The 576716-nt window shown below is 41.0% G+C and overlaps 5 protein-coding genes, 2 long non-coding RNA genes, 1 other non-coding gene and 8 pseudogenes across 54 annotated transcripts, besides 30 other annotated features; 9 read left to right on the forward strand and 7 right to left on the reverse strand.

Moving 5' to 3' along the window:
• Positions 25150-25199: an enhancer, noted in NCBI's record as "active region_6639". NCBI's record gives its function as "activates an Ori minimal core promoter by ATAC-STARR-seq in GM12878 lymphoblastoid cells {active_cell/tissue: GM12878}" and the evidence as "EXISTENCE:reporter gene assay evidence [ECO:0000049][PMID:35858748]".
• Positions 29361-29570: an enhancer, noted in NCBI's record as "active region_6640". NCBI's record gives its function as "activates an Ori minimal core promoter by ATAC-STARR-seq in GM12878 lymphoblastoid cells {active_cell/tissue: GM12878}" and the evidence as "EXISTENCE:reporter gene assay evidence [ECO:0000049][PMID:35858748]".
• Positions 48048-48507: a silencer, noted in NCBI's record as "silent region_4647". NCBI's record gives its function as "represses an Ori minimal core promoter by ATAC-STARR-seq in GM12878 lymphoblastoid cells {active_cell/tissue: GM12878}" and the evidence as "EXISTENCE:reporter gene assay evidence [ECO:0000049][PMID:35858748]".
• On the forward strand, positions 48191-109193 carry RAP1B (RAP1B, member of RAS oncogene family). Of its 6 annotated transcripts, none has more exons than NM_015646.6 (8): positions 48191-48344; positions 85991-86073; positions 87692-87760; positions 89287-89343; positions 91404-91544; positions 93598-93741; positions 94393-94509; positions 96572-109193. In NM_015646.6, the coding sequence occupies exons 2-7, from the start codon at positions 86017-86019 to the stop codon at positions 94477-94479; spliced, it is 555 nt and encodes a 184-aa protein (NP_056461.1). In that variant the 5' UTR covers positions 48191-48344; positions 85991-86016; the 3' UTR covers positions 94480-94509; positions 96572-109193. The 6 variants fall into 6 exon arrangements, with proteins under 6 accessions (NP_056461.1, NP_001010942.1, NP_001238851.1 ...); NM_001010942.3 differs by having other exon boundaries at positions 48191-48335; NM_001251922.2 differs by lacking the exon at positions 91404-91544 and having other exon boundaries at positions 48191-48335.
• Positions 52979-53750: an enhancer, noted in NCBI's record as "H3K4me1 hESC enhancer chr12:69009467-69010238 (GRCh37/hg19 assembly coordinates)". NCBI's record gives its function as "activates a minimal SCP1, AML or CMV promoter by ChIP-STARR-seq in primed H9 embryonic stem cells {active_cell/tissue: H9 hESC(primed)}" and the evidence as "EXISTENCE:reporter gene assay evidence [ECO:0000049][PMID:30033119]".
• RPL10P12 (ribosomal protein L10 pseudogene 12) lies at positions 64102-64479 on the reverse strand (annotated as a pseudogene).
• SNORA70G (small nucleolar RNA, H/ACA box 70G) lies at positions 64526-64667 on the reverse strand. Its single transcript, NR_033335.1, has one exon. It is a non-coding gene; the product is annotated as a small nucleolar RNA, H/ACA box 70G (small nucleolar RNA).
• Positions 73744-73863: an enhancer, noted in NCBI's record as "active region_6641". NCBI's record gives its function as "activates an Ori minimal core promoter by ATAC-STARR-seq in GM12878 lymphoblastoid cells {active_cell/tissue: GM12878}" and the evidence as "EXISTENCE:reporter gene assay evidence [ECO:0000049][PMID:35858748]".
• Positions 78448-78577: an enhancer, noted in NCBI's record as "active region_6642". NCBI's record gives its function as "activates an Ori minimal core promoter by ATAC-STARR-seq in GM12878 lymphoblastoid cells {active_cell/tissue: GM12878}" and the evidence as "EXISTENCE:reporter gene assay evidence [ECO:0000049][PMID:35858748]".
• On the reverse strand, positions 79737-80330 carry ATP5PDP4 (ATP synthase peripheral stalk subunit d pseudogene 4; annotated as a pseudogene).
• Positions 84907-85107: a silencer, noted in NCBI's record as "peak1779 fragment used in MPRA reporter construct". NCBI's record gives its function as "represses an SCP1 promoter by STARR-seq MPRAs in K562 erythroleukemia cells {active_cell/tissue: K562}" and the evidence as "EXISTENCE:reporter gene assay evidence [ECO:0000049][PMID:32103011]".
• A 2469-nt stretch (positions 109194-111662) lies between the features above and the next one.
• On the reverse strand, positions 111663-124151 carry LOC100507250 (uncharacterized). Its single transcript, NR_038930.1, has 3 exons — positions 124029-124151; positions 123155-123309; positions 111663-113113 (listed from the first exon to the last, which is right to left on the reverse strand). It is a non-coding gene; the product is annotated as an uncharacterized LOC100507250 (long non-coding RNA).
• Positions 117712-117825: a silencer, noted in NCBI's record as "fragment chr12:69074200-69074313 (GRCh37/hg19 assembly coordinates)". NCBI's record gives its function as "represses an EF-1alpha promoter that drives an FKBP-Casp9 reporter gene in an ReSE screen in phorbol 12-myristate 13-acetate-treated (for megakaryocytic differentiation) K562 erythroleukemia cells {active_cell/tissue: K562(+PMA)}" and the evidence as "EXISTENCE:reporter gene assay evidence [ECO:0000049][PMID:32094911]".
• On the forward strand, positions 123072-123600 carry RPL7P42 (ribosomal protein L7 pseudogene 42; annotated as a pseudogene).
• Positions 124270-183101, forward strand: NUP107 (nucleoporin 107). 4 transcript variants are annotated; one of them, NM_001330192.2, is made up of 28 exons: positions 124270-124365; positions 126254-126345; positions 126825-126911; positions 127895-128038; positions 129260-129404; positions 134111-134214; positions 138018-138145; positions 140028-140076; positions 146530-146601; positions 147297-147385; positions 151022-151100; positions 152919-153032; positions 156633-156723; positions 156870-156946; positions 158410-158469; positions 159133-159278; positions 159396-159444; positions 163019-163088; positions 163791-163909; positions 164643-164681; positions 168402-168552; positions 168899-169011; positions 169929-170031; positions 170744-170904; positions 172000-172125; positions 172523-172636; positions 179105-179272; positions 179647-183101. In NM_001330192.2, the coding sequence occupies exons 3-28, from the start codon at positions 126840-126842 to the stop codon at positions 179752-179754; spliced, it is 2691 nt and encodes an 896-aa protein (NP_001317121.1). In that variant the 5' UTR covers positions 124270-124365; positions 126254-126345; positions 126825-126839; the 3' UTR covers positions 179755-183101. The 4 variants fall into 4 exon arrangements, with proteins under 4 accessions (NP_001317121.1, NP_065134.1, XP_005269094.1 ...); NM_020401.4 differs by having other exon boundaries at positions 127923-128038; XM_005269037.5 differs by lacking the exon at positions 158410-158469 and having other exon boundaries at positions 127923-128038.
• KRT8P39 (keratin 8 pseudogene 39) lies at positions 142848-144557 on the forward strand (annotated as a pseudogene).
• Positions 183141-183831: an enhancer, noted in NCBI's record as "H3K27ac hESC enhancer chr12:69139629-69140319 (GRCh37/hg19 assembly coordinates)". NCBI's record gives its function as "activates a minimal SCP1, AML or CMV promoter by ChIP-STARR-seq in primed H9 embryonic stem cells {active_cell/tissue: H9 hESC(primed)}" and the evidence as "EXISTENCE:reporter gene assay evidence [ECO:0000049][PMID:30033119]".
• Positions 183468-218760, forward strand: SLC35E3 (solute carrier family 35 member E3). 5 transcript variants are annotated; one of them, NR_149143.3, is made up of 5 exons: positions 183468-184071; positions 185368-185537; positions 189324-189482; positions 196449-196531; positions 201996-218760. NR_149143.3 is itself a non-coding variant. In NM_018656.5 (5 exons), the coding sequence occupies exons 1-5, from the start codon at positions 183670-183672 to the stop codon at positions 202180-202182; spliced, it is 942 nt and encodes a 313-aa protein (NP_061126.2). In that variant the 5' UTR covers positions 183468-183669; the 3' UTR covers positions 202183-218760. The 5 variants fall into 5 exon arrangements, 3 of the variants coding, with proteins under 3 accessions (NP_061126.2, NP_001341927.1, NP_001341926.1); NR_149144.3 differs by having other exon boundaries at positions 185371-185537; NM_018656.5 differs by lacking the exon at positions 185368-185537 and adding an exon at positions 185222-185332.
• Positions 183681-183780: an enhancer, noted in NCBI's record as "active region_6643". NCBI's record gives its function as "activates an Ori minimal core promoter by ATAC-STARR-seq in GM12878 lymphoblastoid cells {active_cell/tissue: GM12878}" and the evidence as "EXISTENCE:reporter gene assay evidence [ECO:0000049][PMID:35858748]".
• Positions 183831-183940: an enhancer, noted in NCBI's record as "active region_6644". NCBI's record gives its function as "activates an Ori minimal core promoter by ATAC-STARR-seq in GM12878 lymphoblastoid cells {active_cell/tissue: GM12878}" and the evidence as "EXISTENCE:reporter gene assay evidence [ECO:0000049][PMID:35858748]".
• Positions 184301-184490: an enhancer, noted in NCBI's record as "active region_6645". NCBI's record gives its function as "activates an Ori minimal core promoter by ATAC-STARR-seq in GM12878 lymphoblastoid cells {active_cell/tissue: GM12878}" and the evidence as "EXISTENCE:reporter gene assay evidence [ECO:0000049][PMID:35858748]".
• On the forward strand, positions 214230-215051 carry LOC100422438 (MAPK activated protein kinase 2 pseudogene; annotated as a pseudogene).
• Positions 224537-225091: an enhancer, noted in NCBI's record as "H3K27ac hESC enhancer chr12:69181025-69181579 (GRCh37/hg19 assembly coordinates)". NCBI's record gives its function as "activates a minimal SCP1, AML or CMV promoter by ChIP-STARR-seq in primed H9 embryonic stem cells {active_cell/tissue: H9 hESC(primed)}" and the evidence as "EXISTENCE:reporter gene assay evidence [ECO:0000049][PMID:30033119]".
• Positions 225092-225645: an enhancer, noted in NCBI's record as "H3K27ac hESC enhancer chr12:69181580-69182133 (GRCh37/hg19 assembly coordinates)". NCBI's record gives its function as "activates a minimal SCP1, AML or CMV promoter by ChIP-STARR-seq in primed H9 embryonic stem cells {active_cell/tissue: H9 hESC(primed)}" and the evidence as "EXISTENCE:reporter gene assay evidence [ECO:0000049][PMID:30033119]".
• Positions 241729-242786, reverse strand: SZRD1P1 (SZRD1 pseudogene 1; annotated as a pseudogene). Its single transcript, NR_073494.1, has one exon. The product of NR_073494.1 is annotated as an SZRD1 pseudogene 1 (transcript).
• Positions 245167-245556: a silencer, noted in NCBI's record as "silent region_4648". NCBI's record gives its function as "represses an Ori minimal core promoter by ATAC-STARR-seq in GM12878 lymphoblastoid cells {active_cell/tissue: GM12878}" and the evidence as "EXISTENCE:reporter gene assay evidence [ECO:0000049][PMID:35858748]".
• On the forward strand, positions 245464-287978 carry MDM2 (MDM2 proto-oncogene). 7 transcript variants are annotated; one of them, NM_002392.6, is made up of 11 exons: positions 245469-245783; positions 246500-246584; positions 250846-250920; positions 254104-254237; positions 257617-257666; positions 261655-261722; positions 261847-261943; positions 266063-266223; positions 273121-273276; positions 273964-274041; positions 276566-282836. In NM_002392.6, the coding sequence occupies exons 1-11, from the start codon at positions 245770-245772 to the stop codon at positions 277139-277141; spliced, it is 1494 nt and encodes a 497-aa protein (NP_002383.2). In that variant the 5' UTR covers positions 245469-245769; the 3' UTR covers positions 277142-282836. The 7 variants fall into 7 exon arrangements, with proteins under 7 accessions (NP_001138811.1, NP_002383.2, NP_001354919.1 ...); NM_001367990.1 differs by lacking the exon at positions 245469-245783 and adding an exon at positions 246309-246378 and having other exon boundaries at positions 276566-282722; NM_001145337.3 differs by lacking the exon at positions 245469-245783 and adding an exon at positions 246316-246378 and having other exon boundaries at positions 273121-273135; positions 276566-287978.
• Positions 245758-246957: an enhancer, noted in NCBI's record as "CDK7 strongly-dependent group 2 enhancer chr12:69202246-69203445 (GRCh37/hg19 assembly coordinates)". NCBI's record gives its function as "activates an origin of replication core promoter dependent on BRD2, BRD4, P300/CBP, MED14 and CDK7 cofactors, with strong dependence on CDK7, by STARR-seq in HCT116 cells {active_cell/tissue: HCT116}" and the evidence as "EXISTENCE:reporter gene assay evidence [ECO:0000049][PMID:35650434]".
• Positions 246057-246446: an enhancer, noted in NCBI's record as "active region_6646". NCBI's record gives its function as "activates an Ori minimal core promoter by ATAC-STARR-seq in GM12878 lymphoblastoid cells {active_cell/tissue: GM12878}" and the evidence as "EXISTENCE:reporter gene assay evidence [ECO:0000049][PMID:35858748]".
• Positions 267452-267631: an enhancer, noted in NCBI's record as "active region_6647". NCBI's record gives its function as "activates an Ori minimal core promoter by ATAC-STARR-seq in GM12878 lymphoblastoid cells {active_cell/tissue: GM12878}" and the evidence as "EXISTENCE:reporter gene assay evidence [ECO:0000049][PMID:35858748]".
• Positions 268535-269208: an enhancer, noted in NCBI's record as "H3K4me1 hESC enhancer chr12:69225023-69225696 (GRCh37/hg19 assembly coordinates)". NCBI's record gives its function as "activates a minimal SCP1, AML or CMV promoter by ChIP-STARR-seq in naive H9 embryonic stem cells {active_cell/tissue: H9 hESC(naive)}" and the evidence as "EXISTENCE:reporter gene assay evidence [ECO:0000049][PMID:30033119]".
• Positions 268627-268868: a silencer, noted in NCBI's record as "fragment chr12:69225115-69225356 (GRCh37/hg19 assembly coordinates)". NCBI's record gives its function as "represses an EF-1alpha promoter that drives an FKBP-Casp9 reporter gene in an ReSE screen in phorbol 12-myristate 13-acetate-treated (for megakaryocytic differentiation) K562 erythroleukemia cells {active_cell/tissue: K562(+PMA)}" and the evidence as "EXISTENCE:reporter gene assay evidence [ECO:0000049][PMID:32094911]".
• CPM (carboxypeptidase M) lies at positions 279489-400761 on the reverse strand. 28 transcript variants are annotated; one of them, XR_001748580.3, is made up of 10 exons: positions 370462-370523; positions 369970-370132; positions 323084-323181; positions 309076-309248; positions 307507-307691; positions 306617-306787; positions 304188-304340; positions 296215-296363; positions 293273-293971; positions 279489-279621 (listed from the first exon to the last, which is right to left on the reverse strand). XR_001748580.3 is itself a non-coding variant. In NM_001413388.1 (10 exons), the coding sequence occupies exons 3-10, from the start codon at positions 370127-370129 to the stop codon at positions 293729-293731; spliced, it is 1332 nt and encodes a 443-aa protein (NP_001400317.1). In that variant the 5' UTR covers positions 370130-370132; positions 373135-373263; positions 400461-400761; the 3' UTR covers positions 288467-293728. The 28 variants fall into 28 exon arrangements, 21 of the variants coding, with proteins under 21 accessions (NP_001400317.1, NP_001865.1, NP_001400326.1 ...); NR_182142.1 differs by having other exon boundaries at positions 370452-370491; XR_001748577.3 differs by having other exon boundaries at positions 370434-370463.
• Positions 349213-349272, forward strand: RNU7-4P (RNA, U7 small nuclear 4 pseudogene; annotated as a pseudogene).
• Positions 370343-370702: a silencer, noted in NCBI's record as "silent region_4649". NCBI's record gives its function as "represses an Ori minimal core promoter by ATAC-STARR-seq in GM12878 lymphoblastoid cells {active_cell/tissue: GM12878}" and the evidence as "EXISTENCE:reporter gene assay evidence [ECO:0000049][PMID:35858748]".
• Positions 370733-370842: a silencer, noted in NCBI's record as "silent region_4650". NCBI's record gives its function as "represses an Ori minimal core promoter by ATAC-STARR-seq in GM12878 lymphoblastoid cells {active_cell/tissue: GM12878}" and the evidence as "EXISTENCE:reporter gene assay evidence [ECO:0000049][PMID:35858748]".
• Positions 393808-394976, reverse strand: PRELID2P1 (PRELI domain containing 2 pseudogene 1; annotated as a pseudogene).
• Positions 444735-445428: an enhancer, noted in NCBI's record as "OCT4-NANOG hESC enhancer chr12:69401223-69401916 (GRCh37/hg19 assembly coordinates)". NCBI's record gives its function as "activates a minimal SCP1, AML or CMV promoter by ChIP-STARR-seq in naive H9 embryonic stem cells {active_cell/tissue: H9 hESC(naive)}" and the evidence as "EXISTENCE:reporter gene assay evidence [ECO:0000049][PMID:30033119]".
• On the forward strand, positions 444951-462623 carry TODL (transcript overexpressed in dedifferentiated liposarcoma). Its single transcript, XR_001749099.2, has 3 exons — positions 444951-445028; positions 452731-452927; positions 462152-462623. It is a non-coding gene; the product is annotated as a transcript overexpressed in dedifferentiated liposarcoma (long non-coding RNA).
• Positions 461450-462649: an enhancer, noted in NCBI's record as "CDK7 strongly-dependent group 2 enhancer chr12:69417938-69419137 (GRCh37/hg19 assembly coordinates)". NCBI's record gives its function as "activates an origin of replication core promoter dependent on BRD2, BRD4, P300/CBP, MED14 and CDK7 cofactors, with strong dependence on CDK7, by STARR-seq in HCT116 cells {active_cell/tissue: HCT116}" and the evidence as "EXISTENCE:reporter gene assay evidence [ECO:0000049][PMID:35650434]".
• Positions 463791-464020: a silencer, noted in NCBI's record as "fragment chr12:69420279-69420508 (GRCh37/hg19 assembly coordinates)". NCBI's record gives its function as "represses an EF-1alpha promoter that drives an FKBP-Casp9 reporter gene in an ReSE screen in K562 erythroleukemia cells {active_cell/tissue: K562}" and the evidence as "EXISTENCE:reporter gene assay evidence [ECO:0000049][PMID:32094911]".
• Positions 479893-480394: an enhancer, noted in NCBI's record as "H3K4me1 hESC enhancer chr12:69436381-69436882 (GRCh37/hg19 assembly coordinates)". NCBI's record gives its function as "activates a minimal SCP1, AML or CMV promoter by ChIP-STARR-seq in primed H9 embryonic stem cells {active_cell/tissue: H9 hESC(primed)}" and the evidence as "EXISTENCE:reporter gene assay evidence [ECO:0000049][PMID:30033119]".
• Positions 480395-480894: an enhancer, noted in NCBI's record as "H3K4me1 hESC enhancer chr12:69436883-69437382 (GRCh37/hg19 assembly coordinates)". NCBI's record gives its function as "activates a minimal SCP1, AML or CMV promoter by ChIP-STARR-seq in primed H9 embryonic stem cells {active_cell/tissue: H9 hESC(primed)}" and the evidence as "EXISTENCE:reporter gene assay evidence [ECO:0000049][PMID:30033119]".
• Positions 490863-491460: an enhancer, noted in NCBI's record as "H3K27ac hESC enhancer chr12:69447351-69447948 (GRCh37/hg19 assembly coordinates)". NCBI's record gives its function as "activates a minimal SCP1, AML or CMV promoter by ChIP-STARR-seq in primed H9 embryonic stem cells {active_cell/tissue: H9 hESC(primed)}" and the evidence as "EXISTENCE:reporter gene assay evidence [ECO:0000049][PMID:30033119]".
• Positions 505155-506354: an enhancer, noted in NCBI's record as "P300/CBP strongly-dependent group 1 enhancer chr12:69461643-69462842 (GRCh37/hg19 assembly coordinates)". NCBI's record gives its function as "activates an origin of replication core promoter dependent on BRD2, BRD4, P300/CBP, MED14 and CDK7 cofactors, with strong dependence on P300/CBP, by STARR-seq in HCT116 cells {active_cell/tissue: HCT116}" and the evidence as "EXISTENCE:reporter gene assay evidence [ECO:0000049][PMID:35650434]".
• Positions 552925-553713: an enhancer, noted in NCBI's record as "OCT4-NANOG-H3K27ac-H3K4me1 hESC enhancer chr12:69509413-69510201 (GRCh37/hg19 assembly coordinates)". NCBI's record gives its function as "activates a minimal SCP1, AML or CMV promoter by ChIP-STARR-seq in naive and primed H9 embryonic stem cells {active_cell/tissue: H9 hESC(naive and primed)}" and the evidence as "EXISTENCE:reporter gene assay evidence [ECO:0000049][PMID:30033119]".

The raw sequence follows: 576716 nt of genomic DNA on the forward strand, positions 1-576716 counted from the left end.
CAGAGCCAAGCCACTGGCATTCTTAACTAAAGATGAACTCAATCCTTTCTGTTTAATTTGCTTTTATTTTAATAAAGTATTAAATTGTTCAATTCATAAGCCTATTACTGTGTGCCAGCCACATATTTCCAGAAAAAAAGGGAGGGGGGAATTGGTTCCAACAAAACTGTCATTGGTGTTGCTTATTCATTTTGTTTTTATTGACAAGGTCATGCATTTATACATTTTTCATCTGCATACCATTGCAATACACAGCCAGGGCTGAAAATAGTACCTAAACTCTTGACCACAATGATAGCTTTAATAGCATGTAATTCATATAATCCCTCAAAGTTGCCTAGGTAATCTAACTTTAGTTAATAAGAGGTATCTGTGTAAAAACACCAAGGAGAAAATATGCTTTATTTTCGTCAGTATAAATATACACACTGATATTCATCATCATATCTTAGAAATAATAAAGTATTGTAAAACACTTTTCAATAGTTTTTACTAACAACCTCCATACTATACCCATGATTGAAAATATCTACAACCAAAAGAGAAATTGAGGGACAAAATTAATTAATTTACATAAAACCACCAAGAAAGTTAAAAGTATGCAGTCTGTAATCTAGATCAATTTAAGTTCAACATTAAAGCTTCTGCATAAAAATTCCTTTGTAGTAAGATGACCTTTAATTTTCAGAGGCTTTGTAGCTATTCTTGTAATCATTCAAGGTCAAATGGAAAAAGATAAAGTGAAACAAAGCTTGCCCATCTTTGCAATAAGGTGACAAATTCTCTTTCAATCTTTTCCCTACCTCAATGCATTGAAACCAAGTGTTTGTTTGTTTGTTTGTTTGTTTGTTTTGAGACAGAGTCTCGCTCTGTCGCCCATGCTGGAGTGCAGTGGTGCTAACTCAGCTCACTGCAACCTCCGCCTCCCAGGTTCAAGTGATTCTCCTACCTCAGCCTCCCGAGTAGCTGGGATTACAGGCATGCACCACCATGCCCAGCTAATTTTTGTATTTTTAATAGAGAAGGGGGTTTCACCATGTTGGACAGGCTGGTCTCAAACTCCTGACCTCAAGTGATCCGCCCGCCTCGGCCTCCCAAAGTGCTAGGATTACAGGCGTGAATCATGGCGCTCAGCCTGAAACCAAGTTTTTTTCAACCTAGTTCTATGTAACTATAGCCACTCTTATTTGCCTACAATTAGATTTATTGCAGCTTCAAATAATTTATTTTAGCATTTGAACCCAAAGCAACATCCATTTTATAACAGGTGAAGTTACTTAGTGGTAAAATCTGAGGGACATTAGAATAACTTCCCTTTTATAATCTGAGGGACATTAGAATAACTTCCCTTTGTCACTGATATACTGAAATTCATATGTTAGTGTCCCCAGGCTCATATCCTTACCCACCCCTGCCCACAGAACCTGCTCTAGGTCAGCTGTGGCATCTCACCAGATCTATAGGGCTAACATATACTAAGTTATCAAAGCGTGGTTCCCAGGCAAAGAGCACCAGTGTTACCTGGAAACTTGTTAGAAATGCAAATTTTGGGCCCTTCTCAGGAAGAATTTTCTTTTTATGTCTTTCTTTCTTTCTTTCTCTTTCTTTCTTTTTTCTTTCTTTCTTTTCTTTCTTTCTTTCTCTCTTTCTCTCTTTTTCCTCTTTCTTTCTTTCTTTCTTTCTGTTTCAATTTCTCTGGCCTAATTGTTGGGTGAGACTCTCCTTGAATCTTACTTCACTCTTCTAAAAAACACAATTATTTCTAGGGAAAAATCATTTAAGTTCTCACATTTTTCCTTTGTATTTATTTACAAAGCCTCTCAGGTATCAAGAAAGAGTTACTTTTTATTTTTCTCTTTTTTTTTTTTTTTAGCCTCTGATCTTATTAAAAGGGAAGAAATATCTAAATAGTATTACAACAAATTACATAAATGTTAGCTTCAGCAAAGTAATGTTTTTAACTGTTCCCATCACCATCACCACCATCACTGAAAGCTGGTGAGAAAATCTACTGAAAGGGGTGAGATTTCAGTAGATCTCACACACACACTACAATATTACATCTGACCCCTTTCAGTAGGTTTTCTCACAACACAATGTAATATGCACACAATACAATGTAATATTCAAAAGATAATTGCAGGATTTATCCTAAAATATTAATTCATGGTGATATAATTCAGTAATAAAAATGCACATTTCAAGTCACAGAATGCATCCTATCACTGAAACTCTATGTATGACCGTATTTGGGGATGGCACATGTAAATCCAAATTTTACATCATTTGCAAATATAGCTACTCCTACCTACGATAAGACCTTATTCCCTTATTCACTAGCAAATATATATAGATATAGATATAGATATAAGATGTACTTTCTTTTAGAACAAGGAAGAAAAAGATAGATTTAGATACTGATTTCTCCTTTGATCATTCAAACCTCAGAAAAGGGATCTTGAGTCTGAATTTCTTTGAAAGCATCATCTCATCAGAAAGAATTTATTAAGTATGCAGTTATTTCTCCCATTCTGTCCAATCGAACAATTTAAGCCCTGAAAACAAAGGAAGAAGCCTTTCCCATGCCAGCCATATCAATGGCAGAGCATAAAAACACATTCATGTTATTCATTCATCTAATGTTACAATAGTAGCAACACAAAGATTTAATTTAATAACCTAACGGATCATCTTTCTTAAGTTATTAAAATACCATATAAGGATGGTTTAAACTGTCTATGAGGCAATTTTCTAAGAGGAAAAAGTTTGGCAGGCTTTTATGGCTCCAGATGATTTCTCATTCTAGCTCTAATGTCAGAGTTAACCTATCACCATATTTCTTTATCTGTTTACAAAATCTGTGGTTCATTTTTCCTCAATGTTTCAACTTTGCTAGAAATGCTGGGCAACAGGAAAGAATGAGGTCATGACTCACCAGCTTATTAGGTGACTCTTTGCAGTGACTATAAATGCTACCATCAGTCTCATTTTTATGGTGCTGATAAAGGAGGATAACCTGCATAAGGGAGTTAGTTAAATGACCCAAAATGTCATTGCTCAACACTGGAGATGCATTGATTTGTAGTCCTATAATTGAAAAACAGGATATGAAGTCTTTAGGGGCTGGCTGGTCAGCTGGTCAACCAAAGAGTATATCATTATAACAGCAGAAGGAAATGTCATACAGCTTTTCTCTAAGTGCATCATAGAATTTATTTTGCAAATGCTTTTCTTTTTCTTTTTTACTGGTTCATTTGCAGCTTTTATTTGCTTTTGCTTCTAGCTCAAACATGTTTTATGATGGTTCTTTCTGAAAATTATCTGTACTCCCTTCCAAAGAACAGTTTCTCTGCTTAGCAATATGAACAAACATTGTGAACACTTTGAAAAGCAACACAGTTAATGAGTTTACTGTTAATAGCACGATGAAATGCAAGAAGACTCTAGTTCTATGTATTTTCTTCTTGTGACATCATTTGACATCCTATGATCATACTGTTTCAAATAGTTATATAAAGCACAAAATGTAAAGAAAATACAGAAATTGGGATGTATAAGTATAGAAAACGAAATGTTTTGGAGAATCGAAATCTATCTTATTTTATCTTATTTTTTATTTTTATTTATTTATTTATTTTTGAGACAGAGTCTCATTCTGTCACCCAGGCTGGAGTGCAGTGGTGTGATCTCGGCTCACTGCAAGCTCCGTCTCCCGGGTTCACAGCATTCTCCTGCCTCAGCCTCCCTAGTAGCTGGGACTACAGGCACCCGCCACCACGCCCAGCTAATTTTGTTGTATTTTTAGTAGAGACGGGGTTTCACCATGTTAGCCAGGATGGTCTCAATCTCCTGACCTCATGATCCGCCAAAAGTGGATTTGGCCTCCCAAAGTGCCGGGATTACAGGCATGAGCTACCGCACCCAGCCAATCTATCTTTAGGGATTTAGGGAAATAAAAACATTGGTAAAATTACAAAAATGATGTCGAATCATGATTTAAGAGAGGTACTGGTCAGTGAAGCATTCTTCTGCATTTAATGATCATACCAACTACAAATATACCATGGGAAACATTTGATAGAATGAAGGTTCATTAGATTCTCTAATAAGAGGAGTAAAAGAATGTATATATAACTGCATTCAGACCTAAAAAGAAATAAACACATATTATTACATAGAAAATCACAGGATGAAAGGGTAAATTTGATTATCCTTGAAAATGAGAGACACCTTGATTTTTTTTTTTTTTTTTTTTGAGACAGAGTCTCACTCTGTCACCCATGCTGGAGTGTAGTGGCGCCATCTCAGCTCACTGCAGCCTCTATCTCCCAGATTCAAGTGATTCTTCTGTCTCAGCCTTCCTAGTAGCCGGGCATGTGTCACGACGCTCAGCTAATTTTTGTACTTTTAGTGGAAATGGGGTTTCACCATGGTGGCCAGGCTGGTCATGAACTCCTGACCTCAAGTGATCCACCCGCCTCGGCCTCCCAAAGTGCCGGGATTACAGGCATGAGCCACTGTGCCCAGCCTGAAATCTTGATTTTTAAAAGCCTAGGCGGGGCACGGTGGCTCACGTCTGTAATCTTAGCACTTTGGGAGGCCGAGGCGGGTGGATCACCTGAGGTCAAGAGTTTGAGACCAGCCTGGCCAACATGGTGAAACCCCGTCTCTACTAAAAATACAAAAATTAGCCAGGCATGGTGGCACGCTCCTGTAATCCCTGCTACTCAGGAGGCTGAGGCAGGAGAATTGCTTGAACCTGGGGGGCGGAGGTTGCAGTGAGCCGAGATTGTGCCATTTCACCCCTGCCTGGGCGAAAGAGTGAAACTCCGTCCCCCTAAAACAAAACAAAACAAAACAAAAAAACAACTAACTTTGAGTAAGATAGTGTATTAAACTAAAGAAAGGTGGGGGCAAAACATATTTTAGTCATCTTGTGACCACAAGTACAAAGAAAGGTAGGACCAACCTGAGCAACATTAAAAAAACAAAACAAAAAAAAAAAAAAAACAAGGAAAGGATTATGATAAGAAGCCTTCTGAAATATCAAAAGATTTTCACAGTCAACAAAACCTGGGCCCTCCCTGTGATAACTCAGAAACACTGTTTGTCGAAACCAAATTATCCTGTGCTTCACGTGAGAGGCCTTTAATTTCTTTTTTTTTCTTTTTTCTTTTTTCTTTTTTTTTTGAGACAGTCTCGCTCTGTTGCCCAGGCTGGAGTGCAGTGGTGCAATCTCGGCCCACTGCAAGCTCTGCCTCCCAGGTTCATGCAATTCTCCTGCCTCAGCCTCCCGAGTAGCTGGGACTACAGGCGCCCACCACCACGCCTGGGTAATTTTTTTGTATTTTTTTAGTAGAGATGGGGTTTCACCGTGTCAGCCAGGATGGTCTCGATCTCCTGACCTCGTGATCTGCCCGCCTTGGCCTCCCAAAGTGCTGGGATTACACGCGTGAGCCACCACACCCAGCCGAGAGGCCTTTAATTTCAAGTAGAAGTGTGCAATGGATAAATCTAACTTGCTAAAGTAAATTCTAACAATTGAGCTGTGAAATACTGAAGCCTCTTCACATTCAAGAAATGATTTCCGCATTTCTTTCTTTTTCTTTCTTTTTTCTTTTTCTTTTTTTTTTTTTTTTTTTTTTTTGAGACGGAGTCTCGCTCTGTCGCCCGGGCTGGAGTGCAGAGGCGCGATCTCGGCTCACTGCAACCTCCGTCTCCCGGGTTCACGCCATTCTTCTGCCTCATCCTCCCGAGTAGCTGGGACTACAGGCGCCTGCCACCACACCCGGCTAATTTTTTCTATTCTTAGTAGAGACGGGATTTCACCGTGTTAGCCAGGATGGTCTGGATCTCCTGACCTCGTGATCCACCTGCCTCGGCCTCCCGAAGTGCTGGGATTACAGGCGTGAGCCACCGCGCCCCGCCTATTTCTGCATTTCTAAGAATTCACAGGATAAAACATACGATTGTGAGATTCCTCTAATGATACTCTTTCAGAACACACACTCACTTTATAACTCATGACTCTCCAAGAAGCTTTCCCAAATGTGACTCCCACAATCTCAATCAATTCCTCATGGAATTCTTGATTCTGCCTCTTCACAGCTACATTCAGCCATAATTGGGAAAAATCTCATGAAAATAATTCTACAGCCTTGTTCTTGACAATCATGAGTGCCTTGATCTTCAGGACAGTGCTATCTAAAAGCCTTTCCAGATATGCAAGGGGTAGGGACCATCCTCCTCACCCTTCTAGATTACCGCCCCACTTCCCACCTACCTGGGATTTAGTTTACTGGCAAGATTCACCCCGCCCAAGGCCTACCCTACCCAACCTACTTCAAGCCACTAGAAACTACAGTACAGGAGTACTTTGGCCCAACTCCATAAAAAGGGAAACACCTGTGCAAAAATAAACATGGTGATTTTCTTACTGACCACATCCCAACTCAAGAGCACTTTAATATCCATTTCATAATGCTGTTTCCACAAAGGAGGCAGGTATGTAATACCAACTGAAACCCAATCAAATCCAGAAAAAGACCATGAAGTTGTATTGCAACTAATCTTTACATTCACATGTAACAGATTTAATGTTGTTGGGTTTGCTTGTTTGTTTTTGAGACAGTCATGCTCTACTACTCAGGCTAGGGTGCTGTGGCTTCATCATAGCTCACTACAACCTTAAACTCCTAGGTTCAAGGGATCCTCCCACCTCAGCCTCCCAGGTGGCTAAAACTACAGATATGTGCCACTGTGCCGAGCTATCTTTTCTATTTTTTGTAGAGATAGGGTCTCTATGCTGCCAAGTCTCAAACTCCTGGGCTCATGCAAGCCTCCCAAAGTGCCAGAATTACAGGCATGAACCACAGTGCCCAACCCTAACATTGTTATTTTTTAACAAATAGTTTTCTATTTCTCAGTTTTCATTTTGAGAATGATAAACATTGATATATATAATCTATATAAACACAAGCTCTTTGGGGCCTGAATTATTTTTAAGAGTTTAAACAATCCTGAGACCAAAAAGTTTGAGAACCATTTTCCTAGGGAAAAACAAAACAGATTTCAGAAAGAGGGATCTGCTCACTACCCCCAATGCCCTCCAGTCTTGCTTTCTCTGCTCCCTTCTACGTAAGCCCCACCCAAGCAGTCTTTAGAAATGTCAGTCTAGGCCAGGCCTGGTAGCTCATGCCTATAATCTCAGCACTTTGAAAGGCCGAAGCAGGCGGATCACCTGAGGTCAGAAGTTTGAGACCAGCCTGGCCAACATGGCGAAATCCCATCTCTACTAAAAAAACAAAAATTAGCCAGACGTGGTGGTGGGCACCTGTAATCCCAGGTATTCAGGAGGCTGAGGCAGGAGAACCACTTGAACCTGGGAGGCGGAGGTTGCAGTGAATGGATACTGCGCCACTGCACTCTAGCCTGAGCCACAGATCGAGATTCTGTCTCAAAAAAACAAACAAAAAAAAAGGCCAGGAGTGGTGGCTTACGCCTGTAATCCCAGCACTTTGGGAGGCTGAGGCGGGCGGATCACCTGGGGTCGGGAGTTCCAGACCAGCCTGATCACCATGGAGAAATCCCATCTCTACTAAAAAAACAAAATTAGCTGGGCATGTTGGCTCATGCCTGTAACAGCTACTCGGCAGGCTGAGGCAGGAGAATCGCTTGAATCCGGGAGGCACAGGTTGCAGTGAGCCGAGATCGCACCATTGCACTTTAGCCTGGGCAACAAGATCGAAATCCCGTCTCAAAAAAAAAAAAAAAAAAAAAAAAAAAAAAGGCCGGGCGCGGTGGCTCACGCCTGTAATCCCAGCACTTTGGGAGGCTGAGGCAGGCGGATCACGAGGTCAGGAGATCGAGACCATCCTGGCTAACATGGCGAAACCCCGTCTCTACTAAAAATACAAAAAATTAGCCGGGCTTGGTGGCAGGCGCCTATAGTCCCAGCTACTCGGGAGGCTGAGGCTAGAGAATGGCGTGAACCTGGGAGGCGGAGCTTGCAGTGAGCCGAGATCGTGCCACTGCACTCTAGCCTGGGCGACAGAGCGAGACTCCGTCTCAAAAAAAAAAGAAATGTCATTCTAATTCTTCCAGCCATTGACCATCTTCGTCTAGTTTCCCAATACACATCAATCAGTGAGAAGTCATGGTTCTGTAGCCACAGGAAGTTCCGCATTATCAGGTTGGAAGTCTGCCCTTCTCAAGAAAGTGATCTGACTTGTAACAACAAAACCATCTTCTCACACTAATCAATACATTTTATTTTCCACAATTTTTAAAAAAATAATTAAGAACCATGGTTATTTTTCTATGACTCTAACCCATTCTTATTTTTGAATGCCTTATGTTTTGTTAGCTAAGCTGCTCAAGTAGAAGGATGAATATTGAGAACTCTCCTAGTCAACAAAACTTCAGATCACCTCTATGCACATGTTGAACTTTAATTATTGTGGTTTTGTCATGGTGTATAAATACATTAAATTGAGTTATTCTAGTCCTGATCAATGGAAGCAAACAGAAATTTTTTTATATGAGCAAATAATATTCTTAATGAAACATCCACACGCCTAACTTGGCATGCTAGTGCAAACGTATTAACTTAATAGCATGCTGCAGATATGTGTACATGCATGTGTTCTATATTTCCTGACTCTTCAGTCAATCCACAGTTAAGTTAAATGAATTCCCTCTGCCTTGATTATATTATGCCACGTTGAAATAATTTCATTTCTAAGACATGTTGGCAGTATTTGGGGGCCTCAAATAGCACATTCTATTTCATAGGTACAATTAACATTCACTCTGGCAGATATTACGAATTGGCACATACAATATGCATGTCAACATGCTTCTAGCAGAGGTTTCAAAGATGAAAGCTATATTTTTTACCCTCCCTTGAAGCTAGGGTTCTGGGTTGATGGAGGTTTTATCAATCAAATGCAATCATGTGGGACGGGGTTTGGAATGGATTTAAGTGGGGTAAGAAAGAGCAAGAGGCACCATTTTGCTGGTGTGGATCAGGCTGGTTCTGTTTGAGACTGCAGCACTGTGAACTCTGGAGTCAAGACCCTGAGCAAGACTCCTGATTTAACAGACGGCTTCTTGATCATGGCAGGAGCCACAGCACAATTCTGTGGGGGCTTTGAGAGTTATCTATGGAAGCTCAGCCTAGGGGCTCTTTCTTCTGCTCCCTGTCCCCAGTGATTCTGCAAGCCGTATTAAATCTTGCAAGGCATCCCTTTCTGCTTCTGCTAGCTAGAGTTGATGCTGTCCTCTCAGTGATAACCAAGATTCCCATGAAAACATTAGCCATCAGACAGAATTTAAAATTTCTTTCTTTACCCATATCACAGTTACAGTACATGTAGCTGGCGTCATTTAATGATCTGGTGACACAACAGTTTAATCTCCATCTAAATTTAGAAAATACATTATCAGAGGTTGCTAAGTTAATATAGAGATGGGGATTGCTTCTCGGCTTGGGGTTTTATGAGTAACTAGTTTACTGAGAGATCAACTGAAAAGACCCTTCTCTGATCACAGCTCCCATGTACCTGAAGAAACAAAATACCTTGCATTTATGCAATGCTTTTATACTTTTAAAAGTGCTTTCATATGCATTGCTTCAATTATAGTTCACAACAATGGAAAAGCTGAAAGGAAAAGAATTATCACATCCACATTAAAAATGAAAGAACTAAACTTCAAAGAAGCTAAATAGTTTGCTCAAAGTGTGGTAGATAAAAGGTAGAGGTGGGACTAGGACGTAAGGCAACTGTCTGCTAGTCCAGTGCTATTTTTTGAGTACTTCTGTGAAGCATGTGTATGCTTAATTAAACTTTCCCTGTATATACTGTCACAGGGGCCATAACTTGCTGCCCAATAACCACTTCCTTTTCTTCTTTAGAAATAGAACCCCAGTTTTTTGTTTTTTCAGAGGCAACAGTTTACACATAATTATTTGATTACATTCCCATTCTCCCTTAAACTAGGTAGCACCTTGTGACTAAGTTCTGCTCAAGGAAATACAAGCAGAAGTATCAAATGGGACCTACTAAGAAGGCTGCTAAAAAGAGGCCAACTCAGCTGCAAAAAGAATGCTTTTATCCTTCTGGGGTTTCTCCTTCCTGCTGCTTGGAATGCAGATGTGATGGCAAGAGCTCAATCAGCCATACTGACTCATGAGGCAACTTAAAGACAAATGTCACCAGTTAAGGATGGATAGCAGAAAGAAGGAAACTGGGTCGGTGACTTTACAGAGATATCATAATACTCTTGGACGTCTTACATCAGGCTTTTTATTTTTGCATAAGAGAAAATAAATATACATCTTGTTAAGCTACTGTGATTTAGAGTTTCCAATTACATGCAGCAGATCTTAATCCTAACTGATACACATAATTTTCCTAAATTATTTCTATTTTAAGGTTATGCATTTTAAAATAAATGCTTTCACCAATGAGTAATCAGAGAATGCAGTGATTAGCTCAAGATAATAGCAGTCCCAAGACACAGTCAACCTCTGGATATACTATTAGATCCACATTAAATTTTGAAGAGTAGAAGCTAGATTCTTCTGTATACATATTTCAGAATAAAGACTAAAGTTGTGTCAGTGTTTTACATATTAAATATTACTAAGTATCCCCCTAAAACTGAGTACAGAGTGAGCAACATAGTAATGAGCAACATAGTAACCTTGTGCAGAAATCATATGAGTAGTTACGTGGCATGGTCCATGGAAACACTCCAGTCTACCTGGGCTCATGCCTGATATACTATGGATAGAAGCACCATTGGCCATTGGCCCCTGGGACCTGCTCACACTTCTGGCTATGGGTTGGCTAGTTTTCTTTACATTCCAAGATTTCTGATTCAGGAATCTGTTTTCAATTTCTCTAAAAATTCCCCATAAACATTAAGCTCTGTTAGATTGAGGAATAGTCATCCTTGCTGAAAGCTGGAAGGGCAGATGAGGCTCTCTCTTTCTTTCATAGGATTCCCTGGATCAGAGTTTGACTTGGAGACTGCATTTGACCAGAGTTCCCTTGCTCCACACACCTTTATGCCAACTTTTTAGGGGTTCTTTTTTTTTGGAGACAGAGTCTCACTCTGTTGCCCAGGCTGAAGTGCAGTGGCATGAACTCAGCTTACTGCAACCTCCACCTCCCCGGTTCAAGCAATTCTCCTGCCTCAGCCTCCCGAGTAGCTGGGATTACAGGCACATGCCGCCACACCTGGCTAAATTTTTGTATTTTAGTAGAGACGGGGTTTCACTGTGTTGCCCAGGCTGGTCTTGAACTCCTGAGCTCAGGCAATACACCCGCCTCAGCCTCCCAAAGTGCTAGGATTACAGGCGTGAGCCACCACACCTGGCCTCTTTAGGGGTTCTTAACCTATTTTGTTCCATGTACCGCTTTGGCTGTCTGGTGGACCCCTTTCTGAAAATGTTTTTAAATCTATAAGACAGAAGATAGCAAACCGATTATATTGAAATACAGTTATCAAAATATTTGAATTTAATTTTGTTAATATGTCTCTTTATTAAGATACCACATTTCAAGATGTCACAGTACATCTAATAATTACCACAATCTTAGAGAGGAGGATAAATAATATTTTGAGATATCAGTAACCACTCTAATGTAAAAGGAAAATACATGTGATTTCTATTAGAGACTGAATCACAGCTAAAGTTAATTCTGTCGTGGTTTGTGTCCTACATTCACAATGGAAAAAAATACTAAATTTCAGATAGAGATTATGAAAATAAATATGAGATTTTTTTTCCATCAGATTCATGGGCCCCTCAAGTCCAAGCACAGATGCGTTGGGAATCTATGGATCCCAGGTTAGAACACTGCTTTAAATCATGAAAGAGTCTGCATGACTCCTGCATTCCATCAGAGACCATGTAAGAGTTCTGGTTTGCGGTATAGTTAGATACTGGCAAGATGGGTCCTCAATTTTAGCACCTTTCACAGTTCAGGAACCTGGTGAAAGCTATAATATATAGATAACTGATTCTAGTCATTGTCATCCAGAAAGGCCTGTGTTGTAAAATGTTAACTCCACTGCAAATGACAAAGGACGTTAGACTGCAGTTACTGGTCAATGCATGGATTAAAGGAAAAATGAACTATCAGTGGGCCCCTTGAGCATCTTCTTTGTAAAGAACTGAGACCCAGGAAAATAGCTATGCATTTACTGTGTACATAGTATGTTTTGGCCAATCTGCAGATAAAAGACATCAGTCTCGAAGGCCTTATTTGGGACATCCCTCTCAACGATAAAATCAAATATGAAACTAAGAAAAATAATAAAAATCAAATTCCTTTGAAAGTTCTCTATAAACATTAAGCTCAAAGCTCTCCCCAAAATCCAATTTAGCAAAAGACATTTCTACAATAAAGTGGTGCTTGACAAGAACAATTTAAGGAAATAGTTCTGGTGTCTTTATTTACTATTAAAGAGACATACACAAATAAAATATGATGAAGTACTTATCACAAATAATACGTTTTGAATTATTTTCAAAGCCACAGGAGATTTTAAAAGACAACCTCAGAGTTATTCATGACAATGGACTATAACCCAGTCCTGGAGTCATTTCTGAAGCTTAACTTCAAATCAGTTTAGTGAAATTAAGAAAAATCAAAAGAAAGTCTTTCTGAATTCAAAAGATACTTATAAGTGAAGCAAAATTTGAGGGTAAAATTATCTTTTTACAAAAAGACACATTCCATTGAGACAGTTTATTATCATAAATTTTATTAGCAAATGCAGATACTGTATGACAGTTTATAAATGCATCTTGGCAATTTGTTTTTTTTTTTTTTTTTTTGAGATGGAGTCTCTGTTGCCCAGGCTGGAGTGCAATGGCGCAATCTCAGCTCACTGCAACCTCTGCTTTCCAGGTTTAAGTGATTCTCCTGTTTCAGCCTCCGAAGCAGCTAAGATTACAGGTGGCCGCCACCACATCCAGCTAATTTTTGTATTTTTAGTAGAAATGGGGTTTCAGCATGTTTACCAGGCTGGTCTTGAACTCCTGGCCTCAAGTGATCCACCCACCTTGGCCTCCCAAAGTGCTGGGATTACAGGTGTGAGCCACTGCTCCCAGCCAATTTTTTTTTTTTTTTAAGAGACAGGATCTTGCTCTGTCACCCAGGCTGGAGTGCAGTGGCACAGTCATAGTTCACTGTAAACTTGAACTCCTGGGCTCAAGCTATTCTCCTACCTCAGCCTCCCGAGAAGCTAGGAGTACAGGTGTGCACCATCACACCCAGCTAATTTTTTACTTTTAATAGAGATGGGTCTGGCTATGTTGCCCAGCTGGTCTCAAACTCCTGGGCTCAAGAGACCCTCCTGTCTCAGCCTCCCAAAGTGCTGGGATTACAGGCATGAGCCACTATGCCCGGCTGAAATTTTGAACACACAAATACACCACATAATACCAGATTTAGAGTCAGAGAAACCTATTTTAAATCTTTGCTCTGCCACATGTTTAACTGTGTGAGCATGGGCAAGTTACTTAGCCACTCTGATCTTCAATTTCCTCATCCATGGGAATAACAATTATACCTGTCTCTTATGGTTGTACTGAGAATTAAGTAAATAACTGTAAAGCACCTAGAACACTTATTGATATACATTAAGCACTTTATAATTTATCATCAAATGATTCTTGTGAGAATTAAATGTAATGTTACCTATAAAGTTCTTGGCATACTGTCTGGCATATACTTAATACTCAATAAATGGTAATTAGTATCAGAAACAGTAGAAGTATTAGTATTAGCATTTAATGATATTAGAATTTATGTTGGTATTAGCATTAATATAGTACTGCTGCACTTTGGGAGGCCAAGTGAGGAGGACTGCTTGAGTCCAGGAGCTTGAGACTAACCTGGACAACATAGCAAGACCTCATCTCTACAGAAAAATAAAACAATTAACTGAGTGTGATGGTGCATGCCTATAGTCCTAGCTATTAGGAAGGCTGAGGCAGGAGGATCACTTGAGCCCAGGAGTTCAAGGCTGCAGTGAGCTATGATTACGCCACTGCACTCTGCCTGGGAGACAGAGTGAGATCCCATCTCCAACAAAAAAGAATACACACACACACACACACACACACACACACACACACACACACAGTATTGCTGTAAGTATTGGCATTGGTATTGGTTTAGATATCAATAATGGCATTAGTATAGTATGATGTTATCATGAAATGCATGCCAAAATACGGAGTTCCTCCTCAAGATGCTGTTGCTCTGAGGAACTCCTTTCCTGCCATGTCTTAAAGAAGGTGAGGGCTGAGACCCACCCTTTCTCTGGGTATATGACGATCTTAGAAATGGACCCCAAACCAACAATTCCATGGCTATGTACAGTCATGCATGTGGGAAGAATATCTTTGAGCCAAGAACCTTTCCCTCAATCACATCTTTGATCTGGTCTCCCTGCGAGTGTAGAAAAAGGGAGTTCTCACCCTCTCCTGTTGGCAGCAAAAGAAGGAGGAATTGGAAAACTGGGATACTCTCTAAAGACCACAGAGGGTATTATGCAGCCAAGTGTCCCCACTTGGCTGGGGTAGGGGATGCTGCATGATGACCCAGGTGTTCTTTGAGGACTTCGGTATCAATGCAATGACCACAAAGTATTGGGAATAAGAACACAATGATAATCAACAGGGTGACTATAGTTAACATTAATCAATTGTACATTTCAGCTAGCTAGAAGAGAATAATTAGAATGTTCCTAGCATAAAGAAAAGAGATATATTTAAGGTGATGGATATCCCAATTACCCTGATATGATTATAGGAATGTATCAAATTATCACGTGTATCCCGAAAATATGTGCATCTAATATGTATCAATTAAAAATTCTCTAATCTTTATAAAAAGAATATAATGATCATGTCAAATACGCGAAAAGCAAAGTTATTCTATCAACATGTTCGGGGAGTTACCTCTGGCATTGACTGTTAAGGATTGGATTCTGGTAGTTTACATTTCCAGATCCAAGCAAGAAGTTGATGGAGAAAGAGGAGAATACCGGCTGATTCCTCCATTAGTAGGGGAGGAGGTGAGTGTTAATAACCCCTTGTCCCTCCTCCCTCCAAAACCACTTCTCAGGCCACCTGTGGTGGCTCACATCTGTAATCCCAGTGCTTTGGGTGGCCAAAGCATGAGAGGATCCCTTGAGGCCAGGAATTGGAAGCTGCAGTGAGCAATGATCACACTACTGCACTCTAGCCTGGGCACCAAAGTGGGACCCTGTCTCTAAGTAAACGAATGAGTGCTTTTCTTAAGTGTCTGCTTTTCAGTTAACAGTGTCTGTCTCTAAAAAAAAAAAATAATAACAACAAAAAATAGCAAAACCACTTCTAAGCCCTTTATCTTTTGCCAGAAAAACACAGCTACCTAGGCCCCCTGGGTAACAGATGCCAGAGCCTTTGAAGAGGCCCTCAGAGTAGTTTCCTGCTCTTCTTAATTTTATTTTTCCTTTTCTTGGTTTGGTTGCACAAAATAATTACAATGACACTTGTTAATATGAACTACTTATCATTTATGCCTTGTTATCATGCAGTACAATAATAATTACAGCTATCATTAAATGTATGTCTAACTTTATTATGTGTTATTTGATTAGAACTCTAAATTCTGTTCACTGACATTCATATTTCATAATTTATTGCTCAAGTGGCATGATCGTTCACTCATAACTTTTTTAAAATTAAGAGAAGCATTAATTAAGAGGCCAGGTTCTAGTCCCAACCTGATTATAATTAGCTGTGTGATTTGGGGCAATTCACTTAGTCTTTTTGAGTCTCAGTTTCTTCAGATATAAGATGAAGTGATTGAGTTAGAAGGCCATGCATCTCTAAAATTCCACAGTGTTATAATTACACTATTATTGAGCATTCTTTAACGTTATTAAGGCCCATTTTAACCTTATACAACTTCAAAAAAACTACTATAAAAGCTGATTATGCTTTGTTCACTCAGCACCATATCCGTCCTAAGCATCATTCCCGGCATTTCAAAAACAGTCCCATTTACTCTTCTTAACAAACCTATGAAGTAGATACAATTGTCCATAAGAAAACTGTGGCTTAGAGCTCCCTAACTCAGCGATGCTGGAATCCAGATAGCTGCACTCTACTCGATTCCAAAGTCTGTGTACTTCAAACTACGTTGCGATGCCCCTAAAGCAATTCTGAATGACGTAATTGAGTTAAGAGTGATGTCAACCTGCCCCACATTTGAAATACACCTTACGGTGTGTGTGTATTTTTCATCCTCCCTCCCCTCCTTCTGTTTCTCCTGCTTCTCTTCCTTCTTCTTTAGCTAAATTTCCTTACAATTTGATTTTTAATTATCTGCTTCTTTCTCATAAAATAAAAATTTAGAGTGGCTACAAATATTTCTGTTACTAGAATTAATTGGTTGTTGGAATACCCAATAAATTCAAATTTTTTGATTTGTCCTGTATGTTAAAATATCCTATAATGACTTATAATCTGTATGCAGACAGAGAACTCAGTATAGTGTGGTACATGGGCTTAAGAGCTAGACAAATGGTGCATCTCTGTGGTCCCAGCTACCTGGGAGGCTGAGGCAGGAGGATTGCTTGAGCTCAGGAGTTGGAGACAGCTTGAGCAACGCAGTAAAATCCTATCTCTAAAAACGAAAAACAAAAAAGAAAAAGAAAGTTCAAATACTAGGGCTTTTCTGCTGGTGAAGAGCTCTGTGGCTTGGCGGTTAGTTACTGAACTTTTCTGGTTAAATTTACTCAGCAGGTAAATAGATGCAATAGTGCCTTCCTTAAAGAGAAAAATAATAAGTCCTGAAGGTAAGCAACGATATCAACAACAGGGGCCGGGTGTGGTGGCTCATGCCTATAATCCCAGCACTTTGGGAGGCCAAGGTAGGCGGATCATTTGAGGTCAGGAGTTTGAGATCAGTCTGGCCAACGTGGTGAAACTCTGTCTCTATTAAAAATACAAAAATTAGCTGGGTGTGGTGGTACAAGCCTGTAGTCCCAGCTACTAGGGAGGCTGAGGTGGGAGGATTGCTTGAACCTGGGAGACGGAGGTTGCAGTGAGCCGAGATTTCGCCACGGCACTCCAGCCTGGGCAGCAGAGTGAGACTCTGTCTCAAAAAAAAAAAAGATATCTACAACAATCAGAGCTGACATTTATTCATTAAGAACCAGGCAGTGTAGGCCGGACGTGGTGGCTCACGCCTGTAATCCCAGCACTTTGGGAGGCTGAGGCAGGCGGATCACCTGAGGTCAGGAGTTCGAGACCAGCCTGACCAACATGGAGAAACCCCATCTCTACTAAAAATACAAAATTAGCCGGGTGTGGTGGCGCATGCCTGTAATCCCAGCTACTCGGGAGGCTGAGGCAGGAGAATCACTTGAACCCAGGAGGCAGAGGTTGCGGTGAGCCAAGATAGTGCAATTGCACTCCAGCCGGGGCAACAAGAGCGAAACTCGGCCAGGCGCGTTGGCTCACGCCTGTAATCCCAGCACTTTGGGAGGCCGAGGCGGGTGGATCACAAGGTCAGGAGATCGAGACTATCCTGGCTAACACGGTGAAACCCCGTCTCTACTAAAAGTACAAAAAAAAAATTAGCCGGGCGCAATGGCAGGCACCTGTAGTCCCAGCTACTCAGGAGGCTGAGGCAGAATGGCATGAACCCGGGAGGCAGAGCTTGCAGTGAGCCGAGATATCTCACCACTGCACTCCAGCCTGGGTGACAGAGCGAGACTCTGTCTCAAAAAAAAAAAAAAGAGCAAAACTCTGTCTCAAAAAACAACAACAAAAAAAGAAATCAGGTAGTGTGCCAAATATTTTATTGTATTATCTAATAAATCCTCACAACTACATATAAACTGAGTCTTAGTTTATATAAGCTGAGTCATATATTCTACATATAAACTGAGTTATTGGTCCCATTTTTTACAAACAGATGACAAAACTAAGACACAGCATAATTAAGTCACTTGCCCAGGTCATGCGGGTAGAGAGTGGCAGGGCCCAGATTTCCACCTAGGCAGTCTATCTTCAGGACCTAAACTCAAAGAATGGCATCTGACACAGAAGCAAACTTCAATAAAAATTTATTTCCTTCACTTTTATAAATGTTTTAAGAGATTTGCAATAAGAAACTGGTTAACACATTGTTTACTGAGGTGAACTTGATTTCCAACCTTAAAAGTTATATACATTTTGTAGGGAATATTGTATCCGAATGTTAGAAAGTATAGAATGACCCACTTCAAGTAAAAAAGCTTTAAATAAGGTCTGTTTTAAATAGCATGCCCTAGAGTATTCACCACAAAATTGCCAACAATTTATCAAGTGGGCTATGAGTGTGTGTGTGAGTGTGTGTGTATATGAGAGAGACAGACAGAGAGAGCATCTCACCCACTGATTTGTTCTTCTGACATTTGGTAAATAAACTCTTGCTGTTGCCTTTGTCTTTTATACCAAATAATTAAATAATTTAGTTTGAAATGAATTCTTGAGCTTGAAAGCCATCAGGGTTAGTCACATTTTTAGGGGAAAATATTTAGGCATCTGAGACCCTTATTAGATTTCTAATTTTTTTCTTTTTATTGAGACAGAGTCTCGCTCTGTTACCCAGGCTGGAGTGCGGTGCTCGATCTCAGCTCACTGCAGACTCCACCTCCCACATTCAAGTGATTCTCCTGCCTCAGCCTCCCAAGTAGCTGGTATTACAGACATGTGCCACCACACTTGGCTAATTTTTTGTATTTTTAGTGGAGACAGGGTTCGCCATGTGGGCCAAGCGGGTCTCAAACCCCTGACCTCAAGTGATCCACCCAGCTTGGCCTCCCAAAGTGCTGGGATTACAGGCGTGAGCCATCGCATCCGTCCAAGATTTCTAATTTTTTTGTTACTTGATTTATGTCAAGTGATATTAATCCCACAAAGGGGGAAAAAAAGAAAGATAGGAAAGGGAAGGGAGGAAAAGGAAAGGAAGTGAGGAGGGAGAGAGAGGGTAGAGAGGTAGAGAAGAGAAGGACTTGAAAAGGAGAGGAAGAAGGAAAAAAGCTTCAAGCTAAGGCAAAAGGATCTAGCCATATATATCCAAGACAATAAGGAGAATATCTGTCTTAGAGATGTCTATTAAATACTTTAAAGATAAAAAGAAATGAAACACCTTACTGAGACAAGAACACAGTGTTCATCTATTTATTATATATATTAAAATTCATGTCAATATTCTGTAGCTCTGAGGATGAAAGAACAAACCAATCTATTCCTGCAAATGAGAAGGGAAAGTAAGTTGTCTTATGGAAATAAAACGCATTGCTTCAGTAGGAATTGGGGAGGAAGTCTGCAGGCTTGTGGATGCGGAACACTGGACAAGCAATGTTATTAATATGTGATGGCGCAAGTAGTAGGGCAAAGGGTGCTCCTTCTAGTCAGAAATCACTGGTTCTCGGCTTTGGCTCAGCCCTGCTATTTAAGTTTCTATGTGCTTCAGGAAAAATTATTCTTTTAATTCAATATAAATGATGATACAACCACAATTAGGCTACATTGTGCATTTAAGATTCTTAATTAGGCCAGTCACAGTGGCTCAGGCCTGTAATCCCAGCACTTTAGGAGGCCTAGGTAGGAGGATCCCTTGAGCCCAGGAGTTTGTGACCAGCCTGGGCAACATAGGAAGACCTCTATCTCTACAAAAAAAAAAAAAAATCAAAAATTAGCTGGTCAAGTTTGTTCAAGTGTTGTATCAAAAAAATAAAATAAAATTTAAAAAAATGTTTTAATTAAAAGATTAGCTGGATGTACACACCTATACTCTTAGCTGATAGCACAAGCCTATAGTCTCAGCTTCTCAGGAGGCTGAGGTGGGAAGATTGCTTGAGCCTGGGAGGTTGAGACTGCCGTGAGCCATGATCACACCACTGCACTCCAGCCCAAGTGACAGAGCAGGACCTGTCTCAAAAATAAAATAATTAATTTAGGAAAACAATGCAAATAAAATATCAGCCACATAATTTCTTTCCATTTCTATTTGACTTTGTCATCAGTATATCCAAGACGAATTGAGGCTAAACATATATATTTCAAGTATGGTAATTTGCTCTATGTTTGAGGCAAATAAGAAAAGATGCAGGCCAGGCACGATGGCTCATGCCTATAATCCCAGCACTTTGGGAGGCTGAGGCAGGCAGATCACTTGAGGTCAGGAGTTTGAGACCAGCCTAGACAACATGGCAAAATCCCATCTGTACTAAAAATACAAAAGTTAGCTGGGTGTGGTGGCACACACCTGTAGTCCCAGCTACTTGGGAGGATAAGGTGGGTGAATCATTTGAACCCGGGAGGCAGAGGTTGCAGTGAGCCGAGACCACACCACTGCACTCCAGCCTGGGTGACGGAGACTCATCTCAAACAAAAAAAACACAAATAATAATTTTTTAAAAAGAAGAGATGTAGATAGTGAATTCCTTGCTAATTGGTCCTTTCTCTTGGAGTTATTCCTCATGTTCTAGAGAAAAAGTATGTATAAAATTGTGGAAATATGGAAGTTCATCAGACTGGAGAGTGTATTAGTAGAGAACAAAATAAAAATTCTCAAAAATTACACAGGATACATTCTCAATTTCATCTTCTTGACTAAAGTTAGATACTAAAAAATTAAAATGCTAATTACAGTGGGATTCAACAGCAGGGAGGAGGAGAAAGTAACCAAAACTGATCACAATTTTATTTTCATTTAAATCACTTTGTTAATTGGGTTAGACTCCTACTGCTAAAAGGGGGAGGACTACAGAAGATTAGTTTATTTTTAGCTTGTTGCTATAAAACTCTTCTGTGCTTCTTTCAGCTCAGAGTCAAAAGAAGAGTAAATGTTTTCGAAAGTAACAGAACGTTAAGGTTGCACATTGGCATCTTTGTTCTAATGAACAGAGTGTGATTTGAAGATGGCAAACTTGGGTTTTGTACCATAACTAGCTCCAAAGCTTCTGGCTTATATAGGAGCAAGTTTTGCCTTTCCCATTGGTAATGTGTTGTGGTTGAGCTGTTAACAATACTAAAGCATATACTACATCCTTATATATATCAATTTCAAACTATTTACCTGCTCACTGTGTTTTTTTCTTCCATAAATAATGCACAAGAGAGTAAAGTATATGGAAGCCTTTTATTTTTCCATTAACATAAACAAAAAGGTGGGTGAGGTGGGTGACCCACCTACCTCAGCCTCCCAAAGTGCTGAGATTACAGACGTGAGCCACCACGCCCAGCCCTTTTGTGTTGTTCTTATTGTTCTCCTTGTCTCTATTCTGTGTGATAAGGTCCTCCAAGGTGCTGTCTATCCTTATTCCATCCTTGATTACTCCCCAGGACCAACCTTCAATGTCTTCCGCACAGTATACATTCAATAAATTTTGCTGTCATTTTTCTTTTTTTAAAAAAAAAAAGGAATTACACTACCTTACAGATAAGGAAATAGAAAAATAGCAAGACTTGTCCAAGGTCACACAGGTAGTAAAGGAGAAAGTGGCAATTTGCAATGCTGTATTATGGTCTTTGTCATTTCATTAAATGGGCCAATAAAATTATCCCCACCATTAAGTGACTTTATCAGATAACCTTAAGTGGAAGTTCCTAGATTTGGCTGGCTACACATGTGACCTCAGGCCATTCATTGTAAAGCCACAAATCTCATAGTCTCCGAGGTCACTAAGAGCTTTATTTCCTTGCCAGGAGCGGTGGCTCACACCTGTAATCCCAGCACTTTGGGAGGCCGAGGCGGGGGGATCACGAGGTCAGGAGATCGCGACCATCCTGGCTAACACGGTGAAACCCCGTCTCTACTAAAAAAAAAAAAAAAAAAAAAAATACAAAAAATACAAAAAATTAGCCAGGCTCCGTGCGGGCGCCTGTAGTCCCACCTACTCGGGAGGCTGAGGCAGGAGAATGGCGTGAACCCGGGAGGCGGAGCTTGCAGTGAGCCAAGATCGCTCCACTGCACTCCAGCCTGGGCAAAAGAGCGAGCCTCCGTCTCAAAAAAAAAAAAAAAGAAAGAAAAGAAAAGCTTTTTTTCCGTTTTCACTAGAAATGATCAGCACAGGGATTTACTATTTACTCAGATTTGCTTCGAGCATGATGTCAGTTGTCACAAGGTGGATGGGGCTGGGCTGCTCTAACCAGTATTTGGTGGAAGACTTCCAAAAAGTCCAGGTAATGCAGGAACTGGCAGGTGAGTCACTGTTAGTAGCCCGCACTAGGAAAGAGACCAAGCTGGAGTAACATGATCCCAGGGAATTGCAAAACAAGCCAAATTTGGCTTTTTCTCTCATCTACTCTTCTCTGTGCTGCCTCCCTGGTCCTGCTCCTCAAACTGCAGACCTGGTCATTACCATTCTTAGCTTCCTCATGCTCAAACTCTCTCTCCTGATTCTTCAGGCCCAGATATTAAGCTGATATTAAAAATTAAAACAAAAAAGGTCTTATTCTTGGCAAGTCAATTTCTTCTTTGCTAGGTAACATACATTCATTTCACTTTATTTATTTATTCATTTGAGACAGGGTCTTTCTTTGCCACCCAGGCTGGAGTGCAGTGGCACAATCACAGCTCACTGCAGCCTCAACCTCTTGGGCTCAAGTGATCCTATGGCCTCAGCCTTCCAACTGGCTGGGACTACAAGGACACATCAACATGCCTGGCTAAATTTTTATTTTTTGTAGAAATGGGTTCTCTCTCTTGCCCAGGCTGGTTTTGAACTCCCAGGCTCTAGCAATCCTCCCACCTTAGCCTCCCTAAGTGCTGGGATTACAGCCTCACTTCCCTATAGGCTTTAGAGCTAATGCCCCTGTTTTAATTCCCTAATCCAAAAATACCAAATACAGTTCATCTCCTGTTAATTCCAACCGATTGGTAGTGGGCCCTAGAATGGTGAGCTGATAAGGATTCTGAGGCCATGCATGGGCTCAGTGGTAAAGATTGCTGGGGCCAGGAGCCGTGGCCCATGCCTGTAATCCCAGCACTTTGGGTGGCTGAGGCGGCTGGATCACCTGACGTCAGGAGTTCCAGACCAGCCTGGCCAACATGGTGAAATCCCATCCTTACTAAAAATACAAAAATTAGCTGGCATGGTGGCAGGTGCCTGTAATCCCAGCTACTTGGGAGGCTGAGGCAGGAGAATTGCTTAAACCTGGGAGGCGGAGGTTGCAGTGAGCAGAGGTCACGCCACTGTACTCCAGCATGGATGACAAGAGCGAAACTCTGTCTCAAAAGAAAAAAAAAAGAGTGCTGGAATGGATGAGTGGTGGTCCTCTGGGCATAGACATGTCTGCTATACATTTGTCATTTCTGACCTCATAGGAAGTGCTTGCAATGGTAGGAATCTCCCAGACAGGCAGAAGAAAAGGATCTACCATAGCAGTCCCCTATGACCGATGCAGTAAAGGAAGTCAGACTATGTGGCATTCTGCAAATTGTGTAATTTAAGAAGCTTTAAACTCTACCATGTGCAGAGATAGTTAAGGCCAAAAACGCTATACAGCGTATACAATGTTCTTATGAGGGTTTTTCATTGTTGCTGTTTTTTGAGATGGAGTCTTTTGCTCTTATTGCCCAGGCTAGAGTGCAATGGTGAGGTCTTGGCTCACTGCAACCTCTGCCTCCCGGGTTCAAACGATTCTCCTGCCTCAGCCTCCTGAGTAGCTGGGATTACAGGCATGCACCACCACGCCAAGCTAATTTTTTTTTATTTTCAGTAGAGATGGGGTTGCATCATGTTGGTCAGGCTGGTCTCGAACTCCTGACCTCAGGTGATCCACCCACCTCGGCCTCCCAAAGTGCTGGGATTACAGGAGTGAGCCACCATGCCTGGCCGAGGTTTCAACTCACTTATATTACCTAAAAAGTACTGTTCTATTTTTATATTATTTCATTGTTTTGTTCAAAAGTAAAGGTTGGAGCTATATCTTTTGTTCCTAGTTATAAATTGGCTAATTACTTACTGTCTTCTTTTCTCTGTAGAGTCCCAACTAGACACATTATTTTAAATTTCCCTTTCTAAAAACAATGTTATCTAATGTCATCACCTAGCTACTACATACCACCAAGCTGAAAATACCAGAAGAATTGAAAAGCAGCTGGGTGCAGTGGCTCATGCCTGTAATCCCAGCACTTTGGGAGGCGGAGGCGGGTGGATCACAAGGTCAGGAGATTGAGACCATCCTGGCTAACACGGTGAAACCCCGTCTCTACTAAAAAATACAAAAAATTAGCTGGGCGTGGTGGGGGGCGCCTGTAGTCCCAGCTACTCGGGAGGATGAGGCAGGAGAATGGCGTGAACCAGAAGGCGGAGCTTGCAGTGAGCCGAGATCACACCACTGCACTCCAGCCTGGGAAACAGTGAGACTCCGTCTCAAAAAAAAAAAAAAAAAAAAAAAAAAAAAACAAACAAACAAAAAAAAAACCACAAAGAATTGAAAAGCAATCTTGATTTACCATGTAGTTACAGAAATATTAAATATTTGAGAAACAAATGACATCATTTCTTGAGAAAATTAGGGTATAAAAAAGTGCTCTATTTTACAGAACTGATGTGTTTCCAAGCAAGACCAGGAGCTACATTTTCATAAAAAGACATAAAATTTGCATTTGTTTTCTATTTAGTTTGCAGTGGTGCTGGAGAGACCACTGAAAATGGCAGAACAGCTACTATTGCCAATGTTCTTGTGGCCACTGCTGAGAATTTTGTCCTTGTCGTTAAAGAGGAAGCTGCTTCCAAGACTGTTCTCTAGAGCTTGACTAAGTAACCACTGTCAGTGTATTAAAACCACATTACCAGCACAGGGGAGCTCCCTGCCTCCACTGTCAGAGCTACCACAGTCACCATGTGCTATAGTTTGGATCTGTGTCCCTGCCCACATTTCATGTCAAATTTTAATCCCCAGTGTTGGAGATGGAGCCTGGTGGGAGGTGATTGGATCACTGAGATGGTCCTTCTTGAATGGTTAGCACCATCCCTTTGGTGCTGTTCTCATGATAGAGTTCTCGTGAGATCTGGCTGTTTAAAAGTGTGTGGCACCTCCCCTCTCTCGCTCTTGGTCCTGCACCTGCCATGTAAGATGCCTGCTCCCACTTTGCCCTCTGGCACCATGATTGTAAGTTTCTTGAGGCCTCCCCAGAAGGAGATGCTTCATTGCTTCCTGTATAGCCTGTGGGACCATGAGCCAATTAAACCTCTTTTCATTACAAATTAACCAGTCTCAGGTATTTCTTTTTTTTTTCTTTTTTTTTTTTTTTTTTGAGACGGAGTCTCACTCTTGTCCCCCAGGCTGGAATGCAGTGGCGCAATCTCAGCTCACTGCAACCTACCCCTCCCAGGTTCAAGTGATTCTCCTGCCTCAGTCTCCCAAGTAGCTAGGATTACAGGTGCCTGCCACCACACCCAGCTAATTTTTGTATTTTTAGTAGAGATGGGGTTTTACCATGTTGGCCAGGCTAGTCTTGAAGTCCTGACCTCAGGTGATCCACCCACCTTGGCCTCCCAAAGTGCTGGGATTACAGGCGTGAGCCACCACACCCGGCTTTTTTTTTTTTTCTTTTTTTTTTAGGCATAGTTTCACTCTTGTCATCCAGGCTGGAGTGCAATGGTGTGATCATGGCTCACTCCAACATCTGCCTCCCAGGTTCAAGTGATTCTCCTACCTCAACCTCCCAAGTAGCTAGGATTACAGGCATGCACCATCATGCCCAGCTAATTTTTGTATTTTTAGTAGAGACGGGGTTTTGCCATGTTGGCCAGGCTGGTCTTGAACTCTTGACCTCAGGTGATCCACCCACCTTAGCCTCTCAAAGTGCTGGGATTACAGGCATGAGCCACTGTGCCCAGCTCAAGTATTTTTTTTTTAAAGCCTCACTTTGTTACCAGGCTGGAGTGCAGTGGTGCCATCTCAACTCACTGGAGCCTCCACCTCCCGGGTTCAAGTGATTCTCCTGCCTCAGCCTCCCAGGTAGTTAGGACTACAGGTGCATGCCACCATGTCCAGCTAATTTTTGTATTTTTAGTAAAGATGGGGTTTCACCATGTTGACCAGGATGGTCTCGATCTCTTGACCTCATGATCCACCCGCCTCAGCCTCCCAAAGTGCTGGGATTACAGGCGTGAGCCACCATGCCTGGCCCAGCTCAAGGATTTCCTTATAGCAATGTGAGAATGGACTAATACAGAAAAGTGGTACTGAGGAGTAGGGCATTGCTATAAAGATAACTAAAAATGTGGAAATGGCTTTGGGACTGGGTAATGGGAAGAGGTTGGAAGAGTGTGGAGGGCTCAGAAGAAGACAGGGAGGTGAGGGAAAGTTTGGAACTTACTAGAGACTTGTTGAATGATTGTGACCAAAATGCTGATGGTGATATGAACAGAGATGGCCAAGCTGATGAGTTCATGAGTTCTCAGATGGAGATGAGGAACTTATTGGGAACTGGGGCAAAGGTCACTTTTGTTACACCGTGGCAAAGAGCTTGGTTGGATTGTGCCCCCGTCTAGGGATCTGTGGAACATTGAACTTGAGAGTGATGACTTAGAGTATCAGACAGAAGAAATTCCTAAGAAGCAAAGTGTTCAAGATATGGCCTGGCTGCTTCTAACAACCTATGCTCATGTGCATAAGCAAAGAAATGACATAAACTCAAAGTTACATTTCAAAGCAAGGCAGAGCATAAAAGTTTGAAAAATTTGCCTCTGAGCCATGTGGTAGAAAAGAAAAGCCCATTTTCAGGGGAAGAATTCAAGCCAGCTGCAGAAATTTACATAAGTAAAAAGAAGCCAAGGCCGGGCACAGTGACTCACACCTGTAATCCCAGCACTTTGGGAGGCTGAGGTGGGCAGATCACATGGTCAGGAGTTTGAGACCGGTCTGGCCAGCATGGTGAAACCCCGTCTCTACTAAAAATACAAAAAATTAGCTGGGTGTGGTGGCACATGCCTGTAGTCCCAAGCTACTTAGGAGGCTGAGGCAAGAGAATTGCTTGAACCTGGGAGACGGAGGTTGCAGTGAGCTGGGATTGTGCCACTGCACTCCAGCCTGGGTAACAGAGCGAGAGAGACCTTCACTGTAGCCCCTCCCATCACAGTCCCAGAGGCCTAGGAAGGAAGAATGGTTTCCATGGGCCAGGTCCAGTGCCCTGCTGCCCTGAGCAGCCTCACAGCCTCGGGACACTGCTTCCTGCATCCTGGCTGCTCCGGCTCCCACAGTGGCTAACAGGGAACCAGGTTAAGCTCACACTGCTGCTTCAGAGGGTGCAAGCCGTAAGTCTTGGTGGATTCCACATGGTGTTAAGCCTGCAGGTATACAGAATGCAAGAGTTGAGGCTTGGGAGCCTCTGCCTAGATTCCAGAGGATGTATGGAAAAGCCTGCATGTCCAGGCAGAAGCTTGCTGCAGGGGTGGACCCCTCATAGAGAACCTCTGCTAGGGAAGTGTGGAGGGAAAATGTGGTGTTGGACCTCACACACAGAGTTCCCATTGGGGCACTGCCTCACGGAGCTGTGAGAAGTGGACTGCCATCCTCCAGACCACAGAATGGTGGATCCACCAGCAGCTTGCACTGTGCACCTGGAAAAACAAGGCACCCAATGCCAACTCGTGAGTGCAGCCATGGGGGCTGAACTTTCTATTTTAAGTAGAGACGGGTCTTCACCATGTTGGCCAGGCTGGTCTCGAAGTCCTGACCTTGGGTGATCCACCCACCTCGGCCTCTCAAAGTACTGGCATCACAGGCATGAGCCACTGGCTCAGGTATTACTTTATAAAAACGTGAAAATGGACTAATATAGAAAAGTGGTACTGAGGAGTAGGGCACAAAGCCTTGGGCATAGCTGTCAAGGCTTTAGCAGCCCACCCCTTGTACCACTGTGCTCTTCATGTGAGACATGGAGTCAAAAGAGATTATTTTGGAGCTTTAAGATTTAATGACTGCCCTGTTGCGTTTTGGGCTTGCCTGGTGCCTGTAGCCCCTTTCTTTTGACTGATTTATCCCTTTTGGAATGGGAGTATTTACCCAATACCTATATCTGCATTGTATCTTGAAGGTAACTAACTTGTTTTTTATTTTACAGTTTCATAGGCAGAAGGGACTTGCCTTGTCTCAGATGAAACTTTGGACTTTTGAGTTAATGCTGAAATGAGTTAAAATTAGGGGACTGTTGGGAAGGCATGATTATATTTTGCAATATGAGAAGGACATGAGATTTGGGAATGGCCAGGGGTGGAATGATATGGTTTGACTCTGCATCCATATCCACAGGCAAGTCTCATGTCAAATTGTAATCCCCAGTGTTGGAGGTGGAGCCTGGTGGGAGGTGGCTGGACCATGGAGATGGTCCTTCCTGAATGGTTTAGCACCATACTTTTGGTGCTGTTCTCATGATAGAGTTCTCATGAGATCTGGCTGTTTACAAGTTTGGGGCACCTCCTCTCTTTCTCTCTCTCTCTCTCTTGTTGCTGCTCTTATCATGTAAGATGCCTGCTCCCACTTTGCCTTCTGCCATGATTGTAAGTTTCTTGAGGCTTCCCCAGAAGCAGATGCTGCCATGCTTCCTGTACAGCCTGTGGAACCATGAGCCAATTAAACCTCTTTTCTTTATGGATTCCCCAGTCTCAGGTATTTCCTTTATAGCAATGTGAGAGCAAACTAATCACCATGTCACCTGAGATGTCACCCGTATAGCCACTAGAGGAGCCAAGGCCAGCACAAGAAAACTTGGAAAGTAGAAAAATGTGTCTTCACTACTGACCTGTATTATCTAAAAAAAAGACTAATTTCTGTGAGAGTGGAAACCATGTCATTCTTACTCACTGTTGCATCCTTAATTTGGATATGTATAGTATATGCAAGAATGCAAGAGTTGGGATTACAATTTGACATGAGATTTGGTCATGTATGTGTATTGCACGAATGCAAGAGTTGAGGCTTCGAAGTCTCATAGTACATAGCAGGTACTCAAGAAACCATTGTTGAATGTGTAGATGATAGATGCATAGCTGGATAGCTAGATACGTAAACAAATGGATGTTGTTCCCTCCACGTGCCTTATGTTAACATGTTGGCGTAAAACAAACAACAAACCTCCAGATGGCTGCATTCAAGGGGAACATCTGATAGTTTGACACAGGAAGTAACTATCAAGTGAATGAAATTTTTTTTTTTAGTAACAGGAGAAGCCTTTTTGATGTGGCGCTCAACCTGAAAGTTGTTTTCTTCCTGTCAGGGTTAGGGTAGTATGGCACTTTGAAGACAGAGAAAATAAATTCCTGGGTATTAGCTGGCAGCTCTAGAAATCAGCACTGGTGAATTTTCCTTGGAGAATGGTTTCTCACATTTCAGTAAAATTTGGATCTGCCCAGTATCAAATAGAAAGGGAATAGCTAGACCTATACAAACACAGTTCATAAAGAATCTCAACCTAAAGTCTCAGGGTAGAGATGAGGGGTTGAACCACAGGGTTCAGCCCCCGCAGCTGCTCTCATAGGTTGGCACTGGGTGCCTGTGGCTTTTCCAGATGCATTTTTTTTAAATATCAGTAAACACTGGAACCTAAAGTCTCATTATGAAATCACGTTAGACTCCATTGTCTATACATGATTTAGCAACCCTGATAAAGTTAGTACTCTAGGATGGATAAGTGAGATGGGAGATGGGGTGGAACTGGGTATAAAACATTTTGAAGCAAAAACAAAGTTTCAGCAAATAGTGTTGAACTAAAAGAGTTCTTTCATAAGTGTTTTTAGCTATAGTTTTTACTGGTATGTCAGACTGAAATATAGGACAGAAGCAGCTTTCTTGAGGTATAATTTACATACCATAAAATTCACCTGTTAAGTGTACACCTCAGTGATTTTAGTAAGTTTATGCAGTTGTGCAACCACCACTACAATCCAATTTTCAAACATTTCTATTACCCCCAAAATTTCTCTTGCACACATTTGCAGTCAATTCCCAGTCTCATCCTAAGCCCCAGGGAATTACTATTCTGCTTTTTGTCTCTGTGGATTTAAATTTTCTAGAAATTTCACATAAATAGAATCATGCAAGATATAGTCTTTTGTGTCTGTCTCCTTTTGTTTCTCATACTGTTTTTGAAGTTCACCTGTGTGAACAAACTACTGATGTGTGTGTATATATACATATGTATATAGATGTGTGTGTATATATATAGATGTGTGTATATACATATATATATAGATGTGTGTATATACATATATAAACAGCTTTTTTTTTGTTGTTGTTGTTTTTAAGACGGAGTTTTCTCTTGTTGCCCAGGCTGGAGTGCAATGGCACGATCTTGGCTCAATGCAACCTCTGCCTCCTGGGTTCAAGCAATTCTCCTGCCTCAGCCTCCCAAATAGCTGGGATTACAGATGCCTGCCACCTTGCCTGGCTAATTTTTGTATTTTTAGTAGAGACAGGATTTCACCATGTTGGCCAGGCTGGTCTCGAACTCCTGACCTCAGGTGATCAGCCCGCCTCGGCCTCTCAAAGTGCTGGGATTACAGCCATGAGCCACCGTGCCCGGCCTTTTAGCTATTTTAAATAATGCTTTTATAAACATTTTTATACAAGTCTTAGCATGAGTATATATACATTTCTTTATTTTCTCAGGTAGACCTGTAGGAAATAAATTGCTGGGTCACATGCTAAATTTATGTTTAACTTTTTAAGATATTGCCAAAGTGGCTGCACCTTTTCACATTCTTGTGGTAATGTGCATTCCAGTTCCTCCATACACATGCATTCCAGTTTCTCCACATCTCCTATATTGCTATAGTCAGTCGAACAGTGGTATTTCATTATGACTTTTAATTTGCATTTCCCAAACCAAAGATGTTGAGGATCTTTTCATATGTTCATTAGCCATTCATATAGCTTTTTTGTGTGAAATATCTGTCAAATCTTCTGCCCTTTTGTTAATAGGGTAATTTGTCTTCTTATTAGTTATAAGTGGTATTTTTTACTCTTGATACAAGTGTTTCATCAGATATATGATTTGCAAATATCTTCTTTTAGTCTGTAGCTTGTTTTGTTTTTTGTTATTGTTGTTCGTTTTTTGTTTGTTTTGTTTTTTTAAGACAGAATCTTGCTCTGTCCCCCAGGCTGGAGTGCAGTGGCTCAATCTCGGCTCACTGCAACCTCTTCCTCCCAGCTTCAAGCAATTCTTGTGTCTCAGCCTCCTAGGTAGTTAGGATTACCACCACACCTGGGTAATTTTTTGTATTTTTGGTAGAGACAAGGTTTCGCCATGTTGGTCAAGCTGGTCTCGAATTCCTGGCCTTGAGTGACCCATCCACCTCAGCCTTCCAAAGTGCTGGGATTACAGGTGTGAGCCACCATGCCTGGCCATCTTTTCCTTCTGTTGTTGAGATGGAGTCTCACTCTGGTGCCTAGGCTGGAGTGCAATGACGCTATCTCAGCTCACTGCAACCTCTGCCTCCCGGGTTCAAGTGATTCTCCTGCCCCAGCCTCCCGAGTGGCTGGTATCACAGGTCCACACCACCACATCCAGCTAATTTTTGTATTTTTTTTTTTTAAATAGAGATAGGGTTTCACCACAAGTGATCTGCCTGCTTCAGCCTCCCAAAGTGCTGGGATTACAGGCATGAACCACAGCCCCTGGCCTTGTTTTTTTATTCTCTTAATTGTACCTTTTGAAGAGCAAAGGTTTTTAATTTTGATGAATTCACATTTATCAGCTTTTCTTTTATAAATTTTGCTTTTGGTGTTGTAACCCTTTTTGTTCTTGTTCTTTTTCTTTTTTTGCTTTATGTTTTTTCTTAATAGTTTTATATCCTCATTTTTTTATTTCTTGCATCTATATTTATGCCTAAGTTAAACTAAATCCACATTTCAAAACAAAATGTTTATCTGATTGTTCCCCTCTTTCATAAAATTACTTGTAAAAAGAGCCTCACTGGGTATTTTTTAAGTGAGGTGGACCCATTTAATGGTTTCAGTAAATATTATGTTGCCCCATAGGCCAAGATAATAATAGCTATTTATCAAGGGCATACTGTTTTTCAGGCACTGTTTTAAACTCTTTGCTGGTATTAATTCATTTCGTTCTTTTTTTTTTTTTTTTTTTTTTTTTTGAGATGGCGTCAGGCTCTGTTGTCCAGGCTGGAGTGCAGTGGTGCGATCTCAGCTCACTGCAACCTCCGCCTCCTAAGTTCAAGTGATTTCCTGCCTCAACTTCCCGAGTAGCTGGGATTACAGGTGCATGCCACCATGCCCAGCTAATTTTTGTATTTTTAGTAGAGACAGGGTTTCACCATGCTGGCCAGGCTGGTCTCAAACTCCTACTTCGTGATCCAACCACCTCCGCCTCCCAAAGTACTAGGATTACAGGCATGGGCCACTGCACCCGGCATAATTCATTTAGTTCTAATGCTCTCAGGTAGTAGGTACTATTATTATCACTACTCTAGAGGTATGCAAACAGATACACAAAATACTTCAGTAGATTGCCCAGGAATTAGCAGAGCTGGTATTTGAACTCAGGCAATCTAGCTCTAAAGTATGCATACTCTTAACCACTATGCTAGACTATGCCAAAGCAATTTCCCCTACAAAATAACTCCCCAGAGAAGATCTGTTTCTGTGAAGGTATGTGGCGGGTGTCCCGTAGTGTCACCCCAGCCCCTCTTCTCCGAAACTGCCTAGTTTGCCCACAAGGAAGGTTCCTGTTTCTTTTGTGTGAACTTCCCATGGGACCTAACCCTGCCCCTCCCCAAAACACAGCCATTGCTGAGTAAGCCAAGAGTGAACAATAATCTAAGCTGAACATATCATATTCTCATTCTTACTTGAGGTTTGAGAAACACTGGGATTGGAAATCAAGTCGGATCATTGGATGGTCATAGGCTGGGGCCTCCATCAACTGCCACTGCAGTCCCAGGACTTTCCTTAGTTCCATCCTTCCTGAGGCCTGGCCATTCAATAATTCCATCATTTCCTGAGATACCGCTGCATTTTTCTAATACATTCCCATTCTGTTTAAGGTAGGTCAGGTTGGTTGCTGCTTGCAACCAACCAACGGTCACTACTATAAGCAGCCATAGTTGAGGCTTATTCTCTATCATTTCAGGGTCCACAATCTGCCCCGTCACTGCTCAGGTTTCAGGACCTCCGGCCAGACCTGCTGACCTCTCTGAGCCCTAGGGCACTGAGCACTAGTGACACTCACTTGTCAAGTGTGTCTTGCCTGGGATAGTCTATCTAGGCCTTTCAGGAGACAACTGGTTTAACTGACAAACTAAACTGCTAATGAGAGAACTAGAAGAAACTCTCAGTCTCTCCTTCTTACTCTCAGGTAACATATGTATACTGTAACAGAGGATTTCTGAAGACAGTGGCACTTTTGTTTTGTAAACCAAGAATGGCTTTAATAGTGGTGATTTCGGGTCAAATAAGAGAGAAGAAATATCTCTGGGCAATAGAGGTCTCATTATGCCCCTTATGATTTATTTTCTCTAGGCAGCAGCTTCTTTCCCTTAGCAGAGCGCAGGCTAGAGAAGAAAGAGCCACCACTACATTCCATCAGAGACAGCAGTAGTTCCAAAGTGATTTCAGAACGTGCAGCAGCTCCAAAAGTGAAGCTAGCTCCTGTGATAGTAACAAGTGGCTTGTTTGAGAGAAGGAGCATGGGCTTTGAAGCCAAATCAACCTATATTCAAAATAGCTTTGAGAGAAGGAGCATGAGCTTTGAAGCCAAATCGACCTATATTCAAAATTCTGGCTCTCTGCACACACAGGCAAGTTCTGAGCCTCTTTCTTTGCCTTTAAAATAGTGTTGATAATAATGGCAACCTTGAAGGGTTGGAGGTTTCATTTGTAAAAAGCTTGACACACTGCCTCCCTTATATTATTTGAGTTTCCCCTTTTCAAAAGGCAGCAGCTCCATAGTTCTCTCTGTTGTTTCTCAAACACACAACAAAATTACTCACAAAAGGATCATACTTCTGAGTGTAAAATTGAGATACTTCATGATTATTGTTCTGTAATTACACAAGACATCAGATACTCAGTACCTGCTTTCCAGAAAGTATGATCTAGGCTACAGGAAATTTCCCTGTAGTTGTAACTATTGGATTACACAGCAAATACTACCCAACAATTGAAAAATTATCTAAAGTTTCAGAATATTTAAAAAATCACTGTTATTTTCCTTGCAATTTATTTTCCAATGGTTGAGAGAAAGCAGCTGAAAATTTTCTTTCCCAAATATAAAAGAATACTTTTATAATTATTCTAATACCTTTGTTCTTTCCATCAAACCTCACAAACACATCAGAACTTCATACTATTCATCAGTGTCTCTGGATGAGCTACCTTTGGCAGATACTAAAATCACCGCCAGGAACCATGGAATTAAGAAATCTAAGTATGGACTGAATTCCTAAAAATCCATGGGAAAATCTATCAATATAACCTTTAAAAGTGAGTCTAGATATTAATAAATGATAATAAAATCAAAGTAACTAACATTCATCGAATGCTGACTAGGGACAAGGCAGTGTGCAAAGGATTTTAAATGGATTCTTTCATTTAATCCTCACAAGCCTATAAAGCCCATACTAGTTTTAGACTCATTTTTTTCTGTGAAGAAACTCAAACTTAAGATATGGAAATAGTGTGAGTTCTCACAGCTAATAATTTATGAAGTCAGAATTTGAACCCAGGCTTTCTGACTAAAAGCCCAAGCTCTTTCTTAATCAAGACATTCCTTAAAAATTGCAGCAAAATATACATAAAATGTACCAATGGAATCATTTTTAAATGTACAGTTCTCAGTTGGGCACAGTGGCTCATGCCTGTAATCCCAGAACTTTGGGAGGTTGAGGAGGGCCGATGGTGCACACCTGTAATCCCAGCTACTCAGGAGGCTGAGGCATGAGAATCACTTGAACCCAGGAGGTAGAGGTTGCAGTGAGCTGAGATTGTGCCACTGCACTCCAGCCTGGGTAACAAAGCAAGACTCAGTCTCAAAAAAATAAAATAAATGTACAGTTCTGCAGCATTAAATACATTCATGTTGTTCTTCAACCATCACCACTATTCATCTCCAGAAATTTTTAATCTTCCCAAACTTACTCTGCACTCATTAAACACAAACTCCCCTCACCCCAGCCCCTGACCACCATTCTACTTTCTGTCTATATGAATTTTACTACTCTAGGTACCTCATATGAGTGGAATCGTACAATATTTGTCTGTTTGTGGCTGGCTTATTTCACTTAGCATAATGTCCTCAAGGTTCATCCATGTTGTAGCATGTGTCAGAATGTCCTTCCTTTTTAAGGCTAATTACTACAGCCGGCCCTCCACATCCACCAGTTCCACATCCTTAGATTCAACTAACCTCAGATTAAAAGTGTTTTTTTTGAAATTAAAAAAAAATTTTAAAACAATACAGTATAACAACTATTTGCATAGCATTCACATGGTATTATTAGATGAGATGATTTAAGAATACAAGAGGATGTGCATAGGTTATATGCAAATACTATGCCATTTTATATAAGGGACTTGAGCATCCATGGATTTTGGCATCTGCAGTGTTCCATTATATACATACCACATTTTGTTTATCCATTCATTTCTTTATCAGCACTTGGGTTGTTTCCATCTTTTGACTATAGTGAATAGTACTGCTATAAGCATGGGAGGGCAAATATCTGTTGCAGTTGGATTCAGTTGTTTTGGGTATATACCCACTAACTAAGATATTTTAGGCCAGACATGGTGGCTGATGCCTGTAATCCCAGCACTTTGGGAGGCCGAGGCAGGTGGATCACCTGAGGTCAGGAGTTCGAGACCAGCCTGGCCAGCATGGTGAAACCTGTCTCTACTAAAAATATAAAAAAATTCGCCGGGCATGGTGGTAGGTGCCTGTAATCCCAGATACTCTGGAGGCTGAGGCAGGACAACTGCTTGAACCCAGGAGAGGGAGGTTGCAGTGAGCCGACATGGTGCCACTGCACTCCAGCCTGGGCAATGGAGTGAGACTCTGTCTCAAAAAAAAAAAAAAAAAACTAAGGTATTTTAAATACCTTGCTTCTCTTTGCTATTGGCCAATTATTCTTTGCCTTTTGTTTTTTGTGGACATCTCCATTTATGAAGCATTTATAAATGTGTGAACATCTAGGGAGATTCTCATGTGTCATCTTAGGCCAGTATCATGAATAACAGTCGGAAGAGGCTGGGGTGGTTCACAGCTTGGGCAAATGTAGGTACATGAGGCAGACTGGTGAACCAGATAGAATTTTCAGACCAAATATATTTTAAACATAATTTTCCTCCCTTGGCTAACGAGTTTTTGACATGCTTTTTCAAGCATTAAGGACATGACAACCTCTGAAGAATTTAGATAAGAGACAGAAGGGGAAAGGGATCCTAGAGAAAAAAAGTTGTGGTTCTGAGTTCTACTATGAAGCAGGAAGGAAATGTGCAAACACATCAGTGATGTTAAAGTCAATCTTAAAAAAGGCAAAAGAATGTAATTTTTTTTTTTTAAGACAGAATCGTGCTCTGTTGCCCAGGCTGGAGTCCAGAGGCATAATCATGGCTCACTGCAGCCTTGACCTCCCTGTCTCAGGCCTCAGGCAATCCTTCCATGTCAGTCTCCCAGGTAACTGGGACTATAGGTGTGTGCCACTGCACCCTGCTAGTTTTTTTTTTTTTTTTTTTTTTTTTTTTTGAGATGCAGTTTTGCTCTTGTTGCCCAGGCTGGAGTGCAGTGGCACAATCTTGGCTCACCACAATCTCCGCCTCCCGGGTTCAAGCGATTCTCCTGCCTCAGCCTCCCGAGTAGCTGGGATTATAGGCGCGCGACACCGTGCCCAGCTAATTTTTGTATTTTTAGTAGAGACAGGGTTTCTCCATGTTGGTCAGGCTGGTCTTGAACTCTCGACCTCAGTTGATCCGCCCGCCTCGGCCTCCCAAAGTGCTGGGATTACAGGTGTGAGCCACCGTGCCCGGCCTAATTTTTTTTATTTAATTTTTTATAGAAAGTGGGACTTACTATGTTACCATTCAAACTCCTGGGCTTGAGCGATACTCCCACCTCATCCTCCCAAATTGTCGTGCCCAGCCAGGATGTAATTTTAAAAAGAAAAAAGAAATGGACAGAATCAGCTAGCACAGGGCACTGAAAAATACATGCCCTTAGAATGCTGCTCTGCCACTATTAAACTTTGTTATACTTTTATCAGAACCCCACTGAGTAATTGTTTTCTCAAATATATTCACCTTCAGACAAAATAGTCTGCCCACAACACACACCCGGGTATGACTCTTTTTTCTTCTTTTTGATTTGGTAAAGCATCTACCAGAACTATCCTTTGGTAGCTTTCTCCCTATTTAAACCATCCTTCATTACCCCATTATATTCTTCATTACACTGCTGTAGTCAGCACTGTAACCAGATGGAAAGGAATGACCATGAGATCCCTAGAAATGGGGACCTGGGCTTCTGCCTCAGGCTGACATTGCAGCCCCATATTTCTAAATTAGCCTCCAGCAACCTGTTTTCTAATCTGAAAATGGGAATAAAAATACCCAACTCAAAGGATTTTTGAAAGGATCAAATGAGATGAGTTCCTACTATGTAGCAGTTGCTTAATTATTAACTGCACTTCTTGTCTGGATTTTCAATCCACTTTCCATGTTTTCTTCACATAATAAAAATATGTGTGTATAGAAGAGGGTCCTTACTTTCTCAGCCTTGTATTTATATTATAGATAAAGATGTGTAATGTAAAAGCCATAGCATTTTTGCTACGGAGTACTTATGAAGGTATTGACCTGAAGTGATGTCATTTATACAAAAGCTGAAAAATAAGGAAAGACACATCACACACACAAAAAAAATACAAATGGCCATTCACTCAACAAAAGGAGGAGAGACTGTTAGAGACTAAAAGAGATTTAAGGGCTGAGCTCAGTGGCTCACACCTGTAATCCCAGAACTTTGGGAGGTTGAGGCAGGAGAATTGCTTAAGGCTAGGAGTTTGAGGCTGCGGTGAGCTGTGACTGTCCACTGCCCTCCAGCCTTGGGCTACAGAGCAAGACCTCGACTCTAAAAAAATAAAATAAAATAAATAAGAGATATTTAAGAGACACAACAATTAAATGTAATGTTTGGATTTGTTTGGACTATGAATTAAACAAACAAGCAGTAAAAAGTTATCTTTGGTACAATCAGGAAATTTTAAATATGACCTGGATATTAGATTGTGTTAAGGAATCATTTTTATGTATGTATGTATGTATTTATTTATTTATTTTTATTTATTTATTTTTTTTGAGATAGAGTCTCGCACTGTCGCCCAGGCTGGAGTGCAGTGACACAATCTCTGCTCACTGCAAGCTCCGCCTCCCGGGTTCACGCCATTCTCCTGCCTCAGCCTCCCAAGTAGCCGGGACTACGGGCACCCGCCACCATGCCCTGCTGATTTTTTGTATTTTTAGTAGAGATGGGGTTTCACCATGTTAGCCAGGATGGTCTCGATCTCCTGACCGAGTGATCCACCCGCCTTGGCCTCCCAAATAAGGAATCATTTTTAATTTTGTTACATGTGACAATGGCATCGTGGTTATATTTTTTAAATGTTCTATCTGTGGGGAATGCATACTGAATTATTTATAAGTAAAACAAAATGATGTCTTGGATTTTCTTTAAACTACTCCAACCAGAAAAATAGAGAGGATGGATGAAACAAGATTAGCAAACTGAGGTTAAATGTTGAAATGGAATGATGAGGACATGGTGATTCATTAAACTCTTCTATTTATTTATGTTCAAAATTTGCCATAAGAAAAAGTTTTTGTTTTTTTTTTTTAATTAACACTGCTATTTAGAGACTAGTTGAGAGGAAGGACAAAGTGAAAGCACATAAATAAACCAGCCAGACAATAAAAATAAAGAAAAGTAGTTAGATTTGACTGACTGACTCTGGAGTCAGTCAGAATCAATAGGATTTGCTGAAGAATTTGCTACGTGGAATAAGGTAGAGGGAAGTGGCAGATTTCTGTTTCAGGGAGCTGGTGCCATTTATTGATAGGAGGATTCCTGGAGGAAGAGCAGTCTTGAAGGAGGTCATCAAGGAAAGCTTTCCAGGAGGCAACTGGCTCTATGCATCTGGAGCTCAGCAGAGAAGTCTGAACTGCAGATAGGGATCTATGAGTTATTGGCTATTAGACAGCATGTAAAAACATGGGCAAGACTATAAAATTGCCCAGCAGAAATATATAAGGAAAAACTCCAGGATCAAATTCTGAGGGACTGCAACCCTTAAAGGACAGGAAGAGGAAGGGACAGGCCAAAGAGAAATTGAGAAGGAGCAGTCAGAGAAAGGAGGAAACCATGAGAATGTGGTGCTGTAAAAACTAAGGGAACAAAAAAACTTTTCTTTTTTAAGATGGAATTTCACTATTGTCACCCAAGCTGGAGTGCAGTGGCACAATCTCAGCTCACTGTAACCTCTGCCTCCTGGGTTCAAGCAATTCTCCTGCCTCAGCCTCCCAAGTAGCTGGGATTACAGGTGCCCGCCACCATACCTGACTATTTTTTTGTATTTTTAGTAGAGTTGGGGTTTCACCTTGTTGGCCAGGCTGGTCTCAAACTCCTGACCTCAGGTGATCTGCCTGGCTTGGCCTCCCAAAGTGCTGGGATTACTTGGCCTAAAATAGACTTTTTTTGAGCTTCCCTAATAATCAAATAGCATGTTAACGTACTCATGGTATAAACTTTATAGCATTGTTTCCATTGCAGAAATATCTTCAAATTGCAAACTACTGACAAACACAACCAATTTTTGAGAACTGTCATAAGCAAAGCAATGTGAAAGTTTAATAAACATTTGTTGAATTCTTACTATGTTTGCACAAAGCATTATTGTGCCAGAGGAAGTAGCAGAAAGCAACATATATTGATAATCCGTTAGATGATGATAGCCAGTAGTTAATAGAGTGCTTACTCTGTGGTAAGCACTATTCTATTTGTACTGTGAACTCATTTAATTCTCACAATAACCCATGACATAGGTTATATTATTGTACTCATTTTACAAATGAGAAAACTGAAGTACCCGAAGTAAATTCCTCAGGATGAGTAGAGCCTGTATTTCGACATGTGGAGTATGGCATCAGAGCTGGTCCGCTTAACCACTACTCTATATTACTTCCATTTTGACATGTGACCTATTTTAAATCCTTTTAAAAGGCCTAAATTATAAACATTGTTATGAGCATTTTAAAGACTAATAAAAAGGCCAGGCATAGTGGCTCACGCCTCGAATCCCAACATATTGGGAGGCCAAGGCAGGAGGATCACTGAAGCCCAGGAGTTTGAAACCAGGCTGGGCAGTATAGAGAGACCCCTGTCTCCACAAAAAAAATTTAAACATTTAGTGGGGCACAGTAGTGCCTGCCTGTAGTCCAGCTACTCAGGAGGCTAAAGTGGGAGGATTTCTTGAGCCGAGGAGTTTGAGGCTGCAGTTAGCTGTGATCATGCCACTGCACTCCTGGCCGACAGAGCAACACCCTGTCTTGAAATTTAAAAAAGAATAAAGATTAATAAAGAGAAACTTTCAAAGGCTAAATAACTGCCAGAGGTAAATCCACTATGATTAATTTGGAGACTCTAACCAAGATTAGAAAGACCTCCCCCTACATTTGATTCTAATCTGTAATGCCTGGCAGTATAGTAGGTACAAAGAAGTTTAAGATACAGTTTCGGTTTTTGAGGATCTCAGAATGGAAAGAAGACAAAAGCAACTTAAGTAAGGCAATGTATGATAAGTACCAAATGGAGTGGTACAAACAACAATTATTTGGAAAATTCAGAGAAGGAAGGGACCACTGGGTCTTGAAGAATGACTAAGATTTAGATAAATACAAAATAGAAGAAATTTTCTCATCTTTATAATGGGTCTTTAAAACCTACCTCTTGGAATTTGATAACTATTACTGAGATACGTGACTCATACACAGGACTTGGCCATAACTGGAACCAGAAGCTAAATACTATCCTAATAATAAAGTCCCAAGAAATGCTTGACTCGCGCATATTGGGCATATTAGCTGTTTGATTTGGGGACAGCCCAGATTCTGAAAGTATATGTGGTTTTTGAAGATTTTCTTAATTTAAAATTTCTTTTGAAAATTTCATAATAGGGTATATTTTATGAAGTTGGTTTTTCCAATAGTTTTGTGCTTTTAACACTCATTTACATGATGGCTCTGGTAATGCCATTTTCATTTTTACGGTTTTTCTCAGCTAAGACTTGAGATGGGGAAATTTTAAGTATAATCTGTTCCTTACATCACAGACCTTAGCAATGACAAAATTAGAGGGCTGTTAGATTTATTTAATGTGGTGTAGGCAGGTTTGGTGGTCAAGCCCACAACTGCTGAAACTGAGTATAGACAGAATTTGAAATATATCTTGAGACAAATAAGCAGTTATTACAGTTATTACACAGAATAGAAACATGCCAAGCTGCTTCATTTTTCTTATATATAAGTGCATGGTTTCCCCAAAACAGAAATCTTAGAGGAACACAAACTACCCTAGGAGAGTATGAGTTCTGAGTGTTTTCTCATAATAGCAATGGTCTAATATGCTCTTACCTGGTCTCCTGTGTGATTAAGTGGTAGAATTTATAAAATAACTGCATTGAGTTTGGAATGCAGTCTTTGACCAAGAAAATAGAAGGAAACTACTGAAGATGTAATTTTTTTCTTTTTCTTGCTTTCTTTTTTTTTAAAGCAGCTGTCTACAAACTAATAACTAGAGATGTAAGCCATGTATTTTTTCTCTTTTGCATCTAATAAGCAGTCTTCTTATTCTTTACAACTTCCCAACCCAGTCACACAGGGTGTTGCAAAGGTACAGAACTGTATTTATATACCATACACTATATATACATACATAGATTTATATAATACATGCATACACACACACACACATCAGAGGGAAAAGCCAGTAAGGAAGTGAAAGGATCAAATTCAATATTGTTAATTTGTGAATGAAATAATATACTAATGTTTAATGTTAAGGAACATTAATGTTACTGATAACCATGATAAACTGGAAGTTAAATGTTTACATTGATAATCATTAACTGTCAATTAGGAAAATTATAAATCTGGGTCTTTTAAAAATCCAATTTTGGATTTGCAATAAGACCGCTACTCATATGGACTTTTTAAAGTGAAACCAATGAAGCATAGATGTTATTCCTTTAAAGTAAAACTTTTGGCCAGGCACGGTGGCTCATGCCTGTAATCCCAACAGTTTGGGAGGCTGGAGGCTGAGGTGGGCGGATCACCTGAGGTCAGGAGTTTGAGACCAGCCTGGCCAATATGGTGAAACCCTGTCTCTACCAAAAATACAAAAATTAGCCAGGCGTAGTGGCGCACGCTTGTAATCCCAGCTACTTGGGAGGCTGAGGCAGGAGAATCACTTAAACCCGGGGAGGCGGAGGTTGCAGTGAACCAAGATTGTGCCACTGCACTCCAGCCTGGGAAAGAGTGAAACTCTGTCTCAAAAAAAAAAAAAAGTAAAACTTTTAAGGAAGTAAATAATATGAAAAATTAGAAATACTGTTATCAGGTTAAATAGTTAAGGACACTATTAATTCACTTTCTTTAAAAGGGGAAAAACTTGCTTTGAGCTGCTTCTTGTTCCAGAGACTGAGACATTGCTATTTTCTACACACTATTTTACAACAGTTCTGTAAGGCAGATATTATCATCCCATGTTATAGATGAGGAAACTGAGATTCAACATGATAATGGGATTTTTCCAAGACCACTAGGCTAATAAGTATAATAAGAGCTGGACTCTGATTCTCACCCCCTCTGCCATTTCACACTACCTTAGGAAAAGAAAACTCAGCAAATATATCTTAAATGCCTATTATGTGGAAAGCACCAAACTGTGTTTCTTATAAAGATAAGAAATATGATCAGCACAGTGGCTCACACCTGTAATCCCAGCATTTTGGGCATCTAAGGTGGGAGGATCACTTGAACCCAGGAGTTTAAGAGCAGCCTAAGCAATATGGTGAGACCCCTGTCTCTACAAAAAATAGAAACATTAGCCGAGTGTGGTGGCACTTGCCTGTAGTCCCAGCTACTTGGGAGGCTGAGGCAGAAGACTGATTGAGCCTGGGAGTTGGAGGCTGCAGTGAGCCATGATCACGCCACTGCACTCCAGCCTGGGCAACAGTGAGACTCTGTCTCAAAAAAAGAGGAAAGGAGAGGAAAGGAGAGGAGAGGAGAGGGGAGACGGCGGCGGGGGGGGGGGGGAGGGCAGGGGAGGGGAAGGGAGGAGAGGAGAGGAGGGAAATCCTGATCTTGTAGGAAATATACATACACACATACACATTCTGATCTGGATTTTATCTTCTAGTATAGGCAGGACCAGTTACATAATTTATGGGACCCAGTACAAAATGGAAATTCAAGCTTCTTATTTAAAAAATTATTTAAAACATCAAGATGGCCAGGCGCGGTGGCTCACTCCTGTACTCCCAGCACTTTGGGAGGCTGAGGCGGGCGGATCACTTGAGGCCAGGAGTTCGAGACCAGACTGGCCAACATGGTAAAACCCTGTCTCTACTAAAAATACAAAACATTAGCCAGGCATGGTGGTGGGCGCCTGTAATCCCAGCTACTAGGGAGGCTGAGGCAGGAGAATCGCTTGAACCCGGGAGGCAGAGGTTGCAGTGAGCCGAGATCGCACCTCTGCACTCCAGCCTGGGCAACAGAGCAAGACTCCGTCTCAAAAACAAACAAAAAATCAAGATAGTGACATTAGAGCATTAAACCAATCATGGAACCCTTCTAAGTACAGGGCTCTGTACAACTGCATGCATGAGTCATATGCCTGTGAAGCTGGCCCTGAGTACAGGGCTCAGCAAACTATGGCCTACTGGCCAAATCCAGGCCGCCCCTGTTTTTGTGCACCTATAAGCTAAGAACAATTTTGACATTTCTTTTCTTTTCTTTTTGAGACAGGGTCTTGCTCTGTCACCAGAGCTGGAGTGTAGTGGCATGATCATAGCTCACTGTAACTTCAAACTCGACTTGGGCTTAAGCCATCCTCCCACCTCAGCCTCCCAAGTAGCTGGGACAACAGGCATGTGCCACCACACCTGGCTAATTTTAAATTATTTTTGTAGAAACAAGGTCTTACTTGTTACTATGTTGCCCAGGCTGGTCTCCAGCTCTTGAGGTTCAAGTGATCCTCCCACCTCAGCCTCCCAAAGCGCTGGGATTACAGGCGTGAGCCACCACACTTAGCCGATTTTCACATTTTTAAATGGCTAAAAGAAAAAAAAAAAAAAAGAACATTTCGTGACACGTTAAAATTACTTGAAATTCAAATTTTAGTGTCCATAAATAAAGTTTTATTAGAATACAGTCAGGTCTATTCTTTATGTATTATCTATGGCTGCTTTTGTCCCACAACTGTAGAGTTGAGTGGTTGCAACAGAGACCATCTGTCTGGCCCACAAAGTCTAAAATATTTACTCTCTGGCCCTTGACAGAAAAAGTTTGCAAATCCCTATTCACAGGAAGGTCAAACACAAGTGACAAAGAAAAGCAGCAATAAAATGTTTCAGGGATTCTAAAGAGAAGAGAATACATAAGGTTAGAAGTATCAGAAAAGAAGCTCTTTTTTTTTTTTTTTTTTTTTGAGACGGAGTCTCACTCTGTAGCCCAGGCTGGGGTGCAGTGGTGCGATCTCTGCTCACTGTAACCTCCGCCTCCCGGGTCCCAGTTCAAGCAGTTCTTCTCCCTCAACCTCCCGAGTAGCTGGGATTACAGGCATGTGCCACCATGCCCAGCTAATTTTTGTATTTTTAGTAGAGATGGGGTTTCACCATGTTGGCCAGCCTGGTCTTGAACTCCTGGCCTCAAGTGATCCGCCCGCCTCTGCCTTCCAAAGTGCTGGGATTATAGGCTACCGCGCCTGGCCAAGAAGCTCATTCTTAAGAGAAAGTAGATAAACCTTGAATAATGGGCAAGGTATTTGCAGAATGAGATGGAATGGGAAGGGGCATTCCAGGCAGAGGAAATCATTCACCTATGCACAACAGAGAGATGGGGAAGCAAATTATGTGGGCCAGATGAAAAGTCCACTGTCCATTCTGACTATAAATCAGTTTTGAGTGAAAGGAAAAAGTGAGACACAGGATTTTAATTTTATTTTGGTAGAGTGGGGAGTAATTGAAGGCTCTTTGAGGAAGGGAGTGACTTGCTTGGTATGCTTTAAGATAATCATCTGGCAACAATGTATAGAATGGATCACAGCAGGAACAGACTGGAGGCCACCAGGCTGCAAAGGTCCAGGGGATGAGTTCTGCCAAACTAAATTTGGCAACTAAAAACTAAGTATGGTCTTAGTTGAAATGGAAAAGAGGAAACACAATGAAAGACCTTGTCGAATTACTATCTAATAGATATGCCAATTGATGGATTATTCAAGAAGAGCAGAGAGCTAAGTATCAGGCTTGAAGATTGGGTAATTTAAAAGATGGTGATACAATTCACAAAGGAAGAGGAAAAGAAACTGGTTTGGTTACAAAGACGATGAGTTCAGTTTGCACACATGACCAGTGCAAATTGCCAGTGGAATATCCTGGAGAAGAAGTCAAGGAAATAAATAGGAAAGAGGCTCAAACTGAAAAGTGAGTTCAGTGTTAAGAGATGCAGATTATGGTATTCTCTGCATAGTGATAACAGTTTAATACAAATAACAATGATTTCCAGTCTAATAAGAGAAACTGTGTTTTTAATTAAATAGATTATTTTACACGTTCTCTCAAACTCTAAAAATTCTAGCTTCAATTTTCTAAAACCAATTTCTTTCTGGAAAAAAAAAATCAATTGCCCAAAGGACAAAGAGTTTTTCTAAAAAAAGAAAGAAAGAAAAAGCACAGTGTTCCCAGGTAACACTTCTGTGAGCTCAAAGTTTCAGACTTTCAGTTATCAAATTTTTATGCAATAACTGAAAAGTTAGTAAAGTCAAATTTATTTGTAATTCACTCATTCATTGAGAAGTTACAGTAATTCCAACGGACTGCTCTGAAATTTGCCTTTGAAACTTTTATTTAAAAAGGTTTTCTAAAGAATGGATGTTAAGTGTTCTCATAAAAAAATGCTAACTCAAGGCCAGGCGCGGTGGCTCACGCATGTAATCCCAGCACTTCGGGAGGCCCAGGCGGGCGGATCACCTGAGGTCGGGAGTTCCAGACCAGCCTGACCAACATGGAGAAACCCCGTCTCTACTAAAAATACAAAATTAGCCGGGCGTGGTGGCGCATGCCTGTAATCCCAGCTAGTCGGGAGGCTGAGGCAGGAGAATCGCTTGAACCCGAGGGTGGGAGGTGGGGGCGGAGGTTGCAGTGAGCCGAGATCACGCCATTGCCTTCCAGCCTGGGCAACAAGAGCGAAACTCTGTCTCAAAAAAGAAAAAAAAAATGCTAACTCAGCCGGCGCGGTGAGTCACGCCTGTAATCCCAGCACTTTGGGGGGCCCAGGCGAGCGCATCACCTGAGGTCAGGAATTCGAGACCAGCCTGGCCAACATGGCGAAATCCCCTTTCTACTAAAAATTAGCTGGGCGTGGTGGCACGCGCCCGTCATCCCAGCTACTCGGGAGGCTGAGACAGGAGAATCTCTTGAACCTGAGAAGCAGAAATTCCAGTGAGCCGAGATCATGCCACTGCACTCTAGCCTGGGTGACAGAGCAAGACTCTCAAAAAAAAAGGTAACTCTGTGAGGTAATGTAACAATGTATACATTACTTCAAACGATCATGTTGTATACACAATAAATGCAGACAATAAACAATTTTTAAAAAGATATTTTTCTAAGGAAATAGAAATTATCGAAATAGGTAATCTACTCAATTAACCTAAATTGTAAAACATTATAAAACACAGAGAACTGTTATAATTCATTCTCATCTATTCATTTAACTTAGGTTAGCTTAGTTTTCAATCACTACATATTCTTAAACGGAGTGAAATTAGTCACATTCCATTTATCTTCCAAATTTATCAACGTTTATTAAGATTTATTTCAAGAATAATTTGTACAGGGCCTAATTAAATTATGAACCAAGAAAGTTAGTCTTAAATGACCCCTCAATCCCTTTTCCCTGCACTTTGCTCTCTTAATCTCCTCGCCCATCAAAACTGCTTCAAGAAAAAGTTCTGATAAATTTCTTGTACTAAGGGTAAGTAAGAATGGTAAATTCCCGTGTTAAGTTCCCGCCCTTTTTGGAACGAGGCATTTTGGAACAGAAAGTGTTTTCTGGTGCCCTGAAGTCACACGATAAACCTACTTGCCTATGGGTAATCCTGTGAAGTGAATAAAGCGTCCAGGACATGCATTTAAATACGCAATTTATTTTAGTTATATAAATGGCGTTGGTTTAGGTGCAGGGTACAAACTTATTTAGAAATCATCGATTTGTTAACTGCGTTTGGCATGGGAATTTGGAAAGAGTTCGCCCGGGTTAAGACACCAATGGATAAAACACTTGTCAATCCAGGAGAAAAGGCATCTCAAGAATGGAAAGACTTGCTGGCCCAGGCTCCCTCGGGGAGCTCTAGGTGTAGAAAATGCGCGCTCTCCGTTACTTCTCGGTTACTTTGCCCAGCACAAAGGACGACGCGAATACCAACAGACTGGACGAGTCGGTGACTACAGTTTGCATTAAGAGGCGGCGCCTTTTGGGTTTCGGAGGGTTCCACTGGAACCCACGAGGGTCAGGAACACCGACGCGCGGATTCCGCCCACCAGACAGCCTGGGGAAGCGAGCCTGAAGGCGCGGCGCAGCTAGAGAGAAGAACCTCGGCAGACATGCCGCCCAGAGGCAGCTAAGGGGCCCGTGGGCAGGGCCTGCGCTCCGGCTGCGATGCAGGCCGGCTAGAGGCCGGCGCCGAGGACCCGGCGCGCGGCGGCCCCGCCCCCTCGGCTCCCCTCGCCCCGCCCCCTAGGCCCGCCCCTTCCCGGGCCGCGCACCCGCGCGCCCCGCCCGCGGGCGGAAGCTGGAGCGAGGCTGAACGCCTGACGTCAAGGCGACATCGCCAAACCTCGCCCAGATTCAGGCGTGTAAACCAGCCGGAGCGGCGCGGCAGCGGCAGGACCGCCGTGGCGCCTAGAGTAGCGACCCGGGGGGAGCGCGGGGCGACGCTGGCTGCAGGGACCCGGTGACAGCGTGAGAGGTTCGCAGAGTGAGTGCGTGGCCGCTGAGGGAAGCCGCGGCGGCGGCCGCGCGGGGCCGGGCGCCGGCTGAGGGGAGCGGGTGGGGTGCGGCGAGGCGCGGGCCGGGCGCGGCGGTCAGGGGCCCCGGCGGCGGCAGCCCCTCGGCGCGCGGCAGGTGGCGCGAGGGCCAGGCGCCGGGCCCGCGAGCGCGCTGCCTTGCGGGCCGGCGAGGAGGAGCAGCCGCCGCCGCCGCGGGAGAACAGCGCGCTTTGCGGAAGGGGTCAAATGTCTGAAATATGGCGGAGGAAGTGAGAGCCCGAGGACCCCCCCACCCGCCCGCTCTCTTCAGCCCGCGTCCGCCGCAGCTTCTCCCGCCGCCCTCCTTTCCCCGCCGGCTCCCCCGAAGACTCGCTCCCCGCCCCGAGCCCCCTCGCTTGTCGCCTGGGTTCCCTCCGTGGTATGGGTGGAAGTTAGAACGGAAACCAGAAAGTTGTCCTTTGCGAAGACCTAGCTTCTCCCAGCCCCGAGCTAGGGCGAGGAGCCTTCGGGGGAAACCACTCCCAGGCGCCCCGCGGGCTTGAGCCTGACAGCGAAAAAGTTTGCCTGAAACGGGGCTTGCTTGCTCCATTTGTTGCGGGAAGTGGCAGGAGGAAGGCAGCGGAGAGAGCCCCACTTAGTCTGGCAGCAGCCACCGTGTAGAGAAAAACTGTTAAAGGGGCCTTTCCCTTCGTCAGCAAGAGGAAATCTCTTTCTCTTAGAGGGAGAGAAAATCCAGGAAGTTTGTCCTCTTCTCTTTTTCGCCATCTCGAGGTGTCTAATCCTAAAACTATCAGCGCCATGAATTTTATTTAAAACTACGCCCAGTGAACCGGGCTCTCCGGATTTTTCTTCTGAAAAACACTGATGTCTTTTGGAGAAAAGATCATTTTTGCAAGTTAAAGCAGATGGTTTCCTTCCCCTTCGCTTTCCCCCCTCTCCCACTCTCTTTAATAGTTTAGAAAAACATTTTGGCCCTGTAACTTCTGATTGGTATGAATAGAAGCAGTTCTGTGTTGCAGTAAGGGGAAATCACATTTTTACGGGGTAGAAAGTTGACACTAAATGAAGATTGTGATTTTAGTATTTTAAAATTAATTCCGTCTAATTGGATTTTGGTTTTGCAGGCAGCATCTCATATATGTCGAGTACTTAACAATTTAAAGCTCTGACTTGTAAATTTATTTTTCAGCTCTCTTTTTTCGTAATTAGAATACTGTTTGGACTTGCTCAACAAGACCTTATCTTAACAAAAAGTAACTTATAGAAAAGGGAGACATTCATTTAACTTCAAGCCCATATTATTCTTAAAAGCTGACTCTTGAAATAGTATTTATTGAGTCATAGTGGAGTCATGGGACTTTTTAAGGGCCGGAAGGGACTATTTAGATCATCCAGTCCCACCCTGTCATTTTATGGAGGAGGAAACTGAGGCCTAGATAAGATAACCAGTTAGTGGGTCCACTGACCTTTAGGACAGTAGTCTATCCGTAAGAGACAACATGGAGAAAGAAATACAACGTTTTTATAGTGAATTATCATCTTACAAAGAATATTCTTCCCATATCGCACTTTTAAAAAGTGGGTACCTTAGTCAAATAGGAGAAAAAACCACTTGAGTAGTTTCATCCTCAGGTTTTAGGTGAGGAAACTGATACTCAGATTAAATAACTTTAAGCACACAGAGCCTGAATGATAGTCTTATTTGAGCTCATCTGTGCTTTTAATGTGTACTACGTTAGGTGTTTTCACTTGCATTTCCTTTAGTCTTATTTGAGCTCATCTGTGCTTTTAATGTGTACTACGTTAGGTGTTTTCACTTGCATTTCCTTGTTTGACGTTGACAATAAATCGTGAAGCTGCCTTATCTAAGGAAGTCCTAAAGTAAATCATTGGAACACATGTAGCCAGTTTGTTGTTTTTAATATGCCAGGTATCAAAATATAACTGAAGAACCAATGCTAAACTGACTTAATTTTAAAATGTTGTATGGGGCATGAAAATGATTGCTCTGGCTGGGCGTGGTGGTTTACGCCTGTAATCCCAGCACTTTGGGAGGCCGAGCCGAGGAAGGCGGATCATTTGAGGTGAAGAGTTCGAGAACAGCCTGGGCAACATGGTGAAACCCCGTCTTTACTAAAAATACAAAACATAGCCGGGTGTAGTGGCACGCGCCTGCAATCCCAGCTATTCGGGAGGCTGAGGCACGAGAATATGAACCTGGGAGGTTCACATTGAATGAACCAGCTTGAACCTGGGAGGCGGAGGGTGCAGTGAGCCGAGACTGCACTACTGTACTGCAGCCTGGGTGACAGAGCTAGACCTGTCTTAAAAAAAAAAAAAAAAAAAGGAGATAAGAAAATGATTGCTCTGCTCTCTTTTACATTCTCCCCTCACCCACGACCGCGTGAAAGTCATCTCTCTTACCTTCTATGACACGCATTACTTCCTGCCTCCTGTTACCATTTTATATTATTTATTCCATTGAATTGTGAACTCCAACCACAAGATATATATTGTTTTGTATGCCTTAACGCACTGGCATGGTGCCTTGCAATAGACATTCAACACCAGTTAAATGTAAGTACCATGAGGGTAGGGACTTAATCCATTTCATTCTTCACAGTAATCTTCCTAGCGCGTTGCCTGGGCACAGTGTAGCGCGTTGCCTGGGCACAGTGTAATGGTTAGCGTTTGAATTTAGGGATTAATGGTAATGAACATTCAAAGAGAGGATATTTGAAGAGAACAGTGTAATCCTTTAAAAAGAAACATTTACATATTGGCTTTGGAATCCCTTTTACTTGACAAATTAATTTTCGTTTTATCCTCAATCCTTTTCAGAATTCCAATATTTTCTCTTAGCTGTATAAAGGTAAAGTGACCCCCTCCCATAATAAAGAGCTACCATGTAAGGAGGGTATAGCAAAGAATTAATTATTAAAATAACTAGATCCATTTTTGTAAGGATCCTTTCAATTGTATCTTCCTATCTAATTCAAGATTGGTGGAAGGTCTATGCAAAGATTGATAACATGGTAACTGATTAGACATGTTATTTTAAATGCAGTCCAAGATTTGGATGAAAAGCTCACGTTCAGGTTTTTTTTGCCTTTTGTTGTAGGTACTCGATAAATATTTATTGAGGTAGTGAAACTAATCTGAAATTGGATCTGATACAGAGAATTTGACCGATTTTACAAGGTGTCCATTTACTTTTTCCCCATAAGTATTGTTTAAATAGGCTGTTTTATTATCGACTATCACACAGATCTTACTGATTTGCCTCATTTCCTTAAAGATGTAAAATAACTGTGTTTCTCTGTATGTTTGTGTTGCTAAAGAGGAGGTTGGGTATTGATCTGCAGTTTCTAGATTTGACTGGCACTAGGAGTAATTTAGCATTTATGAATTAGCTATTTACTGCTGTTTTATAGCAGTGATGTCACGTGTTCACTCTATAGAAAAGTTAGGTAAAGATTGGTCTGTCTTAAACTTTCTGAGACATAGGTTGTGACTAAAAATATGCCCTGGGTTTTCTTCCCCCTCCTGTCATTATTGAGGACTCCATGGTCTAAGAGATTAGGCTGAAGTTTTTGTTAGCCTTTTCAAATTGAATTGAATTTTAGAACAAGTTAAGACATTTTGGCTGATGCAGTGATTCATTGTAACATTGGACAAAATTTTTAGTTCAGCCATCTGTAAACAGGAGTACTGTACCATGGCTCTGGAAGCTAGTGTTTTTCTGTGTTCATAGATTATTTTGCAATGGTATTGAAAGGTACTAATTGCCATTTGAGGTCTTAAGTTCTTTGTAAATCTCATAAGCACAGTGGAAGCAGTAGCTACAAAGAATAGATGAATTTATCCATTTGCAGTAAAAACTGATTTGTATGTAATCTGTTGTACTTTGAACCCAGTTGAGCACTGGATTCTAAAACAAGTCTCTTTGGTCGTGGAGAGTTTCTATTTTAAACAAGAAAAGTTATCAGGAACTTTTGTGCTGCCTTAAAAACATCACTTTTTAAAATTCACCAGCAACAAAAAATAGTATCACTTACATTCCGTATTTCATAACATTGGACTATTTATTCCTAATGTTGGTCAAATCAAGGGTACAGTAGCAACTGATTATTTAAGCAGTAATTTAGAAAGATTTTTTTTCCTTTGAATCAGTAGAGGGTCAAAATTTTTAAAACTTTCCAAAGAACCTTAAAACAGGAAAAAATGAAAATGTGGGGGAAATGTACCAGTTTTTTTTAATTTAAATTCCCTAAAATAAAAATATTTACAACATGAGTTACAGAATTTCCATCTGATTTTTATTGTACAGGAGGAGTATATTCTGTGATATCAGTATACAATTCAAAATACAAAAAATTACCTGGGCGTAGTGGGAGGTGCCTGTAATCCGAGCTGCTTGGGAGACTGAGGCAGGAGAATCGCTTGAACCTGGGAGGCGGAGGTTGCAGTGAGCCAAGATCGCTCCACTGCACTCCAACCTGGGCGACAGAGTGAGACTGTCAAAAAAAAAAAAATTACTTAGATTGTGTATGAGGTGCCTGCATACTAGAAATGTTCTTTTGAGTTACAAATCTGTCTCTCTGACCATAGAGAGTAATTATTTAATCTTGTGAGTTTGAGTTTTATATCAAACCATTTCCTAAAGCTTACTTGTAATTACTTTTACTTTATGTTTTTGTAGTTATACATGTGTATATATATACACATACATACACACACACATATACATATATCAGTGAGACCTTTTAAATTTTAGCTGAATTCTGGTTTCATAACTTGTGATTTTTTTTCCGGTACTGGGGGATTGAATGTTTTTAACTGTTGTGCAGATAGACTGAATAAAGGAAGTGAGCATCCATTAAAAACTCTAGTAAATAATTTGGATTTTTTTTTTTTTTGAGATGGAGTCCCACTCTGTCGCCCAGGCTGGAGTGCAGTGGCACGGTCTCCGCTCACTGCAAGCTCCGCCTCCAGGGTTCACGCCATTCACCTGCCTCAGCCTCCCGAGTAGCTGAGACTACAGGCGCCCGCCACCACACCTGGCTAATTTTTTGTGTTTTAGTAGAGACGGGGTTTCACTGTGTTAGCCAGGATGGTCTGGATCTCCTGACCTCGAGATCCACCTGCCTCGGCCTCCCAAAGTGCTGGGATTACAGGCGTGAGCCACTGTGCCCGGCCTTTGTTTTTTTGTTGTTGTTGTTTTGTTTTTTGTTTTTTTTGAGACAGAGTCTCGCTCTGTCAGTCAGGCTGGAGTGCAGTGGCACGATCTCAGTTCACCACAGCCTCCGCCTCCAGGGGTCAAGCAGTCCTCCAGTCTAAGCCTCCCGAGTAGCTGGGAATACTGTGCCTGGCTAATTTTTTTTTTTTTTTTTTTTTTTTTTGAGACGGAGTCTCTCTCTGTCCCCCAGGCTGGAGTGCAGTGGTGCAATCTCAGCTCACTGCAACCTCCGCCTCCAGGTTCAAGCAGATCTCCTGCCTTAGCTAGTACTACAGGCGCACACCACCGCACCCAGCTAAGTTTTGTATTTTTAGTAGAGAGGGGATTTCACCATATTGGTCAGGCTGGTCTCGAATTCCTGACCTCAGGTGATCCACCTGGCTTGGCCTCCCAAAGTGCTGGGATTACAGGCATGAGCCACCGCGCCCGGCCAGGTTTTGTATTTTTTGTAGAGACGTTTCGCCATGTTGCCCAAGCTCACCTCAAACTCGTGGGCTCAAGGGATCTGCCCATCTTGGCCTCCCAAGTGCTGGGATTATAGGCATGAGCCACTGTGCCTGGCCCAGCATTTCACTAAGTAACTTTATTTTAAAAATATACAGTGAACTGATTGCCGAAGTGGTGGATTGCCTCTACCTGTTTCCTTTTTCTTTGCCTTGTAGGAAGGGAAAAAGATGAAAGGAAACATGTTTTGTCTATTTAGTAGCAATTTTTGGTGAAAGCTTCTGGAAAGGAAATGGAAAATGCTGGGTAAAATGAAATTATAATTATCTGTGTATTCTAAAATTTATCCTCACATTAGAATATATTTTTCAAAGTTACTTTATACTAAATTCAGGGACTTTCTAAGTTCTCAGTTAATAGAACTGAAAGGGTATCAATAAAATAAGGACTATATATATAATCTATTTTTACTTAGTTTTTATGCGCCAAAAGGTATGTATGTTGCATCCAGCTGTTTGTTACCTTGTGTTTTAAAGTTGCAGTTAGAATGTGGAATCCTATTACTACATTGTGCCAACATATTTGTGGCTGATGCTTCTAAGTTATCCACAAGCTTCTCAATACAATAGCAAAATGCAGGAATTCCTCTGGAATCTTGAATTGAGGGATAGGATGAGATATATAACATATGTTATCTGTTGTTTTCTCCTACTGCTCTTGAAATTAACAAACTTGAGATAGTGTACTGATTTGTATTTATAAGATTGGCTGAGTTCAAATATGTCTTTTTGACGTTCTTACCAATGTTTAAAATATAGAAAAGTATAAAGAAGAAAATGAGTATCATCCGTAATGCCATCACTACAATGACTTTTTTAAAGCAAAATGTGTACTTTCCTTCTGAAGCTTTCCAACCTCCTTGCCTCCTCAGTGAGAATGATGACATACTGTTGTTAGAGTTGTTGAGGATCAAATGCAGTATTACTCATGAATGTTTCATAAACCATAAAATAATACAGTAATGTACTATTTTTTTTTTTGACAGCCTCACTCTGTCACCCAGGCTGGAGTGCAGTGGCACAAACTTGGCTCACTGCAGCTTCAACCTCCCAGATTCAAGCCATTCTCCAGCCTCAGCTCCCCAAGTAGCTGGGCCTACAGGCGCATGCCACCATGCCCAGCTAATTTTTGTATTTTTTGTAGAGACGGGGTCTCACCATGTTGCCCATGCTGGTCTGAACTCCTGAGCTCAAGTAATCTGCCCGCCTCCACCTCCCAAACTGCTAGGATTACAGGCATGAGCCACCATACCCAGCTGTATTAGTTCTTGTTCTATAAAGCTTTTTTTTTTTTTTTTTTTTTTTTTGAGGTGGAGTCTGTCGCCCAGGCTAGAATGCAGTGGCACAATCTTCGCTCAGTGCAACCTCTGCTCCCAGGTTCAAGCAATTCACCTGCCTCAGCCTCTCGAGTAGCTGGGATTACAGGCATGCGCCACCACGCCTGGCTAATTTTTTTTGTATTTTTCTTAGAGACGGGGCTTCACCATATTGGCCAGGCTGGTCTCGAACTCCTCACCTTGTGATCTGCCCGCCTCGGCCTCCCAAAGTGCTGGGATTGCAGGCGTGAGCCACCTTGCCTGGCCCTATAAAGCTTTTATTCTCCTATGGCATTGCTTAAGAATCCCATTAAAGTATGAATAAGGACTAATAAATAATTGTGAGTTTTGATTAGTGTAACAAATGAATTACCTAGATCAGTATTTTCAAGGTATGGTCCAAGGAATCCTGGAGGTCCCCTAGACATTTTTGGCGAGTCTACAAGTGCAAAACTATTTTTATAATACTGAGACATTCTTTGCCGTTTTCTTTGTAGTGACATTTGTACCTGTAGTATAAAAACAGTGGTGGATAAAACTTCTGGCGCTTTAGAATAAACCAGGTTAGAGTACTTCACTGTCCTAGTAATCATTGTATTATTCACTGCCATGCACTCAGATTTTTTTTTAAGTTTCACCTAAATGCTCTTGATGAAGAAGTAAAAAAATTTTAAACTAAATCTCTACCTTTGTACACATCTTTAATATACTGTAACAAAATGGGAAGTATGCTTAAAACACTGGCGAGGCCATGGACAGCAAGCCTCCCAGCACTTTGGGAGGCTAAGTCCAGCTTGGGCAATGTAGTGAGAGCCTGTCTCTCCTATTAAAAAAAAAAAAGTTAGTGTGGTCATGCACATCTACAGCTACTCTGGAGGCTGAGGTGGAAGGATCTCTTGAGCCCAGGAGTTGGAGGCTGCAGTTAGCTGTGATCGTGCCACTGCGCTTCAACCTGGGTGACAGAGCAAGACCCTGTCTCGAAAAACAAAACAAAAACACTTGGCAGCATACTGAAATATAATGGTTGTTTCTAGGGAAAGTATTTGTGTGATTGAGTCACACGCTGAATCAATCTTCATATAATGCCATTTTTGCTTAAAAGAATGCCAGACTTGGGCATTAGGCTGACATTTTCTTGAAAACAGTGAGGCTTTGCTTTAGGGAAAATAGTGGTAGTATTTATGGTCGATGATAAAGTTCCTAGATTTTAAGCAAAAATTTTAGAAAGCTTGTATCAGCTGCTGTAAGTATATAATGAAATCTGTCATTATTTGATTATCTGCATAACTGAGTCAGTATTTCCAAATGATCAATGCATAGTATTATAAAAATCATACATGGGTAAGAAATCTTTACAAAGTGTCAGCTAGACCAATGGATTTTAATGTTATAGAGAACATAAAAGTTTATCAATAAGGTATCCTGTTCCATATTGCAACCAATTGCTGAGCTTTGGTGTAGTGTCAAAGACCAGTATCCAGATTTATCTGAAAATGCTATTAAAATATTCCCAACTGTCTAATGTATTTTGTATTACTTATTTTTCCATGCTTTGCTCTCAGTGTTTAATGTCTTCTTTGATTTATTTTGTTTATATTTTTGTTGGAAACAGGAATGGGAGCCATAGATAAATGTGAAGCAATGTTTTCATGTGCTTTATCTTAAAATCTCCTATTAATATATAATCAGTTTAACTTCTTTGTAGTCTTCTCTGTGCATTCCATTCAACTTTTGGTCTTGGTAATGGATTAGATAATAGTTATTTTTAAGCCTATTTTTGGTTTTAATATTTGTTTTGTATACCTGACTGCTCATCTATAGACAGAATTCCCTTGTGTCCAAAGTCTAACATAATCCTTAAGTAGATTTTTAGTAGTTGACTTTCTCAGTTTTAAAATATTTGATAACTTTTCCATAGTAAAGCTGTAAGTTTCAAGTTTAGTAATGTCTTTTTGACCTGAGAATTTGGTGTGTTGTCTTACCTTAAGTAGACACTTTTCAAAAACACACCTGTAGAATGATCCTTTTTTTACCTTTCAGGAGAATGCTGTTTCTTGGTGGTGGTGGTTTTTTTATTTTTTTATTTTTTTTTATTTTTATTTTTATTTTTTTTAAGACTGAGTCTCTCTATTGTCACCCAGGATGGACTGTGGAATGCAATGGTGCAATCTCAGCTCATTGTAACCTCCTCCTCCCAGGTTCAAGCGATTCTCTTGCCTCAGCCTCCCAAGTAGCTGGGATTGCAGGCACCACCACCATGCCTGGCTAATTTTTGTAGTTTTAGTAGAGACAGGGTTTCACCATATTGGCCAGGCTGGTCCCGAACTCCTGACCTCAGGTGATCCGCCCACCTCGGCCTCCCAAAGTGCTGGGTAGAGCCACTCTGTGGCCTTCTTTTTTATGTTAATTTAAAAACATTTGTAGCAATCCTTGTTAAACTGTTTTTATAAACTCATGGGATAAGTCCAAATTTTATTTTCCTTTTCTTTTTTTTTTTTTTGAGACAAGGTCTCACTGTCATCTAGGCTTGAGTGCAGTGTCACAACCACGACTCACTGAAGTCTCGACCTCCCGGGCTCAGTTGATGCATCTCAGCGTCCCAAGTAGCTGGGACTACAGGCGCATGCCACCACACCCAACTAACTTTTGTAGAGACAGGGTTTTGCCATGTTGCCCAGGCTGGTGTCAAACTCCTTGGCCTAATCGGTTCTTCCACCTCAGTCCTCCAAAGTGCTGGGATTACAGGAGTGAGCCACCGCACCGGTCTGGTTCCACATTTTAAAGGATTTTTAGACTGTGTTTGGATCGAGTAATCAGTTTCAGATTAGGAGAGTGTTAAGAAAGATAGTTAAGTTACAGTTTGTATTGTGCACAGTTTCTTGGAAATTTAGTGCCAGTTATTTCCCTAGAGAGATTAAAATGGAGAGAAAAGATAATTCAGTCTGAACACCAGTGTTGCAAAGAACAAAGTTGACACCAGAGGAAGAAAAAGGTTTAGGGAAGGAATACATGTGAAAATGCTAACTTCAGGGTAGCTTCAGGGATTAAGCATTATAGAACTCCTGCCTGCATGTGCTAATCCCATAGAGAGCAAGGGAATTTAACAGGAAGCTTTAGTGCTCCCTATATTAAATAATTAACTGGTCTGCTGTTCTAGCAATTCTGAATTAGGGAACATACTGAGATCGTATTTTATGTCCAGGACATCCAAATTAGTCACAAGGTTGTCACTGACTATTATTTATAGAGTTTTAGTTGCTAGTTGAAAATATTGCATTAAATCCTTCTATTTTAGCTTGTTTATACTTGTGTTTTTTTCTTCCAGGAGCTCTCAACTTAATCATCCTTCAGCAAAAAAGAATTAAGACTAGGTTTGCAAGCTTTTAAGGACAGAAAAAGCATTTATAACATTTCTCTGTTTAGATGAAAGTGATGATGGTTAATGATGGTGATAATAGGCAATGAAGAGGTGAAAGGGCAGGAAGTAGAGCAGAAAAGAGAGTGAGGATGGTGATTAAGAGGTTCTTGTTAAGTGCAGGACTACTGTTAAAAGCAATTCACTTCACAGTTCTGGTCAACAGGAATGATAAACTCAACATTGAAAAACACTTGTGATGCTTTAGTGGTTGATACATCTTACCCATCAGAAGGTCCTATGTAGAGGATAAACTGGCATTATATTTGAGTTAGAGATTATAGTCTTAAAATTTCATCACTAAGCAGTTTGACTGGAGAGCCTTTGACTAGTTCTGCTTCCCAGCAGTCCCTTGTGTACTTTTCTCTGGACCTTCAGGTACTCAAATTAGACCTTTATTTCATTGTCCTCATATGTTTTTTTAGCTCATTCCATTGGGTGTGAAATCAAATCTGAGAACTCAGGTATTTGTTTTAAGTAGTTAGACCTTTTATTGTACTCTGTTGTCTTAAAAAGCATGGTTTAGTGGTGGTAACATTGACCTAGGTGACAGGCTTCAGTTTAGTTTCTGGCACTGGTCATGAAACTTTGAACAAGTTAACTCCTCTCTTAGGACCTTATCTTTATGTAGAGAAAGTTGGACTAAATGGCTGTTAAGGTCTTTTCGGGCTTTCAAATGCTGTGTTTCTGTAATACCACCCTTGTTTAAGCCACAGTCATCTCTTGTCTGGACTCACAGGAGCTTCCTAACTTGTTTTCATTTTTGTCCTTCCCCACATTATTTTCTACCCAGAATACAAAGTGACCTTTTTAAAAATGTAAATCAGATCATGTAATACCCTCCGGTCCCAATTTACCCTTAAGAACCAGTTCCTTATCAAGGCCTAGAAGGTACTGCATAATCCAGTTCTTGCTTACTTCACAACTTTATCCCCATTACTCACTAAGCTCTAGCCAGCTGTACTTCTTTCTGTGACAATCTTTTGCCAGCCCTCTGCAATTCTGCCTCAGTCTCAACAGTGGATCTCAGTTCAGATGTCACATTTACAGAGTTTTTTCCTGATCACCTTATATAAAGGAGCATTCCTCTTCATTACCTCTGTAGTTCTTAATCATAATCAATAATTATATTTATCCATTTGTTTGCCTCTCATCCCCTCTAAACTGTTTCAGGACAGGAAGATCATGTTACTTTTCCACCACTATCTCAAATGGTTAGCCCAATAACTGCCTAGTGCTCAAGAGAATTATTTTAGTTAGAAAAATACATAAAGTATGTAACGGTTTGTCCATATCAATTCCCATAATAAGCTACTCCTTAAACTGGTTTTTTTCTTCACTCTTTTGGTAGTGGCCTGGTCTCATAATCTTGCCCAGGCTAGTCTGGAACTACTGGGCTCAAGGATCTTCCTGCCTCAGACTCCCAAAGTGCTGGGATTTACAGGCGTGAGCCACCACACCCAGCCTTAAACTAATTTTTAAAGTTTTATATCTATGTCCAACTATAATTCCTCATTTTTTATTTAGGTCATCTGTCTCTTGAGGACTATTTGATCTGATTGCATGTTATTGAAAGCTAATTGTTCTTAGTTACTATATGTTAGGATTAAATTGAGTAATTTTGCACAAAAGGTTTTTAGCAAAGACATGAAAAGTTAACCAGTATAAAACTGTTAGCAGTTCAGAATATCCAAATGAGTGATATAAATGAGTGCTTATTAGAGTCAAAGGAAGAAGTGAAACCCTTAGGATCTAGTAGTTAGAAAAGACAGTAAAAATAAGGTAGAATCTGCATATTAAAGGAGTTTTAGATTAACAGTGAATTACAGTGAGCAGTACTACAGAACTACAGAAATTGAAGTAAATTCAAGAGTGTTTTGCCCTGGTAGATGTTTGTAAAATTGATTATAGGGCCATAATCCCTTATCTATATATAACCTTTGGTGCCAGGTATTTTTGGATTTCAGAATTTTGAGGAAAGATTTGTTTTAGATTTTGGTAAGAGTAATCAAACACAATATTAATGTGGAACATGGATAGTCACATTAAGTGAGAGAAATAAAAGATAAAAATAGTCTCCCATCAGTGCTCAGGTGAAGTTTTGCCATTATATATTAGGATTAAGCTTTGCCACCAACATAGTTATAGAACTTTGAGTTTTCAGAGATTTTAGGATTTCAGAATTTCTATAAGAAGTCGGTTTCAGGCTGGGTGTAGTGGCTCACGCCTGTAATCCCAGCACTTTGGAAGGCCAAGGTGGGTGGATCACGAGGTCAGGAGATCGAGACCATCCTGGCTAACACGGTGAAACCCATCTCTACTAAAAATACAAAAACTTAGCCGGGCATGGTGGCGCACGCCAGTAGTCCCAGCTACTCAGGAGGCTGAGGCGGGAGAATCGCTTGAACCCAGGAGGCGGAGGTTGCAGTGAGCCGAGATTGCGCCATGGCATTCCAGCCTGGGCGACAGAGTGAGACTCTATCTCAGGGAAAAAAAAAAAAAAAGAGAGAGAGAAGAAATTGGTTTCAAATGAGTTAAAAAGGCTTTATTCATTACTGTTTGGAGAAGATACCAGGGTCTGAAAATGTTACTTTGAAGCAATTAGCTTTAGAAACCCTCTTTGCCAAGGAATTGTTTGACCCTGACTCAGGATGGAATGCAGTGCTGAGGGTGATGAGTCTTTAGGGTATGGGAGAATCACCTCATTCTATAATTGCAGAGTCCAGTTAAATTTGGAAATAGTTAAGATTGGTGCCTAACAAACACTAACATTTTTTTAAATGTTTAAATATTGAGAGCTCATAACTACAGTTTCATCTTGGTGATTTTTTTAGTCTTATAAGGTATTAGGCAGTTTGTTTCCTAATAATGTTTTTAAGAATTATTTGATACATTTAATTGTAAGAATACAATAGATTAGAATAGGAATATTATAAATAGGACTAATGTAATCCTCATTTAAAAATCCTCAGACCAGACACGGTGGCTCACGTCTGTAATCCCAGCACTTTGGGAGGCCAAGGCAGGCAGAGCACTTTGGGAGGCCAGGGCGGGCGGATCACTTGAGGCCAGAAGTTCGAGACCAGTCTGGCCAACATGGTGAAACCCCATCTTTACTAAAAATATGAAAATTAGCCAGGCATGGTGGTGTGTTCCTGTAGTCCCAGCTACTCGGGAGGCTGAGCAGGAGAATCGCTGGAACCTGGCAGGCAGAACTTGCAGTGAGCTGAGATCGTGCCACTGCACTCCAGCCTAGGCGACAGAGTGAGACTCCGTCTCAAACAACAACAACAACAAAAGCTCCTCGATGGAACCATTTGATAGTGACAAGGATTGAAGTAAGTATCTGAAGAGGCTACTTAGAAACTCAGAATTGGTTACAGGAAGTGACTGCCCACTTTCCATGTGTTCTTCAGATGCTCTGGTTATTCTAACAGCCTAGTTAACCACCCAGACTTTGGTTCTCATTGCCTTTATCCATTTGTTTGGTGTATATACTAATGTTCAACGATGCACACATAATGCATGTGATGTTTTTTGGATACCGTCTTATCACTTGTAGAATTGCCATGATAGGCATTTTTTGGAGCTACTTTAAGTACTTGCTGGCCTAGTAATTATGCAAGTAAGTAATTAAGTGTTTATTCATATGTGAAAGCCCAATGTAAGCATTATTTATGTCTTTCAGTGAAGTGTGGTGTGCCTTTCATTTTTCTGAGTGGTCTTTATTTTATGGAATATTAAATGGATCTTTGAATAAACTCAAGAGGGTAGATTATAAAAGGAAGAACTGTTAAATTAGTCAAAAACAACTTTATAACACAATTAGCTGCATAAGCCAGTGCGTGCGTAAGCAGGTAGTATAAATGCTTAGGTTGAGATACTAAAATTATTATTAGAGAAAATTACAGGAAGTACCTATGCTCCCACTATGTTTTGTTACTTGGTTAATTTTTCTCCTCTGAACTTCTGGCAGGTTTACTGGGGAATTTTCCATTAGGAATATTCTGGTCCTTAAGTTTCATTTTGAATGTATAATATAATCATGCAGATTACGAACCCACAATCTAAAATCAAGGCATTCTTTTTTAAAGTTTCAGATGAGGCTGGGTGTGGGGCTCATGCCTGTAATCCCAACACTTTGGGAGGCCGAGGCGGGTGGATCATGAGGTCGAGAGATCGATACCATCCTGGCCAGCATGGTGAAACCTCCCCGTCTCTACTAAAAATACAAAAATTAGCCGAGCGTGGTGGCGCGCACCTGTAGTCCTAGCTACTCGGGAGGCTGAGGCAAGAGAATTGCTTGAATCCAGGAGGCAGATGTTGCAGTGAGCCAAGATCGTGCCGCTGCACTCCAGTCTGGCGATAGAGCGAGACTCTGTCTCAAAAAAAAAAAAAAAGTTTCAGGTGTATTCAGGAGTGGTCATATTAAGCTTGTCACCTGATCCTGGTTATGAGGTTAACAGCAAAATGAAATAAAATATTTTTCTGAGCCATTTGTTTCTCCTCTCATGGAAGACACTAATTCTGTTTATTTCTATATTCGGCCTTGTGTTGAAACAGACTGTAAAATCATGTTTTAAAAAAGCTTCACCCATCCTTGTGGAGGGTGGTGGTTTGCAAAAGCACCACCCCACTTAAGCATTTATATTGAGAAGATATTTATGGCATTCTTCCATTCATGAAAATGGGTATGCTTTGTTCTGGAGTTCTTACCTTGATTTATCTACTAACACTAAAGTTCCTCACTTCCAATTTCTTATACCTCTAACCCAACAGCTTATAAACTGCATGTAGTATAGTATTTGCTTGAAATATGTGAAAGTAGTTATTTTCCCTAACTAATAGGGATATTTCTGTGGTGGTTGTAGTTACTTTGCAACCTGTTCAGCAAATATTATAGGGCGTTTTTGATGGTATCTTTAAATTTTGGACATAGAGAACCATCTTGGATAACCTCTTTCCCCCCAGTCTCAGTCATCCCTTTGGAGGTAGTGTCTCATTTTTAATCTGTGACTTGTGGAAGTTAAGGCATTTGAGTAGCTTATTTAAAGTATTAATAATCTGATTTCTGGAGATCTGAGGAATAGCAGACACCCTTTTCTGTATTAAATTGGGGAAATTTATTTTATAGGCAAAAAGATGAATAAAATGGTCCTAGTAGACAGCCCCTAATATTTCTGGTCTCGGGTAAAGGTCTTAAGGAAGAGGGAAGGTAGTATCAGAATTTTCCAGGGTGTTTTTTTTTTGTTGTTTGTTTGTTTGTTTGTTTTGGGTGGACAGGAAGTAGAATTTATTGGTGAGTATTAAGAGGGGGCAGCACAGTGGAAGCCCTCATGAGTGCAGGGCCCGCCACTTGTCCACAGGGCCACGATTGGAAATGTACTTGACCCGACAGCCATCTGGGATGAGCCGCTTCTCAGTCACCATGTCTTCAAACTCATTGGCATTGAACTTGGTGAAGCCCCACTTCTTTGAGATGTGGATCTTCTGGCGGCCAGAAAACTTGAACTTGGCCCTGCGCAGGGCCTCAATCACATGCTCCTTGTTCTGCAGCTTGGTGTGAATGGAGATGATAACTTGGCCAGTGTGAACCCTGGCCACAGTGCCCTGGGGCTTCCCAAAGGCACCTCGCATGCCTGTTTGGAACCTACACTGGGGTAGTGCAAGGTCAGAAACATGAACATCCATCTGAAAGGACTGTCTCCAGGGTCCCTTAGAGCAACCCATACAATACAACACACAGGCTGCATACACTACCAAGGAAGCTGCTGTTTGCAGCCATTGCACACTGGGCCCCCCCATGAGGAAAGGAACTCAGTTGGCTTAATAGGCTGCAGCAGGGTGTTTTTTAAAACACACAAATATACCCAATCCCTACTAGAATGAGAGATTTTACTAATAATAGTGTTAGGAGTATAAATGGTTTGGTAGCCAACCACTACTTTAAAATTGATTAGGTCTCCCGGGCTTCTGGGCCTTCACATTTAAATTTGACCTGACCTTGAAACTTCACCTCTCGTTATTCCCAGCGTGACTTTTGTTTTACCCACTTTTCGAAATACCCCATGTGTAGCTCCTTACTTCACGTCATGCTGGAATGTGACCCATACCAGCCAAACTACATCTAACAGAAACATAATACCTAACTAAAAGCGTCTTTTATCATATAGATAGATGTACAGGGTATGTTAATTTATCTTTAGAGAGACTCCCCAGTATACTGAAAAAACAGACCTAAGTTTTGGTAGATAGCCTTGCTTTATAGAAAATGAAAATGGGCCAGACAGTGGTGACTCATTCCTGAAATCCCAACACTTTGGGAGGCCAAGGCAGGAGGATCACTTTTGAGGCCAGGAGTTTGAGACCAGCCTGGGCAACATAGCAAGACCCTGTATCTGCAAAAAATTTAAAAAAAAAAATTTAATCAGGCATGCAGCACACGCCTATAGTCCAGTTACTCAGGATGTTGAGGTGGGTAGATCGCTTGAGCCCAGGAGTTGAGGCTGTAGTGAGCTATGATTGCACCTCTGCACTCTAGCCTGGGTAACAGAATGAGACCCTGTCTCTTAAAAAGAAGGAAATGAAGATGCCAGATACTAGCTTTTCCAGCCTCCCTTGCAGCTAGGGCACAAGTACTTGACCTAGGCCCCACAAAATTACATGTACTTTAACTTGAGATGGAAGAGATGATAAATTTCTGATAGATTTCTCTTCTCCTCTTGGTTGATGTACACCACAAATCAGTTTTCTGCTGCAGAAACAACTGATACAAACTGAAGCATCTACTGTTAGTGATGTGACAGCAGTTTCCTCACCTGGCCAGTTTTGTAATACGGTTTCGGGTGTTTGTGGCTATGTTAGCTTCCAACTTCATTCTCTAGTTTTCCACAGTAATTTTGTAAGTTGCTTGGTATTTTTTAATGACTTATTTTTATATGTAAATGTGATTTGTATAACTTCCAACAGGAAACCTTGTCCAATGCGTGATTTTAGAAAATTTAGCAAAAACTTTTCAAAGGGATATTTATGTGAAGAAAATGAGTGGTATCCTTGTGAGAGAAAAGTACAAGAATGAGACTGGGGCAAACTGCTTTTCCAGAAATAAAGAGGCCCTGATGGTGTCACTTTTGGTAGATCCAAGCTTTTCATGAATATTGAAGCTCTGGATGCCTTGTTCAGTAGTTTCATAAGCAAAAATCCAAAAGTGTAGAAAGAGTTTTAATTGAAATTAAATAAAATCAAAATTTTAGTTTTACAGTTACACTAACCACATTTTAAGTCCTTGATAGTCATCTGTGGCTAGTGGCTACTATACTGGACAGTCCAGATAGAACACTATCATTACAGGAAGCTCTATTGGACAGCACTAGTCTGGATTCTAATCCTAAATCTACAGTCTTGTGGTTCTGCAACCTCAGGTAAGTAATCTGAATCACAAATCCTTTATCTCTTTTTATTTATTTATTTATCTTCTATCTGTCTGTCTGTCTGTCTCTGTCTATTTTGAGACAAGTCTCACTCTGTTGCCCAGGCTGGAGTGCAGTGGTGCAGTCACAACTCACCTCAGCCTCCTGAGTAGCTAGGGCCACAGGCATGCACCACCATGCCCAGGTAATTTTTTGTAGAGACAAGGTTTCACAATGTTTCCCAGTCTGGTATCGAACTCCTGAGCTCAAGCCATCTACCTACCCCAGCCTCTCAAAGTGCTAGGATTACAGGCGTGAGCCCTTGTGCCCAGCCAAATCCTTTATCTAAAGACAGTACCTTATTTTCATTGTTGCTCTGAAGATTGAAATTTAATATATGGAAGGACATGGTAAGAGCTTTAAAAGCACCATACAGACATGTCAGTGTTCAGATTAGAAATATATTTATTGGTTAACAAAGGATTTTTCTAAAATAATCTGAAGAGAAACTTCAGAACCTCAGTGGCATGAATACTTTGATGTTAGACCGTGTGTATTTTAACCACTTGAAGAATCTAAATGCACAAAATTAACAGATTAGATTTTCATTTTAAATGTGAAATATATTTTACCCAAGCTGTCCTTTTCAATTTTATCTATAAATCTTAAAGTTTTTATATGTACTGGGGGCTTACCTTCTTGCTGTAGGTTCCCTTTATATATACTGTTTTATCATCCTCATGAATGATCTTAAACAACTCAATCTGTTAACTAAGTGAATAATGTACCTGTCACATAGAGGTATTGAATGAATGTTATAAATATGATAGCTATCTATGCCAGAAATCGTTGGTTTTGGTAGACAGACTTCAGCATTCAGCACGATCATTCTCAGTAATTCTTTATAGGTGTTTTGATTTGTTTTGAGGGGGTTGTTTGGCATATATTTTGCAACTAATTAATTCATTTTTGTAAAACCATCAGACAACAGTGCTAGATGTTTAAAATATTCTACAGCAGAAATTTTCAAATGTTTTTGGAATCATTAATACAACCCTGTCTCTCCTTCACTTAAACCACAGTAGCCATTGGTAATTGAGAACTAGATTCTTTCCCTTTGAGTCCTAGTTGATCTCAAAAATCATTCTCAACACTGCACTTAGCTACAGGTAGCTGTTAATATTTTGAGTTGATGACTAAGCTGAAACCCATTTGCCACCTGTGAGTTAATGGGCAAGGTCTATCCTTGTCTCTTCCAGGCTCTAGCCTATAGTGCAAGTGTTGGCAAACTTTTTCTGTAAAGGACCTGATAACTATTTTAAGCCTTGTTAACCATACAGTCTCTTATCACAACCATTCACCTCTGCTATTGTAGCCTGAAGCCAGCTGTGGACAAGACACAACAAATGAACTATGTTCCATTAAAACTTTATGAGTGTGACTGTGTTCCAACAAAATTTTATTTACCAAAAAAAACAAAAACAAAAAAACAGGGAGCAAATGGGATTTGGCCTGGGAGTTCTAGTTGGCCAACCTCCCCTCTAGGGCAAGAAACTGGTTTTGATTCATTCAACAAATAATTAGGTGTCTTCCATATTCCAGGCACTGTGTTAAGTTTTGATTATATAGCAATAATCATTACACGTAGGCCCCAGGTCATGAGGTATTTAACCCTTAACTGAGTATGGTTTTGGGGCTTTTTGCTTTTTTGGTTTTGGGGTCTTTTTTGTTTTTGTTTTTTTGTTTTTTTCAAGGCAGGTTCTCACTCTGTCACCCAGGCTAGAGTGAAGTGGCGCTGTCACAGCTCACTGCAACCTCAACCTCCCCAGGCTCAGGTGATCCTTTCACCTCCCATCCTCCCGGGTAGGTGGAACTACAGGCGCAGGCCACCACGCCTGGCTAATTTTGTGTATTTTTTTGTAGGGGTGGGGTTTCGCCTTGTTGCCCAAGGATTACAGGTGTCAACCACCGCATCCAGCCTGAATTTGTTTTTTTTTTCATGTACTTTGGCAGATTCGAAGTACTTTTTTGAGGGAAAAATGGAGTCTGCCCCATACATCTGCTTTATTTGTTAATACATGTGAGGTTGTAGGCAAATACCCTAAGTGCTATGTTCTGTGATAGTGGTATAACTAAATGTAACTTCAATGTGCCTTAGATATTAGATGCCATGGTATCAAAATTAATATCCTGTTATAAAAAATAGGGAAGCAAAAATGTTTGCATATGATACCTACCCTGGCTGCACATAGCAGATACTTAATATCCATATAATATTGAATAAAGCTGAAATTACCAGTTTCTTAACTATCCTTATGTCACTTTCTTGCAGTTTCTTCCATTTGGTATGCTATTTCTGACCTCATTTTTTGTTTTTCGCCAAAAAATTACCACATATTACTCATATTTTAATGAAATGCTTACCATGCCTAGATGTATTGTTCAGCCTTCTACTGTTAGAACTTCTTTCGTTAATTTAAAAGTATCTTTAGTTTTCTCAGTATTCATGTTTATCTTCAAAATGTCTATTGTTGTTGCTTATTAAATGAGTCAGAGCTCTTCACTGATACTCAGAGATCTCCTTAATCTTAACTGAAGATTACTGCTATTTTTATTTTCCTATTCCTTTGTGCCCTGTGAGCCAGTCAGACTGCTTTTTCCGCTATAGTCTAATTAATGTTCCCATGTTATGCTGCCTTTTGTGCCTTTGCTCTCACTTTTCTTATCCCTGGTATGTTCTTTCCTGTTGAAATATTGTAACTTTTTTTTTTGCCACCCTCTTCATAAATCTGATCTCTCCTTCTGAACTCCCATAGTATTTTGTACATCTCATGATATTTTTCATATTTTTATGTCTCCATCTTTTCCTACAAAATTGTAAGCTTTTTGAGAGCAGGTATGTTTTGTCCATCTTTCAGAATATGAAATAAGAAGCAAATTCCTGTCAGAACATATTCCACCTAAAATGGCCAACCATTCTTGTTTTCCCAGGATGGAGAGTTTCCTCAGACATGAGACTTTCCGTGCTTAAACCTGGACCGTTGGTCACTCTGATTCCACTTCATGATGTAGCCATCTTTTTTGCATATCAGTGCTTTACTGCAGGTTTTTTTTTTCTTTTTCTTTTTAAAGAATAAACACATAAAATGAACATGAAGGAAACAGTTTTTTGGGTTTTGGATTTGTTTTTTTTTTTTTTTTGTTTGTTTTTTTTTTCCAGACTGTTTGGCTGTCACCCAGGCTGGAATGCAGCCACGGTCTCAGCTCACTGCAACCTCCGCCTCCCAGGTTCAATTCTTGGGCCTCAGTCTCCTGAGTAGCTGGGACTACAGGTGTGTGTGAACATACCCGGCTAACTTTTGTATTTTTATTAGAGACAGGGTTTTGCCATGTTGGCCAGGCTGGTCTCAAACTCCTGGCCTCAAGTGATCCTCCTGCCTCAGCCTCCCAATGTGTTAGGATTACAGGCATGAGCCACTATGCCCAGCCAAACAAAAATTTTTTTTAATTAACAAAGCAAAATTACTTGTGCCTTTTAAGCAAATGTTTGGAAGATTATACTCATATGTAGAAATGTAAAGATCAGATTCAGATGATAAAAAAGGCCAAAATGTGGGAAAATTTTGACTAAAGTTGAAAAAGAATGATGTCCTTTTCACAAGCAGAGGGACTCTTCAGTAGGTTTGGTTTATGGTTAGTAGACACAGTTTTTTTTTAGAGTAGACCCTGTAAAAGAATGTGGAGTAAATGGTGGCAGTGGTTTGACCACAACAGTGGTGTCTATTGCTAGAGAAATTAAAAATAAGATATAAGATACTTAACTCTCCTTTTTACAAAAGGCTTCAGATAAAGAGGAAATGGGAGCAAATCCAGAGATTATAGGCACTGTATGGGCTAATGATTTTTTTAGAGATGATGCCTCACTATGTTGTCTAGGCTGGTCTGGAACTCCTGGCCCCAAGCAGTCCTCCCACTCAAGCAAGACTGAAGTAACTGGGACTATAGATGTGAGCTATCATGCCCAGTTGGCAGGCGATTTTTATATGTTATGGTTTATTGTACAATACAAGCTATTCACTGCGTGTTTTATTGTGAGAAGCTCACTAAGTTAGAAAGGTTTTCAGTTTTGTGCAGTATTTTTTTCTGTTCCTATTTCTATTTCTCATAAGCTGGGAAAAACATCATCAGAGTTCATTGGGTGACATCTTACATCTAAAACCTTAAAACTAAGTTGAGATTTATTATCACAAAATAAATTCCCCCATACCTCCACTGAACCCCCCACCACCCATGACTTGATGACTTCAATCATACTCATCCCGTTCCCCAGAGCGCCCTCACTTTCCAAGTGAACTCCCCTATTCCCTAATGATTTATATATCCACTGGTCTGGTTTAAGTATCCACTTAGGAAGCCTTGCCTGGTAGTTCTTTATAGATAGACAATTGTTCTCTTCTCTGCATCCACAGCAAGCACTTTATTCTGTAGACCCTGCTTCATTGTGAGCTAACACAGCGCAAACACTGTGAACATTTTAATTTATAAAACAGAGTGTCTTCTGGGCTTTAATATGTAGTTGTCACATTTGCTTTTCCTCAGATTTCTGGGCCACATAACCTCTGTCACAGTTAAAACTAATATCTCGGCTGGGTGCGGTGGCTCAAGCCTGTAATCCCAGCACTTTGGGAGGCCGAGGCAGGCGGCTCTTGAGGTCAAGAGTTTGAGACCAGCCTGGCCAATGTGGTGAAACCCCGTCTCTACTAAAAAATACAAAAATTAGCCAGGCATGGTGGCGTGTGCTCGTAGTCCCAGCTACTCAGGAGGTTGAGGCAGGAGAATCACTTGAACTTGGGAGGTGGAGGTTGCAGTGAGCTGAGATCGTGCCACTGCACTCCAGCCTGGGCAATACAGTAAGACTCTGTCTCAAAAAAACAAAAAAACTTAACATCTCTAATCTGGTCATTGAAATTGAGGTGTAAAGCAAATTAATGTTTTCTCGTTGCCTCTTGTATCCTCCTCTTCCCGTGTAAGAAATAATAAGGCCCAGTATAAGGTAGTGGAGTAGAGAGAATGGAATTGATTCCAGAAATACCAAGGTAGAATGAATCAGACTTGATAATGGAGTGAAGAGAGAAGAATCCATGACAACTCCCAGGTATACAGCTACCTATTAAAATAATATGCTATTGAAGTCCTTTAGGTGTCTTAAGCACTATAAACACCTAGATAGATATAATTTTAAAAAATAGCAAATTAACATTTACTGGCTACTTCCTATGTGTTACTCATTGTGCTACACATTTTGCATAGGGTAAGTTATTTCATTTGAATCTTTAAGAACTGTAAGAAGTAGATACTTTTATTTCCATTTTCAAATGAGGAAATGAGACACAGTTTAAAATAACGAGACCAAAGCCACTCAAGTAGAACTGATTCCAACCCAGACAATGGGATCTAAAGCCTATACTGAGTCAGTATGCATCCCTGTAGATTTTACTGCTAGTTCAGATGACAGGGAAAAAAGGACATTTTTTTAAGTCACATCTAGAGAATTGGGAGCAGGGAGGAGTTCTACACAAATACAGCCTATTTGGAAAGATCTGATAGAAACTAATAAGGTGATCTTGAGCCTATATTATTATTTTTTTTTTTACCTGTTTTTGAATTGTTGGTCTCTCCTTTTTTAAAAAATCACTTAACTATTTTGCTTATCTCTTGACTCGGCTGAGAAATCTATTAAACTGGTTCTTCTGCATTTGTCAGATTGTTGATAAATTGTTACCCTCTATTCTGTATTCTACCATACATGATCAAATACTGAACTGAAAAGGTAACTATAGAAATAAAGCTGGAAAAGCTAACCTTACGTTGCATGTCAAATTATATGTTGTTGAATATTTCAGGGAGAAAGTTGGTGTGATTAATTGAAAAAACTTGATTTACTAGCAGTATTAATCCATGAAAAGGGCAAGGGAATTTTTTTCTTTCTTGAGGTATTATAAATATGATCAGAATAGAGAAAATGCTATACACAGTTTGATAATCTACAAATTTTGCACTTTCTAGATTTAGAAATCTTGTTCACAGGAGATCTTTCTTGGCAGAATGAGTAAGATTGGAAACATTTTCCATGTGTCCTCATTATGAGAGAGGCAGACAACTCAAAGTAAATATGATAAGCAGTCTTCATTTTAGCAGCTTTCTATTTATTTTATAGTTCCTTGTTAGAAGTTTTATTTTTAAAAGAGGGTAGGAGAGGCAGTGTTTGGGCCCCTTATTTTTTCCTTCAAAAAGAATTTTTAAAGTCTGTCATTGTGTTAAACAGATTCATAACAGGTCCTTCTGACAGTTGAATTAGTTGATTTTATTTGGGAATGAGAAAAGGACACAGTTACCCTCTTTAGCTGTTAAAGTATTACTTTTGGAGTTGGAGATGGAAAGGAGAAATCAAGTATCTTCTCTTCCAGAAAGTGCAGTGGGAGAAGTAATGTTACCTGACTTCAGGAACCAGTATTTAAGGCCTCTTTTTTTGAGACAGAGTCACTCTGTCACCCAGGCTGGAGTGCAGTGGTGCGATCTCGGCTCACTGCAACCTCCGCCTCCTGGGTACAAGCAATTCTCCTGCCTTAGCCTCCCTAATAGCTGGGATTACAGGCGCCCGCCACCTCACCCAGCCAATTTTTGTATTTTGGTAGAGACGGGGTTTCACCATATTGGCCAGGCTGGTCTCGAACTCCTGACCTCAAGCAATCCACCCGCCTCGGCCTCCCAAAGTGCTGGGATTACAGGCATGAGCCAGCGTGCCTGGCCTACTTAGGCCTGTTTTTATAATTTAGGGTCACAGAATTTCAAACTGGGGTTAGGGGGTGAGTGTAGTAGTTAAACAACTTGAGATTGGAGAACTGCTTTTGCAAAATTTCCATTTTGGTTATACCCATGAAATTTTTTTTTTGTTACGAAGTCTTGCTCTGTAGCCCAGGCTTGAGTGCAGTGGCAAAATCTCTACTTACTGCAAATTCCGCCTCCTGGATTCAAGCGATTCTCCTGCCTCAGCTTCCTGAGTATCTGGGACTACAAGCGCCCGCCACCACATTCGAGTATTTTTTTTTTTTGTATTTTTAGTAGAGATGGGGCTTCACCATATTGGCCAGGCTGGTCGCAAACTCCTGACCTCAAGTGATCTGCCCGCCTTGGCCTCCCAAAGTCCTGGTATTACAGGCATGAGCCATGACAGTCAGCTATTTTTTTTGGCATATTTTAAGGGACAGAAATTATGCTTTTTAAATGTTGCTTATTGCTTTTCAAGGATTTGATTCTTATAAGCTACTTCTTCATTTATTAATGAGATTTAAGAAAGAAATCAGGTTACAAAGTTATGAGCAATTGTCTCTGGAACCCAGAAGTTGGTTTTAACACTAGAGTTTCTGCTGCAGGGCATTTTTACTGGACTGTGATTCCTAGAAGGCAAGTATAAGCACTGTTTTTTTGTTGTTTGTTTGTTTTAGAAACAAGTTCTTGCGTCACCCATGATAGAGTGCAGTAATGCAGTCATAGCTCACTGTAACCTCCAATTCGTGGGCTTAAGTGATCCTCCTACCTCATTCTTTTGAGCAGCTGGGACTCTAGGCATGTACCACCACACCCAGCTACTTTATAAATTTTTTGTAGAAGTGTGGTTTTGCTGTGTTGTCCAGAATAGTCTTGAGCAGTCTTCCCACCTCAGCCTCCCAAAATGCTGGGATTGTACAGGTAGGTGTGAGCCACCATGCCTATCCCTGCTGTTTTTTTTTGAGACGGAGTCTCTGTTCAAGCAATTCTCCTGCCTCAGCCTCCGGAGTAGCTGGGATTACAGGTGTGCACCATCATGCCCAGCTAATTTTTGTATTTTTAGTAGCGATGGGGTTTCACCATGTTGGCCAGGCTCATCTCGAACTCCTGACCTCAGGTGATCCACCCACCTCAGCCTCCCAATGTGCTGAGATTCCAGGCATGAGCCACCACACCCGGCCTGTCCCTACTTTTTTTAATGCCAAGATTTGTGTATTTCATCTTCAGTTGGGATTCATGGCATCTGTCAATAATTGATGTGAACTTAAATGGCAATTTACCTATAAAAAGATAACTTACTACTCTTCTTTTAAAAGTCTATATACTTCTGTCATTTGCTGGAAATGAATTATTAGTCTTTATTCAGCAAACATTTATAGACCAAATAGTGGGTACCAAAATAAGTACTACCCTGCAGCTGCTTGATGATGGTAATAACTAACATGTAAATCTTTAATAAACAGTGTACATTCTTAATCTGTCCATCAACTCGGTACAGTCAGTATTGTTGTCCGTATTTCACAGATTAAGACACCAGCCTAGAGGCCGAGTGCAGTGGCTCACGCCTGTAATCCCAGCACTTTGGGAGGCCCAGGCGGGTGGATCACCTTAGGTCAGGAGTTTAGGATAAGCCTGGCCATCATGGTGAAACCCCACCTCTACTAAAAATATAAAATTAGCCAGGTGTGGTGGCACGCACCTGTAATCCCAGCTGCTCGGGAGGCTGAGAGAGGAGAATCAGTTGAACCAGGGAGGCTGAGGTTGCAGTGAGCTGAGATCACACACCACTGCACTCCAGCCTGGGTGACAAGAGTAAAACTCCATCTCAAAAAAAAAAAAAAAAAAAAAAAAAAAAACAAGATGCCAGCCTAGAAATAAATGACCACCCCCCTGGTAAATTACGTAGCTAGTTTTGGTCTCCTTATTTCCAGATTTCATGTTTTATCACCCTGAGCTCCAAAGATGATACAGTATTTACTTTTAAGTGTATAAGGAAAAACTGAGTTTGGGCCTCAAACCAGCCCCAGGATTTCTTTATTTACCAATTATGAACTAGCCTCACTCAGTTCAGGAAGTCTCTTAAAATGTCAGTTATTTGGTTTCATCTTCTTAAAATGTAGAATTGCTTTATGTTATTTAAATATGGGTCCTTTTTTTTAATGAGTTAATTTGTTTGCTTTTCAAGATAATTTTGGATTCAAAGTTTTTAAGGTAACCTGGGATGCAAATTTTGCTAACTGGATTAATACAAATTTAAGTTTTTAAAATTCCATTGTTCAACTGTGTTTTATCCTGGATAGGATTAAAGCAGTCTTTAAAGGTAATCTGTTGTTGGCTTTAATGTTTTATAGTACAGTCTGGTGACACTTGGCTCACTAGTCCACATTTTTTGTATATTTGGTATATAGATTTTTTCCTTGGTAGTCACTTGTTTTTAACTTCTTTTTATATTTTACTTCCCAGTCTTAATCTCTGTAACCAATTTGTATAATCCCTTATACAGTTAGTCTCTTTATTTGTGGTATTATTTGAAGAGAAGTGTGTTTCCTGAGAGAGGATGTCATGTCCGTGCCCTAATTTTTAGTTACATGGCTTTTATTTGCATAAATAGCATGCGAGAAGGTAAAGGAAAATGTGGTTGCATCTTGTCCTGGTTGAGTGCCCACTAGTCTTAATGGATTTTCCCAGTTGTGCATACTTTAGGAGTAAGGATGTTGTCTTACGTTTATTTTCACTCCTTTTTAAAATGTGTATTGTTTTTGAAAGATAATGACTCCAAAATATCTATAATATCAAACAACCATTATGAAGTTAGAGAAATAATATTTAGATTATATTAAATTTTATTACCAGTGCAATTTATTTTTTTATAGTAATTAAGGAATCTAACTTTTTTTTGTTTTTTGAGACAGAGTCTCACTCTGTATGCCTAAGCTGGAGTGCAGTGGCGCAATCTTGGCTCACTGCAGCCTCGGCCTTCCAGGTTCAAATGATTCTCCTGCCTCAGCCTCCTGAGCACCTGGGATTACAGGCATGCACCACCAAACCCGACTGATTTTTGTATTTTTTAGTATAGACGGGGTTTCACCATGTTGGCCAGCTAGTGTCGAATTCCTCACTTCAAGTGATCTGCCTGCCTCGGCCCCGCAAAGTGCTGGGATTACAGACATGAGTCACCACGCCCAACCTAAGATGCTTTTAAAATTCCATTTATGTTTAATTCTTCAAAGTCTGGTACATGTAACATTATTATAACAAAACATTTTATAATTGAAAGGGACTTTAGGGATCTAGTCGAGAAGTCAAAAACTGCTGGACCAGGGTTCAGAGCTCTTATCTCTCAAATTGATTTTGTTGGTTTATACAATATTCATAATTTTTAGAATTCAAATGACTTTACCCGTAAAGCATTCACTCCCTACTTGACCACAGTCTATGTTATTACCTAATAAGACCTTAACTGCTTCAAGCGTTTACATGGTTACCTGGCTGATGTAAGTCATCTGAGTGTTCAGTATTTCCCCTTTCCCTCATTCCATCTTTTTGTAGACAAGGAATCTGGAAACCAAGAATTAAGTGATTTATCTCAAAATATACGACTTTTTAAATAGAGCTTCTTAAATTCAAAGTTAATGTTACTTTCTACAGCTTGTTGTCTCCTTAGAAAATAGTACAAGGTAATACGTAATCAAGTCCTAAAGTATTTGGTATAACTTGTCATGAAGGAGAATGATCACTGTGGGCTGAGTTAGTGCAAGAATGCTTCAGAGACATTTCCTTGACACTAACCTCCTAAGAACTGCATCTTGAGATATGCTGCCCTGATCTGTGTTGTTTTTGCTACACAGCTGAGGAAAAGAGGTACATATCCTCCTCTAAAGAGCTGGCACAGGAACTCACCAAAGGGCATTTTGTACATATTGAAAAACAGCACCTCATAAGACCAACTACATTTAGACTTCTCCAGAAATCCCATTTATGCCCCTTTTTGCAGAGGAAGGGGCTGGATTGACTCCCAAATCCAAATTTAACTTCAGCCACAAACTAATTAGCATGTCACCCCACCAAAGATTTTTTTTTTTTTTTGGGAGACTGAGTCCTGCTCTGTGCTAGGCTGGAGTGCAGTGGCACAATCTCAGCTCACTGTAGCCTCTGCCTCCTGGGTTCAAGCGATTCTCCTGCCTCAGCCTCCTGAGTAGCTGGGATTACAGGCATGCACCACCACAACCGGCTAATTTTTGTATTTTTAGTAGAGATGGGGTTTCACCATGTTGGTCAGGATGGTCTCCATCTCCTGACCTCGTGATCCACCCACCTCAGCCTCCCAGAGTGCTGGGATTACAGGCATGAGCCACCATGCCCGGCCCAAAGATGATTTTTTAAATGCTCAACAGGACAAAGCCTAATGGTAGTCTTTTGTTAAAAACAAAATTTAATATCAATCCATTGACAGGACTCTTTGTGTACTGAGCTATATAGTAATTTCACCTTAATAGAAGTTCTTCATAACCACCCCATATAAAACCATCCATTCTTATCTCTTTTTTTTTTCTCCATACTGCTTATCACAGCTGACACTTTATACTGACTTTGTTTCCCCCTCTATACCCTTTACTCCAGATTATAAATTCTGAGGACAGGGTCTTTCTTTCACTGCTTTATATTCCCACTGCCTAGAATAGTGCCTAACATATATTAGGTACTCATTATATATTTATTGATGTCAAATATTGATTGCTGTATTATAGTAGTGTTAATGGAAGGTGTCATTTCTTAGATTTTCTTTTCTGACCAGCACAGTTCTTGGGTTGATGGAGTATGTCCTCAATAAATCTCAGCATCAAATAAACAAGAATTTTCTTTTTAATACATAAATTTGTCATTTTGTTACGCTTTTTAGTTTCCTCAGTGATTTTTTAGAATAATTCTTGTTCATAATTTGGATCAGTAATATCTACAGTTGAATCTTAGGAAGAATGTTATAGGCAATCCAGAATGTTGGATAATTAAATCAGTTATTTGCATTTTGATGTGTAATATAGTGAACACATTTAGACAAAAAAAAAGCTACCCCATAAGACCAGTTTTTATTTTCTTTGATTCATGTCTTCAGGATTTTCTGTTAACTCAGAATTATTATAGCATTCATTATTGTTTTGTGAAAATACTAGTTAATAATCTCCGGTTAATGAAATAATTATCTTAGATAAATTTACTGAACTTAATGTAGAATATGTTTTTTGTTTCGTTTTGTTTTTGAGACAGGGTCTCACTTGTCACCCAGGCTGGAGTGCAGTGGCACAAACATGGGTCACTGCAGCCTCGACTCCTGGGCTCGAGTGATGCTCCCACCTCAGCCTCTCAAGTAGCTGGGACTACAGGTGTGTGCCACTACACTTGGCTAATTTTCATATTTTTTGTAGAGACGGGGTTTCACCATGTTGCCCGGGCTGGTCTTGAACTCCTCCTGAGTTAAAGCAGTCTGCTTGTCTCTGTCTGCCAGAGTGCTGGCATTATAGGCATGAGCCACCACCCCCTTCTTCCACTTTCATTTCAAACAGTTATGAAGCAGCCACTGAAACCGGACTCTCGACAATGCCAAAGGAGGTTTTGTTTTCTTGTCTTTCCATGTCTTTGCTGTGGTTTGCTCTGAAACTAGAATTAAACAGCTTTTTAAATTGATAAAAAAGAACCAATGCAAATAAAACTACGGTCTGTAGAGTAAATGGAAAAAGTTGTAGAAGTAATAATAAACTACTTTTAAACAAATGAGTAAGGTAGTAGATATTTTGCAAGAAGTAAATAGCCAAGTGTAAAAGCTGTCAGTTACTTTCATCAATCAGGTTAGTTGCAGTCACGCAAATTTTAGGTGATTATATAAGGAACTCAAATTAGGAATCTTTAAATGTAAATGACCTAATACTAAAAACTACCCAAAAAATATATTCAAAGATAAATAGAAGAAATACTTATGCATTTGAAAAAATCGATGCATTCCACAGTTCCTCTGAATCAAAGGTAAAAAAAAAAAACAGTGTAGAAAATACTTTGAACAGTAGTGGAATTTTTAGTATTTTGATAGCTTTCTTTAGAAATTTAATTGATTTTCTTCATCTGTAATCTTAGATTGTGTTGGAGAGGCAGTGTGAATCATGCATAAAGTTTATAATTGTGTATGTGCCTACATGATGTAGAAATTGCACCTTTTGGCTGATGAAGTATCGTATAGTTGCACTGTTGATAACATTAAGTTCATTTCGCATATATGCTACAGTCTTTTCTGTTTAACGCGTTGAGTAAAATGAAGATCCAGGAGTCCCTCATTAGTTGGTATAATTGGTTAATTCATAGACTAAAGATGAATACAAATGTACTACATTTGCAGATTAACTCATACATAGGCATATTATTGTTAACTAGCAATTCTTAACTGTACAGATAGTTTCAAACTGCATCCAGTTTTTACAAATAAATGCTCTTGTTTATAAGGAATACCATAAAGAGAGCACATGTAAATGAAGAAAATCTTGTCACTTATACTGGAAATTCAAGCGAGAATGATATTAAAAAAAAAGTTGTTAAAGGCAACACAAGAAGTTAAATGAAACTGAGTTAGCAATGAGAGATATTGGCTAATTTACTGTGCCTAAAATTATGGTGCTATTGGTCTACTGTATAATTATTATTTTTAATGTCCAGAATGTGTAATACAAGGGCCAGAACTTCCTCCTGGACTCAATTTTATAAATTCTCGATTAGTTGGTGAGGCCAATAAGGATACTTTTTCTCGTCTAATTTGGTTTCTGGGAAAGCTTCGTTCAAGTCCTCAGTGGTCATCTGATCAAATGGAATTAAGTTCTTCATCTTCTCCATCTGTTTCTCATATTCTACAATCCTGGCCTTTGAGAGAGACACCCACTCAGCACAAGATTTCACATCTTTTTCTTCGGCATCCACCTGCGCAGTATATTTATCCTCTGGCACGGGAACCTTCAGGGCATTAAACTTCTTAAAGTCATCCACCAAACCGGCCTTGGCCACGTTGGCCTTGTAGTAAGCCCAGTCGATAACCGGTGGATTCTCAGGTAAAGCAGCCAACCTGGAGGTGAGGGTCTCATTCCAGGATTTCAGGAAACTAGCAATGGCCTTTTGGTTCTGGGGTATGATCTCTGCAAAAGCTACTCAGTCAGTGGTTTTTAGAGCAAGTTTTCGCCCAGCCATGTTGGGATTCTTCACCGACCCTGGCTGCCCACGGTCCACTGCAGCCGCCTTTAACTTCTTGAAGGTTGTTCATCTTAAAATTTCTTTCAGAGTTTTTCTGTTGATTATAGTTTTTGTTTTTCTTCCAAAATCTCTTCACTTTAAATGGTAGTACATGGCAGTAATACCTTCTAATAGTCAGAACTCTTAATAATTTATAATATCAGGTATTCTAGTATTACTTCCTATCCTCTTTTTGACTTAATCCTTATTTTCTACTGATGTACAAGTAGTTAAAAATGAGCAAGCTTCTCAGAATGTAATCATTTACTTGTGGCACACCAGTTAAAGTACTAACTTAAGTCCTTTGCTACCATATTTATCTTTTCATTCTAGATAAATTTTTTGCTTGCTAATTGTAAATATTGCATTGATATAAGATAGGTATTTAAAATGTCAGTATTTACATTGAGTATTTCTTTTTCTATAAAGCACTTAAAATATATTTAATGTTGTAATTTTCAGTAGTTAAGCATCTCTTAGTCCTTTTTGAGAAGTGTTTTCTGAGAAGTAATTAAGACTTAAAGAATAGAATTAAACTTTAATTGATTCTTTTATGCTTACCTGTTTGTTTCTTTAAAAAGGTACCCTCACCATTAGTTTATTAATCCAGTACTTTTCCAACATCAATATTTTATAGTTACTCTATGAGTTGAGTGGCTAAACTTGGTATTTTTGAGTTTTCTAAAGTCTACTTCTTAAAAATGCCAGTAATTATCAGCATTCTTATAATAATATTGGGGTAGTTATAGAACAACTTCACAATTCCTCTGTTAACTTCAGTTTTTGTTTCATTTGTTTTATAATTTTTTCTATTTATTAACAATAGAACTGTCAGGAAAAAAAATAAGCAAAAGGAAAAGAAAATTCCCTATCCCCCCACCTTGTCATGTATTTTTTTTCTTTTTTTTATTCCAGGGAATTGAAATTCATTTTCTATTATAATCTCAAGATTTTTTCCGTACTCTTGAGGTAATGTAATAATGAGATTCCTCCTAGGCTGTCAAAATTACAGTCTGCATAACTTGAGGTACAATAGATTTCATTAAGACTTCTGTGATTAATATTAGCGGTCAGAGACAATGCCAATATTACAGGATTTTTGTTTAGTAATGTGTTTTTTAAATACTTAAAAGAGGGCTATTTCCCAGTCATTATCTCTGAACATTTTTAAATGATTCAAAATACTGATGTATGCACAGGTTTTTGCTTTTTTATATTGACATGGAGGGTTCTTACATGTTTTTGAGCTAGTAGATTAAAGAGTGGAACAGTGGGCCGGGCACGGTGGCTCACGCCTGTAATCCCAGCACTTTGGGAGGCCAAGGCGGGCGGATCAGGAGATTGAGACCAATCTGGCTAACGCGGTGAAACCCCGTCTCTACTAAAAAAATACAAAAAATTAGCTGGGCGTGATGGTGGGCACCTGTAGTCCCAGCTACTCAGGAGGCTGAGGCAGGAGAATGGCATGAACCTGGGAGGCGGAGGTTGCAGTGAGTCGAGATGGCGCCACTGCACTCCAGCCTGGGTGACAGAGCAAGACTCCATCTCAAAAAAAAAAGTCGAGCAGTGATTCTCAACTGAAGGAATAGCAGTCCTCTTTAGTGTACTGAGTGGCAGCTCAAACCATTGTTACTCTTATTTTAAAAGTTACTTTTTTTTTTTTTTTTTTTTGAGATGGAGTCTTGCTGTGTCGCCCAGGCTGGAGTGCAGTGGTGCGATCTGGGCTCACTGCAACCTCCACCTCCTGGGTTCAAGCAGTTCTCCTGCCTCAGCCTTCCGAGTAAGTAGGATTACAGGCATGTGCCACCACACCCGGCTAATTTTGTATTTTTAGTAGAGGCTTTGCCATGTTGGCCAGGCTGGTCTTGAACTTCTGACCAGCCTGGTCCAGCTGGTCCAGTGATCCAACCGCCTCGGCCTCCCAAAGTGCTGGGATTACAGGCGTGAGCCACCACGCCTGGCCTGAAATTTATCTTTTGTTGACGAGTATGTGCAAGGTGTTGTGTCAGTGACTCTGAAGAATTACTACATTTCTTTCCTTATTCTTTCTTTAATTTATTGATCACATATTTCAGGCACAGTTTCAGGTTCTGGGAATATGGCAGTGAGTAAAACAAAAAAAATCCCTATCCTCATGGAGTTTACATTCTTTGTAATCCATCTCACAACCTTATCATGTAGCTGTTACTATCTTAATTTTACCTGGAAGGAAAGTGAGGCTCTGAAAGGTTTCGTGACTTGCCCAAGATTATAGAAAACCACAATTTGAAACTTAGGTACCATTAGCCACTATGCTGTGCTGTCAAAATTGTCCCCCCATGGGGTTCTGTGAAAGAGAACAATTAGTCTCAATGTCTCAAATAGTAGTTGTCACAAATGTCTTTGAAAATCTGATGTAACTATTCCCATTTTTAATTGTGCATGAAATTTTAGGGAATTGACATATTTCAAAGTGCTCATTCTTAACCTGAGCTAAGGACTTCAGGAAAAGAACACTTGAACAGAAAGGTTATGCCTAAAGATCACAAATACGCTATACAAATAACAGGTGCTACAGCTCTTTCCCAGTCCCTACCAGCACCACAAGCCAATTATGTTGCTTATTGAACAGAGTTGTCTTTTCTGCAAAACTAGATGCAACCACACCATCCTAAAAACAGGATAATGGCTGTTGCCAGTCAGTCAGAGTTGGCATTCGCAATAAAAATCTGTTTTTCAGTCTTTTCAAGGCTGGTGTAGTAGAAAGCACAGATTTGAAAAATACTGATTCAAATCTTGACTATTGTACTGTTGGGTTTTTTTTGTTTTGTTTTGCTGTTTAAGGTAACAGAAATACCCTGATAATATCCCCAAACTGGAAATCAGCTGGTGTGAATGGGTAAAGAAAATATCATGTATTCATGTGGTATATTTTAATCAACAGTAATAAATAAAAGGAGCAAGTTACTGATAGATACAATAATATGGATGAACCTGACTCATTCTAGCAACAAATAATAATGCTCATTCATGGATAAATGAAGCAGCTGGGAAAAAGAGTCCCAGTCACCTCACTAAGAAGTGTAGCTCCCACAGCCAACTCAGCCACCTTTGTGAAATAAGAAAGGCATACGTCTCTTAGAAAAATCACCTCTGATAAATGTATAGTTTTTATATTCAGTATTTTAAAATTGTAGTTTTTATGTTGTTTCGGTCAGTTGTGTTATGTTTGGAGGTTTTAGTGAATATATAGTTATGCAGCCATCACTACAACCAGTTTTTGGTGTGTTTTTTTTTTTGAGATGGAGTGTTGCAGTCTCACCGGGGCTGGAGTGCAGTGGCACGATCTCAGCTTACTGCAACCTCCACTTCTCGGGTTCACTCGATTCTCCTGCCTTAGCCTCCCGAGTAGCTGGGATTACATGTGCCCACCACCATGCCCAGCTAATTTTTGTACTTTTAGTAGAAACGGGGTTTCACCATATTGGCCAGGCTGAACTCCTGACCTTGTGATCCGCCTGCCTCAGCCTCCCAAAGTGCTAGGATTACAGGTGTGGGCCACTGCGCCCGGCCCACTACAACTAGTTTTTAGAACACTTCCATCACCCCCAAAAGGTTTCCTGTGACTATATGTAGTCAGTCCCACTCTCACTCCCAGTGGAGGAAGGGTGGAGAATTGGATGCTCATATTTCCTTTGGAGCAGCAATAATGAACAGATTTGGGGTTATTGTACTTCCATTTGTTAGTGAACATGCAACATCAGTTCCTCCTGTGGCTCTGTTTGTACAAGTAGCCTCATCTGTGGGCTTGCATTTCTTCGAAAACAAAGACCTTTTTATTTAGTTTTTTCTAGTTTGTTTGTAAGACTCTGAAAATCTCAACCATTGTAGATTTTTTCGGATTACCAATTTTCCATTTTAGGTTTCCTATTTCAGACCTGAACCCATATACAAAAAGAAAGGCCATCTCTTTACTTTAACTGTTGGGTCTTTGCCAGAATACTTTTGAAAATTTCCTTAAATCAATTTTTATTTTGTATCCTATTGAATCTTTTTGAGACAGAATCTCACTGTGTTGCCCAGGCTGGACTCCAGTGGTGTGATCTCAGCTCACTGCAACCTCCACCTCCCAGGTTCAAGCGATTCTCATGCCTCGGCTTTGCGAGTAGCTGTGATTACAGGCGTGTACCACCACACCCAGCTAATTTTTGTCTTTTTTTGTAGAAACAGGGTTTTGAAGCCGGGTGTGGTGGCTCACGCCTGTAATCCCAGCACTTTGGGAGGCCGAGGCAGGTGGATCATGAGGTCAAGAGATCGAGACCATCCTGGCCAACATGGTGAAGCCCTGTCCCTGCCCCCCACTCCACTCCCCGCCCCCCCCCCCCCCCCCAAAAAAGGGTTTTGCCATGTTGGCCAGGCTGGTCTTGAGCTCCTGATTTCAAGTGATCCACCCACCTCAGCCTCCCAAAGTGCTGGGATTACAGACATGAGCCACCACATCTGGCCGAGTTCTTGATTACCTAAGCTATCCTGGTCAGATACACTGCTCTTTTTTTCCCTTTTTTTTTTTTTTAATTTCCCCAACCTTGCTAGACTGCTGGTCTTACAGGATTTTGGGGAATTAGGAAGTTCCATGGTTGGCAAACTTTCAAAGACAGGAGCAGGTTAATGTTAGCTATAGAAGCACTGTCACTCAAGTGAAGACAGTTGTTGATTGGTTGGCTTTGGGATGTGTCTGTTTAACAGGCCATTTTTGATTGCCTGAGTTTCAGAAGTAAGGAACCCTCATTAGTTGGTTAGTTTGTAGAAGCATATCCTCTGAGGCAAATTGTTATTAGTTGATTAAAATCATTTAAATCAGTTATAGTAGCTTTGTTAACCATGACCCAAAAAACTGTCATTTCTTGATCAGAAGTTTTAAAATCTGTTCTGGTTGCTACCTTTGTACCACTTTACTGACTCTTTAGTTTTTTTCTAGGAATGTAGGAGCCTTTTATTCTCATGTAATGCCCCCACCCTGGAATCCTTGAAGACCTTCTGTCTATTGTTCATATACTGAAATTTTATAATGATAAGCCTTGGTATGGATTGTTTCTTTCTGGATATATTTTGTTTTTATTTCTACTATTTCATCATACTAAACATTCTAAGTAGACGTTTTCAGTCTGGGAACTCATATTCTTCAGTTCTGCCTCTGATTCAAGACCATTTTCAGGTTGTCTGTACGTTCCCCACTTTAGGAATAAATATTTGGTCTTCTGCTTCCTCTACCAACATATTATATTTACCATTTATGTATGCCAGGGCTTGGCCAGATACGTAAATATTTAGGCTCTGTTGTAACTACTTTGCTGTTACAGCACAGAAGAAACCACAGACAATACACAAATGAGTGGATATGGCTGTGTTTGAGTAAAACTTGATGTAACAAAACAGGTGATAGGTTGGATTTCTTTTCAGACCTGTGCTCTATCCTGGATCGGGCTCAAAGTCATGTCTGTAATTCTGTAGTTTTCTTCTACCTCTGAGCATCTTTTAATAAGTCTGCTTATAGGGTGCTCCATACTAGGGTTGTATAGTAATCATTTTAAATAAATCTATTTTCCTGAATGTTTTATTTCTGTGAAAAGCACAGGAATACACAACTTTACTTAGAATTCTTTTTTTTTTTTTCCTTTAATAAGGTACTAGGTTTTGACAAGCTTGCATCATGCGTGAGTATAAGCTAGTCGTTCTTGGCTCAGGAGGCGTTGGAAAGTCTGCTTTGGTAAGTCATTCTTACTTTACCTAAGCCTTTCACTCCAAGACGTTCTTTTTCTGTTGAGTTTTAGGTTTTGATGATTTGTCTTTGTTAAGATAAAATTCCTTAATGACTTTAGAAGCAATATAATATTTTTCTTGTAATTTTATTCAACTTTTAATTATATCTGGGTGGATCATATTCTCTCTGGAACATTGACTCCAGAATGACACGAGTTATGCTGGAATACAATTTGAGCTAAGCACAGAGATTGAGAGCGTACAAATACATGTCTTTTTGCATTCGCATTTCAGAGCCAGATAGGAATAAATTTTGGTCTTTTTATTTATTTATTTTTTTGAAACAGGGTCTCACTCTGTTGCCCAGGCTAGGGCTCAAGTGATCTCAGCCTCCTGAATGCTTGGGACTACAGGCACGTGCCACCATGCCAGGCTAATTTTTAAAATTTTTTGTAGAGATGGCGTCTTGCTATATTGCTTAGGCTGGTCTTAAACTCCTGGCCTCAAGTAATCCACCTTTGCCTCCCAAAGTGCTGGAATTACAGGCATAAATCACCATGCCTGGCTTGCTCTTTCTTCTTATGAATAGTCTTACCCTGTACATTTTATGTTAGAAAATATCAAAGCTTATAAAAAGTCTTCAAATATTACCTTTGACTGTCCAGCTTTACATTTTTTAACGGCACGTTTTCTGCATCAAGGAATGGTATAGCAAGAATGAAGACATAACTGGGTAATGAGGGTTGGGAAAGAGGAAAAACGTAGGGAAAATAATTTGATGAATAGTTCAGAGCTTAGCAAAGCCTCACAAGCAAATAGATTGACCTTCTGTCTCACTCATAAGATAAACCATCTTGGCCACTTAGAAAGGCCACCTAGCTGAGAAGTGTCATGCTTGGAACAAACTGAGAAGTACATACAATGTGAAATGAACTGCTTTTTCATTTGTATCCAAAGTGATGGGGAGGTCAGTTGATCCTGCATGTATGTGTGTATACATAACAATTAGTCAATTTCTAATTTAAAAATCAAATTTAAGCTCTTAAGACTGAAACAATGCCGGCACAGTGGCTCACGCCTGTAATCCCAGCACTTTGGGAGGCTGAGGTGGGCGGATCACCTGAGGTCAGGAGTTCGAGAGCAGCCTGGCCAATATAGTGAAACCCCGTCTCTACTAAAAATATAAAAATTAGCCAGGTGTGGTGGTGCATGCCTGTAATCCCAGCTACTCGGGAGGCTGATGTGGGAGAATGGCCTGAACCCGGGAGGCAGAGGTTGCAGTGAGCCAAAATTGCGTCACTGCACTTCAGCCTGGGAGACAGAGCAAGACTCTGTCTCAAAGAAAAAAAACAAAGGACTGAAACCAGAGACATTTAAAATTTTTTAATATATGATCTCTAAATTTAGAATTACCCAATAAGGAGCATAGTGATTATTTATTTAAAAATAAACAGCTTCCTGAGGTAATTTTCTTACCAAATGTACACATTCGAATGTAGTATTGGCTGTGGTTTTTTTTTTCATTGATGGTGTAACTCCCTGTGTGAACTCAGTTTACAATTACATTAAAGATTGAATGTACTCTTTTCTTTAGAAGTATAATGGTTTCTTAATTTTTTTTTCAGACTGTACAATTTGTTCAAGGAATTTTTGTAGAAAAATACGATCCTACGATAGAAGATTCTTATAGAAAGGTATATATTACTTTGGAAGGCCTTTTGCTTTTGATTTTAATATAAATACTTATTTTAGCTTTATAATTATTGAATGTTTTATACAAAGGATGGAGGCAGAGTTAATTTATAAAATTAGTGGGAAAAGTTTACACTTTCTGGCATTGCATAGTTACCAGTTTAAGAGGATCATAAACACCCATACTCTCACATATTCACAGAATTTTTTGTAATTTGACACATAAACTTTAAAGCAGACCATCCATTTCAAGTAGTAGCCCCATGTTACTTTCAGTCCCCTACCTAGCAAGACTGATTACTCTCAAGCTCCCTTCTTTTTAACCTAGAAATAGGTGGACACAGGTCTTCCTAAGCTTTCTACTTACTAACCTCTTGAGAAAGTGCCACCACTCACAATACTGGTTGAATATCCCTTATCTGAAATAACTGGGACCAGAAGTATTTCAGATTTCAGATTATTTTCTGATTTTAGAATATTTGTATATACATAATGAAATAGAATGGGACCCACATCTAAACAATTCATGGTTTCATATACACCTCATACACATAATCTTACATAATATTTTTAATATTCTTATGCATGATACAAAGTTTTGGCTGCATTTTGACTGTGACTGGTCACATGAGCTCATGTGTGGAATTTTCCACTTGTAGCGTGATGTTCCACACATGGCTCAAAAACTTTTGGATTTGGAACATTGCAAGTTTTGGATTTTTAGATTAGGGATGCTCAGCCTATAGAAAGGTGAATTCCTGTGTCCACTAACAGCATGTGACAATAAAACAATGTGTAGACATTTTTAACTTAGTAGGGAAAGAGGTATTTCCCAACCTCTATGAAGCAGCCAACCTGGCCCCGCTGTTGCACAAATACTGTGTTTCCATTCCTCCCTCCATGTGCATAGTCTACCAAAAAAAAAACTGGAAACTTTTGCACCCCAGCTGTGAGACAGTATTACTCTTTTCTTTCTACATCTAATTCTAAATACCTATTTTTCCCTAGGAAATATTAGATGGAAAGGGGTAACAGGGATATATGTGTAATTTATTTAATAGCTGTGCCACTGCTTCCTTAATTCCAGAAATCTTGTTCCAGTATGGTGAGGGCATATAGTTACCTAGAGAAATGAGGTATATCTAAAGTATCATGGGAGAATTTAGACAGAATTACTTATGATACTGTTGGAACTGTTGCTGGTTTTGTTTGTTTATTTGAGCTATTTCGAAACTATTTTTTTCTCTAGAATTAAGTGCTGAGAATCCATATTGAGACTGGTTCGTGTAGGTTTCCCTGTGTTGACTTGAGAACACATGGCTTTTGAACTTGATTACAATTTGGGGGTCTTTGAATCTTGATTACTTAGCTATTTTTCCTCCTGCTTTGTTGAAGTATTGCTGGATATTAGTTTGTAAAGTTGTTAAAATCTGTGTGTCTTATTTTTGATACATTAGCTTTTTTGTGTATATTAAGGTAGTTTTATGTACATTGAAAAAATGAACATGTATTTTAATTTTTCTACCAGCAAGTTGAAGTAGATGCACAACAGTGTATGCTTGAAATCTTGGATACTGCAGGAACGGTAGGTAAAACTAAATACCAAAGTATATACACCGTTTGTACAGTATTGACTTCATAAATGCTAGTACTCTATAGACAAATATTAGTTAAGCTTATTTAAAAGTACTGCTTGCAGCCGGTTGTAGTGGCTCACACCTCTATTCCCAGCACTTCGGGAGGTCAAGGTTGCTGGATCACTTGAGGTCAGGAGTTCGAGACCAGCCTGGCCAACATAGTGAAACCCCATCTCTACTAAAAATACAAAAATTAGCCAGGTGTGGTGGTGGGAGCCTGTAATCCCAGCTACTCAGGAGGCTGAGGCAGGAGAATCTCTTGAACCCAGGAGGCAGAGGTTGCAGTGAGCCAAGACTGTGGAGATTGTGCCACTGCATTCCAGCCTGGGTGACAGAGCGAGACTCTGTGTCAAAAAAAAACATAAGACTACTAGTTGCTAAACTTTAAATCTTTTTGTTGTTGTTCCGTTGAATCCTTAATTTTATATTGGCCGGGCGCAGTGGCTCACGCCTGTAATCCCAGCACTTTGGGAGGCCAAGGTGGGTGGATCACTTAAGGTGAGGAGTTCAAGGCCAGCCTGGGCAACACAGTGAAACCCCGTATCTACTAAAAATATAAAAAAAATTAGCCGGGCGTGGTGTTACACACCTGTAATCCCAGTTACTTGGGAGGCTGAGGCAGGAGAATAGCTTGAACCCGGGAGGCGGAGGAAGTATATTGCACTTTTTGTAATTGCAGTGGGTCAGTTATTGAAAAGTTTAGAAAATGTGTTAGAAGAAAAATTTTCAGTCTCACTAGTACTTTTAAAACAATATATTACCATATTTCAAATAATACAGGCATACATTCATTCATCAGCAGCTGTGTGAAATATTTTGATTGAGCTGGGTATGATGGCTCATGCCTTGTAATCCCAGCACTTTGGGAGGTCAAAGGGGGGTGGATCACCTGAGGTCAGGAGTTCAAGACCAGCCTGGCTAACATGGTGAAACCCGTCTCTATTAAAATACAAAAATTAGCCAGGTGCAGTGGCAGGCACCTGTAGTCCCAGCTACTCGGGAGGCTGAGGCAGGAGAATCGCTTGAACCCTGGAGGTAGAGGTTGCAGTGAGCTGATAACACACCACTGCACTCCAGCTTGGGTGACAGAGTGAGACTCCATTTCAAAAGAAAAAGAAATATTTTGATTGGTATCTGTTCTCCTTCAACGTATTTATAGACAAACTAAATTTGTAGGTATGTGAAGATGAAGGGAAGATTTGTTCTCGGTGTATGGTATTCATTCAGCTAATGTTTGAATACCTGATACATGTCAGGCACTGTGTTGTTACCTTCAAATGCTCACAGTCTAGCAAAGAAAAAGTAGTGTGGGAAAATGGGATGGTCTAGATCATGCTGATGGAGCCCTACAGAACTACAGCATTTGAGTCATAGCTAATAGATTAACTTGGCAGATACAGTTGGGGTGCTTTATACATGATGATGTATTTTAAAAGCTGCCTTTAGTAACTTTTGGGGACAGGATATTTCTGTTCCACTTGAGTATATTTTTTGTATATAAATCGACTTTGGTGTATTGTTTTTAAATAGGAAACCTATTTCCAGCTGGGCGTGGTAGTTCACGCCTGTAATCCCAGCACTTTGGGAGGCCGAGACGGGCAGATCACAAGGTCAGGAGATGGAGATCATCCTGGCTAACATGGTGAAAGCCCGTCTCTACCGAAATACAAGAAAAAAATTAGCCGGGCATGGTGGTGTGCGCCTGTTGTCCCAGCTACTCGGGAGGCTGAGGCAGGGGAATCACTTGAGCCCGGGAGGCAGAGGTTGCAGTGAGCCGAGGTCGCGCCACTGCACTCCAGCGTGGTGACAGAGCAAGACTCCGTCTCAAAAAAAAAAAGAAACTAAAATGCCAATTTTTTCAAATAGTATCTTGTCATAGATTATAATTTTAACAAAGTTACATAATACTACAGTATTCTTCATTGAGCTATAATTATAGACTGTGAAAATTGTAAAAATAACTGTCAAAACATTATTGTTTTTTAACGTTCCTTTCTTTCTATTGTAGGAGCAATTTACAGCAATGAGGGATTTATACATGAAAAATGGACAAGGATTTGCATTAGTTTATTCCATCACAGCACAGTCCACATTTAACGATTTACAAGACCTGAGAGAACAGATTCTTCGAGTTAAAGACACTGATGATGTAAGCTGACTTCCAAATAAATATATTTTATTTCAAAACCCTGATTATAATTGTTTAAGTCTAAATTTAAATTCATTTTAAAGCTTGTGTATTTTGGTTGGGGGGGGGGTGTTGGTTTTTTTAAACTTTTTCCTTGAAAGGCAAAAATACCCATACATGTTTTCAAATATATATCATGTGGAAAGTGAGAAATTTCCTCCTTTGCCATTATCCTGTGAAAATTAAATGTTACACCCTTCCTTTTTTTTTTTTCCTTTGAGATGGAGTCTTGCACTGTTGCCCAGGCTGAAGTGCTGTGGTGCGATAGCTGTACCTCCCGGGTTCACGCCATTCTCCTGCCTCAGCCTCCCGGGTAGCTGGGACTACAGGCGCCTGCCACCATGCCCAGCTAGTTTTTTGTATTTTTAGTAGAGACAGGGTTTCACCATGTTAGCCAGGATGGTCTCGATCTCCTGACCTTGTGATCCGCCTGCCTCAGCCTCCCAAAGTGCTGGGATTTTAAAGGCAAGAAATACATTAGATTCTAACATTATTAATTTAGGTGCCCCTTCAGAGTCTACCATAATGGAGTTTAATTCCTCATCACACTAAATATAGCAGTGGTTCTCAAAATTGATTTTGCATCAGAATCACCTGTAGGACCAGTTAAAACAGATTGCTGGGCTGAGATCTCAGAGCTTCTGATTCAGTAGGTCAGCAGTAGGACCCAGGAATTTGCATTTCTAACAAGTTTCGAAGTGGTGTTGGTTTTGCTGATCTGCATACTGTAAGAACCAGGCTGGGCATGGTGGCTCACACCTCTAATCCCAGCACTTTGGGAGGCCAAGGCGGGTAGATCCCCTGAGCTCAGGAGTTCAAGACCTCCCTGGGCAACATAGCAAAACCCTGCCTTTACCAGAAATTTAAAAAAAAAAAAATTAGCCAGCATGGTGGCGCGTGCCTGTGGTCTCAGCTATTTGGGAGGCTGAGGTGGGAGGATCACTTAAGCCTGGGAGGTGGAGGTTGGCAGTGAGCTGAGATCACATCACTGCACTCCATCTAGGGTGACATAGTGAGACCCTGTCTCAAAATAAATACATAAATAAGACTCATTGTACTGCAGTTTAATTTTAGCAAATATTGTGAGAGCTGGGAGACACCCATGGTAAATGCTTTTATTTTCTGGACTTCTGAAACAAGGGAATTTGGGGGGACCCTACATAATTACAGCAACCTCAGGGAACATTTTTTAATTTGTAAATCCATTTAATAAGTGGCTTGATTTTTAGTAAATTTTGATTGGCTTTTTTTTTTTTTTTTTTGAGACGGAGTCTCACCCTGTCGCCCAGGCTGGAGTGCAATGGCACGATCTCAGCTCACTGCAACCTCTGCCTCCCAAGTTCAAGCAATTCTCCTGTGTCAGCCTCCCAAGTAGCTGGAATTACAGGCGTGTGTCACCATACCCAGCTAATTTTTGTGTTTTTAGTAGAAACAGGGTTTCGCCATGTTGGCCAGGCTGGTCTCCAACTCCTGACCTCAGGTGATCCACCCGCCTCGGCCTCCCAAAGTGCTGGGATTACAGGCGTGAGCCACTGTGCCTGGCCTTGATTGACTTTTTTAATACAAGACTATGAGAAACTAAAAATTCTATTTTGGGAGCCTTCCGTCCATTATGATAAAATTTTAAGGTTTTTTCCCCCCATCTCTCATAACAGGATCATAGCTTGTTTTCTCAAAAGTTTATGTAAAAGTGTCTTATTTATGTCTACATTGACTAGGTTGTGTTCATTTTACTTAACATATGAGAGTTTTCTTTCTCTCTTTTCTTCCCTTTGGAGTTATCGTTTGCATCTCCATGAAAAGAGAAGGCAGTGGAGATAATTGACATCAAAGTTAATACTTATGTTTATGTTACAGATTAAATTGTTAAGGCTGTAAATTTTATTATACATTATTTAATATTTTTTGTGGCATATGAAAAGTAATTCTTAGATTTGACTCTTAGAATTCTTTTGATTTGAATTCATATAGCATATTTACTTATTTATTTTTACTCTCACAAATGTATTTTTAGGTTCCAATGATTCTTGTTGGTAATAAGTGTGACTTGGAAGATGAAAGAGTTGTAGGGAAGGAACAAGGTCAAAATCTAGCAAGACAATGGAACAACTGTGCATTCTTAGAATCTTCTGCAAAATCAAAAATAAATGTTAATGAGGTATGGTCAAATATACTTAAAATGGGTCTTCATTTGAAGTACAACATTGAAGATGAATGGAAAATGTCTTAACCCCAAGTTAATATGTACTCAGGGTAATATGTTGATGTTACAGGCAAAAAAAAAAAACCCTCATGTTAAATGTATCTATGTAGTAAATAAACAATACTATTTCAGTCTCTATTAAATACTTGTACATTGATATTTACCATGAAAAAGGAAGACTGGACAGAAAATACATGGATAGGGAAGACAGATTAAGACTTCAGGTATATGAAGGATGTTATATGAAAAATAGAGTAAAATTCCGAAAAGTATGCATGGTTCTTGAAAGGCTCCAAGTCATGTTGTAGAGCAAAAACTTACAGTTTTTAAAAGGATTTTTTCTTTGTGTGATGGTAAATGTTCTAATTGAACTAAGTTAAGATCTCTGCAGCTCCTTCAACTAAGTATTTTAAGGAGCACAATATTAACACTCCCCAAAAATTTGAGCTTGGCAGTTATAACACCTGATTTTATTCTCATTCCTTAGCTGAACAATTCTGGGCATTAATTTATATCCATGGAAATTTCTGTTTTTTCAATTTACTTTTTTCATTGGGGGGGATAGGTGTTCCTCCTGTAAATTAAAACAAATTATTGTATTTGCAGATCTTTTATGACCTAGTGCGGCAAATTAACAGAAAAACTCCAGTGCCTGGGAAGGCTCGCAAAAAGTCATCATGTCAGCTGCTTTAATATACTAAATGCATTGTAGCTCTGAGCCAGGTATGTTCACTTATCTTTCCTCTAACTTTTAATCACTCAACCTTATTAAGGGCACTCTGTCATGAAAGCAAGTATAGACTTCTTTTTGTTGGTTCTGAAAAATAAATGGTTTATTTTTATAAGATATCCATGAGTTAGTATGCTATCTTATTAATTATTTACTTATCATCATGAGTAAAGTATTTCACATAAGTATTCTTTTTTTGAGATGGAGTTTCACTCTGTCACCCAGGCTGGAGTGCAGTGGCGCAATATCAGCTCCCTGCAACCTCCGCCTCCCAGGTTCAAGCAATGCTTCTGCCTCAGCCTCCCGAGTAGCTGGGATTACAGGCACGTGCCACCACGCCCGGCTAGTTTTTTTGTATTTTTAGTAGAGATGGTGTTTCACCATTGTTGGCCAGGATGGTCTCAATCTCTTGACCTCGTGATCTGCCCACCTCGGCCTCCCAAAGTGCTGAGATTACAGGCGTGAGCCACCACTCCCAGCCAACCCCGTCCCTAATTTAAAACACACACACACACACACACACACACACACACACACACACACACACACGTGCGCGCGTGCGCGTGAGCCACCGCTCCCAGCCAACCGTCCCTAATTTAAAACACACACACACACACACACCCCTGACATGTTCATCATGTGCCAGTCACACACACACACACACCCCTGACATGTTCATCATGTGCCACTTTTTTTTTTTTCCTTCAACTTTTAAGTTCCAGGATACATGTGCAGGATGTGCAGGTTTGTTACATAGGTAAAGGTGTACCATGGGGTTTGCTGCACAGATCTTGCATCGGTACCTGGCACATAGTTAACACTCAACTATTAGCTGCTGCTGTTTGCCAATGATAATGGTTTCCTCTTCAGCTGTCATTAAACTGTTTATTGTTAAACTGTTAATTTATTCTTAAGAACCTTTGACATTCCTGACTCTTATTTCTTCCTATGTTAATTGACTCAGTGCTGCCATAGCACTTTGATTCTGCATCTTTTCAGAGTTTTTATTCCTGCCTTCCATCTAGGGCTTTCTGTTTAGTGGTATATCCTCTCATTCTAATATCCTATAATTCCTGACCACATGCCCATTCTTAGCAGCACACATGTGCTTGAGCTCACACACTTCCATCTGTCCTTTTTAATTTGCAACAGTCTGCCAGGATTTAGAAAACTTGATTGCAAACCTCATTCAGACTCAGAATGAGGACCTAAAGTTCTAGGCATTTGTGAAAATTATTTCAACAGCCACATATGTATTAACAACTCTTCTGGAGCTTGTAACAAGTCTGATCACCAGAAAAATATAATAGGGAACATTTTTTTAGCCGAGGCATGTATGCAGAAAACTATTCAAAGTACATATTTAACAATTCTAAGTTTACTTTTTAAAATCTTTAATTACATGTGATTTTAGTGTAATACCACCTTTTTCTGACATCAGTCTTAATAGAATGTTTAAATATGGAATTAGAAATTATATAACGTGATTGTAAATCTGTAAAACACCATCATGAAATAAATTCTATTTGTCTGCTCTGAACGAGCTTTTTAGCCACTTTCATTGAAAGAGTGAGGAAGAACTTGATTATCTGATACTAGAAACCTTGGTTAGATGTGCATTCTATACTTATGATCTAATTCTAGGAGTACATTACGATTGTGTAAACACAGGATCACCCAGTTTGTTAATATTGCTATCTGACTTTTCAATCCTAATTCTAATAAGGTTGACTTGACTAACAATTTTAATGTGATTTTTTTCCTTTTTAATCCTTGGAAGGTAATGCACAAAAATTTGCACAAAGGTACTTTCCCTTTCTGTTCCTAAGATTTTCATTTAACTGACTTTCAAGAGGGCAGCAGAATAGACTTCATCTTTTTGGAATGAAAAGGTCTGCCGTGAATTGTGGTATGTTGCCACTAATGTAATGCCTAGAACAAGAGCCTAGATTATATTCATTTCTAACACTTTTAAGACTGTTTTCTTAACTGTTTGCTTTTGGGTCTTTACTTTTTCTAGCCCATGTTTTTAATTAATTTTTTTCCTTTTGACAGGTCTGAAGAACTGTTGCCCAATTCAACAGTGCCAGCATTCCAACTTTGTTAAACCTACCAACATCTTAAATGGACTTTCCTGTGGTGGTACCCTTTAAGAGGCGGATGAAAGCTACTATATCAGTTTGCACATTCTAATCACTTTCCAGTATCACAAGAGAGATTTTTACTTATATAATAGTCCTAGAGTTTGCAGCTGGTAAAACCAGAGGCTACATCCAGTATTACTGCTAAGAGACATTCTTCATCCACCAATGTTGTACATGTATGAAAATGGTGTACTGTATACTTTAACATGCCCCATACTTTGTATTGGAGAGTACAATAATGTAAATCCTAAAAGCACCACTATTTTAGCATAATAAAAGAAAGTCCAAAGAGCTCCTATATAGACTACTCCAGATAACTTCGCTTCTTTGATACTTGTAGCTTATTGTAATTTTTTTTAAGAAATTCAAGGTCATTATTATTGTACAAAATAAGCGCTTTGATTAACACAGCTATATAGTTTTTTTAATTTTTAAAAAACCTGTGGAGACGGTGATCTTGTCTTTAAAACATGATAGTCCTTTCAGTATAATGTCTTAGATTAAAGACGTTGCCTTTAATATCTGTTGGGAAGGAAATGTCCAGACTTTTCAAATCTCTTATTATATGTTTCCTTTTTTTGTTTACATAGGGAACAATGTTTATAGTCGTGTGTACAGTGGGGGTCTACAACAAGAAGTGTATATTTTCAAACAATTTTTTAATGATTTAACAATTTTTGTAAATCATTTTCAGGCTTCTGCAGCTGTAGATTCTCACTGTGAATCCCTTGCTTGCTCATGCATAAGTGTATTTGCAATACCAAATATACAGGTTTAGTATTTTTGCCTGTTAGTGATTGTTTCACATGTGTAACGTTTTGGTTGAGATGTTAAATGGTGGACGAGTACTGTGGATGTGAATGTGGGAAGTAATTTTAATCATATGTAATTGGTCACAAGGCCTAATTTGCAGTAACTATTGCTGTTTTATTTAACAATGCCTTGTTGCTTTGTATGCATTAATGTTTGGATGTAAAGATTGTGTGTCTATCCAACAGGGAGCCACAGTATTTAAATTGACCAACCTAATGTTACAACTACTTTGAGGTGGCCAAATGTAAACTAAAAGCCTTAATTAAAGTGGTGCAATTTTGTATAACTTAGCATCAGTAGTTCAATAAATTTGGATTGCCATGCAAGGGCTTGCATTATAATTACTTGCCACTTGAATGTGTTTTGTGTAATGTTTTAACAGTGCTAGTAAATAAATACGGGTTTACCCTGGTTTTAATTGTAATAGGTGCATTTTACACAGCATGGTTTCATAATTTAACATCTGGGCAAGCCAGACTCATTAATTACAGGAATAAGGAAGTAGCGAGTTTTCTGGTATTGTTTGAATATCCACATAACCACCTTTTGAACTTTTCCTTGAGAAATAATTTTGTAAATCAAGCAGTATTACTTACGAATAAATGCCTTTGGGTAATGTTCAGTAGCTATTTGATGAGGTAGGTAAAAGAGGAACGATTTAACATACTTTCATGGATGTTACACTATGGATTTTTTAAAATACAGGATTGAAGTTAGAATATTGTGGTTATAAAAATCTTTGAGTGATGTGGATTAAGCACTTAGAGAATCGATATTTTTCTTAAATATGCTATAATTGAATTCTGTAAGAACTGAATTCTTATAGAATTATTTTAAAACTTTTTAAAAATTGTAAAGCTCTTAAAAAACTTTTTGAAAGTATTTGCCAGCTACTGGAGCAATTAATCAGTGATAATATCTAATAGAGGGGTATCTGCTAATCCCCTAAATACACGCTGTTTGAATGATACATTTTTAAAGGCTTTCATGTTAAGAAAAAGTCTGATTCTTTACAAAAGGGACTTGTTTTGGCAGAACTGGTTTTATTTATAATCATTTGGGAAAAAAATTAAGCCCAAAAAACTGGGACTGTGAAACACTAAAATTACTTCAATTTACTATGTCCTGTTACATCCATTGATACCGCCATTATTCAATAATTACTTTTAATAAATGTTTGCTGCCTACCAGCTATGTACCAGGCCCAGTTCTAGGCTCAAACAGCTAAATATTCATTCATTGGACAAATTAAGTACTTAAGTATAAAAATTGTTCTAGGCCTAAGGATGTAGCAGCAACCAAGATCAACTATAAAATGCTGCCCTCCTAGAATTTATATTCTATTGAAGAGTTTCTCAGCCTCAGCACTATTGATGTTTTATGTTTGATAATGTATTCTGGCGACTCTCCTGTGCATTATAGGAATTTTAATATCTGCCCACTAGATGCCAGTCACACCACCCCAGCCCCCAAGTTGTGGCAACCAAAAATGTTTCCAGACATTGCCAGATGTTCCCCAGTTGGATTGTTGGGGGACAAGGGAGGTGAACTTGGAGGGCAAAATCACCCTGGTGAAGAACTACTGCTCTGGTGGGAAACAACACATTAGTTACAGATGAGTGTTAGGGTTACAAGATGGATGGTTTACTATATAGTGAATAAGAATATAAAGTTTGGAGCCAGACTTCCTGGGTTTTTAATCCCAGCTCTTCCAGTTCCTACTATATGCCTTTGGTTGGGTGCCTTGGTTTCCTCATCTGTAAAATGAGAATGATAATACCTACTTCATAGGAGAGTGAAATGAATGCCAGTGCTATCCTCTAGGTCTATATATATATATATATATATATATTATATATAGTACATATATAGAGAGAGTATATATATATATGTAGTACAGTGGAGGTCTATATAATACTATATATATAATTTATTTTTTTCAATGCTGATAGGAATAAGGCTGTGGTTTGGCAAAAAGCACCATTTTCTCCTATACAAAATAGTAACTGCAGTTTGGGAGCACAACTCATGTAGATTGACTTTTCTGGTGCTTAATGGGAAAATACTAAAATAATTGAGTCAGAAAAGGCATGAATTCCTTTTCACGTCCCCAAGGATACTTGAAGAAACTTGAGTTTTAGGAGAAAATCAGAGTGGTCTTTCACTTACATTTTTCTAAAAAGTGTAAAAACCCTGTATTGACTTTCTTGTTGATTCAGTTGTTTCTTAAACGTAAATAGCTCATCTTTACCATATGTGGGCATTACAAATAGAAATTTTTAAAATTCCATTTATAAAATGAAGTTTTGCCGTTTTTTTTTTTAAATCATTCCGTCTTTAGTTGTGGGACAGCAAACTTAGAATCGAAACTCATCACTACAACTTTTCTTTGAGTTAAACTCTTATCTGTGTTTTCATTGAATTTAATCTCCATCTATTCTATCTCTTCTTAAATCTTGGAAATGTAAAAGGGAGTTATAGTGTTTTACAATTAATACTCTTACTATTACCTTAGAAGCCTTAAAAGTGCTTGCAGGCTTGTCTCATAATCTGTCAGTGAGCCTTAACATTGTGATTTGTAAGACTAAAATTTTTTTTTCAAACAAAACAAATCTGACAGCCTGGGCAACATAGACCCCATCTCTACAAAAAAAAATTTTTTTTTAATTAGCTGGGCATGGTGGTGCACGTCTGTACCTGTAGTCCCAGCTATTCAGAAGGATTGCTTGATCCCAGGAGATCAAGGATACAGTGAACTGTGTTCGCGCCACTGCACCCCCACGATGGCAATAGAGTGAGACCCTGTCTTAGAAAAAAAAGATAAATAAGTCTGTTCTATTTGTTACAGTGCATCAACACATTTGAATTTTCTTTTTTTTTCTTTTTCTTTTTTTTTTTTGAGACTGAGTTTCGCTCTTGTTGCCCAGGCTGGCGTACAGTGGTGCGATCTTGGCTCACCCCAACCTCTGCCTCCCAGGTTCAAGCAATTCTTCTGCCTCAGCCTCCTGAATAGCTGGGATTACAAGCATGCACCACCACGCCTGGCTAATTTTGTATTTTTTGGTAGAGATGAGGTTTCTCCATGTTGGTTAGGCTGGTTTCGAACTCCCGACCCAGGTGATCCGCCTGCGTCAGCCTCCCAAAGTGCTGGGATTACAGGTGTGAGCCACCGCACCCAGCCTAATCAATACATTTGATATTTCAAGAATACATGAGAGAAGAGAGGTAGATTGAGAACAGAACTAAACTTTATATATGTTTCCTTAACTATTGGGAGGAAAATGGATGAGTCTGTGTTGGGATACCTGTTGAAACAAGACTACTAAACAGATTAATCAACTAATTCCATAGGCTTGACATTAGTTTATCTTTGAAAAGTAAAAGTAAAGTGCTTATTGCTAAATAGGTCTGTATTCTAAATGCTGCCATTTTTTAAAAAAAGTATTCCATGTTACACACATTTTAAACTTGCTTCTTAAAACATCCCTGTTGGTGGCCTGTAGGTTACTGACCTTAGGAATTACAGGCTTTATCCAAAATTAGGCATATCTACCTGATTTTTGTATCTGAGAATCAATAAATGCATTCAGTATTCTCTACCGTGTTTCAGGCGCTGTTTACAATATCGGAGGTACAGCAGGGATTTTCTGCCCACGTGGGGAAAACACACAGCAAATGAACAAAGCTCTATTGGTAACAGTCTGTTAAACTTTCTAAGAGCTTTCCAACTTTCTAAGAGAAAATTGTAATGATTTTAGAAAAGTGAGCTGTCATTTTTCATATATATAAATTTTTTTATTCATAGGTAATCTAATTTTTCTCATTTCTCCAAAAGGGTACGAAGACAGTTTTTACTATGTTGTTTTACTATGAACCTAGTTTAACCTGACTTTCCTTACAGACCCACATAAATGAGACAATCCAAATTTAGTATTTGGGTCAAAATGCAGGGTTTTTTCCTGAAAACAAAACAGCACACACATATATTACAGGATTTTTATGTAATAATATATTCACTTCAGTCAGGTTTCAGTTTTTAAATAGGCAGAGATCAAAAGCCTCTAATGTTTTTGTCATCCGCCATTATTACCCATTCAAATTTCTATTTATGTCTGGTAGTTATGTCCCCTGTGAGCACTAATTTCAGAACAGGAAATTCTATTAACTGTCAAACTCTTTAATGTGCAGTGCAGTAGGTTTGGAGCAGAGGGGAGTAGGAAGGAGTAAATGATATAATCCAGTCTGGCCTGGCATGGTGGCTCACACTTGTAATCCCAATGCTTTGGGAGGCCGAGATGGGTGGATCACTGGAAGCCAGGAGTTTGAGACAAGCCTGGCCAACATGGTGAAACCCCGTCTCTACTAAAAATAACAAAAATTAGACGGGCACGGTGGTGTGTGCCTGTAATCCCAGCTACTCAGGAGGCTGAGGCAGGAGAATCACTTGAACCTGGGAGGCCGAGGTTGCAGTGAGCTGAGATCACACCACTGCACTTCAGCATGGGCAACAGAGTGAGACTGCAAAAAAAAGAAAAAGAAAAAAAAATCCAGTCTCTGCTGGCAAGGTGTTTAACAAGTCAATGATGGGAAAGACCAGTCAAATAAACTATCAGATCTAATAACTTTTCTAACCATAGGTGATTCTTCTTCCATTATCCATACTAAAGCAAGTGACTCATAATAAAAATTGTTATTTTGTAAAATATATGGACTGTTTGCTTTATATTCCCAACTATTACATCTGGTTGACTATTAACAGGTCAATGTCAGATTTCCTGAGCAAATCAACCAATAATGAAAAACTATGTGGCTGGCAGAAAAAAATAAGTGCGTGTGGTGGTGCTTGCCTGTAATCCCAGCTGCTTGGGAGGCTGAGGTAGGAGGAACTCTTGAGCTCCGGTGGTTTGAGGCCAGCATGGATAACATAGGGAGACCCTGTCACTTGACAAAAGTATCTTTCCCTACTGGAAATGGAATAGAATCGGATGGGTATGGTACAGCAGGTAGTTATGGGGAGACCTCTACTGTTCTAAATGAGACTAATAGTAAATGTTACATAACTAAAGCAACAGATTTGCCAGCTGTGTGAAAGATAACCCAGAGAGGGGTAATGGTAGAGCCAGAATTAACACAGCCAGCTTGTCAGCTACCTTTGAACATGTATTTTCTGTGCAGTCAGATTTGAAGGGTTGGACCTTGGAGTTACTGACATTGGAGGCAACTGAAACCATGAGTGTGAATGAAATTATTTTCGTAAGAATTACTTGGGGTTAAAAATAGTAATAAAAAGGAAAGCCTGGCCTAAACAGTCTTGGGATGGGGAGAAGGGTTGGAGTACAAAGGATTGCTATTACAAAGACATGGGCAGAGAACAAGGCAAATAGCTGAGCAGCAATTGAGAATACAGCATCTTTTATGGCAAAGAGCAAAATACTATTGTTCCTCTTCTAGTATGCTATAGACCAGCAGTAATTTTGTGCTCTAAAATGCTTATTTTTATCTCTCTGTATATACTTGGTGGTGAATTTGCTACAAATGTAAGGAGATGATGGGATAGTTTTTGGAAATACCATCCTCTAATTAGTACCAGGTCTATGTATATCTGCAGCAACTATAAAGTCTGTTTCAGAGTCAGTATTGGCAAACTTATATTTAAATTCAGCTGTAACAAGACATCTTTTTTTTTTTTTTTGAGAGAGTCTGGCTCTGTCACCCAGGCTGGTGTGCAGTGGCGCGATCTCGGCTCACTGCAACCTCCGCCTCCCAGGTTCAAGCAGTTCTCTGCCTCAGCCTCCCGAGCAGCTGGGATTACAGGCATCTGCCACCAAGCCCTGCTAATTTTTCTATTTTTAGTAGAGACGGGGTTTCGCCATCTTGGCCAGGCTGGTCTTGAACTCCTGACCTCGTGATCCATCTGCTTCAGCCTCCCAAAGTGCTGGGATTACTGGCATGAGCCACTGCGCCCGGCAAGTTGTCTTTCAAATATATGCCTTTGCAGTATTTCTCTACTTCCCCAGTAATGTAAACTTTATTTTCTCTCAATTTTCGTAAGTGGTATTTTGGTGCTTTACCCAAAATATTAGGGAGAAAATTCTTCTTTTTAATTGGATTCTCGTATGTTGATCTATTTCTATTGTTTTCTAAAAAAAAGTTAGTGTCCTAGTTTAAAAGTATATATTAGTTTCCTAGGGCTGCTGTAACAAATTATCACAAATTTGGTGGCTTAAAGCAACAGAAATGTACTCTTTCACAGTTCTGAAGGTCGAAGTCCAAAATCAAAGTGTTAGGATGTACTCCTAGAGGCTCTCGGAGAGAACCTGTTCCCATGGCATTATGCCACATCACATGTGCCTCTATCTTTGTATCTCCTCCTCTCTATAATCTTTCTTTTAAAAGGACAATTGTTTTGACATTTAGGGCTTACCCACATACTTCAGGATAATCTCATCTCAAAATGCTTAATCACATCTGCAAAGACACTTTTTTCAAATAAAGTTAACAGACAGAAGTTTGGGGGTTGGGATGTGGACATGCCTTTGGGAGCCATTAACAACCTACCAAAACATTTTAACAATTTTTCAGTACCAAAGACTAGTATGGGTCTGCTCCAAGATAACTCAAAACATTCTGAACTGAATCAGCAGACCCTCAGGTCTCCCTAGAGAGATCCTGAGCACCTAGGAAAGCCCCAGAATTAAGCTACTCTACAAGGATTCTGAGGGAAGTCTGGGATTAGGTGAGACTTTAATGAGTCCATCAGAGGTTTAGTATGGACTAGTTCTACAGTTCCAGAAGCAACATACTGGGTATGGAATATTGTTAACCATTGTCATCCCACAGAATTACCTTCTACTTGTGTCAGTATATATCCTGCCTACCCTACATATTTTATATTTATCAATGATGACAGAAACTTCCCCCCTTTTACTTAGATCTAATAGTAATATAACAAACTTTTCTTTTTCATTTTCAGACATATCCAGAGGGTTTTCTCTTCATCTCACGCATCCCACCTTTAATCAGACATATGTGATTCATATGAGAGAAAATTAGTGTTTCTGAGACCAAATGGTGGTGTTTATAAGATTTTGCTTCTGCACTGAATTCAATGTTTTATTTACTGCTTGGTTATTTTGTTTTTGTTTTTTAAGAAATGGGAGGAGTGTAATATCTAGAGGTACATGAAAAAAAGAAATGGAAGGAATGGACAGGCCCAGAATTAAATGATAAAAACTCATCTGGTTGGAATGAAGTACACTGAACATTTGAGGAAGTTAGAGATTAATTCAACCCAGTGGGTTTTGGGGTTTTTATATGTGTTAGTACATTCAGCGTTAGGGTTGGGTTTCTTGTCTCTGTAATCACTTCTCAAAAATGAATTTGGGCTTCTCCAGATAGCCTTTTTATCCATTTATTATTTCAAGTAATGGTATAAGGAAATTGTAACCATTTGTGTGCTTTACATGTTTAAGATACAAACTTACAGTTCCCAGAAGTCAATTCAGTCATTCTCTATAAGAGCTGTTGTGGAAAAAGTTCTCACTTCACTTACTCATTCCTTTGCATTTTCCAACTTTAGTAAAGCATGACTTCATGCCTTGGATCATACAGGATTTCAACGGGAGATTTATAAGTCTATTTTGTTAGAATAAAAAGCAATAATACTTCCTGAAATACATCTTGGGCTCTTTGCAGAAGCTGAACTATCTGGTAATTACTATTTAGCAAACAGCTAACAGCTAGCTCTTAATTTTTCAGAAATAAGAGGACATCATTGGCCACTATCATACCACTAATTTTATTCCACCAATGCTTTCACAGAGGATGTCACCAAAGAAAGAAGTGGCATCCACTACCCCTCCCCCATCCTTCCACTCTGAACCAGTACAGGATATTCTCATGGTCAGGGCATTCTCTCCTTGGCAGGATGTAGTTAATGACATATGCAGAATTAATGACTTGGTTGCCCTAGGCCCCCCGTCAAGGCTTTTGTTCAAGGGAGAGTAAAGAGGATAGGTCTCAGTATGTCATCCAAACAGGATGGATACAGAATGCCAACCAGGTTAGCCCTGGCAAGTTAAGACATTTTACAGTGCCACTACCTACCTCCATACTGTATCAGAGGAGCCAGTTGCACAGTGTTGATCTCCCTAAGACTATTATAATAAGGAAGGGGTTTTTTTCTTAGCCCAGTTACTACTAAAACTCACTCAGAGGAGCAAGTGAAATTTGTCACAATTGGCTCGACTGCTTTATCTCACTTTGAAAAAGAAAAGTTACAAATTCTAGTAAGCAAAAGATTTTTTGTGACCAGGTCTCCCTGACCTGCACAAAATAAACTCTTCATGAGTTAAACCAAAACAGATTTAATGTCTAAACTTAAATCTAGTTTGACATTAACTTCTTTTCCAAAGAGAAATAACGTTAACAATCTGAAATCATCCCTGCACAGACTTTCTTGGCTCTTCTTTTCTGCCGTCCTATGAATCACAAATAGAAGTTTAAGAAAGCTGTCAGGTAGGCGCCTCAAATTCATTTAAAATGAGGAATGATGAAAGAATAAGAAAAACCAGCAAATGATAGCTTACTTATTCAGTTATTTGGCTTGATACTGCTTGAAAGTGACATTTCTAGATTAAAGATCTGATAAGCTCTGATAGTTGGGAAATAATACTAGTTATTTCTTGGACACCCTAAGATGTGCCACCATTGCTCTAAGCACTTTACATGTGTTGTTCAACCCTCAGCAATGCTATGAAATAGGGGCTGAGTCTCCTAATAGAGCTAATGAATGCATTATATCAAAAGAATGAAATGTTAAATATAGACACTGGAAAATAAAATTACTTTTGCTTGTATTATAAGTGAATACCTTGAAAGCTCAAAAAAATCTATTAGAAGTATTCAGGAACTTGGCTGGATATAAGATAAGCATGCCAAAAATCAATAGCTTTTCTTTATATTTATAAAAAATACCTACAAGTTGATATAGTAAACACGACAGATAAAAACTAAATGCCTTAAGGTATAAGGCTAAGAAAGAACTATTATAAACTCTTATTGAAGGACATAAATCAAGATCTGAACAAATACACTGGGAAGATAATATCATAAAAATATCAATTCCCCCAAATTAGCATGTTAATGTATAATGATTACAATTTAAATTTCAACTGGCTGAGGCTTTGTTTTTGTTTTTGATTTTTTAATAGACTGGATGTTGGTCTTGAACTCCTGGGCTCAAGCAAGTGTCACACCTTGGCCTCCCAAAGTGGATTATAGGCATGAGCCACCGTGCCAGACTTGGGTGAGGTTTTGAAATTGAAATTAAGCAAAATGGGCCGGGCACGGTGGCTCACACCTGTAATCCCAGCACTTTCGGAGGCCGAGGGGGGCGGATCACGAGGTCAGGAGATGGAGACCATCCTGGCTAACATGGTGAAACCCCGTCTCTACTAAAAATACAAAAATTAGCCAGGCATGGTGGCAGGTGCCTGTAATCCCAGCTACTCTGGAGGCTGAGGCAGGAGAATCGCTTGAACCCAGGAGGCAGAGGGTGCAGTAGCTGAGATTGTACCACTGCACTCCAGCCTGGGTGACAGAGCAAATCTCTATCTCAAGAAAAAGAAAAAAGAAAAGAAATTAAGCAAAATGATCTTAAAGTTCAAGTGAAAGAGTAGAGTAGAACTGAGTCCAGAACTAGATTCCAGTATATGACGTTTATACGTGACAAAAATATATTTCTTTTTCTTTCTTTTTTTTTTTTTTTTTTTTGAGACAGTTTCCCTCTTGTTGCCCAGACTGGAGTATAATGGCACGATCTTGGTTCACCACAACCTCCGCCTCCCAGGTTCAAGTGATTCTCCTGCCTCAGCCTCCCGAGTAGCTGGGATTACAGGCATGTGCCACCACGCCTGGGCTAATTTTGTATTTTAGTAGAGATGGGGTTTCTCCATGTTGGTCAGGCTAGTTGCGAACTCCCAACCTCAGGTCATCTGCCCGCCTCAGCCTCCCAAAGTACTGGGATTACAGGTGTGAGCCACTGTGCCCGGCCGACAAAAATATATTTCAATAGAAAATAGTATCAGTAAAATGCTAGCACAACTAACTATCTGTCTAAAGACAATAAAAGTTCAACCCCTATATCATGCAAAAAGCACTTTCCAGATATATTAAAATGTTTTCAAGCTATAAAGTAAAACAGTAGAAGTCTTAGAAGAAAATCTAAGAGACTAGAAATCTAGAGATAGGGTAGACCTTCTTAGCTAATTTTTAAAAATGAAGCTATATTTAAGATATATATTTCAAGTAAATAATAAGTGTGTGTGTGTGTACACACAGATGCTTCTCAGCTTACAATGGGGTTATGTCCCAATAAGCCCATCAGAAGTCAAAAATGTAAGTCGAAAATGCATTTAATACCCTGATAAATCCATCACAAAGCTGAAAAATTATAAGTAAAACTGTAAGTCACAGACTGTATATATAAATTTAAAATTTGGCAAAATATATTGCAAAGTCAAATTTGGGAAAGTATAGCACAGATAAAAGATTAAACTATTCACGGCCAGGCACGGTGGATCATGCCTGTAATCCCAACACTTTGGGAGGCCGAGGCGGGTGGATCACCTGAGGTCAGGAGTTTGAGACTAGCCTGGCCAACGTGGAGAAACCCCATCTCTACTAAAAATACAAAATTAGCTGGGTGTGGTGGTGCATGCCTGTAATCCTAGCTACTCAGGAGGCTGAGGCAGGAGAATTGCTTGAACCTAGGAGGCGAAAGTTGCAGTGAGCCAAGATGGTGCCATTGCACTCCAGCCTGGGCAACAAGAGTGATACTCCGTTTAAAAAAAAAAAAAAAAAAAAAGGTAAACTATTCAAAAGATAAATGGTTGAAAGATATATAACTAGGCAGTTTAGATAAGAACAAATCCAAATGGCCCATCAACATAAAAAGATGCTCTAACTGTAGCCAGAGAAATACGAATCAAAGTACCAACGAGCCCAACACATGGACGAAAACTTCAGAGAACACTACAGTCCCAGAAGAGAGGTAAAGGGCAAGAAATGAATCATTTATTGCTGATGGAAATGTGCATTGTAGAGCTGATATCTGTTCAAATTAAATATGCATATTTGACCTCAATTCTACTACTGATATCTACACCAAGGAAATGAAAGGAAATGCACAAGATTATTTATTGCCACACTCTAGAAGGAAAAACAGAGTGCATGCCCATCAATAGAATAGTTGAATAAATTATGATTCATGCATAATATAGAACATTATGCATTCATTTAAAAATGAGTTTGATGTTTAAAGGTTGACTTAGAAGGATTCCCGTGCAAAGTGAACAAAACAGAATACCGAGAAGGATGTATGTGAGGGATGCATGTGGGCACCTGGGAAAGGAGATGAAGAAAGCAACTGAAGGATATTTACCAAGTTGTTAATATGCATTACCTGACATGGTGATATAGGAGTAGGGGTGAGGAAGTGAAGGATCTGAGTAGGTGGAAAAAGAAAAGCAAAAGTACAACAGCGGGAGAAAAAACAGGATGACTCGTCTAGAAGAGACATTGTCAGTAACAAGTAAATAACATTTTCTGGAATATAAAAAAAAAAGCTATATGAATGTCATCATTATATGTAAAATATGAATGTAAAATACATGGGAGGATAATATGCATTAATAAAAATTATGGTGCTGGCAACAGTATCATGGATGACTGTATTATTATTTCCTTTTCCTTAACATTGTTATGCTATCTTTGAGTAAAATTAATTTTAGAAATTTAAAAATAATTGTCATTATACTTAAACCTTATATTTAAACAAGAAAATAATTCAAAAAACCAAAGCAGTTTAACTTTCTTTCATTACCTGAAATTCAGCCTTTTTACACAGCTAGAGAACTTCAGTTGATCTTGTGAAGGACAAAGAAGCAGAAAGACTTCTCTAGGATGTTGGGTTTCCTAAAAGTTAAACTCAATCATTTAAAGTTGCAAATAGGTAGGCAGGATGGATTCTGAAGCACAGATTTCCCAAATGCCCTTTTTGCAGCAGATTCAGCTTCTAAACAAGTTTCAAGGGCAATGTTCATGATAGACGCAACTTTTTCTTAACATTATATTGCATTGTCAATATGTATTCCATCATTTTATGCTTTTCAATGCACTTCCATTTATAAAAGCCGCATAGTTTGCTCTTATATGCCAATATGTTTGTAGCTCAAAATATACTTGAAATATTTTAAGTCCGTTTGTGCTCTTGATTTATGAACTAAATATACTACATTTTCCATTGTTAAAATAACACCTTGGCTAGGTGTGGTGGCTCATGCCTATAATCCCAGTGCTTTGGGAGGCTGAGGCAAGAGGATCACTTGAGCCCAGGAGTTCAAGACCAGCCTGGGCAACATAGGGAGACTCTAGCTCTACAAAAAATTTAAAAATTAGCTGGATGCGGGGGCACATGCCTGTGGTTCCAGCCACCCAGGAGGCTGAGCCCAGGAGATCAAAGCTGCAGTGAGCCATGATCACGCCACTGTACTCCAGCCTGGGCAATAGAGCAAGACTCTGTCTCAAAAAAAAAATTAAAGACACCTTGAATATTCTGTTGTTTTTAAAGAGCAGATTCATAGGATCATAGATGCATGACGCATCTTCTTAAAGATACATTATCATAGATCCTCTAATTAGAAGATATTCACTTATAGACAAAGATATATATATATATATATATATATATATATATATAATTTTTCTTTTTTTTTGAGATAGAGTCTCGCTCTGTCACCCAGGCTGGAGTGCAATGGCGCCATCTCAGCTCACTGCAACCTCCGCCTCCCAGGTTCAAGCGATTCTCCTACCTCAGCCTCCTGAGGAGCTGGGATTACAGGCACGTGCCACCATGCCGGCTAATTTTATATTTTTAGTAGAGACGGGAATTTACCATGTTGGCCAGGCTGGTCTCGAACTGCTGACCTCATGATCCGCCACCTTAGTCTCCCAAAATGCTGGGATTACAGGCGTGAGCACTGCGCTCAACCTATATATATATATTTGAGATGGAGTTTCGCTCTCGTTTCCCAGGCTGGAGTGCAATGGTGCAATCTTGGCTCACTGCAACCTCCATCTCCCGGGTTCAAGTGATTTTCCTGCGTCAGACTCCCAAGTAGCTGGGATTACAGGCACACACCGCCATGCCTGGCTAATTTTTGTATTTTTTAGTAGACACGGGGTTTCACCATGATGGCCAGGTTTGTTTCGAACTTCTGACCTCAGGAGATCCACCCGCCTCAGCCTCCCAAAGTGCTGGTATTACAGGCATGAGCCACCACACCCAACCATATATATATCTTTAAAATGATTTATTTAGTTTGGCTTCCTCTTAAAAAACACCAGATTTTTGTTTGTGTATAAGTAGCAGTGATATTGCAAAGGAGTTAAATATCAGCAATGCGAAGCAAAACAGTGCTTTGAATGTATTTTAGGAGGAAACTGCAAAATATATATGTTTGGTTCAGATAGACCAGGTAGCATAAAAGATAGAAGAAACTGTTAAATTTCAAAAAGTTCATGAGTCAGGGGAGGAAAAAAATATTTGAGCCTGGAATGTGTAAGTTGTGTATGCCCTCAAAAACTCAGGTGTGCTATTTGAACTTCATGTATAGGAGAAAAGCTAATGGAAGGATTCAATAAGACAGATACGATTCTAGGAAAGGATGTGGTTGTGGTGATTATAGCAGGAAGCCATTGATTAAGTACATTATGTCTTTTCAGATATGGTTTTTTTTGGGGTGGCGAAGTGTCTGCTTTGAAGAAAAATGCATTACTTTAAGGTCAAACGGGGTCAGAGTTTAAATGTGGAGCCTGGTTGGTACTTGTTAAATTGCGTGTCTTCCCAGTTAAGCAGTGTGATGTAGTGGGTAGGATCATTGTCAGTTAACTTTTGGTGAGTTATTTCACCTCTTTACACTGCAGTTTTCTCTTCTGTAAAATTGAGAGAATAAGAATATTATCCTGAAAAATTTGCCCTGGGAACTAAATAATATTTATATAGCAGTTGAGATGTCATGCAGAACAAAAAGACTCCTTGAATTGAATTCTGGGTCCCCTACTTACTCTATGGAACCTTAGACAAATTATCTCTCTATGCCTTTGTAATTTTATGACAGAAATAATAGTACCTACCTCATAGATTTATTGTGAGGATTAAATTAGTTAACATACATAAATTGCTTAGGACAGGATTGGCATAGTTGGCATATAATAACAACTCAATAAACATTGGTTAATATTATAATGCACAACATATAATAAATATTCAATAAGTGTTTGCTATTTTATTCAACTCCAAGAAGGCAGGGACCATATCTATTTTATTCACATTCACCTGTTGACACTTGGTAAGTGCTCAATAAATTTTTCTTGAATGAGAAGGTCATTTTCAATCAATACACTTGCATACAATTTCTCAAAAATGACTCTAACAAGATTAATTTTAAAAATTCATCAGATTATTTTTTCATTTTCATTACATTCACATATAGATATTTCACAGTACTCTCTACCACTTCAAATGATGTCTCTATCATCATAATCTTGTGGTGTTTAGAAACAGGAAGAATCCTTGAACAATTTATTTTTTATAGCTTCTTTTCTTAATTCTTTCAAACTGTGTTCAATTTGAAGAGGAAAATAGAATGGTGAAGTATAAAACTTTCTAATTTCAAATTACTTATATTACTGAATTGTGATTTAAATGCTGACATCTGGGAGATTTTTAACATAAAATCATAAATACATTACTGCTTCTTAGAATTCTAATGCTAAGAGTTAGTTTTCATTGTGGCTTATGCTTCCAATGTCTTAAGCATAGAGTAGCTAGTGAGATTTTTGAGGTAGTGGTGAATTTGCTGACAAAAAGTTTGCCAGACAAATAAATCAATTGCAATGACTCTTCTTCACAGACATTTCAAGCCTCATCAGTAATGGAAATGATCTTGGGGCAACTGAAAAACTAAAATCATTATCCTCTGTTGATATAGGACATTATTCAGCTAAACCACAAAACTATTATTGCAACTTATGCATTTTGCTTTCCTGTTTTCACGTACTTCTCTGCTTGGCATAGAAATCCTGTAAATCCAACACACATCCACGTTTCTGTAAAGTGATTTATTAGGGCCCTTGGGAGAGCACTGTTTTGCTGTTTTCTCTAACTAGAACAATTTATACTCTATTTATATTTTATTATGCAAAGAATGTAGCTGGCATGAACCTTAACCCAAAAATCTGAGCAGACAAGAAAAGTCACATTAAAATTTTTCTCTTTTGTAGTTGTAGTTCTGACTGAGCCCTCATTCTGCCTGATTTGATGGGTTGAGGGCAGGAAATTCAACCTCACACATCATAGGGGCTGTCTCCTCTTCTCTAGGGTTTGCACAAACATTGGGGGGAAGGAGGCGTGGCTTCCGTGCTGCTAAGACACAGGAAAAGGCTTTTAGCTTTCAGTAGATTCTATCTACCTAATGCAGGTCATTGTCCAGGCCTCAGTGTTTGTCTGAAGATGGAAGGCATGTGCTATTCACATCCTGAATTAAGTAGAAGAGGGTGGGAGTGAGGCGGGGTGGGCCTGAAAATACAGAGAAAGCAAACAGACATCATTATCTGAATAAATAACTTTTTGAAAACAATGTAACAAATAATTAAAAATTTGAACGGATAATCAGTTACCATATATATATATATTATATATATTTATATATATATATAAAATTTTTAAAGCAAATACATTTATTTAAGAATAAAACATTGGCGCTGGGTGCGGTGGCTCATGCTTGTAATCCCAGCACTTTGGGAGGCCGAGGCGGGTGGATTACCTGAAGTCAGGAGTTCAAGACCAACCTGGCCAACATGGCGAAACCCCATCTCTACTAAAAAAAAAAAAAAAAAAAAAACTAGCCGGGTGTGGTGGCGCATGCCTGTAATCCCAGGTACTTAGGAGGCTGAGGCAGGAGAATTGCTTCAACCTGAGAGACAGAGGTTGCAGTGAGCCGAGATCGCGCCACTGCACTCCAGCCTGAGCAACAAGAGCAAAACTCCGTCTCAAAAAAAAAAAAAAAAAGAAAGAATAAAACATTGGGCGGGGCACGGTGACTCATTCATGCCTGTAATCCCAGCACTTTGGGAGGCTAAGGCAGGCAGCTTGCTTGAGCTCAGGAATTTGAGACGAGCTCAGGATTTCGAGACCAGCCTGGGCAACAAAGTGAAACCCAGTGTCTACAAAAAAATACAAAAATTAGCTGGGCATAGTGGTGTGCACCTGTAGTCCCAGCTACTTGGGAGGTTGAGGTGGGAGGATCGTTTGAGCCCAGGAGGAGTCGAGGCTACAGTGAGCCATGTTTGCGACACTGCACTCCAGCCTGAGTGACACAGTGAGATCCTGAGGAAGGGGAGGGGAGGGGAGGGCAGGGGAGGGGAAAGGAGAGAAGGGGAGAAGGAAAGAGGGAAGGAAGGAGGGAAGGAAGGAAGGAAGGAAGGTTGGAAGGGAAAGACAGGAAGGAAGGAAGGAAGCAAGGAAAAAGAAAAGAAAAGAGCATTGTTCAGGCACAAGGCCCTCAAGTTTGGTTTGTTTTTTTTAAAAAAAGAATAAAACATTGAAGAAAGAAAAAAGAAAAGAAAAGAAGGCAAAAGAAAGAAACCCAGCCAGGCATGGTGGCTTATGCCTATAATCCCAGCACTTTGGGAGGTCGAGGTGGGAGGATCACCTGTGGTCAGGAGTTCAAGACCAGCCTGACCAACATGGAGAAACCCCGTCTCTACTAAAAATACAAAATCAGCCAGGCATGGTGGCGCATGCCTGTAATCCCAGCTACTTGGGAGACTGTGGTAGGATAATCGCTTGAACCTGGGAGGCGGAGGTTGCAGTGAGCTGAGATTGCACCATTGCACTCCAGCCTGGGCAACAAGAGCAAATTCCATCTCAGAAAAAGAACAGGGGAGGGGGAGGGGAGGGGAGGGGATTGTTCAGGCACAAGACCTTCAAGTTTGTTTTTTTTTAAAAGATAAAACATTGCCCTGCACAACAATGTGAATGTATTTAATGTCAATGAACTACAAACTTAAAAGATGGTTAAAATGGTAAATTTTATGTACACATTACCACAATTTTTTTAAAGTAAATTAAAAGAGCTGGTCAACATCCAGGGAGGAAAAAAAAAGACTAAAACATTGCCGACCATGCGCTAATATCAATTTGCAAAATGTAAGTTTTACTAGTAATAGATTTTAAGTAAGAATATATATATATATATATAGAGAGAGAGAGAGTTTGTTTGTTTTGTTTTTGTTTGTTTTTGAGACAGGGTCTCGCTCTGTCGCCGAGGCTGGAGTGCAGTGGCGCGATCTCGGTTCACTGCAACCTCCGCCTCCAAGGTTCAAGCGATTCTCCTGCCTCAGTCTCCTGAGTAGCTGGGATTATAGGCATGCACCACCACACCCGCCTAATTTTTTATATTTTCAGTAGAGATAGGGATTCACCATGATGGCCAGGCTGGTCTCAAACTTCTGAGCTCAAGTGATCTTCCCACCTCGGCCTCCCAAAGTGCTGGGATTACAGGTGTGAGCCACTAGGCCCAGCCAATTCTATTACTTTAGATAAAAAGAATATTACTAAGTTATAATAGCATGTTTGCAATGTTTTGAGCTCAAAGAGGAAAATTCCCCAAATATTAAAATGAAAAAAATCACACCATCTTATATCTGAACAAGCTGTTAATAGTCTAAATACTTAATTTTGTTTTATATAAGCTTCTGTGTATCCTACAACTGTATTCAAGATTTTCCACTATCTTTTGAACATGGCAAAAGTATTTAAGCACCTGCTATAACTTAAATCACTAGACACACATCTGACTCACTGGAATTCTTAATGAACTTATTAAAATATTTATTTGAATTTCAATTGGATCTTGCTATGAAAATATATTGCTTTAAATAAAGCAAGGCATAGTGGGCCGGGTGCAGGGGCTCACTCCTGCAATCCCAGCACTTTGGGAGGCCGAGGCAGGAGGATCACTTGAGCCAGGAGACCAGCCAGCCTTGGCAACATAGTGAGACTCTGTCTACACACACACACACACACACACACAAAGGCTTTTGGTTTTTTGTTTTTTTTAATTAGCCAGGCATTGTGGTGTACACCTGTAGTCCTAGCTATTTGGGGGACTGAAGTGGGAGGATCACTTGAGCCCAGGAGGTCAATGCTGCAGTGAGTCATGATTGTGCCACTACACTCCAGCATGGACAACAAAACGAGACCCTTTCTCAAAAAACAAAACAAAACAAGGCATAGCCAAAGTCTCACCTAAGATGAGCACTATGAACTTTGGTATAATTTTTGTTCAGTATTGTTTTATACATTTTACATTGTTTCTGAGCATACTGATATATATAATATGGCAGTCTGCTTCCCTCATTTAAAGTAAAACATAAACATTTCCAAGTTATTACAAATGCTCTCTAAACTCCCTTTTAATGACTGCATAGCAGTCTATGACATGGTCTTGCTTTATTCCTCTTCTGCTTCTACTTAGTAGGAGCAGAGAAAATATGCCAAATGACTGTAGAATGTTTGGGGAGCTGTAGTTGAATATAGCTGGAATACAGAATTTGAGGCAGAGATAATAACAGGTAAATCACGTCCTGAAGGCTGAGTGTAGTAGTTTAAAGTTAAAATTGAGACTGGGAAGAAACTGAAAGGTGACAGTCAGATTTGCATATTTAGAAGATCATCCTCTTAGCAGTATAAAGAATGGAATTCGGTTGGAGGACCTACCTTAGAACAGTGAAGAGATGATGAGTTGGGACTGGAAATGAAGAAGGTAGCAATGGAAATGGGAAGACATATTTGAGATTTGGTGACAAAGTAGATGCAGGGGATGAGAGAAGAATAATTCAATTGACAAACAGAGAGATACAGCACCAAACAAAGATAAATATCTCTGCCCTCGTGGAACTTTAGTCCTACTGAGATTAAATTCCAGATTTTTGGCTAACTGGATATGGCCACTTGCCAAGACTAAAAAAAAAAAATATACAAGGAGAAGCAGGGTTGTTGTTGTATTGTTGTTTTGGTGAGGAGTGAGGGAGGGGCAGGTCTATTGAGTTCATGTTTAGAGTTAGAACATGTTAAGTTTCAGGTACCTTATATCTTCAAAGTGAATGTGTCTAGTAAGCCACCAGACGCATGAGTCTGGAATATAAAATTGAGATATGGGCTAGAATATAGATTGGAAATCTATTAGGAAACTGTCAGTAGTTTGAAGCCTGAAAATAATGCAGAACTGAGGAAGACAGGGCTTGGGTCTGAACTCTGGAAAAGATTAATTGATGTTTAAGGTAAAGGCAGATTTATAGAGCTCATAGAGAAGACTAGCCAAGAGAAGGCGGAGTGGACTAGGAGAAGCCCACTAACAAAATCATGACACCAAATGGCATGGGGGTACTAAGGAAGAGAGTGGTGAATGGTGTCAAATATTCTGGAGATGTTGAGAAATGAAAAATAAACTTTTCCTGGCAGAGATCATTGGTCACCTTAGTTAGTTTTCATTTACCAGTGAAGGTTGAAGTCAGACAGCATTAGGTCACCTTGTAAATGTAAATGGAGACAAAAAGGAAATATGACTCTTTCAAATTCTTTTGGTAAATTATGAATGATGTAGACAAATAATTTTGAAATGAAAAGATGTTCATGTTAAGTGAATAAGCAGATTGTAGAACAGTTTTACAATATAATTCCATTTGTTACAGTTTTCTGTTGCTACATAAAAAGCTACCACAAAATGTAGTGGCATAAATCAATATATTATTCACTCTCTTTGTTCTGTGGGTTAACTGGACTTAGCTGGGTAATTCTTGATGAGGGTATTTCGTGGAATTGTAGTCAGCTATAGTTAATGGAATCATAGGATTCTTTAATTTTTTCCTTTTGTTTATGTCTATTATCTTTTTGTAAGAGATACTTATACTGGATTTATAGTAAGAAAACCACTACTGGCTATTTACAATTTAGCAAAACAGATGTTTGGTTGAGAAGGGAATGAGAGAAAAAACAGCAGCTAGAAAGGGGCATCAGGTGAAAGGATGCTTTCTTTTGGAGGGGGTCTGGGGAAAGGACAGTTCAGCAGATTTTGAAACTGAGACAAAGAGACCTCATATACCATCCAATGTGATTAAGAAATACTTAGTAACATCTATGTAGTATTCCTGCACTCTGCTTTCCCCTCAATGTATTTTAAAGTGTTTATTGGCTGGGCGCAGTGGCTCACGCCTGTAATCCCAGCACTTTGGGAGGCCAAGGCAGACAGGTGGATCGCTTGAGCTCAGGAGTTCAAGACCTGCCTGGGTGACATGGCAAAACCCTAACTTAAAAACAAACAAACAAAAAAATTAGCCAGGCATGGTAGTGCACACCTGTAGTCCCAGCTACTTCAGGGGGCTGAAGCAAGAGGATCGCTTGAGCTGCAGTGAGCCATGTTCACACCACTGCACTTCAGCCTCGGTGACAAAGCAAGACCTTGTCTCAAAAAAAAAAAAAAGTTATAATGAGGAAACAATCAGAAATCCAAATGACTAAAAGAAAAAAAAAGTCTGGGGTACTATTCTAAGTTAAAGTAGAATAAAAAGACATGACAAATGCATAATCCAATATTCGATCCTATACTGGAGAGGGGCAGTTATAAAGGACATTATTGGGACAATGGGGGAAATTTGCATACATTAGTTGTGGCATTCTGTCACTATTAATTGTTCTGAGTGTTTGATTTGCTGTGACTAGGTAGGAGAATGTCTTGTCCTTGTTTTAGGAGTGTCAAATAAAAAAAGCTTCAACAAATCAAATTTTAAAGATTTAATTGGCTTTTACTAGAGATTCATGAATCAAGCAGCATCCCATCTACAAAATAGACAGAGCTGAGCAGAGGAGGTGTGCTTTATAGACATAAAAGAGCTGAAGAGGCAGGGCATGGTGGCTCATGCCTGTAATCCCAGCACTTCGGGAGGCCAAGCTGGGCGGATCATGAGGTCAGGAGTTTGAGACCAGCCTGGCCAACATGGTGAAACCCTGTCTCTGCTAAAAATAAAAAATTAGCTGAGTGTGGTGGCATGTGCCTGTAGCCCAGCTACTCGGGAGGCTGAGGCAGGGGAATCGCTTGAACCCAGGAGGCAGAGGTTGCAGTGAGCCAAGATCGCACCACTGTACTCCAGCCTGGGTGATAGAGCGAGACTGTCTCAAAAAAAAGAAAAGAAATGGGCTGAAGAAAGCTGAAATAAGGAAGAAAAAACAGGTTGATCATTTCAAAGCTACTTTCACACATGAGGTCAAAACAGACCTTAGTGGCTCAGGTAGACTGAGCCTCTTCTGATTAGTTGCCGTGAATCTCCTGTTTTTTGGAAAACTGGCCCATTCTTATGTGTGTGTGTGTGTGTGTGTGTGTGTGTGTGTTTCTTTTTCTTTTCTTTTTTTTTTTTTTTGAGACGGAGTCTTGCCCTGTCGACCAGGCTGGAGTGCAATGGTGCAATCTCAGCCTACTGCAACCTCCGCCTCCCAGGTTCAAGCAATTCTCCTGCCTCAGCCTCCCAAGTAGCTGGAATTACAGGTGCATGCCACCACGCACGGCTAATTTTTTGTATCTTTAGTAGAGATGCGGTTTCACCATGTTGGCCAGGCTGGTCTCGAACTCCTGACTTCATGATTTGCCTGCCTCGGCCTCCCAAAGTGCTGGGATTACAGGTGTGAGCCACCGCGCCCGACCTCTGACGGTGTCTTAACTGTGTTGCCCAGGCTGGATGGGCTCAAGCAATCCTCCTATCTCAACCTTCAGAGTAGCTGAGACTACAGACACTGTTTTAAAGTACAGTTTGATTACATGGATTTGGCATGAGCTCAGTCCAAAGCAATGCTCCCCACATCAATTTTATTTAACAGAAGATACATGCTGAAAAATTTAGGGGTGAAGTATCATAACTACAGCTAACTTTCACATGGTTCAGCCAAAACCAAAAAACAAAAAGACAGCAATTGTGGTGAAATATTGTATGTTGAGGTCTACTGTACTATTTTTTTTTTTTTTTTAGACCAAGTCTCGCTCTGTTGCCCAGGCTGGAGTGCAGTGGCGTGATCTTGGCTCACTGCAACCTCTGCCTCCCAGGTTCAAGTGATTTTCCTGCTTCAGCCTCCCAAGTAGCTGGGATTACAGGCACTCACCACCATGCCTGGCTAACTTTCTTTTGTATTTTTAGTAGAGGCGGGGTTTCACCATGTTGGCCAGGCTGGTCTCAAACTCCTGACCTCAGGTGATCCGCCCACCTTGGCCTTCCAAACTGCTGGGATTACAGGTGTGAGCCACTGCAGCCGGCCTTACTGTACTATTCTTATATAAGCTTTTCTGTAGGTTTGAAAATTTTCAAAATAAAAAGTAGGGAGGGGGTGAGCAAGGTGGCTTATCATCCTAGGACTTTGGGAGGTCGAAGCAGGAGGATCACTTGAGCCCAGAAGTCCCAGATGAGCCTGAACAACATAGTGAGACTCCATTTCTACAAAAACATAAATTAAAAAAATTAGCAATTAGCTAGGTGTGGTAGTGCGAGTCTGTAGTCCCAGGTACTCAGGAAGCTGAGGTGGGAAGATTGCTTGAGCCCAGAAGACTGAGGCTATAGTGACCCAAGATTGCGCCACTGAACTCCAGCCTGAGTGATCCAAAGAGCCTGTTTCTTTTTTCTTTTCCCTTTTTTTTTTTTGAGACGGAGTGTTGCTCTCTCGCCCAGGCTGGAGTGCAATGGTGCAGTCTCGGCTCACTGCAACCTCCGCCTCCTGGGTTCAAGTGATTCTCTTGCCTCAGCCTCCAGAGTAACTGGGATTACAGGGGTCCATCACCATGCCTGGCTAATGTTTATATTTTTAGTAGAGATGGGGTTTCACCATGTTGGCCAGGATGATCTCGAACTGCTGACCTCGTGAGTCGCCCACCTCGGCCTCCCAAAGTGCTGGGATTACAGGCGTGAGCCACTGCACCTGGCCCAAAGAGCCTGTTTCCAAAAAAAAAAAAAAAAAAAAACTTGGGGTGGGGTGGTGGGGGTACAAATAATGATATTTGATGCCTCAGCTGTTGGGGATAAGGGAGGTGAAGGATGCTCTGGAGCAAACAGTTGGAGTTTGAGTGTCTTTGGGAAAGACGCTTCCTGGCCTTCAGCTCCTGAGGAGCTGTGCTATCCCAGACCTTTTCTCCAGTTTCTTAACAATTCCAAGATCTCCTGATGTGCTTCCAGTAAATTCCCTTTTGTTTAAGTTAACCATAGTCAATTTCTGTCATTGCAACCAAGAATACTAAACATAAAGCTACCATGTATACAATATACACCACATAAGAAATTTATTCCACATCCTTTTAAGGTAATGAAATGAATATGTTTTGAAATTTTGGCAGGGTTGCTATGGTGTTCATGCCTACTAATTAAATGTGTCAAAAGTGAAACCCAGTGCACTTTCCAAAAAGTTTTCCATCTTTGCATATGAACTGAACACAGGGCTAATTTTTTTGCCCCAAACACAGGGCTAATTTTTATTGTGTGCTTCATGGTCAATCACCTCAAGTACACTTCAAGTATACTACACGAATAAAACTCATTGGAATTCAACTGCTGAGGGACACAGAGCAAGAACATGAACCACAGATCATACTTTGAATAAACTTGCCCCAGCTCTGATTAGGACTACATTTCACTTTCCATAAGAAAAAGTGAACTTGTATACAGGAAAATTAGGAGGTGGGAGAATGAGACCATGCCAGGGCATTATTCTTCAGAAAGGTTATTAAAGGAGAAAAGTAACATTTCAATGACCTGCTATGTACAGTGTATACAGTTGATGTCTCTGTTTTTTTTGTTTGTCTGTTTTGTTTTTTTGAGACAAAGTCTCACTTTTTCATCCAGGCTGGAGTGCAGTGGCATGATCATAGCTCATTGCAGCCTCGGCCTGCCAGGATCAAGTGATCCTCCTGCCTCAGCCTCCCAAGTAGCTGGGACCACAGGCACGTGTCACCACACGTGGCTAATTTTTAAAACTTATGTTAGAGACAGGGACTCCCTATGACATCTTGTTTAATCCTCACAACACCCCCTGACAAAGGTATTGTTTTCTCCACTCTACAGATGAGGAATCTGCAGGTGCAGGGGGGTTGAACCTAGATGGAGCCCAAAGCAATGTTTTTATCAAAATGCCATGTTGTCTGAGAGGGGATAATAAGGTATGAAGAGGCCTTCCGGGGAACTATGCTTCCCAGAATTACAGCAGAACATAAATGCCTAAGGCAAAACTTCCACTGATTTCCTCTTTCCCAGCTGAAACCATGGAGGGTATTGAAGACAAGAAAAAGAAGATTCCTGCTGTGCCAGAAACCCTTTAAAAATGTGAGGGAAGGCTGGGCACTGTGGTTCATGCCTGTAATCCCAGCACTTTGGGAGGCCGAGGCGGGTGGATCATGAGGTCAGGAGTTCGAGACCAGCCTGGCCAGCATGGTGAAACCCCGCCTCTACTAAAAATACAAAAATTAGCTGGGCATGGTGGTGCACGCCTGTAATCCCAGCTACTTGGGAGGCTGATGTACAAGAATCGCTTGAACCGGGGAGGCAGAGGTTTCAGTGAGCCAAGATTGCATCACTGCACTCCAGCCTGGGCAAAAGGGCAAGACTCTGTCTCAAAAAATAAAAATAAAACACATGAAGGAATTTCACAGAGCTAAAGGTCAAGTGCCTGAGAAAGAAGTTTGCCCATAAAATGCTTTGAAAAGAAAGGAGAAGGCCAGGCGCAGTGGCTCACGCCTGTAATCCCAGCACTTTGGGAGGCTGAGGCAGGTGAATCACCTGAGGTCAGGAGTTCAAGACCAGCCTGGACAACATGGTGAAACCCCATCTCTACCAAAAACGCAAAAATTAGCCGGGTGTGGTGGCAGACACCTGTAATCCCAGCTACTCAGGAGGCTGAGGCAGGAGAATCGCTTGAACCCAGGAGGCAGAGGTTGCAGTGAGCCGAGATGGCACCACTGCACTCCAGCCTGGGCAATGGAATGAGACTCCATCTCGAAAAAAAAGAAAAAGAAAAGCAAGGAGAAAGCTACATCTATGAAAAAGCTAGGCACTGTCAGATGTGGTGGCTAACCCCTGTAATCCCAGCACTTTGGGAGACCCAGGTAAGAGGATGGCTTGAGCCCAAGAGTTTGAGACCAGCCTGGGCAACAACATAAGACCCCATTTCTCCAAAATATTTTTAAAAAACGGGGGAGGAGAGGAGGTCAGGCATGGTGGTGCGTGCCTGTGGTCCCAGCAACCTCAGGTACTAGGGAGGCTGAGGTAGGAGGATTGCTGGAGCCCAGGAGGTCAAGGCTGCAGTGAGCCGTGACTGTGCCACTGCACGTAAGCCGGGACAATAGGACAAGATCCTGTCTCAAAAAAAAAAAAAACAAAGAAAGAAGGAAGGAAGGAAACATAATTTAAAAAATCAAGTCCAAAAAAAAGCAAGCAAGAAGTAAAAAAAAAAAGCTCAGCACTGTCACAAGAAATATATGGCAAGAAAAGCTGGCAATTTCTATATACCTGTGAAACCCAAATTGTCACTTGCCTTAAGGATCAAATGTATCAATGGTGTGAGCCCAAAACTCTGTTGCAACTTCTTCACTTTCCCCAGATCTTCAATGGCAGCTTTGTTAAACTCAACAAGGCTTCAGTTAACACGCTGAGGATTGTGGAACCATATATCACATGGAGTACCTGAACCTGAAATCAGTAAATGAACTGATCTACAAATTGGTTATGGCAAAATCAATAAACAAATTACCTTAACAGATAACGCTTTGATTGCTAGATTTCCTGATAAATATGGCATCATCTGACTGGAGAATCTGATTCATGAGATCTATGCTGTTGAAAAACTCAAGTTCCTGTGATCCTTCAAATTATCTTCTCCACGAGGGAGAATGAAGGACTACCTATTTTGTATTAATAAAAGGTATAAATGCCAGCAACAGAAAAGACTATATCAACAGGCTTATTAAACGGATAAACTGAAGCATCTAACATTATTTTTGTAATCTGGTCAGTTAATAGCCAGTCACTACTTTCAAACTGGAAAAAACAAAAACCAAAACAAAAATGTGACTGACTCCTTCAAGACCAAAATACACCACTTTTTGCCTAGACGGCACTTTGAAATAGAGGGCAATACCATCATATTTCACGCTTGCCTTTCTACTTTTTAATACAGGTGAACTTTTTCTCCTTAATAGGAAAGAACACCAAGTAAAGAACAAATAGCAGTTATGGAAAATAGTTGCAAAAACTGCAGGGGGCTACAGAACAAAGGACTGAGTGTAGGCAGAGAGATAGAGATCCCCGAGGTGTGGGGCAGAGCCCACGCATCTGAATTCCAAGAACAGGCGCTTTCTGACAGAGAATACCAGGAAATGACTTCACATTTTTCCAGACTATCAACATACTTCATTCTTCCCAGTAGGAGAACCCAGGGCCTGTTCCACGCCCACAGACTTTGGTCAGGCAAAGCGGCCGCAGGGCGTCTGGGCTAAACGCAACCAGGAACACATTGGCAAACTTTTGCGCCTGCGCCCACCGGGCGTGCACCTGTAGGCTGAAGTCGCGCATGCGCTAGATGGGAACGTTGTTTCTTCTCCCCTACCCCTTTTCTGTGGGTCTGTTTTAGGGACAGACTGCTTCCGGGTCGAAGGGCTTGCTTCCGGAGAGCGGGAAGGCTAAAACGCGGTAGCTAAACTGCAGCCAACTTTGGTTGTGTGTGGAAAAGGCTTTAGCCATGGACAGGTCAGTACTGATGGTGGCAGCTGAGCCCGAAGTCTTGCCCGTCTCGCCTGTTGGCGAAACGAAATAGGTGAAACTAGACTCCCAGAAGAAGCCAAGGAGGTCCCGGGTGCTTCCCCTAAGGCTCCTTCCCCATGCCGGGAAATTTGGCCACAAATGGGGAAAAAGCCGCTTGGCGTGCGTCGGGGTGGGGTACAGATCATAATAGTCCCTTACTTTCCCACTACGTTCTGCGATCTATTCGGCGCTTTGGGGCAGCAACACTGTTCGCTCCTGGGGTGGGCGGGGTAGGTAGCGCGGCGTTCGAAATGCTAAGTGACCAGCCTGAGATCACAAAGCCAGTCAGTGAAGATACTGGGATCTCAGCCCAGACTTTCTGATTACAAGTGCCAGCATCAGATTCTGAGTTCCCTCTATGATCTGGGTACTGTGCTAGCCGCCTACAACAAAGATCAGTTATTCAAGATCCTTCCCCTCGGGGAATTAGTTGTGTAATGGAGACAACCAAGCAGTGTAAAGTGGTAAGTGTTTGGGGGCGATTAAGTCTCCTTGTCACTGTAACTATCAGGAAGACCCCTCAAAGAAGGTAACTTTCTAGCTGGTCTTTGAATAATAAGAGTACATTATTCGTACTCCAAACATTGAGTACCTACTATGTGACTGCCATTGTTCTAAAGGCGTTGAATATATATTATTAGCTTATTTAATCTTCAGAACAAGAAAAATCCTATGAGATGGGTACTGTTATCCTTTTTTCATATATAACACTGAGACTAAAAGAGGTTAAGGAACTTGCTGAAAGTTCGGAAGCTAATAAATACAAGAACCAAATTGCCAACCTGCATCTGTGTGTCTCCAGCCTACCTGAGGCTCTTTGAGGAGTAAGTAGTTGTTGACCAGGTGCTCAAGGGGGCAAATGTAGGTCTTTGTAAAAGAAGCATATTCAGAGGTGCTAGGATATGAAAAAAAAGTACGTGTAGCTCAGTGGTCACATGCAGTATACGTTTAAAGTGATGTTTGTGGCTGAATAGAAGACTGAACCCCTAAACTGGGGTCACATTGTAAATATCATTTTAGGAAATTTTTACTTCTATAGACCAGAGAGCTATCTGAAGGTTTTTTTTTTTGTTTTTAATTTTAATTGTTAAACGTTTAAAATTGTTTCTATGTGGTTGTTTCCCATACTTTCCTGCTGAAGGAATATCTGAAGGTTTTAAGTGGAGGAAAAGCATATTAGATTCTTGTCTTAAACACAGGCCTTTTAGTCCGCACAATTTAGTTTCTAGACCTTTGAGTGAAACTGACAGGGAGTGTTGTGATGGGACAGGAGACCTCCTGGGTTGAAATAACTTGAAGGGTCATTTTGCTCCAATTTACCACAATTCTTTTACTTACCCTTCTATCTCACAAGCTCTGTTTGTTGTTGTTGTTGCAAGCTCTGTTTGTTGTTGTTGTTGTTTGTTTGTTTTTTAATAGTACCCATGGTTTAAAGCATTTTGGAGACTGCAGAAAATCTTTTAAGAGAGAATTCCTGCAGTTAGGTAACTCCTCAATCCAACAAGGGAAATAAGATTCACTTTCATGAAGCAATTATCTAAAACAGTGTTATAATATAGATTCCAAGTGTTGAAATAATTCCTTAGGAGAAAATAACATAGTGAGTACTAGAAAGTCAGAGAAGTCTTTGTGCAGGTAAGATTTGAGTAAGGCTTTGAAGAATAAGCAGGATTTGGAGCCAGGAGTGCGTTCTCAACAAAAGATCTAAGACTTGGCTACTAGAATGACTATACCTTAACTTACTCAGGGTCCTTTACTCCAACTGTGATGATAAAATTCTTTATAAATGCTATATTCTCGTTTCACTTATATAAGCTTGATTATACTACTTTAGGAGTGGCTTTGGAGAGATATCATCCCCTGTAATCCGGGAGGCAGAGGTGACACGGACTGCACGGAAACAGAGTGCTCAGAAAAGAGTTTTACGTATCCTTTGCGATTTAAGCATCATTATAAAAATTGTAACATGTTTGGAATCAGTGTTGTAGAATTTTCTTTTTATAAGAGTATTAAATGGTAGCTATAATAAAATCCTGTAGAAACTTTTTTTCACTCCACAGAGCTGTCATTTGGTAAATATAATGCAAAAATTTAATGAGATCGTATTTCCCTAAAAATAAAGATATTTCTTACTGCTGACAGCTTCTGCTGAGATTAGATTTCTTTTTATTATTTGAAAACTGACTAAAAACATTTAGTTCAGTGTGTAGTTATCTAAGACTGACATCTGATCATTTAAATGGCAGAAGCAATGAATTATTTACCCTTTGCATTGAAAAATGGTAGCCCTAAAATACTTGTTCTTGAAAAATGTATTCACATAATTTGTATAGTAAAAAGATGGTTAATTCTCATTTTAGTGATCTCTTTTCTACATGGAAAACTTTTCTTAACTCGTTGTACAGTTCAGGCATCTCAAGATGAAAATTTTGGTAATACTACACCAAGAAACCAGGTTATCCCTCGAACTCCTAGCTCATTTCGACAGCCTTGTAAGATTTTTTGCTTTTAAAGCATTTAATAATAACGGTAATTATAATAGCAACTAACATTTATTGTAACATAATTAGTATAGTATTTGGTTACGATATCAATAAGCACTAATAATAATGATTGCAGTTATTATTCGTTTGAACTCTTGCCATGTACAAGGTACTGTACTTTCCATAAACACACGGTAACTATGACATGGGTATTGTTGGCCCTGTTTTACCAAAACTGAAAGTGAGACTTAGAGAAGTTAACTAATATATACAATAAGTATGTAAATAGGCTGGATGCAGTGGCCCATGCCTATAATCTCAACACTTTGGGAGGCCAAGGTGGGTGGATCACTTAAGGCCAGGAGTTCAAGACTAGCTTGGCCAACATGGCAAAACCCTATCTCTACTAAAAATACAAAAATTAGCTGGCGTGGTGGCACATGCCTGTAATCCCAGCTACTCCGGAGGGTGAGGCAGGAGAATTGCTTGAACCCGGAAGGCAGAGGTTGCAGTGAGCTGAGATTGTGCCACTGTACTCCAGCTGGGGCGACAGAGCAAAAAAAAAAAAAATCCCAGTTCCATTATTTACATACTCTTTTTTTGTTCTGAGACAGAAAAAAAAGAGTATGTAAATAATGGAACTGGGATTCAAACAATGATCTGTTTACTCCAAAGTTTATGCCCACTACACTGCACTGCCTCAGTATGCCTTATAAAATTAAAATATGAAGAATCCGTTGACTGATTAGTGTCTTTAACTGCTCAGTTATTCTATAATGAAAGCATCTGTAATTGCAGTAAAATGTTTCCTGTTAGGCTCAGTAGTACCTACAGCTCAAATTTAGAAAAATAAGTTAAATCCTTGTATCATGGAAATGTTAACATTTAAAGTATTTATTTGGTTAGAGTCTAAATAATGGAAAACTGAAAAATTTATTCTTCATTGTTTGTTTGCTTACTTTGTTTTGATAATGAATGCTCACGCACTTTAGGTTCTTTCTACCAACCTTTTGTTTATAGTTACCCCAACAAGCCGAAGCTTACTAAGGCAGCCAGATATTTCCTGCATTCTTGGAACAGGAGGGAAGTCGCCCCGACTTACGCAGTCTTCAGGGTTCTTTGGAAATCTCTCCATGGTATGTAGAAAAATAGGGCTAAGAACTCCTTTTGGGTCGAGTGTGGTGGCTCACATCTGTAATCTCAGCACTCCCTGAACTCCTGACCTCAAGTGATTCTCCCGCCTTGGCCTCCCAGAAGTCAGGAGTTTGAGACTAGCCTGCTTAGCATGATAAAACCCTGTCTCTACTAACAATAAAAAAATTAGCTGGGAGTGGTGGCTTATGCCTGTAATCCTAGCTGCTCGGGAGGCTGAGGTGTGAGAATTGCTTGAACCCAGGAGGCAGAGGTTGCAGTGACCTGTGATTGCAAAAGAAAAAAAAAAGAGAAAAAAGAACTTCTCCCTTTTTATAAAAATATGATATTTGATGTAAAAGTCTTTTAACAAATATTGAGTCAGAATCATCATAACAGTAACTTTAGGTTATATGGATTGAAATAATTAGACAGTAAAAAAACTGAAAACCTTATGCATCTGATATCACAGATGGAAACTGTGACACCAGCAACCTTTAGATGAAAATAAGATGTTTTAATCTGTCAGTTTGCTGACCAGAAGAAGTACATGCTGTGGTTGGTTGCTGATGGCTATAAAATCTGATCCCTGTTTTGAAGCATACAAGAGTAGGAATCAGAGGTTAACAGATGAAGAATATCTTAAGGAAGAGATAAAATGTATTAAAGGGGATAAAAGAGAAAATTGGAAAAAGTAGGTGAGATACTCTTTAGGAATCACTATGGAACAGTATTAAAAATAGCAAAAGAAATGTTATGTAAGCTGTGATGCAGAATGACTTCACCTAAGTATTAAAAATACACTATAGTAGCCGGGCATGGTGGCTCACATCTGTAATCCCAGCATTTTGGGAGGCTGAGGCAGGTGGATCACATGAGGCCAGGAATTTGAGACCAGCCTGGCCAACATGGTGAAACCCCATACCTACCAAAAATACAAAAATTAGCCAGGCGTGGTGGCACGTGCCTGTAGTCCCAGCTACTTGGGAGGCTGAAGTGGGAAGATGGCTTGAGCCTGAGAGGCAAAGGTTGCGTTGAGCCATGATCGTGCCACTGAACTCCAGCCTGGGCAACAGATCCAGACCTTATCTCAAGAAGGGAAAAAAAAAAAAAAAGACGCATACATACATATAATTTTTAGAAACCTTATTTGTTTTTAAAGTATCCACTCAGTGACAATAACTCCATCACTTTTCTGTATTTTTACTTTTTTGTTTTTTTTTAAGGTTACTAATCTGGATGACAGTAACTGGGCAGCTGCATTTTCATCACAGCGTTCCGGGCTGTTCACAAACACAGAGCCCCACAGTATAACAGAAGATGTAACTATCAGTGCTGTTATGTTACGTGAGGATGATCCTGGAGAAGCTGGTAAAATGGCATTGAGCTTTGTGACAAGTAGCTTTTCACTTTAGCAAGATGAAGGAAACCATTTCTTCCTGTTTCTGAACGTCATTATGTTTTTCTTTTCTTTCTTTCTGTCTTTTTTTCTTGAGAGAGTAGCTTAAACAACAGATTTTTGTGTGTGTGTTTTTTGAGACAAGAGTCTCACTCTGTTGCCGGGCGCGGTGGCTCATGCCTATAATCCTAGCACTTTGAGAGGCCGAGGCGGGCAGATCACGAGGTCAGGAGTTCAAGACCAGCCTGGCCAACATGGTGAAACCTCGTCTCTACTAAAAATACAAAAATTAGTTGGGTATGGTGGTGCACACCTGTAATCCCAGCTACTTGAGAGGCTGAGGCAGGAGAATCGCTTGAACCCGGGAGGCAGAGTTTGCAGTGAGCTGAGATCGCACCATTGCACTCCAGCCTGGGCTACAGAGCAAGACTCCGTCTAAAAAAAAAAAACAAAAAAAAAAACAGTCACTCTGTCACCCAGGCTAAATGCAGAAATGCAGTGGCACAATCATGGCTCACTGCAGCCTTAACCTCCCAGGCTTAAGCAATTCTGCAGCCTCAGCCTCCTGAATAGTTGGGACTGCAGGCATGTACCACCATGCCTAGCTAATTTTTTTTTTTTTTTTTTGAGATGGAGTCTCGCTCTGTCACCCAGACTGGAGTGGAGTGATGGGATCTTGGTTCACTGCAACCTCCGCCTCCCAGGTTTAAATGATTCTCCTGCCTCAGTCTCCAGAGTAGCTGGGATTATAGGCGTCTGCTACCACACCCGGCTAATTTTTGTATTTTTAGTAGAAACGGGGTTTTGCCATGTTGGCCAGGCTTGTCTCAAACTCCTGACCATGGGTGATCCACCCGCCTTGGCCTCCCAAAGTGCTGGGATTACAGGTGTGAGCCACTGCGCCTGGCCGCCAGCTAATTTTTTATTTATTTATTTATTTATTTATTTTTTTTTTTAGACGGAGTCTCACTCTGTTGCCCAGACTGGAGTGCAGTGGTGCAATCTCGGCTCACTGCAACCTCTACCTGCTGTATTCAAGTGATTCTCCTGCCTCAGTCTCCTGAGTAGCTGAGATTACAGGTGCCCACCACCACGCCTGGCTAATTTTTGTATTTTTAGTAGAGAGAGGTTTCACCATTTTGGCCAGGCTGATCTCGAACTCCTGACCTCAAGTGATCCGTCCTCCTCAGCCTCCCAAAGTCCTGAGATTACAGGCGTAAGCCACTGTGCCCAGCCTAATTTTTTATTTCTTTATAGAGACAGGGTCTACAAAGACCAGCCCAGGCTGGTCTCAAACTCCTGGACACAAGTGATCCTACCGCCTCAGCCTCTCAAAGTGCTGGGATTATAGGCAACAACATAAATTTATTTTCTCACAATTCTGGAGCCTAGATGTCTGAGTTAAAGGTCTTGGCAGGGTTGGTTTTCTCTGAAGCCTCTTCTCTTGGCTTACAGATGGCTGTCTTCCTCCTGTGTCTTCATCTGGTCTTCTGTCTATAATATATTTTTCCTTAAGCTAATTAGTTGTGGTTATGGCAATGGTATTTGATACAGTATCACTAGAAGGTTGAGAACCTCACCTTGGTTCTCAGTCTGAGCAGCATCTTGCCATTTTATCTTTTAATGTAAATAGCAGCCTGTTACGTTATTAGACAAGTCTCATATTGTAATTTTTTTCTTATTTGTGCTGTTGAAAGAGCATCTCTTTCTTTAGGTTTAGTTCTTAATCTAACATTGTTGATGTGTTTTGTTTTCTCCTGGACCGTAATGCTGTTATTTTTTTTCAGATAGTGTTATGACCACTGTACAAGCATTAACTCATGTAATCCTTATGGTGGTCCATTAAATAGTTACAATAATTATTCCCATTTTAGAGAAAAGGAAACTACTGCTCAAAGTGGTTAAGTAACTTACCTCAAACCACCTGGCTAGGAAGTAGTGGTACCAGGATTTGAAACTAAGCAGTTTAGCTCCAGAGCCCTGCTCTTAACACTTTGGTAACTACTACTTTCTTGTAGTATCTGTCAAAAACAGGTACTCGTATTAAGTGACTCAAAATACTTTCTACTTAGGCCAAGTGCCTGTATTTTCCCAGAGTGGAACATGCCATTTAGTATGTATTATAACTTTCTCCACTACTTTGTAATGGTGTGCTTAAAATATAATTCAGATATTTTTAAATCTGGCTCAATTTCTTAAGTAATTGTTTATAAAATAACTAGTATATCTTTGAGATCTTAAAAGACCTTTAGGTATCAAAAGAAAAAATAGATAAATTGGGCTACATCAAAATTTTAAACTTTTGTGCACGAAAGAATACAATCAGCAAAGTGAAAAGGCAACCCACAGAATGAGAGAAAATATTTGCAAATCATATATCTGCTTAGGGGTTAATATCCAAAATGTATAAAAACTGCTACAACTCAACAACAAAAAAACAACCCAATTTAAAAATGAGCAAAGAAATAGAATAGACAGAGGCTGGACGCAGTGGCTGATGCCTGTAATCCCAGCAATTTGGGAGGCTGACGCGGGTGGATCACCTGAGGTTGGGAGTTCGAGACCAGCCTGACCAATGTGGAGAAACCCTCTCCCTACTAAAAATACAAAATTAGCTGGGCATGGTGGCGAATGCCTGTAATCGCAGCTACTCGGGAGACTGAGGCAGGAGACTCGCTTGAGCCCGGGAGGCAGAGGTTGCGGTGAGCTGAGATCATGCCATTGCACCTCCATCCTGGGCAACAAGAGCGAAACTTCATCTCAAAAAAGAAAGAGAGAAAGAAAGAAATAGAATAGACACTGTTCTAAAGAAGATTCACAAATGACCAGTAAGCACATGAAAATATACTCAAATGTCACTAATCATTAGGAAAATCCAAATCAGAACTACAGTGAGTTACAAGATACTGCCTTACACCCGTTAGTGTGGCTACTGAAAAACAAACAAACCAACAACAAGAACAAAAACCCAGAAAATAACAAGTATTGACAACAATGTGGAGAAATTCAAATCCTTGTGCACTATTGGTTGGAATGTAAAATAGTACAGCTGCTATGGAAAACAGTATGGCAGTTCCTCAAAAAATTAAAAATAGAATTACCATATGATCCAGCAAACCTGCCTCTGGGTATATATCCAAAAGATTGGAAAGCAGAGTCTCAAAGAAATATTTGTACATGCATGTTCATAGCATGATTCATAGTAGCCAAAAGGTAGAAGCAAGCCAAGTACCTGTTGATAGATGAATGGGGGAAACAAAATGTGATCTATACATACAGTGGAATATTATTCAGCCAAATATGAAGGACATTCTGACACATGCTACAACATGGATGAACCTTGAGAACATTATGCTAAGTGAAATAAACCAGTCACAAAAGGGCAATACTCTATGGTTCCACTTACATGAGATATTTAGAATAGTCAACACATGTAGGGACAGAAAGTAGATGGATAGTTGTCAGGGGCTGGGGTAAGTGGAGAGTGGGGAGTTAATGTTTATTAAGTACAGAGTTTCAGTATTACAAGATGAAATAGTTCTGTGGATACATAGTGGTGATGGTAGCACAACAATGTGAATGTACTTACTGACACTGAACTATACACTTAAAAATGATTAAGCCAGGGATAGTGGCTCATGCCTTTAATCCTACCACTTTGGGATGCTGAGACAGGAGTTAGCAAGACCCTGTCTCTACAGACTAATAAAAAATTAGCTGGGCATGGTGGCTGGTATATACCTATAGTCCCAGCTACTGGGGAGGCTGAGGTGGGAGGATCACTTGAACCTAGGAGTTTGAGGCTATAGTGAGCCATGATTGCACCACTGTACTCCAGCCTAGGTGACAGAGCAAGATCCCCCTCTCTTAAAAAAAAAAAAAAGAAAAATGATTAAGATAAATTTTATATTATGTGTATCTTGCCAATTAAAAAAAATTTTGAGGCTGGGTGCGGTGGCTCACGCTTATAATCCCAACACTTTGGGAGGCCAAGGTGGGCGGATCATGAGGTCAGGAAATCAAGACCATCCTGGCTAACACAGTGAAACCTCGTCTCTACTAAAAATACAACAAGTTGGCTGGGCATGGTGGCACGCACCTGTAGTCCCAGCTACTTGAGAGGCTGAGGCAGGAGCACCGCTTGAACCTGGGAGGTGGAGGTTGCAGTGAGCTGAGATTGCGCCACTGCACTCCAGCCTGGGTGACAGAGTGAGACTCTGTCTCAATTTTTTTTTTTTTAATATAGCAGTGAATTTATAAAAGACTTGTAGCCATTTAAATTTTCAAACAGGCTGGGTGCGGTGGCTCACGCCTGTAATGCCAGCACTTTGGGAGGCTGAGGCGAGCAGATCACCTGAGGTCAGGAGTTTGAGACCAGCCTGGCCAATATGGTGAAACCCCATCTCTACTAAAAATACAAAAATTAGCTGGGCATGGTGGTACATGCCTGTAATCCCAGCTAGTTGGGAGGGTGAGGCAGGAGGATCACTTGAACCTGGGAGGTGGAGGTTGCAGTGAGCTGAGACCGTGCCATTGCACTCCACCCTGGACAACAAGAGTGAAACTCCATCTCAAAAAATAAATAAACAAATAAATACATTTTCAAACAAACGGAATTACCTAGAAGTACGTCACTTAACTTTTCTTTATTCCTTTTTTTTTTTTTGATGTGTTCTAGCATCCATGAGTATGTTTTCTGATTTCCTGCAGTCTTTTCTGAAGCACTCTTCGAGTACAGTTTTTGATCTTGTGGAAGAGTATGAAAACATCTGTGGTAGTCAGGTAAGCTAATTTCACTCCGTCGTTAGTCAAACTTCAGTATTTTTAGTTTTCATAAACAGCATTAACCTAATTTTCATAGTGTTTAAGGGAGGTGTCTTAGGGGAACAGTGGCAGGAGTGGAGGGAAAGTCAACTAGAGCATCCCTGCGTCTTACATATTGAGGGCCCATACAAGATTTCTTTGGGAGAAAAAAGGATTCTGCTGCTTTAAAAAAGGAAAATCCAGCCAGATGCAATGGCTCACACCTGTAATCCCAATGCTTTGGGAGGCCAAAGCAGAAGGATCACTTAAACCCAGCAGTTCAAGACCAGCCTGGGCAACATGGGAAGGCCTTGTCTCTACAAGAAATACATTTGCCAAGCATGGTGCTATGTACCTGTGATTCTAGCTCCTTGGGAGGCTCAGGTGGGAGGATTGCATGAGCCGCAGAGTTTGAGGCTACAGTGAGCCATGGTCACACCACTGCACTCCAGCCAGGGTGACAGAGTAGACCCTGTCTGAAGGAAAATCTAAAATATACGAGGAATATTTAGAACTCAACAATAAGAAATGAGGGTGGGGGGAGGGAGAGCATCAGGAAGAATGGCTAATGTATGCTGGGTTTAATACCTAGTTGATGGATTGACAGATACAGCAAACCACCATGGCACACCTTTACCTGTGTAACAAACCTGCACATCCTGCACATTTATCCTGGAACTTAAACAAAATAAAACTCAACAATAAGAAAATGAACAATCTAGTTAAAAAATGAACAAAAGATGGGAACAGGCACCTCACCAAAGAAGATATACAGATGGCAAATAAGCATATAAAAAATGCTTTGGCCAGACGTGGTGACTCATGCCTGTAATCCTAGCACTTTGGGAGGCCGAGGTGGGTGGATCACTGCAGGTCAGGAGTTCGAGACCAGCCTGGCCAACATTGTGAAACCCTGTCTCTACTAAAATACAAAATTAGCCAGGTGTGGTGGTGGGCACCTGTAATCCCAGCTACTTAGGAGCCTGAGGCAGGAGAATCGCTTGAACCTGGGAGGCGGAAGTTGCAGTGAACCAAGATTGAGCCACTGCACTCCAGCCCGGGCGATAGAGTGAGACTCCATCTCAAAAAAAAAAAAAAGAAAGAAAAGATGTTTCACATTGTATGTCATTAGAGAATTGCAAATTAAAATAATGAGATACTACAACATACCTATTAGAATGATGAAGATCCAGGCCAGTGCTGTGGCTCCTGCCAGTAATCCCAACACTTTGGGAGGCTGAGGCAGGAGGATCACTTGAGGCCAGGAGTTCAAGACCAGCCTGGGCAGCATAGCAAAACCCCATCTCTGCAAAAACAAACAAAAAAAGAAATAGAATGATGAAGATCCAAAAGACACCACCAAATGCTGGAGAGGATGTGGAGCAACAGGAACTATCATTCATTGCTGGTGGAAATGCAAACAACTATAGCTACTTTGGAAGACAGTCTGCAGTTTCATACAAAACTAAACATACTATTGTCATATGATCCAGCAAACTCATTCCTTGATATTTACCCAGGTGAGTTGAAAACTGTATACACAAAAACCTACACAGACGTTTATTACAGTTTTATTCGTAACAACTTGAAAGCAACCAAGATATCCTTCAGTGGGCGAATGAATAAACTGGTACATCTGAGCAGTGAAACATTATTCAATGCTGAAAAGAAACTGGCTATCAAGCCATGAAAAAACATGGAGGAACCTTAAATGCATATTGCTAAGTGAAAGAAGCCAATTTGAAAAGGCTACATATTATATGATTACAACTATATGACATTCTGGAAAAGGCAAAACTTGGAAACAGTGACAAGATCATCAGTTGCCAGGAGTTAGTTGCGAGGGAGCAATGAATAGGTAGAACACAGGATTTTTAAGGCAGTGAAACCACTCTTTATGCTATAATGGGGGACACATGTCAGTATACATTTATCATAATTCATGGAATGTACACCACCAAGAATGAATCCTAATGTAAACTATGGACTTTGGGGGATAATGATGTGTCAATATAAGTTCCTCAGTTGTAACAGATATACCATTCTAGTGTTAGATATTGATGGTGAGGGAGGCTGGGATTGTGTGGGGGAAGAGATATTTGGGTACTCTGCTTTCTGCCCCATTTTGCTGGGAATTTAAAGCTAGGCCAGGCACAGTGGCTCATACCTGTAATCTCAGCACTTTGGGAGGCCAAGACAGGTAGATTACCTTAGGTCAGGAGTTCAACACCAGCCTGGCCAATATGGTGAAACCTCATCTGTACTAAAAATGCAAAAAAATTAGTGGAGTGTGGTGGTGGGCACCTGTAATCCCAGCTACTCGGGAGGCTGAGGTGGGAGAATCGCTTGAACCCGGGAGGCAGAGGTTGCAGCGAGCTGAGATTCTGCCACTGCACTCCATCCTAGGCAACAGAGTGAGACTCCTCCGTCTCAAAATAAAATAAAATAAAACTACACTAAAGAAGTCTATTTTTAGAAAGAGGAAAAGACTTCAAGAAAATACTGCATTCAGTAATAATTGAAATAATAGTAATAGACAACTTTTTATCATTTAATGTTTCAATAATTGACCTCTGAATTGTTCTATTATAAATGCAGTAGCTTCATTAAATAACACTTAGTGAATCACTGGAGTCAGGATTCCAGCTGAGAATGTAATGAATGAAGTACAGATAACACTTTTATGAAGTACTAGTCTTAAGACAGTAGTAACATTACTTTGTGAATACTTATTAAGGGGTGGGAAAACCCATTGTGGTGTTCTGAATGAGAGCAGTCTTCTTCCTTAATTCATCTTGACAAGATAATGAGGTACTGTTAGTAACCTTTGAGAAAGATTTTCTTTACCCTGGGTCGTTAAACCTCCTGATAAACAATTGTGTGTATGTTTCTAGGGGGACCATTCATGCCTTTTATTAGATTTTTACATGTGCCTCAGTCCTGAAAAGGTGTTTTTGTTTTTGTTTTTGTTTTTTTCTCCCCAGAGTCTCACTCTGTCGCCCCAGCTGGAGTACAGTGGCAGGATCCCTGCTCACTGCAACCTCTGCCTCCTGGGTTCAAGTGATTCTCCTGCCTTAGCCTCCTGAGTAGCTGGGATTATAGGCACACACCACCATGCCTGGCTAATTTTTTATATTTTTAGTAGAGATGGGGTTTCACCATGTTGGCCAGGCTGGTCTCAAACTCCTGACCTCAAGCAATCCACCTGTCTCGGCCTCCCAAAGTGCTGGGATTACAAGCGTGAGTCACCACGCCCAGCCTCTGAAAAGGTTTAAGACCACTATTTTGGAATGAGGAAGGACTTTGGTGATGTTTTGTTTAGAAATGATAATGTTTTTGGTGCCAATCTTAGGAAAATATCTTTCTTGATTAGTTACCTGATATAAATTTTCAAACACAATTTTAAGATAACTTTTTAAATTTTAATTGCTAAAATGTTGGCTTATGTTATGATTTTTCCAGGTATAGGTTTGATTTAACTTATCCTCTGGGTAGATATACAGGGAGAAAAAAATATATCCATCACTGCCACTGTTGGATCTGAAATCAAGAGTATGTTAGACTTATATATATACTCAGATAAACACACCTTGTTCCAAATTAGATCCATTTCTAGTGGGAACATTACATTACATTTAATTTAAAAAGACAAAATAGAGAAGGCAATTTTATAATATATACTTATTAAATACAATTATTTTAGCACTCTATTCAAATACAAACTTATCAGTGACTCAAAATTGTAGAAAATTAACCTCTTTACATCTGTGTTTTTTATTCAGGTGAATATACTGAGTAAAATAGTGAGTCGAGCAACACCTGGACTTCAAAAATTTTCAAAAACAGCCAGTATGCTCTGGCTTCTTCAACAGGAGATGGTCACATGGAGGCTGCTGGCTTCTTTGTATAGGTAATGGCGTCTAGAATTCATAAGTGAAATAAACATAAGGTAATAAACCAACAGGCAAATTAATTTAAAAGTTAGGGTAGGTCGTGCTTGGAAATAGGTTTTGCTATTTTTGATGCTTATCATTTCGAATACCTTAGTTGTCAAGAGTGAGTCAAGAGGGAAGAGGAAGATATCAGATCATAAGGCTGGTAGTTACCAAAATTGGATGTGTGTAAAGACTTAAGGAAAGTACTAAAAATAGTGCAATACTTAGGCTAAATTAAGAAAAGAGCTGAAAGTTAGACTTCATGTAATATGGAAGTTTGAAAGAAGTTAACCAAATTTTCCAGAAGGCGAAGATTATACCATGTACATATCCTTGAATCTAGGAATTTTATGCCTAGAAATTTAACCTAAGAAAATAATGAGAAATATATACAACCACATATGAATAAAACTTTTAAATCTCAAAAAATTAAAAACTACTACTAAGGAATTGGCTAAATGAATTACAGCAGCTCTGTTAGAACCAGAATAACTTGCAGCCATTTTAAATTAGCACTTGTGGGCTGGGCACAGTGGCTCATGCCTGTAATCCCAGTACTTTGGGAGGCCAAGGTGGGTGGATCACTTGAGGTCAGGAGTTCAAAACCAGCCTGGCCAACACAGTAGAACGCTGTCTCTACTAAAAATACAAAAATTAGCCAGGCGTGGTGGTGGGCACCTATAATCCCAGCTACTTGGGAGGCTGAGGCAGGAGAATCGCTTGAACCTCGGAGGCAGAGGTTGCGAGCCGAGATTGTGCTACTGCACTCCAGCCTGGGTGACAGAGTGAGACTCCATCTCAAAAAAAAAATAATAATTTAAATAAATAAATAAATAACCATTTGTGTATATTCATTGACATGGAAAGATATTCATGACATATTGTTATATGAAAACTGGATTTCATATTAATATATAAATGATGTCCCCTCTGCCATTTGTTTTGTTTTTGAAAAAGAGTCTCACTCTGTTGCTCAGGTTGAGTGCAGTGGCACAACCTTGGCTCGCTGCAACCTCCGCCTCTGAGGTTCAAGGGATTCTCCTGCCTCAGCCTCCTGAGTAGCTGGTATTACAGATGCTGGCCACCATGCCTAGCTAATTTTTGTATTTTTATTTTATTTTTATTTTTGAGATGGAATCTCGCTCTGTTGCCCAGGCTGGAATGCAGTGGTGTGATCTCGGCTCACTGCAACCTCCGCCTCCCAGGTTTAAGCGATTCTCCTGTCTCAGCCTCCCGAGTAGCTGGGATTAGAGGCGCATGCCAACACGCTTGGCTAATTTTTATATTTTTAGTAGAGACAGGGTTTTGCCATGTTGGCCATGCTGGTCTCAAACTCCTGACCTCAAGTGATCCACCCACCTCGGCCTCCCAAAGTGCTAGGATTATAGGCGAGAGCCACCGTACCTGGCCTAATTTTTATATTTTTAGTAGAGACAGGGTTTCACTATGTTGGCCAGGCTGGTCTCGAACACCCGACCTCAGGTGATCCACCCACCTCAGCCTCCCAAAATGCTGAGATTACAAGCGTGACCCACCGTGCCCTGCCTAACTTTTTTTATTTTTAGTAGAGACGGGGTTTCACTCTGTTGTTCGCCAGGCTGGTCTTAAACTCCTGACCTCAAGTGATCTGCCTGTCTCAGCCTCCCAAAGTGCTGGGATTACAGGTATGAGCCAGTGTGCCCGGCCTGTTGTCCCATTTTTGTTTACAAAAATACAGATATACATATTTGAAAAAATAAATAATAAAAAATTTTTAAAAAGAAGTTAGCCAAATTTTCCTTCTCTCAGATGCTCAGTGGCAAGTTCATTATATTCGTGTGAAATAAGGCTTTTTTATTTTGTCTTATTTTTCCCCAGAGACAGAATACAGTCTGCATTAGAAGAGGAAAGTGTATTCGCAGTTACTGTAAGTTTTATATTAATTTTTTCTTTTATAAATACATACAAATTAAAATGTTACTAATAGGATTTTTTTTTTTTTTGAGTTGGAGTTTCGCTCTTGTTGCCCAGGCTGGAGGGCAATGGCGTGATCTCGGCTCACTGCAACCTCTGCCTCCCGGGTTCAAGTGATTCTCCTACCTCAGCTTCCTGAGTAGCTGGGATTACAGGCGTGCCCCACCACGCCCAGCTAATTTTTTGTATTTTTAATAGCAAACGGGGTTTCATCATGTTGGCCAAGCTGGTCTCGAACTTCTGACCTCAGGTGATCCACCCACCTTGGCCGCCCAAAGTGGTGGGATTACAGGCATGAGCCACTGCGCCCAGCCAGGATTTTATTTTCAGCCTTCCATCTTGAGTTTCTTCATTTTAAAAATTTTACAAGTAAATAAAAAGTTCAGTCTCATAAAATAATCAAATATTGATTTATATTAGAGAGTTAGAGGTAAAAGTCCCTTTTTATCCCACTGACTATTTAGTGTAACAGTTTTGGTATGTATCCTACCAGACATTTTTCTATGCATCTTTATAGATACATACATATATATAAACATACACTCACATACTTGTATACACACACACATTTGTTTTTTAACATATAATATGATTTCATTTATACATTATACTGAGAGTTTGTTTGTTTTTTTTTTTTGAAATGAAGTTTCACTCTGTCACCCAGGTTGGAGTGCAGTGGCACGATCATGGCTCACTGCAACCTCCGCCTCCTGGGTTCAAGTGATACTTCTGCCTCAGCCTCCCGAGTAGCTGGGACTACAGGCTTGTGCCACCACGCCTGGCTAATTTTTGTGTTTTTAGTAAAGATAGGGTTTCACTGTATTGACCAGGCTGGTCTCGATCTCCTGACCTTGTGATCCGCCCACCTCAGCCTCCCACAGTGCTGGGATTACAGGTGTGAGCCACTGTGCCCGGCTTATACTGAGAGTTTTAAAATTATTATTTCTTAGATTTTTTAAAATTTATGTAGGTTTTTACCATATTTTTTCATAGTATGTCAGAGTATAAATGTACTGTAATTTTTTGAGACATTCAGCCGGACATATTTAGGTTGTTACTGGTATTTTTGCTGTAGCCATTAATAATGCAGTAAATAGTTTGGTGTAGAGGCACATGCCTGTGGTCCCAGCAACTTGTCAGGCTAAGGCCAGAGGATCACTTGAGCCCAGGAGTTCAAGGCTACGGTGAGCTACAACCATACTACTGCACTCTAGCCTGGGCAACAGAGTGAGATCCCGTTTCTAAAAAATAAAAAAAAAGTGCAGTGAATGTTTTTCTTCATACATATATATGTGTGTGAGAGAAATTCTGGACAAGTAAACACCATTCTTTTGCCCTTAGGATTCAATGCTGTCTTCTACAGCCTCCAGGCCTGGGATCCTGAAAGGACCTTGGGTGGTAAAACTGGCCTTGGCTGGATTGAGGGTTTGGGGAAGAAACATGCAAATAGCCTCAGATGTTTTTTAAATGCAGCAAGTAACATTTCTGGATGAGACTTATTTCCAAAATAAACCAGCTATATCTGTTTTGAAAAAATATGTACACATATATGCCTGTTAAATCATCAAGATCAGATGCCTTTTTGGGGTTTAACTTCTTTATATTTTCTGTTTTTAAAAGTAATTCTTTTTTTTTTTTAAGAGATAGGGTCTTGCTCTATTGCCCAGGCTGGAGTGCAGTGGCGTGATCTCAGCTCACTCCAACCTCCACCTCCCGGGTTCAAGCGATTCTCATGCCTCAGCCTCCCTAGTAGCTGGGATTACAGGCATGCACCACCACACCCGGCTAATTTTTGTACTTTTAGTAGAGACAGGGTTTTAACCATGTTGTCCAGGCTGGTCTTGAACTCCTAGCTTCAAGTGATCCACCTGTTTTGGCCTCCCAAAGTGCTGAGATTACAGACGTGAGCCACCGTGCCTCGCCCAAAAGTAATTCATATTTGAAGCAAGTATATATAGTTAAAAAAGGAGATAATGTATATTTATAATAAATATTTTATGTATATCTGTTAGACTGCTTTTTTTTTTCTTTTGTTTCTTTTTCTTTTTTGGGGGGTGGCCAGCACGGCGGGGACATGGTCTCACTTTGTCTCACAGGCCAGAGTGCAGTGGCATGATCATAGTTCACTGCAGCCTCGAACTCTTGGGCTCAAGTGAGCCTCCTGCCTCAGCCTCCCAAGTAGCGAGGACTACAGGTGTGTACCACCATGCCTGGCTAATTTCTTTTTTATATTTTATAGAGATGGGGTGTCTTACTATGTTGCCCAGGCTGGTCTCAAACTCCAAGGCTACTTTTTCACTTAAAATATTTTTTAATATCTTTCCAATCTTTTAATTTGTTTATCCCACAAATACTTCATTCCAAATGCACATGTAGGAAGACTGTCATATTTGGCTATTTATTGAGCTCACTTACTAGTTTTAATAGGTTTCCTCTGGTTTTCCAGGCAATTCTGTTATCTACAAGTAGTGATGACTTTGACTGTTTTTCCATACTTTTTGCTAACTTAATTCTTTTCCTGGTTTTATTATGTTAGTTAGACTTTTCAAAGTAAAGTTGAATAATAATGAACTCTTACTCCTCATCTTCTGGATTTTAAAGGGAGTATCTCACTTTACAGTTAAGTATAGTCAGCCGAAATTCCTTATATGTGGGTTCCACATCCATGAATTTAACCAACTGCAGATCAAAAGTATTCTTTAAAAAAAAAAAAAAAAAAAAGAATCACCAAGAAGCAGCTTCTCTGTTCCTTCTCGAATCTCCGCCTAGCTCAGCCTGCCTGCCTTCACTCCTGCCTCCACCATGTCCATCAGAGTGACCCAGAAGTCCTTCAAGGTGTCCAACTCTGGCCCAAGGGCCTTCAGTAGCCATTCCTACATGTGTGGGCCCAGTGCCTGCATCAGCTCCTCGAGCTTCTCCCGAATGGGCAGCAGCAGTTTCCGGGGTAGCCTGGGTGGAGACTTTGGCAGGGCCAGTGGTAGGGGAGGCATCACCCCAGTCACGGTCAACCAGAGCCTGCTGAGCCCCCTTAACCTGGAGGTGGACCCCAACATCCAAGCTGTGTGCACCCAGGTGAAGGAGCAGATCAAGACCCTCAACAACAAGTTTGCCTCCTTCATTGACAAGGTACAGTTCCTGCAGCAGCAGAACAAGATGCTGGAGACCAAGTGGAGGCCCCTGCAGCGGCAGAAGACGGCTCAGAGCAACATGGACAACATGTTCGAGAGCTACATCAACAAACTTCTGCTGGCAGCTGTACACTCTGGGCCAAGAGAAGCTGAAGCTGGAGGTGGAACTTGATAACATGCAGGGGCTGGTGGAGGACTTCAAGAACAAGTACGAGGATGATATCAAAAAGCATACAGAGATGGAGAATGAATTTGTCCTCATCAAGAAGGATATGGATGAAGCTTACAAGAACAAGGTAGAGCTGGAGTCTCACCTGGAAGGGCTTACTGAAGAGATCAGCTTCCTCAGGCAACTGTATGAAGAGGAGATCCGGGAGCTGCAGTCCCAGATCTCGGACACATCTGTGGTGCTGTCCATTGACAACAGTCGCTCCCTGGACATGAACAGCATCATCGCTGAGGTCAAGGCACCGTACGAGGAGATCGCCAACCACAACCAGGCTGAGGCTGAGAGCATGAGATCAAATATGAGGAGCTGCAGACGCTGGCTTGGAAGCATGGGATGACCCGTGGTGCACAAAGACTGAGATCTCCAAGATGAACAGGAACATCAGTCGGCTCCAGGATGAGATTGAGGGCCTCAAAGGCCAGAGGGCTTCCCTGGAGGCCGCCATCGCAGATGCTGAGCAGCATGGGGAGCTGGCAGTTAAGGATGCCAACACCAAGCTGTCCAAGCTGGAGGTGGGCGGGCCAAGCAGGACATGGCACGGCAGCTGCGGGAGTACCAGGAGCTGATGAACTTCAAGCTGGCCTTGGACATCAAGATCACCACTTAAAGGAAGCTGCTGGAGGATGAGGAGAGCCAGCTGGAGTCTGGGATGCAGAACATGAGTATCCATACGAAGACCACCAGCGGCTATTCAGGTGGTCTGAGCTCGGCCTATGGGGGCCTCATAAGCCCTGGCCTCAGCTACAGCCTGGACTCCAGCTTTGGCTCTGGTGCGGGCTCCAGTTCCTTCAGCTGCACCAGCTCCACCAGGGCTGTGATTGTGAAGATCGAGACCCACGATGGAAAGCTAGTGTCTGAGTCGTCTGATGTACTGACCAAGTGAACAGCCGTGACAGCCCCTTCTAGCCTACCCCTTCTGCGGCTGCCCCAGAGAGGCTGCTGTCCAGAGGAGCACAGGGAACAGGAGACCCACCTGAGGCTCAGCCCTAGCCCTCTGCCCACCCGTGGGGGGAGTTTACTGCCTGGGGTACCCCCCTTGCCCATGCCTACAGCTACAAAACAATGCAATTTTTTTTTCCAAAATAAAACCTCAGCTAGCTCTGCCAACTGTCAAAAAAGAAAAAAAAAATGGTCCAGGTGTGGAGGCTCATGCCGGTAATCCCAACACTTTGGGAGGTCAAGGTGGAAGGCTCAGTTTAGCCCAGAGTTCAAGAGCAGCCTGGGCAAGATAGCAAGACCCAGTCTCTGCAAAAAGTGACAAACTTAGCCGGGCATGGTGGTGCATGCCTAGTCCCATCTACATGTGAGGCTGAGATGGGAGGATCGCTTGTGCCCAGGAGGTCAAGAATGTAGTGAGCTGTAATTGTGCTACTGCACTCCAGCCTGGGTGACAGAGCGAGACCCTGTCTCAAATAAAAGATCATTGGGTTTGTACTGAATATGTGCACATGTTTTTAATCTTTATTCCCTAAGTGATATAATATAACAACTATTTACATATGTAGCATTTACATTATATTAGATATTATACATAATCTAGAGATGATTTTGTTGTTGTTGTTGTTCATTATTTTTTTATCACAGCCAGGTCCAATAGAGATGATTTAAAATATACTACAGCATTTTGGCTGGATGAGGTGGCTCATGCCTGCGATCCCAGCACTTTGGGAGGCCGAGGCAGGTAGACTGCTTGAGGCCAGGAATTTGAAATCAGCCTGGCCAACATGGTGAAACCCGTCTCTACTAAAAATACAAAAATTACCCAGGTGTGGTGGCAGGCACCTCCCTTCTTCTTGGGAGGCTGAGGCATGAGAATCACTTGAGCCCAGGAGGCAGAGGTTGCAATGAGCTGAGATCAGGCCCACTGCACTCCAGCCTGGATGACAGAGTAAGACTCTGTCTCAAAAAATAAATAAATAATTAAATAAAATATACTACAACATTTTATATAAGGGCCTTGAACATCCACAGATTTTGGTATCCACGAGGGGTCCTGGAGCCAATCCCCCATGGATACCAAGGGACGACTATATGTTTGCTAGAGGTTTCAGTTAGTCTAACTTATGAGGATATATATATTTTTTACATCAAAATGGCAAGGTAAAATTTATGAAGATATTTTTATGAAATATTCTGGTACCTGTCAAGAAGTCCATGTAGCTTTTCTCCTTTAACCCATGGATAAAATGGATTAATTAATTAATTTGACCCATTCTTGAACTGGTCACAATATATTATCCTTTTAATATACTGCTTAGTATTACTTGCTAATATTTGTATTAAATTGTCTTTTAAAGTCAGTTGTAAGAGCCTTGGATTGCTCTTAGCTTTTATTACTTATCAACTTCTATATAGACTATAAAGGATTTTAACGTTTTTAAATGTTTAGTTTCTAACATGTAACAGGGCTGTATTCAGCCCTGTATTACAGTTTTTTTTTTTTTATTTTGGGATGGAGTCTCACTCTGTCACCCAGGCTGGAGTGCAGTGGCGTGATCTCAGCTCACTGCAACCTCTGCCTCGTGGGTTCAAGTGATTCTCGTGCCTTAGCCTCCGAGTAGCTGGGATTACAGGCTTGCGTCACCACGCCCAGCTAATTTTTGTATTTTTAGTAGAGATGTGGATTCACCATTTTGGCCAGACTGGTCTCGAACTCCTGACCTCAAGTGATCTGCCTGCCTCGGCCTCCCAAAGTGCTGGGATTACAGGTGTGAGCCACCATGCCTGGCCTATTAAAGTTTTTTGTTTGTTTTATTTTGTGTTTATTTTTCCCCAAAACACCATCTCTGGGAAAATGGAATTTTAAATTTCAAGTGTAAAGAATCAATATACCAGGTAAGAGCAGCTACAATTGATGTAGCAGTTTGGAATTTACACAATAGATACCTTTCAATGATGAATATACAGATTTACTATGTGGTAAAATGTTTATGTATAGATGATTAACTGTACTTGTTTCATACTGGCTTTTTATCTTTCTATTAAAATAATATTTCTTAACAGCATCTTCTTTTCATTCTGTTTATCCTTTTAATATTTTTCATAATAGGCTGTTAATGCCAGTGAAAAAACAGTTGTGGAAGCGTTATTTCAGAGGGATTCACTTGTTCGACAAAGTCAGGTATGACTAGAATTTAAAATTTTTTTTTATGAAACATGGAGAAAAGGTTAATGACATGCAAAGTACTGAAGTGTTTTTTAACTTAAAACTGTTTTCTGAATTTTTTTTCTACTTGATCTTTTTATTTGCAATTAAAAGGAATTAGAAACCTTATTCTTTGATTTTTAAGTAATAGCCCTAGTATTTTCAGGAATAGCCTGTTAAAAACGATTATTCCTATAGAAAATTTTATTCTTTTGCCATAATATTTATTTATCTTAAAGTAAAAATAGTGTTTGGAAAAATTGTTACTTGATATTTTTAAAATCAGAAACTTCACGCCTGTAATCCCAGCACTTTGGGAGGCCAGGGCAGGCAGATCTCGAGGTCAGGAGATCGAGACCATCTGGCTAACAGTGAAACCCCGTCTCTACTAAAAATAAAAAAAAAATTAGCTGGGTGTGGTGGTGGGCGCCTGTAGTCCCAGCTACTTGGGAGGCTGAGGCAGGAGAATGACGTGAACCCAGGAGGCAGAGCTTGCAGTGAGCCGAGATTATGCCACTGCACTCCAGCCTGCACGACAGAGTGAGACTCTTTCTCAAAAAAAAAAATAAAAAATCTGAAACTGTTTGAATTAAGGGTAGTAGTACCACTACAAATAAAACACAAATAGATTTGGTAGTTAACACTAATTTATTTTTTTCTTTCTTTCTTAGCTGGTGGTAGATTGGTTAGAGAGTATTGCCAAAGATGAAATTGGAGAATTTTCTGATAATATTGAGTTTTATGCAAAATCAGTATATTGGTAAGTTACCAAACTTTAATTCTTAAGGTCACTCAATGTTGATATTGTTCATTCATCTTTCAATAAGTATTATTCAGTTTTTACTTTGTTCACACTACTTTGTTCACACTACTTTGTTTGGTGTGTGAGCAAAACAAATAAAGGCTTTGCCTTTATGGAATTTATAATTGTTTAAGAGAGTTAGATAGCTGATTTGCAAATATACAGTTGGCCCTCTGAGTTTGTGGGTTTCGCATCCATGGATTGAACAAACTGCAGATCAGAAATAATTGGAATAAAACAAGCCGGGTGTGATGGCTCACGCCTGTAATCCCAGCACTTTGGGAGGCCAAGGTGGGGGATCACGAGGTCAGGAGTTCCAGACCAGCCTGACCAACATGGTAAAACCCTGTCTCTGCTAAAAATACAAAAATTAGCCGGGTTTGGTGACGCACACCTGTAATCCCAGCTACTTGGGAGGCTGAGGCAGGAGAATCGCTGAAATCCAGGAGGTGGAGGTTGCAGTGAGCCGAGTTCATGCCATTGCACTCCAGCCTGGGCGACAGAGCAGGCCGTCTTAAAAAAAAAAAAAAAAAACAGAAAAGAAATAATTGGAATAAAACAATAAAAATAACAAGATAAAAAAAGTAATACAAATTTAAAAATATAGTATAATAGTTATTTGCATAACATTTACGTTGTATTAGGTATTCTAAGTAATCGAGATGATATAAAGTATATGGGAGAACATGTGTAGGTTATATACAAATAATACAATATTTTATGTAAAGGATCTGAGCACCCTTGGATTTTGGTATCCAAGTAGGGTCCCCTATGGATACCAAGAGACAAATGTATATTCTGTTGGGTATTCCGAGCTTTGGGGAAAAAAATGAATTAGAGGCTCGGCGCTGTGGTTCACACCTGTAATCCCAGCACTTTGGGAGGCTGAGGCGGGTGGATCACGAAGTCAGGAGATCAAGACCATCCTGGCTAATGCGGTAAAACCCATCTCTACTAAAAATACAAAAAATTAGCCAGGCGTGGTGGCGGGCGGATCACGAAGTCAGGAGATCAAGACCATCCTGGCTAATGCGGTGAAACCCATCTCTACTAAAAATACAAAAAATTAGCCAGGCGTGGTGGCGGGCGCCTGTAGTCCCAGCTACTTGGGAGGCTGAGGCAGGAGAATCGCTTGAACCCAGGAGGCAGAGGTTGCAGTGAGCCGAGATTGCGCCACTGCACTCCAGCCTGGGTGACAGAGTGAGACCCTGTCTCAAAAAATAAATAAATAAATAAAATAAAAGTAACTCAGAAGGGAGATTGTTTTTAAAGTAGGAGATCCTGAATTCTGTATTTAAATACTGATATGACAGGAGCTTGAACCTGGGAGGCAGAGCTTGCAGTGAGCCAAGATCGCTCCACTGCACTCCAGCCTGGGTGACAGAGCGAGACTCCACCTCAAAAAAAAAAAAAAGGATTAGAATTAATGGATAGATACGACAGGGAGTCCTACTTTAAATTGAAGAGAAGGCTTTTCTAAGGTAGTAAGAGACTTTTATGAAATAAAGGCAGCCAGCCATGCAAAAATCTGGGGGATAACTATTCTGAGCAGGAAAACAAACTGGAATGACCCAGAGAACGTAAAGTGTTTGCACAAAGAAGCCAGTGGGAACACAGCAAGGAAAAGAATGGTAGAAAACAAGACTGGAGGAAGCCAGATATAGGGCTTTTACAGGCAGACAAATGTAACTATTCTGGACTTTATTCTAAATGTGATGGGAAACCTTGAGAATAGAAGAATGACATGGTCCAATTTATGTTTTCAAACAATCACCTGCCTGCTTTTTTCTTAATAAGATTATTGATCATATCAGAAGATGATCTTCTGATTGTCAAGAAGACACTTCTGTCCTGTTTTCAGCTACTTGTGTGGGTTTGTTTTGTTTTGTCTTGCTTTTGCTTACACTCTTCAGTACTTCTAAATTATTATAGGCCCTTGAAGCCAGAAACCTCCCCTAAGTTAAAGGGACAGTTTATTTTAAGTCTTGCAAAAGATTTTTAAAAGGTCAGATTGTGGCTGGGCATGGTTTAAGACTTGCAAAAGATTTTTAAAAGGTCAGATTGCGGGCAGGTACAGTGGCTCACACCTGTAATCCTAGCACTTTGGGAGGCCAAGGCAGGTGGATCACCTGAGATCAGGAGTTCAAGAGCAGTCTGGCCAACATGGTAAAACCGCATCTCTACTAAAAATACAAAAATTAGCCAGTCGTGGTGGCGGGCACCAGTGAGCCAAGATCACGCCATTGCACTCCAGCCTGGGTAAAAAGAGCAAAACTCCATCTCAAAAAAAAAAAAAAAAAAAAAAAAAGTCAGATTGCCAGATTGCCTTTGAATTCAGTAATATGTGTACAAAGTCTGTAAGTCAATTATATATTTTCTCTGCTTAGCTAGGAAATTACTGCTACTAAGCATTTGTTAAAAATTAAATCTTAAGTGGATGTGATTTTTTTTCTGAAAGGAAGTTTTCATTTTCAGAAAATAAGTTTTTTTTTTTGTTTTTTGTTTTTTGTTTTTTTTTTTTAGTTAAAATGCCCTGTTGGGTTTTTACAATTTTTAATGAGTTAATCTCCTTTTTTTTGCTGATCAGCGGAACAGAACAGAGAACCCCACAATAGATTCACACTGATATGGTCATTTGGTTTTCAACAAGGACATCAAAGCAATCCAGCAGGGAATGGAATGCCTTTTTTACAAACTGCAGAAAAATGATATCTATGAGAAAGAAGATTAACCTTGATGGCTCCCTCACTCCATACCCAACAATTAATTCAAGATGTGTCATAGTCCTAAATGTAGAAGCTAAAAACCATAAAGCTTTTAAAGAAAAGCATAGGAAGATATCCTAGTAACTTGAGAATAGATAGATGTATCTTAGCTCATAGAAAGCAATAATCAGGCAAAAAAATTGGTTTGACTTTATCAAAATTAAAAATGTATCATTAAAAAAACACCATTGGCCAGACATGGTGGCTCACACCTGTAATCCTAGCACTTTGGGAGGCTGAGGCAGAAGGATTACTTGAGGCCGGGAGTTCAAGACCAGCCAGGGGAACACAGTGAGACCCCCATCTCTACAAAAATATTAAAATGTTAGCAGGGCATGGTGGCGCGTGTCTGTAGTCCCAGCTACTCAGGAGACTGAAATGGGAGGATCACTTGAGTCCGGGAGGTCGAGGCTGCAGTGAGTCATGATTGTGCCACTGCACTTTAGCCTCGGCAACAGAGCGAGACCCTGTCTCCAAAAAAAAAAAAAAAAAACCCACCATTAAGAAAATAAATGGGAGCAAGCCACAGACTGGGATGTGTAGTTCATAAAGAACTATAACTCAATAGTAGAAAGATAATCCTAGTAAAAAGGGCAAAAATTTGAACTGATACATCACGAAACCAGATAGATGAATGGCCAATAAGGACATGAAAAAGCCCTCAACACCATTAGTCATCTGAGCTAAAATGTACTTCTGTATTAAGGATTTTTGCATGTTTTTACTGGGATTGTAGTCTGTCTTTCTTCCTTTGACTTGATTTGATTTTTTAAAAATAGACCTATTAAAATTACCTCTTAAAAAATTTGGTACTTATTATTTCTTTCAGGGAAAATACTCTGCATACCTTAAAACAACGGCAGCTGACTTCTTACGTTGGAAGTGTTCGTCCGCTTGTCACTGAATTGGTAAATGTTCTTTGAAATGAAAGTTGCCTTCAAAGTTAACTGATTTTTTTTTTCAGGCTGAGAATTTTTTCTCGTGGATCTTTGTTTTGCTCTTCTAAAGGTTTGCACACACTAACATTTTACTCTAAAACAACTAAGTTGCATTGGAATCTGATGGAATATATTGAAACATATCCGTGACCTTTGAATTGTAAGTAATAAGTTGTGGAAAGTATACTTAACTTGACAGCATTAAAAACAAATTAATTTTGGTCTTATCTTAAGATTTGACTGCCTATATAAGGTAGTGACTGACCTATGAAAGCTCTTTTATGTTGAAAGCAAGTGAAAAAAAACTAAAGCCTTATTGGTTTGAGGTTAGAACGGTTATTTGAAAAGTGGATTTGAAAAGAACTGAAGCTGAATTATTCTAAAAACAAAGGAATGAAGCTTTATGACAGGGCACGTGAAATGTTTATAGTGAAAAGAGAGAAATAAGTAACAATTGAAAAAAACTTCTAGAATTCCATTTAGTAACAAAGAGGTTTTTGATGAAAATTGTTTGGGAAAAAGAAAAAGAAAATTGTTTGGAAACTACTCTTAACAGCTTAAAATTGATTATAGCTAAATTACATTGTAGCAGGCAACAGCTGAAAATCGTTTAATCTTACCAGCTGGAAAGTGGTGATTTCCTTTTGCCAGAAAGAGACCATGTTCCAAAATTGAATTATGTGTTTGCAAAATATTTATGAAAGTAGTGAATTGATCTATTATGTATTCCATTTTCTGAATTGATATTCATATTACCATACACTAAGTAACATGTGGAGTAAGAATTACTTCCTTTCTTGAGTCACATTAAAATTGTTTTCCATTGGAAATCCATCATGTAGATCATGTGTGCTGTTTGCTGCTAAAGTGAGAACAATATATTATCCTAAATGCTTAGAAGCACATGGAAAAAAGGTAGGTAGAAATAACTGTTTTGGGAGATTTGTACTTATTTATTAGAAATCTGTTTAAATTTTTTTATTAGGCATTGGTGTTTTTTATGTGGCATTAATCCCAAAATAGGTCTTAATAGGCCCTCTTCCCATATGTTCTCAAAAAGTACCAGGTAAGCACTTTGTAGTCACAGAACAGAAGGTTTTTGCTTTGTGTTCTTCTTCCATCTAGGTCTAATTCTATTTAAACTTGACCATGTAGCTGCTGTGATAGAGTGAAACTCAAGTCATCTTCTAGTGTTACCTGGGCTGGGATAGGCTAGTAGTATTTCTGCCTTGCCTGACTGAGGCATGCCCTTTGTGGGCCAACTGAGTATGTTTTAAGTAGGGAAGCAGATGACTATGTGGCTATTTGGAACACTTGTAATCTTGTGAGAGCTTCATTCCCTTTGTTACTTAATTAAATTGAAACAATTTATTTCAGCCAGGCGCAGTGGTTCACGCCTGTAATCCCAGCACTTTGGGTGGCCGAGGTGGGTGGATCATGAGGTCAGGAGTTCGAGACCAATCTGGTCAACGTGGTGAAACCCCGTCTCTACTAAAAATACAAAAATTAGCTGGGCGTGGTGGCGTGCACCTATAATCCCAGCTGCTCGGGAGGCCGAGGCAGGAGAATTGCTTGAACAGAGGAGATGGAGGTTGTGGTGTGCTGAGATCGCGCCACTGCACTCCAGCCTGGGCGACAGAACAAGACTCCGTCTCGGAAAAGAAAAAAGAAAAAATGAATTTATTTGTGTATAAACTCAGGATAGGTTTATCATCTCTTGATGATGTGTAAAATGTATGTAAGTACAAAGGATTTATGGTTGATGATGACTTTTTTTTCTTCTTACAGGACCCTGATGCTCCCATAAGACAGAAAATGCCCCTTGATGATCTGGATAGAGAAGATGAAGTTAGATTACTCAAATATCTCTTTACTCTAATCCGTGCTGGAATGACAGAAGAGGTCAGTCATGTATACCCTTCTTGTCTAATTTCAAAAAGTCATAGACTCTTTGAGTTGGAAGAGATTTTTGTGGCTGCCTAGTAAGCCTTCTTAATGTAGTAATTCCATTCATGGTATTTCTAGATCTAACTTCCTGTTCGAACATTTCCGGTGATAAGGCACATGTAACTTGAGAAAACAATGTAATCTAGTTTGTACAACTCTAATTAATAGAAAATTATTTATAACAAGTCATACTTTTCTTCCCCATATTGCACTGCATACTCTAGGTATATCCCCATTATTTATTTTTTTGTTCCGTTTGAGATTTTTGTTTTTGTTTTTGTTTTTTTTTTGAGACAGTGTCTTGCCATGTTGCCCAGCGTAATCTCAAACTTCTGGCCTTAAGTGATCCTCCCGCCTTGGCCTTAAAAAGTGCTGGGATTACAGGCATGAGACACTGCACCTGGCCCAATCTCCATTCATTTTTTTTTCCTTTTTCTTTCTTTCTTTCTTTCTTTCTTTCTTTTTTTTTTTGAGATGGGATCTCACTGTCGCCTAGACTGGAATGCAGTGATATAATCATGGCCCACTGCAGTCCTTACCTCCCGGGCTCAAGCCCTGCCTCAGCCTCCTGAGTAACTGGGACTACAGGTACACGCCACTATGCCCAACTAACATTTTTATTTTTTGTACAGACGGAGTCTTACTATGTTGTCCAGGCTGATCGTGAACACCTGGGCTCAAGTGATCTTCCTGCATTGGCCTCCCAAAGTGCTGGGATTGCAGGCATGAGCCACTGCACCTGACCCAATCTTCATTATTTCTAATTCTGATTTTTCAGAGTTTAGAATAAACCTAACCCTAATTCTAGGTGATACTATTTAGGCACTTGAAGGCTACAATGGCCCTCAAACTTCTTCCTTTTAACCTTACCTTTTAAAAATGTGGGTGATAGTTAATATCTTATATGTAGAATGATAAGTATCTAATTGGACAGTTTACCAGATGCCTCTTTAGGTGAGATAGTGTGATGTGTAGGAGTTTGGCTTCAGTATTATGTTGTACTTGGTTTACAGTACTTTTTGCAATGGTCTTTAGACAGATTCTATGTCAGTTCAAAGTGTTGTTTGTTTTCTTCTGTGCTATCAACCATAAGCATATATTAATTTCTTATGTAATTTCTTTTTTTTTTTGAGATGGAGTCTCGCTCTGTCACCCAGGCTGGAGTGCAGTGGCGCGATCTCGGCTCACTGCAACCTCCGCCTCCCAGGTTCAAGCAATTCTCCTGCCTCAGCCTCCCAAGTAGCTTGGAATACAGGCACACGCCTCCACGCCTGGCTAATTTTTTGCATTTTAGTAAAGACGTGGTTTCACCGTGTTGCCCAGGCTGGTCTCAAACTCCTGAGCTCAGGCAGTCCGCCTACCTCAGCCTCCCAAAGTGCTAGGATTACAGGCGTGAGCCACCACACCCGGCCATGGGATTTATTTTAAAAAACAAAAATACAATCATATTATTGAAGGCTCAAAAAATAGAAATTCTCAAGGTCTCACTAGCTTTATAAAACCACAGATAGTGAGTGTTTTGTATTTACTTATAGCCCTTTTTCTTTGGTCTTCCTTTTTAAGGTAGTTGCAGTCATACTATACATTCAAGTTTTTTCCCTCTTTTTTAATAGCAATTTGAGATAAAATTTACATACCATGTAATTCACCCATTTCAAGTGACACCATTCAATGGTTTTGGTATATTACATTATTGATTTTGTGAATCGTATAATATATATTATTATATTATATAACAAAATGTGCCATTTTAATCATTTAAGTGTGCACTTCATGGCATTCATTACATTAACAGTATTGGGAAACCATCACCACTGTCTGTTTCTAAAACTTTTTCATCAACCCAAATACAAACTGTAACCATTATATGCAGTAACGCCTCATTCTCTTCTTCCCTCAGCCCCTGTAACCTCTAATCTACTTACTGTCTCTATGATGTATAGGTAGAATCATACAATGTGCTTTTGTGACTATCTTATTTCACTTAGCATAATGTTTTCAACATTCTATATTGAGTTTTTATCCTGCCTTTTTAAGATACCATATCAAAATAGTTTTCCATGTTAATTCTTACATAGCTCTCATAGATTTTAAAGGCTATAAGTTCAGAATGATGTTAGGGGTATGATATTCTTTAACTAGTTGTATCAATCAGGCTTTCTGGGTTCAAGTGATAGAAACCCAACCTAAGTTACTTTATGCTTACAAGAGGAGAATTGATTGGCTCATGGAAGTGGGAAGTATAGAAGGTATATCTGGCTTTCAGCAGGATCCAGGAACTCCAAAGATATCACTAGGATACTGTCTGTGTCCAAGACCCATAGCTCAACCCTCCTCTCTGTGCCTTCATTCCCAGAAAGCTACTCCCCATGTTGTATCAGAGATGGATACAAGAAGCTCCAAGCTTACATGGAGCTAGCAATCTCAGTAAAAGGAGTATATTTTCTTTCCCAGTATCTCCACCAAGAGTCCTGGTGGTGAATCTTGTTAGCTCACATCCCTAACCTTAGATTTCTGGAATCGGATCAGGCCTATCCAAAACACAGGAGCCAAGAATGGGGAAAAGGTGATTCCCTAAAGGGATGATGGAACAAAAACATGTATTTACCTTACTGGTATATAAACACATTGACTTACTGACTTATTGGTCAAGTTGAACATGCAGTATCATCAGTGGAGTAAATGAGCAGTAACAACCTTGTCATTAGAGACTGTTTTTTTAATAGTTTTTCATAAATCAGAGGTCATCAACCTCTTTAACCCCATTTGTTTCTAGCAGAATTAAATGCCAGTGGGTGCCGTGGGAACGTATTGTTAAGCCTAAAGTCAAACAGAAAAGGGATTTTTTAGAAATAAAAACAGGGCCAGGTATGGTGGCTCATACCTGTAATCCCAACACGTTGGGAGGCTGAGGTAGGGGGGATCCCTTCAGTCCAGAAGTTCGAGACCAGCCTGGGCAATATAATGAGACTCTGTCTCTACAAAAAAATTTAAAAAAGAAAGAAAAATAAAGGCAGAGGCCACAGAAAGGCATGCATATGTTTTAAAAATAGAATGCCATTATGTATGTATGTATGTATGTATGTATGTATGTATGTATGTATGTATTTATTTAGTTTTTGAGACAGGGTCTCACTCTGTCATCCAGGCTGGAGTGCAGTGGCGCAATTTCGGCTCACTGCAACCTCTGCCTCCTGGGTTCAAGCGATGCACCTGCCTCAGCCTCCCGAGTAGCTGGGATTACAGGTGCCTGCCACTGCGCCTGGCTAGTTTTCCTGTTTTTAGTAGAGATGGGGTTTCACCATGTTGGCCAGGCTGATCTGGAACTCCTGACCTCAGGTGATGCACTTGCCTTGGCCTCCCAAAGTGTTGGGATTACAGGCGTGAGCCACCACGCCCAGCCAGAATTCCATTATTAACTGTCTACATCCATCCCTTGTAATGGGATGGATGGAACATTTGTTCCATAAGTTATCTAAGCTTGTCATATATTGGTTATACTTTACTATAAAGCACCCTGGTTATTGGACTGACTGCTCTTTCTTGTTTTCTAAGGCACAACGACTCTGTAAACGCTGTGGTCAAGCATGGAGAGCTGCAACACTTGAAGGCTGGAAACTGTACCATGACCCTAATGTTAATGGAGGTATTTTAGTAGATTTTATTCTGACAGTTGAGGACAAAGGCATTTCGCTCTAAATGCCAATCTTTGTGAACTATAGCTTCTCTTTTTAGAAAGAATTGTAATAAGGTCTTATTTTAAACCAGAAATTTTCTTTTGCTATTTTATAGGAACAGAATTAGAACCTGTTGAAGGGAATCCATATAGACGCATTTGGAAAATAAGTTGCTGGAGAATGGCAGAAGATGTAAGATAAATAAAATATTCAGTGATACTGTTTTTAACTCCAATTAATTGAAAGCCTATTCAGGGGCTGTGAAACATTGAAAGTAGTGTAAAACTGGTTTTCAGAGAATTTCCAATTAAATTGAGGAATAGGCTTAACTACTTATCAGAATTATTAAAACACTGTGTACTAAGAATTAAACACTGATATAAGGCAGAAAAGTAAAGGAGGTACCAAATGAATTTAGAGAAAAAGTACTGGGCTAAAGCTTAAAGCTGGCTTCCCTGAGGAAAGAATTGAATTGAACTTTTAAAACTTAGTAGGATTTGCGTTGTTGAGAATGAAAAACAAGAGGAAGGAATTCCAGGTAGGATACATAGATTGGGAAACTCAAAGTAAGGTGGGTCTACCAGGTTGGAGTAGAATGCTTATAAAGGAAATAAAGTCAGTTCTGTTGTAACACGACATAGGTATTCAAAGTCATCACAATGTACAACATTGTGCAAAAACCCCACAGGACTTATAGGGAAATGGAGTTAAGAGAAAAATACTCAAAAACTTCATTAGTGATACATAAAATGATAAAAAGTTAATAAAAATGGTAGCACAGTTTTACATCTGTCAAACAGTTCAAAAAATACATAAATACTACAATAAATATGGCACTTTACCTTGAAAAAGGCCTAAAGTTTGCTTGTGGAATTGGATGTCAGGGTGGTAGAAGCTTTAGGGCACATGGCAGAAGTGTTTTTAAGAAGATCAGCATGGCAGTAGAAAAAATATACTTAAAATTAGATGGATAAAAGCCTGAAAAAGTAATTAGGAGCCTGTCAGAATTATTTGGACACTAAGTCATAAGGGTCTTTCCTAGGATAGTATTGATGATAATGGAAAGGAAGGAAGAGACACTGGTCAGGACCGGTGATTAGAAACAGAAGGCAGAGGTGGACTCAGTTATGCAGTAAGAGTCTCTGAAGTCTCTTGTTTGGATGATAAGAAAACTGGAAATACCATTAATAGAATCCCAAAAGTAAAATGGGGAATTAGTTAGTTCTATGTAGGAATTAAATGCAAACTAATGCATGCCTTGTTTTGATGTTGTACATAGGTCAGTATCAGAGAGTATCAGGTCAGTATCAGAATGTCAGGTATTGAGAAACATTCTAGGAGTAAATAACTATATAGATTGTATCTGGAATAAAATTTGATTTTAAATATTCAAAGCATCCACTAGAGTTGGATCTGCTTTCACCTGATATTTGGCATTTAAATGTTTTACTTTTTCCTCTAGATTTCAGCATTTATTATTTCATCACACTGAAGTTCTTCCTTGTTATTACCCCACTAGATCTTTCACTAAAGTTTAAAAACTATCAAGTGAATAGGTTCAGTCTAGAAGAGTTTGCAAGACTCCACATTATGAGGAAAATTGACATACTAAGAAAAACAATATTTCAAATTTGTTTATATTCATTGTGTTTTAGGAGCTTTTTAATAGATACGAGAGAGCAATTTATGCAGCTTTAAGTGGGAATCTTAAGCAGGTATGCAATCTGTTTTAATGTTTAAATTTTTTCTGTGGAGTAAAATTAAATAAAATATTCTAACAATTGTATATAACAAATATAAACTTAAGTTTGTATACTTAAGTATATACATACTTAAGTGTAGCAATGATAGAGATAATCATGAATCAGATAGTGACTTGTTCTGCTTAATTTGATGTATCCCATAACATGCATGGTATTTTAATGAATGAAATCAGATTTCAGTTTTTAACTAAGAATTGTAAATTTAACTCCAACACACATTTATTGATGACTTAAAATACTCATAGCTGTATGCAGAAATGTACCGGAAAGACACAGTGAGTCCTTGGGTTGTCTTACATACGCATGTTTTCTCACAACCCACTACTCCCTACATATTATAGCTATCTTTAGGGATACTATACTAATCAGTTGAAATGTCATATCAGCCTGGAAAACTGATGTTGTTGTTAACAGTATGAAAAAATCTGAACAGTTCAAACATCTTAGAAGATGTAGTTGGCGGAGGAAAGGTTATTTGGCATAATTTTTTTAAAATCTGCCGTGTTTTATATCATTATAAAGTGATTTTATAGTCTGTATCATTGGATGTAATTGCTTTTCCTTTCTTTTCTGTTGAATATGTCTATATGTTTCTGTTTTGTAATGGGGAAAAAGCTGCTTCCTGTCTGTGACACCTGGGAAGACACAGTTTGGGCCTACTTCCGGGTGATGGTGGACAGTCTGGTAGAACAGGAGATCCAGACATCAGTAGCAACTCTGGATGAAACTGAAGAACTCCCTAGAGAATATCTGGGAGCAAAGTGAGTTTGTTGGATTGTTTTGAGTCATGGTGATTTGTAGCATGCTCTTTGATGTTTCGTTTTACACCCCTTTTTCATATTATTAACATTATTCTTTTCCCGTTGTTTCTTTTGAAGCTGGACGTTAGAAAAGGTTTTTGAGGAACTTCAAGCTACTGACAAAAAGGTAAATGTTAATAGGAATATGTTAGGTATCTGGAATAGGAAACAGTGTTATTCTATTGTGCACTGTAGCTGAAAGGAAAAAGGTGGAACTTTCTCCCTTTTTCTCACCTATTAAAATAAGAATCATTCTTTGAAACGAAGAAACTTAATTACATAAATGATACATCATTTTTAGTTTTTTGTTTCGGATTAATTTCATCTAAGTATATGCACGTAAGCTATATTTATTCCTTTTTTAAAATTTAAAACACATTATGGAAAATTATTAAGACTTTATTTTCCTAGATCTTAAAATCTAATATTTTCTAAAAATTATATTCTTTTAAAAATGCTTAAACAACTGTAGTAATATTGTATGTACTTGTAACAATAAAATAATTTTAGAATGTATAAATAAAACCTTTATAGTAATTTCTACCCCTTTATGGTTATTCCCCTGAGATGATAAAACATACTGATATGTATCCTTCTATATTTCTCTCCATGATCTTACGAATATGTGTAAATAATGTAGATACTCCAATTTAGAATTTTGATTTTTGTGTTTTTCACATTTTACTACATATATTACTCTACAGCTTGATTTTTTTCATTTAATGATAATCTCCAAGTTAGTTTATTCATTTTCACTTAACCTTATTCTTTTTAATAAATACATAGTGTTCTTTAGAATAATGTATGATTTATTTTAATCATTCCCCTTTGGGTAGTATTTAGGTTATTTCTAGTGCTGTAATGAAGTTACATGTGTGTGTACTTAACTACTAGTCCTTCTGTTTCTTTGGGATAAGTTTCCTGAAAGCAGGGTTACCAGGTTAAGGAGTATAAATAAGTATATGCTTTATACATTGTATATACATACATACAGTGTTTCTGAATGAATTCTCTGAAGACATCAGGTTGTATACCTTAAAAATATATACAATAAAAATAAATAAAAAGGCCAGGTATGGTGGCTCACATCTGTAATCCCAGCACTTGGGAGGCCAAGATGGGAGGATCACTTGAGGCCAGGAGTTTAGACCAGCCTGGGCAGCATAGCAAAACTTCGTCTCTAAAAAAAAAAATTAGCTGGGTATGGTGGTGTACCCACTTGTAGTCCCAGCTCCTCCAGAGGCTGAAGTGGGAGGATCGTGGCTTCAGTGAGCTGTGATTGTACTACTGCACTGGAGCCCAGGAGGTCGTGGCTTCAGTGAGCTGTCATTGCACTACTGCACCCCAGCCTGGGCAACAGAGCAAGGCCCTGTCTCAAAGAAAAAAGAAAAATTAAATAGGTAGGTAGGTAGGTAAAGAAACATTTTGAAATGGATGCTGCATGCCTGTAATCCCAGCTACTTGGGAGGCTGAGGCAGGAGAATCACTTGAACCCAGGAGGTAGAGGTTGCAGTGAGCCAAGATCGCAACGTTGCACTCTAGCCTGAGCAACAAGAGCGAAACTCTGTCTCAAAAAAAAAGAAAAAATTGAAATGGAAAAATAATTTATTACCTGGTTGTGGCAGTTAATTCATACTTCCACAAGTAATTTATTGAATTATACATTCTCACCAGCCTCAAATGTCACACTTTTTATGTTTTGCCAATCCATCAGAGTAGGTGGGAAATAGGAACTTGCTGTTCTACTCACATTTTCTTGTCTATTCATAAGGCTGAGCATGTTTCCTTATGTTTATTGACCATTTGTGAATTTTTTGTTCATATCTTTTAGCTATTTTTCTGTGGTGTTTTATATTTTTCTTATTATTATATAGGAGCACTTGATATAGTAAGGAAATTAATGCTTTTTCTGTCAAGAGTTTATTACCAGTCTATTATTTTGGATATTCTAGCTAATGAAATAAAACAAGAAAATTAAGGAACAGATATAAATACTAGAAAGGGAAGAACATTTATATATGATAAAAATATTAGTCTAGAAACTTAAAGCTCAGTAAGTTACTAGAATTAATAAGAGAATTTGTTAAAGTAGCCAGATACAAGACAACGTTTTTTTTTTAAAAGTCAAGTCTTTCTGTGCTTGTTATAACTATTTAGAAAAGGATTTAGTACCCCCTCCCCAAAAGTTCCATTTAAACGAGTGACCAAAACTAAAGAGATCTAGGAATAAAAAATTAATCCAGGGTTTCAAGCCCTTCATTTAAAAAACTATAGAATCTTACTGAAGGACATAAAATAAGACATAAATAAATAGATATATCATGTTCCTCGATGAGGGCATTTAATATAAATGTCACTCATTCCAAAATTAGCATAAAAACCTAATGCTTTGGGGTATTACTTCTGGACAGAAAATTTTGTCAAGTAGAAGAATAATTGAGAATGGCAAGAGCATTTTGAAAAAGAACAATCTGGGTTTGGTGGCTCACACCTCTAGTCCCAGCAGTTTTGGAGGCTGAAGCAGGAGGATCACTTGAGCTCAGGAGTTTGAGACCGGCATGGACAACATGGCAAAACCCCATCTCTACAAAAAAAATTTTAAAAATTAGCCGGGTGTGGTGGCATGCTCCTGTAGTCCCAGCTTCTCAGGAGGCTGAGGTGGGAGGATCACCTGAGCCCAGGGAGGTGGAGGCTGCAGTGAGCCGTGATTGTACCACTGCACTCCAGCCTGGGCAACAGAGTGAGACTCTGTCTCAAAAACAAACAAACAAACAAAAAAAACCACACTGAAAGCAAAAAAAGTAGTTAGAGGGTACTTGCCTTACTCAATAATAACACTTAATATGAAGATACAACAAAACAGTATAGAACTGACATGAAAATAAATAGATGAGTGGAACACAAAGTCCAAACTAGATCCAAGTATATATGAGAACTTAACAGATGTCAGAGGTGACATTTCATTTCAGAGGGAAAGGGATGGTTTATTTAAATAAATGGCGCTGGCATAATTGGCTTTCCATCCAGAAGAAAACAAAGCTAGATCCTACTTCATGCCATGTAACTAAAATAAATTCCATATAGAGCAAAGGTTTGAATGTAAAAATTAATAAATGCTGAAAGAAAATTTAGACAGCCAACTAAATAAAAATTAAAATACGTTTGACAACAAAAAATGAACTATATTCTTCAAAAAATCAAGCTGCAAATAAGTTAGAAAAGGTTTTCTCTACTCTGTACCTGATCACTATTTTTTTTTTTCACCCTTGGTGCCATGTACAGAAGAGAATACTCAAAGAATGCTTTCATGTACTGCTGCTCATGTTGAAAGAAATCTTAATAGTTTATTTTGCTTAGGTCACATGAGTTCTTCCTTTCTCGTCCACCATGTGTAGTGCCAAGGTAAATAGGAATAAAATATAAGAATAAAAGTTTAATACCATTGAGAGATTAAATTGTTATAACATAGGTCTCTACTTTCAAAGATGCTTTTCAGTTCTGGATTTGTAAGCTGTGAGTATATTCCAAAGGCAGTATCCTTTCCATGTTTTATTTTGTTTTGATCTTTCTAAGGCCCTTCATTTCCAGCTTTTTCTTTCTATATGTTCCTTCAAAAGTTTAACATTTTTAGTTTAACAGTGAATATATACTACAGAATGACTGCTAGAAGATTTATGGAAAATTAAAAACTTTTTTTTCAGAGAGTTCTGGAAGAGAATCAAGAACATTATCATATAGTTCAAAAGTTTCTTATCCTGGGAGACATTGATGGTAAGATATGGTTTTATTTTACTTTGTGTTTTTTGTGTGTGTTTTTTTTTTTTTTTTTGAGACAAAGTCTCACCCTGTTGCCCAGACTGGAGTGCAGTGGCTCAGTCTCAGCTCACTGCAACCTCTGTCTCCTGGGTTCACAAGATCCTTCAGTCTCAGCCTCCTGAGTAGCTGGGATTACAGGTGTGCACCACTACGCCTGGCTAATTTTTGTATTTTTAGTAGAGACGGGGTTTCGCTGTTGGCCAGGCTGGTCTCCAACTCCTGACGTCAGGTGATCTTCCCTCCCTGGCCTCCCAAAGTGCTATATGTTATAGACATGGGATTGCAGGCATGAGCGACTGCACCCAGCCAGTTTTATTTTACTCTTTATGAGTTCTTCATTGTCTTATAGTGATTTTTTAAAGTTATCCAAACAATGCATGTGACTTACCATATCTTTTAATCTTGATAAATATTAACCTATTTGAATGCAACTATTTACTTTATGTCAGAGGTGACCTTTCATTTGGTTTTTATAAAATAAAGTTCGGATTGAACCCAAACTCTGTTTCAAAGAGGGTGTAGAGTTATATCATGGCTATTAATTATGAGACAGTGACTTGAAAGCACTATAGGAGTGAAATAAATGTTCTTGGTAATGTTTATTTTTTTCTTTTGATTTTATTCCTATTGTTGAATCTTCACTTTGATGGCTTGTAGGTTTGATGGATGAGTTTAGCAAATGGCTTTCCAAAAGCAGAAACAATCTACCTGGACACCTGCTTCGCTTTATGACTCACCTTATTTTGTTTTTCCGTACTCTGGGACTACAGACCAAGGTATATAAAAATGAACGATTTCTTCTTCTCTGTAATGTTGATGCTATATACCTATTGTCAAGAAAACACTACTTTTTTTATTATTGTTTTCTAGAAATGGTGATAAGGAATCAAAAGTCTTCCATATAGTCTTGTATAGTCACTCAATGATAACTCACTGAGAGTGGCCCTTTAGGGTTCTAGTCTGTGGCCACAGAATGCTGTTGGTTAACTGGTTTTTAATAAATTCATAACTTTATCCTTGTCTGTACCCAGCTTTAAATCAACCAGCTAAGCTAACTAAACAAAGTGAGTGCTATGTGAGATTTTAAAACTTTGTTGGTTGTTGTTTTGTTGCTTTTTTTCTAAAAAAGAAGATAACATTTTGGTCAGAGTGCATGTAGAAAGTGAATGATACAGTAGTTGAAAGCTTGGGCTTTGGAGTAGGAGTCCTGAGTATATACCCTTATTCAGCAGCTTCTATCTGTGTAACTCTGGGTAAATAAAACTTCCCTTGGTCCTAATTTCATCCTCTGTAAAATGTGAACAATAATAGTAACTACCCAAAAAGAGTTATGGTAAGGTTAAATCAGGCAGTAGATGAACTTTGGTAAGCACTTAGCTTGGTGTATAGTTACTGCTCAGTGGTAAACATTACAATTATTAAATTATTTAATAATGGAATTTGTATCAAAAATTTTGTTACTTTCATATAAGCAGTGTATTTATAATTATGTCTTTTTTTCCTATGAAGGAGGAAGTTTCTATTGAAGTTTTAAAGACATACATACAGGTAAACTTTGAGAACCTACAACCTGATTGTTTTTTACTATTTTAATGAAAACAAAACTCAGAATGATGCTATTTTAATTCTCAGTGGTAAGAAAGCATCAGAATCCATAAGAGATCTTTTAATTATCAGCACAGTTGACCTTTGAATAATGCAGGGATTAGGAAAACAACCCCCACCGCCCCGCACAATCAAAAATTCACTATAACTTTTGACTCCCCAAAAACCTAACTACTGATACCCTACTGCTGACCAGAAATCATACCAATAACATAAACACACAATTAACACATTTTGTATATTACATGTATCATATGCAGTCATCCCTCAGTATACTTGGGGGATTGGCTCCAGGACCCCCACATATAACAAAATCTGTGTATACTCATGTCCCACAGTTGGCCCTGCAGAACCTGCATATACGAAAAATTGGCCTTCCATATTTGCAGATTTCACATCCAGATAACACTGTATTTTCTAAGTTGAGTTGAAAAAAATTTATGCAGAAGTGGACCTGCACAGTTCAATCCCGTGTTGTTCAAAGCTCAACTGTACTGTATTCTTATGATAATGTAAGTTAGAGAAAAGAAAACATTACTAAGAAAATCATAAGGGGCTCGGCGAGGTGGCTCATACCGGTAATCCCAACACTTTGGGAGGCAGAGGCGAGAGGACTGCTTGAGTCCAGACGTTTGAGATCAGCCTGGGCAACATAGGGAGACCCTTCTCTCTACTACAAAAAATTTTTTTAAATTAGCAGGGCACAGTGGTTCATATCTGTAAACCCAGCTACTCGGGAGGCTGAGGCAGGAAGATCGAGTGAGCCCAGGAGTTGGAGGTTGCAGTGAGCTGTGATCTCGCCACTGCCCTCCAGCTGGGTGACAGAGTGAGACCATCTCAAAAAAAAAAAAAAAAAACAATCAGGCCAGACGTGGTGGCTTGCGCCTGTAATCCCAGCACTTTGGGAAACAGAGGTGGGTGGATCGCTTGAGCCCAGGAGTTCAAGACTAGCCTGGGAAACAGCGAAAACCTGTCTTTTTTTTTTTTTTTTTTTTGAGACGGAGTCTTGCGCTGTCACCCGGGCTGGAGTGCAGTGGCACCATCTCGGCTTACTGCAGCCTCCGCCTCCCAGGTTCAAGCGGTTCTCCTGCCTCAGCCTCCCGAGTAGCTGGGATTAAAGGTGCTGGCTAATTGTCTGTATTTTTAGTAGAGATGGGGTTTTGCTATGTTGGCCAGGCTGATCTTTAACGCCTGACCTCATGATCCACCCCCCTCAGTCTCCCAAAGAGCTGGGATTACAGGCGTGAACCACGACACCCGGCCTGGACCTGTCTTTTTTTTTTTTTTTAAGTTTAAAAATTAATAAATAACTTTTAAAAGTTAAAAAAAGAATAAATAATAAAAATCATAAGGAAGAGAAACTACGTTTATAGTACTATACTGTACCTGTTAATACTGTAAGTTTATGTTGTCTGTTTACAAGATGAATTGTCTATTTGAAATGGACAACCACAGTTACAGACCTCAATCTACAGTATATCAAGCAATTCACCTTTTTCTTGTAATCTCATGACTTTTCTCTGCTTCTTGGGAGAACTTCCAGTATCACTACTGGCACTTTGTATGGCTCCTGTGGTGTTATTAAGGGTTTATAGTATTGCACTAAAAAAAACAAGACCTGGGAAAGCTTACTTTTTATTGCAGTATGCAACTGAAGAGACCAACAGCTCTTCAGAGATGATTAGCATCACACGGCATTTTAAATGGATACTCACAGCACTTGAGCTCACCCCAGTAGTGGCAGGAAGTGGCTCTAAAGTTATTACAGTAGTATAGTATCTACTACAGTTAGTTGTATGCAGTTATGATTTAATACTGCATCTGTATGCTTGTTTACATTTCTCTAGACCACAATGTATGGTCTGTAAATGTGTGTACGTTTTGATAAATTTTAACTTTTTATAATAGATTCATATATATTTTATAGTAGTAAGTGATAAAATAGACCAGAATCTACATATAATGGATTTATGACATACCTTTTTTTTTATTTTTTATTTTTTTTTTTGAGATGGAGTCTCACTTTGATGCCCGGGCTGGAGTGTAGTGGCATGATCTTGGCTCACTGCCACTGCAGCCTCTGCCTCACCGGGGTCAAGCGATTCTCTGGCCTCAGCCTCCCAAGTAGCTGGTATTACAGGTGTGCACCACCACGCCTGGCTAATTTTGTATTTTTAGTAGAGACGGGGTTTCACCACGTTGGCCAGGCTGGTCTCAAATTCCTGACCTCAGGTGATCCAGCAGCCTCGGCCTTCCAAAGTGCTAGGATTACAGGTGTGAGCCACTGGCCTACCTAGCTTTTTCTTAATTTACTCAGTATTTCTAGGCTATTAATTTGTTTGTGAGTCTTTTTTTTTTTTTTGAGACGGAGTCTCACTCTCTCGCCCAGGCTGGAGTGCAATGGCGCAATCTCAGCTCACTGTACTGTACCCTCTGCCTCTTGGGTTCAAGCATGAATATTTTTCAAATTGTCACAAATCTCCAAAAAATGTTCTAATATATATATATTTAAATTAATGTATTTATTTATTTAGAGATAGGATGTTGTTCTGTCACTCAGGCTAGAGTTCACTGGCTAGATCATAGCCCATTGTAACCTCAGACTCCTGGGCTCAAACAGTCTTCTCCCCTCAACCTCCCAAGTAGCTGGTACTATAGACACGTGCCACCATGGCCAGCAAACTTATTTTTTATTTTTTTGTAGAGACTGGGTCTCACTATGTTGGCCAGGCTAATCTCAAACTCCTGCCCTCAGGGGTGATACTACCTTTTTTTTTTTTTTTTTTTTTGAGAGAGTCTCACTGTCACCCAGGCCGGAATGTGGAGTGTGGTGGAATGATCTCAGCTCACTGCAACCCACCTCCCAAGTTCAAGTGATTCTCCTGCCTCAGCCTCCCAAGTAGCTGAGATTACAGGCATGCGCCACCACGCCTGGCTAATTTTTGTATTTTTAGTAGAGACAGGGTTTTGTCTTGTTGGCCAGGCTGGTCTTGAACTCCTGGCCTTAGGTGATCCGCCTGCCTCAGCCTCCCAGAGTGCTGGGATTATAGGCAAGAGCTACCAGGCCTGGTCTCAAGTGATACTTCTGCCTCAGCCTCCCAAAGTACTGGAATTACAGGCGCAAGCCACCATACCCAGCCAATTTTCCAATATATTTATCGAAAAAAATCCACGGTTCAAACCTGTGCAGTTTAAGAGCCAACTGTACTCACTTTTTGGAATTTAAAATTATTCTGGGCTGGACACAGGGGCCCATGCCTGTAATCCCAGCACTTTAGGAGGCCAAGGTGGGCAGATCACTTGAGCCCAGGAGTTTGAGACCAGCCTGGGCAGCATAGTGAAAAGCCATCTCTACTAAAAAAAAATACAAAAAATTAGCAGGGCATAGTGGCATGTGCCTGTAGTCCCACCTACCCGGGAGGTTGAGGTGGGAGGATCACCTGAGCCCAGGAGACAGGTTGCAGTGAGCCATGATCATGCCACTGTACCCTAACCTGGGTGACAGAGTGAGACCCTGTCTCAAACAAATAAATATAAAATAAAATTATTCTGTTTAGCAACACAAATCCACATCTGTATGAACCTCTCCTGAATACATTTGAAATTTTGAAGTATACTTTTAATTTTATTATTGACATACTTTGATCTTTTTCTATTTTTTAGCTTTTAATAAGAGAGAAACATACAAATCTTATAGCATTTTATACCTGTCATTTGCCTCAAGACCTAGCTGTTGCCCAGTATGCATTATTTTTGGAAAGTGTTACAGAATTTGAACAGCGCCACCATTGCCTGGAGTTGGCTAAAGAAGCAGGTAAAAATGGTTGAAAACTTTGTCTTTTGGCCTTTCTAGGCAAATGTTCATTTTGGCTGTAGTAACATTTGTCCTTATAGTTTTAAATCTTATTTCTGTTGAGGGGAAAAGAGGAATAAAATTTTCAGGGAATTTCTGTTTTAGGACTAAAGTTACTTATGCTGTAACTCATATGTAAAATATCTTTTAATTCTGGCATTTTCTTTTATATAAATATCTTTCATATTTTACATATTTTATTTTTAAGGAATTACTGTTCCAAATTTACTGAATCATTATGACTATTTAGAGAATATTAGTATCAATGATTAATCTTTGTTTTTTGTCGCTTCAAAAAATTATTTAGATTTGGATGTTGCAACAATAACAAAAACTGTAGTTGAGAATATTCGAAAGAAAGATAATGGTGAATTTAGTCATCATGACCTGGCCCCAGCCCTAGATACTGGCACTACTGAGGTAATTTGGGATGGGGGGGCAGAGGTTTCTATAACTTCTAATAATCTTTTATGTTATTCCTTGGTGAACTTCTCCCTTCGTAAAAGAAGTTCTATTAGGTTTTCTTTTTTAAGAATGTGTCTTTGTCAGCCCAGACCTTTTAAATTTAAAGTCTTATGTAAAGGATTACTTATAGTAGTATGTTAAAGGAGCTTCTTTAATAGAAAAAAATCTCAGCTTTGGCTTGTTGCTCATCAGGTTATTTTAAATACTTGATTAATCACTAACTTATGTAGCTTGCTTACTCATATTTTCAGAAAGGAATAGAAAGTTATATCTAAGAAAACTATTTTAGAGTAACATTTAAAGGAATCACGTGGTTAAGTTGGTAAGGCATACAATATATAATTCCAGATTAATATTTTCTATAATTTATTTTTATTTTTATTTTCTTGAGACAACAAGGTCTAGCTCTGTTACCAAGGCTGGAGTGCAGTGGCGCTATCTCTGCTTACTGCAACCTTCGCCTTCTAGGCTCAAGCCACCCTCCCTCAGTCTCCCGAGTAGCTGGGATTACAGGCATGTGCCACCATGCCTGGCTAATTTTTTGTATTCTTTGTAGAGAAGGGGTTTTGCCATGTTGTCCAGGCTGGTCTCGAACTCATGAGCTCAAGAGATCCGCTCGCCTGGGCTTCCCAAAGTGCTGGGATTACGGGTGTGAGCCAGCATGCCCAGCAGTATTTTCTATAATTTAATAGAGAGCTGTTAAATATGAAAATACACTAAGGAAAGTTAGATGCTTTCATAATTTTGTATAACTTGAGAGAAAATGATGTTTACTGGAAGTACAGGTGTAAGTTAATTCTACTAATTTGTAGAATATCTTTAAAAAAAAAACTCTGATATTCCTTTTTCTTTTTTTCCCCTTTAATAAATAGGAGGATCGTTTAAAAATTGATGTAATTGACTGGTTGGTATTTGACCCAGCGCAGAGGGCAGAAGCACTGAAACAAGGCAATGCAATTATGAGAAAATTCTTGGGTATAGTATATTTTTATGCAGCTTCAAACTCCTGGGCTCCATTCTTCTTCCTACCTCAGCCTCCCAAGTAGCTGGGACTACAGGCACCCACCACCACACCCACCTAATTTTTAAAAAATTTTTTCTAGAGATGGGGTCTCACTATGTTGCCTAGGCGGGTCTCGAACTCCTGGCCTGAAGCAATCCTCCCACCTCAGCCTCCTGAAGTGCTGGGATTATAGGCGTGAACCACCACACCCAGATTTTTTATTCTTTTTTAAAACGTTTTTGTTCAAATTCGTGTATTTTTGAATTTGGGGTGGGGGGTTGCTTTTTGTTTTTGATCCTTCCATAGGGAGGAGAAAACCAGCCACTCTTTATCTATCAAACCTGGTATTATGAAACAAAATATATTTTAATGGTGAATTTTCATTGTCCTAATCAATTTTGCAAATAATCTCAAGGCTATCCGACTTTGAAAAATGAATTGCTTTAAGACATAAAAGTATGTAAAAGTAACTGCATTTGATGTATCCTTTTGTGATAGTATCACATTGAGATACGAAAAAGCCAGTCTATCAGGTAGAAAGATCACCAAGACCTTTAACAGAGTGCCTTGGGCCCTGAAATAGTTACAGGTCACTGTAAAATTGGTAAACCAGTGATTTGACTCCTTTAGAAACCATTACAGAGAAGTCCGTAGGCATTCAAAATTGTGTATCTTTTTTCACAGCATCAAAAAAGCACGAAGCTGCAAAAGAAGTATTTGTGAAAATTCCTCAGGATTCTATAGCAGAAATCTATAATCAGTGCGAGGAACAAGGAATGGAAAGTCCACTTCCTGCTGAAGATGATAATGCTATCCGAGAACATTTGTGCATCAGAGCTTATTTGGTGAGACTGTAAAGAAAGCCACAGATGTGCCTACTTCATGATGATTTTTCGGATTCACTCTCAGAGTTTGAACTTTTTTCTAGAAGTAGTGTTGGTTCATCTTACCTCTCTTGTGACTATAGTGCTGACTCATCCACAAGGGGACTGACTTCATGACCTTATCTTCATTAGCATGATTCTCTAATCAATGCTAACCAACCAAGATCATCTCACATGGTAGATAGTGTCTATGATGTCTGGAAGTTATGTTTTCTTAAGATTTTGTGATGCATGTCTCAGCTTTAAATTTCTGCTTTTTTCAATAACTGAGAAAAAGCAAGATGCTCTAGGTTTGTTATGACTAAAATAGCAGCATACTCATTCAAAATTCATTCAAGGCTAGATGCGGTGACTCACGCCTATAATCCCAACACTTCGGGATGCCAAGGCAGAAGCATTGCTTGAGCCTGGGAGTTCAAGACTGGCCTGAGCAACACAGTGAGACCCCTGCATCTCTACAAAAAAATAAAACAAAATTAGCCAGGCATGGTAGCATGTACTTGTAGTCCCAGCTTCTTCAGAGGCTGAGGTGGGAGGATCGCATGAGCCCAGGGAGTTGAGGCTGCAGTGAGCAGAGATCATGCCTTGTCTTTATTAGATCATGTACTCCAGTCTGGGTGACAGAGCAAGGTCCTGTCTCAAAAACAAAAAAAAAATTTTATTCAATAAATAATTATGTAATTACAGTGGGTTAGGTAGTAGGGCCAAATCTGTGGATAGCACCCTATCCTTGCCCTCTAAAAACTAATAGGCTAGTTAAGAAGACAAGTACACATGCATATGTTACAGAGCGATGAATGTCAAGATACATATACGATCAGGGTGCTCAGATTGGAGAATATGCCAGAAAACACAATATATATACCTTGTTTGTCACTTGACAAAACATTTATTCATGATATGAATTTTTGGAGGGAAAAAAATATATATTGAACAGTTTTATTTCTTGATGCTGCAAAATTATTTCTAAGAATCAAATGTTAAAAATGTTGGTGAAACGATAAAAGTGAAAACTTTTGTTATTTTATATTTTGGTTTTTTTATTTCACATTTTAGGAAGCCCATGAAACCTTTAATGAGTGGTTTAAGCATATGAATTCAGTTCCACAAAAACCTGCTTTGATACCTCAACCAACTTTTACTGAGAAAGTGGCTCATGAACACAAAGAAAAGAAATATGAAGTAAGTTAAATATGGATCTAGGATGTGCCTACTGCATCTTATAAATGTGTGTTGTATATTTAAAGAGATCGTTTCTTCAGCAACTATCTTTCGATCATAACAGGTAATCTCCCTGTTAATGTCCTGCTTTGGAAGATGCAATCTGTTTAGTTACTTTTCTGTAGGTAATTAACCAAACATGAAAAATGCCTTCAGGTGACATGAGCGTTCATTTACAAAGTTAACATTTTAGCGTTTTACTTAACTGCAGTCTGTTGATACTTATTTTTGTACTTGGCAGACTGAAACATCAACTCTTTAGAATGATGTTCTATATGTATGTTCCTGTCTGTATTTTCCAAATACATTATTTATTGGGTTTTATCCATTATATGTCTGCCTTGTGTTTGTTTTGCAGATGGATTTTGGTATTTGGAAAGGGCATTTGGATGCCCTAACTGCTGATGTGAAGGAGAAAATGTATAACGTCTTGTTGTTTGTTGATGGAGGGTGGATGGTGGATGTTAGAGAGGTAAGCTGTGTGCATTGTTTATAGCCAAAAACCAAAACACTCACCATGTTCTTTTTTAAAAATATTCTGTCTCTAAATGGGAGCATCTACAGATTTTACATAATTGTAGATATAGCTAAATCCCATGTTTTAAGCTAAACTGAAAATACTACCTAGGGAATGGGAATATTTGATTCTTGGATAAACTATTAGTTCACATTTACTATGTTCACAGAGGATACAAAAATCTAATTTTTAAAAAATTCTGGACCTAAAAATTTAATTATACATGTATGTCACTCCATTTACAGATATAAAGATAACTCGAGTAGTATCAGTAAGGCATAGCTAAGGTAGGGGCTCTCACCTCTGGGCTGTCCATTTTAATGACCTGGCAGACTTTTTAAAAACACTACAGGGTTCCACTCCCAGAGATTATGGTGTAATTGGTCTGAGGTAGGGCTGGGGTTTATTTTTGTTTTTTTAATCACTTGCAGTGCTTTAATATAATATATAGCCTGTGTTGAGAACCAGCTACAGAAGTATCAAGTGCCATAAGAAAGGCACAGGTTAAGTATTTTCTGAGTCCAGGAAAAGAAAAGATTGTTTTCACCTGAAAGGGAACTGGAACGTATGCTTGAAATGTATAGCATTTGACTGAATCTTGAACATACTGGTAGAATTTGGATGAGCTGAGATGGGAGAAAGGAAGGATACTGAGATAATAGTCATATAAGGGAAAGACATTGCAGCCTGACCCTGGTGCATGACAGAAACAGTGAGTAGCTTAGTTTATCCTCTGTAGACCTGAGGAGCTGTCTGAGAGCTGGAAATACTGGCTTCTTGGATATTTGATGTGTTATTTTGAACAAAGAAAACAGTAAGTGTTCTTGGTATCTTTCCTTTTGCCATTCTTCATACCCTCATCTATTTAGTACTTTTTCTTTAATTTTAGCTATTGCATTTTTTTTTTAGCCTGTCTTCTCTGACCAGAAGGAGGAAAAAGAATACAGGCAGGACAGCGAACTAAATTTGAGCCCCTATTTGCCACTATTACTGATGGAGTAATTATCTTAAATGTCTCCACTTTATTTTTTCTTTTTTTGTTTTAGAGACAAGGTCTTGCTCTATCACCCAGGCTGGAGGACAGTGGCTTCATCATAGCTCACTGCAGCCTCAAACTTCTGGGCTCAAGCAGTCCTTCTGCCTCAGCCTCCCCAGTAGCTAGGACAACAAGCACACACCACCATGCCTGGCTTTTTTGTTTGTTTGTTTTTGACACAGGATCTTGCTGTGTTGCCCAAGCTGGTCTTGAACTTCTAGCCTCAAGCTGTCCTCCCACCTTGGCCTCCTGAAGTGCTGCGATTACAGGCATGAGTCAATGTGTCGCCACCTTTTTTTTTTTTTTTTTTTTTTGAGAAAGAGTTTTGCTCTTGTCGCCCAGGCTGGAGTGCAATGGCACAATCTTGGCTCGCCTCCCAGATCCTCTTGCCTCAGCCTCCCAAGTAGCTGGGATTACAGGCATCCACCACCACACCCAGCTAATTTTTGTATTTTTAGTAGAGATGGGATCTCACCATGTTGGCCAGGCTGGTCTCGAACTCCTGACCTCAGGTGACCCACCTGCCTTGGCCTCCCAAAGTGCCTGAGATTACAGGCGTGAGCCACTGCGCCCAGCCAAGTCTCCACTTTTTATCCTAACGTTCGTAATAGAACTCCTTTGACTCGTTTTAAACCTTCCACAGGTTCCTCTGGCAAAACCTTTCTCATCTGATTCATGCTGATTCTCTTGAAGATAAAATTTTAATGTTGTAAAATGCTAATTAAGTGTCACTTAAATTTTGAAAAGACTTCAATGCTTTATTTATACATACATCTTTGCTATTCTAATTATTAATTAAGTAGATTAGGTAGTGAAAGCCACAAAATAGTCTTGGGATCTCATAAAATTAGAGTTGAGGCCAAGCGTGGTGGCTCACGCCTGTACTCCTAGCACTTTGAGAGGCTGAGGTGGGTGGATCACCTGAGGTCAGGAGCTTGAGACCAGCCTGGACAACATGGGGAAACCCCGTTTCTACTAAAAATACAAAAAAATTAGCCTGGTGTGGTGGTGCATGCCTGTAGTCCCAGCTACTAGTGAGGCAGGAGAATGGCCTGAACCCAGGAGGCAGAGGTTGCAGTGAGCCGAGATCGTGCCACTGCACTTCAGCCTAGGTGACAGAGTGAGACCCTGTCTCAAAAAAAAAAAAAAAAAAAAAATGGAGTTGAGATGGAAGGCAATGAATGATACACCATTTTGTTTCATCAGGGATTTTAAAATCAATATTCAGTCTCAATTATTTCTTTAAAACTTCAGTCTCAATTATTTCTTTAAAACTAATCCAGAAAAGAGATTTCTTGAACAGTTAAATGATTAATAACATTTTAATCACCTTTGTTGAGCCTAATACTCTTACATAGTCAATGACGTAGGGCATTGTTCAAGGCCCCTGCTAACACGTGTCACTTGTATGTGAATTAGAAAATTGTAATTCTATCTGGGAACGGTGGCTCATCCCTATAATCCCAGCACTTTTGGGAGGCCGAGGAGGGCAGATCACGTGAGGCCAGGAATTCGAGACCAGCCTGGCCAATATGGTGAAACTCCGTCTCTACTAAAAATACAAAAAATTGGCCGGGCACGGTGGCTCACGCCTGAATCCCAGCACTTTGGGAGGCCAAGGCTGGTGGATCAGAAGATCAGGAGATCAAGATCATCCTGGCCAATATGGTGAAACCCTGTCTCTACTAAAAATACAGAAAACTAGCCAGGCATGGTGGCACGTGCCTGTAGTCCCAGCTACTTGGGAGGCTGAGGCAGAAGAATCACTTGAACCTGGGAGGCGGAGGTTGCAGTGAGCCGAGATTGCGCCACTGCACTCCAGCCTGGCAACAGAGCGAGACTCTGTCTCAAAAATAAAAATAAAAATACAAAAAATTAGCCGGGTGTGGTGGCTCGCGCCTGTAATCCCAGCTACTAGGGAGGTGGAGGCAGGAGAATCGATTGAACCCAGGGAGGCGGAGGTTTCAGTGAGCCAAGATTGCGCCACTGCACTCCAGCCTGGGCAACAAAGGGAGACTCCGTCTCAAAAAAAAAAAAAAAAAATTGGAATTCCCTTCCCTTACATAGATAGGTTCCATGGCAAGTGCACACAATATGTAAGACAGAACACAGGCTAGATTTCAGCCCCACTTACTTGCTTGGCCAGCCACCCTTGTACAAGGCACGGCTGTACACAATAGCCCTAGCATTATGTGCTGTTTTCGTATAGCTACCCCTCAAGTTTTTAAATAACTGGAATAGTCCCCTTAGTGTTGGGGCTGGTGGCACAGAGGAATGGCAGAGAGAATGGAGCAGGCAGGTCATCTTTACCTACCTTTCACTACCTCTACCTCTAGCACATTCTAGTCCAAGCCTCTACTGTCTTCCGTGGCTTCTCACTGTTCTTTATACAATCGTTCCTTATACAGATGGACTAGTGACCCTTTCAGAATAAAATACATGCGACTGTCTTACCCAGAACTTTCTGATGCCTTCTTATTGCACTTGGAATAAAATCTTTCTTTTCTTGATGTACAAGAGTATACATACTTTTGTTTTGTTCTTTTTTTTTTAAACTAACCCCCTAATCTTGTGTCCTACTGCTCTCCCATCACTATATCCTGGCATTCTGGGCCTCTTCATTGGTTCCCCTCTGCCTAGAATGCTCCTTCGCCAAGATAGGTGCATGGATGACTTTGTACTTCTTTCAGCAGCTGCTCAAATGTCATCTCTTTCAAGAACCTCTCCCCAACCCAACCACCCTATTTAAAATAGCATGTATGCATGTGTATACACACACACACACCTGTCCCTTTTAATCTCCATATCCTACATTAGTTTTCTTCATAGCACTTAGCACAATCTGATATAAAACATATTAATTTATTTGCTTTTTGTATGTCTACCCTCATTAGAATATAACCTTCATGAAGGGAGTAACCTTGTTTTCTTTATTTCTTTGACTCTGGCACTTAAAATAATGCTGAGCACATGGGAGGCTTTCAGTGGTACTTAGTAAATGAATGATACTGCATTACTGAGGTGAATGTACTGTCTTCAGATTAGGAATAGCTGTAATATCAGTTCCAATCAACTCTTGCTATCAACACATATTAGGTAATGAGTTTTTCTCACATGTAAGGCACTACATGGGGGGGCGCGGTGGCTCACGCCTGTAATCCCAGCACTTTGGGAGGCTGAGGTGGGCAGATCACGAGGTCAGGAGATCGAGACCATCCTGGCTAACACAGTAAAACCCCATCTCTACTAAAAATACAAAAAATTAGCCGGGTGTGGTGGCGGGCACCTGTAGTCCCAGCTACTCGGGAGGCTGAGGCAGGAGAATCGCGTGAACCCGGCAGGCGGAGCTTGCAGTGAGCTGAGATCGCGCCACTGCACTCCAGCCTGGGCGACAGAGCGAGACTCCGTCTCAAAAAAAAAAAAAAAAGTGGAAATATCCCTAGTGGAAATAATCCGTCTGTTTTACATATTTACCGGCTATTTCAAAGCTTTTGTTCATTCAGATGAGAAAAATGTCTTCAGTTGTAGCAGAGCTGTTTATTTGCTTTTCCTTGTAGCAATTTGCTGGGTCTGTCAGCCATTACCCTGGATAGTTGCTGGCAGCCCGCCCGCTAGTATCGGAATTCATTATAATTAGCAGAAGAGATTGTCTGCAGCACACTCTGATATTATGGCAGCAAAAGGATTTAGTAAAAGCAAGTCTGGGTCCATCCTGTGAGATAAGAAAGTAACCTGCTGCTTTTCGGGCAACAAGGAGTCAGAAGCCAGGGGCACCCGGCCTCTTTAACATAGACAGAAAGACTACATTGGAGCACAAATGGAAAGGTCCAGAAAGAAGCAGTTCTCTTATTCTTACTGGGTTCTAGGTTGGGATCACTAATATGAATTACAAGTAAAACCTTGAAGCATTTTAAATCCACCTCTGAAGGTAGCAAGTATCTATTTGAGAAAAGAAATAAAGGTGCTTCCCTTGTAAAGAAGCACTTTAATATTTGCTTTTATGTATTTATGCTTCAAACAAGACCAAAATATTGATAGTAATTTTTCCTATGTTTGGAAACCTGACCTAGATTAGCCCAAATTAGTACAATTACTCCTTGGTATAATTACCAGATTATACTTTGTTGTTGATTAACCCCTCCACTTACATGTCCATTTGAAAAATGTTTTAGCAATTTAATATAGCCTCTCACATGAAGATACTTTTAGGTATTCCATTAGGCTTTTCAAAGGAGCAGTTATTATTTTAGCTTGTCCTGTTTTTTTTTTCTACACTATTAGTGCTATTGATTTCCTTCCTATTTTTAAGATTATTTCAGAAATTGTAGTGTGTAATTTCTGTAATCCCAGCACTTTGGGAGGCTGAGGCAGGAGGATCACTTGAGCCCAAGAGTTCGATACTAGCTTGGGCAACATAGGGAGACCTCATCTCTACAAATAATAAAATTATTTTTTTTTTTAAATAGAAAAATTAGCCGGGCATGGTGGCACATGCCTGTGGTTCTTAGCTACTTGGGAGGCTGAGGTAGGAGGATTGCTTGAGCCCGGAGATCAAGGCTTCAGAGAGCCATGATTGTACCACTGCATTCCAGACTGGGCGACAGAGTGAGATGCTGTCTCAGAAAAGAAGAAAAAGGTTAAAAAAGAAAAGAAAAAAAAAAGAAATTATGTGGTTGGTTACTTTCTAATTATTTTAATTTTCAAATTTTTTGTAAGTAAATGTAGTGGGCATAAGAGGTTTACTCTTTTTTCTGTACTTTTACTGTTCACATCGATTTTAAGAAAGATCCATGTATGTATAAAGGAATGCCAATTGTTTTTTCTGCTTGTTTTCCTTATATATCTGTTCTGACTCATTAATTGTATTATTCAAATCTATAGGTTCTGTTTTTCTGTTTTTAAAAATTATATAAAGAAATTATAAATTCCATTTTCCATGTGTATAAGCAAAGTAGTCTGCAATGAAGTTGACCCTCCCTGTGTGCCCCTCCCCACATCGTCTTTTTCCCAGCAACAGTCATTGCTGTCAGTCTGTTGTGTCCTCTCAGGCCTCCTTAGAGCTATCTTTATTTATATGTATAAACATCCAAAGGAGTGGTGATTGTTTTCTGTTCTGATTTTTGCTCTAATGATATTCAGTTTCCAACTCATTCTTTTTATGCATGTTTTTATTCAGGACATAGTAAGTTTATTAGAAATACAAATGCAGAAGCATTTTATTTTCACTGTCATACCTCTCTGTAGTCTACGTTGTTCATCTTCATACTTTTTTGCTGTTAAATCTTGTCTACCAATTACATTCTGGGTTTGATTCAGTACCTGGCTTTTCTTTTTGTAAGGATCTTTAGCTTAAATTGTTAAAATGATTTATTGATGTCTGTTTGTAGGATGCCAAAGAAGACCATGAAAGAACACATCAAATGGTCTTACTGAGAAAGCTTTGTCTGCCAATGTTGTGTTTTCTGCTTCATACGATATTGCACAGTACTGGTCAGTATCAGGAATGCCTACAGTTAGCAGATATGGTATCCTCTGAGCGCCACAAACTGTACCTGGTAAGTTCTAGAGCCTTGTAGTTTTAAATTTTAATGATTTGATATGCTCTGTAGTAATATTAATTTTGTGAAGATGTGTTTACATTTGTAATTGCTCTTGGATTTTCTTAAAGTAATAGTCCAGTTTTAATGTTTTAATGTTTGTACTTTTTTCCCAAAATGTGTGTATATTTGTAAGCAGTTAGAAATATATAGACTGACTCTGAGAATTCACCTTGAAATTCCTGAACCACTCTAATTTACTAGGCTCTGGCTACATAAATCTTAAAGAGGCATTTCTTCTTATATGAAGCTAATCAGATCGATTAGGTAACTAAGTTCATACTTGTCTACTTGTCTTTGTTCTCATTCTTATTTCTCTTTTTAAAAATCAGGTATTTTCTAAGGAAGAGCTAAGGAAGTTGCTGCAGAAGCTCAGAGAGTCCTCTCTAATGCTCCTAGACCAGGGACTTGACCCATTAGGGTATGAAATTCAGTTATAGTTTAATCTTTGTAATCTCACTAATTTTCATGATAAATGAAGTTTTTAATAAAATATACTTGTTATTAGTAATTTTTTCTTTTGCATTACCATGTAAAATTTAGACATTTGAATTTTGTACTTTTCAGAATATTATCGTGACACTTTCAACATGTAGGGATATCAGCGTTTCTCTGTGTGCTTGTTAATAAAACTATATAAAAATTAAAATTTTCTGTTTTTACAAATTCCAGGGTTGTCTCTTTTTCATGTAATAAGAAAATTAAATTTTCTGTTCTAGTTTTTTCTGTAATCATAAGCATTCTGATATTTTAAAATCATAAAGATGATGGAAAGTAGATTTATTTTTAAGCCAGGTACGTAATTTTTTATTTATCATAAAATTTAGTATTTTTGAATATTAAAATTAAGAAGATGACTATAACAAGAATTTTTCTAACATAACATGCTATTATTATTTTAGTTATTTTGAAGACATTTCTAGTTTAACTTTCATTTAGCAAACTTCCTATCAAAATAAGAGCATATAAAGACTTAGCGTAGTACCTGGCACACAGTAAGCACTGAATATATTGGAGATTACAGATCCCGCTCTTCTAATAGGGGAAATACCATAAGTACATTTAAAAGGTGTCATTTAAAAATACAAGTAGTGGCTGGGTGCAGTGGCTCACGTCTGTAACCCCAGCACTTCGGGAGGCCGAGGCAGGTGGATCACCTGTCGTCAGGAGTTTGAGACCAGCCTGGCCAACATGGTGAAACCCTGTCTCTACTAAAAAAATACAAAAATTAGCCGGGCATGGTGGCAGGTGCCTGTAATCCCAGCTACTCAGGGGAGGCTGAGGCATGAGAATCTCTTGAACCTGGAAGGCAGAGGTTGCAGTGAGCCGAGATCACGCCACTGCACTCCAGCCTTGGGGACAGAGCGAGACACTGTCTCCAAAAAAAGAAAGAATTACAAGTAGTCTGAGCAGGAAGAACCTCTCTCCAGCTGAAAAGACTCTCAGGAAGTAGTATTGGTTTGGGGTTTGAGTAATGCACTGAATTTGCAAAGGCAAAGAGTGACACAAGAAGGATGAGGCTCTATAGATTAAGAAATCAGTATGAGCAAGAAATGATAAATGCTGGGCATTATTATGAACCAACAAATACACCAAATAGGCTAGAGTGTAGGGCTTATAAACAGGAGACAACTAAAAGAATGTGATTCTAATAGAAAACAGTAATTCCCCAAACTTGCTAATCATCTAAGGAATTTCTTGAATATGTATTTATAGATGCCACCCCTAGAGACAGCTGGCTTGGGAAGCCTGAGATGGGATCATAGAATTTGATCAGTTCTATATTATGTGCTTTTTTTGTTTTATTTCTCTAAAGAATTCATCTTGTCTTCCTGTTTTCTTTATTCTTACTAATATGCAAATGATTTTTACAGCTCATGCAGTCCTGTAATCATGATTATTGCTATGCTACTTTGCAAAAAATAAAAACAAAAAATTCATACCAAAACAAATACAGACTAGATTTGGGGTGGGGAGGGGAAATAAGTGAGTCTTAAAAGTAGTTTTGTTACTTGCAACAAACTGTATATATAGAAACTTTGTACAACCCAGGGTGACTATTTCCAAAGACTGTTACCTATTTGTTGAACAACAGTGGGAAAACTACTTAGCCTAAATGAGGAGGAGGAATATTGTATGCTTCCATCGTAACCGTATGTGGGTAAATGGACAAGGTCTGTCATCTATTTAGGAACTTGTTTTGCATGTCCCCCACTCTGTATTTGTCTTTTGTTGTGCCTTGTTTTTTGAATGTCCTTTAAAAAACACAGCACAGAAACCCACTAAGGTTGTGGAATTACAAAATTCCTTCAACCTTAGACTCTTAATTAGGATGCCCTCAAATGGACTTGTTTTTAATTTTTATTTATTTATTTATTTTTGAGACATGGTCTTGCTCTGTCTCCCAGGCCGGAGTGCAGTGGCATGATATCTCACTGCAAACCTCCGCCTCCTGGGTTCAAGCGATTCTCCTGCCTCAGCCTCCCTAGTAGCTGGGATTACAGGCGCCTGCCACCACGCCTGGCTAATTTTTGTATTTTTAGTAGAGACGGGGTTTTGCCATGTTGGCCAGGCTGGTCTCAAACTCTTGACCTCAAGTGATCCACTCGCCTCGATCTCTCAAAGTGCTGGGATTACAGGCATAAGCCACTGCACCCAGCCAATTGGACTCCTTTGAGTCCTTAGGGAGTCAATGTGTGTGTTGCTGCTTATTTAAATACAGTTCAGTTGGAGCCCCAAGAGTGCCAATGTGCTCCTCACAATTCCCAAATGCCTCTCTTCCTGAACACCAGAAGTGGTGGGCACCTGAGTGGGAAATTTCAGGCAACTTAATTTAGTTCCTCAGTGCCTACTCTTGAAGAACTGGGTTTTCATTCTAGAGAGGAAACTCAGGGAAGGGCGTGTTGCCTATCACAGGTTCGCATACTAAGTTTTAAAAACTTTTCTTGGTGTGACTTATGCCAAGGAATTATGAAGACTTTTTCCTTGAGCATTGCATGAAGGCTACAAAGTTGGAACAGGCATGTCCTGGGTGTGAAAGTTTTAATTTCCCTACCTCATTTATTTATTTAATTTAGAGATGGGGGTCTCACTATGTTGCCCATCCCGGCTTCCAACTCCTGGGCTCAAGCAATCCTCCCACGTCAGTCTCTCAAATAGCTGGGACTACAGGCCCACGCCACCATGCCCTACTTCCTCATTTATTTTAAATTTTTTGTACCACAGTCTCTCTTTTTAATTTTATGACTGCTGAATTAATCCTAGACTCTGTCTTAAAACTAAGAATTGATGTATTGGCAGGAACAGCTGGACATTCAAGATGTTTTTGTGATTCCTTTTTTAAAAATCTCCTTTTGTACCTGTAATATCTACAATATATAATCTTTCTTTATCGACTTAAGGAGGAAGGAGAAAGGAAGAACCTGACTTCTGTGTGAAGGACCTTACTGTCGATCAAGACTGTTACTCAAAGTTCTATCTCTTAGTCATTGCACCTGACCTGATCCAAAACATATATATATATTTGTATGCACCCCTAGAGACAGCTGTATATATATACGGTTTTGCCAGGTTGTACGTTTTTTTCTCGAGTTGTAAGTGAACACAGTAGCACTCGTTTACATTGTCAAGGGGACATCTTTAGAGAACACATTTTCTCACTGTTGAGCTAATAATGCTTTGTGAATGTATGATCTAAGGAGAAACCCTTGTAGTTATACCCGATGATGCTGTCTGTTGGAAAGTAAATTTTGAATGTCTTTTTCCAAAAATAAAAAATAAAAACATGCTTTCAATAAGTTCTTTCCCCCCTCTGGCGAGGGCTACTAAATTTGCTCAGCATTTAATACGTAAAATTGGCTAACAGTGTCTGCACAGCCAGAGAGAAGTTGTCTAGCAAATCGGGTCAATGACACACAGGAAACAAACATCAAGAAAGGGGTCCTAGATTGGTCCAGTCAGGTAGGCGTTAGGTGACCAAGGGGGTCGGGGACCCAGAGGATAGGACCCAAAGACGCAAGCGTCGCGCGCCCAAGGCTCAGCGCGCCTGCGCAGGGTAGCGGCCGTTCAGCCAGCGGCTCGGGGGCGGAAGCACTGGAGCCCCGAGTCACGTGGCTGCGGGCGGAGATGAGCGGGGCGTGGGACGTGCTGCGGCGTCCTAGCTGGCTTACAGGGCGGCGGCGGGGTGTGTGTCCTCTGTTAAGAGTGCTACTCGCCCGGGGTTGATCTGTGCATGCCACTCCTGGGTCAGACGGTGAGGTCGGCGTCTGCGAGGACGCGGCGGTGGAGTAGAAGGGCAGCCGGAGACAGGCCCGGCGCCCCTTCCGAGGCTAGACGGCCCCAGCTTCGCGGGGATCATGGCATTGCTGGTGGACCGAGTGCGGGGCCACTGGCGAATCGCCGCCGGGCTCCTGTTCAACCTGCTGGTGTCCATCTGCATTGTGTTCCTCAACAAATGGATTTATGTGTACCACGGCTTCCCCAACATGAGCCTGACCCTGGTGCACTTCGTGGTCACCTGGCTGGGCTTGTATATCTGCCAGAAGCTGGACATCTTTGCCCCCAAAAGTCTGCCGCCCTCCAGGCTCCTCCTCCTGGCCCTCAGCTTCTGTGGCTTTGTGGTCTTCACTAACCTTTCTCTGCAGAACAACACCATAGGCACCTATCAGCTGGCCAAGGCCATGACCACGCCGGTGATCATAGCCATCCAGACCTTCTGCTACCAGAAAACCTTCTCCACCAGAATCCAGCTCACGCTGGTGAGTAGCTTCAGCTTCCCAAGGCGCCGCTCTCCCGACCCACCTCCTGCACTGGCCCCGGGAAATTCGAACGCACACTGGTCTTTCCCTTCATCTTGAAATCCACAAATGAGTCATCTGTGGGCATGTGAACTTTTAGGCTTATTTTAGGGAGGGGGAAAAGGCCATCTTGTCAGCCCAGAAGAGTGGGCATGTGTGAATTTTAGTAGCTGCCATTTGATGGAAATCGTTAAATGCTGTGATCGATAAGAAAAAAAGCTGTATTGGGTGGTACAGTCCAGTGTTATCAGAATATCTGCAAAAGCTCAAACAAAAACAGCCTTTCTCCCCCAGGGGAATCAAATCGTGTATGATAAAACGTGAAAAGATGTAGCATAAAGTAGGTCTCAAAACGTCTGCAGCACCATACTTTAGAGCTGTCTGCATCTTTAAATAAAAGGAGGTGGACTCAATTTTAGCACTTAGTAACTTATTTAAGGTCTTTTTCTTTTTTTTTTTTTTCTTTTTGAGACGGAATTTCACTCTTGTTGCCCAGGCTGGAGTGCAATGGCACGATCTCGGCTCACCGCAACCTCCGCCTCCCGGGTTTAAGCGATTCTCCTGCCTCAGCCTCCCGAGTAGCTGGGATTACAGGCATGCGCCACCACGCCCGGCTAATTTTGTATTTTTAGTAAAGACGGGGTTTCTCCATGTTAATCAGGCTGGTCTCGAACTCTGACCTCAGGTGATCTGCCCGCCTTGGCCTCCGAAAGCGCTGGGGTTACAGTGGTGAGCCACCGTGCCTGGCCTTATATTTAAGGTCTTTATGCTTTTATTGTTTTATATTTATGCTTATGCTGTTTAGACACTAGTTTGGGGATCCATTTACTCACCTTTGTATTCATGTGGTATTTTCTTGCAAAGTGCAATATATTTACCACAAATTTAGAATGGAATTAAATGTGAATATCAATATAGATTTGTCATATTTCACGTTTAGGAAATAGGATTAACAACTAGTTTTCCCAAGTCAAAACAGAAAACATTTATACAGGTTCATTGTTTCCCAGTTATGTGTTTATCATTAGCCTTGTAAGACATTGTGAAAGGAATACTAAATTTTTGTCTCTTGAATTTAATCTGAACAACATTTACCTCTTTTTCGTTACAGATTCCTATAACTTTAGGTGTAATCCTAAATTCTTATTACGATGTGAAGTTTAATTTCCTTGGAATGGTGTTTGCTGCTCTTGGTGTTTTAGTTACATCCCTTTATCAAGTGGTTGGTAATTTTTTTTTCTTTATGTGCCTTTTTAGCAGATTTCATAAATTTTGAAGCTGTATTCCAAGGTTTAGAAAATACAGTATAGAGACAATAGACTGTTGGGAAGAAAGCATAATTGCATAAGTTGTCTGACTCAAGGTGAAGAGAAGAAAGGAGACAGAGAAACTTGGGTGTGTGATGCTCACCAAATACCTACCTGTTTGTAAGTGTATAATATCCATGCTTAACAGTCTCAGCTTGGGGTGAAGTTATTTTCTGGGAAATCTTTACAAAATACCTAGTAAGACTTTTTACTTCCTAAGTTTGTTATGTTTTCTGTTTACTCTTTACTTTTAACATTGTTGTGAAGGAGTGAGTATACTTCCAGAAATCTGAACAGTAATGAAAAATTTCAGATTTTTAGATGTTTTTGCCTCAAAAATTATACTGCTGTTACAACTTGTTTATTGGCTTTTAATAATGTGTCTAATATAGATTATTACAATATTATACTCTATATTAATAAATATAGAGTAATTTATATTAATGAATATTTTTCCATTTGTGCAAGCGCAGTGCCTTGCCTATAGCAGATATTCATTAAAAATATGTTCATGGATTCACTTACTTCATTACCATAAAATCCTAACAAGTATGGTTTTTGATTCTTATTTAGTGGAGAAAAAATAACTTGCTGTAGGGGACAGTGAAACGGTATTCTCTCTATACTGAAAACCTTGGTCTGGAAATTCTGGGTGTGCCTGCATGGGGAATCAAAGCCAAAATGTGTAACCAATTTTATTTTTTTCACAAACATCCACTGGTTATTAAACTAAGGCATTCTTGTTTGAAATTTTAGGAGTTCAGTAATAGAGCCCTGGCATCTTAAACATTCTAGTAGTGATCATGTCAGAGACAGTATTTGAAAATATTCTGCAGTGAAATACATTTTCTAGTGGCAGAGAAGCAGTTTAAATAAAAGAAGAGGCTAGTGAACATTCCTATTCATCTTTCTTGTTAAATGCACTTGTTTTTGCCTAGTATAGGCAATTTATTAAACAGAGCAAGTAATTGTACTCCTTATACGTAATAGATTCAGAGTACTCACCATCTCTGTCACTATGACCATTTTTGTTCACACAAGTCTCAAAATTGCTATAGATTAGAATCAAAGGATTCTATATCCCTAAGGTAGATATTTGACATGAGATTGACCAAGGAATGATTGTAGATTAATGGACAGTTTCTTATCAGTAAGTGGTAAAGGTACCATTACAAAATAGGTATATTCCCAAAACATTCCTCTTAAAGAAAGTTGTATCTGCCCACAGTATCTTGGGATAATTTCTATGTTGTTTCTCTTATACTGCTGGAGACATTAAAAGGAGTTAAAAGACAAGTGACCAGCTATTAGCTTGAGTTGTAGAAAGATGGTTGACTCATTCATTCGTTCAGCAGACATCTTTTCTGCATTATGTTCACCCTTGAGGATACAAAGATGAAAAGCAGCTACAGTCCAGCAGTGTAGAAACACAAAGAGACAGCTGGTCACAGTAGCATATGTACCCCAAGGTAGGAGGAAAATTCTGAGGAACACCAAGGAGGAAGTGGCAGCTCTTAAAGAGGGGCGGTGAGGTAAGACTTTACGGAAAAGTTAACAATTTAAATTGAAGGGCACACAGAAATGAGCTCAGCAGGGAAGGACAGCTGGTCTTTTCCTTGCAGTGTGTGTGAAAGTCTGGAGCATTTTTGGAGAACTTGATTTGTTTGGTGAGGCTAGGCAGTAGGTGCATTGTGAGAAGACAAGGCTGAGGAGTGGGTGATACCAGATGTCAGGGTCGTGAAGCCATGCTAAGGAAGTATATCTTTATTGAGCACGCACCAGGAGAGGAGTTCAGACAGGGACTGACTTGATCATTCCCCTGTCTTTAGAAAAGTAACTGATGGCAATGAAGGGTGGGTAAGAGGGAAGGAAGGGTAAAAGGCAGAGCAGTCAGGAACCTACCTGTACTTCACAGGACAGGCAGGAAGGGCCTGGGCTAGGGCGGTGGGAATGGACAGGGAAAGGTTAAAAGGCACTCCAGGGGCGTTTTGGGGAACATAGGAGAACCTGACTGAATGTGAGAGAGAGGAAAGTAAGGCTCTGATCCCTGAGGGAGATTATATCATCAATTATTGGAAACACACAAGAGGAGCCCATTTGTAGAAAAAAGGCACCAGTTGATTTTAAACAAGTTCCTGCAGATTATATAAGTAGAGATGGCCAGGAGACTGGCCAATATAAGGTTAAGGATGCTCAAGCGATGAGGGAAGAGCAGTAGATCTCAGCAAATAGTAAAAGACATCAGTCAGGGCGATGAAAGAGGAAGGCAGGCATCTGCCTTAAAAACTGTTAAGTGCAGGAGGCAGTGAGGGAGGAGTACAAACCAGAGGGTAGTTCTTCCAAGCAAAACTTGCAGGTTCTGCAAAGAGGGCTCGCAGGAAGGGCCACAGGGAGTCTGGACATGTCCATGGAGATCATAGTGCCCTTAGGAGAGCATTAGAGGGGTGGTGGCAGGAGCCAGGCTGTGCTGCATTGAGGGACAGTGGAGGCCTGAGAGCCCCTGCTGTTCCAGGCAGTCCTGTGGCGAAGACACGCGGCTGCCTGAAGAGGCTGCAAAAGGAAAGGCAGGTGAGCACACACCCTCTGTATCCGTTTTTGCTTGCTGCTGTGCCCCAAGGAGCAGGCAGCAGAAGAATCAGTTCTTTGTCCTTCATATTCACAGAGGACTCTTAGTTAAAGCTGGCAGGAGTATGGTTCAAATTCCCTGCTCTTCTATTTTTGTCTTGATGGATTTCTATAGACTTAGAGTTTATGTAACAAGATACCCAGACCTACAGGAACAAGAAGTATGTAGAAGTCATTCAAAAGCCTAGCTGTTCTTGCCAGATCTGATCCAAACAGTCCTGTTAAATCTTCTTCAAAGCCTTTTTTTCAGTTATATTTGTGAAGTATTTTGTGGACGAATGGGATTTGAGGTCTTGAGATGTTGTTTCTACTGAATGGTATGGTATTTTAGGGTTAGTGATTATCCAGTGTATCTAGGTGTATTGGTGGGGGATGAGGAATAGTATCCACAGAAAAGTCATCCAGAGAGAGGAAAATCTCTTCTACCATTGATTGGGTTTTCCAAAGCAACTGACGAGACCACATACCTTTTCAAGCCACACACATTGGCAACCATCTCTAACCTGCCCCCATGCCCCATTGTCATCGTGTCCCCCCAACCTCTGTCTTTGTTTTTTTTTTTTTTTAGACAGAGTCTCACTCTATCACTGAGGCTGGAGTGCAGTGGCGCGATCTCAGCTCACTGCAACCTCCGCCTCCTTGGTTCAAGCGATTCTCCTGCTCAGCGTCCCGAGTAGCTGGGACCACAGGCGCCCGCCACCACGCCCAGCTAATTGTATTTTTAGTAGAGATAGGGTTTCACCATGTTGGCCAGGCTGGTCTCGGACTCCTGACCTCAGGTTATCTGCCTGCCTTGGCCTCCCAAAGTACTGGGATTACAGGTGTCAGCCACTGCTCCTGGCCCCGGTCTTCCATTTTTTAAATTTTGCCATTTTTAGAAAGAAATGAAGTCCAACACTGCATCTGTATTCCTAATCACCTGAATTTCTATTTCTCCCTTATTTTCCCAAGATCTTTTATCCTTGTAGGCCCTTATATGCATTTATTTTTCCCTATTTACTAGGATCAGGTAGAAGGAAATAGAGGACTTTTCTCCTCCTTCTAAGAATTGAGAAGAAGCTAGATTATCAGAAATTAAATTTATAGAGCTATTTTCATCCATGGTGCTTAAAGGGCATTCATATAGCTTACTGGTCTTTGAAATCTTGTAGAATAATTAGACATTTTATCTTCCCCTAGTCTATACCCCACATTCCCATCTTTGTGACTCTAGTTGTCGCATCTTTGATTATGTGATACTATTTCTTTTGTGCCAGACATGTTTTATCTCCTAATTTTCAGTGGGTAGGAGCCAAACAGCATGAATTACAAGTGAACTCAATGCAGCTGCTGTACTACCAGGCTCCGATGTCATCTGCCATGTTGCTGGTTGCTGTGCCCTTCTTTGAGCCAGTGTTTGGAGAAGGAGGAATATTTGGTCCCTGGTCAGTTTCTGCTTTGGTAAGTTCTAATTGTTTTGATATCTAAGAAACAGTATAATAATAACTCCTCCATTATTAATGTAATTTTTAGTTTTCAGAGCACTATGTCCGATCCATTCTCACATTTATCGTCATAATCACCATAAAAGGAGGTAAGGTAAGGATTCTTTTTCAGATGAAGAAATTGAGGTACACAAAGGTGAAGGGACTTGCCTAGAGTGAGGCAGCTACTCAGTGGCAAAAGCAGAACTACAATTAATGTCTTCCGATGCCTGGTTACTGTTCTGACCATGTCAAGCTAGAGCCCACAAATAATTTGGACATTTAGATTAAGTTAAATTTTTTTACAATGAAAACATAGCTTTATAATCACTATTTCGATTTTGAACATACGTAAAAATATAAAGAAAGTGAAGGGGCCAGGCACAGTGGCTCACTCCTGTAATCCCAGCACTTTGGGAGGATGAGCTGGGCAGATCGTTTGAGCCCAGGAGTTTTAGACCAGCCTGGGCAACATAGGAAGACCTCATCTCTACAAAAAATTAAGAAATGGGCAGGGTGTGGTGGCTCATGCCTGTAATCCTGGGAATTTGGGAGGCTGAGGCGGGTGGATCACTTGTCAGGAGTTCAAGACCAGCCTGGCCAACATGGCGAAACCCATTCTCTACTAAAAATACAAAAAAATTAGCTGAGGCTGGGTGCGGTGGCTCATGCCTGTAATCCCAGCACTTTGGGAGACCAAGGCAGGCAAATCACCTGAGGTCAGGAGTTCAAGACCAGCCTGGCCAACATGGCAAAACCCCGTCTCTACTAAAAATACAAAAATAAGCCAGGCGTGGTGGCACACACCTATAATCCCAGCTACTCAAGGAGGCTGAGGCACAAAAATCACTTGAACCCGTGAGGTGGAGGTGCAGTGAGCTGGGATCACACCTGTCTCAAAAAAAAAAAAAAAAAGAATTAGCTAAGTGTGATGGCATGCTTCCTGTAATCCCAGCTACTCAGGAAGCTGAGGCATGAGATTTGCTTGAACCTGGGAGGTGGAGGTTGCAATGAGCCAAGATTGTGCCACTGCACTCCAGCCTGGGCCACAGAGCAAGACTCTGTCTCAGAAAAAAAATAAATAAATAAAAAAGCCAGGCATGGTGGCACATGCCTGCAGTCCCAGCTACTTGGGAGGCTGGGGTGGGAGGATCACTTGAGCCCAGGAGGTCGAGGCTGCAGTGAGCCAAGATAGCACCACTGCATTTCAGCCTGGGCAACAGAGTGAGACCCTGTCTCAAAAAAAAAAACCAAACCAAAACAACAACAACAAAAGAAAGTGAAGGGCCTCTGGAACCCTATCACACTAAGGTAATTACCTTTACCATTTTGGTGAGGATCATTTCATGGATCTCTTTTGTATAAACACATAGGTACACATGCATGTGTGTATAATTTTAGATATGGAATGATATCATAGATGCTGTTTTTATTGCAGATTCCTTTTCCCCAGCCTTCCTAGCCACACACTCTTCCACATTCCATTACCCCCTAATCTTCCACATTCCATTACCCCCTAATCCGTGCCCCTTGAAGTCATGTTAACTTTCTAAGTGCTTGTTCTTCCATATTTTTCTCCATGCCGTATATATCCATACACACACACACACACACACACACACCCCAATTAAACATCTATTTCTTTTCTTTTTTTTGAGATGGAGTCTCACTCTGTCGCCCAGGCTGGAGTGCAGTGGTGCAATTCTTGGCTCACTGCAAACTCCGCCTCCCGGGTTCAAGCGGTTCTCCTGCCTCAGACCCTAGCTGGGACTATAGGCGCACACCACCACGCCCAGCTAATTTTTGTATTTTCAGTAGAGATGGGGTTTCACCATCTTGGCCAGGATGGTCTCAATCTCTTGACCTCGTGACCCACCCGCCTCGGCCTCCCAAAGTGCTGGGATTACAGTCATGAGCCACCGTGTCCGGCCACATCTGTTTCTTTGACAAAAGTGGAATCCTATTACATATGCTTTTCTGTATCTTGCTTTTCTGACTTAATAATATCTCCTAAAAATCTCTCCAAAGCATTCTTTCCAGGGTCTATTTTGTTGTTGTTGTTGTTTTTGTTTTGTTTTGTTTTGTTTTGAGTCAGAGTCTCACTCTGTCACCCAGGCTATAGTGCAGTGGCGTGATCTCTGTTCACTGCAACCTCCACCTCCTGGGTTCAAGTGATTCTTGTGCCTCAGCCTCCCGAGTAGCTGGAATTAGAGGTGTGCGCCACCATGCCTGGCTAATTTTTTTGTATTTTTGATAGAGACAGGGTTTCACCATGTTGGCCAGGCTGGTCTTGACCTCCTGACCTCAAGTGATCCACCCACCTCGGCCTCCCAAAGTGCTGGGATTACAGGCGTGAGCCGCCGCGCCCAGCCGGTGTCTGTGTAATAGCCCCTCTGCATATTCACTTTTTTCCCAGTTCTTTACCACTATGAACAATATTGTGATAAACATCCTTGTACATCATGTGTTCTCATGTACTGATAACTTTTTTCCTATGGAAATGAGTCCCAGGAGTGGAATTGGCAAATCAAGGGCATATGTATTTTGGGGACTTTTATTTTTTAGAGACAGTGTCTGGCTATGTTGCCCAGGCTGGCCTCAAGCTCCTGAGCTCAAGTGATCCCCCCAACCTCAGCCTCCCAAGCAGCTAGGACTAATGCGTTGGGGACATTTTAAGTTAGAATGTATAATCCTCCTATGTCTTAGTCAGTTCAGGCTGCTATAACAAAACTACAATGGACTGGGTGGCTTAAACAACAAATACTCATTTCTCACAGTTCTGAAGTCTGGAAGTCTGAGAACAGGCTGCCAGTATGGTTGGGTTCTTGGTGAAGGCTCTTTTCCTGCTTTATAGATGGCAGTCTTCTTGCCATATCCTCATCTGACAACAAGGAAGAGGAGAAGCAAGCTCTCTTGTATCTCTTCTTATCATAGGGACTAATCCCATTCATGAAGGCTCTGCCCTTATGCCATAGTCACCTCCCAAAGGCCCCACCTCCCAATACCATCACCTTGCGGGTGAGGATTTCAACATAGGAATTTTGGGGGGACACAAACATTCAGTCCATAATACCTTACTTATCAGGAATTCCTGCTTCCCACAAGAGTTCCCACAACTCTTGGAACACAGTCAGTGGGAATATCTTTTTTGTTGGTCGCATCAATTTATCAAGCACCTATATAGCCCTTAGTCTGTTCCCAGCACTATTCAAAGCACTATGTAAATATTAACTTATTTAATCTTCATAACTTTATTAGGTTGATGCTATACTAATACTATTTGTATTAGTCCATTTTATGATGTTATAAAAGCATACCTGAGACTAATTTATAAAGAAAAGAGGTTTATTTTGGCTTATGGTTCTGCAGACAGTACAAGAAGCATTAGTGCTGGCATCTACTTCTAGTGAGGGCCTCAGGAAGCTTACAGTCATGGTGGAAGGTGAAGGGGGAGCAGGCATGTCACATGGCGAGAGAGGGAGCAAGAGAGAGAGGGGAGGAAATGCCAGTCTCTTTTAAACAGCTAGCTCTCATGAGAACTAATAGAGCAAGAACTCACTCATTACCCTGGGGAGGGCACCAAGCCATTCATGAGGGATCCAGCCCCATAACCCAAACACCTTCTACTAGGCCTCACTTCCAACATTGGTGATCAAATTTCAACATGAGATTTGGAGGGAACAAACATCCAAACTATATTACCATTGTTATTATTTTTACTGATGAGGAAACCGAGAGATAAAGAGTTAGTAACTGGCTCGCAATCCCACAGCTAATAAGCAGAAACACAATTTGGATACATGCCTTCTGGGTCCAAAGTCTGTGTTCTCCAGTGCTCCGCTCTGCTTCCCCTAAGTAGACCAGTAGTTATTTCAAATTTATATATTTTACCATATACACTTTTTTTCTAAAGTAGAGGTCATTGGACCATCTATCAGATAATATTTCCACTTTGCAAAAGTCCTAGCCATCCTGGTTATCTGGTTTCAAACCATTGCAGCCTAGAGACCTTATACTACAAGGAGAGAGGATTTTTTTCGTAGCCTTCTAACAGGTTTTAAAATGAGGACAGCAGCAGAAAAGCCATTAAAAAAAAAAAAAAAAAAAGGCAAAGAAACCAAGACCACAGCAGGCTGAGGCCATTTAGTGTGAAGGAAAGTCATCTTCATTCCTTAATGTCCCTAGGAGGCATCCTTGACTCAAAGTAGAGGATTGTGTCAACTCAACTTTTTTTTTTTTTTTCCATATGAAGCCAGCATTACCCTAATACCAAAACCAGGAAAGGACACAACCAAAAAAGAAAACTAAAGACCAATATCCTTGATGAACATAGATGCTAAAATCCCTAACAAAATACTAGCTAACTGAATCTAATGACGTATCAAAAAGATAATCCACCATGATCAAGTGGGTTTCATACCAGGGATGTGGGGATGGTTTAACATACAAAAGTCAATAAATGTGATACACTATGTAAACAGAATTAAAAACAAAAATCACATGATCGGCCAGGCGCAGTGGCTCACCCCTGTAATCCCAGCAATTTGGGAGGTCAGGGCGGGCGGATCACGAAGTCAGGAGATTGAGACTAGCCGAGACCATCCTGGCTAACACGGTGAAACCCCGTCTCTACTAAAAATACAAAAACAAAATTAGCTGGGCGTGGTGGCTGGTGCCTGTAGTCTCAGCTACTTGGGACGCTGAGGCGGGAGAATGGCGTGAACCCGCGAGGCGGAGCTTGCAGTGAGCCGAGATCGTGCCACTGCACTCCAGCCTGGGCGACAGAGTGAGACTCCAAATAAATAAATAAATAAATAATGGCATGATCATCTCAATAGATGCAGAAAGAGCATTTGACAAAATTCAGCATCGCTTTATGATTAAAACCCTTGGCAAAATCGGCATACAAAGGACATACCTTAATTTAATAAAAGCCGTCTATGACAGACCCTCAGCCAACATAATACTGAATGGGGAAAAGTTGAAAGCATTCCCTCTGAGAACTGGAACAAGACAAGGATGCCCACTCTTACCACTCCTCTTCAACGTGGAACTAGCTTCTTTATATTCTTCAAAGTCCGTAACAAAGACCCTAACAAAGTAGAGTAATTGTGTTTTTAATGATGTGCCAAGTATCAAGTTTAAGTTTTCTTTGGAACTTAAACTTCTTAATAGTTTATATCATGAATATCATTTTATCTAAATTCAGAAACAAAATGATTCTATAACTTTTTGGATAAAATTATGGGATAGATTTGAACAGAACTTTGTATGTGTATATAGTGGTCCAACCCATTTGTCCCCCTGTGCCCAGCCAAGTTATCTATAAAAAGGAATAATATTTTTACAACTACTTTGTGGATGTATGTGAAAATTAAATAAGTGAATACATGTAAAACAGAACAATTATTGGTGCATAATAAGTGTTATGTAAGTGTAAGCAGTGATCATCATGATTTTTATTATGTCCTCAAGTAGTTTCTAAGCTCTTTGAGGGCAGGAACTTTGTACATACTGCGTTCCTCAGAAGGCCTGGCCTAACTTTGTAGATATCCAATGAATGCTTATTGAGTTAAATAAGAATAAAAATGAGGCCAGGTGCAGTGGCTCAGGCCTGTAATCCCAGCACTTTGGGAGGCCAAGGGGTGCAGATCACCTGAGGTCAGGAGTTCGAGACCAGCCTGGCCAACATGGTGAAACCCCATCTCTACCAAAAAATTCAAAAAAAATTAGGTGGGTGTGGTGGCATGGGCCTGTAATCCCAGCTACTGGGGAGGCTGAGGCAGAAGAATCACTTGAACCTGGGAGGCAGAAGTTGCAGTGAGTCAAGATTGCACCACTGCACTCTAGACTAGGCGACAGAATGAGACTCCATCTCAAAAAAAAAAAAAGAATAAAAATGAGCAATTTAATAGAAAAAGATCTCGGCCGGGTGCAGTGGCTCACGCCTGTAATCCCAGCACTTTGGGAGGCCGAGGTGGGTGGATCATGAGGTCAGGAGTTCAAGACCAGCCTGGCCAAGATGGTGAAACCCATCTCTACTAAAAATACAAAAAATTAGCCGGGCGCAGTGGCAGGCGCCTGTAGTCCCAGCTACTCAGGAGAATGAGGAAGGAGAATCATTTGAATCTGGAGGGTGGAGGTTGCAGTGAGCCCAGATCGTGCCACTGCACTCCAGCCTGGGTGACAGAGTGAAACTCCGTCTCAAAAAAAAAAGAAAAAGATCTCGAAGGAGGTATGCCGAGATGTTAATGTGTGGGTGGTTGGGATTATAAGAATTCCTTATATTCTTTTTGCTTTTCTTTATTGTCTGATGTACAATAATAATAATGCATATGTATACTTTTTCTTTAGATTAATAAGAAAAATGAACCTGGAAATTCACAATCACAGAAAGGATGTTATTGCAGTATTTTTCGTTGATTCTTGTGGAAAAAATTACGTTTTTTCTAAACACGGTTCATTCTGCTTTTTTACTTGCAATTCTTACTGTCTCCCAACCCCAAATTCTCTTTCTTTTTTTTTTTTTTTTTTTTTTTTTTTTTTGAGATGGAGTCTTACTCTGTCGCCCAGGCTGGAGTGCAGTGGCGTGATCTCGGCTCACTGCAAGCTCCACCTTCCAGGTTCATGCCATTCTCCTGCCTCAGCCTCCCAAGTAGCTGGGACTACAGGCGCCCGCCACTGCGCCCAGCAAATTTTTTATATTTTTAGTAGAGATGGGGTTTCACCATGGTCTCGATCTCCTGACCTCGTGATCCGCCCGCCTTGGCCTCCCAAAGTGCTGGGATTACAGGCGTGAGCCACCGCGCCCGGCCCTCTCTTTCTAATCTTATTTATTAATGGTTGATATTTGAATTTTTTAAAATGCCGAATGAAATGTATCTTTGCTTGATGATTATGATTGCAGTGCTTTGCATTAATGGTTCTTTTGGTTTATTTGTAGCTTATGGTGCTGCTATCTGGAGTAATAGCTTTCATGGTGAACTTATCAATTTATTGGATCATTGGGAACACTTCACCTGTCACGTATCCTTTTCATATAACTTAGAAATGCATCGTCTTTTATATTTTCCAAAACTTTTACATTCATTACCTTATTTGAATCTCACACTAACTATTGCATGGCCTAAATTGAGTAGAGAGAGTTATTTTTAGCCTTTTACTGTATCTTTACCCACTAAAGGATTTTAAAGAAATATGAACTGAAGGGGCAAGTGTGGTGGCTCACACCTGTAATCCCAACACTTCAGGAGGCCGAGGCGGGTGAATCGCTTAAGGCCAGGAGTTCAAGACCAGCCTGGATAACATGGTGAAACCCCGTCTCTACAAAAAATATATAAATTAGCTGGGTAAGGTGGTGCACGCCTGTAATCCCAGCTACTCAGGAGGCTGAGGCACAAGAATTGCTTGAACTGGGGAGTCGGAGGTTACAGTGAGCTGAGATTGTGCCACTGTACTCCAGCCTGGGCAACAGAGCAAGACTCTGTCTTAAAAAAAAAAAAAAAGAAATATGAACTGAGGAAGTGGGTTAGCTTTTTGTGTCATGAATGTTTCTGAATTTTCTTATGTAATAGGTGACCTTTTCCCTTACAAAAATTAACTCAGAGTACCATTTCTTACAGACAGTGAGATTAAATATTTTTTGAATGAATAGTGAGGTGGAGGTTTGGATTTTCAAACAATTTTCAGGTATTTCTAGTAACAAAGTAGAGGAATGGTTAACAAATAACAAAAGATAATTTCAGGCCACTGGCATCTGGCTATGGAGTATGTGTTTGTACTTATTTGGATATGGGTGTGCCTGTTTTTCTCAATATTATTTCAAGTCAAGAAATGAAGTCATTGGCCGGGTGCCATGGCTCACGCCTGTAATTCCAACACTGTGGGAGGCCGAGGCAGGAGGATCGCTTGAGCCCAAGAGTTCGAGACCAGCCTGGGCAACATAGGGAGAACCTATCTCTACCAAAAAAAGAAAAAATAGAAATGAAGTTATATGTTAAAGGTCAAATTCAACTGTCCATTTGTACCATTCTGCTTGTCATCCTGTTTCTCTTCACATTTCACTCTGCCCCCACCCTTAGGCAAATGCAACAAATGAATTTCCCCAGGAAGTAAACAAGTAGGATATTTGCCAACTATCAATAAAAAACAACAACGATAAGTTTTTTAGAAAACCAATACTTAACAAATATTTATTTTGTGTCAGACACTGTTAGAAACATTTTGTATGTATTAGTCCATTTAATTCTCACAGCAGCTCTGTGAGGTAAAGTCTGTCATTTTTGTTTATAGAAAAAATAGAGGCACAGAGAGGTTAACCAACTCACTTAAGGCACACAGCTGACAAATGGGATGTCCAGATTTGAACCCATGCAGTCTAGTCCCCAAATTTGTACATCATACTACCCAATCAAGGCATCCAAATATGTGCTCTGATTTAAAACATTAATTTATTCAATAAGTATTTATTGAATACCCACTAAACCAGTCATTGATATAAAAATATTTATATACTGAACATCTACTGTGTGCCAGGCACAGGGGATACAGTAATGAACCACATAGACAAAAGTCTTTGCTCTCACAGGCTTGAATTCTGGTGAGGAAGACTAGAAATAGAAAACAATTAAATATTTATATACAGTGTTGGATAGTGTTAACTGCCAAGGAGTAAAAATAAAGCGGGGAAGAGAATGTGAAATGTCATAGACAGCATTGAAGTTCTAGGCAGGGCTAGTCAGGAAGGCATCAGTGGGAAGACGACATTTGAGTAAAGACCTGAAGGAAATGCAGTTGCTCCATGCAGATCAGGAGGAAAGAACATTCCAGGCAGAGGCAACAGCAGGTGCGAGGCCGTAAAAAAACCAAGGAAGCCTGTGTGGTTAGAGCAGGTTGAGCAAAGGAGGGAATGTGGTAGGCTGAGAAGTAACACAGAACTGAATTGAGTAGGGCGTTTATGTAAGGACTATTAAACTGAGTAAGATGGGAAGCCATTAGCATTTTGAGCAGAGAAGTAACATGATTTTACATACATTCTAATAGAAGCACTCAGTGGGCCGGGCACAATGGCACACCTGTCATTCCAACACTTTGGAAGGCCAAGACAGGAGGATCCCTTGAGCCCAGGAGTTCGAGACCAGTCTGGGCAACATAGTAAGACCCTGTCTCTACAAAAAGTTTTTTAAAATAAAATAAATCATAGAATCACTCAGGACTCCTGTGTTGAGAATAGACTTAAGAAGGATTTCTCAACCTCTGGGCTGTTGACTTTTTGGGCTAGACGGTTCTTAGTGCAGGCCTGTTTAGTACACTGTAGGATGTTTTCAGCAGGCCTGGGCTCTACCACCAGATGCCAGTAGCATACATACCCTTTGCCCAGTTGTGACAACCAAAAATGCCTCCAAAGATTGCCCACAAAGCAGAATCACCCATGGTTGAGAACTACTGGACTGAAAGAGGCACAGGAAACTCAGGAGACTGCTACGATATTCTAATTTAGAAGTAATAGTGGCTACCAGTATGATAGCAGTGGATATAGTAAGAAGTGATTGGATTCTGGAAATATTTCTAAGAAGAGCCAACAGGTTTTGCTGCCGAGTTGGATGTGGAGAAAGAGAAAACAAGGCTGATTTACATGGTTTTTGACCTGAGCACCTGGTAGAATGGAGTTGCCATCAACTAAGATAGGATACCCAGAAGGAGGTTTGGGGCTGGGGAGGAAGATAAGGTGCTCAGTTCGGGGAGTATTTTGTTGTTGTTGTTTTTGAGACAGGGTCTTGCTCTGTCACCCAGGCTGGAGTGAAGTGGCGCGATCATGGTTCACTGCAACCTCAAACTGTTGGGCTCAAGCATTCTTCCCACCTCAGCCTTCCAAAGTGCTGGGATTACAGGTGTGAGCCACCGTGCCCAGCCAGGTGCTCAGTTTTGGATAAACAAGTCAGGGTTCAAAGGTGACGTCTCAGCAGGAGGCATCACAGGGAGTGAGCAGTATGAAGCTGTGGTTTAAAGTGATGAGACTAGTTGAGATTACCAAGCAGACAAGTAGAAGAAAATAAGTCCAAAGACTGAGTGTTGGGTTTGAGTCCAGTATTTGGAATTCAGAGAGATGAGAAACTAGGTGGAGGATGAGAAGGAGCAGTCAGAGGTGGAAGGAAGGAGGAGACTGGCACAGAACCAGAGGAAGGAGGAGGAGGCGGGGTCGGTGTCTGTGTCAGATGCCGCTGGCAGGCCAAGTTCAAGGAGACTGGTCACCATTGAGGGACTGAGTGAGGTGGAGGGCACTGGGTTTGACCAGAACATTCTGCCTGGAGTAAAGTGGGTTGGGGTTGGGGTGACAGCCTGCCTGGAGTAAAGTGCAGAACTGGAAATACCACATGTAGACTGCTCTTTTGTTGTTGCTTTTACAAAAGGATTCATAAATAGTTTCTTTAAATTTGACTTCCTTCTCGTATAAATATACTTAAAAGAGAAGCTGAGGAGTAAAGAAATTTAAAGTGTTAGAGCCAGTGCACATGAAGATAGCTCATAATTGAAAATAAAACATTATGACTATTGCCAACAACCTTGGGAAGATCCTCTGTGTCTCAGGAAGTCACCTTCATGGGATCAAGCCACCATATGCCCCTGGTGACGCAGCCTGTGCTCTCCTGAGGCACTGCTGCTGCCCAGCGGGAACCTCCAGGCTGCTTAGGTGGGCTTGGAGGTCAGACAGGTCCAGGTGTGAACACTGAGCTCTGCCACTCTCTGTGGGCCTGACTAGTGTGGGAACTCTCAGGGTCTCACTCTGATCACTTATGAAATGTATGAAGTGGAGGAAGTACGATCTATGATGTTGGGTGGTTGTATTTGAGAGAATGTGTCAAGCACCAAGCAGGTGTTTATGATACATAAGTACTGCTGTTGGTAATGTTATTATAGCTAGCACATATGGTGCTTACTATATGCTAGAAGCTTTGTGTATATTAACTTATTTAATCCTTACAATAACCGTGGGAGGTAAACCCCTTTTATATAGTGAGGAAACTAATGCACAGAGTGGTGGCTGTTTCTAGTGTTGTAGTTAGGAAAAGCACATAGGCAAACATCATACATCTGAAGAACAAGAGAGTACTCATTTATATAGAAAAAATAGTTATATTTAAATATAAGTAATTGTGTGTGTGTGTGTGTGTCTGTGTCTGTGTCTGTGTCTGTGTGATGGAGTTTCGCTCTTGTTGCCCAGGCTGGAGTGCAATGGTGTGATCTCGGCTCACTGCAACCTCCGCCTCCCAGGTTCAAGCGATTCTCCTGCCTCAGCCTCCCGAGTAGCCGGTATTACAGGCATGCACCACCACGCCCGGCTAATTTTGTACTATTAGTAGAGACAGGGTTTCTCCATGTTGGTCAAGCAGGTCTCGAACTCCTGACCTCAGGTGATCCACGCCCCTTGGCCTCCCAAAGTGCTGGGATTAGGATTAGAGGCGTGAGCCACCGTGCCTGGCCACAAGTAATTTTTAAATGGTGTGTGTGTGTATTTAGTTTGCTTTTTAAATGAACAATGATTTGGAAAAATCTTAATCCAGTGGCATGTTACTGGCAGTATTTTGGATTAGAACGTGGGCTTTCAAGTTAAATAGACCCATTCATGTTTGGACTCCACCTCTGCTACTTAATAGCTCTGTAATCTGGGGCATGTTACTTAAAATCTCTGAGCCTCTACAACCGTAAATAGGAAGAGTGAGCCTGCAGTGAAGGTAAACGTGATGCCTAACTTCGACGATTTCATGTAAATCGCCCAGCATGATGTTTGGTGTATAGTTGGTGCTCAGTATTACTCCCTCTCCCCCTCCCTCTTTTCCCTCCTTAACTCAAGTTAGCTCTTTGGTACCTTACATATCTCACTTCATTTCCCAAGGAAACACCACTGTAAAACATAATTATAAATTGCTGTACAAAATACCTTCCCTGGACCTTGTTTGAAGGTCTTTCCTTTTATATTGTATCCCTTTTCTTTTTTGGAGGTCAGTAGGAATGGTTGAGGCAGTCTTGTGTCTCTGATGAATCAATCGCTAAAACCTACCTGAAGAAACTAAGAAGTTCCCATTATTCTCTTTTTTTAGACAGTCTTGTTCTGTCGCCTGGACTAGAGTGCAGTTGTGCATTCTTGGCTCACTGCAACCTCCACCTCCTGGGTTTAAGTGATTCTCATGCCTCAGGCTCCCAAGTAGCTGGGATTGAAGGCATGTGCCACCACGCCCAGCTAATTTTTGTATTTTTTGTAGAGACAAGGTTTCACCATGATGGCCAGGCTGGTCTCAAATTCCCAGCCTCAAGTGATCCACCACCTCAGCTTCCCAAAGTGCTGGGATTACAGGCATGATCCACCACGCCTGGTCCCATTGTTCTTTACATCTGATGGGCTGCTTTTGGGTTGTTTTATGCAGTGCGAGTGTGTGTGTAAATATTAACATCTATCTTGTTATTCCTTTTTATCCTTATCCAAAAACCTCAGCTATAACATGTTCGGACACTTCAAGTTCTGCATTACTTTATTCGGAGGATATGTTTTATTTAAGGATCCACTGTCCATTAATCAGGCCCTTGGCATTTTATGTACATTATTTGGCATTCTCGCCTATACCCACTTTAAGCTCAGTGAACAGGAAGGAAGTAGGAGTAAACTGGCACAACGTCCTTAATTGGGTTTTTGTGGAGAAAAGAATGTTGTCCCAAGAAGATAAAAAATATTGTTAAGTGTGCAAGTTATTAAAAAAAAAAAATTGGGCCAGGCACGGTGGCTCACGCCTGTAATCCCAGCACTTTGGGAGGCCAAGGCCAGCGGATCACTTGAGGTCAGGAGTTCGAGACCAGCCTGACCAACATGGAGAAACCCTGTCTCAACTAATAATACAAAATTAGCCAGGCGTGGTGGCGCATGCCTGTAATCCCAGCTACTCGGGAGGCTGAGGCAGGAGAATCACTTGAACCCGGGAGGCGGCGGTTGCAGTGAGCCGAGATCGTACCATTGCACTCCAGCCTGGGCAACAAGAGCGAAACTCCATTTCAAAAAAAAAAAATTGGTGACAGACTCAATGATGGAATGATTTGTCGGAATTAACACAAAGCAGATTTTATTCATATAATGACTTTTTTTTAAGAGTCTCTTTTTTAAAAAAACTTAATTCTCTAAAACCGAAATGGTTCATGCTTCTTTTTAAAAATGATTGTATAAAATGTATGGAATGGTTAGCCTGGTGTGGTGGTGCACACCTGTAATCCCAGCTACTTGGGAGACTGAGACATGAGAATCGCTTGAGCCTGGGAGGCGGAGGTTGCAATGAGCCAAGATCGTACCACTGCACTCCAGCCTGGGCGACAGAGCAAGACACTGTCTCTCTCTCTCTCTCCATATATATATGTGTGTGTGTGTATATATATATATATGTGTGTGTGTGTGTGTGTATACATATATACACATATATACACACACACATACATATACATGTGTATATATATACCATCCCATATATATGTGGGATATATATATATATATATATGGATATGGTTATATATATGGGATGGTTTGGTTGGTCCCAGCAAAGTATATGAAAATTAAAGTTCTGTGATAATGACAAAGGAATTGCTGTTACTGTACTGCAAATATGCTGTGGGTTCTCGGTGTTCAAACTCTTCTAAGGAAGGACACACAGTAGCTCTCTGCTTGCTGATAGATGGTTTCCCAGTGTGAGATTTGTTATTTTGATCAGAGTATTCAAATCAGAATTTAAATCTAGTGTTTCTATTTTAGTTTAGCTTCCTGATTTATATAAATGAAATCTCATTTATAAAGTATAATAAAGATGACTGTAAGACAAAATCCAATTCTAAAAGTATGATTTTTTTCTAGTAGAAAATTGATGTAAGAAATCATACATTATTCATACATTTATAGGTCATCTCTTTGAGTTTTCAGTGAACTATAGAAACTATATGGAGTTAAAAAACAAAACGGCAGCCAATCTCAGTGGCTCACACCTGTAATCCCAGCACTTTGGAAGGTTGAGGCAGGCAGATCACCTGAGGTTGGGAGTTCAAGACCAGTCTGACCAACATGGAGGAATCCCGTCTCTACTAAAAATACAAAATTAGCCAGGCATGGTGGCACATGCCTGTAATCCCAGCTGCTCGGGAGGCTGAGGCAGGAGAATCGCTTGAACCCAGGAGGCAGAGGTTGTGGTGAGCCGAGATCATGCCATTGCTCTCCAGCCTGGGCAACAAGAGTGAAACTCCATCTCAAAAAAAAAAAAAAAAAATAGCCCTATGTTTAAATGGCTCAAAGAAAAGACTATAAATGGAATTGAACATGTTTGTTAGCTGTTTGAGCATTTTATATTGGTAAATTTTTTATTTTCTTATTTTTTGTCTTACAGTCGACCAGGCTGGAATGCAGTGGCACAATCATGGCTCACTGCAGCCTCAGCCTCCTGGGCTCAAGCAATCCTCCTGCCTCAACCTCCCCAGTAGCTGGGACTACAGGTGCACACCAACATACCTGGCTGATTTTTATATTTTTTGTAGAGACAGAGTTTTGCCATGTTGCTCAGGCTGATCTCAAACTCTTGAGCTCAAGCCATCTGTCTGCCTCAGCCTCTCGAAGTGCTGGGATTACAGGCCTGAGCCACCACACCTGGCCAGTAATTTCTTAATCCTACCTCCCTGCTTCTATTGCCTAGCCCGTACATTTGAGGCTTCCATGGAGCTTTCTGTGGTACTGAAACACTTGGAGTGAACTGCAAACTTGGAGTGAACTACATCCAACCTTTCTAAGGTGGCTGGGGAAAATTCTTGTACAGCAAGTTGGGACAAAATAGCCATATAGAAACAGCCATATAAGATCCCAATATAGAAAAATTGGGATATTAGAGGAAATACATGATTTCCATTTATGGAGTGCTACATGTTTGCAAAATGTATTTCTGCTTTTCATCTTCTTGACATCTGAATATTAAAAGCAGTTGTTGATAATTTCATATAATAAATTGAGACATATCATTACTCTTGTAATAATTCATTTTCTAAATGTTATTTATCAACTTTCATGGAGAAAACAACTCTTAGGAGAACAAAGACCAGCCCGGGCAACATGGCAAAACCCTGTCTGCAAAAAATACAAAAATTAGCCGGGCCTAGTGGCACGTGCCTGTAGCTCCATCTACTCAGGAGGCTGAGGTGGGAGGATTGCTTGAGCCCAGAAGATGCAGGTTGCAGTGAGCCGAGATCATGCCACTGCACTTCAGCCTGGGCGACAGACTGGACTCTGTCTCGGGAAAAAAAAAAAAAAAAAAAGGGAAGAGCGACAAAATATACCTTTTGATAAGACAGTAAATTTTATGTTTTGTGTTTTTTAACACAATAAAAATATATATACACACATATAATATACCTTTGGGGTTTTTAGGATTTTTTTTTCCTGGACTCTGAAATGAGAAGCCTCGCTGAAAATCTGTTTTGGAGAATTCCAGTTTGTCAGTCAGTCTCTTGTGTAATTAGTACGTGTGGCTTCCTTCTTTGTTTTAAATATTCTTTGGTTCTTCTCATTTTACAAAGATATATATTTTTTGTGCTAAGGACAGAGCAATTAGTTTTTACCAGATAAGCCTCGGGTATTATGTTTGTCTAAGAAACATTCTCTGTGTATGTTTAAATTGTAATTATTTCCCAAAAGCTGAGGAAAATGTTTCAGCACAGTGAGGATTTGACGTCTGCACTGAGAACAGCTGAGTTTATTTGTGCCATTTAGAAATTCGTAACTGTAGGCTGGGCGCAGTGGCTTACGCCTATAATCCCAGCACTTTGAGAGGCCAAGGCGGGTGGATCACCTGAGGTCAGGAGTTTGAGACCAGCCTGGCCAACATGGCGAAACACTGTCTCTACTAAAAATACAAAAATTAGCTGGGCATGGTGGCGGGCGCCTGTAATTCCAGCTACTCGGGAGGCTGAGACAGGAGAATCACTTGAACCAGGGAGTCGGAGGTTGCAGTGAGCCGAGACTGCGCCATTGCACACCAGCCTGGGTGACGAGAGTGAAACTCTGTCTCAAAAAAAGAAAAAAAAAAAGAAATTTTTAACCGTAAATAGAACTTGGGGAGGGTGTTATATAATATATGTGTCAGTAGGAAGGCAGTAAGAAGATTGGAGTAAGACAGGATGGGGTTACATGTATATAAATGAATAAAATAAGTACTGCTAAAACTTGAGTCTGATAAACTTTTTTGCCCCGAAGATAATCATCCCACTGAAAAGAAAACTCTGGGGAAAATATGCCAGATACTAGGACCAAGCACGGAGACAAACCAGATACAGTGCTTTCAAAGAAAACATGCTTGCTGTCCTTTGTTACCAGTGTAATTGTAATTATTGTTTATTCTGTGTTAAGTGACTGAATTTCAATTTTTACCTTTTAAAAATAAAGAGAACCTCTTTTTACTTCTGTATTGCATATGAGAGCTGATGGAAGAAGGATGGCATCTGTGTAACATATGCATGGTAACGCTGACGTGTTCAGCTGTTCATATTTGGCCTGTCCAAATAAGCAGAAATGAATGAAACAAAATTCCATCTCCTTTTAGAAATAACATAAAGGAGAAATCTATCTCTGTGAAATGAAGTAAGCATTCTTCTGTTTCACTTTTTAAAATACTTTTAAAATCTTGCTGTTTTCAACCTATTAATGACTTTTTGAAATTGTATTTCAAAGCAGAAACATTAGGTTGGGTATGGTGGCTCACGCCTGTAATCCCAGCACTTTGGGAAGCTGAGGTGGGCAGATCACCTGAGGTCAGGAGTTCAAGACCAGCCTGGCCAATATGGTGAAACCTTGTCTCTACTAAAAATACAAAAATTAGCCAGGTGTGGTGTTGCATGCCTGTAGTCCCAGCTACTTGGGAGGCTGAGGCAGGAGAATGGCTTGAACCCGGGAGGCGGAGGTTGCAGTGAGCCGAGATCACGCCACTGCACTCCAGCCTGGGCAACAGAGCAAGACTCCATCTCAATAATAATAATAATAATAACAAAGCAGCAACATTAATCAAGCACTCTGTATTCACTCCGTCAGTAAATACTGTCGGGTGAATGACTGCAGAATGGCCAAAGGTGAGAGTTTGATTAAAAGAAAGGAGACCTTGGCCGGGCACGGTGGCTCACGCCTGTAATCCCAACACTTTGGGAGGCTGAGGTGGGTGGATCACCTGAGGTCAGGAGTTCGAGACCAGCCTGGCCAACATGGTGAAACCCCATCTCTACTAAAAATACAAAAAAATTAGCTGGGCGTGGTGGTGGATGCCTGTAATCCCAGCTACTTGGGAGGCTGAGGCTGGAGAATCCCTTGAACTTGGGAGGCGGAGGTTTCAGTGAGCCAAGATCATGCCATTGCACTGCAGCCTGGGCAACAAGAGCAAAACTGTCTCAAATAAATAAATAATAAAAGAAAGGAGACCGGATTTATTAGATGTGGTCCGTTTTGTCTTTCTGTTCCCAAACTTAAACTGGATTATACCTGCTAATATCAGGAATATAATGATAATTGCATTCATTCAACAAAAATTTATTGAGCATATACTGTGTGCCAGGTACTGTCCTAGGCATTATGGATATAAAACAGTTTTTATGTAGAGACAGTCCTATATTTCCTGTGATCTTAAGGAACATTTGTCTAGTATTAGAGATAGGACTAATTAAACAAAAACAAGACAAGAATAATTAAACAGCAAACTCAATGAATGCTAAAGGGAACATCGTTCTGTGAGCACATAACAAAAGAATCTGGCCCAGGCTTGGCACTTGTGGAGGGAGTCCATGAGGAAAGTTTGAGCTGCAGTCATAGATACATAGAAGTTAGCTAGCTAGGCAGAGGGAGGGTATTGCATTCTGGAAAGAGGGAATAGCACATACAAATGCCTAGTGGTTGGAGGAATTGTGATGCTTTTAAAGAACTGTAAAAAGGATGGAGTCTGGAGACTAAATTTGGGAGTGGGGAGACATGGTGTGTCCTGCACCTGGAAATGTAGATAGACCTCAGGCCATACAATACCTGGAGGCTATGGTAAGCATCTTTAGTAAGAGCAAGGGGGAGTGTTGTGAGCACTGTCACAGTAAATTTCTTTTTTTGAAATTAGTGGAGGAGAACCAGAGAGATGCCAGGAGACCAGTTAGTTGGGAGATGACTGTAGTTAGAGATGGTGGTAGCTTCAAAGGTAGTGGAATGAGATAAGTGGAAATAATTGAGTAGCTGGAGTCAACTGGACTGGAGATGGATTGGAAATGGAGGGCATGAGAAGGGGTGAAGTTAAGGATCACACTTCAGCTGGGCACAGTGGCTCATGCCTGTAATCCCAGCACTTTGGGAGGCTGAGGTGGGTGGATTGCTTGAGTCCAGGAGTTCGAGACCAGCCTGGGCAAACATGATGAAACCCCATCTCTACAAAGAATACAAAATTAGCTGGGCATGGTGGTGTGGGCCTGTGGTCCCAGCTACTCAGGAGGCTGAGGCGGGAGGATCTCCTGAGCCCAGGAGTTTGAGGCTTCAGTGCGCCATGATCACGCCACTGCACTCTAGCCTGGGTGACAGAGTGAGTCCCTGTCTCAACAACAACAAAAAATCACACATGTCTGATTTGCGCAGCTTGATAGAGAATGGTGCCATTCTCTGAACTAGGAAACACAAGAAGAGGACTGAGGAGAGGGATGAGGCAGAGGAATATTATGGGCCTTCTTGATACTGAGATATCCAATTAAAGATGTTGGCCAGGCATGGTGGCTCAGGCTTGTAATCCCAGCACTTTGGGAAGCTGAGGCAGTCAGATCACTTCAGATCAGGAGTTTGAGACCAGCCTGACCAACATGGTGAAACCCCGTCTCTACTAAAAGTACAAAAATTAGCTGTGTGCGGTGGTGCATGCCTATAATCCCAGCTACTTAGGAGGCTGAGGCAGGAGAATCGCTTGAATCTGGGAGGCAGAAGCTGCAGTGATCTGAGATTGCACCACTGCACTCCAGCCTGGGTGACAGAGAGAGACTCTATCTCAGAAAAAAAAAAAAAAGATGTTAATCAAATAATTAGTTTATAGAGGCCCAGAACTCAGGAAAATGTTTAGTTGAGGTGGAGATAAAACAGGAGTTTCTGGGGTATGCCTGATAAGGAGGAAAACAGACCAAGATGAGCTTGCTGAAGAAGATAGCATAAAGCAAGAACAGACTATAACTGAAGTTGAGGAACTCTGGTATACAATGATAGAACATAATGCTGCAAAAGAAACAGAGAAGGAACAAAGAGGTGGGAGGAAAATGGGCCGGGCACTGTGGCTTATGCCTGTAATCCCAACATTTTTGAGAGGCCAAGCTGGGTGGATCTCTTGAGCTCAGGAGTTCAAGACCAGCCTGGGCATCATGGCAAAACCCTGTCTCTACAAAAAATACAATAATTAATAGTTTCGAAAGAAAGAAACCTGCCAAGCAAAAGTCCGGTCTCAGCCCGGGAGCTAGTAGCATGCAGTGGAACAGGTCTCACCTGGACGGCAGCACTGGGACTTCCAGTCCAGACTCTGCCATTCACTGGTATAGCCTTTGGCAAAGCCTTTGGGCAGCTTGCTCAAATCTTACTTCTCAGTTTCTTCACCTATAAAATGAGGGCTTTGATCCAAATAATTTCCAGGGGACTGTCCAGCTCCAAAATCCCCTGATTCTGCTTTTTCAGATTAAAATTATAATTTCTCATTTGCTTATAATAAAAGTAGATTGAATAAATTAATCAGAAGGGTTTGGTTTGTTTGACCTTTTTTTTAATTTTAATTTTTATTTTTTATTTTTTGAGACAGAGTTTCCTCTGTCTCCCAGGCTTGGTTGTTGTGGCTCAATCTCAGTTCACTGCAACCTCCGCCTCCCGGGTTCAAGCGATTCTCCCGCCTCTGCCTCCCGAGTAGCTGAGATTACAGGCACCCACCATCATGCCCAGCTAATTTTTTGTATTTTTGTAGAGACAGGGTATCACCATGTTGGCCAGGCTGGTCTTGAACTCCTGACCTCAGGTACTCCGCCCACCTCAGCCTCCCAAAGTGCTGGGATTACAGGTGTGAGCCACCACGCCTGGCCTGTTTGACCTTTATAAGATCAATTTTTTTGTTCACAAGCATTTCTTTACTCATAGATACCATTTTTATAACTTATATGAGACGCATTTAATGTAATCATATTACTTTCTTATATTAGAAGATAGGATTTCTTCTGATGTATCGAAGTTACTTTATACTTCATATGAAGTCATTAGGAGGTGAATTATTGCCAATTCAATGAATTATTTATGAGTATTAGGGGAATGTTTTTGTTATGCTGCTTTTAATTTGGAAAGCAGCATATCACTCAAACTATAGTAATTCACATTTTTCCATTTAACTAAAAATGTCTCGTAACTACTATGCCACAAGAACAAGCATGGATACTTATTTAACCAGCCAAGACTATGCATTTCTAAATATTTATTTTTTTCGGTTATCCGTAGACTTTTCCTTTTGAAATCCAACGATCTGTATCAACCACGTCTTCATTTTCCTTTTCCTGTTTGTCTTACTCTCCCCCCAAAAAGAGTCAGTTTCCTGTTTTCTCAATTTCTCAGTTTAAAATTAGAGCCCTATGGCAGGTGCCATGTACAGCTGCAAAGGTGGCAAGAAGCCCTGAGAAAGCTCAAGAAGCAGGTCAAGGGGGTGGGTAAGGAAGATGGGACGTTCAAGCAGAAACAAAAAGAGGAGCTAAAAGTGAAAGCCACCCCGCCACCAGCCCTCACCAGTCACAGGTGGAATTAAAGAAATCTGGCAAAAAATAAATTTTGTTATCCGTGCTTGGGGCGGTGACCCTTGACCCCATTCCTATTTAAACATCTGGATTCTCTGCCATAACATCTTTTGCCACCTATAGCTACAATAAAGTGTCGTCTTGGAGTCTGTTGTACATTTAAGAATAAACTTTTGTAAGGAAGTAAAAAAGAGTCTACAGTTCAGTGCAGGATAGGGATGGGTGGGCCTTAATTCAGGAGGTGGGAGGCTCAAAATCAATTACTCTGTTGAGGAGATGGAATCTCCTGGAATCTCAAAAAGGATTTCCTTTAGGAATCATCAGACTCATCCGACTCGTCAAGTCTTTCTCTGCTTGGAGTTTTGTTTTGTTTTTATTTTGTTTTGTTTTGGAGATAGGTTCTCCCTCTGTCACCCAGGCTGGAGTGCAGTGGTGCAATCACAGCTCACTGCAGCCTCGAATTCCTAGGCTCAAGTGATCCTCCCACCTCAGCCTCCTGAGTAGCTGGGACTACAGGTGTGCACCAACAGGCCCAGATAATTTTATTTTTTGTAGAGACGGGGTCTTGCTATGTTGCCAGGCTGGTCTCCAACTCCTGGCCTCAAGTGATCCTCTTGCTCTGCCTCCCGAAGTGCTAAAATTACAGCTGTGAAACACCGCGCCTGGAGTTTAAAAGCAAGATTAACCTTTTTGGACTGGAGTTCTTAGAGAATTATGGTGTGACTCATTGACCATATTTGTTAGGATCAGCATTTTTATATGATTTAACACAAAATGTTACAGAAAAAAGTGCAAAAATGTTGTAAGGCACAGTTGGTTTCCTAAGCAAATGCCCATTCCTATTCTTTGTTCATCTCCACTCTAGAGGCTAGAAATACTAAATTCTCTTTTTACCTCGTTGCCTTGTAGAGGGATGATCATATGACATTTCACCAATGGCACATAATTCAAAGTCTGCTGAGGATTTCTAGGGTATCCTGATTAAAAGGGACAGATGTGGCTGGTAGTGTCTATTACCACCTCCTTCCTGCCTTAAATGTAGCTGCGGATGTCTAGAATTGTGCTAATCAGCTTATGACTATAAAAGAGAGGTGAAGAGAGCCAGATCTGAAAGTGGTGAGCCGACCAGGCACAGTGGCACACCTGTAACCCCAGCACTTTGGGAGGCCGAGGGAGGAGGATCATTTGAGCCCAGGAGTTTGAGACCAGCCTGGGCAACATTGCAAAACCTGTTCTCTGTGAATAACTTAAAAATTAGTCAGGTGGCCAGGCGTAGTGGTTCACACCTGCAATCTCAGCACTTTGGAAGGCTGAGGTGGGTGGATCACCTGAGGTCAGGAGTTCGAGACCAGCCTGACCAACATGGAGAAACCCTGTCTCTACTAAAAATACAAAATTAGCTGGGCGTAGTGGCTTATGCCTGTAACCCCAGCTACTCGGCAGGCTGAGACAGGAGAATCGCTTGAACCAGGGAGGCAGAGGTTGCAGTGAGCTGAGACCACGCCATTGCACTCCAGCCTGGGCAACAAGAGTGAAACTCCATCTCAAAAAAAAAAAAATTAGGTATATTGGTGTGCACCTGTGGTCTCAGCTACTCAGGAAGCTGAAGCAGGAGGATTGCCTGATCCTGGGAGGTTGAGGCTGCAGTGAGCCATGATCATGCCACTGCACTATATGCTGGGCAACAGAGGGAGACCCTGTCTCAAAAACAAACAAAACAAACAAAAATAAGCAAAAAAAAAAAAGTGTTGAGCAGCTAAAACAATGCCGTTAGATGCCCTATCTCTTAAAAAAAAAAAAAAAAAGATAAAATAAAAGAAATTGGGTCTTGTGGCCAGGTGCGGTGGCTCACGCATAATCCCAACACTTTGGGAGGCTGAGGTGGGTGGATCACTTGAGCCCAGTAGTTTGAGACCAGCCTGGCCAACACGTCTTCTTGTTCTAGATGAAAAGTAAACCCCTATTTGGCTTACTCACTTAAAAAAATAATAATAATTAGAGACAGGGTGTTGCTATGTTGCCCTGGCTGGTCTCACTCCTGGGTTCAAGTGATCCTCCTGCCTCAGCCTCCCAAAGTGCTGATATTACAGGCGTGAGCAACCATGCCAGCCTGGCTTAGCCACTTTTAATTATTACTCGTAGCTGCAAGAATGCCAATGAGCATTTGGGGTAAAAAGGGGCAAGAATGGAGGACCTGCTCTGTCTGTCGGACTTTGGAACTCAGGAAGCAACAACTAAGCGTACTCGTTGTCTTAGTCCATTTTGTGTTGCATAGAACAGAATACCTGAAACTGGGTCATTTATAAAGAAAAGGAATTTATTTCTTACAATAGTGGAGACTGAGAAGTCCAAGGTACAGGGTCCACATCTGGTGAGAGACTTCTTGTTCCTGGGAACTCTCTGCAGAGACCCAAGGTGGCAGAGGGCCTCACGTGGTGAGGGACTTGAGCATGGTAGCTCAGGTCTCTCTTCCTCTTCTTATAAAGGCACCAGTCTCACTGGGCAGAGCCTTCATGACCCAGTCACCTTTTAAAGGCGCCATCTCTCAATATTGCCACATTGGGGATGTTTCCAGATGAGTTTTGGAGGAGACAAATATTCAAACTACAGCACTGGTTAAAAATAAAAATAGGGCCTGGCGTGGTGGCTCACGCCTGTCATCCCAGCAGTTTGGGAGGCTGAGGCAGATGGATCACCTGAGGTCAGGAGTTCGAGACCAGCCTGGCCAACATGGTGAAACCCCGTCTCTACTAAAAATATAAAAATTAGCCAGGCATGCTGGCGTGTGCCTGTAATCCCAGCTGCTCAGGAGGCTGAGGCAGGAGAATGGCTTGAACCCGAGAGGCAGAGGTTGCAGTAAGCTGGAATCACACTATTACACTCCAGCCTGGGTGACAAGAGCGAAACTCTGTCTCAAAAAAAAAAAAAAAAAAAAAAAAAAAAAAAGGCCAGACTTGGTAGCTAACACCTGTAATCCCAGCACTTTGGGAGGCCAAGGCAGGAGGATCACTTGAGGTCAGGAGTTGGAGACCAGCCTGGCCAACATGGTGAAACCCCGTTTCTACCAAAAATACAAAAATTAGCCGGGCATGGTGACGTGTGCCTGGCAGAGGTTTCAGTGAGCCGAGATCATGCCATTACACTCCAGCCTGGGTGACAAGAGCAAAACTCTGTCTCACAAAAAAAAAAAAAAGGCCAGGCATGATGACTCACGCCTGTAATCCCAGCGATTTGGGAGGCCGAGGCAGGTGGATCACTTGAGGTCAGGAGTTGGAGACCAGCCTGGCCAACATGGTGAAACCCAATCTCTACTAAAAATACAAAAATTAGCTGGACGTGGTGGCAGGCGCCTGTAATCCCAGCTACTCACTCAGGAGGCTGAGGCAGGAAACTCACATGAACCCTGGAGACGTAGGTTGCAGTGAGCTGAGATCACATCACTGCACTCCAGCCTGGGAGACAGAGTGAGACTCCGTCTCAAAAAAAAAAAAAGAAAAGAAAAATTAGTCAGCTGTGATGGTGTGCACCTGTAGTCCCAGCTACTCTGAAAGCTAAGGCACGAGAATCGCTTGAACCTGGGAGGCGGAGGTTGCAGTGAGCTGAGATCATGCCACTGCACTCCAGCCTGGATGACAGAATGAAACTGTGTCTCAAAAAGAAAAAAAAAAACAAAAACTAGTAGCTAGCCCCACCCCCGCCATTTTTCCAGACTCCAGAGAGTGGGGTGTGTGGAAGACAGGGACTGGTCTGGTGGCATGTAGATTCATAAATGGCGTCCAAACCTGGAGCTGTTGCTGGCTTGGAATGAATGAACCAGTTCCAGCCAGGAACAGACTTTCCCACCAAGTGGGAGGTGGTCTACCTGCCCTTCACCATCATCTTTGTGCTCTCTGACACTGGTCATCCTCAGTTACCCAATATACCCCTCGCCCCAGCCCCATCCCTAGTCACCCCTCATTCCTAGTAGTACCCCCAGTTCTGCTTCAATTTGATTCAGCAGATCAAGAAAGCACTATCACCAATGGTCGCAAGGTCATGCTTAAGTCTTGGAACTGGCCATCAGTGTGAAAGTTCAACAGGTATTCAGTAAGCAGATCTAGGAAAAACTCACTCTAATAACGTTCCAGGAATTTCCTAAGACCATAGTGGGAGACAGCTGCATCAGAGGCCTCCCAGTGCCATAGGACCATGGACATTGGTGAGCAACTGTGTGCTGGGAGGAAATGGCTGCTTATTGGCATGGAGTTATTGAATGCAGAACTTTTCAGCCAAGCACAGTGCTATTCTTCTGAAATCATAACATCATGAGGACATCCACTGCTTGTACTCAAATAGCATTCCTCACAGGAATGTCACACCTGTGACTCTCTCATACCTCCAAAATCTCACTGCTGTTCTGAAACGCAAGAGATTTTGCCAAGGAAATGCTGACATTCCTTCTGTCCACTCCTCTCCCCACACTGCACTGTGTGGCCCCAGAGAGGAAAGACAAGGGCTGTTACCATGGAGTTCTTGAATTTCATTATTTATCTCCCAACACAACTTTGGCCTCACCCTCTTCCCCAGCGTGAAGACGCACAACCCAAGTGGGACAGTCTGAATTTCCCCACCCTCAGGTGTCAGAGAATCAGAGGAAGTCATGCTGCTTATCTAGAATCTGCTAGAAATGGAGTTCACCCAAAGAATGACCATCACAGAATTTATGAACTACTCCTAGATCATGCAATTAATAAGTCCTCTAGCCCAGTACCACTCAAGGTAGGGTCTGGGCCCCAGTACCAGTCCATAAACAGTTTGCTGCCGGCTGGGTGTGGTGGCTCATGCCTATAATCCCAGCACTTTGGGAGGCCAAGGTGGGCGGATCACTTGAGATCAGGAGTTTAAGACCAGCCTGGCCAACATGGTGAATCCCCGTCTCTATAAAAAGTACAAAAATTAGCCAGGTATGGTGGTATGTGCCTGTGATCCCAGCTACTCGGGAGGCTGAGGTGGGAGGATCACCCAAGCCCAGGGAGGTCGAGGCTGCAATGAGCCACCGTGATGGTGAACTGCACTCCAGCTTGAGTGACAGAGTGAGATCCTGTCTCAAAAAAAAGGGCGGGGTGCGGGGATTTTGGGTAGTAATATCAATAGCAGACAAAATAGAATTTGAGGCAAAAAGTGTTAATAGGATCAAGATTTTTTTTTTTAAAGAACAATCCACCACAAACATAGCAATCATGAACAACCCAGAAAACAGCATGAAAATTAAAAGGAAAATTGAGATTTTAAATACTTCTAATAGAGGTGATAGAGCAGGCAGCAGGGAAGTTAGTAACCTTGTCTAATAGGTTATCTGTACTCAACAAGCCTAGAACACACACTCCTTTCAAGTACCTGAGGAATGTTTATAACAGTAAAGATGAACAGAGATCATATTATAAATAGTTGGAAGATTTATTTTTTATTTTGTTTTTTAGAAACAGGGTCTTGCCGGCCAGGCGTGGTGACTCATGCCTGTAATCTCAGCACTTTGCAAGGCCGAAGCGGGTGGATCACCTGAGGTCAGGAGTTTGAGACCAGCCTAGCCAACATGGCGAAACCTCGTCTCTACTAAAAATACAAAAATTAGCTGGGCGTAGTAGTGGGTGCCTATAATCCCAGCTACTTGGGAGGCTGAGGCAGGAGAATTGCTTGAACCGGGAGGGTAGAGGTTGCAGTGAACCATGGTCGCACCACTTCACTCCAGCCTGGACAAAAGAGCAAAACTCCATCTCCAAAAAAAAAAAAGAAAAGAAACTGAGTCTTATGGCTGGATGCAGTGGCTCACGCCTGTAATCCCAGCACTTTGGGAGGCCAAGGTAGGTGAATCACTTGAGCCCAGGAGTTTGAGACCAACCTGGCCAACATGGCGAAACTCCATCTCTACTAAAAATACAAAAGTTAGTTGGGCGTGGTGGTGTGCCCCTGTAATCCCAGCTACTCAGGAGGCTGAGGCAGGAGAATTGCTTGAACCCAGGAGGTGGAGGTTGCAATGAGCCACTGCACTCCAGACTGCATTCCAGCCTGGGCGACAGAACAAGACTCTGTCTCAAAAACAAAAACAAAAACAAAAAACTAGGTCTTTCTCTGTGGCCGACGCTGGAGTGCAGTGCCTTTTTGCAGGCACAATCATAGTGCACTGCAGCCCTGAACTCCTTGGCTCAAGTAATCCTCCTGCCTCAGCCTCCTGAGTAACTGGGACTATAGGTATGCCCTACCATGTGTGGCTATATTTGGTAGGTTTTAAATGAAAAGATTTTTGTTTTCTGTACATTTATTTAAATTTAAAAAGTATTTAAGCCATCTTTAAGAAACTTAATGTTGAGAATGTTCTAGAATAGTGAGTCATTAGATTTCAAAATATTGGTATTGAACCAGATGGTCTTGTGGCTTCAAAGAAGTCTCTGAAGTCACTCCAGGTGATATTAAAAGTACAGTGCTAGGACTGTCTGACCCAAAATATGTGGCTGGAACCAGAAAGGATATAAGCATGGTTTGAGAAGGAAAAAAAGCTTAACAAGGGGGAATTGAGGAAGCCATTTGCAAAACTTCACAGGAAAGTTAAATGAATGAATGAATAAAATGTGATTAATAAATATGGGGGCCAGGTACAGTGGCCTGCATCTGTAATCCCAGTGTTTTGGGAGGCCAAGGCAGGAGGTGCACTTGAGGCCAGGAGTTCAAGACCTGAGCAACACAGCAAGACCCCCGTCTCTATAAAAAATTTTATAAAATTAGCCGGGCATGGTGGTAGACACCTGTAGTCCCAGCTACTTGGGAAGATGAGGCAGAGGATTGCCTGAGCCCAGGAGTTTGAGGTTATAGTGAGCCATGACTGTGCCACTGCACTCCAGCCTGGGCAACAAAGTGAGACCCTGACTCTAAAAGTAAAATTAAATTAAATTAAAAATAAGTGGATAAATATGGGTTATGCTGTGAAGCATAGAGGGAGGGATGAAGAGGGACATTTTAAGCCACTTCTCTGGCCCCAGTTTCTAACATTATTTCTAAAATGCAGGATATCTGGTTATCCCAAACCAGTTATATTTTTATTTAAATTTGCTCAAAATTTTTATTTTTAAATCTTAACAATTTCTAAAATCACACTTTTTAATTTATTTTGTATTTTTTTGAGACAGGGTCTTACTTTGTCACCCAGGCTGGAGTGCAGGGGCACAAACATGGCTCACTGCAGCCTCGACCTCCCAGCCTCAAGTGATACTCCCGCCTCAGCCTCCCAAGTAGCTGGGACTACAGGCATGCACCACCACACCTGGCTAATTTTTTTATATTTTGTTTGTAGAGATGGGGTTTCACCATGTTGCCCTGTCTAGTCTTGAAACCTTGAGCTCAAGAGATCTGCCCACCTTGGCCTCTCAAAGTGCTGGGATTACAGGCGTGAGCCGTCCTGCCTGGCCTAGTCACACTTTTTTTTTTTTTTTTTTTTTTGGAGACAGAGTTTCACTCTTGTTGCCCAGGCTGGAGTGCAATGGCATGATCTGGACTCACCGCAACCTCCGCCTCCTGGGTTCAAGCGATTCTCCTGCCTCAGCCACCCAAGTAGCTGGGATTATAGGCATGCACCACTATGCCCGGCTAATTTTGTATTTTTAGTAGAGACAGGGCTTCTCCATGATGGTCAGGCTGGTCTCGAACTCCTGACCTCAGGTGATCTGCCCGCCTCGGCCTCCCAGTGTTGGGATTATAGGCATGAGCCACCGCGCCCAGCTAGTCACGCTTTTTAGTCAAGATTTTTAAAAATGTCTGCATGCTTTTCTGAGAGCCTTACCTCTCTTGTGATTTGAAGCATTTTCTCCACCAGGCCTAAGGCTGAAGGAATGTAGTTTGCTGCCCTTCAGTCTATGACAAGGAGGTCTGTTTCCTCCAACGCCTGCCTTTTAGACAGAGTGTTGATTCACAGGGAACAGAGGCAGACCTGGGGCTGACACTGAATGAATGCTACTCACAGCAGTAAGGGGAAAAGTGGGAAAGTCTTGTTTATGCTGTGGCTGATGTGGATGTCTTTGGGGAAGAAAAATTCAGGATGAGTTTATTGAGAGCATTATTTTTGAAAGTATAAGATTTGTGATTGTAATATAAACTTAAATCACTTTGGGAATGAATTTAAAAAATCTATGTGACACAAATTAATCATCATTCTCATTGTAAATTTGGCAAAGTATTTGTAATTAGGAATATCTGTCATACTGGCACTGGGCAAATTATTCTGAATGTTCCCATGCTGAAGATTCTCTCAAAAAGGGAAAAAACAAGATCCTTTGTTTGTATAAGTACAATCAGTTTGCTGAATAAAACCTTTATAGCTACAATTATAACAGGATTGTTTCTACATTTTAGCTTGGAGATCCCATGACTACTCTGTTTTGCTAATAATAAACCAATACAGTGCTACAGAGATGTTTCTTTCATTAATGTGTTGCCTTCCCTTGCCTTGCCTTGCCTTGCCCTGCCTTGCCCTGCCTTGCCCTGCCTTGCCCTGTCTTGCCTTGCCTTGCCTTGCTTTCTTTTTTTGAGACAGGGTCTCACTCCATTGCCCAAAATGGGATGCAGTGGCATGATCTCGGTTCACTGCAATCTCTACCTCCCAGGCTCAAGTGATCCTGCCACCTCAACCTTCCAAGTAGCTGGGACCACAGGCATGCGCCACCATGCCAGGTTAATTTTTTGTATTTTTTTTTGGTAGAGATGGGGTTTCTCCATGTTGCCTAGGCTCATCTTGAACTCCTGAGCTCAGGCGATCTGCCTGCCTCGGCCTCCCAAAGTGCTGGGATTATAGGAGTGAATCACCGTACCCGGCCTCATTACTATGTTTTCTAAAGTTGTTTCATTCCTACCTTTCTCCTCGAAGCCCCTCAGCTTCAAATATTCAACAAACCATGATTCTGACCTCTATGCTTTCTTTATTCTCTTCGTAGCTCTGTGAGAGCAAAAAACTTACCTGTCCCCAGTGGGTAAAACAGTGTTGCACACAGTTTAGACATTGTCTTTATCATCTCTAAGCTGATAATTCTCATATCCAAGTCTTTAGTTCTATGCTCTTGTCCATAGTTTACTGTTGTTCTTTCAAGAAAAAATGGTGTCCCATGAAAAAAGCAGTGTACTGCAGCACAGAATTCAATCTCTAGGAAGGTTATTCTTGAGATAACCAATGTATATACTTTGGTGTGCAGAAGTGCTTATATGTGCTTTCCATTGTATCATACAGAGTACTAAAAAGATGTGCACTCAAGGATCAAGACTAAATAAAATTAATAACTGTGACTGCTTCTTCAAGGACGTTCTTCAGTGAATTTTAAGAAAAACTGGCTTTTTAAACTGTTGAGTACATAGTGATGAACAATGACTGCTAATACAGCTGGTGCCATGGCTTTGATTCATGCCAAGGTAACAACAGTTTTACCTACCATTGCTTTTGTGCCATCATGCAAAGGTCCAAAAAGTGCAAAAAGCAAGTAAAATCTTAGTATTATTATGAGAGCTCTGACCTCATGAGACCTTTTTGGGGGTCCATGAACTACACTTTGGGAACGGCTGCCCTAAGCTTTTAGGATGTCATGGTAAACAAGATCACAAGGTCCCTGTCCTCATAGAGCTTAAGAAGACAAACATTTAACAAGTAGAGAAGTGACTAAGATGACTTCAGAGTATGATCAGGTCCCTGAAGAGAATAAACAAAGGGAATGTGATGGATAAACTAGGGGTTGGGGGGCTGGGGGGTGCGGCTTTTGAAAAACTTCCCTAAGGAAGTGACATCTGAGCCCAAAGCTCAAGGATGAAAAACTAGGTCTGCCATGCACAAAACTGGGAAGAAGTTTCTGGAAAGATGACATAGCAAGGAAAGAAGTCTGAGGCAGGAATGATCTTGGCATTTGGGAGACAAGAATGAGAGCAGTAAGGCTAGATAACAGCAGTATTTTTATGGCCCTTAAAACGCCTTCAAGGCTGGGGGCCGTGGCTCACGCCTGTAATCCCAGCACTTTGGGAGGCTGAGGCGGTTGGATCACCTGAGGTCAGGAGTTCGAGACCAGCCTGGCCAACGTGGTGAAACTCCATCTCTACTAAAAATACAAAATTAGCTGGGCATGGTGGTGCATGCCTGTAAGGCTGAGGCAGAGGAGTTGCTTGAACCTGGGAGGCGGAGGTTGCAGAGAGCTGAGATCGCGCCACTGCACTCCAGCCTGGGCGACAGAGCGAGACTCCGTTTCAGAAAAACAAACAAACAAAAAGAAGAAAAAAAACTGCCTTCAGTGAGGATTCCATGTTATTATCATTAAAAATGATAATAACATGTTTAATCCTTGTAACAACCCATTTTACAGATGCAGAAACTGGTGTCAGAGCTAGAATACCAATGCAGTGCAGCCACAGAACCCACACTCATAATCTTTAAAGCCTCTTTTAGAGAAAATCACTCCATGGATTAAAACTGCCTTGTTAATGCATATAAAAGTGTGTGTATGTGTGTGTGTGTGTGTGATCTTATTTATCCCTCTTTGCCTTAGGTCTGGGGAACTGGAAGCTATCAAAGCCATTCTGACACCTCGTTGGAATCTATCACTTGAGGGAGGAACAGTAGCCATAAGCTCAGTGAAAAGGAGTTTGTGAATAATTCCCCTGAAAAGTTTCTCTCTCAATTTGAGCAGTCATAGATGCATTGCTTCTTTTTGAACCTGTGTCTTATTCTAATTGAGTTATAAAGAAACAACAATGAACTGTGGAACTGAACAGTCCACTCTGTGACAAGTTCCTCTGTACAGGTTGGTCATTGTGTGACTTTTCTAACTTCCATTATGGTCCAAAAAGGGGGTTACAAGGGTATGATGGCTGTTGTCAGATCTACACAGACAGGCCAGAGGCATGTAATTCCCTCTCTAGGAACAAACATCAGTCACCCTCAGGGGTAAGGGAACCCAGCTGTCAGCTTTGGTAGGAAAACGCAACCTTCTCCAGAACAAGGAAAATAAGACCACCCACCACGTCACATTCTTGAGGTGTTTGTGCTGATCCTTCTCTTTAATCTTAACATTGTGGAATCTCCACGGCTTTGCTTCCTCTCAGCCCGCTCTCACCCACTCCACCCATTCCAATACACAGGCACTGGGTGAAGGACGGAACTTAGCTCAAAAGGTCTCTATCGCTTGAGGTCGGGCTTGCTCCTTCGTGGTAGGCATTCCATCATCTGGATTGCAACAGAACTGCAAACCACATTGCTTTCTAAGAGACTAAACCCAAGAGACTAACCCCAGTCCAGGGCGTAGCCACCTGCCTCTCAGCCCTAATTACAGACTGTACCTTCTGCTCATGAAGGAGCCCTGCTCTAACTTCTGGGAATTATATGGTTGCATTAAGGTATGGACACATTCCTTTTCTCTCTCGACACCAAAAAGGATACTATATCTGCTTGATCAATAGTCTACCTCTGACTTTAAAGTACTTACTAGAGTATAAGTTCCACAAGGGCAGGATCTTGTCTGTTTCTGTTTACCTTCGTATCCCCAGTACTGGCACAATGCCTGGTTCTTAGTATGTGTTCAATAATTATCTGTTGAATAAATGATTAAGTGAGTGATTTAACTGGACACGAAAACAGGCATATCAGCTGGGTGCAGTGGCTCACACCTGTAATCCCAGCACTTTGGGAAGCTAAAATGGGAAGGTCACCTGAGCCCAAAAGTTCAAGACCAGCCTGGGCAACATGGCAAAATCCTGTCTCTACAAAAAATACAAAAATCAACCAGGCATGGTGGCATGCACTTGTGGTCCCAGCTACTCAGGAGGTTGAGGTGGGAGGATCACCTGAGCCTGGGGAGGTCAAGGATGCAGTGAGCCATGATTGTGCCACTGCACTCCAGCCTGGCTGACAGAGTAAGAACCCATCTCAAATAAAATAAAATGGGTATATCAGTATAGTGAAAAAATTAATCATCCATTTGGTCTTTTATTCACTATTCCACAGATTTTATTGAGCACTGATTATGTCAGGCACTCTTTTCTTTTTTTTAGATAGAGTCTCGCTCTGTTGCTCAGGCTGGAGTGCAGTGGTGTGATCTCAACTCACTGCTACCTCTGCCTCCTGGGTTCAAGTGATTCTCCTGTCTCAGCCTCCCAAGTAGCTGGGATTACAGGTACCTACAACCATGCCCAGCTAATTTTTGTATTTTTAATAGAGATGGGGTTTCACCACGTTGGCCAGGCTGGTCTCAAACTCCTGACCTCAGAAGATCTGCCCGCCTTAGCCTCCCAAAGTGCTGGGATTACAGGCATGAGCCACTGCACCCGGCTGCCAGGCACTCTGAAATGCTAGGAATACAAAATTATTAGGCAAAGCAATCTAACCAAGGGGACTTTCCCAACTAATTAGACTCAAAGAAATAGTCTTTTATTCAGTCAGGAGCATGAGTCCTGCACACAGCACCCCGTATTATACTCTGAAAATTAGGAAGAAGTGGAAGATAGTGCCTTTCACCACAGAGCTTTCAATTTAGAGGCCAAAGAGCATGGCCAAATATTAAAAAGTTATGCAAGGACACAGATATGAACAAGGAAATATTAACGTACCACCAGCTGTACCAAAATGCTGCAGTTCTCTGAGTAATCAAGTGATCATTACTCATGGTATCTCAGTCAGATTTCAGACTAGCAAGATCAACCTTGCTAGTCTCTCTTTTAGGAACTCAGTTCTTTTCCTTCTAATGCCTCATCCCAGTTTGCAATTATATATTTATTTGCTTCTTGTATTTCTCCTTTACTATACTGCAAGCTCAAAAAAGGCACAGGTTATATATGTTTTAATCAGGCTATATTTTAAATGCCTTGCACTGTGCCAGTAAATATTCGTTAAATATATGAATTGCTGGGTATGATGGTGTGAGCCTGTGGTGCCAGCTACTTGAAAGGCTGAGGTGGGAGGATCGCTTCAGCCCAGGAGTTCAAGGTTGTAGTGCACTACAGTCATGCCTCGAATAGACTTTGCACTCCAACCTAGCCAACATAGCGAGACCCTATCTCTAAAAGTAAATGAATTAATTAATGAATTAAGGGTCACAGCCAAATTCATGCTTAAAATATTTTGATACTTGGCCAAGAGGATAGTGGCAGTAAATCAATAAACTGGTTGATGGTGAACTTCTTTTTTGTTGTTGTTGCGGGGTTTTTTTGTTTTTTATTTTTTGAGACAGGGTCTCTGACCCCCAGGTTGGACTACAGTGGCACAATCACAGCTCATTGCAGTCTCAAGCCACCTTCCTGGGCTCCGGCAATCCTCCTGCCTCAGCCTCCCAAAGCACTGGGATTACAAGCATGAGCCATCCCACCTAGCAATGATGTGTGTACTTGTGACATGATGCATAGGATTTACCTTTCCACACTCAGCTAAATAACTGTTTCAATTTTGCTAGGAAAGTTCTGGTCTAGTTTGGTCTGGACTCTAGTTTACTTTTCTTTCTTTTTAACCTTACTTACTTTTTATTTTATTTTTATGTGTTTATTTTTTGAGACATAGTCTCGCTCTGTCACGCAGGCTGGAGTGCAGTGGCACGATCTCGGCTCACTGCAACCTCCACCTCCCAGGTTCAAGCGATTCTCCTGCCTCAGCCTCCCGAGTAGCTGGGACTACAGGCGTCTGCCACCACGCCCGGCTAATTTTTGTATTTTTAGTAGAGACGGAGGTTTCACCATATTGGCCAGGCTGGTCTCGAACTCCTGACCTCGTGATCTGCCCACCTTGGGCTCCCAAAGTGCTGGGATTACAGGCTTGAGCCACCGCGCCTGGCCTAACCTTACTTACTTTTTAACTGTGGCAAAGACTCTAGTCTTCTTTTAAGAGTAACTACAATTTACTTTTTAAAATTATTAAATAATTTTCTATCATACTTTTATGTGCTGTGTTTTATGGATTATGTGTTTTATGTGCTGAATTTATGTTTTTAAATCACTTTTTAAGTTATCTGCATCACTTTTAAGCAAGGTGGTGAGAGATAAAAACCATGTCGCTTTACTTTTAAAGTGAATGACCGCCTCTAAGCTTGAAAACATCACAGTTAGACTGTGTCATTTTCTGGTCTTTAGGTGGAGCCACTGCTATTGCAGGTTTCCTAAACCTAAACCTATTTATAGAGAAATTCCTCTTCAGTCATTTTATAACCAAAGCCTCTTGTAAGTATTTAACATTACATTTTAGCTCAGTGAATTTCACTATATAGGAAAGATCCTGAGAGAACTAACAATATAAAATATGTAGCCAATTCATACATATTTTAACATTCAGAAATACTACTTATTAGAATTTGAATTTATTTCTCAGACTTTTCTGAGAGGTTAGAAGGGCCCTGTTGTGTTTAACCCAAAGACCAGTTCAAAAACTAGGGAAGGAGCTGTTTAAGAGGAAGGAATGACTAACGTCTGAAGGTCAGAGGACTAAAATCCTGGTGATTGAACAAGTTGCAACACATGGGTTTTCCCTCTAAAAAAACAAAACAAGCCGGGCAAAAAAAAAAAAAAGAAAAAAACAAACAAAAAACATTCTGTGCTGGCCCCAGTAATTACTTGTACCCTTGCTCTTTCATTTCCTCTTCTAATGATAAAGGAAGCTGCAGTTGCTCAACTTGTGAACTGAAAACATGGGACAGCAATGACACAGGAAAATGGGCAAGTCCAGGCAAAAGCCCGTGCGGTGGCCAGAGTCCGGGCCTGCCTGCTTTCCCATCATTTTCCTTTCCCATGTTTGTTCTTTTCTTCTTTTCGCCTTGATTTCTTATCGTGTTCCTTTTTTTTTTTTTTTTTGAGATGGAGTTTCGCTCTGTCACCCAGACTGTAATTCAGTGGCACGATCTTGGCTCACTGTAAACTCCTCCTCCTGGGTTCAAGCAATTCTTCTGCCCCAGCCTCCCAAGTAGCTGGGATTACAGGCGGGTGTCACCATGCCTGGCTAATTTTTGTATTTTTAGTAGGCACGGGGTTTCACCATGTTGGCCAGGCTGGTCTCGAATTCCTGACCTCAAGTGATCCACCTGCCTCAGCTTCCCAAAGTGCTTGGATTACAGGTGTGAGCCATCACAACCGGCCTGTTACATTTTTTTAAAAAATATTTTCCACCACCCCTTTTTCCTTGTATCACACCTCTCCTTTAAGCCCACAAGTTAAAGCATTGATGAACACTTCTACTTCAACTTGGGAATATTAATACAAAAAAAAGACCCAGCACTCACTGAAGTACAACACAAAGCAAATCCCTTTTACTACAAATTCCTTTTTCTACAGCTCTTTCCAATGGATTTAAATTGTTCTTAAATGAAATTTTTAAACATATAAAATTGGGAAACATTTTAATTTTCATAGAGACCTATAAATCCATGTTTTCCCAAATTTAGTCCTGTCGAGGGTATGGGAAAACAAGTACCATCTTACATTCATCATGAGACCATAAATTGCATAGCCACAAAAATGCTCATGCCCTGTAACCCAGAAAATCCACTTTCAGGAGTTTATCCTAAGAAAGTAAAGATGTGCAAAAAGATTTTCTTTGTAGATGGGGTCTCACTGTCACCATGGCTGGAGTGCAGTGGCAAGATCATAACTCATTGCAGCCTCAAACTTCCATGGTCAAGCCATCTTCCTACCTCAGCCTCCTGAGTAGCTGAGACTACAGGCTTATGACACCGAGTGTGCCTAAGTTTTTTATTTTTTTTTTAATTTTTTTGTAAAGACAAGGTCTCTCTTTGTTGCCCAGGCTAGTCTTGAGCTCTTGGCCTCAAGTGATTCTCTGGCCTCAGCCACCTGAAGTACTGGGATTACAGGTGTAAGCCACCACGTCCAGCCCTGCATAAAGATTTTTGTGCAGAGAAGTTTATCACAGCATTATTATTATTATCATTTTTAGAGACAGGGTCTTGCTCTGTTGCCCAGGCTGGAGTGCAGTGGTGCGAGTATAGCTCACTGCAACCTCCAACTCCTGGGCTAAAGCAATCCTCTTGCCTCAGTCTCCTAAGTTGGTGTGCACCATCAGGCTGAGAAACATTATTGATAATAGCAAAAAAAATAGGAAAGCAACTAAATGTCCAACAGTTCTTGGTCCACCCGTCCATGTGACTCACCAGTCTTCTGGAAAGGCCTGGGATTTTTAACCTTATGCTTGCCACCTAAACCTCTGCTGGATGAGTGAGGCCCTAGAGATCAATAGACCTCTCTAGTTAATGATTACTAGTCTTCTCCCATTTCTAAGTACACACAGCTTGGTTTCCCCACCTTTATCAACATGCTGCTTAGAACATCTAACTATTTTCAATTGCAACTCCTTCCACCTTCCACTGTAAGAACTATAGTTTTTGGGCTGGGCGCGGTGGCTAACGCCTGTAATCCCAGCACTCTGGGAGGCTGAAGCGGGTGGATCACCTGAAGTCAAGAGTTTGAGACCAGCCTGATCAATATGGTGCAACCCCGTCTCTACTAAAAATACAAAAAAAACCAAATTAGTCAGGTGCGGTGGCATGTGCCTGGGTGACTGTCTCAAAAAAAAAAAAAAAAACAAGAACTATAGTTCTTGTTTTGTTTTGTTTTTTGAAACAAGGTCTTGCTCTGTCACCGAGGCTGGAGTGCAGTGGCACCATCACGGCTCACTGCAACCTCGAACTCCCTGGCTCAAGTGATCCTCCTACTTCAGCCTCCTGAGTAGCTGGGACAGTTTCTTTTAAAAATTATGATTATTGGCTGGGTGCGGTGGCTCACACCTATAATCCTAGCACTTTGGGAGGCCGACGCAAGTGGATCATGAGGTCAGGAGATCGAGACCATCCTGGCTAACACAGTGAAAACCTGTCTCTACTAAAAATACAAAAAATTAGCCGGGCATGGTGGTGGGCACCTGTGGCCCCAGCTACTCGGGAGGCTGAGGCAGGAGAATGGCGGGAACCCGGGAGGTGGAGCTTGCAGTCAGCCAAGATTGCACCACTGCACTCCAGCCTGGGTGACAGAGCAATACTCTGTCTCAAAAAAATAATAATTAAAAAAATTTAAAAATTATGATTATCGTATTCCCCAGGGCAGAGCATCCAAGTTAATAGGCACTTAGCAAGTTTTTATTGAATGAGTGAATAAATGAATGAGATGTTTACAATCTGCCTTGAATATAATTAGCTCTACTTCAAATTGTCGGCCTATAATCCCTCAGCAGAAACAAATCATTTACATAGTAATCCCATGGGGAAGAAAATGACTGTGATTCATAACATTTAAAATTTTAAACAAAACAACAGCAATGATGTGGTCATCTATTCATTCAACAAATGTACTAAGTACCTTCTATGGACCAGATGCGAAAGCCCTGGAGATGGAATCATAGAATTAGAAATTAAGAAAACTGTATGGATTATGCCTATAATCCCAGCACTTTGGGAGCCCGAGGCGGGCGGATCACCTGAGGTCGGGAGTTTGAGACCAGCCTGACCAAAGTGGAAAAACCCCATCTCTACTAAAAATACAAAACTAGCCAGGGGGGAGGGGGGTGGCGCGGTGGTGCATGACTATAATCCTAGCTACTCAGGAGGCTGAGGCACAAGAATTGCTTGAACCCAGGAGGCAGAGGTTGCAGTGAGCCGAGATCACGCCATTGCACTCCAGCCTGGGCAACAAGAGCAAAACTCTGTCTCAAAAAGAAAAAAAGAAAAAAAAAACTGTATGGATTAAGATGTTTAAACAATTAAAGAGGCCAGGCATGCATGCCTGTAATCTCAGCACTTTACGGGGCTGAGACAGGACTGCTTGAGCCCAAAAGTTTGAGACCAGGCTGGGCAACACAGGGAGATCCTGTCTCTACCAAAAATTTAAATATTAGCCAGGTGTGGTGGCGCTTACCTACAGTCCTAGCTACTTGGGAGACTGATGAAGGAGGACTGCTTGAGCCGAGCCCAGTAGGTTGAGGCTGCAGTGAGCTGTGATCGTGTCACTTCACTCCAGCCTGGGCAACACAGCAAGACTCTATCTCAAAAAATTTTCTTAAAAAGGCTGGATGCAGTGGCTCACATCTGTAATCCCAGCATTTTGGGAAGCCAAGGTGGGCGGATCACCTGAGGAGTTCAAGACCACCCTGGCCAACATGGTGAAATCCACTAAAAACACAAAAATTAGCCAGGTGTGGTGGTAGGTGCCTGTAATACCAGCTACTAGGGAGGCTGAGGCAGGAGACTCACTTGAACCCAGCGGGTGGAGGTTGCAGTGAAACGAGATTGCGCCACTGCACTCCCGCCTGGGTGACAGACCGAGACGCCGTCTTAATAATAATAATAATAATGTTAAAAAAATTAAAGAGACTGATTTATACACTGGAATATCAGTTCCTTAATTTGGAAGGTGGATCTACCTAAACAATGCATTTCCCCTCCATGAGCATCTCCTTTGCATCAAGGTACCTGTGAAATTAGATAGGTTAGCAGGAAGTTTATTTATTTATTTATTTTTGTTTTTTTTTTGAGACAGAGTTTCACTCTTGTTGCCCAGGCTGGAGTGCAATGGTGCGATCTCGGCTCACTACAACCTCCATCTTCCAGTTTCAAGCGATTCTCCTGACTCAGCCTCCCAAGTAGCTGAGATTACAGGCACCCACGTAGCTGGGATTACAGGCACCTGCCACCACGCCCAGCTAATTTTTGTATTTTTAGTAGAGATGGGGTTTCACCATGTTGGCCAGGCTGGTCTCAAACTCCTGACCTCGTGATCTGCCCACCTCAGCCTCCCAAAGTGCTGGGATTACAGGCGTGAGCCACTGCGCCCGGCCTGGTTAGCAGGAAGTTTTTAAGGACCATATAATCAGAGGTAAGGGAGTAGACTAATTTAGGAAGCTATTTCTTTCCAGCTATGGAAAGGCCTAGAAATTTTTATGTATTTTTCCAGTGAATTGATTATTCCTATGCTAGACAATCATGATCAAATTCTTACTATTTAATTGCCCTACTCCCTGTTTTTTTGAGACAGGATCTGGCTCTCTCACCCAGGCTGGAATACAGTGGTGAGGTCATAGCTCATTGCAGCCTCGGCCTCCCAGGCTCAAGTGATCCTCCCATCTCAGCCTCCTGAGTAGCTGGGACCACACACATGCACCACCATGCCTGGCTAATTTTTTTATTTTTGTAGGGATGGCATCTCCCTATGTTGCCCAGGCTGATCTTGAACTCCTGGGCTCCAGCAATCCTTCCACCTCAGCCTACCAAAGTGCTGGGATGACAGGTGCAAGCCACTGCACCTGGCCTAATTCTCATTTTTATATATTAATACTTCCTGTATATAAATGTGCTATGGAGTGGGCTGCAGTGGCTCCTGCCTGGCCTCAGTTACTTGGGAGGTTGAGGTGGGAGGATCGCTTGAGCCCAGGAGTTTAAGACCTGCCTGGGCAACATAGTGAGACCCCATCTCTACATCCAAATAAAATAAAATAAAATAAAAAGGTAAAAAAAAAAGAGAGAGAGAGAGCACGATAATTTTTGTACCAGGAATGAAAAGGGAGCCCAAAAATCTAAGCAGTGAGCAGGTGCTGAAACCAACGTACTCACAGAGCAAGCCAAACAGGATTAGACTTTATTACTGGGGACTGGGCTTGAACCTCCGGGCTGCAGCATCAGAGGCTAACAGAATGGAGAGTAAAAAGGTGGGCAAAAGACTTGGGGCTGGAAAGCAGCAGATGGGAGCAGAATTGACAGAACAGCACATGGCCAGGATATCCCTCCCCGCTAAAATACTAGGATACTGACTTAGAAAAGCAGAGGGTCAGGGAAATCTAAAAAAAAAAGACTGACATTTCTATTTAAGAGACATTGCCTAAATTGCTGATTAAATAAACAGATCCAACCAGATCTAAATAATATTGGACATTTAATTAGTTTTCCTATTACACTGCAGGTACAGCCTCAGGAATACTTATAGGCAAAATTAAAGTGCTACTTTTCTATCTGCCTCTCTGAGTTGGAGTGAGTTAAATGTGTAACCCCCACATTGTATATAATAATCTCTTACAATCTTGTTCATAGTGCCACCTATGGTCACGACCAATTAGAGCTGGTAAGGCAGCTGTACTGTTTGCTTCAGCCAATGAGGGTAAATGTACTATGTTGCTAAAACTCTCAGCCCATGAGTACTCTCCTGAGCTATCCTCAGCCAGGCATGCACTGCAAGATGGGTCATTTGTGCTTCTTTGGCTTAACTTTCTGCCATTGACTTTGGGTTCTAGGGAACAGATTGACCCCAAACATCTGACATAACCTACGTAAGTGACAGTGTTGGCTTAGAATAAAGAAACAAAGACTATCATGGCATTTTTTTAATAAAGCAAGTGTTACAGTGACCTGTTTTGGGGACTGCCAGAGATTAGGTGGCAGTTGCCTTCTAGATCTAGCCACAGGAGAAAAAATTAAAGAGCCATATGACTGTGAGGCAGATCCTCATCAGGGAGGAGGCGCAGTGTCTTTTTAACCACTTTGAAGACCAACAGCCAAGACATCTTGAGCTAGTTGTGGTGGACAGAGAGTTCCAAACACCTCAGCCACCAGGAAAAGGGAGTGGCCAGGAAGAGGCTGCAGGCTCAAGGGCTGGGATTCTCCCACCCACCTAAGGAACCTACTGAGCATCGAACCACTCCAACTTGCCTTGGGAGGAGGACTTGAATGCTACCAAAGACTGCTCGACAGGCCTGCAAGGCAGGACTACTTTTGTGAGAATTTGAAGACCATGCCGACCTGTCATTTAAAGCACCCATCTCTGCCTGAGCTGTCAGATTTGCCAAGTTCTGGGTTGTCTCATAATTATTTACTCAGTACAAAATAATACCAGCCATGATCCTCAGTGGTAAGTAGCAGAAATCAACTGTATTTGTTTGCTAAGGCTGTGCTAATAAAGTGCTGTAAACCATGTGGCTCAGAACAACAGAGTTTATTATTTCCAGTTCTGGAGGCCAGGTCTGAAATTAAAATGTCGGCAGAGCCATGGTTGATCTGAAGCCTCTAGGGATGGATCTATTTCAGGTCGCTCTCCTAGCTTTTGGTATTTCCTTGGATTTGTGCAACATAACTCCAATCCCCACATACTGTTCTCCCACTGTGTGTGTCTCTGGATCCAAATTTCCCCCTTTTATATGGACAGCAGTCACACTGGATTAGGGGCCCACCCTGCTCCAGTATGACTTCATCTTAATTGCATCTGTAACAACCTAAATATGGTCACATTCTGAGATAGAGGGGTTAGGACTTCAACATAAGAATTTTGGGGTTCATGGTTCAACCCATAACACCGACCTTGTATGCTTTAGGGAGAAAATGTAGTTAAATGATATTGGCTTAAAGAACCATTGGAAAGGCTGAAGTAGCAGCTTGGAAAATGAGCAGGTACAGGGGAGGCTGGGTGCAGCTGTTTCCTCAAATCATGCCCCAAAGCAGCCCAGTGAGGACATCCTGACCTCTGCAGGACCCTGGGCACCACAGCTTGGACTATTCCAGTATCTCTGACCTGCTATGCTGCTACTCCCAACTACCTTCGGGCACCCCACCCAGGAATGGAGCTACTAGATTTTGGCTTTTATACCACTTGTTCCCAATTTTAAGTCTAGGTAACAGCCTCTGTCCTAACCGCAAGGGAGGATAGGAAAGTAAGTACAGTCATGTGTCACTTAAAACAGGAATATGTTCTGAGAAATGTGTGCTTAGGTGATTTCATTGTTGTGTGAACATGACAGAGGTGTACTTACACAAACTGAGATGGTAGAGCCTACACATTTGGAACATGTGGTGTAGCCTATTGTTCTAGGCTACTATCTGTACAGCATGTTACTGTACTGAATACTGTAGGCAACTGTAACACAACCGTAAGTATCTGTGTGTCTAAACATATCTAAACATAGAAAAGGTACAGCAAAAATGCAGTATAAGAGATAAAAATGGCACACCTATATAATGCACTTACCATGAATGGAGCCTGCAGACTGGAAATTGCTCTCGGTGAGTCAGTGAGTGAGTGGTGAATCAATATGAAGGCCTAGGACATGACTGTACACTACTGTAGACTTTAGAAACACTGTACACTTAGGCTACACTAAATTTATTTAAAACATTTTTCTTTCTTCAATGATAAATTAGCCTTAGCTTACTGTAACTTTTTTTTTTTTTTTTTGAGACAGGGTCTGGCTCTGTTGCCCAGGCTGGATGGAGTGCAGTGGCACTATCTTGGCTCACTGCAAACCTCTGCCTCCTGGGCTCAAGCCAACCTCTCACCTCGGCCTCCTGAGTAGCTGGGATTACAGGCACACGCCACCACACCCAGCTAATTTTTGTATTTTTTGTAGAGATGGGGTTTTGCCATATTGCCTAGGCTGGTCTTGATCTCCTAAACTCAAGCAATCTGCCTGCCTCCGCCTCCCAAAGTGCTAGGAATACAGGCATTAGCCACCATGCCCGGCCAACTTTTTTACTTTATAAGCTTTAAAAATTTTTTTAAAACTTTTTGTAATAACACTTAGCTTAAAACATGAACACACTGTACAGCTGTACAAAAATATTTTCTTCCTTTATATCCTTATTCTATAAGCTTTTTCTATTTATTTATTTATTTTTAAGGCAGAGTCTTGCTCTATCGCCCAGGGTGGAGTGTATTGGCGTGATCTCCGTTCACTGCAACCTCCGCCTCCCGGGTTCAAGCAATTCTCCTGCCTCAGCCTCCCAAGTAGCTGGGATTACAGGTGTGTGCCACTACGCCCAGCTAATTTTTTTTAGTAGAGACGGGGTTTCGCCATGTTGGCCAGGCTGGTCTCGAACTCCTGACCTCAGGTGATTCACCCACCTTGGACTCCCAACGTGCTTGGATTACAGGCGTGAGCCACCGCACCTGGCCTATTTTTTTTTCTTTTTAAACATTTTTGTTAAAAACTAAAACACAAATGCGCACCTAGGCCTATACAAGGTCAGGATCACCAGTATCACTGTCTTCCATCTCCACATCTGGTCCCACTGGTACGTCCTCATGGGCAATTCCACTCACGGAGTTGCCATCTCCTATTGATATCAAGGCCTTCTTCTGGAATACCTTCTTTTTTTTTTTTTAAATAAGTAGAAAGAGTACACTCTAAAACAACAACAAATAGTATAGTAAATACATAAGCTGGTAACAGTGGCTTATGATCATTATCAAGTATGTGTACTGCACATAATTGTATTTTTTTTTAGGTGGAGTCTCGCTCTGTCGCCCAGGCTGGAGTGCAGTGGCACGATTTCAGCTCACTGCAAGCTCCGCCTCCTGGGTTTACGCTATTCTCCTGCCTCAGCCTCCCAAGTAGCTGGGACTACAGGTGCCCGCCACCACGCCCAGCTAATTTTTTGTATTTTTAGTAAAGATGGGGTTTCACTGTGTTAGCCAGGATGGTCTTGATCTCCTGACCATCGTGATCCGCCCGCCTCGGTCTCCCAAAGTGCTGGGATTACAGGCGTAAGCCACCGCGCCCGGCTGTATGTGCTATTTTTTTATACAGCTGGCAGCACAATAGTTTTGTTTACAGCAGCATCACCACAAATGTATGAGTAATGCCTTTCGTTACAGTATCAAGACAGCTACAATGGCAACAGGTGATAGGAATTTTCAGCTCCATTATAATCTTACCGGACCGCTGTCGTATGTGTGGTCTACATTGACTGAACCGTTGTTATGTGGTGCGTGACTGTATTTGGGCCATAAATATCTCTTCATATTGCTGGGAATAGGCCTCCATTAGGACTATGATCACCCACTCACTCTAGCTTATTAGAACACATCCCTATTATTATTATTATTTTGAGACAAAGTCTCACTCTGTCACCCAGGCTGGAATTCAGTGGTGTGATTTCGGCTCACTGCCACCTCTGCCTCCTGGGTTCAAGCAATTCTCGTGCCTCAGTCACCCGAGTAGCTGGGATTACAGGCATAAGCCACCATGCCTGGCTGACATCCCTAATATTAAATAACACATAATAAGATTGAAAAGGACAACATAATTACAGACATAGTAGAGACATACATCAAAAGATCATATCTAAAAAATAGAAAGTTGTGATAAATAATTTTCTAGAAAAATATAAACAAAATTGACTTCAGGAGAAATAAATCTAAATAATAATAATAATTATTATTATAGTTATTATTGTTATTATTTTGAGACAGTCTCACTCTGTTGCCCAAGGTGGAGTGCAGTGGCACAATCTCTACTTACTGCAACCTCCACCTCCTGGGTTCAAGTGATTCTCATGCTTGTAATCTTGAGTAGCTGGGATTACGGGCGCCCGCCACCACACCTGGCTAATTTTTGTATTTTTAGTAGAGATGGGGTTTCACCATGTTGGCCAGGCTGATCTTAAACTCCTGACCTCAGGTGATCTGCCCGCCTTGGCCTCCCAAAGTGCTGGGATTACAGGTGTGAGGCACTGCGCCTGGCCCAGCAGCTAATTTTTTTAAAAAACTGTTCATAGAGACAGGGTTTCACCATGTTGGCCAGGCTGGTCTCAAACTCCTGACCTCAAGTGATCCGCTTGCCTCGGCCTCCCAAAGTGCTGGGATTACAGGCGTGAACCATCGTGCCCGGCCCTAAACAATAATTATTTAAAAAATTAAAAATGGTAGTCAAAAATCTCTAATACCAAGACATCTTCAAGCCTAGTTTCATCAAACCTGCAATGAACAGATAATTCTAGTTTTATACAAACTGTTTTGGAGAATAGAAAAAGCTACTCAACTCATTTTATAACACCATTAAAACCTTGATCTCAAAACTGGACAAGAGTATATAAGGAAAGAACAATATACACCAATCTCTAAAACCCACACAAAAAAGCCCTAATTTAAAAAGATCAATATAAAGGGTTCCTTATTGGAGTTTTACTGCAACCAGATGTGTTTTGGTGACTGTACCATGTAATACCCTTTTTCTTTGGGAAGCAGCCTCCCTCAATGACATCTAATCCGAATCCATAATCTTTCAGTTCTTTTAGTTAGTTAGTCAGTTTGTTTGTTTTTTTGAGATGGAGTTTCGCTCTTTCGCCCAGGCTGGAGTGCAGTGGCACGATCTTGGCTCACTGCAACCTCCGCCTCCCGGGTTCATGCAATTCTCCTGCCTCAGCCTCCCGAGTAGCTGGGATTACAGGCACCTGCCACCACGCCTGGCTAATTTTTGTATTTCTAGTAGAAACGGGGTTTCACCATGTTGGCCAGGCTGGTCTCGAACTCCTGACCTCAGATGATCCGCCCGCCTCGGCCTCTCAAAGTGCTGGGATTACTGGCGTGAGCCACCGCACTTGGCAGTTCTTTTTTTTCTTTTTTCTTTGAGATGGAGTCTCGCTGTGTCGCCGAGGCTGGAGTGCAGTGGCGCGATCTGGGCTCACTGCAAGCTCCGCCTCCTGGGTTCATGCCATTCTCCTGCCTCAGCCTCCAGAGTAGCTGGGACTACAGGCGCCCACTACCACACCTGGCTAATTTTTTTGTATTTTTTTAGTAGAGACGGAGTTTCACCATGTTAGCCAGGATGGTCTCGATCTCCTGACCTCGTGATCCACCCGCCTCAGCCTCCCAAAGTGCTGGGATGACAGGTATGAGCCACCACGCCCGGCCAGTTCTTTTAGTTTTTAAAGCAGTCTCATTTCAGTTATTAATATTGACTTCTTCATTTTGAAACTTCAAATAATATTTGATTCAAAGCTTTCCTCCTCTTACCAGAGCAGGCTGGACCTGTGGCCCTGGTGACCTGGAATTGGAAATGGGGGTGTGGGATGTAGGGCATAGGTCTTCTTGTCACATCCCATTCTGTCTTCCCAATTATTACTTGTGGTACTCAGAATTCCAAGAATGACTCCCAGTGACCTTGCCTATGGATGATCCCCTCCCCTTTAAGCGTGGGAGGAACCTGTGAATATGAGGAGATATTACTCCCATCATTCTGTTACATTACATGGCAAAAGGGAGATGATCTGGGTTGGCCTCATCAAATCACATGAGCCTTTGAAGTCAGAGTTTTTTTCTGGCTGATAGCAGGAGAGTAAGTCAGGTTCAAAGCACAAGGGTGATTCAACACCCTGTTGCTGGCTTGAAGATGGAGGGGAGTGTGTAGCAAGGAATGCAGGAAGCCTTCAGGAGCTGAGAGTGGTCCTCACTGCTAGCAAGAAAAAGGGGACTACCGTCCTACAACCACAAGGAACTGAATTTGGCTGACAATTTGAATAAGCTAGAAAGCAGGTTCTTCCCTAGATCCTTAAGAGCCCAAGCTGGCCCACACCTTGATTTAGGCTTTATGACACCTGGAGCAGAGGAACCAGGTGAGCCTACCTGGATTTCTGATATATGGACTGTGAGCTAATAATTTGTGTTGCTTTAAGCTACTACATTTATGGTAATTTGTTACACAGCCATAGAAAACCACACATGACTCCTGCCATCCCGATACCAGTTGGGGTGGCAAGGAGGAAGGAGAGGAAAATTACATTTCTTTACATAATTGCCCTTCAAAATTAGTTGCCCTTTTATTAGCAGGACATAACTGTGGTTCATTGTATGAACAACCTCAACTAGATCATGGGAAACATTTCTGTCCCTTTCTGTTGGTTGTCCCAGTTTCTCTGATTATTACCAATTGACCACCAGTTCTCTTCATCTGGCAGGTGTCCAAATGATATTTCTCCAGAAAGACTCGTGGCATGGTCCTGGTAGGAAGTTGAGCAGGGGTATATGAATGAAGCTCAACTTCTTTCTCCCTAGTCCAGCACATTCTACCAATAGATATTCTATGTCTTTTGCTTCCAGGGTTCTATTACCCAGGTAGTGGCCATTTTAGGAGTTACCAGCAGAACTGCTTATACTCCTTCCATCTTCTCCAGGAACCACTTAATCTGGGGGAAACTCCAGCAACCTTTCCACCCCAAAGAGTGGGGATGCTGTTCAACTTCACTACCTTTCTTCTGCCAGCTGAATGGCTCTGTAACTTTCAGACTAGATACGATCACAGATCTCAGATTTAGGTCAGCTGGGAGATTATAAACTCTTCGTTCCACGAAAAGATGACCTCTATTATTCCTGGTCCTTCCTTAAAACTCTTAAACGTGGCCGGGTGCAGTGGCGCACGCCTATAATCCCAGCACTTTGGGAGGCTGAGGCGGGTGGATCACCTGAGGTCAGGAGTTCACGACCAGCCTGACTAACATGATGAAACATGTCTCTACTAAATACAAAAAATTAGCTGGGTGTGGTGGCACATGCCTGTAATCTGAGCTACTTCGGAGGCTGAGACAGGAGAATCACTTGTATCTGGGAGGCGGAGGTTGCACTGAGCCGAGATCAAGCCATTGCACTCCAGCCTGGGCAATAAGAGCAAAACTCCGTCTCAAAAAGAAAAAAAAAACTCTCAATGGTAAAAGTTATCAAACCAGTTCAGCCTGTATTGCCCTTGTGGGAACCAGAGTCTCAGGCCAAGAATTGGGCCTTATTTGAACTTAGCTTTAGAGAATTGAGCGTTCTTAACAGGGCAATATTCCTACTAAAATCTCTGAAATATTTGTTATCTTCTAAGAGCAGGAACTCAATTATGCTCCCATATCATTGTGTAATATTTTTCCTCTTAAAAATTCAGTTCATAAATGTCCAAAAAAAGAGATCTATTGTAACTAAGTAGAATTTTATCTGAGTAAAACAAGGAAGGTCAATATTGGAAATCTATCAATATAATCTCACCACATAGACAGATTAAAGGAGAAAAGCCACAGGGTCATTTCTAGGTGCATAAAAAAGCAGTGTATAAAACTGAACACTGATTCATACTTTTTTATAAGCTCAAAAAACCAGGAATAGAAGGAAACTTTTATGTAATAAAGAGCATCTACCTAAAATTTACAGCAAACATCACATTTTAAAAGCATTTTTACTAATGTCATGAATAAGATGAGGATGCCCACTATCATTGCTACTATTCCATTCCAATGGTTGTAAGAAAATGAAAAAGAGGTTTAAGGAAGAGACAAGTTAGTGATTTTTGCATATGATATTATTAACATAGAAAATCCAAGAGCATCTACTGAAAAACTAATAGTACTGTATAACAAAACAAAATACAGCCTGTAATCCCAGCACTTTGGGAGGCCAAGGTGGGTGGATCACGAGGTCAGGAGTTCGAGACCAGCCTGGCCAAGATGGCGAAACCCCATCTCTAGTAAAAATATAAAAATTAGCCAGGTGTGGTGGCACGCACCTGTAGTGCCAGATACTCAGGAGGCTAAGGCAGAAGAATCCTTTGAACCAGGGAGGCAGACACTGCAGTGAGCCGAGATTGTGCCACTGCACTCCCGTCTGGGTGACAGAGTGAGACTCCGTCTCAAAAAAAACCCAAAAAACAAAAAACAAAAACAGAAAGAACAAAAAAGCAGTATTGCTGGCTGGCTATAAGATCAAAACACAAAAATGAGTAATTGTTTCATATGTTAGCAATAACCAAATAGAAAATAAAATGTTACGGCTGGGCATGGTGGCTCACGCCTGTAATCCCAGCACTTTGGGAGGCCGAGGTGGGCGGATCACGAGGTCAGAAGATCGAGACCATCCTGGCTAACACGGTGAAACCTTGTCTCTACTAAAAATACAAAAAAAAAATAGCCGGGCGTGGTGGCAGGCGCCTGTAGTCCCAGCTACTCCGGAGGCTGAGGCAGGAGAATGGCATGAACCCGGGAGGCGGAGCTTACAGTGAGCCAAGATCGCACCACTGCACTCCAGCCTGGGTGACAGAGCGAAACTCCATCTCAAAAAAAAAGAAAAGAAAATTTTAAAAGGTGTAATTTAAAAACAGCAATAAAACTTATAAAGCACTTCAGAAAAAAGCCAGCCAAACATACAACAGCTTTAAGGAGGAAACAATAAAGCATTATTAAAGGATGTTAAGAGAGACCTAAAAATGGAGTGATATATCATGTTCTTATCTGGGAAGAATTCATACTGAAAATAAGTCAAATTAGTCTAACAATCCAATGCAATGAAAAGCAAAATCCCAAGAGGATTCTTTTTGTGAATTAGACAAACTGGTTCTAAAAGTTAACATCCAGGAAGAGCCAAAACAATACTGAAAAAGATAAAGAGAGCTTTTCCTGTTACATATTGAAACTTACTCTAAGGTTTACTATTCTGTTGCCCAGCAAGTCCTCTTATAGGTATGCAGCCTACTGTCCGTGTTGTTTATGGATTCATAAATTTACAGTGAATGTATAAAACACAGACTTAGTGGACAGGCATCAAATTGATCATTATCAAGAGAAGGGAGGGGAATGGGATAAAGAATAACAGTGAAATTTTAATTTTTTAAGCAATGTTTCATTAAAAAAATTTATTTAGGCCAGGCTCAGTGGCTCACACCTGTAATCCTAGCATTTTGGGAGGCCAAGGCAGGTGGATTGCTTGAGGTCGGGAGTTTGAGACCAGCCTGGCCAACATGGTAAAACCCCATCTCTACTAAAAATACTAAAGATTAGCCAGGCATAGTGGTACAATCTTGGCTCACTGCACTCAGTGTGGGCGACAGAGCAAGACTCTGTTTCAAAAATAAATAAATAAATAATAAAAAAAATATGTTTGATGCAGGAATGACAAATGTGAATTCTGGGTAGTGGTTTCTTTTTTTCTTTTTTTGTTCTTCAGAGCAGAAGAACTTGAGGCGGTGGTTTCTTTTGTTGAATATTAATTGTTCTGTGAATGTTTCTGTATGTTTCAGTCAAACAAAAAGTTGATTAATTTTCAAAGTAAAAACAAAAAGTCTTTGTATTCACTACTTGCTGGGATTTTGCTTTTTATTTTTTACTTTATTTATTTATTTATTTTTTGAGATGGAGTCTCACTCTCACTCTGTCTCCCAGGCTGGAGCGCAGTGGCATGATCTCTGCCTCCCAGGTTTAAGCAATTCTCCTGCCTCAGCCTCTGGAGTAGCTGGGATTACAGGCGTGCACCACCATACCCGGCTAATTTTTTGTATTTTTAGTAGAGACAGGGTTTCACCATGCTGGCCAGGCTGGTCTCGAACTCCTGGCCTCAGGTGATCCACTCGCCTCACCCTGCCAAAGTGGTGGGATTACAGGCATGAGCCACCATGCCCGGCCTATTTTTTACTTTTTTATTTTCCAGGACAGAGTCTTGCTCTGCCGCCCAGGCTCGAGTGCAGTGGCGCGATCTCGGCTCACTGCAACATCTGCCTCCCAGGTTCAAGAGATTCTGCTGCCTCAGCCTCCCGAGCAGCTGAGATTACAGGCTTGCACCACCATGCCCGCCTAATTTTTGTATTTTTAGCAGGGACGGGGTTTTACATGCTGGTCTCAAACTCCTGACCTTCAGTGATCTGCCTGTCTTGGCCTCCCAAAGTACTGGGATTACAGGCGTGAGCCACTGCGTCCGGCCCGGATTTTGCCTTTTAAATAACACTATTCAGTTCCAGATGTTTGGAAAGACATAAGGAATTTGAACTACTTCTGTAATTTTAGATGGTCTCATAAATATTGTGAAACTCAGCATTCTAAACACGGTTTCTGAGCTAAATCTTGTTTAGTTTTCACCATGCTTTAAAGATTAGTTGTGGCCAGGCACAGTGGCTCACGCCTGTAATCCCAGCATTTTGGGAGGGTGAGACGGGTGGATCACCTGAGGCCAGGAGTTCGAGACCAGCCTGGCCAACATAGTGAAATCCCGTCTCTACTAAAAATACAAAAATTAGCCGGGTATGGTGGCACAAGCTTGTAATCCCAGCTACTCGGGAGGCTGAGGCAGGAGAATCACTTGAACCCAGGAGGTGGAGGCTGCAATGAGCTGAGATCGTGCCACTGCACTCCAACCTGGGTGACAGAGTGAGACTCCGTCTCAAAAAAAAAAAAAAAAGAAAGACAAAAGATTAGTTATGACTAATAAATACAAGTACGAAGTGGCCCTTGGGTCAAGATAAGTCTGTTGTAGACTTTTTTTTTTCCCCTTGAGACATGGTCTCACTCTGTCACATAGGCTGGAGTGCAGTGGCAGGATCACACCACAACCTATCCGGGCTCAAGCCATCCTCCCAGCTCTGGCTCCCAAGTAGCTAGGACTATAGGTGAGTGCCACCACGCCTGGCTAATTTTTTTTTGCAATTTATAGAGACAGGGTTTCGCCATGTTGCTCAGGCTGGTCTCAAACTCTTGGCCTCAATAGATCCTCCAGCCTTGGCCTCCCACAGTGCTGGGATTACAGGTGTGAGCCTTGTTTGCAGAGTTTAGGTCCCAGAGAATATAAAGACACTCAAAGTATCTCAACCTCTTGGAACACCTCTTGGGCATCAAGAACAACGCTACTAGAAATAAGCAGTTTGCCTCTAGAGAAACTTCAAGTAAGCACAACAAAGGGCAAAGTGACACAAGATAACTGTGGAATGCAAGCAAACAGCAGCAGCTGGTCTGTATTTTTTTAAATGGCAAAGTCACAAACAACAGCAACTGCTTTTAGAGTGAGCAGGTAGTTTGCTTTCTTTTTTTTCAAATGGAACTCACTTTTTAAGTGATGACATGCACTTGGGGGTGGGTAGGTGTGAGTTCATTTGTGTTTTGAAATCCCAAATTAATGAGCATGATAAACCGCTATTGCTGGCCCTGTCTGACTCTCTACTCTGAGTAATTGGTGGGTTCCCCCCAACCTTCTCCTAACCCTCACCCTTTTTCCCTTTCCATTGACTTGGGACAGTCCTTGTCAAAGTGCCAATCACAGTGGGAAGGAGGAGAAGGGGGGAGGTCACAGTGCATGGGATTCAAGGTCACAGTGGGCGGAGCAACGGGGATCACCAGGCAAGTAAGTCAAGTTCCCGCTGCTCAAGTCCAGCTGTCTGCCACGGTAGTGCAACCCTTGGCGGACGACCCAGGACGCGTTGACGCGGCAGTCGCGCCATCTCTTCTTGCCTGCATTTATCTGCGCTGTTTGAAGCCGTGTGACCCATCAGGACCCAGAGGCTGTCTGATCACATTATTGGGCTGTCTGCTGTCTTCGGGTTAGGAGATCCTGGTTGGCCTGAAGGGAAGAAGATCAGAGGAAGACCTATCGAGGATGGGTTTCTCCTGCTTCTCCTCGGGTTGGCGCTGCCCAGGATCCGCTTCCTGGCCTCGGTGTACTCGGCTTCCCACTGTGCCAGGGACTTGACTGGAAGGGCGGGCCTGCTAGCGGACTTGGGGCTGCTGACCACACCGTTGCTGGTGGGCCTCTTGAGGATGCGGACCTGTGGAGGGGGTCCCGGGGGAAAATTATCATCCTGAATCACAATGGGCACTTTGGGAGATTTGAATTTCCTGCTTTCTGTGTGATCTTCAGTTTTTTTTCCAGACGTCTATTTCCCCGCTGTCTGCCGTCTCCTCCCAGCTCTCAGCAACCTCCTCATATTCCATCTTACTCGCCACTTTCCAGATCGCTTGCTTTCTTATTTCCACATTTTCTCTGACTTTTGCAGTATTCAATATTATTACCTGATTCTGATTTTTCAGACATCACTATATGGTCCTTGGCTTTTTGGTCGTTCCTCTCATTCCTTTGCTGTTTCAAGCTCTGTTCCCAGCCTAAGCTTTTTACCACCGAATTCTGTTCTGTGACCCATAACTTAAAACTAACCCAACTTTTCATTCCCTCCAGACTTTTTTTGGTAAGCAGTATCATCATGCTTTAGGTGGACACTGAGTCATACTGCTGTGGTAGTGCTGGTACACGTAGTTTTGAATACCAGGTTCTTGAGTGAATCCTTTTTACTTCTCTCTCTCTCCCCCACCCCCGCTTCTCCCTTCTGCCTTCATTTCTGACCCTTCTTTTCTGGTTCCATTAGAAAAGGACTAATCTTATCAGTTCTGCCTTTTTTTTTCTGCTCTAATAATTTTGTCAAGATAATTTTTTCAAAGCACAAGGCCAATGAGAAGGGGGAAAGTCGGTCCAGAAGGCAGCCGGCCCGACTATTCTGAGTTTGAATCTACTCTTGGTGGTCCTGTTAAAATACAGTTTGAAGCAAATCACTTGTTTTTATGCTTCTAATGTCTACTCTGTCGAAAGCCCAAATTTCCTTGCTTGGCATTTAAGGAGACTCCAAGTTCTTAAAACTTCTTCTTGACTTTCATGCAAGTCAAACGGATTTATTTATTGTATCTCAAACAGTCCTCTTATATTTTCCTTTCTGTATTTTTTGATAATTTTCTTGTGCCTGGAATATTCTCTGCTTTTATTTAAGTCTCACCATCTTTCAAGACACAAAATATGTGTGATCTCTGAGGCCTTTGTGAACTGCCTCCAGCATTTACTAAGCAATTAATTCTGTCTCTGAACTTTTATAGCACAAACCCATTCGTTCACTTGATATTTAACAAATATCAACCTCTATCACTTATCTCTTTTTTTTTTTTTTTCTTCTGAGATGGAGTCTTGCTCTGTCACCCAGGCTGGACTGCAGTGGCGCGATCTCCGCTCACTGCAACCTCTGCCTCCCGAGATCAAGCGATTCTTCTGCCTCAGCCTCCCAAGTGGCTAGGATTACAGGCGCCCGCCACGGGGCCCGGCTAATTTTTGTATTTTTAGTAGAGACAAGGTTTCACCATCTTGGCCAGGCTGGTCTCGAACTCCTAACCTCGTGATCCACCCACCTCAGCCTCCCAAAGTGCTGGGATTACAAGCGTGAGCCACCGTGCGCAGCCTATCACTTATCTTTTCATGCTTACATTTTCTCACTGCTTGAGATTTTCTTTCATCCAGGGTCAAGCACTGAGTCTATTAGAAACCCCACTGTATATGATCTGATGAAGATGAGATTATCTTTTTAAAAGCCACATATTAAATCTCTTAAGTTAATAATATTGGCAATCAACTTAAATCAACTGAGTGACCACTATGTTTAAGGAAGTTTCCTTTCTGGTAGGCTGGGAAGCGGGAGAAGGGAAGGATATAACTTTATAAAAAAAAAAAAGCTGCAGAAGGGAAGGATATAACTTTATAAAAAAAGGTCCTTGTTCACAAGGAGCTAATCACTTACTGGCCAGAGAAGAAACGTGTTCCTTCTTTGCAATGGCTGTGTTTTTGGGTTTAGCTAACTCAATTCTTTATGTCCTCAATTTATGAGACCGCATCAAAAACGTTTTTGCCACATCTCTGTGGGAAAGTAGGTGAGTCAGAATGAGTGCATAATATATAAGTATATATTTTAATGATAATGAATGTGTAGATTAACAAACCCAAACTTTGTTTTTGTTTTTTTGAGAGTCTTGCCCTGTCGCCCAGGCTGGAGTGCAATGGCATGATCTTGGCTCACTGCAGCCTCTGCCTCCCGGGTTCACAGGATTGTCCTGCCTCAGCCTCCGGAGTAGAGTAGCTGGGATTACAGGTGACCGCCACCACGCCCGACTAATTTTTGTAGTTTTTAGTAGAGACGGCGTTTCCCATGTTGGCCAGGTTGGTCTTGAACTCCTGACCTCAAGTGATCCACCCGCCTCGGCCTACCCAAAGTGATGGGATTACAAGCGTGAGCCACCGCGCCCAGCCAAACCCAAACATTCTAAAAGCGCAGAGTAACCGCTCCCCTCCCCGCCAACGGTAACCAGCATCTTCGTTCTCCAACCAGAACAGCTGTATGCACCGGTGTATAAGCCTGCCTTAAGTGCTATTTTTAATCTTTTTTAAAAACAGGCCTTAAAATAACTCATTTGGGTACAACTCCAGCGGCTGGTGGAGTGGGCTTAATATATTAAACAGCTGTTAATTTTGGTTTCTTTTTGGTAACAGCGACACGGAGATCCGCATTTGTCGCAGTTTCCACCGCGGGCGGGAAGTGTAAACACAAGAAATACAAACATAGCGCAACGGCTAAAGGAGTGTCACAGCGCCAAACCTTGCTGGCTCCGCGCCAGGCCGAGCCCCACCCTCTCAGCTCGCGGCCAACACCCCCACCCCGCCTCACAGCCCGCCGCGCCCGCGGGGCGACACCCCCCACTCCATCATCCCGGAGGTGGTGCGGCCGAGCCCCGGACCCAATTGGCGGAAGCGGGGCCGGTTGTGTGCGCGCGCACAAATGCCCGGATGCGCCGCGACGACCCGCGCGCTCCCCTCGGGCGGTAGGGGGCGCGCACCGAGGCACCGCGGCGAGCTTGGCTGCTTCTGGGGCCTGTGTGGCCCTGTGTGTCGGAAAGATGGAGCAAGAAGCCGAGCCCGAGGGGCGGCCGCGACCCCTCTGACCGAGATCCTGCTGCTTTCGCAGCCAGGAGCACCGTCCCTCCCCGGATTAGTGCGTACGAGCGCCCAGTGCCCTGGCCCGGAGAGTGGAATGATCCCCGAGGCCCAGGGCGTCGTGCTTCCGCGCGCCCCGTGAAGGAAACTGGGGAGTCTTGAGGGACCCCCGACTCCAAGCGCGAAAACCCCGGATGGTGAGGAGCAGGTACTGGCCCGGCAGCGAGCGGTCACTTTTGGGTCTGGGCTCTGACGGTGTCCCCTCTATCGCTGGTTCCCAGCCTCTGCCCGTTCGCAGCCTTTGTGCGGTTCGTGGCTGGGGGCTCGGGGCGCGGGGCGCGGGGCATGGGGCACGTGGCTTTGCGGAGGTTTTGTTGGACTGGGGCTAGGCAGTCGCCGCCAGGGAGGAGGGCGGGATTTCGGACGGCTCTCGCGGCGGTGGGGGTGGGGGTGGTTCGGAGGTCTCCGCGGGAGTTCAGGGTAAAGGTCACGGGGGCCGGGGGCTGCGGGGCCGCTTCGGCGCGGGAGGTCCGGATGATCGCAGGTGCCTGTCGGGTCACTAGTGTGAACGCTGCGCGTAGTCTGGGCGGGATTGGGCCGGTTCAGTGGGCAGGTTGACTCAGCTTTTCCTCTTGAGCTGGTCAAGTTCAGACACGTTCCGAAACTGCAGTAAAAGGAGTTAAGTCCTGACTTGTCTCCAGCTGGGGCTATTTAAACCATGCATTTTCCCAGCTGTGTTCAGTGGCGATTGGAGGGTAGACCTGTGGGCACGGACGCACGCCACTTTTTCTCTGCTGATCCAGGTAAGCACCGACTTGCTTGTAGCTTTAGTTTTAACTGTTGTTTATGTTCTTTATATATGATGTATTTTCCACAGATGTTTCATGATTTCCAGTTTTCATCGTGTCTTTTTTTTCCTTGTAGGCAAATGTGCAATACCAACATGTCTGTACCTACTGATGGTGCTGTAACCACCTCACAGATTCCAGCTTCGGAACAAGAGACCCTGGTTAGTATTTTTGTCTCGTGTAACTTTTAAGAATAATTTATTTTATGAAGTGATAAACTAAATTTCGTATACCTCAATTGTAGCATGGCTCTGTAAATAAAATTGTATGTGCATAGCTTAAAGTGTGCTACCTCTGGCGTAACTGCGTGGAGTTAAAAACTGTTAAGAACTGGTCAGTATTTTTTTAGCCATTTGCCACATTTGCTTTAAAAATTAGTTCCATTACATTGTTAAGCGTGGTTGAAGTTACGTTTGTTACGTGACTGATTTTTTTTTCCTTTTTGACCTCCCAGTATTTAATTTTTAAAAATGGTTTCTAAAAGTCAAAAAAGTTATTCGTGCTTGTTTTAAAGATTTTTGTCATTAGAGAAATTTTAAAGTAAAACCTGAAAATTCCAGGCTTTTTGCTCCATGTTTCCTTTTAGATTTTTTGTGTGCGTACCCACATATATTTACATTTGAATTTAAATCTATGTTATTGTCCTGTTTGTTGTACTAACAAGATGAAACTGTAGTTGTTCTGTGACTTGCATCCTTGTCAATAAATAAAGTCTACAGAATTCTTTTTAATGGCTGCATAGTATTCCACAGCATGAGTATACCATTTTAAAAATTATTTATGCCTTTACTGATAGGTTTTTAAAAATTGCCTCCTGTTTTTGAGTATTACAGATAGTGCCGCTTTGTACATGCATCCCGTGTGACTATTTCTGTAAGAAAGATTTTATAGAATTATAGGCTGGCCTCGGTGGCTCACCCCTGTAATCCCATCACTTTGGGAGGCCAAGGCGGACCGATCACCTGAGATGAGGAGTTCAAGACTAGCCTGGCCAACATGGTGAAAACCTGTCTCTACTAAAAATACAAAAATTAGTCGGGCATGGTGGCGCGCGCCTATAATCCCCTGCTGAGGAGGCTGGGGCAGGAGAATCGCTTGAACCCAGGAGGCAGAGGTTGCGGTGAGCCAAGATTGCGCCATTTCACTCCAGCCTGGGCGATAAGAGCGAAACTCCGTCTAAAAAAAAAAAAAAGAAAAGAAAAAGATTTTAGAGAATTAGAACTCCTGAGTTCTCAATTTTACTATTTGATTGCTACTGGTAACTTGCTCACCAAAAGGCTCTAACAGTTTCACTCCTGCCAATACTGAATATCACCAATCTTTAATTATTATTATTATTATTTTTTTTGAGGCGGAGTCTTGCTCTGTCTCCCAGGCTGGAGTGCAGTGGCACAATCTCGGCTCACTGCAATCTCCGTTCCCCGGGTTCACGCCATTCCCCTGCCTCAGCCTCCCGAGTAGCTGGGACTACAGGCGCCCACCACCACGCCCGGCTAATTTTTTGTATTTTTAGTAGAGACGGGGTTTCACCATGTTAGCCAGGATGATCTTGATCCCCTGACCTGGTGATCCGCCCGCCTCGGCCTCCCAAAGTGCTGGGATTACAGGCGTGAGTCACTGCGCCTGGCCTCTTTTATTATTATTACTATTTTTTTGATAAAAGGTACTGTACCATTGTTTAAATTCATTTTTCTCTAGTTTCTTGGTGAGGCTGGGCACCTTTCCTTTTTGTTTTTGTTTTTGTTTTTTTTGAGACAGAGTTTCACTCCTGTTGCCCAGGCTGGAGTGCAATGGCGAGATCTTGTCTCATTGCAACCTCTGCCTCACGGGTTCAAGCGATTCTCTTGCCTCAGCCTCTGGAGTAGCTGGGATTACAGGCATGCGCCACCACGCTCAGCTAATTTTGTATTTTTAGTAGAGATGGGGTTTTTCCATGTTGGTCAGGCTGGTCTTGAACTCCCAACTTCAGGTGATCTGCCTGCCTCGGCCTCCCAAAGTGCTGGGATTACAGGCGTGAATCACTGCACCAGGCCTCCATTTTGTTAAGTCATTTATTTCTTCTGGGACTTGCCTAGTCTTATCTGTCCATTTTCCTTTTAGTTTTTTAAAATTTTTCTTAGTAATTGGAGTAGCTCTATGTGTTTCAAGTATATTTAACTTTTGTTGTTTACTAATGTAGCATTTAATTTTATGTTGTCTTTTCCCCATTGAGAACAATTCTGTGAAGTAAAATTTGTTGGCTTTTGAATTTCATATCATGCTTTGGAAGAACTCTCCTGTCCCAAGATCTTGCAAATATATTCCTATATTTTCTTCTAGATTTAAATTTTTTAAATATTTAGATCTTCACCTGTAATTTACCTTCTTGTTCTTCAATGTAAGATTACAAATGCTATTATCTTTTATAGCTGTTTTCTCATTAATACATGTCTTTTAAGTCACTAATATACTGATGGCTTTCCATTACAGATTTTTTTTTTTTTTTTTTTTTGAGACTGAGTCTTGGTCTGTTGCCCAGGCTGGAGTGCAGTGGCATGATCTCGGCTCACTGCAACCTCTGCTTCCTGGGTTCAAGCAATTCTGCCGCAGCCTCCCGAGTAGCTGGGATTACAGGCACCCACCTCCACACCCGGATAATTTTTGTACTTTTAGTAGAGATAGGGTTTCACCATGTTGTCCAGGCTGGTCTTGAACTTCTGACCTCCTGATCTGCCTGTCTTGGCCTCCCAAAGTGCTGGGATTAAAGGCATGAGCCACTGCGCCTGGCCCACACCTGGGTAATTTTTGTATATTTAATAGAGACGGAGTTTCACTGTGTTGGCCAGGCTGGTCTCACACTCCTGACCTCAGGTGATCTGCCTGCCTCGGCCTCCCAAAGTGCTGGGATTACAGACCTGAGCCACTGCACCTGGCTTCCATTACAGATTTTTACTTTGAATTATTTTATCTAATTTGAAGCTAATATAGCATATAATAAAAATTCAGGAGAAAAAAGGTTATTTTTAAATCTTTTTTGAGAGAGTCCATTCTTTAGCCTGAAAGTAAAGTGCATATGTAAGCACAGTTAAAAAAAAAAAAAGTGATCAGAAAAATTAATAATTCAATTCTATATGTATTTTAAATTTTTCAATTGTTAAATAATATTTGTTTTATTGATTAGCTGGAAATAGGCAATTTTTAAAAATCTGTTTTTAAGGCATCCCCAATGGGGGTGCTGTCAGATTTTAAAGTTAGACAGAGGACCGGGGCATATTAAAGAGAGGTGCAGAGGTACCAGTTTGTGTGGTAGTGGCAAGCTGTAAAGATACTTGAGTTTTGCAGATTTTGATAAACCAAAAGGAAGGGAGAAAGTGCATAGTATATTACATTCCCCTCCCCCATGACAATTATTTTTCTCAAGACCATTTGTAAAACCTCTAGATAAGGGGCAGGCAAATGTTAGCCTGTCAGCCAACTTTGGCCTGTTACCTGTTTTTGTTTTAGTTTTTAAATTTTTTTTGTAGAGGTGGAGTCTCTCAGTGTGGCCCAGGCTGGTCTTGAACACCTAGCCTCAAGCAAACCTCTAGCACTGTCTCCCAAAGTGCTGGGGTTATAGGCAAGAGCCACCTCTCCCAGCCAGCTGCCTTTCTTTCTGTAAGGAAAATTTTACTGGAATGCAACCATGCCCGTTGGTTTACATAGTAGCCATGCTTTTTACTTGGATAGAACCATTTGTATGAAAAGCTTAAAATACTTACAGTCTGGCTCTTTACAGAAAAAAATTGACCCCTAATCTAGTTGGCAGGCTCCTTGCATACAGGTCATATGTCTTATTTGTAATTTCTTTTGCAGTACCTACCACTGTCCAGTGCATAGTAGAAGCTCAATAAATGTTTGTCAAGTAGATATTTGAAATGTAGACTAACTAAGAGGCAGCATGATATAGTAGGAAGAAAATGCTGAGTTGTAGTTGAGGGACCTGGGTTGTTATCTCTGATCTGTTCTTAATTACCCTTGTCAGCTTGGGTTAGTTAGTTAGGTTCTCTAGCCTTCAGGAACCTAATCTTTAGAAAGAGAAGATTGATAACAGGACCCACTCTAAAGATTTATTCATTTCTCTTTGATTCTCTAAGTTAGCTTGCAATAAGCTCGTTGGATCAGTACGGTAAGCTCATTGGATCTCAGTAATTTATGGTTGTTTGTAAGGCAGTAAGCAGGTAATATAAATAGCTGAAGGAAAAAGTAATCTTTGCTCTTTTGGATTGGATACTGTCTGTGATCACAACTGATACTTGATGATTCCATGATACTTGCATAATGATTAGATCCTCCCCAGCATTTTTTCCAAATCCCCTTTATTGAACTTGATGGATATGTTTGCTGCAGGGCCTATAGTTCTGGGATAATTTTGGAAGTATAATAGCAGTTCTTTTCTCTTTATAGGTTAGACCAAAGCCATTGCTTTTGAAGTTATTAAAGTCTGTTGGTGCACAAAAAGACACTTATACTATGAAAGAGGTAAGCTGAATCAAGAGATAAGTAGTATCTCACTAGTTACATGTAGCCATACTTAAAGTTTTCAAGACCATGTGGAGAAATTGGCCATATAGAAGGATTTTTCATTAAGCAGCAACATTTAATTTTGTGGTCGTTTGGACTATATTTTAAAGCTGAAAATTCTAATTATACTCGAGTTTCATTTCTCAGCTAGGAACTCAGATAAATGGAAGCCCCGTAAGGGTGCTTGACCATTTTATGCTGTCAACCCTTTGGTAGACTCCTTCCCAGAATCATGTTTTTAAATGTATGAAATAAAATGTATAGAATTACAAAGGAAACATACTAAAATACGGTTACCAAAATAGTAAACTAGTTTGTGATATGTGTGCTTTTGTTATTAACATAATAAATACTAAGATTTAGAAGAAGATATAATAAATATAATGTTTTTTTGTTTTTTGAGACGAAGTCTCGCTCTGTCACCCAAGCTGGAGTGCAGTGGCACGATCTCAGCTCACTGCAACCTCCGCCTCCTAGATTCAAGCCCTTCTTCTGCCTTACCCTTCCAAGTAGCTGGGATTATAGGCACCTGCCACCACGCCTGGCTAATTTTTTGTCTTTTTAGTAGAGATGGGGTTTCTCCATGTTGGCCAGGCTGGTCTTGAACTCCTAGTCTCAGGTGATCCACTTGCCTTGGCCTCCCAAAATGCTGGGATTATAGGCATGAGCCACCATGCCTGGCCAATAAATATTATCTTGATATAGTGAGGAATATAAGTCATATTTTGAAATGTTTGCCATAAGTACAGTATGATAGGAAAACACCTCTGATTTTTGTTGGTGATGAAATCACAGGTATTAATACTGTTGTGATTTGTTGCCTACATTTATAATCGAAGGAAAAGCTAAATTCTAGTTAGAAGTTTGTGAAAATAAGAATAGAATTTTTTTTTTCCCATCCAAATTAATGGACCCCCTGAATTCTATCCAAGGACTTCTTGGGCATCCCTGGATCCCAGGTTAAGAACTTCTGCACTAGAGATACATGAGTACAGTATACTGATCTTTCTGGGATAGAGGTGAGCTGATTCATGACCATATATTCTATCTAATGGTTCCAGCATTTTAATGCATTCCCCACCTTTAAATTTGTGCACAGAAGCATGATTTTCAGTGACAGATTGAGCAACCTTAGGCAGAATTTCAGTGTGATTGAAATATGCCTGTTCTCTGTCTCTCCCACTTAGTTTATGGGACTCAGATTACTTAAAACATTTAAGTTTCTTTCTTACAACGGTATAGTGGGGCAGGAAGAGCTTCCATTTTTCTTTTTCCTCTCCAGCTATACTTTTAGAAACTTCCTTAAAGGATGTTTGGTAGAATAAATCTAAGTTCTCTTCCTTTTTCCTTTCCCACTGCTGGACAGCAATCTGTCCAATCCACAGTCACATAAGAATATTCCTTTAAGGCCGATGCCTGCTTAGCCAGTTAAATCCAAAGACAGTGTTTGTAGGAAAGGGCCAGGTTAAATGGTATTTTTAAGGCTAATTTGGGATTGACCTTATTATCATTGGATAATCAGTTAAGGAAACAAAAAAGTATGGATTTAGCAGTAGATAGAAATGAGAAAATTGGCCAAGGCCATCATAAAGACTTAGAATGCTTATGCTAAACTATGTAACAGTAGTGTATGTATTGTCTGATATAGTTCTCAGTTATAGGATCTTTGTTCTGGGGCACACAGGAAGGTAGTGAAAGCTAGTATGGGTAGTAAAAAGAGCGTTGGATTAAGAGTCAGAAGAGCTGGGGCCAGTTTCTTCTTCTTTTTTTTTTTTTTTTTTTTTTTTATGTGACAGTTTCTCACTCTCTTGCCCAGGCTGGAGTGCAGTGGCATGATCACTGCTCGCTGCAGCCTGGACCTCGTGGGCTCAGGTGATCCTCCCACCTCAGTGTCTGCAGTAGCTAGGACTACAGGCTTGTACCACTATGCCTGGCTAATTTTTGTATTTTTTTGTAGAGATGGAGTTTCACTATGTTGCCCAGGCTGGTCTGGAACTCCTGGGCTCAAGGGATCTGCTTACCTCGGCCTCCTAAAGTGCTAGATTTACAGGTGTGAGCCACTGTGCCCAACGCAATTTCTTCATTTCTAATACAGTGATAATAATCTTATGAAATATCAGAATGAGATAATACTTATAAAAGTACATTGTAAACTGTAAAATGCCATATGTATTTAGGTAGTTGTTAATAGGTTTATATCTGGATATCTTAAAAATGTATTGCCAACTTCTTGTCTTAATGCAGCACAGGGAATATAATTTAACTTTTATTAATGGTTCAAAGTCATTATTTTGATTATTTATCATAATATGGAGTAAATTGATACCTTAGAGGGTTTATTTCATTCTCAGAATTCTCTCAAACTGTTTTGTAGCTGTCATTGATTGATTGTTTTTCTGTCTTCCTCCTCTGGTGACCTCAGAGGCTATTGAGGTTTATAGTATTTATGACTATTTACTAAGTGGCTCCAGACCACTGCCATATTTTAGTTGATTTTTGTTTCTGCAACTTTTTTGGCTATCAGTTTTTTATTTTGCTGCCTTTTCCCTTCCTAATATGTTAGTATCTAAGTATCTGGGCAGAGTTAAAGTCTACAAGGAAAAAAACCTCACATTTTAAGGTTTGCTTAAGTAAATAGAGAAGCAGTTATTTCTGCTTCTGTCAAATTAAATGGAAAAGGCTTAAAAGTAGCTTTTTTTTTTTTTTTTTTTTTTTTTTTTGAGATGAAGTCTCACTCTGTTGCTTAAGCCGGAGTGCAGTGGCGCAATCTCGGCTCACTGCAGCCTCCACCTCCTGGGTTCAAGCAATTCTCCTGCCTCAGCCTCCCTAATAGCTGGGATTACAGGTGTCTGCCACCATGCCTGGCTAACTTTTGTATTTTTAGTAGAGATGGGACCAGGATGGTCTTTATCTCCTGACCTCGTGATCCATCCGCTTCGGCCTCCCGAAGTACTGGGATTACAGGTGTGAGCCACTGCGCCCAGCCAAAAGTAGCTTCTAAGTACAAAATGGTTGTTCTACATAGTTGTGGATATGGTTCCTGGTTGTTTACCCCTATTCAGATAAATAGGATATTATTAAATGTATTTACAACTAACATTTAGTTTTCTTTAATGCTCAGAAATCATATTTGTATTTCAGGTTCTTTTTTATCTTGGCCAGTATATTATGACTAAACGATTATATGATGAGAAGCAACAACATATTGTATATTGTTCAAATGATCTTCTAGGAGATTTGTTTGGCGTGCCAAGCTTCTCTGTGAAAGAGCACAGGTAATTCTTCAGTTTAGTCCATTGTAAAAAGCCATCTGGGCTAACATTTCAGTTCACCTCTACCCTCATTCACTTTTGTCAGAGAAAAACTGTTGAAACATATTAAAGACATGCTGAAACTTAATTTTTTAGCTCTGCGGCATATTATTTGAGAACCTGAGCTCTGGCATCTTATAAACCAGTGTTTGAAACCTAGCCCAATCATTTACTAGTTTTGTGACTAGATAAATTAACCTTTTTAAACCTGCTTCCCCATTTATAAAATAGGGATAATTAAATACTTCATGTGGAGGTTAAAGCTCTTGAAGAGAGACGTTGTATAAAAAAGCATAGTTTTGGGCACATACAAAGCATTCAAGTATTAGCTGTAGCTATTATAACTTTTTATTCCAGAAACAGTATACCACCACGTGGTAAAGGCTTACATTTGAGCCTTAGTTATTTTGGAGATCATTTTCATTGTCACCTATCATTATGGCACTTAACCAGCAGAATTTAACCCAGGTAATATTTCTAGAAATAGGCCTGGTGCGGTGGCTCACACCTGTAATCCCAGCACTTTGAGAGGCCAAGGCGGGTGGATCACCTGAGGTTGGGAGTTGGAGACCAGCCTGACCAACATGGAGAAACCCTGTCTCTACTAAAAATACAAAATTAGCTGGGTGTGGTGGTGCATGCCTGTAATTCCAGCTACTCGGGAGGCTGAGGCAGTAGAATCACTTGAACCAGGCAGGTGGAGGTTGTGGTTGAGGTGAGCCGAGATTGCGCCACTGCACTCCAGCCTGGGCAACGAGCAAAACTGCATCTGAAAAAAAAATTTTTTTAATATATATTTTTCTAAAATTATTCTTTTTTTTGTTTGTTTGTTTTGAGAGGGAGTCTTGCTCTATGGCCCAGGCTGGAGTGCAGTGGCATGATCTTGGCTCACTGCAACCTCCGTCTCCTGGGTTCAAGTGATTCTCCTGCCTCGGCTTCCCGAGTAGCTGGGATTACAGGTGCCTGCTGCCATGCCTAATTTTTGTATTTTTAGTAGAGACAGGGTTTCACGATGTTGACCAGGCTGGTCTTGAGCTCCTAACCTTCGGTAATCCACCTGCCATGGCCTCCCAAAGTGCTGGGATTACAGATGTGAGCAACCACACCCGGCCTACATTTGGAATTCTTTGTCACATTTGGTTTAGCACAGGCAATCCGTGTTGAGCCTTAGCATTCATTACATTAATAAATGGAATGAATACGTTCACCTGAGACAATTAACTAGCTTCTGCTAGTATTTAATGCTCAATAGTATAGCTGAAAAGATGATAATTAAATGGGATTTTATTTTATTAAAAAACATAACTTCCTCAGCTGAGCAAGGGATTTTATAACTTTAAAACAACCTTATTATTGTAAACATAGTATATATTATTATTGAACATTAGGAGATGACAGAAAACTAAGAAAAGTAAAGGAAAAAAAAGGACTGTAGTTTGTTAACAAAAGGTATTTTTACCAGTCATTTGTGTATTATGTGCAACTGTGTGTTTTAACCTAGTTATGAATATAGTACTATATTTAAATTTCATCTAGCTTCTTAATTTGTATTATAATTTGTATATTATATATTATAATATACATATAATATAATTATATATATTACAAATATATGTATAATTATTATTTTTTATTGATGAGTCACTTCTGTTTAATATCCATATATGTTGTCATTTTATACGTGGCCTTGGTATATATGGTTTAATTTTATAAATTTTAAAAATAACTATATTGGTATATTGGTGATTTCTTTACCTATTGAATATTGAATCTTCTATTTTTTTTCTTTTTTTTTTGAGATGAAGTCTTGCTCTGTTGCCCAGGCTGCAACCTCTGCCTCCTGGGTTCAAGCGATTCTCTTGCCTCAGCCTCCTGAGTAGCTGGGATTACAGGTGCACACTACTATGAGCAGCTAATTTTTTGTATTTTTAGTAGAGATGGGGTTTTGCCATGTTGGCCAGGCTGGTCTCGAACTCCTGACTTCAAGTGATCTGCCTGTCTTGGCCTCCCAAAGTGCTGGGATTACAGACGTGAGCCACTGTGCCTGGTCTGAATATTGAATCTTCGGATAATGTTTGGAAGTATGATTTCCTTGGACTTGAATTCTAAATGTTGAGAGATAAGAAATAGGAGAAATTACTGACTTGAAAAGGATATGAATTAAAAATATTGTGGGTTTAGGTTGCTGTATCCTTATTCCCAAGGATGAAAAAAGATAGTTGGGATTCATATTTCCTCTTAATATTGAGTGAGAAACAATATTTTGTGACAAACACTCTCTTAAATCCTTAGTTTAAAAACAAAAGGAAAAATCCATTGTGACATCAACGAATACTGGGGTAAATGAATTATCCTCCTGTTAGGATATAAACTTCATGAGGGCATATACATTTCTGTTTCATTCTTTGTTTTCCCCCGTGTCTGGTACATAGTACCAGTGACTGGTACGTGGTAGGTTTTCAGTCTGTATTTATTGAATGAATGAGTACTGCTTTATCTGTTAATAAGTTTCTTTTTTTTCTTCCCTGAGTCGGAGTTTTGCTCTTGTTGCCCAGGCTGGAGTGCAATGGCGTGATCTTGGCTCACCGCAACCTCTGCCTCCCGGGTTTAAGTGATTATCCCGCCTCAGTCTCCTGAGTAGCTGGGATTACAGGCATGCGCCACCATGCCCAGCTAATTTTATATTTTTAGTAGAGATGGGGTTTCTCCATGTTGGTCAGGCTGGTCTTGAGCTCCAGGCCTCGGGTGATCTGCCGGACTCGGCCTTCCGAAGTGCTGGGATTACAGGTGTCTGTGAGCCACTGCGCCCGGCCTCTGTTAATACGTTTTAAGATCAAGAAAGGAAGTTGAAGCTTGATGAAAGTCAAGATTATAATCAAATTCCTATTTAATGGATTTTGCGTAACTCAATAGTTTTTTTGGCAGTTTGTATTTAATGGATTTTGCATAACTCAATGCTTTTTTTTGGCAGTTTGCTACTAAGCACAGAGCTAAAAACATTCCTGTTTGAAAATAAGTATGTTCAACCTCTTCCTGCTTGCATACTCATTTTTTGGGGGTCTTCTGGTAAAGTCCAAACAAAGCACATTTCAGGAATTGGTAGTGTGAAATCTTTCAGCTAGAGAGACTTTAGTAATTATTAAAAGTAGCTGTACATAATCATTGTGCTACTAATTATTGTGCTTTTAAGTGCCTACAAGCTTGCCAATGATAAATTTGGTTTTGAATGTGTGCAGTAGTTCATACTAAGTATGTATGTAGAAGTCTGGTTAGATCCAGCTTAATACAAATTTTTATTCTAAAATGTACATCTCTTGTTATTTTTTTTTTTTCTGTCTACAAGGAAAATATATACCATGATCTACAGGAACTTGGTAGTAGTCAATCAGCAGGGTAAGTTAATTTTGAGCATCATGGATAAATACCATAAAAACGTTTTAAAGACATTTTTGTTTATGTGCATATGTTTTATAATTGTGATTCTCTTTAAAAGTTGCTTTAATTAAATATTGTAATAAAAGTATGATAAATTTATTAGAAGTACATATGAACTAAAACCACATACTGAGGTTCTAATGTAAAGTTAAATATCCTGTTAGATCAATTTAGACTTGGGATATCAGAGTTAGGATTTATTTTGAAAGGTCTGTAATTTCAAAAGCTCCTGTTTAGGAGTGATCTACCTTGAAAATGTATTGAAAGGCTTTGGGAAATAATATTGTTACCTAGGTAGGACCATGTGTAAGGATGAAGGATGAGTCTTTTTCTTTGGTTATAGACAAAATTTTGTTTACCAATTTGTGGAAGTGGAATTTTATGTTCCTACTTCCGTTTCTTAACTGGTTATTTTTGGGTCACATCTCTCTTTAATAAGCTGATAAAAGCATTGGGTTCTTGTTCCAGAAAGATGCACATGTATATATACATGGGTAAGTCAATAAGTGTTTTACAACCTACTTTCCATGAGAAAAGCCCTGATTTATGTGCTTGCTGACTTCCATAGTATAATACTCTCATTTGAAGGCTAAAAACATGGAGTTGGGAAGAGATGTACACAGTTTGCTTTTTTTTTTTTTTTTTTTTTGAGAAGGAATCTTGCTCTGTCACTCAGGCTGGAGTGTAGTGGCATGATTTCGACTCACTGCAACCTCCGCCTCCCAGGTTCAAGCAATTCTTCTGCCTCAGCCTCCCGAGTAGATGGGACTACAGGCGTATGCCACCACGCCCGGCTAATTTTTGTATTTTTAGTAGAGAGGGGGTTTCAGCATGTTGGCCAGGCTGGTCTCGAACTCCTGACCTTGTGATCTGCCTGCCTCGGCCTTCCAAAGTCCTGGGATTACAGGTATGAGCCACTGCACCCGGTCTCACAGTTTGCTTTTGAGTGCTGCTTAGAGCTGTCTCTAATACACTACACTGCTCCTAAAGCCCATCCTCGAACTACAGTTAAGAAATGCTCTTAGGCCAGGTGTGATGGCTCATGCCTATAATTCCAGCACTTTAGGAGGCTAAGGCAGGAGGATCACTTGAGCCGAGGAGTTCAAGACCAGCCTGGGCAGCATGGCAAAATCCTAACTCTGCAAAAACTACAAAAATCAGCTTGGTATAGTGGTGCATGCCTGTAGTCCTAGCTACTCAGGAGGCTGAGGCAGGAGGATTTTTTGAGGCTGGGAGGTCAGGACTGTAGTGAACTGTGATCATGCCATCCAGTCCAGGTGACAGAGCAAGACCTCATCTCTTAAAAAAGACAAAAACAAAACAAAACAAAAAAACACCTCTCAGGAGCTTGTTTAGTTCCTAGAATGAATTGACCACTCCCTTGTACTTCCTCTATTCCATATTCAGATTTTATTGTAAAATTGCTTTGTTTTACTTGTGGGTTTTTTTGTTTGTTTTTGAGATGGGCTCTCACTCTGTCACCCTGCTTGAAGTGCAGTGGTAATCTTGGCTCACTGCATCCTCCACCTCCAGGGCTCAAATGATCCTCCCCCTCAGCCTCCCAAGTTGCTGGGACTACAGATGTGCTCCACCACGCCTGGCTAATTTTTCTGTATGTTTGGTAGAGACGGTGTTGCTATGTTGCCCAGGCTAGTCTTGACCTGAGCTCAAGAGATATTCTCACCTCGGCCTCCCAAAGTTTAGGGGTTACAGGCATGAGCCACTGCGTCTGGCTGTTGCACTTGTTTATATTTTTGTTACCTGTGTCCTATTCAGGTTTGCATTGTGCATCACACACTATAGTGTTTTATTAATATGGTATTTAATAAATGTGTTGAATTGAATACTTATTCTTCCAAAGTTAGGATTTAAAGCCCAGAAAAGTATCTCCATTTTATCCCAAAATAAAAGTAGTTATTAGGCTGATGATTTGGCATTTTATTGTTTTAAAGCTCTTTTTTTTTTTGAGCTTTAGATTGTATCCTTTTTATTTCCTTTTTTTTTAATTATTATACTTTAAGTTTTAGGGTACATGTGTACAATGTGCAGGTTGGTTACATATGTATACCTGTTGTTTTAAAGCTCTTTAAGAAATTGTGTGATAGCTAAATATACAATTGTAGTATTTGTAGTAGTAGTTTGAGTTTTCTGAAGTATGTAACCCTGATGTATTCATTCCTTCATTTGTTTAAATAAACTTTGGCACATTACTAGAAAAATTGTATTATTGAGATGGAAACTTACAAATTACTTATTTGCAGTCTGAGTTTGGTTTAGATATCAGTAGAATTAACTTCAGAACTCCTATTCCATGTTCTCAACTTTGTCACTTTTTTTTTTTTGAGATGGAGTCTCACTCTGTCACCCAGGCTGGAGTGCAGTGGTGCGATCTCGGATCACTGCAACCTCTGCTTCCCGGGTTTAAGTGATTCTCCTTCCTCAGCCTCCCGAGTAGGTGGGATTACAGGTGCCTGCCACCACGTCCGGTTAATTTTTGTATTTTTAGTAGAGAAAGGGTTTCACCATGTTGACCAGGCTGGTCTCAAACTCCTGACCTCAGGTGATCCTCCCACCTTGGCCTCCCAAAGTGCTGGGATTACAAGTGTGAGCCACTGCACCCACCCAGCCTAGGGCTTCCTTTTTATTACATCTTTTTTGTAGCATCTGTTTATACTAATCCAAAATTCCTGGACAATATAACCTATTATGTACAACTTAAGAAAATTAGTGTAATGCCTTACCCATAGTATAAAGAGAAAATTAATCTATGATAATGCATAATTTCAAAATGTTAATGTCCAGGCATGAGTTCACTGTTAAGATGAAAATGTTTCCAAGGGGGGTAGTAAAGGGTATTTGATGATAATTGTCTGTATATCCCAACTCTGAAACTTTGACTTTTGAGCTCAAAGTCTGTATATCCAACTACAAATGAAACCTATGTGCCTGAATAACTCAGTTTGTTATCTTCCCATCCAATCTGTTTATCTTTCTAAAGTTTCTCTTTTAGTGAATGGTACCACTCATTTATTCACCCAAGTTGGAATCTTGGAATCATCTTAACTCCTTTCTTCCTTGCCTTCTATATCAAATACCAGGTCTTGTTGGTTTTTACCTATTTAATTTCTCTGGAATTTGTTTTCCATGCCTTAGTTTAGGCTTTAATAGTTTTTAGTTTGTATTATTGCAATTGTCTAATACTGGTTTTCCTGCCTCTGCCCTCTTTTTCTTATGTTTTGCTAGAGTGATTTGTCACTCTTCTGCTTAAAATTACCATTTAGGGGTTCATTATTGCTCTCTGGATGTAATATTTTCTGTGAGCTAGAAATCAGTTTCATTTCTTGGACAAAAATCCTTTTTAATGGTGAGTGGCTGCAACATCGCATTAAGGAAGATTCTGAAGTATCTGCGGGGAAGAATGCAGTGATAAGGGAATGACAGCATGAGTCCTGCTTTGGCTAGACCACAGGATCCTTTACAGTCTGAACCTGCCTACATTCCAGTAATAATGAACTGCTTGTGGTGTCCTGCAACAGGAACTGTTGTTAGTTTGCTTTTGGATACTTTTTCACATGGCGTTTTCTTGGTCTGGAATGGCCTTTCCTAGCCCTATTTTCATATTGTCCTACAAAATATTTCCTGATTCTTTGTTTCTCAGACACTCCCTGTCCCTACCAAAATAATGACTCTCCTGTCTCTCTGCTAATTTATCTAACAGTCTTTTAATGTCTTGATTATACTTTACTCTTCTACATTAAAGTTGAATTATTTTATTTACATCTGCAACATTTAGTATGAGGATGCCACCTGGAAAATACATGTTTAATGTTTATTGAAAGGTTAAATTGCATAAGGGTTTGTGTTAGACTGATAGCATATCTACTGAGTAGCGCCCCGCCGCCCCCCGCCCACCACCAAGTTTCTGATCCTTTTTCTTTTCTCTCAGAATCATCGGACTCAGGTACATCTGTGAGTGAGAACAGGTGTCACCTTGAAGGTGGGAGTGATCAAAAGGTAATCTAAGTAAATTTCTCATTCTAATGTAATATTATTTGCAAATTGGAAAGGTTATTTACAACAAGTTAGCTTACTGGTTATGTTAAGTTTGTTGTATTTTATTTTTTTCCTAAATGCTTAGGACCTTGTACAAGAGCTTCAGGAAGAGAAACCTTCATCTTCACATTTGGTTTCTAGACCATCTACCTCATCTAGAAGGAGAGCAATTAGTGAGACAGGTATATATGAATATTTATTTGACGCATTCACACAGCTTTTTGATATTCTTTCTCTAATGAAATTAGTGCTTTTAGACTTAATTAAATTGTTCCCTTTTTTTGGTTGAGATGAATTAACCTCTGAGTTTTTTTCATTCGTGATTTTATTTGATTTACAAATTGCTTATTTAGCAATATTTTTCTGGCTGACTACAGCAGGCACAGTTTACTGTGCCCCACTGGAGTTTATAGTTAGCCAACTCTCTGTTAAGATAGTAGGAGGTGGCTGGGGTGTGGTGGCTCACGCCTGGCTCACGCCTGTAATCCCGGCACTTTGGGAGGCCGAGGCTGGCGGATCACGAGGTCAGGAGTTCGAGACCAGCCTGACCAACGTGGTGAAACCCCATCTCTACTAAAAAAAATACAAAAAGTAGCTGGGCCTGGTGGCGCACACTTGTAATCCAGCTACTCAGGAGGTTGAGGAAGGAGAATCACTTCAACCCGGGAGGTAGAAGTTACAGTGAGCCGAAATTGCGCCACTGCACTCCAGCCTGGGTAACCGTGTGAGACTTCGTCTAAAAAGAAAGATAATAGGAGACAGGCATATAAACTCTATTTTCACCATTATTCTTAGTCACCTTAACAGTTAAATTTTTAAATTGTTATTTTTAATAAATGGTAGTACATACCTATGAGTTTTAAAACAGAAAGTAAATAGCATTTTAGAAATGAAGAGATAAGGGCCGGGCGCAGTGGCTCACGCCTGTAATCCCAGCACTTTGGGAGGCCGAGGCGGGTGGATCATGAGGTCAGGAGATCGAGACCATCCTGTCTAACATGGTGAAACCCCATCTCTACTAAAAATACAAAAAATTAGCTGGATGTGGTGGCGGGTGCCTGTAGTCCCAGCTACTCGGGAGGCTGAGGCAGGAGAATGGCATGAACTGGGGAGGCAGAGCTTACAGTGAGCCGAGATCACGCCACTGCACTCCGCCTGGGCGACACAGTGAGACTGTCTAAAAAAAAGAGAGAGAGAGAAAATAGTTGACAGAGAGAAAATAGTTGAGAACAGTTAGTAGACGTAGTAGACGAGAAGGCTGTTGCCTGAGGAAGTCGCAGTAACTAAGACCGTATGATTCAGATGAAAGAGAATGTCAGATCAGTGAAACAGAATAAATGAACCCAGACCAGAATCTCGTACATGCGGGCAGAAGACAGGAAGGGCAGAGGTGTCTAGGGCAGAGGTGGAACTAGAACAAATGGTAGTTACTTGGGGAAAAGGTGAAGTTAGATCTGTACCTTATGCCAAAATGAATTTCAAATGAGTTTAAAAGTTAAATGAAAAATAGAATACAACATATTTGAAAGATAGTCACTTTAAATTTGACTGTTAATATCTGTATTACATAAAAAGTCTTCCCAAATCAATAAGGAAAACATTAAAACTTCAAATAGCAAAAAGGGCAGACAGTTCACAAAAATTTCTCACAGTAAATACGAATGACTAATAAATATGGGGAGAGGGTGAATTTTGGTGATTTTTAGCTTTACAGATAGTAAAAAATGCCAAAAGGGTGTCCTTTTGATCTATCAAATTAGTAAAAATAAAATTTTTACTCATCCTTACTCATCAGTGCTAATAACTTGTGTATTAGCACTGATAAACTGTTGGTCTGTAAATTGGTAAAAGTGGGTAAAAATTGATTAAATTTTTCGGATTATAAAAAAGCTTAGATGGCCTGGTGCGGTGGCTCACACCTGTAATCCCAGCACTTTGGAAGGCCGAAGCGGGTGGATCTCTTGAGGTTAAGAGTTCGAGACCAACCTGGCCAACATGGTGAAACCCCATCTCTATTAAAAATACAAAAATTAGCCAGGTGTGGTGGCAGGCGCCTGTAATCCCAGCTACTTGGGAGGCTGAGGCAGGAGAATCGCTTGAACCTGGGATGTGGAGGTTGCAGTGAACCAAGGTCGCACCACTGCACTCCAGCCTGGGGTACAGAGTGAGACTCCCTCTTAAAAAAAAAAAAAAAAGAAAAGAAAAAAAAGTCTTAGAGTTCTTAACATTATCCTAGTAACTCCATTTCTAGTAATCTATCCTAAGGATGTAATAAAAAATTCAAAGATTTATATGTAGAGATACTAATTACAGCATTATTTATAATTGCAGCCCGGCCAAGATCACCTTTTTAAAAATAGGGAACACAAACATGATTAAGAACTCACGTGCAGAACTTGTGATCTCGATAAAACGTAAAAATCCCGGCCAGGTCCAGTGGCTCACGCCTGTAATCCCAGCACCTTGGGAGGCCGAGGAGGGAGGATCACGAGGTCAGGAGATTGAGACCATCCTGGCTAACACGGTGAAACCCCGTCTCTACTAAAAATACAAAAAAAATTAGCCGGGCACAGTGGTGGGCACCTGTAGTCCCAGCTATTCAGGAGGCTGAGGCAGGAGAATTGCTTGAACCCAGGAGGTGGAGGTTGCAGTGTGCCGAGATTGTGCCATTATACTCCAGCCTGGGGGACAAGAGTGAGACTTTGTCTCAAGAAAATGATAAAAAAAGTCCTTTCAGAAATCTGTGATACTATCTCATTTTAATTTTTGTCATTCTCATGGGTGAAAAATGATATCATTTCACTTTGCATTTCTTTGATCCCTAGGAGGTAAGAGTTTTTTTTTCTATTACTCAAGTACATGACTCAAGATTTTTCATATGTTTATTAGTCATTTGTATTTCTTCTGTGACTTGCTTTTTCCTGTTTCCTTAAAAGAAAATACAGTCTATCTTGATTTGGTAGGACTTTGTATAATATGTATACTATGGGTAATTTTTACTATATATGTTGCAGATATTATCTTCGAATTTGACCTTTGCCTTTTAACTTTTGTTTGGTATTTTATTTTGTCATGTAAACCTTGACATGGTCTAATCTTGATAGTCTTTTTATTGAGGACTTTGCAGTATTATGAAATACTTCTCCACCCCAGCATTATAAGAATATTTTGTTATAGGTACTTGAATGGTTTTGTTCTTTATATTTAGATCTTTAATCCACCTGGAATTCATTTTTATGTCTAGTATAAGGTAGTATTCTCATTTATGTCTAACGGATTTGTCTAACATTCTGACCCATTCAGAGATAATTTATTATTTAAAATGAAATGGAAACTTTTTACTGGTTTTGATTTCTGTTTAAAATATAGGGTACTGAAGAGCCGGGCTTAGTGGCTTAGGCCTGTAATCCCAGCACTTTGGGAGGCTGAGGCAGGAGGATCACTTAAGGCCAGGAGTTTGAGACCAGTGTGGCCAACATGGTGAAACCCTGTCTCTACCAAAAATACAAAAATTATCCAGGCATGGTGGTGTGCACCTTTAATCCCAGCTACTTGGAAGCTGAAGTCACAAGAATCACTTGAACCTGGGAGGCAGAGGTTGCAATGAGCTGAGAATGTACCACTGCACTCCAGCCTGGGTGGTCGAGTGTGACTCTGTCTCAAAAGAAAAAGTGTAGGGTACTGAAGAAATTGAAACATTAAGAATACCATATGAGTAAATTAAACACTTTGGCTCTTTTCGGAAAAAAACAGATGAGCTCTTATATTTTAAAGTTTGGTTTTGACAGAAAAAAATTCCTAGATTTTTTGGTTAATAAAAACTTTATTAGATAGATTAAATTGTGATGTATGGAGATAAAGTTCTGAAAGAAGAATAGAAAGCTTTTTAAAAATAGTATTCTCAGCCTAGGCAACATGGTGAAACCCTGTCTATGCAAAAAATACAAAATGGTGCATTCCTATGGTACCGTTCCTATGGTACCAGCTACTCGGGAGGCTGAGGTTGAGGTGGGAGGATCACTTGAGCCCATGAGGCAGAGGTTGCAGTGAGCCGAGATTGTGCCTCTGTACTCCAGCCTGGGTGACAGAGCAAGACCCTTTCTCAGACAATAAATAAATAAACAAATAAATAAATACACACAGATAGTGTTCTGCTGTAACAGTTGGACAGATTCAATAAAACAGTGTTAACTTTTGAACTAATTTTATTGAAACTAAGTTTCTGTACAAATAGGTACTCAAAACAGCTCAATTTTCTAAATCACAGTACAGCAATTTATTTTTTTTCCTTACATATCCAGAAGAAAATTCAGATGAATTATCTGGTGAACGACAAAGAAAACGCCACAAATCTGATAGTATTTCCCTTTCCTTTGATGAAAGCCTGGCTCTGTGTGTAATAAGGGAGATATGTTGTGAAAGAAGCAGTAGCAGTGAATCTACAGGGACGCCATCGAATCCGGTAATGTTCTCATTTTAAGTAAGGCAAGACTCTTACTGTTCAAAGTCTAGTCCTGGCAGTCCTAATAAGGATACGGATAGAATGTACATGTGTCTTACGAGATTGATAGAAAACACAGTGCTAAATTTTACTTTAAAATAAAACTACTATATTGATCTCCACCTTCAACCCAAGGTATTGTGAGAAATGTGGAAAATAGTGGAGTAACACCGGTATTGGTAAAATTAGTAGTAGTATTAGTAATTATCAATGTCACTGTATGTATTAGAGAATATTTGTGGACCACTGCACCAATAGTACAGTCAAATAAATTGGAGTATAGAGTTGTTTGAGAATTTGAGAGTTACACTTTTTAAAAAAGGAACAAAACCAAAAATTTGGTTCAGTTAAATATTTTAGCATTTTAAGGCAAATTTGACTATTTAGAGTAAAAATATATTTTATTACAGCCATCAGCAAAAAAGTCAGCATAGTCTGAACTTAACATTTGCCAAATAGGTCTAGACATCAGGTAAGTTCTATTTACTTATGCTGTAAAATACAGGTTTATACTGGGCTGGGTGCGGTGGCTCATGCCTGTAATCAGTACTTTCGGAGGCTGAGGCGGGTGGATCACCTGAGGTCAGGAGTTCAAGACCAGCATGGCCAACAAGATGAAACCATGTCTTTACTGAAAATACAAAAATTAGCCAGGCGTGGTGGCGCATGCTTGCAGTCCCAGCTACTTGGGGGCCTGAGGCAGGAGAATCGCTCGAACCCAGGAGTTGGAGGTTGCAGTGAGCTGAGATTGTGCCACTGCACTCTAGCCTGGGTGACAGAGCGAGACTCCATCTCAAAAAAAAAAAAAAAAAATGCAGGTTTATTATTGCATGGATGACGGGAGAGTATCAGTACTTTCTCATTACTAATACAGACTTCCAAAATATTAGTGAGCAGCATTTCTTAAGAGATGTCACTGAAAGAAGTTTGGTAAAAAATTTTTTTGTTAACAAGAATGCTTGACAAATGGAATATTTTGTTTTGTATGTCTTTAATCAAGCTTGTCCAACCCATGGCCTGTGGGCCATATGCCAGGATGGCTTTGAATGTGGCCCAACACAAATTCATAAACTTTCTTAAAATATTATGATTTTTTTTTTTACAATTTTTTTTCTGCTCATCAGCTATTGTTAGTGTATTTTATGTGTGGCCCAAGACAATTCTTCCAATGTCGCCCACGGAAACCAAAGGATTGGATACATTTTTTGGTAATATGGCAGTGTCTCATGGCCATTATTCTGGGTATTAGTAATCATTGTATAGTACTCTAGAAGATGTAGGAAGTGGAACCAATTGTGATAGTAATCCTAGTCTTTTACCTATTCTTGTTACTTCCTGTATTATCTTTTTTTCTCTTCCAAAGCAGTGATTGTATGAACGCATACCTGCCCTCTAGAGTTACTGTACCTAACGGAGCTGTTACTTATGTAGACCGCTAGATGGCATGATGAGCTCCTGCTCAGTCTGAGAGCAGGTTCTTCATTTGTAGATATTTAAGTTTATACCAAATTCCATACAGTTGAGATGGCACTGCAGATACAGTGGTAGTCAAGGTAGATATGGTTCTTGCCTTCATTGGGAGATAGATCATTAATGACAAAAATGAAAACATTTAATAAATCCAGTGGAAAAAATAGGCTCTTGAGCGGAAATATATGTGATAAAATTGAATCCAATTAAAACTTGATGAGTATCCAACCTACAAGTTTGGTTAAAAAGAGAATTATTATACCCTATTTATTTATTTATTGAGATTGAGTCTCTCTGTCTCCCAGGCTGGAGTGCAGTGGTGCAATCTTGGCTCACTGCAACCTCCACCTCCCCGGTTCAGGCGATTCTCATGTCTCAGCCTCCTGAGTAGCTGGGATTACAGGCTCCCATCACCACACCTGGCTAATTTTTGTATTTTTAGTAGAGATGGGGTTTCACTATGTTGGCCAGGCTGGTCTTGAGCTCCTGACCTCAAGTGATCTGCCTGCCTTGGCCTCCCAAAGTGTTGGGATTACAGATGTGAGCCACCTGCCCGGACCCCTATTTAATGTATAGTTTTTGTTAAAGTTATATCAGAATTCTAGCTGAATGATATTTAGAGTCCTTGTTCCTGCTTTGTACCTGGGACACTGCCTTGTTACTGATATGGCTTTGAGGAGTAGAGGAACACCAGGTTTTTTGTTTTGAGTTGAATTAGATAAAACGACACGGACACACGTGGAGTGGTTTTAAGGAGCAGAGCGTTTAATAGGCAAGAAGGGAGAAGGCAGAAGGAAGAAGCTCCCCCTTACACAGACAGAGGGAGGGGGGCTCTAAAGCTGAAAGAGGAGACCTTACATTCTGACAATACTAGCCAGTTTTATGTGACGGCTGGAGGGGGTGGTGTCTTATTTGCATAGGGCTCAGAGGATTGGTTTGACCAGGCATGTCATTTAGCCCTCAAGAAAACTGGCCCTCCCACCCCAGTCCTTTAATACACAAATGCAGGATGCCATGACATTTTACACACGGGGTTATGTGGGGGCGGCCATGCTGTTAGGTACCTGATGGAGCAAGGGCAAGAGGACAACGGTGGGAATCGCCATGTTGGGTGGACCCTCTTGCATTTGCATCTTAAAGGTTGCCAGCCTTTAAGAGCCAGGGCTTTTATGCTAGACAAGAAATTTTTCTGGAGCTACGAAAAACCTTCCAAGGACCACTTTTCCTCTCCATTTGCCTAAAATAATTTCTTAATAACTCGTGTGGAGTAGAGGGGTATTTCTTTTTTTCTTTTTGTTAGTCCTGTCCTGCATTCTCTTAAAAAATCCTATCTATAAAAAATCTCAGCCGGGCGTGGTGGCTCATGCCTGTAATCCCAGCACTTTGGAAGGCCCAGGCGGGCGGATCACCTGAGGTCAGGAGTTCAGGACCAGCCTCGCCAACATGTTGTGAAAACCCATCTCTACTAAAAATACCAAAAATTAGCTGGGCATAGTGGCGGGCACCTGTAATCTAGCTACTCAGGAGGCTGAGACAGGAGAATCGCTTGAACCCGGGAGGCGGAGGTTGCAGTGAGCTGAGATCACGCCATTGCACTGCAGCCTGGGCAACGAGAACGAAATTCCATCTCAAACAACAACAACAAAATCTCGTTTTTCAGGTTAAGTCCCTAGTTGTGAAAGCTTTTGGTAGGGCCAGTTTTTTTTTCTTCTTCGTTTTAATTTCCCTCATTTGAGAATGTTGTAGTCATCATTGGGTGTCATCATTCACCAGTTTGTGAAGGGAGTTAAAGGAAAGTGCATTCCTCTCCCATCTTTTCTTTCTTTGGGGTTTAATAAATTGTGGGAAACTAAGACTGTGTTCTAGACTGTACACCATGCAGTTTATATTATGATCTTCTGTCATCTTTGCAGCCTCAGATTCCATTTTTAGCTAAGACTGGGGTTTTAAATAACTTGTTTAAGGTTCCTACAACTAATTGTCACAATTGGAATTCAAACAATTCTAGGTATTTTTGACTACAAAGATCTAAGATCTTTGCAGAGCAAGCCTATCTGATGCTTAAAAAAATATATATTTTTTAAATTTTTGAGACAGTCTCTCACTCCGTTGCCCAGGCGGGAGTGCAGCGCATGATCATGGCTTACTGCAACCTCAACCTCCTGGGTTCAAGCAATCCTTCCTCCTCAGCCTTGAGAGTTAGCTGGGACTACAGGTGTGCACCACCACACCTGGCTAATTTTTTTTACTTTTTTTTTTTCAGAGATGAGATCTTGGCCTGTTGCCCAGGCTGGTCTCAAACCGCTGGGCTTATGTGATTCTCCTGCTTTGGCTCCCAGAGTATTGGGATTACAGGCATGAGCCACCACCTCCAGCCTGATGCTTTTTAAATATATAGTATTTAGGTCTGGTGCAGTGGCTCATGCTTGTAATCCCAGCACTTTGGGAGGCTGAGGCGGGCGGATCACAAGGTCAGGAGATCGAGACCATCCTGGCTAACACGGCGAAACCCCGTCTCTACTAAAAATACAAAAAATTAGCCGGGCGTGGTGGCGGGCACCTATAGTCCCAGCCACTGGGGAGGCTGAGGCAGGAGAATGGCGTGAACCCAGGAGGTGGAGCTTGCAGTGAGCCGAGATGGTGCCACTGCACTCCAGCCTGGGTGACAGAGCGAGACTCTGTCTCCAAAAAAAAAAAAAAAAAAAAAAAATATATATATATATATATTTATATTTAAATAATGTATAAATATATAATATATAATTATAAATCTATTATATATTAATGTATATTATATATTACATTGTTATATATATTTATATAATTATATATTTATATAAATATAAATATATATATTTATATAAATATAAAAATATAATTATATAAATATAAAAATATATATTTATGTAAATATAAATGGGCAGGCACCTGTATATATTATATATATTACTATTTATATAAATATAAATATATATTTTAAATATTTATTTTATATATTTTAAAAATATATATAGAGAGAGATAATTTAATAGTTTCTGGGGCATTCTTTTGCGAACATTAGCCAAAACTTTAAAAACCACTCCCAATATTGCATTTTTTCATGGTATTTTTTATAGTATTTTTATAGTATCCTAGGACAGGAGTTGGCAAACTTTCTGTAAAGAGCCACATAGTTAATTATTTGGGCTCTGCCGGGCCATGGTTTCTGTCACAGCTACTCAGCCCCGCTCTTGTAATGCAGGAGCAACTGTAGACAACAAGTCAACAAATAGGCATGGCTGTGTTCAATAAAACTTTATTTATAAAAGTCGATGGGTGATGGGCCACAGTTTGCAGACCCCTACCGTAGAGTATGTTTTCTGAGATTTAATGTTTCTTGTGATTTACCCCCTTATTCTAAAATTAGTGCACTAAAGACTTTAGTTAGTTGAAGTATTTGGTTTGTTGGGTTACTTTGTTAGTGTTAATTGTATCCTAACTTGACTTGTGATTCTAATCTGATTGGTAGTAGAGCCCTTGTTAGGAATTTGAGCTGCAACTTGATGAATGTTGCTTTTACTCTCCTTCCTAACATTACTCTAAAAAAGTCTTTTGATGTCAGAGGCTGTAAAATAATATACTTTGTTTCTGTTTTTAAAACTGATACAGATATGGAAATCATTTAATCTAAGCTCCTTTTCTAGATGAAGTAGCTACAGCCTTTAGAAGTTAAATGATATGGGCTGGGCGAGGTGGCTCACAGGTGTAATCCCAGCATTTTGGGAGGCCGAGGTGGCGGATCACTAGAGGTCAGGATTTCGAGACCAGCCCAGCCAACATGACGAAACCCCGTCTCCACTAAAAACATAAAAATTAGCCGGGTGTGGTAGTGGACACCTGTAATCTCAGCTACTTGGGAGGCTGAGGCAGGAGAATAGCTTGAACCCCGGAGGCGGAGGTTGCAGTGAGCTGAGATCATGCCACTGCATTTCATCTTGGGTGACAGAGCAAGACTCTTGTCTCAAAAAAAAAAAGGGCCGGGCATGGTGGCTCACACCTGTAATCCTAACACTTTGGGAGGCCAAGGCGGTTGAATTGCTTGAGGTCAGGAGTTCAAGACCAGCCTGGCCAACATGGTGAAGCCCTGCCTCTACTAAAAATACAAAAATTAGCCAGGCATGGTGGCATGCGCCTGTAGTCCCAGCTACTTGGGAGGCTGAGGCAGGAGAATTGCTTGAACTTGGGAGGTGTAGGTTGCAGTGAGCTGAGATCAGGCCACTGCACTCCAGCCTGGGTGATGGAGCAAGATTCCATCTCAAAATAAATAAAATAAGTTAAATGATGTTGTTTAAGGTTAAATTAGCTACTTAGTGGCAAGTGTAGAATAAGCCATATCCCGACTTCTAGACTTTTTCCAATTGTAGCCTTCTGCTTATATATGCTCCTACCCTTAGCCACTGACAGCAAATATTATTGCCCTGAAGGTCTTACTAGGTTCTTATACAATTTATTGAAGTCCTGAAACGAAGAATCAGATGAGCAGCTACAGAATTTTTTTTAATTGTCTAAAGGCTCTTTAAAAGAAAATCTCAAAGTTTATTAAAAAACATAAGTATCTATGACTCGAGACATTTTTCTAAGAAAAAAAACCCATAAGTATTACAAGTGTTGTGTCTTGTTACGTGTATTCTACCAATTTGGACATAGAAAGATGAGTGACAGGTTTTAGCTCAAAGTATATATAATTCAGATGAGAAACATGCCTGCAAAATTATGTTTTGCATAATTTATGTGTGAGACTATATAATTCATTATTATACAAGTAGTAAGGATAATTAAAGGTGGAAGAGCCTTTTCAGTTATGGTATTGACAAAGGCTTAGTCAAAGAAGGATGAATAGGATTTTGAAACTGAAATTATTCTAGTTAGAGGGGGAAAGTGTGGAAGTTGAAATGCCAAGATTAGTTGAGGAAGCAATCTAGATCTGGCGGGATTATCCATATTTAGTAAGGGAGGAGGGGTGTCTAGTTGAAGACAGACGAAGATGTTAATACAGTCACACTGTAGGTACTTTCGATGCCAAGAGGCTTTGGTGTTTTTCCTTTATGCAGTGGGGTTTTGAACAGGGAAAATAATGTAGTAATAACCTTGAAACCTTAATCTAGTTTCAGTATGCAGGATGGATCTGAGGAGGAAATGTGCGTGGCAACCGGCTCCGGGATGGCTGGCTGGGGGGCCTAGTCTTCTGCCCGCCGATCTCCCTCGGGAAGTCCCGGATCAGAGCAGCAGGCCCATCCCCCAACTGTTACACCCTGCTGGCAGCAGCAGAGGCACAGGGATGAGTTAGGAAACAGATACAGAGGTCAAGAGGTGATGTTTATTAAGTTATATATTTTTTTCTTGTTTTAGGATCTTGATGCTGGTGTAAGTGAACATTCAGGTGATTGGTTGGATCAGGATTCAGTTTCAGATCAGTTTAGTGTAGAATTTGAAGTTGAATCTCTCGACTCAGAAGATTATAGCCTTAGTGAAGAAGGACAAGAACTCTCAGATGAAGATGATGAGGTAGTATTTTTTTTCCCCTCTAATTATATTGGAAAATTATTAAATATTTTCTATGTTCATTGACTTTGAGATTGAAATAATATTATTCAGATTTCACTTGAAATCTTTACCTCTTGATTTGTTTAAACTAACACATTGGTTTGTGGACTTGAGGATTTCATAGTTCTTTATCATCTGATTTATATTATTATATTACTACTAATTGCCAAGAAGTCAATAGACCTCAATGAACATGCTTATTATAATGGTCTGTTCACTTTTAAAAACATATAATTCAACTACTGTTTTAATATTAACTTACTTTCTATAAAAGTAAAACATGCATACAGTTAAAGTCAAGTAGTACCCTTAGAGATCTGTTTCCCAGAAGTGACTGCCTTTAACATTTCTAGCTATTTCCCTATTATTTAATATCTCCATATTAGTTATTTATGAAGTAAAACCACCTAGCTGAATGTTTTGTTTTATTCATCCTAAACATCCTTTGTATTGACTTTTACCATTGTGGGTAAGGATTTCTCTCTCCTCCATTTTTTCCCCCTTTACACTCACTTACTCTATTTGATATTGTCTAAGGCTTTCTCATATATTGTAGTACATGATATTTGTTTAGGACTTATTACTAGGAAGCCTTCTGATTGAAGGAAATAGGGCGATGAATTGATGCTAATGAATGTGTTTTATTAGGTATATCAAGTTACTGTGTATCAGGCAGGGGAGAGTGATACAGATTCATTTGAAGAAGATCCTGAAATTTCCTTAGCTGTAAGTATACATCTACTTTTTTAAGAAATAAAAATTTCATTAAGGTCAAGATTAGGAGACTATATCTAGCTTCTTTCTGAAATGAACTGATTTTTATAAAGTTAAAATGTTTTTGTAAAGTCTGAATAATTTAAAGCATTTTTCTTTTATTTGTTGTGATGAGACCTGTAGCTATAATTTTTATTTTTAGGTGCTGGAATTTGAACTTTTTTTTTTTTTTTTTTAAACAGGGTCTTACCCTTCTCCCAAGCTGGAGTGCAGTGGTGCAATCTCAGTGCACTGCAGCCTCCACCTCCCAGGTTCAAGTGATTCTCGTGCCTCAGTCTCCTGAGTAGCTGGAATTACAGGCATGCACCACTATACCCCACTAATTTTTTTATTTTTAGTAGAGATGGGGTTTCACCATGTTGGCCAGGCTGGTCATGAACTCCTGACCTCAAGTGATCTGCCCACCTTGGTCTCTCAAAGTGCTGGGATTACAAGCATGAGTCACTGCCCAGCTGAATTTGTACATTTTGATGTTATTTTGGAAAATTTCAGTGTATCTCCAGTATACTCATCACCCAGCTTTAACTATTACCAACATTTTGCCAACCTTGTCAAACGTAAACTTTTTTTTTTTTCAATTGAGATAGGGTCCTGCCCTGTCTTCCAGGCTGGAGTGCAGTGATGTGATCATGGCTCACTGCAGCCCCCACCTCCCAGGCTCAAGTGATCCTCCCACCTCAGCCTCCTGAGTAGCTGGAATAACAGGTGCATGCCATCACACCCCAGCTAATTTTTGTATTTTTTGTAGAAATGTCACCATGTTGCCCAGGATGGTCTTGAACTCCTGGGCTCAAGTGATCCACCTGCCTCAGTCTCCCAAAGTGCAAGGATTACAGGTGTGAGCCATCACACCCAGCCAAATGTAAACATTTTTATTACTGATTTGTATTATAGAATGTGGTAGGATTTGCCATTAAAGAAATTAACACTTAAATGTTTACATCTCATGCATACTTCACTGAGTTCCTGAGGTATTATAGGTTTTTTTAAAACTATTGTGCTTTAGTTTTTGTTCTTAATATTGCCTTTATTATATTTGAATAGGAAATAAATTCCATTTTTTCTGAGTTATAGACAGTTACTAATTATTCAAGTGCAAAAAAGGATGAAAATTCAAGAGTTTCCAAAATTTTTACTGTATTAGAAAATAAATAACTAATTGAATCATTTGATGTCAAGTTGAGTAAAATATTTTAGATACTTTTAATTTTTTAAATCTATTTTAAGACTCAAATTATTTTAGATATTCATCTTGGAATTTATTGGACTTTTTGATGCACTTTTACTCCCATATTGCAAGACCTTTTTCTTTGGTTTTATGAGCTGTGAAAAACCCCCTTCTATAACTTGAAAAAAGAAGAATGAATAGTCTATCTTTATTGCTCCTGTCTTAACATCATTTGTGAGGCAATCTCAAAATGGTTACGGAAATACCTCTTACTTAAGAGTTTTCACTTGTTAAATGTCCTCAGGCAAGAACCATGCTTCAGCTAAGGCAAGAAGATAGGTTATGTAAAAAGGCTGGGGATGTGGGAGAGTTTGTTATCCAAATTGCATGGTGGAAAGGTTTGTGGGATAAAACGTTGGGAAAAGGAAGAAGCATTGAGCAGTTACAAAGATGAGAACACAGGAAAGGATAGACAGGTAAAGGAAAGGATATTACGGTTAGTGACCAAGGATGATAGGTTTTAGCAGCAATACTTGCTGTGAAAAATGTTTTAGCATTTCTCTTGTGGATGGAGTTAGGGAATACTCAGTTAAGCCATGGTTTTAGAGTACTTCTAAGGTAGTTCTAGTCACTGGTGGATTAGGAAGTCTTTCTCGAGGAGGCAGGTTTCATCTAGATTGATGGGATGGACTCTTGGAATAGCGCCTAGGGTTGAGCCTTTAAGGGAGTGGATATAGGCTGCATGACAGAGTAAAAGATCCCATAGACTTGCTTCAACTAAAGGAAGCAACTGCATTTGTATCCTGAAACAGATAACTTTATAGGTACATGATTAATATCACATCACAGTTAATATATTTTTAGTTTAGAATTTTTCAGGATGGTAAGGGTGAAAAAAATGGGTGTACTTACTCTACTTTAGGAGAGACTGTTACATATTGACCTTTAAAAATCTGTTTTGTGTATAATTGAGACATATAACGTGATGTTTTGACACACATGTAAATAGTGAAATGATCACTACAGTCAAGCAAATTAATGTAATCCATTATCTTGAATAGTTAACCTTTCTTGTGTGTATGGTTAAAATACCTAAAATCTATTCTTTTAGTAAATTTCCAGTATACCAATATATAACTAACTATAGTCCTCATGCTGTTTACAGTGACTATTTTATATAAAACATGAAACACTGAATATTGAGCCCTATGATATACTTTACCTTAGACATAGCAAAGTTGCTAGCATTCCTGTGACTGAGCAGTTAAAGGGTTACAGAAACTGACTGTGTGTCTTATTTCATTGAAGGACTATTGGAAATGCACTTCATGCAATGAAATGAATCCCCCCCTTCCATCACATTGCAACAGATGTTGGGCCCTTCGTGAGAATTGGCTTCCTGAAGATAAAGGGAAAGATAAAGGGGAAATCTCTGAGAAAGCCAAACTGGAAAACTCAACACAAGCTGAAGAGGGCTTTGATGTTCCTGATTGTAAAAAAACTATAGTGAATGATTCCAGAGAGTCATGTGTTGAGGAAAATGATGATAAAATTACACAAGCTTCACAATCACAAGAAAGTGAAGACTATTCTCAGCCATCAACTTCTAGTAGCATTATTTATAGCAGCCAAGAAGATGTGAAAGAGTTTGAAAGGGAAGAAACCCAAGACAAAGAAGAGAGTGTGGAATCTAGTTTGCCCCTTAATGCCATTGAACCTTGTGTGATTTGTCAAGGTCGACCTAAAAATGGTTGCATTGTCCATGGCAAAACAGGACATCTTATGGCCTGCTTTACATGTGCAAAGAAGCTAAAGAAAAGGAATAAGCCCTGCCCAGTATGTAGACAACCAATTCAAATGATTGTGCTAACTTATTTCCCCTAGTTGACCTGTCTATAAGAGAATTATATATTTCTAACTATATAACCCTAGGAATTTAGACAACCTGAAATTTATTCACATATATCAAAGTGAGAAAATGCCTCAATTCACATAGATTTCTTCTCTTTAGTATAATTGACCTACTTTGGTAGTGGAATAGTGAATACTTACTATAATTTGACTTGAATATGTAGCTCATCCTTTACACCAACTCCTAATTTTAAATAATTTCTACTCTGTCTTAAATGAGAAGTACTTGGTTTTTTTTTTTCTTAAATATGTATATGACATTTAAATGTAACTTATTATTTTTTTTGAGACCGAGTCTTGCTCTGTTACCCAGGCTGGAGTGCAGTGGCGTGATCTTGGCTCACTGCAAGCTCTGCCTCCCGGGTTCGCACCATTCTCCTGCCTCAGCCTCCCAATTAGCTTGGCCTACAGTCATCTGCCACCACACCTGGCTAATTTTTTGTACTTTTAGTAGAGACAGGGTTTCACCGTGTTAGCCAGGATGGTCTCGATCTCCTGACCTCGTGATCCGCCCACCTCGGCCTCCCAAAGTGCTGGGATTACAGGCATGAGCCACCGCGTCCGGCCTAAATGTCACTTAGTACCTTTGATATAAAGAGAAAATGTGTGAAAGATTTAGTTTTTTGTTTTTTTGTTTGTTTGTTTGTTTGTTTGTTTTGAGATGAGTCTCTCTGTCGCCCAGGCTGGAGTGCAGTGTCATGATCTAGCAGTCTCCGCTTCCCGGGTTCAAGCCATTCTCCTGGCTCAGCCTCTGGAGCAGCTGGGATTACAGGCATGCACCACCATGCCCAGCTAATTTTTGTATTTTTAGTAGAGATAGGGTTTCACCATGTTGGCCAGGCTGGTCACGAACTCCTGACCTCAAGTGAGGTCACCCGCCTCGGCCTCCCGAAGTGCTGGGATTGCAGATGTGAGCCACCATGTCCAGCCAAGAATTAGTATTTAAATTTTAGATACTCTTTTTTTTTTTTTTTTTTTTTTTTTTTGAGACAGAGTCTTGCTCCATCACCCATGCTAGAGTGCAGTGGAGTGATCTCGGCTCACTGCAACTTCCGCCTTCTGGGTTCAAGCTATTCTCCTGCCTCAGCCTTCCAAGTAACTGGGATTACAGGCATGTACCACCATACCAGCTGATTTTTTTGTATTTTTAGTAAAGACAGGGTTTCACCATGTTAGCCAGGCTGATCTTGAACTCCTAAACTCAAGTGATCTACTCACCTCAGCCTCCCAAAATGCTGGGATTACAGATGTGAGGCACCTGGCCTCAGATTTTTGATACTCTTAAACCTTCTGATCCTTAGTTTCTCTCTCCAAAATACTCTTTCTAGGTTAAAAAAAAAAAGGCTCTTATATTTGGTGCTATGTAAATGAAAATGTTTTTTAGGTTTTCTTGATTTAACAATAGAGACAGGGTCTCCCTGTGTTGCCCAGGCTGGTCTCGAACTCCTGGGCTCAAGAGATCCTCCTGTCTTGGCCTCGCAAAGTGCTAAGTAGGATTACAGGCGTTAGCCACCACACCCGGCTGTAAAAATGTACTTATTCTCCAGCCTCTTTTGTATAAACCATAGTAAGGGATGGGAGTAATGATGTTATCTGTGAAAATAGCCACCATTTACCCGTAAGACAAAACTTGTTAAAGCCTCCTGAGTCTAACCTAGATTACATCAGGCCCTTTTTCACACACAAAAAAATCCTTTATGGGATTTAATGGAATCTGTTGTTTCCCCCTAAGTTGAAAAACAACTCTAAGACACTTTAAAGTACCTTCTTGGCCTGGGTTACATGGTTCCCAGCCTAGGTTTCAGACTTTTGCTTAAGGCCAGTTTTAGAAACCCGTGAATTCAGAAAAGTTAATTCAGAAATTTGATAAACAGAATTGTTATTTAAAAACTAACTGGAAAGATTGTTAAGTTCTTTCTGAATTATTCAGAAATTATGCATCATTTTCCTTCAAGAATGACAGGGTCAGCATGTGGAATTCCAAGATACCTCTTGACTTCCTCTCAAGCTCCGTGTTTGGTCAGTGGAGGCCCATCCGAGCTCAGCACTGAGAAGTGTTAGTTTCTTTGGGACCCATCTACCCTGACCACATCATGATGTTCATCTGCAGCTGTTGCAAGGTGTTCAGATTGTATAAACATAAATGTCACAAAAACTTTAAAAGAAGTGCAATTCTCAAAAGGTTAGGTGGACTAAAGCATTCTGTAAAGCAACTGCTAATAATGAGCTTACAGTGGATTTGAATTTGAAAAATATAGTAACAAGCCTGTCAAATATCTGCAAGAACTATGGAATAAAACTACTGATGCAGTGAAGACAGTTGAAAAGATCAAACAAATGCCAAGCTATATTTATAATGAACAAATTCAAGAAAAAGGACTACGGAAAGTTCAGGACATCAAAGAAGTCAGGCAAAACTCATCTTGACCCCTGTTGCAGGCAAAGGAACGCAGCTGGAAGAAAAGATGATATAACAGTTAACAGGATGCAGACATGGCAGAGGTTTCCTAAAAATCTCATTATCTATAACCATTTCTATATTTACATTTGAAAATCTCCTTTGGAGACTTAGAACCTCTAAATTATTGACTTATTTTTTATATAAGGTCACTCCGATGAAAGGTGATTACAAAATCATCTACATTGCTGTCTACAAAACAGATAATATGGATGTTTGATCGCATCTCATTGTTAACTCTTTACTGATATGTTTGTAAATACAGAAGTGAAATGTGGACATAAAATAGTTACGCTATTTGGTTAATGGTACTAGACAACATGTAATTAATGACATTCAAAAATTTATGGCTAGTGATATATATAAAGTAAAATTTTCTTTGCAGTAAAATATGCCCTTTATTATAGAAGGGAGGATATAAGGAACCAACAGTTTGTATGAAAATAGCTCAAATAATATCTTTTATTTTGATTTTAATATTTCTTATTTTGGTTTATTAGTGTCTTAGAACAAAATGGCCTTATATAATGAAGCCTAGTTATGCTGGACTGTTTTGATCTCTTTTAATTGTTCTGACAGATAGTTGGGGATGAGAGCCGAATAAGGTTTGCCTGAAATAACTGACACTATATAATTTCTGCTTTGGCAAATACTAAGTTCTAACTTGTCATTCCTGGTAGAACAAGCTTTATTTTTCGAGCCTAGCAATGATCTAGAAGCAGATGTTATCTCAGTGCCTTTTGCAATTTGTTGTGTGGGTTTTTTTTTTTTTAAAGCCACACAATAATTTTGGAAAACAATGTATGGGTAGAACATGTGTCTGTTAATTGCACACAAAACCACTTTTAATGGGTACAGAGTTAAATTTGAAGGAATAAGTTCTAGCTGAAGTATTATGAACTCCAAATAATGCTTTGAGGACCTCCAAAGGTAAAAGTACTAATCCCTTTGGCCATTTATTGAGAGAGAGAGAGAGAGAGAGTAGGGTGACTATAGTTAATGTATTGAATGTTCTTGCTACAAATAAATGATATTTGAGCTGATGGGTGTGCTAATTACACTGATTTGATCAATACCCATTGTATGTGAAACAGTACATACACCATATTTACAATTATGTATTTAACATTTAAAATTTCTAATATAAGTATCTCTCAAACTGTGGATTAACTTCTTGATTTATATTTAAATATGAATCTTAAGCAAAACAGTGAAAATAACCATCTTGATTTAGTGTTTTTCTCCCATATGTGAATTGTATATACTTAGGTGAAGACAATAAAATCAACTGAACTGTAAGCTTAGAATAGGACTGAGGTAATTCTGCACAGCAACTTTACTAATGGTACATTGTTGCTTCAAAACTCTCTCTCTCTCTCTCTGTCTGTCTCAATAAATGGCCAAAGGGATTAGTAGTTTACCTGTGGAGGTCCTCCAAGCATTATTTGGAGTTGATAATACTTCAGCTACAACCAAGCAGAATCTCTTTTTTTTGGAGGTCCTCGAAGCATTATTTGGAGTTGATAATACTTCAGCTTCAATTTGGAGTTGATAATATTTCAGCTAGAACCTAGTAGAATCTGTTTTTTTCCTTTGGAGGTCCTCAAAGCATTATTGGAGTTCATAATACTGAAGCTAGAACCAAGCAGAATCTGTTTTTTTCTGAGGAGTATCGGTAGCATAAATGTGATTATAAACATAGTACACTTGATATATGGAGGCAGTGACAGCTATTTTTACAAAATTTAAATCTGCAAATGGATTCAACATGTTTATGGGTTATTAAAATTGTCTGATTTCTTAGGTTCTTTATAGTACACGTGTTGAAAATAAATGATTAAGAATTGTTTCAAGAATGCAATTATTTGATCTTAAATTTTTATGAGTTGTTAAAATAGAAATTATTTGAATATCATATATTTGGGTAACAAAAGGCACAAGTCTGAATGTGTTTCTTTTTCTGGAATGGCCATGCCTGCCCACTTTAGAAATACAAATATCACTGGGCAGCTTGAAGCAGTTGGGAGCCTCCAATGAGAGCAACTTGAGAGAATGATGTTGCAAGTTAGTAGGAGTAAGAAATGCTGTGTTCTCCCTGTCTTCTCTTAGGTCACATGGCAGCCTGGCCTAAGTGATCGTGAATGGTCTATAAGGGAGGTAGCTGGGACAGGGAGGGGAGTTTGGGCTAGCCACCGTACCACTTGTCAGCGTGAAAAGTAAGATTGTAATTGCCTGTTTAGTTTTCTGCCTCATCTTTGAAAGTTCCACCAAGCTGGGAACCTCTTGATTGTGAGGCACAAATGTAAGTACATCAGAAAAAAACAAAAAAACTGGCTTTAAAGCAGGAGCTTGTGGGCCCCTAAGCCAGACGGGGACTAGCTTTTGGCATTATATAATTAAGATTTTTTAAATCCTTAATAAGGGTTTTATTTTATTTTTATTTATTTTTTGAGACGGAGTCTTGCTCTGTGGCTCAGGCTGGAGTACAGTGGTGCAATCTTGGCTCACTGCAACCTCTGCCTCCTGGCTGTGTTCAAGTGGTTCTGCTTCAGCCTCCCAAGTAGCTGGGGTTAGAGCACCCTGTCACCACGCCCCGCTAATTTTTGTATTTCTAGCAGAGATGAAGTTTCACTATGTTGGCCAGGCTGGGCTCAAACTCCTGACCTCAAGTGATCTGCCCGCCTTGGCCCCCCAAAGTGCTGTGATTACAGGCGTGAGCCGCCACGCCCAGCCTAATAAGGGTTTTAAAGATAATTAGTGTGTAGGTCTGTAGGCTTATGATGGTAACCACAAGTTGTTAATGGCATTGTGAAAAGTTTTTAGTTGCGCTTTATGGGTGGATGCTGAATTACATTTTGATTTGATACTTATAAAAAGAAAAAGTATTTCTTCAGCTTAAAAAATTGTTTAAAAGTTTGTGATCATATTGTCTACCATGTAGCCAGCTTTCAATTATATGTAAGAGGGACTTTTTGACATTTACAAATAATACTTTGAGGTAGATATCTGAAAGCACCAGCACTTGGAAGGTGTTCAGAAGTAACAAATTATAAAATGAGCTAACAAACGAAAGGCAAAATAAAACCGTAAAGCAAGCAGATGGGAGGCGTGTTCAGTAACTTATTCATAATGCATCTGAAATGATTGCTGTACTCAAATATTTAACGTTAGAGTAATAGTATTTTGAATGAAAACCATAGTTGATTGTCTTTAGAGAGAGGAGTGGTACTGAAACATACTTGAATTCGTATTGCTTTCCTTTAAAGCTCTCCTTTAAAGACTTTAAAAAAAATTCGATAGGCATTTTCATGTTTCAGTCCTACAATCCCACATCTCTGCTGCCTTCAGAATGCTACAACTTAGATGTCCAGCCAACAGCTTAAAGCCAATTTATAAAAATAGCATCTTTCCTAATTCCAAAATTTCACCTTTTGTTTGTTTTGTTTTGAGATGCGGTCTTGCTCTGTCGCCCAGGCTGGAATGCAGTGCTGCAAACATGACTCACTACAGCCTCAACCTCCTGGGCTCAAGCAATCCTCCCACCTCAGCCTCCCAAGTAGCTGGGGACCACAGGTGCAAGCCACCAGGTCCAGCTAACCTTCCCCCCACCTCCCCCGACCCCGCTGCCACCCGCCCTGAGACAGAGTCTTGCTCTTTCACCCAGACTGGAGTGCAGTGGTGCAATCTCGGCTCATTGCAACCTCCACCTCCCAGGTTCAAGCAATTCTGCCTCAGCCTCCTGAGTAGCTGGAATTATAGGTGCTCGCCAACCACACCTGGCTAATTTTTTTTGTATTTTTAGTAGAGATGGGGTTTCAGCATGTTGTCCAGGCTGGTCTCGAACTCCTGACCTCATGATCCGCCCACCTCGGCCTCCCAAAGTACTGGGATTACAGGCGTGAGCCACCGTGCCCGGCCTAATTTTTGTATTTTTTGTAGAGACAGTTTCACCATGTTGCCCAGGCTGGTCTCAAACTCCTGGGGTCAAGTGATCTGCCCGTCTTGGCTTCCCAAAGTGCTGAGATTACAGGTGTAAGCCACCACGCCAAGCCCAAAATTTCACCTTTTAAATTTATTCCATTTATTTTGTAGGTGAATTTCATTTATTTCTCAGGGTTAAATTTTAGCGCTTTTGCCTGTGTCTATTTTTGGTTCACACCTCCCCAGCCCACTGTCCTGTATTAAGTAGGCCTTCCTTCAAGATCACAGTAATATCTCCCTAAATGGATTTCACTACGTTTGGTCCTATTTTTGGTTCAGTTATAGTTTACAGATACCATCATGTTGCTTCCCTGATTTAAATATTGGGGGAAAAACTTGCTTTTTGGATTTTATCTCTGATGTTCTACTGGATTATTTTAGACTTTTAGAACACTATGAAATGGGTGCTTGCTTTTCACTTTTCAAACCTTTTTTGCTTAAACAAAGTTCATAAGCTTATTGTAGTGGGAAGTTCAAAGTCACAGATCTGGTACTTACTCGCCTAGTGACCTTAGAGACAATAAATCTATAGAGCCTAGTATGGGGTCTGGCAGGTAGTAAGCACTTTTAATGAATGGAAGTTTAATATTCTGTTTGCATCCACTCGACCATAATCACCCCAAATCCAGCTTAGGTAGCCTTGAATTAACCCCTACTCCACCTTGAAGTTTTTTATTTGTTTTTTGCTGAGACAGGGTCTCATTCTGTCACCCAGGCTGGAGTATAGTGGCGCAAACATGACTCACTGCAGCCTCCTGAGTAGCTGGGAACACAGGCCTGTTGCCACCATGCCTGGCTAATATATATATTATATATAATATACATATATTACATATATATATATAATACATATGTGTTTATGTATGTATGTGTGTGTACATTATATATATATATATACTTTTTTTAGAGGCAGAGTCCTGCTATGTTGCCCAGGCTGGCCTTGAACTCCTGGGCTCAAGCAATCCTCGTGTCTTGACCTTGACCTCTCAAAATGCTGGGATTACAGGTGCGAGCCACTGCATCTGGTGAATTAAGCCTTTTTTATACACTCAACTCTGAGGTATTCTGTTCATACCAATATGTTCCTTTGTATCTTCTTGCCATAGCAGGTTGTAACATCCTTTTGTATCTCCTTTCTTTTTTTTTTTTTTTTTTTGAGACGGAGTCCCGCTGTTTAGCCCAGGCCGGATTGCAGTGGCGCAATCTCGGCTCACTGCAAGCTCCGCCTCCCAGGTTCACGCCATTCTCCTGCCTCAGCCTCCCGAGTAGCTGGGACTACAGGCGCCCGCCACCGCGCCTGGCTAATTTTTTGTATTTTTAGTAGAGACGGGGTTTCACCGTGTTAGCCAAGATGGTCTCGATCTCCTGACCTTGTGATCCGCCCGCCTCGGCCTCCCAAAGTGCTGGGATTACAGGCGTGAGCCACCGCGCCCAGCCGTATCTCCTTTCAAATGTCAAATAAATACATTGTGTATACAGTAGTAAAGGATGTTGATTGGCATTGAAAGCAACTATCAAGTTCTTGTTGATTTAGAAGACAAAAAGACAATTTTAAAATAACATCCTGGGCCAGGCTCTGTGACTCACGCCTGTAATCTCAACACTTTGGGAGGCCAAGGAAGGAGGATCACTTGAGGCCAGGAGTTTGAGATCAGCCTGGGCAACATAATGACACCCTGTATCCAAAAAATTGTGGTGGCATGCATGGGAGACTGAGGTGGGAGGATCACTTGAGCCCAGGAGTCCAATGTTACAATGAGCTATGATTGCGCCACTACACTCTGCTTAGGAGACAGATGGAGACTTGTCTCTTAAAAAAATAAAAAATAACAGTATGTTCATTAAACATTAATCTCACTGATTGTGATTTTTTGTTTGTTTTTTTGAGATGGCGTCTTGCTCTGTTGCCCAGGGTGGAGTGCAATGGCGTGATCTTGGCTCACTGCAGCCTCCACCTCCTGGGTTCAAGTGATTCTCCTGCTTTAGCCTCCCAAGTAGCTGTGTTATTTCAGCTAATTTTTTCATTTTTAGTGGAGATGGGGTTTTGCCATGTTGGCCAGGCTGGTCTCGAATTCCTGACCTCATGTGGTCCACCTGCCTCGGCCTCCCAAAGTGCTGGGATTACAGGCATTGAGCCACTGTGCCTGGCCTGATTATGATTTTTTAAAGTCCCCCCCCAAATTATTGTTTGTGCAATAAATGGCAAAAAAGAAGCATTCTAAGAAAAAAGTAGTCTTAAAAGTTGATATGGTGTCAGAATTGTAAGAGAGAGGGTCTTGGCTGAAAAGCCTTTTTAGAAAAAATTGCTCCCTACAAAAAAGGCCTTTTCTACCTTTTCTCACATTTGTTTCTTTTTATAGGAGGCATCTGAGAAGACCAAATCTCTTCAAAGTTAAGCTTTTTGTTTTTTTGGGGGGGACGAAGTCTCGTTCTGTCACCCAGGCTGGAGTGTAGTGGCATGATCTCGGCTCACTGCAACCTCTGCCTCCTGGGTTCAAGCAATTCTCCTGCCTCAGCCTCCCGAGTAGCTGGAAATTCAGGCGCCTGCCACCATGCCCAGCTAATTTTTGTATTTTTAATAGAGGCAGGGTTTCACTATATTGGCCAGGCTGGTCTCGAACTCCTGACCTCATGATCCGCCTGCCTCTGCCTCCCAAAGTGTTGGGATTACAGGCATGAGCCACCGCACCCAGCCCAAAGTTAAGCATTTTTTAACCACAAGGTGGGAGGTGGAAGTATCTCGTTGGAAGACTAAAGGTGTCCACTAACGGTAGACCCTTTTTTTTTTTTTTTTGAGATGGAGTTTCACTGTCGCCCAGACTAGACTGAAGTGGCGCGATCTCGGCTCACTGCAACCTCTGCCCCCCAGGTTCAAGTGATTCTCCTGCCTCAGCCTCTAGAGTAGCTAGGATTACAGGGGTCCACCACCACACCTGGCTAGTTTTTGTATTTTCAGTAGAGACGGGGTTTCACCATGTTGGCCAGGCTGGTCTCGAACTCCTGACCTCAGGTGACCCACCTGCTTTGGCCTCCCAAAGTGCTGGGATTACAGGTGTGAGCCACTGCGCCTGGCCGTTTTTTTTTTTGTTGTTGTTGTTGTTTGTTCGTTTGTTTGTTTTGAGACAGTCTCTCACTCCAGGTTGGAGTGCAGTGGCACTATCTCAGCTCACTGCAAACTCTGCCTCCCAAGGTCAAATGATTCTCCTGCCTCAGCCTCCCAGTAGTTGGAATTACAGGCGCATGCCACCATGCATGGCTAATTTTTTGTATTTTTAGTAGAGACGGGGTTTCACCATGCTAGCCTTGAACTCCTGACCTTGTGATCTGCCTGCCTCGGCCTCCCAAAGTGCTGGGATTACAGACATGAGCCACCATGCTAGCCTTGAACTCCTGACCTCGTGATCTGCCTGCCTCGGCCTCCCAAAGTGCTGGGATTACAGACATGAGCCACCATGCCTGGCAAATTTTTGTATTTTCAGTAGAGATGGGGTTTTGCTATGTTAGCCAGGCTAGTCTCGAACTCCTGACCTCAGGTGATCCAGTCGCCTCGGCCTCCCAAAGTGCTGGGATTACAGATGTGAGTCACTACGCTTGGTAGACTCTTAACAGCGCTGAGAGACCACTCCAAGAGAGCAGAGAAATAATAGTTCTATTCTCAGTTGTCAAACAGCAAACAAAAAACCCTTGGCTGGGGGGTGATGGCTCACCCCTGTAATCCCAGCACTTTGGGAGGCTGAGGTGGGTGGATCACTTGAGGCCAGGAATTCAAGACCAACCTGGGCAACATGGTGCAACCCTGTCTTAACTAAAAATACAAAAATTAGCCAGGCGTCATGGCATGTGCCTGTTAATTCCAGCTGCTCGAGAGGCTGAGGCATGAGAATTACTTGAACCTGGGAGGTGGAGGTTGCAGTGAGCCGAGATCCCACCACTGCACTCCAGCCTGGGTGACAGAGCGAGACTTCGTCCCAAAAAAAAAAAAAAAAGCTGCAAATTTAAACGTTGAAGTCTAGGTAAATATACCAGGGAACTTCTGCTTAAGAGGCTTCTATGTAATGAAATTCTCTTGAAAACAGAGAAACTATTTCCTGTTTATTTTCTAAATTGAGACGTCACTTTTTAAAAATTGGTACCTGTAATTTAGCCATTTCCTACTCAGCAATGTCTCATTTAAACTATTATTTGTTTAGCGTGTTTCAAAGAGCAGATGTAAGCTTGAGCCCATCCTCTGTCCTATGACTAAGTCGATATTAGCAGGGGTTAGGACTGTTAGTTTTCCAGTTCCTACTGGAGGCAAATTCTTTGTTTACCACTGTTCTCTGTATTTCAAAAGCACCTGGAAATCAATAAAATTTGTTATTCAGAACAAAAGCCTTCTCTATATATCAGTATTTCCCAAAATGTGTTTGGAAATATAGGTATGTTAATCCAAAGGGATGGTACGAGGCTGTATTATTTAAGGAAATGGTCCCATAGCTTAGCATGTTTGGGAAATCCATTTCTTTTCTGCATTTCTCAGATTCTTTATTACATTAATATAAATTGTGAATTTTCAAATATTTTTTCTGACCAGAAGGCATACTTTCCATCCATCATCTTGTCCATGGAACACACTGCCCCACAACACAAATTAATTTGGAATGTATTATATATAATATATATAACATATAGCATATGTAACTTGTTCTGGAAGAACTATCTGGACTTTGAAGAGTTGTTGCAATGTTATTGCCTCATAAAAGGTCATTAAGTTTGGTCTTTCCCAAGCTTTATTTGGTGGTAATCAGTTATTTTTAGTGGACTTTGTTATACTTGCATAAGTACTTATTTTCAGGTAACATAATGGGAAAAAAGCATTATTTATATGGATATTAGTTCTTTATTGAGAATCAGAAATATTTTAAATTTACTAAATTCAGAGGTAGTCATGGCCTCTCCCCAATAAACTTTACAGTCTTAGACAATTTGTGCATTTTAATAAATTCTTAGTTATAGTATTAAAGAAAGTGGCTGGGCGCGGGGGCTCACGCCTGTAATCCCAGCACTTTGGGAGGTCCAGGCAGAGGCAGGCAGATCATGAGGTCAGGAGATCGAGACCATCCTGGCTAACACGGTGAAACCCCGTCTCTACTACAAATACAAAAAATTAGCCGGGCGTGGAGACAGGCACCGGTAGTCCCAGGTACTCGGGAGGCTGAGACAGGAGAATTGCTTGAACCCGGGAGGCAGAGGTTGCAGTGAGCCGAGATCACGGCACTGCACTCCAACCTGGGTGTTAGGGCGAGACTCCGTCTCAAAAAAAAAAAAAAGAAATAAAAAAAGTTACCAGGAAAACTGGTAAGATCAGCTATAAAACATCTATAAAAGGCAATGGAGTAGTTCATATGCAAAAGTATGATAAAATGGTGAGCAATACTGTACAGTATCTGCTTATTAGTTGATATAATGTAAAGTCTATAACAAACCCAAACTTCTACTTTAGCTACAGTACTGTGGACTTTCAATGCTCTTTAACTAGTCTGGTCATCATAATTTTCTCCCCCTTCCCCCTTCTAAAGTCATGAGGAAAATATAAAGGATCTATCATAAAATATACATCAACTGTATTGTTACCATATAGAATAACAACCAGACTTCTCAATAAGCAACTTATCTATTGCAGTAAGACAATATGCTATGCTTATCTTTCTGGATTCCCCAGGAAGAGATACTTCCAATCTAACATCAGATATTTTTACTTTCTAAACAGAGCTAACTTGTACCATTTTTAGAAACAGATCACAAATGCAAATTTGCTTCTGGAACAAAACATAACATTGATTTCTTGGAAAGACTTTTGGAAATGTTGAGAAAAAGCTTTTAACATTTCAGATACATCCAACAGTTCATGTCTGAATGTAATTAAGCATCCAAATCAACACTGTCATTTATCTGCAGGGACTTAATGTTTTTCTAAAATACTCTTTGCCATTTAGATTCAATCATGTCAACATTTACCAACATTTGAGTAGGTATACTCTTTAAGAAGGTATATTATACTGCCTTCAAAATACTTATTACCTGAGTGTTAACTATCATCTTTCCTCCACCTGAACAAGCACCAAAAATGTAGCATCTCTTACCAGTCACAGAATCACCGTTCAGCGTGGCGGGGGGTGGTCTCCATTTTACAGATAAAGAAACTGAATGTGTGGCGGATTTGAATCCAGGGCTTCTGCCTTTTTTCTTTCTTTCTTTTTTCTTTTTTTTTTTTTGAGACAGAGGTTCGCTCTGTCACCCCGGCTGGAGTGCAGTGCAGTGATGTGATCTTGGCTCACTGCAACCTCTGCCTTCTGGGTTCAGGCGATTTCTCCTGCCTCAGCCTCCCAAGTAGCTGGGATTACAGGTGCCTGCCACCACGCCCGGCTAATTTTTGTATTTTTTTTTAGTAGAGATGGGGTTTCACCGTGTTGGCCAGGCTGGTCTCGAGCTCCTGACCTCAAGTGATCCGCCTGCCTCAGCCTCCCAAAGTGCTGGGATTACAGGCATGAGCCACCGTGCCTGACTGCTGCTTTCTAAATACCATTTCACTCCCACATTTTTCTCCCATCATGAAAGTGTGTATCAGGTTGGTTTCTCTATAAAAGGAATTATAGCTGAACTAGAGCTGGAGGAGCATAACCACCAGCCCAAGAGGGAGGGGAAAAGCCGGAAAGGCGTTGGGCAGGGAGGTGGCTTGGGTACCTGGTTTGACCACAGTTAGAATATCATGATTGTGTTTTGTTAGTCTTTAAATGATTTTGAGTCTGATAGATAACTAAATTCTGATTTTAAAAACTATTTCAGCAAGAGATTTACATTAAGGCTCATGAACTAATTCAGATTTTTGTTCGTGTCTCTTCAAAAATTGCTATCTTAGAAAAGTTAGAATTCAATGCCCAGTTGAAAAATTGCTTGGGGCTTGATAGCAAATCAAGTTTCATCTTATATACTTTTAATTTGTAATATACCAAAGTCATTTTTGCAATACTATATTATGTACTTTCAAGTATATAATTACTGCTTCTTTAAATACAAATGATCAAGATATTCAGATTATTATGAGTTTTTTTTGGTTATCATCTATTGCTGCTGCACAAATTACCAGATTTCATAATTGGTTTAAATAAGCCTCCAATTTGTTTATATTTATTAACATGTATGATTTTGTGCATGTAGAATAAGCTTGGCATAGAAATGGCCTAAATGCTCCTGTAGCTCTTCATTCCTTTGTCGTTCTCACTCTCCATGCCAGTATGTCTCATTTCTAGATCCCATAGAACTTTCAATTGAAAGTAATAACCAAGGCAACTCACTTTCCATGAGTAATACACCACACTTCTAGAAATCAGCCTATATTACTGTCACACTGGGGATTAAGTAAAAAAAAGAGAAAGAAGGATGGGAAGGGGAGGGAAGGGGAGGGGAGCGGAGGAAAGAAGAAAAGGAAGGGAAGGGGAGGGAAAGGGAGAGAAGGGGAGGAGAGGGAAAGGAGGGAGGAAGGTAGGAAGAGGAGAAGGAAGGAAGAAAGGAAAGAAATCTGCTCACCAGAGTTGCTATTTTTTTTTTCTTTTCTGTTTAGTGCTTTACCCCTTAATTCTTATAGGTAACGGTCTAATACAGGGTAACTCTCATAGTGGAGAACTTGAGAAGCATTAGTACTTCAAATTGAGTCCTAATGGTAAAATTTTTTTCTGATAAAAAAAGGTACTTTGTAGTGCTGTTAGGAGGTAACATAATACCTTTACTACCAATCTTAGGATCAATTCAAGGTTCAGTAAAAGGAATGTATCTGGAATTCTTGATTATAGACATGAAAACACTCTTCTGTCAGCGTTCATAGTGAGCTGGGAGGTTGCCTACGCATTAAGACCTAGCTTCATAAAATGACTCAAAGCCCTAGGCAGTTTCTGGGAAGGACTGGGAGTAGCAGTCTCCTGGCACCCCTTGTTCATTCATTCATTCAGTACCTACTATGTGCTAGGCTTTGAGGATATAACAATGAATTTTTCAAACAAATTAAATAGACCTTGGCCTCAAAGAGCTCACATTCTACTAGAGAAGGCACACATGGAGAAGATTATAATACAATGTTGTAAATCCAATAGTAGAGATAACCAGTTTATTTTGGGGAGCAAAGAGAAAGGGTCCCTAACCCCAGACTGCCTGCGAAGAGGTGAAATGGAATTGAATGGGATTATGGTCAGCCAAGGCTTCCTAGTGGAGCTGCTACCTGAACTGAGTTTTAAGAGGGGTAGGAAAGAAAAAATGTAGTGGGTCATAATGGCATTCCAGATACAGGGGACACAAACAGCTCTGTGTTTATGAACTACAACCAGTTGTTGACTTTTGTTTCAAGTGGCTCCCCTTCCCCAGTGCTGTGTGGACGATGGACTGAAGAGGAGAAGGCTGGGAGCAAGGGACCAGTAAGCTGTTGCAGCAGTGCAGGTGAGATATGAGGCCTCAACTCTGCAGTGTTGACAACCATAGAGAGCAGAGAGCAGAATTCATCAATATTTATCAGCACCAATTTTTTTTTTTAAGACAGAGTCTCACTTCTTCACCCAGGCTGGAGTACAATGGCGCAATCCCGGCTCACTGCAACCTCTGCCTCCCAGGTTCAAGCGATTCTCCTGCCTCAGCCTCCCCAGTAGCTGGGATTACAGGCATGCACCACCACGCCCGACTAATTTTTTTTTTTTTTTTAGTAGAGATGGGGTTTCACCATGTTGGCCAGGCTGGTCTTGAGCTCCTGACCTCAAGTGATCCGCCCGCCTTGGCCTCCCAAAATGCTGGGATTACAGGCATGAGCCACCATGCCTGGCCAACACCAACCTTTAGTTACTTGCTGAATACACAGGATTAAGGAGGAAGAGAAAGTATCAAGGATGACTCCCAGGTTCCTAGCTTGGTGGTCCCAGTAATTGAGAGAGAGAATGCAGCAGGAAGAGCAGCTCTAGGGGGAACAGGATGAGTATCTCCACATGATGGGTTGGAGGTACCTGTGAGTCACATCCAGGTGGATGTGTCCTGTGGGCAGTGGGACGCGAGTCTGAAGCTCAGGCAAGAGGCTAGAGTTACATCTTTGGAGTCATCAGCCTAATGGAGGACTGTGGCATCCAGGTGCCAAAAGCTAGGGAAACGGCTCTGGAGAGAGAGGGGCTTTCTTAATTGACCTGTATGCTTTGAAGCTCTATAGAGACACAATCTTATCCCTTCAGGCCTGTATTTTCTTGGGCCACTAAGATGTGGTTACATATTTTCTCTCACATCTCCTAGAACGTTTGCAAAACAATTCCCAGTCCTATGATCATTTCTCCCTTCTTCTGAGAACTAATTATATATGGCACTTAATATCTATTCACATGTAGCACTCATGGTGAGGTGTTTTTTTTGTTTGTTTGTTTTTGTTTTTTTTTTTTTGAGACAGAGTCTTACTCTGTTGCCCAAGCTGGAGTACAATGGCACTATCTCGGCTCACTGCAAACTCCGCCTCTAGGGTTCAAGCGATTCTCCTGTCTCAGCCTCCTGAAAGGCTGCGATTACAGGTGCCCGCCACCACACCCCGCTAATATTTAGTAGAGACAGGGTTTCACCATGTTGGTCAGGCTGGTTTTGAACTCCTAACCTCAGGGTGATCCGCCCACCTTGGCCTCCCAAAGTGCTGGGATTACAAGGTGTGAGCCACTGCTCCTGGCCTTATGGTGAAGTCTTGTATGTAGAAGATCAATAAATGTTCATCTTCATTGCTTATATTCATCCGGTTCTCTGTATACAAAATGATCTTCTTTTTGCAGGCATTTTTTTGCTTCTCAAGTTTTAACTTCTTACACATTTTAAGACTACTTCAAGATTAATTTGAGTGTAAATGAGCAGTACTTGTTAGGTAAGTGTCTTCCATTCACCGTCAAGACTGAATCATTCTTTTCATTATCACCACATATTGCTTATTGTGGAATTTGGAAACATCCATTTCTCTTCTTCAGGAAGATCGTGGAGTTTCTCCAGTCAAGGTCCCACTAGAGTGAGTTAGGGTTGCAGTAACCTGGAGTGAGCAATCCCTGATTCCAGGTGGTGATGTGGGTTGAGTTTCACATTTTACTTTATTTGAAGAATATGTGCAAAAGACTCACTAAAAATAAGAACAAACTAGGCTTTGTTGCAGCTGAGTGGTCTGGCAAATTTCTGTATAGAGGAATCATTGGGCATGAAGGATTTGATACTGGGATAGAATCCAATTGCCCTTGGAATGGAAGTAGAATATCCTTTTTAAGAGCACTGAAGTTCTGGGATTTCTCCGGAATAATCACCTTTGTGATGTGTGGATCATGTCCAGGGACTGTAACCTGAGAAGAAACAAGAGACAATTATATGAGTGACTTAAGATGGTTCGTGGTGCCCACACTGAAAACACTGATATCCATCACTAAAATGCAGCCTTTGTGCAATGCATGTAACAATCTACCAGACCTCTGGGCCAGCAACAGATTTGGTCCTGCAGGCTGAGTTATCCAATGCCTGTTGACAGAGACCAGCGTTGTGAATGCTGTTGCCAAGAATTACAAAATGAAATAAGGACAGATGGGTACCTCATCTGGCAATGTAAGTCAAGAGAAGGAAGCAGCAGATGTTTCTGCCACCATCCTTTTCGTGGGGCAGAAGGGTAAAGAGATAACTCTTTCCCTTTGTCCCAAGTGTGTATTTAACATCCTCCTTGGATATCAAGATTATTTTCAAGTAGAATTATTTTCTCAACTTACTAATTTCTTTTCAGCTGACCTACAAGCCTATTGCTTCTTTTAAAAGCTTTTCTTTCTTTCTTTTCTTTTTTCTTTTTTTTTTTTTGAGATAGAGTCTTGCTCTGTCACCCAGCCTGGAGTACAGTGGCTCAATCTTGGCTCATTGCAACCTCCGCCTCCCGGGTTCAAGCGATTCTCCTACCTCAGCCTCCCAAGTAGCTGGGATTACAGGTGCATACCACCATGCCCAGGTAATTTTTTGTATTTTTAGTAGAGACAGGGTTTCACCACATTGGCCAGGCTGGTCTTGAACTCCTGACCTCAAGTGATCCACCTGCCTCTCAGCCTCCCAAAGTGCTGAGATTACAGTCATGAGCCACCACATCCACCCTCCTTTAAAAGCTTTGATTTTACCTGGTTTTGTTCATATCAGCCTGAATCTTTGGTTAGGCTTTCTTTTTTTTTTTAGTGGAGGAAATGATCAGGACAAGACAAATGCTAAACTAACTACAGGCAATGTCTACTGAGAAATGCTTTTATTATATATGGTGGAGAAGGGAAAAAATGGGGAATGACATTTACATAACCACTCATTGGTATGTATTTTACACATTCATTTCAATGTCCAGAGTCTTACCTTCAAATATTATCCTAGAACTAATATCTAGGGTCAATGTGTACTGTGTTAGTCTAACTAATGGGAAATGAACAATTCATAACTTTATTCTAAAGGTGTGGCTTATTTATGAGGTTGCATATAAGTTTAGATTCACTACAGGGAAAATCATATTTTTAAATAGAATAGAAATATCACAGTAAATAGGAGGAAAATAAAGGGCCTTTTTAGACAAAGATTCACAGTGAGTTGAGATTTTTCAAGCTCTATCCATTTTCTCGGCAGGAGTAGAAATTCCTAAAAGGATTAGCAATTGATAAGCCTCACATCTAGGCACCTTGGGGAGAACCCATGGAGCATGGAGGCTCTGAATTCTATAGTTTTATAAACTAAAAACCATGTTTTTTCCATGATGTCCTCAAGATGAAATAATAAAATACCAACTCAGTTTTCACTACAGAAGAGATGACTACCTTCTCCCAGGATTAGCTCTATATAGAATGACTGCTATGGTTGGCATAAGCCCCACTAAGCAAAATAGAAGAATCCTGAATTTCTCAGAGAAATTCACATCAAAGAGAAAGAGGCAAAATCTGGCCAACTATATCAATACTTATTCATTTAGTTCTTTCACATAAATCCACTCAGGCTCAAATTAGTCCATGCCTTCCTGTCTTCGGATAAAATGACTCAGAAATATATATTTTATGGAATTAAAGACTGAAATTTTACTTGCATCGATGAAAAAAGGGCTGCAAAATATGTTTATCATTTGCTGAATATAGTGTTAAAATTTGTGGATCAGATTTCACTTATAAAATGAATTCTAAGGAACTTTATCCAATTCATTTTTTATAGTAGAAAGTGTATGCCGTGGAATGGGTGTTGTGTCGTATCCTGGGAAACTATAAACTACCTTTGCTACATTGCTTATTCTTTATTATTAATCGGGTTACATTTTAATCATAAAAGATATCACAAGAGATAGGATTTGGCTTCCATTTTTTAAAAATTGCCATCAGGGAAAAAATATGAATTTTTGTGGTTTTTTTTTTTTTCATATAATTTCCACCTCTTCCACCTCCTGCCAATTGCAAGTCTGACACTATCCTTTCTTTCTGTCTCGATGGATCTACTTTTGAACTTCCTAGACTTATTTTGGATTCCTTCTGGGTGAATAAGTATTATGAGTTCTATAATATTTTAATAACAATAACTAGCATTGCATACTTACATTTATTATATAAGACCCAGGCAAGAGAAGGAGATAATACTCTCCATATTTGTTGGTTCTATAGGGGCAGATATGTTTTCTGTCTTGGACTTCCACAATTACATTGGGTAATGGATTTCCATTCTGATCAAAAACTTGACCCTTTACACCTGCAAGACAAAAATAAAATTAAATATTAATACCATATTTTATGGCATATAAAAATTATTATAAATATTTAAGAACAATATATGCAATATTTATTAGCTAACTCAATGTTGTGAGTTAATATTAAGTGTTAGAGAGGGAAAAAACTTATTTTTGATGTAACTTAAAATACAGTCAAAATTACTAATCTGATTTATAGCTTAAATTTGTTCGTTGTTGAATAGCCCATTTATATTAGTACGTATTATCACAGTGAGAGAACACAGATGACAACCTAAGATCCATTCCTGTCACTTCCAAGTTATTTACTCAGTCACCAAACTGTACTACAACCATTGGTGGATTCCATAAAATCCTAAATAAAAACGGTGTCAATGTATTAGTTACAACAAAATATTTACGTGTGCGAGGGACTCAATAGTTTTGTCTTGTAGTGCAACTACATGGGAAGCAAAATTATAATCACAAGGCTTCTTGGAAGCATGGAATCGATTGGCCAGTAACAGCAGCCAATATTTATTGAGCACTTAGTATATTCCAGGCTCTGTACTAACTACCAAATGAGCATTTTCTCATTAAATTCTCATATCAGCTCTGTGTCATCAATTATTATCATGATTTTACAGATGAAAAAAACTAAGGCTCTGGCTTATTAAAATAACCTCCTCAAACTCACACAGCCAACGAAGTGGCCCAGCCTAGCCGTCAACCCATGATAGTCTCGACAGCCCCTCTCAAAATTTCAGGAGTACAATTTTTAAAAAGCCATTTATATTTTAAGACCTTTCTTATTTTAGATCCTACGTGTCACATCTAGTTTGTTTACTCCAGCGTCAAATCATATTACCTTAAGGTGAAGCTGCCTAAGTCCCCAATAACATAAATGAGAATGAAGAGCTACAATAGTAAGATGATCTTGAACTCTCCCCAAACAGTTATGCTCAATAATTATTTATTAGGGCAGAAAAATACGAGGCACACGTAACAGTTTCCCCCAGAAACGGTTAAAGTGAAAAATAAAAATTTTGGCATTTAGCAAAACAATGTTTATCTTGAACTTCAACAAACTTCTATCTGACCTAGGTTGCCTTTTATTATACTTTCTGTCCTATTTAGTTCCTGACTCTTCATTTTTTGTCTCCTGAGGAGGAAAATGCCACATTTCCTTCTCCCTTTCTCTATACAACTGTGTAAACTTCTATTTTCACTTCGTGTGTTCCTCTTTGCCCTCTCTTTTTTAAACACAGTTCCATTTATATTTATTCCTACTGCTTGATACATATCCTTTTGATGTTTAGGTAGTACCCAATCATAAATTGGTAATAATTTGGTAACCTGATTACGCATTTATTCCTTGGGTTTCAGTGGCATTATTTTGTTTTATTTAATTAATTAATTAACTTTTTGTAGAGATGGGGTTTCACCATGTTGCCCAGGCTTGTCTTGAACTCCTGGGCTCAAGCAATCCACCTGCCTAAGCTTCCCAAAGTGCTGGGATTACAGGTGTGAGGCACCACACTCAGCTTCAATGGCATTATTTTGAAGAGCTATTTACACTGTGCCCCCCTTAGGAGGTCCTTTGATATGTGATAAATATAGCGTGTACCCATCATCATAGCTTGGTGTGACAGAAAGAACCTAGTCAGGTTTTGATTTGAATTCTAGTTCTCAAGTCACTGAACATTCCCAAGCCTCAATTTTATCACCTATGAAATGGGGATAATATACCACCACCCAGGATGGTTGTGAAGATTAAATGTAAGTAACACAGAACAGGAGGATCAACAAACATTAATTCTTGCTTTCCTTTCTTCTTCTTTTTTTTTTTTTAGACAGGGTCTTGCTCTGTCACCCAGGCTGGAGTGCAGTGGTGTGATCAGGGCTTACTGCAGCCTTGACTTCCCATGCTCAAGCAGTCCTCCCACCTCAGCCTCCCAAGTAGGTGGGACTACAGGCACACACCACCACACCTGGCTAATTTTTGTATTTTTTTGTAGAGGTGGGGTTTCGCCATGTTGCACAGGCTAGTCTTGAACTCCTGAGCTCACATGATCTACCTTGGCCTCCCAAAGTGCTGGAGTGCAGGGATTATAGGTGTGAGCCACCAGGCCTGGCTTTCTTTCCTTTCCTCTTATTTGGATTAAGAAAAACTATGTGGTGTGGCGGGGGGAGAATATATTAGATGAATTTCTGGAGTCTTAATTCAACTTTGTTCCACAAAGCAGGAATATGTGAGGGAAGAAGCTATGCATATTATTTCCTTTTCCAGGGCTCTGAGCTAGTTTACAGTCTTCATGCCACTTAGAAAATCCATGCGTTTCAGCAAGGTAACTTGTGCTGGATGGTGTTGTGTCTGTTGGCATCTTTTGTATTTTTTGTTGACTTCCCCAAAACCAACCAAATCGAAGAAAATCAAGTGCATAAAAAATGAAGCAGAGCTATCATTGAAACTGACATTACACAATTTTTTGTTTTTTTTTTTGAGATGGAATTTTGCTGTTGTTGCCCAGGCTGCAATGGCGCGATCTCAGCTCACTGCAACCTCTGCCTCCCGGGTTCAAGCAATCTCCTGCCTCAGCCTCCTAAGTAGCTGGGATTACAGGCACGCACCATCACGCCCATCTTATTTTGTATTTTTAGTAGAGACAGGGTTTCTCCATGTTGGTCAGGCTGGTCTTGAACTCCTGACCTCAAATGATCCGCCCGCCTCAGCCTCCCAAAGTGCTGGGATTACAGGCGTGAGCCATCGCGCCCGGCTAACATTACACCATTCTTTAACATTGGAGATAATGATGAAATAGAATTCAGGGTACTAGTAATGAGTAGTTGGCAGAAGACACCAAAAAAAAAAAAAAAAAAAAAAAAAAGTCATGGTACCCTTTAAAAAAAGGCAGCAAATTTCTTCTTGGCTAGAAGCAGTTACACTTTAATAGAACAGATTTGACTTTTTTGACAGTCACATGACAGTGATTTTGGATGGCCTCAGGGACTTGAACAACACCTACGTATCAGTGTGTGCTGCAGCTGAATCAAGGCTCCAGTCAACCTGCGGTCTGCCTACCCTCAAAGATAGAAAAAGGAAGAACAATTTGCATTTGAAGAAATGTCTGAAAATCTTCATATTCCAGTTTGACCCTCATTCGTCATCCCCTAATAACCCAAAGATTCACTTTCTTTTTTTTTAAATTGAAGTCTCCCTCTGTTGCCCAGGCTGGAGTGCAGTGGCACCAGTTCGGCTCACTGCAACTTTCATCTCCCGGGTTCAAGCGATTCTCCTGCCTCAGCACCCCAAGTAGCTGGGATTACAGGTGCCCACCACCACACCTGGCTAATTTTTGTATTTTTAGTAGAGATGGGTTTCACCACGTTGGCCAGGCTGGTCTCGAACTCCTGATCTCAAGTGATCCGCCCACCTTGGCCTCCCAAAGTGCTGGGATTACAGGCCCAAAGACTCACTTTCATATGACTCTTACCTAAACCTAAAGATGGTTCTTCCAGCTATGGAAGCCTGGGGTATGCGAATATCACTGTTACTGGGCAAACACAGACCATGCTTATGTATGGAATTTATATTCAAAGGAAAACCCCTCCCACCAGCCAAATAAAAGCGTGCTTTAGCTTGTATATGTCTTTACAATATTTTGTCTACATACCACCAAACCTTTTACTTAAGAGGGAAGTAATTGTTTTACCAGAAAATGTGATTTATTTCTATATGCTGAAGTTGAAACATTGAAAAAAAGACTGGTAGACCCTAAGAGACGCAGAGAGAGCCAACACTATATTAAAAAAAAAAAAAGGAAAATTTGAAAAATGCTCAGATACAATACAAATGAGAAGACATAAAATCTGAGATATAAATTCTGTGGCCAGATGGGGAGATACATGGGAGAAATGTAAAGCTCTTTTTCCCTTGGAAATGGATTAGAGCTTCATGAATGAAAAGTCTTGGCTGGGCAAGCACTAGAATTCTGCATCTGTTGGCCACAATTTAGAGTCGGAGCTGGGACAGTACTTAGGAGACTGCTTGTTTGTGCCCATGTCCCCACCGCATGGTCACAGTTGCCTCCTATTTTGGATGTGATAACAGATCCACATCTGTGGCTCACAGGCTTCTGGAACTCAGCACATACCAGATTCTTTTATGCCCAGGTTGCTTAGGTTTCTGGATGCTGTGAGCCATTCCCTTGCTCTCTAGGTTCAGATCTGCTTTGAGGAGTCCAGGGGAAAGACAGGGCCGCAGCAGGCAGGTAACACCGTGTCTGGCTCATCTTTGCTTCTCCTCAGAGACCGGGACAAGCAAGACATTTTAAGCCTCTAGAATTCAGACTTGCCCTCCTTTGCTACTTTGGTTTTAATGTCTGCCGACACCCTCATCTCAACTTGAACCTAGTAAATCATCCTCTAAGCAGGACAACACAGCACCAAGGGGCCCGAGTTTCAGTTGAGGTCTGCAGTGAGTTCTAATTGAAGGAATAACACCACTGAAGCCTTAGAACAGGCTGGTGGGAGGCAAGGCTGATGCTATTACTCTCAACTTTCTGTTGACTACACTGAGATTCAGACAAGTGCTTGCTCAAGATTGCAAACATCGCCAGATGACAAAACAGCTTGGGCTCTACCTAAGCCTCTACCCTCTTGGCAAGGCCCTTCCACTAAAGCAGAAGGCCTTTCCTTCCCAGACAAGGTGGCTCAGAGACTTCCAGATGGGTCAAAACCTCAGAAACTCAGAAGCATCCTAGCAATTGGTAAAATGGAACCAGTAAATGCAATGCAGTTTGACGAATATCAATAATGTCTTTAAACCAGAGCAATACCAATAAAGGGGTGTTTGCTGCCATTCTTCACAAACAAAATATTCATTAGTTTCTTATTGGGCACTAGTAGGGAGAGAACCTTTCTATTAAGTAGTAATAACCACACTGTATTGGTATTTTGAAATATGGTTTCATTATTAAACCATGTTATGCATCTGTCTTAAACCACAAGGGGGCAGGGTTGATGTGCCAATATATGTATTTTTTGAGTGAGTTGTTTGCATCTGATTATAGAGACAGGCAGATACACATTCTTTATAAAACCTAATGCAAATGGGCTGGGCATGGTGGCTCATGCCTGTAATCCCAGCACTCTGGGAGGCCGAGGCCGGCGGATCACCTGAGGTCAGGAGTTCAAGACCAGCCTGGGCAATATGGTGAAACCCTGTCTCTACAAAAATACAAAATTAGCCGGGCATGATGGTGGGTGTCTGTAATTCCAGCAAATTGGGAGGCTGAGTGGGAGAATCACATGAACCTGGGAGGCGGAGGTTACAGTGAGCCGAGATCATCACACCATTGCACTCCAGCCTAGATGACAGAGCGAGACTCCGTCTCAAAAACAAAAAAACAAAACCTAGTGCAAATGGACTGGTAAGCCTTCCAAATTATTAAAAATAATAATAGGTATACTGCAATTTATATTGCCCTTTCCCTGGCAATATTACATCAACATGATACTTCAAAGCCCACCTTAATTCAGTGCTTGGTAAATAATCTTTACAGCTAGATTGAGGTTCTGAAAATAGTAGTGCAGTTACACAGAGCATATTTGATGTTCACTTGCACGCCCATACCCATGTTGATACTGGTGAAGAATGAATTTCAGAAAAGGATAGGCAGAGCCAGTCACGGTGGCTCACACCTGGGATCCCAGCACTTTGGGAGGCTGAGGCAGAAGGATCGCTTGAGCCCAGGAGTTTGGGACTCACCTGGACAACATAGCAAGATTCTGTCTCTATATAAAATTGTTTAAAAAATTAGCTGGATGTGGTGCTGTGCACCTGTAGTCCTACTTACTTGGGACACTGAGGCAGAAGGATCACTTGAGCCCAGGAGTTCAAGGTACAGTGGGCAATGACTGTGCCACTGTACTCCAGCCTGGGTGACAGAGTGAGACCCTGTCTCTAAAATGATGATAATGATAATAATAGTAATAGATTAACAAACTAAAGGATCAATAGAGGTAGAAATATAATAGAAATGTTAGACTAATACATGACATGCCTCATGAGGAAAATCTAGTGGAGAAAGAATTACCAGAATACTAAGCAAGAGAGAACCCAAGACAACGTTTGATGACATAATGAAGAAGGTGAAAGTCCCAATAATAAGTTTATAATCTTTATTAAGATGCTGGTGAGAAAGAACGATATTTCATAACATCCCCTATCACAGGGAGTCAACCTAGTCCATGAACGACTCAGCCAGTTAGACATAGCCCTGTGAGTTTACCAGTAATCTTTGTGTACTTCTCTTCAGGTCAGGGCATGGAGGCTGGGGATACAGGTATGAAAGAGGGCAGGGGCATCCCTTTTAGGGATGTGTGCCGAGGAAGGGTCCTAATCATCCTTGCACTCAGCCCTCTGGCCCTGTGCTACCTTCCCTCATCCTTCTCCATCTTCTTTGTAGCAGGAGGAAAGCTTTGCTGTGAATCATGCAGAAAATTCCGGGAATTATGCAGTTATGCAGTAGGCCCATGCAGCAAACCTTTTCAACACCCACACACACCCACACACACACACACTCACACTCTCTCTCTCTCTCTCTCCATGTGGTATCATAGCTATTATGCCAATTCCTGATATGTTTCTCTCCCCAAGCCATTCTGAATGGAGAAAGATAACTTCACCTCTGTAAATATAGAAGAGCCTTCCACACCTTGCCCAAAGAGACACCACCTGGTTAATAAACTTGAACTGTACAAGATTCCATCATCATCTCTAGCAGTGTGTTTCTCTAGTGCAATGGCTTTCTAAGTATAGCCGCTGGACCAGCAGCATCAGCATCACGTGGTAAGGTGGTCCAAACAGAAACTCCGGGTTGGGGCCTGGCAATCTGTTTTAGCAAGCGCTCCCGGTGAGTCCACTGCACGTTTGAAAGCTATCACTCTCTGCCACATTTAGTCTGTCTATCTGTGATAAGGGCCAGCCAGCCTTCAGCAAACAGGCTGGCAAGATTTCTAGCACCAGGACATCTGGCAGAGTTCGGAGGTGAGAGGGGTTGAAGGTAATGGTGCTAGCTCACCACCCCAATTCTGGAAAAAATGCAAAGTGGTATGTCCAGTGTTCTCAGGGTCCTTGGTACTGCGTGGTGAGTGACAAGCAAACATAGTATTTTTCTAAATGGGAGATGATGTAACAGAGTAGCAGCCTATTTTCCTGATATTTTGCCAGATTTCTAGATCATTCAACATGTAAAATTAGGGGGACTCTGGATGTTTGTTTGTTTGTTTGTTTGTTTTTGAGATGGAGTCTTACTCTGTCACCCAGTCTGGAGTACATTGGCACCATCTTGGCTCCTTGGCGGAGGGAGCAACTTCTGCCTCCCGGGTTCAAGTGATTCTCCTGCCTCAGCCTCCCAAGTAACTGGGACTACAGGCGTGTGCCACCACGCCTGGCTAATTTTTGTATTTTCAGTAGAGATGAGGTTTCGCCTTGTTGGCCAGGCTGGTCTCGAACTCCTGACCTCAGGTGATACACCTGCCTCGGCCTCCCAAAGTGCTGGGATTACAGGCATGAGCCACCACGACCACCTGGTACTCTGGATTTTTATACCCTCATATTAAAGGAACATGCATCATGCTTCCTTTTCTATGAATGAGTGGGCACTGCATTTCTCACACACTGCAGATACTCATGCAGAGAGAATTCTTAACCATCAGATCTGGCACTGAAATGAGGCTATAACTACAAAGCATAAATAAAGGCTTGCGTTTAGTCAACCCAGAGGTCTTGCCAGATGCTCTATTTTGTATTAATAGGGAATTAATAAGAAAATTTTACAAACCTAGGTGCACCTGCTTTATATATTCAATTAATGAGGCTTTGTTATTATTCCAAAAGGATGGAAGCTTCTCCTCACGAGGATATTTACAGCATGACAGCTCCAACGTAATTTCAAAACACTGGGCCCAGATGTAGTTGTAATCTTGCATTCCACCTAAACACAAGCATATTTAATTTTTGTTAGGGTCTAAAATTGGAGTGGAGCCAAGTATCACGTGCCTCGGGGACAAATGAATCAGACAGCTACATGTAAACAGGAAAAAATGAATTTGACATATTAGCTTGTAAAATCAGGGCTTGACATTCTATTACCCAGGCGTGACTAGACAATCCTAAATATTCCCATATGGGTAACTGGATCAGAGCTGACTGAAGTTCAACTGTGCATCAAAATTAAGTGACGGGTGAAGGAAGGGTCCTTTTTTGTTTTTATTTTTTGAAATCCTACATTACAAAAATGATTCTTTGAATTTCATTTCTTTCTTAAATTACATTTTACATGGATATAAGCTAGAATAAGATTCCTTTAAAATATTTCTACAAATCATTTATAAATACACTTACTAAGCAAAGCTAAGCATGCTAATTTGGGGGAATCATGGGCCAACATTCACTATTGCCAGGTACCATATGAAGTGCTTTGTATCAGCTCATTTAATCCTCACAGCAATTGCCCCTACTTTACAGATGAGGAAACATGATCACAGATGTTAAAGAAAAGTGCTCAGGGGTTTTGGCCAGTAAATGACAGACACTGGAGTGCAGGCCACCTTCCGCCAGCACCTGTGGGCTTCCCCAATATGCCAGAGTGCTCCTGGGGATCAAAGAAAGAGTGCTGCACTGCCTCTCAGAGGTGAACGGCCCGGCCCCCTGTGGAGCCCAGGCTGCCACTGCTCATGCTGACTTTCCAGTTCTCTCCTCTGGTCCCTTACTTTCAAAGGGTTTGTTTTAAATAGCAAAACAGGCAGGCATTATGGATCCCTAGCAGATAGCCAGAACTGAGAATGCCAAGCGTGGAGGGGGCAGTTCTGGATAAGGCGGGTCAGGCCTGGCCAACAAAACATCCAGGCCAGGCCAGGCACATTCTTCTGGGCTCCTCAAGGCAGCTGGCTTCACCTGTTTTTTGTCTGAGAAGGATACACAGCTCACACACAGGCACACTGGGGAACAATTCCCAGCAGCAACCGTTTCTAGCTAATTTCCTACACATCTGGATTTGCCTTCGAAAGTTAGACAGTGAACATGAAGGACAGCTCTGCCACTGGACAGGATGGGCCCTTTCTTAGCTACAAATTGTGGAGAGCAGGGACGATGCAGAAGCCCTAAGGTAGGAGAGGGGGCTGTATCTTGGACACCAGAGAGAGGTTTGGAATGCTGCCTGGACCTGTTGCCTATCAGTTGTGGTCTATGCTTATTTATATTACCAGGAAAACTGACAGAGAGCCACCCAGGCATAAAAATACCAGCTTGTGAAAGATTACCTGAAAGCCTGTGCATCCAAAGTGACAATTAGGGAAGGCACCTTTGGAAGTGGCCTGCACGCAGAAATGCATGCCGCAACTTGCTGTTGGTGGGGTCAGGCTAACGAGTCTAAAAGGGAATGTTTTCCCCTGAGGCATGGAAATCCAGTTCCAGTCCGTCTCTCCTCCTGTCCTTCCACCCTAGGTCCCTCCTACCCCGGGTTTCTGTTTATATTATTCCCTCTAATAAGAATATCTCTCCTTCCATGTTGCCTACATGACAATCTCATCCTGTCCCTTACCCGGCTGTCTTATTCCAAGATTGGAGAACTGGGGGCCCTCCTCCCACTGTATCCTGTCTGAAGAGCTCTTTTGTTGAGCCCGCAAAATGGCTTTAAAATCATGATACTTCATGTACAAATTCAGCTTCTCTTTACAAACTGCAAGATCTGGCAGTATTGGCTCCCCAAGGCTGCATGACAATAATTAGCTAGATCTAGTAGCAGCTGTCCCTGTTAGATGGGATGTAAGCATCACATTTCTCCAAGCTCTTCACTACTCCCTATTGTATTTTGGCTCTGTGCACCCTTGGGGTACACTGCACCTTCTCTAAATCTGTTTTTATTCTAATTGCACTGCTATCACAATTACTTATCTGCGTGTCTGTCTCCCCTATTCAACTCCAGGGTGAGGTGTGTGTCTTGTTCATCTTTCAGTTCCTGGCTCACAGTAGGCAGACACAGAATAAGTACCTGAATGAATGAAGAAGGCCCTTGGTAATGAGGAACATGTCTGAGCATCTCTCAAACAATCAGTCATCTCCACTGCTCTTATGATATTAGCTGATAAGGACAGAGTGAAGGGCCTATTGTGCCTAAAGTTCTTTTAACAACTGCTGGATCAAAATAAACCAGCTGGCACTTCTGGGTGAAGGCAATAAGGAGAATGGAAGAAATGAAGAGAAACTCACCTTGGAGTGGATACCAAGAGTATCCATTTGTAACACCATTAGGAAAGTTCATTTTGTTTTTACACTCGTCTCCTTTCTTCATGTTGGGATTTCTTGAAGCATAGGTATGTGCAAGATATTGAAAAACATCATCATCAGGCGTTAAGCTTCGGGAGTATAATGCCCCAGTTGCTGCATTTAAAAGATGAACCAAGACCTTTAAACTGACTTGAGAGTAAGAGGAAACACAAACACCATATTAGCAAAGACATAATCGCATCACACACACATGCTCTAATTTCCCTAGAGAGAAATCCTTCATCCACCTCCTCTATTCTTCTTTCTACTTTATAATAAACATATGCAAGGTGATAGCCCCCAAATAAGTCAGATACAAATCCAAACTCCTAAATCAGCTTAAAAATTAAGTGTCCTCTCAGTCACTCTTGCTAATTTCTGGAGGTAAGGACAATTTCTTTAGGTATTATAGGGGTGAATAAAGCTACTGTAATATTTTGGGTCCTCATCCCACAGAGTTTTAAGAAGAGTCAACAATTATTGTTCATATATGATTAGCAAAAAAAAAAGTGAGTTGTTCCAGTTTTATGTTATTTTAGCCATGTTGTCTCTTGTCAGAGAATCAAAATCTGACTATTTAGATTGTATTTTCTAGAATCTAAATTTCACTAATTCACTGATGCATGTCCAGCTGTGGGTTGTCAGTTCAGCCACACTGCCCATCTGCTGTTGAAGAATCACAGGAAGGATGGCTAGAGTTGGGAACATGAAGCTCTTTTCACCCTGCCAGAGAAGTTAAGAGGGGAAGGGAGAGCTGATCCCCATCCAGAGGCAGAGAGTTTTCAGCCCCACTCTGGACTTAAGAAGCCAGAACTGGACCCGCACCTGCTTACCTTGAACACCATTATCAAATGGGTAACTGGCCACGAGGGCACCACCATGGAGGTTTGCAGAGAGGACAAACGTCTCTGTTTTCAGCCACTTCATGACTGCCACAGTTTCAGGCTGCCTTGAGACATTATTATATTCAAAAGCATCGGGGAAATTTCGATTCAAGTCATACTGGTTATAATTTTCCCTTTAAAAGAAAGAATATTTTAGGGCTTATTGATAGGGCATGAGGGAGTGGATTCTTACAGTGTCTTGCCCTTTGGTTTAGGCTCCAGGTGTCTTTCCAAACGTGAGTATGGGTGTGGTGGATGGCTGCCCTTGTGGCCTGCCATGACCCACACCTGGCACTTACATCCCATGGCATCCCCTGCCTCGTGATCTGCTCTCACCAATGAGATACTAGCTATTGTGATGCAGGCAGAGGTTTGATAAGTGTTTGTATTTGGGACTTCTGCTCTTAGATGCTCCCTTTTGGGACCTTGAGATCCCAATGGTCGCCACGTGGAGAGTCCACGGAGAGTCCATGGCTCCAGGTAAATTGTCTCAGAAAGACCAGAGCTGAGCCCCAGACCTGTGGCACGGACAGTAGCCATCCCTGCTCTGCCCTGCCCAAATTCCTGACCTATGGAATCAACAGTAAATAAAAAGGCTGTTGCTTTAAGTCGCTAATTTTGGGGTGGTTCGTTAAGTAGCAACTGATAACAGAAACAACACTAAACACATTACACAGAAGTACTTGTGAAACGTGGAACAGCCATGTTTAAATATATTTGAAAAACTTAAAATTGGAGGGAATCAAGTGGTGAGATTTTGTTCAGCTTTGGTAAAGCAAACACATATATGTAAATTGCATACATATGAATGTATATTAGACATCTGAGAAATTCCAAACCTCCCAAGGCAGCTTGAAACAAAATAAACTGTTTAAATCAGAGCTCCTTCAAGACCCGTTCTTGCTTATGGTTAGTTCTTGGACTACTGGCCTAATAAATCAACCGGTCATTACCAAGGGCCTGGGTGCTCTGCCAGGCACTGCGGATCTAACAACGACAAACACAATGGACAGGATTCCTGCCTGCAGGTAGCTTGCAGTGTAGTGGGGGGAGAGACATGAAGCAAGAAATTAGATATTAAAAGTTGTGCTCTGACAGTAAAGTGCCAGGTGATGTGAGAGTTTATCAGGGGATCTAGTGTATGACAGGTCGAGAGAAAGAGTCTTGGAGGAAATGCTATTTAGGCAGGGAAACGGTGTGTGTAAAATGCTGAGGTAAGAAAGCACCTGGTACTTCCAGGAAGGAGGCCTAGAGGGGAGGAGGCAGGGGAGAGAGAAGGAGTGGCAAATGAAGATGGAGAGGCTAGGTGGGCACCGGGGCAAAGTAGCCTTATTTGCATTTCTTCCTGCAAGCCGGAGGCAGCCCTGATGTGCCTTGAGCTTTGGCACATCAGCGACATGACACCGGCTCTGAGGGCTCTCACCATGACACATCTCCTCTTGCCAAGGCCAACAGGTGCCTGTCGGGAGCCTTTGTGTTGTGTTGTTTTCAAGTAAAGATAGACCAGCCCCTCTTTACCTTCCGATGCTGTAATAACAGTCAGGCTTTTTGACGGCTTCAAATCCATCTGGGTTCATGGAAGGCATGATGTGTATCCGGGTACTATTGATCAGATTTGTGATTTCAGGGTCTTTGCCATCACTGGTTACGAGATAGTCAATCAGATGGAGCAGCAGCTCCCGCCCAACAGTCTATATGTGTTAAAGAGAAAAGAGGACATTATTAGGTCAGAGGCAATAAGGAAAGCACTCCCTACGGTACAAATTCCCCAATAGGGGTCTCTACACATGATATCTCAGACCCAAACTAGTTTGTAAGATCACTCTTTCTCAAGCATGCTTATGCTCTGCCAAGTGGCCATCAGGTGGCGATCAGTCCTGAGGTATGCTGAAAAATGCTAGTAAGAGTGAAAGTACCTATTTGTAAATAGTTTACATATTGCAAAAATGAATTAGAGTGGAATAATGCTGCTGCTGCTGCTGCTTCCTTTTTTTTTTTTTTTTTTTGAGACAGTCTCAACTCCGTCACCCAGGCTGGAGTGCATTGGCGCGATCTTGGCTCATTGCAACCTCCGCCTCCTGGGTTCAAGCGATTCTCTTGCCTCAGCTTCCTGAGTAGCTGGGATTACAGGCGTGTGCCACCACGCCCAGCTAATTCTTGTATTTTTAGTAGAGATGGGGTTTCACTATGTTGGCCAGGCTGGTCTTGAACTCCTAACCTCAAGTGATCCACCTGCCTCAGACACCCAAAGTGCTGGGATTACAGGCATGAGACACTGCGCCCGGCCGCAATAATGATTCTTACAACATTTTTCATTTGGTTGCCTTCCAAAGTATCTTCTGGAGTGGGAGAGCAAGAGGTTGAGTTACAGAGAAGCACAGGAATCACGTATTTCCATGAGAATGCATGGTGCATATGAAGCTTATCATGTATGTATTGGTGGATAACAGACTTAAAATCATCACATTGTAGATTTTTTTTTTTTTAAGACAGGGTCTTGCTATGTTGCTAAGGCTGGCTTCCAACTCCTGAGAAACTTCATATCATTATCACTTTTCTAGATATATATTTCTAATATATATTAAGTAAAAGCATGACTATTAAAATGTTAAAAGCTGTCATATCCACCTAAATTAGCTTGCAGTATCAATAAGGCTTGGGAAACTGAAGGCCTGTGAGAGAACTTGCTTTATAATCCCTCCCCAGGAGAGAGAGTCATTATTTTTCTTATTTAAAAAAAGTAATTTAAATGTCAGCCTTATCATAGGAAGATCTGCTTAGACTACATCAAATTCTCCCTATCATTTTAGGTTCAAGGAATCTGCTTCAGAAGAACAGATGTTGTTGAGGGGTTAGTAAATGAGAACTCAGGGGCAGCAGGTGAGAAAATCAGGAGAGTGCTGCAGGCACATTCATGTAGACACTGTGCAAGAAAAGATTTCATGGAGCCTCAGAAGAATTTCCAGTCATGATTTCACTGTAGGACTTCAACATTGTGACAAAGGATAAGCGGTCCTTGGATGACCACTTCTCACTTGATTCCCTCACTGGCACATAAAGAGACCACATTTTAAACATTTGTTATCCTAATGAACACAGAATAATTGAAATTGGGACTAAGAAAATTTGGGGCTGGTGGCAGTGGCTCATGCCTGTAATCTCAGCACTTTGGGAGGCTAAGGCGGAGCCCAGGAGTTTGAGACCAGCCTGGGCAATATAGCGAGATCCCATCACTACATAAAATAAGAAATTAGCCAGGCATGGTGACACAGACCTATGGCCCCAACTACTCAGGAGGCTGAGGTAGGAGGATCGCTTGTGCTGCCCAGGAGGTTGAGGCAGCAGTGAGAAGAGATCGCACCACTGCATTCCAGCATGGGTGACAGAGTGAGACCCTGTCTCAAAAAAAAAAAAAAAAAAGAAAGAAAGAAAATTTGGGATATATGAATTATAGATTCATAGGCAACCATAAAATTTAGAGTCAGATTATGTCCAATCCTGACTTCAACTTTTTTTCCTACTCATTTTTTATCTTCCTCTTCCACTACCTTTTTTTTTGAGACAGAGTCTCACTCTGTCACCCAGGCTAGAGTGCAGTGGCACCATGTTGGCTCACTACAACCTCCGTCTCCTGGATTCAAGCAATTCTCCTGCCTCACCCTCCCAAGTAGCTGAGATTACAGGTGCCCACCAGCATGTCTGGCTAATTTTGATATTTTTAGTAGAGACAGGGTTTCACCATGTTGGCCAGGCTGGTCTCGAACTCCTGACCTCAGGTGATCTGCCTGCCTCAGCCTCCCAAAGTGCCGGGATTACTGTGTGAGCCACCGCGCCCGGCCAGATTTTTGTTTTTATAGTCAAAATTGTCACTGGAAAAAGTCCTTACAAGCTAATAACCAAAAAAGTCACTTGTACACCCCACTGGGTTCCAATTTTAAGATATAATAGGTTTTTGAAGGTCCAGCACCTTTGGAAGTAACCTTGATGAGCTACTTATGACCTCCCCTAAAGCCAGTGGGGAGGAGCTGGTAACATAAAACTGTGACAGTAACTTTAAATGTGAAAAGGGGCTGGGCGTGGAGGCTTAAGCCTGTAATCCCAGCACTTTGGGAGGCCGAGGTGGGTGGATCACCCGAAGTCAGGAGTTTGAGACCAGCCTGGCCAACATGGTGAAACCCCATCTCTACTAAAAATACAAAAATTAGCTGGGCATGGTGGCAGGTGACTGTAATCCCCACTACTCAGGAGGCTCAGGCACAAGAATCGCTTGAACCTAGGAGGCGGAGGTTGCAATGAGCCGAGATCGCGCCACCAGCTTGGGTGACAGAGTGAGACACACCATCTCGAAAAAAAACCAAAAAAATGTGAAAAAGATCGTTGGTTTAAGAAGCTTTCTCAGAAGGGTTTGGGGAGGAATAGGTACAGGAAGGTGAGGAGGAAGTGACCAGGAGTCCCATAGTTCCTTAAATGTCTAAATGCTGGTTAGAGGCCATAGTATGGTTCAATCGGCAAAAATCCCTGGCCTATCTGAGTCCCAAGTCAAGAACAGAGAGGAAGTGATATCAGAATCCCCATGTGACTCTAAATGTGAATTTGTCTCTTAGCTATCTGAATCATACACTCTCCAGCATGCAAACAATCACGACACGAGTTGGCAATGAAATTCACCCAACCGAAAGAAAGTGAAAAGGAAGAGTAAAGAAACCATGATTAGGAGGCTAGGTTGAGTTGGTATTCTGTTAGATACAGAATTAGATTAAGCAGTCTTGGTAGTATGGGTATAGAACAAAATATAAAAGTTGAGGCCGGGCACGGTGGCTCATGCCTGTAATCCAAGCACTTTGGGAGGCTGAGGTGGGCAGATCACCTGAGGTCAGGAGTTGGAGACCAGCCTGGGCAACATGGTAAAACCTCGTCTCTACTAAAAATACAAAAATTAGCCGGGCATGGTGGTGGGCACCTGTAGTCCCAGCTACTCGGGAGGCTGAGGCAGGAGAATCGCTTGAACCTGGGAAGCAGAGGTTGCAGTGAGCCGAGATTGTGCCATTGCACTCCATCCAGCCTAGGCAACAGAGCAGGACTCCACCTCAAAAAAAAAAGAAGTTGAGGGAGAAATTTTCAAAGTGTTAATTACTTCACATTTCATAGTAAGGGGACATAAAATACTATCAAAAGTTAAAATATATACACATAAAATGACTACAATTTCAAAGTTTTTAATAATCTTTTTTCTTAACTTTAGAAAAATCTGATCATCAAGCTGGGCGCGGTGGCTCATTCCTATAATCCCAGCACTTTGGAAGGCTGAGGCAGGCAGATCGCCTGAGGTAGGGAGTTCGAGACGAGCCTGGCCAGCATGGTGAAACCCTGTCTCTACTAAAAACATAAAAATTAGCCAGGTGTAGTGGCAGGTGCCTGTAATCCCAGCTACTCGGGAGGCTGAGGCAGGAGAATCGCTTGAACCTGGGAGTTGGAGGTTGCAGTGAGCCGAGATTATACCACTGCACTCTAGCCTGGGCAACAGCGAGACTCTGTCTCAAAAAAAAAAAAAAAAGAAAGACAAATGTGATAATCAATTTCTTATTTTGAGAAAGCATCAATTTCACCAGTTATTTTAGTTTCACTTCAGTTTTATTCTTCTGTTAATTCAAATAAAATAAAATTTCATACAATATAACATATGAGACATTTTATTTTATATTCTTTTAATTCCTCTCATTCTCTTACTACAGAAATATATAGATGTCTACAATGATGTCTGACAAATATTAATGATGGCTATTTCTGGGTACAGTATTCTGAATGATTTTTATTTCCTCTTATTCTTTTTAAAGAAAACCTATGTCATTTTTACAAAAATAATAAAATCATGATTCTTTCAGGGAAACAAGTATGTAACCAAAGTATTTTTTGTGTGTCTCAATAGTCCACAACAAATCACAAGTTCTCAATTGCAAGGGTAAATAAAAATCTTGAAAATAAGATAAAGAACCAACTAAGCATCAGATAATTTTTTAAATGCTGAGATAAACAGATGAAATTTCAGAGGCAGTTAAACAAAATCCTCCTTTCTTTTTGGGCCATCTTTTCCTGCCTCTGTAACAGCAGATTTATGCCAAATATTATTCAAATTAATTCTTCCCAACCTTAATATAAATGTTTCAAACACTCATTCATGTTTTATGTATAAACCTCCCTTCATTGAAAATTAAGTCTTTGACAGGAAACCCTGGAGAGTCCAAATTTTAAAAAAGAATGTGGTCAAAAGAGTCTCCAATTGCCCAGGCAGCCTTTCACCCAGCATGCTGGCTTCCTTCCTGTGAGAGCACAGACTTCAGGGAGAAGCCCTCATGAAGAAACGGGGGCCTGATGGACACACCGGCCTCCGGAGACTCTCACTCCATCTCCTTCATCCGGTGGTTAAAATGGCAGTCACCCAGAAAGCAGAAAATACATTCTCTATCAGCTGCAGTTCAATTCAGTCAAGTTGGAATTTGCCACACAGATACAAATGAGTGTTCTGGTTCTTCACAGAATGTTTATTAAAAAAAACAGAAAAAAATTTTTGAAGGAACAATCTACAACCCAGGCAGTGTTGTGTGGTGTGTGTGTGTGTGCACGCGCATGCGTGTGTGTGTGTGTGTGTGTGTGTGTGAGAGAGAGAGAGAGAGAGAATCTTCAGCTATCCTAACAATGGAATCTGTTTTTGAAATGCTACCCTGTGATGCAGCTTCTGGGGGGAAAGTCATCGGGCTGTGGGGCTCCACAGTGGTGTGTGTGTTATAGATTTAAGTTATTTGTCTGACCTGCCTAGCTAATCCTTCTTCTTCAAATATCAGCCTAAACATGACATTTATCTAGCATACTTTTCTTGACCTCCCAAGTCTGGGTTCACCATGACACCTGTGTTATCTAATGCGGGTCACACACGTTACAATCACTTGGCTGACCTTGACTGACCTCCCTTTCTCTAACTCCACCATCGAAGCCCCGAAGTCAGGGACCTTCACGGTTTTTCTCTGTATCCCTGTGTTCTTGGTGTAGCTTGTCCAGCTCCTGGTATATCATGTATTCAATAAATAATTGCTAATAAACTACTGTTGAAAATTCATTATAAGATCAAGACTATCCTGAGGAAGAACTTTCTGAAATTCACATGAGGACTTAAGGTGCTTTGTAAGGGGAGATGTACAAATGATCAAGCTATTTTATCTGAAGGATTTTTAAATACCGAACACATTTTATAGAGGCACAGGCTAACAATTACGCTCATGACAGGGACTTGGGATATCTGGTCACCAAACAGTTCATTAATTTAAAACATGCTTAAAATGAATTAGATATTTCACCTGGAAAACAATGAGCTCTGCCTAAATCTAAAAAGAAAGAATTTAATTATTCAAACCACAGAGCGTTACTGAGGACATTTTACTATCACCTGAGGATAGTGGTAGGAAAAGGAGCTTGGGCAGCGGCATTTAGAAAGACAAGCTTTAATGTTGTGTTTTGGTTTAATGATAAGTTGGGAACCTCTACTGCATGTTGACTGTACTTCCCAGATTTTCCAGAACGGCCATAATTTCAGATATTGTGTCCCACTGTCTGCGTAAACCATTAAAATACCCCCTAAGTAAAACATTTAGACATGCAAACTACATCTCATCAACTGTCTCTTATACTTAGAAGGTGTGTGAAAGTCATTTATCCTTTATCTCTTTATTTTCAGGTTGACAAATATGGCCACTATTACCCAGGGAATGTTTTCTCTTTTCAACCTATATTTCTGGAATACAATAAACTATAAACCAATGCCACAATCATAAAATTCTAAATGTGATGCGAATTTTTCAAAAGTGAAACTGCCTTTGCAAAAATCATAACAGTGAGAAAATTATGGCAATGAAAGAGATCTGATGAAACCAACTCCATCTTGCGTCTAACCTTCAAGCTGTCCTTGTTCATTCCTGGGCATAGGCTAAACTAACATAGTTCATAGTTTAACTTTGAAACAAAGATGATAATAGCCTTTTCCTGAATGTAGGACTAACAAATTAGCCACAAGATTAGAAATTATGGCTTAGGAGTTATGCAGCCAGAGGCCACAAGATTCCAAGCCTCCCCAATTGCTCAGAGGGATAATATCACTATTGTAAAACCTAAGATATTTTTTAGACCCTGCACTGGATGGATCTGCTGGCACCACCCACATCGATAAACTGGCTCATCTGGTCTTGTGGCCCCCACCCAGGAACTGACTCAGCACAAGAGGACAGCTTTGACACCCTATGATTTCGTCTCCGACCTGACCAATCACCACTCCCCACTGTCTCTCCCCCAACCCACAAAATTATCCTTAAAAACTCCCAGTCTCTGAATTTTTGGGGAGACTGACTTGAGTAATAGTAAAACTCCGGTCTCCTGTTTAGTTGGCTTTGCATGAATTAAACTCTTTCTCTATCGCAATTCCCCTGTCTTGATAAATCTGCTCTATCTGGACAACAGGCAAAATGAACCTGTTGGGCAGTTACAAAAGCCCATATTAAGTCTATCTTAGTAAAAATACTTCATTGCTCTTTAAGAAACTAAGGCTTAAAAAAATTCCTACCCCCCATCTCCCCAAAAAAGCAGAATTGCAATTTAGGCTGGGCGCAATGGCTCAAGCCTGTAATCCCAACACTTTGGAAGGCCAAAGCCAGAGGATCGCTTGAGGCCAGGAGTTTGAGAACAGTCTGAGCAACACTGTGGGACCCCATCTCTACAAAAAATAAAAAACTTAGCCTGGTGTGGTGGCACACACCTCTAGACCTAGCTATGTGGGAGGCTGAGGCAGGAGGATTGCTTGGACCCAGGTGTTTGAGGTTACAGTGAGCCATGATCACACCAATGCATTCTAGCCTGCGTTACAGAGCGAGATCCCAACTCTAAAATAAAAAATAATTGCAATTTAGTTAAATTATTTTACAAGCATATTCAATAGTTACTCCTACAGTACAGTATTTAAGACCCTTGGCACTGAGGTCAAGGAAACCTGGGTTTGAACCCAGGCTCTGACCTATGATACTTTGCTTAATGTTACTAGGGTTGGCTTAAAACTCTAGGCATTCAATTCTTTTTTTAAGACAGGGTCTTGCTTTGTCACCCAGGCTGAAGTACAGTGGTGTGATCATGGCTCACTGCAGCCTCGACCTCCCAGGCTCAAGCAATCCTTCCACCTCAGCCTCCTGAGTAGCTGGGACCACAGGTATGCACCACCCCACCTAGCTAATTTTTAAATTTTTTTTTAGAGACAAGGTCTTACTATGTTTCTCAGGCTAGTCTTGAACTCCTGGCCTCAAGCAATCTCCCCAGCTTGACCTCCCAAAGTGATGGGATTATAAGTATGAGCCACCATGCCTGGCCTGGGCACCCAATTCTTTAAGCACACAGTCATGCCTTGCTTCAATATTTCCATTAGGCAGGAATTAAAGATGTCTTACCAACCTAGAGATTACCCAAGAAAAGTATTTTTTCTGCAAAATTTGAAAAACATGGGATAGAAGATAAGCACAAAACAAAGAGTAGGGAGGGCTGGGGAAGATTTTCCCAGGCTTCTCTTCTGCATCCACATTTAGGCTGAGGATGTTAGATGCTCCTGGTTTCAGGGCATGGTCCCAGTTTTCAGTATAGCTCTGATTTTAGAGTATTGGTTATAGTTTACTACACACCAAGCCAGGAGCAGAATGAGGTGATGGGGGAAGGTGAGGGGACAAGGATCCTGTTCCCAGGCAATCTGAATATCTGTAGCATACAGGAATGGCAGAGAACCCCATTCAGCCTGCACTGGCATCAACCCTTCCAATTAAAAAAAAAAGATTCAACTGTAGGTATGCCAAGTGATGCCAATTAGGAGCTTGCGTAAATTAAACCTAGAATTGAGGCTTCAATCCAACATGCCAATATGTGTGCAAATAATGTGTGTGCCTGGATGAACCAGAAAAACACCTACTAGTCTTATTAAAATGAGAAAGAACCCCAGAAATGTTTCTCCCATGCTGCTCCAAAAAATGAATAAACATCGGTGACAAAGGCTCACCACGAGTGCTATGTCTGTCAGCTCCCCAGCAGTCAAGGAGAGAGAAGTGAAGAGTAGGGGAAAGAAAGGGACAGGTAGGTGACTGGAAGATACTTATTCCAGTGTTGCCCTCCAAGAGCTTGTTACTCTTTTACATAACAGCAAGCCCAAATCCTCTCACCAAATGGTGCTGCAACAACTTAGTATCCATCCCAGTGAAATTAATTTGAGATAGATCATAGATCTATACTTAAGAATGAAAACCATAAAACAGAACATTTTAAAAACAGAGAAGAGAGAGTAAAGGAGTGGATCCACAGCTGGGCAAAGCTTGGTGTTCAGGCTCCGGGTTCCCACAGCTGGTGACCAAGCATAAACCTGGGCCCCCTTCATGGTACATGGGACTAATAAACATGCCTTCTGCAGAGGTGATCCAAAGAAACGAGGCCTAAAATGCACTTATTGTCATCTGTGCTCCATAAATGTTAGCTATTGTTATTATTTTCTTGTAAAGCACTGTTTGAGGAGGCAACTTGCCAGCCTGATTAATGTGGCATAGTGAGCCTGTGCCATAGAAAGCATGTGAGACAATGGAAGGTCACTGAAGACAAGAAAAATATCTACAGTATGAGCCATGATCCTAGTAGAACAATGACCTTTGCAAGAATAAGAGAATACGTGAAATTCATGCAAAATGAGGAGTGAGTTTAACTTTACTTATTTTGTAACAATACTTGGCTGAAAATGGGCCATTTTAAGTTGATTTTGCTACCCGGAGTTTGCTTTTGGCATTCCTGAGTGTAGCCAGGTGAATTAGCCTGAACCCTCAGCATCAATCAAATGAACCTATCGTCACAACTCCTAAGATGTGTATTAGCCACATTAAATTCAACAAACCTTTAGATTTAATTTCCAGTTTGAAGTAAAGTCAGGGACTAGAGGTACAACTGCAGTGATACTATAAAGAAGCAAACCAAAAATCCAGAATATGTGGCATTCTACAGGGCAGACAACTGATTGGGCTCTTTATCAAGCCTAGTATCATAATAAAAAGATACTGGATTAAATGAGATCCAAGAGATCCAACATATCCACTAAATGCGATGCATGAGCCAGGACTGGATCCTGATTTGGGTAATTTTAGAGACATTTGAGGACAATTGGAGAAACTAGAAAGTGGGGGATAAGATAAAGATAGGATAAAGATTTATTGGTACAAAAAGGTAGCTAGTATTTACTTAAAAGTGTTGCAAATAGCATATCTCTTTTGGTAAAAGTACATGCACACACAAATATCTGGAAAAACAAATAAGAAATTAAGAGCACTAATTTTGGGAAGGTCAGTATATAATGTTTTGTTTATACTTTTTCTAACATGAACATATGTTGATTTTGTAATAATTTTTTTTTCTTTTTTTTTTTTTGAGACAGTCTCACTCTGTCGCCCAGGCTGGAGTGCAGTGGCATGATCTTGGCTCACTGCAACCTCTGCCTTCTGGGTTCAAGTGATTCTCCTGCCTTAGCCTACCAAGTAGCTGGGATTACAGGCACCCACAACTGCACCCAGCTAATTTTTTGTATTTTTAGTAGAGATGGGGTTTCACCATGTTGGCCAGGCTGGTCTTGAACTCCTAAACTCAGGTGATCCACCCACCTCAGCCTCCCAAAATGCTGGGATTACAGGCGTGAGCCACCACGCCCGGCCTGCTTTTTTTTTTTTTTTTTTTTTTAACATTTATTTTAAAAATAAATGTTACAAGTGCAGATTGGTTCTATAGGTAAATGTTACAAGTGCAGGGGTACAAGTGCAGATTGGTTCTATAGGTAAATTGTGTGTTGTGGGGATTTGGTGTATGGATTATTTCATCACCCAGTTAATAAGCATAGTATCTAACAGGTAGGTTTTTATCCTCACCATCCTCCCACCCTCCATCCTCAAGTAGATGCTGGTAGCTATTGTTCCCTTCTTTGTGCCCATGTGTATCCAATGTTTAGTTCCCACTTATAAGTGAGAACATGTGGTTTTTGATTTTCTGTTTAGTTTGCTTATAGATCTTGTTCTATAAGCAAGTGCATGATCTTGTTCTTTTTTCATGGCTGCATAGTATTCCACGATGTATATGTACCATGTTTTCTTTACCCAGTCTACCATTGGTGGGCATCTAGACTAACCCTATGTCTTTGCTATTGTGAATAGCGCTGCAATGAACATACGTGTGAATGTGTCTTTATGGCAGACCAATTTATATTCCTTTGGGTATATATTGGGATTGCTGGGTTGAATCGTAGTTCTGTTTCAAGTTCTTTGAGAAATCACCACACTGCTTTCCACAGTGGATGAACTAATTTACATTCTCACCAGCAGTGTGTAAGTGATCCTTTTTCTCTGCAGCCTCATCAGCATCTGTTATTTTTTGACTTTTTATTAATAGCCATTCTGACTGGTATGAGATGATATCTCATTGTGGTTTTTGATTTGCATTTCTCTGATCATTAGTGTTGTTAGACACTTTTTCATATGCTTTTTGGCCACCAGACAATTTCTAATTTAAAAAAAGACCCAATTCTAAAACAAGGCATAAATAAGTAAAATAAAAATACATGGGGGAAAATGGCAGGTGTAATCAGCAGAGCTGAGTCTCCCTGATGCAGCTGATGCTTCCTGTCATCTAGCCATAGTATTAAGTGTGGAAACACACACACAAACACACACACACGCACAGTGGGGGTGGGGTCCCATTTTAAAAATAGTGTGGCCAATTCTGTCCACCCTGCCACTCAGTGTGTATGTGTTCCCTGCTGGGATTCTCCACCTAAGGTCCATAAACTCCTAGGTAATCCACAGACCCTGAAGTCAGGTCAAATTTATAACAGAATAGCAAGGAATACACCAAAAAAGGTTAAGAATCACTGCCCTAAAATGTTAGCTCTGTTGCTTCTTAAAAATGCTTTCAATTTCAAAAGATCTATGGGAGGAAAAAGGGGGTTGTTATATCCTGTATTCAGAAGGACTTCTCTGCTCCAATGTTAAGCCATCACTTTCTTCAGCTCCTAGCGGCATGGGGAGGACAGAATAGATAAGGTCTCAAATTCAGAATAATAAATTTCTTACTAGCCCCATAGAGCCCCCAGACATTGCCACGAGCTGGGTCACATAAGGGGGTAAAAGTGCTTCAGATTCCCACCCCAAAATACACTGGGACTTTTCCCCGCTGCCTAGTCTCAGCCCTCAGCATTTCTCAAAGAATCAGAGCGCACTAGCGAGCCCTGATTTGAACGATACACCAGACAACAAGATGCCAGAAATTTAGGAAAGTGCATGGAAAGAATAAACAAATTCGGGGGTAGGGGACGGAAAGGACTCTTGCTTATCTTTGGGAGTTTCAGTTCTGAGGACTAATTTCTGAGTAGATAGCTGGAACCTCTGAAATGCCAGCAATAAAAAAACTACTAAAGACAATGAATGCCATATGTCTCTTGTTACAAATGCATTCTGAGTCAGGCGCGGTGGCTCACACCTGTAATCCCAGCACTTTGGGAGGCTGAGGCGGGCGGATCACCTGAGGTCAGGGGTTCGAGACCAGCTTGGCCAAAATGGTGAAACCCCCATCTCTACTAAAAAAAAAAAAAAATACAAAAAAAAATTAGCTGGGCATAGTGGTGCATGCCTGTAGTCCCAACTACTCAGGAGGCGGAGGCAGGAGAATTGCTTGAACCTTGTAGGCGGAGGTTGCAGTGAGCCGAGATCATGCCATTGCACTCCAGCCTGGGAGACAAGAGCGAAATTCCATCGGAAAAAAAAAAAAAAAAAAAAAAGCATTCTGAGGGACCTTGATCAAGGGACCTCGATCAATAGACAAGATAGCAAAAGGGAAACGCAGTCTGAGCTGCTGTCTATAACGAACAGTTGTTTTATTAAAACTAACTTTGGTCAGACTCCTTGCAACGTAGTCTTTTTTAAAGAAGCCGCCCGTGATGCTCAAAAAGTCACAGATGGGCTAAACTTGCACCCACCCCAAAATCGGGTTCAAAAACTTATTCCTTTGCTAGGGGCAGGTGCTTGCATCTTAGCTGCAGCTGCAAGAAGTATCCTCTCTCAGCAGGACAGGTTGGGCAGCATGCCTGGCAAGGGCAGGCGGAGTGTACCATGAAGGGTAGATCCAGTTCCTATAGAGTTTGGGGAGGGCTTAAGCCAGAACAGGAAGCTCAGCACTGATTAGAGCATGCCACCCATACTATTGCAAATCCAGAAGTGTTTTAACAAGTCAGCAGGTAGTACTTATTGGAATATGTATGTAAATGAGAAAGTCCCTAAAGTTATAAGTTGTGTTTTACAGGGTAATACCCACATTCCTGTGCAAAGTTTCCTTACTGGGATGGCTGGGGACTCTTTGATCGCTCAGTTTTATAGAGTCCTGGTAAACAGAAAATATTTCAGTTGTCATGGTCTCAAAATATTCTGAGGAAGCAAGGTGAGAAACAGAGGTGAACATCTTCAACTGCCTGGCAAGAATGGCTGGGTAGGTAACAGTGGTAAATGGTATTTTGTAGAACCTAAAAATAAAAGGAGAGTTTATCCCTGCTAAGTTGGAAAAGAGGCAAGATATTATTAAGGAATTTAAAATTGTGTTTTGTTTTGTTTTTTTAGATGGAGTCTCACTGTGTCGCCTAGGCTGGAGAGCAGTGGCACGATCTTGGCTCACTGCAGCCTCCACCTCCTGGGTTCAAGCAATTCTCCTGCCTCAGCCTCCCGACTAGCTGAGATTACAGGTATGCGCCACCACACCTGGCTAATTTTTTGCATTTTTAGTAGAGACAAGGTTTCACCATGTTGGCCAGGCTGGTCTTGAACTACTGACCTCAAGTGATCTACCTGCCTTGGCCTCCCAAATTGCTGGGATTATAGGTGTGAGCCACTGCACCCAGCCAAGTGTTTGTTGAATGGTGAGTAGGAGAGAATCATAAGTGTGATTGTCTAAACTGGAGCACTGAAGACAATGAGTGTTAGATTTAAGAGAGAGTAACAAAAGCATTTGAAAAGCCAGATCTCAGGAATTTGGGTAGCTATTTGGGAGTTTCTGATGGTTGTGGGTTCGGATACAATACAGCTCCTTTGCTGGGTCACCTTCATGCTGACCAGGAGGTGGGAAAACTTAACCCAGAAAGGAGATGCAGGGATTGGCTGGCAGAAGTTCAGGGCTGGGGAACTGTTGTTCTTCCGGCCCCAAACACAAAACAAGCTCCAGCTACTCTGACAGGGTGCTGGGTACACAACCATACAGCTGTGGTGGTTGTTGGACCCTGATTCCTTAACCTCCCACAGGCCTCACAGGAAGACCTCTCTGGGCCTTGCTTCTTTGTACAATGCATGCTGGAGACTTCTCCAGGCTTCCTCGGTAGCATTTATACAGAGCTCAAGAGACCCTAGGGGAAGCTTCTCTGGTGACATTTCAGAAATTCAAGCCACATACGTACCTCATCTCCATGCATATTTGCCACGTATTTGAACTCTGGAATCCCAATTCTGTGTTCCTTTGGAAACCGCCCCACAACAAGAACCCACAGGTTTCTACCTTTACAGGAAAAGAAGAAAAGATGGAAAAGTAAGTTGTCTCTTAAAATGACAAATGAACTCTGGTAAGACTAGGAAACAGGATGCTGCTTCCCCCACTTGATCGCCTGTTTCATGGTGACTTAAGTTTGTATGACTAACATCTCCATGCTTAAAACACTCATCGTTTACCGTCAGAATTTATGGAAACCCTTTCAATTCAGCACAAATATTTCACTTATTATTTTAGAATGTGATTTTTAAAAGCTGAAGACTTATTAGGCGATGTAGATCTTACTCTTCTAAAATGTGTATATACATTACCCTGAGATCCTGGAGCCTTTGAGATCCTGGAGCCTCCTAGGATCTTGCTAATTCACACAATTATATAAAGTTAAATTATAGTTGATGGTTGACTGGGAGGGTGTCATAACTCGCAGTACAAGGAAAGAAAAAAAAACAACAGCAATAAAAGTAACTCAGGGCCAGGCACGGTGGCTCACGCCTGTAATCCCAGCACTCTAGGAGGCCGAGGCGGGCAGATCACGAGGTCAGGAGATCGAGACCATCCTGGCTAACACAGTGAAATCCCGTCTCTACTAAATATACAAAAAATTAGCCGGGCGTGGTGGCGGGCGCCTGTAGTCCCAGCTACTCGGGAGGCTGAGGCAGGAGAATGGTGTGAACCCCGGAGGCGGAGCTTGCAGTGAGCCAAGATCGCGCCACTGCATTCCAGCCCTGGCGACAGAGCGAGACTCCGTCTCAAAAATAAATAAATAAATAAATAAAATTTAAAAAGAGTAACTCAGAAGGGAGATTGTTTTTAAAGCAGGAGATCCTGAATTCTGTATTTAAATGCTGATGTGACACAGCCCCTTGGGAGCATCCTTGATATGTGTGAGTCCTGTCAGGTGAACTGGGAACCACAACCCAAAGAAAGCGTCTAAGTCTTAGCTCTGTGTGATCTGGGCAAGAAAGGGCAGAGACAAAAGCTCACTGAGGATTTGCTTTGTGCAGATATTATGTGTGCTGCTCTGGCTCAGGTAATCTCAAGTAATCCCTTGTTGTGACCCACTGAGACGGATTATTAACCAAACTTTACAAATGAAAAAACTGATCTTCAAAAATATTAAGTAAAGGGCTTATGATCACACTGCCGATCAGAGGCTGTGATTTGAGCCCCTGAGCCAAGAACTGAACTCTGGTCTATTTGACTTCAATTCTAGTGCTCCTCCCACTAACAAAAACTGCTTGTCTCTTAAGAGGCTTGGTTTCCTAACCAGTAAAAATGACGAAGTCCCTTTCAATTTTAAAATTGTCTGGCACTTTTAATACAGTTTACCTTAGAGATGTGGGTATGTTTGATATCCGTCATGTATGTACAAAGTTTAAATATCTGTAATAATTAAGCCTCTGTGGAATTTAAGAGCCCAGGAGAGGAATTTCACAGCAACCAATGGGCAAATGTTGAGCAGGTTTCTGCAGAAGTTCAGATCTAGCTCTTTAAATCAGGAGTCCCACAGACTGGGGAGCATGCAGTTGCCATCAGGGACTCAGGGAACAGCAGATACTGGGCTTGTTATTTTCAACATTTATTCATAATTTATTATAACAATATTTTATGGAAATTTGTCATAAGGTGATGCTTTAAATTTAACTGCAGGAGTTCTCAGAAAACACCCACAAAATGCAGTTTATATGATTTATGTACCCTGTTCAGTGCAGAATTCTTATTCATACATCTATTTAATGAATACTACTATATCCAGGCACTGAACCTGGGTCAGATTGCACAAATAAGCCACATGCTCTATGCCCAATGAATTTCTGATCTATTGGATAATAGTAACACACAAGCATATACTAGAGTGTGACATATGATAGATGTGTGTGTAGTGTACTGTTGTGGGCATAGAATAAAAAAAGAAATTTTTTCCAAGGAGGGGGCTGATGAAAAAGCCTTACAGATGCAGGGTTTTATAGATGATGCCTCTACACAAGGTTCTGAAGAGTGATTCCGAGTTTGCCATGTGGACAAGTACACTACATGTGGTGATTCCCCATCAGAAGCATTTGATTAACCAATTTCATTAACCTTCCATTCCCCAACCCTGTCAATTCTTTGTTGTCTGGAGCTTTACTTCTACAAAGTTACCATTTTCATATGAAACAAGGAACTTTTCATGAGTGAGCTGTTATACCTGGCTTTTAAAGTTTGTTTCTGAGGAATTCTTTTGTGTTAACTAATTATACAGAATATGATCTAGTTCTCTTACAAGCAAGGACAAAATTTCAGTGTCATCTCAATATAATATTTATCAATAGTTATTTATAACTATGCATCTGCAAGCTGGCCTATTACATAAAAGATAATGTAAGATGACATAAACCTGACTTGATATGGATATCCAATATTATTTAAAGAAGGAGGGAAATCACACTGATAAAAATCTAAGTGAAGAAGTACTTTGATGAGTAACTCAGTCTCAATTTTAGCATAAGTGGTCCCTAAGTGAACTGCAAGATAAGAATCTTACCTTGAACAACCTCAGTGACACAGTCTGAGAATGAAAACCAACCAACAGACCTGAAGAAAACTATTCTTTGGAATGACAGGCCTCTTGAAGGGTTTTAACTGCCCTCTCCAGCTTACTGGCTATCTCTGGCCTAGACCAGAGCAAATGCACAAAGGACAAACTATTTACTTTTCACAACCTGACTGTCAGGTAAGTAAAAGTAATCTAAACAAGGTTTTGTTTTTGTTTTTGTTTTAAATCAAGGTTAGAAAGACCACCTTTATTCCCAAAAGTTCCTGCTATAACAGGTGTTCTAAAGAGTTCTGAAGTACTCAGCCACTCTCTCTCCACCACAAAGTAAATGAAGTTTGGATTCCAGAGATTTCAGTATTTATATTCAGCAACTCACACAGGGTTTAACACAAATTCTGGGGCTGTGACATGGGTGCATAACTAGGTTTGGTTGGAGGATCAGGAAAAGTTTTACAATTTAGAAGCATTTGCTAAGATCTCTAAGACAAGAAAGCAGACAAGTGCTACAAAATACTACAGGACTTCAGGAGAAAGAAGAAGGAGAAGCTTGGAAAATTAAGTATAGCTTCAACAGGCAGAAATAGGTGAGGTGTCTTTCCCACATCAGAGGCACCTGGGATCCTTGTAAAAGTGCCAATTCCTGAGCCCCAGTCTCAGTCAAACTCTTGGGGTAAAGCGTGAAACTGGCATTTAACAAGTTCCTTTGGTGATTGGGAGGCTCATTAAAGTTTGAAAGTTGCTGAGACTGAGGTAGGAAAATGTCCAGACAGACTTGAGAGGTAGTTGATATTTAGGTACACTCATTTCATTTTATACATAATCGTGAACATGTTTATATGTTAAGAAGTATACTTCTAATCCACCTTTTTAAATGGCTGATTAATATTTTATTATATGAATGCACTACCATTTATTCAATCAATTCTCTATTGTTAGGTGTCCAATGATAAGGAATTTTATGTAAATTATAGCATGTTCACTAAAATTACGTACAGAATTTATAACATTAAAATATTTTATAGTATGGAAAAAGAATGCAAAATTATATAATTACAACCATGTAAAACAGACTTTCTATTAAAAACCTATAGCTTCGTAGCATATAAAGCCTTAAATTAAATAATGGATGAGGCCAGGTGTGGTGGCTCATGCCTGTAATCCCAGCACTTTGGGAGGCTGAGGTGGGAGGATTACTTGAGGCCAGGAGTTTGAGACCAGCTTGGGCAACACAGTGTGATGCCATCTCTACAAAAACTTTAAAAATTAGCTGGGTGTGGTGGCATGTGTCTGTAATCCTAGCTACGCGGTATAAGATTCTCCCCGGGGCCTGAAAGCTTAAGGAGATGAATAACTCCTCCCTTCTCAGGCCCAGTCCCAAGGCGCAAGTCCACTTGTGTCAGCAGCGTGTGTCAGCAAGATAGCAGAAGCAGGAAGAGAGCCGGCAGGAAGACACCTACCCTGGACGAAGACATGTACCCCTGATCGAGAAACAGGCCACCTGGGTACAACATAGCAGTTACGTCAGACTAGGACACTTCCTGTTTACAAGAGACTATAAAACCTCTGCCCTGTCCTCACTTGGGGCTGATGCCATTTTAGGCTTCAGCCTGCCTGTACCCAGGTGCTCATTAAAACAGCATGTTGCTTCACACCGCCTCGTGTTTTCTGTTGGCGCGCTCTCAGGGTTCCAACCAATACAAGAACCTTACACTCAGGAGACTGAGGTGCAAGGATCCCTTGATCCCAGGAGTTTGAGGTTACAGTGAATTATGATTGTGCCACTGCACTCCAGCCTGGGACACAGCAAGACCTGTCTCTTAAAAAATTAATAATAATGAATGCATCCCTACAGGATTGAAAATGGCACACTGTCAGGGATAAGAGGCTAAATGATAGGATGATAAAGCTGAGTAATTATTTTCACCTTTCCATCTTTCCAGTTTTTTTAATTTAAAAAAAAAAAAACCAAACCCTATCATTCATTAAGTGCAGATACTATGTGCCAGGCACTCTGCTAAGCACTTTATGTTATTTGATCTTCACACCTGTGAGGTGTGTGATAGCCACAATGCATAGTTGAGGAAACTTAAGTGGCAGAAACAGGGTTCAAATCCAAGTCTGTCTGATTCCAAAGATCTGTGCTCTTCTGAGGATCTAAGGCTGCCTCAATGTCCCTGAAAGTACTAGACAGGCCAAAGCCAACCCCACTCTGGGGAAAAAGTCCCCAGGCAGTTCTTTCAGCAGCATGCTGCTACGGTTTGCTCCTGGAGCAAGACTGGGCTTTCTTCCTGGCTATGACTGATTACAGAACAAGACAACTGAATCCGAGGCCACCCCACCGGGACATTCCACATTGGGTGTTAATGTCACAACTCCATCAGACTATCTCTATGTGGAGAGTCTCAATGGGACATGCCTAGGGAGAAGCAGAGACCTTGGGTGGCCCAGTCATTGGGACAAAGCTGCAGTGATGTGAAGCACATTCCAGTTTTTCGTGAGGCTTGTTGTGTGTTTGGTCTGATACATAAAGTTCTGGTACACAGAGTAATAGATCAGCTGGTTTCCCAGGCTTGGATGTTTCTCTGTGTGTATCCTTACAAGTCACCTCTGACCTAAGTCCAAGCTTGAGAGAGTTTCCTCAATGAACTGAGTTTCAGTTTCTTCCACGTAAGTGGGAATAACAGCCCTACTGGCAAGGCTGCACTGTAGTGTGAGTTCCTTTTATCTTCCCTAACAACGATCCAAAGATCTGACATCAATTTCACGTATGCACATTCCCACTATACCCCACACACAAGAAGTTTATCACATATGGCACGCAAAGCCCACATTGAATAATGAGTGAATCCACAGAAGAGTTGAAAATCACATATTATTTAGGTCAGTTTAAACACTCATTCTCCAAAGTTCACACGCCCTCTGTATTTGAAGGAGAGGAAGAGGTACCTGGCTAAGTGGTTTATTACAAACAAAACAAATGGAGGTTAACAAACAAAACAGAGACAAAAGGCATGGGCGAAGTTTCCAGACTAGCTATGCTTGCATTTTATTATTCACAGCTCAAAGCATTTTACGTATATTCACTCATTTAACCCTAATAGCCACAAGTGGTAGGTATAGGGTTATCCTTTCACACACAAGTCAACAGTCTTTGGAAACTTCATAAGGCAGAGGTTCTCAAAGTGTGGTCATGGTACCAAGAGTATCAGTATCACCTGGGAACTAGTTAGAACTGCACATCCTTGTGTTCCATCCTGGATGTGCTGAATGAGAAACTCTGGGGTTGGGGAGCAGTAATCTGTGTTGTTTTGTTTTTTTGGGTTTTTTTTTGAGGCAGAGTCTCGCTTTGTTGTTTTGTCCCCCAGGCTGGAGTGCATTAGAGTAATCGCGGCTCACTGCAGCCTCCACTTCCTGGGTTCAAACGACTCTCATGTCTCAGTCTCCAGAGTAGCTGGGACTACAGATGTGTGCCACCACGGCCAACTCATGTTTGTATTTTTAGTAGAGATGGGGTTTAGCCATGTTGGCCAGGCTGGTCTCGAACTCCTGACCTCAAGTGATCTGCCCACCTTGGCCTCCCAAAGTGCTGGGATTACAGGCGTGAGCCACTTCACGCGGCTGGAAATCTACGTTTTAATAAGCTCTCCAGGTGATTCCCAGTCACCTGAAAGCTTAAGAACCACTGTAACAAAGGACAAGACTGGGTAGTCTATCCGTGGAGTCCCTGCTCTGTTCTTAACCACTATGCTGTACTGCTAATCACCTCAGAGATGGAAAATGGAAAACATCAAAGAAAAAACATCAAAGAAAAACAAAAGAAACGTGAACGTGTGAAGCAAGCTTGCTGTGTACTGGCTTCTGTTGTTGAGGTTATTGTCTGTCTCCCCTCTGGGGAGAACTGGAAATGGAAGGAGGGAGTCGAGGGGCACAATGAGGATGGTTTGAGAAGTGATGGCTATTGTTTGCTGCCTTGGTTTTATTTGATTAGCTGGTACATCCCAAATTGCTCTCCATTTAAGGACTACAGGTGAGCCTTAGTCACTCTGCCCCAGAGCTGTGGAATGTGGAGTAGCTGCACTTCTGGGATCAGGCTGCTAGGTGTTCTCCCTGCACTCAGTTTGAATGCTAGTCAGCAAATAGGCTAAGAAAGTAGGGTAGGTAGGCCGGGCGTGGTGGCTCACACCTGTAATCCCAGCACTTTGGGAGGCCAAGGCAGGCGGATCACCTGAGGTTGGGAGTTTGAGACCAGCCTGCCTAACATCGCGAAACCCTGTCTCTACTAAAAATACAAAATTAGCTGGGCGTGGTGGTACATGCCTGTAATCCCAGCTATTCGGGAGGCTGAGGCTGAAGAATCCCTTGAACCCAGGAGGCGGAGGTTGCACCATTGCACTTCAGCCTGGGCAACAAAAGCAAAACTCGTCTCAAAACAAACAAAAAAACAAACCGAAAAGAAAGTAGGGTAAGCACGTTCTCACTCATAAGTGGGAGTTCAACAATGAGAACACATGGACACAGGGAGGGGAACATCACACACCTGGGCCTGTTGGAGGGTTGGGGGCAAGGGGAGGGAGAGCATTAGGACAAATACCTAATGCATGCAGGGCTTAAAACCTAGATGACAGGTTGATAAGGTGCAGCAAACCACCATGGCACATGTATACCTATGTAACGAACCTGCATGCTCTGCACACGTATCCCAGAACTTAAATTAAAAAAAAACAAAAACTGACAAAAAAAAAAAAAGACAGTAGGGTGGCTGGACTGGCAAGGGAAGGAAAGACGTGGACAAAATCCATTTGTACCATACACACCCTGTCTCTGGGACACACACCTTTTTTCATGGCAAACCACCTGGCATGCACTGCGATTTCTGTAGAGTTTCAGGTTTGGGCCAGTCCACATGAACACCCAGTCTGTTTCTGAACTCGCAAAGCTGAGAGCCTGTACAGATGTGATGCCCTCTAGCCTGCCCCAGGTCAGCCACAGGATCCCAATGAAGCTTAACTGTCATATTCTGTGTAGTGGGCTGGGAATTCCTGACTTTGTTTATGGACAGGGGAACCTGTCAAGGAAGGGTCTCAGGGAGTCAGGTGTCCCAGGGGTCTTGTGCTGCTGTGATAAGAGTAAGTGCTCTATTCTGCTCTGAAGTAATGAAGGGGCTGGGCTATTTCTTCTGCCTAGGTCAATTCTAAAGTCTACTTAGAGCCATGAGTTTTGCAGTTCAGTTTAATATGGGAATGAGAGGAACACAGAAGGCTTCCCTGTTTAGGCTTCCCAAAATGGAATGAGAAATAGGCAGGCATTTGACTCCAACTTCTGCTGCACTGGAATTTCCCGTTGCACAGATTCTGGTGTGGGGTCTAAAATGAGGCCACCTGCTGTGTTAGTATAACCCTGGGCCTTGTTGAGGTTGTGGAACTCAGTGGTCCCCAGGGGTTCTGCGTGGATCTGGGAACCATGTCCCCTGCACTTTTCTCTCTGGCCAACCTCTTTGGGCCCAGCATTCCTGGCTCTTCTAACTGATTGCCTGGACAAGGAAGCTTTACTCAGTGGAGTATGCTAACCCTGCAATGGCACTCTGAGGGTAGGGTGTGGAGCGCTGGTTGTTACCAGGGACTACCTCATGCTCACCAGTCTTCACAGCTGTCTTGTCCTCCACCCCACCCCTTGGCTGCACCACCACCACCACTGCCACCATATACACCCTAGTCACTCTCTAATCCTGTGTCATCTTTCTTCACAACTTTTTCACTCTTTGAGATTGTATATTTGTTTATCTATATACTATCTGTCTCACCAAAATGTAACCCACAAGGGCACTGCCTGGTGTGTTCACCATTTTGTTTAGGTTGCTGGTTTTGTTCACTGCTAACCTAACGGTGCCTGGCGCACTGTAGGTTTCAATTAGTATCTACTGTAACATTTCAAAAATTATTGGTGTATCTCCAGGACTGCGTTTTCTTGATAAATATTGGCACATAACATCCAGAGTCTTCCCTCGGTGTTCAGGGTCCTCCATCACCTGCCCTCCACCCGAATTTCCCACTACCTGCTAACACAAATGCGCCCACAGGAGGCAGGTTCCTTTCTGCACCCTAGTACCCTAGGCACAGCCCCACCTTATTTACATTGTTTTAGCTTAAAATGGCTTCATTGGATTTTCTGCCTTTTAAAATCCTCTGAATTCCACAAAATCCTGGTTCTAAGAAGTTTCCCCAGGCTGCTCTGACTCACCTGGGTTTTTCTCTCTTCAGAATATTTCTATAAAGTGGCATCCTAAGATTTGTCACTGTGAAGCATTCTGCCTTGAAGTTAGTTTTCTAAGGGTGTCACGGCCAGGTGTGGTGGCTCATGCCTGTAATCCCAGCACTTTGGAAGACTGAGGAGGGCAGATCACTTGTGGTCAGGAGTTTGAGACCAGCCTGGCTAACACAGTGAAACTGTCACCACTAAAAATACAAAAATTAGCTGGGCATGGTGGTGCGTGTAATCCCAGCTACTTGGGAGGCTGAGGCATGAGAATCACTTGAACCTGGGAAGTGGAGGTTGCAGTAAGCCGAGATCGCACCGCTGCACTCCAGCCTGGGTGACAGAGCGAGACTCAGTCTCAAAAAAAAAAAAAAAAAAAAAAGTTTCATGTGGCCAAGTCTTGATTTCATAAAAATATTGTCATATTTTCCTTTTGCTCCCCTGCTGTGTCTACCAGGTAAATCATGGCCATTCCCTAAGGCCCAGGTCATCTTCTTAGTAAAGACCTCAGTGGTGGGTTGTATTATTGGTTGCCCAACATCTGGTGCCCTAATGAACTCAGGCATATCATGTGACCTGCTCTGGCCAGTGAAATGTGGGCAGAAATGGTAATGTACCACTTCTGGGCAGAGCTTTAAGGGCTGATGCATGATTTGCCATCTCCTTTCCCTCTGACATAAGACAGGCAATGATTGGATAGAGGGTGCTCTGTCAGCTTCGGTCCTGGAGGGAAGGTGACAGGGAGCAGAGTCACAACTGTTCAATAATGGACATATGAGTGACATCTAAATCTTTATTTTTCTGTTATAAGCCATAGCAATTTGTGGGTCTTCTATTTCTGCAGTACAGTCCAGCCCTTTTCATATGACACTGCTTCCATAACCAACCCAAACCAAAATGACTTTCCCTCTAGTGAGTGTTCATTATACTTATTGCTGATACCTGTGCTTTTTCAGATAGGGGTTCCCAGAACCATAAAATTTTGTGGAGGTGGCCCAGAAGTAAAGAAATCTTAGAAAATGTGTTTTAGGCCAGACACAGTGGCTCACGCCTGTAATCCCAGCACTTTGGGAGGCCGAGGCAGGTGGATCATTTGAGGTCAGGAGTTCTCTGCAAAAAGTACAAAAATTAGCTGGGTGTGGTGGTGTGCCATGAATACACTCATTTCTATTTCTGACATCACTTTCATGCTTTGACAAAATGAAGTCCAAATGAAAACATGTTGTTGAGTAAACTTTCCTTTGTTTGGGTGATTGATCATATGTGAACTGGATCCCATGGCTCTAACTGCTTTTCCTTCAATGACTCCCCATGGCATTGAGATGGCACCTGATCCCCTCAGCATGCACACCAGACCTCTTGGGATCTGTCTTCTTCCTGCCTTGGGTTTCCCACCCCAATCCCATACACCAGGCCCTAGCCATTCTTCTTTATGTGTAGTTCCCAAAGGAGGTAACTCCCTGCCTTGACACCTTTAATACCTGCTCTTTCTTCTGCATGGATAGTCCTTAGCCCACCCCATCAAAGCGGCCAACCTCCCCTTGCCTTTTCAAGGCTCAGCTAAAAGCCTCCTGCCATCCAACACCTTCCTGATCCTTCTGCTCAGCCCCATCCCCTACCACCCTAAGTTAGATGCTTCCTTTGAACTTTCATAGATAGTACCCCTGCAACCCCTCTCCTATCATTTATTGAAACCAAAGGTTTTCCTGCAAGCAAGGGATTTTGTATCTCTGTGCTTGCAAAATCTGGTGTAGTGTCTGGCATATACATAGCAAATGATTGATAAATGTTTGCTGAGTGAATGGATGATTGGATAAATTAACAAACAAACCTGAGGAAGCTCACTTGGAGTCCGAGTCACCTTTGGTCCGGGGATTAGATGAAACTGTTTTCCAGTATTGATGGAAAAGTCCATAGTTAGTCTATGAGGTGCCATCCTGGGTGGGCTCTGGAAAGAACCCAGTTTTCTAGATCAAATCAAGAGTCAATGCACCTTCTTGGAATATTTCCATGCAAGAAAGTGCCAAGATCCAAACCAAATGTCTGGTTTCAAGTTAGATTCTTCCAACATTATGGGGAGATAGAGTTGCATTTGCTTACATGTTCATCCCCATAGTATTAAAGTTTTGATATTATACCCAAGAAATGTAGATGTTAGGTTCCATTTCATTTCTTCCTGAATAGGTGAATGGGGAGGTTTGGGAATTTCAGTTCCTAAATTAGGGACAGTTACGTTTTTAATTGAAAAAAAAAAATAGAGGAAAAATCTGAAGCTGCATTGGGTTGCAATAAATTTTCTTTTTTTTCTTCAAGACAGTCAAGACTCCCAGAGAAACAGAACAGCTTGTCTCATTAATCACTAACCATCAACAAAAAACAGGAAGACGGTAGGAAATTCCTCTGCCTTTCTCCTCTTGCAACCCCACCTTCTCTATTCCTCCCACTCCATTCCCAGGTCAGAGACTCATAAACCTGTCCTGCTTCCTCTAAACATTTAAATTTTTAACCTATAAATTATAAGACATTTTTAAGAATGGAGTTTTAAAAACTGGACATAATTATCATGCCCCAATCATTATAATTCTTCCATGTTCCCCTTTAGGTTTTTTTTTTTTTTTCCTCCATATAGCTACAGGAAACTTGTTTTTAAATCCCCAAAGTGAAAACCTCTAGGGACCTCATACTATAAAAAGCTGAGAACTTCCCTTTTTGGTCCCTTGAGGAAGAGGTCAAACATAACCAGATCATCTTTTTGAAGGACAATTCAGCTGTACTAAGAGCGAGATCGAGCATTACCTTAAAGTACAAATGAATACTTAAAGAGATTTCTTGGCCAAGGTGGGCAGATCACAAGGTCAGGAGTTCCAGAGCAGCCTGGCCAATATGGGGAAACCTCGTCTCTACTAAAGTTACAAAAAATTAGCCGGGCGTGGTGGTGTGTGCCTGTAATCCCAGCTACTCAGGAGGCTTGGGCAGGAGAATCGCTTGAACCCGGGAAGCAGAGGTTGCAGTGAGTGGAGATCGTGCCATTGCACTCCAGTCTGGGTGACAGAGCGAGACTCCGTTTCAAAAAAAAAAAAAAAAAAAGGCACAATCATTACAACTAGCACTATACAGTTATTGTCCATTTGAGGTTTCTTTTTTTACAGTATGTCATGGACATTCCGGTTCAGTGTTGAGGTTTTGTTTCTTGCTGCCCTATTGGTCTCACTCCGTCAGCCAGGCAGGAATGCAGTGGTGCAATCATGGCTCACTATAGCCTTGACCTCCCAGGGCTCAAGTCAGCCACCTCAGCCTCCTGAGTATCTGGGACTACAAGCATGGACCACTACGCCTGGCTAATTTGTGTATTTTTTTTTTTTTTTTGTAGAGATGGGGTTTTGCCATGCTGTCTAGGCTGGTCTTGAAATCCTGAGCTCAAGCAATCCACCCACCTCAGCCTCCCAAGATGTTAGGATTACGGGCATGAGCCACTGTGCCTGGCCTGGTGTTCTTATTTGTTATGAGTGCCTGCAGGTGTCACAGAGCTGTAATTTAAGAAGAGGTTAATTCAGACCCCTTTTGACCCCAGAAAAGACAGTTTGTTGGAGGTCTGCACAGCCCTATTGTCTATTTATTGCTACCATAAGAACTCATCCTTTAGTGGCAAGGAATAATGGCAATTAATTTACTAGTTTCCCCATAAGCTACTGTGGAGAAGAAAGGCTTTTCTTTCAGTCATCCTACTTCCTGAGTTTTACCCTAAAAAGCTCTCATTCTAAAGTGAAGCAAGTGAGAGTCCAGAGTGAAGGATGCTTAGCTCCCAATAGCAGGAGAGGCCTTGAAGTTACCAAAATTAGGTTCCCTAACCGGAACATTTGGTGGATTAACAAAGGTGGACTACTTCTCACTAGTATCACTGTTTTGAGATTTAAATCTCAAAAATAGATCAGTAGTTTAGTAAAGACATCAAAACCAGCATTGAGCAGCACGTCACCTGCCTGAACACAGCATGTGAGATGAGATGATATACAGTATCCTCTTCAGGGCATCTGACATAATGATGAAATGTGCAGGTTCCAGAATCAAAGTGTCAGAGCTAAAACCCAGCTCTGTCACTTACTAGCCATGTGGTATTGGGCAAATTGCTTAATCCCTCTAAATGAATCAGTTTCCTCATCCATATTATGGGATTAACGGTACTTACCCTCATGGGGTTGTTGTGCTATCTCATTTAATTCTTACAAGCTTTAAAAATAGTGCCAGAAACATTGTAAGCACGTGTTTGTTTGAGGGCCTCAGGTGTACAAATTGGCTGATGACAAACTACTGGCCCTAGCAGATGATGTAGTATCAGACCAATTAAAGACAAATTTTCAATATAAACAGTGTACATAACATAGGGATAGACTGCCAATTTGTTATGCCAAGAGACAGCAGAAATGTATGTGCCAGAAGATCTGCACATCAGGTCAAATAGACTACCACTCACTGAAGTTAAAAAGAAAACTGGAGTGTGGATTCAGAAAGTGGAAGGGGCTATTTTGAGAGAACATGTCCTTCAAAATGTATTAGCACAAAAACTGTCACAAACATTCACACCACCAAGCATCAGGTAAATTACTTTTTCAACTCCAAGGACTGAATCTCATTCAGAATTCCCAGGCCCTAACAGCAGAGGACAGTGCTGAACTGGGAAGCCGCATGTTGCCATGAGGGCAGGGCAGAAAGCCAAGTCACCTCTGTTAACTGTGTTGAATCATTAACCATAAACACATTTTTCACAACATTTTCTTTCATGGCCTGTTCTCAAAATTATTGAGGACATCGTGTAGATTTTGACTATCTCAATGTTAATGAGCCTGGAAAGCATGTTAAGAATTTCCAGTCTGGTGCTGTCATGGAGAGACTCCAACTCATCACTGTAAGAGGGCAAGCCAAGAGCTTGTAGACAAGGAAATGGTTCATTAGGAATCAACCAATGACATAAAATTGGTTCAATATGAATCGGTCAATGCCAAAAAAAGGCAGGGGAACTGTCCTAGATTGTGAGACTGTAGACGATGGGTGAGCCTTGCTTGATTTGATTCTGGGAACTACTGGAGAACTTTAAAAATGCAGTATGTTGTTGGATATTACTGAGTTATTATTTTTAGTTTAATAATGATGTGTCATGATTAGGCAGTAAGAAGTCATGCTTAGGAGATGCATATTGGTGTTTTTTGGGATGATGTGACATGCCATTTATCACTTCTAATGGTTCAGTAAAATCAACAGATGGAGCTCATGAGAGAGATAAAGCAAATGTGGCAAAATATTAACAACTGGTGGATGTATATGAATAATGTGTGAGTGCTTATTTTACTATTTTTGTATTTTTTTCTATAGGACTGAAAATTTTCTAAATAAAAAGCTGGAGGGATCAAGAGAATGAAAAGGTAAGCCACAGACTTGGAGAAAATGTTTGCAAAAGACATGTCTGATGAAAGAGTTATCCAAAATACAGAAAGAATTCTGAAAACCCAACAATAAGAAAATAAACAACTCAATTAAAAAATGGACAAAAGATGGAAACAGCAGGCATTTCACCAAAGAAGATAAACAGAGGGCAAATAAGCATATGAAAAGATGTCATCATATGTCACATCATATGTCATCAGGGAAAGGCAAATTAAAACAACAATGAGATATCAATGCATTCCTATTAGAATGGCAAAAATTCAGAACACTGACAACACCAAATACTGGCGAGGATGTGGAGCAACAGGAACTCTCATTCATTGCTGGTGGGAATGCAAAATGGCCAATTTGGAAAGCAGTTTGCAAGTGTCTTACAAAACTAAACCTACTCTTGCCATATGATCCAGCAAACAAGCTCCTTGTTATTTAACAAAATAAACTGAAAACTTACGTCCATATAAAAATTATACAGCTATTTACATTTTTATTTATCATTGCCAAAACTTGAAAGGAACCAAGAGGTCCTTCAGTAGGTGAGGGGATAAATAACCTGTGGTACACTCAGACAATGGAATACGAGTCAGTGTTGAAAAGAAATGATCTATCAAGCCATGAAGATACATGGAGGAAACTTAAATGCATATTACTAAGTAAAAGAAGCCAATCTGAAAAGGCTATACTATATGAGTCCAAGCATATGACATTTTGAAACAGGCGAAATTATGGAGACAATAAAAAGATCAGTGGTTGCCAAAGGCTAGTGAGGAGGGAAGGATGAAAAGATGGCACATAGGGTATTTAGGGCAGTGAAACTCCTCTGTATGATACTACAATGTCATTATACATTTGTCCAAACCCCTACTTCAGTGTAGGTTTATTAGTTGTAACAAATGTACCACTCTGGTGGGGGATATTGATCATGGGAGAGGCTATGCGCGTGTGGGGATAGGGACAAGGGGTATGTGGGAAATCTCTGTACCTTCCTCTCAATTTTGCTTTAGATAATTTTGCTTTTGGGTACTGGTTCTTGGGTTTTAAGTAAATATTTATATTTGTATTGACTTTGCCACAGTAGGTACAGCAAATTTGCTCTAAAACTGCTCTAAGAAAATAAAGTCTTAAAAAAAAGCTGGTGAGGAGGGAAAGGTTTGAAAAAGGTAAAGGTAAGAAACTATGCCCCCATGCACCGGCTCCTGCGGCTTGTAAGGGTGGGATTTAGGAGCCAGAGAGGTCAGGTTGTTCACCTGAAAGGTGAGGCCACCTGGAGGGAGAATGGAAGCCCCAAGGTGAGGAATTCACAGTCTGCTTCTCTCTGATGAAAACACAGAGCTATACTAACCATATTAGAAAGGGGTTAAGAAATTAGTATGTAAACTCTCCAAAACCTGGTCAAGCACATTAGCTTTATTAAACCTCTCTATTTGGAAAAAAAATCATGTGAAAATTTTTATTACAACTAGCAAAAGCTACACAAATAGTTTAAAATCATACGATTTATGGGATCATTGAGACTTCTGGTCACTCAGTCATTAATCTAGCAAAGGCCAAGTGATTAACATAAGAATAAGCAGTCAGTAAAGTTTGAGTGTTGGGCAAGTTTAATCATAACCTCCATGTCTTCCTCAGGATTGGACTTTGGATGGAGTGAAGGGGAAGGAAAATAAATGTTCGGACTTATTCAGTCTCAATTAGATCACCACTCACTTCCTTCAGTCTCTGGGTAGAACAGAGCAAGTAGCAGAAGTATTACAGGAGAAGAAGGGGAGAGAGGAGAGAGAAGGGGAGAGGGGAGGGGATGGCACAGGAGCTGGGAAGGAGAGTATCAGAAAGAGGCACCTCTGTGTCACCCAGCCTGGGAATGCCAACTGAGGAGCTCTACTTTACTTAATATGCATCAATGCAGGACCAAACCTTTGTTGCTTTAAGAATCCTTTCAATTTATCCTTTAACGAAATCATAACACATACTTGATAAATGAGAAGCTACATGACAATCACTCAACCTCTTTCCAAGGAGAGGTAAATATGAGCTTTGTTTACCTTTTTGTTTCTATTCATTTTTAAGACAGCCAAGAAGAATATGAGCATACTATCATTCTACATAATTTAAACCATGAGTGGTACTAATTAATTTCTGTAGCAAGGTACCATGTGAAATTTGCTGTACCTGCTGTTGCAAAGTCAACACAAATATAAGTATTTTACTTTAAAAAACTCCCAAGAACTAGTACCCAAGTATTCCACACACTGAAATACCATGCCTCAAGAAATTATCAACAGATTTCTTCAGCTTATCAAAGCACTTGGCAATGATGCTCTGAGCAGACCCACTAACAATGATCACTAATTGAGGGGCATAATAAGGGGATCTGCTTTAGAAATCTCTATTGGTTTCGGACTTTTCCAGTGTTTCACTGAGATTTGGGGTATTAGGATAGCAGAGGGGTGGCATATTTAAGTGATGTCATAATCATGGAATCAGAGGAAAAACTCAAGGATTTCGGGAAATCATACCTGCTTAAAATACAGATATTTTACATAATTTCCAAAGTGCTTTATCATTTAATCCTCAACAGAAACACCATGAGATAAGTAAGGCAGGTATTATTATCCTCATTTTACAAATGACGAGATGGGCTCAGACAGCCTGGGCTTTGAACTGTGTTTTCGTTTGTTTTACTCTAAGGTTAATGTTCCTCCAAAGTAAAACAGACCTTCTTCTATTACTACCTCAGAGGCAACTGATGTTTACCTTTTTTAGAATAAAGAACTTGAGACATCTCACTTCCCAAATAAAGTAAGAGCTTCATCTCCCATGTCCCTCTCCCCACTCTACAAAAGTGACAAAAAGTCACTATTAACAAGTTGCTTCTCCAATAGATGAGCATTATTTAGACTCATCAATGAGAAGATGCTTTCTGGAAGTTGTAAGTTTATTTTCTTTTGTATCTATAAGAGCTCTGAGACATTAACTGCCTACAATGTTATTGTTAACAAACGTTGTTAACAAAGTCAATGTTACCTGCAAGTAGGCCTACATGCTCACAAAGAAACTTGAACCTATTTTGGGAATTGCTAAATTTCTCAAGCTGTGCATTTACAGTCGGCTGATCACATGTTTTTTCCTGAGCTGAAGACAGTAGCTTTAAAAAAGCCATCTTTCTCTTTTTTTCCCCCTTTGGAACTATTGAAGTCTCAGTCAATAATGTCCTCTCATACCCGTAAACTGTAGCTTATGTTCAATATATCCAAAGGACCAACACTGAATGTTAAGGCTCTGAACTGTCTGTCAGAGTAGGCCCAAGATTACATGGGCACCGCCACTGAACATTTTCAGGTCAGAAAATCTCCCAAACCCAACTCTTTGGCTTCGACAAACTGTATAATTAACTTGCATCTCAGATCAGCTCCTACCTTAAAATGTAAGTTGAGAAATGCCCATTTCAGAAGCAGCATGAGGAAATGAAGGTGTTAATAAGCCATTTGAGTTTACCCGTTCATTAAAGCACATCTTATCTTGATCTTAGTTTGTGTATTTTAAATTAATAATTTATGCTCTGCCAGTTTCACAAAGGACATGAGGCACATTGCTCACTGGCAAACTGTTCTCAAGAAAGAGTGGGCCAGGTGCCATATTCAGAGGCCTAGAACGGATTTCGTGCACATAAATATACAAGTCAGGCCTCCCTCCCTCTGTCTCTCCTTCCCTCTGTCCGTCCCGCCGTCCGTCCCTCCGTCCCTCCCTCCCTTCTTCCCTCCCTCCCTTTCTCTCATTCTTTCTTTCTTTCTTTCTTTCTTTTGACTGGGTCTTGCTCTGTTGCCCAGGCTGGAATGCAGTGGTGTGAACGTGGCTCACTGCAGCCTGGAACTCCTGGGCTCAGGTGATCCTCCCGCCTTGCCCTCCCATGTAGCTGGGACCACAGGCATGCGCCACTATACCTGGCTAATGTTTTGTAGAGATGGGGGTCTCACTTTGTTGCCCAGGCTGGTCCTAAACTCCTGGTTTCAAGTGATCCCACCGCCTTGGCCCCTGAAAGCACTGGGATTACAGGTGTGAACCACCATGCTTGGCAAGTCAGGTCTCTTGAAAGGAATCTACTTTTCCATAGGCTATGGCACAGAAACCTTGGTAGAAAGTCCAAATAATTACAAGAAGCCATTCCAGAGACACTCTTGACTATAACAGATACCGTCTCATAATGGACTGATGTATCCCTAGCTCATCTCAAGTCTGCTGGGACAATCACAACTCTGTGCCCATCATTTGCAGTACATAGTGGCCAGTCCTTTCTGATAATGTGCATCTATTTACCTCAAATGAGATTAAGAAATTGGTAGACATGGACCTTACTGAAGTTACTTCATTTTACCACAGAGTCAAATGGTTGGGCTTCAGGATGAGGCAGATTCTTAGGGGAAGATGGCAACAAGATTCGCCAAGGTTTTCACATTGCTCAATACATCAGCAATGCTGAGCAACAGAATTGCTAATACCTTCAGACATGCCCAACTACCATTCAGAATTAGATGAGCTCTTGAAGACCAACCATGAGGGTACTGTTCAAGCCACTCTCTCCATTTAACACACAGAGAGGTGGGCACAAGATCACACAACAGAGACCCGTGAGAAAGCAGAAGGCAGTCTGAACCACAGCCTGGCATGTGGGTGGAAGGGGAAGAAGAGAGAGAGGAGGATCCTCATAGTGATTCAGTCATACATGAATGACTCCTATCTAATGAACAGAAACCTAAGTAGAATAGAGCCAGGTCTGGCATTTTTAAACTGTGCATTAAAATACAGAAAAGTGGTTTTTTTGGGGGGATGGAGTTTCATTCTTGTCGCTCACGCTGGAGTGCAATGGTGTGATCTCGGCTCACTGCAACCTCCACCTCCCGGATTCAAGCAATTCTCCTGCCTCAGCCTCCCGAGTAGCTGGAATTACATGCATGCACCACCACGCCTGGCTAATGTTTGCATTTTTAGTAGAGATGGGGGTTTCACCATGTTGGCCAGGCTGGTCTTGAACTCCTGACCTCAGGTGATCCACCCGCCTCAGCCTCCCAAGGTGCTAGGATTACAGGCGTGAACTACCATACCCGGCCAAAATATAGAAACATTTTAAAACATCTCTCATGATACGCATGAGAAGGATTCAGAGAAATCTTTTTTTTTCTCTCTCTCTCTCTTTTTTTAAACAGGGTCTCACTCTGTCACCCAGACTATAGTGCAGTGGTGTGATCTCAGCTCACCACTGCCTCCACCTCCTGGGCTCAAAGAATCCTCCCACATCAGCCTCCTGAGTAGCTGGGACTGCAGGCACATACCACCATACCCAGCTAATTTTTGTACTTTTTGTAAAGACAGGGTCTTGCTATGTTGCCCAGGCTGGTCTTGAACTCCTGGGCTCAAGTGATCCACTCGCCTCACCCTCCCAAAATGCTAGGATTCCAAGCATGAGCCACTGTACCTGGCCAACAGAAATCTTGTTGTAGGTATTTTATATAGTCTTTTTACATTTTTGTGCATTAAAAAAAATCATGGATACATGTAAGATATAGCCTTGTTTCTTGGTGAGTAGGTCTACGCAAACCTACCCACAAAGGCAGAGGGAACTAAGAGGCTTAAGAAAGAGGCTGATAAATCCAGTTCTTCAGAAAAAATATTTAATAGGGACTTACAAATAGAAGCGATGTCTTGGGCTGCTCCAGAAAGTGAGTCCCTGTGTCCACCCACCAGAAATGATCCTTTATATAGCAAGTGTTTAGAGTAAAGACAGCTGGTCATGTCTCAGATCCTCCTGGGGAACACTGGTGACCACTGGGGAAGTCAGATAAGCATGTTTATGAGGGGTTATCTGTGCTACAGGCATTGTTTCTTGGCCTTGCTGCAAGAACACCTTGGCATGCAGGACTCAAGCATCGGTCATCGTGGTGGTTTCGCTTCAAGATGGTGTTACCCTTGCAGTGCACCAGGCTGTTTTCCTACCATCCCAATGTGTGAGCCTAGTCATTCTCAAGTCATTCTTTTGCTCTACTTATAGAGTCCTATTGATGCCCAGTATTAAGCACATCAACAGCAGACCAGGTCTGCAGCTTTGCTATGTTCTTACAGGTATATCTTCAGATGACCTGCAGCAGAATTACCTGAGGTATTTGTAAAAAACTGCAAACTCCTGGGCCCCATCCAGAACAGGAATCTTGAGGCGTGAGTTCAGGAGTCTGCATTTTTCACAAATACCTCAGCTGACTCTAATTCACGCCATTAAGAAAAAACTCTTCAGTGAAATAACAATATACATAGAATACTGTACATTGAATCCAGTACAATGAATACATGGAATACAATATGCAGAGAAAGCTATATGCTGAAGAGCTCACTGTAGATTTTGTTTTTTTTTTGAGAGACAAAGTCTCACTCTGTCACCCAGGCTGGAGTGTAGTGGCACGATCTTGGTTCACCGCAGCCTCTGCCTCCTGGGTTCAAGTGATTCTCATGCCTCAGCCTCCCGAGTACCTGGGATTACAGGTATCCGCCATCACACCTGGCTAATTGTTTTGTATTTTTAGTAGAGACGGGTTTTCACCAAGCTGGTCTTGAACTCCTGACTTCAAATGATCCGCCCGCCTCAGCCTCCCAAAGTGCTGGGATTACAGGCGCCACTGTGGATTTTCATAAACTAAACACACATTTGTGTAGACAGCAGCCTCAAAGCACCCTTGTGCCTATTTCCAGGCACTGTCCCCTGTGGTGCATCCATGCATACTGTTGTATAAATGTAAATCATTCATTATCAGGACTGCATAGTATTCCGTCAGGGAATGGGAACCAAATTAAGAACCCTGGCTTCCAGAATTAAGCCTAAACAGAGCTAATCCCTGCATGAACACATCACATCTTATACCTGAAGGCACGCTTCTCCATTTTTGACCCCATGGCTAAAGTTTGCCAGGAACTATAGAGCTCACACTGTGACTGAGGTCAGAGGGCTGGGTGAGAGTGCTGCTTGCACCAGAGCAGTGGCTCTGTTGTTCGATTTTAAAGAGGCTCCTTCTAGCATGGTCTGATAACCAGTAAGGTGTCATATCTTTTCCTGACACAGGTTTTTCAACCCTGCCTCATGAAGGCTCATCAGAGTATAATTCTTTCCTGAACACTGCAGTTGCTGAAATAGCCAATTTGGAGGGCACATTATTAGGGTGATTCTGCGAACCTGGAGCTAGACAACTTGAGTCCAAATCCCAATGCCACCACTGCCTGTGGGACTATGGGCAACTTATTTAACTCTCTGGAGCCTCAGTTTCCTCATGTGTAAAAGGAGGCTTATAATAGTACCTCATAGGGTTGTCAGAAGCAGTGAAGGAGCACTTAGAACAACATGCACAGTAGGCAAACACATGTGTTTGATAGATGCATTGGAACTTCTGAACTCATGAGTGCAACACAGACACTAAAGGGGTCATATGGTTTTAATGACAAGGGAAGAAAGGAAGTGCAGTGATTTGGGGTAGGTTAGCCCAGCGGCTCCCACTCCACCTGCCTTTAAAGAATCATCTACAGAAGGCTTGCACATTTGTACCCATATTTCTGCCACACAACATTCTTTTTCCAGAATCTAAAAAGTGTTAATTAACATGCCTACATGTAGTCATCCACTTTTGCTAACCTTTGCTAGCCAGAATGAAAATTCATCATTAATCCAGGGCTGGGTTGGTTATTTATTTATTTATTTATTTATTTTTGAGATGGAGTCTCACTCTGTTGCCCAAGCTGGAGTGCAGTGGTACGATCTGGGCTCATTGCAATCTCCGCCTCCCGGATTTAAGTGATTCTCCTGCTTCAGCTTCCCAAGTAGCTGGGATTACAGGCTCCCGCCACCACACCTGACTAATTTTTGTATTTTTAGTAGAGACGAGGTTTCACCATGTTGGCCAGGCTGGTCATGAACTCCTGACAGGTGATTCCCCTGCCTCGGCCTCCCAAAGTACTGGGAATACAGGCGTAAGCCACCACACCGGCTTGGGTTATTTTTAAATGGACTATTATCTCAAACTCATTTTTGTACCAGATGAGGGATTAAAAATTCCATTACAAGTAGAAACACTGAAGAATCCCTTCTCTGATTCATTCTGGCTGGTCTTCTAGTTCTTGCAAAGCTGTGACATTTCATGTATTTTATGTATTTCCTAAGGTGCTGTAGGTACCAGGATACAAGGCCAACCCGGGGCTACTCTTTCTGCTGTGTCTCTACCTACAGCCATTATGACCTGAATCTACTCCACAGGACACAGCTTTTTTTTTTTTTTTCTCATCACTTTCTCTTTTCTCTGGAGGTATCTGCTAAAATTGCAAACTCCTGGGCCCACCCAGAATGGACATCCACTTTCTGAGTGTCTCTTCAAACTCCTCTTGGCTCTTTCTGCTTACCAAAGTCATACATACTTTTTAAAAATTTGAGTGCTCAAAAATATATATTGTCAGACATGAAATCTATCTACATACCACTCGATTCCCAAAAATAGATTCCAGATGGAGTTAGGTGCTAAACATAAAAACTAAAACCATAAAAATATTGAAAAGGGTATAGAATATATTTATGACCTTGGGGGAAAGAGGGCCTTTTTAAGTGAGGCATGGAACATAAAAGCATAAAGAAAAGGACTGACGAATACGATCTCATAAAAATTAAAAACTTCTGTAAGGCCAAAGATACTGAAAATGGAGCTCAAAAGACAAGCCACAGAAGAGGTGAAAATATTTGCCACACACATAACAAAGCATGAATAAATAGAAAAACAGGCAAATGGCATGAGGAAATAGAAATGACCAATAGAGTTTAACAGAAGTTCCACAGGGGCAGGGGTTTGTGTTTGTTCATCTGGGGCAGTACCTCAATGTTTATCTAATGTTGAATTAATGTGAAAACATGTTCATTCTGATTTTCAATCATGTAAATGCTACTAATTATTAAGTAGAGATAGGTTCTCGCTCTGTCACCCAGGCTATAGTTCAGTGGTGGGACCATGGCCCTGGGTTCAAGCAATCATCCAGCCTCGGTGTCCTGGGTAGCTGGAATGACAGGAATGCACCATCATGCCTGGCTAGTTTTTAAAAAAATTTTCGTTAGAGATGGGATCTTGCTATGTTGCCCAGGCTAGTCTTGAACTCCTGGCCCTGGCCTCAAACAATCCTCCCATCTTGACCTCCTAAGTCTCTGGAACTGTAGGTGTGTACCACCATGCTCAGTGAAAATGCAACTTAAAATGGAGATTTTTTTTTTCACCCATTAGAATGGAAAAAAATTAGTGTTGGTTAGGATGTGGGGAAATACACATACTCACGTGGGGCTGGGAGTGTAAATAATACATCCTCTTGTAGGTTAATCTGTCAGTATCCATCAAGCACAAAAATGCATATACCTTTTATGCACACATATGTTTATTGCAGCACTATTCACAATAGCAAAGACTTGGAACCAACCCAAATGTCCATCAATGATAGACTGGATTAAGAAAATGTGGCACATATACACCATGGAATACTATTCAGCCATAAAAAGGATGAGTTCATGTCCTTTGCAGGGACATGGATGAAGCTGGAAACCATCATTCTCAGCAAACTATCAGAATATCAGAAAATCAAACACTGCATGTTCTCACTCATAAGTAGGAGTTGAACAACGAGAACACATGGACACAGGGAGGGAAACATCACACACTGGGGCCTGTTGGGGGGTGGGGGGGCTACGGGAGGGATAACATTAGGAGAAATACCTAATGTAGGTGACGGGTTGATGGGTGCAGCAAACCACCATGGCACATGTATACCTATGTAACAAACCTGCACATTCTGCACATGTAACCCAGAACTTAAAAGTATAATAATAATAATAATAATGAAGAAGAAGAAGAAGAGGAAGAAGAGGAGGAAGAAGAGCATCATCAATGAAAGAAAGAAACTTGAGGAAAAAAATGCATGTACTTTTTGATTTAGTAGTGCCTATCTTGGGAAATTATGGAGCTAATGTGCTTGTTTAACAGTATTTATTGCAGCATTCTTCGAAATATCTAAAAGTTATAAATGACCTAAAGACTCATCAATATGGAAATGACTAAATAAACTAAGATAAGATTATACCACAGAATAGTTTGAAACAGTTAAAAAAATGAGGTATCTCTATATGTACTAACCTCTAACATAACACACATAAGTGAAAAAGCCAAGTTGCATAATGACATTTACAAGAGTGTTACTCATAAGACAAAACTGTAGACGTGTGTATACAGCATATGGAAATGCACATCAACTTTTTTTTTACTTCACAATATATTCTGGACATCCTCCCATGTCAAAACATATAAATCTACCTAATTCTTTAATAAAGGTTGTAAAATACTCCATTGACTGGGTTTGGCATAATCTGACCAATTCTCTATGGATAAATGTATGGGTTTTAAAAAATATCTTTATTGAGACATAATTTGCATACTATACAATCCACTCAGTTTAAGTATACAAGTCACTAGTTTCTTAAACTATTATTTTTTTAAAATATGGCAAAACACATATAACAAAATTTGTTATTTAACCATTCTAAGTGTACAACTCAGTGGCATTAACTAGATGACTGTATCATTTCATTTTTTTACTATTATAAGAAATGCTACAAATACAATGCTGTATATCCTCATATATACTTTGTGCAAATGATTCTATAAGATAGAAAGCTCTCATCTGTGATGGCCCAATGATAAAGAGTGATAAAAATGGGTTGGTCTTTTTCCTAAGATAACTACATTATCGTTAAACATGATTTTTAAACCTGTAAAAGACACGGAGGAATTTCCCAAGCAAATTTAGAAGATGAAAAAAAAATACCTTGTTTTTCTCTGTTCATTCACATTGTCGAGTATATAACTATAAGCTAATTAAAGTGAAGGATGATTTGCTATACGGCATCTGGGCATAAATATGCTAGATGTCAATATATTATTTGGTATCTGACTTTAACCTGAGTCTTTTTGGCCAAACATACCACAAGCAGTTGGATCTTATACAGAAAGACACGGCTTCAATGTTAGTTCAGGTTTCCTAATCTGGACCTCAGAGTCTCTTTGGAGAGTGACCTCTGGCAATTCATTTAATCCTAGGGCCTCAGGTTCCTTTTCTATAAAATAGAGGGTCTGTCCAGGATGCTATAACTTGTATGGCCCAGGTCCCAAAGTGTGCTGGCAGGAACAAGGTCAGCCCAAACTGCAGCTGCGGCTGGAGCCAAGCTCTCTAGACTTGAAGCTTCAGTCCTGAATCTACCAGGTACTTGCTTTGTGGCCTTGGGCAAGTTACTTAACCACTGGCAAGTCAGTATCTAAAGCTGTAAATTGGTATTTACCTCATAGGGTGTTGTGTAGATTCATTGAGATACAGCAGGAACATTGCCTAGCCCTGTGCCTGACATCAAAGATGCCCTCAATAAACAGTAGTTTGAGGGTTTTAAACACAAAGCATATGGCAGGGCCACGCTTCAAGGCTGCCAAATATCACAATTTATGTAACTGCAGTAAGAGTAGCATATATTTCCATAGCACTTATGTGCCAATCATATTCTGAGCACTTTATGTTTATTAACTTATTTAGCCCTCTCGACAACCTACGAGGTAGAACTATTATTTCTATTTTACAAAATAGGAACTAGGCACAGATAGGGTAAGACAGTAGTTCAAGATCACAGCCACTGAACAGCAGAACCAGGATTTGAACCCAGGCAATCTGTGTTCTTCGGGCTCTGTGTTCTCAACCATTATTAAACAGTCTTATTATAGTGTTACAGCTCTTTTAAAATTTGTCTAATAGGCTTTCTGGTTTTTGCTGGAAAGCCCCCCAAAGGGAAAAAAATAAGTTGTATTATTATTATTATTATTTTGAGACAGAGTTTCGCGCTTGTTGCCTAGGCTGGAGTGCAATACCACGATCTCAGCTCACTGCAACCTCTACCTCCTGGGTTCAAGCAATTCTCCTGCCTCAGCCTCCCAAGTAGCTGGGATTACAGGCATGCGCCAACACACTCGGCTAATTTTGTATTTTTAGTAGAGACGGGGCTTCACCATTTTGGCCAGGCTGGTCGAACTCCTGACCTCAGGTGATCTGCCTGCCTTGGCCTCCCAAAGTGGTGGGATTACAGGTGTGAGCCACCATGCCTGCCTGTATCATTATTGTTTATAAATATTTGTGTATTTGTGAGTATGGGCATAAATGGGGAATTTTTCCCTATTCTGATAGCTCCTCAATTTCAATACCTGATACCACCATCTTTTTCATATCAAGTTTTAAAAAATTAAGATGACTTTGCCAAACACTTCATTTGGACCCTACCGTCTAACTTAGAAACCTATATCTAAAATGACTGCCAGATGATAACTTGGTATAAAGGCTATGTAAAAAGAGGGAGTATAAGAAAAGGCGTTATTAAACTCCTTGTTGGTCACTTATGACTTCTAAGATCACACCATGACCTATGAGCCCACTGAGTTTTGGAACTCAAACTCCAGGAGAGTTGCCTTCTCATACTGGCACACTCTACTCCTTTAACTTACTCTATTTCCCTAGAGTTTCCCCCTCAAAATTGAATGGTTTCTCACTAGACTGTGTGTACCTTTACAGCAGCTCATAATTTGTCCCTTAGAGGAAATACAGTTTGGACTGCTGATTGAGCAAGCCTCAGGGTTTTGGCAGCCTGGGATTCTGTTAATTTAGCAGATGTAAAAGCTTATTTTGTTTTCCTCCATTAATACACTTCTATCTCCATCTCCAACACACAGGGAAAAGCCTTCCCCTCTGTAGCAATGATCCCAGTGGTGAGGACTGATGTAGTTACTTGCATGACCTGATCACTTCACTCCCAGGATGCACAGGGGCTGAGGCTGCTATGGGCAGGGTCAAGTGTCCCTACACGGCACCATCATCTCCTCCCGGATGTTAAGGATGCTGGGTAGATGCTGTCCTGCCAACCAGCCTTGTTGTTGTCTAGTGTACAGTCTTCCTCCAGGGGTGCTGCAGTCTTAGCACCTGAGGTATCTCAGTCTGTGCTCACTGGAAAGTCCAAAGTTCCTGATGACCAGATTCTGCCCCCTACTGTCCCCTACCCTCTCATTCACCTTGTCCCTCAATGAAGTCTGAATCTCAGCTGTGAAGAAGGAGGCTCCTGAATACAGGCAAATCAGTAGAGGTGGTTAAGGGTTTCTGGGCATTTTGAGATAGTTGGAGTAACTCTGTCTGCCCAGAGCATAGTAAGGATGTGGGTGTGGGGAGGGCCAACAGTGGGATCTTTTGCCTAACCCAACACCCACGTGATCCACCAAGATACTCTGTTGCTTACACAAGCTCCTAGTATTTGGCTTGATATATAGAATATATTTAATATTTTCTAACAGATGCAATTTTGATCAGTTTTAGAGGGCTCAGAACCTTTGCAAAGGATCACGTGTACATCAACTAGATGTAGTTGATGGGGACTCAAGGATGGGGACTCAAACTCCTTGGCAACCCCAGAGAGCCTAGCACATTCACCTGCAGAGGGCACATCCTCGGTTTATTCTTGCAAAGGTTCCTGGTCAATGTGGCAGACTTCAGGCTACTCACTGCTGGTAGTGGAACCTTTATTCCTATAAAATCCCATGCGGAAACCCAGTGTAAAAAGTTAATCCATCTCAGCATTTGTTTTCCAGAGTATGATGGTAACAACTCCCATGAGGATGCGGGGAATTACATCAAGAGCCAGTTCCTTGACCTCAGTATGCAACAAGATATCAAAAGAATTTACAGTCACATGACCTGTGCTACAGATACACAGAATATCAAATTTGTGTTTGATGCAGCTACACAGATATTATTATCAAAGAAAACCTCAAGGACTGCGGCCTCTTCAAATCCTCACTATTCCATTCCTCAGGTATAAATGCTATAAACAGGCTTGGAATCTGGGTAATTACAAACAGAAAATTATAGTCAGTATACTATGGCCTGAAGAATGAATCCATTCTTTGGAGATGGAGTATGCATGACTGCAACTGTGTTTCACACATTCTTTTCAAAGTGGGATAGCTAGTGCAGCTTAAAGAGCACAAGGCCAGTCATTAGAAGACCTCTGCCCCGCCCCCACCCCCAGGTTCCAGTACGGGTTTTCCAATTTAGCACAAAAGTCTGTATACTTAAAAAAACTTATCACAGAGTTTTTATATAATTTAAAAGAGGAAAATGTGTAAAGAGCCTAGCACAGTGCATGGCACATAAAGGTGTTCAATAATCGGCAGTGGCATTGCTTTCATTTTCCCATTCTCTTTGCTGCTCTTGAATGGCTTGCCTAGAAAATGAGACCAGGATACGTTCCCTCTCAAGTTCCTGCTCATGCACACAGCTGTTACACACTACCTCAAATGTAAGTGGTTGTAATTAATAATAATTACAATATTCCAAAATTATGTTTAAATCTAGATGTCTGTTCCTTCATACTCTGGCAGTTTTCTTTACATTCTGAACAATTAATGTTTGTCAGTTTCTGTATTAGGTTGGCATTCATAGAATCAGCTGCTCTGATTTAAGGAATGCATCCCCAAGCGGTCCTCTGTCTCCTCACCTATTGAAGTGGCCTAGGTCACCTCCACAGAAGTCTCCAGGCTCTAGAGACCAGGCTCTAGAGACTGGAAGAACTGGGGTTTTGAATCCTGACAGACCTGGGTTTGAATTCCCAGCTCTGCTCCTTACTAGCTAAGTAGTCTCAGGCAAGTCACTTTTTTCTGAGCCTCAGTTTCCTATCTGTAAAACAGGGATAATACTACCTATTATTTAATAGGTGTCAGGATTTAAAATAATATGGATAAGTAGCTAGTACACAGTAACACATTCAATAAAGTATACAACTTTTATTACTGATCCCCAAATACCTCTTTTTATTGTGTTTTTTTCTTCTTTTTTTAGATAGCTTCCCAAGGACAGCGAACAGAATGTCCTATGGAAACATAGTTCCCATGGGGCTACAAATATTGCCAATTTTAGTGAGAAATTACGTTCCTGAGTCAAAATATTTTCCCTATGTATCACTGTTCTTTGAACAATCTATTTTTTTCTTTTAAACCACAATGACAAAAGCCTTCTAAAACTCTGTGGTTTCCAGTGAGCACAAATTAAGGGAACTTAGATGCTAAGATACATTAGAAATCGTCATCAAATTCTTATCCTTGGCTGTATGTACAAGGGAAGTCTCATCTCCTTGGCATACAAGGCTTCTTGCAGCACAGTCCCACCATGTCCTCCCTGGACTGCTCCTGCCACCCAAGCACAGCATGTGTTTTCCCAGTCGCTTTACCTGGAATTCCTACCACCTCCATCTCTCTGCCTGGTAATATCCAAACCTTTGTTCAAATGTCAGCCTCCCTGATAAGCCTTTCTCAACTTTACCAATCACCCTGTAGGCCAGCTTACAAAGCATCCCTACACTGCACTGTTGACTGTAACGAACAAAGCCCCATTACAATGCTTTTCCCATTACGGCAGTTGGGTGTAAGGCCCACTGCCCTAGTTCATAAAGGGAAAGACCTGGGTCTGTTCTTCTTTGCATCCCCTTACAAAAGTTCTGGTAGACAGTAGGAACTCAATGAATATTTGTTGAATGAATACATAAATCGCTAAAAGACACATTTGGGTTACCGAACCGAATCTATCACCTACCAAGATATCATTTTGGGACATCAATTTCTTCATCTGTAAAATCTATTTGCTCTTGCCTATAAAATGGGAATGTAAGGAACTTATCGCAGTTTTTAAATAGCTTAAAGAAGGAAAATGTGTAAAGGGCCTAGCACAGTGCATGGCAGATAAAGATGTTCAATAATCAGTAGTGGCATTGCTTTCATTTTCCCACTCTCTTTGCTCCTCTTGAATGGCTTGTCTAGAAAATGAGACCAGGTTACGTTCCCTCTCATGTTCCTGCTCACGCACACAGCTGTTACATACTGCCTCAAATATAAGTGGTTGTAATTCATAATAATTATAATATTCCAAAATTATGTTTAAATCTAGGTATCTGTTCCTTAATACTCTGGCATTTCTCTTTACATTCTGAATAATTAATGCTTGTCAGTTTCTGTATAGGTTGGCATTCATAGAATTTGTCTCCAAAATTGCTGATTAAAAAAAAAATCATTCCTTTCTGTGTGATCTGTGCTCTGTTGAAGGCAAAAAAGAAACTACATATAATCACCATTGAAACATTTCTAATAAGTTTTAGACATAAAAATAAATTCACTTGAAGGTTTAAATGAACAATTCCATTCAATTACGGCATTCAAATAAAAACTTTTCACACTGATAGCTCTCAGGGATTATTATTTTTACACACTTAATATTACATTTTGTGGCGCTCTGGTTTATTTACCCTGGTGTGTTTGTATTTTCTCACTACTTTTTGTCCCAGAAATGACTGTTGCACCAAATTTCTTAAAGAGAATCTCTGGGCTGGGCACGGTGGTGCATGCCTGTAATCCCAGCACTTTGGGAGGCTGAGGCAGGCAGATCACAAGGTCAGGAGTTCGAGACCAACCTGGACAACATGGTGAAACCCCATCTCTACTATAAATACAAAAATTAGCTGGGCATGGTGGCACACCCCTGTAATCCCAGCTACTCGGGGGCTGAGGCAGGAGAATCGCTTGAACTCAGGAAGCGGAGGTTGCAGTGAGCTGGGATCGCACCATTGCACTCCAGCCTGGGTGACAGAGCGAGACTCTTGTCTCAAAAAAAAAAAAAAAAAAAGAGAGAGAGAGAGAGAATCTCTGTTGCAATGCAAAACTAACTGTAAAATTATCAGAAATTTTTCAATCAAGAAAACAAATCTGTCATTTTCCTATCAAGCAAAAACCCTTAGGATTATATCTCCCCGTGGATGAAGCAAAACGTGTTTAACAGCCTGTATAAGGTCCTCCATAATCTACCCCACACTCACCTTCTCCTTTCTCCCCTCCAGCCACACTGAACTTCTTTTGCTCCTCAAAGTCAATATGCTCCTTCACCTCCAGGCCTTTGAACGTGCTATTTATTGCCTCGCCTTTCCCTTTTCACCTGGCTGATCTCTTATCCTTCAGGTCTCAGCCGTGAGACCTCTGTCATATTCTCGCACACAGCTAATGACATCTGCGTTTATTGGTTTGTCAACTCCTTCAGGGCAGGTGCCATGTCTAACTTATTTACCCCTATAGTCTCATGCTAGCACATGCCATGAACTATATTAGGCATTCAATAAATGTTTACTAAATAAGTGGAATGAATCTATCTGGAGAGAAATATAATTTCACTAACTATACTTTGGGATATAGAAATTAACTTTATGGCTCTCAGTTTTGACTTTCACCTGCATTCAACATTAACCATGACCTCTAGAGGAAAGAGTTAACATAGCCAGTATGTTTTACTCAGTTCTTGCTTGTCTTTGGGAACACCTGCAGTCACAGCAATGACCCTGACCCAAATCCTGAGCACTAAACTCCCTGAAATGCTTACTAATTAGTTATGTTATTTTTGTGCCCTCAAGGCAGTGGTCAAAATATATCAAGACAGTATCATTGTTTAAAGTTGACATGAAGATTCCTGATGCATCCTAGTACCTAGTTTGGGGTCTGCATCCTGGCTGGTTACATAGCTACACGACCAGCTCCCTTGACCAGCTCTGAACCCCTAAGACTTGAGTGGGCTTTCCTGGGTGGAGGCGTTTTGCATATGTCTCTGCAGTTTACAGCTGGAGAGAAACATGCATTCCTGAGAAACATGTGGAATCCCTACAGAGAGAGGACAAGAAAGCCTACTACGACTTCTCTAGTTTTGCCACCATATATCTGTATCCTGCTGTTCCTGCACCATACCCTTTGCTGTAATAAATCTTAGCCTTGAATATGATTCTATATTGAGTCGTGAGTGAGTCCTTCCAGCAAATCACTAGTAGGTGGTCATGGTACTCCCCAAAACAACTGCCTTCTTGAGCCACTCCCCTTTTTGACATCTGTGACATCACTCTTAATTTTCCTTCTACCTCATTACTGATCTTTTCCCATCTCCATTCTTGGCTCCTCTACTCTATCAGACTAACTGTGTGACGGTGCTATAGCTCGATTCTGGCCTTCTTTTCTTTATCTCTACTCTCTTGCTAGATTATTTTATTAGTCCTGCAGGTTTCAATACCATTTCTATGTTGATGACTCCCAACTTTCTTTCTGCAGCCAAACTTCTCTCTTGAGCTCCACTTATATACCCAACCGTCTCCACTGGATACCTCCTGAGGAGTTCACAATTTCTAAAGAAAATGTCTGAATCAGAGCCCTTGATTTCATCCCAAATCTGTCCTCTTCCAGTTTTGTCCATCTAACATAAGAACACTTCATACACTCAGTCGAGCACAAAACCTAAGCATCATCCTTGATTTTCCTCTTCTGCTCACACGCCTTCCTCCTCCAATCCAATCCAATCTAATCCAATCCAATCCAATCCAATCCAATCCAACCCAACCCAACCCAACCCATTAGCAAGTACTCTTGGTTTTATTTCCAAAACAGATTTCCAATCCTTTCACTTGCCTCCATTCCTAACAGAGCATCTTAATCCAAATCACCATCATCAACATTTGCCAGGACTACTGTAACTGGATTAGTCTCCCTGCTTCTATTCTGGCCATTTTCTGTATTCAGCAGCTAAAGTTATCTTTCTAAAACCCACATCAGATTGCATCACTCTCTTCTTAAAACCCTTCAATGGTTTCCCATTATTCTCAGAACAGAATTCAAACTCTCCACTTTAGAATTGGCTTAGAAGGCACTCTATGCTCTGTCCCCTGTGTACCTTCCAACTTGCTCAAAGACCACTTTCCCCTTGCTCACTGGGCTCCAGCCACCCTGGTCTCACTTCTGTTCTACTCTTTCCACCTCGAGGCCTTTGCACATCACTTGCACTTTGTGCACTTTGTAATCAGGCTATAAGATCTAGCTGACTGTCACCTTTCAGATCTCCACTTTAACCTACCATCTTTTCAGGCAGGCCTCCTGTCATTCTTTCCATACAACATTCTCTCAAACAGTAACTGCTATGTTTTAGGCACTGAAAATACAGTGACAAGTAGGATAGGCTCCATGCTTTCATGGAACCTATGTTCCACAGTAACTGTCACTCTCCATTATACTAAACTATGTATTTGCTTCATAGCAATGATCAAAATCTGAACTCGCCTTGTTTTTTGTTTGCCTCCCTCACTAGCACATGTAAGAAACATCAGAGCAGAGATGCTATTTGCTCATGACTCTGTCTCTAGCCTAACACAGTGCCTGGCACACACAGACTGGGATTTACTTCCAAGCAAGAATTATTTGACCAAAGAGCTCTCAGTGTAAAAAATGTTTGGAAGTTTCTGCAATTGACTGACATGGTGTTATGCTAGAACTGTATGCCATAGAGTTTGGAAACACATTTTGTACCCTTAGAAGTACATGTTCTTACAACTCGAAAGATGGCCAAGTCCAACTAAAAAGTTCGTCAAGGCTAGAATGTGACATTTCCCAATTTATCTTTCTGTTTCTTCATAAATTGAAAGGAACTGACAGTAACACATGACAAACCAGCTAGGCTTATCTCTACCACACTAAGATTATTCATCTGAGTCCCAAAGAGCAATGGAAAAAATTACGTGTCTGCCCCAATTGAACAATCTTTATCTGAAATTTAACTGTGCACATTTAGTATTATTAGTAAGGTGTGAATAGTTTAGATATTTGTTCCCCCAAATTTCATGCTGAAATGTCATCCCCCATGTTAGAGGTGGAGCCTGGTGGGAGACGTTTGGGTCATGGGAGTGGATCTCTCATGGCTTGGTGTTGTCCTCACAATAATGAGTGAGTTCTCACGAGATCTGGTTGTTTAAAAGCGTGTGGCACCTCCCACCCCCTCTTTCTCTTGTTTCTGCTTTCACCATGTGACGTGCCTGGTCCTGCTTCACCTTCTGCCATGAGTAAAAGCCTCCTGATGCCTCCCTAGAAACTGAGCAGATGCTGGGGCCACGCTTGTGCAGCCTGCAGAACGCTTAGCCAATTAAACCTCTTTTCTTTATAAATTACCCAGTATTTCTTTCTAGCAACCCAAGAACAGCCTAACACAAGCTGTAAATAAATCTCTCCAGTTAAACAATGGGAAAACTGCTGTAGAATCGCCACATGTTAAATGACCCTACGCTTCCCACATGTCTCTAGGTGTCTATGTTTTCATAAGAGTGACTATCCCCGTGAAAAGGATTTTAACGAGTGGGCTCAACTGAGTCACCAACAATGGACAAGGGAATAAATATTTAACAAGGACTAAAAATTAAGGTGAAACTACCTTCAACAGTTCATCTGTGTATTTCCAAAACTGTGCCCTTCTGGACCACTCACAGCAAGAATAGTTAGACATATCATCTGCCTTCACCTAAAATAAGTACAACATTTCTGAGTATAGAGGGGGGAAAAGACACTTAAAATGGAAGGGTTTCATATCTCTGCTTAAGCTTTTTTTTTCTTTTTCTTTTTCTTTTTCTTTTTTTTTTTTAGACAGAGACTCACTGTGGGCCAGGCTGGAGTACAGTGGCACAGTCTCGGCTCACTGTAACCTCCACCTCCTGGGTTCAAGTGATTCTCCCGCCTCAGACTCCAGAGTAGCTGGGATTACAGGTGTGCACCACCATGCCTGGCTAATTTTTTTTTTTTTTGCATTTTTTTAGTACACACGGGGTTTTGCCACGTTGGCCAGGCTGTTCTCAAACTCCTGGCCTTAAGCAATCGGCCTGCCTTGGCCTTCCAAAGTGCTGGGATTACAGGCCTGAGCCACTGTGCCTGGCCCCTGCTTAACTCTTGGGGGAAAAAAGGCCTTCTTCACATGATCCCTCCCACCTTTTTTCTTTGTCAAAATTCTGTGACAGACCCTTGAATTATTCCTGGACTGTTCAAATAAAGCCAGAGGCATTTATTTAAACACTTTTTTTTTTTTTTTGAGACAGAGTCTTGCTCTGTCACCCAGGCTGTAGTGCAGTGGTGTGATCTCGGCTCTCAGCTCACTGCAACCTCCACCTCCCGGGTTCAAGCGATTCTCCTGCCTCAGCCTCCCAGGTAGCTGGAATTACAGGCACCTGCCACCATGCCCGGCTAATTTTTGTAATTTTAGTAGAGATGGGGTTTCACCATGTTGGCCAGGCTGGTCTTGCACTCCTGGCCTCAAGTGATCCACCCGCCTCAGCCTCCCAAAGTGCTGGAGTTACAGGTGTGAACCACCGCAACCAGCCTAAACACTTCTTAATGAAGGCAGGGGTGAGTGTGATGGTGGTGAACCTCCTATAATTACTCTTTTCTTATTACATGTTTGGTCAGTGTTTTAGGGGGCTGAAGGCAAGGGGTGGGGGTAGACCCATTTTAGGCTAGCCAGTGAATAATTCAACTGTGTCCTTTACTGCCTGAAAGTCCGTAACTTCTCTGAGGCCTTCTCCTACATGCCAGTGACTTATCTTGAACTGGGGCATAATTGTGGTCCCCCAATTCTACCTCTCTAAGTTATCATATTATTTACTACTAATATAAAACTAATTTTAACAAAAAGTTCATAAGAAAACAATGTCATTTTCTTGAGGGACTGAAGAACTTACATACAATATAGGTAACTATATAAAAGTGTATAAAGTTACATATAATATATGTAACAATATAAAAGTATATTTAAAAATGTACATCCTATATACTTATGTATTATTTAATATACTACATACAATATATTTGCATTCATATGTTTCATTTAATAAGCACATAATAACTCTTAATCTTTGTCCTTGAGAGTATCTGTTACATGTAATAAGCACATCTTAGTGCCTAGGATACAAAGCTGAACAAAGCCTGGTCCTTGGCCTCTATGTGAACATAGAGTTACTGGAAGATGCTCAAGAGGAGAAGAGGTGTGGAAGGAGATTCTGACTCTGCCCAGGGAATAGAAAAAGGCTTCCTGGAGGAAGCAACATTTTGAACTAAGTTTCAATTAACGTAATGAATGATCAAATGGTCTCTAACATTTATTCGTGCTCTAAAAACATGATGTTATGCTAAATTTCACCTGCCTGTATTTGTATATGTGCGTGTGTATTATGTGGGAAAGGAGGCTTAGTTATGTGTTTGAATAACTGTCAATTCATGATACTTTAGTTGTGATTTTTAAGTGTGGTTCTAGTTTTCACGGATTTGCATCAGAATAATTTAAAAACTGGATAAGCAACTAATTGAAAGTTCTTTAAACAAACAGAAGGATTACTTAATTGGCTTCTCCTGAATTCTGTGATAGACTAAAGACTGGGGTAGTAGGCACTATCATTACTGCCTTTGTATCCCCACTGTCAAGGTAGTTATCTTCAACTCCGGGTAAGTGCGTGATAACTCTGTGAAGCCAGCTCCAAGGCAATTTGTTTGAAGTTGGCAGCATTTTTTTTTTTTTTTTTTTGATGCAGTGGAGATTAAGCCCTCCAGTTGAGCTTGACAAAGGTATGTATGTGAAAGGTCACAGATAGAAAATGTGTATTTTTAAAACCTGTGACATGCAGCAGTCCTCAGAAAACAGAGATGAGAAACATTTTTAATGTGCATTTTGTGTCTTTTATTTTAACACAAATTCAAATTAGGACTTACTAACCTCTTCACAAACTACTATACAGTATTACATTTAATTGCTAGGAAGAATGTCAATTGTTTTAAATCACTAGACAGAAGTGTTTTTTGTTTGTTGTTTGTTTGTTTTAAAGAGACAGACTCTTGCTGTGTTGCCCAGGCTGGAGTGCAGTGGCTGTTCACAGGTGCGATCATAGTGCAGTACAGCCTCAAACTCCTGGGTTCAAGTGATTCTCCTGTGTAAACCTCCCAAGTAGCTGGGACTACAGGACCAAGCCTAGCTCCAAACAGGAAGATTTGACTAAATTTGACTTAGTCTCCTTCCCTTAACCCAAATGCATGTTGGTATTTGATATAGAGTGTGTGTGTGTGTGTGTGTGTGTGTGTGTGTGTGTGTGTGTGTGTGTGTGTGTTTTGAGTAATTTCACTTTAAGGTTTTCTTTTGTTTTTTTTTTTACATCTTACTTTCTTACTTTGCATTCTTAGAGAAAGGGGTGTTCTAAACACACAAACTGAAAGGAGGAATCAGGACTAATGGCAGTTATCACATCTCAAATGTAGATACTGCTGTAACCACAGTGTTACCGTCAGATACACACGTTCAGGGATTAAGAACAGAAACTAAGCACCTTTTGGATGCTGGCCACATGAGCTTCAAGTGGGTCCTTAACAGCTCTCTTTGTGCTTTTACACCAATAGTTCTTAACTCTATCAGATGATGCCTCTTGCTTTCATATCCAATATTTTGCAACTTCTATTTTATCATGCTGGCATACAATTCTAACACATTTACATACATAATTTCAAAAGATCAATATAGTGTTCAAACTATATAAAGCAGAAATAAAAAAAGAATGCAATTTACATAAGATATGGTATCCATATGCAATAACTTGGGTACTCCACTAGAAGACAAAGAAATCACATGCTTGTATCTATACTTGAGAGTCACCGTGAACATATAGATTACAAATGCAGATTGGTTTGGCTCTTTGTTCACTGTTGTCAGGATTCTCTGAATATGAAATATCTCTCAGTCACGTTAAGAGCAAAACAAAATATAATTTCCCCTCAATTTACATATAGTGGCATCCCTGAAAAGTTCAGTATATATTAAAACTGTTGGGGGGAAATATTTTGTATTTGTATACAAAAAAGATTTTGGTTTTAGGCTCAGATAATTGTAAGCTCATCTTACCCTATGGAGGACATTAGAAAATTGTGGGCGGAGGGGACAGTGGCTCATTCCTTTAATCCTAGAGCTACGGGAGGCTGAGGCAGGAGGATCACTTGAGCTCAGGAGTTCGAGACCAGCCTGGGCTACATAGTGAGACACCTGTCTCTACTTAAAAAAAAAAAAAAAAAAAACCTAAAATTGTGGGGAATAATGTAAGCATGACAAGATAAGTGATAGGAAGGGCGCAGTGGCTCACGCCTGTAATCCCAGCACTTTGGGAGGCTGAGATGGGCAGATTATGAGGTCAGGAGTTCGAGACCAGCCTGGCCAACATGGTAAAACCCTGTCTCTACCAAAAATTAGCCAGGCGCAATGGTGGGTGCCTGTAACCCTAGCTACTCAGGAGGTTGAGGCAGGAGCATTGCTTGAACCCAGGAGGCGGAGTGAGCCGACATTGTGACACTGCACTCCAGCATGGGCGACAGAGCGAGACTCCATATAGAAAAAAAAAAAAGGCAATGTCTTTAAGAAACCCTGAATGTTTCAAGAATAAGAATAAGGCTGATAGCTGATAAATGTCTCAGAAAGGTACTCTGCGTATTATGTTAAAGGGGAAAGGCTTACTAAACCCATATAACTTTAAATCACAAACATGTATATTATAGCTGAATTTCCTAGATTTTAGTGGTTTTCTTCATATTCATCCTCAATATGTCAGTATTTGCATCACAATAGGCATTTTATACAGGATCTCAAGCAAACTGGTTTTACGAGCATATTTGGGAAATGAGCAGAGTGTGACGGATGACCAAGTGTTGTGCCAAAATTTTATATACAATGCTGTTTTCTGAGGGTAAATCACCGGCTAAAATCTATCCAGTTGAGGGCAAGTGATCATGAGAGATCTGTGTATGTGAACATAGTACTTTCCTCTTAGGAGCAAGAATCTTAACCAATGTTAGGGAGATTTCTGAACATCTGAAATGGTATAGGACTCCTAGTAGAGGAATTCAGTGAATGTCTGTTAATGATGGGAAGGTGAGAGTTCTTAGGGAAAGGGGCAAGAGAAATAAATTCTCCCTCATACTTACAACATAACAATGAGAAATACATACTACAATCATCTTTCAAAGCACTAATGACAGTATTGATTTATGACTAGTGTAAGTTTTAGAAGAGTTGTTTTATTTTTCTTAATATGCATTTCCCAAGAAATTATAAATCAACACAATCTTTTTGGAAGGCAATTTGGTATATATATCAAATACTTAAAACAGCTTTAGACTTAGTAATTTCCTTTTTGGGTATGTATTAATAATAATAATAATAGCAGCTTTTACATAGCACTTACTATGTGCCAGGAATTATTCTAAAGACCCATGGTCACGTAGCTACAAAACTGAGAATCCGGAATTTGAACTTGGGCAGGTGATTCCAAAGCCTGTGCTCAGATTTTTGCTGTCTTAGCTACAAGGATGTTCACTACAGCATTGATCATAACAGCGAAAGTTTAGAAACAAACTAAATATTCACCAGTGGGGCATAAGTTAAACAATAAAATATCTATTGACAGGACACAAAACAGAAATTAAAAATCAAGTTTTAGAGATAACATGTTTGCATGGACAAACAAAATAAGATATTTGACTCAGGGGGGTAAAAAGGCTCAAAACTGTGTAGTATGATTGCAGTCTACTAAATGTTTCCTTTGGATGGTGAGATTTTAATTTTCTTTTTGGTGCTTTGTTGTATGATCCAAATTTTCTAAATGAACTAGAATTCCTTTTGTACGCAGGAAAAAATTAATAATAACAAATTGCACTCTATAGCAGCACAGTCCGATCAAAATATAATGCAAGTCATATATATAATTTTAATCTTCTGCTAGTTACAATAATGTAAAAAGAAACAGGTGAAATTAATTTTTATTTATATATTTATTTATTTTTGAGATGGGGGTCTCACCCTATCACCCAGGTTAGAGTGCAGTGGCACAATTACAATCTTGGTTCACTGCAACCTCCACCTCCCAAGCTCAAGCAATCCTCCCACCTCAGCCTCCCAAGTAGCTGGGATGACAGGCATATGCCACCATGCGCAGCTAATTTTTTGTATTTTTGGTAGAGATGGGGTTTTGCCATGTTGCCCCAGCGGGTCTCAAACTCCTGAGCTCGGGCGATCCACCTGCCTCAGCCTCCCAAAGTGCTGGGATTACAGGTGTGAGCCACTGCTTTTGGCCTTGAAATTAATTTAAAAAAATATTTCTTATTTAACATATCTAAAATATTATCATTTCAACATGTAATCAATATAAAACATTATTAGTGAAATATTTTCCTTTTTTGTATTAAGTCTTCAAAGTCACTTTCTAGCACACCTCAGTTTGGTCTAGTCATATTTCAACTCCTCAATTGCTTAGTGGCTAATGGCTACTGAATTGAACAGCTCTAGATCCTTGGTAGAGCTATACCTTCAGGTCAAATGTGCCCAAACCATGGTCCTAAAACCCTCTACTAATGACCTCAACTTCCATGGAATCATCCCCATCTGTGTCAAGCTGCTTTTTATTTTTATTTATTTATTTTATTTTATTATTATTATACTTTAAGTTTTAGGGTACATGTGCACAATGTGCAGGTTAGTTACATATGTATACATGTGCCATGCTGGTGTGCTGCACCCATTAACTCGTCATTTAGCATTAGGTATATCTCCTAATGCTATCCCTCCCCGCTCCCCCAACCCCACAACAGTCCCCAGAGTGTGATGTTCCCCTTCCTGTGTCCAATGTGTTCTCATTGTTCAATTCCCACCTATGAGTGAGAATATGTGGTGTTTGGTTTTTTGTTCTTGCGATAGTTTACTGAGAATGATGATTTCCAATTTCATCCATGTCCCTACAAAGGACATGAACTCATCATTCTTTGTGGCTGCATAGTATTCTATGGTGTATATGTGCCACATTTTCTTAATCCAGTCTATCGTTGTTGGACATTTGGGTTGGTTCCAAGTATTTGCTATTGTGAATAGTGCCGCAATAAACATACATGTGCATGTGTCTTTATACCAGCATGATTTATAGTCCTTTGGGTATATACCCAGTAATGGGATGGCTGGGTCAAATGGTATTTCTAGTTCTAGATCCCTGAGGAATCGCCACACTGACTTCCACAATGGTTGAACTAGTTTACAGTCCCACCAACAGTGTAAAAGTGTTCCTATTTCTCCACATCCTCTCCAGCACCTGTTGTTTCCTGACTTTTTAATGATCGCCATTCTAACTGGTGTGAGATGGTATCTCATTGTGGTTTTGATTTGCATTTCTCTGATGGCCAGTGATGGTGAGCATTTTTTCATGTGTTTTTTGGCTGCATAAATGTCTTCTTTTGAGAAGTGTCTGTTCATGTCCTTCACCCACTTCTCGATGGGGTTGTCTGTTTTTTTCTTGTAAATTTGTTTGAGTTCATTGTAGATTCTGGATATTAGCCCTTTGTCAGATGAGTAGGTTGCGAAAATTTTCTCCCATTTTGGAGGTTGCCTGTTCACTCTGATGGTAGTTTCTTTTGCTGTGCAGAAGCTCTTTAGTTTAATTAGATCCCATTTGTCAATTTTGGCTTTTGTTGCCATTGCTTTTGGTGTTTTAGACATGAAGTCCTTGCCCGTGCCTATGTCCTGAATGGTAATGCCTAGGTTTTCTTCTAGGGTTTTTATGGTTTTAGGTCTAACGTTTAAGTCTTACACCAGTAACAGACAAACAGAGAGCCAAATCATGAGTGAACTCCCATTCACAATTGCTTCAAAGAGAATAAAATACCTAGGAATCCAACTTACAAGGGACATGAAGGGCCTCTTCAAGGAGAACTACAAACCACTGCTCAATGAAATAAAAGAGGATACAAACAAATGGAAGAACAATTCCATGCTCATGGGTAGGAAGAATCAATATCGTGAAAATGGCCATACTGCCCAAGGTAATTTATAGATTCAATGCCATCCCCATCAAGCCACCAATGACTTTCTTCACAGAATTGGAAAAAACTACTTTAAAGTTCATATGGAACCAAAAAAGAGCCCGCATTGCCAAGTCAGTCCTAAGCCAAAAGAGCAAAGCTGGAGGCATCATGCTACCTGACTTCAAACTATACTACGAGGCTACAGTAACCAAAACAGCATGGTACTGGTACCAAAGCAGAGATATAAATCAATGGAACAGAACAGAGACCTCAGAAATAACGCCGCATATCTACAACTATCTGATCTTTGACAAACCTGAGAAAAACAAGCAATGGGGAAAGGATTCCCTATTCAATAAATGGTGCTGGGAAAACTGGCTAGCCATATGTAGAAAGCTGAAACTGGATCCCTTCCTTACACCTTATACAAAAATTAATTCAAGATGGATTAAAGACTTAAATGTCAAGCTGCTTTTTAAAAGAGAATAGAGAGGTGCTTGGGAAATAGGCAGATCTGAGTTTGAATCTTCTAATACTTAGCTATGTTATCTTCAGCAAGTTAATTAACCTCTCTGTGCCTCATTTTACCTGTTTTGTAAATGAGGATAAGGCCTACTTTGAGTTGCTGAGATCGAAATAATGTCTTAAACTATTTACTACATGGAAAGTACTTGATAACAGAGACTACTAAATTTGGCTGGCTTTAAAAAATCTCTAATAGTATTATCACTAGTAAGGAAGGTGTTATTATCCCGCCTACTGTATTCAGATACAATGATGATCAGACTTAGCAGGAGGCAAGACAAGATACTTTTTTTTTTTTTTTGAGACAGGGTCTTGCTCTGTAGGCCAGGCTGGAGTACGGTGGCACGATCATGGCCCACTGCAGCCTTGAACTCCCAGGCTCAAGTGATTCTCCTGCCTCAGTTTCCCAAGTAGCTGGGACCACAGGCATGCACCATTATGCCTGGTTAATTAAATTTTTTTTTTTTTTTTTAAGAAATGGAGTCTCCCATGTTGCCTAGGCTGGTCTCCTGAAGTGCTGGGATTATAGACGTGAGCCACCACACCCAGTCAATGCAAGATTCTTAAAATAGATGGTAGGAAATCTCATTTAAAATGGCCCTTTGGGGTTTTGTATGTAGCAGAGCAGTTCTTTCATTGCTATCTATTGATAGTCAACCCTCAACACAAGGGTTCATTTTTTAAAAAAATAATAAAATGTTCCTAAACTAATTTTGGGGTGTGTGTGGAGAGACTACCCTGAGAAATTCACAGTAAATACATTTGTATTTGAAAATGAGCTACCTAATGGCAGGGAATGAATGACACACACGTTTGTTTGCTTCCCATGCCTTTTGCTCAGCAAATATTTGATCCATTAAATAAATAGATATAGATTATTGATTATGTGCCAGGCATCCTTCTAGACAAAGGGGTTGGGGCAAAAAATGGGAGGTGCTTCCTTAATTGAACGGAGGATTGAACGAACGAACTGATGAACACTGTACCTTTTCTGATTTTTCTGAACTAAGTCATCAGTACTTTTTTGCTTCTCTTGTTTCACCTAAGATTTTCTTTACTATGTCACTAGGCAGTGGGATTTCCTTCAAAAGGCTCAACTGAAATATGGTCTACTATGGCTGAAGCTGGGTATAGATGTGTTTAACTTTTGTGTGGATTTTAAAAGTTTCAAAATAAAAACGTTTTTAAAAATCACCAATAATAATAGAAGGTAATTATCATGACATGTATCAATGGTTTTATAGTATCCCTGTTTATAACAGAGTTAACCAAAAACTATACAGATGCTCAAAGAGGTGAATGACTAAGAAAATTCACATAATCAAGAGGATAGAATACTAAACAGCAACGAATTCACATCTACCGACTTTGTCAATTCATGGAAATATCTAAGGAAATAACATGAAATGAAAAAACAAGCAGAATATAATCCACAATTACAACAAAGAAAATATGTGATATGCATATATTTACATAGGCATAGCACATATATTTAAGTTTTTACAAAAACTAAACATGTATTTAGTTACTTAGGAATATTACTTTCCCTTCTGGGTAAGACTGCCCACGTTAATACATGTAATATAAATAAATAAATAAATAACACGTGTATAATAAATTCTGTTTATTTTCTTTTATTTTGAGATAGAGTTTCACTCTTGTCACCCAGGCTGGAGTGCAGTGGCATGATCTTGGCCCACTGCAACCTCTGCCTCCTGGGTTCACGCTATTCTCCGGTCTCAGCCTCTCTAGTAGCGGGAACCACAGGTGCACACCACCATGTCTGGTTAATTTTTTGTATTTTTAGTAGAGACAACGTTTCACCATGTTGGCCAGGCTGGTCTCAAATTCCTGACCTCAGGTGATCCTCCCGCCTCGGCCTCCCAAGGTGCTGGGATTACAGGCATGAGTCACTGGGCCTGGTCATAAATTCTGTTTTCTAAGCAAACTTATCTTACATCAGAGGGCAGAATGGTTAGGGAAAATATCTAGTGAAAAAGACCACCAACAAAGGAGCACCATCTCTCAATTGTCACACTAATGTGCAGTGACACTTTGGCAACTGACTCCCAGTTACTGGCATACAGTTTCATCTACCAGTTGGAGCCAAATGGCAGATTTGGGATTTTTCTTAATCCGAGTTATTATTCAGAACAACATATTCAACACAAATATTTAACCACTAGTGTCAGATTTTATTTTTACATGATAACTCCTCAAGCCTTTAACCGCAAGAGTGCATACAAGGTAAAATTAAAAACAAAATTAAGCCTGCTGACTTTCACTGTGATTGTGGTTTGATATCATGCAGGATAGATCACAACTGCTGATTCATATTAGGAAAGAGAGCCCCCAACTGTCACAAGCACATTGTGTTTGAAAATACAAAACCTTACCAAATCACTTAGTACTTAAAATTAACAACATCCTCATCATCTTGTGGTTGAAATGATGACTGAACAATAACTCAAGCTAGTTGTGTTCTATATATTTTTAATTAATATAATTAGTATTCCTAGATCTTTTTAAATTGCTCTACTCTAGCCCTAGGGAAAAATGATTTCAGAAGGCTGAATACGTATGCTGATTCAAGATATGATTTCTCACACACCCAACCTCTATAATTTTGGATTATAGAGCAATATAGAGTAATTCTGGCACCATCTCTTTGGCAATGCTGTTTAAAAACAAAGTTACTATTACACACAGCCCAGGATATTGACTTCGCATTGCACATAAATACATTTATATAATACTTTTTCTTTAATATAGAAGCCATAGCCTTGATTTTTTTGAAAAATGATGAAGAATATGGTAATTATGAGACTCTCAATTGACTCAAAAGTTCAGAGCTAAAATCAAGGTAGAGTTTGAACACACCTTACAAAAAGTTGAGATCCAAATTGCATAAAATTTATGAAACTTTTGATTTAAGGACTAAGTTTTCTGGTAACCTCTTTGGGAACATCAGGATAATAAAAGATGATTAAGTAATAATGGTATCTCGGCCGGGCACGGTGGCTCATACCTGTAATCCTAGCACTTTGGGAGGCCGAAGCAGGAGGATCACAAGGTCAGGAGTTTGAGACCAGCCTGGCCAATATGGTGAAACCCCATCTCTACTAAAAATACAAAAAAATTAGCCAGCTGTGGTGGCGCATTCCTGTAATCCCAGCTACTCGGGAGACTGAGGCAGGAGAATTGCTTGAACTCAGGAAGCCGGAGGTTGCAGTGAGCCGAGATCACGCCACTGCACTCCAGCCTGGGCAACAGAGCGAGACTCTGACCAAAAAAAAAAAAAAAAAAAAAAGAAAGAAAGAAAGAAAGAAAGAAAGATGAAATAACGATATCTGATCAAATTATTTGCCTTGGCCGGATGGGTGCCAGTCCTGGCTATAAAATTCACCATCTGGGAGACCTTGAACAAATTATTTAATTTATCTGATTCAAACTTGCTGTCTATAAAAATGAAAATAACTTTATGTAGTTTCTAACTTAGAACAATAAATTATTAATGATAAATATGAAAATGCTGGGAAGAGTTTCAATCACTACTAATATATATTCATTATCTAGCATTGTCTTCTTCAAATGGATACATTTTAAAAACAGCCTTTAATCATAGAACCACTTTTTTGCATAACTTTAAGCCATAGGGCTAATTATACACGACACAAATCTAACCAACAGAACTGTACTACTTAGATTAAAAGAAACTTGCAGAAATGATAGTTTTGCATAACTTTAAATAAAAGGCTAACTACAGATGACACAGAAATCTTACCAACAAAACTGCATTATTTCAGTTTAAAAGAGACATGAAGAAATGACATTAACAGTCCAAGTCATATATAAAGAAGCCCACACAAAGGGGAACTGAAACGGATAAACGGACTTACTTGGGAGTTTATCTTGAAAAGGAACTAAAACATACATCCCAAATAACCAATGTCTGCAAGATCCAAAAAGACAGAAGAACTCCAATAATGGAAAGGACTCAGTGACACTGAATTACAATGGACAAGTCCAGTAAAATTCAGTTCTTCCTACTATTCCTCCCAACAAAAGCAGAAAACAACCAACACGCACGGTACCGGTTGACTTGTTCTGTGCCACTCAGAGTAGGTGCGTGGAAGAGCAGACAGGAAGCTGGGGCATATTTAATGAATACTGAAAGGGAGGACTGAGGGTTTGGCAAAGTGTTCACGAGACGGACCCTACCTTTCACAGATTTCCCAATACTGTGTAAGTGAGTGACAGAACTGTAGTTTTGGGCAACAGTCTTCAAAAACGCTTCCATCCCTTCCTGGCGGTGGTAGTTGAAATCCAGCGCAGCTACCAAAGGCAGCAACAGCCCTAGCCAGAGGCACGGGAAGTCCATGTTCTAGAGATGAATAAAAATAAGAAGAACCTGAGAACACATGAGGGCAGGCGGGGGCATCACCAGCTACGTCTCGGTACTCCGGTCTCAGGGTCTCCCGACACTGACGCTCCCTGCCTCCTAAGGAGGCAAAAGCTGGAAGCAACACCTTCGGGAGTGAGCCGTGCAACCAGAGACCGGGAGCACGGGCAGCCTCGGTGCCCTCGACCCAGCCGCCCGCGCCTCCCTCTCCTCCTCCTCCTGGCGCCTCCGCCGTCCGGCAGCTGCCACAGCTGCGCCCGGCCCCGCGCACCCCCAGCCTCACCAGGTCCCAGGCGCGCACCTCTACCCACCCGCGGCCGCCCGGCGGGGCCGGGTGTTATAGCCCGGTCAGAGGGCGGGCGCGCCCGGGCCCCGCCCCCGGACGTCCCTCCGGCCCACTCCGGAGCCGCGCGGGTGCCTCCCGGGCGGGGCCTCAGCCGCCTTCGCACCTAGGAGAGACGGCGCCCGCGCGGTGCGCCCTTTCGTGGCGCGGCTGCTGGTGCCCGCGGCCGGGCGGCTGAGCTGGGCGGAGGGCTGCGGGCATGGAGTCGCCGCTCGCGGACAGTCTTTGCTGGAGCCCCAGGTCAGAAGTGTGTCCTCGCCTCGGCCACGGCTGTAGCCTGGGCAGCCACAGGGCGCTCCACCGAGGGACACTCTCTGTCGCAGACTGCAGCCGCTTGGGAGACGTTTAGGGCTCGGCGGGTTTCCTGCGGTTGGCGGTGCCGGGGCCCACCTGGAGCCGGGACGCATGCGGAGTCCTGAGTGCCCTGAGCCCCGCGCGGGCTCCTGCGGGACGGGCGGCGTCGGCCCCGGCAGGGCGAGCCAAGCTCCCAGCAGTGCCAAGCTGCCCAGCGAGGCTAAGCAATCACGGGGCTTCGAGAAAGAACGCGCGCGTGTGTGGAAGTTTTAAATGCCACGAAGTGCAGAGTGCAGGACATTTTCCAACAAGTTTACATAGTGGGTGGGATTTGTGTAAATTAGAATTGAATTTAAAACTGGAAGTCACATCGAAGAAGGCAGGACCACTGTTGTAAATCCGATGCTTCCTCCACCTGCACCTGAGTCTTAGGCCAATTACAGGTCTCTCGTCCTAAAACGTCCTAAAATGCTCCTTTCTGGAAGGATGGCATGGTCTCTGCACGAGAGAGAACGAAGGCTTCACTCAAACCTGAGAGGTGGTTTGTGGCACGGGCCAACCCCCTCTACCTCTCTAAAAGATTCATTCTCATTCATTCTCTCTCTCTCCCCTCCCCCTCTCCCCTTCCCTCTCTCCCCCTTTCTCCCACTCTCTCCCGGATTGTAAGTAACCGTGTCAGGGTATTGGGGGCCCGTGTCAAGGTCCGCAGAATATAAAAAGTTTGAAAACCACTGATTTGAGATAACATTCCACTTTTACAGACTAAAAATACGGATGCAAGCCCACGACTAATTGAATAGAATTTTTCTCGTGGAGGCCCAAGAAAGTGTATTTTTAGAGAGGACCTTGAATGAATCTAATGTGCCTTCAAGAGCTGAGAACCGTTAGATTCCCTGCCCCTTCTTTCTTACAGATATAGATACTTTTCCTAGAATTGCGCACTCAGGACTCCCTGAGACTTCCAGTGATTCTGCCGCAGCATAGAAGAGTGGTTTAAGAACTGAGGCGCTCTGCCCTTGCGATAGTTTGCTGAGAATGATGGTTTCCAGCTTCATCCATGTCCGTACAAAGGACATGAACTCATCCTTTTTTATGGCTGCATAGTATTCCGTGGTGTATATGTGCCACAGTTGTGCACATGTGCCCTAGAACTTAAAGTATATATAAAGAAAAAAAAAGAACTGAGGCGCTCACGGGATGAGTGCCAATTCTTGCTCTGACACTCAGTGGCTGTGTCGACTCTGTGCCTTATTTTCTGGTGTGTAAAGTGGAAGTCTTAATTGTACCTACCTAAATAAGGTTGGCAGGCACATTGTAAGAACTGTGCGAAGCGTTTATTACATAAATAAACCAGCTTAATTCGTAACTCTTTAAAGGGAATTTTCCAAGAGTTGGAATTTTTTTTTTAATTTTTTATTTCTTTCTTTATTTTTTGAGATGGAGTCTCAATTCTGTTGCCCAGTCTGGAGTGCAATGGCATGATCTCGGCTCACTGCAACCTCCTCTCAGGTTCAAGCAATTCTCCTGCCTCAGCCTACCGAGTAGCTCGGATTACAGGCACCTGCCACCAGGCCCGGCTAATTTTTGTATTTTTAGTAGAGACGGGGTTTCACCATGTTGGCCAGGCTGGTCTGGAACTCCCGACCTCGGGCGATCTGCCTGCCTCGGCCTCCCAGATCGCTGGGATTACAGGCGTGAGCCACCGTGCCTGGCCATCTTTTTTTTTTTCTTAAAGAGAAGTTGTTTTATTGTTTGTTTGTTTGTTTGTTTGTTTGTTTGTTTTGAGATACAGTCTCACTCTGTTGCCCAGGCTTGAGTGCAGTGGTGCAATCTCAGCTCACTGCAGCCTCTGCCTTCCAGGTTCAAGCGATTCTTGTGTTTCAGCCTCTAACGTACCTGGGATTACAGGCACGCATCGCCACACCTACGTAACTTTTGTATTTTTACACCACACATGCCTAACTTCTGCATTTTTAATAGAGACCAGGTTTCACCATGTTGGCCAGGCTAGTCTTGAACTCCTGGCCTCAAGTGATCCTTCTGCCTCAGCCTCCCAAAGTGCTGGGATTACATGAGTGAGCCACCTTGCCTGGCCTAAGAGTTGGAAGTCTTAGTATGACATTGTAGAGTCTTTGAGTAGGTTTTTTTTTTTTTAATTGTGCAGTAGTCACTATGCTAAATGTTATTTCCACTGGAAGGGTTGAAGACGTTTCCCTTTCATTGTTGTTCATTGACTAAGAGGTCTGAGGAGGGGGACTGGAGCTTGAGAAGATTAAATTTAGGCAAAGTTACTCTAGGAATGGGAAAGGGAACTGGGTGGGAACAAAGTGAAGGCTTGCTGATGTACCTTAGAAATCCTATCTTTTTAAGAGAAGTACGTGGACACTATCTGATTTCCTGCAGGGTGCTGTGGCTGGAGACTGGAAGAAATGGTGGCTTCATCAATACTGGAATGGAGATTGCCAGGATTGTTGTTCTGGAAAAACAGAGATGAGCTATAGTTGAAATTGCTGCCATTGGGGTTCACACTAGGTAGGAAGGGAGGCAACTTCAGGAAGGAGTCAGAGAATGGAGGTAGGGGGTACAGAGGACTGAGTGCTGAAGGTTTAGGAGCTAGTAACTCAGAGTGCAGGCCAGGGACAGCACTGGCATCACCTGGGAGCTTGTTGGAAATGTAGAATCTGTCACTCCACTCCAAACCTACTGAATCAGAACACACATTTTAATAAGATTTCCAGATGATGTATATGTACATTCAAGTTTAAGGTGCACTGGTCAAGAGAGAAAAAAAAATTTAGTGTTAAGAGTATGAAAGATAACAGCAAAATAAAAGGTTAGCCTAATAGAGTAAAATACTGAAGTTTAGAGATTTTAGAGGTGATCTTCTTTCTTTCTTCTTTTTTTTTGAGATAGAGTCTTGCTCTGTTGCCCAGGCTGGAGTGCAGTGGCACAATTTTAGCTCACTGCAACCTCCACCTCCCGGGTTCAAGCAATTCTCCTTCCTCAGCCTCCTGAGTAGCTGGGATTACAGGTGCCCACCACCACGCCTGGCTAATTTTTGTATTTTTAGTAGAGACGGGGTTTCACCACGTTGGCCAGGATGGTCTCGAACTCCTGGCCTCAAATTATCTGCCTGCCTCAGCCTCCCAGAGTGCTGGGATTACAGGTGTGAGCCACCAGGCCTGGACCTAGAGGTGATCTTTCTAAGTATGGCACCATTAAAGGTAAAACCATAATAAAAAGGCTAATAATTTGAAAACATACAAATGTATGACTTCTGTACAGAAAACCTTATAAAGGTTATAAGAAGAAAGGTTTAAATCAGGTTATGAGAAAAATTACAAGCTGGAAGAAGGAATTAATGCTCTTACAAAATAAAGAATGAGCAAAGGAGATGAATAAGCAGTTCATAAAAGCAGTAACACAAATAGCTAATAAATATAGTAAAGGTTACCAACCTGGTAAGCAATCAAAGAATTACAAGTTAAAAGGGTAAAGTAATACTTTGTTTTGCTTATCACAAAGCAAGATTAAAAAGATTGACAATACCTGGAAGTAGACAGGATCTCAGGAAATGACATTTATGCTGTTTCAATGGTGTTCTAAATTAATACAATCTTTCTGGAGGGAAATCTGGGAATAGACATCAAAATTTTGTATGTGCCATTCCTTGCTAGAAATTTATGCTATAGAAGTAATTTGAAGATGTGTTGAGTTTGTATATGTTAGGAGCTTCATAAGTGCTGCTGCTTTAAATTGTGACAAAGTAGATAAAACCTAAATGTCAAACAACAGCAGATTGGTTAGATCAGTGGTTCTCAACTTGAGGCAGTAGTGCCCACAGCAGACATTTGGCAATATCTTGAGACATTTTTGATTGTCATAACTAGGGATGGGAGCTACTGGCATCTAGTGCTGATACAGAGGGCAGGGAGGCATTAAATATCCTTCAGTGCACAACACAGCCTCCCACAACAAAGAATTATTCAGCCCAAAATGTCAATAGTGCTGAAGTTAAGACACCCTGGGTTAAAGAATATTATAGCTGTACAATTAATTGTTTTTCAGCCATAATAATGTCAATGTAGATCTGCATTTATTCACTTGGAAAGACAAATTGTTCAGGCAAGAAGCAGATAATAAAAGTAAAATAAATAGTAAGATCTCATTTAGATAAAGCAAACAAAAAAAAACTATTCCCAGCAATGTGTTTCTAAGGTTACCAACATGCTGAGTGCAAATCCACGAGTTGCAATGTTTTAATTTTCTTTTTTACATCTTTCTGTATTTTCTGAAAAGTTTTTCCACCAAACATGCATTGCTTTTTTAAATTGGAAAAACAATGAAGGCATTTTAATTTAAAAGCAAAGCAGAGGAAAAAGCACAAAAGTGTTAGAGAGGACCAATGACTAATTCTGAATGAAAACAGGATCAAAATATCTTAGAGTGAATTACAAAAGTGAAGAGGAGGTAAAGATCACTGGAAATGGGAAATTAAGGAATGAAAAAGCCAGAGTGTTGGATTGGTTCTGTTTAAGGACTCTGAATTTCCCTAAGATAGTAGCAGGAATTGGGACAGAGGGAATAACTATAGTCGGGGCTAAGTACCTCAATAGATGTCAACAAGAATGAGAACAGTATAACTAGACTTTGTGACTTTCAAACTTTTTTCTTTGAAAGTGTCACAAGAAAATCTGAACAAGATAAAAGAAAAATTTTAAACTTACAAATTTTACTTACCTGGAAACAACCATTCTTAAAACACATTTAGGGATGGGGCAAGGTAGTCCCAGCTACTGAGGAGGCTGGGGCAGGAGGATTGCTTGACCCCAGGGGTTTGAGGTTGCAGTGAGCCATGATCGCATGGCACTCCATTCTGGGTGACAGAATGAGACTCTGTCTTAAAAAAAAAAAATCCCCAAACCCCAAAACAATCAAACAAACACACACACATTTAGGTATTAACCAGCGCCCTAATGTGGCACATTTGTTTCTGGTATTTCTTTATTATACACAGCACATCTAGAAACATTCTCAGAGCTAAACCTTTGAGCATGTCCTTACCTCCTTAGGATCATTTCTTAGACATGTAATTGCTAGGTTAAAAAGCATGTACACTTTTAAGACTTAAAATATTTGGCCAAGTTATACTCCTATAAAATGTCAAATGTATAATTTAAAAAATGTTAAAAAGTATTCTCATACAAATATAGAGTAAGCACAGTTCAAGTTTTAATTTTAACTTATTAATGAGGAAACCAGCAGGATAACAAAGCCAGTTCAAAGAAAGACATGAGAAAATATGTGTGTATACACACACACACACACGTATATCTATATGTGTACATATATATCTATATGTGTATATACATATATTATGTATATCTATTTATATATGTACATACATATATATGTATATGTGTATATGCATATATGTATAAATATGTGTATATATCTAAATATACATAGTACATATATGTAAGTATATAGATATTATATAAATATATCTGTAAGTATATATATAGATATTATGTACATACATCTATAAGTATATACATAGATATATGTACATACATCTATATATGTATACACATATGTATCTATATATACATTTACTACATACATATATGTATGTATATATGTACATATATCTATAATAATATATACATAATATATGTATATGTTATGTATATATGTATGTACATCCCATAATGTATATGATGTCTATACATATAGACATCATATATGTATATGATGTATATACTTATGTATATTATGTACATATATACATATAGTATATGTATTATGTGTACACATACCTATATACATATTGTATTTATATTATGTATATACATACTATATATAATATACATATGTAAATATACATCCTATATATATACATAAATATATAAAAAAGAATACTAAAATCATTCTACATTATTGCTAAATTAGATATAAATCTGATTAATGTCTTACAGGGTGATAAACCATAATGTTTGGTGCTATCTTTACAGAGCAAAATTATTTTCATCTGTGCAGGACAGAAATTATATCTCCATTGGACAAAAATATAGCATCTCACCAATTTTCTACAAACTAACATTTGAATTTACAGTTGTAAAATGTGCAAATCTGTAATAACGAGTCAGGATTCAATTCACCTTAGATGGACTGGTTAGGCAATGCCTAACATGAAAACAAATTATGCAATCATATTTTGCTTTCCAAGTTTTGAAAAATTTTTTCTGACCAAAGGTCATTCCAATTTACAGTCCTCACTGGTGATATGTGAAAATGCCTGTTTGGCTCCTCATGATTACTATTATCTCTTTTAAAAATGTTTGCCAATTTCATAGATAAAAATGAAATCTCATAATTTTAAGTTTTAGTATTAATGTGACTGAACATTTCTCTCATAGTCTTATTGAACATTTATTGTTCTTCTTTTAAAAAATAGTCTATTAATAGCTTTTGCTCATTTTTCTGGTTGTGTATTAGTCTTTTCCTTCTGGATTCATAGTTTTTTGATATATTCTTAGAAAGTTTATTCTTAAATTATAAATTAATTTATATTTTCTTCTATTTTTATTTCTTTGGTATTTTTATTTTTTCATTTTTCTTCTTTCATCTCATTTTTTAAAATTAATTTTTTTAGAGCAGTTTGAGATTTGCAGAAAAATTGAACAGAAAGTATAGGGTTCCCATATACCCTTTTCCTGCCCTACCCACATACACAGTTTCCCTTATTATTAACATCTTGGCGTTAGCGTGTCACATCTGTTAAAATTGATGAGCCAATATTGACACATTATTATTAACTAAATCTATAGTTTATATTGCATATGCTATGAGTTTTTACAAATGTATAATGGCATGTATCCAACATTACAGTATCATACAGAATAATTTCATGGCCCTAGTGATCCCCTGTGCTCCACCTATTCATCCCTCTCTCCCTCCCCCAGATTTATATTTGTAGTCCACTTGGAATTTGTTTTCATCTAGTATGTGAACTATGTGTTAATTGTGTGAAGACATTGTTCTGTCAGGACAGATTCCAATCCTTAACCCCTACCTACGAAAGGTTCTCCTGAAGTGTATATGCCCAGAGCACCAGGCCAGGCAACACATCCTTCTTATTACCAAATGGGGCTTTGGTCTCCAAACGTTTGAGTAGGACCACCATCCAAATGAGAAGGGCACTGAGACTTTTAGCAGTTCTCAATGAAACAACAAGAAGAGAACACCTTAACATGTTGGAATTGGGTTGCAAATTTTTCTTTATGATAAAAGATGGCCCTTTATTCTGAGACCATGTCCTTCCTATATTTTTTAAATTATTGTGCTATAAAACATATAAAATTACCATCTTAACTGTTTCTAAGTGTACAGTGCAGTTGTGTTAACTCTATGCACACTGTTGTGCAATAGAGCTCTAGAACTTTTTCAAACCTTGCAAAACTGAAACTCTATACCCACTGAACAACAACCCACCTTTTCTCTCTCTCTCCTGCTCCTGGCTACCAACATTCTTTCTAAAAGTCTGACTAGTTTAGATTCCTAATATAAGTGGAATCATGCAATATTTGTCTTTTTGTGACTGGCTTATTTCTGTTCCATTGGTCAATTTGTGTGTTTTTGTGCTACAGAAGTAATTTGAAGATGTGCTGAGTACGTGTGTGTGTGTGTGTGTGTGTGTGTGTGTGTGTATATAAAGCTAACACATCAGCTGAGAAACAATGTCAGGAAAAATCTAAACATTTGAAATTAATTTCAGTTCAGGAAGTCACCCCAAATAGTGTGAGTGAAGCATCAAATGGTCGCTCAGAAATAACTCGCCCAATAAGGTAAAACTTATTTTACATTATTTTGTTTTTTGTTTGTTTGTTTGTTTTTGAGACAGGGTCTGGCTCTGTTGCCCAGGCTGGAGTGCAGTGACGTGATCACAGCTCACTGTAGCCTTAACCTCCCAGGCTTAAGTAATCCTCCCACCTGAGCCTCCCGGGTAGCTGGGACTACAGGTGTGTACCACCACGCATGGCTATTTTTTTGTGTATTTTTTGTAGATACAGAGTCTCACCATGTTGCCCAGGCTGGTCTCGAACTTCTGGCCTCAAGTGATCTGCCTGCCTAGGCCTTAAAGACACATTTTCTTGAAATTTCACAAGTAGAATATAATGCCTTATACTAATGCTGCTCAATGATTCTTTCTATTGTCTGCTGCTTCTCATGTATCTGAGGGAGTTTGGGCATTTATCTTAAGCTGGGATCTCCTGGTACCTCCCCCAGTACTAAACCTACCTCCTTCAAAGTAGCTCCCCCAACTCAGATCAGTACCCCCAGCAAAACCGGATTTGTTTGTTTTTGATAAAAAAGGAAAGTGACCTTGCAATTCTTCAGAAAGGAAAGATTGCTATTTATAGCTAGAGATAAGAAAATTGTTAGTGAAAAGCTGGATGGTTTTTGTTAAGGTCCAAGATGATCCTTTCCCTAAACTACCACGGGTGATGTCTAAACAGTGGGACTCAGAGATTGAAAGAATATGTCTCAACTCAAGCATTCTCTGTTTAAAACAAGGACTCTGTAGTCTTGGCTGTGCATCTTTTAAAAATTGTTCCTTTATTTTTTTATTAGTAGACTTTGTTTTTTAGAACTGTATGTCTTTTTAATAAGCATTTCTCTAGAAATTGTGGCTGTGTTTTCTGTTTGTTATGCAAGTTGTCTATCAAAAACCAAACAGAGTAGTTCTTTTATTTTGGATGTGCAACTGTAAATGCATTAGTATTCCTTTGAGAGATTTAGAAAGGATTTGTATACACATTTGTGTTCGTGATAAATTTCTGAATCCTAGAATTTTTCATGGCACAAAGAAAGAAAAGGACTAAAAAAATGCTATCTACATAATCAAAAAGCGTACCATAGGAAGAATATAAAAATACACAGCAATGACTATAAAATCATGCACCGTTATCACACTATTGTCCCTTGTTGGCACTATGTCACTGTGAGAGTAAACCTATTTCTGCTTTGCCCCACTCTCTGATTTTTAATTATTCATTCATTTCCTTATCAATTATTTATTGTTTACTCTGTGTCAGGCACTGCACTTGCTCCTAGGGAATACGACTGTAAACAAGACAGAACAAATCTCTGCCCTTAGGTAGCTTACATTCTACAAGAGCCAAAAATCTCCACTAAAGAATTTCACATGTTCAAAGAAACCTGTGATCTTTCTTGGGGAGCTGGCATAATATTACTTTCTGCTTCTTGTGTCTTATCCCCTAGTGGTTTGTACCACATTCTGTACTGCACAGCATGACCTTCTTAGCTTCACATTCTATCTACTGTTGGTGAAGCAAAATTAAAATGTAATCAGATCAAAGTTTGACACTCCAGTATGCCCTAACACATCAGCTGAGAAACAATGTCAGGAAAAATCTAAACGTTTGAAATTAATTTCAGTTCAGGAAGACACCCCAAATAGAGTGAGTGAAGCATCAAATGGTGTCATTTTTTGTTTCCCCCATGGCATCTAGGTCAGAGCTCAGTGCATGCTTGCTGATTTATAAGTGTTATTCTAGGAAGAATATAGCATCAAGAGATTATATGTAATAACTAAAATAGTAAATTATTAAAAGTAAGGTCTGTGGAACCACACCATCTTAGCTTAAACCCCAGCTCTGTCGCTTACTGTGTGCCCTGAGCAAGTCACTGCACCTCTTGGTGCATTCATGTCCTTTTCTGTAAACTGGGCTAACTCATGGTATTGATCTTAGAGGATTATAGTGACCTTACAGGGTTGCATATATTAAATGAGTTAACATATACAAAGAGTTTAGAACAAACAGTGTCTGGCCTGTTATAAATGCTTTATAAGTCCCAAGCTGAATTCATTTTTATTATTATTACCATCTAGTGAAGATGAACAAGACAGAAAGGGATACAACAGATAGTATATGTTTATATTTATCTTATTTATTTCCACATCCCAGCTCCTTCCAACATATTTGCAATAGTGGAATAGACCTTTATCAACCATAAATTTGTGATAATTTACAATTACAAAGCAATTGTTACAATAGTGACTTTTTCTCTTAAACTCATGGTCTTTGAGTGCAAAATAATGCTTACTTCTCCTACTATACTTTGTTTATATTATAGATTTGCAAGAAAGCTTCTTGGCTCTAATAAGGCCGATTTCCAAAGCAAAGACAGTCCTATTTAGCTGCATTTAATCTGGATTGTGTGATATCAAACAATCTGACATAACAGCAGATGAAAGTCATACTCTTGTCTCTTAGGAAACAATATACTTACTGAAATTTATTTCTTTTCTAGCTTTGTTTCAAATGTCGAGAAAACCATTTCTGGATTTTTTTTTTTTTAAAAACTGTATATTTGAGAAAGAATCTGCCATCTTTGTTAATACCCTGTACCTGTAGCAGAAAGAAAGGCAGGGGGAGTGTGGGAAGAAGGGAAAAATGTATATATAGCAGAGTGACAAAGAGACTGTTTGAAGATAGTTAATAATTTGTAAGTTCATCTAATCATTTACTTTTCAATGACCCTTTTGAAAACAGCATACATCATATCTATTCAACAATGACCTCTGGAAAGTCAAATTATAAATATACTCAGACAATAGCCAAACAAATTCTTTTGTCTCCTCATGACTCATGATTAATTGGTTCATTCATTCCTTCTGTTGATAATTATTTAATGAACATCTAATAATATGCTAAGCACTATGAATACCATGGTGTAAAAGAGAAACATAGTCCTCACTTTGATAGAGTTCATATTGTATTGGGAAAGATGATACAGAGATAAGCAGTCACTCAGTTGCCATTTTGATGCCTATTACAGAAAGAAAATTACAGGATATTATGAGACATACTATCAGAACGTACTTACTTTTTTTCTTTTTAGACAGTTTCTTGCTCTGTTGCCCAGGCTGGAGTGCAGTGGTATAATCATAGCTCACTGAAGCCTTGAACTTCTGGGCTTAAGCAATCCTCCCATCTCAGCCTTCTGAGCAGTTGGGACTACAGACACATGCCACAACACCCAGATAATTTATTTTTTGTAGATATGGGGCCTCACTTCGTTGCACAGGATGGTCTCAAACTCTTGGCTTCAAGTCATCCGCCCAGCTCAGCCTCCCAAAATACAGGAATGATAGGCATGAGACACCATGCCTGGCTCCTTCACCTTGTTTTTTGTTTTTTTTTTTTAAATTACAATAAAGAAGTGACAAGGCAGCAGAGCAGAAAGACTGGAGTTACCACTCAAATCAGTCTTTCTGAGAACTCAGACGTTAGGATTTTTAAAGATAGTTTGGTGGGCGGGGACTAGGTAATGGGTACTGCTGATTAGTTGGGAAAAAAATCATAGGGGTGTGGAAAACTGTCCCAGTGAGCTGAGTCTGCCTCTGGGTGGGGGCCACAGGACCAGTTGAGTCATGAGTCATGAGTCCAGGTAGGATCAGTTGATGGCCAGAATACAAAAATCTGAAAAACATCTCAAGAGACCAATCTTAAGTTCTACAGTAGTGATGTTATCTATAAGAGCAATTGGGGAAGTCACAAATCTTGTGACCTCTGGCCACATGACTCCTGAGCAGTAAGGGATTATAAAAGTATACCTATACTTTAGCAGAATTCAGGTCCCTCCAATAACCCTAATCTTGTGGCCTTTCATTAGTTTTCACTCTCTAAGCAAGGAGGAGATTAGTTTTAGGGAGGGACTGTTATCATCCTTGCTTCCAAGTGAAACTATAAACTAAATCCCTCCCATGGTTAGCTCTTTGTGCCCCCAGGAATTAGCAAAGACAGCCAGCCTGTGAGACTAGAAGCAAGATGGAGTCAGTCAAGTTAGACTTTTCTTGCTGTCATAATCTTTGCAAAGGTGGTTTCAGTTCCCTCCCTTGTGCTTCAGCACACCTCAATCCTGAGGTGTGAGCTGGGGAGATGGGAAAAGGCTGACAACTGCTCTTCCTGTTGACAGGGGGTATAGTTGGGGCAAGGGTTGCCCCCAAGGTAAGAGGAGTGAAACCATTTTGCAGTTGTCTGTATGTATTCCCAGGTGCCTTGTTGGGTCCCCAATGTTGGTATAACAAAAACGTTAGTATTCTTATCCACATCGTTAGTATAGCACTTAAGAGAACAGTAAACTACAAGAGACCTAATGCAAGGTGTGAAAGTCTTAGCTTCAGGAGTCCTTGCAGAACTGATCTGAAGCCTTGAGGGATTCAGGTAAATATCCCCAAGAACCAATCAGATGTGAGTCATTAGTATAGGCTCACAAACAATGGACAAGGCTAGAATTTTTTTCTTTTCTTTTCTTTCTTTCTTTTTTTTTTTTTTTTTTTTTTTTGAGACAGTGTCTCACTCTGTTGCCCAGGCTGGAGTGCAGTGGCATGATCAGAGCTCACTGAAGCCTCGACCTCTAGGGCTAAAGTGATCCTGCCATCTCAGCCTTCCAAGTAGCTGGGACTACAGGTGTGCACCACCACACCCAGCTAATTTTTAAATAATTTTTTGTAGAGATGGGGTCTCCCTATGTTGCCCAGGCTGGTCTCGAACTTCTGGGCTCAAGTGATTCATCCTCCTGCCTCGGCCTCTCAAAATGTTGGGATTACAGGTGTGAGCCACTGTGCCCAGCCAAGGCTAGAATCTAATAACAGGCATGCTATAGGTTTTTTTTGAAACATAATTTTTCCCTCTCCAGTTTTCCCCCATTTTTACCAAAGACAAATCATAGCAGGACCAATTTATTTGCAAAATAAGCTTTGGTTTTATTTATACTAGGCCTAATTGTTTGCATGAAACATAACATGAATAATTATTTGCTATATAGGCCTTTTTAAAAAATTGGCTTTGCTGGATGTTTTTTTAATAAGGAATCTCAGATTAGACCTTTTAAAAGCATCTTGAGCCCAGCCAAAGATTTATTTGTGCCTGCAGATACCTGTATGAATTGAATGAATTCCTCATTTCTAGAGGTACCAAAATAACTTGGGATTCCTAGGCCTATCAGAAAGGGACATTTTTACTTACCACAGGTTGGGAACCTTGTAAAAACAAGGTGGCCAGTTTTTCCAAGGAATTTTTATCAGCTCTGTAGCTCAACCTCAATTCCTCAAAGCAGTCTGAAAAGTCTGAAAACATGTCATTCCAGTCAAAGCCTTGGTAAAATAACTAGTGTCTCTAATAGTGTCCTGTTACAAAAGAAAACAGATGCTTACTGAACTTATGCAAATAGCGATACTACCATAAATTAAGTATACGTAGACATAGTTTCCAAATTACAGAGAAATAAGGTAGAGAGAAAGAAATGCGCTCCAAAATTTGCTCACTGGAGTGTATTTTACTCAGTTGTTAAAAGCTGTAAATAGCTCCAAATAAAAAAGTTTTCTTGACTCTGAAAAACACAAAGAATAAGCAACGTTTTAAGCAAAAAATCATAAAAAGATTATTTTGGTCTTCTGTTTGCTCAGTCCATGCAAATAACTCCTGTTCTGCTCAATATTCATGAACACATAAGCTCTCCATGAAAGTCCTAGAAGTTTTTTCCCTCTATTCCAGTGGCACAACCTCCAAAGTCATCAGAAACCTGCATTCAAGAGCACAGAAGGTGCTCATTGAGTTGAAATGGAGTTAAGTGGAGTTCAAAAAAGCTTCCAGAAGATGGATCTGTTTAAGCTGTAACTTGAAGGGTGAAGAAATAGAAAGTCCAGGCAGAGGAAATAGTATGTTTTATTTTACATAGTCATGTAGTTTTTATCAGATATCTTTGCACACATTAGAAATAATTTTGAGGCCGGGTGCAATGGCTCATGCCTGTAATCCCAGCACTTTGGGAGGCCAAGACACATAGATCACCTGAAATCAGGAGTTCAAGACCAGCCTGGCCAACATGGCAAAACCATATCTCTACTAAAAATATGAAAAATAGCCAGGCATGGTGGCATGCACCTGTAATCCCAGCTACTCAGGAGGCTGAGGCAGAAGAATCACTTGAACCTGGGAGGCGGAGCTTGCAGTGAGCTGAGATCGCGCCATTGCACTCCAGCCTGGGCAACAGAGTAAGACTCTGTCTCAAAAAAAAAAAAAGAAAAGAAAGAATTTTTATATAATGACTAATTTTATTTATTATTATTTTTTTTGAGACAGGGTCTTGTTCTGTTGCCCAGGCTGGAATGCAGTTGCACAATCAGGGCTGACTGCAACCTTGACTTCCCAGGCTTAAGGGCTCCTACTGCCTCAGCCCCCGAAGTAGCTGGGACTACAGGTGTGTGCCACCATGGCCAGCTTTTTTAAAATTTTTTTTTATTTTAGTAGAGACAAGGTCTTGCTATGTTGCCCAGTCTAGAAATTAGATTTTTATAAAAATTTATACTAATGTCATAATTTCAACCCATTTCTAGCATACCCACTCGCCAAACAGCTCTAATAGCTGTTCCCCATCCCAAAGCAAACTCTCAAGATCCAAAATAGTCTAACAAACAAACAAATAAGACCCAAACTTTAAGGACTTTGAGCTTTGCCAAGATAGGCTTTTATCTAACTCCTATTGGGAATGATATTCAGGCTACAGATGAGTTATTTTAGTTTTGCCTTTCTAGAGTCAACAGAAACACTGAAGCTTAAGTTTTCTAACTGTCCCCTTGATCTGTTCCCTCGAGCACCCTGGATTTTATTATCTGACTATAATAGCTAGAATATAGGGGTCAGATAAATACCGCTAACAATTTATTTTTTGGAGTTTATATTGAAAGTGTGAAGCTATCTGTTTTATGACCTTAAATTATCATTCGTGAGGAAGATGGAAGAGAGATGAGGGCCTGAGGGGGTAGGCATTAGGGAAATGAGAATTTTTGACATGAGAGACTGACATGAAAAAGTAACCCCAAAATATTCAGGTAATAAAACCAATGCATTATTGATCAGCCCATCAGATTATGTGTTGTTTAGTTTCTAGTGTCTGTCTTTTAGAGTATATAGGGAGTTGGGAAGGCTTTGGGGGTTTTGGGGGGAGGGTAGGGAGGAGGTCCCTCTACTCCATTTATCATCTCTCTTGAACTGCAGAATTGGGTTTTAAAATCCAAGTTAGCGTAACCCCCAGTCAGAATGAAGCTTGGTTGCCTGCATATAGCAACAAAGTTAGGAGGAAATAGTCTCAATGATTAGACTCTCATCATCTCAGTAATACGAGAAATTGCAATTAAGGGTAATTCAGTAAGGATTTGGAAGCCTGAAATTGCTCCAGAAGTAAAAAGTCTTGCTAGACTCCTGCATCTTTTGGTTCAGTTGCCATTTATTGCTGCCACACAACCCAGTAAGCATGCCAATGTATACTATGGCTAAATATGATGCTCTAACCTTGGACCATTGCTCAGTAGCCAGTGGCAGATTGGAGTGGAGGTAAAAGTACTCATAACTTGGTGCCCCACAGTTATTTGTGGGAATACATATTTCCTCCACTAAATGGTAAGCTCCCGGAGGACACAAAATATACTTTATTAATTCCTTTATCCTCCATCAGGCCTATCAAGTATTTTGTATGTATTAGAAACTATTTTTGTTGTTAGAAGTACAGATTCTGGGCTCACACCTGTAATCCTAGCACTTTGGGAGGCTGAGGTGGGTGGATCACTTGAGTCTAGAAGTTCAATACCAGCCTAGCCAACATGGCGAAAGCTCATCTGTACAAAAAATACAAAAATTAGTTGGGCATGGTGGCACACACCTGTGGTCCCAGCTACTCAGGGGGCTGAGGCAAGAGGATCGCTTGAGCCCGGGAGGTCAAGGCTGCAGTAAGCCGTGATTGTACCACAGCACTTTAGTCTAAGCAACGGAGCAAAACCCTGTCTCAGAAATAAGTAAATAAATTAAAAAGTACAGATTCTGGAGCCCAGTAGATAAGGATTCAAATTCTGAGTGCCAACATGACTGTGGTTTGGTGTTTAAAGTTGTAATTAGGAATTCACCACTTACCACCTTCATCCTCTTCCTGGCATTAACTCCTGTAAGCTTCAGTTTCTTCTTTAGAAATGTGGATAATTGATAGCACCTACCTCATAAGGAGTTTGAGAGGGTTAAATGAGATTGTTCACATAAAGCACTCAACAATGTGTCTGGCATTCAGTAAATGTTGCTATTATCAATGGAGGTTGTGCAGTAGGTTTTCAAAGAAGGTGTATTAGGTTGTTGAATTATGGATCATGCTTGTGGTGCACAAGCAAGCGAACACAGTTGAGGTACAGCAATGGAAAATTGCAGGTGAGGCTGGCTTCAGAACGACATGCCCAGGGACTCAAATGATGGCACCCAGACCTGGTTTCTCTCATTTCATAATCAGTGTTGCATTCACTGTGTTTGCTCCATTCTCAGACAGCCTCTCATCTCCAGGTCAAGACCTGGAAGAGTCTGCTTCCCTTTAAGTCAAATCAAAGCTTCAGCTAGGTCTTGTTGGCTTGCATTGGGCGAATGAAGATTATGCACCTGTGCCTGAGCCATCCTCTGAGGCCAGAGGATGCAGTGTGCTTGGGCCTTGTTCACGTGCTCATGCCTGGAGTGAGGGGGCAGACAGCTACACCTAAACCATATTGACTAAGAGTGGAGGCAGGGCTGGTTCCTCAGAGGGAAATTAAGGTGCATGTTCTAAAAGAAGGTGAATAACTGCTGTGTAGAAAAAGGTTTTGAAAGGTGGTAAATAATTAATATAAAGTAGCATTGATGCTTCAAGAAGATATACCACTAAGGTATATCTTCATTCGCCCAATGCGCGCCAACAGGGTATTGAAAAAGGTAGGAAATAATTAATATACTACATTATGTTATATATTAGTGTTATAAATCTTGGGTTTCAGGAAATGGAAATCTTATTTTGTAATTTGTAACAGTAAAGCAAGTAGGAGAGAAAGGGAAATAGATTTATATTGTATCAATTTAGCTAAACTGGAACTGGGTTTCCCTGAATTTTTTTCCCAGCATGGTTGTGGATTGATTGGGCCACAGCAGAAGCTTTGTCCAAGATTTGGAAGGTGGGAGTTAAGTGCCTATTCTTTTTATGCTCAGAAGGTCAGTCCAGGGCATTAGAGCCACTGTAGCTCACATACATTGTTGCTTCTCTGCTGGCTCACCTGACAGGCATGAGGCAGCAGCTGGGTCCACCAGCCCTTATAGAGCCTGCCAGATTGCTCCTTCAGCTTCCGCGACCCCCAGGCCAGGTGTGTATTTACTCCTGACTAAGGTGCCGCTGTTCTTCAAAGTGATCCTCACGTGGAAGTGGTAGGCCTGGAGGTAGGGAGATACCATCATGGGTTCCAGTCTGTCTGGAGGCCCAGCTCTTCCCCACAGGCTCCAGTTTGTCTTTACCTTCTCCAACTTCATGTCCATCTTTCCTTGCCAACTACCTTCCCTGCAGACTGCAGACCCAAGCACCGGGTGCAGAAGCCATAGCATAGAGCTTTTAATGATCTCCCACAATTGCATAAGGTCCAATCCTTAAAACAAATCCATTAGTCTATATCACTCCTAGTGGTTCTGCTTCTCTGATTGAATTTTGGAACATGGAATGAAACATATGGACTTTAAAGTCTGACAGCCTGGCTGTACCACTTACAACTGTGTGATCTTAGGAAACTCACTCAACCTCTCCGAGCCTTACTTTCCTCAAGTGTTAAATGAGAACACTAATCCTTTCCTTTTAGGATTGTTGTGATATAATAAATAAAAATCACTTAACAATGCTCAAACTTCAACAGCATTCAACAATGTTTTTGAGGCTTTCAGGTTTTGGGAATACATTGAAGAACAAGGCAAGCATATCCCTGACCTGATCATGCTTAGGGTTTAGCTGGGGATACAGGCAAGTTAACTAGAGTGTGGTAAGTACAGTGTGGTAAGTATTCCTACAAGGAAAAGAAGGAGTAGGATGGGAGGACTAGCTTCATCTTGGTGGTGAGTAGGGGAGAGGAGTATGTCAAGGAAGGATTCCCAGAGGAAGTGGCATCTACACTGAGCCCCAGGGACAGATGGGAATCTTCTGTCATTTTAGGAAGAGGGTATTATGTGTGCAAAGCTGATAGGCAAGGGAAAGCCTGGAGGTTCTCATCATCGTTAGGGTTCATATTGCAGATGCCAAGTGCTGGCCGTGCCAGCCCCCACCACCAGCGAGTGGGTCGTATGTCCAGAGCAGGGAGGAGGCATGGAAACTGGGAGGTGCCAGAGCCCAGGGAGCAGAGCAACCAGGAGCCCGGGGGCCTCATGGAATAACCTAGACTGGCTGTGAGCACACCCTGGACTGGGAATGGAAATATAAGGCTATTTTAGGGCAGTGTTCTAGCAAGTAAACATGACTTCCTAAGAAGAGGAAAAGGACAAAGGGCAGAAAGGAAGGAGCCAGATGCCATCAGTTACACAATGTGCCAGTGAAGGCCATGGGAAACCATGTGAGGGGAGGGAGGAAGCTGCAATCCGTGTGTGGGTTTTTGCTGAATTGGAGTTTCCTCTCTCCTCTCCGGGACATGTTGTGCTATGCCATGTTGTGCTATGGCATTTGAGATTATCTGGGGGCCAGAAGGACTTCATATCCAAGTGATAATAAGGGTATATCCTCTTGAAGCATCAATGCTACTTAAAGATTGCTTTTTTGAGGGAAAGCCTATCTTATTTTAAAAATGTATCTAATAGATATTTCATAGAACAGAATGCAAATATGTTTTGGGTTTTTGCTTAGGATAAAATATGGGCCTTCAAGGAAATGCCTCCACTGGGGAGAGCTGGTCCCTGCTCTTCCCTTAGACCCAGGTTAGCCAGTATGAGGTTACTTTGTTCTGGCATTGAGAGTACTTGGCCAGAGAAAGAGAAGTTTAAAGCCCAGGTGAGAGTCTAGCCTGAACTTTCTTTTCTCTGAAGGCTATGTCTTGCCAGCCCCCCATCTCCAGGACGGGCTACATGATCTGTGGGACCCAGTGCAAAATGAAATTATTAAAAATTTCAAGATGGGGACAGCAGTGCACTAAAAGCATGGGACCCTTCTAAGCAGAGGGCTCTGAGTGATCGGGCAGGCCCCACACCTATGAAGCTGGCTCTGCCCACCTCCCTCCCCTCATCCCAGCACCTATCTGGGACATTTCTGAGGTACAGCACCAGCTAAAGAGAGAAGAGATAGAGACTTTCCCCTTGTATGTCTTATTTATAATCTTTTCATGCCTCCCACAGGATCTCTGTCTTCTCCAAATTGTTGGGAAGATGGAGGACAGGGCATGATTCCATGGAGGTTTCATTTTGTTGATTGGTTCTGCAGATGTCTTTGATGCCCGCCTGAGTTTCTTCACAGAAGTAAGTAGAAAGAGAAACCCTTTGTGGCCAACCATGTATCCCTCCCCTGTGCCTACAGGTGGATCTGGAGAACATGAGGCTTGAGCTCTGTTGCCTATGTTACACCCTGGCCTATCTGTGTGATTCTGGCTAAGGGTGAATGGTAGGATATTTTCATCCAAAATTTACAGGTGACCTAACCAAAATCACTGTTTCCCAAGAAGGTAATGTCAGGCCAGGAAGGCAGGTACTGGTTCACAGAGAACAGCCTTCCATGTAAGTTATAACTGTGGGAGCCAGCACGGGACATTCATACCCATTGCTCCTACGGAATACTTGGCTCGATATTAGAAAGGAGCTCAAGGTAGTACACTTCACGTGCCCCGGTAACGGTGAGCCTCCTTCAGCAGGTATGTTTTTTCTCTCTCTTTTTTTTTTTAAGCAGGAATGGAAGAACCCAAGGATTTCCTTTTGTGGTTAAAAATCTTACAGCAGCAGTTCTTTCATATTTCCGTGCATGGAATATTCTTCCTCCTGACTCTTCTGTTGGAATTCTATCTAGCTTTCAGGGCCTATTTCAGAAGCCACAATCTCTTCAATAATCTTTTCTGACAGTCCTATATCCCTGTATTTATTTTTTCCTTATTTTGTAACATCTTCTAAGATGTTTATTCCATAATTTACAAAATACCTACTATGTACTTGATATACTTATCATTCTCTGTTTTGAATTCATTTATTCATTCACAAACATTGCCCCATGAGTGCCTTCTCTGCCCAGGTGCTATGTAACAGTGGCAATCCAGACAAGCTCAGTCCCTGCCCTGATGGTGGTGCAGCCTGGAGGCAGAGAGAGTTCTTGTTGGTGACAAGGGCTACTTGTGACTCATCTGTGTGTCTCCTTCAGTGGCAGGCACAGCCTCTTCTGTTTACTATCTGCTCAATAAAAATATTCGTTGAATCAAATGGAACATGATATGATTCCAGTTGCACTTTGTGACAAGTGAAATAAAAGTCTGTCACAATTCTAGACAAATGTTTTGCTAGTTGTGGGATGGGTTATAATATCAATGCCTTCACCACAGAAGTCGTTGCTGTGTGTTTATGGTGGCTTTGTCAGCATTACAACATAGAAATCCATCAGGCGTGAGTTATTCCCAGCCAGATTTTCTATTTTTGTTAGGCTTTTTTTACAATTGCTTTTATTAGTTATTCCTTCATGATGTCTTGGAGAGCCACCCCATAAAGTTATTCATGCTGGTTAATTTAGGAGCTCCTTCATGGCATTTCAAGATTTACCAGCTTTGTAGGTGGTGATAGAAATGTCATGAAATGTTTTTGTTGTGTATTTTCTCTGTGCCACATCATTTAGAAAAATAAATAAAAACTTTTAAGAACATCATATACTGCTAGTCTAGCATGGCTTTGGGGGTATTGCCCAACCTGGAAGCGTATGACATACATTCCTTCAGTCCCCTCACTCTGTTCCCATCTCTCTGAAACTGCCCTATAAAGGTTGCCAAAGACCTCCAAGGAGCACGTATTTTGTCTGCCTCTGCGGCAGCCTCTCATCAGTACTGGGCATAGTTTACACTCCCTCTCCTTGAAGCACTACCCTCTCTTGGCTTCTGAGACACACACAGTCTGGATTTTTATCTCTCTCAGGCTCCTTTGCTGACTTCTCTCCTTCCCCAAGTGAGGGCCTTCTTGGCTCTTTGCCTTCTCTGTGTACCCCTCTCCTTAGATAATCTCATCCAGCCCCTTGGCTTTAACTCCCATCTATGTGCCAGTGACCCCTGATTTCAATTTTCATCCCTGACCTCTCCTCTGTGCCCCAGATTGACATATCTCAATGCTCACTTGACATTTCTACTTGGATGTTTAATAGGCCTCTCAAACTCAACATTTTAAAAAAGCAATTTTTTTTTAGCTTTCTTAGGTAGTGTGTGTTTATATCTTGGCTTCTGATCATGAGAAATGCAAACTACTGCCATCTAATTTTCAAACAGTAATACCACCTTACATTACAGTTGAAAAGTACAGATGAAAAGTCCCCTCATCCAGACACAGGTGTCTGCAGCAGAAGCCATGTGCAGTACGTCTGGTCCAGCCACAGCCTCACATGGAGCCAGCACCTGTGCTGGTGCCTGGAGCTGCCTGCCCTGCAGTAGCAGCCTGCATGCCTGGCTGTGTGCAGTGGCTGGACCCTGCGCTTGCTTGCCCACACACCCCTTGCTGCTCCACATCTGGCTCATGTTTGGCAGGTGTGGAATCCGGGCCAGTAGCACAAGCTGAGCACAGCCTGCTGGGCCGAGTGGGCAGAACGAGCCCAGGAGGCCCGAGTAAAACTCAGGCAAAGGTGCCGCCAGCCACAGAGGCTTCCAGCTGGAAAAGTGACACCCCTAAGGATCCCAGGACACTGACACCTACTCGCTTAGTGATTGTGGATATAATTTTAAATCTTTACGAAGCTCATTTAAAAAAATTTGTAAAACAAAGTACTCAGCATGCTGCCTGGTGCGTAGTAGAAGTCCAGTCAATGGAAGCTTAGAAATGCCAGGACCACAGAACCGTGGGTGTCACAGCCCTGGGTTCAGGAGCCCCCAGGTCTGTGCTCCCCAAAGGGCCGCAGCTCTTCTCTTCTTCTTGTTGCTTACAACATGGTGAGTGTGTGTGGGGGTGGGGGGGGCATGTTTCAGCCCTGTTTAATTTATACCTCTTTTAGTCCTGCCACTTGGTGGGTCCTGAGTTCTTGTGCTGCATCCAGAAAGAATGAGGTACTCAAACAACTGGAGGATGAGCAAGGGAGAGAGGAGCTTCACTGAGCAGCAGAACAGTTCTTGAGGAGGCCCAAAGTGGGTAGCTCCTATCCGCAGACAGGTTGTCCTGAGGTCTGTGCAGCCCTCAGCTGAGAGGAGACCCAGAGCAGGTAGCTCCTATCCTCAGGCAGGTCATCCCATGTCTGCCTGAGTCTGGCTGAGTCTGGGGTTTATACAGGCTTTAGAGGGGAGAAAGTGTGTATGGATTGGTCCATGGGTGGCCATGGGTGTCCAAGAAAAAGCACCATAAGTTCTCATTCCAGTCTGCAGAACTGAAAGCCGAGCCCCCAGGCTTCAGGCCGTCCCCAGCTTGGAGGTGGGGCTTCACTGAGTACCTGCCCCTTTCCACCCAGGAGCCTGTCTGCCTCCTGCCACCATCAACCTGCCCTCCACGGCACCCACAGTGCCCAGGCTGTTCCTGCTAAGGGGCTCCTGCAGGCCTACACTGCTTTCCATGCTCGTCAGTGCCCAAAGTGTGGAGGGGTCCTAGGTGGCAGGGTGCTGGCATGTCAGTGCCTCAGAGCATGCACACTTGGCCAAGTCATGTCAGCACCCAGGTTTGGCCACAGTTTGCTCCAAAATCGGAGCAGGTGCCAGGAGCAGGGAGAGGTTAGACAGTGGGAGCAGTCACCTCTGAGTCTGCAGGGGCAGGGGGAATTCCTGGGCCCCAAGAGTGCAGGGATGCCAGGGTCTGTAGCCAGGGCTGGGCAGCTGCAGCTGCACCCAGGAGGGCAGGGATCCCATCCCGCCAACTTGGAAGGGTCTGTTCCCGGCTCCCACTGGCTCCATGGAGCCTGCTGCCCCAGCCACGCCTCCCCCACTACAGCTGGCATCATGGCAGCAGCCACTCCACACAGGCCACTGCTGCCATCACCAGCACTTGGATTCAAACCTAGGTCTGTCTGACTCCAAAACCTGGACTCCTTGCACAAAATTACCTTGTTTAATCATCACAACCCATTGGCCGAAGGACCTGTGCTTGATTATCCCCATTTGCCCAGTAAAAAACAGACAGGTTAATGATTTGCTCCACACATAGAACAAGTTATCAGGAGCCAAGGTTAGAACCTTCCTTCCCACTCTTCCGTGTTTTTTCAGAGCACCAAATCACAGTTCACATGTTACGTTGTAAAAGCTCTATTAATGGCAGTTCCATTTTACTTATGGATAGACATAAAATGTGATTTCTGAGAATCTTAAACATTGCGATAAATATGGCTTAGCTTCAACACAGGTCTGGTAAATTCCTGTTTGTTCCAGTTCACCTATGAATCAGGTACTGTTTCTACCCCTTTATTGGTTCCAGAATCCTCTCACAAGTCCTATGAACAATGGTGCTAATAACATAAGGGCACAAACACCCTCCTCGGCCTTTATCCTGTCTTTGGCTGCCCTGACGCCATCACCAGACAATCAGCAGACCACCCCGAGGAAGGGTAGACATCATCTTATCTGGGTTTTATTCCTTTATTTGTAAAATCGTAGAGATTGTATCATAAAAATCCAGCAAGAAGGTCTCATGTCCTTGAATCCCACTATTCAAAGCAGGTTCCCAGAGGAGAGCATCATTTTGTGTCCTGGCAAGAAGGTCTCTTCTTGAAGCTGCTGACATGGTATCCTCAAACCTGTATTCCAGAAATGGTGTCTGTGATGTGCTGTGACCAAGCAGTGATTCTCAGAAAAAAAAAAAAAAAGTGGTCATGGACACAGCTCTCTGGTGATTCTTTATTCAGCTAAGGGGGCACCATACTGTTCCTTTAGTAGCATCTCCATGATTCAAATTCCCTTCTGAGCTCCCTGTCTTAAGAATGTGCTGGCAAAAGTTTCCAAAATGCAGTTGAGAAATACAGCTCCAGTGACTGAAATCTTGCCTTTTTCAATGAGTTCTGTCCAATTTGGATTTTCCACACTTTCCCAGAAGACTGACTTTTCCTTCCAAAATGCATACTGTGTCCACATAAGGCAAAGACTCCATATAATCATGTTTCTTTCTTGAGGATTGAGCCATGACTCCTCTTTTAATTGGATGTTAGATACTAAAAAGGGGATTATTATTATTATTATTATACTTTAAGTTCTAGGGTACATGTGCACAATGTGCAGGTTTGTTACATAGGTATATATGTGCCATGTTGGTTTGCTGCACCCATCAACTCATCATTTACATTAGGTATTTCTCCTAATGCTGTCCCTCCCCCAGCCACCCACCCCCTGACAGGCCCCAGTGTGTGATGTTCCCCGCCCTGTGTCCAAGTGTTCTCATTGTTCAGTTCCCACCTATGAGTGAGAACATGTGGTGTTTGGTTTTCTGTCCTTGTGATAGTTTGCTGAGAATGATAGTTTCCAGCTTCATCCATGTCCCTGCAAAGGACAAAAACTCATCCTTTTTTATGGCTGCAAAGTATTCCATGGTATACATGTGCCACATTTTCTTAATCCAGTCTATTATTGATGGACATTTGGGTTGGTTCCAAGTCTTTGCTATTGTGAATAGTGCCGCAATAAACATATGTGTGCATGTGTCTTTATAGTAGCATGATTTATAATCCTTTGGATATATACCCAGTAATGGGATGGCTGGGTCAAATGGTACTTCTAGTTCTAGATCCTTGAGGAATTGCCACACTGTCTTTCACAATGGTTGAACTAATTTACACTCCCACCAACAGTATAAAAGCATTCCTATTTCTTCACATCCTCTCCAGCTTCTGTTGTTTCCTGACTTAAAAAGGGGATTTTTAAATGCCTTTTTTAATTTTCCCCTCAAACCCCTTCCACTCAGTCCCCTCCACCCCCAGCTTTTCTGTCGCAGGAAATGAAACCACCTTACACTGTTACTCAAACCAAAACCCCAGGAGTCTTTGACTCTCCACCCACCCCAACCAATGCAATACATCAGGAAGTTCTGTTAACTCCATCACCAAGATACCTCCTAATGCTGTTTGTGACACCTCCACTGCTGCCATCTTGGTCCGAGATACCATCGTTTCTCTCCTAATCCCCTCCCTGCTTCCTCTCTGGCACCTGTAGTCTAGTTATAGCTCAAATGCCAGAGGGGTGTTTTAAAACATAATCAGAACATGTTCTTTTCACTCCAGGGGCTTCTAGTCACACTCAGAATCAAACCCAAAGCCTCTTCCTTCCTGGCCTCTGAGACGCTATATGAACTATCCCCGCCTGCCTCTCATCCCTTGGTAACACTATGTTATAGCCACACGTGCCCTGAACACACAGATCTGCCTCTCACCCAAGGGCCTTTGCACAAGCTCTGCCCTGTGCCAGACACATTCTTCTCCTAAGTCGTCCCATGTCTGGTTCCTTCTTATTCGGGTTTCAACTTCAATGCCATCCTCTTTGAGAGACCTTTGACCACTTAGATGTAGCCCCCAGTTCCTGCACCCCAGCTGTCATTTCCTTGCACATCTCTGTCTTATCTTCGTCATACCATTTACTATTATTACATATTTTCTCCTTATTTATACATTCCTGCCACCTCAGAATGTGAATGCCATGAGAATAGGGTCCTGGTCATCCCGTTCAGTGTTGCATCCCAGCACCCACAGCAGTCCCTGGCACAGAGTAAGTCTTCAGGATATGTTTGATGATTAAATGAATGAATGAATATCTTTTAGAAAGAGCCAGTCCTCTCCATAGACTGCAACCTAAATGATGAGACTCAGAAGTGTTTCAAAATCCCCATTGCCTAATAAGACATTTCAACTTTTAGATTAATTCCAGTGGCCACTGCCTTAAAATATCATTGTTATTGTAAAAAAAAAAATTACCTAAAGGAGAACAGAGGTCTTGTACTACGCTGTTAATTCTTCAAAACTTAAGACTGAGTTAGTTTTCAAATCATTTTTATCTTAGAAATCAAAGGCAGTTGGACCAAGGACAAATACATTATAATGAAAGTGTGAAAGAGAGAATATGAAAAGTTGGCTGCATGGGGGCATTGCCCAGTCAAGACAGATGTGGGTGAAACATCATGGGCAAGGAGGGGGTTTTCCCACGAGAGGCCAAAATTGGAGAGAGGGTGAAGAGAGGGTTTGCTGGGTGCTTCTCACATGCTAGCATCGTGTTAGTTGCCTTAGGAATAAGGAAGAAGTGAAGCACAAACTCTGGCCCTCAGAACCTTCTGGGAAACCTGATGCTATGGTAATTTCTGGTGAGGATGATCATGTTTAATAAACAAGGCACAAACATTTCAGCTCTGCTATATCCCCAGGCGTCTCTCCCAAAATCAGTTTACTTCTCTACTTTACAAGAAAAATCGGTTAGCTTCAGGGTTTATAAAACTCACTAAAACATACAAATGTAAAACCAAATGTTACCCTGCTGATTTGAAAGGGATTCTGGCATGACTTCTCAGATAAAGATACAAATACATTCTTTGTTCATTTCCATGAACGGCCTTTTTATGGCTTTTGAGACCTAGTCTAAGTCAGTAAAAGTCAGAATTTGTGTTGCTGATAGGTGTTGGCCTTGTAAAACTGGAAAAAAGGAATCACATTTTCTATAACATATGAATGCACAAGTGATTCATTCTTTGGCTCAGGATGGAAACATTTATTTTTGGCACTCTTGATTCTTCTTTCTTCATTAGCTTCACAGATTTTTCTCAATACGATGTCGACGTTGGATGGGCTTCATTCACAAGGAAACACCAAGATAAATGGGGTGACTAACATCCAACTATTTAAAACTTGTAAATATTTATGAGAAAATTATATCCGTCTTTGTGGGGATTTCTCTCTGAAACGTGGATGTAACTATTGAGGGCTCTAGCTTCCCTTTTAAATGGTGGATTCTAGTGTTAGTATTGCAGTGCTCTACAGCAAAATCAGTATGACCATTGTGTATAAAATAGCTACGCTGAATCTTGAATAAAAGGGATAATGCTTCTTTACTTGTACGACCCTTCCCACTGCTGAGCCTAGAACATCATATTTTGAGATCAGTGACCTAAGTCCTGGACCAGCAAGATAATTCGCAGGGCCCAGTGCAAAAAGGAAATATGGGGCCTTTTGTTAAAATATATATATATTAAAAATGTCAAGATGATAACAGAGAACATCAAACAAGCATGGAGCTCCTCTAAATGTGGCAACCTATGTGACTGTACAGGTCTCAAGCCCAGAAAGCTGACCCTGCACAAGCCCTCATTTGAGACCTTTGCTATGACTTGTTCAGGTGAATTAACGATTCTGCACCTACTTTGTCCTATCTGCAGAACAGGTGAAAAGAGTAACATATTTTCTATTAATCATGATGATTACCTATAACAACTGAGAGTTGATTTTTTAGTATACCAGTCAGGCAGGTAAAAGGCGATGCAACTTAGCATTGGGGACTGTCATCCCCAGTAAAAACTAGGAAATTTGTAAATGTCCACTTACTGGTTGTTACCCAAATAGAATAGACAGGGACAGTGGTCTGAGGATTGAGGTACAAATATCAGAAGGATGAGAAGAGTCATGAGAAAAATAATGAAAATACCTATAGTCTTAAAAAAATTTTTTTTTGAGACAGAGTCTTGCTCTGTCACCCAGGCTGGAGTGCAGTGGTGTGATCTCAGCTCACTGCAACCTCCAGTGAGCTCAAGCGATCCTCCTGCCTTAGCCTCCCAAGTAGCTGGGACTGCAGGCACATGCCCCCATGCCTGGCTAATTTTGTGTTTTTTGTAAAGATGGAGTTTTGCCATGTTGCCCAGGCTGGTCTTGAACTCCTGGGCTCGAGTGGTCCACCTGCCTTGGGTCTCCCAGAGTGCTGGGATTACAGATGCAAGACACAGTGCCCAGCCTAAATTTTTTATTACATATATTTTATTTTAGAGAAGAGGTTTCACCATGTTGCCCAGGTTGACCTTGAACTCCTGGGCTCAAGCAATCTTCCCACCTCAACCTCTGAGTAATCAGGACTACAGGTGTGCAACACTGTGCCTGGCTTATGTATTTTTTATTTTAAAAACAACTGTATAAGTTGAATGAGCCAGGCATGGTGGCTCGCACTTGTAATCCCAGCACTTTGGGAGGCAGAGGCAGGTGGATCACTTGAGGTCAGGAGTTCGAGACCAGCCTGGCCAACAGGGTGAACCCCCATCTCTACTAAATAAACAAACAGACAAACAACAACAAAAAACTCAACAACTGTGTAGGTTGAAAAGCCATCATAAGTCTATTTAAATAAGCAATTAAAAAAATATTTGATTATTTTTAATGTTTAAAGTGTTTCGTGGTCTTTTTAAAATAGGTTTTAAAAAACTGTGGTAATAATGGCCGGGCGTGGTGGCTCATGTCTGTAATCCCAGCACTTTGGGAGGCCAAGGCGGGCGGATCACGAGGTCAGCAGGTCGAGACCATCCTGGCTAACGCGGTGAAACCCTGTCTCCACTGAAAATACAAAAAATTAGCCGGGCACGGTGGTGGGCGCCTGTAGTCTCAGCTACTCAGGAGGCTGAGGCAGGAGAATGGCGTGAACCTGGGAGGCGGAGCTTGCAGTGAGCCAAGATAGCGCCACTGCACTCCAGCCTGGGCGACAGAGCGAGACTCCATCTCAAAAAAAAAAAAAAAAAAACCAAGTGTGATAATACACACATAACACAGAATTTACCATCATAACCATTTTTAAACCTACAGTTCAGTAGTTTTAAGTACATTCACACTGTTGTGTCACTGTTGGGACATGGAAAACAACACCCTAAAATGAAGGCCTCAGAAGCAGCCTGAGAAGCAAAAGGTTTTCTCTGACCTTCTCCTGCTCGCCTCCTGTCTCTCAGTCCCACTCTTCCCCGAGGGCAGCCATAGAAACTAGAATCCCTCTTCCCCACGTGGGTCCTAGAAACCAGAACCCCTTTTCCCGAAAGCCAGCTATAAAACCTAAAAATATTATCAAACTTTTCATCCGCCTTTCTTGTAAACCAAAAATAAAATTCTAAGTACTCCAACCATCTGAACAGACTCCTCCTCTTGGCAAGGGCATCCCAAAGTTAACCTGAAAAACAAGCTCAGGCCATGATGGGAAGGGGGAGCCAGACATGCCTCATTGTACCCTCTTCCTTTTAGAATTGTTGATAGAACAGACTCCTTAAGTCTGATAAGAAACATTTACAATCTGTTCTCTCTGAAGGCTTAACCTGCACGATAAAACCTTCGTCTCCACAATCCTTTATCATAACCCAGACATTCCTTTCTATTGATAATAACTCTTTCAACCAATTGCAAATCAGAAAATCTTTAAATCTCCCTGTGACCTGGAAGTCCCCACTTTGAGTGGTCCCACCTTTCTGGACCAAACCAATGTACATCTTACATGTATTGATTGATGTCTCATGTTTCCCTAAAATGTATAAAACAAAGTCGTGGCCTGACCACCTTAGGCACATAGGCAGGGCCTCTTGAGGCTGTGTCATGGGTGTGTCCTTAACCTTGGCAAAGTAAACTTTCTACATTGATCGGGACCTGTCTCATATACTTTTGGTTTACATTCTGTATAAAAACTGGTCATAAGGAAATGATCGGACCTACCTTGTTTGATTGTAGGTCATAAGACCCCCATTCCAGAAAGGGTCCTGTCCCATACGCAGAAGGAAGAAATGCTGCTCAGAGAGGCCAAGAAGAATCTAGACAGACAGGCCTTGCTGGGTTTCCTCACTCCATCTGTTAAAGTTACATCATACCCTTTTGTCCAGTCATATTTCTAAACAGCTCTACATACTTTTTGAACCTAAGCATAAAAATGTGCACTTTCCTCTGTCTTCATTCTGAAGGTTCCCATGTACACATTAAATGCATTTGTATGTTATTTCTCCTACTAGTCTGCCTTTTGTGAGTTGATTTTTCAGTGAAACTTCATAGGGAGAAGGGGAACTTTTCCCTTGGCCCCTAGATAACTAATCTCCAGAACATTCTCGCCTTGCAAAACTGAACTTCTATGGCTATTACACAACTTCTCATTTCCCCATCCCCCTAGTGCCTGACAACCACCATTCTACTTTCTGTCCCTATAAATTTGACTATTTTAGACACTCCCACCAGTGGAATTTTATAGTATTCATCTTATTGTAACTGGCTTATTTCACTTAGCATAATGTCCACAAGGTTCATGCATAGTATAGCATATGTCAGAATTTCCATCCTTTGAAATGCTAAGTAATAATAGTTCATGGTATGCATATACCACTGTGGGGGAAGAAAAAAATGTTTTCCTTTACCTTCTTAGGTTCAGTATCTGGGGCCCTGCAAATTAGACTGACAAAAGACAGATTAGCAGGAGGAAAGGTTTATCATGTATATATACAGGGGCCTTCCTAGAAAAGTGAAGGGGCAGAGAAGCAGTTAGACCTAAGAGGTGACACAGCATTTTGACAAACAGTGATACATTTGATACATTGCAGAGATTGACAAGACAAAGGAAAAGGGGGATTCCTAATGGTGGTAACTTGTGGGAAGGAAATATATAGGGAAATAAATAGAAGAAAAGGGTGGTTTAGTAAGGTTTGTTATATACATTCCTCTCCAGGTCTTTGGGCTGAAAAGAATCTAGAGTCATCTCCAGTGATGAAGAGTCCCGATGATTAATGAAACCACCTTTGCGAAGATTATGACAGCAAGAGGAGTCTAACATGACCAACTCCATCTTGCTTCTAGCCTCACAGACTGGCTGTCTTCACGCATTCCTGGGCATAGGAAGCTAACCATGGAAGGGATTTAGTTTCTAGTTTAATGTGGAAGCAAGGATGACAATCCCTCCCTAAAACTGATCCCCTCCTTGTTCAGGAGCTGAAACCACCTTTGTAAAACTGATGAAAGACCGCAAGATTAGAACTATGGGAGTGGCCTAAATTCTGCTAAAATATAGTTTCTATAATCCCTTACTACTCAGGAGTCATGTGGCCAGAGGTCACAAGATTTGTGACTTCCCCTATTGCTCCTATAGATAACATTATGATTGTAGAACTTAAGATTGATCTTTTGAGATGTTTTTCAGACTTTTGCATTTTGGCCACTGACCGACGCTACTGACTCATGACTCAGCCGGTCCCATGGCCCCCACCCAGAGGCAGACTCAGTGCATGAGGACCATCTTCCACAACCCTATGATTGTATCCTCAGTCAGTCAGCAACACGTATTCCCTAGTCCCCTACCCACCAAGGTATCCTTAAGAAACCCTAACCTCCAAGCCTTCAGGAAGACTGATTTGAGTAATAACTCCATCTTCCATGTGGCCAGCCTAGTGTTAATTAAACTCTTTCTTTACTGCAATACCACAATCTCAGTAAATTGGATTTGTCTGTGCAGAGGGTAGACCAAATCCATCAGGTGATTGCATTAAGAGTTGTTCTCTTCCTTGGCAAGGGAGAGGACACCTTTATAAACGCATAACCTAAAAATAAAATCCTAAGCCCACACTGACTGAACAGATCCTTCTTGGCCATGGAGACACAAAAAACCTTAAGAACTGAATTTCCAACCATGACAGCAAGTGAGGTTGAACACACTTTTTTATACTCCCTCCCTTCTGGAGTTTAGGCACAACTGACCAGTATTAATGTTAAAATAGAGATCATAAGACTGACAAAACAGACTCTTTGTGACAGTAAGATACCAAATTGTAAACAGGACCTATGACCATGCCAGACAAGGGTTAAGTCACATCCCTACAGGTCACTCTGACCCAGTGTATTGGGTAATGAACCTCCTTAACTTAAACATTCCTTTCTACCGACTTCAAATCTTTAGACAAAGCTTAATTTTTTCAACCAATTTCCAACTAAAGAATCCCCAAAACCCACCTATGACTTGTAAGTGCTCTTCTCCCCACCTCAGGATGTCCTGCCTTTTTGGGCTGAACCGATATTGTCTTCCATAAAGTGATTTATGTCTTTAGCTGTAATTCCTATCTCCTTGAAATGTATACAACCAAACTATAACCCGACTGCTTTGGACACACTTTCTCTGATTTTTTTTTTTTTTTTTTTGACATAGTCTCCCTCTGTTGCCCAGGCTGGAGTGCTGTGGAATGATCTCGGCTCACTGCAGCCTCTACCTCCGGGGTTCAAGTGATTCTCATGCCTCAGCCTCCCGAGTAGCTGGGACTACAGGTGCCCACCACCATGCCCAACTAATTTTTGCATTTTTAGTATAGACAGTGTTTCACCATGTTTGCCAGGCTGGTCTTGAACTCCTCACCTCAAGTGATCCACCTGCTTTGGCCTCCCAAAGTGCTGAGATTACAGGTGTGAGCCACTGTGCCTGGCCATGAGCGCACTTTCTCAAGACCACTTAAGGTTGTTTTTCTCCAGGTCATGGCCCTTCATGTTGGCTCTGAAAAATCTCTTTAAACTGTTTTGCAGACTTTGGTTTTTCCATTAAAAATGGAAAGTCATGTCCTGCTTTTAGCCAGATAGGGGGAGGGCAGAGAGTTTTTGTTTGTTTGTTTGTTTGTTTTTTGTTTTCTGTCTGCTGTTTCTTGATTGTCTTCAGCTCAAAATAATTCTTATGCCAAAGTGGCATATTTTGGGGTGTCATATTCTGGTTCCCTTCACCACATTTTGTTTATCCATTCATCCATTGATGGACACTTGGGTTGTTAGGCTTTTTAAAAATACTCCCAAAATGTCTTATCAAGACATTAATTTGAAACAAGTGCAGTGCTCTCTCTAAAAGGAATTCTACTGAATAAAATTTCTCCATTGTTACCAACAGCAGACTGTGTTTTGGCTGCCAGGTTAAAAAAGCAAGTTAAACCAGCATTAAGTAAATAATCGACCATTATTTCAGAAGGGTGTCTTCATCTATCTGAGAGTTCCAGAATCCCCATCTGCAAATGCTGGCTAAATAGTGATCTTCACTTGTCATTGCAACTCATTTGCAACTTGGTAGCTTGGAACCAGGAGAATTAGTGGAAGGTCCAGCAAAGAAGGAATTGATCTTGAAGGACAGTTTTCTTGCTGATATGACTTCATGGATCAATGAAGTTCATCAAATGAAATCTTTGTATACATATGCTAGAGTTAATGGAGTCCATAAACTTTTCATAAACATACTGAATATGCTGTGTTATGGAACTCCAGTGTTCCTGTGAGTTCCTTTGCTTCCTTTTCCCTTTACCTCATTTTCTTTAATCAGAAATACATGTGACTTCAGTCATATGTGAGGCTTCTGCTTGCCTTGTGTAAAGGAAATAAGTAAGGCCTATCCTACATAAGACAGCTCCTGTCCTAAATATTAATAAGAAGAGAAGGTGTAGTTCATCTGGAGTAGAAGGATGAAGAAGAAAGAGAGGGGATGTCTGAAGCCAGAGATCCATGTGGAGCATATTATAGACTTAGGTAAGTGAACAGCCATATCTTAATATTTGAGTTGATGAATGGGGCCTAACCATTATCAGCCAGACTGTTGAAGGGGACTAGCAGAAGTTGGAAGCATAGATAGAAAGAGAAGACAGGACAAATAATCAGCTTTTTGCTTCTATGTCTTGAACTGAGCTAACTTGGACATAAATTTGCTCCTGAGTCTGAAAGGCCATGTAGAAAAGTTAATAATAAGTCTGCTGAAGCTAATGACTAATATTCTGACTTCTGCTGCTTCCCTGGGTGAGTACGGGGTGGTGCAGTAAGGTGCAGCGTCATGTAGACTGTCACTGTGATAGGAAACAGAGCAACATTAATATCTACTGGTATTTAAGAGCTTCTCCGAAAGACTTAGAACTTTTTTCAGTTGAAGCTATGAATACTTTCACCTCATAACAGGTGTCCTTAGCTGAAGTCCTGGACCTTAAGTAGTGAAAGACTTGAGTAGACTTTTAGTTCAGATGGGACCTCTTCAAAAGAGATCTTAGGACCAGGGCTGAGCAAAGGTTGAGGCTGTGCAGAAACATCCCCAGGCAAATTGTCAAGTAAATGGGTTTCTTTTTTATTTTTATTTTTTTGAGACAAGGTTTCTGTCACCCAGGCTGGAGTGCAGTGGCATGATCATGGCTCAATGTAGCTTTGACCTCCGTGGGCTCAGGTGATCCTTCCGCCTCAGCCTTCCTGAATAGCTGGGTCTACAGGCACTCACCACCATGCCCGGCTAATTTTTGTATTTTTTGTAAAGATGGAGTTTTGCCTTATTGCCCAGGCTGGTCTTGAACTTCTGGGCTCAAGCAATCTGCCCATCTTAGTTTCCCAAAATGCTGGGATTACAGGTGTGAGCTCTGTGCCCAGCCCTAGGTTTCTTTTCTAATTCCTCTGACCTCCTCAGAGAAGGTTTGGAAACCTGGGTTATGGGGGTGGGGAGAATGAGCTACCCTCCTCAAATTCACAAATATTTCCTTAAACACAGATAATACAAATTTTTCATAATGCCATCAGAAATATAATTAGTATACTTGTCAAAGTGCTACAAGAATGTTGTACAAGTGTAATATGTCAAACATTTAAACCCAAACTCTTCTCCCCACATTGGGAACCCAGATTCAGACTTTAGGTCAATGCTTAGCTTAACATTTAATGTCTTATCATGGGCCTCTTATTTAGTATGCCCTAAAAAGCACATCAAAAAGAGAACAAATGTTTATGAAGGCAGGTGGAGCTCTTTTCTTTTAATGGATCATAAAGCAATGAGCTTCCCTGGGTTTCATTGGCGTTAGCTAATGTGACAGGGTGTAGATTAATAATTTAAAATAGAAATATACTTGGAACTAGTTCACTGTTGGATCAGAGTCATCAATGAAATAAGGAAAGGTGATTTTCTCCTTTACCCTCCCAGGAAGGCAGGCAGACTGGCTTTTATGTTCTGGAGTTCTGGACTCTCTCACCTCTTGCCCCACTCCAGATCACTGGGTGGCTGAGGCTATAGCCCCTTGAAGACTGGAGGTTTATCTTCTAGAGAGGGCAAAATAGAGTCTCTGGAGTGAGAGATACCAGACATAGGTGAAGGAATGGTACCCTCTGTGGAAAGCATAGGTGTAGCGGCTGCTTGCATTTTAATGCCCATGATGCAGGTACTCCAGACCTGTCTCCCACTCAGCTCCCAGAATCTGACAGTTTCCCAGACCTTACCCTCCAGGCAAGAGGCTGGAAGACTCTTCTCTGGGAAATTTCCAACCAGCCCAAAGGGAAATACTTTTAAATACTGACATGGAGGTTAAGGGTGGGGATGAGGGGAGTCAAAAAATAGTCTACCCAAAGCACCTTGGACCTAGAGTAAAGGTCAAAATTAATAAGCCTCAGCTTTGAACTTCCAATCAGTCTTTACTCCCCCATCCTCAATCTGGAGCTTTAGTAAGGAAAATAGGCAAAATTACTATACTCCATCAGCTTATATTCTAATGGCCGTGGGAATGGGTTGGGGGCAGAAAATAACGAAATAAAATATATAGTATATTAGAGAGTGATAAATGCTTTTGGACAAAAATTGGGTGGTGGTAGTTATGAAATGCCATCTTTGGAGGGCATTGCATTAGTGGATTAAGTTTGGGTCAGGGAGAGAGATAACATGATCTATTCAACCTGCCCTCTTCACCTGGAAGCTTCGCATCTGAACTACTTTCAAGTTCCTGAAATAAACCTGCCTGTTTTGGCCTTGAGGCCTCTGCTGTATTCGGTTCCCTTGATCTAGAAAACTAGACTCTTCTGCTCCACCTTGCGTGCCAGCTTCTGCGGAAGAATGAGATTTGGGGTTGTGCTTGAAATTAATTGGCTTAGCCTTACCTATTTATTTTTATTTGCATAAACTATACAAGGAAAAAGCTTCAAATACTTTCCTTATGTCAAGAAAACCCACAGGCCTTTATACTGGTTGAGTTCATTATAACAACACCAGTGAGGCCTTGCTGGTTAATTATCATGGGGTTGGTGAGCAAGTTTAACCTCGTGTGACAAACACAGTTTGCAACCTCAAGTGAACAAACACGATTCTCTACAACAACATTCGACAGTGTAGACTGCAGTTCTGCGGTACGAACATTTGCAGTCTCCAGATTATAAATCAACAGCCCTTCAAACTGGAAAAACATACCTCTGAATATTACAGGGACACTCTTTGCCCTTCTTAGTAAATAGAGGGAAATCTAAGTTTATGATTACAAGATACAGAATGATTATAGATTTAATGTAAATTTAATGGTAACAAGCATGTAAACATTCTCTAAACTTCTGTATTTTTTAAATCGGGGGTAATGACTAATCTAGTGAAGTTAAAAGTACTTTTTTCACAACTCAAAGTTTCTTATTAAGCACCACTAAAAGCCTATGGCCTCAACTAAAATTTAAAATGCGGATGTGTGCAAAAATTTGAAATTTAATTTAATTTTACCCTCTATATCTCAATTTAATCATTATTGCTCCAGGAAGTCTTCTCTGATCTTCCAAGAAGGGAACTGCAATCTGTTTTAACCCATGACCCACTTATGACTTTGGAATTGCCTATTTCTTTTCTTTCTTTTTTTTTTTTTTTGTACACACCAGTGTACAAAAACATCCACCTCCAGGATTCAAGCAATTCTCCTGCCTCAGTGTACACCTCAGGAGGCCAGACACTTCTAAGAGCAAGAAATAAGTTTGTCTTTTCCTCAGCTCAATCCCCAAGGCTCAGTACAGTGGCCAGCCCTTGGTGAGCACAAAATAAATATTTGTTGAGTAAATGACTAAATATGCAAATGAACAAAAAGTTAAGAATCATAATAGGGAATGAAATAGTTTATAAAATTTTAAATCTCAGCAGTTGTTAGCTATTATTTATCAAAATGTTCACTTAAATTTAAAATAACATTAAAAATGCTAGATTAAAAACTTAAATATTGGACTCTGTTCAAATGTCACTTTCTCAATGATGCCTTCTTTGACCATCCTACATAAAATTGCACCTGAGTCATTGCCTTGCCATTATGCTTCTTCTTTTCCTGGTGCTTGCAGAACAACTTGACTCTGTATTTCATATATTTCTTCTGTCTTCCCAACTTTATGGAAGCTGTATGAGAGCTAGGATCCCAATTTATTACCATTGCATCCTCAGGGCCTAGAACAGTGCCTAACACATGGTAGCAGCACATTTAACTTTAAATTTACCTTATTAAAGGCTAATGTTAATGGAGAGTAATCGCTGGGGTGAGGATAGAATAATTTAAGACTTCTTAAAAATAAGAAGTGTACCGGCTATTATGTAAAGTCTAGTGCTTTAAAATGTTTAAAAAACAATTATTATTATTATTGTTTAGAGACAGGGTCCTGCTGTATCACCCAGGCTGGAGTGCAGTGGTGCAGTCACGTCTCACTGCAGCTCGACCTCCTGGGCTCAAGCAATTCATTCACCTCAGCCTCCTGAGTAGCTAGGACTACAGGTGTGTGCCGCCATGCTAGACTAATTTTTACTTATTATATATTTTTATTTTTATTTTTTTTGTAGAGACAGAGTCTCACTATGCTGCCCAGAGTGATCTTGAGCTTCTCAAGTGGTCCTTTCTCCTGCCTTGGCCTCCCAAAGTGGCAGGATTACAGGCATAAGCCACCATGCCTGAATTCCAGTGCTTTTTAAACCAGTTTGACCACAGTCTTACAATAGGAATGCATTTTATGTAGCAATGTGGCACATCCACTTGAAGTAATACTTACCTTTTCTTTTGCAAGGTAATACTTACCTTGCAATGCTCTTTTCTTTTCCCTTCCATTCTAGTTCATTAAACAAAAAAAAAAGACTGGGAGCAGTGGCTCACACCTGTAATCCCAATACTTTGGGAGGCTGAGGTGGGCGGATCACAGGAGGCCAGGAGTTCGAAGACCAGCCAGGCCAATATGGTGAAACCCCATCTCTACTAAAAATAACAAAAATTAGCTGGGCGCGGTGGCGTGTCGCTGTAATACCAGCTATTCAGCAGGTTGAGGCAGGAGAATCACTTGAACCGGAGAAGTGGAGGTTGCAGTGAGTTGAGAGCACGCCATTGCACACCAGCCTGGGCAACAAGAGTGAAACTCCGTCTCAAAAAAAAAAAAAAAAAAAAGCCAGTCTGATCCACTAACTTCATGACTCACTAATGGTCATGATCATGATTCACACTTTCAAAAGCACTGATTTAAAGTGCTTTTACTTAATAAAATACCCAACTTATGAAAACAAAATAATGACTGCCTTCCCTATGACACCATAAGTATGTCCTGAAAGTTTTGCGATAGTTCTATTGATGGCTGAAAATAGATCAAGAATTAGTTTCAGCTCATTCAGCTTCTTTTATTTTTTAAGGTCTTTTGGACCACAATGTAATCCAATTAAAAAATATTTTGTTCATTCATAAAGGAATTTTATCCTGTGTAAATAAAATTTCTTAATGGCCCAACATATTAGTTACAATTACTTTTATGGCATTTAGGAAAAAGAGGAAATTAAAAAGTCCTTATATTTGAAGTATCAGCATAAATGAAAATGTCTTTGGCAAGAAATGATTATAATAAATTTGTAGGGCATTACATTTCTGTTTTTTTTTTGAGATGGAGTCTCGCTCTGTCACCCAGGCTGAAGTGCAGTGGCACAATCTCCGCTCACTGCAAGCTCCGCCTCCTGGGTGCACGCCATTCTCCTGCCTCAGCCTCCCGAGTAGCTGAGACTATAGGCGCCCGCCACCACGCCTGGCTAATTTTTTTTGTATTTTTAGTAGAGACTGGGTTTCACCATGTTAGCCAGGATGGTCTCAATCTCCTGACCTCGTGATCTGCCCATCTCAGCCTCCCAAAGTGCTGGGATTACAGGCGTGAGCCACCGCACCCAGCCTACATTTCTTAGCAATCTTAAAACCTTTCATTATTTTATGATAAGGTAGCACTTTAGACGGGAGAAGGTTTTAGACCCTGAGTTTTGATATGAGATTATATTATACTACATTGTCTAGGAATGAAAAAAAATCATATCATAGTAGTCATCATCTATTGTATCACAGTAGTATGATAGTAGTTTGAGGTCTGTCTCATCAAAGCATGGATGAAAATGTTCTTCATTTGACCAGAATGTCCATGTCCCTTAGAGCCAGCATTCTTATTCTCTGGACAGCCCTGGACTCACAGGTCAGACCTGCCTCAAAACAAACGATTCTGTCCCTCTGCCAGGAAAGCTACTGCCCAATCTCTCTACTTCCCACCATCATCATTTGAATATCCACTCAAAGGTCACTTTCTAGCAGACAGACCTCTGTTGCTTCCTCCCCGCAAGCCCAAGCTGAATCAACTCTCCTGTCATAGTAGTCATCATGGTAGTTAATGTTGATTATTACTGAAAAGGAAATGGTCCTTTTCAGGCAAAAGGCATGCACAACAATACACAAAGGAGGAAATACAAATGACCAAATAACATATGGAAAAGTGTTTAATCTCACTGTAAATAAAAATATATACAAATTAAAACAACAGTGAACAAAATTCTTAACTTATTAATGTATCAAATATTTTATAAAATTGTTTTTTATGTATTCATTTTTGTAAATGAGACGCCTAATATGAATGAGGAAACAAGGAAGTGGCTATTGATACATTGCAGGTAGGGATGAAAATTGCTACAAGCCTTTTAGAAAATAATTTTGCAATGTAACCTTAAAATGTTTATTATGGTAATTCTACTTTGTAAATCTATCCTAAAGGCATGACCTGAAATTTGGAAAATGTTTTTTTCATAAAGTTAGAAATCATAATATTGTTTAAAATAACAAAAATATTGGAAACAAGGTTTGCAAAATGATTTCCTAATCACATCTTAGAATATTATTCTGCCATTAAGATGAAGTTTATAAGAGTTTTTAATATTATGAGGCAATGTGTACTGTTACAGTGTTAACAGTATACATTGGTATCTTTACACCGTATACTGTTAACATTGTATTACAACATCCCATATTGCCAGATAATGTGCTAGAGAATGTTCTCACTCAGTACTTCTATTCAAAATCATCTCATCTAGTTCTTTCAACTTATAGATGCACAAAATTTTGGAATGAATGAATTCCGAAAACAGTGAGATTGTAACATTTCTTTTTCTTTTTTTCAGACAGAATCTCGCTCTGTCACCGGGCTAGAGTGCAGTGGCATGATCTTGGCTCACTGCAACCTCCACCTCCCGAGTTCAAGCTTTCTTTTCTTTCTCTCTGTCTTTTTTTTTTTTTTTTTTTTTTTTTACTGAATCTATATGCCTTGAAAATTATAACATTTCCTGATATAGAAGTCTAGAACAAGAGACATGAACTATGAAACTTATTCAGTTTCTACCCTTGGAAGTGTCATTATTTTAAGAGAGCATGAAATTGGCCTTATATTCACCAACAACTCTTTTCTAGGATATTTTTGACTTGAGGCAAATATTTTGTGGAATGGTTGACAGACTGTTATTCTGGTCACTCAATTATGAAAGCAGACAAAAGTGAAATTCAGGGCGGCATCTAGAGGGGAGAAAATCAATGACTCAGGTAAGTTTACCAGCCACAGCTAAAGAGGGAGGTGCACACTGGAAATCTGCAAGCATCATCTTCCCTCACCCATGTCTCTTCTTCCAAGACACATGTCCAACTCCAGACTTAATGTGTTTGTTTGTGACTTCTCCCCTTAAAGGTTGCTTGGGTTTACTTGTACCGGTTTAAAAATGTCCTCATGAGTAACTGCCTTATTCAGCAGCCCCAGCATAAATAAATCTTGACTTCTACCGTTCTTGGCTAGAGACAACTCTAAGCCTGGATGGCCTACTCAACCCAGCAGGTTGGTAGCGTGACAGGAGGCACAGTGTTACAATAGCCACTAGAGCACCTCGACTCAAATACCCAAAGCAGCAGTTTAATGATGGTATTTTTTCCTTTAAAGGCAATGATAGCTAAGCAGCTGTTTTATTCTTAGAGAAGTTCTATGACAGGAATTGGAAGAAGTGTTTCCTATTTTGCAGCTAAAAATGTGATTATTTGGATTGAGGATTGCTTACTGCTGTAAATTTAATGTTAAAGAAATCAAGAATGTTTCATTTTATCGTATCTTCTGTCAAAGAAAATGACAGAAAATATAATAAAACTGCAGTTCATGACCTTCGGTAAGCTATGAAATAATTTAGGAGGTCATGACTAGCAAACTTATTTATTATACTCTAAGTACTATAACTTTATAATATCTTTGCTAAAAAATCATGTAATGGATATTAATTATGTATTAAGGACCAAATCTGCATTTTTCCTGAAAATAATGAACAAAATCTATGTATTATGTAACAGTCTAAAATGTTTAAAATTCATATTTTAAGTACTAATGCATATTGATTACAGAGAGTAAAAAGAAGATTACACTTGCCCATAAACCCAGCAGCTACAGACAAATGGGCTATTGTTAATATATTGGTAATTTTCTGTCCATATGCTCTTTCTCTGCATATATAAAAATATATGATATTTTTTCCTTTCAAAATAGGGTGATTCTAGTAAATTTTTCACCCATGCGTTGTCGACATCTTTCCATACCTATATAGTTCTACCACATTATTTTTAATAATGGCATATATTCTGCATTATGAGTATATTATAATATATTTAACGAAACTGCTCAGTTTTGGATATTTATAAACCAATGTTTTTTAGTCTGCAGTTCATGACCCTTAGTAGGCTATGAAATAATTTAGGAGGTCATGACTAGCAATCTTATTTATTATACCTTAAATACTATAGCTTTATGGTGTGTTTCATTAAATAATTAACCATATTCTTCTGATTTTTCTAAATGATATGGGTTATTTTTATAAGTTTAGTCTTTCAGATAATGTTTAAAATTATTTTGAATAGATCCAAGAAATACGCTGTGGAAATTTTCACATTAAATTTATAAATTGACTTGGAAATTGATGCCTTTATAACAATGAATCTTTTCATCCAGAAATAAAGTATCTCACTTCATTTGATTGTTTCCTTTTTTGTCTCTGAGTAAAATTGTAAAGGATTCTTTACATAGGCCTTTGTATTTGTTGTTAAGTTTATTCATGGGTATTTAATATTTAGTTTTGCTATTGCAAAACGATATTCATTTTTTTTTCCAACCGAACAGAGCCATATGTAGGAAAGATACCAATGTTTATACACTTATTTTGCAACTGAGCATACTGAATTCTAAAAATACTTTCCTACCCAAGTCGTGTAGGTGAAATGAGAATGAGAGCCATGAGATATAACTGGAAAGTCTTGCTCCTATCCTTCTTCCTTCTTCAATTATACATTATTTGAGTTTCTTTTATTTCATTAAATATAAATGGCTGTCCTGTGAAAACAAAAATAACAGCATGACCTAAGGTCATCTGTATGACCAAATCTCCTTGAAAAAGCAGAGTGAGTTTCCAAGTGAGCATGATTAAACAACGCATAACAGGACCCACCTGCGGTTGCTTTAGCTTTCACCCTTCTGCCAGCAGCTGCACATCCTGAAACCACATTCTCCCTAAACAGGAAGAATATAAAGGACCCCTTGGCTAGGTAAACCCTGTTGCTGCATTCTGACACTGGTTGCTACCTGTGTAGATGTCATACTGAGTGCTGTTATTACCCTCGTTTTACAGATGAGAAAACTAGGCCCAGAGAGGTTAAACACTTCATCCACTCAGTCACTTATTCATTTATTCTTTTAATAAATTTAAATTAAGTATTGAGCACCCACCATGAACTGAGCCCTCTTCTATGGCTGTGAATGAAAGTTGCTGCCCTCATGAAAGTTACATTTTAATGGGGCAGACATGTATAAACAAAAAAGTACCCCCTCCTAGGTGGCACAGCTGAAATTGTAATTGAGCAATGGACCTCAGTCTGGTTGCAGAGCCCATGGGTTTGACCACGACTGCAAGGCCACATTGAGAGAGAAGAGAACACACCCTGGAGAAGGTGATCCGGCATCACCTGAAAAGCCTTCAAGATGGCATGACTGGGGTGAGATGACCACAGTCCAGGGTGTCATCCAGAACCACCTCATTCTACAAGTTCCACCCAGGGAGAGGATATCTCTCCCAGGGACAGCTGCCTTTACCACTCTTAGGAAACCATTTTATGTGTTCAACCTTCCTGACCCCTGTAGCCCACATACTTACTCTGTGTTCTTTCTTTCACATTCTTGCTAGTGCAAATGTCAATTCAATAAGCTATTAATGATTAATAAGAACTAACTTCTTTTAGCAGAGCTAAATGAGGCTGATGCCAGGGTTTTCACATACATAGTACAACAGTGGGCAGAAATAGCTAAGTGGAGTTAGACAAAAACTTTTAATATCATTAAAAATTATCCATAGAAGTAGGGCAGTTGGTGACAGGGCTATCATCTGATGCTATGTGGATTGACCTTTACTTAATAAAATTCCATTTGCCAGCCCCTGCTATTCCTTCCTTAATGAAACCAAGGCTCTTCTTGTCTTACAAACATAGATATTTGATAGATAAAGATCTTTTCTAAATATCCAGAGTTAATCTTCATTTACTAGTTTCGAGATTCATCTCGATTTTAACTTTTAAGAAAGTATTTATATTGTTTAACCTCTTTGAAACATTTGGAATTAACTAGGCCTTTATCTTAGTACAGTGTTTATTTAAGAACTCTAGAAACTTTATAAAGGATTTAAATCACTTTTGCTAAACACTGTTGGTAGTTTCAATACAGGAAAAAAATATTTTCTCTGCTATTAATTCAGCTTGGTGTCAGATGTTGTCAGTCCCTTGGAAATCAGCTTCAACTGTTCAGCTTTAATTAACTTTTTTTTTTAATTTGTGAAAGAGAGGAAAGAGGAGACCCCAAGGAAAAGACACCCAGACACCCTGAAGCCTTTCTAATAGCACCGCACAGAACTCTGGGTTTTCCCTCTGGGTCCTCTGTAATTAAGCGGTACAGCCAAATTTGGTGAGCACACTTGCTATGGAAAACTTTACACGCCTTTTCTTTCTTTTTTTTTGGTAACATCATGTGAAATCCTTGCAAATACAAGGGCCTTTTATTTATTGACAAAGGGAACAGTGATTCTAGACAAGCAGCTCTCTTGTCCTTCTCAAAAATAAGAAAGAGAATCTGTTGCATTTTCCAGTGCAGAGCACCCAGAGTGAAAACTGCATATTGTATGTTATTTCTCCTTGATTTTGTGAATGCTTTCTATCAAAGAGTGAAAATTATTTATGTAAACTCGCTCATGCCTTCTGCAAATGATTTGAAAAACAGAAATATTTTTAAGTGATTCAGGGTCAAACATTGCATTACTGACCAAATTGTACAAAGTATTAACTTACCTGTTTTGGAGAATTTGAGATGAAATCAAGAAATGGGTGGAATGATATTTTTTTTCTTTCATACATTGCTGGATAGGCAATTATGTATTCATCTGGAAACATGAATGGAGTGCCCTCTGTGTGCTAGGCTGTGTGCTAGGCCCTGGGGATGCAAGCATAAATAAGATAGGGCCCTTGCTTGGCACAGCTCACTTTTGCAAAGGAGATAGGCAGGTAAACAAATAATCACAATGCTGGGAGCCCCAAACTCTAATCAAGAGCACCTGGCAGGCACAAGGGACTCCTTCCCCCAGAGACCCAGAGCCAGCAAAGAAAAAGAGGATGCAAATCACAGTCAAACAAGGCATTGATTTCAGATCTTTATAGATTCCAACCAATGCTGCAGAGACACTCAGACTGTTACTGTGCATTCCCTGTATGCATGGATGGCCAAAGTGCGGTAATTTTGGGATGGTCTCTGACACTGGCAGCTTCTATTTTTAAAGAGGCCTTCCTGGGGAAGTGCTGTCTTCCTGTCCTTGTATAAGTTAGTCTGAGACTCAAGATGGAGCAAGAGATCTCTGCTTTCAAAGACTGCAGTAGATTTACCATGAGTCTCCAATTAATAATAACTTACTGAATGTCATCTAAGTGCTTTCAGCTACATGTCATCTCCTCAAACAGTCCCTCACTGACAGAGGTGGATTTATGGTGAAAACAATGAGGCTTACATTTCAGAGCCCCTCACTTGCAGGGGTCCTTTGTAAGTTCTGGGAGGGACTCTAGTGATCTATTCACATGCATGTGTGTTTTTGTAAATGTTGCAAAAGTAAAATATTTTAACCACAATCAGTTAAAACTTAAGGCTACTCTCTCTTTTTATTCCAATTTTCTCTACCTCTTGCCTCTCTTCCATTGGCATTGGAGTGGCTATAGGCCTTTGGAGGACCTGGCAAAGGGGAAGTTGATTTAGGGGTTCATTGAATTGAGGGGAAGTATGTAAGTGGTTTGCAGTCACTTCCTTGTGTGGTACTCTTGTATAGTAATGATTTCCTGGAATACTCATCACTCACTGCCGACCACCTGCTATCGTCACACAAAGACATCTCAACATGAAAATGTCCTACAACACCCAGCACCAGAAGACAAGGATAGTATGGGAGGAAAGTGAGTTTGTTTTATTTTTATTTTCTTTTTCTTTAAAAAATTTTTTTTTTTTCGAGACGGAGTTTTGCTCTTGTCACCCAGGCTGGAGTGCAATGGCGCGATCTCGGCTCACTGCAACCTCTGCCTCCAGGGTCCAAGTGATTCTCCTGCCTCAGCCTTCTGAGTAGCTGGGATTACAGGCACCCACCACCGCGCCCAGCTAATTTTTTTTCTATTTTTAGTAGCGATGGGATTTCACCATGTCGGCCAGGCTGGTCTCAAACTCCTGAACTCAGATGATACACCCGCCTCGGCCTCCCAAAGTGCTGGGATTACAGGCGTGAGCCACCACCCCCGACCAATTTGCTTGAAGAGACAGGATCTCACTATGTTGTCCAGGATGGTCTCAAACTCCTGGGCTCAAAGGATCCTCCCACCTCAGCCTCCCTAATAACTGGGATTACAAGTGTGAGCCACTGTGCCTGGCAAAAGTGAGTTTGAAATGTGTGGAGTCAGAAGCTATCTGTGGGGCATCTTTTCAAAGCTTATAGCTCATATATGAAAGAAGCTTAATTGAGGGTTTCCCAATCTTGATAATCATCCTCAAAATTCACATAATTTTACCAAATAACAAGTTGTGAAGCTGAAAAACTTTTGAGAAGTATTAACAACAAATGGTTTACCACTTTAAGGGAAAGACCAAAATGTCTTTCTAGTCTCTTAATAAAAAGCAAATACCAAGCCATTATCATATAAGGAGGTAATCAAAATATATATGGCCAAATAATGTAGGAAAAGGTATTGTAGAGGTATGTCAGAAAGTTTTATTAACTTTAATTAAATATTAATTATTTTTTCTGGATTTTGTGATGCTTATTTCTTAGCTTTTATTTGTAATTCTTTGTCTTCTCATTTTGAATAAATTTTCATGTTTGTGCTAGCTTTGTATTCATGATTTCACAGTCTTTTACTTTAAAAAGGCACCTCCAAATTGTAAGTCTCAAAATCTATAAAATCTGAATCTGCCCATTTCATGGCCACGCAGTCTAAAGCAACGGTACAGTCCCTCTGCTGTCGCTGAATTTCCATTCTCTCCTAGAAGTTCCCACTGCCTGACTTTTCCCCTTATGAAGAGATGTAGCTGATGTTGTTGAGACTCTGCGCATGACCCATAACCAGCCCGTGTGCCCCACTCCTGGGCACGCAGCAGCTAACACCTTACACCCATGGCCTTCTTCTAAGAAACGCTCTTGCCTAAGGAGCCTCTTTACCTGAGAGGCTACTACAACACCCTGGGGTGGCCAATGACTGACAGAGACGGGTACAAAAGCTCCCCACTGTTGCTTTCAAGGACAACTCTGAAGGTGTGATTTGCACTTCAGGGCCCCCAGGGATCAGGCCCAGGTTAGATTTTTCCACAGCACCCCTCTGCTTGGCTTCTTCCCCTTCCCCATCCTGATTTCTTCATCCTTTACAGGTTTTCCTGAGGAGAACATCCTCAATAAATCACATGCACCCAAATCCCCATCTCAGTCCCTGACAGTGTGTTTATCTTCTTACTGTCTGTCCCCACTTCTCAAGAGGATATAAACTAAGAGAGCAGTGACTTGACCCAGCTCCCTCATTGCTGTATTCCTATTGCCTGGAGCTTGGCGTGAAGTAACTACACCATGTAATGAGATGAATAAACGTTGAATGAGGATATGAATTCCAGTCACTTTGCACATCTTTCCTCTAAATCTCGTGACAACCAAGAGGGAGATATTGCTTCTTTTCATATTACAAGGTAACACCCCTAGGCAGTACTCTGGCTGCTGCTGAGCCCTGTTGTCCTCTGTTGGCACCATCACCTGACCTCCAGGGAAGGGGTCCAGCATTTCCCTGCATGGTCCTGACAAAGATGTGGATGTGGACCCCTCCCTGATCCAATGCAGGACAGACTGTACTGATGATGAAAGGACACGTGGCACAGAGCATGATTCAGACGCACTGCCGAGTCAGGACCCAACCCGAGACCCTTTCCTTGGCACGGTCCCAGGTTCTCTTACAGGTAATCGCCCAGGGACAAGGAAAGCCACCCTCCACCAACAGAAATGCTTCCGGCAATTGCATGACCCTGAGACTGCCAAGCATTGGCCAGATCTAGAGCAAAGAAAATATTCCTCCTACCACTACCAGATAAGCTCCTTCCAGAGTCTCTGTTCCCTACTCTCAAACTGACCTCTTCCCAATGACAAGGGCTCATTCCCTTCAGCAGACACCCCCATCATCATGGGACCATTGGATATTGGATATATGAAGTTATTAGGATAACCTCATAATATCTGGCAGTATATTTCCAGAGTTTATGCTATTCGCTCTTAAGTAACTCTCTCTACCCCAACAAGTAATCTGTGAGTAGCTACCCCAAGTTCTGGGCAGAGTTTTTCAGTTTCTTCTCAGAAAAGTCTTATAAAATTTTGTAGTGTGCTTTCATCTGTGACCATCTTCTTACAGAAGAGTAAACCAAAATGCATGCATTGAATATTTTATAGCTTGGGTATGAGAATAAGATGAGCCCACATGAGACAATTACCAGTACAAAATTAAACTGTAAATAAGACAGGGAGTTAGAATCTACCTAGAAGGCTATAGTGCTTTTGTTGGAGCTTCCAAAAGGAGAGGGTGAGATCAGCTCTGGTTAGCTCGAGTTTGTGGGAAGTCACAGACATGATGCATTTCCTTTTGGCACTAGTTTGTTTGGCAGGGACACGTCACCTAAGGTGATAAGGATGAGCTAAAGGGGCTGGCTCTCCACCAACCACTGCAAGGGATGGAAGTGGAGGAGCTGCTTGGCATCTCCCTGTTGTTCCATTATCTCTTCCTCAACATCCGATTCTCCTTCCGGTCATCCTCCTTCCTATCCTTCCCTCTTTCTCCTCCACTTTCCATTCATCTGACCTCTCTTTTCTTCCCTTTTCCTTTTGAATTTAAGGTTTGGTCAGTTTGAGACATACACTCTACTTGTGAGGCACAGCAATTTGTGGAGGAGAAAGGGCCCCTGAGTGAAACAGACCTGGGTACCAACTCAGATTTGTGCCTTACAGGCAAGTTATATAACCTCTCATAGCTCTGTGCCATCCATAGAAGTGAGGACACAAAGCTTTCTCAAGTTATTTGAAGGAGTAAACAAGATGATTTATGTAAAGTGCCTGGCACATAGATAGCTCTCAGTAGATGTTTATTTTTCCTTACTTCCTTCCTCCTTATTTATTTTTTAGTGCTATGTGCATATTAAATAGTAGTCATTAAATGGATGCTTATTAAATGAGTATTTGGAGTTCAATTAGTAAACTGTCAAATACTTAGAATTATTAAGATTGGGAGGGATTTAATAATTATTATTATAATACCTTGTGCTAGGCACTGGGATTAGAGAAGTCCTTGTCGTATAATATCTGACACGACCCTCCCCAAATGCATAAGGTAGGCATTATTTTTATTACCCAAGATGCAGTCTTTATTACTCAGGGTCCACATTTCATTTTACAAATTAAGAAGCTGAGGCTTAGAGGGGCCAAGTAATTTACATGAGGTCACAGAATGGAATCTTGACACCAGAACCAAACCCTTCAACTGCTAGGTTAGACTGCAGAGTCATTGAATATTTTTGATCCCCTGCAGCCCATAAGGAAGGTAGAGCCCAGCAATTGGAGCATCATTTGTTTCCTGACTGCAAAGTGAATCATCCTTCTTAAAGATAGTATAAGTAATGTGCAGTTACGCAAAATTGAAAGATTTGAGACAGAGCCATATTGTTCTCACAGGAAAGGATTAAGGGGTGGGGGGATGTGGAAAATTAGGAGCATGGGAGGAAAATGGATTAAGTGACATGTTCTAGGGCAGCCCAGAGCTGGTGGATAACAGAAAGTTCTAATGGGGAATCTTACTAGGTTGTTTGCAGTTTAAGATGAGTTAAATCAAGTTTAGCCCAAAGCTGCCTCCTTACATATATTAAGTTCAGCCTAAGGGTATCTCTGTACACGTGAACTATAACAAGTGGAAGTAGAAATAGACCATAGCCTACATTTGTGCCAATCATCAAGGTTTGGCCAATCAAATGTAGCCAATTGTTTGAACCGTATTTAAATAAGGCAAACACCGAATTGTAACCAATCCAGCTGTTTCTGTACCTCACTTCTTTTTTCTGTATGTCACTTTCCTTTTCTCTCCATAAATCTTCTTCCCCCATGTGGCTCTGCTGGAGTCTCTGAGCCTATTCTGGCTCAGGAGGCTGCCCAATTCAGGAATCGTTCATTGCTCAGTTAAACTATTTTAAATTTAATTCAGCTGAAGTTTTTCTTTTATCAGATGGTGTCAGAAGTGGGATCCGAAGTAGAGCTTCTAACATCCCCTAGGAGCACTGAGTGACCAAGTGAGGAACTCTCTGGACTGATTGTGTCCATTGATCTCTTGGAGCAGCTGGGGATTGTGGTAAGTTCTCTCTCAGATTCCAAAGCTCCACGGATTTGTGTTTTTAGCTCTCCGAGTTTCTTTGAGCAAGTTTCTGATCCAAACTGGATTTGGAAGTTGTGATGAGAAACTGGACTGAGTCCAGTAATTAGCTGGTTTGGATCCAGCTAGAGGCTTCTTACATCTGACTGGGTCAGAAGGAAACCAGTAGTAAATGGCAATATTGCAGGGGGTGTAAAATTTGGCTTTTGGAAATTCACAGGAATTTTTGTGTTCTACCCCTTTGGTTCATTTTTCTTGTGCACTTAGGTAGGAAAAAAAATCAATCACTGACTAAGTTGATCAAGGGAACCTGAAAGCAAAGCCAATATTTGAGGTAAAAATGAGATCCTTAATTTCTGAAGAATTGAGTTCCTTCTGGCTTATACACGCACAAGTGTTAGGCCTTATAAGCAGCGAAGTCTTAAAGAAATGGCAAAATCTTACTAAAGATAACTTACAGTGGAACGTTCCAAATGAACAACACTGCACTGAAGTGTGTTAGAAAATGAGGGCTTCCAAATTAGTCTCATCTGTACTGATATGCAGAAGCTTGTAAAAAGATTTCAGTATTTTTATATGAAGACTTTATGAAAGGCAAATAAAAAGCTTAAGTGACTAATTGATTAAAAAAATTAAATCTGCTAACCTTTTGGCTTAGTTACTATTCTAATCCAAAGGAAGTAACTGCAGCACCAATTGGCTGACTTTGGGTAAGTAGTGGAGTACATTTTACCTGTATTGGGTTAGAGAATTGGGTTAGAGGCCCTCCCCTCAGTAAAGTCCCTCTTGGTTAAAAATGGATTTGGCACAATGGGCTGTTAACTGCTATTCTCTTTGGATTAATCTGTCTTGTACTTTTTGCTGATGACAATGGGTGACAGGATTAGGCATGTACAGGATCACGGGACCTGGGGAACCTTCCCCAAAGGGGGAAACTTGAGGGCTGATGGGATTGCTGGAAAATATCCCTTTGCAACTGACACGTGGCCATCTGAACTTTTGATTCAGCGTTGCTACAATGGGTGGGTCTTACTCTGGCCTCCCTGAGTGGCTTGCCTTCTTTACCCTGCTGCAAGCAATGTTTTTCTCCCTTTCCTTTCCTTTCCTCTCTCTCCGTGCAAACTGGTTGTAGGAATGGTAAAAAATTACTATCTCTTGTAAAGTTTTAATTAATGAGAAAAGGATTTGTGAGGCTGGTCTTAAGCTGTAGCGAATCTGGTGTACTTTGTGCTATGAATTTGTCTTTCTGCATCATTCAGTCATAAAAAGGGGTACCATAAGATGGAATGCAGGCCTAGGCCCCCATAAGCTTGCTGCTCAAGCCAACCCAGCAAACTGGTCGTTATAAACTTTGCTGCAGGTCCCTGAAACAAACATCATCAACAACAACAACAACAACAACAAACTGGATAAGCGTTTCCCTCTTGTCTTGTTTCATGCCCTTGAGAGCTTGACCTTGTAACCACAGGGTAGTACTTTCTCTTGGCCTCTGCCATCCAGGAAACAGGAATTTGGGGGTTCATGTGACAGTTAGTTCCAAAAATTATTGTGAACATTTAAAAGCCATTGCATCTCAAAAAATGACTGCTCTAGGCTCCTTCTGGGAAGAAACAACAGAAACTGCCCAATGCTGTAGCTTCGTGGCGAAGGCTTTGTCTCTTCTCAGTGGCAGCCAGGATTCAATTCCTGGCTTAGGGGATGAGTCCTTTCTGGTTTGATATCTAAGTGGCTATTGCTATTTATTGATTCTCTCCCTCTCCTTTTGACTTCCCATCTTGAATTCTTCTTTCTCTGAGCACCTGGGAGGTTACCTTTGGTAAAGTTCAAAAGCCAGAAATATTTGCTATTTGTTCTGGCTAGAATCCGGTTAAAAAAATATTTGGTTAAAAGTCAGTGTAGGCCAGGTGCGGTGGCCTACGCCTGTAATCCCAGCATTTTGGGAGACTGAGGAGGACAGATCACTTGAGGTCTGGAGTTCGAGAGCAGCCTGGCCAAAATGGCAAAACCCCATCTCTACTAAAAATACAAAAAAATTATCCAGGCATGGTGCTGTGTGCCTGTAATCCCAGCAACTCAGTAGGCTGAGGCAAGAGAATCGCTTGAACTTGGGAAGCAGAGGTTGAGGTGAGCCAAGATCACACCACTGCAGTCCAGCCTGGGTGACAGAGTGAGACTCTGTCCCCCAAAAAACAAAACAAAACACTTGGTTAAAAGTGGATATTCAAGCTACAGGTATATTTAAAAGGCCTTTATGGTTTTTTTTCCTCTATTTGGATCTTTTTTTTTTCTTTTCAGGCAACTGAACTGTTTTTCTCCATTTTTTTCTTCTTGCCACTCTTGATGCATACATGAGAGGACCTAAGATAACTTCTAACAGCCTGGGACTCCTTGGGAAAAACAGAGGAGGTGCCACAGACCCCATTTTGGGAAAAACCTCTGTTTTCCTAATGAAACCCCAGGAATTAGAAGCAGATAGATCTCTCTCAAAATCTAAGGCTAAATATACTTTTAGGGATGGCAAATGGCAGTTGGGGAGATACTCAGCTCTTTGCACATTGGATCAGAGAAGCATGCTCTTGGCCATCTGGAAAGTATGGAAATGTCCCCATCCCCCACCAAGAGATAAGACTCCCATTGGGGTGGGCTAATCACAGAATGGGCTGATTAGCTTTGGGTGGCTTTGCATTGAAATGCACGGTCAAATCATTGCACTGTCTTGTTCCATAGCATTTCTCTTTTGAGGATCCAGGATCCAACATAAAATTGGGATCCTGTTTTTTTGGATATCTGTTTTGCCTTCCAGCTGTGCTTACTTATTAGGACCTAGAAATTGCATGTTTTCTTAGTCCTGTTCCTCCAAGGACTCCACCCTGAATCCAGTAATCCAGTTAAGAAATTTAAAAACTGGCAAATGAAACATCTTACAACTACTGGATCTTCTGTGTTTCTATGTATTTATGTGTTCTGTGTGTGACGTTTGTATATAAAAGAGGTCTGATTAATTGGCTTAAAAAGAAGAGCTCTTAAATAGAAAAATTTTGGAAGAAAAATTAAAACTGTAATGCCTTTTAGTTCATGTGACTTTAGTAAGCTTTGGGAAATAAGTAAAGACATTTGGTCTAAATTAGGCAGGTCACATATTAGATTTGCTAAATAACCCCCTAGGTTGGGGTGCAGTGGCATGATCTCGGCTCACTGCGACCTCTACCTCCCGGGTTCAAGCAATTCTCCTGCTTCAGCCTCCTGAGTAGCTGGGATTACAGGCGCCCACCACTACGCCCAGCTAATTTTTGTATTTTTAGTAGAGATGGGGTTTCACCATGTTGGCCAGGCTGGTCTCAAACTCCTGACCTTAAGCAATTCACCCGCCTTGGCTTCCCAAAGTGTTGGGATTACAGGCGTGAGCCACTGCACCCGGCCTAGATTTGCTAAATACTTTAAGGTAATAAACTGCTTCTTTGACTTTTGAAAATTTTTCAACTTACCTGCCTTGGAGCCTGCTTTAGATTCGAAGTAAGGTCTGAGGACATGCAAAGTTAGCCAAGCCCCCTGGCTATGCTAAAAAGAGTCAGACTTTATCTATACTTCTGTTTAGTGTCCTAGGCTCCACACCTGGTACATAATTAAAATCACCTACTTACCAGGGTTTTTCACCAAAAATAAAAATTGCTAAGAGTTAACATTGTAACATGTAACTGAGACCACGGAAAAAACCATTTTACGTGCAAGGTGTGTGAGGAAAGTGAAATATGCTTTTAGCAAAAGATTATAAGATGGAGCAGGAATGTAAATTTTTATCTAGTTTAGAGGGTTAAAGGATTGTTTTAAATTAGATAGGATAAAGCTGAAGGTTTGAGCAAATTGTGGAAGATTTATGAAAAATTAATTTTGTAAAAAAAATTATTGGCCGGGCACAGTGGCTCATGCCTGTAATCCCAGCACTTTGGAAGGCTGAGGCAGGCAGATCACGAGGTCAGGAGATTGAGACCATCCTGGCTAACATGGTGAAACCCCATCTCTACTAAAAATACAAAAAATTAGCCAGGTGTGGTGGCAGGTGCCTGTAGTCCCAGCTACTCGGGAGGCTGAGGCAGGAGAATGGCATGAACCTGGGAGGTGGAGCTTGCAGGGAGCCGAGATCACACCACTGCACTCCAGCCTGATGACAGTGAGACTCCATCTCAAAAAAAAAAAAAAAAAGAAAGAAAGAAAATTCTGTGTGTGAACATATTGGCTACATTTAAAGGGGTATTACTTGTTTTTTCTGTAAATTGAACATTGAAATAAAAGCACAACAGGGTTTTCTTAGAGCACTGATCTGCTCTTTAACAAATATTTGTAAAGGGTTATAAAAGATTTATGAGAATCTCACCTTATGATCAAACTGATTAAGATTGGATAAATTTGCCTCTATGATTTATTAAAGATTGGGGTTGACATTAATAGTATGCTAATGCAAGGGTGAAATTTGGCTTTCTCTTTTGAACAAGATTTTCACATAATATTGAAGGATAATCAAATATTTTTGTTTGCCTTTTGAATAAGCTACAGGAAAAAGAAGAGAAACACATGAGACAGATTGTTTGGAAAACTAAGTCTTCAGTTAGTAAAGGTTTCTGCCTTTTTAAAATTTTTGAGTCATCATTTTGGCTAAATGAATGACTTATGGTGACCTGGAATTCTATCTCATAATATCAAGTGTTTTAAACCTTTAACATATTTGACAGGCTTCCCAAAATCAAATTTCAGCTTCAAAATCATCTTTTCTGACCTCTAACTTTGGGATACTACAGAGGGCCCCTGAAGCACCAAAAAGAGAGGTAAACAAGACTATTTAACATGTTAAGTTACATGGGAAGCATTGTCAAAATAAAAAACAATGCTTAACCTTCTTCAGGTTACATTTTAGTGAATGTTATTAATATACATTCCAAAATTGTATGGGATTTCTAAAATTCTAATATGCTTGAATATATGCTATCAATCATAAGTAGGGTTATTATGTTAAATTATTGTAGACCATGGAAATAACCAAATATGCTTGTCAATTGTGTCTTTAACTATGACTACTTAAAGTCATTTCCACAGTTAATTGCTTAATGCTGATAGTTTCTGAAAACTTCACAAGCATGCAAAATCCTAGAATATGGCATATTTTAGGAGGTTCATGAAAGAATGGAAAGGACTCTGAAAAGTACTCTTGAATACAGGTTTCTGGTAACTTTAGAATCATATCATCTGGACTACGTAAGAATTCCTGGAGCTTTAATGAAAAGACTGACTGGTTTACAAAACTGCTAACTCAAGTAGAACAAAAATTAATTTAATACCAAGAAAATACTTTGCCAGATTTTCACGCTAAATCAGCTGATACTGAAATTGTTTAGATATACAATTTGAATGAACTCCATGGTCTAAGTCAAATTACCTATGATAACCCATTAGTTATCAGTGCTATGCACCTAAGTTGGAGAAACAACTGGTATTCAAGAGGACATAAGTCCAGTGTTAAGCATGGAATCACAGAGAACCAGGACAGCTCCCTTGTCATTCCTGATTTCTTAAAGCTTTTGTTATTAAAAGTTCTGCATTCCATGGCTCATCATGGGAAAGATACAATGATCCAAATTAAACATATATTGTTGTGGTGATTTCTAAATTACTAAAATAGTTTATGACCAGTGTTTGGTTTGTTAAACCCATATTCCTGGGAAGACAATCAAAGCTTCAGGTACATTCAGCTACCTGATGGGCCATTTAAACATTTATAGAGGGATTTCATTCAACTGTCATTTTCAATGCATGTTTTCTGGTTATATAAAAGGTCTCCCATGCAAGAGGGCTGATGTTATCAGTAGGTTATTATGCCACAGTATATTTTCACTAGGTAAAGAAAACTTTTTATGGTTTACTGACTGAGGACAATCAACCCCTTCATGATCTAGAACCTGAAGATTGGATCTTCTGGGAACATCAGAGAAAGCCTGCCCTTGCCATCCACACTGCAGCAAAACTTCGGGACCTTGAACCTTGTGTTCATAATCTCACAACTGAGAAGGGTCCTTCCACACTCTTGGAACTGTACATCCACTGGAACTCTTTAGGTAAAGCTAACCAGGAAAGTTTCTCCCCAGAAGAAGACGGCATACTTGATGTGAAGAGCTTTTTCCAAGATCACAGATCATGACTTCTCTACTATCATGAGACTCTTATCTTTGGATATTTTTTTCTCCTTGGTTATGCTTCTGTGGACAACAGAAGTGAAAGAGGGGTCTGTTGTGTGCACTCATGGGTTATACTTTTATTTGTGAAGGATTTTGCAGCCAGCCTTATACATGGATAACCTCATACCTTGATAGATGAAAAATTAAGGCCCAATGTAGATGAAAAACTAATGGTACATGTGTTGCTTTGTAATCAGTCAGAAACAGAACATCGGTTCACTTCTCTTAATCCATATCATGGGTTAAAGAGAACATTGCTAGGAGGCCTTCACTCTTCTAGAAGGGCATCATTTGCTAGGTCCCTTTTCCATGATTTGGAATAAAAGAGGCAATGATTAGAAATGTATCCCTCATGAAAGGCTTTATAGCAGATTCTACTGTAAAGGCTGTGGTTACACAATAGACTTTAAATTCTCTTGTGAAAGTTATGCTAAATAACAGAATAGCTCCAGATTATTTAGTGGCTAAATGGAAAAGTATTTGTGCAGCTGCTGGCATTTGTGGTCTATGGAGACATACATCAAATGTAGATTATAGAGATTCAGTTGTAGGGGATTAATGAAGAGACTGCTTAGTTAAGTGAGTCAATTCTTTCTCTAGCTCATTCTTTGATGTATTTAATTTTAGGTGGTCTGGTTTAGTGGACCCTGGGTAAGGAGCATACTCCAAACATGTTGTATTATCCTCCTGATAGTCATAATAGTAGTCTCCCTGGTGTGCTGTATTCCCTCAAAAGTTTTAAATGTTTGCATGCAGCCATCTCAAGAATGTCAAATGGTCTCTCTTTAACTGGAATGACAAGAGCTGAAAGGAGTATGTGAACATGAGGGCACCATAACCTATGAATAATATGCTGAGACCAGAAACCCAAAATTGTGGGTGGTGCTAAGGCCCTAAGTTTTGATCACACTCTCACCTAAGTAAGAACCTGATCAAAAAGGGGGAATTTTTTAAAGCAAAATTATGGGAGGCCATTGTTTTGAGAGCTTGTTTGGAGGTTCTAGTAGAAGGGAAATGTGAGGTGGGACCCCCCAAACACAGAGTCCCTACTGGGGCACCACCTAGTGGAGCTGTGAGAGGAGGGCCACTGTCCTCCAGACCCCAGAATGGTAGATCCACTGACAGCTTGTACTGTGTGCCTGGAAAAGCCATAGACATGCAAGACCAGCCCATGAAAGCAGTCGGGAGGGAGGCTGTACCCTGCAGAGCCACAGGGGCAAAGCTGCCCAAGATCATGGGAACCCACCTCTTATATCAGCGTGACTTGGATGTGAGACATGGAGTCAAAGGAGATCATTTTGGAGCTTTAAGATTTTCCTGGTAGACTGAGCCAAGATGGCCGAAAAGGAACAGCTCTGGTCTACAGCTCCCAGCATGAGCAACGCAGAAGACGGGTGATTTCTGCATTTCCATCTGAGGTACCGGGTTCATCTCACTAGGGAGTGCCAGAAAGTGGGCACAGGACAGTGGGTGCAGCACACCATGCGGAAGCCGAAGCAGGGCAAGGCATTGCTTCACTCAGGAAGTGCAAGGGGCTTGTCAAAGAAAGGGGTGACAGATGGCACCTGGAAAATCGGGTCACTCCCACCCTAATACTGTGCTTTTTCGATGGGCTTAAAAAACGGCGCACCAGGAGATTATATCCTGCACCTGGCTCGGAGGGTCCTATGCCCACGGAGTCTCACTGATTGCTAACACAGCAATCTGAGATCAAACTGCAAGGTGGCAGCGAGGCTGGGGGAGGGGCACCCGCCATTGCCCAGGCTTGCTTAGGTAAACAAAGCAGCCGGGAAGCTTGAACTGGGTGGAGCCCACCACAGCTCAAGGAGGCCTGCCTGCCTCTGTAGGCTCCACCTCTGGGGGCAGGGCACAGACAAACAAAAAGACAGCAGTAACCTCTGCAGACTTAAATGTCCCTGTCTGACAGCTTTGAAGAGAGCAGTGGTTCTCCCAGCACAAAGCTGGAGATCTGAGAAGGGGCAGACTGCCTCCTCAAGTGGGTCCCTGACCCCTGACCCCTGACCCCTGAGCAGCCTAACTGGGAGGCACCCCCCAGTAGGGGCAGACTGAAACCTCACACGGCCGGGTACTCCTCTGAGACAAAACTTCCAGAGGAACAATCAGACAGCAGCATTTGCGGTTCACGAAAATCCACTGTTCTGCAGCCACCGCTACTGATACCCAGGCAAACAGGGTCTGGAGTGGATCTCTAGCAAACTCCAACAGACCTGCAGCTGAGGGTCCTGTCTGTTAGAAGGAAAACTAACAAACAGAAAGGACATCCACACCAAAAACCCATCTGTACATCACCATCATCAAAGACCAAAAGTAGATAAAACCACAAAGATGGGGGAAAGTACAGAGCAGAAAAACTGGAAACTCTAAAAAGCAGAGCACCTCTCCTCCTCCAAAGGAACACAGTTCCTCACCAGCAACGGAACAAAGCTGGATGGAGAATGACTTTGACGAGTTGAGAGAAGAAGGCTTCAGACGATCAAACTACTCCGAGCTACAGGAGGAAATTCAAACCAAAGGCAAAGAAGTTAAAAACTTTGAAAAAAATTAGACGAATGTATAACTAGAATAACCAATACAGAGAAATGCTTAAAGGAGCTGATGGAGCTGAAAGCCAAGGCTTGAGAACTACGTGAAGAATGCAGAAGCCTCAGGAGCTGACGCAATCAACTGGAAGAAAGGGTATCAGTGATGGAAGATGAAATGAATGAAATGAAGCAAGAAGTGAAGTTTACAGAAAAAAGAATAAAAAGAAACAAACAAAGCCTCCAAGAAATATGGGACTATGTGAAAAGACCAAATCTACCTCTGATTGGTGTACCTGAAAGTGATGGGGAGAATGGAACCAAGTTGGAAAACACTCTGCAGGATATTATCCAGGAGAACTTCCCCAATCTAGCAAGGCAGGCCAACGTTCAGATTCAGGAAATAAAGAGAATGCCACAAAGATACTCCTTGAGAAGAGCAACTCCAAGACACATAATTGTCAGTTTCACCAAAGTTGAAATGAAGGAAAAAATATTAAGGGCAGCCAGAGAGAAAGGTCGGGTTACCCACAAAGGGAAGCCCATCAGACTAACAGCGGATCTCTCGGCAGAAACTCTGCAAGCCAGAAGAGAGTGGGGGCCAATATTCAACATTCTTAAAGAAAAGAATTTTCAACCCAGAATTTCATATCCAGCCAAACTAAGCTTCATAAGTGAAGGAGAAAGAAAATACTTTACAGACAAGCAAATGCTGAGAGATTTTGTCACCACCAGGCCTGCCCTAAAAGAGCTCCTGAAGGAAGCACTAAACATGGAAAGGAACAACCGTTACCAGCCACTGCAAAATCATGCCAAATTGTAAAGACCATCGAGGCTAGGAAGAAACTGCATCAACTAACGAGCAAAATAATCAGCTAACATCATAATGACAGGATCAAATTCACACATAACAATATTAACTTTAAATGTAAATGGACTAAATGCTCCAATTAAAAGACACAGACTGGCAAATTGGATAGAGTCAAGACCCATCAGTGTGCTGTATTCAGGAAACCCATCTCACGTGCAGAGACACATATAGGCTCAAAATAAAAGGATGGAGGAAGATCTACCAAGCAAATGGAATACAAAAAAAGACAGGGGTTGCAATCCTAGTCTCTGATAAAACAGACTTTAAACCAACAAAGATCAAAAGAGACAAGGCCATTACATAACGGTAAAGGGATCAATTCAACAAGAAGAGCTAACTATCTTAAATATATATGCACCCAATACAGAAGCACCCAGATTCATAAAGCAAGTACTGAGTGACCTACAAAGAGACTTAGACTCCCACACAATAATAATGGAAGACTTTAACACCCCACTGTCAACATTAGACAGATCAACAAGACAGAAAGTTAACAAGGATACCCAGGAATTGATCTCAGCTCTGCACCAAGTGGACCTCATAGACATCTACAGAACTCTCCACCCCAAATCAACAGAATATACATTTTTTTCAGCACCACACCAAACCTATTCCAAAATTGACCACATACTTGGAAGTAAAGCTCTCCTCAGCAAATGTAAAAGAACAGAAATTATAACAAACTGTCTCTCAGACCACAGTGCAATCAAACTAGAACTCAGGATTAAGAAACTAACTCAAAACCACTCAACTACATGGAAACTGAGCAACCTGCTCCTGAATGACTACTGGGTACATAACGAAATGAAGGCAGAAATAAAGATGTTCTTTGAAACCAACAAGAACAAAGACACAACATACCAGAATCTCTGGGATACATTCAAAGCAGTTTGTAGAGGGAAATTTATAGCACTAAATGCCCACAAGAGAAAGCAGGAAAGATCCAAAATTGACACCCTAACATCACAATTAAAAGAACTAGAAAAGCAAGAGCAAACACATTCAAAAGCAACAGAAGGCAAGAAATAACTAAAATCAGAGCAGAACTGAAGGAAATAGAGACACAAAAAACCCTTCAAAAAATTAATGAATCCAGGAGCTGGTTTTTTGAAAGGATCAACAAAATTGATAGACCGCTAGCAAGACTAATAAAGAAGAAAAGAGAGAAGAATCAAATAGACGCAATAAAAAATGATAAAGGGGATATCACCACTGATCCCACAGAAATACAAACTACCATCAGAGAACACTACAAACACCTCTACACAAATAAACTAGAAAATCTAGAAGAAATGGATAAATTCCTCAACACATACACCCTCCCAAGACTAAACCAGTAAGAAGTTGAATCTCTGAATAGACCAATAACAGGCTCTGAAATTGTGGCAATAATCAATAGCTTACCAACCAAAAAGAGTCCAGGACCAGATGGATTCACAGCCGAATTCTACCAGAGGTACAAGGAGGAACTGGTACCATTCCTTCTGAAACTATTCCAATCAATAGAAAAAGAGGGAATCCTCCCTAACTCATTTTATGAGGCCAGCATCATCCTGATACCAAAGCTGGGCAGAGACACAACCAAAAAAGAGAATTTTAGACCAATATCCTTGATGAACATTGATGCAAAAATCCTCAATAAAATACTGGCAAACCGAATCCAGCAGCACATCAAAAAGCTTATCCACCATGATCAAGTGGGCTTCATCCCTGGGATGCAAGGCTGGTTCAACACATGCAAATCAATAGATGTAATACAGCATATAAACAGAACCAAAGACAAAAACCGCATGATGATCTCAATAGATGCAGAAAAGGCCTTTGACAAAATTCAAAATTCAGCAACCCTTCATGCTAAAAACTCTCAATAAATTAGGTATTGGTAGGACGTATCTCAAAATAATAAGAGCTATCTATGACAAACCCACAGCCAATATCATACTGAATGGGCAAAAACTGGAAGCATTCCCTTTGAAAACTGGCACAAGACAGGGATGCCCTCTCTCACCACTCCTATTCAACATAGTGTTGGAAGTTCTGGCTAGGGGAATTAGGCAGGAGAAGGAAATAAAGGGTATTCAATTAGGAAAAGAGGAAGTCAAATTGTCCCTGTTTGCAGACGACATGATTGTATATCTAGAAAACCCCATTGTCTCAGCCCAAAATCTCCTTCAGCTGATAAGCAACTTCAGCAACGTCTCAGGATACAAAATAAGTGTACAAAAATCACAAGCATTCTTATACACCAACAACAGACAAACAGAGAGCCAAATCATGAGTGAACTCCCATTCACAATTGCTTCAAAGAGAATAAAATACCTAGGAATCCAACTTACAAGGGACATGAAGGACCTCTTCAAGGAGAACTACAAACCACTGCTCAATGAAATAAAAGAGGATACAAACAAATGGAAGAACATTCCATGCTCATGGGTAGGAAGAATCAATATCGTGAAAATGGCCATACTGCCCAAGGTAGTTTATAGATCCAATGCCATCCCCATAAAGCTACCAATGACTTTCTTCACAGAATTGGAAAAAACTACTTTAAAGTTCATATGGGACCAAAAAAGAGCCCGCATCGCCAAGTCAATCCTAAACCAAAAGAACAAAGCTGGAGGCATCATGGTACCTGACTTCAGACTATACTACAAGGCTACAGTAACCAAAACAGCATGGTACTGGTACCAAAACAGAGATATAGATCAATGGAACAGAACAGAGCCCTCAGAAATAACGCCACATATCTACAACTATTTGATCTTTGACAAACCTGACAAAAACAAGCAATGGGGAAAGGATTCCCTATTTAATAAATGGTGCTGGGAAAACTGGCTAGCCATATGTAGAAAGCTGAAACTGGATCCCTTCCTTACAACTTATACAAAAATTAATTCAAGATGGATTAAAGACTTAAACGTTAGACCTAAAACCATAAAAACCCTAGAAGAAAACCTAGGCATTACCATTCAGGACATAGGCATGGGCAAGGACTTCATGTCTAAAACACCAAAAGCAATGGCAACAAAAGACAAAATTGACAAATGGGACCTAATCAAACTAAAGAGCTTCTGCACAGCAAAAGAAACTACCATCAGAGTGAACAGGCAACCTACAAAATGGGAGAAAATTTTCGCAACCTACTCATCTGACAAAGGGCTAATATCCAGAATCTACAATGAACTCAAACAAATTTACAAGAAAAAAACAAACAACCCCATCAAAAAGTGGGCGAAGGACATGAACAGACACTTCTCAAGAGAAGACATTTATGCAGCCAAAAAACACATGAAAAAATGCTCACCATCACTAGCCATCAGAGAAATGCAAATGAAAACCACAATGAGATACCATCTCACACCAGTTAGAATGGCAATCATTAAAAAGTCAGGAAACAACAGGTGCTGGAGAGGATGTGGAGAAATAAGAACACTTTTACACTGTTGCTGGGACTGTAAACTAGTTCAACCATTGTGGAAGTCAGTGTGGCGATTCCTCAGGGATCTAGAACTAGAAATACCATTTGACCCAGCCATCCCATTACTGGGTATATACCCAAAGGACTATAAATCATGCTGCTATAAAGACACATGCACACGTATGTTTATTGTGGCACTATTCACAATAGCAAAGACTTGGAACCAACCCAAATGTCCAACAACAATAGACTGGATTAAGGAAATGTGGCACATATACACCATAGAATACTATGCAGCCATAAAGAATGATGAGTTCATGTCCTTTGCAGGGACATGGATGAAATTGGAAATCATCATTCTCAGTAAACTATCGCAAGAACAAAAAACCAAACACCACATATTCTCACTCATAGGTGGGAATTGAACAATGAGGACGCATGGACACAGGAAGGGGAACATCACACTCTGGGGACTGTTGTGGGGTGGGGGGAGGAGGGAGAGATAGCATTAGGAGATATACCAAATGCTAAATGACAAGTTAATAGGTGCAGCACACCAGCATGGCACATGTATACATATGTAACTAACATGCACATTGTGCACATGTACCCTAAAACTTAAAGTATAATAATAATAAAATAAAATTTAAAAAAGAAACCTAAAAAAAAAAAAAAGATTTTCCTGCCCTGCTGGATTTCAGACTTCATGAGGCCTGTAGCCCCCTTTGTTCTGGCCAATTTCTCCCATTTGGAATGGCTGTATTTACCCAATACCTTTGCCCCCATTGTATTTAAAAAGTAACTAACTTGCCTTTGATTTTACAGGCTCATAGGCAGAAGGTACTTGCCTTGTCTCAGATGAGATTTTGGACTGTGGATTTTTGAGTTAATGCTGAAACGAGTCAAGACTTTGGGGGAATATTGGGAAGGCATGATTAGTTCTGAAATGTGAGGACATGAGATTTAGCGGGGGATAGGGGTGGAACAATATGCTTTGGCTGTGTCCCCACCCAAATCTCATCTTGAATTCCCATGTGTTGTGGGAGGGACCTGGTGGGAGGTAATTGAATCATGGGGGTAGGTCTTCCTGTGCTGTTCTTGTGATAGTGAATAAGTCTCACGAGATCTGACGGTATTATAAGGGGGAGTTTCCCTGCATAAGCTCTCTGTTTGCCTGCTGCCATCCGTGTAAGGTGTGACTTGCTCCTCCTTGCCTTCTGCCATGGTTGTGAGGCTTCTCCAGCCACATGGAACTGTGAGTTCTCCATTAAACCTCTTTCCTTTGTAAATTGCCAAGTCTCATGTATGTCTTTATCAGCAGCATGAAAACGGACTAATACTAAGGCCAAATAAGTACATTTACAATGGTGATAGTGACATCAATGACTAAAGCTTTGGTCAACTTCTCAAAATTGAAAAGATGAACAAAAGGGGAGAATTGTTAAATCCAGTTTAGCCTAAAGCTGCCTCCTGACATATTTAAGTTCAGCCTAAAGGTTTCTCTGTACATCATAGACTATAACAAGTGGAGGTGTAAACAGACTGTAGCCTACACTTGTGCCAATCACTGAGTTTTGGGCAAGCAAATGTAGACAACTGTTCAAACCATGTTCAAATAAGGTAAATGCCAAACTGTAAACAATCCAGCTGTTTCTGTCCCTCACTTCTGTTTTCTTTGCATCACTTCCCTTTTTCTTTCCATAAATCTTCTTCCCCCACGTGGCTGTGCAGGAGTCTCTGAGCCTATTCTGGCTTAGGGGGCTGCCCAACTCACAAATCATTCATTGCTCAATTAAATTCCTTTAAATTTAATTCAGCTGAAGTTTTTCTTTTATCAGATGTGATATAAGCCATCTCTTTGTCTTCCACAAAATATCTGATAAGATTGACATTGTTCTCTGAAGCTTTATGAACAGCCTTTGCTTGATGCAGATGTGATGTAGGCTGAACCCTGTTTTCAAAGCTGGAGGAGATGGCTCCCAAGGACCCATCACACCTGGGTTAGAGATAAATGAAGTCCAGGCCATCTTTTTCTGCTTGCCCCCCTTCCCCCACCATTATTTATTTTCCTTTTCTTCTAAATGTACAGCCTTGTTTTCTAAGCTTGTACCCTTAGTAATTATACTTCTGCTACAAAATACTTTATTAGGCCCTATAGGGGATCTAGATGCGGATATGATAGGGTTCCTCTGGAGTTTACAGGAACCTCATACATCATTTAGATGAAGCAGAGTTGGATACGAGGTTCTACTATGTAAAATAATCATTAAGGATATCAGCATTTTGGTCATTGCAATACTGCCAAGTTGGTGTTGGATTGTAACTGTGTCCAATCAGTTCCTGATTAACTGTTTTCTAATGAGCAGATCACAAGTGAAACCTTTAAAATATAAGTTGGTAAAATCCTAACAATGTGCTCTCTCATCTTACATAGAAACTGCTAATAGATCGGACTGTATTTTGCTGCCAGCAATATGAAATTGAAGCCGCCTCTGCAAAATTATAACTGAGACAGTGAAAGAGATCTAACCTAACCGACTCCATCTTGCTTCTAACCTTTAAGCTGTCCTTGTTCCTTCCTGGGCGTAGGCTGAACTAACTTTGGGAGGAGCTTAGTTTATAGTTTAAAACAAAGACGACAACAGCCCTTTTCCAAAACAAACCTTCTTCTTGCCTGGGGACTAGACTGCCTTTGTAGGACTAAGAAATTAGCCACAAAATTAGAAATTATGGTTTAGGAGTTATACAGTTGGAGGCTACAAGATTCTGACCCTCCCTAACCTACTCCCAAGATCAATGCTTGAGATATTTTGCAGGCCCTGCATTTGATGGATCAGCTGGCACCACCTATACATCGATAAACTGGCCCTCAACCAGGAACTGACTCAGTTCAAAAGGACAGCTTCAACTTCCCATGATTTCATCTCCAACCCAACCAATCAGCACTCTCAACTCACTGGGCTTCCCCACCCACCAAATTATCCTTAAAATCTTTGCTCCCTGAATGCTCTGGGAGACTGATTTGAGTAATAATAAAACTCCAGTCTCCACACAGCCAGCTCTGCATGAATTACTCTTTCTCTATTGCAATTCCCCTGTCTTGATAAATTGGCTCTGTCTAGGCATCGGGCAAGGTGAACCCACTGGGTGGTTACAAAATAATGGCCAGAGCAATGCTTTTGGATCATGTTTAAAATACTAGTAATTTAAACATGAATTTTCCATGTCTGGAAAATTTAGTGCAGCTTCTTAAACTTTAATGTACATGCATATAATTTGGAGAACTTGTTAAAATGCTTATTCTGATTCAGCAGGTCTGAGGTTCAGCCCAAGATTCTGCATTTTTAATAAGTTCTCAGGTGATGCCCATGCTGGAGGTTCATGGACCACACTTTTGAGTAATAAGGGTTTAGTGGATGGTGACTGTTTCCTCTCTTGCATTTTCTGCAGTTATGAAGAAGGGGAAGAGCAGAGCCTGCAGGTATGAGCTCCCGAATTGACATTTCCTATCTTTAGAGTCCAGGAAAATTGTATTGCATTTACTTTCTAAATATTTGCTTTTCTGATCCCAAGATTGTTCTTCATGTACCTGTATAGGCCACACTTTCGGCAATCCGAGGACTCACACAATGATATTAAAATAAAGTTGTTTGTTTGTTTTGGGTGAACCATGATTTTAATATAGCAAACTCAAAGGAGCCAGAAGACATGAGGGTTGACTCACCAGTCACAATGGTGTTGTCACATTGTTTATCCGTATGATAAGCCAGACAGCTATTGCAGGAAGCTGTCAGTTCACCAAGTCCAAGTTTGAGAAGGTTATTTTTCACTTGATATTTAAAGAAAGCAGAAATAAGATGCTGGGCCAAAAACTGTGTCAGAAGATGGGCTGGAATAATTTCTTTCAAGAAGCTCAGTGGCAATACTATCTTATAGTTGTTTATTGATTTACCATTACAGAGCACCTTCATCTGAGTTATATCATTTAATCTTCATGAAAACCCTAGGAGGTAGCCTTGAAAAAAAAAAAAAAACAGAGAAAGAAACAAGGGCCAAGAGATAGTGATTTGTTCAAAATCACTTGCTAGAGTGGATCTGGGACTAGAACAGAAGTCTTCTAGCCTAGTCATCTTCTTATGACAACATTGGTAACTATATCACATGGATGTTTCTGTTATGCCTTCTCAAGAAGGCATCAATAATTGATCCCAGAAGTGTTTTTCACTCGAGCCCTTAGCTTCACAATCCTCCCAACTCTATGCCCCAGAAAGCTAAAAAGCCACTGCCAAGGAAATGGATGTGGTGTGGGACAAGAAACCTATTTTCCTCCTGGCAACACTAACTTTTATTATCCACAAGGACTAATTACAAAGAGATCCACTTTTCTTGGGTATCTGTAAGAGGATAAGCATTCATTTTTCAGGTTTGGTTAAGGATTATTCATGTGGGGGCAGAGAATGACTCTGGAGGCCCTTGTCAACCCTGGAATTCCAGGAAGTTAACCTTATAGTTTCCCCATGCCATTGCCCTGATGTTACAGTGAGAGGCTATACAGGCTGAGGCAGGCTGAATTCTAAGATAGGTCCCAGGATTCCTACCCCCTGACGTTCACCCCATGTAACATCCTCCTCTTGGATTTGATTGAGACTTCTGATCTACTTCTGATCAATAGAATATGGTAAAGGTAAAGGGATTTTTGTAGTTGTAATCAAGGCCCCAAATCAGTGTGTTTTGAGTTAATCAAAAGGGAGATTATCCTGGATGGACCTGGTTTAATCAGGTACAGGACTCTCTCTTAGGTCAGACTCTCTGCTGTTGGCTTTGAAGTACACTGCCATGTTGTGAGAGAAAGGAGAGGATCGCCTGGCAAGGAACTTCAAGTGACCTTTGGAGCTGAGAGTAGCCCCTGGCCACAGCCAGCGAGAAAAGGGACTTCAGTCATATGAACACAAGGAAATGAGTTCTACCTGTGATCTTTGGAAGCAGATCTTTCCCAGTTGAGCCCCCCAGATGCAAATGTAGCCTGGCTGACACCTTGCTTGCAGTCTTGGGAGACCCTAAGCAGAGGGCCCAGTTAAGCCATGTCCGGCTTCTTGACCCACAGGAACTGTGGAGTAGTAAAAGGGTGTTGTTTTAAGCTGCTAAATTTGTGATAACTTTTTATGCGGTGATAGAAAACTAACTCACATGCCTTTTATTACATCTCGCTTAAATCTTAATCTTGCCTCTATTTCTCAATTGTGGATGTATTTACCTATTCAAAATGTAAGGTAGGCCGGGTGTGGTGGCTCACGCCTGTAATCTCAGCACTTTGGGAGGCCAAGGTGAGCAGATCACTTGAGGTCAGGAGTTTGAGACCAGCTTGGCCAACATGGCAAAACCCTGTCTCTACTAAAAATACAAAAATTAGCCAGGCGTGGTGGCGCGTGCCTATGATCCCTGCTACTCCAGAGGCTGAGGCAGGAAAATCGCTTGAATCCTGGAGGTGGAGCTTGCAGTGAGCTGAGATCGCACCATAGCACTCCAGCCTGGGCAACAGAGTGAGACTCTGTCTCAAAATAATCATAATCATAATCATAATCATAAAAAGGTAAAGCTCATCTAGACTTAATTTTGTCTGAACTTGACAACAACAGGACCATCAAGGAGGCAGAATCCTTCCCTGGAAAAAGGGGAAGACTTCATGTCACCACATTTCTACATATCCCCACATTTCTGAATGCTATTGTAGCCAAGCTGACAGCTGACCATGAAATCAGTACAAACACAGAACAATCCTTACACATTACCGTGATTTTCCAACTTTTACCAAAAACCACTAAGGCAAAAATGCCATTTAATGGTATGCATTCTGGGCAGTACTGCTTGAAAGTCCTGTTGGAGTAGGCAATGAAACTTGACTTAATATCTTGGTAATTAAAACTAAATTCTAAATTTTCTTTAGTAGGACTTCCTAGCACAATGTGGGCTGAGGGAATCCATCCATTCACTTAATCATTTAATGTTGACTATGAGGCCACACACAGTACTGGGCAGCAGGAATACAATGGTGATTAAGACAGGATACTTACCCTCGAGTTGCTAGAGGAGAAGACAGGCAGGTAAACTGATAATTACAAATCAATACAATTGAAAAGGGCTATGTGACAATCAGGAGACTGGAAGAAAAACTTGTCTCCAAAGATCACTATACTGAAATGTATTGTTTACCTTTGTCTATTGCTATTACTATTCTTTACATTCCAGATGTTTAGCACTGTCTGCATATCATAGGTACTCAATACTGTATTGGAACTAAGACAACATTAATTAAGATCATATAATTTTATATCTCACCTAAAAGAAAAAAAATGTTGCTAATGAAACTTTGGCATACCAGAGTTCCTAAACAGATTCTGGTTTCAGAAACGTTTAAGTGTAGAGGGAAATGCTCACCTTAGAATTGATTTATAGTATGTAATCACTGAACTCTTTTATTGGATTTCTAGGGCAAGTATGGAAGGAACAAATAGAGATGTCAGAGTGGATACCAGAAATAAAAGGTATGCTGTCGGCATGTCATCTAGCACTGCACACTGCTGACTCAAACCAGATTATCAAAGGAGTGACCTCCCAAGTTCTCACTGTAAGACAGACAAAGCCATGTGAGACGTCTTTAAACAGTTCTAAAAGTTGCAAGGTCCTAAAGCTATGAAAGAATGCAAGATCCCATAAAGTTTAACATTTTTTAGTTATTAGATAGAAAATACATTCACTTATCTTCTTAGAATCTCATCTAGTTCAGAGGTCGTTAAAGTTAAACAAATAGCCGAGCATGGTGGCTCATGCCTGTAATCCCAGCACTTTGGGAGGCCAAGGCAGGAGGACCCCTTGAGCCGAGGAGTTCAAGGTCAGCCTGGGCAACATAGCAAGACCTCGTCTCTACAAAAAATCAAAAAATTAGCTGGTTGTGGTGGTGCATGCCTGTGGTCCCAGCTACTCAGGAGGCTGGGATGAGAAGATGGCTTGGACAGGGGAGGTTGAGGAGGCAGTAAGCCATGATTGTGCCAGTGTCCTCCAGCATGGGTGACAGAGCAAGACCTGTCTCAAAGAAAAATTAAAAGATTAAAAAATAAAGTTAAGCAAGCAAATAAAAACATCTACTATCAAATTGGGTTACTTTGTGTCACCTAAAAATTCATATGTTGAAGTCCTAAACCCTTGTACCTCAGAATGGATAAGATCATTGCAGATGTAATTAGTTAAGATGAGGTCATATTGGGGCAAGGTGGGTCCCTAAATACCTGTTGTCTTTATAAAAGGGGAAAATTTAGACAGAGACATGAACAGGGGAAGAACACCACGTGAACATAAAAACAGAGATCAGGGTGATGCGTCTACCAGCCAAGGAATGCCAAAGATGGCCAGCAAACCAGCCAACCACCAGAAGCTAGGAGAGGCATGGAACAGTGTCTCTCTCATAGCCCCCAGAAGGAACCAAATTGGCTAAGACCTTGATCCTGGACTTCTAGTCTCCAGAGCTGTGAGACAATAAATTTCTGTTGTGCAAGCAACCCAGACTGTGGTATTTGTTATTGCAGCCCTAGCAAATGAATATATCCACATATCTGCAGAGCTAAAGAAAGGCCATATCCAATCACGTGGCCAGCCTCGGTGGGTGCTGCAGACTTCTGTGAATAGGCAGAATCAAGTAGCCTGAGTCAGGAAACAAAACCCTTTCAACATTTCAGAACCTGTGACACAATGTCTATAAAAAGACAGTCTGACAGGGAGAAGATCTCATGTCTGACCAAAATTTTTGATCATTAGAAACCTCTAATAATGAGGGTGGTAATTGCCATCCTTAGCAGATGGGCAACCTTAGTTGACCAGGATGGTAGCACTTTTCCCAGTTTTTCCATCCTGGGAAGATGAAGAATTAGGTATATGATGGTATATATAAGAGAATCAAAACCAAGATTAGTATTTTTTTTAAATTAGTGGGCTTTATTTATTTTTATTTATTTATTTATTTATTTATTTGAGATGGAGTCTTGCTCTGTTGCCCAGGCTGGAGGGCAGTGGCGCAATCTAGGCTCACTGCAACTTCCGCCACCTGGTTCAAGTGATTCTCCTGCCTCAGCCTCCCTGTAGCTGGGATTACAAGTGCACGCCAGCACGCCCAGCTAATTTTTGTATTTTTAGTAGAGATGGGGTTTCACCATGTTGGCCAGGCTGATTTGGAACTCCTGACCTCAAGTGATCTGCCTGCCTCGGCCTCCCAAAGTGCTGGGATTACAGGCGTGAAACACCACACCCAACTGATGTTAGTATGTTTTTTATGAAGTAAGAGTCAGTATATATTTGATATGTGCCAGGTGCCCTTTGTCCTCTCATAAAACTTACTACCATCCAAGCTGGAGAGGCACAGGGCTCATGTTGACCCATGAAAGCAGATTGTTATATTTTCAAAAATTTTGCAAGCTCTTATTAAACACTGTTCCAGTCCTTACAACTATACAAAAATGATAGCTAGCATTGTTGAAAACAACATGGCTGAAGCTGAAAGAGGTTTCAATTTAGGGACTAGAATTCGTACAAGGGTGGGAAATAGTTTAACAGCAGATGACATCAGATCAAATGGCAATACTTTTATGGAGAAAAGAGTTAGCAGATAGGGATGCAGCTCCATTTGTCAAATCATGGTTGAACGGCAGCCACAGTTGCAGTCACAGACACAAGAGTTTGGCAAAAATCAACAAAGGCATTCAGTGAGATTCAACTGACCACATGGAATTTACAATAAAGGGTATTGTATAGTTGATTATTACTTGGAAGTTGTGTGCTACATATATTTACTAACATTCCTTTTCTCCCACAGCCAGTTGTTAAACACTTACCCCACTAGGGAGACAGACCATTAACAAATACACGGATAATAAATACGGTAAATTCAGGTGGTAGTAAGAGTTGTGAAGGAATTTGAGCAGAGTGATGTGGCCGAGAGTGACTGATGGGTGGGAAAGTCTTATGACACGGGCAGGGTTGTGAATGGGGAGAGTTAGCCAGCACATGAGGATCAGGGAGGTTATAGGTAGAAGGAAGAGCAAGCCCAAAGGCCATAAGGGAGGAAAAAATTTGCACGTTGCTATCATTGCTATTGTTAGCAGAATCTGCACTTGAGACCCCAGATCCAAGGATTCCACTCATCCCTTTCTTTCCCAGTCTGTAGCTGGGCAGTTGCTCAGGGTCACGATCTATTTGGCCCTGAAAGAAACACCTGGGGTTCCTGACTTCCTCCACAACGTTTCAGACACTATCAGAGTTCTGTATGGTTTAGATTATAAATGTTCTATGTATTCCTTTCTTGTTTCTCTTCTTTGGTGGAATTTGAAGCCATGGAACCTATATTTTTCCATTTTCCTTGTTCCTAAACTATCTTTCTTACCCAGGTCTAAACTAGATTCCATTGGATGTCTGAGGTCCACCTCCAAATTTTCTCCCATGGTAGAGTTGTGTAACCCAAAAATAAAATTCTAAGCCCTCCAACCCTCTGAATGGACTCCTCCTCTCGGCAAGGGCATCCCAAAGTTAACCTGAAAAAACAAGTTCAGGCCATTATGGAAAGTGGGAGCCAGACATGCCTCATTATACCCTCTTCCTTTTTGGAATTACTGACAGAACAGACTCTTTAAGTCTGATAAGAAACATTTACAAGCTCTCTGAAGCCTGCTACCTGGAGGCTTCATCTGCATGATAAATCTTTGGTGTCCACAACCCCTTATCATAACCCAGACATTCCTTCCGTCCTTTCTATTGATAATTACTCTTTCAACTAATTGCCCAGAAAATCTTTAAATCCTCCTATGACCTGGAAGCAGCCACCCCATCTCCAGGTGCTTCCAGTTGTCCCACCTTTCTAGACTGAATGAATGTACATTTTACATGGGATGATTGATGTCTTGCCTTATGTCTCCCTAAAATGTATAAAACCAAGTTGTGGCTCAACCACCTTGGGCACATCAGGACCTCCTGCGTCAGGAGGTCACAGGAGGCTGTATCATGGGTGCATCCTTAACCTTAGCCAAAAAAATCTCTAAGTTCTTTGAGATCTGTCGCAGATACTTTTGGTTTACGGTTGTGATTCCTCCAAGTGCCTCATTGCTAGGCTCATTTAATGATGTGGTTGGGGCTAGCAATTCTTTTTTTCAGTTTGGCTTTGGAAATTTACAGCTCCTAAAGTCAAACCAAAGTTTTGGGGCAGGTGTTTTGATTTTATATACCTTCAGTAATTGCACTTACTTGGTCCTTGTTGGTTCCTGAAATTCAGATCCTGCCTAGGCTCTGGGGAAATGCTCAAAGGATGTTTCTTTGTCATATAACAACAACACAGTCAACTCTTAAATGTCATGACTGTAATTCATTCCTTAATGATGGTGCAAATGAGTTAAATCTTTCATATTGTAGACTTTTAACTTTGCAAACATCCTTTAAAAAGCCATTACAGGGATATGCTCACTCCAACAGAGAAGTGCTTTGGCTGCAGCATGAAATAGCTAATTCATAATTTAAAGTATGATGCCTCTCCCTTTTCCCCTTTTTAGATAGTTTATAAAAAGGGAAACTTTCTCCTGTGTGTGCTGAGGGGCTGGATTTTTCACTGGCTGTTTGCCTTCCGAGCACTTTCTTCATGGCCAGCACTTATGAGCAAGCCTGGTGTGTTTAACTTAGCTGGTGAAATGATCAACGGTAAACGTCAGTTGCTGACATTAGAGCCAGCTGCTTGAAGTGTCAGCGCAGCTGCTTTGTGAGATGAGAACAAGATCTTACTGCTGCTCCTTGTTCCGTGGCGAGGCAACAAGAAAATGCCCATTATGAACCAAGGGGCTCATAACACATTCATTTTTACTCCTTTTACCACCAGCTCAGATTTCTATAGAGTGAAACCTAAGTTCAGAAATCTGGAAGCAAATGCAAAAAAAATGTACCCCTGCTTCTGAAACTGTGCTCTATTACTCACGGATTTCAGGATCTGCTTTTTCTTTTTTTTGATTGTATGACTCACATAGATTTTAAGGAACCACCCATGAGGGCCCCTATGCATTTGGATAATTAAGATTCTTCCTGGGTGAAGAGCAACAGTCCCTTCTTTCTGAATGACTGAAGATTTAAGAGCTCTGCATGCCCTGAACTACACTGTCCTGCGGTGAGGCTTTGTTTTCCCTTGTTCTGGTCCTGCTGGACCTAGAGATTGGGGTGCGAAGGTGCTTAGGGTGCAACAAAGGAAAGAATTGAGCAGGCCTGGACAATGTCACCTCACCAAAGCGGGGGCAGAAGGCAGCAGAGGAAAGGTGCTTAGTGCAAGCCTAAGGATCTTGTAAGCCTTTGTAGCCCGGACTCTGACCAGCCTGTTGTTTCTTTAACATCCTGCATTCAAGTATTTGATGCAAATATGATTGCCTCTAGGCAAGAGAATATAAATATTTGCCGAATGTATAATTGAATGGAAAAAATAGCTGTGTAAGTGAGGACAGCGATGATCTCTTCTTGCCTTCTTCTCTTTGTCCTGCTCCCTCTCCTTTCTTCCTTGGTTTTCAAAGAATTCAAAACAAAACAAAACAAAACAAAACAAAATGTAGAAACCTGTTTTGTCCTGGGAGTGTAGTTTCACCAGCTCCCTGCTGTTCCAGTCTATCCAAGCTGTCAATCAAAGCAAACAACAGAAGTTGGCTAGCATTCAAAGGAAAAATGTGTTTTATTACACATTTTGACATATGTTGGATGATTTAGTAAGATCATGGTGCCTTGTCTCATTTTCGAAGACTTCCTGAGTTCATTTTTTTTTCTTTTTTTCATAACTTTCATTGAACTTTTAATGGCCTTTTTGTATTTTTCTCATGGAGGATGCTTCATTAATAGAGGGACTATGTCCAGTAGGAAAATATAAAGTGGTTTTTTATTTTTAGAGAAAACAGGTACTAATATGAAATGGATGAAGTGCCTTCCAAGCCCATGGTTTCCAGGCTGTGTACCAAGGTGCCCTGGGGTGCCACTGGATATTTTAGAATTGTAAGGAAAGCACAGTGATACCTGACACCCATTCAGGTACCACACAAACTATTAGCTCACGGTAGTTGACAGCGTCACCATTAGATTGTGCAACATTTCAACATTTCTTTTGATTATGTCATATTACTTGTGAAGCTGGGTCTACTGTGCCTATCCTGTGGCACTACGTGCAGAAACATGAAACAGGAAATGAGGGTGGTGGTGTCCAGTCTAATTCCAAGGCTTGAGAAGTGAGAAAAGAGGCTGGGCATGGAGGCTTACTCCAGTAATCCTAGCATTTTGGGAGATCGTGGCAGGAAGATTGCTTGAACCTGGGAATCTGGGACCAGCCTGGGAAACACAGAGGAAGACCTTGTCTCTACAAAAATAAAAATAAAAATTAGCTGAGTGTAGTGGTGTACAGTGGTAGTCCCGGCTACTCTGGAGGCTGAGGTGGGAGGATGGCTTGAGCCCAGGAGTTGGAGGCTGCAGTGGGCTATAATCATGCCACTGCATTTCAGCAGAGCAAGACCCTGTTTCAAAACAAAACAAAGAAATGAGAGAGAGAGAAAAAGAGAGAGAGAAAGAGAGAGGAAAGAAGAAGATAAAGAAGCAGAAGGAGAAGAAGAAGAAGAGGAAGAAGAAGAAGAATAAGAAGCAGCAGCAGCTAAGAGAAGAGAAGAGGCGAGAAGAACTTTTATCTGAGGAATCCAAATCCTTTTAAATTACCAAGCCCAGAGAGACATTAAAATCAAACAGCAATCACATTCTATCGCCTCCTTTGAGCTACATATTCATCTCTTGAAATTGCTTGCTATTGCTACAAGTATCTATAAATTAACCTAATAATGTTGCATCAGACAATACAACCCATACCCTATAGCTGAACAATGTATAGCCTATCACTAATCAATGTTATTTCTGTAAACTAATGAGAATTCCTGATAAATAACTTTGTATCAGCTTACTCCCTGTTCCTTTTTTTTTTTTTTTTTTTTTGCCTTTAAAAACCTGCTTATTAACAAAGTCCAAAGGAAGCTTGTATTCCAGGTTCCTAGGGTCTGAATCTCTGGGGCAGCTGTCCTCACTTTCACTCAAGTAAACTCTTTAAATTATATTTTGTGCCTCAGCGTCTTCCTTTTAGTTTGACAGAAGTTATGCAGTGTTCAACAGGAAAATGCATCCCATTAATAGGTAACTTTAATTATTTAAGAATGAAATAAAATTATTTTATTTCAATTTTTATATACAGTTTTTCAGACTAAGTTGTTAGGTCATAAATATTTATCAAGTTGCTTAGACCTAATTAACAAATAGCTCTGGTAGGCGTTTCTTTTGGTTTAGGGACGGGGCACTGAAAAATTTACTGAGACTCTGAGAGTGCCACAAACAAAAAAAAAAGCTGGGTAGTTTTGGACCAAGTTATCTAAGAAATAAATATGCATAAGAGCATGAGAATAACTGAGGAATATGAAATAAAACTTACATTGGAGATGAATATGCAAGGTACTGGAAATCTAGGGGCATGTGGCAGCAGGTATAGAAATGCCAGCTGATCCTTGGGGAGGGACTTTTCTGTGGCAGCGTCGTGACAGGGGTAGCGATACATGGCTCCCAGGCCACCTCTCATTTTGCCCCACACTATTGACGGATGTCACTGGTCCATTTGGACATACTTTCCCATGGAGTTTACATGCATCTTCAGAATCCTTCTCAACTTAGTGATTCAAGCAACCAGTGATCTATCAGAGGTGACACAGGAGACAAAACCTACTTACTCTTCCTGTTCTAAGTCAAATTCCCAGCCTTACAGTCTCAAAAACTGAAAATTTCTCATTCTGTCAGGACTTTTGTAGCACCTGTGATCGAGCCTGTCCCTGGCATGCAGAGTCATACTTAAATAATGAAGGGAATCCATTGTAGGAGCCAAATCCCAACTCCAGAATTTGTCCCAAGCCCCTGACCTACCCCCTGCCTGCTTTGACAGATACTCTTGGCTTCTCTCCCTCCCACCTCACCCATTCCGTGAAACCTCTTTAGTTGGGAGCTGGTGTTCAATCTTCTCCTCTGTGTTCAGTCCCCCTGGTCACCTCTAGACTCGCTTTGCTGGTGTTGACCTCAATAGCCCTCCAGGACACGGCTCTTGGGATCTATGCCCTGATGTTGCTGGGGTCTTAGGTAGAAGCCCCACCCCTCATTAAGCAATCTCAGGTCCCACTCCTCCCCAAGTCACTATTTCAGGGAGATGGTTTGGGTTAGACCTTGATGTTCTCAAATTTGGGAGAATTTGCTCAAACTAATAGGACTTGTTGTGATAGGTTAATGTGCTCTGTTAAGATGGATGGATTTTATTTAGCAGGCAATTGGTGGTTGCTCAGGTCTATCTGGGGAAAGTAACTTGGGTTGTATGATGGATAAATTGGAAAGAGAGCGTTCTTAGGAGAAAGGACCTGATGTTTTAGCTGTCTGCAATCTTAATTACAAGCTCTGAGAATATAGGAATAAAAATCAAGTGCTTTTTCTCTTCTCTCCCTCACCAACAATCAACACAGAAGACTTCTGTGACCTCTGGTCACTGACCAGTATGTAGGGATTTCTCCCCACCAACAACCAATCAGTTCTGCAGTGAATGCCAGCTATGTGTCTTATAATTCGGCTCTAACACTGTCTACCTGGAGATACCATCAGAACTCAGAGTTGAGCGCTCAGTCCCACAAGACTGTCCTCCACTTGTGATGCCAATCACACGCTCCAGACTGTTTGACCTGTCCTTCTGACTGACCGGCTTCAAGTTGGGGCTCTTACGATGCTCTCCTTGGATTTGATTAATTTGCTAAAGTAGCTCCCAGAACGCAGGAAAACACTTTACTCAACATTTTTTCATTTATTGTAAAGGACACAGATGAAGACATGCATGGGGCAAGGCACGTGGGAAGATTCACGGAACGTCCAGACCTTCTCTAGATGTTCCATTATCCAGGAACCTCCATATGTTCAGCTATCTGGAAGTTCTCTGAACCCAGTCCTTTTGGACTTTTATGGAAGTTTCATTATGTAGGCATGATTGACTAAACCCTGGAAGTTGAATGGTGGGGCTAAAGTCTGAACCCTCTAATCCTGCCTTGGTTTTTCTGGTGACTAGGCCCCATCCTGAAGCTCCCTAGGGGCTGCCAGCCACCAGTCATCTCATTAGCGTAGAAAGATACTTATTGCTTTGAAGATTCCAAAATTTTAGGAGTTCTATGCCAGGAAATGGGGATGAAGAGCAAGTATATAGTTCACTTTCACAATATCACACGAGCCAATCCATAATGGGGCTTCATGGCTGCACAGCAGTCCGATGTCAACATGCTAGAGAAATTTAGCATACATCTCCAGAAAGGACATATCTGTTCTCTATCCTGCACTGGTCAGACTCTGTCTGTGTTGCACTGTTCAGTTTCAAGAGTCAGATTTAAAACAGACGACGATGTGACAAAGACTCTCTCTTTGACCAAACTTTAGTCAGGCTCCCCTGAGCCCCTTTTTCAGTGAAGCTTCAAAGAACTTGGCATCCATCCTGACTTTGGCCTGTCTAGCCTAGTTGTAGCAAGAATCACACTAAGTCAGTTTAGCAAGAATCTCTCCACCCTTGATATCTGACCACTCTGGCCTGCCTTCAGCAAGAACCCTCCTACCCCAAATGTCCCCTATTTTTACTTTTCTATCCACTGACCCCTCACTCTGCCCCTTGGCTATAAATCCCCAGCTATCTTTGTTGAGCCTGATCTCTCTCTCCTATTGCAGTTTTGAATAAAGTCTTCCTTACTGTTGGGGCTCACAACACCATACCCCAAAATATGGCACCTTGGAAACTGAGAAGACAGCAGAAGCAGAAAGATCACACTCTGACCTTCTCCACCTTTTTCCCCTGAGGCCATAGAAAGAGTTCTCTGATCTACCTCCCCTGAAAGTGGGTCATAAGACCTTCATTCCAGAGGGGGATCTGCCCTATAGCCAGGCAGAAGATTCTGAACAAACAGGCCTTGCTAAGTTACCCCAAGTTTATTACCATTAGATCTGTCAAACAAACAAAATTTCAACATGTGTAGTTTAAAGATCTCATTGACTTTGATTATCAACTCATAAATTGAGCAGTATTCCATCTGAAGATGAGCTGAGCAGAGGAGATGGGCTTTATAGGCAAAAAAGGCAGAAGAAAGGAGAAGCAAGGAGCAAAAACTGGATTGGTCATCATAAAGTTACTTTTCTTATAGGCTTAAAACAGAGGGGACTTTCTTATCATGCTGGCTGAAGTAAACTGGGCCCTGTGTAATTGGTTGCTGTGAATCTACTGTTTTTTGGTGCAGGAACTCAGTCCAAAACAATGGCCTCCCATCAATTTTCTTTAACAGATTGATGAGGTTTGGATATTTGTCCCTTCCAAATCTCATGCTGAAATGTGATCCCCACTGTTGGAGGTGGGGCCTAGTGGGAGGTGTTTGGGTCATGGGGGCAGATCCCTCATAAATGGCGTGGTGCTGTCATTATGGTAATGAGTGAGTTCTCACTCTATCAGTTCATACAAGAGTTGATTATTTAAGAGCCTGGCACCTCCTCCCCCTCTCTGGCTCCTTCTCTCGCCATGTGACACGCCTGCTCTGCCTTTGCCTTCCGCCATGATTGTAAGCTTCCTGAGGACCTCACCAGATGCAGATGCTGGCACCATCCTTCTTATAGAGTCTGCAGAAGAGGGCCAAATAAACCTCTTTTCTTTATAAATTACCCAGTCTCAGGTATTCTTTTGTAGTAAGGCAAAATAGACTAATACACAGGTCATACCCTTTGTCCTCTAATCACACTTCTGCATAACCGTCCATAAAAATACAGTTTCCCTTGGGTCATTGAGTCTTCATTTCTGAAGGCTCTTGTGTCACCTAAAAACTTTGATGAAATAAATTTGTTGTGCTTTTCTCTTGTTAATCCATCTTTCGTTATAGGGATGTCAGCCATAAATCTTGCAATGGGTAAGGAAAAGATATTACTTTCTCTCCCCTATATTACCATTTTAACAAGTGTCAGAATAATTTTTTCTTTACCAATTTATACACTATAAGGTGTTCTGAAGGGGTGACCAAAAAGTGAAAATTCTTAAAATCACATTACAGTTATGTGCTGCATTGTGACGGTCCAGTCAATGATGGACCACATAAGATTATAATGGAGCTAAAGAATTTCTATTGCCTAGTGACGTTGTAGCCATCATAATGTCGTAGCACAACAAATTACCTTATGTTTAGGTATGTTTAGATACACAAATATGTAATCATTGTGTTACAGCTGTATCCAGTATTCAGTACAGTAACATGCCATGCACATTTGTAACCTAGGAGCAATAGGCTAAAGCATATAGCTATAGACTAAAAATAAAATGCTAAGCCCCTACTAACTGAACAGACACTCTCTTGGCCAAGGAGACCCCAGGAAACCTCAAAAATTGAATTCCCAGCCATGATGGGAAGGGAGGTTAGACATGTCTTGTTATGTCCCCTCTCTTTTGCAGTTTAGGCACAATTGACCAGCATTAATGTTAGAATAGAGATCATAAGATGAACAAAACAGTCTCTTTGTGACAATAAGACACCACATTATAAACAGGACCTAAGGCCATACCGGACAAGGGTTAAGTCACACACCCCTTATAGCTCACTCTGTATTGGTTAACAGACTTCCTTATCTCAACTTCAAACATTCCTTTCTTCTAAGTTTTTAGACAAAGCTTTACTCCTTTAACCAACTGCAAATTAAAGAATCTCTAAATCCATCTATGACCTGTAAGCCCCCGCCTCCCACTTCAAGGTATCCCACTTTTGGGGGGCCAAACAAATGCATGACCCCCATATATTTTGATTTTATGACTACCTGTAACTTCTGCTTCCCTAAAATGTATGAAACAGAGTTGTGACCTAGCTGTCTTGGGACCACTTAGTGAAGGCTTCTTGGGTTTGCACATTTCCCCAGACTATGGTCATGCATATTGGCTCAGAATAAACCTCTTTAAAATATTTTACAGAGCTCGGTTTTTCCACTAACATAGGCTAAGTAGGCTATACCATCTAGGCTTGTGTGAGTCCACTCTATGATTTTTGCACAAGGATGAAATTGCCTAATGACACATTTCTCAGTATGTATGCCCATCGTTAAGTGATGCATGACTTAGATTTGAGTTAAAGGTTTAGAGTTTTTTAAGCCTTAAATCAATTCTAGAGGATTGAATTACTAATTTCAAAATTGCATCAGATTGTTTCAATGTTACTTTTAGGGATAAATGTTAAAAACACTAATTCCATAATTAATCACCACAATTTAATTTTTGTGTCTCTCAAACTGTTTAGTTGTTTAAAAAAAAGAGAGAAACAAGGAAAGTGAGTGAATCCCATAGGTTTCCAATTAAATAAGCAGTCAATCTATAACATCAGAGATATAATTTAAAATAGAGCATGGATTATGGTCTGCCTGTATTTTAGTTTCTTGTGCAGTAGCGGGGCTAAGGGCTAGGAATCTGTCACATGGAGGCATATCTGAAAGTCTGGTGGGGGAATTTCCTTCAGGAGAGGGTCAGTAGGAAAGACCAAGGGAGCCTCAGGGCAAAAGAACTCAGGTTGAGGGAGGAGAGCTGATGTAGTCAAGCCGGAGTAAAACAGGGACTATACTGCTTACAGGGACTGTACTGCTTATCAGATTTTCTTCATCAGGGACTGTTGAGAGGGACCTGGGGAGACAGGATGGTAAAAACCAAAACAGTTCTATCAGCAGCTCTAGAAGCTGTTGGAAGAGAATGGCCACTGTACCTCACTCATTCTCGTTTTCTTCACCCCAAGGAGGCATTTGTTTGGGAACTGCGGCCTTGTGTGGCTCAAGCTCCAGCCGAGGAACAGATGGTGCAGCGAGAGGGTCTTGCAGCAACTAGACCAAGAAGAAGGACACGCAGATGCCATTTGCTATCATGAGGTCTGTTTCTGCCAGCAGAAGAGTGGAGCTTCACGCCGTGACTGACAAGATGCCTTGGCCAGCAAAGGTGATGCATTGAACTTAGGTGGAATTTCAAAAGAGCTGAGGTTCCTATAATTGGATGGATAAGACAGGATGTAGGAAGAATAGCTCTAGGATTATAACTTTGACTAACTTTATGTTCAAACTGGTGTTGCCAAGGAAAACATGATTACCTTTGTAAAGATATGGGTAGTGATTTTTAAGAGCCTGGGAACAGATTTATACGTCTTCCTAATCCTAAAACTCCCTGCCTGGTGCAATGCCTTGTACCCATAGGGGTTCATACAATGTTTGTTGATTTAAAGTAGATTTCAGAAAACATTATACAACAGTCATTTGTCTTTAAATCCAGTTCAGCAGCAATTAATAATAATCATAACCCAGGCATCTAGGCAATTTGTGCTCATTGTCTCATTTAGTGCCCCAGGCGACCCTGTTGAATGAGTACAACCTCCATTGACGAAGTAGAAACAGCGGCTTCCAGGTGGACAGCTTGATAAAGGCAGTGAAAGTCTGGCTCTCCTCTGCACATAGTACTTTTGAATGCAGATATGTGTAGACGTCCATAAACAGCAGACCTCAATTGAAAACGGGAAGCCAAGATTTGGAGCCAGGTCTGTTTGAGCATAAAGTGTATTGTTTCTGTCACTCCTTTCAAAAATGAGGCCTTTCTGAGCTTCCTCTAGTCTGCAAAGTACTGCATGATTGAAGAAAGAGGGAGAGAGGCTTCTTTGTCTAGAGGCCCACCAAATTGAACTAAACAGACAGCCGAATTTACACACGGAGTACTAGAGACTTCTGAGGAATAGAGATGGGTCAGAGAGCTCCCTTCATGACTGAGCACTGTCTGTGTGTCAGGTGCTGTTCCATGCACTGGAAACTACAGATGCACAGCCACACTTTGGATCCAGAGCCTCAGCCTTTTTATGCCTTTATTTTTGCAGCTGTGATATGTATTTTTAGGATTATTTAATGTATTTCTAGACCCCAGACAAGTCAATCTGATTTTAATGCTTCTCACTCGTGATTTCCTTATAATTTGGTGGATAATTGAGGTACCATGAAATAATAAAAAAAATGTGGATACCTCATGCATAATATATGTTTTTGTTTATTAATTTATCTTTGTAAAAAAGTAGAAAATGATGAAAAGGCAAAGAAACCATTCAATTCACCTATAATCCTATCACTGGCAATGACCACCTTACCAATGTCTTTTTTATACACACACACATACACACACACACACTTACAAAACTAGGATTATTGTCTTGTAAATTTGTGTGTGTGTGTGTGTGTTCAAATAAAAATAGCTCTCCCCCCCCTCACTATAATCTATGCACATTGTATGAAAACCAGAAAACAGGGCCAGGCACGGTGGCTCATGCCTGTAATCCCAGCACTTTGGGAGGCCAAGGCAGGCAGATTGCTTGAGCTCAGGAGTTCAAGATCAGCCCAGGCAACATAGCGAAACCCCATCGCTACGAAAAATACAAAAATTTAGCCGGGCATGGTGGTGCTTGCCTATAGTTCCAGCTACTAGGGAGGCCAAAGTGGGAGGATTGCTTGAGCCCTGCAGGCAGAGGTTGCAGTGAGCCAAGATTGCACCACTGCACTGCAGCCTAGGCAACAGAGCGAAACTCTACCTCAAAAATAAATAAATAAAAACAAAAACAAAACCAGAAAACACAGAAATGTGTAAAGAAGGTGTTCTTGTTTTGTGGGTGAGTCTAAAAGGACGGTTCTGGAGAACTGCCCTGTTTCGTGGGGTTGAGGGACAGGGAGGGCACACTTGGAAGAGGACGACATTCAGGGTATGTAAAGCTGTAGACCTGGTCCACGAAGGACTCCCTGCCGCTCAGGGTGTGTGCTTCTTCTTTGCTGTCTCTTTAAACTTTGAGATCATCCTCAGACCAGAAGGAGAAACCTGGGACGTGGTCCAGTCAGGAAGCTGCTTATAAATAGAAAAAATGGAAAAATCTGCTGGGGGAGAAGCAGGTGAGGGACTGACCAGAGGCCACATGATCATCATTGAGACCAAGTGCCCAAGACATAGCTCAGGGCTGTGTGAAGGAGTAGAATCAGACCCCACTGTACTCTAATGAGGTCTGTAACCCAGTGGCTCTCAAACTTGAACGTGCATTAAAATTAACCAGAGGGATTGTTAAAGCACAGATCGCTGAGTTCCACTCCCAGAGTATCTGACTCAGTAGGTTGAGGGAAGGCTTGAGAATTTGTTTTCTAAGAAATGTCCAAGTGATGTGGATGCTGCTGGTTCCTGGAGCACTTTAAAAACTGTCGCTGTAGGCCAAAAAGGAATCACAGAAAATTCTACATATGCCTGAGGAGGCTACTGTTTAGGATAGCTTAAAACCCACAGAATGCATTTGTGGGTGGGAGACTGAGAAATAGTAACCCCTTCTCCTGGGGTGCCTCATACCTGGAGGCTGATCTAGGGGAAGACAAAGATTCCACTGGACCTATGTCAGCGCTCCCCCAGATGCCTTCGGGTGACGACCTGAGTGGCTCAGCCTAGCCTGTCATCAAACACTGGGTGGGACTAATAGTTTGGCAGGGCAAGAACTAGGACATCTAGGTGTGTGTTTGATGAGAGGCTAGGAATGATGAAATGGTAGGAGTGAACATGTATAAGACTCGAACTGCTAATAGGGCCCAAATTTTGCTTTTTTTTTTTTTTTTTTTTTTTTTTTTGAGGCAGAGTCTTGCTCTATCACCCAGGCTGGAGTGCAGTGGCACAATCTCGGCTCACTGCAACCTCCACCTCCCAGGTTCAAGTGATTCCCCTGCCTCAGCCTCTCGAGTAGCTAGGATTACAGGCACCTGCCACCATGCCCGCCTAATATTTTTGTATTTTTAGTAGAGACAGGGTTTCACCATGTTGGCTAGGCTGGTCTCAAACTCCTGGCCTCAAGTGATCCACCTGCCTTGGCCTCCCAAAGTGCTGGGATTACAGGTGTGAGCCACTGTGCCTGGCCGATTTTGCCTTTTTATCATTGTCTCTATAGAGGCTAAAATAAAAACTCTTTAAGAACAAAACACTTGTGTCCTTAAACAGATCTTTTTTAGAAAGTAAATATAGAATGGTACTGATAAGTGTATGTGAATGTGCAAGAGTGTGCATGCACACGTGTTGTTGGAGAGGGGGTGGTATGGACATTTTTCTCCATAACTTTGCACTCCATTCTGGGAGAAAAATAACTTTCTCAATAACCAGAGGCGCAGCAACCAGAAAGGAGCAGATGGATTAGGTGATCTGGTCAAGAAAGCAAGGACTGTAAGGTGAGAAAGCCTGACATGGAGAAATGGGGCTGTGAGCCCAAACGACTTTAAATATTTGAAAAAGACAGATCCTTTGGATTATTTTATTTAGATTTTGGGACAAAAATAGGACAAATAAGTGAAATTATAGAGATGCTAATTTGGAGTTAATAGAAGTATGTTTTTAGTAATTAGAGCTGTCTGACCATAAAATGGACTGCACAAGATAATGAACTTTCCTAAATGAACATATATAAAAATATTAATAATATTATTTACCTGAGTCTTGGCAAAGAATAATTTTCAAAAATGATAAAATTATGACTGTCATTCAGGTAGAAAATGAATATATTTTAAAGATTCTGCTTAGCTCATCATTTACTGAGGGAATCAGGCAAATATATCATAATTGAGAGAACTCAGAAAGCAGATATAGTTCTAGATCAGGGATATTAAAATGAATTTTCAGATAGGTACAAAACTGGCTTTTGTCCCTCTACCACCAGATATAATTTATTTGCATGTCTGTAGACAAAATTTTGCAATGCTATCATTTTTCTGTAAGTTACAGAGTTATAATATAGACTACTCAAAAAAAGTGCATATCCTTATAGAATGAATTTCTGAAGTCTCTAGCATTTTCGTGAAAGAATATCCAGTAGTCTCTTTTGCTTGTTTTAAAGTGTTAAAATTTTCCTTATAGTCTCCTCTTCTTAGTAAAAATAACCTCAAAAATAGGTTATTCTTGATCACTAGTTTTTATATTTGGCCTGATTATTTACATGGGCATAACAAGAATGTAAATTTACCATATAGGCCGTGACAAACATATCTAAGTTTGTTTTGCTGAAAGTTTTCATGAAGAATGTGATTGGACTTTTAAAAGCCTTTATTATTTCCTGAGGCTAGGAAACCAAAGCCAAGAAACTCTCCACTAGATTTCACTTGCGGTACCTATAAATTTGGACAAATTCCTTCTCACCTGTAAGACTGGGACCTTTAAGCCAAATACTGGGACAGTTTTCCTGGAAGGGCTTTGTGATTATTGGCTCCAAACAGGCCATCTTAGTGCCTTAAAAGTGCTTGTTGTAATACCTGATTAAATAAACATTATGCTCAAAAATTGCATTCTAGGTGTTGGTTGAATAACAGATTTTTCCAATTATATTCTGGTGAAAGGACATATTATTAATGACTCTTTATTAGTGTCTTATTGCTGACAAAGCAATACTAATGTAACAAATGTCTACAAACTTACTGGCTTAAAATAACACAAATTTATCATTTTACAGTTCCAAAGGTCAGAAGTCTCAGATGGGTCTCAAGGGGCAAAAGCAAGGGGCTGCATTCCCTCTGGAAGCTCTAGGAGAAAATGCATTTCTTTGCCTTTTCTACCTACATTTCTTGGCTTGTGGCCCCTTCCCTTATCTTCAAAGCCAGCAACTAAGCATCTACAAATCTCTCTCTCTATTTCTGACCTGATTTAGCTGAAAATAGTCAAGTAGACATACAAACTAGAGTAAAAAGTCTAACAAATCATTTAGAGAATAGGTCTCTATAATTCAATAATTCATTTACAGAAATCACCAAATGGTCAAACCATAAACCAAATTCCCAGTCATTGCTGTCACCAGTGAGGAACAACTTATCAGCCATAAACAAATCAAAAACAAAAACAAGCCAGGCATGGTGGTTGCACACCTGTAATCCCAGCAACTCAGGAGGCTGAGGGGAGAGGAGTACTCAAGCCCAGGAGTTTGAGACCAGCCTGGGCAAAATAGAAAGACCTTGTCTCAAAACAAAACAAAACACAAAATTGGCAGAGGGAAAATTAAAATTAGAAAAACAAGGAGTAACTTTGGGAGGTTTGAGGCAGGTGAATCACTTGTGCCCAGGAATTAGAGATCAGCTTGGGCAACATGGCGAAACCCTGTCTCTGCAAAAAAAAAAAAAAAAAAAAAAGATATATATATGTATAAAAATATATATAAAATATATAAATATATATATAATATATATATATTAGCCCAATATGGTGGCATATGCCTGTAATCCCAGCTACTCAGAAGGCTGAGGTGAGCCTGGGAGGCAGAGGTTTCAGTGAGCTGAGATCACACTGCATTCCAGCCGGGGCAACAGAGCGAGACCCTGTCTCAACAACAACAACAACAAAAGCAAGGAGCAAGCAAAGTTCTGTTGTCATTTTGATTTCGCCTCTAAAAATTAAGAATGGATGTGCCTGGACTTAAGCTGCCCATGAAGCTGCCCATTTCTGTTGATGGAGTTTACCTGGCTCTGTCACGTGAACCCACTGAGCATCTCAGTGGAAGACCTCCAAAACTGCTAGAGGATAATTTTAGTTTTTTAATTTAAAAAACTTTTTAAAAAATTTTTTGAGACATCACTGTCGGCCTGGCTGGAGTGCAGTGGTTAAGATCTCACTTCAGCCTCTGCTTCTGGGTTCAAGAGATTCTCCTGCCTCAGGTCCCTGAGTAGCTGGGATTATAGGCATGCGCCACCACGCCCAGCTAATTTTTGTATTTTTAGTAGAGATGGGGTTTCGCCATTTGCCCAGGCTGGTCTTGAACTCCTGAGCTCAAGTGAGCCACCTGCCTTGGCCTCCCAAAGTGCTGGGATTACAGGTGTGCCTTTTCCTAGAGGATAATTTTAAGAAAAAGTAAAATCCTGATTCTCCTTCAGATATAAGGTGAATACATGTAAAAGATATTATTTCACTCATTATTTACTGAGGGAATCAGGTTGATGGCACAACCAGTTCAAAGGAAAATCCAAAGAACAGACACATATATGGATTGGGAATATTAAAATGAATTTACAAATAGATACAAAACTGGCTTTTTAATGGAGGGAGGGGGCATTTTCCTTCCATCAAAAATTGTTTGCTTTGCTAGCATAGTTGTGGTTAAGTGTGCAGACCCCAAGAGTCATGGCACTTGGACCTGAAGCTGGGAGCCACCATTTTTATTTATTTATTTTTAGAAATGGGGTCTTGCTATGTTGTTCAGGCTAGAATACAGTGGCTATTCAGAGGTATGATCATTATGCACTACAGCTCGAACTCCTGGCCTGAAGTGATCCTCCTGCCTCAGCCTCCCAAGTAGCTGGGACTACAGGCCCTCGCCACTGCTCCTGGCTGATCCTCCACTTTTAGCTATGTGGCCTTTGGAAAGTGACTAAAACAGGAATCAGCAAACAGCCCAAGGATAAAATCCAGCTGCCACCTCTATTTGTAGAGTTCTTAAGCTAAGAATAGCTTTTATATTCTTAAGTGAATGAAAAAAAAAAAAGAAAAATAATATTTTATGACACATGAAAATTATATGAAATTCAAAATTCAGTGCCCATAAAATAAGTTTGGTGGGAACGCAACCATGTTCATTTGTTTGCATATTGTCTATTACTGCTTTCAGTTCTACAGTGACAGGGTTGAGTAGTTGTGACAGAAACCATCTAGCCTGCAGATCCTAAAATATTTAATACCTGGTTCTTTACAGAAGAGAGTTTTACAACCCCTGAATTATCAGTAATATACTTCTCTAAGCCTTGGTTTTATCAATAATAAACTTGTCTAAGCCTTGGTTTTCCTGTAAAGTGAGGAACTAAATGATACTTACGTATGGGTGCAGTGGCTCACGCCTGTAATCTCAGCATTTCGGGAGGCCAAGGTGGGTGGATCACCTGAGGTCAGGAGTTCCAGACCAGCCTGGCCAATATGGTGAAGCCTGGTCTCTGCTAAAAATACAAAAATTAGCTGGGCGTGGTGGCGTGCGCCTGTAGTCCCAGCTACTCGGGAGGCTAAGACAGGAGAATTGCTTGAACCTGGAAGGCAAAGGTTGCAGTCAGCCAAGATCCTGCCACTGCACTCTGGCCGGGGCAACAGAGAGAAACTCTGTCTCATGGAAAAAAAAAAAAAAAGTACTTACATCATAGAACTGTGGTAAAAATTCACTGAGATGATGCATAGGAAGCACCTACTGTAGTGCCTGGCTTGTGGTGAACTCTATAACACATAGCTAATCAGTCCCTCCTGGAAATTGTTTATATAGATACTGGGATATAAATGTTCCCCTTTTTCCTTTGGGGTCTCTAAGTTAGGATGATATCACCTAGAAATGTCTATAGTCATGCCTATCTCTCTACCTCTTCCACAAAAATAGCAACACTAATAGTATATTAGCATACATTTATTGAGCACATTCCATGTGTTGGGTACCGCTGTGAGTTGCTTGTGCCTTTTTAAAAAATGTTTGAGATAGCGTCTCGCTCTGTCACCCAGGCTGGAGTGCAGTGGCGAAATCATGGCTCACTACAACCTCGCACTCCTGGGCTCAAGCTATCCTCCTGCCTCAACCTCCCAAGCAGCTGGTACAAGCATGCATCACTGTGACTGGTTAACTTTATTATTTTTAGTAGAACAAGGTCTTACTATGTTGTCCAGGCTGGTCTTGAATTCCTGGGTTTAGGTGATCCTCCTGCCTCGGCCTCCAAAAGTGCTGGGATTACAGGCATGAGCCACCATGCCTGGCTCTGCTTGTGTATTATCATCTCATTTAATCTTTACAACCACCTTATAGGGTAGGTAGGTATTATTATTGTTGTTGTCTCTGTTTTACAGATGAGGAAACTGAGACTCAAAGAGCTTAAGTAATTTATTCTAAGTAAGTAGTGGAACCAGCTTCAAGCTGAGGCAGTCTGACTGAAGAGCCATCCGCTTATGCTATCACCCACATAGAGAACACCCACCTGCAGCAGAGAGAACGAGGCCAGCTCCCTAAAGGAGGCAGCCCCATGAGATGGAGGAAAGAAAGGGAATCCTACTAAGAGCTCCCCGTTTTCCTGTCATTTTGTTTTGTTTTGTTTTGTTTGACAGAGGCTAATGTGGCTTTCTGACACCAGAGACAGAAATATGCTCAGGAAAATAAAGGATGAAAAAGACATGGATGTTTCCTTCCAATAGCTCACAGGACAGTGGGGGAGACAGACAGACAAACAAGCAAACGGAAAGAAGACAGGAAGCACTAAGGGCTAAAGTAAAGCCACCTTTTAAATGCTGCGGGAGCACAAGGAAGGGGACTCAACACAGCATCAATTAGAGACATGTGTGTCTTCCACGTGTTGGGCACTGTGCTGGGTGCCCTGCGGTTGACTCTGTTAATATTTCAAGTAGAATGAAATAATTTGCGTCCTTTGCTTTTTGGGCCTTTATTGGTGCCTCTTCTGCAATGAATACAGGGTACCCTACAGTCTGCTAGGATTCAGTGTTGGTTCATCTGTGATGTGGCATTTCTTACTTATAGTTTAATTATGATTGTTCTATGCCAACAATGCTGCAGTGAGGTCTGCAAATGGGCTAGGGAAAGCATTTGTTAAAATATAAAAATGTAATTAAAAAAAGTCAGGGTTGTCTTTCCACTAGCCAAATTATATACTTGCTTACATTTTAGGTACTAACTTATTAAAGGGGGGTCCCAATTATGTCTCCCTTTCACAATGCAAGCATGCCTTTAGCCACAATTATTTGTTGTTGGAAAACTGCACACACAATTGCAGCCACAGTTGTCTAATTGTAGGCTGAAAATGAAGGGCAGGCAGTTAATTATTTCTCAGATGCCTGATGCTGCATGTCATTAGCTGGCTGTGGCACAGGTCATTGCACAAGGCGTTCTTCAGCTACGAAAGGTAAGAGCCTGGGTGACGCACTCCACTGGGTGTGGACTTGGAGAGTTAAACGCCCGCTCATCTCTGCCAGGGTGTGCTTTGCTCCGAAGAGAACTGACTTCCCTGTCAACCTTTCACTTAATACTAGCTTACCTATTCTCTCTGTCTTGCTTCTTTGTCTGTTCTGATTTCTTCAGGAATCATCTTGTCAGCTGAAGTGGATGTGCGCTTTTAAAAAAAACAAAAATCTTTATTCCAATTTAAATTGTTTTTTTCATTTCTGTCTTCCAGCTTTTCTCATATTAGAAAGATTGGAGAGAATTGTTTCTATGGAAGTGGTGAACATGGGACAGAAGTACTTCTCTCTTGATAAGACCAGCATGTGCAAACCAGGAAGAAAAAGTAAAATCTCCAATAATAGAGAGATAAATCAAACAGGAAAAAAAAAAGTCTGGGTCCGAAAAACACGTGCATTCCTGTAGCAGAGTTTATGCGAGTTTTTTTTTCTTTTTTTCTTTTTTGTGATGAGGTCACTATTACTCACATGGCTGTGTGGGATAGACAGAGAACATGCATAAATAACAAGAAAGCAAGCATTCTAATTTGCGCACCTTGTTTTTTTAAGAGTATAATCATTGGCTGGAATTAATAGGAGCAGCTCTGAATGAATAACTTACTCAGCATGTAAGTGAAATAACTGAGATTAGAATCCTGAATTGTTACCTTGGGCCTGGAGCATTTACCTCCTTCTCTACCTGCTTATCTCCATCTCCTCCAAGGTGTGTTAACCTCATGATAATCAATCACTTCCATGATCAACAATCTCGCTTCTTTTGAGATACTCTTAGGATTTCTGCTCTAAAAACTTAGACTACTGGGACTTGATTTTCTTTGCTTTTTTCTCAGAAATGTATCTCTTTCTTGTCCAGTTGCAGCAAAATCGAGTGTATGCGGAGTTAAACTCCTACAATTAAATGTGCCATTTCAGTTATGGTTTCTTATTCAGAGTTTTACTTTTTTGTGTCTAGATTTCATCTATTAGTTTTATAATCTTCATTGTACCCCCTTTGTGACATAAAAATTCTATTAAACCAGTTTTACAAACATTGGAAGGTTAGGAGCAATAAACATTGGTACAAAAGTCCCAATTGAAATTAAGGGTTTCTCATAAAACACTACCTTTTAAGGAAATATTGCCAAGTATAATATAATTGTCTTCACTGAATGTATCAATCAGAGTTCTTGATTGCAGACAACAGAGGCCACCCTAACTGTTGAGGCAGGAAGAGTTTTATTGAAGGAGTATTAGGTAGCTCACATCTAACACACATAAACTCACATACGAGTTGTTATGATAATTCAAACTCTCACATATACTGTCAAAAGAGTGAAAAGGCAACCCACAGAATGGGAAAAAATATTTGCAAATCACATATCAGATAAGAGAGTAATATACAAAATGTATAAAAAACTCCTAAAACTCAACAACAATGACAATAACAAAACAACCTGCTTTAAAAATGGGCAAAGGACTTGAATAAACATTTATCTAAAGAAAACATACAAACGGCCAATAAGCACAAGAAAAGATGCTCAACCTCGCTAGCCAATGCGGAAATGCAAATCAAAACTACAACGAGATCTCACCTCATATCTGTTAGCATGACTACTCATTAGCAGCCATCCTAATTTTTAAAAACCCAGAAAATAACAAGTACTATGAAGATGTGGGGAAATCAAATCCCTTGATCTTGCTAGTGGGAAGGTAAAATGATGCAACTGCTGTGGAAAGCAGTTTAGCTGTTTCTCAAGAATTACTGTATGATCTGACAATTCCACTCCCAGGGATGTGATATTGTTTGGCTCTGTGTTTCCACCCAAATCTCATGTTGAATTGTAATCCCCACATGTTGGAGGAGAGGCCTGGTGGGAAGTGATTGAATCATGGGGGCGGACTTCCCTCTTGCTGTTCTCATGATAGTCAATGTGTTCTCTGGTTGTTTAACAGTGTGTAGTACTTCCCCCTTGGCTCTCTCTCTCTCCTGCTCTGCCATGTGGAGAAGGTGCTTGCTTCCCCTTTGCCCTTCCACCATGATTGTAAGTTTCCTGAGGCCTCCCAAACCATGCTTCCTGAACAACCTGAGAAACTGTGAGCCAATTAAACCTCTTTGCTTCATAAATTACCCAGTCTCGGGTAGTTCTTTACAGCAGTGTGAGAATGGACTAATATAGTATGTAACCCAAAGAATTTAAAGCAGGAACTCAATTAGATACTTACATCCCAACTTTCACAGCAGCATTATTCACAATTGCCAAAATGTGGAAACAACCCAAACCTTCATCAACAGATGAATTAATAAAGTATAGTGTATACACTCAATAGAATATTATTCAGCCATAAAAAGAAATGAAATCCTGATAAATGCTACAACATGGATGAAACTTGAAAGCATTACGCTAAGTGAAACAAGGCAGACACAGAAGGACAAATATTGTATCATTCCACTTACATGAGGTACCTAGAATAGGCAGATTCATAGAGACAGAAAGTACAATAGATGTTTCCAGGGGCTGGGACAAGACGGGAATGGAGAGTTGGTGTTTAATAGATACAGAGTTTCTGTCTGGGATGACGACATTCTGGAAATGGATAATGGTGATGGTCACATAATACTGTGAATTTACTTAATTCCACTGAATTGTACACTTAAAAGTGGGTAACATGGTAAATGTTATGTTATGTATATTTTATCACAATTTAAAAAAAAAGCAAATACTCCTAGCTCAGGGGCTGTGCACAAACAGGCAGCAGGCTAAATCTTGCCCGTAGGCTGTAGTTTGCCAACTACCGCTCCATGGAATAGGGACACAAGCTAGGCAGAGGCTACAGTGCGTGAGCCTCTTTAGAGTCTCACCACAATGGGTAAAGGAATATGCTCCCTATTAGTCAGCTATGTGTATTTGCTCTTCCAGTAATGCAAGTTCCCCTGCATGAACTGAAAGAATTTCTTCAACTTATTATGCCTCAATACTTCTCTATATCCTTATCGATCATCCTGCTTCCTTTCACCTCAGGCATGGCATTCTTTTATAAGACTGACTCCTATGCTTTTTTCTCTTGATTCCATTTTCTCCCCTCCTTCTCCTAGATTCTTGCTCCATTAATCATCCCTTCCTCTCCGCTGGTTCCTTTCTCTTAGCAGCATGTCTGCCCATATTTCCTCTAACATAAAAGGAAGTTCTCTCAACCTTCCATCCCCCTCCAGCTACTATTTTATCCCTTTCTTCCCTTCACTGTCAACTCTTTAAAAAGAGTAGCTTCCACTAGAGTTACTAAGCTAAACTAAAAAGAGAAGTACCTACGTACTTATTCTTTAATCTACTGCCATCTGACTTTCTGTGAATTGAAATGTCCTTTTAAAGGTATTTCCTGATTAGGAATCTAAGGGCTCCCATCATTTGACCTTTCTGCTTCATTTGGTGTGTTAAGTGCTCCTTCTCAGTCTCCTTTCCAGGATCCTTTACAAATCCATCCACAGTTACTGAGCACTTGCCACCTGCCTGGCACTGCACTGGGTGCTGGGGACACTGTCTGCCCTCCATGCATCTCTAGGTTTTCTTTCCAAGGCTTCCCTGAGCATCTTCTGTTCTTGCTCTGTGCTCCTTCTGCAGGTTATTTACCCACTTGCTTGGTATTGAGAGCTTACTCTATGCCACCCTGTTCTAAGTGCTTCACATGGATGAACTCACTGGACATTTGAAACATTCCCATGAGGTGCTATTAACATCTCCATTTCACAAATGAGAAAATCAAGGTACAGAAGGTAGCCCTAAGTACTACAGCTAGTAGGTGGCCGATCTGGGATTAGAACCAGGCAGTCTGAATGTAGAACTTGCCCTCTTTACACTCTACTGCCTCTCCCTCAGCTTCAAATATCTCCTCCATGCTGACTGCTCCATCTATGACTTCAGTTATTTTTGTTTTGTTTTGTTTTGTTTTGCTTTGCTTCGTTTTTATCTTTGAAATGAGGTCTCCCTTGGTAACCCAGGCTGAAATGCAGTGGCGTGATCATAGCTCATTGCAACCTCGAACTCCCGGGCTCAAGGGATCCTACCACTTCAGCCTCCTGAGTAGCTGGGGCTACAGGGACATGCTATGAGGTCTGGCTAACTTTTTTTATTTTTAGTAGAGATGGGGTCTCACTATGTTGCCCAGGCTGATCTCAAACTCCTGGCCTCAAACAGTCCTCCCACCTTGGCCTTCCAAAGTGTTGGGATTACAGGTGTGAGCCACCACCCCTGACCTATGGCTGTAGTTTTGATGTAACTCCTGGACAGGTTCTTTCCTAACATTTATGGGGCTCATACAAAAACCAAAACGGAGCTCGCATTCTAAATGTCTGAAACTTTTAAAGTTATAAGTGAAACTATCAACTGTTAAGTACATTCTATTATCCTGCTTGACAAATATATCTTCTTAACAATACGGATTAAATTTAGGCTTCTTGGACTCTGTGGGGTTCATGCTGGAACACAGCGGCATTGAACAAGCTGGCTCTTGCCCCTGGACTGCCCCCTCCTTCCCCTGCACACTGTGAAAGGCCTTGTGCACACACAGCCTGCGCTTCCCAGCTCTACTCACACATCCCACAAACACTCTAGGCTCTGGGCTTTGCACACTGGTGGTACCATTCACCCCTAGCATGTGCTCCCAGGGGAGAAACTTGCATGGGCCTCCCAGGAAGACTCGGGCCTCTGGGGCTGGGATTCTTTGGGAATGCTGACCATGGGCTCTGGGTAAGCATGCTCTGTTGGCCCCACAGACCCCTTGCACTAGACTGACCCTCTAAAGCAGCGTTTTTCAATTTGGCATGAAAGATCTTTCCCCCTGTTTTTTGACTTCCTATCTGTTACAGATCAACACTTTTTTTACTGCAACAAAATGAATAGTAGCCAGGCACGGTGACTCACACTTGTAATCCCAAAACTTTGGAAGGCTGAGGCAGGAGGATTGCTTGAGCCCAGGAGTTTGAGATCAGCCTGGGCAACATAGGAAGACCTCGTCTCTACAAAAAAATTTAAAAAAAATTAGGCAGCATGGTGGTACGTACCTGTGGTCCCAGCGATTCTGGAGGCTGAGGTGAGAGGATGACTGAGTCTGGGGGGTCAAAGCTACAGTGAGCCCAGCCTGGGCAACAGAGCAAGACTCCTTCTCAAAAAGAAAAAGAAAAAAAGAATTGCTAAAAAAGTGAAATAAAAACAAAGACATACAAAATACAAATCCATGTTTCTTATTGTTAGGCATAAAATAACATTTCCATAAATATAATAAAAACATAAAAGAGAAAAAATCACAAAATCGACATTGCTGTTGTGTGTGTACAGATAATTAACATGTGCAATCACTACCCTCTTCATAACTTTGATTGCTCCATGGTCATAACTAAACAAAACTTTATGAATAAGATAGAATTCCCAAGTATTAGATGTCTATAGCACACAGCACCATTCATGTCAATATTTAAGAGTTTTAATGTGACAAATGAGTTTGCCTATTACCTGTTCAATCTTGGTTGAGTTGATAAAATACCGCTTATAGGTAATAACATATATCTAAACTGTTTTCATGCTTTGTAACAAAATCGGTCTCACAGGGGTATTTTGATGGGTGGATGGAATAAGATATTTCAGAGTAATTTCAGCAAGCTCAGGTCATTCATTTTTGATTTTTATACAAAATGGAGCAAAATTCATCTTCAGTCCTTCATCAGTAGCCAGTTCCAATAACTTACCTTCTAAAATTATAATGAAATTTAAATTATCTTCCTATGAAAGGCATTTCAGGCTCATGAATTGAGACCAGCCTATGTTCAGCTGACTTCTTTCTTGATGAACGAAGCAGAATGTTGATTTACATTCTGGCACAAGTTCCTTAAACTGGGTAACTAATCCAGAATGTTTTACAGTCATGGCAGCTGTGCCATCAGAATATAATCCTACACAAAATCCTAAACTCCAGACACATTTATGAACAATGGAATCCTTTATAGTTTTATACAATTCACAGTTGTATTTATTGGCTGTGAGGCTAAAAAAATAAAAGAACTATTTCTTCCAATAGCGATCACATTGAAATCATACATATAATAACCGAATGGCCATAACTATATCTGTGCATTCATCTAGTTGCAATGAGAAATATTCTGCTAATTTCATTTTTTCCCTGTGAGTTAACCTTCCATATCACTAGCCAATTCCCAAATATGTTGAGCTATAGTTTCACTAGAAAATGGCATTTGAGCTACTTCTCTTGCACAGTATCACCCAACATTTTTAAGCCAATATCTTTGATGCATGCAGTCTTGCATTCATGTCTTGGCAATTGTATATATGTTTGATCTTAGCAATCCCAAATACTACTTTATAAGAAGCCTGCAAAGTTTCTTTCATGTGAAATAGTTAACATCTGCTTCTGTCAGGTTTTAAAATCAGTACTCCTTCTTTCAAAGAATTCTTTTGATTTTGCTCTTATTTTTTACATATGGTATGCAAATGCCACTTAAATTTTAATGGTTTCATTGCTTCATTAGTCAGTAAAGTGCTATGAATAATACACTATAGTTTTAGCATTTTATCATCAATGATGACTACAAAGTGAACTCAACACATGAAAATTATACATCCAAATAAAATGAGTATGAACTTTTTTGGTCTCTATTTCTTCAGAATCAACTTCCATTGTCATTTGGTTTACTACAACTACAACATTTGCAATGTGTGTTGATTCTTGAAAAAGAAATCTTGTAAAACTTGTTTCCCAATTTGCCAATTAGGGTTAAAAATAAATTTTATAAAGTTTATATTCTTACTTTAGCTATGAGGTTAAATATATATACTTTTTTTGTTTGTTTGTTTGAGATGGAATCTCACTCCGTCACCCAGGCTGGAGTGCAGTGGCGTGATCTCGGTTCACTGCAGCCTCTACCTCCTGGGTTCAAGCGATTCTCCTGCCTTATCCTCCTGAGTAGATGGGGCTACAGGCATGTGCCACCACACCCAGCTAATTTTTGTGTTTTTAGTAGAGACAAGCTTTCATCATGTTGGCCGGACTGGTCTTGAGCTCCTAACCTCAAGTGATCTGCCTGCCTCGGCCTCCCAAAGTGCTGGGATTATAGGCATGAGCCATCATGCTCAGCCAAATATATATATATATATATTTTAAAGACTAGCTTGATTAATATTAAAATGATATAAACAATAAGTTATAAAAATAAAGAAATACTTTCAATTAAATATATTTTTATTTGTAAATTTAAAAATAAGTTTTAAAAAACTTAAAAAGAAATGCTTTCATCTATTTATATTTTACCTTTAGGTTATAGGTGACTAACCTGAATATATCACATGTTGAAAAGCAGTTGTATTGTCCATAACAGTATGGAATCTACATCATGTGTGATTCAGTACTCTATTTGACCATACGATAGCTGGCCTATACCCTATTTAATGAGACGATGAACCAATGTCAGATTGGTACAAAAGTTTCTAAATGCTTACTCTCAGTTTCTGTGCTTATTTCATGTGACCTAGTAACAGGCCACCTGTGGACTGACTGGTCCCTGGACCACCTCATGAATTGCACTGCTCTGAAACCCAGGCCCAAGGCAAGGGCCCCTCTTTTGTGTGTCTCAGGGGAGCACTGCTCCTGAATTATAAGCTTTAATTATTGGCTACCTTCTAGATATATTTACATGGATAATGATAATAGTAAACTTATTAAAATCATAAAACTATCTGATACCGGGAGCTTAGCATGTGGCAGGAATATAACAATGAGTAAGAAAGAGGTTTCCAGCCTCACAAACCTTAAATTTTAGTGAGAAAAATAGGTATTTTAATTATGATGACATCTCTTTGAGATAGGTCTTATCCACATTTTACAGATAGTTATAGAGGTTAATATGTCCAAGTTCTCAGAGCTAGCAAGTGGTGCATCAGAGCCTCAAAACTAGGTCTTACTGGCCACAAACTCATGCTTTTCATCACTTATCTATGTTGTGAAATCTCAAAATCGTGTTTTAAAAAACTAAACCTTGTTTTTTCTACCCAGTTCTCCAGAGCCCCCCATCACAACCAATGATGTTGTTGTCCTCCTTGTGTCTTATAGCAGAAACCCAGAAACCTCACAATGGCTCTGTCACTCCCTCAGAGCATCTCTACCAACCTCCCATATCCTTCCTCTCCTCATTTCCAGGCCTGATTCAGACCAAGAAATATCAGGTAGTAGCCTTCACATCTTCCATGTCTCCCTCCTCCATTCTTCACACTAAACATAAGGCATAGTAAATTATTTCCCTTCTTATAAACCCATACTTCATAAAGTGAAGCATTATATGAAGATGAACTCTGATCAAGTTATCATGGTGATCTACTAAAAATTTTGTATTTGAAAATTTGACCATAACTGTCTTCTTTAAAAAAAAAAGTTCACTTTCACAGCATCTATTTCAATGTTGTAGTTAGTCTCAACTTGCAAGCAGTTGTGAACATCATTACTTATCTGTCTGTGGCATGACCTTCATGAGTGATAAAATTATACTCACTTTTCTTTTACCACATCAATTTGTATGTTGATGATAAACTTTGTCTATTTGATTTAATTACAGAATGAAACCCTAAGTATTAGTCTACAGCTATGCTATAATGTGGCAGACTGGCTAGGTGTTCACCATGCTGTTCTATTTTCCTCCTGGATCCAGTAGACATTCTTCCAGGCAGGTGGGGCCACGTGGTTGAGTTCTGACTAAAAGGAGACAGGTAGAAGTCAGGAAGGTGACCCATAAAACCTCTCCCAGAGTTTGCCATGTGATTTCCCTACTCCCATTTGCTGGGCAGAACTCAGAGATTCAACAGAGGACATTGAATATAAGAAGTTTGGGTCCTTGAATGACAGTGGGGAAGAGAGTCTAACCCCTCTCCAACCTACGTTGGACTATTCCATGAGATGATTGTGCATTAAACTTATGCTGTGTTCAACCACTGATTGTTTGGGGTAAGAGCAGTAACTAATATACATAAATAAGTAGATGAATAAAATGGATACATTAAATGCATAAAATGTTTACTCTTTTGTCTTTGTTTTGTTTTTGAGATGGAGTCTCAGTCTTGTCACCCAGGCTGGAGTGCGGTGGTGCAATCTTGGCCCACCGCAACCTCTGCCTCCCTGGGTTCAAGTGATTCTCCTGCCTCAGTCTCCCAAGTAGCTGGGTCTACAGGCACCCACCACCACGCCCAGCTAATTTTTGCACTTTTAGTAGAGATGAGGTTTCACCATGTTAGCCAGGCTGGTCAAAATGTTTACTTTCTCATGAAATCCGTCTGTGGCAAAACTCTAAATAGTAGAGTTTATGTACTCTAAATAGTGACCTGGATTTTCTAATAACAACCCAGAGGACTTTCCTGTTTGGATTTATTCAGGCTCAGGTGACAGAGCTATAAATTTATGTAGCTAAATATTTAGCAGTGTTGACAAAACTGTTTCTAGTAATTAATGGCACATCTGGAATTAAATTCTCTTTTTCTTCATCCTTTATTCTATGTTTACAATCCCACCAGATGATACACCTAGTTTAAATGGTCTTAAATAGAGGCTGGGCACAGTGGCTCACACTTGTAATCCTGGCACTTTGGGAGGCTGAGGCAGGTGGATCACCTGAGGTCAGAAGTTCCAGACCAGCCTGGCCAACATGGTGAAACCCCGTCTCTACTAAAAATACAAAAATTAGCCAGGCATGGTAGCGTGCATCTGTAATCCCAGCTACTCAGGAGGCTGAGGCAGGAGAATTGCTTGAGCCCAGGAGGCGGAGGTTGCAGTGAGCCGAGATTTCGAGATTGCCACTGCACTCCAGCCTGGGTGACACGGCAAGACCCTGTCTCCAAAAAAAAAAAAAAAACAAAAAAAACGAAAAACAAAAACAAAAAAGGTCTTAAATAATGCCCACTTAACTAACTTTTTAGTTATTTCCTTCATCTGCAATTGTATTTTCTCTTTTTGGGCTCAAACCTTTTCTATAAAATTGTATTTAATTCCACAGTCCTTTTCTTTATTATTTGTTATCAGCATGATTTTATTTGTGACTAATTAGACCAATCCTCACGGCAAGAAGAATTAAATAAAATAACATTTCTATTTTAGAAGACCCAAAGAAGTACAAGAGTTAGTTACAATTTTAATGGACTTACAGATTTCCAATAATAAAGACAATTAGGTAATAATATGATTTAAACTCAAGGGGATGGTCTAGGACACCCACCCTTTTTGAAAATTATAGAAGCTCATTATGGTCACTATTAAAAGGATCTGGGCTTCATGTGACCCATTAGAATTAAATAAAAGGATGGAATCCTGTGGTCTGGACAGGAGCTTTCTGAGTACAATTAAGAAGCTCAGTGCACTGGGTCAAAAACATCAGCTATGGTTTGGGCTGACGTTATTTTCTCATTGAAAAGATTTATTATTAAATAGAAAAATGATGAAATAAATAAAACTCAAATTATTTATACTTCCATGTTAAGTTTAGAATAATCTGTGTTTTTCTTGTATTCTAAGTGCTTGCAGTATTTAAGAATTTGGCATTTTAAGGAATCTAGCAAGTTGTGATTCCAATTTAGAAAGAGTTAATTGGGTTGATTTAGACTTCAGAGGAATAAGATAATTTTACTTGGATTACAAGCAATAATGGAATAATTAAAAGAACTTAAGTTTAACCATCTTTGTAAATTTAATTAGATGTACAAGAATTATATAAATATACAATAAAGTTCATTTGATAACCAACTAAGGCAAAAAAATTTATTTATATTAAAATTATAAGTATAATTTTAAATGCTTAAAAGATTAAGCTGTAAAGGCTAAAATGTGATTATTGAACTCTTCTAGATTTGTATTAATAAATGCAACAATAAGATTTATAAGTTGACATCTTAAGAAAGAACAAAACTTTTTCAGTTGTCATTTAAAATGTAAAGGAATATAGAAAAGACCCGAGCAATCTTTACAGGGCATGAAAGCCACCTCTAAGAACACCAAAAATCTCCCCTGAAAATTTTCTTTCTTTTTTCCCCTATTGTCCTGTAGCTGCCCCTGACACCAATATCTTCTTTTTCTTCTCCTAGCACCAAAATGCTATGCATCGCAAAATAAAAATTTAGAATGTGATCATCTTTAAGCAATAATTTGTAAAATGTTTTGTAAATTGAAAATGAGACCTTTGCAGGAGAGGAAAATAAAGGGAAAAAGATTCTAAGTGGATTTATTACCACAGAACTGTATGTTTAAAAATGGTAAAGATGAGGCCAGGTTGGGTGGCTCATGCCTGTAATCCCAGCACATTGGGAGGCCAAGGTGGGTGGATCCTGAGGTCAGGAGTTCGAGACCAGTCTGGCCAACATGGCGAAATCCCATCTCTACTAAAAATACAAAAATTAACTGGGTGTGGTGCGGGTGCCTGTAATCCCAGCTACTCAGGAGGCTGAGGCTGGGGAATCCTTGAACGCAGGAGGTGGAGGTTGCAGTGAGCTGATATCTCACCACTGCACTCTAGCCTGGGCGACAGAGTGAGACTCCGTCTCAAAAAGAAAAAGAAAAAAAAATGGTAAAGATGGTAAATTTCATGTTTATTTTACCTCAATAAAAAAAGGAAAAAGAAAAAAGTTTTAATGAAATGTTTGCTTTATTCTTTCATGTTGTCACTTACTGGACTTCTGGACATTGGTCTGTACAGGTACAGAAGCCCTCTCATGCCATAAAGGTAAAAGCAATAGCAATAACCTATTAAAATAACACTAAAGCTGCAAAGAATTCACTCTTTTGCATGAGTGTGGCAGACAAATATTAAATGTGGATGAATAATTCTTTTTAGTCTCAGCATCCTTGAATTTGCTTGGTCCTTGAAGTAATTGCTTGCAGCATCGTTTACAAACTTCTTTTGAAAGTGACAGATGATAATCTTCCCCAACCCGAGCATCTTTGACATTGAAATGTGCAGTGTGAGGTTTCTAATAAGTCCATATGGGGTAGTGAAGCTCGAATGGTGCTCCACAAGCCCTCCAGGTTCCGTAGGGACTCCGAGGTGACAGCCTGGGCCTCCTTCCTCCTTCAACCAGAGCAGCTTCACTTCCGTCTCTTTTACATATCAGGCTTCTTGTCAGATTTCATTTAAGAGCAGCTTTCATAGCTTTGCAGATTCTGAAAACCACTGGGCCACAGTAGGCTTTTTCCAGAGCAGTGGAAACACTGTGCGAGGAATGTAAACTGCACAATGGGATGATATTAACTTGAGGGATCACTGGGCTGTTTTTTTTCTAAGAAATGTAAAGAGCTTCACAAATACTGACTTGGGGAATTTACTAGCCCTTTAACTAAACTGCAGGGGCAACCACCCTACATTATTTCCTTTGGAAATAAGATCATTCTTGTTTTCTTGGATATTTGAAGACTCTTCTTGCTTATATTTAGAAACTTCTCTCATTTTATTTGGCACTGATGATATAGCCTAGCCTTGTGAGCCTGTGGGCTATTCAAGGTTGCCAGTGTGGCAGAACAAGTCTTTTTATGTCTGCTTTCCTAATGCTCAACAGCTACTGAGCCTAAAGTAATAAGAGAGAGCTGTTTAAAATTTAACTCGAAACCAAGAAGGAGACAACGACTCTTAGCATAATACGAAAATGCTAGTAGGAGGTTTTGTTTTTGTGTTTGTGTTTTTCACTGTGTGCAAAAGCTCAGGTTGTTTTTTAGATGCTTTATTCCGTGGTCCTGCAATCAGACTGCCACAGGGGCCTCTGTGACTCTCTTGCTCCATTCATCTTTCAAGGTTTTTTGTTTTTTTTTTTGACAGAGTCTTGCTCTTGTCACCCAGGCTGGAGTGCAATGTCGTGATTTCAGCTCACTGCAACCTCCACCTCCTGGATTCAAGCGATTCTCCTGCCTCAGCCTCCTGAGTAGCTGGGATTACAGGTGCCCACCACCACGCCCGGCTCATTTTTTTTGTATTTTTAGTAGAGATGGGGGTTCACCATGTTGGCCAGGCTGATCTCGAACTCCTGACCTCAGGTGATCCACCCACCTCAGCCTCCCAAAGTGCTGGGATTACAGGTGTGAGCCACCTTGCCCGGCCCACTTTTCAAGGTTTTAAGGACCTTCCACCCTACTTGACCCATCCCTCATCCATCACAGGAGCTTGAATTGACTGAGAATGACCAATACCAATGACCAATGACCGGGGCAGAGGTTGGGAGGCAACACAGGAAGTGGAATAGAAAGGGTTAGAGATGGCTGAGTGAATGTGTTTGGGGGGAAGAAGACATAAGGGAGAGGGGTGTCAGGGTAGTAGGTGGTGATCTGAGTCATGTGAGGTACCCAGGCCTCTAGAGCCAGGGCCCTGTTTCATTAAAAATCTCCAAAACCTCTTTTGCCTTAGTTGAGACACAGCGTTTGAGCCTTCAGTAAGGACCTGAGTGAGGGTTCTTCAGGATTCTAAGTGTTTGCTTGACTTACAGTTCTACAATAAAATTATATTTTAGAGAAGATTTGAATCATTATTTTAAGATGTGGCAAAATGCAGGCACAATGCTCTCTCTAGATTGGATCACACTTTTAAAAAAATCGCAGTGACATGGAAGTTTGAGGACACTTAGAGTCCGGTTGAAAAGATTTTCTGGTCTCTTATTTTCTCCATGATATTCCATGCTAAGCAATATTCAATTTTTCCTTACCACTTGCAACGCTGGTCTGAAAATGAAGCTTTTTACTTTGTCTGAATGACTCTGAGCCTTGAGCTGGCATTACCCACTAGACAGCACAATCCAGTAGATCCTTCCATGATGATAGAAATATTCCATATCTGCAGAATCCAATATGGTATCTACTAGCCACATACAGCTATGGAGCACTAGAAACGTGGTCGATGCCACTGAAGAGCTGACTTTTTAATATTTTTAAATCAATTTAAATTTAAATACCCTCACGTGGCTAGTAGGTAATGTCTACATTCTTGGGGGTAGAAAAGAGAGGGCATGTTCATGCATTGCTGATGAGTCCAGCAGTCCTGGTGGGCTGCATTTCCTAAGGTGGGAGGCGTCTTCTCAGTCATTTTATTATTTTTTTCAGGGAATAAATTATAGGCCCTTTGTGACAATCACTCATAATTTTCCTATGTCGTTTGGGATGCCAAAGGGCAAGCTTCTACATATTTCTAATAGCAATGTTAAACCACAAGCAGGCACAATCTTTAAGAAGATTTTGGGCAAAATAGAGCCTTTCTCTGGGAAGCGGCACCCAGAGAACTTTGAACAAATAGTCCAGTCTTTTAATTCTACCCGCTTTCTATGAGAAGGAAAAACTGTTACCTAGTGATGTCAGAGGTCCCAGATCCTGGGTGGGATAAGTTCCTGAGGTCCTCTATCACTATTACCCTTCCCTGTAATGACAGGAGACCTCATGCTGGAGAGAGTGGTAACTCCCTCTGGTCAGCAATTTGACTCCATCCAAATCCAGTTATTAGTCCAACATAACTGTGATTTTGAACACTTATTTATTGGGCACCTCTTCTGTGCTAGGTGCAAGGGTTATCTCCTGTAATCTTTATAACAATGAAATCAATACTATTATTATCCAATTATGTAACCAAGGAAACTGATGCTTAGCAAGGTTAAGTAGCTTTCTCAAGGTCAAGGTGAGTGGTGGAGCAAGCAGGTAAACCCATGTGTGTCTAAGGCCACAGCCTATGCTCTAGTCACCAGGTAATCATTGATCTCTCTGGAATATCCACAGTTGGAAAGCAAGGACTTTGCAACTTGCTGCTGAATGTATTTCTTTTCTTTTCTTTTTTTAGACCGAGTCTCGTTCTGTCACCAGGCTGGAGTGCAGTGGCGCAATCTCGGCTCATTGCAACCTCCACCTCCCAGGTTCAAGTGAGTCTCCTGCCTCAGCCTCCCCAGTAGCTGGGACTACAGGCGCACACCAACACACCCAGCTAATTTTTGTATTTTTAGTAAAGACGGGGTTTCACCATGTTGGCCAGGATGGTCTCGATCTCTTGACCTCGTGACCCACCCACCTTGGCCTCCCAAAGTGCAGGGATTATAGGTGTGAGCCGCTGTGCCCAGCCGCCGCTGAATGTATTTCTTACCACCAATCTGTTCAGTCATTACTATTCCTTCCCCCTTTCCTAAGTACCATGGGAAATGAAGCATAAAGCACTCAAAGTCCAAGGAAAAGGCAACATTCAGGATTCAGTTCCAGAATGTCTGCCTCTTCCAGACCCATGCTCCCACCAGTTGGCCATGCATTCTCAACTTGCATGCCTATGTCATCTGTCTCTTCTGACCCTGAAGAAAGCTTCTATTCACTCCATGAGCACCTGCACCTTCACTGAGTCAATAGTGAGTGGCTGCTATCTGCACCAAAATCCATTGCTCAATATTCTTTCTTCTCCATTCCAAATGGTTCCTCATTTCTGTGAAAGCCCACATGGTCTTACCATATGTCTCGTTGTCTTGGTAGTAAACGCATTTTTAAAAACAAATATGTCAGCATCATTTTGTTTTTTTTCATTAGTGGTCTCATGTTACAGTCATAACAGGTTGCATAATGGTTACATCTAGTACAAAATAATGCTATTGTGTTTTCTCTTGGAGGCTGTTATCTAGTTACATTGCTTGTGACTAGCTAAGGAGGATATTGTAGAAAAACAAAGACCTTCAAGGTAGACAGACCTGACTCTGAATTCTGACTTTATCATCCATTCATTTAAAAATATTTATTCAAGGCCAGGCGCGGAGGCTCATAGCTGTAGTCCCAGCACTTTGGGAAGCCGAGGCGGATGGATCACCTGAGGTCAGGAGTTCAAGACCAGCCATGGTCTTGAAATCCCATCTCTACTAAAAAATACAAAAAATTCGTTAGGTGTGGTGGCACACGCCTGTAATCTCAGCTACTTGGGAGGCTGAGGCAGGAGAATTGCTATATATATATATTCCTGGTACGTAGTAGGTCCTGAATAAATATGTATATATACTCCAATTTTAACATTTCCTATGCCCCTTCCCTGCTTTATTTTTCTCCTCAGCATATCATTGGCTAATATAGCTTTTTCTCCTCATTTGTCTTGATTAATGTCTATCTCACTCCACTTGAACATAAGCTCCATGAAGACAGTGTTTTTTTCTTTTTCTTTTTCTTTTTTTTTTTAATACAGTCTTGCTCTGTTGCCCAGGCTGGAGTGCAGTGGCTCAATCACAGCTCACTGCAGCCTCGAACTTCTGGGCTCGAGCGATCCTCCCACCTCAGCCTCCCAAGTAGCTGGGTAGCTGGGACTATAAGCATGTGCCACCATGCTCAGCTAATTTTTAAAAAGTTTTTCTTAGAGATGGGGGCCTTGCTATGTTGTCCAGGCTGGTCCTGAACTCCTAGCCTCAAGTCATCCTCCTGTCTCACCCTCCCAAAGCACTGGGATTAGAGTTGTGAGCAACCATGTCTGGTGTTTTATTCACTGCTTCATCCCAGCACTTAAAATGATCCCTGGCACATAGTAGGTCCTGAATAAATACGTGTGTGTGTGTATATACATATATACACACACAGATATATACACATATATATACATATATACACATATATACATATGCATATACATATATACATATATACACATATATACATATGTATATACATATATATACACATATATACATATGTATATACATATATATACACATATATACATATGTATATACATATATATACACATATATACATATGTATATACATATATATACACATATATACATATGTATATACATATATATACACATATATACATATGTATATACATATATATACACATATATACATATGTATATACATATATATACACATATATATATGTGTATACATATATATACACATATATATGTGTATATATATATATATACACATATATATATGTGTGTATATATATATATACACATATTTATTCAGGACCTACTATGTGCCAGCAATAATAATGTATTGATTGATATATGCCTGGCACATAGTAGGTCCTGAATAAATATGTGTGTGTATATATATATATATGTGTGTGTGTGTGTGTATATGTGTGTATATATATGTGTATATATGTGTATATATATGTGTATATATGTGTATATATGTATATATGTGTATATATGTGTATATATATGTGTGTGTGTATATATATATATACACACTCAGGACCTACTATGTGCCAGGAATCATTTTAAGTGCTGGGATAAAGCAGTGAATAAAACACCAGACATGGTTGCTCACACCTCTAATCCCAGTGCTTTGGGAGGGTGAGACAGGAGGATGACTTGAAGCTAGGAGTTCAGGACCAGCCTGGGCAACAAAGCAAGGCCTCCATCTCTAAGAAAAACTTTTTAAAAATTAGCTGAGCATTATAGTCCCAGCTACCCAGCTACTTGGGAGGCTGAGGTGGGAGGATCGCTTGAGCCCAGGAGTTCGAGGCTGCAGTGAGCTGTGATTGAGCCACTGCACTCCAGCCTGGACAATAGAGCAAGACCGTATAAAAACAAACAACAAAAAAAACAGAAAACAAAACACTGTCTTCATGAAGCTTACATTCAAGTGGAGTGAGATAGACATTAATCAAGACAAATGAGGAGAAAAAGGTATATTAGCCAGTGATATGCTGAGGAGAAAAATAAAGCAGGGAAGGGGCATGGGAAATGTTAAAATTAGAGTAGCCCGGAAAGGCTTAACTGAGAAAATGTCATTTGAGTCAAGGTTTAAAGGAGGTGAGGCAATGGATGTGCACACATTAGTCTAAATTTCTAGATACTTGATTTACTCAACTCTAAAGTGGGAACAAAAGCCACCTTGTTAATGACTTGTTCTGAGGATCAAGCCCAGTCATGAAGGGTATGTGGCCCAGGCATTGAATGGGTACATGACGGCAGCTGGCATTACTGTTCGTCATCGCCAGCAGCAGCAGCGCCATTAGAAACAGCCACTTGCTGGAACTGGAGATGGGTCATTTATACATTTACTATCCTCAAATGACCCTGCTGAGGAAACTCAGGTAATAGTTGGATTCTGAATATTGAATGAAATATGCTAGCCTTGGAGGAGCGACATGTGGTTTCAATATTTCTATCAGAATCTTGGCAGGAAATAAAGGGTGCCCTCATATTGGATAATTTGAAGAGTTTAAAAGAAGGCTATTTAAAAGATCGTCAAAGTGTAGGGAAAAGAGTAGTGCAGTGCCCAGAATTAGTAATGACAAGCACTGCTACCACCCCTCTATCCCCCATCCATCCCAGACCTGACAGGACAAGAGGAGAAGGTGCTTACCAGAGGCAGAGTCAGAGGGCCCCATGGAGAGGGCGCATGACGGGGCATGTGTGGCCTTTGGTGGGGAGATACAGCCAGCCTGCAGTGACTCCACAGAAAGGGAGCTGGAGAGTGAATACACCAGTGTCATTCTCCTTAAGCCCATCAGGGCTCCCCACTGGCCAACCCAGCTTGAAGTCACAGGGCAAGAGAGCCTGTGGAGCCGCTCCTGCAGGTCAGCCTCCCAGGGACCCAGCAGGTGGAGAGGGTGGGAGGAGCCCAGGCAGACACCCAGCAGAGTAGTGAAAGCAAATCAGTCATGACTCCCAGTGAGCCAGGCCACTCACTATTACTATTCTCCTCTGTGTTCAGGGAAAGCAACCCAGTTCTTTCCTTCCTTAGACGACCCTTTCACCACATTTGTTGCTTTCCTCTGGGTACTGCTCTTCCTCCTGCCCCTCCTAAGGTGCAATATTTGGTCAGGTGTTTGAGACATAACCAGATACATTAAAAATAAGGCCCAGTTGTGCATAAAGCCAGAGACTATACTGCTAAGCCCAGCCCATCTCTACCCCAGGAATGGTACTGGGACAAGAGTGAGATGGTCAGTTTGTCACTCACCAACATGAAAAAGGCAAGGCCAAACATGGTCTTGTCCAAAAGTGTATCAGTGTCACCGTTTTATTTTTTTAATGGGGCTCAAGCTATGACATTAAGTAAAAAAGGAACCAGATGTGAAACCATGTAAACAATACAATCTCAACCATGTAATAATTATGTGAATGTATAGAAATAAGACTAAAAAGAAATACTCAAACTCTCTGCATTGATTATTTATAGAATGTAGATTAGGATGATTTTTTAAATCCCTTATCCATATTTTTCCAAGTTTTATCAAGGAAAAGTTGTTCCTTTTAAAATAAAAGAGAAAACAGTAAAAACTTATTGCTGTTTGTTTTTTTTTAATAGAAGGAACATGACCTGTTTCCTGTAATTCACATCTCTATTTATCTCCCCAGTAAGTTATAACTTTCATTTGTGGGAAACTTTATTCCAGGATCACTAAAAAAATTTTTTTTTTACTAAACTGATTATTTTGTTGTTTGTAAAGAAAATGATTTTATAGATAATTTTGTGGTTTTTTTGTTTTTTGTTTTTGTTTTGTTTATTTTTTTTGGAGATACAATCTCGCTGTGTCCCAGGCTGGAGTGCAGTGGTGCAATCTCAGCTCACTGCAACCTCTGCCTCCTGGGTTCGAACGATTCTCCTGTCTTAGCCTCCCAAGTAGCCACCCGGGATTACAGGCGCCCGCCACCATGCCTGGCTAATTTTTGTATTTTTAGTGGAGATGGGGTTTCACCATGTTGGCCAGGCTGGTCTCGAACTCCTGATCTCAAGTGATCCACCCACCTTAGCCTCCCAAAGTGCTGAGATTACAGGCATGAGCCACCATGCTTGGCTGATAATTTCTAAAAAGAGAATGCTAAGCAGTTTAAAATATATTTTCTAAATGCTGGTTTACTTTTGATTCATGTTTATATGTATAATACTAAAAGTATGCTTTGAGAGCTTCAGTCCGTGGGCGTCAAGTTTATTCTCACCAGCTACTAAAATTCTTAGGCTAGAAATATATAATTATAAAACATTAAATGTAATCTAATTATCATTTTCTTATATTGGATTAACCACAAAGTGGATCCAGAGAGACGGCTGTTTTAGTACAGTGCAATTTTTTCTTTACTCTAAGCCCAATCCTGTTTTGCTCAACAAATCTTTTCTGAGTACATGGCAGGTATGCCTGGCACTGGATTAGGCTCTGGGAATATAACAAAGAATGAGACAAAGCTCCTGCCCTTAAGGAGTAGCAGCAGCAAAGACAGAAGTCTAAGGAAATGATTTCGATCCAGCGCAAGAACAGCAAAAGCTAACTGCAGCGGGTTATGAAAGCCCAGAAAAGCCACTCAAGTAAAAAAAATTAATAAATAACAAATAAATAAATCCACCTAACCTACTTGCTGCTGAGCTTGCCAACTCCTTGGTGACTGGAACTCTTTGTTTTTTATTTTTCACTGGGCTGATCAGGATGGAGTTCAGTGTAACCAGGCTTGAGTGGTAAGAGACGTCTCAACAGGCCTGATTCTGCTCAGCTGCCCACGCCCTCATCACCCTTTCAAAGGTGAGGAGAGCTGCATCCTCAAGAGACAGGAGCAATGACTCACTGAGGCCAGCTGCCCCCTTCAAGGCAGCATCTCTTAATTCAGGACAGTATTCTCTGCTTGCTTGGGAGAACCATCTGCTTGCAAGTTGCCAAGAAGTTACAAAGTTGGTTTTGGTAGTGGAATGGAGAAGACAGAGAGTGAAGAATAAAATAATGCTAAAGAATTTGGACTTTTTTGGGGAAAAAAAAGACTTCATTTTTGGGGAAAAAAAAGACTTCATTTTTGGGAAACGTGGAGTGCTGTGAATGGTGGATGGTTTTGTCATAGGCTGAGGAGCCACTGCAGGTGATGAGCAGAGAGCTGTTGCATAGAACGTAGGCAGAGATGCTGTTCAGGTGGCGTGCCCTGGTTCAGCCGAATAGCAGATCATGGTAAAGTCTGCTCTACCCGGTTGGTGCTTGTGCCAAGCAATGCCAATTATTAAATGCTTGGACCATCTTCCCTACAGGTATGTGTACCTTAAATAGCTGTGTCAGCAGACAGGTACCTTTCTCGTTGTTCCCTCGAGCCTGTTTATGTTTAGTCACTGAGTTGTAAATTCTTACCATAATGGAAGAGTTAATGCCATAGGTTTTAGTTCAGGCATGCTTTAGTTTGGGGCTTAAATGTGACTGTGTGTGTTTGTCTATAGAGACAGGGTCTCTCTCTGTCACCCAGGCTGGAGTGCAGTGGTGCAATCGTAGCTCACTATAATCTCAAACTCCTAGGCTCAAGTGATCCTCCTGCCTCAGCCTCCAGAGTAGCTAGAACTACAGGTGCACATCACCATGCCCAGCTAATATTTTAAATGTTCTGTAGAGACAGAGTCTTACTATGTTGCCCAGGTTGGTCTTGACCTCCTGGACTCAAGAGATCTTCCTGCCTTGTTCTCCCGAAGCACTGGGATTACAGATGTGAGCTACCGTGCCTGGCTGTGACTCAGTTTAGATTTGGAATATTTGATGATATTAGAATAATTCATCATGTAGACCTTCTCTTTTTTAATAATATCCTGAAGAATTTTGGTAAATTTTACCTGCATCTTGTAAGCAAATCTTCACCTTTCCCATACAATTACATCATTCTCTCTAGTCCTGTGAATTCTTTAAAAACCTTAATCTTTTATAATTATATGAAGCTTGCCTTCTTTAAGATGTCTTTTGTTATTGGTTGTAATTAGAGCCCCCTAAATATTTTAAATGCTTCTTTAATAAAATGGAAAGTCAGGATTCAAAACCTATTAAAACTCTGCCAGGTTGTCCAGCTGTCCCGGCCACTCTTTTAGCTGAAATCCTAAAAGCTGTCTGAGATCTGGAAGAGATCTGGAACAACTGGGACCCAAAGTGCCATGGAAATCAGCAGATTGGCCACACTTTACTCTGGTTTCATTCTGTCACAATGACTCTAAACTATCTATTTCAGCCCAAGGCCAAAGGCTCTGTTGACTGACCAAAGTTACAAACCACAGTAAAACTTTTTTTGCCAATTGTCCACCGCAAGTTAATAAATGAGAAAGTTTAGGGCCCCTGGCACAGTGTTCTCTTTTCAGGAGTGAAAATGACTTTTTATTAGCCACCCTAGCCTTGCCTTTTTTTTCTTTTCTCATTCCTTTCTTGCTGGAACAAAGATTTAGACCACCAGGATTGTAGTACTAATTAAAACATCAATTTGTTACCAATAAGAAACTTAATTAGCAGAAGGAAAAATGTAATAGTGGAGATAAATGGAAAGAGTGCCAAGCTTCCGAAAGGTAAAGGTGATAGCTAGTATTCGTAAAGCTGTCTGCTGTTTACCCCTGCTGTTTTACATACTTAACCTTATTCAATCCTGACAGTGGTTGCTATTCTCCCCTTTACAGGTGAGGAACTGAAATTGAGCACTTGAATGCCTGGAACCACATATCCAACCAATGGCAGCCATTGTCCTCTCAAAGCCGGTTCACTTGTTCTCAAGACACTTTATGTCGAGCCACAGCTACTTCATGTACTGGGAGCACCACTCCTGAAGAAGCTGACTCAGCTTCAATGCAAGGAAGAAAGTCTGACTAGTTAGGTGGAACATGGGATCTGTAAAGCATGGTGCTGTGCAAGAGGTGGTGGAATGCATGGGCAAATGATCTCTGGAGACTCTAGCAATCATTCCGAAGTCTGTGTTCAAGCAGTAAACAAACAGCACACTCAGTAACCAGTATTCTTGTAAAGATGGAGGATGGTAATTACATTCTGTGACTAGAATCAATGGGAAGTCGTTAATACTACTGGCCCTGAAAGGGTAAGGGAAGGCAGTTACCAGCAAGAGCTGTTGCTGGTGGCCTGGGGCTAACCTGACAAGTGCTCTGACTTGGGTGGCAGTATTAGGTAGAGAAAAGTAGCTACAGCCAAATGATAGCCTGGTACAGAAGGAGCCAGGGAATGAACAAGCTGACCACTCTCTCCTTGCTATCTGATCTTTTGCTGGTGCCTCTCACTGGCTAAGCCCAACCAGAAGTCGGGAGCACAGGAACCCAGGCGATGCTATCTGTGGAGGTCAGCTTCCCAGGGCACAAGGTATAGTGGAGATGAGTGAAGAGTGGGTCTGGAGTAGGATGGGCAAATGGAGAATATCTAGAACAGAAGCTTTTTCCAGACTAAGACCATATCATCCTACCCTTGAGGGCTCCATTTCCTGGCAGACTTGCATGCAGCATATAGGACTTCGGGATTCTTCCCTCTTTTTTGCCCCCTCAGGAACACCCCTTCCTTATCTCAATAATGACTTGAAAATTGCTGGATACTTTGGGGTATTGGATATTAAGGTGCTTATGTAAATTGCTTATAGTCCTATAGAAGAAAAAAGACATCATGATGATATTGCAGATTTGCACTCAACATCCATTCCACTTTAAGCGTGCTTTTTTATGCTACAAAGCCTGGAATGCTAAAAAAACAAAAATGAAAGCAAACCAGGGGCCATAACATCTTCCCCTCCTGCTCTTTCTGCTCATAACCATGGCCACAGAGCTCTTGGTTGCAGGTGATCAGAGGTGGGGTCCAGGGCGTTCACTTTGCTGGTGCAGATTGCAGCAAGGTAATATAATGCTGAGACTGGAACAGTCACCAGATCATAGTGACTTCCTGATTGTGGTGGACTCCCAATTGTGACAGTGGTGACATGATTTAAGAGCCAGTGGCTTTTTAGATCATGGAGGCAACAGCAGTTCTGTTGGCGACGTGGCTCTGCTGATGGTGTGTCTTAGTCCATTCAGGCTGCTATAACAAACTACCCTAGACTCAGGTGTCTCATAAACGGTATTTCTCACAGATCTGGAGACTGGGAAGACGAAGATCAACCTACCAGCAGATTCAGTGTCTGATAGAGGTCTGCTTCCTGGTTCAGAGGTAGCCATATTTTCACTGTAACCTCATGTGGTAGAGGGGGGCAAAGGATCTCTCCAGGGTCTCTTTCATAAGGGCACTAATCCCATTCATGAGGGCTCTGCCCTCAGGACCTAATCACCTTCCAAAGGTCCCATCTCCAAATACCATTCCATTAGGGATTGGGTTTCAACATATGAATTTTGGGGGCAACACAAACATTCAGTTCATAGCATGGTTCAACCTAGATTCTTACATGAAGTTCAGGGTTCCAAGAGTAGTCTTCCAGTAAATAAGGAGGAAGCTGCATGATCTTTTATGATCTAGCCCTAGAAATCACATGGCATCACTTCCACCATACTCTCTATGTCCACCTAGATTCAAGGAGTGGGGACTTAGATGCCACTTCTAGATGGGAGGAGTGTCAAAAAATTTGCAGCAATGATTTAGAGCCATCACAACTCCCTCCACAGACCCCATGCCCCATCATTCCACTTACCCTGTGGCTCTAGTCAAAGCCTCCACCTGGAATGGTTTAGATACTTGAAGAATCTCACCTTTAGGTCAAGGGCTAGACACAATACAGGTACTGATGCTCCTAACATTGTGTTTAATAGAGAATTAAGGGCGAAACTTTTTTTTTTTTGAGACGGAGTCTCGCTCTGTCACCCAGGCTGGAGTGCAGTGGCGCGATCTCCGCTCACTGCAAGCTCCACCTCTTAAGGGTGAAACTTTTTGACTAGCTTCCTAATGTTTTGAAATTTCCATTACATTGCCAGAAAAGGAATCAAAATATAGTCTTGCCTAGAAAAGGAGAGAAACCTTACTTTTGGTAATCCTTGGACCAGCATATTACCAAAATAGAAACTTGGACACACAAGATTAAAATGTGGGTCTAGTGATGAGTTGAGAGAATTGTTCCAGGATCAAGGCCAAAACCCAGGTTCTCCAACGAAGGCATAAGATCATAGCAAACTGCACATCAAAATTCACTTGATTCTGTGTCATTATCTTCATATCCTCCTGGGTAACTGCATGGTTGGTCTTGGAACCGAGACAGCTAAGCCTGGTATTGGGTGCTTTGCTTCTGTTCAGGAAAGAATGTGCTGCTCAGCAAGTTATTGATCTTCAATAACACTGACCAACATACATTTGTTGAGTAGATCCTATGTTTCAGGCATTGTTAGGCTCAGGGCAGATGTAGAGAAACAGATAGTGTTTTTCCCTGAAGGAGCTCAAATCTCATAGAGGAGATAGCAATAGATGAGTGAGCAAATAATCACAATACCATGTGATAAAATAGTATACCTGATCACCTCAATAGATGCAGAAGAAACATTTGACAAAATCCAGCATCCTTTCAGATTAAAACTCTCAGCAAAATCGGCGTACAAGGGACATACCTCAGTATAATAAAAGCCATCTATGACAAACCCACAGCCAACATAACACTGAATGGGGAAAAGTTGAAAGCATTTCCTCTGAGAACTGGAACAAGGCAAGGATGTCCACTTTCACCACTTCTAATTCAACATAGTGCTGGAAGTCTTAGCCAGAGCAATTACACAAGAGAAAGAAATAAAAGGCATCTAAATTGGTAAAGAGGAAGTCAAACTGTCACTGTTTGCTGATGCTATGATTGTATATATAAAAAACCCTAGACTCCTCTAAAAAGCTCCTATAACTGATAAAATAATTCAGCAAATTTTCCAGGTACAAAATTAATGTACACAAATCAGTAGCTCTCCTGTACACCAACAGCAACCAAGCTGAGAATCAAATCAAACTCCTTTTACAATAACTGCAAAAAATAAAATACTTAGGAATATACCTAACTGAGGAGGTGAAAGACCTCTGCAAGGAAAACTACAAAACACTACTGAAAGAAATCATAGATGACACAAACAAATGGAAACACATCCCATACTCACAGATGGGTAGAATCAATATTGTGAAAATGACCATACTGCCAAAAGCAATCTACAAATTCAATGCAATTCCCATTAAAATACCACCATCATTCTTCACAGAACTGGAAAAAAAAATTCTAAAATTCATATGGAACCAAAAAAGAGCCCACATAGCCAAAGCAAGACTAAGCAAAAGGAACAAATCTGAAGGCATCACATTACCTGATTTCAAACTATACTATAAGGCCATAGTCATCAAAAGAGCATGGTCATGATATAAAAATAGGCACATAGACCAATGGAACAGAATAGAGAACCCAGAAATAAACCCAAATACTTATAGCCAACTGATCTTCAACAAAGCAAACAAAAACATAAAGTGGGGAAAGAACACCCTATTCAACAAATGGTCCTGGGATCATTGGCAAGCCACATGTAGGAGAATGGAACTGGATCCTCACCTCTCAGTTTATACAAAAACCAACTCAAGACGGATCAAGGACTTAAATCTAAGACCTGAAACTATAAAAATTCTAGAAGATAACATTGAAAAAAACCTTCTAGACATTGGCTTAGGCAAGGATTTCATGACCAAGAACCCAAAAGCAAATGCAATAAAAACAAAGATAAATGTCTGGGACTTAATTAAACTGAAGAGTTTTTGCATGGCAAAAGGAACAGTCAGCAGAGTAAACAGACAACCCACAGAGTGGGAAAACATCTTCACAATCTATACATCTGACAAAGGACTAATATCCGGAATCTACAATGAACTTAAACAAATTAGCAAGAAAAAAACAAACAGTCCCATCAAAAAGTGGGCTAAGGACATGAATAGACAATTCTCAAAAGAAGATATACAAATGGCCAACAAACACATGAAAAAATGCTCAACATCACTAATGATCAGGGAAACGCAAATCAAAACCACAATGCAGTACCACCTTACTCCTGCAAAAAATGGCCTTAATAAAAAAAAATAGATATTGACATGGATGCGATGAACAGGTTACATTTTCTACACTGTGGGTGGGAATGTAAACTAGTACAACCACTATGGAAAATAGTGTGAACATTCCTTAAAGAACTAAAAGTAGAACTACCATTTGACCCAGCAATCCCACTACTGTGTATCTACCCAGAGGAAAAGAAGTCATTATATGAAAAAGATACTTGTGCACACATGTTTATAGCAGCACAACTCACAACTGCAAAATCATGGAACCAATCCAAATGTCCATCAATCAGTGAGTGATAAAGAAACTGTGGCATATATATACACGATGGAATACTACTCAGCCATAAAAGGGAATGAATTAATGGCATTCACAGCAACCTGGATGGGATTGGAAACTATTATTTTAAGTGAAATAGTTCAAGAACGGAAAACCAAACATTGTATGTTCTCACTCATAAGTGGGAGCTAAGCTATGAGGATGCAAAGGCATAAGAATGACACAATAGACTTTGGAGACTCAGTGGGAAAAGGGTGGAAAAGGGTTGAGGAATAAAAGACTGCAAATAGGGTTCAGTGTGTACTGTGCAGGTGATGGGTGCACAAAAATCTCACAAATCACCGCCAATAAACTTACTCATGTAACCAAATACCACCTGTTCCCTAAAACCTAGGAAATAATTTTTTTTTCTGAGACAGAGTCTTGCTCTGTTGCCCAGGCTGGAGTGCAATAGTGCAATCTCGGCTCACTGCAAGCTCTGCCTCCTGGGTTCATGTCATTCTCCTGCCCCAGCCTCCTGAGTAGCTGGGACTACAGGTGCCTGCCACCATGCCCGGCTAATTTTCTGTATTTTTTTTTTAATAGAGACGGGGTTTCACCGGGTTAGCCAGGATGGGTCTCAATCTCCTGACCTCGTGATCCACCCGCCTCAGCCTCCCAAAGCGCTGGGATTACAGGCATGAGCCACCGCGCCCGGCCAAAAAAAAGTTTTTTAATTAAGTGCTAAGTGTTATAGGTGCACAAAAACGGGAGTGATCTGTTTTAAAGCCTTTGGTAAAAGACGACTTTTGAGCTGAGTTTTGTCAGGTTAAGAAGATAGCAAGAGCCTCTTGAATAGAGAAAACATCCCGTGAACAATATTGAGGTGCGAGACTATGTTATATACAAAGAACAATGGATAATCCTATGAAATTGGGGTGTTGATTTTAAGGAGGGTGAGGTGGAAGTGAAAGCTAGAAAATGGATTTGGGTCGGATTTTCAAGGTTTTTATATTTCAGGCTAAGTTTGGGGGTTTTACTCATAAACAATAGTCGAGGATGCAAAAGAGTAGAAAATGTGGCAAAACATGCGTGCTATACAAGCTGTTTTTCATCAGTGAGGCCAAGAATGTCCTGCGACTCAGAGCTTTGTCATCTTTGATGTTTTGCAAACCTCTTTTGGAGCCAGACTCCAACTGCAAATTTCAGACTTTCTCTTATGTTTATGACCTTGTATTTTTCAAAAGGTTTAAAATTTCACATTGCTGCTATGTTCCATCCAGTGAAGGCAAGGTTACCTGCCAGAAATAATCTGAAAGGCAAACAGTACAGTTTTACCAGTTTCTCTGTTATGTCATTCATTTCCAAGTAAAGAATAGATCAACAAACAGACAAAATCCTTTTTGTCCCCAGACAGAATTTAAAAGGTTAATTTTATACATGTTGGTAGATTGTTTTCTCCTACATGTGGTACAAACCACCCGCTAGAGGCAAATTACTTAAATCAGCTCTCGTAACCACACATACATATTTATGCAGCCAGCAGTGGGAGGTGTGGAGGGCAGGGGGATTCCAGGTGACTCAGTATGTCTGGCATCTGGGTCAAGAATTTCAACCGATGGCAGAGGGGTTGCCACCATAATAGGTGCTGTGTATGAACTGCCACCAAATCACTGCATGTGATTTGTGCCGTGTGAGGTCCTTACAGATCTGTTTTGAGGCTAGGCAACCCTTAATGTGAAGCAGCTTTGATTTTTTCCAGCTCATTCAGCATGGACGGCCTGGAGGACTTGCTTTCCTGCTAGCTTCTTAGGTGTCTAACTCCTAGTTAGTTGTGGTAAGTCTGTCCTGGAGTTTAAATTTTCCCAGTATTGACATAAATCACTGCACATTGGAAAATTTCTAGGTGGCTCAACTATATGCAGCACATGGTGCCCAACGTGGGGGAACGTTCATTTTTCTCTCCCATTTCTTTTAAGTGAAACTGCCATGAAAAGTAGACATTGAACTGTATTTTAATCAGTATTATTCCTCTTTCTTGCTGTGGAGATATCCAGTTACCTTGCACTGACAGATCTTTGTCTTAGGAAGATCCATCTGCTTAGCCCCTTTTAGCAAAGGGCCCAGATGTTGCTGCAAATAAATTGCAAACTGGCACAAAAGCCAAGGAGATTCAAAGGAGAAGGTTAGGAATGCCAAGCCCCTTCCTTCTTTGAGATGTTAATAAAACATCTATACTGGATTAAACTGGCCACAGTACAAGGCCACGAGGCAGACAGCACTATGACCCCATGGAGAAGCTCACCTCTGGAGAGAACAATGTGGCACAAGATTTCAGTTTCTTCCCATGGCCTGGGTAGTCATGGCAGATGGTTCGACACGGGCTGATGTGGGAGACCCTCCTCTCTGACCCTCCTAGACACTCCACCACTGTGCGTGGCCTTGAGGAAATGACCAAGAGTGAGTTTAAACCATATAGTTCTCTTTCTCAAAAACTTTTAGTTTTTGACTTAACATCTTAAATATAAACATCCCAACTGGATATTCAAGGCCCCAAAATCTGACCCTGAAGTTCTTTTCCCAGGTTGTTTTTCCAAATGACCCCTACAAGGTTGCTCTGGTCGGTCGACTTGAATAGCCTGATATGCTCCTTTCTCACCTCCTTGCCTTTGCTCGGTTGGGAACATTCTCCCTCTTTCTACGTATCAACACCCCGCTCACCCTCTGAGACCCAGCTCATATGTAACTTCCTCCAAAACTCCTCTCCTAAATCCCTCCCACCAAGATTTCCTTCTCTGGTTTACTTTTCTCTTGCACGTTTCCACTGCTCTTCATGCACTTATGTACTGGAGCCTCATCTGTTTTTAGCCTGTACACTGAAAGACACCATTGTAGGTACTGTGAGTTGCAGCCCAGAAACACAGGAGATCTGTAAACGGTTACTGAATTGCAACAAATTGTGTTGTCAAAGGTCACACAGCTGGTTAGCGATAGCAACAGAGGTAGCAATCACCTTTCCTGACACCTAATCTGATAGTGTCAGTAAAATAAACTGGAATCCTCTTTTCTTCTAAAACTTACATGTATCGCTTAAAAAGTATGACATGTATGGTATATATCATAAAAAATCTTTTAATATGTCTTTATCACTTCTTTCTGGCTATAAGTAACCCTCCCAGTTGTCAATGAGAAGCGTGTTTACCAGGCAGAGAGAGCATGCAGCATGCTGGTGGGTGCAGCAACGCTGTGTTCTGCCCAGATCTCCTTGGATCCCCTGTAGGAGTCTGTGCTCCTGTTGGACTTCTGTGTGCCTGTACTTCTAAATGGCCTGCAACGGCAACTCACCTTGAGCCCTGCCCTAGGGTACCAGAGCCATTTTTCCCACACACAGAAAACTGTCTGCATACCTAGGAATGTATGTTTCCTTGGGGTGGCCCTTAGTCAATGAGTGATTGGTGTGGATGTATGAAAGACCAACTGCCTGGCCTCCAGTTGGGACAAGCTCTAAGGCATAATTCATTCTCCTGAGCTGCTCTCCTGCAGGAGCAGGCGGGAGCTGGGACTTTGCCTGATATCGTGCCTTCGCTCAGATCCTTCTCATCCCTGTCCTGCTTCTCAAACTCCCCCCTGCCCCACCCCGGCCTCCTCACAGGCCACTTTCTCTATACATCCCTTGCCCATGAATCCACATCTCAAGGTCTGCTTTGGAAGAACTTAAACTAAGGCTGTGTTGTATGGAAGACAATGGAAGATGGAGCAAGACTTAATCATTGCTCACAAAGACCAAAATCAAATGGAAAGTCCCCTCTATGGACAGTTGACGTTCCTAAGTGGCTCTTTTTGGCTCACAATCAGAAGCATCCAGAGTTCAAAATGCACAGTCCAGATGATGACACACATGAGGACTGAGGCTTTGTAAGTCTCACATTAACACAATATTACATTTGGCCACATCCCCTGGCCTTTTGACTGTTTACATCCTCAGAATTGAGGGGTGTTTGAGAAGGCCTGCCACCAGGAAGAGTGCCGGTCACTGGATTATTGAGTGACATTGGACTCTGCCTACTTTCCCAAAGTGAAAAAGTCTGTTACTGCAGCAAAGGCAGTGCTGAGGAGCGAAATGTATGTGGATGACATTGAATATAATTGACCATCATTTCCTATTTGCCGTCTTCCTATGTCCACAGGCTGGAATACCAATATTGCCCAATCAAAGGGCAACTTCTCTGAAAGAAATAGAGAAAAGAGTAGGATGCAGCTCTATTCCTGGGTGCTCCCTCTCACGTGGTCCTGAGGCACTTAGCACTTTCATAATCACTGTTGTAAGAACCTGCTTCCTTTTCTTAGACTGTGAGATCTCTGAGGACAAAAACCCATCTTGCACGTGACTGTGTTTCCAGAGCCTGGCACAATGCCTGGCACTAAGTAGGTGCTCAATAAATATGTTCTGACTCTACATGGGAGCCCTTTGAACATGAGGCTGGGTCCCTGGAGTCTGATCACATTAGGTTTACCTTCTTAGAACGGATATAGATTAAAGGATTCTGGAGTTGAGGCTGTCCCTGCTATGGGCCACAGTCGTCACATACCAGAGAAATGGCTGCTCCAGTTGCCTCTTGAACCATTTCCAATGTTTCTGCCTGCTAAGTTTTAGTAAGAAGTGCTCCTCCTGGAGACCCTGAAGGAGGCACAGTTTCCTCAGACCTAGGAAATCTTGGAGGAAGGCTCATTAGAGTTCCCTAGCTTAAAAAAGAAACAAATTTGACATGGTCTGAATTCATTGTTCTGGAAATTACAAGACTTATTTTAATAGAAGCAAGTCCCTGGTCCAGGAGAATGGAGACCAGACTCTGGAAGGGAAGAGAGTTCTGGAAGGTTGTCTCTGCCTTGGATTCATCTTTGCAGTCTTACCACCTGAACATTAGTTGTAGTGAATGTCACTTGTGTTGGGTGCCTCTGAGAGCCAGATTGTTCTTCCTCCGAATGCCCTGTGATTGAGCCACTGGACTGTGAGGTCCACCAGTAGGACCTGTTTCTTTCTCCAGTACCCAAGGAAGAGTTACAGAATCCTGATGGGGGCCATCAATAAAATCACAATTTTCCATCAGGATCAAATACTTGGGAAGTGATGCCAAGGGCAAAATAAGAAAACTAGAGCTGAATGTTTTTATTTATTTTTCAAGCTAAATATCTGTGAGAGGTTTGTAAAAACATTTACTATTTTTAATATTCTCATACCTTAAAAGTTGAAGCCATCTTTGGCTGCCACAGGGTAATTAGAAGCAGTCTGCTTCCTCCCTGTCCAGTTTCCCAGACGTTGGGAGAGTGGAATGTTGGCTGAAGAAGGGAAGATTGTGCAATGCTTTTTATTTTTTATTTATTGCTAAAGAATTGATACATTGTTTAATAAGTTCTTTAAGAAAATTCTATTCTCTGATTTACCTTCCAAATGGCTTGAGTGGTGATGGAAGATTTAAGTCATTTTGTGTTTTTTAGCATTGCAGTCCATATCAAATTCCATACCTTCCTTAGTATACTTATTATTTGCCCAGTAACATATAGAGTAAGATCCATATTCCCAAGTCAAATTCTGAAGAAAGGTCTACTTTTAGATTTATTTTTAGTTTTTTAGTTTGTTTATACTTGACACCAAAACCACAAAATATTTGTATGAGCCAACGCTCAAAAGAGTGCTTCCATAAGCTTGTTACTAGAAGTTGCTTTTGGTCCTAAATTGCCAAGGAGGCAAGACTCCAAACATAGGTTTCCTGTTGGGGTCCTTGGGCAATATTACTTTCTGCCAAATGCCCTTTTTGGGGATTAACTTTTTTTAAAGCAACAAGTTAGAAAATAGTGAGTGTATTTTAAAACAGCTGCAAATATATGAGTTAACAGAGTTAGAAATGAGGTTGTCAGTTACCACAATTCATCAGTTCTTCATCCAATAAATATTTATTAAGTATCTATCATCTTCCAGGAACTACATGTTGGTTTAAGCCAAATTTAACTTTAAGATAAATTGAAGTTTACTATTGCCTTCCAAATAGTAAATGTTACAGAAACAGGAACAAACACTAGGTTTTAAGATAATCACAATAATTTTATTCCAATAGTTTTCAAGGTGACTGGTTCTGTTAAGGGGAAAAAAAAACCTTTTGATAAAGAAGTAGACCAGGCACAGTGGCTCACGCCTGTAATCCCAGCACGTTAGGGGGCTGGGGCAGGAGGATCATTTGAGCCCAGGCAAAACAGGGAGACCTCATGTCTACTAAAAATTAAAAAAAAAAAATTGGCCAAGTGTGGTGGTCTGAGCCTGTACTTCCAGCTACTCTGGCAGCTGAGGCAGGAGGATGGCTTGAGCCAAGGAGATGGAAGCTGCAGTGAGCAGTAATTGCATCACTGCACTCCAGCCTAAGTGACAGAGCAAGACCCTGTCCGAAAATTAAAAAAAAAAAAAGAATTAGGCAAAGTCAAGGCTATCATTTTAATATCTACATTCCTAAGCTTTTCTCCTCAATAATCATTTGAAGTAGACAAAAGACGAAAATAAGAAAGTAAGAAGATCTGATAACTCCATAGGAAATTTTACCCAACAGAATACTTTCTGACAGCAAATTAAAATTCTAAAGCCATAGAGCATCTACATAATGGTGGCCATCTTAGGACGGTGAGTATCAGTATCAATCACTTTATATTGTTGGAAACATGCACATCATACATTCAGGCATTTAATTTTTTGATAAAGACTTAATGTCTACAAAAATGCACATTAATTCATTTTAAAAATGATTATTTTATTTCTAATTGACACATAATACCTGTACATATTTATGGGGTAGAATGTCATGTTTTGATACATATATTATACATTGTGTAATGATCAAATCAGGATAATGAGCATAGACATCACCTCAAACACTTTTTATTCCTTTGTGGTAAGAACATTCAAAATTCTCTCTTCTAGCAACTTGGAAGTATACAATACGCTATTGTTGACTATAGTCACCCTACTGTACCCTGGAACACCAGCAGTATCCATCCAATGGACCTGTACCTTTGTACCTGTTGACAGCCTGTCCCCATCCCCCTCTCCTCCTTACTCTCCCCAGCCTCTGATAACCACCATTCTACTATCTACTTCTATGAGATCCATTTTTTTATATTCCACCTATGAGTGAGATCATGCAGTATTTGTCCTTATGTGTGGAGAAAGGGGAATTCTTATACACTGTTGGTGGAAAAGTAAATTAGTACAGCCATTATGGAAAACAGTATGGAGTTTCCAAGAATTAAAAATAGAAGTACCACGTGATTCAGCAATACCACTGCTGGGTATATATACAAAGGAAATGAAATCAGTATGTCAAAGCGATATCTGTACTCTCATATTTATTACAGCACTATTCACAATAGCCAAGATATGGAATCAACCTAAGTGTTCATCAACAAATGAATGGATTTTTTAAATGTGTTATATACATATGATGGAATACTATTTGGTCATAAAAAACAAAGTCCTGTCGTTTGTGAGAATATGGATAAATCTGGAGGACAATGTGTTAAGTGAAACAAGTCAGGCACAGGACAAATATTGCACTGGTTCTTGACTTGTCTCCCTCTGTGTAGTAATTCAGAGTCTATGGTAAAATGAATAAATGCTTTTTTCCCCCCTAAAAGATCCACTAAGCATCACATGTATACACTCTTGTCATCTCATTCAGGAATATCAAGTTAACCTAATCTTTTGCTTTCAGCTTGCTTTTTGGAAGCACTGATTAAATCATTTACACTAGGTATAAAATAAAAATTTACATAAAAACATTGAAATATGTAATTTGTCAATGAAATATCGAGTAGTGGCATTTAAAGCACTCTGTTTGCTGCTGGATTTGGTAAAGGTGAATAGGATACTGAGTCTGCCTTCTAGAAGCTTGTAATCAGTGGGGCTGACAAACTCAGACAAGAACAATTCAATGTGTGCTAAGGAGGTTTGCACAGAGGAAAGAGAATTAACCCTGCCTGGGATGGAAGGAAGGGTGAGTCAGGGAAGTTGATACTTAAGAGGTGACTTCTGAGTTTGAGTTGATTCTGGGAAGTTGAGTAAGTGTGAGTCAGAAGGATTAGATGAGAGAAGAAGATAAAGAGGAAACTCAAGAAGCTATAATAGAAAAGATAGGCCGGGCACGGTGGCCCACACCTGTAATCCCAACTCTTTGGGAGGCGGAGGCAGATGGATCACTTGAAGTCAGGAGTTTGAGACCAGCCCGGGCAACATGGTGAAACACCACCTCTACTAAAAATACAAAAATTAGCCAGGCCTGGTGGTGCCTGCCTATAGCCCCAGTTACTTGGGAGGCTGAGGAAGGAGGATTGCTTGAGCCCTTGAAGCAGAGGTTGTAGTGAGCTAAGAGCATGCCACTGCACTCCACCAGCCTGGGTGATGTGAGTGAAACCCTGTCTCAATAAATAAATAAATAAATACAAAGATAGACATGTGTTTATATAATATTAAAAACTCATATCATGCCAGGCACAGTGGCTCACACCTGTAACCCCAGCTTTGGGAGGCTGAGGTGGGACGATCACTTGAGTCCAGGAATTCCACACCAGCCTGGGCAACATAGCAAGACCCCGTGTCTAGAAAAAGCTTAAAAATTAGCTAGGCTTGGTGGCGTGTGCCTGCGGTCCCAGCTACTCAGGAGGCTGAGATGGGAGGATCACTTGAGCCCAGGAGGTAGAGGTGTAGTGAGCTGAGATTGAGCCACTGCACTCCAGCCTGAGTGACAGAGGGAGACCCTCTCTCAGAACAAAGCAAAACAAACAAAACTCACAAAACCCCAAAAACCTCATATCATACAAGAAGTTTTGGACAGAACAGGTACAAGGTACAATATTGTTGATACTAGAATTTACTTACCTGGAAAAAATATTTTAATTCAAATAATGCTGAAAAATTAGTATCAACATCATTTTATACAAAGATTTATTTTAAATTGGCTAGAAGTACATACAGTCTGGGTGCGATGGCTCACGCCTGCAATCCCAACACTTTGGAAGGCCCAGGCAGGCGGATTGCTTGAGGTCAGGAGTTCGAGACCAGCCTGGTCAACATGGTGAAACCTCATCTCTACTAAAAATACAAAAATTAGCTGAGCATGGTGGCAAGCACCTGTAATCCCAGCTACTCGTGAGGCTGAGGCAGGAGAATCGCTTGAACCTGGGAGGCGGAAGTTGCAGTGAGCTAAGATTGCACCACTATACTTCAGCCTGGACAACAGACAGGGCAACACTCATTTAAAAAAAAAAAAAAAAGTACATATAATATGATCTCATCTTTGTAAAAAAAAAGAATGGCATGCACCTGTATAAAATGTATGTGTGAAAATGCATTTGTGTGTTTACATATTTATTTAAATAGCATTAGATGAGCATTGGTAAAACTATGGAAGAAACAGTCATGTAAACAACATGGTTTCCTTTGGAGAGCGGCTCATGTGAGAAGAAGGGGAAGAAAGAAGAAAGGGTGAGCTAAGAAAAAAAGGGAAAAATATAGCTTAAAAGGTGTGATTACATCTATGCATGTATACATATGCATACATGTGTACAATATAGGTATATGTATATACAGAGTGTTGGGGGGGGAGAGAAAAAAGACAGAATGGTTTATAAGAAAAGAAAATGACATACAAACTGAGGGGCATTCGGGGCAGATTGGATACCTTGTGTGAAACCACCAGCACATTTAAAAGATTGCAGAGAGTCACTGCATAGGGTGTGGGTGAGACCTGCCTTTTCACTTCTTCAGTATCTGATAGTCCTATCAGCTATCACTGATAAATGTAGGTGGGGTGGGTGATTTTTCCTTTTAAGCCGGCTGATGTTTCTTTCTTACAGGAATTTATAACCCATATCTTGGCCTTGTCATTGGCAAAGAGGAAGATTTCTTTCCAAAGAGGAAGATGTTAATCTTCAGGCCTAGATTTTCTGGTTCATTATATCATATGACATCAATAGCAAGGGAATCAGAGAGCACAGGCCTCTGGATCAGCATCTGAACCAGCAGGATGGAGCACTGGTACACATCTGGCCTTGCCTCAGACCCACTGGAATCAGCTCACCTTACCTCTTCACTCTCAAGAGTCCCATTTGCAAAAGAGAGCTTACACTGTGTGCCTTGGAGGAATGGCAAGCAAGCACATGACAAATTCTCATAAACAACCTTGATATAAACATGCCAGCTACAGAAGGCATGGTTCTGTTCCCTGCTGCCCTTAAGCTTCCAAGTAAAAGTATTTCTTTTGTCTACTCGAATAATGGAAATACTTTTCATAGGTGTATACATATGTTTACTAAATCAATTCTATGTATTGTCTTCTGCATGTCATACCTGCTGCTGTCACAGTTATAATTAAGTGTTACTGCAATTCAAATGTAGAGTAACCACTGTCAGCCTGAAAACTGGGCTGAGAGGTAGGGAAAGGGATTGAGCCACTCTGAGCCACACTGATTTCATAGGTTTTAAGCATGGGTGAGAGAACCAAAAACCATAGCCAGATGAAGGCAGAAGAGAAATGGTGTTAAATAGATAAAATTGGACAAAGAAGAAAAGGGAATAGGGATTAGGAAGGAAAGATATGGACAAAGGTAGGAAGATAATCCAGGAGCCACTACAATAACTGAAAGGGACCCTTTCCAGTCATGTCTGTCTATTTTGCTGTGAATGAAAAATAAAGGGCCTGTGAGGCAAGATCTCAGCCAGGATCACAGAGGGAGTCAGGAGCCCACAGGTGTAATGCTGTTGAGCTTGATCCCTAAGCCAAGCTGCGCTTTCGGCTTTGCCATGTACTAGTTGTAAATTATTTAACTTCTTGTGCCTCTATTACTTCATCTGTATAATGGAGATAAAAATGTCAACAATAATATCTACAAGAGCAGGCTATTACAAAGATAAAGTGAATAAATTGGCATAAAGTGTTTATGACACTGCTAGCACAGAGTAGGTACTGTATATGTGCTAGTCCCTATTATTTCCTGTTTTCAGAAGGTAGAAGTAAGCACTTTCTACTAGGATCTGTGAATCCTTTTCCCTGAAGGCAGACAAAATATTTAAATATTTGGAACAAAGAGAATTAAAAAAAGAAACATGCAATGTTTGCAGAATTCTTGTGAGAAGTTCCTTCTCAACCAAAAAGTTTGCTTGCATGTTGTTTAATGTTTTCATTAGAAAACAGTGTCTTAAATGAGGAAGGACAATTGGTATTGAGTCTGTAATAAAAGAGGAAAGGGACTGTGACTAGAGGCCGCCTTGGTCTACCATTTCTGACCAAGGCGAGGTAACCAAAGGGCCCAGAAACTGTCACCCCACTGAGCTTGGCTGTGATTTGTGGACAAAACCCTCTTTATCCTTCTTTTTGTCCAAACTGAACTGAGTCAGTTCAGAAATCCTGGACTTCTCAGATGTTCAGCGTTATGTCACTTTGGCAGAGAGCAGAGGGGATGTCTGAATGCTGCTTAGCTCTGTCTTAAGTAGGAAATAAAGGGACAAGGAAAACCCTTTGACTGGGTTCTCTCTTCTTATCTGAAACTTGTGTCTCCTGCAACCTAAGTTTTCTACCTTCTTGTGATTTAAGTAACCAAAGTGAGGCCTAGATGGCACAAGGGAATGATTTCCAAAGTTTGGCCAACCTAAAACAGGGCCCAACTCAGAAAGGTAGAATTGAACATTAAAACATCTTTCTGGAGTTAATTAGGCATGGTGTATCACATGCCTTTAAAATATTTATACTCTTTCATACAGCAATTCTAAGTATTTATCCTAAAAAAAAACAGTAGATGTGCACAAATATTTTACTATTCAAGGATGTTCATTACAGTTTTGTTTTTAATAGTAAAAAATTGGAAACAATCTACATTTCCAAAAATAATCCTAATTAAATTAAGTATGATTCATGCATTTTGTAGACTCTTATGAAGAGGCTAAACAATCAACTATAGAAGAAGGTTTATTAATGTAGGAAAATGTTCACAATTCATTGGCAAATAAATTTTGCAGAAAACCTCAGTGATAGGTAGAAGAATCGAAGGATAACTAAACCCTCCTCGATCCGTACATTTTATCCTATAGAAAGAGGGACTATTTACAATGAAAATAAAATAAAGCTATTTATTAGATGTAGTGGAGTGGACAGGAAAAGGAAAGAAGAAATTGGTGTATACCAAATATTCCTGTTCTCCCAGCTGTCCCCAACTTGGCGTTCTCACAATTCAAGCATTCTCCCGTAGGGCTATGGACTGATGTTCCTGTCCCCCCACAATTCATGTGTTAAAGCCATAACCGCCAATACAATGGTATTTGGAGACAGGGTCTTTAGGAAGTACTTAAGTTTAGATGAGATCATGACGGTGGGGTCCTTCTGATGGGATTAGTGCCTTTATGAGGAGAGGGAAAGAGAGAGATCTCTCTCCAAGCAAAGGCCATGTGAGAGCCCAGTGAGAAGGCGGCCGACCGCAGGCCCAGAAGAGAGCCCTTACTAGGACTCAATCACGTGGGTGACCTCATCTCAGACTTGCAGCTTCTACCCATTACCCAGCTACAAAGCCACTTTACATGTTTAGGTATTTATTATAGCAGCACCCCTCTTCATGGTACCAAAATCTATTTGTCAGCTTGGGCTGCCATAAGACAATACCACAGAGTGGGTAGCATAAACAAGAAAAATTTATTTCCTCATGGTTCTGGAGATGGGTGGATATACCCAAGATGGATATGGCTGGTGTGGACATGATGTAAGTCCCTCTCATAGACTACCCTGGGCTCCATGTGCCAAGGCTGCCCCAGGAGGGAAGCCAAAGGAGCAGAAGCATGTGGTGCAGGAATCCTGCCTTGACCAGAGCTCAGCCATGTCACGTCCCCCAGTCCCCTGCACACTTGTTATCCCGTGCTCCTGTCCATCTGCAGTGACTAAGGGCCCAGAAAGATACATACGTGTTAATGGTGGTTATCTCTGGGTGGTAGAATTATGAATAATTTTTATATTTTAATATTTCATGTAGCAAGCACAAATTACTCTTGTAGTTGGAGTGGGAGAGTCCATTAATTTAAATGTATGTCATGGATAGGCAGATCTTAGAGCAGGATAAGTGTCCAAAGAAAACAAATCATCCTGATTTTGCTCCTAACCTGTTGTGTGACCTTGGGCAAGTTGTTTCAGCTTCTGAGCTTCCATTCTTCTCATCTGTAAAATAAGCCAAATGACTGATAAAGTTCCTTCTAGCTTTGGCAGTCTGTGATTCAACAGATTTGCTTTTTAAGGGTGAAGAACAGGAGGGTAGCTTAAGAAGGTCACAGACTCTAAGGTATGCGTGTGAAAAAAATCTTTAAAGCTGATCAAGCGCAAAGCTAGTTGCAGTGTGTGAAATTTCTGTTTTAATTTTTCCTTTGAATTAGAACAAAAATCACATTAACATGAAACATCGTATCTGTTATGTGGGAGATGGGAATGACATGATCATTAGCTCTCCACCTAACAGGTATCTGTGAGTATTCATTCAGAAACCCCTGCGAAGGTGGTAATTAGATTAAAGGAGATTTTAGATTCATCTGAACACTTCTGGAAAATGACTCACTCATCTATTTGGTGAACATTTACAAAGCACATACCTCTGATTTGTCCTCAGGTATAAAGGTGCCTCATGCTATTCTCTGTCCTCAGAATCACCACAATGTTGTCCTATATTTTTGACTAGTTTTCCTTTTTAAAAGAACCTTGACAAATTGTTTTCAGATAAACATGACATCTTAATATAAAGACTCTCAAGCATTGGGTTGATGACATAGCGTGTTTATATTGGCAAAAACAATACTGAGCTTCACGGAAATGTTAAATGTTAAAATTCCTTTTTTACTTTTTATTTTTTGGAGAGAAGCCTTGCTATGTTGCCCAGGTTGGCCTCAAACTCCTGACCTCAAGTGATCCTCCCATTTCAACCTCCTAAGTAGCTGAAACTACAGGTGTGTGCCACCATGCCCAGCTAAAATATCTTATACTAAGTTAAAAAAAAAAATATATATATATATATATAACCATTCTGAAATTATGACAATAGAGAATTCATTTACCTATGCTATCAATTTTCTATAAATTTTTAATGATTTTTTCTTTTTTAGCATTTCTAAATTTATTTTACACTGTTGTAACATTGACTGAAAGTTGAAAAATCACTCACTGTTCCATCACTTCAACCAATAATTTGTTTTCACTTTTCTATAGTACGTTCCAGGCTCTCTCTGTTTATTTACGCGTGTAATTTTTATGTAGCTGTGTCTCAGAGCTGACGCATGTTTTGGGCCCCTGCTTCTTTAAATAGTGTCACATTACACCTGGGAGTGGTACTCAGGGCATGTGCTCCGGGTATTATACTTGGGAGTTGTCCCTGCTGTTGCCTCATAATCTTTGTAAATGACCATTTATAATAATTATGCAATATTCTACCAAGCTGATATATATATATGTGTGATTTTCTTTTTTAAAAAACTAATTTACAAAGTTGTCCCAGGACAGCCCAATCCTTCGTTGCTTACTTTATGTAATTTACAGGCTCCAGAAAGAAACAAAACCCGCATCTGCCACAAAAATTCACCCAACTGCCATTGGATCTTTGGGCAAAGCCTTCCTTGCCTTCTCTTTGGGATAAAGATGGCTTTGGGAAAGTGAATACTTTTAATCCCTAACATCTATATTGCTAATTGGTTTTATCGGCTGACTCCTCTCTCCGCATAGGAAGATTAGGGAAGAGGGGAATGCTGGGTGGGGGTGGGATGGGAAGAAATGAAGCAGAAAGAGATGGACAGGTGACATAAGCACCAAAGATAAATGCCTGCTTCAAAATGTTTCCTAGGGTTACTTCTGAGCACTGTTCCCTTGAAGACTTTAGGGGCATCTGTTATCATTGTCTGCATTTTCAGATGGAAAATAGAAGTCACTGAGGCTAAGTGACCAATCAAAGGTCAAATGACAGTGAGTGGTGGAGCCAGCGTGAGGATTCCTGTCTGTTGGCTTTTTGTATTGGAGTGTTTTCTCTCATCAGCGCCTCTGCAGCCACTCATCAGCACCACTTTGACTCTCACAGTTGGGTGAGCTCCATAAAGCAGGCCAGGAAAACCTCCCAAGGGTCAGGTCACCGGCAGTTTATGGGACAATGCTCTGCTGCTGCTCCCAGTCACTACCCTTCACACTAAAACAGAAAACCAGGCTACTCCAGAGTTACAGGGTATCTATCCCCTTCCTTTTGGGGATAAACTCAACCTCCTCCTATGCCCATCCCCAAGCCCAGCCAGTAGAAAATAATGGAATAGTGTGTGACCTTTATGGGCCCCTCTGAGGTAGGAAAATGTATGTGGCAAGGTAGTCAGTCTAGTGTGAAGCACAGGGGCTGTGGAATCAGCTCAGTGGGTTTGATGCCGGGTTCCAGCCCCACGGCTGCTGCTAGCCCATTTAGTGCCTTTGTTCATGTTAGAGGAAGGTGTCCCCTCTAGTGGGTGCAGCCCTGCCAGCATGTGGCTGGGCAAGTGAAACACAGGCTGGATTTTGGCCTCTATTTATTCCTTTGGCTGCCAGTGCCTTTGGGGCAGTGAGTGACTTACGCAACTCTATGTAAGTGCCCTATCCAGACTTTACTATTGGTCAACCTGAGCAGGTTGCTTGACCTTTCTGAGCCTTGGTTTCCCCATCTGTAAAACAGACAAAATAACAGTACCTACTTCGAGGGTTGGCAGGAGGTTAAATGAGATCGTGAGTGTAAAATGCAAGGACGGTGCCCTGTGAATAGTAAGCCAGTGTTCTATAAAATGGCAGCTGTTATTACTAGCTGTTACAGTTATGGCTTGGCTTTATAAAACAAGTAAAGCCTATACTTTTTAATACTCTGTTGAGGAGCTTGATTTGCCTAGACACGCATTTTGTAAATGGTGGGCAATTATGAAAAAGAGAAGCAAGATTCATAATAGATTATTTGTTACATTTTAATACAAATGTCATTATGATTCTTTTTGGTTGCACCATCTGAAGTAGGCATATCTGATATGGAATTTCTAATTACATGTTTTGTGCAAGAGAGAATCATTTATAAGTTCACACCCTGACACACCCATGCCCCTGGAGAAAACTTCAAATTTTGTGCGATGTCTTGGGCATTGGGACAGACAACTTCATTCAAGTTATTATTTGGTAAATTCTTGTTCTGTTTCCTGAGTAGTAGGATGAGGGATACAAATGAATAATTCAGAAGCAAACACTGAGGAATGTCTGATTTGCATAGGCTCGTAAATGAGCCTCCTAAACTGGGTTTTAAAAGAAAAAAAAAAGTGCTCTCGGATAGTTCTCAGGCCAAGTGAGGTCCCAGCGTGTTTGGTCGGCAGCTCTGCTGTCCACCCCACCAGGACCCGATATACTGTATTCTATTATTTAATTATCCTGGTTGGAAGGGGACATATATAATTTAGCCCTGGGAGCTTTAAAAAAATTCTTGACAATTAATAAATAGAATAGTCTTTTGTGTGATTTTAAAGTCACCGGAGGGCAGACATAAATTGTCAACTTACCTAAAAGAGAAACACTTGCCTTTTCTAGAGAGGCTCACATTGTCTTCCAGGGAGTGCATCATCCATAATTTAGCATAACTGCCTTGAAAATAAGTCTATAATCCTTAAATAACTCCGTGGGTCTCTTGCCTGGAGTCTTCCTTTCAACTTCTTTCATAGAAGAATTTATAATCAAATAATAACACTGATTTTAAAACAAGCAACCATACACACATCACTCAAGAACTTACTTAAGGTTTTGGGGGAGCCATTTCATTCACCAATCAAAATGAAGCAGCAACAACAGCAAAAGTCATCATGGTAAAACTTTAACTGAGGAGAGCACCTAAGGACTCGGTGACTCAGTGTTAAATGGATGGGAAGTCAGGTCATTTCCAATTATTGTGGCCTTTTACTTCCTGTTTCTCAGGATCAAATGAGAAAGGAGTGAGTCAGGAGGTGGGCATGATAACCCTGTATATCTCTGTGGCAGGGTGCCCTATTGTGCCTCAATGCCATTCAGACAGGAGCTGTTTATAGATGGTGACTCCTTCAGGTAACTGCTTGCAGAAGTGAATGCTTGGGAGAGTTCGGTTTTTGAGCAGAAGAAGAGAAGAATTTTGTGTCTGGCCTGGGAGAGAGATGGTGGAGGGCGGATAAAGAAAATAGAAGGGGAAGGCATAAAGTCCCATCTATTTTGCTCCCCCTCCCCACCCCCCAACACTCATACAGGTTCACACTGGCTGGAGGGGTTTCTCCAGAGCCCAAACCAAAGCACCTAGTTTGCAAGCTTGCAGCTTTGGGAATCTAGACGACATGCGCAGCATTGGGTGGTGATAGGGCCAGTCTTCCCACCTCTACCTTGCTTCCAAAGGCAAGGCGGCTTTTGTATTTAGACTCAGGGCAGCCACAAGCATTCCTTCTTAAGTAGCCCATCATTATAATTCAGCACGAATGTCAGTGTGACTTGTTGCCACTCACAGGCTGCGTCTGGTGAGGTCTGGGCTATTTTGGTTTTAGAAATAATTTATAAATCATTTAGAAATATTTATAAATGACTTTAATGTACATTACACTATCTCATTTAATCCTCCCAATGACCTTAAGGAGAGTACTACTGAAGAGACAGGGACTCAATGGCCTTTTTTTTTTTTTTGAGCTGGGGTCTTGCTCCGTCACTCAGACTGGAGTGCAGTGGCGCGATCTCAGCTCACTGCAACCTCCACCTCCCGGGTTCAAGCAATTCGCCTGCCTCAGTCTCCCAAGTAGCTGGGACTACAGTCGTGTACCACCACGCCCAGCTAATTTTTGTATATTTTTAGTAGAGATGTTGGCTAGGCTGGTCTTGAACTCCTGACCTCAAGTGATCCACTCGCCTCGGCCTCCCATCGTGCTGAGATTATAGGCATGAGCCATCGCGCCTGGCCTGGTTATAAGTCTCAGGGTGACAGAGGTGGTGTGGGCTGAGCTGGGGCAGGGACTCAGGTCCTCCAGGAGACCTGCACGTAACAGGTGACCAGTGCACCCTAAAGCCACCTGATGAGCACCGCCTCGTGCCACAAGAACACTTTCTAGCCAGTGTTTTACATATTTCTTGGATCTCTGGGAATTGCCAGTAGACAGAGTATGATGCTGCGTATTGGTGATTATGAATGCTGTTGGCCATGGGTGTTAGATGTCATCATGTGCCAGGCCCCTGAAGAACACAATCTGTTCACATAGTTCCTCTAAAACTTCGTTTTCAAAACAGGTCTCATCTTTCCTTACTTCTGCCAGCGTTCTCATTCTTGATTTTACATTTGGAGAACAGAGAATCTAGACAAAATTAAGAAGAAATTGAACATTGAAAAAAAATCAATAAAATAAAATCCTGAACCCAAGAATGATCAAATTTTACTTTAAAATTTAACTCAAAAGGGATAGTTGTTCTGGCCTTCAGACATGCTTTGTAAGAAAAAAAAAGGATGGTTGTTTATGCCGTGATGGGCTAATTGAATAGGTAAACATGTGAGGAATCCTTATTTTATTTCTTACGCTAAAATGAGAATCCCTGTAAATTGGAATGTAGTCTTATCTTATCGAAAGGTTTCACTGTTCAGCTCTGCTTACCCATCAGAATCACATGGGAAATGGCAAATCACAGAGGCCCAAGCTCAACCCTATTCCTACCGAATAGAATCTCTGGAGGTGAAGCTCTGTTTTAAAATTTTCCCAACTGGTTCTGATGCGTACCAGAGTTAAGAATCAACCAGCACACTGAACTCGCAATTTTAGCAAAAACCCAAGGAACCCAGGGGCCTATGCAGAAAGCAGGAAATGCCCTCTAGTGGCCAAAAGACGCCATCATCCATTCTCCATGCTCTTGGGCCCTGGGACCCATGGCAGAGTTAGAGAGGTGGCAACAAAAGTTCCAGTTGTAAACTACAGTATAATCCACTGATTCCACCAATATGCCCCTAAAAGTTAAACTGTAAGACCCATGAGGGCAGGACTCACTTGTTCTTGTCTTGCCCATGAGGGTGCCTGGCATAATGTCTGACCCATTGTGATGGAAATCCTAGAATTAAGGCTCAATTTTATGTGTTGCCTATTAAGCCTCAATTTTACATGTTGCCTTGACATATATGGTAAAATCAGGAGGGTATCAAATGGCCTAACTGCAAGTTTCTTCTCGCCTGTTCTGCTCCCATGAACAAGGTCCCCTAGCCAAATAGCCCTCCTTATCAAATGAACCAGACAGAGTTCCTGTTTATCCCGTACTAGTGGGTTCTCTGCCTGCTTAGGGAATTATTCAAACAAGTCAATCACTTCCTCCCACAGGAACTAGGCCACCTCACCCCCTTGATACTACAAATCCTGCCTCCATGGCACTTGGCTCTTCACTCTGGCCCTGAGTGCAACCCTGTGTGGCTCTGCATGGCATGGGGTATCTTCCTCCCCCGGGCTGTGACTTCATGTGACTAACAAACTACTATCAATCTCAACTGTCTAGTAGTGAGCTGTTGTGTGTTCAGCTATCCCCATGATCCTGGAGTGAAAATTGCTCTCACCAAAGAGGAGGCAATCAAAACATCCATAGCAAGTGTTTTGTAAATATTTGTTAAATGAATGAATGGGACCAAAGGGCTGTTGACAAGTTTAAATACCTTTATTTTATTGATTTATTGTCAATTTTCATAAACTTTCAAAGTGATCTTAGGCACAAATGAACAATTCAATGAATATATTCATAGAACGTTAAGGCTGGAAGATATCTTAGAAATCTTCAGGATTAACCTTCTTGTTTTATTTCTAAGACAACTATTGCTCAGACAAGATCATGAATTCCTCAAGGACAGTGTCTATATTTTATTTATTTTTGTATTCCCTTGGCTCATCACAGAACTGGTGTACAGTACATATTTGATAAATGAATAAACAAGGATTAAGTGAATTTCCCAGGAGTACATGGTAGGCAATGACACCAACAAGGATTTAATTCCAGAATTAAACAGATATTTGTCAAATGTCTTCTGTGAGCCAGGTGCAGTGACTCACACCTGTAATGCCAACACTTTGGGAGGCTGAGGCAGCAGGACTGTTAAGCTCAGAAGTTCGAGACCAGCCTGGGCAATATAGTGAGATCCTGTCTCTACAAAAAAAAAAAATTTTTTTTTAATTAGTTGGGCATGGTGATGCATTCCTCTAGTCCCAGCCCCCAGCCACTGGGGAGGCTGAAGCAAGAGGATTGCTTGAGCCTGGGAGTATGAGGTTGTGGTGAGCTAGGATCACACCAGTGCACTCCAGCCTGGGTGACAGAGTGAGATCCTGTCTGAAAAAAAAAAAAAAAAAATCTTCTGTGAGATACAGTATCTTGCTAGGTACTCTCTGAGAATGTAACTAGGACTCCAGGCAAGGGCTACAAAAATGAGAAAGACACAGTCCTTACCCTCAAAGAACAGACACTCTGCAGCTGTGCTGTCCAATACTGTAGCTTCTAGTGACATGAGGCTATTTAAAACAAAATTAATTAGAATTAAAAATCCAGTTCCTCAGTTAAATTAGTCACATTTCAAGTATTCAATGGCTAAATGGTGGCTGGTGGCTACCATATTGAACAACAGAGCTATAGAATATTTTGATTGCTGTGGAAAGTTGTATGGGATAGCATTGCTATAGAGAGAAAAATGTCATGAACCTGAAGCCATAATAGAAGGCAGAAGATGATAACAGAGGTACAAATTAATTGCCATGGGGTCAGAGAGGATTGTTTCAGAAAGTCCCCACATTATTCCAAGTTTTCTGAAGACAGGGACTCCTAGCACTTAGCATAATGCCTGACTTGTAGAAGATGCTCAACTCATTTATTGAATGAAAATAAACAACTTATAGCAGTAGTGCTTTTTTCGTAACATTTCAAAAACAGGGGAGTATAGAGAATATATGGCCATCATCAATGTATCCACAGACCAACTTTATAAAATTTTAACATTTTGCTATATTTGTTTCAAATATAGAAAAGTATGTACATATTCCCTTAAAACAAATATAAGATCTGAAACAAATATATACTACAATTTATCTATTCTACTTTAAATGGAAATGTATCCTATTTCCAGTTTTTACAATTACCAATAAAGCCATAAGGAACATTCTCATAAGTGTTTTTTATAGAAACATTCAGAGTTTATTCCCAGAAGTAGCATTGCTAGGTCTGAGGTTATATGAATCTTCAACTATTCTAAACATTGACAAGTTGATTTCCAAGGGGATTAACCAATATATAGTCCCATCAGCATTGTATGAATGTTCTCATTGTTCTGCATTCTTGTCAACACTCAGTATTGTCAGGCTTTTATTCTTTGCCAATCTGATAAAGTGAAAAGATTCACTGAAGTATTTCCTAGGATGTTAAAGACATAAGAACAAGGCAAAAAACCAAAAACAACAACAACAACAAAACTACCCTGTTATAATCCTGGCATTGGGGTATGAGAGAAATAACAGAGTTATTTGCTTTTCATGTTGTAATGAGAAAATTGGCACTAGGTCCAAAGTGGTGACTGACCTTCAAGATAAGCAAAACTGCAAGAAGAGTATAAGTTTTATCATGCTCTGCCTGTTTGCCACTACTAGGCATAGGCCAGGACACTTTTAAATAGAATTGGGAAATCAGAATATTTTCAGCATGTTTGCAGTGTGTTATACATTCTTCCTAATGTAAACATAATTTATTTCCTCATGTGTCTCATTAAATGCACCCCAGGAGAAAATATTCACAAACTATGCATCCAACAAAGGACTAATATCCAGAATCTGCAAGGAACTCAAACAAATCAGCAAGAAAAAACACAAATAATCCCATTAAAAGTGGGCAAAAGAACATGAATAGAAAATTCTCAAAAGAAGATGCACAGTCAATAAACATATGAATAAATGCTCAACATCAGTAATGATCAGGCAGATGCAAATTAAAACCACAATGAGATACCATGTTACTCCTGCAAGAATGGCCATAATTTAAAAAGTGAAAAAACCATAGATGTTGACATGGATGTGGTGAAAAGGGAACACTTTTACCCTGCTGGTGGGAATGTAAATTAGTACAACCACTATGGAAACCGGTGTGGAGATTCCTTAAAGAACTGAAAGTAGAACTACCATTCGATCCAGCAATCCCACTACTGCATATCTACCCAGAGGAACATAAGTTATTATATGAAAAAGACACATGCACCTGCATGTTTATAGCAACACAATTCGCAATTGCAAATATATGGAACCAGCGTAAGTGCCAATTAACCAACAAGTGGATAAAGAAAATGTGGTATAAATATACCATGGAATACTACTCAGCCATAAAAAGGGCAACTTGGATGGAGCTGGAGGCCATTATTCTAAGTGGAGTAACTCAGGAATGGAAAACCAAATACCGTATGTTCCCACCTATAAGTGGGAGCTAAGCTATGAGGATGCAAAGGCATAAGAATGATATAATGAACTTCGGGGATTCGAGGAGGAAAGCTGAGAGGGGGATGAGGAATAAAAGATGATATATAGGGTATAGTATACAGTTCAGGTGATGGGTGCACCAAAATCTCAGAAATCAACATTAAATAACTTATCCATGTAACCAAAACAACCCGTACCTGAAAAACTATTGAAATAAAAACAAAAATAAAAATAACTTAAAAATTTAAAAATGCACCCCAGTCTCCCTAGCTTTCCACTTCTTTGTCTTAAGCCAATTTCTGGTGGAAAAAATTATTGGAAAGTGAGGAGCTGTATGAATTAGATATGTATTGGTGGGAAACCTTAGCCATCTGAAGGACTGTCAGCTTAACAAGAGGCAAGGTAGCATGTGTAGACCATATCTTGTAATATTTGCTTACGGCTAATTCTTGTAAATACTTTAAATGCTTGAAGCCCAGAAAAATAATCCTATAATTTAGGAACATATTACTATTTCATCTTGCAGAGATTTTCCAGTATGATTCTAGCTAATACCTGAGGAGCTAAAATGAACCTGTTTAGAAGGACTTTAGAGCCTGGGGCAGTGGGAAACACCCATGGCTCCACTTCCCCAAGTGGTTCTTTGATGGAAACAAAGTATTTCTTAGCAACCTTTCATTATAGCTGGCTTACTCATGGGAAATTTGAGATAATGCCAATTTTACCTCTGTGAAATCCTTCTTGGAGAAATAACCTGAAATTTTATTAAAGGGATACAAGATCTGAGAATGTTTTCCTTGCTTCTTCATGTGAACTATAGAGTTGTGGCTGAGAAAGCAGATCAGCTGGACTCTGGGCAGCCAACTGAGATCTACAGAAATAATTTAGCTCGAAGTTCAGATGAACCAATTGTGTTCCATTTGCTAATCTGAATCCAGTCCTTGGTTTTCTTTTTCAGAAAGCAAGGTTTATGTCACCTATGGTGTTCTTTCCTGAAACCTATTTGTGGATGACAGCGTTTAGGAAAACTGTCTTCTTAGAATAATCAGCCTTGCTCATTCAAGAGAGCTGCTTGTCAATTTCCTCCATGACTTTTAGTTTGCAATGAAACGGCTGCTTCCACAGTAGAGCAGATGACTGTGAAAAGCTAATAGACATTTTTCTAAGGCGACAAAAAGAAAAAATTTATTTATGGTTCCTATGGAGAAACATGCAATCTAGGTGTTACATCTATAAATGAAAAGCTAAAAATGTGGTATTAAAGGGTTTTGACTGCGGTTAAACAAGTTAGGTCCAAATCTTTTTCCCCCTGCCATTGAGTGGTTTATCTTTTTTGTGTCTTTATTTCCTCATCTGTATAATGGGGGAAAGTTGTTCTAAGGACTGTATGAGATTCATTAATTCAACAAACATTTATTAAATGCCTTCTACTGGCTAGCATTTATCCCAGGTGCTGAGGATACAGTGGAAAATAAATTAATGTCCCCATTCTCGCAGACTTCTATTCTCGTAGGGGAAATGGGTCACAGTAACAAATAAATGAACAATATCATTGTAATTGCCTTGGAAGGGCACTGCTTTAGAAGGGGTAGTCTGGGAAGACCTTTTTGAGAAGGTGACACCTAAGCTGAGGTATAAATGATGAGAAGGAACCAGCTCTGTGAAGAAGGTGGGGTAGGGAGAGAGGGGTTCGGGCAGGGGGAAGAGGAGGATAATGGCCTGAAGCTGGATCTGACTTGGCATGCTCAGGAAACAGGAAGAAGGCTGGTATGGCTAGAGTGGTATAAGATGAAGTAGAGAAAGACATCCAGACCATCATGAGGAGTATGAGTTTCTTTTTACATGCAAGGGGAAGCCATTAAAGTGTTTATGTTCTTGTTGTTTATTTTTAGCATACATACTTGAGGTGTATAATATGATGTCTCGATATACATAGTGAAATGATTACTACAGTCAAATAAATTTACATATCCATCAACTTCCGTAATTACCCCAGTGTCTGTGTGTGTTAAGGGCACCTAAAATCTATCTCACTTAAATGCAGAATCTTTTTTTTTTAAAGTAGAATAAACAAAAACAGAGTAAAACTGTTGTTACTACGGGTGAGGAGGGGGAGGAAATGAAGAGGTCAAAGATTACAACTTTGCAGTTAGGTAGGGTGAATCTAGAGATCTAATGTATAGTATGATGATTATAGTTAATAATATCGTATTGTATACTGAAAATTTGCCAAGAGTGTAGATGCAAGTATTCCTCGTCCCCTGAATCGATTTAGTACCTGCATTTGAATAGTGAGGCATACTGCGTCATCTAACTCCACTTGATTTCTGAATTTTGAATAGGGATTAGTGAGAGTTTACATATTGAGGTGTTTATCAAAAAATTATTTTACTTTATTTTGTTCCTAATGCTCAAATATCAGAGAAAAGAGCTGGATAGTGAGGGATTCATTCCAGAAACTTATTTGTATCTATTGGGTTCCCTGAAATAGAGTTAGGATGCCAATTATATTGAATATTGCATAAATGAATAAAGCAGTTATTATAAACTACATTTTAAGAGAAAAGTTGAAAAATGTCCACAATGTGTTGTAAAATAAGGAAAGTGGGCCAGTCCTGTAATCCCAGGACTTTGGGAGGCCGAGGTGGGAGGATAGCTTGAGTCCAGGAGTTCAAGATCAGCCTGAGCAATGTAGTGGGACCCCGTCTCTACAATTAAAAAAAAAAAAATTCGCCAGGTGTGGTGAGGCACACCTGTAGTCTCAGCTAACTGGGAGGCTGAGATGGGAGAAACTCTTGAGCCTGGGAGGTCGAGGTTGCAGTGAGCCATGATTTTGCGCCACTGCACTCAGCCTGGGTGACAGAGTGAGATCCTGTATCAAAAAAAGAGAAGAAAAGAAATAAAGAAAAAGAAAAGTAGGTAACAAAGCAGGATTTAAAATTGCCCTGAGTGCCACAGAGAAGAACTGTGACATATCCATGATCATCTCAGTCATAGTAGTTCTTCCAAGATAGGCAGGACTCAGCCACTTTGGGCTAATGAGGCCTGAGGAGAGCCTTCTTAGGGTCTTCAAAAAAGAAACTATGGATAACCAATCTCTTCTGCCCTGGCTGGGTGTAAACAAAGAGGCATACAGCTTGACTGCTGCTGCAGCCATGAGGGAGGGAGAAACTACTCAAAGAATGAAGCCCATATCGTGTCAAGTATTATGCAGAAACAGAGAAGACCTGCTTTCTCCATGACACCATAAGGCATCTAGACTGCAAGTTAGACAATAGAATATTATCAGCCATTAAAAAGGAAATTCTGCCATTTGCAACAACATAGATGAAACTAGAAGATATTATGCCAGCAGAAATAAGCCAGACACAGAAAGACAAATACTACATGATCTCACTTATACCTGGAATCTAAAAAAGTTGCACTCATAGAAACAGAGAGTAGAAGAGTGGTGACCGGGGCTGGGGATGGGGGAAATGAGGTGACATTGGTCAAAGGGTGCAAACTTTCAGTTATAAGATGAATTTATATCCTGGGCACCCAATGGTGACTATACTTAATAATAATATATTACATACTTGAAATTTGCTAAGAGAGTAGCTCTTAAGTGTTCTCACCACACATAAAAAATACAACTATATTAAGTAATTGTGTTAGCCTATTCTTGCATTTCTATAAAGGAATATCTGAGACTGGGTAATTTATTTTAAAAAGAGATTTAATTGGCTCTATGTTCTGTAGGCTGTACAGGAAGCATGGTGCCAGCATCTGCCTCTGGTGAGGCCTCAGGGAGCTTCCAATCATGGTGGAAGATCAAAGGGAGAGCCAGCACATCACATGGTGAGAACAGGAGCGTGAGAGAGATTGAGGGAGGTGCCACACTCTTTTAAACAACCAGATCTCACATGAACTCAGGGCGAGAATTCACTCATTATTGTGAGGAGGGCACCAAGCCACTGAAGAGGGATCTGCTGCCATGAACCAAACACCTCCCACTAGGCCCCATCTCCAACACTGGGGCTCACACTTCAACATGAGGTTTGGGCCAGGTGTGGCGGCTCACACCTGTAATCCCAGAATTTTGGGAGGTTGAGACAGGTGGATCACTTGAGGTCAGGAGCTCAAGACCAGCCTGGCCAACATAGTGAAATGCCATAGCTACTAAAAATACAAAAATTACCCAGATGTTGTGGCATGTGCCTGTAATCCCAGCTACTCCGGAGGCTGAGACAGGAAAATCACTTGAACCTGGGAGTCGGAGGTTGCAGTGATGAGATCGTGCCACTGCACTCCAGCCTGGGCAACAGAGCAAGACTCCGTCTCAAACAAACAAACAAGCAAACAAAAACACTTGTGATTTGGAGGGGACATACACCCAAACCATATCAGTAATGGATATGTGAATTAGCTTGATTGGGGTAATCATTTCACAGTATATATGTATATCAAAACATTACATTGTACACCTTAAATAAATTCAATATTTACTTGTCAATTATACCTCAATAAACTTGGTAGGCAAAGTCTACATATCCATATAGAAAAAGCTAGAAAGCTATATCAAAATATTAACCATGGTAATGTCTGATACCTCTGAGTTGTGAGGACTGGGAAGGATGGTTGAGACAAGAGGAGAAGGTAGTATTGGTCATTTCAGAGAGAATGAGAAGAATAAATGTAATAGGATTGGCAAGCAGAGCCAAGGGTCCCCTTGACATTCAAACTTATGGAATTCTCAGTGGTTCCCTCTAGATTTCAAATGATCACAGAAGCAAGCCCTAAAAGAGAGTCTGATCTGGAATATTTGGGTAAAGTTCTTCTGACCTAAAAACAAGACAAAGGGAAACATCTGATTTTAGGTATTAAGGAATCAAATGCCTGCTGCAGGCAGTGGCTCACGCCTATAATCCCAGCACTTTGGGAGGCCGAGGCGGATGGATCATCTGAGGCCAGGAGTTCGGGACCAGCCTGGCCAACATGGAGAAACCCTGTCTCTATTAAAAATACAAAAATTAGCCGGGCTGGGTGGCATGTGCCTGTAATCCCAGCTACTTGGGAGGCTGAGGCAGGAGAATCGTTTGAACCTGGGAGGTGGAGGTTGCAGTGAGCTGAGATCGTGCCATTGCACTCCATCCTGGGCAACAAGAGTGAAACTCCGTCTCAAGAAAAAAAAAAAAAAAGGAACCAAATGCCAAAGAATATGCAGGAAATAACCTAATTTACTTCTTCTAATAGGTAGACAACTCTATGAAGTTCAATGCCAAGCCACCTGGCCACTGAGCATGTCAGCAACTACACTAATAGATTTTTAGAGCAGTGTTGGTTACACTTGTTTTTGACCACAACCTTCAGTAAGAAATGCACTTTACACTGTGACACACAAGCAGTGGTGTGCTAGAGCCAGCTTATGTGGGCTCATGAAAGCAGATTGTTATGTTTTTATAAATTGTGAGCCACTATTAAATACCATCATTATTAAAAATTTGGCTAGGCATGGTGGCTCACGCTTATAATCACAGCACTTTGGGAGGCTGAGATGGGAGAATTGCTTGAGCCCAGGAGTTCGAGACCAGCCTGGGCAACATAGTGAGACCCTGTCTCTACAAAAAATAATAAAATGTGTAAATAAATTATAGAAAGTTAAAATTAAGCAATGTTAAAAACAAATAATAATTACTCAAAACTCATCATTTCTTAATTATTGTAATACATTTTCCTGTCATCTCTATTCTTGCAGTTACGTCTCTCCTATCTGAGTGGTAGAAATGCCATATGATGATGTGCTAGGCAGGGCACAGTGGCTCACGCCTGTAATCCCAGCACTTTGGGAGGCCAAAGCAAGTGGATCACTTGAGGCCAGGAGTTCGAGACCAGCCTGGCTAACATGGTGAAATTCTGTCTCTACTAAAAATACAAAAACTAGGCAGGCATGGTGGTACACGCCTGTAATTCCAGCTATTTGGGTGGCTGAGACATGAGAATCACTTGAACCCGAGAGGTGGAGGTTGCAGTGAGCCAACATAGCACTGCTGCACTCCCGCCCGGGCAACAGAGAGAGACTCTGTCTCAAAACAAGTAATAATATAAATAAATAAATATGTGCTACTACTGCATTTCTTTCCAACTCTGACTCCTGTGATATCACAGTGGTAGTCTGAAATAACCATGGTGGGAATATTTATATATACCACAGAAACTGGCCAACATGGCCGGGCGTGGTGGCTCATGCCTGTAATCCCAGCACTTTGGGAGGCTAAGCCAGACAGATCACCTGAGGTCAGGAGTTCAAGACTAGCCTGGCCAACATGGCGAAACCCGTCTCTACTAAAAATACAAAAATTAGCAGGGCACAGTGGCACATGCCTCTAATCCCAGCTACTTGGGAGGCTGAGGCAGGAGAATCACTTGAACCTGGGAGGCGGAGGTTGCAGTGAGCCGAGATCACACCACTGCACTCCTACCTGGGCGATAGAGTGAGACTCCATCTCAAAAAAAAAAAAAAAAGAAAAGAAAAAAAAGAAACTGGCAAACACTATAAATCAGGGCTTGATTTCTTGATTTATTGTTTTGTTGATCCTCTATTCATGAAAGTGAAGAAAACAACAACGCAGATTAAATTTAAAAGTGTCTATAACTGTTACATTGTGAATAGCACAAAAAATTGAGGAAATACTCTTCTAATATTTGAAAACTATTATCCAGTTCAACAAAGATTTCTCCATGTCATTGATAAACTAGTGAAGTTCCGAAATGTCTTCATTGTTTCACTTTCATCTTATTTGTTAATGTAAATTAAAATATCAATTAACACTTACACCAGAATACACTCATTCATCAATAATGTGAGGGACTTCTTTGCTGAATTTGATAGATATCAAGCATTTATTTGTAGTCTGATTTTCTCAAATTAGAGTTGAATTGTAACCACAGATTGGCTATGAATGCGAAAGTTTGGCAAAAGTCAATGGCTACTTCAAGGAGAACTACAAACCACTGCTCAATGAAATAAAAGAGGATACAAACAAATGGAAGAACATTCCATGCTCATGGGTAGGAAGAATCAATATCGTGAAAATGGCCACACTGCCCAAGGTAATTTATAGATTCAATGCCATCCCCATCAAGCTATCAATAACTTTCTTCACAGAATTGGAAAAAACTACTTTCAAGTTCATATGGAACCAAAAAAGAGCCCGCATCACCAATTCAATCCTAAGCCAAAAGAACAAAGCTGGAGGCATCACACTACCTGACTTCAAACTATACTACAAGGCTACAGTAAACAAAACAGCATGGTACTGGTACCAAAACAGAGATATAGATCAATGGAACAGAACAGAGCCCTCAGAAATAACGCCGCATATCTACAACTATTTGATCTTTGACAAACCTGAGAAAAACAAGCAATGGGGAAAGGATTCCCTATTTAATAAATGGTGCTGGGAAAACTGGCTAGCCATATGTAGAAAGCTGAAACTGGATCCCTTCCTTACACCTTATACAAAAATTAATTTAAGATGGATTAAAGACTTAAACGTTAGACCTAAAACCGTAAAATCCCTAGAAGAAAACCTAGGCATTACCATTCAGGACATAGGCATGGGCAAGGACTTCATGTCTAAAACACCAAAAGCAATGGCAACAAAAGCCAAAATTGACAAATGGGATCTAATTAAACTAAAGAGCTTCTGCACAGCAAAAGAAACTACCATCAGAGTGAACAGGCAACCTACAAAATGGGAGAAAATTTTCGCAACCTACTCATCTGACAAAGGGCTAATATCCAGAATCTACAATGAACTCAAAACAAATTTACAAGAAAAAAACAAACAACCCCATCAAGAAGTGGGTGAAGGACATGAACAGACACTTATCAAAAGAAGACATTTATGCAGCCAAAAGACACATGAAAACATGCTCATCCTCACTGGCCATCAGAGAAATGCAAATCAAAACCAAAATGAGATAGCATCTCACACCAGTTAGAATGGCAACCATTAAAAAGTGAGGAAAAAACAGGTGCTGGAGAGGATGTGGAGAAATAGGAACACTTTTACACTGTTGGTGGGACTGTAAACTAGTTCAACCCTTGTGGAAGTCAGTGTGGCGATTCCTCAGGGATCTAGAACTAGAAATACCATTTGACCCAGCCATCCCATTACTGGGTATATACCGAAAGGACTATAAATCATGCTGCTATAAAGACACATGCACACATATGTTTATTGTGGCACTACTCACAATAGCAAATACTTGGAACCAACCCAAATGTCCAACAATGATAGACTGGATTAAGAAAATGTGGCACATATACACCATGGAATACGATGCAGCCATAAACAAGGATGAGTTCATGTCCTTTGCAGGGACATGGATGAAATTGGAAATCATCATTCTCAGTAAACTATCGCAAGGACAAAAAACCAAACACCGCATGTTCTCACTCATAGATGGGAATTGAACAATGAGAACACATGGACACAGGAAGGGGAACATCACACTCTGGGGACTGTAGTGGGGTGGGGGAAGCAGGGAGGGATAGCATTAGGAGATATACCTAATGCTAAATGACGAGTTAATGGGTGCAGCACACCAGCATGGCACATGTATACATATGTAACTAACCTGCACATTGTGCACATGTACCCTAAAACTTAAAGTATAATTTAAAAAATGGCTATACGAAATGTACAATGATTTATTATTATGTATTTATTATTTATTTATAAATTTTAGCCACATACCCCTTATATCAGTAAAATATGTAATAAATTTATACAGATATTTACATATATACATACCTCTTCTCCCAGGGAGACAGTTGTTAAACATTTCAGCACATCACTACCAAAACACACATAGGCATAAACAACTTAAATAAAGAATTTCATAAAATAATACTTTATTAATATATTAATTTATTACTATATATGATGCCCTCTGATATCTTATATTCTATCTCATTAAAAATACATATCCATGTTGCAATGTTCTAAATTGATGTCATGACTAAAGGTTTATGAGCCACAGTTTAGAAAACCCTGATTTAGAGGTTTTTAACTGCAGGTTCTGAAGTTATTTTTTGAAGAGATGCTCAGAGGGATGGTGATCAAGTGTCCTTCTTATATTCAGAGCTAAACAACAATAGAAACTCAAGAAATATGAAGCAGACAAATTTTTTAAAACACACATGAAGTTAGAATTGGAAATCCAAAAGCTAGACTTTACCATACCTAGCATAAAGACAAATTATGCAGCTGTGTTATGGTTCTAATAGTGTATGCCTGTATTTCAACTTTTCCTATAAAGACCTTTACTATAATTAAAAGCCTGTCACCCTTAATGATTCTTACATCTTGATTACTTACATCTATGGAGGTGAACATTATTGTGGATAATTTTTCAAATGTCATTATCTGCCCAAGTAGGTCAAGGACATTACTGACATACACACCATGCCTGTATTTGGTAAAAGAGAATTCAACATTTATAGAAAATGACAGTTGGTTTCCAAAAATAACTAAATGTGTTAGATATCCACAGATCATGAAAGGGATAAAGTGAATTAACCTTTTGCAGTTCACCCACATCAAGTAGATATTCTGTCACTAAATTCATGTGCAGTGCCTGCTAAAGAGGGCTCACCATTTTTGGAGTTTTAGACAAGTCCTGGGGAAAAAATTCATCCTAGCTTCCCTGGGCTGATATATGTCCTTTTGACAATGTTTACAAGAAGGCCTTTTTATGACTCCTGTCGCTGTAGCAACAGATAGCAAGCATAGACAAATGGGTTTAAACACAGGGGACTCACCTCTCAGGCTGCCCAAGGTCACGAAGGCAATGACAATTGAGCAGTGAAGACTCGCGCTGAAGGCTGAGAAGGCCCAGTTCTTCTGAATTTTCCCCAAATCTGCCTAGAAACCTTGATAGTGAACCTTTCTGACGGGAGGAATCATTTAAGAATCTAATGAAAAATGTGGGTTCTCCAGAAAAAGTCCTTCCTCAATAAACTGCCTACATTTCCAGGAGTTCCACAGCTCGTCCTAATGTCCATCCCCAGGTGAAAACCCCTGCTTTTGGATGAGGATCTTCCTCTCAGAGAATCTGCCAAGAAGGATGGCCAGGAAGATAGACGCTTCTGATAGTTTCAAAGGCCTCTAATCAAAGAATATAAACTTATGAGCATGGTGTGGTCCAGAATCAGCTCTATCAATTTCACCTATGCACACACATTACAATTCGCTGTCAAGAGCATCATTATTTTAAAAGTTAAGGACAACTGTGTACGCTTGGCTGCCTACAATTATTGGAAATAGGTAGAATATAAATACAGTAATAATAGTGGTCACTGCTTTCTATGGGTTCATTCATAGGAAAAGTTCACCTAAGATTTCCACAAGAAAATAAACTAGGCGAAAGTTTGCTATGAAAACCCCAGGGGCGGCTGGGCACAATGGCGCATGCCTGTAACCCCAACACTTTGGGAGGCCGAGTCCGGTGGATCACTTGAGCCCAGGAGTTTAAGACCATCCTGCACAACATGGTGAAACCTCATCTCTACAAAAAATACAAAAATTAGACAGACATGTTGGTGCACACTCGTAATTCCAGCTACTTGGGAGTCATTTAAAGCCAGAGGCAGAGATTGGAGATTACAGTGAGCTGAGATCATGCCACTGCACTCCAGCCCGGGTGACAGAGTGAGACACTGTCTAAAAAAAAAAAAAAAAAAAAAACAACAACAACAAAAAACAGAGAGAGAGAGAAAGAAAGAAAGAGAGAAAGCAAGCAAGCAAGAAAGCAGGAAGAAAGAAGGAAGGAAGGAAGGAAGGAAAGAAAGAAAGAGAGAGAAAGAAAGAGAAAAAGAAAGAAAGAGAAAAAGAAAGAAAGAGAAAGAAAGAAAGAAAAGAAAGAAAGAGAAAAAGAAAGAAAGGAAAGAAAAGAAAGAGAACCCAGAAGCATAGAAGAGACTATGGGATTCTACAAGGGATAAACATGAAGCAATGGAAGAGCCTTTGGACACTCCTTAATCTATCACTGCCCCTTGTCTTTGATATGGACAGTTGACATTTTCTACATTTTACATAAAGTGCTAGGCAACTGCAATTTCAAGACAAATCCTCAGTGTGTCATCTCTCCTTCTCCTCCCATACAGAAATATTGGGAGCTGGCACTGTCATGAATTCTAAGGTGAACCCTCAACTCTCCACAATTGGCCTAAGACTTATGATGGTCCATTCTCTACTATTCCTGCCCTCAATAGAAGATCTACAATATGAGGCAAACTAAAGGCCAACTTTCTAGCTTCAGGTTAACAAAATCACCTCAGGATGCAAGAATTTACACAGAGCAAAACATTTTTACAGTAGAAATCTTTGAGACCTCTTTGGCTGCCTTCATAAAACTGAGAAGAATCTAAGTTTAACAAGGCTTTCATTAAGAGACCCCAGATAACCTTAATAAACAGTTCACCTCAATTAGGAGGAAAAGCACAGAATAACTTAAGAACCAGAACACCCAATAGAAGAGCTATCATCTGGCTGGGCAGGGTGGCTCACGCCTGTAATCCCAGCAGTTTGGGAGACTGAGGTGGGTGGATCACCTGAGGTTGGGAGTTCAAGACCAACCTGGCCAACATGGTGAAACTCCATCTTTACTAAAAATACAAAAATTAGCAGGGTGTGGTGGTGTACGTCTGTAATCCCAGCTACTCAGGAGGCTGAGACACAAGAATCACTTGAGCCTGGGAGGTGAGATTGCAGTGAGCTGAGATCATGCCACTGCACTCTAGTCTGGGTGACAGAGAGAGACGCTGTCTCAAAAAAAAAAAAAAAGAAAAGAAAGGCTACCATCATTGTTCTTTGGTTCTGGCCTACTGATGCATGGTGACTTCCATTGTCTCTGGTTTGTTTGCATGTTATAACATTAAATAACCTTTTGGCACTAAATGAGCTTAACACTTTGAAAACTAAGACATTTTAGACTTCTAAATACGTTGCCCTACTGGTTGTAAACCACAAAGTACAATGAGTGATGGCCATCTCCCCTCTCACTTATTATTTGAAGTGTCATGTTTTGGTTCCAGTCCATGGATCCCAAGAAGGGTAGGAACCCTGTGGTAAATGGATATATCTGGGAAACACTAAGAAGAAATGCTAGTTGAAAAATATATGCCTTTTATCACGAATTCCTGTTTCTGAGGCTCTGGAATAATATGAAACACAACTGAACTTTTTATGCTATAAATACATTGGCTCTTTACATTTCCAAATGAATTTACCAATGAAAATGAACAAACAGCTTTACGAAAAGTTTTAAAGATTTTTCTCACACCTTCTATCTTTGTGCTTCCCTAGGAGTATTAAAGGTCGGTGAATACAATGAAGTATGAACAATGCAATGCAATGCTATCTGAAATCTGCTTTAAAACATTGAAGGAAAGAAAAATATGCATAGTGGATACATGAAACGATTGACAAATTGTAGATAATTGTGAAAGGTGGGTGACAGGCACATGGGAGCTCATCATGCTTTTGAATTTGTGTGAAATTAAATGTGTTTGCAAAATTTTTTACAAGTCAAAGCCATAAAGAATTATCATAAAATATCTCTTTAAACAGGCCAGATGTGGTGGCTCATGCCTATAATTCCAGCACTTTGGGAGGCTAAAGCGGAAGGATTGCTTCAGGCCAGAAGTTTGAGACCAGCCTGGGCAATATAGTGAGACCCCTATGTCTACAAAAAACAAAAAAAATTAGCCGGTTGTGGTGGCACACACCTGTGGTCCCAACTACTCAGGAGACTGAGGTAGGAGGACACTCGAGCCCCAGAGGTTGACACTGCAGTGAGCCATGATCACGCCACCGCACTTCAGCCTGCGCTAACAGAGCAAGACCCTGCTTCAAAACAAACAACAACAACAAATCTCCTTAAGCAAGCTAGAAGTCAGACAGAGAAGCTCATTTAATCAATCTTGGTGGTGTATTTTTGTTAAAATGAAAAGCATTCTATATTTCTAGCAAAACCTGCCTTCATTTAAATAAATGAAGGTGTCTGTGTGAACAGTTCTCAACATCTTCCATATTCTGTTGAGTCAAATTGTAAAATGGAGTCAGGTTAGAAGAGGAGAGGGAATAAAAGAGGTGCGTAGAGTGGGGTGGTCTGTTCTAGCTCTCCTACAAAAAAAAAAAGTGATGCCACAGGAAAGGGTATTGGGAAATACAACTGATGGGAGAGGCTAATTCTTGCAGTTCGATGAGAAAATAGGAAGGCGCAGAGAAAGGATGCAAAGGAAATGAAAGAGAAGGCAGGGAAGGATGCAAGGAGTGGCAAAAACAAAGCCATCCAAAATAGAAGAAAACCTTTCAGTCCTCTCAAAGAGATTTCACACGAGCTTCTGCTTGACTCCACAATGTGCTGTTCCCATTTCAGAAATTAAATTGATCCCCTACTCTCTGGTGACATCCACTCTTGGGAATGGGGCACAGCACATTGTCAACTCATATAAGGAAGATATTATGGAATTGAGGCAAATCCCTCAGAAAGTAGTTCATGCTTTCATTCTCATGGAGCTTAGATAGAGGGGCTCAAGAAGCTTAGTTATTTAACCTGTGTAAAGAAACAGGATCCAGATGCTTTGGAGATTAATTAAAAGGGTCCACCCTGAGGTTCACAAAGAAAGGCCAAATCTTGCCAGGACCTGGAAACTCATTAAGCGCCTGTCCAGGACATGACATGGTGCTGAGGAAGGCCTCAGTATAGAGACAATGTGAGGGGGGATTATGGACCTCTCAGTGTGCTTAGCTATTGTACCACAAAAGATGCTGTGAACTTGTCTCCTTAAAGAAAGGCATTGAAGATGAGGAACAGCCCCCCACTGGCCTCCAGGACCTCTTGACTACCTCTTCGCACAAAGCATTCTTATGTCAAGAACGGGAAGAAAATGTAGAGAAGGCCAGTATTTCTAGCCAGGACAGGCTCTGAGCTAACTAACATGCCAATGGATATCTGTTTCTCTGTCCATGAATCGTCCCCCAGGCACAGAGTAGAACATATGCCAAGTATGCTATATTTTTATCTGCCCCATCGTCTGCATACCATGTTGCCAAACACCAAAATATTACTTCGTGCTTAGTCCATCACGCAGACAATGCTGAAGAGTCCCACTATTGCTTATTAACGTGGTTTTATCAAATTCAAACATTTAGAAGCAGCGTTTAGGAGAAAGCCATGGCATTGGATCACTATGTTTGAGTACCACCAAGGAAAGGACAGAAAGGGTTCTGACGGCACTCTCTACGACACTGGAGAAACCCTCCCAAGGTATTTTTCTTTGTAAAGAGAGCAAATGGGTATATATTTTTTGAAATTTAGATATAACTTACATACATAAAAAGCACTCATTTTCTTAAGTGTGCAGCTTGATTAAATTTTACATAAGTCTACCCTTGTGTAACAACCACTCAGATCAATAAATAGAATATTTCTTTTTTCTTTGTTTTTTGTCTCGCTCTGTCACTCAGGCTGGAGTACAGTGTTGTGATCATAGCTCACTGCAACCTCAAACTCCTGGCCTCAAGTGATCCTCTCATGACTTGGCCTCCTAAAGTACTGGGATTATGGATGTGAGCCATCATGCCTGGCTAATATATAGAATATTTCTGTCACCTCATGAGATTCCCTCATGCCCCCAGCCAATCAATAACCCCTCAAAAGTAACCATTAACCTGACATCTACATTTATAGATTTGTTTCTGTCAATTCTTGAATTTCATGTGGGTGGAATCCTGCCATACGTTCTTAAAGCATATACTTTTTGTTTTTCTCTTCTATCACTCCAAACTACGTCTATGAGCCTCACCAATGTTAAATATAGGTGTTCATTTTTTTATTGATGTGTAGTATTCTATTATAAATATTCTAGAGTTTATTCATTCTACTATGGTTGAACAGTTGGGTTGCCTACAATTTTTAGTTATTAAAAATAAAGTTTCTGTAAATATTCTTATACACATCTTTTGGTGGATATATGTGCTCATTTTTCTTGGGTATATTCCCAGGAGTGAAATTGCTGGATCAGAGGGTAGGTTTATATTTAACCAAACTGTTTTTTAAATTTGTACATTCTACAGAAGCAATGTCTGAGAGTTCCAGTTTCTCCACATTCTTACTCTCACTTAGAATTGTCAGTCCTTTTAATTTTTGCCATTCTGCTGAATGTGAATGATATTCAGCATAGTTTTAATGTGCATTCCCCTGAAGTCTACTGCTTTTGAGTATGGGTATAGTTGTATAAATACAGTGATCACTTTGGAATCATTTCCCAATGAGAGCAGGAATAATTTAAAAGGAACATTGGAAGAAAATGACTGTGAAATCAAATACTGTACTTTCATCCATGCTTATCCCCCTATGCGTTTTCTTTTCTATGTTGCCACCTTTCTGTTTCATTCAATAAATACTTGTGAATGTTGACTCCTTTCAGTGGACAAACCAAGACTTTCTCCCTTCCCCTCTCCCTTCTCTAGTTCTCCTTAGAGTGGAAACAAATAAATGGAAATAAAGGCACTGGGATGTAGTATATAGCTTTGGGGAATTCCACCTCACCAGACTTTCCTTCTCTGAGAACTAGTCCACATATACAGATGTGGGTCCCTAAAACAATGTTTGTATCATGTGACCCCACCTCTTCCACTGATTGGATAAGAGGGGGCGCCTGATCTAGAGGAAGGGCCTTCACTTGTTGGCATTTGTTGGCATGAGCCCAAAAGCTTTTCTATCCTGAGCATTTGGGGTTTGGATATTGAGATGCTAGTCAGTTTACCAGGAACCCCGGAACTGAGAGGGTGTGGAGAGGAGCCCAACGCACAGAGAAGAAGAGAAAGCTAGTCTACAGACAGAGAGATCAATAAAGAGGAGATATGCAGACCGGGTGCAATGGCACACGTCTGTAATCCCAGAACTTTGGGAGGCTGAGGTGGGAAGATCACTTCAGCCCAGGAGTTCAAGACCAGCCTGGGCAACATGGCAAGACCCTGTCTCTACAAAAAAATTAAAAAAAAAAATAGTAGGGTGTGATGGCGTGCACCTGTGGAGCAAGACACTGGAGAGAGACAGAGAGAGAGGGAGAGATGCAGAGACAAGATGGAGTGCAGCTAAGAGAAACTAACTCCCACCATGTGTAATTTCTGGTTCCATCCCTGCGGACCCTCAGCAGCCTTCCTGCCTTGGGTTCTGTGAGATGTCTTAATAGTGATTCGAGAGAATTTCCCATTTTTGGTGAAGTTAGTTCAAGTACATTTTTGTTAGTTGCCCACAAAAGTCATGAGTAAAAGAATTCTTGTCCAACTCCCTCTTGGCTGTGGATGAGAGAAGACTAAACTCCATGTGGCCTGTATCTGCTCCATCCAAGCCTCCCTCCTTCCAGGCTAACCCTGCAAATGCTAAGATTTTCTATACTAAACCCAGCAAATAATGGAAATAGAATCAAAACCGGAAAGTGCTAAAAATATGAGACCATGGGATCTCCTACTAAATTTTAGCCTCAGCTGCCTTCTTCCTCTTCCTACTTTCTTCTTTGATCATGGTCCCTTTTATCTTCTTTCTCCCTTACCACTTCTCTTCTTTTATTCCTTTGCTTCAGCCTCTTGCCTTTTAAAAACATGCTGTTTGCAGAGAACAAGGATGGTCATAAAACAAAAGCATAATGGTGTGAGGATGATGTTCTCCAAACCCTGGGGTGCTGTGTTTTTGTTTCTGTATGTGTCCCTGTGAGACTTTTGGGCACAAAAAAAACCTATTGACTAAAGAAAAACAGTGCCTGGGATGAGGGTTCATAAACTGCAGAGATCAAGAAGCAAACCAGGTCCCATGTGAATGCAGCCCGGTTTTCAGAGCTGTGTGAGTTCCAGCTTGATAGAGATTTCACAGACTTGCAAATACAGAAAGACAGAAGGAACAAATGTCTTTGCTTAAAAAAAGAAAGAATTTGGTAATTAAAATAAAAGCAAATAGAGCATTAAATGTTAAGAAAAGTACCCTTTCAAATGATTTAACTAGTTTTATAATCTAGCTGTGACCCAGATGTTTACTTAGAAGACATTACAGCTCTGTATTATATGAAGTAATTAATATTTAATGCAACTGCCCCTAATGTTATAAAATATGAAAACAGTAGTTATGAAGTTGCTCTGAGAAACAGCCTAAAAGATGAATGAAGAGGCAGCTTCCCAAAAGCTTTGTGATGTGCTCAAAGGCAGACCAAAAAAAATGCAATATGGAAATAGAGATGACAAACATAAACAGTATGGTCTGTTTTCTTATATGTATCATATTTTTTAATTCCCATATGTACACATTGTTTTGTGTTTAGAACATTCTTTTCTGCAAGGTGTTAAAGGAGGAGATGGAAAAAAATACTTAATGGGTGTAGTCTCACAGCCTGAGGAAGGCCTTGGGAAGCTCTAGCATCCCTGAGAGGAAGCCTTTAAAGGACTGGACCCGGAAAGCACCTACTAAAGTGTATCGTCTTTGTTTTCCATGACACTCAATTACATTGCAACCCGATCCTGTGGTTTCTGCAAGGAAATTCCATCCCACCTTCCTAAGCATTATTTTCTTTTTAAATGACAAAAGTGAAACAAGAAAACTGATTTTCTCATGTACTCCCTTTAATCCTTAACCTACTTAGCCTCATGTCCCTCCAGTGGCAAAAAGAATTAATCACATTGTAGTGCGGGAAAACCCATCAGCTGAAAAAGTTACATTATGTAAAGAGGAGGTATTAGTTAGCTACAGGCTGAAGTCTCTTGCCTGATGCCAAACGTTTGTGTTATTTTCCCGAAACAGGATGGAACCAGATGCTGGGTTAGACAGGTTCTAAGCACAATGGTCTCCAGCGAGATTGTCCAAAAGACATGTCCACATATGTGACTTAGGAGGACAACTTTGTCATTGTGCAAATGGAGGTTAAACTTTGCTTGTGCCTTTGCAATATTTTTCCAAGTAAGTTTTAAGCTCAGGTTTTTAATATTATTCTTCATAAGTAAGGCAACTTAATGCATGCAGTGGGGAGCAACCTGCACAGGGTTTTTGAGAAACCCTACTGGGCTTCATTTGCAGAAAAGGATACGGCTGCCCAGCATCCTTCCTCTGGCGCAGTCTTTACCTTCTCTCTCCCAGAGATTCCCAGTGTCAGAGTCTCTTTGCTGGGTCAAATATCGGAGGCTATCGGTCACTGCTGATAAGAATTTATTGACCACTCCAAAACACAGCCAGGCTTTAGATCTTAGTTTAAATGTCACTTTATTAGAAATACATTCCACTAGACTCCAGGCTAGCTTATATGTTATCACATTGATGATTGTATTGTTGAGATTATTTGATGAAGGTCTGCCTCCAGCCTCCTGTCCCCCAACTCTAAGTTCCCAGCACAGTGCTTAGTTTGATCACTTCAGTTTGCATTCTCAGTACCCAGCCCGTAACCTAACCGTTTCTAGGTACTTAACAAGTATCTATTGAGTGAATGAATCAATGAGTGAAAAATATACTATTTAATGGAATGCAATTCAAAAAATGTTTATCTATTACCCACTGCATGGTTGGCACTGAGCTGAGCTCCAGGAAATCTAATAAATGACCTATCTCTGTGCGGGGTTGCCCTAGGCATTAACCTCAGTCCCCTTCTCAGATCCTCACTCTTTCTGGGCAAGCACATTCTTCACAGTGACTTTAATCACCACCTTTGTATGTAAGGATCACAAAAATCTGATCTCTGATCACAAAGACACTTCTCCCTAGATTATAGCCACTTTACTAACCCAGAATCAGACCAATAGGGAATGTCACAATTTGGGAAAGTTAAAATCTGAAAGTAATTTGATGCACTCCAGCTATGCCCTGGGAGCCTTTGCCTTGGAAATTTTAAGACCAGGTTTCAAGAGAAACCTCCCTACTCTTGCCTGGGGACTAGTTTATGAGGAATCCTAAAGCCCAGACAAATGCATATGTTAGCTGAGAACACTGGCTATCCATATGCAGAAGAATGAAACTAGACCCCTCTCTCTTGACATATATAAGAATCAAATCAAAATGCACCAAAGACTTAGATCTAACACCTGGAACTGTAAAACTACTAAAAGAAAACACTGGAGAAAGTCTCTAGGACTTTGGTCTGGACAATGATTTCTCAAGTGATACCTCAAAAGCACAGGCAACCAAAGCAAAAATGGACAAATAGGATCACATCAAGTTAAAAAGCTTCTGCACAGCAAAGAAAACAATCAACCAAGTGAAGAATAGGAAAAAATATTTGCAAACTACTCATCTGACAAGAGATTAATAATCAGAATATATAAGAAGCTCAAAGAACTGAATGGGAAAAAACATAATATCCAATTAAAATGGGCAAAATTCATCCCTGACAGGTCAGAGAAAAAAATGGGCAAAAGATCTGAATAGACGTTTCTCAAAAGAAGACACACGAATGGCCAACAGATATATGAAAAAATGCTCAACATCAATCAGAGAAACGCAAATCAAAACTGCAATGAGATAGCATCTCACTGCAGTTAAAATGGTTCATAACCAAAAGGCAACAGCAAATGCTGGCAAGGATGTGGAGAAAGGCGAACTTTTGTATGTTTTTGGTTTTGCATGTTTTGGAGAACAGGATGGAGGTTCCTCAAAAAACTAAAAATAATGCTGCCTTATGATCCAGCAATCTCACAGCTGGGTACATACCCAAAAGGAAGGAAATCAGTATATCAAAGAGATATCTGTACCCCCATGTTTATTGCACACTATTCACAACAGCCAAGATTTGGAGTCAGTCTAAGTGTCCATCAATGAATGAATGGATAAAATAAATGTAGTACATATACACAATGTAATATTATTCATCTCTAAAATAGAATGAAATCCTGCCATTTGCAATAACATGGATGCAGCTGGAGAACATTGTTAAGTGAAATAATCCAGGCACAGAAATATAAATGCATATTCTCACTCATGTGTGGGAGTCAAAAATTAAAACAATTGAACTCATGGAGATAGTGAGGAGAATGATGATTACCAGAGGCTGGGAAGGGGTGGGGGGAGTGGAAATGGTTAATGGGTGCAAAAATATAGTTAAAATGAATAAGATCTAGTATTTGATAGCACTACAGGGTGACTAAAGTCAACGATAATTTATTGTATATTTTTAAATAACTAAAATGGTGGAATTGGAATGTTCCTCACACAAAGAAATGATAAATACTTGAGGTATGGATGACCTTTCCCCACAAAATGAGTATGTTAATAACAATACCCCAATCAGACTTCATGTTTATATAGTGCCTTATAATTAAAATTTTTAAGTGCCTTCATATTATCACTATAGTACGGATTTTCTAAAAGGGTTCAAGGAAGCTAATTACTTGCCCAAGTTCCAGGGCTTTCTCTGTCCAAAGCTGGTGATGAAAGAAAAAAGAAAAAAGAAGTCTTAGGGCTAAAATTAATATATGGCATAGCTCTATGCCCCAGCTTAGCAGTATTCATTCTGTGCCACCACAAGTCTCACCTTGATGCTCTAGGAAACGATGAGTCCTGAAAGTCAATGAGTAGGTGGATAATAGGAGGGAAGAGCATTCAAGAAGGAGTAATATGGCAGGGATAGGCAGGGAGGAGGAAAACTGAGTTTAGGGGGCCTAGTAGAAACCACAGTGTGATGCAGGTGGGTGGTGATGAGGGCTCGGTTTAGAGACGAAGCAGAAACACAGAAGTGTTGGAGCTTGGTGCTAAATGAAATTAGAGGATAAAGGAGAGATCTGATTTCAAAATGTCTTTAAAGTTTCAAACCTTGGCAGTTAGAAGCAGAGAAGCTGGGAACGGGAGCAGGTTTGGAGGGAGTCAATGACCTTAATTGTGGACATTGGGAAATGAGAGTGTGAGAGCTATGGGTGTATCTGAACACTGTACCTTCATAGAGAGGCTGGGTAAGAAGTAGCCCCAACAAGGTGGTTCAGGGAGGAAGATGAGAATTTCTCATGGAAGCTGTGGTGATCAGGCCAGGGGGGGAATTGCCATAATTCAATTCAAGGAATATGCATCTAGGCTGGGCGCGGTGGCTCACGCCTGTAATCCCAGCACTTTGGGAGGCTGAGGCGGGTGAATCACGAGGTCAGGAGATCGAGACCATCCTGGCTAACACGGTGAAACCCCCTCCCTACTAAAAATATAAAAAATTAGCCGGGCGCGGTGGCGGGCGCCTGTAGTCCCAGCTCCTCGGGAGGCTGAGGCAGGAGAATGGCGTGAACCCGGGAGGCGGAGCTTGCAGTGAGCCGAGATCGTGCCACTGCACGCCAGCCTGGGCGACAGAGCGAGACTCCATCTCAAAAAAAAAAAAAAGGAATATGCATCTAAAATGGGATTGTGGCTAAAGAATAGAAAGAGACAGAGCAGATGGAGGATATGGAAGAATGGAGCAAAACAGGGGTCAGAGATGAATGAAGGTTAGAGTAGAGAACAGTGTTTTTGAGGCAGGAAACGGGAGGTTGTTTGCGAAAATCTTCTAAAGCTCATCCAACAGCTGGCATTTTGCAAGCTCCTGAAATTGTGAGTGAGGCAAGCCAGGACCATGGAAAGGAGTTTGGAATGGACCAAAGGTGGAGCCCTTTAAGTAGCAGGATTGAGGGGACTGGAACTATAGTGAGAAGTGGGGCTGGAAATTAGCAGCAGAGAGGCGATCACTGTGTTATAAGAACGAGCGAGCTTTTTGAGCAGAAAATAACAGATAGCAGATGGGTGGACCAAGGACTAATCTTGGAGCCTCTAGAGGGATACCGTCTAGACCACAACTGATTCCACAGCTGCGGTGGCAATGTGCCAACAAAGAAAGGGGAGAAATTCCGCTTGGTGAACAGGCCAAGGGGATCTCTAACTTTCCAGTTATGCCCAGGCTTTGCATGATATCTTGACCTTAGAATTAGATGAGACACCAATTCAGGTAATTCCACATCCACTCTTCTTAAGGTCTGACAATGCCTCCGGCAACATAGTACCTTTTCTGTGTTTCTTTTTTCTTTTTTCTTTTTTTCTGGTTCAGTATTTGACTGCTTCTTGGGGGGTGGCTACTATGTCTTAGCTGCAACCTTCAGCCCTAGCCAAGATAGATGTGACTTTCTGCAGCTGACTTCAGGATCCCTGTTACTCTCTAGCCTCAATCTGGGTTTTTGCGCAAGCGTGGGATGGGAGATGCATGAGATGTTTTCAAGAGAATGTTTGTGAGAGGATATTCCAGCCTCCTAGGTGCACATTTTTGGGGGGGCCTGTCCCAGTATCAATTGACAGAGAAAAAAAATGTTTTTTTTATCAGTGACCCTCTAAGTAGGCAACTCTATTGTTTTTTAAGTTACTCTTAGGTTTCCAATAAAACTGGAGTAGGATCCAAATTTTTATCTCCAATGCCAAAATCCTCCCTAACTCCAGATTTTCCTCTCAGGCTGCTTACAGAATATCTTTGCCTACATGTTCCACAAACACACCAGACTTTACTTGCTGAAAAGTGAGATCAGCATCTTTCTATCACATCTGCTTCTCCTACATGTGTCTTATCTTGCTTAACAGAAACACCATCCAATTAGTCCCTGAAGCTAGAAACTTTGATTCTGCCACTCTGTGGCAGATGCTGGCCACAAATTTATTTCCCATTCCTCCTGTGCACAGGGGGAGTGGGAAATGAGTAGTATAGTATAACAATAGAGAGAGAAGAATGAGGATGACTCATTAGAGACAAGCATAGAAAAAAAGAGCTGGTAAAAGAGTTTTTAAGTTGAGAAGAGAGCAAGGGGAAGATTGGGGTGTCTGTTCTGTAGGCTTGTTTGCCAAAACTCTATTATGGGGACAGGATGGGGAAGGGGCCATTATGCTTCAACTCTCAAGAAAAACTTTGCAATTTATTTGTCTCCCTGGGCAGGATCTGGTATGTGTACAGACACAACTTAAATCCAGTCTCACACTGACATAATAGGAATGTTAAAAGGATCTTATAGAGAGGAACTGGCTCGTTTCTTGGTGTACTAGTCAGGGTTCTCCAGAGAATTAGAACCAATAGGATATAGATAGAGGGAGAGAGATTAAGAGATTGAAAGAAAGATTAAGAGAGATTTATTTTAAGGAATTGGCTCATACAATTGTGTGGCTGGCAAATCCAAAATCTTCAGGGCAGGCAGCAGGCTGGAAACTCAGGCAGGGTTTCTATGCTGCAGTCTTGAGGCACGATTTCTTTTTGTTCAGGAAACCTGTCTTTGCTTTTAAGGCTTTCAACAAATTGGACTAAGTCCATCCACATTATAGAGGGTAATTTGCTTAATTTAAAGCCTACTGATTCTAAATGTTAATCACATCTAAAAAATATATTCACAGCAGCATCTAGACTAGTGTTTGACCTAACAACTAGGCACCATAGCCTTGCTAAGTTGACACATGAAATTCATCACCACACTGGGTAAGTGCATTCTCAGTAACAATCCCTTTGGAAGCTGTGACTTCCCTTCCTCAGTCAAGGAGAACTTTATACTGCTCTTTCCACCATGCACAAAGGGAAAAACGAGTCCTGCTGTCAACCTCCAGCCAGCAAAGAGGCACAGAAGAAGAGAGTGGAAGACCTCAAGGAAGACTGCCTGTGGGGGCCAGACCTGGAAGTGACATATATCACTTCCTCCTGTTCTGTCAGCCATACCTAACAGCGGTGGAGCCCGGGAAGCATTGTTTAGCTGTGCACAGGAGGAATGGGAAATAAGTTTGTGACCAGCATCTGCCACAGAGAGGTAGAATTAAAGTTTCTAGCTTCAGGGACTAATTGGACAGTGTTTCTGTTAAGCAAGATAAGACACATGTAGGAGAAGCAGATGTGATAGAAAGATGCTGATCTCACTTTTCAGCAAGTAGAGTCTGGTGTGTCTGTGGAACATGCAGGCAAAGATGTCCTGTAAGCAGCCTGAGAGGAAAATCTGGAGTTCAGAGAGGATTTTGGCATTGGAGATAAAAATCTGGAGGCCTGTGGGTAGTGTAACAATAGAGAAGAGAAGAATGAGGATGACTCATTAGAGACAAGCATAGGAAAAGGAGCTGGTAAAAGAGTTTTTAAGCTGAGAAGACAGCAAGAAGAACAGGATCTTAAAAGTTAACAGAGAGGCCAGGTGCGGTGGCTCACTTCTGTAATTCCAGCACTTTGGGAAGTCGAGGTGGGCGGATCACTTGAGGTCAGGAGTTCGAGACCAGCCTGGCCAACATGGTAAAACCCCGTCTCTACTAAAAATACAAAAATTAGCTGGCTGTGGTGGTGGGCACCTGTAATCCAAGATCCCAGCTACTTGGGAGGCTGAGGCAGGGGAATAGTTTGAACCGAGGAGGCGGAGTTTGCAGTGAGCTGAGATCGTGCCATTGCACTCTAGCCTGGACACGAGAGCGAAACTGCATCTCAAACAAAAAAGTTAATGGAGGAGAAACTTTCAAAAAAGGGAGTGGCCAATGGTGTCAGATATTATAGAAAAAATGAAGAAAATTCAGAAAATGCTATTTGTCGTTAGTGATTATTTTCTGTCTTCCACATTCAAAAATCCTCTCTCAGATTGTTCTCCTTTTGGAAAAGATCAGGGTGACCAATTTACATGATGATATTAATAATATCTGGGATCAAGAGAGCAGTTGAGCACAAGCATTTGTCTATGCTCCTCATCTAAGACACCGTTCAAATGGCAGCAAAAGAATTTTTTTTCCAAATCATGATGAAAGAATTTTTAAATTTTAATTATTTATTTTTTAAGAGACAGAGTCTTGCTCAGTTGCCCAGGCTGAAGTGCAGTGGTGCAATCATGGTTTACTGCTGCCTCAACAACCTGGGCTCAAGCAATCCTGCTGCCTCAGCTTCCCAAGCAGTTGGGACTACAGGTGTGCATCACCATACCTGGTTGTTTTTTTTTATTTTTATGTTTCAGAGACAGGGTCTCCCTATGCTGCCCAGACTGGTCTCCAACTCCTGGCCTCAAGTGATCTTCTTGCCTTGGCTTCCCAAAGTGCTAGTATTACAGGCAAGAGCCACCACGCCCTGCCAGAATTTTTTTTTTTCTCTCTACAACAACAGAGAATAGGAGAGTTTTTAAATACTTCTGGAAAACAGAGTGAAGAAAAGAGAGTTCACAAAGCAGACGAAACCAAAATGAATAGCAGCCAGCCTGAATCCACAGGAGGCGCCCATCTGAGTGAAGCCAGGAAGCAGAAGTGTGGGAGTGAGGAGAGGGCCTGAGATGGGAGGTGTGAGTAAAAGACACACAGTGGAAAAGGAAAGTGCGAGTATAGAACGTGAGGCAGAGAAGAAGGGGGCGGGGGAGAGACATAAGAAGATGGAGAAGAGGAGCAGGAGGAGGGGAAGGAACAGAAGAACTAACTCATTTCTACTTAAAGCTCTAAATTGTCTCCTTTGAGAGGCATGAGAGGCTCTGACCACAGATCTGAAAGGAGAGAAGGGCCATCTCAACATTGCTGGGCTCTGCAGTGAGCACTGCTTGCCTGGGCATTACAATGCAAATTCCGTTGGCATTCCGTTGTTTTTCAGCTACTAAAACCAATCTATGGATCAATCATGGAAGATTAATTATGGTGTCACAATAAAATGTATTATCAGTCTTGGCAAGAAAAAATTAATAGAGCTCTACCATGGAAGACAGGACATGCGAAATTTCCTTATCGCTGACTTTCAAGTGACAGGTAATTCGAGAGTCACAATTGTAGATGAAACAAGGAGTGGAGGTTGAGTTGGCTGGAGGTACAGGTGAGCCCAGTGGAGGAACTGACTGTGGTGAAAGCGGGCACACAGGGGCAGTGAAATGAAGTTAAACCCTCATCCATCCTCACAGAAAGTTAAAAGGCAATATTTCAAATAGATAAATCAATAAATATTATGTATAGACATAAAAGTCAGAAGCATTTGAACCAGTCGTTAAAAGCAGCTCCCTCAGAGCTGTGGGACCAAGAGGAAGGAGTATTAAGAAGGAGAAACGCTGCTTTTATGTTTTCTGTTATTTGACTTTTTTTAACCATGTGTAAAATTGGTTGTGTTTTAATACATAAAAATGTAGAGGTCGGACGCAATGGCTCACGCCTGTAATCCCAGCACTTTGGGAGGCCGAGGCGGGTGGATCATGAGGTCAAGAGTTTGAGACCAGCCTGGCCAACATGGTGAAACCCCATCTCTACTAAAAATACAAAAATTAGCCTGGTGCAGTGGCGTGCGCCTGTAGTCCCAGCTACTCGGGAGGCTGAGGCAGGATAATTGCTTGAAACCAGGAGGCGGAGGTTGCAGTGAGCCGAGATTGCACCACTGCACTCCAGCCTGGGCAACAGAGCGAGATTCTGTCCCAAAAAAAAAAAAATGTAGACACTGATATGGGAAGAAGTCCAAGTAATGTTAAGTTTTAAAAATCACGTTGCAGGCAGGGTGCAGTGTCTCATGCCTGTAATCCCAGCACTTTGGGAGGCCAAGGTGGGTGAATCATCTGAGGTCAGGAGTTTGAGACCAGCCTGATCAATAAGGTGAAACCCCATCGCTACTAAAAATACAAAAATTAGCTGGGCATAGTGGTGCGCACCTGTAATCACAGCTTTTGGGAGGCTGAGGCAGGAGAATCGCTTGAACCAGGGAGGCAGACGCTGCAGTGAGCCAAGATGGCACCATTGCACTCCAGCCTGGGCAACAAAATGGGACTCTATCTCAAAAAAAAAAAAAAACACATTGTGGAAAGATAGATACATCATGATATCATTTATACAAAAAGGAATACAAAACAAAATAGTTCCTTACGTACTGTGGGTACATACCAAGGGGTCTTCAAAAATTCATGGAAAATGCACTCATGAAAAAAACTATGCATGCATTTTAATTTTTTGGGGATCAAAATAAACTCATACTAACTTGTTATAATATGTCTAAACAGGATCTAGCCGATGCTCTAAGAAGGATAAGACATCAGTTTGAAAAGAGCCCTTACCTTTACCAGAATGAATTCTGCTAAAATTGAAGCAAAAACAGACATCAAATTTATGGTAAAGCGTGGATGGAAGAATGGTGAAATCATTAATGCTTTACAAAAAGTTTATGGAGACAATGCCCCCAAGGGAGTCATCTGTTCATAAAGGGATAATTTGTTTTAAGAAGGGAGGAGACAGTATTGAAAATGAATCCCATCATTTCAGTGGCAGACCATCCACATTAATTTGCAAGGAAAAAATTCATTTTGTTTGTGCCTTAACTGAAGAAGATAAACAATTAACAGCACAAACAATGGCCAACACCATAGACATCCCGACTTGTTCAGTTTACACAATTCTGACTGAAAATTTAAAGTTAAGCAAACTTTCCCTTCAATGAGTACCAAAACCATTGCACCCAGATCAGCTACAGATGAGAGCAGAGCTTTCAATGGAAACTGGAAACAAGTGGGATCAAGGTCCTGAAGCATTTCTTCGAAGAACTGTAACGTGAGATGAAACATGGCTCTACTGGTATGATCCTGAAGGCAAAGCCAATCAGAACAACAGCTACCAGTGGAAGCGGTCCAGTTAAAACAAAAGCAAAGGTCAAGAGCAACGGTCATGGCAACAGGTTTGGAGGATGCCCAAGGCATTTTGTTTGTTGACTTTCTGGAGGGCCAAAGAACAATAACATCTGCTTGCTATGATCATGTTTTGAGAAGGTTAGCCAAAGCTTTAGCAGAAAAATGCCCAGGAAAGCTTCAACAGAGAGTCCTTCTCCACCATCACAATGTTCCTGCTCATTTCTTTCGTCAAACAAGGGCAATTTTGTGAGCTCCCAAGGGATATTATCAGGCATCCACCTTACAGTCTGATTTGGCTCCTTCTGGTTTCTTTTTGTTTCCTAATCTTAAAACATCCTTAAAGGGCCCCTATTTTTCTTGAGTTAATAATGTGAAAAAGACTGCATAGACATGGTTAAGTTCCCAGGATTCTCAGTTCTTTAGGGAGGGACTAAATGGCTGGTATCATTGCTTACGAAAGTGTCTTGAACTTGATAGAGCTTATGTTAAGAAATAAAGTTTATATATTTTTTATTTTTATCTTTTAATTCAATTCTTCCACAAACTTATTGAAGTGCCCTCATATGTTTGTATGCAGATGCACAGAAAATACCTGGGAAGATTTACACTAAACTGACAGCAATGTTTTTGGCTGGTGAGAGGATAGGGTTGGGGGTGGAGAACAGGTGGTCCCTGGCAGGGTCTCCCGGTCAACACTGCATAACTCACAGGGCAAGGTAATCTCTGTGAACCTGTGTGACATTGTGGTCCTGCTCAAGGGATGCTTTAGCTTTATTTGTAATGTTTAGATTTTTTTTGTTGTTTTTTTTGTTTGTTTGTTTTACAAGCAAAGCATCTTACTTTTGCGATAAAAATAAACTGAATAAGGCTGGGTGCTGTGGCTCATGCCTGTAATCCCAGCACTTTATGAGGCCAAGGTGGGTGGATCACCTGAGGTCAGGAGTTCCAGACCAGCCTGGCCAACATGGTGAAACCCCATCTCTACTAAAAATACAAAAAATTAGCCGGACATGGTGGCACATGCCTGTAATCCCAGCTACTTGGGAGGCTGAGGCAGGAGAATCGCTTGAACCTGGGAGGTGGAGGTTGCAGTGAGCCAAGATTGCACCATTGCACTCCAGCCTGGGCAACAAGAGCAAAACTCTGTCTCAAAAACAAAAATAAACATACTGAATAACTACCAGTTAGTGGCTGGTAGTTATTCAATGTATTATCTCTTCCATGAGCATTGTGGTTTTATTATGGGTCAATTCTTAACTGCAAAGAATGAATATCTAATAAAGCTGTTCAGAGATCAAGGGAAGTGAAAGAGGAAGTCATGTGGATCAGGAAGGAGTCTCGGGGTTCTTGAAGTTGCCCATGTGAGCAATTGTTAGTGCTGACCATGCGTGTGCCCACAGAGTCAATAAGGTTTCCTAACGTGCCATGCTTTCCATAAATTAAACTAGATGATTGTTCTGATGCTGAAGCACTAGACAAGCTCCACAAGAAGATCCCTGTGACTCTCTGATTTCTTTCTCATTCAAACAAAAACAAAAGCCAGGCCTGGTGGAACATGCCTATAGTCCCAGCTACTTGGGAGAATGAGGTGGGAGGACTGCTTGAGCCCAGGAGTTTGAGGCTGCAGTAAGCTATGATCACACCAGCGCACTCCAGCTGGGTAAGAGAGCAAAACCCTATCTCAAAAAAAAAAAAAAAAAAAAGAAATTAAAATAAATAGTAATAATGGTAAATTTACCATGCCCTGGTTCTCCCCCATTTAAACACCCTATTACTGTATCTGGTTCTCTGTGTCTGTGGGCCATCTTCCTAAGAAGTTCCCTGGGCAGCCTCTCTTGAAGTTAGAAAGAAGCTATTACTTGCTAACGGTGAAGAGGTGGAAAGAATGAGTGGGGTGGGGTGGGGGAGATGGGAGATGGGGAATAACTGCCGGAAGATGAAAGAGAAAAATGCAGCGAGCGACTATATTCTGGCTTAGCCCCCTCCATAAAAGCCACAGTAAAACGTATGTCTCCATTTTCAGTTTTTACCATGAAGAATCATGTATGGTTTAGAATCAATAAAAGTAACACAAATATCTGAAGAGGACATATGTCTCTTGAATTTAGAAAACATTAAAGAAACAAAGCCATAGATTTGGGTCCTAAGTCACAGTGGTCACTTCAAGATGTAATTCTTCTTTTCTTTTTTTTTGAGACAGCGTCTCACTCTGTTGCTCAAGCTGGAGTGCAGTGGCACAATCACAGCTCACTGCAACCTCACCTCACAGGTTCAAGTGATTCTCGTGCCTCACCTTCCCAACTAGCTGGGAATATAGGCATGCTCCACCATACCTGGCTAATTTTTTTATTTTTGTAGAGATGGGGTCTCATTATGTTGCCCAGGCTGGTCTTAAACTCCTCAGCTCAAGTGATCCTCCTGCTTTGGCCTCCTAAAGTGCTAGAATTACAGGCATGAGACACCACAAGATGTAGTTCTTGTAAGACTTGGTTCTCATCATTAGCCACAGATTAGTCCAGGTTTGCCACAGTTCAGATTCAAAAGAAATGTACCCTGGCCACTCTATGAAACATATTTTATGCATTTTGCTGCATTAGAAATTAAGACAGTCCCCCACAGTAAGGCTTTAAAAAATGAAGCCTTAGGCATATACAAACAAAATGGAGTTTTGACGGGGTATTATTTAACACAGATAGTCTTCATTTTACAAAGAGATAGACAGGATTACAGAATATTAAAGCTAGAAGATATTTTGAACCATCAAGTCTTTTTACAGCTAAGGAAACTGAAGCTCAAGCTGAAGAAGCTGGATTTATTCAAAATTGCCTATGTAGTTCCAGGGACACTTAAAGAATCCTCGCTGATCTATTTATTCAGACAACAAATGTGCCTGGAGCATTTACAGTGTATTAGACAGTGTGCTAAACTCTCAGTAAATGCTAGCTTAGGTGCCCATGCAGGCATTACTGGTTGATCACCACACTCTTTTCTGCCTCAGAGCACTATCTACAAGGTGTTGCAAGTAGCCAATTGAAGTGAATCTTATTTGTGGTTCCTAGATTTAGGTATTTCTTTTAATTAGCTCTCCTCTAATTTATTTAAAATACAATAAAAATTGTGGACTAGGCTCAGGAACACCTTAAATGTTCCAAGGACAGTGCCTCCACCATGACCCACAGCACAGACCTGCTAGTGCTGACATGTGCCGGGTTCATTGTCCGACTCCCAGGAGTGAGCAGGATGGCACTTTTTTGTTTAACTGCCTTGGAATCTGTGGTGTTTTTTCTCACATTTACTTCTCTAAGACCCCACAGCTCAGTGGGCCAGAGTGAAAGCTTCCTGAGGCCCAAAGTCAAAACTCTAAGATCTGTATCCCTGAACGCTTATAACAGGAGCTCAGCTCTGTCCTCTAAACATGGTTGTCTAGGGCAGTAAAAAGCTCCCTGCTCAGCTTACAGAATCAGGAATCAGGTGAGCAAAGAATCACTGTGGGCAACCAAGCATTAAAGCAGCTTACAGTTCAGACACAGAGAAGTGGTTGAGGAGGAGGTAGGAAGGGAGTATCCAGAATTAATGACCCCTTTTATAGCGAACTTGATACCTACCAAATGTGGCACTATCCCAATAGTCTACTTGTTACCTTGGCTATGGGAATATCCCTGAGGCCTCTTTCAAACATTCAATCATTCAACAAATATTTTCTGAGCACTTATGATATGTCAGGCATTCTGCTAGGCCCTGGAGAAAAAGAGATAAGAAAGCCCATAGCCTCAGGAAACCTGCAGTCTGGAAAATGTATGGAGTTGTGTAAATAAATGGATGCAAAAGAAAATTATGGACTACTATAGAAGTAATTCTGAAATTAGAGAGCTCTTGATGAAAGCAACCATATTGTAGACCAAGAGAGGCCAAATAATTTGTGGAGCACAGTACAGACTGAAAATGCCAGGGCCCTTGTTAAAAAGTTATTAAGAAGGCACTCAGGAGGCTGAGGCAGGATGATCGCTTGAGCCCAGGAGTTTGAGGCTGTACTATGCTATGACTGCATCTGTGAATAGCCACTGCATTCCAGCCTGGGTAACTTAGCAAGACCCTGACTCAAAAAAAAAAAAAAGTTATTAAGCGTATCAAGATAGCAACAATAGAGCATTAAACCAAGCAAACATGGGCCCCTTCTAAGAATAGTGTGCTGTGTGTCTACACAGGTTGTACACTCATGAAGCTGGCCCTATTGGAGCCTCTGGTCTCCAGAAGGATAAGGATCATCCCTGAGAATGCCCAGCTTAATATTTAAGAAAGGAAAAGTAGTCAGCTAATTCAGTATATTCCCTTTGCTTTTACTGCGCCAAGGGTAACTATAATATCATGAGACAGCCTCAGGGTGACACCACATGCAGACACCGCTGTGATTCTGTGTGCCTCAGTCCTACCTTCCACCGCCCCTGAACTCGGCAGGGTACTCAAAACCACATCTCCCTCTGCAGCAACTCAGGATTCACAGACAAGTGGTTCCAATATGTCTGGCTTTGGAAACTGTTAGCTGGCCAACATCAGTGTTCAGCAATATTTGAGGGTAGCCAGACACCAGGTTCAGATGTAGGTGCGCCCACTTGAAGGGGAAGAAACTAGGTATTTGAAAGGCACTAAATTATCCTTCTCACACCTGATACACACTGCACAAATAACACCAGCTGGTTCCTGAAAATGCACACCTTGGTCCGCTGGGAAACCAAGAGCAGCAAATGTTCCTAAATATGCTAACAACTCTAATAAAAGTAAAGAGTGCTTAATTAAAGAAGTAATTAGCTTGGTACATAGGAAGGGACAGATGAACATATACGCAGTGAATATACACATCAATAACTTTTAGCTTATGAGCTTGCCGTTTGAAAGAGAATACTTATTTGATAGTTCTTAGCTGGGGACTCAGTGCTCCCCACCCTCCAACTCCACTCCAGGGAGGGAAGTGTTTGATGTGAGTGAAAGCCAAGGACATAATTGGGCCATGGTATGAGGGGTGGAACATTTGATATAACTAACAAAGAGGTTTAAAGCCCTGCCTTGCCAATAACTAGTTTTTTTTTTTTTTTAATTTTAATTTCTATCTCTTTCTGTTGTTGCCTGTCTTGGGTGCTTTTTCTTATCTGTGCAATGAGTATGGTAAGAGAGACCTGGGGTGACCAGCTGCTTGGGAGGGATGCCCATCCTGGGAAGGCCAAAGGGTGAGTGGCTAAGGTCAGCTCTGCTCTGTTTCCTTTAGAGAAATGTTATCTTTCCACTATTTTTTTCTTTGAGCCTGCCCTTCCTGCTTCTTCTTGCCATGAAACTGATAATAAGCCAGGATTCAGGGGCTCAGCCTTACAGAAAGAAACCAAGTGGCTTCTTTTGTTCTAGTTCTTGTACCAAAGTGTATTAGTCCACTTTTGCATTGCTATAGAGAAACTCCTAAGACTGGGTAACTTATAAGGAAAAGAAGTTTATTTTGGCTCAGGATGCTGCAGGCTGTACAAGAAGCATGGGGCCTGCATCTGCTCCTGGTGAGGCCTCAGGAAGCTTACAATCACAGTGGAAGATGACGGGGAGCCAGCACGTCACATGGCAAGAGAGGGGCAGAGAGGTGCCACACCCTTTTAAACAACCAGATCTCGTGGGAACTCAGCGCGAGAGCTCACTCATCGCCAAGGTGATGGTACTAAGCCATTCATGAGAGATCTACCCCCGTGAGACAAACACCCCCCACCAAATCCCACCTTCAACATTGGGGATTACAATTCAACATGAGATATGGAGGGGACAAACATACAAACCACATCACAGAGGTACAAAAGGAGGGTCTTGACCTCACGTGGTTGAGCCCACCTAACAGAGTTTGAGACCCTATAGTCATAAACCTGGCAGTGGTATGGAAGGTTCTTTTCTGCCCAGCTCTCTCATGATTCCATGGCAGGGGTTCATCTCTCTGTCTTGTAATAAGGCAAGCATGACTTAGGAGTATCATGCACTTACATGGAGCTAAATCCAAGATTTCCAATACTTTGTGACTCATCTTAATTCAGTTAAATCCAGGGAGCACTTATGAGCCTAATATGGGCAATTCACTCTCTAATCAGAAGCATATTTTTATTATAGCAGTGAAGAAACAAATTTATTTAGACTTGTTTATGACAATTATTAATTCATTAGCATTATATTTGGAATGCTGTTCTGCATAAAATTAATCTCAGTCCTTTTTTAAATTTTTTTTATCTTAAACTCAGTCGTAAGGTCTCAGTCCTTTAAAAAGTAAAAATGTTATTACAGAATTTGACTTAGGCCAGCAGTGCAGGCACCATACATCAAAGCTAGCCAGCAGAATTGAAGAGAGAGCCAAAAGGCATTTGATTGCAACTGCTGAGCAAACTTAGCTCAATTTCGGTCCTTCTTAGCCCCCTCTCAAGGCCCAGCCTCCCTTTTTCCTGTGATTCTCAGTACTGGCACCCAGCATGCAACCCCCTGGAGGTCACAGATCCTGTTACACATTCTTATTCCTGCTCAACTCCGTCTTCTCCCAACCTAGCTTCTATTTACACTGTACCCTTTGAAATTCTTGTTCTAGTGCCAAATATTTAAAAACAGTTCTCTATGCTCTTAACCTTTTCACTCACTATGTCCTCCACTTTCTGGCTTTAACTGAAACTTGGATTTCCCTGGAGAATTCTGTGTCCCTGCCACCCTCTCAAGTGGAGCCAGCTCATTCTTGTGCACATGGTCTCACTGATGGCCAGAGGTATTATCTTCTGGCTCTAGGCTTCTACCTGCAGAGCACCACTCTTTCACATTCTTTCAAAACCCCTTTCTTAAACAAAATTTATATCAATCAGCTTTCCGTCTATATTAGTTTCCTATTGCTGCTGTAAATAGGCTTAAACTAAGTGGCTTAAAACATCACAGATTTGGCCGGGCTGGGTGGCTCACACCTGTGATGCCAGCACTTTGTGAGGCCCAGGTGGGCGGATCACCTAAGGTCAGGCATTTGAGGCCAGCCTGGTCAACATGGTGAAACCCTGTCTCTACTAAAAATACAAAAATTAGCTAGGCGTGGTGGCGGGCACCTGTAATCCCAGCTACTCAGGAGGCTGAGGCAGGAGAATCGCTTGAACCTGGGAGGCAGAGTTTGCAGTGAGCCGAGATCGTGCCACTGCACTCCAGCCTGGGCAACAGAGTGAGATTCTATCTCAAAAAAATAATAATCATCATCATAGATTTATTATCTTATAGTTCTGGAGGTCTATAAAAAAGTGGGTATCACTGGGCTAAAATCAAGGTGTCAGCAGGATTGTGTTCCTTCTGGAAGCTCTAGGGGAGAATCTGTTTGCCTGCCTATTTCAGCATCTAGAGGCCACTTGCATTTCTTAGTTAATGACTGCTTCCTCCACCTCTGAAGGCAGCCATCGCTTCACTCAGTCCTCTGTTTCAGCTGTCATCACATCTCCTCTAGCTCTTTTGCCTCCCTTTTCTGTCATTTAAGAATACTCATGATTACATTGATCCCACTCCGAGAATCCAGGATCATCTCCCCGTCTCAAAATCCTTAATTTAATTACTCCTGCCAAACCCTTTTTAGATATAGGTTCTAGGGATTCAGATATGGACACTTTATTCCTCTTTCAATTCCTACTGCTTCCACCCCTGGAAAGCCCAGCCCCGTTCATCTTCTACTTGGAGATCTGTCTTCAACCCTTCCATTATCTTCAGTGATGTCTAGCTTTGATCTCTCTCTCTCTCTCTCTTTTTTTTTTTTTTTTTTTTTTTTTTGAGACAGGGTCTCTCTCTGTCACCCAGGCTGGAGCGCAGTGGTGGCGAGATCTCAGCTCACTGCAAACTCCATTTCCCAGGTTCAAGCAATTCTACTGCCTCAGCCTCCCAAGTATCTGGGACCATCGCACCTGGCTAATTTTTGTATTTTTAGCAGAAACGGGGTTTCACTGTGTTGGCCAGGCTGGTCTTGAACACCTGACCTCAAGTGATCCATTCGCCTTAGCCTCCCAAAGTGCTAGGATTACAGGTGTGGGCCACCATGCCTGGCCTGGCCTTGATCTCTTGATTCGTTGATCTCTTTTGTGTTTTTCTTAATCTCTAACCCGTCTAGGTCGCTATTTTTTGGTGGCAACCCCAGGCCTTGTTCTCACTCATGCTTCCTCCAGCTCTTTGAGACATCCCGCTCAGGCTACGCTCTCCTCTTTCCCTGGTGTTTTTCTCACTAAAGGTGCTCTTTGACCCCATTAAGACCTGTAGTTCCTCAAATCCCTGTCTACAAACAAGCTCCTCTCTGGTTCATCACTTCAGTGACATTTTTTTATCCACAGTGCCACTTCCTTCACCTCCCTTAGCCTCCTTTCTCTCCTTCCTCTACTGACCCAGTCCCTGGAAGAATTGTTTGGGCTTCAGAGTTGTGTGAGGGAGAATCTTGTCATGGCACTTCCTGGGACCCCTACAAGCTTGATTCATCAAACCTGTTCAACAGTGCTTTCTCTGTCTCTGGTGAGTTCCCTCTTGCAGCACCGTATTGGGAATTCCAAACACTGCATATAACCTCCACATCCCTCACTCATAGCACATAATGTTTTCTCAGACTCCAAAGAGAAAGACCACATGAGTCAGAAGTCTTCTGCCATTTCTAAATCTACCTAAAATACATCTCTTGTTGCTGCCTTCCTGTTAGCTTAGAGGTAGAGGGGTCTTTCCTTCTTTGTAAGGCCAACCCCTGCTCCTGCGTGCTGAATCTCCTCTCCATCAATTCCTCCTCTTTCAAATGTCAGAAGTCTTTATCCATTTCTCTCATTCAGAAACACAATGAAGTTTTCCTAGTCTCAACATAATCCTTCCCTTTGCCTTCACCTATCACACAAGCTACTGACCCTATCCCTCTCTTTGTAGATGGGACAGGGATAAACTGCAGGACACGACCAAAGCAGAAATAGCTTACTCCTAAAGAATAAAATGAGAAAAAATAAAACTTTTCATGTGTTAGGGGTGGACTCAGCCACCTATAGAGTAAAGCAAAACTAGGAATAAACGCAGATTTGGAGCCCTAAGTCTTATACAATAAGGTGGTGGTAGGGTCACTCTTTTTTTTTAATTTTTTTTATTTTTTATTTATTTATTATTTTTTTGGGGGGGGACTACAGGTGCAAGCGTCACCATGCCTGGCTAATTTTTGTATTTTTAGTAGAGACAGAATTTCACCATGTTGCCCAGGCTGGTCTCAAATTCCTGGGCTCAGGTGATCCACCACCTTGGCCTCCCAAAGTGCTGAGATTACAGGCATGAGCCACCGTGCCTGGCCAGGTCACTCCTTTAAAAAAGGATATAAAATTGGGTACAAACATAACTAAGGTCTTGGAAGGTATGAGTAAAGGGTGCTGAATCTTGAAGTTTATTTGTTTCATAGTAAATCTGCCCCTGCCTAGATAAAGGTACTGTATGAAGACAGTCTAGTGGTGGAGGATGTCTCTGAGAAAGAGTATATCTAATCATTGCATCATGATGTTTGAGAAAAGTACTTCCCAGAAAATAGTAGGCATCTCACTGCTAGTATTCAAGAAGATTTGGGGAATATCAGATAGTCAAATTTTACTTTATGAGCAATATGTTTAGCTCTTCAGTTGCCTTCAATTTGTGTCAAGGAATACTAGCTTTCCATTTGTGCCCATAACATAAAATTTCCTTTAAATAGTATTACTATTTTAAGTAAGCTAATTTTAAAAAAATTTATGCTAATACAGTAGACTCTTGAGCAACATGGATTTGAACTGCAAGGTCCACTTGTACATGGATTCCTTCTGCCTCTGCCACCCCTGAGACAGTAAGACCAACCCCTCTTCCTCCTCCTCCTCAGCATACTCAACAGGAAGATGAAAAGCATGAAGACCTTTATGGTGATCCACTTCCATTTGATAAATAGTAAATATAGTTTCTCTTCCTCATGATTTTCTTCATTAGATTTTCTTTTCTCTAGCTTACTTGATTGCATATAATACATATAACATAAAAAAAAATGTATTGTAAGGCTGCCAGATGGGCTATTAGTAGTTAAGTTTTGGGGAAGTGCAGAGTTATACATGGATTTTCAGCTGCAAGGGAGTTGGCACCCCTAAACTTTAACTGTAATCAAGGGTCAACTGTAATTGTACATGTGGTTGACGTATGGATATGGCAAATATTTTGATGATACCATGAGAATGATCATCTTTGGGGAGCACTGAGTCAAAGGGAATGGGATGGTTTCTCTAAAAGAAAAATCTAGAGAAACAAAATATGGCAATGCAACTCCATTGCTGCCCAAGGGGAAAGGCACCACAGCCTATGAGCATGAGCATCTGAACAATACGGCAAGTATATTACAGTGGAGATGGATGTGCAGCATATCACAGATTCATGACACTAGTCATGTAATCTGGGTGATCCCTCTTGCTCTGAGCTCATGTTTCCTGGCAACATTTTGATTATAATTAGGCTTTGCCTATAAGCTATAAAGGTCTCATTAGCAAACCATGAACATCTGGCTTGCTTGGTAGTTTATCACTCAATATCAACTAATCAATCAACATTGTGGTTTTTAAACATAAGCTCACGTGAGTTTGGACCCTTATGCTGGCAAGCTTGGTTTTGGAGCCTGAAAGACTAAGGGCTGGAGCTGAAGACCTTGGCTGGAGGTACATTTGCCAAGGTGACATCACCTGTAGACATGTCTCTGTGGCCACGCTTTCCTCCTTCCTCAGGTGCCATCTGACGTTGTTGAATGATTTTACATCAAGCTACAGCTTCATTTGCTCCTTGATGTTTATAATCTGCCTCCAACTCTGTCGTTCTTTAAGAAAGTGCTCAGGAAGTGCACCCATGGCCTTCTAAGTGTCCAACTCGGGCTGATTTTCAGAACTCGTCCCCATTGACCTCCCTTATCTTTGAATGCTTTTGAGTATTTGATGTCTTCCATCTGGCTTCTAAGACACTCTTTTAAAACTATTCTCTGTCAAATGTTTAAAAAAATTTCCTCTCCAGATTCCACTTCTGCTTACCCCTTAAACATAGATAGCTCCATGGTAAACAGCAGAGAGTGGGGCACTGAGGTCAGGTCACTTGAGTTCAAATTCACTTACCAAATATGTGAACTTGGGCAAATGACCTAATCTTTTTTTTTTTTTTTTGAGACAGAGTCTTACTCTGTCGCCCAGGCTGGGGCACTATCTCGGCTCACTGCAACCTCTGCCTCCCAGGTTCAAGTGATTCTCCTGCCTCAGCCTCCCCAGTAGCTGGGATTACAGGCACCCACCATAATGCCCAGCTAATTTTTGTATTTTTGTAGAGACGGAGTTTCACCATGTTGGCCAGGCTGGTCTCAAACTCCTGACCTCAGCCAAAGTGCTAGGATTACAGGCGTGAGCCACTGTGCAGGGCCAATGACCTAATCTCTTTAAACCTCAGATTATTCATCTGAAAAAATAACAGTAACAATAGTATCTAAGTAAAATTGATGGCAGCATTAACTGAGATAATTCACATAAAAGGTGTGCTTGGCATATGATAAGTACTCAGTAAGTGATAGCTGTTTCTTCCTCAACCACACATGGCTTTAATTACTATATGAAATAATCAGATAGAGTTTTCCAGCCTTGAGCTCTCTCCTCAGCTCCAAATTGGTGTTTTAACTGCCTACAGATAACTCCTGCAGGCCCCTCAAATGGAGCATGTCTAAAACAGAAATTATCAACACCCTTCCACCCACTGTGCCCTGTTACATAGATGAGCTTGGAGGACATTATGTTAAGTGAAATAGGCCAGGCACAGAAAGATAAATGCCACATGTTCTCACCTATATGTGGAAACTAAAATAGTTGACCTCATAGAAGTAGAGAGTAGATATTTCAGCCTTGCTTTAATGGAGCGAGAAGTGTGTTTTCTCCATGTGAACCCCAGTGAAGTAGGGAGGACTGTGGTTGTTCTGTCTAGCTCTGACTTTGTGGAACAGAGACAAGGCCTCGCTATGTTGGCCAAGCTGGACTCGAACTCCTGGGCTCAGCCTCCTAGTAGCTGGAATTACAGGCAAGCAGCACCATGCCCAGCTTTCAGCACCAGTTTTTTTGTTTGTTTTTTTGAGACGGAGCCTTACTCTGTCACCAGGCTGGAGTACACAGGCATGATCTCGGCTCACTACAACCTCTGCCTCCCAGGTTCAAGCGATTCTCCTGCCTCAGCCTCCCGAGTAGCTGGGACTACAGATGTGCACCACCACGCCCAGTTAATTTTTGTATTTTTAGTAGAGACTGGGTTTCACCATGTTGGCCGGGATGGTCTCGATCTCTTGACCTCATGATCTGCCCACCTCAGCCTCCCAAAGTGCTGGGATTACAGGCGTGAGCCACTGCGCCTGGCCTCAGCAGCAGTTTTTATAAGCCAAATTTTCCAGATTGGAAAGACTGATCAAAGAAGTATTTTTATCCAAGGAATAAGTTACCTGTGGAGAACCTCAACTCAGACCAGTCAGGACTGACTCCAGTGTTTCTAAACTTTAAATGGCGAATCCAGAATGTAATGTATCTCAAAACGGTAATGTGATGGTTAATATTGAGTGTCAACTCGGTTGAAGGATGCAAAGTATTGTTTGGATTGAAGGATGCAAAGTATTGTTTCCGGGTGTGTCTGTGAGGGTGTTGCCAAAGGAGATTAACAATTGAGTCAGTGGCCTGGGAGAGGCAGACCCACCCTCAATCTGGGTGAGCACCATCTAATCAGCTGCCAGCACAGCTAGGATAAAAGCAGGCAGAGGAACGGGAAGAACAAGACTGCCTGTCTTGTAGCCTCCATCTTTCTCCTGTGCTGGATGCTTCTTGTCCTTAAACACTGGACTCCAAGTTCTTCAGTTTTTGGACTCTTGGACATACACCAGTGGTTTGTCTTTTGGGGCTTTTGGGCCTTTGGCCATAGACTGAAGGCTGCACTGTCGGCTTCCCTTCTTTTGAGATTTTGGGACTCAGACTGGCTTCCTTGCTCCTCAGCTTGCAGACGGCCTATCGTGGGACTTCACTTTGTGACTGTGAGTCAACACTCCTTAATAAACTCCCTTTCATATATACACCTATCCTATTAGTCCTGTCCCACTAGAGAACCCTGACTAATACAGCTAAAAAAGTACATTTTCTCAGATGTATATTATAATTTAAAAATAGGCCAGGCGCAGTGGCTCACACCTGTAATCCCAGCACTTTGGGAGGCTGAGGAGGGCAGGTCATGAGGTCAGGAGATCAAGACCATCCTGGCTAACAAGGTGAAACCCCGTCTCTACTAAACATACGGAAAATTAGCTGGGCTTGATAGTGCACGCCTGTAATCCCAACTACTCGGGAAGCTGAGGCAGGAGAATTGCTTGAAACCGGAAGGAGGAGGTTGCAGTGAGCCAAGATCGTGCCATTGCACTCCAGCCTGGGTGACAGAATGAGACTCTGTCTCAAAAAAAAAAATTGAAAATTGAAAATAGTGAATGAAGAAGAAGATGAAGGAGAAGAGGAAGAGGAAGAGGAAGGAGAAGAAGAAGAAGAAAAGAAAAGAAGAAGGAGGAGGAGGAAGAAAGGAGAAGGAGAAGAAGGAGGAGGAGGAAGAGAAGGAGAAGGAGGAAGAAGAAAGGAGAAGGAGAAGAAGGAGAAGGAGAAGAAGAAGAAAGAATAGTGGTTACTACAGGCTGGGAAGTACAGGCTGGGAAGGCTAGTTGGGGGGAGGAGAGCAAAGGTTGGTCAATGGATGCAAGCGTAGAGCCAGATAGGAGAGGTAAGTGCTGGTGTTCTACAGCCCTACAGGGGGACCATCATTAATAACAATATTGTATCTTTTCCAATAGCTGGAAGAGTGGATTTTGAATGTTCCCAACACAAAGAAATGATAAATGTTTGAGATAATTAATATGCTAATCACCCTGATTTGATCATTACACATTGTATACATATATATATATAAATATCACACTGTACTCCATAAATATGTACAATTGATACTGTTCGGATGAGTGAAGGAACACCAGGGCTCTTGTCTCATGCCAAACTGAATAAAACGACACGGACACATGTGGAGTGGTTTTAAGGAGTGGAGAGTTTAATAGGCAAGAAAAAGGGAAAAGAAATAAGCTCCCCTGTACAGAGACAGAGGGAGGGGGGCTCCAAAGCCGAGAGAGAAAAGTGGCTGCTTATATGAGGAGGCTGGAGGAGTGGTGTCTGATTTGCATAGGGCTCAGGGGATTGGTTTGACCAGGCATGTCACCTATGCAGCCCCGGAAAAAACTGGCTCTCCCACCCTAGCCTTTTAATATGAAAATACAGAGAGTCATGATGTTCTACATACATGGGGATAAGTGGGGGCGGCCATGTTGCCAGGAGCATGTGGGAGCAAGGGCAAGGAGAAGAGGGAGGAAATCTCTATGATTGGGTGGACCCAGTTTCTGATGGTTTGTATTAGCATATCAAAGGTTGCCGGCCTGACTCTAAGGCCTGGGGCTTTCCTGCTAGACAAGAACGTCTCTAGGCCGCCTTTTCTTTCTTTCTTTTTTTTTTGAAACGGAGTTTCGCTCTTGTTGCCCAGGCTGGAGTGCAATGGCGTGATCTCGGCTCACTGCAACCTCCACCTCCCGGGTTCAAGCGATTCTCCTGCCTCAGCCTCCCAAGTAGCTGAGATTACAGGCATGTGCCACCACACCCAGCTAATTTTGTATTTTTAGTAGAGAGAGGGTTTCATCCTGTTGGTCAGGCTGGTCTGGAATTCCTGATCTCAGATGATCCGCCCGCCTCGGCTTCCCAAAGTGCTGGGATTACAGGTGTGAGCCATCGCGCCTGGCCGCATCTTGATCTTGGCCGCTTTAAAAGAAACGAAAACTTCCCAAGGACCCCTTTTCCTCTCTATCTGCCTAAAATAATTTTTCTTTCTTTCTTTTTTTTTTTTTTTTCTGTAATGAAGTCTCACTCTGTAGCTCAGGCTGGAGTGCAGTGGCGTGATCTCGGCTCACTGCAACTTCTGTCTCCTGGGTTCAAGCAATTCTCCTGTCTCAGCCTCCAGAGTAGCTGGGACTACAGATGCACGCCACCATGCCTGGCTAATTCTTGTATTTTTAGTAGAGATGGGGTTTCACCATATTGGTCAGGCTGGTCTTGAACTCCTGACCTCAGGTGATCCACCACTTTCAGCCTCCCAAAGTGCTGGAATTACACGCATAAGCCACCACCCTTGGCCTAACAGCAGCAAGTTTTCACCCAATTTTTTGCTGATTAATCCCTACTGATAAGTAGCATTATGGTATATCCAGTCATCCAAGCCAGAAAATTAGGAGTCATTGTTACACCTCGCCTCTTCTATACATCCCCCTCTTCGTGGCCACAAAACCTTGAATTCTCTCCCACAGATTGTTCCCTCAGAAGCCTCCCTGTGCCATCTTCAGTTCAGGCCTCACTGGACCATTGCAAATGCTTCTTAAAGTGGTTTTCTTGTTCTGATTTATCTTCTACAGTGCTGTCTGAATTTTGTCTCTTTTAAAAAATATCTAATGATGTCACTCCTGCTTACTGCATGCTGCATGACCAACCCCAGGCTTTTGACATTCTGGTTGCTAGTTGCCTCCTCACTCGCTCCTCACTCGCTCCTCACCACCACCCTCCACCCTACCCACTGCGCTAAGGCTTCCATACTTGCTTTGCTCTCTCAATGAGTCCTGCCTTCCTCTGAGCCCTCTGTTCCCTCTTCTGTGCTCCGCTCCAGCGTCACCTCCTCTGTGCCATTTTCTCTTGGTCGGAATGCTAGTGGTTTCTTATGACAGTTCTGAGTGTGTTGTATTGACAGGCTCTGTTCTGTCTTCACTGGACTGTGAGCTCCTTGAGGGCAAGCACCTTGCTGCTTACACCGCTGATTTCCTGGCACAGCACCTGTCACAGTGGGAACAGAAGCACAGCAGGCCCTTGGAAGGTAGCTGGCAGTAGCTGCAATTGGTTAAGCAACTGCCACGTTCCAGGCTTAGCATTTTCCATATTCTCATTTCATCTACCCTTATGATCACTCCTTGTTTCATCTTCTTCTGTGACATTTTCCTGGTAAAACTTCATTCCTGGTTGTATTAGTTTGTTAGGGCTGCTGTAACCAAATATCACAGACTGGAAGGCTTAAACAACAGAAATTTGTTATCTCTCCATGCTGGAGGTTGGAAGTCTAAGATCAAGGTGTGAGCAGGTTTGGTTTCTGGTGAGGCCTCTTTCCTTGGTTTGCAAAGTGCCACCGTTGCACTGTGTCCTCACGGGGCCTTTCTTCTGCATGCTCACAGGAAGAGAGAGCTCTCTGGTGTTTCTTCCTCTTCTCATAAGGTCCTGTCCCATAGGATTACAGCCCCACCCTTACGATGTCATTTACCTTAATTACATCTTTTAAGGCCCTGCCTCCCAATACAGTCACACTGGAGGTTAAAGCTTCAACATACAAATTTTGGGAGAACACAATTCAATCCAAAATGCTAAATCTAACTCACTCCCTACTCTTGGGTTTGCACCTGAACAGCCAGACACAGGTGAAGAAAAACATACAACCATGCCCACTAGGCTCACTTTAAAGTTAGGATCTCAAACCTCAAGGGAGCCTTCAGCCCCTCCAGCAAACCCATCACATATTGCTGGTCCATCCACTCAGCCACTCCATGAGGGGACAATTTCACACCGTCTCCTCTGTCCTCAAACTCTCAGCACACCCTCCTCTCTCTTCATCCTCCACTCATGACCTTGCATCCTGTTTCACTGAGAATATCAAACATTCATGTCCCCACTGTTCTGCATTTGTTCCCATAGGCACTCCCTTCTTCCTATAATCGTGGAAAAAACATCCCGAATGAGCAAGCCCAGGATACCACACCAGGACTGACCCTTCACTTATGCACAGATTCCATCCCCCTCACCAGCCTCTGCAAGAATCCTGTCTCCTGCACCATCCATTTCCTCTTTCTCTTGGATAATTTCCTTCAGCATAAAATCAGAAGCACATGACATTAACACAATATCTTCCAGCTTAAAAAACAGACACATTAAAAAAAAAACTCTCCCTAGAGCCCACTTCTCTTGGCTGCTGCCTCATTTAGAAAAGTTCCTTGAAAGACTTGAAGACTTGCTAGCTCCCCTTCCTCACCATCCATTCTCTCTGGAACCCACACCAGTGAGGCAGTCAACTCCCCATTTTGCCAAATCCATACCTGAGGTCACCAATTGTTTCCCAGTGCCAAACAAAAGGGTAGTTCTCAGTTCTCATTATACTTAATCCATGAGCAGCCACTGACAGAATTTATCGCTGCCTCCTTCTTGAAATGCTGTTACTCCTGACTTTTGGGACAACTTGCTCCTCCCCTCTCAGTGGCCACTCGCTCTCAAGCTCCTTTTCTGAATCGCCCCTTTTTTATTCCTGTACATGGGGAGCTTCAGGGCTCCGGCTTCAAACCTCTTTTTTCTCTGCAGTCACTCTCTGGGTGCCAGGTCCTTGGCTTTAAATACCATTTATATCCTAAAGACTCATCAATCTACATCTCTAGGTCAGATCTCTCTCCTAAACTCCTCTCCGCTGTTCAATAGACACATCAAAGTCAACATGTTCAGGACAGAGCTCTTAATTTTCTTTCCCAAAGTTGTTCCTCCTTTAGCATTATCCATCTCAATAAATAACATGATTCACATAGTTTTTCAAGCCAAAAACCTTGAGGTTCTCCTTGACTCTTTTCTCTTATATCTCATATCCAATCTATCAGCAAATCAGGTAGATCAAACTATAAAATAGATCCAGGATTTACCACTTCTCATCATCCCCCCCATTGCCAACCTGGCTCTTGTCACCAATAATTCAAAGGTCCTCTCCCTTGAATTATTGCAAGAGCCTCTTGCTATATAACTTGTCTGCCTTCTTCCGTTTTTGCCTCATTAACATCAATTCTTCACACAGCCGCCAGACTGAGCCTTTAAAAAGGAATCAGATCAGATCATCCCCCTACTCAACAACCCTTGACTGTTCCCACCATACTTCAGGTTTTTTTCTTCTCTTTTTCACCACCCATTTCTTAGCATGAATTCCATCACACTGAGAATAAGAACCAAAAGCCCGTGCTGGGCCTGGCCCTATAGCATCTGTCTCTGGCCTTCCTGTCTGACCTCATTGTCCACCACTCCTTCCCTTCTCTTGCTGTGCTCCAGACACAGTAACGTTCCCGCTCCTCCTTGAACGTGCCAAACGCATGCCTGCCTCAGGGCCTTTGCACTTGCTGTCTTCCTTGCCAGAAATCTCTTTTCCCAGATAGCCACATAATTTGCTTCCTCACATCATTCAGATCTCTGCACAGATATCACTTCCTTAGAGAAATTTTCCTAGACTGCCTCCCCGCAGTCTAACAAACACACTCCATCACTGTCTCCTTAAGTAGCTTTATATTTTTATATTGCCTCATAGCACATACCATGACTTGACATTTATTGTATCTATTTATGTCCTTGTTTATTGTTATGACACTGGAATGTGAGCCCCAAAAAGGCAGACGCTGTCAGTTTTGTTCATTGCCACATCTCTAGCACCTAAGACAGTGTCTGGCACACAGTAGGTGCTTGTATTAGTTAGCTAGGGCTGTCGTAACAGAGTATCTCAGACTAAGTGGCTTAAACAACAAATTTGTCTCACAATTCCGGGGACTAGATGTTCAAAATCAAGGCGTCAGCTGGGTGGATTCCTTCTGAGGGCTAGAGGGAAGGATCTATTCCAGGCCTCTCTCAGCTTGCAAATGGCCATCTTTTCCTTTCATCTGTCATTTGTCTTCCTGTTATTGTATCTCTCTGTCCAAATTTCCCCTTTTCACGAGGACACCAGTCATACTGGGTTACGGCCCAGCCCTAATGATTTTACTTTAACTTGATTACTTCTGTAAAGATGCTATCCCAAAATAAGATGCTATTCTGAGATATTAGGGGTTAGGACTTCAACATATGAATTTTGGTGGTACACAATTCAACATGTAAGAGTGCTCCATGAATTTTTGTTGCATTTGTGAATGCATGAAGACTGATTGGATAAATAAATCCTCAGAACAACCCTTTGCACTGTCAGTGCAACATATAATTATTTTCCCCAATTTACAGTTCGTCTTTTAACTATTTATATCCTGCTAACATGGTTTATTATACGAATCCAATCACATTCTTCTTTTTTTTTTTTTTTTTTTGTCAAGACTGGGTCCTGGCCGGGCGTGGTGGCTCAAGCCTGTTATCCCAGCACTTTGGGAGACCAAGGCGGGTGGATCACCTGAGGTCAGGAGTACAAGACCAGCCTGATTAACGTGGAGAAACCCCCTCTCTACTAAAAATACAAAATTAGCCGGGCGTGATGGCACATGCCTATAATCCCAGCTACTTGGGAGGCTGAGGCAGGAGACTCACTTGAACCCAGGAGCCAAGGTTGCAATGAGCCAAGATCACGCCGTTGCACTCCAGCCTGGGCAACAAGAGTGAAACTCTGTCTAAAAGAAAAAAAAAAAAGAGAGACAGGGTCTCACTCTGTTTCCCAGGCTGGAGTGCAGTAGAATGATAACGGCTCACTATAGCCTCAATCTCCCAGGCTCAGGTGATCCTCCCGAGTAGCTGGGGCTGCAGGCATGCAGCACCATGCCTACCTAATTTTCTGTATTTTTAGTAGAGACAGAGTTTCACCATGTTGTCCAGGCTGGTCTCAAACTCCTGGGCTCAAGCGATCCACCCCACTCAGCCTCCCAAAGTGCTGGGATTACAGGCTTCAGCCATGATGCCTGGCTTCCAATCACATTCTTAAAAGAATACCAATTCCACATATTCCAAGGTTAATAAAATTAATTTAGCCTAAAAGATGGCTGATCAAAGGGTTCCATCCTGTATATTGTCAACAATAAAAACCGTTGGACCCCTGTGTGAATTAACTCAGAAATGAGCTTTTATCAGCAGTAGCACAAATATACACTAGGGGCTAGAGCATGGAGAGGAAAGGCAATGAAACAAGTTTGGAAATGTAAAGCAACCTTTTGTTTATTAATCCTTAGAGAGAATGGTGAAAGGGCTACTAGATTTGTGAGCTAAATTGGTTAGAAAATAATCAAATAGGCCGGGTGCGGTGGCTCACACCTGTAATCCCAGCACTTTGGGAGGCCAAGGTGGGTAGATCACCTGAGGTTGGGAGTTCAAGACCAGCCTGGCCAACATGGTGAAACCCCATCTCTACTAAAAATACAAAATTAGCCAGGTGTGGTGGCTTGTGCCTGTAATCCCAGCTACTCGGGAGGCTGAGGCAGGAGAATCACTTGAACCAGGAAGGCAGAGGTTGCAGTGAGCTGAGATTGCACCATTGCACTCTAGCCTGGACAAAAACAGCGAAACTCCATCTCAAAAAAAAGAAAAGACAGAAAAGAAAACAATCAAATACTTTCAGCCAGGCACAGTGGCTCACAACTGTAATCACAGTATTTTGTGAGGCCCAGGCAGGTGGATTGCTTGAGCCCAGAAGTTTAAGACCAGCCTAAGTAACATGGTGAAACCCCATCTCTACAAAAAAATACAAAAAATTAGCTGGGCATGGTGGCAGACACCTGTAGTCCCAGATACTCAGGAGACTGAGGTAGGAGAATCACCTGAGCCCACGAAATCAAGGCTGCAGTGAGCCATGATTACGCCACTGTACTCCAACCTGGGTGACAGAGCAAGATTCTGTCTCAAAAAAATAAAATACTTTCAACTTTCTCCTGCTGGACATTCCTCCGCCCTTTGCTAAATTCTAAAATATGTGCATATGAAAAAACAATATGATATATAGTACAAATCAATTAAAGTGCTCCTGAAGAAAAAGACAGATAAGCATATAGATTAGACATGTGGATTATAGAAGTATCAGTCCACATTTTATGGGATCTTCAATTACATAAAAAAGTGCCTAAAATTTGTAAGTAGACAGACAAGATAATGAAGTAGCAAAATACAGAACTCACGGTGTTTAATCAATGCTCACAGTGTTGCAAAATACCGTATTGTTATGTGAACAGCTCACTGAGGAGAAGGTACATAAATGGAGCTCAATGTCACAGTATATTAAAATTTAGTGCCAACCTGATCTGACACATATTCAATGGTGCATCATTATGGTGGTGCTTGAAAATTAAGAGTAAATGGGAAGTGGTTCACTTAAGTGATTTTAATTAGCACCTTACACAGTCTAATCAAGAATGTCTAGGTTTTGCTGGGAAAGGAGTGAAGTGAAACATGGCTGAGCAGCCTGCTGCGCTGGGACCCTTCTGAGAAGACAGTGAGGTCCAGGACATGGTGTCCACAGCAATAGATAGTTTCCTTGGTCCAGCAGAGCCATCCAGGGGCCTTTGGACAGCGTGGACACTGATGTCTGGGTTTTACTTGGCTGATCCCTCTGCCTGGAATACTTCCACCCCTCCACCATGTCGGGGTAAGTCAGTCTCATACTTCAGATTTCAGCTAAGGTATCATCTAGATGCATTTACTCATTTAATCCTCAGGACAGTGCCTCATGAGGAAGAAGCACTGAAATTGTAGATCAGAATGGAACGTCTAACACATATAGCCCAATTTCTTCCTCCCTTCTATAGCTGCCTCCAGTTCTCAGCTCAGGATGGAAACTTGGTGAACAGTGGGATCAGCCAGAGCGGGCAAGGCTGAGACACAGATGGAGTGTGTTATCTGGGGATTTGTGTGACCAGTGGTGGTCCAAGATGGCAGACTGTGGGCTGGAGAGGTCCAGGTAGGAGGACATCCAGACAGGTGGACAGAGCAGTGCTGGAGAGTCAGGGAGAGTGGCACAAGTTTAGACCCAGGCAGGCTGCACCCGAAAGGCCTCCCTCAAGACTCTCTATGAAGACACCAGACAGGAACACCCAGCAGGGTTAGAGAGTGAGCCATCTAAGTCAGTACCAGGGGAACTGGAGTCCCAAGTTAGAAATCAAAGTAGGGATCCAGTTGTTGGTCAGTGGGGTACAAGATCAGTGCAAAGCCTTAAGCAAGACTGACCGGAAGCTACCCAAGCTGGTCTGAAAATGTAGAGCTCCTTGATCCTCCCTTGACAAAGGAGACCCTCCTGCACTTTAGACAGGGTTAAGGAGGCACCTGCATGAGAACTGGAGTGCAACAAAGGCAATCATTGCTTCTATGGTTTGTTTGTCCAACTCCTTGTTCTTGTCACTGTGTTGAAGGATAGACTTAATTTCCATATCACAGAGATGCACTAAATGTGTTTGACTTTCAACTTAAAATAACGTTCCTTTTCTTTCTCTTTTATCTAGATCTTAGACCTTGCACTAAGCTAATAATTTACTATGGGAGAGGTCCTTGAGACTCAACACTCAGGAAATAAGGTACTCTGGGGATGTTGCCTAGATACATTGAGTTTGTTTGGCAGGGTTTTTGTTTATTCCGCCTTTGAATTTTGCCTTCAGTACATTGCATTCTCTGCTTTAGAGGAGACTAGATTTGTAGAAATCTCCAGAAATAGGCAAAATCATGAGTATTTTCTCCAACCTAAAATGGTTTGGCCTATTTCATCCCTCTTTAATATTTTGTTTAAGTTTTGCTACCTGTTTTATTTTATGAAAGTGGGGTACAGGGTGTGGGTTTTAATGGTAACGAAGCACAGGTCAAACAACAGCGGAACGTGACCATCGTGACCTAAAAATAGGTCAAAGTCACGTCTCAGGTAGCTGCACAACAAAGCAAATGCCGTCCACCTTTTTTTGGTGTGATTAAACCTAAGTTAAAGTGAAACAATAATGCAAGAATTTGTTTTTTAAAAAAACTAGGAAAAAGGAAGATTGGTTCTTGGAAATAAACCAAGGGATATGGGAGGTGCCATTCTTATTCATTTTTGAAGTGACCTCAGGCCTTGAATGAGGGAGCCCCATGTAACTAGTTTTGGGGGCGTTTAGGGATAGAAATGGGTGTTGTAAATATGCTCCTACTCATGACCCTCCCTACCCCACAACACAGGGACATCACTTTCTTCTTTTAAGCCCACATCTGAGTGCTTACCCTGTGCCGGACCCTGGTCTAGGAACCTCATAGTAACATGAAACATCCTCTCTACAACCCTGTTATGTAGGCAAATTTTATAGATGAGGAAATCAAAGCAGAGACAAGTCAGCTTGCCCAAGGTCACACAGAGAAGCAAGCCACCGATCTAGGAATCAACCTCAGACCCTTTGGCTTCAGAGCCAGAGTGCTTAACTGCATTTAATACTGTTCCCATTTTAAAAGGGATATAGAAAAGGGTCAGAGACTGCGAAACAAAACTCAGAGCAGAGACTGGGGGAAATTAGGGAAAGGGAGGGAATGCTTTCCCCTAATGTAGCCTCCCATTGGCAAATGGGGAAAATCAAGCAGCCACCCCTCCAAACGGCACTCCCAATTCCCCTCTGCTTGTTCTCTTTGCCACAGCGCCTACCATCCGCACGCTGTGCAATGTACTTGTTTGTCATGCTTATCATATTGCCTGTGTCTGCCACTAAGACGTAGGCACATAAGAACACGCATCTTCATCTGTTTTGTTCCCTGAGGTACCCAAGTTTCTAGAACTGTGCCTGGCCCGTGGTAGGCACTCAGGATTGTTTAAATAAATAATACCTGCCACCTAATGAGATAGCTGAAAAAATTAAAATCTTCAAATTAATAACACAAAACAATGTTCAAAACAGTGTTTCATGAATGGGTAAAGTATCAGGAGGCGAAGAAGACCCTTAAGGTATAGCCAAGTACAATGAGATTGTTATCGCTATGTTTCACCTCCAAAGAATTGCTCCCAGTGTAGGAGCAGCCCTGAAATCGAGGTGACACCCTTCTTCCCCGGGGAGATTAGCATATAAATAAGACAAATAAGACTAGACAAAAAGCCACCTAGAAATGAGACAGCAGGAAGCGGGAAGATGGAGGTTGTTGGTTTCGATTTTCTTTTTCTTCCCAGGTTTATTGTTTCACCCTTTCTCTCCGCTTTTTAAAATGTCCCTTTTGATCCACTTGGTTAAATAGCATTCTCAGACACTTCATTCTAGTGGAGTCTTTAATTGCATAATTTTAGAAGGTTGTGCCAGGATTGAAGTTAGACTGCACGGTGGGTTAACTGTGAATCATATTCTGTGTGGGCTGAAAAAGGGGTCTCCACGCGAAATCTGACACGAATAGTGATCAGAAGACAGTGAAGTAAGCCCAGAGAGCCCAAGCTCTGGTCCTTCAGCAGGAGCTCAGCTCCTCCCCTGCTGTTGCTGTCCTTCTTCATCCTTCTGCTGTTTGTGTGAACCATGACCCTCCCTGCAAGGCCTTGCCAGGCGCTGTCTCCACTTCTCCACTTCTTCACGTGGTCCTACCTCAGTGTGGGGCTGACATGGAAGCACAGAATTTTGCAGGATGTTGCATGAGGGATGCTACTGAAGGTTCTTTCTGGTGAGTTCCGGAGATCTGCCCAGGAACTGTGCTCACAATGACACTTTGAGCAACCTCAAGACATACAGTGCCTCACACAGGCGTTGCCATTGCAGATAAATGGCTCCAAGGAGATTCTGAATTACTCCAAAGGTGAATGAGGGAGACGTGGTTTCACACTATTTGTATTAATATACTAATAGCAAAAAGTAAAGGGAACTTGCTAGGTGCCAAGAATGGAATAAGCATTTGCATCAATTTAATCCTCTCAACAACCTTATGAGGAAAAGTGCTATTATTATAATACCTTTCATTATAGATGAGAAAAACTGAGAAGTTAAAAGTGTGTCCAGGGTCACATAGCTAGAAAACAGTAACCACAAGACTAGGACCTAGGCCACTGGCTGCAGAAGCACTGCTCTCAGTCATAACTCAGCTTTGCTCCTCTGTGTTAAAAATGTGCATTGATAATGAAAATACCTGTCCAATAGGGCCCTGAGTGCTTTATAGATTTTCTCATTAAATCCTTATTAAAACCCTATGAGGTGGCCCTGGTTGACCCAAAGGGAACTGCCAGACAAATCTAGACTGGGGGACATTCTACAGGATATCTGGCTATATTCCTCAAGACTGTCAAGTCATGGAAATTAGGAAAGATTAAGAAACTGTCACAGACCAGAAGACACTGGAGAAGCAGGACACGAAACGCAATGTGGTTTCCTGGATTGAATCCTGGATCAGAAAAAATGACATCAGTAGAAAAACTGGGGTAATCCAAAGTCTGGAGTTTAGTTAATAGTAACATACCAAAGTCAGTTTCTTTTTTTTTTTTTAAATTTCATTTTAAGTTCGGGGGTACATGTGAAGGTTTGTTATATAGGTGAATTTGTGTCACAGAGGTTTGATATACAGATTATTTCATCACCCAGGTACTAAGCCTAGTACCCAATAGTTATTTTTTCTCTTCCTCTCTCCCTCCTCCCACCCTCCACCCCCAAGAAGATCCCAGTGTCTGTTGTTTCCTTCTTTGTGTTCCTAAGTTCTTATCATTTAGCTCCCATTTATAAGTGAGAACATGTGTTATTTGGTTTTCTGTTACTGCGTTAGTTTGCTAGGGATAATAGCCTCCAGCTCCATCCATGTTCCTGCAAAAGACATGATCTCGTTTTTTTTATAGCTGCGTAATATTCTATGATATATATATATATAGCACATTTTCTTTATCCAGTCTGTCATCGATGGGCATTTAGGTTGATTCCATGTCTTTGCTATTGTGAACAATACTGCAATGAACATTCACATACCTGTGTCTTTATGGTAAAATAATTCACATTCCTCTGGGTATACAGTAAGGGGATTGCTGGGTCGAATGGTTGTTCTGCTTTTTGCTCATTGAGGAATCGCCATACTGTTTTCCACAATGGTTAAACTAATTTACACTCCCACCAACAGTGTATAAGTGTTCCCTTTTCCCTGCAACCTTGCCAGCATCTGTTGTTATTATTATTATTATTATTATTATTATTATTATTATTATTATTGCCAATGTCAGTTTCTTTCTTTTTTTTTATTTGAGACAGAGTTTTACTCTTGTCACCCAGGCTGGAGTGTAGTGGTGTGATCTCGGCTCACTGCAACCTCTGCCTCTTGGGTTCAAGCGATTCTTCTGCCTCAGTCTCCCAAGTAGCTGGGATTACAGGCATGGGCCACCATACCCGGCTAGTTTTGTATTTTTAGTAGAGACAGGGTGTCACCGTGTTGGCCATGCTGGTCTCGAACTCCCGACCTCAGGTAATCCACCCACCTCAGCCTCCCAAAGTGCTGGGATTCCAGGCATGAGCCACTGCACCAATGTCAGTTTCTTAGTTTTGGCAAATGTACCACATTAATGTGAGATGTTAACATAGAGAAAACTGGGTAAGGGGTAAGTGGTAAAACTCTCTACTATCTTTGCAACTTTTCTGTAAATCAAAAATTACTCTGAAATTAAAAGTTTATTAAGGAAGAAACCCTATGTGGTAGGCACCAGGACAGTTTTACACCAGAAGACTGTAGCTTAAAGAGGTTAATTTGCCTATAGTATCACAGCTACCGAAGGATTTATCCTAATCTACCACTAGCACAATTTAAACAGGATTGCATGTGGTTCATTTAATCTCTTAGCACCTTTTGTGGTATCCTATGGGCCATTATAACCTGATGACTGCTGGGAGGGCCTGGCATTGCCACATAGCTCTTTTCCTGACCCAATAGCAGCACCTTATAGTATTTATTGAACATGCTTTATTTTATTTGATTGTTAAAACAACCCTCCAAAGTATTATTACATATTATATACAAGGAAACTAAGCCTTAAAGAGGTTCAGGGATGGGCACTGTGGCTCAAGCCTGTAATCCCAGCACTTTGGGAGGCTGAAGTGGGTGGATCACGAGGTCAAGAGATCGACAGCATCTTGGCCAACATGGTGAAACCCCTTCTGTACTAAAAATACAAAAATTAGCTGGGCGTGGTGGTGCGTGCCTGTAGTCCTAGCTACTCAGGAGGCTGAGGCAGGAGAATCACTTGAACCCAGGAAGCAGAGGATGCAGTGAGCAGAGATCACACCACTGTACTCTAGCCTGGCAACAGAGCAAGACTCCATCTCAAAAAAAAAAAAAAAAAGTTCAGTAACTTGCCCAATGTCATTCAGTAACTAATTGGAGTTTGAATGTGAACTCAAGTCTATGTAAAACCAAAGCATTGGCATAACCACTCCTAATTCACACTCTGTCCTGCCTCCATGCTGCTCATGGTTTTATCGGTCTTAACTATAGCAATAATGAATATTAATTATAGATGAGAAATGACTGTTACAGTGAATGGAAACTTTCTTAAGCACTTTTTGTAAAATAAGGCTGTCATCAGGAAACAATAATCAAAGCAACTATTCCTAGGGTCTTTGAGTTATACTTTCTCACTTTTCTAACAGAGCTGAGTTTTTCACTGCTTTTCTTCCTGCAGAGTCAATATTGCTGTTGTGCAGTGAGCTGGAGGCTGTTCTCTCTATGCATCATAAATACCAACTGTCATCAAAGAATATACACTATCTGCATGTGTGTTACTGAAATGAGCAAAAAGCATACAACTTCATTTCCAAGTTCCAGGATGATTTTATAAAATACACAGTTGAAACAAAATCTCTTAACTTTAGTAAGCGTTTTTGGAGGGAAAATTCCTTGTAGTTCCACATTATGTTTTAAACTCAAGGACTTAAGACCTCATATAGGCTTAAGATCTTTTTCTGTTTCTTTTGTCAACACATTTGTGTTCCCTCTTTTATTAATTATTTGTAAGCAAAATGAGGACAATAGAAGGCAACTTCTTTTGCTTTCCAAATTGTAATTTCTGAGGAAACTGTTGAAGAAAACTGCCCTTTTTTCATGTAACAAAAAATGTTTAGGTTGTGGCCATGCTATTTCTTTGCCGCTGAAGTTAAGGAAAGCCTAGTGCTCACTTTCTCCAGCTACCAGATGAGACAAACCACAGTTATTTCTTGGTCAAGAGACCTGAAAGGTTAAAATGTGGTCATCCGAGCCAGTAAAGAGAACACAGCAGTAACCTTTGACCTTCTCTCCTGCAACTCTAATTGCTTGTCCCAATGCTGGGCCAATGCTCAGCCCGTAGAGACATCTTCCATTGGGCCCAGAGACATCTTCCATTCAGAAGCTCAACTGGGGCTGAGGTTAATGAAGCCAGTCCACTCGCCCACCAGGTAAGCAACAAAAGTAGAGGCAGTAATATATCCTGGGAGCTCTCAGTGAAGCATCAGGCCTTATACTGAAATACTTTGTATTTTTTTCTTTGAGAAAAGCCTATTTTTCAGTAATAGTTCCGATTGATAACAACAGTAAAGCTAGAAGCAAGTAATGTGTATAAAATACCTACAAATGTACCAGGAATTGTACTACATGGTTTTACTCAAATGATCTAATTTAATCTTGAGTCAGGTGCTACTACTTATCTGCATGTTATAGGTGAAGAAATACAAGGCAATGATTTTGAAACAGTCTTCCTTAGAGCTCCCCCTGGGGAAAGGCAGGAAAATGAGGGCCAGACTCCAGATCCCCACTCCTAACTTAAGCAGAGCAGTTATGCTTTTATCTATTTTGCTTATTAGGCATTAATGGAAACTCATTTTAAAAAAGAGATCCATGCTGTAATGGTTAGTTTTATGTATCAATTTGGCTAGGCAATAATACCTAGTTATTTAATCAAACACTAATCTAGGTGTTGCTGGGAGGATATTTTGTACATGTGATTAACATGTACAGCAGCTGGCATGGTGACATGCCTGTAGTCCCAGCTACTCAGGAAGCTGAGGCAGGAGGATCGCCTGAGCCCAGGAGTTTCAGCCCAGCCTGGGTAATGTAGTGAGACCCCTGTCTCTAAAAAAATTAAAAAAAGATCATTATTTTTAAAAGTCACAACTAGTAGATTTTAGTAAAGGAGATTATTCTTCAAAATGTGGGTATTTTAGTATCATCCAATCAGTTGAAAGGCCTTATGAGCAAAAACTGATTTCCAGAGAGGAAGAAATTGTCTTAAGGCTGCAACATTGGCTAGGCGCCGTGGCTCACGCCTGTAATCCCAGCACTTTGGGAGGCCAAGGCGGACAGATCATGAGGTCAAGAGATTGAGACTATCCTGGCCAACATGGTGAAAACCCGTCTCTACTAAAAATACAAAAATTAGCTGGGCATGGTGGCACGTGCCTGTAGTCCCAGCTACTCGGGAGGCTACTTGCTTGAACCCGGGAGGCGGAGGTTGCAGTGAGCCAAGATCGTGCCACTGCACTCCAGCCTGGCAACAGAGCAAGACTCGGTCTCAAAAAAAGAAAAAAAAAAAAGACTGCAACATTAACTCCTGCCTGAGTTTCCAGCCTGTCCTAGAGACTTTGAACTTGCCAACCCCTACAATCACATGAGCCAATTCCTTAAAATATCCATCTATCTTTATCCTACTGGTTCTGTTTCTCTAAATAACCCTGACTGACACATGGTTTAAACAAAAGCTCTATAGCCTTGCTACTCAATCTGTGGTCTGCAGGGCAGCAGCATCCACATCAGCAGGGAGCTTATTAGCAATGCAGAATGTCAGGCCCCACCCTAGACATACTCAATTAAAAACTGCATTTTAACAAGATCCCCAGGTGATCCTTAAGCACATTAAGTTAGAGGAGGGCTTAATACAACATAAAGAAATTAGACCACAACGATTTTACCAAAATAAAATCCCCAAACATTTCAACCTTGAGGGAGACTCTGAAACTTCTGAAAAAGAAAATAAAAGTTCCACCTTGCCCCCTTTGAACTAGACAGCCCACTAACTGCCTTGTGTCAATGTCATCAACCGCGTGAACTTGTTCTGAAGCCTCCAGGCCACCAAAGCAGAGATATCATAAGCCCAGAAATAGACCTATTTGCTTCTATCAGAGATAGCTTGTCAGCTCCTACTGTATTGATATCCATTTCTCATCCTTCCTCGTGGAAATCAAACATTACTTTATTCTTCTTCATTAGTAGGAACATAAATCGAAGACAGTGAAAAGTGTTGACTAATTGATATCCAGTTCCAAAAGGACTTATAAAATAACTGTCTAAGACAAAGGCATCATCCAGGCTCAACCTTGGATAAAATCCATAAGATTGAATAGAATTTCATAATTTCTTCTCTTTGACTAAAATCCCTCCTGCTTCATATCCAGCTTTGCACTCAACCACCATGTGCTGCTGAAGAAAAGGGTGAGATAATTTCTTTAACCGTTACTGCTCAGTCCATTCATCAGCCCAGGGATAAAACACACCTGACAAGAGCCTCATGTCATTCTCTGTAGCTGAGATTTACAGTACCAGCAGGTGAGTAAGTCACCACCTGCACTGGATGCTATAACTCAGAATTATTTAAATCCTCCTGTGCTTCTGCTAGAATCATTTTCATAATTCATTTTATATACTATTTTTTTTTTAGAAAGGGTCTCACTCTCTTGCCTAGGCTGGTGTACAGTGACGTGATTATGTTTCACTACAGCCTCAACCTCTTGGGTTCAAGCAAGCCTTCCACCTCAGCCTCCCAAGTAGCTGGGACTATAGGCATGCACCACCATACCTGGCTGATTTTTAAATTTTTTGCAGAGATGGGGTCTTGCTTTGTTGCCCAGGCTGGTCTCATACTCCTGGGCTCAAGCAATCCTCCTGCCTCAGCCTCCTGAAGTGCTAGGATTACAGGCGTGAGCCACCATGCCTAGTCCCGTGTTATAGTCTAAATAGACTTGTGGGAAACCATTTCATATGCCAAGAGTCAAAATGAATGACTAGGCTGGGCATGGTGGCTCACGCCTGTAATCCCAGCACTTTGGGAGGCTGAGGCAGGCAGATCACCTGAGGTCAGGAGTTCAAGACCAGCCTGGCCAATATGGTGAAACCCCATCTCTACTAAAAATACAAAATTAGCCGGGCATGGTGGTGCATGCTTGTAATCCCAGCTTCTTGGGAGGCTGAGGCAGGAGAATCGCTTGAACCCAGGAGGCAGAGATTGCAGTGAGCCAAGATCACGCCATTGCACTCCAGCCTGGGCAAAAAGAGCGAAACTCCATCTCAAACAAACCAAAAGCCAAAAAAAAAAAATTGAATAATCTGGTAGGAGACAGTGAGCACCTTTATCCTCAGGCATCACAGCAATTCTCATAGAAATTAGAAGATTTGTGAAATTTCCTCTGGTGAGCAAAGGCTATCCTGCCTTGTCTTTAGCACAGTGGGAACCTGTGGTGCCAGGTGAGCAGGAGGAAAGCCAGGCCCCACCTAAGTTGCATGCTGAGTTCTCATGGGTGGCCCTTTTTTCCTCAATAGCTTGGTGGCCAGATAGCAGCTGGATAGCTCCACTTTAGGTCACCCTAAACATTAATGGTTCTCAACTGGAGAGGGAACAGAATTGTACTGAGCACTTTGTGAAAATGCAGCCCACACCCAGAGATTTGGGTTCCGTCAGCCTGGAGTGGAGCACAGAAGTGTTTGTTAGCAAACTCTCTGCAGGTGATTCTGATAGTCTTCACCTTGCTTGGGTCTCCCTACTTTATAATGATGCTATCTTGGCTGCACGTTAGAATCTTCTGGGGTAGAGAGGAAGGGCTGTTTAAAAATCCTAATGCCCAGATTGTTACTCAGATCAACTAAATCTGACTCTCTGGGAATGAGCCCAGGCATGTGTAGCTTTAAAGCTTCCAGGTGATTCCAATATCTAGCCAAGGTTGAAAACCATCATGCCAGGAACTCTTTCCATCAGGGCTTCTCAAACTTTAACGGAGGAACACTTCACCTGGGGATCTTGATAACACTGTAGATTCTGTTTCAGCGGGTCTGGGGTGGAGCCTGATTCTGCATTTCTAATAAGCTTCCAGGTGATGTCAGTGATGCTGGTCCTTGGACCACCCTTTGAGTAGAAAGGCGTTAAATGACACTATGTCAGCATTTCTAATAGAGTGTTCTCTGTGCTCTAGTGTTAATAAATTTGAGTTTAACTAAGGTTACAAGATAAAATACAAGACATCAGCTAGATATGAATTTCAGGAAAACAGTTGATAATATATGCATAGCATTAAAATGTCCAAATGTTACATGACACACCTTATACTAACGAATTATTTGTTACTTATCTGAAATTCACATTTAATTAGGTGTTCTATTTTTTGTTTTGTTTTTTGTTAAATATGGCAACAGATTTCTTGGTTTTTCTGCTTTATTTTGATGGCAAAGTGTTGCTCGGCAAAAGTGCTGGACATCAAGTATCTTGGAGGCTGGGTGTGGTGGCTCACACCTGTAATCCCAGTGCTCTGGGAGGCCAAGTCGGGAGGATTGCTTGAGCCCAGGAGTTTCAGGTTACAATGAGCTCTGATCATGCCACTGCACTTCAGCCTGGGCAACAGAGCAGGAACTTGTATTATTATTATTTTTTTATTACTTCTTTTTTGAGATGGAGTTTCACTCTTGTTGCCCAGGCTGGAGTGCAATGGTACCATCTTGGTTCACCGCAACCTCTGCCTCCTGGGTTCAAGCGATTCTCCTGCCTCAGCATCCCAAGCAGCTGGGATTATAGGCACCCACCACCATGCCCAGGTAATTTTGTATTTTTAGTAGAGACGAGGTTTCTCCATGCTGGTCAGGCTGGTCTTGAACTTCCGACCTCAGGTGATCTGCCAGGAACTTGTATTTTTAAAAAGTACTGAATGTCAAGTCTCTTTACAGGATGTGGATGACTGAGAATATGAGTGTTCCAATCCTCTCCCCAGGCGAAAGCACACATGTGTACATATACATAATGTTGTGCAAGGGTAGCTGCTACTAAAGCCCATTCTCAAACCCTCTAGTGATCCCATGGGCCCTGGTGAGAAAGCCCATGTCACCCTCCCGCTCAGCAGAAGAGTTGTTCCCGATTGCCTGTTTCCCAAAAAGTTGTTCTGTGGGTCACCAGTTTCACAAAATGTTTACAGATTTTGCATGAAAAAGGTGTTTTGTGGGAAAAAAAAATGCAAATTTTAGATTAAACAAAATTAAGCAGGTTTCTTTCTTGAAAGACCTTGCAAGTGTTTAACAGATGATTGTGCTTTGGGGTTCTCCCAAAAAAGAGATAAAGCGTCTAGTATTTCCCAAATTTATATCGTCAAATATCTTTCTTCTTAAAGGGTATCTCCTAGGATTAGGATTGTCTGAAACACTCTTTAAGGAATGTTGCCTAATTAAATCTGCTTCCCAAGTCTGGCCAACATGGCAAAACCCTGTCTCTACTAGAACTACAACAATTAGCTGGGTGTGGTGCCACATGCCTGTAATCCCAGCTACGCAGGTGTCTGAGGCACAAGAATCACTTGAACCTGGGAGGTGGAGGCTGCAGTGAGCCAAGATCACGCCACTGCACTCCCACCTGGGAGACAGAGCAAGATTCTGTCCCAAAAATAAATAAATAAACAAACAAACAAATAATCTGGCCGGGCACAGTTGCTCATGCCTGTATTCCCAGCACTTTGTGGGACTGAGGCGGGTGGATCACCTGAGGTCAGAAGTTTGAGACCAGCCTGGCCAACATGGCGAAACCCAGTCTCTAAGACAACAAATAGGAGCCGGGTGTGGTGGCGTGTGCCCTGTAGTCCCAGCTACTCAGGAGGCTGAGGCAGGAGAATTGCTTGAACCTGCGAGGTGGAGGTTGCAGCGAGCCGAGATTGTGCCATTGCACTCCAGCCTGGGCAACAGAGTGAGACTCCATCTCAATAAATAAATAAATAAATAAATAAATAAATAAATAAATAAAAATCTGCTTCCTTGTTTTCCTTCTTAATATGAAAAGAATAAATGCTTATTATGAAAAATTTGGAAAGTATGGAAAATATAATAAGAAAATGCTACTCATAATCTTATCACCTAGAGATAACCATTGTTAACATTTTAACCTATTTTACCTTCTAAACTATGAAAGTTGGTGCTCAAGAAATGAAAAGCTTTCATGAGTGAAATAGGACTTTTGAATGTAGGAAGGGAATCTTGATGAGCTGGAAGGCGAAGGGTGGAGTAATAAAAGGTGTGTTTGAGTATTAATGGCAATAAGAAGGAGGGATTGGGAGATAATTTTCCATTTTACCATTTCTTGTTGTGGATAAGAGAATATGTCATTAAATTTCTAGGTATTTATTCCAGATGCTAAGTTTCTGATTAACAAACAGCTGAGATCTGACTCAATTAGCACAGAAATGGCTCCATAACTTCAGTTTCTTCCACACTAGCATTAGTTCTTGCATTTACCACTTCATTGGATCTCAAAGGCAAACAGTGTTGCTAGGACAGGCAGTTGAGTGTTTCTCTATAACCACTGAAATAGAATTATATCCTCCATCATTCACAAAGCCATAATATGCCAACATCCATCATGTTGGCATATTAAAAGAAAAGCTAACGTGCTTATAATCCTTGTTTACTAAGCACTTGTGCATAGGTTGTGTTCCTGGAGTCTAATAGCCACCCTGGGAGAGGCAGGAAGGTTGGGATGTATGATTGTCTTTTTTATTTTAAAGGAAGTGGGACTCACAGAGATTAAGTGACTTACTCAAGCTAGTAAGTGGCAGACCTTGAATGAAAATTGTCTTTTGACTCCACCTTCTGTGCTGTTGCATGAAACAGCCAAGAAAAAAAAACTTGTGTGCCATGTTTGATTTTCTAAAGGCTTCAAGAGCATTGCATTTTCATGAAAAACGTTATTTTTTTGAGGTCAGCAAGTATAGACATTCTTTTAAAGCATGGAATTTTATCTTTTTTAATTTTTTAATTTTTTAATTTTTTTTTATTTTTTATTTTTTGAGACAGAGTCTCACTCTGTAGCCCAGGCTGGAGTGCAGTGGCGAAATCTCGGCTCACTGCAAGCTCTGCCTCCGGGTTCATGCCATTCTCCTGCCTCAGCCTCCCAAGTAGCTGGGACTACAGGCACCCGCCACCACGCCCGGCTAATTTTTTGTATTTTTTTAGTAGAGACAGGGTTTCACCGTGTTAGCCAGGATGGTCTCGATCTCCTGACTTCATGATCTGCCCTCTTCGGCCTCCCAAAGTGCTGGGATTACAGGCGTGAGCCACCGCGCCCGGCCTAAAGCATGGAATTTTAAAGCATGGAATTCATTTTTAAAAGAATCTCCTATCTCATTCTTCTGCTATCTTCTGGCCCCACTGCATGAGTGTTTCAAAATAAATACTGTGTTTTTAATGCTATAAGCACAAACTTGAACTAAATCTTGAAACTTTCACTCCATGGATATTTAATGAGCACCTTTCTAGATTCCACAGGAGGCAGGTAGCCTGACTCCACATTCCCATGCTGTTAACCACTAAGCAATGGAGGCTCTCCAAGCTCCCACCCATTCTTTCAAGGCAAATCCTGAACAGTGATTTTTTTTCTGACAGTTTTTCCATCTTGAGAAATAGTTTTAAGGAACTGTCTCCAATGAGCAATGCATAACATTCATTCCATCATTTATGCAACAAGTATTCATTGAGCACCTACTCCATGCCAAGGAGCTGAAGCACAGTAAGAAATAAGACAGAGAGGTTGCCTGCACTTAAAGACAACAAATGAACAGGGTAATTTCAGATGACATATGCTGTAAAAAAAAAACTGGAACAGGAATCGGGCATGGTGGCATGAGCCTGTAGTCCCAGCTGGGCTGAAGCAGGAGAACCACTTGAGACCAGGAGTTTGAGGTTACAATGAGCGATCATTGCACCACTGCACTTCAGCCTGAGTGACAGAGTGAGAGCCAGTCTCTAAATTTTAATTTTAATTAAAAAAAATAGAACAGGGCAATATGATGAGATAGGATGATATGAAACAGTGAGTGACTGAGAGTCAGGAGGCTGCTTTATTTATTTATTTTTTACACTTCAGTTTACATGAAGTAGACTTATTTTATTTTCAGTCAATGGTGGAAAGGAAGTAATGCCATTTCTGTCCTCTGAATCCAAAAGGTAGCCCTGCTAGATTTGGAAAGTTAAATATCTGTAAGTTGTTAGCATTGTGATGTTTCAATAATTCTTTCTTGATTTTATTTATCTGATTTCCTGATTTTTCTCTAATGAAAATGTGTAATTTTATAATTAAAAAAGCAACACAATATAAAGTTATTATTTTACAAACTGACTATGCTAGCCAGGCCTGACACTTTTTTTTTTTTTTTTGAGACGAAGTCTTGCTCTGTCACCCAGGTTGGAGTGCAGTAACTTAATCTCGGCTTACTGCAGCCTCCGCCTCCTGAGTTCCAGCAATTCTCCTGCCTTGGCCTCCCAGGTAGCTGGGATTACAGGTGCCTGCCACCATGCCTGGTTAATTTTTGTATTTTTAGTAGAGACAGGGTTTCACCTTGTTGGCCAGGCTGGTCTCGAACTCCTGACCTCAGGTGAACTGCCCACTTCAGCCTCCTGAAGTGCTAGGATTACAGGTGTGAGTCACCGTGCCTGGTCTCAGGCCCAACACTTCTGACACTCTCCCCCTTCCCACATCCTCACCCTCCCAATGAGGAACATACAGTGCCACTGACCATGGCAGCCCACACACTAGACTGAGCAAGTCTCTGAGCGCACATGGTTCCCTCACACCAGAATAAGGGAAAAATCAGAAAGTTCTCCGTTCTTTTTTAAAAATAGTTTATATTAGGTTCAGGGATACACATGCAGGTTTGTTATACAGGTAAATTGCATGTCATAGGAGGCGGCTTTAGACTGGATGCCAGGGAAGCAAGCCCCTTTGAGGAGCTGGTATTTGACAGGCAGATCTCAAACATTCAATAATCTAATGGATGCCTCAGTTTGTTCCAATTAACACTCAATCCAAATGTTCCTACTTCATGCAGTTTCATGGCTTTGATTTAATATTTCCAAATATTTGAAATTTTCTCCTTTTGGCAAGGTTTCTTTGTGAACATTTCTATATTAATTTGATGTTTGAAAGGCAGATTGGTAAGACTTATATTTATATGAAATAATTCTCTATTCCCCCTTTTCTTCTCAAAATGGTTTTATTAGCTGCATCAATAAACTGGCTGTATTAGACCATTCTTGCAGTGGCCTTGAAAACATGTTTCTTCCTGGTGTATGAGACTTTGGTTTGCATGTGTATGGTTTCCTTGCCTGGTGGGGACAGTAGGCATTCAAAGAAAGGCATATTATTTTCCCTCTTGCCCACCCCAATACAGGTGGGAAAGAATCTGTCTCTACCCTACCCTAATCCATCAGGCCACCATACATCTCTAGTGTGTGCAAGCAGCCAAGGAACCTCAGAGTCCGGAGCCTACAGTGAGAATGCCTGGGAAATTTGCAACTTATGAGTGTGTGTTTCTTTTTTGCTCAGGACAATGCGCAATGTGTGTATTACAGTCATCCAGGAAGTCTTTTCAAACTATACCTCTTCTATCATCACTAAATGTGTATCAGGATGGGGAGGGTGATATGGGGAGAAAAGGTGAACTTCGGGGGTTCCACACTGTCTTACCCTTCTTAATACAATGACTGCATGGAAGTAGTGAGCCAAATCTGAATGGTAATTTATGAATTGACAGTGATGAATTACTTATCTTGTATTCAAAAAGTAACTATTGAACCAGAATGCTATACTCAGCAGTAGGGACTAGAAAGATAAATAAAATATGATTTCTACCTTCAAGGGGCTCAGAATTTAGTTG

This window comes from Homo sapiens, chromosome 12 (genome assembly GCF_000001405.40).
Source record: "Homo sapiens chromosome 12, GRCh38.p14 Primary Assembly".
Lineage (NCBI taxonomy): Eukaryota > Metazoa > Chordata > Mammalia > Primates > Hominidae > Homo > Homo sapiens.

Bases quoted from the DNA above. Each gene is read 5' to 3' on its own strand.
- RAP1B (NM_015646.6), top strand. From the start codon at position 86,017: ATGCGTGAGTATAAGCTAGTCGTTCTTGGCTCAGGAGGCGTTGGAAAG. The intron at 87,761-89,286 runs GTATATATTACT...TTTTTCTACCAG, and splicing joins TAGAAGATTCTTATAGAAAG to CAAGTTGAAGTAGATGCACA. The intron at 91,545-93,597 runs GTAAGCTGACTT...ATGTATTTTTAG, and splicing joins GAGTTAAAGACACTGATGAT to GTTCCAATGATTCTTGTTGG.
- NUP107 (NM_020401.4), top strand. The intron at 153,033-156,632 runs GTCAGTCATGTA...TTGTTTTCTAAG, and splicing joins GTGCTGGAATGACAGAAGAG to GCACAACGACTCTGTAAACG. The intron at 172,637-179,104 runs GTAAGCTGTGTG...GTCTGTTTGTAG, and splicing joins GGATGGTGGATGTTAGAGAG to GATGCCAAAGAAGACCATGA.
- SLC35E3 (NM_018656.5), top strand. From the start codon at position 183,670: ATGGCATTGCTGGTGGACCGAGTGCGGGGCCACTGGCGAATCGCCGCC. The intron at 184,072-185,221 runs GTGAGTAGCTTC...TTTTCGTTACAG, and splicing joins CCAGAATCCAGCTCACGCTG to ATTCCTATAACTTTAGGTGT. The intron at 185,333-189,323 runs GTTGGTAATTTT...CCTAATTTTCAG, and splicing joins TTACATCCCTTTATCAAGTG to TGGGTAGGAGCCAAACAGCA.
- MDM2 (NM_002392.6), top strand. The intron at 261,723-261,846 runs GTAATCTAAGTA...CTAAATGCTTAG, and splicing joins AAGGTGGGAGTGATCAAAAG to GACCTTGTACAAGAGCTTCA. The intron at 273,277-273,963 runs GTAGTATTTTTT...GTGTTTTATTAG, and splicing joins TCTCAGATGAAGATGATGAG to GTATATCAAGTTACTGTGTA.
- CPM (NM_001413387.1), bottom strand. From the start codon at position 370,129: ATGGACTTCCCGTGCCTCTGGCTAGGGCTGTTGCTGCCTTTGGTAGCT. The intron at 307,692-309,075 runs GTAAAGAGGGGC...TTTCTTTTAAAG, and splicing joins TGTTATTACAGCATCGGAAG to GGAAAATTATAACCAGTATG. The intron at 306,824-307,506 runs GTAAGCAGGTGC...CTTACTCTCAAG, and splicing joins ATTTGATAATGGTGTTCAAG to TCAGTTTAAAGGTCTTGGTT.